Source organism: Carcharhinus amblyrhynchos, chromosome 3, assembly GCF_965287045.1.
Source record: "Carcharhinus amblyrhynchos chromosome 3, sCarAmb.v2.hapA, whole genome shotgun sequence".
In the NCBI taxonomy this organism is placed as follows: domain Eukaryota; kingdom Metazoa; phylum Chordata; class Chondrichthyes; order Carcharhiniformes; family Carcharhinidae; genus Carcharhinus; species Carcharhinus amblyrhynchos.
In genome coordinates, this window is record NC_137326.1 from 122077509 (window position 1) to 122650672 (window position 573164).

Genomic DNA, 573164 nt, shown 5'->3' on the forward strand with positions numbered 1-573164 from the left:
AAGATTAGAACATAAGAATGGGAAAAGGCCATTCAGTTACTGGATGCTTCATCCTGGTTCTTTTCACACCACCATTATACAATTCTTAATTTATCTACCTCAGACTTGTTTCTGTCCCTCGTGAATTAGGAATTGATACAATTTCCCTTTTAGATTTGCTTTGCAGCATTAAATGAAAATGAGGGAAAGCGTTACAAACTGTTCATTTGCAAAAAGTAGATGGGTGGATGGAATATCTTAAAGTGTTCTTTTTGAGTTAACACAAATCTATGGTAATGAACAGCAAAAAGAGAATCATCAATGTAAGATACCTAGTTATGTATACGTACATAGCATTAAGATTTTATTTCACCTCAACATTAAAGCTTTTTGCTTTCTTAATGAAAATCATTAAAATACGTTGTTCATCCCTAGGATGTTATGGCTTTACAATATAAGAATACAACTTAGCCGACTGTTCAATTATTTGCTGCAAAGACAGGATGTGTAAGATTCACATCTCCTGATCTCTTTTCACAGCCACGTTGTCACAGTGGTTAGCACAGCTGCCTTGCAGCACCAGGGACCTGGGTTTGATTCCTGGCTTGGGTCACTGTCTGTGTGGAGTTTGTACGTTCTCCCCCTGTCAGTATGGGTTGACAGTCTGAAAGATGTTCTGTTAGGTGCATTGGCCATGCTAAATTCTCCCTCAGTGTACTCGAACAGACACCGGAGTGTCGTTACCAGGGGAATTTCACAGTAACTTCATTGCAGTGTTAATGTAAGCCTACTTGTGACACTAAATTGGGCAATCCAAGTCTTCAGAAATGGAATAATGACAATGCAAACAAATTGACATCTATTGATTTGAAGGAAATCCTTCACCCTGTGTATCTTGTTCATAAAAACATTGGTCATGCCATAAATAATTAGCACTGACAGTCCTGGTGAGAAACATTATAAATGTCCTGAGCTTTTCTTTAATGAATGTGAGGGTGTTCCATTTGAAAAGGAACAACAAAGGTTACATTTCTACCTGGGGAAATCAAACAAAGAATAATGTTTATCTCTGTCTACTGCCCAAAGATATTGTGTATTTGGAATTAGTTGAATACAATAAATTGAGAACATTGTAAACTTGTATTTAGGTGTCGGAAGTCAAACTGCTTACAGTAATCATTGGAGGGATAAATTTGGATAACACAAATTGAGGTGATGCTTTTAGAGCACTTGCATTTGAGTTGGTTGGATATGCAGTCTGGTAAAAGCAGTATTGATTTTGCTAGTTCCCCACCCCGCAAAAATGAAATTCAAATCTGTACTTTAAGTGAATTAATAAATTTTTGGATCAATGAAATCTAACACCATGCAGGTTTTAAATTCTAGGGATTTAGTGTTTGTATTGCTGGGAATTGGTCAATTCCTTTGTGTTTCCTCTTGACCTCAGACAGCTCTTCGTGCCTGTTGCACCAGTATGATCCCACTGCAGCTATCCCAGCTCTCCAATTAGTCTGATGTACATTAATTGGAAGACTTCAATTTGTGCCCTATAGGAATTGTTTGACGCACGTACAGCAGCTGAGGTTTGTCTTTACTATTTTCTGAACTGAAATCTAAGTTGGAACCTATTGGTGCTGCAAATGAAAATATCAGCTGGTGCCTCACACTAGATCATTTTAACTTTCAATGGTATAAAATGCATTATAACTGATCAGATTGACTTCACTAGAAGAAAAATTGGGAGAGATGTGTAGTGGGTGACCAATCTGAAATCGTTCGTTTTGCTGCCAGAAATTAAAAGTATTAGATAATCCTAAATTCATCAGGCTAGTGGGTATGATACGGAAGAGCTCCTTGCACAAATGAAATTCTGTGGTAAGGCCTTTCGGTGGGGGCGGGGGGTGAGGGAGGGCAGTGGGAGTGGCGACTGCAGGGTGTAACAATCATCTAATTGTTGAGATGCATTTCTATTGGGGGAAAAAACTTCTTCAAGATTGCTAGTAGAAGTTATCCAGTCAGCATCCACTGAGAGACTGACATTGCACTAATGAAACATTGTAAAAGATAAATTTTGTGATTGTGATTTCTGCTTGCCTAAATAGCTTAACTTAGTTGTATGAGTTGGTCATAAGTTTAGGTTTTGTCATTCATCATAAAGAATGAAGTCCATTGTTTAAAGCAAGTTATGTTTTAATCAGGCTTGATTTAAATCTTCTGGAACACTCATCAAATTATTCTTCAGTCCAAAAATGTGCCGGTTAGGTTGATTGGCTATGCTAAATTGCACCTTGGGTTAGGGGATTAGCAGGGTAAATGTGTGGGGTTACGGGAATAGGGGCTGGGTGGGGTTTGTGGTTGGTGCAGGTGTGATGGGCTGAATGGCCCCCTGCACTGTTAGGATTCTATGATTCTAAATTTCTTTTTGTACTGACATTTATGAAATGAGTTGATTCATGTTGTGCAAAGAAGAAAATTACTTTCAGTAACTTGAGTACTTTCTCTTGGAAGTATTGGGATGAACTATTTGATCCTGGAAGGTGTAACCCTGAAGGCAAAAGCCCTGGAAGGTGAAGCCCCTGGAATGTTGCAAGATAACCTATAACAGATTCTGTTGTTATTACAATGGACTCTACTGTTGTAAAGGGATTGTCTGTTATTGTATTATTAGGCCTTGGTATTGTTGGTTTATTTCTCATTTTTTGCTTTCTCTGTTCCATTCTTTTAGCTTGTTGCTCATGTACTTTGTTGTAGCTCAGATTCTTTCCACTGTTTAGGTCTTTCCCTGTCTCTTCTGTATGTCCACCAGTGATTCTTGTTTGTGTTCCTTTCACTGTATTCAATGCCTGTATGAGATATATTGTGGGACCTGATACAACTTTGCGCATGAGAGAAACTGAGTTTCTAGAACCGGTGACACTGAAATGGGCTGAAATTGAGATCACATATTGCTAAAACTGATATCCACAATGTTAAACCCAATTAAATAAAGTCTGCTCAAAGCCCCTGCCATAGATCTAGTCTGTGCAGAGGATATTTGTAAGTATGGCTGCAGGTTAAGTTTAAGTTTTTATTTGTCCCAAGTAGCTGTACATTAACACTGCAACAAAGTTACTATGACAATCCCCTGGTTGCCACACTCTGCCTGTTCAGGTACATTGGGGGAGAATTTAGCATGGTCAATGCATTTAACCAGCATGTCTTTTCAGACTGGGAGGAAATCGGAACACCCGGAGGAAACCAACGCAGACATGGGGAGAACATGCAGTCTCCACATAGACAGTGACCCAAGCCAGGAATCAAACTCGGGTCCCTGGCGCTGTGAGCCAGCAGTGCTAACCATTGTGCCACTATTAATGTTGTGCATTTTCCTTTGATCGTTCAGCATGAATGAACTGAAGTATTTGCTTGTCAAGATTTTGTGGTTGCTGACTTGATAGAGTTGCAGTTTAGTGAAATTATTTCTGGAGGGCCTCAGAGCTTGTTGGAAACAGGAAAGTATTTATTGAATAGCAAAACTTGGGTACAGGAGTTTATGCAGCACAAGGCTTACTACAGACTTCCAGAAGATTCTCCTGAGGTTGGACTCCACTCTAGTGTGATCACTCCTGCTCAGCTTCCATTGATCCCTCAAGTCAGATGACTCCCTTCTGTTCTGTCTTAAAGTGACAGACACCACATGTGCCAGTGGCTTGTTTGGTTCAAATATTTCAATGGTTGAAGGAATCAGGGTGCAAGGGAAATTGTTCATTGCCCATTGTCCTAAGTTTTTTATGCACTATGAATTGACATCTTCAATCTGATATGTGCTTTGCTTTTTGAGACATATTTTAAGGGAATGTGGCATTTTCTGAGAGATCTTAATTACAAAGGAAATAGAGTGAAAATGGTGCAAACGTGGATAAGATGGCAGCCCTTTAAATAGAAAGAAACTGTGAATGTTGTTTATAGACCAGGCTGGGAAAGAAGGATTTGAGCAGTTGAAGTGTAATTGAAGGAAATCACAGTAACGGAATGCTTTTTTTTTAAAATGGTGAGAATCTTGAATGTTCAGACTCGGGTGTCTTTGTACGTGAAGCATGCAGTTTAGCACATCTACAAACTCACCAAGATGCCTCAGTGATGCTTCCCATGACCGCTATCAGCAAAGACAAGGGCAGCAGACAAGTGATAACATCACTACCTGGCAGTTCTCCTTCAAGCAACTCACCACCCTCATATGGAAATATATCACCATTCCTTCACTGTCGCTGTCAGAATCTTGGAACTCACTCCCTAACAGAACAAGGTGTACCTACACCACATGGATTGCTGCAGTTCAAAAAGGACAACTGGGGGCTGACTGGCTGAAGTAGCAACAACCACATCCCATGAATGAATAATTTTAAATAAGGCAAATGATTTGGCTTTTTTTTTGCAAGGATCTTGGAGTGTAAGAATGAGGAAGTATTTCTGTAACTGGAAAGGACTTTGAGATTACTCCTGGAATGCTAATTGTGATGTTGGTCTCCATTTTTAAGGAAGGATATACTTGCCTTAGATTGGAGTGAATCAAAGTTTGCTTGATTTCATCCTGGGATAAGAGTTCTACAATGAGGGAAAAATTGAGTAGAATTTAGTTTAGGGTTTATCTCAGCCAGTCCCATTCAACCTCCCACCCCACCCCACCTCACCCCCACCCTTGACCCAGACATAAGAACAAAAGCTGAATGACAGCAAAGGTGAAAGTACCTGCTCTGCTATCAAGTGCTACCAGAGTATACCAAAGGCTACACAGGGAAAAGCCTGGAGAACAGGAATAAATGGATGAAAGCAAAATACTGCAGATGCTGGAAATCTGAAATATCAATGGAAAATGCTGTTTTAATGTTGAAATAAAAATATAAAATGTCAAATCTCAGGCCTGGCAGTGTCTGTGGCAGAAGAAACAGGATTAACTTTTCAAGTCTAGATGATAACTTCAGAAAAGGTATAAATGGATAGCTCATCTAAAACAATCGTGGGTTCAATGTATCCTTCGAGCTTGCTCTGCCATTCATTATGAGCATGGCTGATCATCCAGCTTTATTGCCTTCCCTCCATATCCTGAACAATATATAGTAGTAGCTAATATCACAGGCTCACCACTGTCAGTGAAGACATTTCTCCTCATCTAAGTCCTAAAATATTTTATCCTGTGCCCTTAGACTTGATTCCTTGCCTGGACACCCCCACCATCAGAAATATCCTTCCTGCTTCTACTTTGTCTAGTCCTGTTAGAATTTTATAGGTGTCTAAGAGATCCCCCTTCCTACAGATATAATCCTACCTAACACAATCTCTCCTTGTGTCAGTCGTTCTATCCCAGGAATCACTCCCTCTATCTGAGAAAGGATGTTCTTGCTATAAAGAAACCAAAACTGCACATACTATTCCAGATGTGGCCTCATCAAGGCCTTGTATAATTTCAGCAAGACATCCCTGCTCCTGTACTCGAATCCTCTCACAATGAAGACCAACGTACCATTTGCTGCCTGCTGCACCCTGTATGATTACCTTCAACAACTGGTGTACCTGGCCACCTTGGTCTTATTGCGCAGTCCCCTCTTGCGGCAGAGTGGTTAGCACTGCTGCTTCACAGTGCCAGTGACTCAGGTTCAATTTCAGCCTCAGGTGACTGTGTGGAGTCTGCACATTCTCCCCATGCATGCGTGGGTTTCCTCTGGGTGCTCCAGTTTCCTCCCACAGTCCAAAGATGTGGGAAGGTTTGTGGGCAAGGTTTTAGAAAGAATTATTAGGGATAGGATTTATAGTTATTTGGAGAGTAATGAATTGATTAGAGACAGTCAGCATGGTTTTGTAGCAGGTAGGTCGTGCCTTACTAATCTTATTGAGTTCTTTGAGGAAGTGACCAAAGAGGTGGATAGGGGTAAGGCAGTTGACGTGGTGTATATGGATTTTAGTAAGGCGTTTGATAAGGTTCACCATGGTAGGCTTCTGCAGAAAATGCAGATGTATGGGATTGGGGGTAATCTAGGTACTTGGATCAGGAATTGGCTAGCAGATAGGAGACAGAGGGTGTTGGTTGATGGTAAATATTCGTCATGGAGTTCGGTTACGAGTGGTGTGCCTCAGGGATCTGTTTTGGGGCCACTGCTGTTTGTAATTTTTATTAATGATCTGGATGAGGGTATAGTTGGGTGGATTAGTAAGTTTGCTGATGACACCAAAGTCGGAGGTGTGGTAGATTGTGAGGAAGGGTGTCATAGTTTGCAGGGTGACTTAGACAGGTTGCAGAGCTGGGCCGCGAGGTGGCGGATGGAGTTTAATGCGGAGAAGTGTGAGGTAATTCATTTCGGTAGGAGTAACAGATGTGTTGAGTATAGGGCTAACGGGAGGACTTTGAATAGTGTGGATGAACAGAGGGATCTAGGTGTATGTGTACATAGATCCCTAAAAGTTGGGAATCAAGTAGATAAGGTTGTTAAGAAGGCATATGGTGTCTTGGCGTTTATTGGTAGGGGGATTGAATTTAGGAGTCGCAGCGTCATGTTACAACTGTACACAACTCTGGTGCGGCCACACTTGGAGTACTGTGTGCAGTTCTGGTCCCCGCATTACAGGAAGGACGTGGAAGCTTTGGAGAGGGTGCAGAGGAGGTTTACCAGGATGTTGCCTGGTATGGAGGGGAGGTCCTATGAGGAGAGACTGAGGGATTTGGGGTTGTTTTCGCTGGAAAGAAGGAGGCTAAGAGGGGATCTTATTGAAACATATAAGATGATTAGAGGTTTAGATAGGGTGGATAGTGATAGCCTTTTTCCTCGGATGGAGAAGGCTAGCATGAGGGGGCACGGCTTTAAATTAAGGGGGGGTAGTTATAGGACGGATGTCAGGGGTAGGTTCTTTACCCAGAGGGTGGTGAGGGATTGGAATGCCCTGCCTGCTGCGGTTGTAAATGCGCCTAGTTTGGGGGAGTTTAAGAGATCTGTGGATAGGTTTATGGACGAAAAGGGATTGGTTTAGATTAGTGGGTCAGTGTTTTTTTTTAAAAAACTGGTCGGCGCAACATCGTGGGCCGAAGGGCCTGTTCTGCGCTGTAATGTTCTATGTTCTATGTTAAAGATGTGTGAATTAGGTGGATTGACCATGGTAAATTGACCCTTTGTTTCAGGGGGATAAGCAGGGTAAATGTGTGTGCGGCTACAGGGAATGGACCTGGGTGGAATTGTTGGTGCAGGCTCAATTGGCTGAATGGCCTCCTTCTGCACAGTAGAGATTCTAATACATCTTATGAATAGCTGGGGTCTGAGAACCGATCCCTGCAGTACACCAGTGGAGTACTCCTGCTCTTTGTTTCCTGTCTGCCAACTAGTTTTCAATCTGTCTCAATGCACTACTCCCAGTCCCATGTGTTTTAATTTTGCAAGCTGATCTCTTTAATGTGGGTCATCCACTGGCTCCCTCTAATTCTACCAGTTACATCTTCACAGAATTCCAGTAGTTGTGTCAAGCATTATTTCCATTTCGTAAACCCAGACTGACTGTCCAATTCTATCACTTTTCCAAGTGCTTTGCTGTAAAATCTTTGATAATGGACCCTAGAAATTTCCCCAGTACCGACATCAGCCTGACTGGTCTATAGTTCCCTGTTTTCTTGCTATCTCCCTTTTTAAATAGTGGAGCTACATTAGCTACCCCCTACTATGTAGGAACCACTCCGGAATCTTGGAAGATGACCAGCCATGCATCCGCTATTTCCCGGGCCACTTCCTTAAATACCATGGGATGTAGATTGTCACATCCTGGGGATTTATCCATCCTTTATCCCATCAATTTCCCCAATATCATTTCACTACTAATACTGATTTCCTTCAGTTCCTCCCTCTCACTAAATATGAATTCTAAGGTAGTCAGTATCAATTTAGCTGGTAAGAATCATAGAATAGAATCTCTACAGTGCAGAAGCAGACCATTCGGTCCATCGAGTCTGCACTGACTGCAATCCCACCCATTCCTACTCCTGCACACCTACATGTTTACCCTGCTGATCCCCTTGCCACTCAGGTCAATTTAGCGTGGCCAATCAACCTAACCTGCACATCTTTGGGCTGTGAAAGAAAATTGGAGGAAACCCACACAGACACGGGGGAAGAACATACAAACTCCAAACAGACAGTGACCCAAGCTGGGAATTGTACAAAGGTTCCTGGCACTGTGAGGCAGCAGTGCTAACCATTGTGCCACCCTCAATCAAAGTGGGGATTGTGGGCATAAGGTTAGGTTTTGTCTAACAAATTTACTGAATGATTTAATGTGACCTTGTTGACAATAGAAATATTGTGGCTGTGGCAATCTTAGATTTAGCAAGGCTGTTCATAAAGTAAGAAGCAAGTGATCGGTCTGTAACGTAAGCAACTATAGAATAAGAGCCAAACTTCAGAATCCAATTGATTATTGGTTATCGGGAAAAGCAAAGGTTTTTTTTTTAAAGTATATTCCTTTCTCAGAGTTATAAAGCCATCGCACAGCATGGATGGCTCCATCTCCTTGCTTGCGCCGAAAACCAATTCACATTGAATCCAAGTCATGGTCCTCACAAAAGAGACGTGCTAGACCTAAGCTGACAAGAATAGACCTTATTTCCACGCTTGATCTTAGCCAGAAGGTTGAGAAGTAAGGGAAAGCAAAGTTGCTTTTCACAAAAATATACTTTGTTTGTAAAGTGTCTGGAAGAACATAACAAATATTTCCAAGTGGCCATCACACTCACTGCAATAATATTCAGGTTCTCTACACCCATCATGTTGCACTCTAAGCTACTCCAACCCAGTCAATGAAATGTTACAGATATTAACAAAGACGATATTACAAATGGTACAAAGGTATTTAAAAGCAACGATAACCAATGTTCAATTGGATTCAAAAGTTTGTTCATGTAGGAATTATGTCAGTCCAAACCATACTGTTTCTGTACAGCAATGGCACTGCCCTTGTTGGCTAGACTTTTTATGTCTAAGGCCCAAGTCATGATTTTAAATCTCCCCTCAGCCTCCTCTGCTCCAAAATAGACAACACCAGCCTATCCAATCTTTTCTCTTGGCTAAAATCCTGATAACATCCTCAGAAATATCCTCTACTCTAGTGTGGACAGATCCTTTCTGCACTGTGGTGATGTGAATTGTATCCTGTACTTCAGCTTCTGTACTGAGAATCATCTCTCAGTCTTGCCTCCCAAGACCAGACATTCCCTTGAAGCAGATTCAACACAAGAAAATGGCCAAAGTGTGTCACAGCAAGTGGTTCCCCATCTTCGTCCATCTCATGTGGATTGTATCAGAGACTTCAGGCTGCAGACTGAGCCTGTGTAGCTGTATCCCCAAGTATTCCTTGAAAAACATTAGACTGCCTGATTTACCAGGTGGAAGGTGATGTATTAACAGGAGCTTGTGTAGACAAACTACCATGTGGCATTATCTTAAAATTTAACCTTAGAAAACTCAGGAAAAATGTCCTGAAACAAATGAAGTTGAGTTTATTTATTATTGGTCACAAGTAAGGCTTACATTAATGTTGCAATTATGTTACTGGGAAATTCCCCTAGCCGCCCCAGTCCCCTAGGCTGTTCAGGTCAATGCGCCTAACCAGCACGTCTTTCAGATTGTGGGAGAAAACTGGAGCACCCGGAAGAAACCCATGCAAACACGGGGAGAATGTGCAAACTCTGCACAGACAGCGACTCAAGTCAGGAATCAAACCCAGGACCCTGGCGCTGTGAGGCAGCAGTGCTAACCACTGTGCTGCCCTGAGCATTGACGATGTGGAATACATTGCAACAGATACCCATAATCAAATGTTTAAAGGGAGATAAATTCTCCTTGGAAAGAAAGGGCATGAAATCAGAATTAAAGACAGAGTAACCTGGCAAACAAAAGTGTGTATTGTTTTTCTTTCTTATTGTTATGTGCTCTGACAAAACCCAGCTGATCTCTAGATCCAAGTCTCCCAACTTTGGTGGTGCATGAGTGCCCCTCCCACTAATTGCTCCAACTGATTGATTTCCTTAATGAAGTGAGCCTTCCTTACCTTCCCTTTTCGGAAGCAAACTTTTTGATTAATTTCCACTACAGAGAATCTTGATGCCAAACAAGTGTGTTCTGCTTTGCTGGAAAACTGAATGGTGTAATGGGCTTCTCCATTTCAAAAAAGAAATTGCTGGGGAATCTTAAAGAGTCATGAACAGTATCATCCCGAACCGAATCCTTTTCATTTAACTTGCCCCACTAGCACTCGTTGAAAAAGAAATACGCGTTTTGCCATGGAGGCAAAGATGAAAGCTACTTGAATATCTGGAGACCAAGTTAAGTGCCTTGCTCAACTGATTTACTTCTGTATATCGGAGTCAACTTTTCTGTCAAGTGCTTGCATGTGAAGCTCACAACTTGACAATTTGTGTGCATATATTAAGGAGTAATACCTTCACATTACTTAATGTCAGTACAGGAAAAATATCTTTAGGTGTGTGTGTGTGTGTGATAATATTTTTTAGGATGTCACTATAGTTAAGAAAGCCCACCAGTGCCTCTGCTTTCTCAGGAGTCTAAGGAAATTTGGCATGTCTGCTACTGCTCTCACCAACTTTTACAGATGCACCATAGAAAGCACCCTTTCCAGGTGCATCACAGCTTGGTTTGGTTCTTGCCTTGTCCAAGACCACAAGAAATTACAAAGGGTCATGAACAAAGCCCAGTCCATCATGCAAACCAGTCTCCCGTTCACTGACTCTGTCTACACTTCCCACTGCCTTGGAAAAGCAGTCAGTATAATCAAGAACCCCATGCACCCCAGATATTGTCTCTTCCACCTCCTTCTGTCAAGAAAAAGATACCAATGTCTGAGATCACACACCAACCAACTCAAGAACAGCTTCTTCCCTGCTGCCTTCAGACTTTTGAATGGACCTACCTTATATTAAGTTGATCTTTCTCCACACCATATCTATGACTGTAACACTACATCTGCACTCTCTCCTTTCTTTCCCTATCAACGGTATGCTTTGTCTGTATAGTGCATACGAAGCAATACTTTTCACTGTATGTTAATATATGTGACAACAATAAGTCAAATTAAATCAATAAATATTGCAGCTGGGGCTGGGACAGGAAGCTTTTTGGCTTCAAAGAGATAAGCCATAATCAAAAAGGCCATTAAACAAAAAATGGATCTACTGACCCAAATAGCTTTGAAAGCAAATAACCTGTCACATCAACTTCACAAAAGTCATGCTTAGTAAGCTTAAAACTGCAAATGAATGTGGCAGGAGCTTAAATTCTCCTGCATGTGTCCTGAGTAAAGATGATTTTGAGTGGTTTGGCCATTTGCTTTCTAAGGATTTCCTTCATTTCTTTCCTTGACCACTAGAGGTCACTGGTTTCTTACTATTAGAACAAACATTGACCTCTGCAATGTACCAGAAAGCATGTTCCTGAGCCAAGCTTCGTTAACTTTCTAAACTCAACACTTCTTAAATTTGAGTTGATTAAATTTTCTTCCTGTACCTGCCCCATCAGCACCATTTCTTTTCACTGACTAATTGATGGAAGTTGAATCAAAATATCGAGATCAGACCAAGGTTAAGATCATAGAAATCCTACAGTGCAGAAGGAGGCCATTCAGCCCACTGAGTGCACCGACCACAATCCCACCCAGATCCTATTCCCATAACCCCATGTATTTTCCCTGCTAGCCCCCCTGACATTAAGGGGCAATTTAGCATAGCCAATCACCCCCAACCTTCACATCTTCAGACTGTGGGAGGAAACCAGAGCACCCGGAGGAAACACACGCAGACGCGGAGAGAACATGCAAACTCCACACAGAGAGTGACCCAAGCCGGGAATCAAACCCAGGTCCCTAGCATCGTGAGGCAGCAGTGCTAATCACTGTGCCACCGTGCCGCCCAAACAAAAACAGAAAATATTGGAGAAACTCAACAGGTCTGACAGCATCTATGGAGAGAGAGTGGAGTCAACATTGAAAGTGATGCTGTAAGAATGTGCTGAGATCTTTCAGCATTTTCTGTTCTTGTTTCGGATTCCAGCATCCACAGTATTTTGCCTTTATCTTAAGTTTTTAAACCTAGAAATAGTCCATTTAATGACTCAAACCTGTTCATCACTAAAATTGTGACCATATCCTACCCCCATTTATCTGCCTTGGCTCTGTATTCCTTTAATAATCTTTGAGAGCAAAATATATTGATCTTAAGTTTAGAATTGTTAAATTACTAGCATCTACTGCTTTTAGTCAGGTTCATTATTTCCACTAGCTTTTGCAGAGAGATATGTTTCATTACTGCTCTTCCAAATGGCCTTGGACTCTCCCAGCAACACAAAAGATTTCTGTCTTCCCTGTCAAAATCAAAGTACCTTTGAGCTAGGTTTGCTTTCGCAATGACATGGAGGTTAGATAAATCTTCCTCATTAGTTAACTACTGGAGCCTTGGTAACATTGTGGTGTTTTGTCATTTGGTAATACTGAACTTGAATATTGCTGAAGAAAGAGACATGTTGTCAAAGTTTTTTTGTTTTGCACTCATCAGGACAGATTTGCAAGAATACCAATTGTAACAAGAGCAACATTTATACTGCATGTGAAGGGAATACTCATTCATTGGCAAAAAGATTCTGGTCGAGCCCTTTTATGGAGAGTGCACTAGGGAACAATTAACTGCCAAGTTATTTAAATCCAAAGTACGCAGGTCACTTCTAATCAAGGCATTTCCATGGACTATGGACCACAAAATGGCTGTCCTCCGCAACATCTACCATCTGGGAAGGCAAGAGCAGCAGGGTCATGGGAACACCATCACCTACACGTTCCCTTCGAGCCACACAGCATCCTGACTTGGAACCGTATCACTGTTCCTTCACTGACGCAGGGTCAAAATCCTGAAACTTGCTCCCGAACAGAACTGTGTGTCTAACCAGATGGGCTATAGTGTTGCAAGAGAACAGCTCACCACAATCTTCTCTTCAGCAATTAGGGCATTGCATTAAATACCGGCCTTGTCAGTGACACCTACACCTGTGATGGGGTGATAAAAATGAATGTTGCCTTGTCAGTGTCACCCACATCCCGAAGACAAAAAAATCCTGAACCGTGAGAGAAATCTCTAAATCCTCTCTCCTCAGCCTTAAGTGTTCCCATCAATACATCTGTGGATATGCTGTGGAGCTCAAGGGAGTGTTTTGCCCTCATATGTCTTGTTGCTGAATAAAACAGGTTCTGCCGGATGTCAGAAGCCAATATGCTTCATATAGTTGATGGACAATGACCTCCAAGCTGAAGGTGTAAGGATCAGGGTTGGACAAAATACTTTGTTGTTAATGTAGCGTTTAAATGTTCTGCAAGCTTAATTCCCCATGAATGTCACTCTAGGTTTGCGTTTTCGTGGGTTGCCCACTGGTGGGATGTGCAAAGGCTGAATCTTTCACTGTCTTCTTAATTTGGCTCTGGTAATGACCTTGATGTAATTGTTTAAATGCGCTAATTTATTATTAATCAGCAAGATAGGATAATGTAAGCAGTCTCACAACATCGGGTTAAAGTCCAACAGGTTTATCTGGAATCACGAGCTTTCAGAGTGCTGCTCCTTCGTCAAGTGAGTGGAGAGTTGGATTCACAAACACGGCATGGATAGTGTCTTTGTCCATATATACCATGTCTATGAAACCTACCTCTCCACTCACCTAGCGAAGGAGCAGTGCTCCGAAAGCTCATAATTCCAAGTAATCCCGTTGGACTTTAACCTGATGTTGTGAGACTTCTACTGTGCCCACCCCAGTCCAATGCCGGCATCTCCTCCTCACTCTGAATAATGTTCTGGAGGAAGATTATAAAGAAATAAGAGTTATTTTTACCTGAATCCACACGAGCTATCTTCAACTTTTGGCAGTTGAGAGGGCAAATTTTGTTTTCAATTCTGACTCTGACGCTCCTGGAGTGTGATATAACTAGTTCAAGTTAGGAAGTAAAACTACAAGCCATCCAGTGACCAGTTGGGCCTTCAGCTGCGCCACCAGTTGTGCAACTCCCTGCTCAAGTCCTGAGGGTTCGGGTTCAGGTGGTATGGTGTAGCTTGAAGGTGAATCAAGTTCCTTGGTCTTATAATCTCTCGGAGGTTTACAACACTTACAATCGTGGGTCAAGTGACCTGCTCTCACACAGTTATAGCAAGCAGGGGAAGTGATGACCTAGTGGTATTATCACTAGACTATTAATCCAGTAACTCAGCCAATGTTCTGGGGACCTGGGTTCGAATCCTGTGGCCACAGACTGGGGGGGGAACCAAGAATGAGGTTGATGACTCCCGGCAGAAATTTGCAACCCAGAGAGGATGTCAGAATCGAATCAAGGACTGTCAGGAGTCATCAACATTAATCTAACCACCTAACCCTAACCCATTCTTGGTTGCACCCCCCCTCTCCAATCTGTGGACACATGGAGCAGGATGCCCCGCCAGGCAATGGGGTCCAGAGTGCAGGATTTGCTATCTTTTCTTTCCTTCTCTGTCGCTGCTCTGTCTCATCATTAAGACATTTGGACTCAGAAGGTGATGCGACTTGATGGATGTTAAAGCCTCCCCAGAAGGATGACGTAATCTTTAAGAATGGCAGCATGAAGTTCAGCAAGGTCCAGATAGAACTCTTCCTCAACATCCTCATTGGAGTGAAGTGTCAGGGCTAAAGAGCTGATGACAATGGCATATTAACTACAGCTGGAGGTGAAGGGTCATGGACCTGTAATTTATACAACTGGGGAGTTCTGGAAGTGCATCCAACATCCCAGCCTGGATGGCAAGGCAACTCCTTGGAGATTAGATTTTTTGTTAGCCTTGTCTTCCCCAGAAGCAGATGTCTCTCCTTTTCTCCTTCAGTTGCCTCTCTCCAGTAACGCAGGACTTCCTGAGGGCAGTGATGCAAATCTGTTCTTGTAGCCGTGCTATCTACATGGCTACTCCAGTTCAGTTTCTGGTCAATGGTAACTCTCAGGATGTTGATAGGGGGGCTTCAACAATGGTAATGCCATTGGGTGTCAAGGGTGATTTTCTCTTATTGGAGATGGGTCATTGCCTGGCACTTGTCTGGCAGGAATGTCGCTTGCCACTTGTCAGTCCAGGCCTTAATATTGTCCAGGTCTTGCTGCATTCGGACTGCTTCAGTATCTGAGGAGTCGTGAATGATGCTGAACATTGTTCAGTCATCAGCGAACACCCCCACTTCTGACGTAATGGCGGGAGGAAGGTCATTGATAAAACAGCTGAAGATGGCTGGACTGTGGACACTATCCCAAGGAACTCCTGCAGTGACGTCCTGGGACTGAGATGATTGCCCACAACCAGCTTCCTTTGTGTCAGGTTTGACTCCAACCCATGGAGGGTTTCCCCTGATTCCCATCGACTCCAGTTTTGCTATGGTTCCTTGATGCCACACTCAGCCTTGATATTAAGGGCAGTCGGTCTTACCTCACCTCTGGAGTTCAGCTCAGTGGAGACAATCCTAAAACTTCTCATTTATTCCTAACATGGTATCCTGGCAAAACACTGCAGCCATGATTTTAACTTCTGTCTGTTAAGCTGTTAACCTAATTGTGTTTTCTTATTAAGGCTAATTCCCATTTTAAATTGCCCATCAAATGTGTTAGTTCTATCACAACTCCTGTAAAAACTAAACCCCGGAAACTTTTGAGCTCTAAGCAGTTGCCCCATCCTGAATATTCCCTAACTCCTGCAAGCAGGCATGGAGGTCAGTATGGATCAACAGCACAGAGTGTTTATCTCTCTCCACTACTTCACTGGAGCGATTGGTCAAATGATATGGGTTGTTACAACTACTACTGAATCAGACCAGAATGACCCTGGGATCCAAAGGTTTTCTCGGGACCCGGCTAATTATCACACTTGTTGTATTGAGTTGCCTCCTCAGCTAGATTGCTCCAATCATCCACCACTTTGCCAATCACTGTCACTGTGCAGACAAAAGCCTGCTGTTTCCCTAATTGTTCATTCAGTTTCCTGATTTTAAGCTGACTTTGGGAATAATCAGCTTCCCTTGGGGCCACTGAGCATCTGTTAATTTCTCTCTGAAGTTTTACATTTCCTTCAGCACAGATTTACAGTTTCCCTTCTTGTTGCTGACGTACATCTATCAAGAAACAGGTAAAACTTTGTCACCACGTTGTTGTTTTCCTATTTCTAAATTCTGAACTTGTTTCTTTTTCTATGATGACTTCTTGATCTTTCTGCATTTATAATTCCTGTCGTGCTATTTCAAATTCTCGTTTTTGTCATTCCCAATCATCAGCGTTATTAGTGCAATGATTTTTTTTATATATATTAGCTGGTGGAACATGGCCATCGCCGGCTGGGCTCACATTTATTGCCCTTGGAGGGCAGTTGAGAGTCAACCACATTGCTGTGGCTCTGGAGTGTCACATAGACCAGACCAGGTAAGGATGGCAGATTTCCTTCGCTAAAGGACGTTAGTGAACCAGATGGGTTTTTCTGACCATCAGCAATGCTTTCATGGACATTAGCAGATTCTTAATCCCAGATTTTTTTTATTGAATTTAAGTTTCATCATCTGCTGTGGCGGGATTTGAACCTAGGTTCTCGGAACATTAGCTGAGTTTCTGGATTAATAGTCTAATGATAATACCACGAGGCCATCACCTTCCCGACCCTAAACAAGTAAATCTCTTGGTTTTTCCTGCATTCAACTTCTTACCCATTCTTCCCTGAATAAACACAAATACCTCCTCAAAGGGAACTTCTTCCCCATTTGTTAAACATTCTGTCAACAAAACCTGTACCTCAAATAAAAGCCAAATACTGTGGATGCTGGAAATCTGAAATAAAAACAGAAAATACTGGGTAAACTCAGCAGGTCTGGCAGCATCTATGGAGAGAGAGATAAACAAGAGTTAATGTTTCTACAGAACTGTGGAAAGGTCATATGGAAACATTAGCTCTATTTCTGTCTCCACAGATGCTGTAAGAAGTCTCACAACACCAGATTAAAGACCAACTGGTTTATTTGGTAGCAAAAGCCATTAGCTTTCGGAGCGCTTGCTGCCCCTTCGTCAGGTGAGTCACAGTTTTAGATGATAAACCTGTTGGACTTTAACCTGGTGTTGTGAGACTTCTTACTGTGTTTACCCCAGTCCAATGCTGACATCTCCACATCATGACTTCCACAGATGCTGCCAGACCTGCTGAGTTTATCCAGCACTTTCTGTTTTCACCAACATAATTTCTCGTTATGTTGACAGAACATCATTCTTACCTTATCCCTGATATATTTTCACTTGTTCTTAACCGACTGGAGGATTCACCTAATCCCACAACCCTGGACCTTCCTCTTCTAATGTGAATGATGTCCAAATACCACTAAGATCCTAAAACACCAGTTATTTCCTATCCTAGCCTGGTCTTGCTGTTGTGTGCCAATTGGAAGAGGTTTGGAGCAGGAGACATGGGGACGCAATAATATCAGGATAATGTATTAATCAATAAAGTTGTATAGGACAAAGAAAGGCAGCGCTAATCAAAAGAGAAAATGCTGGAAAATCTCAGCAGGTCTGGCTGCATCTGTAAGGAGAGAGAGGAGCTGACATTTCGAGTCCAGATGACTCTTTGTCAAAGCTTTGGGCCATCTGGACTTGAAACGTCAGCTCTTTTTCTCTCCTTACAGATACTGCCAGATCTGGTGAGATTTTCCAGCATTTTCTCTAGCATCCGCAGTAATTTGCTTTTATAAAGGCAGTTGATAGCTTAAATGGTTCTTGCTTCCCACCTTCTAGCGACATAAGCAGCTGTGACTCGCGTTCTTCCTTTCTCTATGTCTTCCTGAAATTCATGCAGTGAGTTTTTCTGAGTCATTTCCTTTCATCTCCTGTAACTCGAGGCTCCTCCAGTGTTGTTGTGCCCAGATCTTGTCTGTCAATACTTGCTTACATTAACTATCAATTGTGATCACAGCCCATGTTTACGAGCCTTCAGCCATTGTCACGATCCAAAGAGTCATATCTTTAACAACCCTGTCTAGGCACAAACTGTTCAATCTTTCCTCATCCCGAGAATCAGCCTGGTGAACTTCCTCTGAATTGTATGTCCTCTTTAAGTAAAGAGACCACAACTGCACGGTGTACTCTCGGTCTGGTCTCACCAATTGTAGCAAGTCTCCCCTACTTCAGCACTAGATCCCTCTTGTAATACAGGATAACATTGTTTGCTTTCCCTAGTTACTTGCTGTACCTGCAAGCTTTTTGTGATCCATCCAGAAGGACATGGAGATCTGACTCTGCTTCAGCATTGTGTAGTGTTTTAGTATTTAAATAACATTCTGTGTTTTTATTCTTGCCAAACTGGGCAACCTCGTATTTTCCCACATTATACTCCATTTGCCAACTTTTGCCCACACATCTAACTTATCTACATCCCTTTGTTTTTCTTTGTAATCTTGTTACAACTTGCTTTCCTACTTATATTTACATTGTCAGCAAATTTGGCAAGAATTTGGTCCTTTCATCCAAGTCATTAATATAGATCGTAAACATATGAGGTCTCAGTACTGATCCCTGTGGCACTCCATTAGTTACAGTTTATCATCCTGAAAATGACCCATTTGTCCTGATTCTCTGTTTCATGTTAGCTAACCAATCCTCTAGTCTGGCTAATATCTCACTTCGAACACTATAAATTCTTTTCTTGTGCAGTAATCTCCACAAACCCAAATGTGCTACATCTACTGGTTCCCCTTTATCCACCCTGCTTGTTACATCATCAAAGAACTCTGATAAATTAATAAAGAACCAAATAGCTCCAGTTCAGGTATAGATTCAGCTATGGGAAACCACTTTATGTTCTGGTAGCAGAAATTATACTGTACAAATGTAATTTCTTCAGCTGTATGTTGTGACTTCCTAGCACCGTCAAAAGATTTGAGACTTTGTTAGGAACAAAAGGTTTATAGTTTAATGTATATTTATTAGTCACAGGCTTGCATTAACACTGAAATGAAGTTACTGTAAAAATCCTCTAGTTACTACACGCCAGTGCCTGCTCCAGTTCACTGAAGGAGAATTTAGCACGGCCAATGCACCTAACCAGCATGTCGTTTGGATTGTAGGAGGAAATCGGAACACCTGGAGGAAACCCACACAGACACAGGGAGAACATGCAGACTCTGCACAGGGAGTGACCCAAGCTGGGAATCGAACCCGGATCCCTGGCACTGTGAGGCAGCAGTGCTAACCACTGTGCTGCCCACAAGAGAAGCTTGTTCCAGGAGTTTGCAGCCCTTGTCTACCCTGGACCAGCAGCTGCAGTCTTTACATGGCTGCTCGATGATTCTGCCTGAGGAAGGGAGGCCTCCACCATCTGGTGTGATCACTCAGTCTCAGTTTCCATTGGTTCCTCAAGTCAGATGACACACTTCTGTTGTGCTGTCTTAAAGAGACAGACACCACATGCACAACAAACTGCAGAATGAAGCTTCTGTTACTCAAATGTAACAAACTGGCCAATAATAGAGCTAAAGAATGCATGGTGGCACGGTGGTTAGCACTGATGTCTCACAAAGCTAGGGATCCAGGTTTGATTCCCACCTTGGGTCAATGTGTGGAGTTTTCACATTCTCTGCGTGGGTTTCCTCCGGGTGCTCCAATTTCCTCCCACAGCCCAGAGATGTGCGGGTTTGGTGGGTTGGGCATGCCAAATTGCCCCTTAGTGCTGGGGAGACTAGCAAGGGTAAATGCATGGGGATATGGGGATGGGGTCTGACTGGGATTGTGATTGGTGCAGACACGATAGACTGAATAGCATCCTTCTGCACTGTAAGATTCTATGATTTTATGAAAGGTAACCAAAGTAAACAGAGTAAGTAACAGAAGGCATTGCAGGAGAGACTGGGTGAAACAACAAGAACAGCTTACATTTATATTGTGTTTTTTATCTCTCAAAACATCGCAACATGTTTCACAGGCACATTATAAAGCAAAATATGCAAGTCACATAAAGGCAAGTGACCCAAAGCTTGGTCAAAGCAGGCTTAGTGCGTGTCTTTCAGGATGAAATTGAGAAAGGGAATTCCAGAGCTTAGGGACTTGGCAGCTGAATGTATGGCCACTATTGATGGTGCAATTATAATCAGGGAAGCTCAAGAAACCTAAGTAAAGGACTGGGGATACTTTGGATATTTATGGGGCCGGAGGAGATTGCAGAGGTAGGGAATGGTGAGGCCATGGAGAAATTGGAAAGCAAAGGTGACAGTTTTTTAAATTGCTTAACCAGCAGCCACAGTCAACACTGGGGAAACGTGTGAACAGGATTTGCATGAGTTAGGCTACAGGATTTGGTGTTTTGGATGACCTAAGGTTTATGGGGGCTAGAATGTGGGAATGCAACCAGGAGTGTGTTGGAATTATGCCTAGAAGCATGCCACAGGGAGTTTGAGCAGCAGATGAGCGGAGGCAGGGCAGAGTCAGATGATGTTACAAAGTGGGTGACCTGAATAGTGGCACAGATTTGTGTTTGAAAACCCATCTTGGTGTCAAACAGGACATGTTTAGCTTCAGATGTTTGCCAGGGAGGGGGAGTGGAGACAGTAACTAGGGAGAGCAGTGGGGACCAAAAACAACAGCTTCACTTTTCCAGAAATGTTAGAAAAAAAATCAGGTGCATAGAATAACAGGAAATGTGGCAAATGAGTGGAAAGTTATTTAACTGAAGGGAATTATTTGCTTAGGACAATTGAATGTTTAGATTAACTTTGGACTTACATTTCTTTGTCAAAGTTAATTTATTAGTCACAAGTAGGCTTACATTCACACTGCAATGAAGTTACTGTGAAAATTCCCCCAGTCATTACGTTCCGGCACTGGGGGAGAATTTTAGCATGGTCAATCCACCTGACCAGCACATTTTTCAGATTGTGGGAGGAAACTGGAGCATCCAGAGGAAACCCATGCAGACATGGGAAGAACGTGAAAACTCCACACAGACAGTGATCCAAACCGAGAATCTAACCCGGATCCCTGGTGCTGTGAGGCAGCAGTGCTAACCACTGTGCCACCATGCTGCACACTTTCTCTCAGTTTATATAATTTAGGCTTGGATGTGGGGAACACTGTAATGACGTTTGATGCAAATGTAGGATAATTGGCAAAAAATGAAGTGGATTATAAGATCCTTAAGCAAGGTAGGTGTGATGGGCAGACTGATGTCAGATGTATAATGTGGGAGATAATAGGGCATATTTTACCATCCTGCCCACCATGGGAATTGTCACAGGCATGGGGTGGACCATGGAAAGGTTTGTTGACTTCAGACGGGATTTTCCGATTTCAGGGCAAGTGTGGCTGGAAAATCACCCCCCACCCGATATGTTTGGGAGGGAGAACATTGGGTGAATATGTTCAATGGAAAGATAAGAAAAGAGTGTGTTACAAAAGGAAGCTGAGATTCAGATATATAGGGAAGAAATTCCAATTGTGTACTACCTTTCACAAGTCCAGAGTCTCCTAAAATACCTTGTAGACAATGAAATATCTCCTAAAGTGTGGTCACCGTTGCAGCATTCAAAAATGCTGCTGCCAACTTTCACACATAAAGGGACCTGTAAATAGCAATGGGCGCCTGACCAATGAATTTAAATTATTCATGTTAGTTGCGAGGTAAATATTGGCCAAGGCCATTTCCCTGCTCTGTCTTGAATAATGGCATAAGATATTCGAGATGAAGCTAAGAGTAATTCTATGAAGATGAAGGATGTTGTGGTGATTGTCCCTTTAAGGATCAATGCTTTGACAAAGCAGCCAACATAACTAAGGACCCCGGACATTCTCTCTCCCACCTTCAGGCAAAAGTCTGAGATCATGTACCAACTGACTCAAGGACAGCTTCTTTCCTGCTGCCGTCAGACTTTCGATGGGATTAACTTCACGTTAAGTTGATCTTTCTCTGTACCCTAGCTATGACTGTAACACTACATTCTGCACTCTCTCTTTTCCTTCCCTATGAATGGTATGCTTTGTCTGTATAGCATGCAAGAAACAATACTTTTCACTGTATGCTAATACATATGACAATAATAAATCAAATCAAAGTGCAGAGTAATGGTCGCATGACCCAGAGAACCAACTGGGGAGCAGAGTGGGGGATCACCCTGGTAACCAGGGGCTGCTAACTTTCTGGGGAGCTGATTGCATAGTAAGAAGTCTCACAACACCAGGTTAAAGTCCGTAGTAAATGCCACTAGCTTTTGGAACGTTGCTCCGTTGTCAGGTGAGTGGGGAGTTCTGATCACAGACAGAGCATAGAAAGGCACACACTCAGTTTACAGAATACTGATTGGAATGCAAGTCTTTACAGCTAATCTTAAAAGTGCAGACAATGTGAGTGGAGATAGCATTAAGCGTAGGTTAAAGAGATGTGTATTGTCTCCAGACAGGACAGTAAGTGAGATGTTGCAAGCCCAGGCAAGTCATGGGGGTTACAGATAGTGTGACCTGAACCCAAGGTCCCGGTTGAGGCCGTCCTCACGTGTGCGGAACTTGGTTATCAGTCTCTGCTCAGCAACTCTGTGCTGTCATGTGTTGTGAAGGCCGCCTTGGAGAACGCTTACCCAAAGATCAGAGGCCGAATGCTCTGATCTGAAGGCGCAGTGCTCTGAAAGCTAGTGGCGTTTACTACCAAATAAACCTGTTGGACTTTAACCTGGTGCTGTGAGATTTCTTACTGTGTTTATCCCAGTCCAATGCCGGCATCTCCTCATCATGACTACCATCGAGCTGATTGCAGCCTTAACCTTAAATAAACGTGTTGTTGCTTTTCCCTAAACTGGAGAACAAGAATTATGACAGATGTGTTAACAATAAGAAAACTCAAGCTTGGAACCAAGAAAGAAATCTCTCAAGCTGCTACATTCTGTCAATTTTCCTGACAGTCTCGGAAATGTGGACGATAACCAAAGATCTGTGGGAGAAAATCAAAGCCTTTGACATGTGAATGGTAAGATGAATGTTAAAAATTCCACATAGCGACCATAAAACAAATGCTTGAAATTGCAAAGGCAAAAAGAACTCTGAAAACTAACACCCAGAAAAGAAAATGTCAACATTTTGGCCTTTTGATCAGAGCTGAAGATCTCTTCTGTCTGCAAAGTGAAAGGCAGAGTTTGATCCAGGCAGCTGGGCAGAGTTGGAGTGACGGACATCACAGAGTGGTTGTGGGCGAGCCACAGTGTATGTGTGAAGATGGTGCAAGACAGACTTGCGTGACATACTGTGACGGCAGCTCTCTTGGTACGAGCATAGCTACAAGCATTTCAGATATTTTACATCAAAGGGACAGACAGAGCCTTAGTTTAACATTTCATCCAAAAACAGAGCCACTCTTGCATAGCAGCATTCCTTCAAATGCTGCACTGGAGCAAGGATGATGTATTTAAGCCTCTGGAAAGGGATTTGAACCCATTACCCAGAGACAAGAGTTGCACCACTGATCCAAGGCTAACAAGTGAAATAATGTTCCATAACCACAGCCTCGGAAGGGAATCTTCTGTTGCATCAACGTGACAATTTTCCATTTCCCATAACAGTATTCCCAGAGTAATATTTTTAATTTGCTGCCAATTAGTAAGCATTTTGATGCCCTCGATTCATATCAGCTAGGATTTATTCTCAGATAGTGGAATTTACGGCAAACAGGCAGAATCCTTCCACACCCTTCAGTCTAGTTGGAGTTGAGCCTGGTGAAGGGATTGTCTGTTAATTTGCTCTGGTATCAGCCTCCCTTTTCTGTAATAAACAAAAACAGGCCGGAAAGACTGAGCAAGCCCATCAGCAACTGTGGAGAGAGAAACAGCATGAGCTTTTCCAGCACCCATCACTCATCTTCCTTTCTCTGTTCCTGCTTACAAAGAGGAATCGCAGAGCGGGGTGGGGGAGAGGAGGGGATGGGCAAGGGTGAGCAGATGGGGAGGGGCAGGGTACGGGCAGGGGATGTTGGGGAGGGCAGTGGGTGAGGGGGAGGTAGGGGAGGGTGGGGGGATGGTGAAGGGGCAGGAGGTGTGAGTGAGGGTGAGGTGGGGAGGGGAGGGGAGGCCCTGGTGTGGATTGTTACTCAACATGTACAAAATCAATCAATTTATTTCCAATTTGGACCTGATTTTTTTTTCCATTTGTCAGTTTGACACTTGTATCACAGTTCAATCTGAGTTCCATTTACTGTGTAGATCAGACACTCACTGTATTTGATGCTGATAATGGTATGACTCACATCGTGTTCTGTTTATTGACTGAACCAGTCATACAATATGGTAGATTTTATCATTCTAACACTTGATATCGCCCTGCATCATTGCACTGTTTTATTTCACGTGTCACATTCTTGTCCGAAATTTTGGAACAACTTCTCCTCAGAACTTCCATTGATGAAAACCTTTTGTTAAAATGGTTCAAGTGACCTCATTGCAAGCCTACTTGTGACACTAAAATATTCATAGGATCAAGAGAAACCAAGTGACCTCATCAAGTGTGAGTTTGTGGAAGGAAATAAAAGCCATCTGAGTGTGGAAATACTGAATGATTTCACTAACAAAATGTTGGTAAGTTATTCCTTCTCCTTGTCTATCTCACATGGCATAAGTCCATCACTGACTCATTCTTTAAATATTCGCCTTGTCATTCACAATAAAATCTAATAATACAGGATATCTGTCATAAATGCTGCTTACCCATCTTGTATGCCTCAACATCGACGTGTCTGTAAGTTCTGAAATGCAAATGCAATTCATAAGCTCAAGATAGGCCACTCAGCCCATCGAGTCCGCTCCGCCATTCAATCATGGCTGAGATGCTCCTCATCCCCATTTTCCTGCCTTCTTCCCATAACCCTTCAACCCATTACCAATTAAAAATCTGTCTAACACCTCCTTAAATTTACTCACTGTCTCAGCATCCTCTGCACTTTGCACAGATTCGCCATCCTTTGGGAGAAGTAGTTTTGCCTCAACTCTGTTTTAAATTTGCCACCCCTTGTCTTAAGACCTCTCATCCTAGAATGCCCCACAAGAGGAAGCATCTGCTCCAAGTCTACTTTATACATATCTTTTGTCATTTTGTATACCTCAATTTGATCAGATCCTGCATTACTAAGTAGATAAATCTCAAGTCCTACTTTATGTGATGTCTACAAACAGCAGCTGAAACTTAACATGAAAATCTGTTTTAATCATTCCCAGCACAAGAGAAATTTCAGTAAATAAGAAAACAATGGTGGTTAAACCAAATTAAGCTGTGGGTGGAGAGATAGGAACTTAAAGAACCACTAACAGACAATTATTTGTCAGTAAAGGCAATTGTTAGCCAAGGGCAAATCTTGGATTGCTATGGAATTGGCAGAACATAGTTTATTTTGTTAGTTTCATAAGTAGGCTTACACTGCAATGAAGTTATTGTGAAGATCCCCTAGTCGCCACACTCCGGGCCTATTCAGGTACACTGAGGTGGAATTTAGCATGGCCAATGCACCTAACCAGCACATCTTCCAGACTGTGGGAGGAAACCGGAACACCCGGAGGAAATCCACGCAGACACGGGGAGAATGTACAAACTCCACGCAGACAGTGACCCAAGCTGGGAATCGAACCTATGGCCCAGCTCTGTGAGGGAGCAGTGCTAACCACTGTGCCACCATGCCACCTGAGTGACACAGTCTTTAGACTGCTGAACAGCGATAAGTAACAAGAAGTATGAGACCGCACATTGACACAGTGGTTAGCATTGCTGTCTCACAGTGCCAGGGACCCATGTTCAATCCTGAGCTCAGATGACTGTCTGTGTACAGTTTGCATGTTCGCACCGTGTCTGCGTGGGTTTCTTCCGGATGCTCCCTCCCTATACCTTTCTGCCTCTCCACACATGTCACCTCCTTTGAGCTGTTCCTTGAAACCTATGTCTTTAACTAACGTTTTAGTTATCTGTCTTAATAACTTTTATTCATTCATGGGCAAGTGAACATTACTGACAGGGCCAGTACTTGTTGTCCAACCCTAGTTGCCCCTGAGAAGGTTGTGATGAGCCTTATGTGATCTCTTTATGTGACTCAGTATCAAATGTTGTTAACATTCCTATGGCGTGCCTTGATCTGTGCTTTGCTACAATAAAGCTGCTATATAAATGCAAGTTGTTGCTGTTACTGCCTCACTGGTTAAGATTGAAATCAAACACCAATATCTGTTAGCTTTGGGAGATTGGGATATCCATAAATTAATGGGAATGTTGATTTTAAACTTTTTTGGGCCTTGTGTTTACATGATACAGCAGCCTGGGAAAAGGAGAATCTTGTTCATATAATTCTACTTTGATATCTTTTTTTACTTGCTTCTCATTGGAGCCTTTGTCTAACTGAGATTCTCTGACCTTCCAGCTCCGTATTTCTCGCTGGCAGGAGCAGCACGATGTTTGCTAGTGGTGGGATTCTCTGGTCCCGCTGCTGTCAATGGAAATTCCCATTGACTTCACCCCAGGCTGGCAGGAAACCTGCTAGCGGGGATACGCTGCCGGCGGGACTGGAGATTCCCACCGGCGTGAATGGCTGGAGAATTCCGACCAATTCCCCAAACCATTTTCAATCCCTGAGCACTTTCTCAGATGCCCTCATCCTTGCCAAGAAATTTTAGGTAACGTAGATTGGTCAATTGGTCCAGTATTCCTGCAGATTGTACAGAATTTGCAATGAACCCTACCCAACCAAGTTAATTATGCTGTGGAGTGTTCTGAAAGCCCTTCATACATGGAAAAATAAATAAATCCAACCTCCTGACTATCGATCTAAATCTCACACTCTGAACATTAAATCTTTAACTGTTTGTCTTCCTTGGCAGAGTGGTTTAGGAAATGGATTATACAAAACATATTATACCCCTGATCCTCTGCCCAACTCTCTAATCCTCTTGTGTTTCAACTGTTTAGAAACAGGGTCGGCTTGTCCCATTCAATTAGCACCTAGGACCATGTTTGCCCTAATGATGCAGGTACCTCGAGTCAGGAAATTTAGCAACAAGCTGCACCCACCTCAGTAGAAAGTGCCCACATCTTTGCTCCAGTGGAGAGGAAGTGTGTTGGGGGGTGTCACATAATGGAGTAAGGCTCACCAACCCCCAAAAGCAGATTGAAAATGGGTGAAAGAAAGGCCCTCAAGCCTTTGCCCCTCACACCTTATCAATGATCTCCATGGCCCCTTACAGCTTTAATGCCAACTTATCCCCCCTACTTATGCCTAGTCATAAATCCTTATCCACCCCAAAAGTCTCACCATACCCTCCATGCCAACTCAAATCTCCCATCCCAATGGCCCCTTTATCCTCCGTGGCCATTCTATATCTATTTCCCCAGTATACACAGTGTGCAGAGTCAGTGAAGCCTATAGTATAATGGCATGTGTGAAAGTTTTTAAGACAAAAAGCACCCATTCATAATTCTTGAAAAAAATGGTTTACAACTCTTGCCAATTGGGCAAGTTATTAAAATACCAATAACAGAAATTCTAAGCGCTTCACACCTCTTAATCTTGTGTAAATAAACTTTGAGACATTGACAAAAGAGATCACAGAATAATTATAGCCTCATAAAGATGTCGATCAAGCAAATTTAACAGTGGTCTCAGCAGTGAGCCCTAGACTATTAAATGGATTAACTCTTTGGGAGCTTCGTTTACACAGTTGAAGAGAACTTTGCTTGATAGACACTTTTATGACCTGTGTATCAGATTCTCTGTTCTGTGATTCATTCAGTCAATGTCTCAATGATAGTGATGGCACAGCATTTGAAACAGACAGCAACTTAAATTATTGGCATAATGTACTTGGAATGATTTGCTCTGACTTTTGTGATGAATAGCCTGTCCCAATTCCCACTGATATGAGAAAGAGAGAGAGACTTGGCAGGAGGACTCCTCCTGCTCCCTCTTCTGTGGAGATCACGGCAGTTTTATGCCCCATTATTTTTACTTAAATAAATAATAGTATTCTTATGTGGCAAAAAAATACTAAAATCCACTTGCAAATGAAAGCAGGGTTAATTCAGGGCAATATTCCCCTCACTTAAAATGCTGTCAAATTTCAGCAGGTCTGTTAACCTCTGTGAAATGTTGGTTCTATTCTCTCTCCACAGACCTGCTGAGATTTTGCAACATTTTTGTTTTTGTTTCAGATTCCAGAATGTGCAGTAATTTGGTGGCATGGGTGGCACAGTGGTTAGCACTGCTGCCTCTCAGAGCAAGGGACCTAGGTTCGATTCCCAGCTTGGGTCATTGTCTGTATGGAGTCTGCACATTCTCCTCGTGTCAGCGTGGGTTTCCTCTAGGTGCTCCAGTTTCCTCCCACAATCTGAAAGCGGTTAGGTGCATCGGTCATGCTAAAAGTTCTCCCTCAGTGTACCCAAACAGGCGCCAGAGTGTGACGACTAGGGGATTTTCACAGTAACTTCATTGGTGTTAATATAAGCCAACTTGTGACAATAATCAATAAAGTTTTATTGCTTTTATCCCCTAACTTAACTCTCCCTGACAACGGGGAGAAGTGGGGTGGGCTGTGAGTGGGGCACAGAAGTGGCTTTCTGTCACATTGTGACTGCTAACTTTAAATGATCTCCCTGGAGATTAATTAAGTGGGTCAATGTGATGGCCGAATTAGAGAAAAATAAGGTTTAAAATGATGGTTAAGGGGTGGGGAGGAGGGCTCCTGGTCACGGTTATGTGAAACTCTGCCCTCCCTCCTTTAAGAGCCGTCTCCAGTAAGCTGCTGCCATATTCAGAGCAATGGGGATGAGATCCATCACTGAATGAGCTGTGTGCTTACAGAGCTCTGCTCCTTTTTCTCACAAGGAACGTCCTTGTCCTCTGCTACAGAGAGACAGAAAATCATTCAGTGACAGAATTCAGTCCGGGCTGCAGGGTGTGTGTGTGTGTGAGAGAGAGAGAGTGCTGAAAGTAGGTTGCTCCCACCAGGATTCAGGCTCTCGTCAACCTGTCGTCACCAGGAATCCAGTTCTCTTTGCTGTGCAGCCGCGATCTCTCAGTGTGCGAGGAGCCGGGTTCCTAACAGAGACACAGGGAGAAGGGGGAGCTTCAGCCCCCTAACTCCCCCCCCTACCCCCCAGCCCAGAGAGGAAGGCAACGTTACAGCAGCCGGGCTGCCAAGCCTTCAGCAATCCTCAGCCCGTCTCCTCTCCAATCTGAGATGCCACCTCTCTTGCTGCTCCTGGGCACCGTGGCTGTCCTCTCTGCCGCCCGTGCCAGCCCCCTGAGCCCCTGTGCCAGCCAGCCCTGCCTCAACAATGGGACTTGTGCAACTTTGCAAGGTCAGCCGGCCGCCTACAACTGTAGCTGTGCCCCTGGATTCGCGGGACAACACTGCCAGGTAAGAGTGAGGGGGAGGGGGGGGGGGCTGCTTGGCATTCCTGCATTGGGCATCGGCTGTGTGTGTGAGAGAACGTGTGTGTGTGTGTATCTGTCTGTGTGTGTGTCGGTGTGAGTGTCTATCTGTGTGTCGGTGTGTGTGTGTGCCTGTGTCTGTGCGACTGTGTCAGTCTGTGTTTGTCTCTGTGTGTCTGGTGTTTCTGCGTGTCCGTGTGTGCCTTTATGTCTGTGTGTGTGGTTATCTATGTGTGTGTCTGTGTATTGATATCTGTCTCTCCCTGTGTGTGTGTGTCTGTGTGTATGGGGGGGTATTATGAGGGGTGCAGACTGAGTTTAAGGGGAAGGGGTATTGCTGTCTCTTTGCTCCGTGTGTTGCCTCATTCCGGCCTCAGGCTGATTCTCTGCCTCTTTCCATGGATCTCAGTTACCGGAGGAGCGACCCAGCGAGAGAGCAGCTTCCTCCCCGGGGCAGAGTGGAGAAGGTGCCGGGAGATTCCCACTGCCCCCAGCCCCGTCTCCTTCCCCAGCCCCGCCCCCCGTCCCTGCCACAGCCCCGCCCCCCTTCTCCAGCCCGGTCCCTGCCACAGCCCCGTCTCCTTCCCCAGCCCCGCCCCCCGTCCCTGCCACAGCCCCGCCCCCCTTCTCCAGCCCGGTCCCTGCCACAGCCACGCCCCCTTCCCCAGCCTGCCACCTGCCCCCTCCGCCCTGTCCCGTTCCAGTCTCAGCCCCGCCCCTTGTCCCCGGCCCCAGCCCAGCCCCGCCCCCTGTCTCCAGCCCCGCCCCCCTGACCCGCCCCCTTCAGCCCCACACCCACGCCTGCCCCCAGCCCCGTCCCCTGTCCCTGACGCTGCCACCAGCCCCGCCCTCTTCCCCCAGCCCTGCATCTGCCCTCAGCCCCACTTCCAGCCCCGCCCCCTGTCTTTGGCCCTGCCCCCTTTCCCCAGCCCCGCATCTGCCCCCAGCCCTGCACTTGTCCCCGGTCCCAGCTCCCCATTCCTGGCCCTGCCTCCCACCTCGCCCCCTGCCCCCAGTCCCGTCTCCAGCCCCCATCCCTGCCATAGCGTCCACCCCCTGTCCCCGGCCCCATCCCAGCTTCACACCTGCTCCCAGCCCCGCCCCTGTCCCCAGCCCCGCTCCCTGTCCTAGGCCCTGGCCCCAGCCCTGCACCTGCCCCTGGACCTGTCCTCATGTCCTCAGCCCCGCTCCTAGCCGCCCCCCCAAGCCCCCATCCCAGTCCAGTCCCTGCGGCCCAACCCAAATGGCAATCCCAGTCCAGTGTGTTGATGTGGGGGGGAATGAGCCGGCCTACACTTCACTCCCCCGGGTTCAGATTGTCAAGAACTTGTAGGCCAGTTCTCAGAGGCATTTGGTTCTGAAGACAGAGTGGGAGAAACGCTAACATTGCTGTATCATGTCAATCTCCTTATTCCCAATGGGTGATACTCAGGCGATAGGATCAAAGTGATTCAATGACATGAGCTGTTTGATTTGATTTATTACTCTCACATGTATTAACATACAGTGAAAAGTATTGCTTCTTGTGCACTATACAGACAAAACATACTGTTCATGGAGAAGGAAACGAGAGAGTGCAGAACGTAGTGTTACAATCGTAGCTAGGGTGTAGAGAAAGATCAGCTTAATGCGCGATAGGCCCATTCAAAAGTCTGACACCAGCAGGGAAGAACCTGTTCTTGAGTCGGTTGGTATGTGACTTCAGACTTTTGTATCTTTTTCCTGATGGAGGAATGTGGAAGAGAGAATGTTCAGGGTGCATGGGGTCCGTAATTATGCTGGCTGCTTTGCCGAGGCAGTGGGAAGTGTAGACAGACTCATTGGATGGGAGGCTAGTTTGCGTGATGGATTGGGCTACATTCACGACCTTTTGTAGTTTGTTGTGGTCTTGGGCAGAGCAGGAGCCATACCAAGCTGTGATACAACCAGAAAGAATGCTTTTTATGGTGCATCAGTAAATGTTGGTGAGAGTCATAGCTGACATGCTAAACTTTCTTCTGAAAAAGTCAAGGCATTGGTGGGTTTTCCTAACTATAATGTCAGCATGGGGGGAATCAGGACAGGCTGCTGGTGATCTGGACATCTAAAAACTTGAAGCTGTTGACCCTTTCTACTTCGTCTCTATTGATGTAGACAGGGGCATGTTCTCCTTTACACTTCCTGAAGTCAATGGCAACCTCCTTTGTTTTGTTGATATTGAGGGAGAGATTATTGTTGCCGTGTAAGTTTACCAGATTCTCTATCTCATTCCTGTACGCTGTCTCATCATTGTTTGAGATTCAACCCACTACAGTGGTGTTGTCAGCAAACTTGAAAATCGAATTGGAGGGGAATTTGGCTGCACAATCATAGGTGTATAAGGAGTATAGTAGGGGGCTGAGAACACAGCCTTGTGGGGCACCGGTGTTGAGGATGATTGTGGAGGAGGTGTTGTTGTCTATCCTTACTGATTATGGTCTGTGATTGAGGAATTTCAGGATCCGGTCACAGAGGGAGGTGCCGGGGCTCAGGTCACAGAGTTTGGAGATGAGTTTTATGGGAATAATGGTGTTGAAAGCTGAGCTGTAGTCAATAAATAGGAGGCTGACATTGATGTCCTTGTTATCTCGGTGTTCCAGGGTTGAGGGAAGGGCCAGGGAAATGGCATCTGCTGTGGACCTGTAGCGGTGGCTCACTGCCTCACCCTCACCCTGGACAGTGTGTGTGTTGGGAAGGGGGGCGCAGCTTCCCCACATTCATTCTCCTGGCCCCTTGTGCTGCTGCTTTCCAAAGCCCTGAACCCCCAGTTGGTTCAGGGACAACATTCAAGAAGGTTACCTCCCAGTTGGTGCAGTGTCGACTTTGAGAAGAAGTCGAGTCCAAAGTAACTCCCCCGGTGACTGTAATGCACCCAAATGCTACTGTGGAAGGGCAATGGTGAGATGTTCACTTAGTTCTATCTGTGAGAGTCTTTCTCAAAGATATCAACACTGATTTGCTGGCTCCTTTGCCCTCATCTCATTTGCAGCCAATTTTATAGATTTTTTGAGTGTTAAAATGTTTGTAATCTGCCTGTGTTTGGAAACAGCAGCCCTGGGGGAGGGGCACGGTGGCACAGAGGTTAGCTGCCTCGCAGTGCCAGGGACCTGGGTTCAATTCCTGGCTTGGATCACTGTCTGTGTGGATTCTGCATGTTGTCCCGCATCTGTGTGGGTTTCCTCCGAGTGCTCCGGTTTCCCCCCCACAGTCTGAAAGAAGTGCCAGGTGCATTGGCCATGCTAAATTCTTCCTCAGTGGACCCAAACAGGCACCAGAGTGTGGCGACTAGAGGATTTTCACAGTAACTTCATTGCAGTGTTAATGTAAGTCTACTTGTGACACCAACAAATAAACTCAAACTTTGGTAAAGTGCCAGAAACGGCCATTTTTCGGGGGGATTTAATCTGTGTGTTAGAAACCCAGATTCCTCAACAAAACTGGTATGATATAGATCTAATGATGCACATTGAGAAAGCTCCCAGTGTTTTCTAATCCAAAGAGGGAGTGAGAACCTTCAGCTTGCATTGTGTTGTCCCCAAATCTTCTCAAAGATCTGTTGCAGTATTTACATGAAGGATAAATCACCTCCCGTTGTAGGATTCTTCCAATTTCATTCCCCCCCTCTCCATGAAAGTACTAGTTAGAGTTCTATTTCAGGAATGTATAAAATGAGTTCATAGAATTGTTGCTGCACAGAATGAGGCCAAAGGTGCCATCTGTCTGTGCTGGCACTCCATTGGAGACATTTACCTGGTGCCAGTCCCCCACTTTCTCCCTGTAACCCTGCGCATTCTTCCTTCTCAGATAATAATCCAAATCCACTTTGAATGCCTCCATTGAACCTGCCTGCACCAACTCTCTAATACCACATTCCAGATTTTCAGTTTAAGGTTATTTATGATGTCACGAGTAGGCTTACTTTTACATTGCAATGAAGTTACTGTGAAAATCCCCTAGTCGTCACACTCCGGGGCATGTTCAGGTACACAGAGGGGGAGTTTGGCATGGGCACTGCACCTAACCAGCACACCTTTCAGACCCCCCAGCTTGCAGGTGCAGCAGGTGGTCAGGAAGGCGAATGGGATGCTGGCCTTCATAGCGAGGGGGATTGAATATAAAAGTAGGGAGGTCTTGCTGCAGCTGTATAGGGCATTGGTGAGGCCGCAGCTGGAGTACTGTGTGCAGTTTTGGGCGCTGCACCTGCGCAAGGATATTTTGGCCCTGGAGGGAGTGCAGAGGAGGTTTACTAGGCTGATACCGGAGTTGAGGGGATTGAGCTATGAGGAGAGGCTGAATAAACTAGGCTTGTACTCGTTAGAGTTTAGAAGAATGAGGGGAGATCTCATTGAGACGTATAAGATGATGAATGGGATGGATAGGATAGAGGTGGAGAGACTCTTCCCGCTCAAAAAAGACAGTAGGACTAGGGGGCACAGCCTCAAGATAAAGGGGAGGCGGTTTAGAACGGAGTTGAGGAGGAACTTCTTCACTCAAAGGGTGGTGAATCTCTGGAATTCTCTGCCCGTTGGAGTGGTGGAGGCTGCCTCGCTAAATATTTTTAAGAAGCGGGTTGATGGGTTCTTGATAAGAGAGGGGATTAAGGGTTATGGGGAGAGGGCGGGAAAGTGGAACTGAGCCACGACAGATCAGCCATGATCTTATTGAATGGCGGGGCAGGCTCGAAGGGCTAGATGGCCTACTCCTGCTCCTATTTCTTATGTTCTTATTATGAAACCGGAGTACCTGAAGGAAACCCATGCAGGCACGGGGAGAATGTGCAGACTCCACACACAGAGTGGACCAAAGCAGGAATCGGACTCCGGGTCTCTGGTGTTGAGGCAGCAGTGCTAACCATGTGCCACCCTACCTTAAGCACTCGCTGTGTGGGAAAGTTTCTTCCCATGTCGCCATTGCATCTTCTGCCAATTACCTTAAATTTGTGCCCTTTGGATCTCCATCCTTCCAGCAATGAGAAGTTTTCCTCTGTCTCCTTGGTCCAGATCCCCCATTTTACCGCATTCCCAGAATATCCCTGTTAAATCACTTAACCTTTGCTTCTGCAGGGAAATCAGTTCCAAACTCTTCAATCTATCTCTGTGACTTAAGTTCCTCATCCCTGGGATCATTATCGTGTATCTTTTCTGCTCCCTTTTTAATGCTTTCCTTCCTAAAGTGTGGTGCCTGGACCTGGACATAATACTCTAGCTGAGACCAAACTGGTGTTCTAGACAAGTTTAAATTAACTTTTTTTGATTTTATACTCAATGCCCTTATTAATAAAAGCCTAGGCCATTGTATACTTTATTAATCACTCTCAAATGGCGCAGGTTGATGGGAGAAAGAATTGAGATCTTGAAGGATAAAGGAATCTGCACAAAGCAAACCTGATTAAACTTTCAATAATTCTGTTCCCCATACAGTATAATGCATATACAGAATATTCTAGTTGATGTCAGTGGAAAATCAAAATATCCTGAACAAGAATGATCTTCAGTCCAGGTGTTTTGAGGACAATGGATGCAATAGTTCATTTTGGGGCGGCATGGTGGCAGTGGTTAGCATTGCTGCCTCACAATGCCAGGGACTCAAGTTCAATTCCTGGCTTGGGTCATTGTGTGTGCGGAGTTTGCACATTCTCCCCATGTCAGCATGGGTTTCCTCCAGGCCCTCTGGTTTTCTCCCACAGTCCAAAGATATGCAGATTATTTGGATTGGCTATGCTAAATTGCTCCTTAATGTCAAGGGGGACTAGCTAAGTTAAATGCATGGGGTTATGGGGATAGAACCTGGGTGGGAATGTGGTAAGTGCAGACTTGATGGGCCGAGTGGCCTCCTTCTGCACTATAGGACTCTATAATTCTTCGGTGCTTCACTACCATTGACTTTCCAAAGAGTCACAAGTTCAAGAAGTTGACATGACTTTGTGAAAATATGATATTTATTTATTTATACAGAGAGGTGAGCTGTAATAGTACGGGCAGTAGCCAGAGAATCACTTATCTTCAGCTGTTGATTACTGTTTAACTTCTTAAGCTTTGCTGAATCAAAGGAACTCAAGAATTACCCCCCCATAAACAACCACTAACAACTAACTTCGTGATCAGTGTCCTGAATTTGCCAAGAGCAACCAATCATTTTTCGATGAGCTTTATATGTTTGATTTTTCAGTTAACTAAGATTAAATAAATATCTTGCAAGATGCTTTTTATTGTAGATGCAGATCTTAATTGCGTGTCAAGTACATCTGCTCCTGCAAATCAATTACATTTCATTGCTGTTTTTAATTTCTTCCTCCTAACTCTCTCTATTTGCCATGCTTTCTTGCTGCTGCCTTCCAGCAGGCTATTTAAGAACCTTGGGCAAGCAATGCAAATCGCCATTGACTGAGAGAGTGAGAGAGATTTGCAAACAAGTTCGCTCTCCCCAGTGCTCACATGGGCTTACTATTTTGCAGCAGCCCAATGAGCAGAATCCTTCCACATCCCCCGACCCAAATGCTCGTAGACCTTCTGACGTTAGTGAAGGGGAGATCAGTGGGTTCAGCTTTGCCCAGTGGGGAATCCCGGGATCTTTATGCTGTGTATGGATAAACTTGGTGACTCATTGATGCAAACACCATATTATTTGGAGAGGAATAAAAACTAAAATAAAAGTAAACCTTATCATTCATGACACAGTAATCTCCCTTGGTGCATAGATTTCCAGCATCCAACAATGAGGGAAAATCTCTGTATAATCTGTATACAAATTGTAAGCCTGAACATGATTTTGTTATTGTCCAAGTTGAATTTTCCTCTGCTGAATATTGCAAGGTCAGATTTTGCAGTGTGATATCCCACAAAGTGAATTTGTCTACTACTTCCCGAATCCCTTTTTATTGTATCCTCGATAAACACCAAACCATTGAATGACCTTTCACGTGGTTACTAAATGGACCAGCAGAATGTATAAAGTGACAATTCTATTTTAAATCATTTCAGCATTTGGGCATCACTGGCCAGGCCAACATTTATTGCCCATCCCTAGTTGCCCTTGAGAAGGTGGTGATGAGCTGCCTTCTTGAATTGCTGCAGGGCCTACCCAGTGACACCCACAAATGAATTTGAAAAAAAAACTTGTCATTTTACACATTCTGTGGGTCCATATAGTGGCTGAATGGAAGGCCACTTGATGATTTGGTGTTTATTCAGAAAAATCCAGGGCACAATTAAAAGTGAGTTGGCTTCAACTTCAATGATAAATCTTTATTGTGTTCCAGGATTGGACTGTGGGAGGAAACCGTAACACTCAGGGGGAACTCCTGCAGACACAGGGGAAATGTGCAGATTCTGCACAGACAGTGACCCAGGCCAGGAATTGAACCCGGGTTCCTGGCGGTGTGAGGCAGCAGTGCTAACCACTATGCCAATGTGCTGCCCCACTGGAGTGGCCATTCAGCCCGTCAAGTCTGCTCTGTCATTCATTGACCTCAATGCCATTCCACCACACAACATCTAATAATTGAGATTCCACAACCCTGTGTGGTCGAGAATTCAAAGGATCCACCACCCTCTGAGTGAATAAATTTCTCCTCATCTCAGTCTTGAATGGCCTGCTCCTTATCCTGAGACTATGTTCCCTGGCTCTAGACTCACCAGCCAGGCAAAACGCCTACCTCGTCATACCCTGCAAGGGGTTTCCATGAAATCGCCTCACATTCGCCAAAACTCTAAGGAATGCAGGGCTTGTTTCCTTAATCTCTCCTCAAAAGACAATCCTGCTATCCCAGGGATTAGTCTGGGAACCTCTGTTGCATTCCCTCTATAGCAAATGCATCCTTCCTTAGATAATGAGAGCAAAACTGTTCACAATACTCCAAATGCAATCTCACCAAGACTCCGTACAATTTCAGTAAGATATCTTTACTCCTGTACTCAAATCCCCTTGTGCTGAAGGCAAACATAACATTTGCTTTCTTTATGAATTGTTTTAACTTCCTGCTAACTTCACGAACAAGGACATCTAGGTCACTTTTGGTGGCAACGCTTCCCAATTTCTCATCAGTAAAGAAACATTCTGTCTCTGTTTTTCTACCACAGTGAGTAACTTCACACTTTTTCACATTATATTTCCCTTGCCATGTTTTAGCCCATGCACTTAACCTATCTCAGTCTTCTTGAAGCCATAATTTACATTCCATCTAGTTTTGTGTCATCAACAAGTTACATTTGGTCCCCACATCCAAATTATTTATATAGATTATGAACAGCTGTAGTCCAGCACCGCTCCTTGTGGTAGGCCTGAGAATGAGCCACTTACATAGAAACATAGAAACTAGAAGCAGGAGTAGGCTGTTCAGCCCTTCGAGCCTGCTCCACCATTCATTTTGATCATGGCTGATCATCGAATTCAATATCCTGATCTCCCCATATCCCTTGATTCCTTTAGACCCAAGAGCTGTATCTAATTTCTTCTTGAAATCGGACGTTTTCTTCCTCAGCCACATTCTGTGGTAGTGAATTCCACACATTCACCACCCTCTGGGTGAAGAAATCTCCCCTCACCTCAGTCCTAAAAGTTTCACCCTTATCTTCAAACTATGTAAACCTGTGTAAATTCCTGTGCGGGTTAGATTGATTGGCCATGTTAAAATTGCCCCTTAGTGCCCTGAGATGCGTAGGTTAGAGGGATCAGCGGATAAATATGTATGGACATGGGGATAGGGCCTGGGTGGGATTGTGGTTGGTACAGATTCAATTGGCCAAATGGCCTCTTTTTGCCTGTAGGGTTTCTATGATTACACCAAAAACAGAAAATGTTGGAAAATCTCAGTGAGTCTGACAGCATCTGTGGGGAGAGAATAGAGCCAGTATTTCGAGTCTAGATGACCCTTTGTCAGAGCTGACTCAAAACGTTGGCTCTATTCTCCCTCCACAGATGCTGTCAGACCCATTGAGATTTTCCAGCAATTTCTGCTTTTGTTTCAGATTCCAGCATCCGCAATATTTTGCTTCTGTTTGTTCCTACTCCCTGTTTTCTGTCTGTTCACCAATTTACAGTCCATGTTAGTTTTCTTCCCCCGAAGCCCATGCATTCTAATTGTGTTTATTAATCTCCTTATCAAAATCCTCCTGAAAATCCAAATACCCCACATCCACTGTTCCTGCTATATCTGTGCTCAAGTAATTTTCTGAATAAATCCAAGGGATTTGTCAAACATGACGCACCTTTCATAAATCCGTGTTAATTTTGCCCAATTATTTTCTAAGTGTCCAGTTATCACGTCCTTAACAATAGATTCCAACGTTTTCACTATTACTGCTGTCAAATGGGTATGTGGTTCCCAATCTCCTTCCCTTCTTAAATAGTGCATTATAGAATTACAGAATCCTACAGTGCGGAAGGAGGCCATTCGGCCCATTGTGTTTGCACTGGCCACAATCCCACCCAGGCCCTATCCTCAACCCCATGCTAGTCCCCATGACACTAAGAGACAATTTTGCGTGGCTAATCCACCTAACCTGCACATTTTTGGAGGAAACCGGAGCACCTGGAGGAAACCCACACAGACACGGGGAGAACCTGCAGACTCCACACTGACAGTGACCCAAGCCGGGAATTGAACCTGGGTCCCTGATGCTGTGAGGCAGCAGTGCTAACCACTGTGCCGCCCCTTTACATTTGCTGCTTTACAGCCCACGGGAACCTTTCCAGAATCTATAGAATTTTGAACGCATCCACTATCTCTACGGTCACCTCCCTCACTGCATCACTGCATTTCTCGTATTGTCATTATCCAATGATATCACGGTGTCACCACGTTGTGCATGTGCAGAGGTTAATTTGCTTTGTCTGTCTTTGCACTTGTTATTGACACAATTTGAAAGTTTTTGCATAGAACCAACCCATAATACGAAAAGGGCCAGAAAGTGTAATGAATGTGTGCATGTTGGAATGTGACTGAGAGGAAAAGCTACAAACAGGGAAACAAAATAATTTATCGCAGGAATGAGAGGAGGAAGAGAAGAAAATGTGTTTCAAGTTCGCGATCCAGTTCTATGTTATGTCCATCGGAATGAGGGCAAAGTGGGTTCTCACATGTGAATATAGTGTTCAATTCTGCTCGCCACACTCACAGAAGGCTGTGAAGGCTTTGAAGAGGGTACAGAAAAGGTTTACCAGGATATTGCCTGGTGTGGAGGGCATTAACTATGAGGAGAGGTTGGAGAAATTTGGTTTGTTCTCACTTGAATGACGGAGGTTGAGGGGCCACCTGATAGAAGTCTACAAGATTATGAGAGGCATGGACAGAGTGGATAGTCAGAAGCTTTTTCCCAGGGTGAAAGGGTCAATTACTAGGGGGCGCAGGTTTAAAGTGCGAGGGGCAAGGTTTAAAGGAGATGTACGAGGCAGATATTTTACACAGAGGGTGGTGGGTACCTGGAACTCTCTGCCAGGGGAGGTAGTGGAAGCGGATACAGCAGTGATTTTTAAAGGACATCTTGACAAACACATGAATAGGATGGGAAAAGAGGGATATGGTCCCCAGTTGGGTAGGGGGTTTTAGTTAAGTTGGGCAGCATGGTCAGTGCAGGCTTGGGGGCCGAAGGGCCTGTTTCTGTGTTGTAATTTTCTTTGTTCCTTGGATTGTTTTGATTTGGTTTGTTATTGTCATATGTGCAGTGAAAAGTATTATTTCTTGCGCACAATATGGACAAAGCATACTGTTCATAGAGAAGGAAAGGACAGGGTGCAGAATATAGTGTTACAGTCATAACTAGGGTGTAGCTAAAGCTCAACTTAATGCGAGGTAAGTCCATTCAAAAATCTGATGGCAACAGGGAAGAAGCTGCTTTTGAGTCGGTTGGTATGTGTCCCCAGACTTTTGTAATCTTTTCCTGATGGAAGAATGTGGAAGAGAGAATGTCTGGGGTGCATGGGGTCCTTAATTATGCTGGCTGCTTTTCCGAGGCAGTGGGAAGTATAGATGGATCAGTAGATGGGAGGCTGGTTTGCATGATGGATTAGGCTTCATTCATGACCCTTTGTAGCTTCTTGTGGTCTTGGACAGAGCAGGAGCCACACCAAGTTGTAATACACCCGGAAAGGATGCTTTGTATGAATCCCATCTGTGGTATGTTTGTTTGTTTGTGAAGAGGCAGTGGTTAGAGAAAAGGCAGGCCATTCCACCGTGGCAATCTGTTTCCACTGTGACTGACTCATGCTATTCGAGGATATCTGAGAGAAAGTCTCTAATCCCTACCCTCATATGGAACAGGTATCTGATGCAAGGAAACTGTAGGAAGATTATTGAGGACTACGGGGACTAAGTTGCCTTCTTCCCCATCGACCAAGAAATTAGAATCTGGGAAGGGTTTTGATATTGCTTCTCAAACTTTTTGTCTAATCTCTAACAGCAACAGCTTAGTTATCCTAGATGAAACATTATGAATAATTGAACTTTGCATAAACTCCCTGAACCAAGGATTGTATTGCTGCATTCAATACCACGATGTCTATAGTACCCTAGCAGTTAATAATCCCTGGGTTCTGGTGAACTGCCTTTTTTGTAAATCAGCCAATATGAATATTTAATACTCTCTTTGTTTCCATGGTACCGGATGCTTGGCATTAAAACATATATCAGTGTGGTAGGATCCACATCACCAAGTTAGTCTGCTCTAACATTAATTAATTACTAATTGCTCTAATATAAGTTATCACATATAAAAATCAAATCACGCATAACGTCTAATGCTCACTGACATTTCAGGCTAATTATGATGCTTTCCGCTTTCCACAAGAGATCCTTAATGGATGTGAGTTATGATTAAATTATTGGTGCGTTGTCAATTCAATACTTGAGTATTGAGAATTACAATCCAAATTATCTGAGAAAAGCTAAGCCGTTGCACCTTAACTCTTTAGAAAAGTTTTGCATGTTCATTTTATGGTGATAGTTTTCAAAAAAATAAATCTTATTGGATCCTACTCTAACCAGTCAAAACTGTTCACAATTCTGGCATCATCTTGGGATGCAAAGATAACTCTGGCTTCTTTTATTAACTGCAAATTGGCTTCTTAAATCTCTCTCTTCCCCGATTTCCCCAACAAGAATTTTGTTGTTATTAGGACTGAGACCACCTGGTGTGACATTTGCCTCACTTCCCCAGCTCAGCAGACCAAACATCCTCTCAACCGACTGACTCAAGAACAGCTTCTTCTCTGCTGCCATCAGATCTTGGAATGGACCTACTTTTTCATGGTGGCACAGTAGTTGGCACTGCTGCCTCACCACACCAGGGAGCTGGGTTCAATTCTGGTCTCGGCTGACTGTGTGGAGTTTGCACTGTCGTGTCTGCGTGAGTTTCCCCGGGGTGCTCTGGTTTCCTCCCACAATCCAAATATATGCAGGTTAGATGGATTGGCCATACTGAATTGCCCCTTAGTGTCAGGGGAATTAGCTAGGGTAAATAGGTTGGATTATAGGGATTTTGCCTGGGTGGGATTGTGGTTGGTGCAGGTGCAATGGGCTGAATGGCCTCCTTCTGCACTATAGGGATTCTATGATTCTAAATGACAAAGATGCTATGGAACAAAAAACAAAGAGATGGTAATGGCATTGGTGAGGACAAAGCATTGGTTCCTCTAACCTAAACCTTGATCTTTCCTTTCATTCTACCTGACCATCCCCCCTTTTACAACTGCATAAACCCGTCAACAGTTCCACTTCTCTTCATCTCCTAGCAACAGGACCAGGCAATTCATAACCTTTGTGTCATGTTGACTCAGAGATGAGCAGTGACTACAGGGAGGATTTTTTGGTTGCGCCTGCCCTGAGAGTGGAAAGTTCTGCCTGAAGTCAATGGGCCTTTAAATAGTCCATCATATTTCCCACCCCGCCCACGACAGTTCCCACGGCTGGCAGGACTGGAAAACTTCCCCAAAATAATCTGTACCCATCACAAAGGCCAATTTCTAACTCTATCTCCATCACTCCTGCCTCAGTTCATCCAAGTGCGGAAACCCTCATCCCATGTCTTTGCTAGTTCTAGGCTTGGCTATTCAACGCACTCCAGGTTGGTCTCTCTCATTTTACCCCACTGATCTATATTAGCGCCCAATTAAGCAATGTCTAGATTTGATATTGTCATTCTTGTTTTTTAAATTCCTCCATGGTCTCACCATACCCATTTAATCGCCTCCAACTCCACAACCCTCTGAATTACCCGCATTCCTTCAGTTCTGGCCTCTTGTTCCACCATTGGCTTTCAGCTGCCAAGATCCTAATTTGGAATTTCCTCCCTAAACCTCTCTGCTTCTTAAACACTGCCTTCTTTTAATGTATGAGCATACAAATCAAGAATTACAGTTTGCTATTCAGCGCCTCCAGCCTCCTCTGCCATTCAATAAGACCACTTTTCTTCCTTATCCATACCCTTTGCCTTCCTGGGTAATCAAGAATCTATCTAACTTAGCCTTATAAATATTCAGTGACCCAATCTCTACTGCCCTCTGGGAAGAGAGTTCCACAGATTAACAACCTCATGAGAGAAAACACTCTTCATCTTCATCTTATTTGGGAAATCCCTTAATTTTAATCTATATCCCCAAGTTTCAGTCTCTCCCACAAGGGAAATCTTCCTTTCAGCATCCCCTCAGACAAAACCTCTCAGGATCCTATATGTTTCAATACGGTGACCTCTCATTCTTCTAAACTCCAATGGATATAGGCCCAACCCGTCTCGGTGACATGGTGACACATTGGTTAGTGCTGCTGCCTCACAGTGCCGGGGACGTGGGTTCAATTTCTGGCTTGTGTCACTGTCTGTGTGGAGTCTGCTTGTTCTTTTTGTGTCTGTGTGGGTTTCCTCTGGATGTTCCAGTTTCCTCCCACAGTCCAAGGATATGCGTGTTAGGTTGATTGGCCATGCTAAATTACCCCATACTGTCCCAAGAAATGTAGATTAGGGGAAATTAGTGGGGTAACTATTTGGGGTTACAGGGATAGGGCCTGGGTAAGATGCTCTGTTGAAGAGTTGGAGTTGATGGGCCGAATGATCTCCTTCCATATTGTAGGGATTGTATAATTTTTCCTCATGTGATAAACCAGTCATCCCTTTAATCAGTTGAGTAGGCCTTCTCTGAACTTCTCTATCCTTTCTTAAGTGAGGAGATCAGACCATACACAGTATTCTCAATGTGATCTCACCTTATATAACGGTAGCAAAACTTCCCTACTCCTGTATTCCATTCCCCTTGCAATAAACAACAACATTCTATTAACCTTCTCAATCACTTGCTGTGTCTGCATTATAACTCTTTGTGATTCCTGTACCAGGACACCCAGGTCCCTCTGCATCACACAGTTCGGCAAACTCTCCCCTTTTAAATAATATGTTGCTGTTTTATTCTTCCTGCCAAAATGGACAATCTCACATTTTCTCACATTATACTTCATGTGCCAAATTTTTGCTCACTCATTTAACCTGTCTACATTGGTTTGCAGACTTCCTTGCTGAAAGTCTCTTACTCTGCTTTGTAGCTGGGATTCTCCAGTACCGCTGCAGTGAATGGAGTTTTGACTGAGTGCCAAATTCTCCATTCTCACTGGCAGCAGTGTGGGAGCAAGTAAGATAGGTGAATCCCACTCTTTATCATTACCTATTTTCCTACCTACCTTCGTGTCATCAGCAAATTTAGCGACCATTTGGTCCTATCATCCTAGTCATTAATATAGAGTCATAGATTCATAGAGGTTTACAGCATGGAAACAGGCACTTTGGCCCAACTTGTCCATGCCACCCTTTTTTTTAAAACCCCTAAGCTAGTCCCAATTGCCTGCGTTTGGCCCATATCCCTCTATCCCCATCACACCCATGTAACTATCTAAATGCTTTTTAAAAGGCAAAATTGTATTCACCTCTACTACTATCTCTAGCAGCTTGTTCCAGACACTCAACACCTTCTGTGTGAAAAAATTGCCCCTCTGGACCCTTTTGTATTTCTCCCCTCTCACCTTAAACCTATGCCCTCTAGTTTTAGACTCCCCTGTCTTTGGGAAAAGATATTGACTATCTAACTGATCTATGCCCCTCATTATTTTATAGACCTCTATAAGATCACTCCTTAGCCTTCTACGCTCCAGAGAAAAAAGTCCCAGTCTATCCAACCTCTTCTTATAACTCAAATCATAAAGTCCTGGTAGCATTCTAGTAAATCTCTTCTGCACTTTTTCTAGTTTAGTAATATCCTTTCTATAATGGGGTGACCAGAATCTAAATTCTAAATTGTTGCTGTAGCACTCCACTCATTACACCCTGTGAATTGAAAAATGATCTATTTATGCCTACTCTCTGCTTCCTGTTAGCTAGCCAATCCTCTATCCATTCTACTATATTACTCCCACACCACGAGCTTTAATTTTGTATAGTAACCTTTGATGTAGCACCTTGTCAAATGTCTCCTGGAACTCTAAGTATACCACATCCACAGGTTCTCCTTTATCCAAGTTGCTTCTTCCTTCCTCAAAGAACTCAATGAATTAGTCAAACATGAGATGGCACTCCTTTAAAGCTATCTCTTTGACCAAGCTTTTGACCATTTCCCCTAATGATTCCTTATTTGGGCTGGTGTCAGATTTTATTTTGTAACGTATCCGTGAAATGTCCTGTGGTGTCTTATTACATTAAATACAAGTTGCTGTCATTGCAAAGATCTGGTAACTATAAATTGATTTTTTTTTTAAGAAAGGAGAACTGATGGTAAGGTTTTAAATAAAAAAAATCCTTCAAGATATGCCAGGCTCCATTTTTACTTTTTTAATTGAGTGTACTCTCACTGACGCAGGTGACAACCGCAATAATGAGTCCTGTCTATTGCTGGCACCTTGCTGAGTGTGGCTCAGAGGGAAAAAGATAACATGATAAAAACCACTGCAACGTAATCAACAGCCAGAAGACAGTCACTTTTGTTTTTGCTCATGGAAACCTCACCTGTCTGGTATCATTTCTACTGAAAACAGACATCTGTCTATATATGGAAGAATTATTGGAAAAGGGCCCGAAAGTTGCCTTGGGCCTCAATGCATCAGATTAGTGGGTGAGGTAAAGCCTATACAATACATAATTAGATACAACTGAATATCATTGCTGTACAATAGACATACTTTGTTCAGCTGATATATATCTTTCACAAGGATATTCTGCAAAATAAATGTTTATGGTCTTTCCATCACCAATCCCAGGTCTCATAAATTTTTTCTTTATTCATTTATGGGATTTGGACTTCGCTGGCTAAGCCAGCATTTATCGCCCAACCCTAGTTGCCCTTCAGAAGGTGCTGCTGAGCTGCCTTCTTGAACCACACAGGGAGGCGATGGCCTAGTGGTATTATCACTAGACTATTAATCGAGGAAACTCAGCAAATGTTCTGGGGACCTGGATTTGAATCCTGCCACAGCAGGAATTAAGAATCTACTGATGACCATGAAACCATAGTCGATTGTCAGAAAAAACTCATCTGGTTCACTAATATCCTTTAGGGAAGGAAATCTGCCATCCTTATCTGGTCTGGCCCACATGTGTCACCAGAGCCACAGCAATGTGGTCGACTCTCAATTGCCCTCTGAAAAAGGTCAACTAGAGATGGGCAATAAATGGTGGGCAGCCAGCGACACCCATGGCCCACGAATGAATTTAAAAAAGCCCCTGAGGTGTAGGTACATCCACAGTGCTATTAGGGAGGAAATTCTAGAATTGTGACCCAGCAACAATGAAGAAACGGTGATATGTTTCCAAATCAGGATGGTGAGTGACTTGGAGGAGAATGTCCAGGTGGTGGTGTTCCTAAGCACCTGTTTCCCTTGTCCTTCTAGATGGTAATGGCCGTGGGTTTAGAAGGTGCTGCTGAAGGAACCTTGGGGAATTTCTGCAGTACATCTTGGAGATGGTACACATGGCTGCCACTGTTTCTCTGTAGTGTAGGGATTGAATTTTTGTGAAAGGAGTAACAATTGAGTGGGCTGCTTTATCCTGGATGGTGTTGAGCTTCTTGAGTGTTGTTGGAGCTGCACTCATCCAGGCAAGTGGAGATTATTCCATTAAACTCATAACGTGCGCCTTGTAGATAGTGGACAAGCTTGGGGGGGGCGGTGTGGGGTTGGTGGTCAGGAGGTGATTCATTTGACACAGGGTTCCCCATCTCACATTTTGTCCTGCTCACATTTTGCTGAAATTCTCCTCCATGCCTTTGTTACATCTAAACTTGACCATTCTAACAGGCTCCTGGCTGGCTTTCCAGGCTCCATTTCTTTTAAATTTGTGGCTATCTTAAACTCTGTTGCCCATGTCCCAACTTGTATCTGATCCAGTTCCCCTGTAATCCTGCTCACTGACCTGCTCCTGGAAAAGCAATGCCTCAATGTTAGAATTGTCATCCTCTCCCTATCTTTCTGCTCTCATGCTATGCTCTACACTCCACCAACCCTGGTCTTTTAAGCCTCCCTGATTTTTAATCACTTCACCATTGGTCGCCATGTTTTCAGTTGCTCTGAAATCCCCTCTGGCTCTCCGACAAAAGCAAATTCCTGGGGATGCTGGAATCTGAAACACAAACAGAAAATGCTGGAAAATCTCAGCAGGTCTGACAGCATCTGTGAAGAGAGGATAGACGTAATCCCGTTCTGTCCGCCATGGGAATTGTCATGGATGGGGCGGGGGAGGTGGTGGGGCAACCATGCAAAGATTTGTTAGCCTCGGGCAGGATTTTCTGGTTTTGGGGTGAGTGCAGCTGGAAAATCCCACCCAGTGTCCTGAGTTAGGTGATTCTTCACAAGAGCTAAAGAGACTGGAAATAGGATGAGATCCCACTACCCCACGCCCCCCATAACCAGACAATATAAATCTAATTCCAGTTCTCTTTAGCTCTGACAAAGAGCTATCCTGACTCGAAACGTTGGCTCTATTCTCTCTCCATAGATACTGTCAGACCTGCTGAGATAAGAACATAAGAACATAAGAAATAGGAGCAGGAGTAGGCCATCTAGCCCTTTGAGCCTGCCCTGCCATTCAATAAGATCATGGCTGATCTGAAGTGGCTCAGTTCCACTTTCCCGCCTTCTCCCCATAACCCTTAATCCCCTTGCCTATCAAGGTCTTCCAGCATTTTCTGTTTTTGCCTCTCTGCCTCTCTTCCTCTTTACTTCTTTGACCAAGCTTTTAATCAGATGCCCTAGTATATAATTATAAGTGGTTCAGTCACTCCTGCGAAGCACATTGACACATATATAGTTTGGGGTGGCACGGTGGCACAGTGGTTAGCACTGCTGCCTCAGCAGGGACCCGGGTTCAATTCCAGCCTTGGGTGACTGTCTGTGTGGGGTTTGCTCATTCTCCCCGTGTCTGCGTGGATTTCTTCTGGATGTTCCGGTTTCCTCCTGCAGTCCAAAGATTTGCAGGTTCGGTGGATTGGCCATGCTAAATTTCCCCTTGGTATCCCAATATGTGTAAAATAAAGGATTAGCAGGATAAATATGTGGAGTTACAAGGATAGGGTTTGAGTAAGATAAAAAGGTGGATGGTGCAGACTCGATGGGCTGAATGGCCTCCTCCTGCACTGTCGGGATTCTATGATCTAAACAAATTTTTTTCGTTTATATCAAATTCAATCCAATCAAAGTCCAATTCAAAATCTCAGCAAGTAAGACATTCCAGATCCAAGCTGACAGGCTAGGCTCACCACTTCCTGTCTTGGGCTTGATCTACATGATCCAAACTGATTGGAGCAGGCACTGCACCTTTGCCAAGGCTTGATTTCATTTGCATCTTAGCCAAAAGGCCGAGATGCCGCTTTAAAAAATTGTTTTAAACGAAGCTTCAGTGTAACCTCATGACTTCAACCAAGTGCAGGATAACAAAACTACACTTGATCTTAGCCAAAAGGCCGAGAAGTTGCTGCTCTACCCAGTAACAACTTATTATTGCAGAGCCTCAGGCAACTCACAGAGACCATATTCTGACTTCTTAGATCATCTGTTTTTGTTTCCTGTTTGTTGTTTCAAAGCATTCCTTTGCTTTTATCGGAGAGCCGGAGAGGTTTACTGAGGGTATTGGCAGCTGAAAACAGGGTGACCAATGATGAAATTAATGATGCATAAAAGGCCAGGATTGGTGGGGTGTAGAGTCTAGCATGAGACCAGAGAAGATACCCTTACTTAATGAATATTTAACCACCTTGGACCTGAGAAATAGGAATATTTTCTTACTGATGGAACAATCGGTGTTTTGGGGAAGTTAAGTGTCATGTATATATCATTAAAAGCTCGTGCACCAGTATAAAAACAATCAAAATGGCTAATGGAATGTTAATCTTTATCTCCAATGAATTGGAATTCTAAAAAAAAGGTAGAAATAGCTCTTCAGTTGTACAAAGCTTTGGTCACAGCCCATTCAGTTAGCCTCCAAACATCAGCTAAGGAATATTGCCTTGGAGAGGATACAGTGCAGATTCACCAGCGTGTGACCAGAGATTCAAAATACCAACAGGTTTATTGCAGGAGATGTTGATTATACAGAGTAGAAAATGAAACTAAAACAGGAGCTTGTGAAACACCCCAATGACATTGCCATCAAATCACTTGACTGGCTCCGAAGGCAATCAGGCAACCACTTAAATATATAATGGGCTTGCAAAATTTAAATAGAAGGACAGTTTGCACAAATGTCTTTTGTTTATTTGCTTCAATTGATAGAAGATTGGGCGATGATTTAATTGAAGTATTTAGAATGATTATGAGATTTGATAGATTAAATACAAAAAAACTAATTCCCCTGGTGGAGTAATCCAGAACAAGAGAGCATAAACTTCAAATTAGAATTTGGCTGTTTTGGAGTGAAATCGGGAGGGATTTTTATTTACACATCGGATAATGGAAATCTAGACTTACCCTGGTGGATGGTGGATCAATCACATTTTTAATAATGAGATTGATAGAATTTTTTTCAATGGGTATAGCGTATAAGTATATCTCAATCAAGTTGAGATATTAATCAATCATTACCTTATTGGGTGCAGGGTATGACTGTTTTACCCCTGTTCCCATGATATAGAATCCCTACAGCGCAGAAGGAGGTCATTTGGCCCATTGAGCCCGCACTGACAACAGTCTCACCCAGGCCCTATCCCCGTAACACCACATATTCACCCTGCTGATCCCTTTAACCTACACATTTCGGGACATTAAAAGGCAATTTTGCATGGCCAATCCACCTACCCTGCACGTCTTTGGACTGTGGGAGGAAACCCACGCAGACGCAGGGAGGGTATGCAAACTCCACACAGACAGTGACCCAAGATGGGAATCGGACCTAGGTCCCTGGCGCTGTAAGGCAGGAGTACTAACCACCGTGCCACTGTGCTGTGCCACGAACCTTGCTGTGCAGGCTGGCTGACTGTGCTTGATTTACTCAACACTGAGATCATTATTAAAAATGCAACGGTAGAAACATGTCTTGGGCGGCGATGCAAAATAAGTGATATTGGATCTGTTGTCTGTTACACGCCATACCTGATAGTCAGTTCCATTTCAGTCAATGAAATTAAATATCTGGTGTTGCCTACAACAGGGACAGATCCTGTACCACCTGCTTTGATTCACCCCAGACACATTCCTATTCTATTCTGCTTAATAATCAACCTTCAGACACAAGTCACCATCAGATTCAAGTTGACTTAGCAGTTAAAATAACATGGAGGTTCAGCATAATTCAATGGTCCAATTCCTGTAATAACATCGATATTTCTGACAGAATTGCTTATTAAATGATCAAACTACCAAGTTTGTGTTGGTGTGTCCACTATTTTAACTGCAGTAACATGTGGAGTATAGCGTACCATGTTGGACAAGACTCCCAGGATAGTGGATTCATATATTACAGCTGTCTTATACTCACAGCATTCTTCAAATGATTTCTATTTTGAAAGGACATTACGGGGATGAATCGTAGCTTACAATTCACAACCCACTATTTAAAACCTCTGCTACTGGTCACAGACATTCCCAAAACCAATTTTAGGCAGGCACTAATGTGAGTAAAATGTTGGAATCTTCTCTCTCTCTCTCTCATTGCTTCAGTTTGTCCCTGCTAACATTGTATAAAATGTTATGACATGGTTGCAGCTGTAAGTTATAACATATGAAAATGAATTTACTAAAATGCAACTGTGATCATGAGCACGGAAACATTAATGCGGAATAGAAATAATTGTAGAATCCTTACAGTGTAGATGGAGGCCATTCAGCCCACTGAGCCTGCACCAGCTCTTATCCTGACTTACCCCATATATTTACCCCACTAATCCTCCTAGTACATAGCCTGGGACAATTTAGCACAGCCAATCAACCTAACCTGCGTATCTTTTGGACTGTGGGAGGAAACTGGAGCACCCGGAGAAAACCCACACAGAACGTGCAAACTCCCTACCCAAGGTTGAAATTGAACCTCAGTCACTGGTACTGTGAGGCAGCAGTGCTAACCGCTGTGCTGCGGTAGAGGGAAAGAGAAAGATGTTGTAGTGGGCTGAGTGCTAACCACAATATCAAACTGACATGGCTGCTACAACATTATTGCTGCAGTTGTGAATAGAATTGAACAGTTTCAGGATTGGGGCCTGGTCACTGAAGACCCCAAGCTGCAGCCACTCACCAAAGTTCCTTCGACAGATACATTCTACCCTGGGTCAAATATGGACCCTGACAGGTGGCTTGCTTGAGTGAAAGATGGCTAAATTTTCTCCAAATTTAGGCAAATTCTAAGTCAAATTGGATTAATTTTGTGTTTATCGGGATAATATGTCAAAATACACACGTAACCGGCATTGGCGGCCCAGCGATTAGCACTGCTACCTTACAGTGCCAGGGACTCGGGTTCACTTCCAGCCTCTGTCTGTGTGGACATTTTCCCCATGTCTGCGTGGGTTTCCTCCAGGTGCTTTGGTTTCCTCCCACACTCCAAAGGTGAGCTGGTTAGGTTGATTGGCCATGCCAAGTTGCTCCTTAGAGTTGGGGTATTAGCATAGCAAAATATGTGAGGTTACGGGGATAAGGCCTGGGTGGGATTGTTGGCGGTGCAGACTCAATGGGCTGAATAGCCTCCTTCTGCACTGTACGGATTCTATGATGCCTTGAAAACGAGTACCTTATTAGCAGAGCAGTCTTTCATTCAGCTCTAATCAACTCAATAAATAGCAGAGAGAGATGGAACGGTATTTCTCATGGTGCAGATACCTGTGGATTCAGTGACCTAAATCTGAATTTATGTGACACAGGCATACAGCGCAGACTCCATCTGTTAAATTACGTGTCGTGTGAGGGGGGATGGGAGGATTGAATTCGGTTTGATTCAAGTGAAGAAATAAACAATAGGGTCTGATTACATTTTGCAATAGCTAAATGCAAAGTATTAAATTTACAGAGCACTGTAAATTGAGCTGCGGATAATTAAAGATTCTTCTAATGTTCAAGAGACTTTCTCTGTATTTTATTGCGGTAACAAGATGGTGATTGAACATACTGCTGTTCTTGGTTCAATCTCTGTCTGCCTAAGAAATGGGAATTTTTATATCTGTGATTATGCATATCTTCATTTATTGATGTGTGTATTACTGGCCATTATGTTGCACATAATCAAAAGAAAAGCTCATCATTTATATCAATAATGTAGAAAGTCTGTTTTATCAAAGGAGACATGTATTGATCAAGATCCATCCCTTTCGTCCTGATGTGAATTTATCGGGTGTCATTGTAAATTTGAGAAGGTCTGCAAATGCTTTCTGAGACAAATATAGTGTCGCAGCTCCTTGATGCTATGCCTTATTGTGTCGCCTGTAAACCCAACACAAGGTGAATTCCTGATCTTTGCAGGCTGTGAAAGGGGGGAGGAGAGGACAGGGTCATGACTGAAAGGGTAGCTACTCCCTGAGTGAAAGGGAATATCCTCCAGCAAGTTATTCTGCCACACTCATGCAACATTCAGCACACAGGAGCTTGGAGAAGGTTCCTATCCTCTTGGCTGCTCCTTGGTAGCTGCAGGACTGCCAGGGTTAAAGTCGGCCTTGAGCGTTGAATTGAACCTGTCTCAATTGGATTACTTAGATGCCAGTGTCATTTCAGCTGATCTTTGCATCAAGATAAATTGCATTGTTGCTTATAAACTCTTTGCTAATCAAGGCTCTATTTTGTATCTTGTCAAGACATAGACAACCAGTGAAGGCCAATGAGGCAATGGCACCATACAATCCAGCTTTATGCCTAGTTGACATATCAGACAGCATAACATAGGGAAAGCAAAATGGGCCACATTTCTCTCACCTAATCCATACCAATGGTAGCCAATATAGATGGAAATTATGACTGGACTGAGTTGTAGGGTCTTTCACAACCAAGCTGCCCAGCAACTCCCAATCATAGAATCCCCATAGTGCAGAAGGAGGCCATTCAGCCCATCGAGCTTGCACCAACAACAATCCCACCCAGGCCCTGTCCTCTCACCCTGTGAATCCCCTTGACACTAAGGCGCAATTTACTATGGACAAGCAACCTAACCTGCACATCTTTGGACTGTGGGAAGAAACCCACACAGACATGGGGACAATGTGCAAACTCCATACAGAGAGGCACCCAAGACTGGAATTGAACCTGGATCCCTGGCGCTGTGAGGCAGCAGTGCTAACCACTGTGCCACCCTAGGTTTAGGTGTACAAATGCTGATGAGGTAACCGGATGACCATGGCATAGAAGCATACCCCAAAGAGAGAAAGTGCCTTTAAGCTCACGTGAGAGCAGAACAGGCAAGATCAAAATTCAAATGCAAATTAAATTATTAAAATGATTACATGAAGTAGGCTTCATTCTGACGGTTAGAAATAATTATGCCACCCAGCAGTGAAAATGTAAATGACTGGCATTTCAATTTCCAGGCCAAGCAAGCCTGAGCACAGTTTCAATGTGATATATATGTATATTACACAAATGGAAAATCAGATAGTGAACAGAGGGAGCTGTGATGGTGCGGAAATCAGCAGTTCTTAAATTCATGAATTTTAATCAGCTATCAACTCTTTAGCAACTGGAGAAATCGTGTATATCTCTGGAAATATCAACTTCTCTCCACATTTGAAGTGACATAGTTGGAACTGACATTAATTTTTTTTCCAGAATTAGCGAGACAAAGTTAATATTTGAGCATGTCTTGCCCCTTCTGTGAGAAACACGTTTCTTTATTCTGGCTGACGTGGTCTAATATTAGATCCTAATAATTTCCCCAAAGAATCCCAAAAATCAGTCACAGGAGTAACAGTGCAGCAAACCTGAAATGGGAATGAACTGTATTCCAGATAAGCACGACAGCACAGTGGTTAGCACTGCTGTCTCACAGCACCAGGGAGCTGGGTTTGATTCCCGGCTTGGGTGACTGTCTGTGCAGAGTCTGCGTGGGTTTCCTCCGGCTGCTCCTGTTTCCTCCTACAGCCTGAAAGACTTAGGTGCATCGACCCGAACAGTCGCCAAAGAGTGACGACTAGGGCAATTTTCCAGTAACTTCATTGCAGTGCTAATGTAAGCCTTACTTGTGACTAATAAATAAACCTCTAAAAAACACATCCTAATTTGCATAGAACAATACAGTGAACTAAACTGTTTGCTGCTATATCCTTAATATAGATAACAAGTTGACTCATAGGTTTCCTTTTTTACTTCAAGTAACTCAGTGAATAACGAGTTGAGTTTGAGTTCCAGTTCTGATCTGAACAGAGACATGTTAGCAGGTTGGATCCTTGCTGATTAAGCTGACCATACAGGGTGATGGCAGCAGTGTTAAAATTGACCTCCCTGTTCTCAGAGTAGAGAGCGGAAAATCTATCCCACAACTGATTCCTGTCCATTGCATTGATAGAAGCTTTTCTGTTCATTTGTGGGCATTGCTGGCTGGGCCAGCCTTTATTGCCCACTCTTAGTCAACCACATTGCTGCAGTTCTAGAGTCACACATAGAACATATAGAACATAGAACATTACAGCGCAGAACAGGCCCTTCGGCCCACGATGTTGCGCCGACCAGTTAAAAAGCAATGACCTACTAACCTAAACCAATCCCTTTTCGTCCATAAACCCATCCACGGATCTCTTAAACGCCCCCAAACTAGGCGCATTTACAACCGCAGCAGGCAGGGCATTCCAATCCCTCACCACCCTCTGGGTAAAGAACCTACCCCTGACATCTGTCCTATAACTACCCCCCCTTAATTTAAAGCATGCCCCCTCGTGCTAGCTTTCTCCATCCGAGGAAAAAGGCTATCACTGTCCACCCTGTCTAAACCTCTAATCATCTTATATGTTTCAATAAGATCCCCTCTTAGCCGCCTTCTTTCCAGCGAAAACAACCCCAAATCCCTCAGTCTCTCCTCATAGGACCTCCCCTCCATACCAGGCAACATCCTGGTAAACCTCCTCTGCACCCTCTCCAAAGCCTCCACATCCTTCCTGTAATGTGGGGACCAGAACTGCACACAGTACTCCAAGTGCGGCCGCACCAGAGTTGTGTACAGTTGCAACATGACGCTGCGACTCCTAAATTCAATCCCCCTACCAATAAACGCCAAGACACCGTATGCCTTCTTAACAACCCTATCTACTTGATTCCCAACTTTCAGGGATCTATGTACACATACACCTAGATCCCTCTGCTCCTCCACACTATTCAATGTCCTCCCGTTAGCCCTATACTCAACACGTCTGTTATTCCTACCAAAGTGAATTACCTCACACTTCTCCGCATTAAACTCCATCCGCCACCTCTCGGCCCAGCTCTGCAACCTGTCCAAGTCTTCCTGCAAACTATGACACCCTTCCTCACAATCTACCACACCTCCGACTTTGGTGTCATCAGCAAATTTACTAATCCACCCAACTATACCCTCATCCAGATCATTAATAAAGATTACAAACAGCAATGGCCCCAAAACAGATCCCTGAGGCACATCACTCGTAACTGAACTCCATGACGAATATTTACCATCAACCACCACCCTCTGTCTCCTATCTGCTAGCCAATTCCTGATCCAATTTCCTAGATTACCCTCAATCCCACACATCTGCATTTTCTGCATAAGCCAGGCCAGGTAAGGACGGCAGATTTCCTTCCCTAAAGGACGTTAGTGAAACAGATAAGTTTTTTCAACAATCGACAATGGTTTCATGGTCATCAGTAAATTCTCAATTCCAGATATTTTTTATTGAATTCAAATTCCACCATCTGTCCTGGTGGGATTCGAACACAGGCCCTCAGAACACTAGTTGGGTTTCTGGAGTAATAGCCTTGCAATCATACCACTAAGCCATCACTTCCCAGGGAGTGCAGGGTACAATTTCCTGAAATGTTCCTGAACTGTTAACTTCGATCGCTGCAAATGCTGTCTGACCAGTTGAGCCTTTTCCATGATTTTCTTTCTGATCCAGGATCTGAGCGTTTTGCTTTTGTTTGTCAACCAATGTCTTTGTTGGATGAATAAGGCTCCTGTCTCCCCATGGCTTTCTCTCCTTCCCTTTCTTGAAGGTGTTGGCCTGTGTTGGAGTATTTGGAATATTGAGTGCAATTCTGGTCAGCACTCTACCAGAAGGGTGTGGAAGCTTCCGAGAGAGTGCAAAGAAGTTTCACCAGAATGTTGCTTGTTCTCGAGAGTGTTGGCTAAGAGGAGAGCTGAATAAACTAGGATTGTTTTCACTGGAAAGATGGAGGTTGAGGGGAGACCTGATAGAGGTCTACAAAAGTATAAGAGGCAGAGATAAGATGGATAGTCAGAGGTTTTTTCCAAATGTGGAAGTGTCAATTACAAGGGGGCACAGGTTCAAGGTGAGAGAGGGAAAGTTTAAAGGAGATGTACGGGGAAAGTTTTTCACACAGAGAATGGTGGGTGCCTGGAACGTGCTGTCAGAGGAGGTGGTGGAAACAGGCACATTAGCAACATTTAAGCTGCATCCATGAATAGGAAGGGAATAGAGGGATACGGACTGAGTAAGGACAGAAGGTATTTTTAGCTTAGCTGGAGCATCATGATTGGCACAGGGTTGGAAGGCTGAAGGGCCTGTCCCAGTGCTGTGCTTTTCTTTGTTCTTTGCTGCCCTCTGATACAAGTAGCCATTCTTCACGTCTAAAACTGGGTAATGTGCGTTCACAAGGTATCTGACCTAAGCTTGATCCCTTCCTTTGTTGTTCCACCACGCTCACTGACCCAGGTCGATTCTTTCCCCATACGGGGAAGATGTTGTCCAATAATGTTCCATCTTCATAGGCACAAAACCTTTCCTTAAAATCACTGTTCATTTTTCACATAGGTGCTGGGATAAGTGTCTTTCACTGAATGTCTTTTGACAGAAGATTTTACAGCAGGGTTGAAGGAAACATGGAAGAGTAGGGTACCACTCAATGTAGGCTGCAGTGCCTCCTAGTGGCAGGTTATTGGCAGAGATGACGGAGCAGTCAGCTTGCATTTTATGATGTTAACAGCGCTAAATATAAATGCAAGTTGTTTTGTTGTCGAATTATATTTGGCATGGGAGAGGAGAGGGTGGGAAAAAAACTAAAAATAGCTAGAAAATAAACAATGCAGCAGTTGCATATTACAAAACAGTAAGAATACATAGGACTGAGTTATTTGTAGAATAGGGGAATACATCCCCACCGACTCAATTGCCCCACAGCTGGTTTGTGCTCCAGTGAGCACAGTTTTGTTGCAGGCGGGACTTCCGCCCCCACAGCAGTGCTGCAGTGGACAGACGAGGAACTGCACCACTTTGCCTGAGGTTAAGTGCCAGAGTCGAGGACAAGTGGAAAGGGTCCCAAGGCATGGAGGGTAGGGAAGGCCTGGGGAGTCGCAAAAGTAATGGGGTCTCAGGGGAGAGGCTGGAGTAGGGGTGGGGGCGGGGGGGGGGGGGAGGAGGTTTGGCTCAGGTCCAATGGTCTTAGTATCACAGAATCATTGTAGTGCAGAAGGAGGCTATTCAGCCCATCAAATCTGCACCCTTCTCTGAGACACCATCTTCTCGAAGACCATCCTCCTCCCCTATCCCCATAACCCTGCGCATTTACCATGGCTAATCCACTTAACCTACACACCTTGGGACACCATAGGGCAATTTAGCATGGCCAATGCACCTAAACTGCACATCTTTGGACTACGGGAGGAAACCGGAGCACCCGGAGGAAACCCACACAGACATGGGGAAGAGTGTGCAAATTCCGCACAGTCACCCAAGGCTGGAATTGAACCTGGTTCCTTGGCGCTGTGAGGCAGCAGTGCTAATCACTGTGCCACCGTGCTGCCCGCCAGTAGGCCATAAATGAACGGGCATCCCCAGTCTGTTCTCACACAAGATCTAACTCTGATTCTGTCTGGCTTTTCCCCACTGGGGTGCAACATTCTAAAAATTCAGGCTGGGTGAAAAACAGCCTCTTAAATGGCTACTAATTGACCAAATAAGAGTGTCAACTGGGGAAAGGTGGGCTTCCCACCTGAGGCCTTGCCCATTGCCCTGTAAAATTGCTCTGTGGTCAGAGTGGATGGGGATCACATCTCTGAAATGATATGCTCCCGTCCCACTGCGCCCAGCCTAAAACCCTTCCAGTAGGAGAGTGTAAAATTCAGGCCATGATTGTGCAAGAAAATCACCTCAGGAAGAGTATTGCTCTCAATTCATGTTATGGGTGATGGTTGCTAAGCAACAGCAGCACCTCTCCGCTTCTGGATTGCCTCAGATCAGGAGGGAAGCTGGAAGAATGATGCAGAATGGAATTTGCATTGTTTTTACCTGATAGTACCTTGAGACTCTTTTCAAATCCATTTCACCATGCCCATTTACAAAGAACACCTTGAAGAAAGTACATTTTATTCATGACTAGTTGCTTCCTGTGCGTCATAGCTAGCCACGGCAGACACTGTTAAGTTGGAGTGTAAATAACTGACAATTTTTTTCATCTGCCTGTTAATTATGGATTATTGAAGCTAAGTTAAACCAATTTTCACTAGAAGGAAAGTCAATAAGGCAATGGTATATGGAAGGTCAACTTCTGGTGGAGATTTCAAATGAGGCTTCACTGGGATTAGCTTATCAATAAATCATTTGTTCTGAATCAGAAGGGAGAAGCAACTGAGTCAGACAAAACATGGAAGGAAAACAGGTGCACAGTTATAAGGGATGACCTACATAGAGCTTAATGATCATTTGCGTTGAGAATAACTGTAAAGTATGCAGAGAATCGCAAATAACCATAAAGTAACTGATTAGTACGGCAAGTAACAGATGGTTATGACAAAGTAATTAGTGCAATGACGTGCGTCCTAGGCTCTTCAGCTGCTTCATCAATGACCTTCCCTCCATTGTTAAGGTCAGAAGCACAATGTTCAGCCTCTTTCATGAGTCCTCAAATACTGAAGCAGTCCATGTCCTTATGCAGCAAGATCTGGACAACATTCAGGCTTGGGTTAATAAGTGGCTGGCAACATTTGTGCCACACAAGTGTCAGGCACTGACCATCTCCAGCAAGAGACAATCTAACCATCGCCCATGACATTCAACAGCATACATAGAACATAGAACATTACAGCGCAGTACAGGCCCTTCGGCCCTCGATGTTGCGCTGACCAGTGGGACCAATCTAATGACCCTCTAACCTAAACTATTCCAATGTTATCCATATGCCTATCCACTACCATCATTGCATATCCTTCCATCAACATCACTGACCAGCGACTGAACTAGACTGGCCATATAAATACAAGAGCAGGTCGGAGGCTGGGAATTCTGTAGGGAATAACTCACCTTCTGATTCCCCAGAGCCTGTCTAACATCTCAAAGGCTTAAGTTAGGAATGTGGTAGCACACGCCCCACTTTCCTGAATGAATGCACCATCAACAACACTTAAGACACCCAACACCATCCAGGACAAAGCAGCCCGCTTGATCACTTCCCAATCCACCACCTTCAATATTCACTCCCTCCACTATTGATCCACATTGTGTACCATTTACAAGATGTAGTGCAAGAAGTTTTTTTAATTTTGAAGTTTATTTACTGTCACAAGTAAGCTTACATTAACACTGCATTGACGTTTCTGTGAAAATCCTCTAGTCACCACATTCCGTCGCCTGTTCGAGTACACTGAGGGAGAATTTGGCATGGCCAATCCACCTAACCAGCATGTCTTTCGGACTATGGGAGGAAACCATAGCACCCGGAGGAAACCCACGCAGACACGGGGAGAATGTGCAGCCTCCGCACAGAGTGACCCAAGCCAAGAATTGAACCTGGGTCACTTGCGCTGTGAGGCAGCAGTGCTAACCATTGTGCCAATGTGTTGCCCTCACCAAGAACTCACCAAGGCTCCTTTAATAGCACCTGCCAAACTTTCAATCTCTACCACCTCAAAAGACAAAAGCAGCAGATGCATGGAGACACCACCTGGAAGTTCTCTTCCAGGACGCTCACCATCCGGACTTGGAATTATGTTGCTATTCTTTCACTGTCGCTGAATCACAAATCTAGAACTCCCTTCCTAACAGCGCTGCAGGTGTACTTACATCACATGGACTGAAACAATTCAAGAAGGAGTCTCAGCATCAGCTTCTCAAGTGTACTTAGGGATGGGCAATAAATGCTGGCCCATCCAACAATATTCATAGCCTGTGAAAACACAGAACATAGAAAAACTACAGCACAAACAGGCCCTTCAGCCCACAAGTTGTGCTGATCATAACCCTACCTACCAGGCCTATCTATAACCCTCAATCCCACTAAATCCCATGTACTCATCTAGAAGTCTCTTAAAAGACCCCAACAAGTTCGCCTCCATCACCACCGACGGCAGCCGATTCCACTCACTCACCACCCTCTGAGTGAAAAACATTTTCAAAAATTGAGAGAAACCTTAAAATGTCAGGGTAAAATTTCCACAGGGTGTCTATCTCCTGGTCTCCCAACGTAACTTCAACATAAATCTTACAGAAAGATTCAGAGAATCACTTATGGAGATTCTACTCCAATGTTGGGTTTTGTCCGTAGGTGCTTCAATATAATGCACAGTTAACAGCAGTCCAAATTTTTCCAGCACTTTTTAATAAAGACTGCAAAGAAAATTTACAAGGATGTTGCCAGGATGAGTGGGCCTGAGTTATAGAAAGAGATTGGCCAGTCTCGGACTTTATTTCTTGGAATGTAGGAGAATGAGGGATGACCTTACTGAGGTGTTTAAAATCATGAGGGACATACATAGTCTTTTTCCCAGGGTAGAGGAATTGAAACCTAGAGGGCATAGGTTTAAAGCGAGATGGGAAATACTTAAAAGGGACCTGAGGGGCAACTTTCTTCTTGCAGAGAGTGGTGCAGATGTGGAATGAGCTGCCAGAGAAAGAGGTTGAGGCAGGTACAATAGCAACATTTAAAAAGCATTTGGATAGGTACACGGATGGGAGAGGATTAAAGGGATACGGGCTAAATGCGGCAATTGGGACTAGCACCATGGTCAGAATGGACCAGTTGAGCCGAAAGGCCTGTTTCCGTGCTGTATTGCTCTACGACTATGGATGGGATTTGACAGCCTCGCTCGAGTGAGACTGGAAAATCCTGCACAAGGTCAACGGACATTTCCATCATTCGCCCCCCTCACCCGCTCCGATTCCATGGTGGTTGGGGGCGGGAGAATTCCAACATGTGACTCTAATATAGGAAAGCGTCCTGGAGCATTTCAAAGGAGTGATCACAAAATTATGCCAGACCAAATAAAGAGGTATCAGGGAGGGTGGCCATTAAGTAGACCGTATGGACAACAGTTTTGCGGGCAGTCTAAAAGCAGGAGAGAGAAAGTTGGAAAGGGATTAGAAGGGGGTTTCAGAGCGTGGTTCCTACGTATGTTAGGCTACAACTGCCAGTGTCGGGGGCATACACAGTGGGTGGGGGGGTCAGTAAGGTTGGAGGAAAATACAATAGTTGGTAGTGACGAATCTGTGCCGGGACATAAACAGGAGGATTTTAAAGGTAAAGTTTTGGAGGCCTGGGAGCCAGAAAGGACATGAAGATGAGTGAGCAGAACTTGGTTCAGGTTAAGATAAGGGCAGCAGGGTTTTGGAATAAATTGAAGTCTACAACAGCAAAAGATGGGCGACCAGCCAGGAGAGCGTTGGAATGTTTCAGTCTGGAGCTGATAAAGACGTGAATGATTGCCCTAGGCTTTCCCCAATGGATTAATGGCTATCGTTATTTGGATTACTGGGTATCTGTGTTTAAGCATGTCAAAAGGTCTTTGTTTTTATTTTTGGAGAGTTTCAGATAGGTTTAGATTCGGGATGAACTTGCCAAAAAGTCAGAGACAACATTTTTTTTAAAAAAGATCATTCGTAAAAGCCGAATGTAACCATTGGGTGGTATGGTGATCCCTTGTGGCTCTGGGTACATGCTCTGGAACATGAAGGTATCAAATGCTAAGTTACTTTTTTTCCCCCAGAATTGATCGTTTTACTATTGTTGTAGCAATAACCCAACTATGTGCCAACAGGAGTACCATGTCAAATGAGGTCCCATGTCGTAAAACAAATCTGGCACTCAAATAAACATAATGTACCGGCTTTCGACACTCTGAGCATAACAATGAGCACAACATGCGCACCTCTGAATGTTAGCAAGTATCTGGAGAGACGCGTATGTCAGAAACTCACAATTCTGGCTTAATGCGACCAGCTATCAAACCTTTCCATCCCTTATGGAATGATTATTTCCAGAACCAATCATTTCCTTTCTACATAAGCAGCTGAATATAAATCTGCAGAAAATTTGAATTAAATCTACATTTACTCCATTGATAAATACTTATCAGACGTGTTTCACATATTGTTCTAAGATCACTTTAAAAACAAAATCTTTGTGCACGCGGATGCTTCCCGTGTAACTCATTTCTCTAATATCTGTCCTTTGTCGGTGAGTGACAGTTTTCACTTTGCAGCTATGAAATATACCGATAAGCACTAATATCATTTTCCTGTTCCACTGGAGTGCCATTACGTGTTCTGGAGAACCAATAGAAAAATGTAGTCTGAAACAAAATCAGAAAGAATTCAATAGAAATGGAAACACCAAACCAATTTTAAAACTAACAGAAATTGTGGTTGTTAAAGATTATGGGTGCTGTATTGTTGATGGGGAGATTTCCTCTTCAGTCAGAGTAGTTACTTGTACCCCATTTGTCCAATTTGTCATTATAAAGCTATATAGAGAAGAAGGAACTGTCAAAATCAATAAGAAAGATCATAAATTAAGCTTTGCACTTGATTACTTAAATCATAGAATCCCTACAGTGCAGAAGAAGGCCATTCAGCCCATTGAGCCTGCAGCAACAACAATCCCACCCAGGCCCTATCTCTGTAACCCCATGTATTTACCCTGACACTAAGGGGCAACTGAGCATGGCCATTCAACCTAACCTGCATATCTTTGGAGTGTGGGAGGAAACCCATGCAGACATGGGGAGAATGTGCAAACTCCACACAGACAGTGACCCAAGCTGGGAATCAAACCAGGCCCCTGGCGCTGTGAGAACATAAGAATATAAGAAATAGGAGCAGGAGTAGGCCATCTAGCCCTTCGAGCCTGCCCTGCCATTCAATAAGATCATGGCTGATCTGTTGTGGCTCAGTTCCACACTCCCGCCCTCTCCCCATAACCCTTAATCCCCTCTCTTATCAAAAACCCATCAACCCGCGTCTTAAAAATATTTAGCGAGGCAGCCTCCACCACTTCAACGGGCAGAGAATTCCAGAGATTCACCACCCTTTGAGTGAAGAAGTTCCTCCTCAACTCCGTTCTAAACCGCCCCCCCTTTATCTTGAGGCTGTGCCCCCTAGTCCTACTATCCTTTCTGAGCGGGAAGAGTCTCTCCACCTCTATCCTATCACCATGCTACCGTGCCACCCAGGGCAGGATTTTCCAACTCCTCCGACTGGTCAGATCTTCAGATCCCACAAAAGTCAACGGGGATTTGAATGGGTCATTGCATCTGCGACAGGAAACCCGCCACGGGAGGGCTAGAAAGTCCCGGCGAAGATTTCTCATTGTTTAATTCACAAAGCTTTTAGAAGTATGTGTGATTCCAGTGTGAATAATTTAGTGTTAGCATCTCCTTCCCCAGTGAAGACATGAGCCTGATGCCTGTTGCACATACGGATCTAGAATATTAATGAGTACATTGTATCTGTGTTTGCGAAGGAAGAGAATGCTGGCAAAATATCAGTAGAAACAGTAACGATAGAAGTAATAGATGGGGTGAAAATTGAAAGGCAGGATGTAATAGAAAGGCTGGCTGTGTTTAAGAGTGGATAAGTTGCCCGATCCAACTGTCTTGCATCCTAGGTTGCCAAGGGAAGTAGGTGTGGGGATAGGAGAAGAGCTTGCTTTAATCTTCCAATTTTCCCCAGATACCGGGGAGGTGCCAGAGCATTGGAGCGTGGCAAATGTGGCATCTGAAAGGATGTAAGGATATTCCTTGTATCCAGGGCCTGGTCAGTTTAACGTCAGTGGCAGCTGACATTTTCGGAACAATGATCAGGTGATTATAGAGGTTTGAGATTTGTAAAATCTCAGATTTGTGAAAGGCAGACTAATCTAAATGAACCTATTATTAAAGTAACACTGTTGGTGAAGGGATTATAATGGATGTTGCCTGTGAAATTTTAAGAAAACATTTGCCAAAGTACCACATGAAAGACTGGTTCACAAAATGGAGGCTCATGGAATAGGAGGGTCAGTGTTAGCCAGAATAAAATAATTAATTTAAGGGCAGTAGGTAGTGAGTTGTGGTAAATGGTTGTTTTTCAGATTGGAGGATGTCTGTGTTTCCCAGGATACTGGTACCACTGTTTTTCTTTTGTTAGATATGTGGGTGGCACAGTGGCACAGTGGTTAGCACTGATGCCTCTCAGCACCAGTGATCTGGGTTCGATTCCCAGCTTGGGACGCTGTCTGTGTGGAGTTTGCACATTCTCTCCGTGCCTGCGTGGGTTTCCTCCGGATGCTCTAGTTTCCTCCCACAGTCCAAAGCTGTGGGGGTTAGGTGGATTGGCCAGGCTAAATTGACCCTTAGTGTCAGGGGGACTAGCTAAGGTAAATATGTGGGGTAATGGGGATAGGGCCTGCATGAGATTGTGGTCAGTACAGATTCGATGGGCCGAATGGTCACCTTCTGCACTGTAGGATTCTATGATAAATGACTTGGATATCAGGGTACTGAGTAAAATTTCAAAATTTCCTCATGACACCAAACTTGAAGATATGGCAGACATTGAGGATGATGCCAATCAGCTGCCACAGGACATGGGTGTGGTAAAGTTGCCACAGTGCTAGATAATTATAGGCTGCTCTCTCCTTTGAGAGGGAGAGTTGACTGGTGGTGATTTAACCTGGGGATCACCACACCTCAGGAAAGGGTCAAGGTTGAGAAGGCAGGGCCTACATGAATAACCTCAGCCAGTATGGAAATTGAACCTGGGCTGTTGATGTCGCTCTGCATCACAAACCAGCCGTCCTGTCAATGGAGCTAAGTCTCCAAGAGGATTGGCTAGCAGAATGGGTAGACAAGTGGAAGTTGGAACTTAATACAGAGAAGTGGAACGTGATTGAATCCAGCAGAGCAAATAGGACCAGGCAATATAGAGTCAATGGCATAATTCTAAAGAGCATATGGAGGCAGAGGGATCTGGTGGTTCATCAAATCCCTCTTCTTTCTTTGACGGTGGCAGGACATTTTGTGAGATTAGTTAGCAAAGCAAATAAATCTTGGATTTAATTAATAGAAGCATTGAGTATAAAGGAAGGGGAGCTACGCTGAACCTTCAGAAATCTCCCGAATTAGAGAATTGCGTCCTGTTCTGTTCACCAGATTTTAGGAGGCCCTTAAGGAGATTTATCAGAATGGTTGCAGTAATGAAGGATTTTAGCTGCAGGGTTAGTTTGGAGAAGCCGCATAGTTATTCTCCTTGAAGCAAAGGAGATTGAGGACAGATCTGTAAGAGGCATATTGAGATCATGACAGCTTTTGATAAGTTGGATGAAGAAAAACTCTTTCCATAAGCTGTTGGCATGGCATAGGGGGCACATATTCAAGGATTTGGGAAAGAGATATGGGGCTGGGTTTGGTGGAGGAGGTGATTTACACAGCAAGTGCCAATGACTCCACTGCCTATGTGGGTGGTGGAATTAGAGTTGGGTGATGAGTACAATCTCGGAGAATCACCATTCATCAAATAACAGAATTCTGACACTGAGTGCGCACTGCAGAGCTCTGGAATGAGAGTTTCAGGCCTGCGAATTTCTCCACACATGCAGTGGAAGATAAAGGTTTCTCCTGAGATGTGTTTTGCATCATTAGACAGCCTTTCTTCTACTGACGGCTATCAGGCAGCTCTTTTAATAGAACAGCTGCTGCCTTTAGGAGTTGCAGTGCTGTGTTGTTTCCTGCTCCTTTCCGACAGTGAATTTGCTCCAGTGAGACCAGTCTGCCCAGGGGGCTCACAGTGAATGCACAGTATGGAAACCGTGTGTGTGTGTGTGTGTGTGTGGTCCAGTAGTATGAGCTATTGTCCCTATTTTCCACTCTTCTCCCTTTCTGTGAATATTGGACACTCTTCAATTTGTGCAAGTTCGGCAACAAATCCTTTACATCTATGGTTCTAATCGTTTTTATTCATTCATGGGCCACAGGCATCGCTGGCTGGCCAGCATTTATTGCCCATCCCTAATTTCCCTTGGAGGGCAGTTGAGAGTCAACCACATTGCTATGGCTCTGGAGTCACATGTAGGCTAGACCAGGTAAGGATGGCAGGTTTTCTTCCCTGAAGGACATTGGTAAATCGGATGGATTTTTTTCCATCAACTTCATGGTTATCAGTAGATTTTGAATTCCAGATTTTTCTTCATCTAGTTCAAATTCCACCATTTGCTGTGGCAGGATTTGAACCCGGATCCCCAGAATATTAGTTGAGTTTCTGGATTAATAGTCTTGCGATAATGCCACTATTCTTTAGAATAATGGAAATGCCACTTTTCTTTAAAAAAAAAGGCACAGTGGTTAGCGCTGCTGTCTCACAGCGCCAGGGACTCAGGTTCTATTCCCAGCTTGGGTCTGTGGGGAGTTTGCACGTCCTTCCTGTGTTTGCATGGGTTTCCTCCGGATGCTCCGGTTTCCCCCCAAAGTCCAAAGATATGCGGGTTAGGTGGATTGGCCATGCTAAATTGTCCCTTAATGTCAGGATGACTAGTTAGGGTAAATGCATGGTGTTGTGGGAATAGGGCCTGGGTGGGATGGTGGTCAGTGCAGACTCGATGGGCCAAATGGCCTTCTTCTGCACTGTAGGGATTCTATGACTCTATGAACTAGGCCATCATGTCCCCATCAACTCTTGGCTCACTTCAACAAAGTCACTCCGTATGACTGTGCCTGTTAGAGAAATTCCAGCTCTGACCTTGATACTGATTACAAGGGTAAAAGCAATTGGATAAAAGGGGTCTGCCAGTGGTGGCCTAGATAGGGGAAAGGGCTGGTTAGCTCAATGAGGCTACCAGGTGGCTAGTGTGTGGATCAGATTAATTCAACTAATTAGAAAAAAAATCTGGGATTGAAATCCAGTCTTGGTAACAGTAATCATGAAATTACCATCGATTGTTGTGAAAATCCATCTGGTTCACTAATGTCCTTTAGGGAAGGAAATCTGCCGTCCTTAACTGGCCTTGCCTACATGTGACTCCAGAATAATGTAATTGACTCTTAACTGCCCTTTGAATTAGCTGAGCAGTTCAAGGACAATTAGGGATGGATAACAAATTCTGACCTTGCCAGCAATGCCCATGTCCCATGAAATAATAAAAAAACTGAAACAGCACGTCAGAATCTATCATCATAAAAATAGGCAAGAGTTTATAGAAAGGAATAATTACTTCTGTTCATTCTGCGCACTTTCTCACTAATGGAGAGGAGACATGGAGGACAGGCGTCTCCCCAAAGACAAATGAGAGCAATATTGAGTAGGATTTTGCCTCGGGCATCATTCGTTTTACTTCTAGAAATTTCACGTGAGCTGCACTGAAAAGAGAGTAAAGGAGAAGGTCACCTAATCACCCTCCAGGCCATGATAGCATACAAGACAAGTCAATAAGAGGAGAGGGAAGAAGCTACATCTGTGTAAAACCGGAAGAGCGAGCAATTCTGCCAAACAATGGAAATTGTGTGTGTGTCATTTTGATTTGATTTGATTTGATTTATTATTGTCATATTTATTAACATACAGTGAAAAATATTGTTTCTTGCACGCTATACAGATACAGCATACCGTTCATAGAGAAGGAAACAAAAGAGTGCAGAATGTAGTGTTATAGTTATAGCTAGGGTGTACAGAAAGATCAACTTAATACAAGGTATTAAGTCCGTTCATAGGTCTGACAGCAGCAGGGAAGAATGTGTGACATATTGTATCACACATTTATTTACATCATTGAATTTATGACATATTTATGTATAACATTGAATCATACAGTGTAGACGAGGCCCTTTAGCCCATTGATATGACCGACACCAGAATCCCCACCTAATCCCATTTACTAGCACTTGGCCCATAGCCTTGAACGTTATGATGTGCCAGGTACTCAGTAGGTAAAGGCAGCCTACCTCTACCACCCTCCCAGGCAGCACATTCCAGACCGTCACCATCCTCTGGGTAAAGAAACTTTTCCTCATATCCCCCTTGAACCCCCTGTCCCTCACCTTAAACCAATGTCCCTATATATAATACAAAGTTTTATAGTTACATTTAAGTATGTCATCCTCAGTATCAAGGGACTGCCTATGAAGAAGAGAGGTGTTTTTTGTGAAGCTTAATGAAGCATACCAGACTGAGCTGAAAGGATATAGGATTTTGAATGGAGTGTAGGGGGAAGCGTAAACATTATTAGCCCGTTTGGATTGCACCCTTTGCAGAGAAATCCAGAGATTAAGGGTGAGCTCATTGAAGTGTTTACAATAGTTAAGAATTTGAGAACATGGATAAGGATGAATTATTTCATCCAGTGAAGGATACTAATTTTATAAGTTAAACTAGACTATTCAGGAATGAAGCAACCCTGCACCCAAGGTGCAGTGGAAATCTGTTTCAATCTTCCCCCGAAGATGCGAGATCATTTGAGACTCAAAACTAAGATAAAGGCAAAGTACTGCGGATGCTGAAATCCGAAACAGAAAATGCTGGAAAATGTCAGCAGGTCTGACAGCATCTGTCAGATGCTGAGATGCTGTGTCTCCACAGAGCTGGTCAGACCTGCTGAGATTTTCCAGCATTTTCTGTTTTCATTTCCAAACTAAGATTGATAAGATATTTGCTCGACAAGAATGTTAAAGAATGTGAAACCGAGACAAGTAAATGGAGTTATCATTCAGATCAGTCTTAATCTAATTGGAAACCAAAAGAGAAAACACTGGAAAATCTCAGCAGGTCTGGCAGCATCTGTAAGGAGAGAAAAAATTTGCTTACAGATTCTGCCAAACTGAGATTTTCCAGCATTTTCTGTGTTGGTCTTGAATAGTAACAGGTTCAGGGAAGGCGGCGGGGGGATGAATGATCTACTGTTGTTTCAATGTAAAGGAATGGTTGGAATCACCAATCACTCTAGCTGATCACAGAAATATGCATTTCATGTCGATTATATAAAGAACATTAGAATTGAGAAAAAAGTACTTTGTCAAAGGTATGAAGATAAGGGTTGGAATTCTTCGGCCTAGCCCGCGGCTGGGATTCTCCAGTCCCGCTGAAGTGAATGGAGTCTTGGCTGAGCGCCAAATTCTCCATTCTCATTGATTACGGTGTCGGGAAGAACGAGACTGGAGAATCCCGGCCAAAATCTCCAATTGTGATCCACGAGTCGGAATTGGTGCCATGGTAAATTTCCCCTTAGTGTCCCAAGATGTGTAGGTTAGGAGAATTAACAGGGTAGATGCGTGGGGTTAAGGGAATGAATGGCGCGGGGTAAGATGCTCTGCTGGAGAGTCAGTGCAGGCTTGATGGGCTGAATGGCCCATGTGGCTTCTGATGAAATGTTAATCTTGGTGTCCAGTGTTAAGAAAAATTGCAAACAAACTCTTGCAAGGAATCTCAGACCCGTGTAACCGCAGAGAGTGTGAGAGTGCTATCTGGGTCCTTCCATATTTTCTGATGTTGCACTTGTTCTCCAATAAGAATTTACAGAAAATACTGTGTGTGAAGCTGAGACTTTACTGTGGGGAGAATTATGAATAAGGAGCATGTAAGTTCATTCCACACATATTTTTTCTGCTAGTAGCAATGTCCCAATCTTGCTCCTGCTTTTGGAAATGATCCGCAGTCTGTGGATGACGGAAACCCTTTCTCAGCATTTTCTTTCAGAGATAGACTGACTTGTCTTTTACAAAACACAGCAATATTTCTCAGCAGCTTTCCAGTTTCCATTCAGTCCTCAGTAGAAATGCTTCCAAATTTAACTTGCTCCTATAACAAAACACCAGCCAGGGATAACAACAGATCATCGTTCAAACAGTTTCCTCTGCCCAAATCCACCAGATCCGATTTTCCCATTCCGCCCACTGTGGGAATTGCAATGGGCGAGGGGGCAGACCTTGCCAAGGTCCACCGACCTAGGACAGGATTTTCCAGTTTCAGGGCGAGCGCAGCTGAAAAATCCCATCCAATGTGTTCTGGTGTGTATGCAGAATACATTTAAAATCACAATAAATAACAAGAGGCAATTTTGGTGCTTGTAATCATAGACTAAAAAAAATGCCACCTGCAACATTAGCATCTGTATTTACACTCCTTTCTTATAGTTAGCAGAGGAAATTAAGTTCTGACTGCTGGGAAGACATTCTCCAGACCCGCCCACTGTCTTTTTTGAGCGGGAAGAGTCTCTCCACCTCTATCCTATCCATCCCATTCATCATCTTATACGTCTCAATGAGATCTCCCCTCATTCTTCTAAACTCCAACGAGTACAAGCCTAGTTTATTCAGCCTCTCCTCATAGCTCAACCCCCTCAACTCCGGTATCAGTCTAGTAAACCTCCTCTGCACTCCCTCCAAGGCCAAAATATCTTTGCGCAGGTGCGGCGCCCAAAACTGCACACAGTACTCCAGCTGCGGCCTCACCAATGCCCTATACAGCTATACTCCCTATACTCCCTATACAGGGAGAGAGGTGGTGAGGTTTGTGGGGGCGGGGCAGATTTCAGAGCTTAGAGTCTGAATGGGAGCTGAAGCCATGGCCTTCAATGACGGAGTAAGTAAAATCAGGAATGCACGAGAGGCCAGAATTGGAGGATTCAGAGGGAATATGGAACTGGAGGGGATTACAAAGACAGGGAGGGGAAAGGCCATGGAGGGATATGTAAATGAGGATGATAATTGAAATATTAAAGTGTTGCTTAATCAGGAGCCGTTGTAGATCAGTGAGCAGAAGGTGGGGTAAAATTGATAATTGATGCAAAAATATTAAATTTCTAAGGCTGTTTTGTCACATTTTATTTAGTAGATATTAGAAAATTTTCTTTACCAAAACACTCTAAAGTAATTTTGACTTTGTCCTATTGTATAAAATGGATGATAGTGTACTGACAGCCCTTTTCACATCCCTTCTGATTTTGCTCCGATTTCAAAGAGAGATACTCTGGTCTTTCTACCCACTCCTCCTGGATTTGGACACATCTCTTAGAGGGAGGGTTTCTGACCCTCACTATGGAGGCCGTTTAAATCCAGGAGGTGAATTCTTTAGCTGGATTTTTGCAGTGGTCTGACCAAAGTGGGAGAATGGAAGTCTGGCAGTGGCAGAGTCCTGTATCCAGACATGAAACTGCATGGATCTTCTGTGCAGCCTGCAAGAAAGGATTCATTATCAGGCACTTTTATCCCTTTTCCTTCCGTGTGACAATGACAACTGGCATTTATATACCGCCCGTAACACAATATAACAAGGGGCCGAATTCTCCCAAAAAATTTCTAAGGGTGCAAATCTTCTGCCACAGTCCCCCTGCAGAGGAGTCGGAGAACTTGGTGCCCAATCAAGTCTTCGCTCACTGTGGTGGGATGGGAAAGTCTGATTGATTTATTATTGTCACATGTATTAACATACAGTGAAAAGTATTGTTTTTTGCGCGCTATACGGACAAAACATACAGTGTATAGAGAAGGAAAGGAAAGAGTGCAGAATGTAGCGTTACAGTCATAGCTAGGGTGTAGAGAAAGGTCAACTTAATGTGAGATGGGTCCTTTCAAAAGTCTGACAGCAGCAGGGAAGAAGCTGTTCTTGAATCGGTTGGTACGCGACCTCAGACTTCTGTATCTTTTTCCAGATGGAAGAAGGTGGAAGAGGGACTGCATGGGGTGTGTGGTGTCCTTGATTATCCTTGCTGCTTTTCTGGGGCACTGGGAAGTGTAGACAGAGTCAATGGATGGGAGGCTGGTTTGAGTGATGGATTGGGGTTCGTTCAGAATCCTTTGTAGTTTCTTGTGGTTCAGCTGAGGTGAATGTCTGTAATATTTCGGCCTAAGAGTCATAACGGCGAGAGTGGAATGTTGGCATTTATAGTTAAAGGAATAGAATATAAAGGTGAGGAAGTTTTGTCACAATTTTACAAGGCTTTGGTGAGACTGCGCCTGGAATATTGTGCACAGTTTTGATCCCTTATTTGAAGAAAGATGTAGTGGCATTGGAGGCAGTTCAGTGGAGATTCACTAGATTGATTCCAGAGATGAGAGGTTTGTCGTATGAAGAGAGATTGAACAGTTTAAGTCTATACTCGCTGGAATTCAGAAGAATGAGGGAGATCAAATTGAGGTATACAAGATGATAAAGGGTATGGATAAAGCAGATGTGGAGTGGATGCTTCCTCTTGTAGGGCATTCTAGAATGAGAGGCCTTAGGATTAGGGATACAAATTTAAGACAAAGTTGAGGAGAAACTATTTCTCCCTGAAGGTTGTGAATGCATGGAATTCACTATCCCAAAGTTTGGTGGATGCTGGAACAGTGAGTAAATTTAAGGAGGAGTTAGTCAGATTTTTAATTGGTAGTAGGCTGAGAGGTTATGGGGAGAAGGCAGGAAAATGGGGGTGAGGAGCATATCAGCCATGATCGAGTGGCAGAGCGGACTCGATGGGCTGAATGGCCTAATTCTGCTCCTATATCTTATGAACTTATGAATAATGGAGTGATCCGCACCATTCTCTCAGGTGCACACCGCATCGCAACATAAAGTTTCAGTGACCTCCGAGCCCCTCTGGCCATCACTATCTTGCCAGGTCCCCGTTAGTGGAGCCCAGTATTGATTCTCGCCGTTATCGTACCATTGCCTAAAGGTTGGTGAATTCTGTGTGCTGAGATTCAAATGGGCTGTACAGATTTAAATTTTACTTTAAATACGCCCGTCGGACTCAGGGTGTGATCCGGTAAGAGTCATTAGGAAGAGGCTTGGAAAATTGCAAGGTGTTTGGCGTGAAATGGATTTTTAGGCCTGCAAGCTATTCTCTGGGACCGGCACGATTTACTAATGACACGGCGAGCTCAGAGAATCACACCCCAAGGTGATTAAAGGCCAGATAAAAGTAAAATTCTGCAGATACTGGATATGTGAAATAAAATCTGAAAATGCTGGATAAACTCAGCAGTCTGGCAGTAATCTGTGGAGCGAGGAACAGAGCTGACGTTTTGAGTCGGTATGACCCTCCTACAGAACAAGCTTGGTGAGTGCTATCACAGTTGCTAAGAGCTTTAGGTAAGTTTTTCACTTTGCCACTGACACCTGGGTTTGGCTCCAGCACTGGCTGACAAAAAGGAAGTTCAATTTCGATCAGGCGTGAGATTCCTAAGCGAATCTGCCGTGCAAAATCATCTAAACTCCAAGGCGATTTGCACTGCCTCAGTCAAGAGGTCAAAACATATAGCTGTTATAAAAGATAAGGGAAATTCATTCTGCATAAAACCAATGCAATATCCAACCCTGGGGGGAAGGGTGGGATTCTCATAATGTGAGTAAATAGTAAAGAAATTCCATTTCTCAGCAGGGATTTCACCTGAAGTTCATTAGTTGGGGAGGCAGGTGGTGCAAACAAAGAACAAAGAACAACCCAGCACGGGAAACAGGCCCTTCGGCCCAACAAGCCCGCGCCGCCGCATCACCCTACACCTATTCTACCCTGCGTGTCTACGAATAGAACCCCTAACTTAGCCAGATTCAGGGGAGAATAGTGTCAATTTGGTAAAACCAATCAGCCTAAGAGCACATCTTTGGGGTGTGGGAGGAAACCGGAGCGCCCGGAGGAAACCCACACATCCACAGGGAGAATGCACAAACTCCCACAGACACAGGCCCAAATCCATGTATCTGCACAGCTAGCAGTGCTAGTCACCGAGCTGTTGCGGCGCCCGTCTACCGGTCCAGGATCAAGCACACACACCGACACGAAGTACTAGGCCACTCCCGGAACCTCCAAGAGTAGCCCACGCACGACCCACCGTGTGCATGCCCCTCGTTTGACAACGAGGTGGACCTCCACCTGCAGAATAAAAGACAAAAACGTTAATCACAAGCCTGCCTTTCCGGTGTCTCCCGAGGTTCTAACCCTTTTTTAATAACCCCTACCATAACCCTCCATCTTCGTTTCACTCATGTGCCTATCTAACTGAACCTTAAACGAGTCCAACGTTCCCGCCTCCACCACCCTAACCAGTGCAATGGTTAGCACTGTTGCCTCACAGCACGAGGGACCTGGATTCAATTCCAGCCTCAGGTCACTGTATGTGTGGAGTTTGCGCATTCTCCCCATGTCTGCGTGGGTTTCCTCTGGGTTCTCTGGTTTCCTTCCACAGTCCAAAGGTGTGCAAGTTAGGTTGATTGGCCATGTTAAATTGACCCTTAGTGTCAGGGGGATTAGCAGGGTAAATATGTGGGGTTATGGGTGTAGGGACTGAGTGGGACGGTGGTACAGACACGATGGGCTGAATGCTTCCTTCTGCATTGTAGGGGCTCTATGATTCTATGAAAATCCATACTTGTTGAAGTGTAGGAGTTTAATGCTACCTATACACGTTCCCCTGTGGGTGCTATAAAAATGCAGCCTGTTCATCAGTCACAGAATTCCTAATGCGCCATCTGGTTATGCAAAATTCTCAACCTCACCAGATGTGAACCATTTTCTACTATCTACATAGGAGAGAGAAACAAAAATGTCAAACCTGAATTGACTGTCTTTCAACAATAAGAAAAATTTGCATTTATATAGTGCTTTTCATGGCCATCTAACGTCTCAATGTGCTTTTCAGCCAAGGAAGTACTTTTTCAATGTGTGGTCACCGTTGATAATTTAGGAACATTAATAAAACATAATAAAGTGTAATAAACATTCAAAGGCAAAATAATAAACCATTTATCCTACAGTTGCTACTTTTTAGCCTAATGAAGTCTCATGTTGAGTGATTAAGATTTACTAATGATGCTAAATCCAATGGTTAATTAGGGAATCCTTTGAAGTTTCATCTACCCAGTTGGCACAGCATGTTTTCCAACCTTATGTTTAATACCTTTAAAGCAACAAACCCCTTGCTACATATTGTCCTTGCTTTGATCCCTCAAGAGGGATTATATTTTAAGGAATTTCTCCAGACAGAGGGTGGTGTATCTATGGAACTCATTGCCACAGAAGGCTGTGGAGGCCAGGTCATTGAGTGTCTTTAAGACAGAGATATTTAGGTTCTTGATCAATAAGGGGATCAGGGGTTACGTGGAGAAGGCAGGGAATGGGGATGAGGATCATATCAGCCATGTTTGAATGGCGGAGCAGAGTCAATGGGTCGAGTAGCTTAGTTCTGCTCCTGTGTCTTATGGTCTTATCAGCCATTGATGATAACAAGTTTTAATAAGGTTGGACTTCAGTTTGAACTGTTCTTGCGTCGGTTGCTACATGACCTCAGACTTTTGTATCTTTTTCCCGAAGGAAGAAGGTGGAAGAGAGAATGTCCGGGTGCATGGGGTCCTTAACTATGCTGGCTGCTTTGCCGAGGCAGTGGGAAGTGTAGACAGAGTCAGTGGATGGGAGGCTGGTTTGTTGAATGAGATGTAACTGGGCTTTTAACAGAGTACTAACTTCATTATTATTGCCAAGGACTTCTCCAGCCCGGAAGAATAAGTTATAGTTGTGGAATGTCAAATTTCTCCAACATGATAAGAAATTCCACATACTTTTAAAATAATATTTCCTTTAATTGTTAAATTTTTATATTGTTTTTAGTTTCTGCTCCAAATTCCATTCCAGAGATTAACTTGTTAAAGTTGTTCTCTTCCGAGGACTTTTCACTGCAAATGTGTTTATAGCAAAGGCACATTACATTAGTACTCAACCTTGTGTTCTGATACATTTACCCTCCACTCTTTGCACAGTAAGGTTTTTGGTTCTGCGATACAAAGGAGCTGATTGCAAAAGTGAAAGGACGCAAACTAGGCATTTCTGAAATTTAGCTATTACAAAAAAATCCTGCCTTCATCACAGCGCCATAGGCCTGAATTTTGTGGGGGTAATGTTGATAAGACTGTCAGCGTTTGCTGTCATTGATTGTTCTGAAACAGATCACAATGTCAGGTACCTGGCATGCACAGAATAATGCGACAATCCAAAAATTGCTGTCAATGAGTAAAGGCTACTGCCCAGGGTGAGCCGTGTTTTGTGTTTTAAAACCACAGTACTTTCTCATTGCAGGGGTGAGATTTTCCAGCTGCACTCGCCTCAAGGCCAGAATTTCCCACCCAAGGTCAACGGACTTTTGCTTGGTCCACCGAATTTAGTGCCCCGCCTGCTACCATTCCCGTGACGGGCGGGACAGGAAAATTCCATCCTAGGTTTTATTGAACTAATCATGAGGTTAGAAGCTTGTAGAGTGCCCCCCCATGGCAGAAATCACATGACTACAGCAAGCCAGATTGGACAGGGAGTCCCACTGCACTTCCAAACTCAAACATCTCACTTTTCATGTTGAACAAAAGACATAAACATTCCCCTTTTCCTAACAAAGAAGACACATTTGTATGCCTGATAATGTGTAACTGTGATTTATTCAAGTGACCCACTATACACCAACTGTTTTCTTGCATTGACAAATGTATGGTCCATTATTCAGTCTCTGCACCTGCATTTGATACACAGCTTTTAAACCACGCAGGTTTCTTAATGGTACACATGTGCAATGTCAGGGACTGTTTGTCTGGATGATGTTCCTTGTCTGAAGAGTGTCATTCCCATGTCACTTGTTGTTGCGGTTTCTGTTGTTGCTCCTTTGCCGTTGTTGGTGATCTGTGGACATCTGGGAGTGATGGTCATTTTGTCCTCTTGCCTTTCTCCGAATTGATTCAATTCCTTGATTGCTTGCCTGCGTTAATTTCTGCAGCTCTCCTTTTCTAAACTTAATTTACAGGACGTGGGTGTGGCTGGCTAGGTCAACATTTATTGACGATTCCTAGTTGCCCTTCAGAAGGTGGTGGTGAGCTGCCTTCTTGAACCACTGCAGTCTCTGAAGTGTAGGTACACCCACAGTGACAAGAGCCGGGAGGAGGATATTTACAGTGCCAATGCTAACTCACACAGTTAGCATATGCAGTCTTTGGTTTATGTTTGTTTTTCCTTGTCTTTTTTCATCAGCTTTGCTGCAGATTTGGACATTTTTCTCTGCCTTTCTGAGCTGTGTTGGTTTCTCTGTAGCAAAAACAGTGTCTAAAGGCACTATTTTAAATCTTGTGCTTTACACAATCTTTCATGCTCCATGACCATAGTGCTTTCTCACTAAAGGTCTCTATTGACCTGATTGCAAGATGGCGGCTTTCAGAGCTTCCTGCCTTGCAGAGGTCACATGACAACAGAAAGACAGATGGGACATGTTGTATTTCAAAACCCAAACCATCTCTTGAGGTCCCGTCAGACTTTCATCAATGGTAAATCAAATGAACTGATGCGAATGTTCACTCCAATGTTCTTAGTTTCATTGTAAAAACCCCGGGAGAAGATATTTGATTTGACTTGATTTGATTTATTATTGTCACATGTATCAACAGACAGTGAAAAGTATTGTTTCTTGCATGATGTACAGACAACACATGGCGTTCATAGAGAAGGAAACGAGAGAATGTAGGGTTATAGTCATAGCTCGAGTGTAGAGAAAGATCGACTTAATGCAAGGAAAGCCCATTCAGAAGTCTGACAGCAGCAAGGAAGAAGCTGTTCTTGAGACAGTTGGTACGTGACCTCAGACTTTTATATCTTTTTCCCAAAGGAAAAAGGTGGAAGAGAGAATGTCCAGGGTGCGTGGGGTCCTTAACTATGCTGGCTGCTCTGCCAAGGCAGTGGAAAGTGTAGACAGAGTCAATGGATGGGAGGCTGGTTTGTTGAATGAGATGTAACTGGGCTTTTAACAGAGTACTAACTTCATTATCATTGCTAGATATTTCTCCAGCCTGAAAGAATAATAGTTGTGGAATGTCAAATTTCTCCAACATAATAAGAAACTCCACATATTTTTAAAATAATATTTTCTTTAACTGGTAAATTTTTATATCGTTTTCATTCTCTGCTCCAAATTCTGTTCCCTAACAATTGACTCCCTTGGCAACAACCTGAGATTAAGCCAGTCTAATTGTAACCTTGGTGCCACATTTGATTCTGAGGCTTCCAACCTTATTTATGTACCATCACTGAAAATATCAATTTCCACCTCTGTTCCACTATCGGACTTTGCCCTGTCTCAGCTCAATAGCTGCAGAAATGCTCATTCATGCCTTTGTTACCTGTAGACCTGGCCATTCCAATGTGCTCCTGGCTGGCCCCCCGCATATTATGCTCTGTAACCTTGAGGACATGTAAAACTCTGCTGCCTATGTCAAAACTCGTAGTAAGTTCTGTTCCCCCATGACCCTTGTGCCCATTGACCCAAACTGACCCCTGCTCAAGCAATGTCTTGAGTATAAAATTATCATCCCTCCATGGTCCTTCCCCTCCCTATCACTGTAATGGATTGAACCAGGGCAGGACTTACTCAGTTAATCAGCAATGGCTTAGTGATATTATCGCTAGACTATTAATCCAGAAGCTCGACTAATGTTCTGGGACCTGGGGTTCAAATCCTGCCTCGACAGATAGAGGAATTTGAATTCGATAAAAAATATCTGGAATTAAGAATCTACTGATGACCATCGATCACGATTGCCAATTGTTGGAAAAAACCATCTTATTCACTAATATTCTTTAGGGAAGGAAATCTGTCGTCCTTACCTGGTCTGACCTACATGTGACTCCAGAGCCTCAGCAATGTGGTTGACTCCCAACTGCCCTCAGGGATGGGCAATAAATGCTGGCCAGCCAGTGATGCCCATGTCTCATGAATGAATTTAAAAAATTCAGGTGATTTACACACAGTGCAGATACTGTACTTGTATGGAATGTATACTTGTGTGGAAATACAATAATGTTTTGGTGAGAGATGTTACAAACATTGCTATAAGAGATGATGTGATCATTATCTCAATGTAGGTTTTGGGATCTTATTCATCACAAATTGACGCATGTGTTTGTTACATTACAACAATGACTACACTTCGAAGGTATGTAATTGGTTGTAAAGCACTTTGGGGTGCTTTGAAGCAATGAAAGGCACTACATAAATGGAGTTTTTTTAATTACTTGTTTAATAGAAGGCACAATTGTCATTAAAAATAAAGAGTGAATAGTCAGCATGCACATTGTATGTTGATTCACATGAATTTGATGCACATTTTGCAAGCTTGCTCAAGTGTTTCAGAGCAATATCTCAACTTACCAAACCAAACAAAATTACATCCCACTAGAATGAGTCTTTTGTAGGCCTTGTAAATATATTTTGTGCTATGATTGCAGTCTGCAGAATAAAATTGAGAAGGCTATTAGGAGATAAATATTGTGAGAGGGGTTGCAGCTGCTAAGGGAATTCACAGATTCCCCCAGTATTCAGTTAATGAAGTTACGTTAAAGTTACATCTTGTAACAAATGCACTTCTCTCTGCCTAGTTCTCTCTAGTCTCTTAGATTTATTCAGTATAGGCCATAGATATATTGGAGCCATTAATCTAAGAGTACAATGCACAATTTTACAAACGTGTCTCTCGGTATATTGTGCCTCCGTGTCTGTGCCTCGCTTCTCGCTCCCAGTAGATTTCAGTCTGTAGAAATGGCAGAGCAGAATCTATAGCTTCTAATTAGAGTAACTCTTCAGTGTGCTGCCTGGTGATTAATGACACTGTCCGGCTGTCAATTGTCACCTGAGTTCCAGCCTGTTCCTTCCACCAATAATAAAACCTTTATTAGTGAGCGTACACTGCAGGCATCTACACAGCCTTCAAGGCAATTGCAAAGCTATATAGCTCTTGTGAGATATTCCTAACCTTTGTTTTATTGAGGATTGATGGGACCACAGTATACATCCATAAGAATAAAAGCATCGACTGGAGGGTTGGTTGGATCGTGAACATTTTTACCCCAGTTTTATTTGGTGAAAAGTTGATGTTGCAATAGGTGAATTTTGGCTTTGATTTTCTTTGCTGCCAATTTGAAAGTACACGTATTCTGACATGTTTGTGGATGCCTTGTGTATATAATCTGAGATTGTCACATCCGTTGTAGTTTCCTGATGATATATCGGTCACCAAGTGGCCAATTTTAACTCTGCACTGTTGGTCTGGGCATTTAGCAGCCTAACCAGTGCTCCTTATGGGCACCGCTAGAGACTTCCAGAGCTCGATAAGAAAACATTTTTTATAGGGCAGCATGATGGCACAGTGGTTAGCACTGCTGCCTCACAGCACCAGGTAGCCAGGTTCAATTCTGGCCTCGTGTCACTTTCTTTGTGGAGTTTGCACATTCCCCCTGTGTCTGTGTGGATTTCCTCCAGGGGCTCCGGTTTCCTCCCACACTCCAAAGGTGTGCGGGTTAGATTGATTGGCCATGCTAAATTGTCCTTTAATGTCAGGGGGATTAGCTGGGAAAATATGTGGAGTTATGGAAATAGGGACTGGGTGGGATGTGGTTGGTGCAGTCTCGATGGGCTGAGTGGCCTCTTTCTCCTCTATTGGGATTCTAAGCCTGATCATGGATTTTACAAGGGCCTCATGCTGACTTATTGGTTCCTGTATTTGGATTGTGTTATCCAATCCTCACAGGAAGATGCCACCATTTTCTCCTCCCATCTACACAATTTCCATTGCTTTTGGCAAAAGAATTGCTCCTTATTGCAGTTTTACACAGGGGTAGTTTTTATCTCGCTCCTCTTATTAACTTGTATTGTGCATCATTGTGGCCTGGAGGGGGATTAGGTGACATCCTCCTTTTAACTGCAGCTTCTTAAGAAATTTCTAGAAGTAAAATGAATGGTGCCTGAGGAAAAGTCCTGCTCAATTTTGCTTTAATTTCTCTTTGGGGAAAGACCTGTCTTCTGCGCCTCCTCTCCATTAATGGGAAAACAGGGAGAATGAGTATACCGCAGTCTATCAGTTCTTGCTTCTTTTAAAGATGACATATTCTGATCTGTTGCTTCAGTTTTTATTTACTCTTTCATGATGTGGGCAGTTGTTGCCTAGTCCTAATTCTGCTTGAACTGATGGGCTATTTCAAAGGGCAGTTGAAAGTCAACCACATTTTTGTGGGTCTGGAATCATATGTAGGCCTGACATTTAGGCCTGACATGTAGGCCCAACCAAGTAAGGATGACAGATGGGTTTTTACAACAATCAATGATAGTTTCATGGTCACCATTGCTGAGACTGGTTTTCAGTTCCCGATTTTTATTAATTGAATTTGGTAGACTTGCTGTGAGTTGAACCCATTTCTCCAAGGCTTTAGCCTCTGGATTAATAGTCCAGTGACATTACCACTACACCACTATTTACTGCGCCACGGTCTACCAGGATCTGTCCAACTGGTGCTCAAATCTTCACGCTAAGTGCATGTGACTTTATTAGGGAGCATGGTGGCATGGTGGTTAGTACTGCTGCCTCACAGTGCCAGGGAGTCGGGTTCGATTCCAACCTTGGGTTACTGTCTGTGTGGATTGTACACTCTGTGTCTGGCCATGGGTTTCCTCCCACAGTCCAAAACTGTGCAGAATAGGTGTATTGGCCACGCTAAATTTCCCCTCAGTGTCCCAAGACATGTGGGATGGGGGGATTAGCGGGGTAAATATATGGGGTTGTGGAGATAAGGCAGGAGGATGGGCCTGGGTATGATTCTCTGATGGAGGGTCAGTGCAGAATCAATGGGCCGAACAGCTTCTTTCTGCACTGTAGGAATTCTATGATTCACTGTTGTTACAAGTTAAAAATTTAGTTGATATAAGGCTTGAGAAATTGTGAAACCTGGACACCTGTGGTTTACTCTGTGTCAAGTGAAATAAAGTGTTATTTAACTAGCATCAAACGATATTGGAATGTTGCAGTGACGTGAGAAAGCTTTCACAGGCTCCTGAATTTAGATTGCATTTTCGACGCTCAAGCAGCTTCTAAACACTTGAAAGTGGAGCCATCTTCTTAGCTGAGCTGCTGTTGTGAGTTATGGGACAGGTGACCATGTGCATGCTGCCTATAGTTCACAGGCTGGCGATGGGACTCGAAGGACATTTCATGTTCAGGAGCAGGAAGTCCCACCAGGAAGGCTGAGCTGCTGGGAGCGGGGATCAGGAATTCAGCTCTGCTCAAGCTCAGTTTTCTGACCAGCCATTTCACAGGTCAGAACGTGGGAGCTTAAGCACTGACAATGTTTTCTCAGTGACTGAGACTCTCCGCTTAAACTCAGACTCAGAAAATTAACCATTATATCAGATGAACATTATATATTATTTTTCTCCTTCACCCCACTCAGGCATTCTTTAAACAAGTCAAATAGCCCTTCAAGACGTAACAATTTGCATTATAATCTCATTTGAGTGAGGATGCTTGTATTATAGAATGGAATATTAATAACATCTGACACTTTGGCAATTCCTACGGCAACCTGCTCAGGCGGACCTGGGACAAGATGGTGGCACAGTGGTTAGCACTGCTGCCCCGCAGCTCCAGGAACCGGGGTTCAATCCCGGCCTTAGGTGATTGCCTGTGTGGAGTTTCACATTCCCTGCGTGTCTGCGTGGGTTTCCTCCCGGTGCTCCGATTTCCTCCCACAGTCCAAAGATGTGTGGGTTAGGTGGGTTGACCATTAGTATTCTAAGATGTGTAGATTGGAGGGGTTAACAGGATAAATGTACAGGGTTATGGAGATAGGGCAGGGGGATAGGCCTGGGTAAGATGGTCTGTTAAAGAGTAGTGCAGATTCAATGGGCTGAATGGCCTCCTTTTGCACTGTAGGGATTCCATGAATGACAGATATGCTGTCTGCTCCATGAATCAACCTTTGACACATCCAAAAATCCTGTGGTCAGAGCACCTGCATACTTCAGTTTGGAGTACATCCTATTTTCCTTTAGCTTTATCGGCATGCCCACCTCGGCAGGGAGAAAGGATACCACTGCAACTTCTTGAGTCATCGAACGTGAAATGCCATATCAGCAAAGGTCAGGAAATAAAATGTGAAAATAGATCTTCAATTTCAAAGGTAACCATTTCCCAGATTGATTGACAGCCACGGGAAATTGCAAGATCGACTCTCTTTAGGCACACCAGCACATTGGGATACAATTCTAGGAAGCAGGGTTTGCAATTTCCCATGGAAATCAATCACAAAGAGGTGGTACCAGCAATATCACCTCTCTGCGGGGAGACGATGACCTGCTGGTATTATCACTAAACTATTAATCCAGAAACTCTACTAATGTTCTGGGGACCCAGGTTCGAACCCTACCATAGCAGATGGTGGCATTTGGATTCAGTGAAACAAAAATCCGGAATTAAGAATCTAATGGCGACCATCTGGTTCGCTAAGCTTCAAGCTTTTAGATGTCCAGATCACCAACAACCTGTCCTGGGCCCCCCATGCTGACACTATAGTTAAGAAAGCCCACCAACGCCTCTACTTTCTCAGGAGACTAAGGAAATTTGGCATGTCAGCTATGACTCTCACCAACTTTTACAGATGCACCATAGAAAGCATTCTTTCTGGTTGTATCACAGCTTAGTATGGGCTCCTGCTCTGCTCAAGACTGCAACGAACTACAAAAGGTTGTGAATGTAACCCAATCCATCACGCAAACCAGCCTCCCATCCATTGACTCTGTCTACACTTCCCACTGTCTTGGCAAAGCAGCCAGCACAATTAAGAACCCAACTCACCACAGACATTCTCCCTTCACCTTCTTCCATCAGGAAAAAGATACAAAAGCCTGAGGTCATGTACCAAACGACTCAAGGACAACTTCTTCCCTGCTTCTGTCAGACTTTTGAATGGACTTCCCTTGCATTAAGTTGATCTTTCTCTACACCCTATCTATGACTGTAACACTACATTCTGCACTCTCTCATTTCCTTCTCTATGAACGGTATGTTTGTCTGTATGTTAATACATGTGACAATAATAAATCAACTCAAATCAAATTCAAATAAATGTCCTTTCGGGAAAGAAATCTACTGCCCTTACCCAGTCTGGCCTACATGTGACTCCAGAGCCACAGCAACATGGTTGACTCTCAACTGCCCTTGGGCAACTAGGGATGGGCAATAAATGCTGACCAGCCAGTGACAAAATGTCTCATAAATGAATAAAAACAATGCAGGTTTCCATAGCAATACTGAATAGGGAGGACTAGTAGAAAATGAAGTCCTACATTCACCTAGATTGTGGCAGCATTATGCCCCAAAAATTGGAGGAATTTTGCCACTTCAGTGTTAGCTTGTGATTGCTAGTGTGTATTTCTACAGCCTATACAATCCAACTGGCTCAATTTTTGCATTTACTGAAAGTAATTGAAGAAAGGCTCAACCATCATGAACAAACCCTCTACAAATTCCAGGGCTTTTAGTGACCATATTGGCTGCCTGTACATGCAGCCCATTTTAACTGCCTAAGATAAAATTTGAAACATACGACACCTTAGTCACAAAATATATCCATGAACCTACTGTTTTGATCTTTCAATGTCTAAAATGCCTCTCTCTGAAGTCTCTGGCTTACCCTTTGCTCTGTTCACGCATCTTGGTTCCTTCAGCAGGTACCGAGGCCTGATAGTTTTTGGGCCTTCCTATTTTCTTTCCTCTCAGACCCTTTGGTTCGAATTAGCCCTGCCTTCAAAATGCTGCCAGTCCCTGGACTTCCCCGGTGCTCCCAGGACATGGTTGTAGTTCAAGGGTGTGGCACGTACAGGGTTGTCTGAGTACAGTGCTGCCCATACAGTGATGTAAGACAGCATATGAATCACACCCAGGGTCAGTCAAGTGTTGGACAGAGCTGTGTGTGTTAACAAGCACGAAGACAGCTCATGGCTTGCACCTTTCCTCTATATTTGTAAACAGCTCTAAGAGTTTGGTGCTGCTGAAGTCAATGGACTTTGAGTTGGCTGACTGCAGATAACTCCTAATTCTAAAAAAACAAGAGATTAGGTTTCTAAAATTAATTCGTGGGACATGGGCTGGCCAGCATTTATTGCCTATCCCTCGTCACCCTTGAACTGAATGACTTGGTAGGCTATTTCAGAGGGCAGTTGAGAGTCAACCATATTGCTGTGTCTGGAGTAGAGGTAGGCCAGGCCAGGTAAGGACGGCAGAGTTCCTTCCCCCAAGGACATCAGTTAACCAGATGGGATTTCCTGACAATCAGCAATGGTTTCATGGTCATCATTAGATTGTTAATTCCAGGTATACCAGGTATAGCTGGTGTTATGCTTTTGAAATCTCATGAAACTTTCCCAACCTTGTGCACGCAGACATTTGACTTTGGATGAGACCTAGCCATACCCAAATTCTATATTGCATTATGGGATATGCGTTTTGAGCAACTCTCCCGTCCCTGATATGTTTGATGTATCACTTCCCAGAAAAAATGTCTTTGTGAGCAATCACTTCTGATTTATTCAATATTCAAAGTATGGCTTATACATATTTATTCAAAGAAAAACCTTTTCCTGTATATATCTATATTTATATATTTTATATTTAAAATAAACTGAAAGTACTTGTGTGCTTAAAAATATTAGCAAATTACCAATTTAAACCTAGTATTTCCTTGTGTAAAATGTATAGCTGGTAAACAATGTTGTGATGCATCTCCATTAGATAAGATGAGAGGGTACAGCCTTACAGTAAAAGGACCACCCTTTGGAACTGATATAAGGAGGAATTTCTTCAGCCAGAGGGTGGTGAATCTGTGGAATTTATTGCTACACAAAGCTGTGGAGGCCGGGTCATTGAGTGTATTTAAATCAGGTAGGTTCTTGACTGGTAAGGGATTCAAAGGTTACAGGGAAAAAGTGGGAGAACTTATCATCCATGATCAAATGGCAGAGCAGACTTGATGGGCTGATTGATTTAAATCTGCTCCTATACCTTATTGTCTTATGACATTATTGATATGAGCTACGGCAGCATGTTACTTAATTATTTCCTCTCATCTCACAATAATTTTATTTCCAAATTTCAAAATACTTGCATGATGATCAGAGCTTGTAAGAAATGATTTGAAGGAGCCAGCTTCATTAAATGCGGTTTATATGTCTGAGGGAAGTGTAATTGTACAGAAATATAAACTCCTGTACTTGAACATAAGCTGTCATTCCAAAGCAACCAATGAGATGAATGTGATTTCAATAAAAGGTATCGCCCATTAAATTTAATAAGATTTAACCAAATCTTAGAATAATCCACTTAAACACCAACGAGAAAAGTATTATCAAAGTAAAGGGTCTGTACAACTCAATCTATATGCATTTTCACAGCTAATCTTTGCAAAGAGCATTCAACATTTCAAAGACAGTGGCACAGTGGTTAGCACTGCTGCTTCACATTGACGGGGACCCTGGTTCGATTCCTGGCTTGGGTCACTGTCTGTGCAGAGTGCTCCACTTTCCTCCCACAGTCCAAACGATATGCTAGTTAGATGCATTGGACATACTAAATTCTCCCTCAGTGTACCCAAACAGGCGCTGGAGTGTGGCGACTAGGGAGCTTTCACAGTAACTTCATTGCAGGGTTAACCTCTTTAACCTGTGCTTAACCCTCTCTCCACTCACTTTGGCTGCACCTGTAAAGACTTGATTACCTGTTAAGACTCACATTCCAACCATTACCTTGTAATTGAGTTTGTGTCGATATATGCCCTATTCGTGAAAAAAATCCTGCACTCACCTAATGAAGAAGAGTGCTCCAAAAGCTCGTGCTACCAAATAAACCTGTTGAACTTTAACCTGGTGTTGTGAGACGACTTACAGTGCCTACCCCAGTCCAATGCCAGCGACTCCATAACACTGTAGGGTTAATGTAAGACTACTTGTGACACTAAAAATAAAATCTTTTACTACTGTGTGAACGCACAATTGTCTTCCAAATCGTCCTCCAGAAAAAGAATTTACAAGGCTTTGAAAAATTTCATACAATCAAAAACCCATGTCTACAAACAATTTGCATTTCTCCAAGTGCACTCCAGATTATTAAAATACTTCTCGGTGTGCTCTGGAATACATGAATTTGCTCTCCTGAAACAATTCAAATTGCAATATACTGGCTCAAGATAGCCTGGGATTGAGGTGTCCTTGAGCTGGCTGTGAATTTCTGCTCAGTTATTTTGGATGTTAGTTTGGATATGTTTTGAATTCTGTTGAGTCCACTCGTGGTGCTACCTGATTTGGGCCTCCCAGGCGCCTCTTCACATGATGGTAGAGCTCTTTAGCTCTAAAGCCAAATACTATGGGGCACAGGCACCGGGGTAAGATAGAGAAAAGAGGGATGTTGATCAGATGGAGCTGGGTGATGACTTCCACTCTGATGGCCCTATTTTTGAAGAAGTTGGAGTACACAATGTAGTTTGCGACGGGTATGAAATACAGGAAAAGCTGAAGGCCGTGAAGGAGCACGGTTTTGCGCGCGCGCACTTTTGGAGAAGTCTGACGGGCTTCTTTGTATATCATGCAGTAAGAGAAGACTATGGTCACTCCGCTCGCCAGGAAGGTGAGAGCAAGTACGGCTTGCTGGATTTGAAATAAAGCAAAGGAAGTTGTGAGAATCCCTCCTTCAATTGGAGGGAAGATGCAGTGGAAGGAGTCCACAAGCAGCGTGGGGGGCCCGGCCACGAGGAGCATCAGTAGACATACCGAGGGGTACAGCATTGCTAAGATCCAGAAGAGGACGATGATCTTCTGAGTTCTACCAGAGGTGCAGATGGAACGATAGTGCAGAGGCCAGCAGATTGCTACGTACTTATCCACCGCCATAGCAGTGACAGTAAAGAAGCCACTGATGAAGCTGGAGAAGACCAGCATGTAATTGAAGAGGCACAGCAGGATGGGCATGCTGACGACAGCTGAGTGCATCACTGTTGTGGCCATCACCAGGCTTAAGTAGACCAGGTCACTTATAAGGAGGCTGGCAAGTAGCAGGTGCCTTGGTTCCTTCCGGAGAGCAGAAGTCCGGAAAATGGTATCCAGCACGGCTCCGCTGAAGAGCAGTGTAAACATTAAACATATTCCCGCAGGTAGCAATACAAGCCATGAAGGGCAATCGAGGTACGCTGTGGTTCCATTGAACGAAGAAACGTTCAGCATTTTCGAGCACCTCTTGAAAATCATGGAGGCTTCAGGTTGTCCTCTTGGAAGTGTTTTGTTCCCTTCCTCAGTGCTTTTTGAAGAAGGTTAACACGGAGGTGGTGTTTTTCCATCGCTCTGTGAGAAGGCTGCGCAGAGGAAGCGACTGGTTACATGGCAGTTTTGAATTAAAAAAAAAGACCCAGTATGAATCAAAAAGCAACACATCAAACCAAACGTGATCAAAAGGAATATGAGGATAAAGATCTTGTGAGGCAGACTTTGAGCATTACGAGCTATGTAAAGGATGCATTGCTTTAATGTTGCCAATTTATAAGCGAGGGAGAAAAGAACACGATTGATTTTTATATCTCACAATGAAAGAGACTCAAACTTTTGAAAATGAACACAAGGGAAGGTCGCTGGTATCGTTTTCAGGCCCCCGTATTTCCTCAGTTTGAACTTTGTAGAGGAAATGTTAAATAGTACAGGACAGGGCACCGTTTCAAAGATAGGTAAATATTGGTTGATATTCATGATTAATATTCATGTAAAGAGAGTTTGTAATTCCCTAATAGTTCCCGCATTAGAATTGCAAACTAATTCCCTTATTATCACCTACTGAGATCATGTGATAACGTTACCGTGCAGTGGTGTGATCACAATAGCCGTTTCAGGAAGTCACTGATGTGCATTCTTTGAAAGGAATACTCCAACCTCCACTTCAGAACATAAGAGCAAGGTAAATGGAAGCAGGAACAGACCTCGAGTTTGCCCCGTCTGTCAATAGCATCATGGCTAATCTTCTACTTCAGCTCCTTCCTGTGATAACCCCTCATGTCTTGAATGAGGAATCACTGATTGACCTCTTTGTAGGACTGGTTGAATATGAGCTAATTAACCAACCAGGTGGAGTCTATATGTCGAGCCTTGTATAAAGCAAGCCCCTGAGTGGGTCCATTATTCCTTTTGTCTCGATTGGGACCAGAAGTGTGCACCACAGGCTTGTAGTTCTCTTTGACTTTAGTTTATGCAATAAAAGTACTGTTCCTTTACAGCCGACTCCTGGAGTTTTTATATTTTCCCACCAATTCCATGTTTTCCCAAGAGATCAAAATCTATCGATCCCAATCTTGAACACTCAATGATAAAGAACCCTCTGGAGCAGACACTCCTAAGGCATCAGTCACTGAGTTTCCATCATAGGGGACTGGACCAGGTTTTGGAAATAAAGAAGCATATTCTTCCTCTGACCACATATTTGATCCACAAAACTTTACTCTCTTGGGTGTATTGCATATGGATCTTGTAAGCAATGGCATATCTTCTCCCTGAAGATTACAAGCAGATGTTATGACAGAATTCTATGATCAATTTGCGGGACAAATTTTAGCTTGGTTCCATATGAGGATGTATCCTGACATAATTACTCAGCTGTCATTGTTAACAATTGTATTTTAGTAAAGCTATATCAATAATGAAAATGCATTTCATTCATATATCATTCTAGATGCACAAAGTGGGTGGAAAGAAAGCTGACAGTTATGATGCTAAGTCACTAATAGAGATAAATGGTTTTGATCTAATTATCATTGTGAAAATATAGTTACAAGGTTGTGAAATAAATATTCCAGGATGCACAAAGAATAAGTTAGGGACATTAGAGAGGAAGAATCTGCATTCTCTAAGTTAGGGGTTCCATTCGTAGACACACAGGGTAGAATAGGTGTAGGGTGATGCGGCGGCGCGGGCTCGTTGGGCCGAAGGGCCTGTTTCCCGTGCTGGGTTGTTCTTTGTTCTTTGTACTTGTTTGTTCTCCCCCAAAAAATCTAAGCATTCAATGGTTGGGAAAACGGGAGAGTTTCCCACCCATTTTTTTTAGACGTATTTACCTGATCGATTCTCCAACATTCTGAGCATTGCAGAGTGCCTCAGCAGGATTCACACTGGTAACTGGTGGGTGGGGCCTATTGCCACCTGAGACACTGGCAGCATAGGACTGAGTGGGCCATTGTGCACACGCCGATCTGTCGGAGTGGAGATCAGCGCATGCGCAATGGCCCCCCATTTTGGGTCTCCCCATCATCAGCCTTCCCATTCACTAGCCAGCCCTGCAAGCCCCCCCCCACCTCCCCCCACAGCCCCACACCCCCCTTCTGACCCCCTCCCCCAATCACTGGCCTCCCGGATCTCCCCGAGTCAGCCCTATATCCCCACTTCCCCACCAATCAGCTGTGATCTCCACACAGCCTGTCCCCCGTCTGACCCAAAACCCCCATCTCCGTCAGCCCTAGTCTCTCCCACACCAATGACCAGCACTGGCCACCCCTAACTGTTGCAACCCTCCCTAATCCAATGGCCAGCCCTGACCTTCCCCACTCCCCCCACCATGATGGCCAGCCGAGAGACCCCTGGACAATCCATACCCCCTCCCAACCTCGATGGTCAGGTCCGATCACCTCATTTCCTCCTCTTCCAGCTATCTCGCTTACAGAGTGGCAACAGGTCCTCCACCCCCACTGATTGTCCGCCAATAAACCCAATCCCCTCTGGAACCACTGCTAGTGGGCAGTGCCAGGGTGCCAGGCTGGCACTGCCCAAGGGGCAGGCTCCCATACCCCAGCCTTCCAGGAGCCTCAATGGCCTCTGTTCACTCCAGTAGGATCAGCATGCCTGTTCCCCATTAGTGGGAACCAGTCATAATCGCTGCTAAAAGGAACCATTTATGGGCCCAGAAAACGCCCCTTTCAATTTGATAATCAGCTCTGCGTGAATTTCCAGTGCAGAGCTTATTACACTAAAGAAAAGCACCTGGGTGACTCATGAACCTCACTACAGATTCCCCCCTCCCCCACCGTCACCATCCCCCTGGGGTCTGTCAGCCCGCAGAAAACACTGGTGGAAGTAGTGGGCCCCCTAACAGTAGTTACACCATTGGGTATGAAGTTATTGGAGCATATAACTGAGGCAATGTAATAATTGTGGGGGGCTTTAATTTTCACCTGACTGGGTCAGTCAAATTGGCAAGAGTGTTCGAGAAGATGAGTTTGTAGAATGTTATTGTGTAAGTTTCCTGGAGCAATGCATTGTGAACCTGACTATGGATAAAGCTGTAGAACTGTAGTAGTTAGATGGCAAGGTGGCGCAATGGTTAGCACTGCTGTCTCACAGTGCTGGGGCCCTGAGTTCAATTCCGGCCTCGGTTGACTGTCTGTGCGGAGCTTGCACGTTCTCCCCCTGTCTGCGTGGGTTTCCTCTAGGTGCTTTGGTTTCCTCCCACAGTTCAAAAATGTGTGGGTTAGGCGGATTTGCCATGCTAAATTGCCGCTTAATGTCAGGGCGATTAACAGGGTAAATACTGTGGGGGTTTCAGTGAGGGGTCTGGGTGGGACCTTTGTCAGTGCAGCTCGATGGGCTGAATGGCCTTCCTCTGCACTGTAGGGATTCAATGATTCTATAACTAGTATTGTCGAATGAAGCAGGGTTAATTAGTAATGTCTTACTAAAAGATTGTCTGGGAAATAGTGATCATAACACCAGAGAACTCCATGTTAAGTTTGAAAGTGATATAATTGAATGACAAACAAGGATCTAAACTTAGATAGAGCCAATTATATAGTTATAAGGGAAGAACTGGTTAAGCTTGATTGGGTAAATAGATTAAAAAGTACGGTAATAAATGAACAGTGGGAACCATTTAAATAAGCAATTCAAAATGTTCAATAAAAATACATTGCTTAGAAAAACAAAAACTTAGCAAGAAAGACCCTATGATTCGGGCAGGAGGTTAATGACAGTATTAGATCAAAAGAAGAGGCTTACAATGTCGCAAAAGTGACTAGCAAGCCTGAGAATTAAGAGCATTTTGGAAACCAATATTGGACCACCAAAAAGTTACAAATAAGGGAAAAATAGAATAGTAAACTAGCCGGAAATATAAACAGATTGCAAGAGCTATTTTAAATAAATAAATATAAAGGAAGAGAGTAGCTAAAGTAAATGTTGGTCTCTCAGAAGCAGAGGCAGAAGAAATTATCATGGGGAATGAGAAAATTGCAGAGACATTGAACAAATATATTGCCTATCTTCACAGTGGAGGTCACAAGTTGTTTATCAGAAATAGAGGGTGGTCTAGAGCCTAAATAAAGAGGAAATTAAGATAACACCAACAGAGTAAAAGTATTGGAGAAACTTAAGGGACTAAAAACTGACAAATTCATTTGTCTTGATGGCCCGTACCCCAGCATTCAGAATGAGAGAACTCCAGAGTTAATGGATGCACTAACTCAGATATTTCAACGTTCTTGAGATTTGAGAATGGCCCCATCAGATTGGAAGTTGGCAAATGTTGCACCACATTTTCAAGAAAGGAGGATGAGATTAAAAAATGAACTGCAGACCAGTTAGCCTAACATCAGTCTGTGGGAAAATGTTTGAACCTGCTGTTAAGGAAGTCTAAACAATGCACTTAGAAAAATATCATATGATTAGAAAAGTCAACATGGTTTGACAAACAGAAAATCCTGTTTGGCAAATTTATCAGAGTTTTTTGAAGTTGTAATTCATAGAATCATAGAAATTCTACAGTGCAGAAAGTGGCCATCTGGCCTATCGAGTCTGCACTGACCACAATCCCACCTAGGCCCTACCCCTATATCCCCACACATTTACCCACTCACCCCTCTAACCTACACATTTCAGGACACTAAGGGGCAATTTTACCATGCCAATCAACCTAACCCACACATCTTTGGACTGTGGGAGAAAAATCGGAGCACCTGGAGGAAACCCGTGTAGACATGAAGAGAGCGTGCAAACTCCACACAGACAGTGACCCAAGCAGGAGTCAAACGCAGGTCCCTAGAGCTGTAAAGCAACAGTGCTAACCACTGTGCTACTGTGCCACCCCAATTGGCATGGTAGATAAAGGAGAACCAGTAGATGTAGTATACTGGGATTTCCAAACTCAACCTGGTGCCCAGAAAAGGTTAATCGACAAGATAAGAGCTCATGAAATTGTGGTTAATATATTAACATGGATAAAAGATTGGTTAACATACAAGAAACAGAGACTGGGCATAAAAGGGACATTTTTGAGTTAGCAGACTGTGATTGGTACAGTGCTACAAGGATCAGTGCTGGGACCTCAGCTATTTATAACCTGTATTAAAGACTTGGATGAAGAGACAGAGGATAATGTATCCATATTTTGCTGATGATACAAAGCTAGGAGAAAAGATAAACTGTTGGGAGGACTGAGGCTACAAAGAGATATGGACTGGTTAAGTGAGTGGCTAACAAGATGGTAGGTGGAGCATAATTTGAGGAAGTGTGAAGTTATTCACTTTGATCACAAGAATAGAAAAGCAGAATATTTCTTCAAAGACGTGAAACTTGTAAATGTTGAATGTTCAAAGAGATTTAGGTGCGCTCCCACGAGGAATGCAGGAAGTTAGAATGCAGGTGCAGCAAGGAGTTAGGAAGGCAAATGGCATGTGACATGTTGACAGTTACACAAAGGGGATTGGAGTACAGAAATGAAGATGTCTTGCTACAATTGTCAGGGTTTTGGCAAGATCACATCCGGAGTACTGTGTTCAGTTTTAGTCTCTACTTGTGAGGAAGGATATGTATCGGACGTGGCACAGAGAAGGTTCACTAAATTGGTCCTCGGCATGAGGATATTGTCCTCTGACGAGAAGCTGAGTAAATTGAGACATTCAAGATTTTGAAGGGGGTGGTATTCTGATGTTTTTCTCTCCACAGATGCTGCAGGACCTGCTGAGATTTTCCAGAACTTTCTGTTTTTTATTTCAGACCTTCAGCACTTTGCTTTAATTAAGGTTTTGAAAGGGTTGGACAGGGTAGACAGAGAGCTTGTTTCTGCTAGTTGGGAAATCTAAAGCACAGGGACATCTTCTCAAGATATGGGGCCAATGATCTGAGAGTGAGATGAAAGGGAATTCTTTCCCTCAAAGGGTCGGGAATCTTTGGAATTCTCTACCCCATAGGATTGTGGGTACTCCCTCATTATATCTATTTAAGAATGGGATGTTGGGTCTCTAAGGGAATGTGGGAATATGGAGTTGAAGCCTAAAATTAGCCACGGTTGTATTGAATAGTAGAGCAGGCGCAATGTGCCACATGGTTACTCCTCCTCTTATTTCTTGTGTTCTTGTATGTTCAGAGTTAGTATTTGTACAGCTCCATTATGTAGCCAGTGAGTTCTGGAAAATATTTGGACAGCCAGCGTTTTTCATACACAGTAATCGACTAACACTCAGTGCTATTATACACACATTAAAGCATGCATTTCCATTGCATACAGAAGCAATACTTGGGCCATCAGTCCTATTACGTGGAGCCTTTACTGCCTTTCTGGTCAATTAACTGAAATACGACTTTGTTATCGAGTTTACATTTTCATTCAAAACATGTTGCAGCTGCTAATGAGATTATCGTTAAAATGGGAAAAGCATGTTCCATTTTGCAAGTTTTACTGAGGCAAATGTAACCCCCTTAGGGAGGGCATTCTTTGAGGATCACATGTTTAGGCCAGAGTCTATGCAGGAAGCCGAGCTAATGGGGCTTGCAGCCGGGGATGAGGAGGAACCTCGGTTGGAGGCAGGGAGGAGAAAAGAGTAGACGTGCATTGCAGTTCTGTCAGACCCAATACTGATATATATATACATCAATTATAGAAGCCACAATGAGTCATTTTCGAAGCTACTACAATACCAAAGTATAATCCTTTATAATACGTTAAAATATATGCATTTAGCATACCATACCACCTCCCAGAATCTATACATGCAAAATATAATCCTTTAATATATGTACATCCATTTACCAGTAAAATCCTTACATTATGGACATAATAATCTACTGAATCTCGCAGTGACACAGTGGTTAGCACCGCTGCCTCACAGCTCCAAGGACATGGGTTCGAATCCCAGCTTGGGTCACTATCTGTGTGAAGTTTGCACCTTCACCTTGTGTCTGTGTGGGTTTCCTCCCACAGTCCAAAGACGTGCTGGTTAGGTGCATTGGCCACGCTAAACTCTCCCTCTGTGTACCCAAACAATCACCGGAGTGTGGGATTTTCACAGTAACTTCATTGTAGTGTTAATGTAAGCCTACTTGTGACACTAATAAATAAACTTTACACTCCATAGAATCCCCCAGTAGTGGGGATACATACATGACAGGTACACTCTGCAAGAGGGGAACAAATATTTTTGCTACTGCAACTCTTAGAGATATTTGAGTAAATCTACAATCACATTTATGGATCAATATCAATTAATTAGCTTCCTGACTACTAATCAAATGGCAGCTGGTGTCAACCAACCTATTGATCGAGCAACTCCACGGGGGGACCATTTAGTCATTATCAAAGTAGCACTTATTACAATAAACTGGGAAATGCATTTATCCAGAAAAGATCTGTGGGACTTATTACACAAAACAGTTTTGTTTTAAAAGTGCTTGTTTTGTCATTAGCGATTGTGTTAAAAAATATGTGGAGCCTGACCAGAATGTTCACGAAGGATAACATTGAGGATATGTGGTCAGGGAGCTACCACGTCATACTTGGGAAATATTTGGACAGCCAGCGTTTTTCATACACAGTAATCGACTAACACTCAGTGCTATTATACACACATTAAAGCAGGCATTTCCATTGTATACAGAAGCAATACTTGGGCCATCAGTCCTATACAGTACATTATAATGGAGAACATTTTGAGACCCCCAGCCTAGTGGAAATGGGGTGCCAGCACCCTACAAATGCTGCAGAAGAATTTACTATCTTATTGAAAGAGAAAGAAAACTGTTTTTCTTAATGACCTCAGAATGTTTCACAGTACTTTACATCCTATGAAATACTTCCAGGTTGAGATTTGTCTGTGATGGGCTTATCTTGTGAAGAAAGGTTAAGCAGGTTGGACTTTTGAGGAATGAGGAGTGATCTGACTGAAACATATTCAGACATACTAGATCATAGAGCCCCGACAGTACAGAAGGAGGCCAGTCAGCCCATCGAGTCTGTGCCGACTCTCTGACAGGGTATCTTACTCAGGTCTTGTCCCATAATCCCCCTAACCTACACATTTTTGGACGCTGAGTGGCAATTTAGCATGGCCAATCAAGCTAACCCGCATACCTTTGGATTGTGGGAGAGAACCGTGGCAGCTGAAGGAAATCCACGCAGACACAGGGAGAAAATGCAAGCTCCATACAGAGAGTCTCCCAAAGCCACAGTCGAACCTGGGTCCCTGGCGCTGTGAGGCAGCAGTACCATCCACTGTGCTACTGTGCCATCCCAGGAGGATTTCATAAGGTAAATATCAGGAGGTTATTTCCAGTTGAGGGAGAGAGAGACTAGAACCTGGGGACACAAATAAATGATAAGAATATTGACTCAAGAACAGCTTATTTCTTACTGCCATCAGACTTTTGAATGGACCTACCTTGCGTTAAGTTGATCTTTCTCTACACTCTATCTATAACCGTAACACTACATTCTGCACTTTCTCCTTCCTTATATACGGTATGCTTTGTCTGCGCAAGAAAGAATACATTTCACTGTATACTAACACATGTGACAATAATAATAAATCAAATCAAATCATCTACCCTTTAATAAATCTTTGGAGGCAGAAATCCTTTCATCAAAATCCCTTTATTTACAAACCCTAACAGCTGTGTACAGAGTGCAGTCAGTCAGCAGTCTACCTCAGAGGGTGTCAGAGGAACTGACATTCCCAGTTAAGTACAAGGTAAAGACTTCCAGTTGGCCCATCAATTGGATGCTTGATCAGGGAGTTCATACTCCAAAAGGACAACCTCAATGGCCTGATTAAAGTCATTGCACTAAGTAACAGCTGACAGTCTGTTTGGAGGAGCCCAGAGGTAAATGTTCGGTTTTTATCAGATTGGGAGGACATTGAGTGATCCTCCAGGTTCTGTAAACCATCCTGGGCTGGGCTGCTGCCACTCCAGTCAACCTTCCCGCTCCTGCTTTTGGACCCTACTCGCCATTTGTGACCTGGAGATTGGTCAGGCTTCATGAGATACAGTCACACTCCACCTAACACGGGATGGGCCATCCCACCGGGCTTTTTTACCAGCCAGAAGTGAGATTAGCTGAACAGTCATCCAGAGTCTGCTGCGAGGGGGGAGGGATCTAACCCATTACATTCATACCATACTTTGAAATCACTGTGTGCGAAATTGCTTTTTTTTAGTGTTTATACAGTAATGGATTTTTGAGTATTAGCCCAACTTTTGCCACAGCTTAAATCTTCTGTATTTAATCAAACCAGATTATAATAGTGCAGTTCAGTAATTGAACAGTGATGTGAAATTGGATTTGTTCAAAATAATCCAACTGACCAGTTCCATCATTGTATGGAAAGAAAATAAGATGAGTGTTGAAAATCATGATTGGTGTAAAATATGTATTATTTGCAAACAGATATCGAAGGCATTCATGTCTAAGGCCATGTCTTTCCTAAGATTTCATCAGAAAAGAAACACATTTTCAAAGAATAAGAAATATCGCAACTTTTGGACTCTGTGAAATCTAACAGCTGGACTAGTTGGTTTCCAGACTGTATATGGTTCCAGGATATTGTTTCTTTTCCCTTTGAGTTTGATCATTATAAAAATATAAATTGGGATAATGTCCATGCTTGTAGTGATTTCACTAGTTTTGTTTTATTCGTTGTTGAGATTTGAGTATTGCTGGCTTGCCAGCATTTATTGCCCATCCCTAATTGCTCTTGAACTGACTGACCTGCTAGGCTATTTAAGAGGCTGTGGGTTTGAAGTTACATGTAGGTCAGACTGGTTAAGGGCAGCAGATTCTGCTTCCAAAAGTGCATTGAGGTTTATTTACTTATTAGTACCACAAGTAGGCTTACATTAACACTCCAATGAAGTTACTGTGAAAATCGCCTAGTCTCCACACTCCTGCGCCTGTTTGGATACCGAGGGAGAATTTAGCATGACCAACGCACCTAACCAGCATGTCTTTCGTACTGTGGGAGGAAGAACAAAGAACAGTACAGCACAGGAACAGGCCCTTCAGCCCTCCAAGCCTGTGGCGATCACATTGTCCTATCTAGACCAACCGCCTGTATCCCACTATTCACATCTGTTCATGTGTCTATCCAGATAAGTTTTAAATGTAATTAACATGTCTGCCTCAACCATCTCACTTGGTAGTACATTCCACCACCACCCTCTGTGTAAAAAACCTCTCCTGCACAGCTCTGCTGAACCTTTCCCCCCTTATCTCAAACTTGTGCCCCCTTGTAATTGTCATTTTTGCCCTGGGGATAAGCTTCCAACTGTTCACTCTATCTATGCCTCTCATAATTTTATAAACTTCTGTCTTTCCAGGGAGAACAATCCCAGTTTATTCGATCCCTCCTCATAGCTAATACCAGGCAACATCCTGGTAAACCTTTTCTGTACTCTCTCTAAAGGCTCCACATCTTTCCAATAGTGTGGGGACCAGAATTGGACATAGTATTCCAAATGTGAAACCGGAGCACCCGGAGGAAATCCACACAGACACGGGGAGAATGTGCAGACTCTCACACGGACAGTGACCCAAGCTGGAAATCAAACCCGGGTCCGTGCCGCTGTGAGGCAGCAGTTCTAACCACTGTGCCACCGTGCCATCATTAGTGAGCCAGATGGGTTTTTACGACAATCGACAATGGTTTCATGGTTATAATTCCAGATTTTGGCTGAATGAAAATTTCACCATCTGCTGTGGCGGGAATCAAACCCAGGTCCCCAGAGGATTATCCTGGGTCTCTGCATTACTATCCAGTGACAGTACCACTGCAGCAGCACCTCCCCTACATACAAATCTACAACTAAACTAACCTGAAAGCAGCTTTATTGATTTTTGCTGCATCGTGCCTGACAGTTTACTGATTATGTCACACTTGCTGCAGTGATGATCATTATTGTAAAGCATCTGCCAGTAAGATTCTCTGAAGGCCTGGCATCATTGTCTTCAGATAGCAAAAGACATCCTTGTTTCTTCTTCCTCCACTCTGCCTCTTCAGGCAATACTAAGTGTTTTGGTTAGTGAGAAGAGGCAGGGAGCCAAACTTAATCCACTTTCACAAGCAGCGGAAATGTCCTTTCAGTAGAATGCTTCCACTTTCTTGTGCAGCTGTCTTATCTCCACCTCTAAAGTATTGAATAGCTTAAGAGGAAGATGAAAAGCATATTGTATTGAGAATTCAGTAAGCCTGTGTAGGAGGAAGAAGCAGTGTTTGCAGCATTGGAATTACATTGCCTTAGATTATCAAGGCCATTTCATCATTAAACATATAATCCTGTGCGACAGTGACTCCTTTTTTTGCAGTTTATTAGTGTCACAAGTAGGCTTAAATTGACTCTGTCTACACTTCCTTCTGTCTCGGCAAAGCAGCCAACATAATCAAAGACCCCATGCACCCCGGACATTCTCTCTTCCACCTTCTTCCATCGGGAAAAAGATACAAAGTCTGAGGTCACTGACTCAAGAACAGCTTCTTCCCTTTTGAATATTGCATTAAGTTGATCTTTCTCAACACCCGAGTTATGTCTGTAACATGATATGCTCTGTCTGTATTGCACGCAAGAAGCAATACTTTTCGCTATGTGCTAATACATGTGACGATAATAAATCAAAGATTAACGCAGTAATGAAGTTACTGTGAAAATCTCCTAGTTGCCATAATCCAGCGCCTGTTTGGGTACACTGCATGGCCAATGCAACTAACCAGCACGTATTTTGGACTGTGGGAGGAAATCAGAACAGTTCCTCACTCTTTCCTGAGTCCCACCACTCAGCTTTCTGGCAAGCACATTCTCTCCTTCCCGAATTAGTGCTCTCCTCTGGGGAAAAAACTGTTCTGAATAAAACCAGCTAGAAGTTCCTCTCACTTATTATGACCTATAGTGCAGAAGGAGGCCATTCAGCCCATCAAGTCTATGCCTACAAAAATCTCACCCAGTCCCTATCCCTGTAACCCCATGCTTTTACTCCGCGAATCACCCTAATCTACACGCTTTGTGACACTAATGGACAATCTACCTAACCCGCACATCTTTGGGCTGTGGGAGGAAACCGGAGCACCCAGAGCAAACCCAAGGGGAGAATGTGCAAACTCCACACAGGCAGTCATTCAAGGCTGGAATTGAACCCGGGCCCCTAGTGTGGTGAGGCAGCAGCGTGCCGCCGTGCCACCTACATGGCTTTGCATGCAGAGCTAGAACAGCCTCAGTGCCCATGAACACCCACATACCACAGCTCCAATACCTCACTTTCCCTGCTATCTCTAGGCCTTGGTATGTGTTTGTTTATTGATGCCCTGGATTAAAATTAGGTCGAGTGATTTGATTTAAAAAAATAAATGATTAGTTATTAGTTCACTGACTTATTTTCAGAGTCCCTTCTCTGTGATCAGCATGATGTCACTTGGTTCTCAAGGGCTTTTCACTCTGTTGACCGTAATGTCATGTTTGCAGATTTATTCTGACTGTTTCCTTGTTCTCTTGATGCTCTTTGCATTTTTGTTTAACTGCTTGGCACTGCTGCTCTGGTTCCTTCAGCTTCTGAATGCTCGCACCCTGTTGATTACTCATGTTCTGTGATGTTTCTCAGATGTACAAGGTGCTTCCTGTAAATCTTTCCAATTAGTATTGCTTGAATGCTTGCTGACACCTGGCTTAACATTGAGAAATCCTCCTCACTGCTTTGCAAGCTGATAAATAGTGGGATGAGGCAGGTGGCGGTGGGGGGGGATCCCACAGTTGAAGTAACCTGAGCTTTCTCTTTAACACCCACCTCACACAATGGGGGAGATGTTTGTTGCCATGGTGCTACTTCACACTCCCTCGATCTATCAGGCCAGGGAGCCCACATGACTGTGTTCTGTGATATCAAAGTCCTCCATCACCAAATTTCTCTACCATATTTATGAACGGGTGGGCAATCTGCTTTGCCAGATTATTGCCCAGCTGGGGGGGTAACAAAGATTTACACAAAGATTGGTTAATAGCCAGAGGGGCAAAGGGCGATGGCGGGCCCTCCTTCTTCTCTGTGAACTCACAACTGGGGTCAGCCAGTTGGCCCAGCAAAGACCTGAGCGGATTTGTAAGCATATGGGGAAGCTGTGGCGTAGTGGTATTATTCCTGGACTAGCAATCCCGAGACACAGGACAATGCTCTGGAGACCCAGGTTCGAATCCCACCATGGCAGAAGGTGAAATTTAAATTCAATAAAACATCTGGAATTAAAAGCCTACTGATGAAACCATTGTCGATTGTCATAAAAACCCATCTGGTTCAATAACGTCCTTTACGGAGGGAAATCCGCTGTCCTTACCTGGACTGGCCTACATTCGATTTAAAAAAATAAATGAGCCACAGCAACGTGGTTGACTCTCAAATGCCCTCTGAAATGGAAGGCAGTTAGGGATGGGCAATAAATGCTGGACCCAATCAGCAGCATCCATTTCCTGCAAAAATGAACTAAGAAGTATATCCATGAAGAAAACCTTTGATTCCAGTGTATGCAGCCGGAATAAAACATTGGAATCAAAGACAACAGGGTAGATCTTCAACTTGCTTTTCTTGTGTACATCAATTTCATCATAGTATCCACACACCAATATCTTTTTATATTACTTGTGTGGGAATTTGTGTGTTGTAGGGTAGGCCAGCATTTATTGCCCATCCCTAATTTTTTTAAAGTTTATTTATGAGTTTCACAAGTAGGCTTACATTAATGAAGTTACTGTGAAAATCCCCTAGTCACCACACTCTGGTGTCTGTTCAGGGACACTGAGGGAGAATTTAGCATGGCCAACGTGCCTAACCAGCACACCTTTTGGATTGTGGGAGGAAACCCACACAGACACAGGGAGAATGTATAGACTCCACACAGACAGTGACCCAACCGGGAATCGAACCCAGGTTCCTGGTGCTGTGAGGCAGCAGTGCTAACCACTGTGCCACCATGTCGCCTTGCCCTTCAAGGTGGTGGTGAGCTGCCTTCTTGAACCACTGTCGTTCAACTGGTGACAGTACACTCACAATGCTATTAGGGAAGGAGTTCCCTCTATAGTTTTTTAAAAGTTTAAGTTTATTTATTAGTGTCACAAATAGGCTTACATTAACACTGCAATGAAGCTACAGTGAAAATCCCCTAGTCGCCACACTCCGGTTCCTGTTTGGGTACACTGAGGGAGGATTTAGCATGGCCAATTCACCTAACCAGGACATCTTTCAGACTACAGGAGGAAACTAGAGCACCTGGAGGAAACCCACGCAGACATGGGGAGAACATGCAAACTCCACACAGACAGTGGCCCAGGCTAGGAATTGAGCTCAGGTCCCTGAAGCTGTGAGGTAGCAATGCTAACCACTGTGCCACTGTGGTGCTCAAGTTTTGGAATCGGATTTAAAACCACAACCTCCTGACTTGGAGATGAGAATGTTAATAACCTTGGCTGACACCCTTTTAATTGTTTTTTCTTTATAAGAATTTATATTTCAATGCTCTTTCCCAAATAAACAATTCAATGAGAGCTATATTGTTAAGGATAATGACTAAGCCTGGCATTATCAATTACTTCCTGTTTTTGTCCAGCACTGTTCTAATGATGAGTATCTGTCATTCTAAGTAGGTCAATGTGACCTTAGCTGAGAATTCATGTGGCTGTGCACCTGACGGTGAATTTAAAATGCTTCTACTCTTGATTTTCATCTCAACGGATGCAAAATTATTTTAATGATGTTGTGAACTTTGCATTGCAATGTTAGCTTTTCCATGTTTTCCATCAAAACCAGAGTAAATCCCATTCCTAGATCCCGTACCATATCATCTTTTTGTCCACTTTTCAGTCAACTCCTCAGAATGATGTCCTCTTGATCTGTCAGAGTTTGTCTAGAGTGGCAGGAATGATGTATAAAGGGTCACGTATGGATCAACTGGGTTTTCACTGCAATTTATAATGAGAGGGAATCTCATAGAAACATATAAAATCCTGATGGGACTGGACAGGCTAGCTGTGGAAAGAATGTTGTCGATTTTGGGGAAGTCCAGAACTAGAGATCACAGTCTAAGGATAAGGGGTAAACCATTCAGGACTGAGATGAGGGAGAGCTTCTTCACTCTAGAGAGTTGTGAACCTGTGGAATTCTCTACCATAGAAAGCTGTTCCAGTTCATTAGATATGTTCAAGAGGGAGCTGGATGTGGCCCTTGTGGCTAAAGGGATCAAGGGGTATGGAGAGAAAGTGGGAGTGGGATACTAAAAGTGCATGATCAGCCATGATCATATTGAATGATGGTGCAGGCTTAAAGGGCCAAATGGCTTCCTCCAGCAGTTATTTTCTATGTTTCTGTTTTAACCGAAGAGGCATCGGAGTGTGGCAACTAGAGGATTTTCACAGTAATTTCATTGCAGTGTTAATGTAAGTCGTAACACTAATAAATGAACTTAAACTTAGTGGTCACGAGAGAACTTCTTGATTATTCATTATGCATCCTCTTTCCCTCTTGCTTAAGCCAGGAATGATGATATTATCTTGCATACACGTTGTATTTTTGTATGTATTTTAATGTTATGTGTTGCCTATACATTGGCCAGATTTAACATGATCAACATAAAGAACCGGTGACAACACAGGAATAAAAATATATATGTGAGTGAGTTGGATTTGGATTGCAGTGCCTGAGAGATACAGATTCAATATCTGCCTTCAAAAGCAAATTGGATTTTAAAAAAAACATTATAGGGATGTAGGGAAGGAGCAGGGGGCGGTACAAACTGGACTGACCTTCGAAGGAGCTGGCACAGACTCGATGGGCCAAGTGGTCTCCATCAGTGTGATACTATTCCATGATTTTATGGCATTATTATAGAGAGGATAAGCACATGAAATGAAGATCAGATTTTTCCTCAGCCAGTTGTTATGACCTAGAAGGCATTGCTTAAAAGATGGATAAATATTCAATAGTTTCTTTCAAGAGTAGTCCGATATTAAACTGGAAAACGTTGCAGGGCTATCAGGAAAGGTTAGGGAAGTGACAGTAATTATAAGCTGTTTCAGAAGGCTTACTGGACATGATGGGCTGAATGGCTCCCTTCACTTCTGTATGATTCTATATTTAGAGGCTGAATTTTCCTGATCTCACGGAGTGGATCAGGAAGGAGGTTGCAAAGCTACACCTCTGGCTGGCTATCCAGTGGGTTCTTGCCTCCTAGTGACCTTGCCAGAGTCAATGGCTACCTGACCACCATTTATCCTCACTAATGGACCAATTTGATGAGCACTGATGATGTCACTGGGATCTCTGGTGGCACAGTGGATGGCATTGCTGCCTCACAGCACCAGAGATCTGGGTTCAATTCCGGCCTTGGGTGACTGTGTGAAGTTTGTCCATTTTCCCCATATCTGCGTGGGTTTCCTCGGGGTGCTCTGGTTTCCTCCCAAAGTCCAAAGATGTGCAGGTTAGGTGGATTGGCCAAGCTAAATTGCCCCTTAGTATCCCAAGAAGTATAGGCTAGGGTGTTTAGTGGGGTTACATGAATAAGGCTTGGTTAAGATTCTCTGTCGGACCGTCAGTACAGACTCGATGGGCCGAATGGTCTCCTTCGACACTGCAGGGATTCTTTGATCCTATGATAAAGTAGTACTCTGTTGTGGCCACAGCTCACAGGCAACTGGAGATGGCATCCCAATAGCAAACTAGGACAATCAATGCCTCGTTCTGCTTGACCATCCCAGCACAGACCCTCTACAATACAATAACCACAGTGTGATGCCTGCAAGCCAAGTCCAAGATGATGGCCTGGTAGTTACAGTATATCATTTGTGAAGTGCCCTCATGCCCTCCTGCCTGATTCAGCAGTGCTCACCTCTCCAGCCCGCACCCTCCTGTTGGGGCGAACTGCTTCTCCTGTCTGCCTGCTATCATTAACTGGATGGGACTCCACACATGCTCATGAATTGGACATCTGCACAAAATGGCAACCAAGCTCCCATCATGAATAATTCACAGCCTTAGCTATGAAGAGAGATTGGATAGTCTGGGGTTGTTTTCCATTGAGCAGAGGAGGCTGAGGGGGGAACGATTGCAATGTATAAAATTATGAGGGACATAGATAGACAGGAAAGAAATTTTCCCCTTGGTTGAGGGAACAATGACTCGGGGGCATAGATTTAAGGTAAGGGGTAGGAGATTTAGAGGGGAGTGCGAAAAATCTTTTTCACCCAAAGGGTGATGGGAGTCTGGAACTTGCTGCCTCATAACATTTAAGAGATATTTCAATGCGCCCTTGCAATGTCAAGGCATACAAGGCTGTGGACAAAGTGCTGGAAAATGGAATTTGTTGGGTGGTTTGTCTTTGACCAGTGCAGGCACGATGGGTCAAAAGGCCTTTTTTCTGTGCTGTATACCTCTATGACTCTGTCTCCCAGCTTGGAATCAAGGCTGATGTTGGGATCAAAACCAAGTCAGGAAAATCTAGCCTTATGCATTGATTAGCATTGACTGTGTCATAATTTATATCAAATTTAAGCAGTATAAAGTCCTGGTGTGATTTGCTTTTAAATGAAGCATTGATCATAGAATCCCTACAGTGCAGAAGAGGCCATTCGGCCCATTGAGTCTGCAGCGACTCGCTATACGAGCATCTTACCCAGGCCCACTCCACCCCACCCTATCCCCATAACCCTTCCCATGGCTAATCCACTGAACCTACGTAACTTGGGACACAAAGGGCAATTTGGCACGGCCAATCCACCCAACCTCCACATCTTTGGAGTATGGGAGGAAACTGGAGCACCTGGAGGAAACCCACATGCGGAGAACGTGCAAACTCCGCACAGTCACCCAAGCAGGGAATCAAACTCGGGTCCCTGGTGCTGTGAGGCAGCAGTGCTAATCACTGTGTCACCGTGCCGCCCATTGCTTTAGAGCTTGATAGCGTTAGCGTTGTATAGATGCTGCCGTTTGCTGTCTGTTTTGACGGTTGTTGTTCTGCAGTGAGAGTAGTTTTTCCTCTCAGAATCCTTTCTTTTTAAATTGCTTTATTTGTAATGGGTTTCCAGCTTTCTGATTTTGCTTCGGGGACGGGAAAAGGTTATTATTTCCCTGCGTTCGCTTTCTCGCAATGGTTCTCAGGAGCTGCCTTCCTGTGGATAGTTAGATGCTCAGATAGTATTAACTATCTAAGCATCAAATTTAGCTAAATAGTCGAGGTTGGGAGATCCCATGAGGACTCAGAAATAAAGGGAAAAAAAGTGAAGGATAATTCTCGGGTTACAATCCAGAAGGTAGGGATTGTGTTCTCCTAGATATTCTGAGAAACCTGGCAGATCTGCTGGAATAATACATCAGTAAAACTCTGAGTTGGCTGAATTGCTGAGTAGAGATATGTTGCTGCCAAGCTAATTCTGTTGCTATTTCATTTTACATTGGAAGATCAGCAATTCCTTGAAGGGTAATACTCGAGGGATTGATAAAACTAATCATTAATGTGCTTGCAGATTGCATATCAAGGAAGCGGGGCCAAGCAGATATGCTAATGTGTCAAGATGCTGTGATTCTACAGTCTGACATGTGGCTATGGTTAACTCAGCATTAAAAATACTAAGAAAACTATTCAGATCAACACCTTGAGATACATTATAAAAAGTAAATCTTCACTAATTAGCATTTACTGAGCAAATTGTTTTTTTTAAGTTTTATTTTTAGTTAACCTTAGGAGAGGGGGAGTGATGGCCGAGTGATATTACTGCTTGATTATTAATCCAGAAACTATTGCTCTGGGGTCCTGGGTTTAAATCCCGCCTCGGCAGATGGTGGAATTTGAATTCCATGAAAAAAAACTGTATTTAAGAATCTACTCATGAAACCATTGTCGAATATTGGAAAAACCCATCTGGTTTACTAATGTCCTTTAGGGAAGGAAATCTGTCATCTTTCTCTGGCCCAGCCTGCATGTGACTCCAGAGCCTCAGCAAAGTGGTTGACTCTCAACTGCCCTCTGAACTAAATAAAAGCAAATTACTGCGGATGCTGGAATCTGAAACCAAAAGTGAAAATGCTGGAAAATCTCAGCAGGTCTGGCTGCATCTGTAAGGAGAGAAATGAGCTGCTTTGACAAAGGGTCATCTGGATCAAAACATCAGCTCTTCCCTCTCCTTACATACGCTGCCAGACTTGCTGAGATTTTCCAGTGTTGTCTCTTTTTGCTTCTGAACTAGGTCAACTGGAGTTGGGCAATAAATGCTGGCCAGCCAGTGACGCCCATGTCCCACGGATGAACAAAAAAATGAAATAATGACAATACCACATCAACTGCAAAGTCAATAATGGATTAGGCCAGGTTGGATGGAGATGATTGGTTCACTTTCCTGAAGCACATTACTTAGAAATACATTGGAGTTAAAAAATGTGGAAACAGACAGGATGGTCCACTCCATCTTTACTCTTCATGTGAGTCATTAGTTCCAATCACATTTACTCACCCTATTCTGTTTAGCAGTCTGTGTCCTGGATAATATTTAGGCTTGGGCTCGTAAGTGGCAAGTGACATTCATGTCGGTCTAGTGCCAAGGAATGGCCATCGCCAACAAGAGAGAATCTAACTGATTCCCTTTGATGGTCAACTGTATTACCATCACGGAATCCCCAAATACCAACATCTTAGAGGGTTAGCATTCACCAGATATTTAACTGGACCGGCTATTTAAATACTGTGCCAGCAAAAGCGGTTCAGAGGCCGGAAATTCTGCAGCGAGTAACTCATCTCCTAACTCCCCAAAGCGTGTCACCATGTACAAGACACAAGTCAGGGATCTGATGAAAGACATTCTTTTTAACTGGATGTGTGCAACTCTAACAACACTCAGAAGAGTTGACACCATCTGGGACAAAGTGGCTCACTTGATGACACCCCTCCATCAACTTAAACATTCACTCCCTCTATCACCACCGTGTAGTGCTAGCAGTGTGTACCATGTATAAGATGCACTACTGCTCCTTCAACAGCACTTTCCAAACCTGCCTAGAAGGACAAGGACAGGAGGTGGGAATGCCACAACCTGCAAGCTTCCAAACCATCCTGACTGGGAAATATATTACATTCTTTACTGTCGCTGAATCGAGATCCTGGAACTCCCTTCCAAATAAACCTGTAGGTATACCTGCATCGTACAGACTGCACTAGTTCAAGCTTCAGGGCACTTAGGGATAGATAACAAACGCTGGCCTCATCAGTGACAGCCACACCCTATGAAAAAGTAAATAAAAAAGAAAGTCAGCATCAGTGAATAAGTGCTACTTAATGGGACAGTTGGCTTTCCCTTCCATTATTTTGTTGATTGGGAATAAACTGGTGGGGCTATAAATAGCCATATTAGAGTAGGATCTGTTACAGAATCCCTATAGTCAGAGGGAGGCCTCTCAGCCCATCGAGTCTGCACCAACCACAATCCCAGCAGGGAAGATCAGTCTCTAACCTCAATGTCGAAACAGCTGCCAACTGGGCTGAGAGGCCTGTCAGCACTTGCCGCTTGCTGAGCAGCTGGCCTTTCCCAATTGGGAACAAATAATGGTCACAGGCCCTATCCCCATAACCCTGTGCATTCATCTTAGCTAATCCCCCGACACTAAGTGACAATTTAGCATGGCCAATCCACCTAACATGCACATCTTTGGGGTGTGGGAGGAAACTGGACACACAGACACAGGGAGAATGTGCAAACTCCACGCAAACAGTGACCCAAGCCAGGGATCGAATCTGGGTCCCTGGCACTGTGAGGCAGCAGTACTAACCACTGTGCCACTGTGCCAAGTTATCCTGCCTCTTGTGGATAAGACTTACATTAGCAGCTTGAATATTATTGGGTAAATGCCAGCATCACAATTGTAGTGACACAGTTTAGTTAGGGTTATATCAGCAGTCTTCGGAACTGTAGTCAGAATGTTGTCAGAACATAAGAACATAAGAAATAGGAGCAGGAGTAGGCCATCTAGCCCCTCGAGCCTGCCCCGCCATTCAATAAGATCGTGGCTGATCTGTCGTGGCTCAGTTCCACTTTCCCCCCCTCTCCCCATAACCCTTAATCCCCTCGCTTATCAAAAACCCATCAACCCACGTCTTAAAAATATTTAGCGAGGCAGCCTCCACCACTTCAACGGGCAGAGAATTCCAGAGATTCACCATCCTTTGAGTGAAGAAGTTCCTCCTCAACTCCGTTCTAAACCGCCCCCCGCTTTATCTTGAGGCTGTGCCCTCTAGTCCTACTGTCCTTTCTGAGCGGGAAGAGCCTCTCCACCTCTATCCTATCCATCCCATTCGTCATCTTATATGTCTCAATGAGATCTCCCCTCATTCTTCTAAACTCTAACGAGTACAAGCCTAGTTTATTCAGCCTCTCCTCATAGTTCAACCCCCTCAACTTGCCTACCCTAGTTACCCTTGAGAAGGTGGTGGTGAGCTACATTCTTGAACTGCTGCAATGATGTTAGGGAGGGAATTTCAGGATTTTGACCCAGTGACAGTGAAGGAACAGCGATATATTTCCAAGTCAGGATGGTGAGTGACTTGGAGGGGAATCTTGAGGTGGTGGTGCTCCCAGCTATCTGCTGCTTTTGTTCTATGTGGATGGTAGTGGTCGTGACTTTGGTAGGTGCTGTCTGAGAAGGCTTGGTGAGTTCCTACAGTGCATCTTGTACAGCTGCCACAGTTTGCAGGTGGTGGAGGGAGTGAATGTTTGTGGAAGGGGCACCAATCAAGCAGGTTGCTTTGTCCTGGATGGGGTAGAATATCTTGAATGTTGTTGCAGCTGCACTCATCCAGGCAAGTGAAGAGTATGAGGTCCTCAGGAGGAGGCTGAGAAAAGTCATCCACCAAGCAACTCTGACTGAAGATGGTTGAAAATGCCTCAGCCTCATTCTTTGCACTCACACTAGGCTCTATCATCATTGAAACCGGGGATAGAACAAAGAACAAACAAAATTACAGCACAGGAACAGGCCTTCCATGCCTGCAATGGCTATGCTGCCCAACTGAACTAAAACTCCTTACCATATCCTTCTATTCCCATCCTACTCATGTATTTATCCAGACGCTCCTTAAAAGTGACTATCGTCACTTTTACTGGTCCGTCACTGGTCCCCACATTACAGGAAGGATGTGGAGGCTTTGGAGAGGGTGCAGAGGAGGTTTACCAGGATGTTGCCTGGTATGGAGGGGAGGTCCTACGAGGAGAGACTGAGGGATTTGGGGTTGTTTTCGCTGGAAAGAAGGCGGCTAAGAGGGGATCTTATTGAAACATACAAGATGATTAGAGGTTTAGATAGGGTGGATAGTGATAGCCTTTTTCCTCGGATGGAGAAAGCTAGCACGAGGGGGCATGGCTTTAAATTAAGGGGGGGTAGTTATAGGACGGATGTCAGGGGTAGGTTCTTTACCCAGAGGGTGGTGAGGGATTGGAATGCCCTGCCTGCTGCGGTTGTAAATGCGCCTAGTTTGGGGGCGTTTAAGAGATCCGTGGATAGGTTTATGGATGGAAAGGGATTGGTTTAGGTTAGAGGGTCATTATTTTTTAACTGGTCGGCGCAACATCGTGGGCCGAAGGGCCTGTTCTGCGCTGTAATGTTCTATGTTCTATGTTCTATCGTATCTGCTTCCACCACCTCCCCCAGCAATGAGTTCCAGGCTCCCACTACCCTCTGTGTAAAAAATCAAATGAAGCTTCCTCCACCTGTCACCACCTTTCACATCCAGATGATCTTTGGTTGCGGAGCTTTGATTTGATTTGCTGGTAGCGGGGTCACAGATCTCTATTCGTATCATTTTGGTTTTGATGTTTCCCTTGCATGTTGACCTGTTTTGTAACACTGACAAGCCAACATTTCATTTTCTGTAAGAATTTCCCATGTGATACCTCCTACAGTCCATGTTGGCCACATCCGATACCTTTCCTACGTCAACAATTCCTGATACGCCTTTGACGAATCCGATGAGGCTTGACAAGCTTGGTTGTCCCCATTGTAATCCATCTTGGCCACTTCCAAATATTTTCCTTTTATCAATATACATGGTAATTTTAATCTTAATTAGAGACTCTAACAATGTTCCTATAACAGATGTTAAACTAATTAGGCTGTAATTATCCAGCCTGACTCTGTGCGCCTTTTTGAAAATGGGTTCTGGATTAGATATTCTTCAGTTCTCCAGCACACATCCACAGTCAGTGCAGCCCTTAACTACAGGGGATAATGTTAATCCAATGAATCGAACATAAGAACAAGGAGCAGGAATAGACCATACAGTCCCTCAAGCCTACTCCGCTATTTAATAAGATTGTGGCTGATCTGATAATAACTTCAAATCTGCATCCTCCCTACTATCACCCACTTGCTTACCAAGAATCGATCCATTGGGCTGGAAATGGACCAGTTTGGGTTGTCTTTTGATTTGATTTGATTTGTTTTATTATTATACTGTGTATTAGTATACAGTGAAAAGTATTGTTTCTTGCGTGCTGTACATATACATAGAGAAGTAAAAGAGAGAGTGCAGAATGTTACAGTTAAAGCTAGGATGTAGAGAAAGAGCAACTTAATGCAAGATAAGTCCATTCAAAAGTCTGATGGTAGCAGGGAAGAAGCTGTTCTTGAGTTGGTTGTTATGTGATCTCAGACATGTGTATCTTTTTCCCCATGGAAGAAGGTAGAAGAGAGAATGTCCGAGGTACCTCTACTTATTTTTCTGCCAACCTTCACTCTGCGTTAAAGTGACCCCAGATGAAGATATCAAATGCCATCCTGAATCTCTGACAGAGGCGATCCAGTCCCAAGTGTTTGCCAAGGGAATGCTGCAAAAGCTGTAGCCTTGTTCTCCGAGTTTGCTTGGAAAACTGGGAGTAGTTGTAGCTGGATATGGGTTATGACAGTTGTAAAATGGAAAATTACTGAAAGAGGTCAAGCTGGTCAGAGGGTTTTGTGCCAATAAACGGTAGCACCATTCACAATAGGCAGAGATGGTCAGTTTTTCTATTATTTTTATATTTGTTCATGGAATCTGAGCAATATCTATTGCTCATCCTCAATTGCCTTTGAGGAGGTGGTGGTGAGCTGTCTTCTTGAACCGCTGCAGTACCTGTGGTGTAGATACATCCACAGTGCTGTTAGGGAGAGAGTTCCAGGATTTTGCCCTAATTCCAAGTTAGGATGGCTTATGACTTGGAGAGGATGTTCCCATGCACCTGTTGCCTTGTCCTTCTTGATGGTAGTTTGCGAGTTTGGAAGGTGCTGTCAAAGGAGTGCTGGTGAGTTGCTCTCAAACTTGCTACACACTGCTCCCACCGTGTCATCCTTGGTGGTAGAGATCATTGGATTGGAAGATGCTGTAGAAGAAACCTTGGTCTGTTATTGCAGGCCCACTTGTAGATGCTACACATTGCTGCCATTGTGTGCCAGTGATAGAGGAAGTGTGTATTGAAGGTGGTGAATGTGGTGAGCTACTGTGTCTTGGGTATGATTAAGTATGTTGGAGAAAATTGGAGACACACAGACAAGTGGAGTGTATTTCAGCAAACCCCTAACCTACAGCTGATAAACAGGCACTGGTGTGTCAGGAAGCGTTGGAGAGAGAGGGGTCATGGGGTGGTACTCATGGGGAAGGTGTTGGGGGGAGTGGATAGTTGCAAAGACAAGGGCTATTTCTCACTGGGACCTCCCTTTCCTAAGATCCTTGGCCAGGCACTCGGTAGCTTTGAACAAGGGATATCTCTGGGAACCCGACAGCAAACATGCCAGATCGTGAGGTCCATAATTGTTAATTATCCATATAAGGGCCCCAAAAAGGCCCTCCATGGGGCTTCCCACCATGGATTTAATTGGGGAGCAGGTGGGAAAGTGGCCATTTGAGAAGGCGCAGGATTCTATCTGAGCACCATGTGGACCATCTGACTTGTGGGAGTCTTTCAAATGTCAGTTGATTGGAATTCAAGATCAGCAGGTACCTGTGAGGATGAAGGATAAGTGTGGCAAGTATCGGGAATCCTGGATAATGAGGGATATTATGAGTCTTGTCAAAAAGGAAAAAAAGAAGCATTCGTAAGGCCTAAAAGGCTTACGACAGATGAAGCCTTTGAAGAATATAAAGAATGGAGAGAATCATAGAAATCATAGAAACGCTACAGTGCAGAAAGAGGCCATTTGGCCCATCGTGTCTGCACCGACCACAATCCCACCCATTTCCTACCCCCATATCCTTACATATTTACCTGCTAATCCCTCTAACCTACACATCTCAGAACACAAAGGGGCAATTTTAGCATGGCCAATCAACCTAACCTGCACATCTTTGGACTGTAGGAAGGAACTTAAGGGAGGAGTTAGGAGGGCTAAAAGGGGTCATGAAAAGTCCTTGGCAAATAGGATGAACGAAAATCCTAAGGCATTTTATACGAATGTAACGTGCAAGAGGTAGCCAGGGAAAGGGTTGGTTCACTCAAGGATAGTGGAGGGAATCTACACATGGAACCAGAGGAAGTGGGCAAGATACTAAATGAATACTTTGCCTCAATATTCACCAAAGAGTGGGACTTGATGGGTGAGGAGCCTAGGGCAGGGTGTGTAGATATTCTGGGTCAATTCGATATCAAAAAGAAGGAAGTATTGGGCATCTTAAAAAGCATTCAAGTAGATAAGTCCCCAGGGCCTGATGGGATCTATCCCCAGAATACTGAGGGAAGCAAAGGTGGAAATTGCTGGGGCTTTGACAGAAATCTTTGTACCCTCACTGGCTACAAGTGAAGTTCCAGAGGACTGGAGGGTAGCAATGTTGTTCCATTGCTTAAGAAGGGCAGCTGGGATAATCCAGAAAACCATAGGATAGTGAGCCTTACATCAGTGGTAGGGAAATTATTGGAAAAGATTCTTAGGGACAGTATTTATTCACATCTGGAAAAAAAATTGACAGCATGGTTTTGCGAAGGACCACTAAATTGATCGAGTTTTTCGAGGAAATGATGAAGATGATAGATGAGGGAAAGACAGTGGATATTGTATACATGGACTTCAGCAAAGCCTTTGACAAGGTCCCTCATGGTAGACTGATACAAAAGGTGAAGTCGCACGGGCTCAGATGAGAGCTGGGAAGATGGATACAGAACTGGCTTGGCCATAAAAGACAGAGGATAGCAGTAGAGGGGTGCTTTTCTTAATGGAAGGCTGTGACTAGCAGTGTTCCACAGGGATCAGCCTGGGACCTTTGTTGTTCATAGTATATATAAACAATTTGGAGGAAAATGTAGCTGGTCTGATTAGTAAGTTCACAGATGACACAAAAATTGGTGGAACTGCGGATAATGAAGAGGATTGTCAGAGGATGGCAGATGGAGTTTAATCCAGACAAGTGTGGGATAAAGCATTTTGGAAGGTCTAATGTATGTAGGAATTATACAGTCAATGGTAAAACCCTCAGGAGTATTGACAAGCAGAGCGATCTGGGCATACGTGTCCACCGATCACTGAAAGCGGAAACGCAGGTGGGTAAAGTAGTCAAGAAAGCATACGGCATGCTAGCCTTCATCGGTTGGGGCATTGCATATAAAAATTGGCAGGTCGTGCTGCGGCTGTACAGAACTTTAGTTAGGATATTGTGTACGATTCTGGTCGCCACATTACCAGAAGAATTTGGAGAGGGTACAGAAGAGGTTTACCAGGATGTTGCCTGGTCTGGAGGGTTTTACTTATGAGGAGAGGTTAGAAAATCTCAGTTTCTTCTCACTGGAATGGCGGAGGTTGAGGGGTGACCTGATAGAGATCTACAAGATTATGAGTGGCATGGACAGAGTGGATAACCAGATGCTCTTTCCTAGAGTAGAAAAGGCAATTACGAGGGGACATGGTTTAAGGTGCATGGGGGAAAGTTTAGAGGAGATGTGCAAGGCAGGTTTTTTTTAACACAGAGGATGGTGAATGTCTGGAAACTGCTCCCAGGGGAGGCGGTGAGAGCAGGTATGATAGCAACATTTAGTGGACAACTAGACAATTACATGAATAGGATGGGAATGGAAGAATATGGACTCCGTAAATGCAAGCACAGTCTTTGAGGGCCAAAGGGCCTGTTCTTTGACCAGGGTAGAAAAATTGAAATCGACAGAGACAGATGAGTATGGGGTTCGAGGGTGGATGGACATGAACAGAAGACAAAAATGAACGTTATAGCTAAGAGTCTGTGAAGCTAGGAGGATGAAAGATAATGGCTGGAACATTACCACCATTCACACCGGCAGGATTTTCTCATCCCGCTGCTGCAAGCGGAGATTTGACTGGCCGCCAAATTCTTCGACCTCACTGCAGTGGGAGCGTGGTGTGAACAGGCAGATAAGATCGCATCCCAAATGAATAACCAGCCAATGCAAGACTGCAGCAGGGAGGGGGCAGATTGAACAGTTGGACACTGCAGGGTTAAATGGAGAAGAACGGAGGGGGAGAATATCACGGGGAAACTAAAGAGAAGAAAATGCAGGGCGATTGTGGGGGAGTCTGAGAAAGAGTTCAAAATCAGTGTGATGAAATGGGTGTCAGAGTAAATAATTAATTATTGAGGATTGATGGAATAAAGCCAGGTCGATTTTCTGACTGGGAAAGGAAAACAAAAGAACCGAGATGAACCAGAACAGGAGGAAAGATAAAAATATGATGTTGAATTTTCACTGGTGATGGACAGAAAGTAATTGGAATTCACTGAGGGTCTCATTAGGAACTGGCACCACTCCAGCTTGTTTATTGCGTCGCGCGCCTTTCACAGGAGCTATAACTATCTAATTAAAAACAGGCAAATGAGATATTTATCAAAATGGTACCGGGGTCGAGGGGTTTCAGTCATCTGGAGAGACCAGAGAAGCTGAGATTGTTCTCCTTAGAGTAGAAAAGGTTAAGGGGAAATTTAATTGAGGTGTTCTAAATTATGAGGGGTTTTGATGGAGCAGCGGGAAATTATTTTCACTGACAGGACAGTCGGTAAAGGGCACCGATTTAAATAATTGAGAAAGAAAGACCAGAGGGAGGTGAGAATTCCTTTTTACTCGGTGAGTTGCTGGAGTGAATTGGGTGAGAAGCAGATTTAATAGTAATTCCATGAAATAATTGGATTCTTAATTTAAGAAAGGAAATGCAGAGCTATCAGTGAAGGATGGGACTAATCTGTAGCTCCTTTGGAGAACCAGCACAGGCACGATGGGCCAAATGGCCACTGTCCCTTTGTTTTATTCATTCATGGGACATGGGCGTTGCTAGCTGACCAGCACTCTTTGCCCATCCCTGGTTGCCCTTGGACCACATTGCTGTGGCTCACATGTAGGCCAGATCAGATAAGGACAGCAGATTTCCTCCCCTAAAGGACATTAGTGAACCAGATCGATTTTTTTCTGACAATCGATAATGTTTCCATGGTCATCAGTAGATTTTTAATTCCAGACATTTTTTTATTGAATTCGAATTCCACCATCTGCCATGGTGGAATGTCCCCAAAACATCAGCTGTGTGCCTGGCAATAAGTCTAGCGATAATACGAATTGACCATCATCACTAGTCTGTGCTGTATCACTCTGTGACGTCCAAAGCTCAAGTGTCTCAACTCTACGTCTTTTATATATTTGTTGGCTAATTAAAGCAGCCGGTTAAGTACCAGTTTGGAATACAGTTGGCTTTTTCTCTGCAATCCGCCCAAAATCATCCAAATTAGCATAAAAGGTTGAGACGTTTGAAGCCCCACTTGGGTTCAGTGAAAATGGAGTTACTGCTATTTTTCCGCTGGTTTAATAAACCATTGGGCTGGAACTCGGACCTTCCCTCAGAACTGGCTATGTCTCCGTGTCAAATTAATCACAATAGTGAGGTTGTGCTAATTGCAGCACTTTGCAGCTTTTTAAGGAACCTCTCATGGGTTACCTGGCTGTGCAGCAGACCATTGTTTCCCCTAACTCCACAAAGACATCTATCACATCGCCTCTAAAGGCCTCAACTTATTGGGCGGCATGGTGGCACAGTGGTTAGCGCAGTTTTCTCACAGCACCAGGGACCCAGGTTCGATTCCCAGCTTGGGTCACTGTGCGGAGTTTGCAGGTTCTCCCTGTATCTGCGTGAGTTTCCTCGGGGTGCTCTGGTTTTCTCCCACAGTCCAAAAGACGTGTTGGTTAGATGCATTGGCCATGCTGAATTCTCCCTCAGTGTACCCAAAACAGGCACCTGAGTGTGGCAACCAGAGGATTTTCACGGTAACTCCATTGCAGTGTTAATGTAAGCCTACTTGTGACTATAATAAATAAACTTAAGCCTCCAGACCTTCCTGACAGCGCAATACACAGCAGATGATCTGTTCATTTGACCAGTAAAATAACTTCAGAGTCCACTGTACATTTTTGAATTGAACCCTGACTTTTTTATGCACTTATGGGACATGGGCATCGCCAGCTGGCCAGCATTTATTGTCCCTCCCTAGTTACCTATGGAGGACAGTTGAGAGTCAACCACATTGCTTTGCTCTGGAGTCACATGTAGGCCAGACCAGGTAAGGACAGCAGATTTCTTTCCTTGAAGGACACTAGTGAACCAGATGGGTGTTTACGACAATCAACAATGGTTTCATGGTCATCAGTAGATTCTTAATTCCAGATTTTTTTTATTGACTTCAAATTCCACCATTTGCTGTGGTGGGATTTGAACCCTTGGTCCCCAGAACATTAGCTAAGTTTCTGGATTAATAGTCTAGCAATAATACCACTAGGCCATTACCTCCCTGATACATAAGACTTGCATGTCTCCAAGAAGGAATTAGATATAGAAATTGGGGCAAAATGGATCAAGGGATATGAGGGCAAGGTGGGATAGGATATTTAATCTGATGAAAATGAATAGTGGAGCAGGCCCAAATGGCTGAATGGCCTATTCCTGCTTCTAGTTTCTACGTTTCTGTGCCTTCTGAGACTCCCCAACTCACGGGAGATGTTACACTGGTGACTATGTAAGTGAGTTTGAGTGGCAATGTGAGCTGTGAATTTTCTTTGGAATGTTAGTGTGATTTCTCAGTTCAATTCCAGGCCAGATTGTTGATTGCACCTGAAACAGAAACATTCCCCCCAGGAATCTTGGTGCAATCCTCACACCTACCAATGGCACTGGACCAATCGCGCCTGTAGCCAGCACCACCAGACACTAAACGGCAATTTCAGCAACATTCCTTCCATGCTGTGCTTGCACACCACTCTTTTGGAGAACTTTGAACGCTCCAGACACGTTGCTGCCTGAAATTATGCTCCTTGAACAATTGCTCCTTGTAATCACTCCTAAATTGATCTGAAGCATTTTTGGCAGAAAGCAAATGTTCCAGAGATCTGTAAAATAACAGTCAGTGCATACACAATGAAGGAAATTGAAATGATGTATGATATATTGCACCTTGAGCTTTCATGCTATTATTATTTACATCATTACAATAAGACAATAAAGCCATACCATATGAGCACCATGGTGGCACATTGGTTAGTACTGCTGCCTCACAGCGCCAGGGACCCGGGTTCAATTCTGGCCTTGGGTGACTGTTTGTGTGGAGTTTGCACATTCTTCTTTTGAGTGCTTAGATTTCCTCCAGGTGCTCCGGTTTCCTCCCACAGTCCAAAGATTTATAGGTTAGGTTGATTGGCCATGTTAAATTGCCCCTTAGTGTCCGAAGATGTGCAGGTTCAATGGAATGTGTAGGTTTTTGGGGATCGGACAGGGGAGAGGGTCTGGGTAAGATACTCTGTCAGACAGTCAGTGCAGATGGGATGGCTGAACGGCTTTCTATGCACTGGAAGGATTCTATAATTCTATGTCCAGTTTTGTGGAACAGATGAAGAAATTGTAATTCACATATTTGTATATAACACTGCCTGTTTTTGACAATGAGGCCCAACATGAGGAGACATTTTTAACTGTGGGCAGTGGGTGACAGAGGGTATGTAGTAGTTGCCACAGAAGGTTTGGTCCATTTTAGCGACCAAGCTGAAACACCAGGTTTCAGCCAACAAATATGCGACAGTCCCCAGTCAGCACTCATCAGCCAGCATTCATAAACACTGATGGGGTAACCCATGCATGATCGCACAGTAAGAAGACTCACATAACCAGGTTAAAGTCCAACAGGTTTATTTGGAATCATGAGCTTTCAGAGCTCCTTCACCAGGTGAGTAAAGAGTTAGATTCACAAACACGGCACATAGAGGTTAAGACTCAATTGCAAGATACAAATTGGAATGTGTTACTGAACCTACCTCCACTCACTGGATGAAGGTGCAGCACTCCGAAAGCTTGTGATTCCAAATAAACCTGTTGGACTTTAACCTGGTTTTGTGAGACTTCTTACTATGGTTGAATAGTTGGCAGTGTTTACAAGCTGTAACGTGGGTATCAGATTTGCAGCCATGTTAAGAATGTGAGTTTGGAGTGAAACTGTGAAAGTTAAGACAATAGGCATTGATGGTCAGTGAGGTAACTGGTTTTGTTCTATTCATCCATGGGCTGTGGGATTCGCCGGCAAAGCCAACAGTTATTTTTAAAAGCTATTTATCCTTAAGAAAGTGGTGCTGAGCTGTCTTTATGAATGACTGCAATCCGTGAGCTGTAAGTACATCCATTATGCTGTTAGGAAGGGAGTTCCAGAACTTTGATCCAGCAACAGGAATATAGCGCTATGTTAGACTGGTGTGTGTTTTGATCATAGATCATAAAACCCTACAGTGTAGAAAGAGGCCCTTCGGTCCATCGAGTCTGCACCAACCACGATCCCACCCATATCCCTACATATTTTACCCGCTAATCCCTCTAACCTAAGCATCCTAGTACACTAACGGGCAATTTTAACATGGCCAATCAACCTAACCTGCACATCTTTGGACTGTGGGAGGAAACCAGAGCACCTGGAGGAAACCCACACAGACACGGGGAGAATGTGCAAACTCCACACAGTGGCTTGAGCCAGGAATCAAACCCAGGTCCCTGGTGCTGTGAAGCTGCAGTGCTAACCACTGTGCTACCGTGCCGCCCTGGTTTTGGGGGGTTTATGGATGATGGTGTTCCCTTGTCCTTCTTGGAGGCAGAGGTCAGGTTTGGAAGATGCTGTTGAGTTGGTGAGTTGCTTCGATGTCATGACTGTACATTAGTGGTGGAGGGAGTCACTGTTTAAGGTGATGGATGAGATATCTGCTTTGTCCTGGATGATGTCTAGTCTCTCGTGTGTTGTTGGAGCTGCACTCATCCAGACTAGTGGAGAATTTTCCATTGTACTTCTGACATATGCCTTGCAAATGGCGGACAGGCTTAGGGGACTCAAGAGGTGAGTTACAGGATTCCTAGCCACAGACCTGCTCTTGTAGCCACAGTATTTATGTGGCTGGTCCAGTTGAGTTTCTGGTCAATGCTAACCCCCCGGGGTGTTGGTAGTGGGGGTTCAGTGATGATAATGTTATTGAATGTACCTGGGCCTCCCCGCTGAGGTGCACTGCTACTTTACAGCATGTTTGGTACTTGGCTGTGTGCTATAATCATTTAAATGGGTGAGCACTACCAGGTTTGCATGCTGCCTGCCTCTGAAGGAACAGGCATATTCCTTCAGATGCAGGCTTATTGACATATTGAAATCCTGCTGATCAAACTTTGGCCTCACAATAGAATCATAGAATCCCTACAGTTCAGAAGGAGGCCATTTGGCCCATCAAGTCTGCACTGACCACAATCCCACCCAGGCCCCATCCCCTGACACTTAGGGGCAATTTAACATGGCCAATCCACCCAGCCTGCACATCTTTGGACTATGGGAGGAAACCAGAGCACCCAGAGGAAACCCACGCAGACACGGGGAGAACGTGCAGACTCCGCATGGACAGTGACCCGAGCTGGGAATCGAACCCAGGTCCCTGGCATCGTGAGGCAGCAGTGCTAACCACTGTACCAGCATGCTGCCCAGTTTACAATTTGCACAAAATTGAAAGTACTGTGAGATTCTGGTGCGGCCTCTTGTTGTCGACACTGGTTAGATCAAAGCAACAATGCTTAGGTTTCTGTGGCATTGTGATATTGTGAGAACCCATCCAAGTTTTCTTCAGCCTGTCAACGGTGATGAGCACACCGTAACATCTTGACCCACGATTGGGTCCCAATTGCATTCGCAGCCTTGATTTCAAAGACGAATCTGCAAATGCCACTGAATTCTGTGCCTCTCCGGGGCTGTGAGTCTGACCTTGATATTGACTGTGTATACGCTGAGATCCAATTGTTTGCTTTCTCTTGGTGCTGAAATGGAACAAATGCTTTTAAATCAAATTTATGCTCAGCAGGGTGAAGAGGTCAGTGCTAAGCAATACTTTACCACATAATGTACTTCATCCCCAATCTCAGAAGACCATCTCCTTCTCGATCTGTGCGGCATATCACACATATCACCTGTGACCTTGCTGGGTGGGATTGTCAATTTAATCCTATATTTGGGCAAGTTTTGTGCTGTGGGCCCAGATCGATTAGAAACTAGAAACTTAGAGCAGCAGAAGGAGGAGACTTTGGTCCTGTTGACTAAAATCTCCGAGGAAATGTCCCTTTTATAAACCGGCTGTAGACAAAGTTGGAACTGCTTATTGCTCAAGTCAGTGTTTTCTGTTGTCACATGATTTGATTTGATTTATTATTGTCATACGTATTAACATACAGTGAAGAGTATTTTTTTTTGCGCGCTATACAAAGTGTACCGTTCATAGAGAAGGAAAGGAGAGAGTGCAGAATGTGGTATTACAGTCATAGCTAGGGTGTAGAGAAAGGGTCCATTCAAAAGTCTGATGGCAGCAGGCAAGAAGCTGCTCTTGAATTGGTTGGTACATGGCCTCAGACTTTTGTATCTTCTTCCCGATGATGGGAGAAGGTGGAAGAGAGCATTTTTGCTCATGCAGTCACAGACTAATCAATGAAGATTTGCTATTTAAGTTTTCACTGTAAGTTAGTGCGTTTCCAGGGGGCTTGGGTGGAATTGGGTGCCAGAGTTTCTTTCACTGTCAGTTGGGTTTCTGAGTATTGGGGTTGGATCTTTACCGTGGATGTGAGGGGCAGGAGCTGCATCTGTTTTTGTGCTGTGTGCATTGGCAAACTGATTGAAGTTCCGATTTCCAGGGTGTTGAGTCCTTCATCGACACAGGGATGGGTCTCCTATCCAATTTGTACTAGTCAGGGTCAGAATGGAGACAGGGTTCAGGCATCCAAGGCGGTCCCCACTGAGGCTGCTGTTTGTCCAGAGGGAGAGAGTTTGTGCCAACCCTGCCACCACACCACAGGGAAGCGAGATGCCATAGGGGAGCCAGAAGATTGGCATCTATCGTGGAGAGGTAGTAAGCCCCCTTCCTGCAGAGTGGCAGGAGGATGCTACCTCCTCATGCTGCATGGTCACATCTCTGTTCAGCACCTTCTCCAGTTGCTGGCTCCTCTCTTACCTCCTGCTTCGATGAGTTGACCCCTGCCAGGGCCTGCTGAAAATCCACGCTTCTCTGGGAGGCCATGTTATGAAGAGTGGCACAGGTAACCACAGTGATCGAGACCCGAGCAAAAGGATAATGCATGGCACCACCTGACTGTTCCAGTTATTGGATCCAGGGCCTTCTGAGCTTACAATGCCCCATCACGTCAATCTGATGTGTTGTTGAGTCTTGGAGAAGGGGACATATATCATCTGGATGATGTACTGGCTTGTAGCCAACCGTGAGAAGACACTGAGGCCCACACAAACAAAGTAAGAAGTCTCACAATACCAGGTTAAAATCCAACAGGTTTATTTGGAAACATGAGCCTTCGGAGCACTGCTCCTTCATCTGGTGAGTGGACAGGTAGGTCCACAAACACGGTATATATAGACAAAGACACAATTGCAAGATAATTACAGATTAGAATGTGAAGAATGGTTGGAATACATGTCTTTACACGTAATCAGTTCTTTACAGGTACAGAGGGTGTGAGTGGAGAGAGAGATAATCACAGGTTAAAAAGGTGTGAATTGCCTCAAACCAGGACAGTTAGGAAGCTGGTGAAGGAACAGCCCTCTGAAACCTCATGATTCCAAATAAACCTGTTGGACTTTAACCTGGTGTTGTGAGACTTCTTACTGTGTCCACCCCAGTCCAATGCCGGCATCTCCACATCACACAAACAAAGACACAGATGTCTGTGATCATTCACCTGGAATTCACAGTCTCCTTCAGCACCGTGTCTCATCATTCCAGATATCTCCATCTCTGTCTATAGATCTTGTGCTCAGGTTAATGAGCCAATCTCCTTCATGCCCCTCACCCCTCTCCTCTTGGCATTGTGCCATTCCTTTGCTGGCTTCTGCTCCTCATCTGCAGTGGCCTCGATTTCTGAGGGCCTAGCTCCCATTTCCAGCTGGAACCTTCCTGGTGTTCAGGTGGAATCCAAATGGCCTTGCCCACTGCTTTGATGCCCAGACAATGCCAAGAGGCTGATGAACTACTGAACTGGCAATGTTCCTCATTCGGGTTTCTCCTGTGGTGGGATCCTGCGACATTTACTCCAAAGCAGTAGGCATTCTAACCTTTGAAAAACATGAACATGACAGCCGGAATTCTCTGGCCTTTCCCGCCAGCAGAATTCTCCGGTCCCACCAGCAGCGCACCCCCAACTGTGGGTTTCGTGACAGCATGGGATGAAATCGATGGGAAATCCCATTGACAGCGGCGGGGCTGGAGAATCCCGCTGCCACCCACCACTGGAAACACGCAGCTAAGAGGCCCGAGAATCTTATCCCAATGAACTTTTCTCACCTCTACAGCTCAGTCCCTGCGCGACGATCTTAGCCTGCCGCTGGATTGATTCAGACAGCTGCCAGTCACCCCCAGGAGAATCCAGAAACATTGCAGTGTTGAGTTTTCAATGGGCCCTGTTTAGGAGCACGGGAAAGTTTGAAGGCCTGGACTCGAACAGTACAGCACAGGAACAAGTCCATCTGCCCTCCAACCCTACACCGATCATGATGCCTGCCTAAACTAAAACCACATGCACTGACAGAACCCTTCTCCTTCCATTCTCATCCTATTCATATATATGTCTAGATGCCCCTTAAATGCCGCTATTGTACCTGCTCCGTCCACCTCCCTGGACAACGTGTTTCACGCATTCACCACCCTCTGTGTAAAAAAACTTGCCTCGCACATCTCCTCTAAACTTCCCCCACACATCTTAAACCTTCATCCCCTAGTGCTTGACTTTTCTACTCTAGGAAAGAGCATCTGACTATCCACTCTGTCCATGCCACTCATAAACCTCTCCCTTTCCATCCTGAGGAAAATAGGAGATGCTGGAAATGGGGGGGGCCTGGCCACTTGGCATTGCTGCCTTTTTTCGAGGCCACCAACTCCATTCCAGCCTGAGTTGGACCATGAAAACAGGTCCCTTAATCTCCAGTACTCTACGTAATGAAGATTGAGAGATGGTTCCCTTAATGCCAATCAATAATTAATCCTGCAGTTGGAACCAGTTATATCTCAATATGGAACAGTCAGTGCCAGTTGGCTGTGTTTACTTTCAGATTGGCACATCCGCAAGACCACAATATCCACCGTGTTGAGATGGAACCATCGAGCGTCAGTGTAGACACCAAATCAACAGCACAATGTGATGACACAAAGTGGCTGAGCCCACGGAAGAACTGTGCTCCCAGCTGCCAGGGGACAATAATAATAATATAGTGGTGTGACTTCTTTCCTTCTCTCACTCTCACCTGTACATCACATAACCATCTTGTGCGAACTAATGATGCCCAAAAAAATACACACAACCAAGATGAATACATATAAACCGTATGCTCGCGTCAAAATACACTCATGTGGGAGTCTATTCATTCCTCAGAATAGACAAAGACAACAATGATATGTTGAATGTCTTTTATTGATCAGAATTTAAAATTAAAACATTACAGAAGTGAAAGAAAAACTGGAGAGAGAGAGATAGAGATATTGGCAAGAACTAGCTCTGTACCAGTCGAAAAACTCAAAATATACTGACCACGTCTCGAAAACAGACTAGACCCAAAACTGAAAACATAGGGCTAAAAACGACATAGAAACATAGAAGATAGGAACAGGAGGAGGCCCTTTCAGCCTGCTCCGCCATTCATTACGATCATGGCTGATCATCCAACTCAATTGCCTAATCCTGTTTTCCCTGCTTTTTCCCCATATAGTATATGAGGTTCATCATCTGTGTTATGAAATTGCTCGGCACACGCTGCATAAACAACTTGCAGATGCTGTTTACGATAAACTTTCTTTCGGCTTACGAAAAGGCCTTTTTCTGCTTGCATTGTACTTTCAAAGAATGCAGTCAACTTGTCTAGCAAATCCCAGCATGCTTGCTGAGTCTTAAAATGTGGTCAAGTTAGCTTTAAAAGCTTAACATTTAAATATAATTGCATAGGCAGAAATATCTTAAAATGAAGTCTTTGCATTAATGAAGAAAACAGAGCTAAACATACATGGGATCCCTCAACTCACAAGTGGATATCCTTACCCAAAGAGATGTGGATGACCACATGGATTCGCAGACCGAAGGAAATATCCGGCATACGGATCAATCTGCAGAGCGTCTGGAAAGGCCAATCATTGGGGAAAGATGTGCAGAGCGGAGGTAGAAGGTGGAAGGTGAGATACTGGAGCCAGAGCAACAGGGCGAACAAACAGGAAAACAAATCAAAGTATCCAGACCCTGCAAGATGATGATGGATTTGAGAACACATTAGACAGAGAAACCATCCTACTGCATGAAATAGCGGGTCTGACAGTTCCCAGAAAAAATAATTACACCCAACCATTCAGCTCAGGAAGAGAGTGAGAGGAAAGCCCACAGTGATCAATCCTAAGGTGCATATTAATACTGTAACATGGAGAAACATCAAGAAGGGTGAGTGAGGGGGGATCTCATTGAAACTTATAGAATACAGAAAGGCCTGGATAGAGTGGACATGGAGAAGATGTCTCCATTAGTAGGAGAGACTAGGATCTGAGGGCACAGTCTCAGAGTAAAGGGACAACCCTTTAGAACCGAGACGAGGAGGACTTCCTTCAGCCAGAGGGTGGTGAATCTATGATATTTATTGCCACAGAAGGCTAGGGAGGCTCAGTCATTAAGTACATTTAAGACAGAGATAGATAGGTTCCTGATTGGTAAAAGATCAAGGGTTATGGGGAAAAAGTGGGAGAAAGAAGTTGAGAAACTTATCAGACATGATTGAATGGCAGAACAGTCTTGATGGGCTGAATGGCTTAATCCTGCTCTTTTATCTTATGGTCTTATGGCCCCCTCAGACTATATCAGAACATCTTTCCTGAAAATCTGAATGAAAATGGTTATGCAAAGATGGATGCTCTGAAGCAGAACAGTGTCATACTAATGGAATAAGGCAGTTGGGGGGGGGGAACGGCATGGAGGGGGCACTGTGATTCAACAGCAAGCAACAACCTCAAATCGTAAGGAAGCACTATGGTAACAAGCATTGAAGATATGATCCTGCTACCCTGGGTTGAGGACTTGTGAAGAACAGCTATTTATCTCAGCAAATGATGTGGTGATGCTGGCGTTGGACTGGGGTGGGCACAGTAAGAAGTCTCACAACACCAGGTTAAAGTCCAATAGGTTTATTTGGCAGCATGAGCTTTCATAGTACTGCCCTTTGGAGCAGTGCTCCAAAAGCTCGTGCTGCCAAATAAACCTGTTGGACTTTAAGCTGGTGTTGTGAGACTTCTTACTATCTCGGTAAACCAGGAGATAAAGGAGGGTCAGTGAGAGTTCACCCATTGAAAAATGGCCTCTGAGCAGGTACAAGGAAAGCCTGGTGAAAACATCTCCAGAGTGTTCCGAGGAGATGGTTGGATGCTTTGAAGATTTGTGTATCACATCGCTGTTTGCCTGCGATGAAGCAGTGATTCATTCTCTGTCTAAAGCACCAAGGGAGTTAAAGGAAAAGCTGGAATGAGAGCTCCAAGAGATGGAAGGAAAGGAGGTGATCACCAGAGTTGAAAGATTGGGTAAATTCCACCATGGGAAGAGAGAAACCAAATGAATGACTGAAAATTTGCCACAATCTCAAATATCTTAATCGAGCCACTATGAGGGATCATTGGACCAATGGCAGAGATCACATTAGCACTGGCCTCAGGGCAAGGAATCTTGTTCAGCTCAATGCCAGAAACAGCTTTTGGAATGTGAAACTCGATATGGGATCTTCACTTTGGAAATATTTAACATACCCTTTGGAAGGTGCAAATTCCTACAGCTACCTTTCAGCCTTAAAGTGCACCAGGATGAGTCCCAGCAAAAAGAAACCTTCAGGGAATGCAAAGTCGGCATTGCAGATGTAATCCAGATATATGGTGTGGACAAAAATAGATTCTGACCAACATGAAGCTGTGGAGAGAACCAGGAAAGCTGCAATCAGGTTAAATGCAGACAAAGATGTTATGGGAGTTTAAAGTTTATTCATTAGCGTGACAAGTAGACTTACATTAACACTGCAATGAAGTTACTGTGAAAATCCCCCTAGTCACCACGCTCCAGCACCAGATATGGGCGGCACGGTAGCACAGTGGTTAGCACTGCTGCTTCACAGCTCCAGGAACGTAGGTTCGATTCCCAGCTTGGGTCACTGCCTGTGTGGAGTTTGCACATTCTCCCCATGTCTGCGTGGGTTTCCTCCGGGTGCTCCGGTTTCCTCCCACAGTCTAAAGATGTGCAGGTTAGGTTGATTGGCCATGCTAAAATTGCCCCTTAGTGTCCTGAGATGCGTAGGTTAGAGGGATTAGTGGGTAAATATGTGTGGGTAGGGCCTGGGTGGAATTGTGGTCAGTGCAGACTCGATGGGCCAAATGGCCTCTTTCTGTACTGCAGGGTTTCTATATAGCAGCTGGACACTTATCTCCATGGTAGTAAGTGGAGAATGATCGTCATCCAGATGGACAAGACAAATCTGTGCAAAGCACCAGCAAGCTACAGAGGCTGCAGAGTGACAATTTCACTCTGAAATACAAGTGAGGGGGAGAAATAGTGCTGGTATATACCCTATCTCGATGGTTACCACAGGAGAAAGTTGAGAAAGAAGATCTGGGTCTCACAATTCATCACTACTGAATGTAACACCACCAAAACAGGGTCAACAGAGATGAGAACAGCAAACTAGAGTGGCAGGATTTCCCATTCTCTGCACAGAGTGCTGGCTGAGGCGAGAAACTCGGCGTGTAGCTCACAGTCAGCTTTTCTCTCCAGATAGTCCAGTGCTGTGTGCAGGAAGAATCTGGAGGCTAGCAAGGCAGCCAGGAGTCCTGAGATCAGGACAATTTCGAAAGGGCCAATCTCTGATAGGCAATAAGGCGCCCCCCCCAACACACACACACACACACACACACCCCTCACCACCACGGACACAGGAACCCCACCCCACATGCATGTGGGGACCCTCCCCCAACCGACAAGTAGATCACCCCTAATGGGCCCCCCAGAGGACATTCCCAGCACCCTGGCATTGCACACTGGTACCCTGGATGAATGCTGGTATAAACTTGTGGCAGAGGAGTTCTAAAAGCTCCCTCAGCAACTGTTTCAGGCATGGCCTGCTAAGATACAACAATCGTAGCCAGCAATCACAGCAGTATTGGTCGATTACTGGAGGACTGCGTTCTGCTGGCAACTCAGCAAGTTTGTCTCTGGCATATTGGGGGAGGTGAACTTTGCATTATGGATCTTGTACGTTGACACCAACCGTGAAGGGTAACCTGAAAAGCAATCAGAAAATCCAATGAGGAAGGACAAGGGACACTGGGGATAATGTTAACACTGTGTGATAGTGTAAAATTAGTGATTGGCTGCCAAATGTCCAACTCCTCTGATTTTTACAGGATTTGAAGGAAGTTAAACACTGGGAGAGGTGTAAAATGGACAGCTGATTCAAGCCAGATATCAAGATATTTTAATATCCCCTTTATCGTTTCTCATTTACTGACTTTTCACCTCCTATCTAGGAGCCTCTTGTCAATACAACTGCAGGTGATAAAGTGTTTGCCCCTGTGATTGCTGCCTCTGTATCTTGTCACAAGGAGCTGGGTAAGGGGCAGCATGGTGGCATAGCGGGGAACAGCACAGTGGCACTGCTGCCTCACAGCGCCAGGGATCCGGGTTCGATTCCTGGCTTGAGTTTTTGTCTATGTGGAGTTTGCACATTTTCCTTGTGTCTGTGTGGGTTTCCTCCCACACTCCAAAGGTGTGTGGGTTAGGTGGATTGGCCATGCTATATTGTCCCTTAGTGTTGGGGGATCAGCAGCATAAATGCATGTGGTTTGGGGATGTACCTGTGAGGGATTGTGGTCGGTGCAGATGCGATGGACCAAATGGCCTTCTTCTGCACTGTAGGAACCTATGATTCTATATAAAGAGGAGCCTACTTCATTTACACTTTGATTTTACTTCACCTCTTTGAGGAAGAGCTGTGTCTCAAGTTCTCATCATTCTTTTTCTCCCAACACTCACAAAGAGATTAGACACTGATTGTATGAGAACCTCAGCACCCTACCGCCTGAGGGGTAGGCACAGTAAAAGTCTCACAACACCAGGTTAAAGCCTAACCTGTTATACTTTAACCTGGTGTTGTGAGACTTCTTAGCACGCCCATCCCCAGTCCAACACCAGCATTCCCACACCTGATGGGTGGTCATTGGGTCTTAACAGTAACCAGATGTCATTTTCGGTTGCTGAACAAAAACCTAGGCTGGAATTCTCCGACCTCGATCGCGCCTGAGATTCTCCAGTCCCACTGCTGTGAATGGGGATTTGACTAAGCACCAAATTTGGCCTTGGAGGGAGTGCAGAGGAGGTTTACTAGGCTGATACCGGAGTTGAGGGGGTTGAGCTATGAGGAGAGGCTGAATAAATTAGGCTTGTACTCGTTAGAGTTTAGAAGAATGAGGGGAGATCTCATTGAGACATATAAGATGATGAATGGGACGGATAGGATAGAGGTGGAGAGACTCTTCCCGCTCAAAAAAGACAGTAGGACTAGGGGGCACAGCCTCAAGATAAAGGGGGGGCGGTTTAGAACGGAGTTGAGGAGGAACTTCTTCACTCAAAGGGTGGTGAATCTCTGGAATTCTCTGCCCGTTGAAGTGGTGGAGGCTGCCTCGCTAAATATTTTTAAGACGCGGGTTGATGGGTTTTTGATAAGAGAGGGGATTAAGGGTTATGGGGAGAAAGCGGGAAAGTGGAACTGAGCAGCGACAGATCAGCCATGATCTTATTGAATGGTGGGGCAGGCTCGAAGGGCTAGATGGCCTACTCCTGCTCCTATTTCTTATGTTCTTATGTTCTTAAATTCTCCATTCTCGCTGGAGGCCGTAGTGGGGGCGTGTGAGACCGGAGAATTCCGCCCTATATAGATCCATATATTTGTCCCTCTCAGTCATAAACCCAGTCCCTGCTTCAGAAACCTGGCAGCTTTTCACTGTGAGCTACGGAAAATGCATTATTGAATTTTTAGCTCTAAATACTTCAGCGGCCACGAAACTGCCCATTTTGTTTTAAAAGGGTGACACCTAATTAGAGAGAAAATTACTGAAATAAATTAAATAATTCACCAGAAGACGCAGAGCAAAATGTGGATCTGCAGCAGGCTGGAGAGTGGATCAGGCTGTAATCGAATCAAAGCATTCAGGAGATAACATAAACCAGCTGAATGAGGTTTATGAACATCATCGATACTCAACAATTAAATTATACTTATTTACTCGCACAGTCCTGTGTATTTTATCAATATAAATGCACAAGCCAACGAGTGAAGTTTCCCGTAATCTGCTTAAGGAGCTGAAATTTGTGAATGTTATTCACAGCTTTATTGGCATAGAAATATATAACCAAGCACTTCACAAAAAGCTTCAGCAAACCTCGTGATGTACTTGCAAAAAAATAGAAATGTGATAAAAAAATGATATGTCTCCTCATTTCCACTTATATTTCACTTGTACTTTATGGGCTGAATTTTATGGCTCCCACTGGGTGTAATTTATGAATGTGTGAATATATAAATTAGGAGCAGGAGGAGGCCCCTCAGCTCTTCAAGCCTGCTTCACCTGCCATTCAATGGAATCATACAATGGGATTGTAGCCCCTACTCCACCCTCCCACCTATCCTGGATCATCTTTCATCCCCCCTTGCCTGTCAAAAATCTATCTACAAATATTGAAAGATTTTGCTTCCACCACCTTTTTAGGAAGTGAGTTCCAAAGATTCAAAACTCTTTCAGGGAAAGAATTTCTCCTCATCTCTGTCCTAAGTGATGACTTCAGTCAGGCCATTGAGGTTGGCCTATTGGAGTATGAACTCCCTGATTAAGGACCCAATTGATGGGCCAATCAGGGAGTCTTTACCTGGGAGTGCCAGTTCCTCTGACACCCCGGGAGGTAGACTGCTGACTGCGAGCACTCTGTGTACTGCTGTGAGAGTTTGTAAATAAAGGGATTTTGGTGAAGGGACTTCTGCCTCCAAAGACTTATTATAGGGCGACTCCTTATTTTTAAAGTGACCCTTACTATTAGTTTCTTCCACAAGAGGAAAGATCCTGTCCACATCTAACCTGTCAAGATCCCCTCAGGATCTTGTATGCTTCAATCGAGCTGCCTCTTAGTCGTCTAAACTCCAGCAGATACTAACCTAATCTGTCCTCGTAAAACGACCTACTCAATCCAGGTTTAGTCTAGTGAATCTTCTCTGAACTGCTTCCAATGCATTTATATCCTTCCTTAAATAAAGAGGCCATTACTGTACTAGTGATGTGGTCTTGCCAATGCCCTCCATGGCTGAAGCAGTTTTTTAGTGGGTGGCGAGGGCACATAAAATGTGATGAGTGGTGAATCCACCAAATTCCCCACCCCCCCCTGACCCAGCCCCCACAGTAAATGGGCAGGTACTGAAATCAGTTGCCCACCCACCATATTTAAAAAAAATTAACAGGCAATTGAGCTTGTTACCAAGCCAAGTGACCTGAATATCACACTGCCCAGACAATGACAAGGTCAGCATGGGCAGGGGTCGACATGTCAGGAAGTAACACAACAGGAAGAACGTAGGACCACAAGGTACAGGAGCAGAATTGGGCCATTCAGCCCATCGAGTCTGCTCCGCCATTCAATCGTGGTTGATAAGTTTCTCAATTTCATTCTCTGTAACCTTTGATTCCCTTAACAATCAAGAACATACCTACCTCTATCTTAAGTACACTTAATGACCTGGCCTCCACAGCCTTCTGTGGCAACGAATTCCACAGATTCACCACCCTCTGGCTGAAGAAATTCCTCCTCATCTCAGTTCTAAAGGGTCGTCCCCTCATTCTGAGGCTGTGCCCACTGATCCTTGTCTCTCTTGCTGATGGAAACATCTTCTGCACTGTATCCAGGTCTTTCATTAATCTGTAAGTTTCAATGAGATTCAATGAGAGGAAAAGTTTCTTATTTCCCAATTTTTACTGTTATTTCTGTTAGGGGCTGGTCTTTAAGAACATAAGAACATCAGGGTCACCCCTCCCCTCACTTTGTGCTCCCAACTTGGCCTCCAAGACCTGTACACCCTGCCCAATTGTTTCTGCCCTAAAAGCTCAGGATCTATCTTGGTCTGGAGCCAATATGCGGCTTGTAAAATTCAGCCCAATGTATTTCATCCTTTGGCTTTTGCTAAGCCTTTTTTTTATTCATTTGTGGAACATGGGGGTCGCTGGCTGGCCAGCATTTATTGGCCATCCCTACCTAGTTGCCTCTTGGGAGGCCAGTTGAGAATCGACCACATTGCTGTGGCGCTGGAATCACATGTAGGTCAGACCAGGTTAGGACAGCAGATTTCCTTCCCTAAAGTGAACCAGATGGGTTTTTCTGACAATTGACAGTGGTTTCATGGTCATCAGCAGATTATTAGTTCCAGATTTTTTTAATGGAATTCAAGTTCCACTATTTGCTGTGGTGGGATTCGAACCCTGGTCCCTGGAACATTAGCTGAGATTCTGGATTAATAGCCGAGCAATAATACCACTAGACCATTGCCTATCCTTACGTCGCTTTTCATTTGCCTGCTTTGTGATATGTTGGAAGTAACTTGAGATTTGAGACCATTCCCTTCACCCGCTGTGGGAAAGCATTCAAACCCTGATGTCTTCTGTTAACAGTAATATAAGAACCTTCATGGGTAACTGCCAGCACCAGCCCCTACTCTTCAACTTCATGGGAAAGTGTCTTTGAAAATGATTGAATCATGTAATGATTCATATCTATTATCTGATGAATTATCTCCTGCATGCATCTACTTTCCAAAATACCACTGTCTATAAGCTTCACTTCCTATTGCCATGACCTCTCATTGCACTTATATATCAATATTCAACCGAATTGTAATCCAATTGTGCTTTATTAACAGTCACTGCAGCACTTTTAATATAATTTTAATTCAATATTCCCACTTTTAATATCCCGTCCACCACTTCCCTGTTACTTGCTGAATTCCTGAGTCTAGATACTTATGATCCTTAGAGTTTCGATGCTTGTAATTCGATTACTCAGTCTGTGGCCGGAATTCTCCGACTGTTCATGCCCCCTGCTGCTGCCAGTGGAGAGGGAGAATTTGGCGCTCAGGCAAATTTCTGTTTGCTGCAGCAGGACCAGAGAATTCCGTGGGCATGAACAGCTGGAAAATTCCTGCCTATATGTGAATTTTATTTATTTATCTATTAGTCACAAGTAAGGCTTACATTAACACTGCAATGAAGTTACTGTGAAATTCCCCTGGTCGCCACACTCCAGCACCTGTTCAGATCAATGCATCTAACCAGCACGTCTTTCAGACTGTGGGAGGAAACCGGAGCACCCGGAGGAAACCCACGCAGACACGGGAAAAACGTGTAGACTCCGCACAGACAGTGACCCAAGCCGGGAATCGAACCAGGGTCTCTGGCGCTGTGAGGCAGCAGTGCTAACCACTGTGCCACCGTGCCGCCCCAATTTCTCCATGTAAATACCATGAAATAAGCACCACATTGTTGTCAAAACCAATTCAAGATGCTTTCTCGCAAACTGAAATTTATCAAGTGGCGGCACTGTGGCACAGTGGTTAGCACTGCTGCCTCGCAGCGCCGGGGACACGGGTTCAATTCCCAGCACGGGTCACTGTGTGTGTGGAGATCTCCCTGTGTCTGCATGGGCTTCCTCCGGGTGCTCCGGTTTCCTCCCACTGTCCAAAGATGCGCAGGTTAGGTGGGTTGGCCATGCTGAACTGCCCTTGGTGTCAGGGGGGCTAGCTGGGGTAAATGCATGGGATTATGGGGATAGAGCCTGTGTGGGATTGTGGTCGGTGCAGATTCGATGGGCCGAATGGCCTCCTTCTGCACTGTAGGGATTCTAAGTGGAAAATAAGGTTTCTGAAAATATTAAAGCTTTTAGAAAATACAGAAGGCAAGATTTTCCATTCAGCTCGGTGTGTGTGTCACGGTGTCAGAGGTGGCCCACAAGTGGCTGGTGGTGGGATTGGCTGGTTCTGCCATTGTCGACGGGGTTTCCTGTTGAATGTGCCCCTCGCTGCCAGCAGGTCCGCCATGGGGGTGGGCTAACGGCAAGATCCCACCAGCCCGAACAGCCAAAGAATTCCAACCAAAGTTTACAATATGATTAAAGTTAGGCATTGCATTTTTTTCAGTGTTTTCATTAACGTTTCTATTTCAAGGCCTCAGGCTCTCAGGTTTTTAGGTCAATCCATGTCCCGAATTTTCAATTATGTTCATGCGTTTTGCGCATGTGAGTTTTTACAACAATCAATGCTGGTTGTCATGGTCACCATTACCGAGACTAGCTTTCAATTTCAGATTTGTTAATTGAATTTAACTTCTGTGAGCTGCTGTGGTGGGATTTGAACCCATCTCCCCAAAGCATTAGCCTGGCCTCTAGATGACTAGTCTACTGACATTACCCACAGCTATCACCATTTTCACCCAACGTAATAGCATTGCGGAAGCACTTGGCAAATGTGAAATCCTCTCATGGATTGACAGCAAGTTCAATGCACCATTCCTGTTATAATGCACCAGGTGTCATCAGATTATAAGGTCATACAATATAGAAACCGAATTAGGCCATTCAGCCCATCGGGTCTGCTCCGTCATTCAAACATGGCTGATACGATTAGAATCATAGAATCCTTACAGAGCAGAAGGAGGTCATTCGGCCTATCGAGTCTGCACCGACCACAATTCCACCCAGGTCCTATCCCCATAACCTCATTTACCATAGCTAGTCCCCTTGACATTATTTAGCACCTAACCCGCACATCTTTGGACTGTGGGAGGAAACCGGAGCACCTGGAGGAAACCCACACTAACACGGAGCGAACGTGCAAACTCCACACAGATAGCTACCCAAGCTGCAAATCGAACCTGGGCCCCTGGTGCTGTGAGGCAGCAGTGCTAAGCACTGTGCCGCTGTGCCGTCCTATTCTTGCAGATGGTGAAAGTTGAATTCAATAAAAATCTGGAAATAGAAGTCTAATGATGACCAGGAAACCATTGCCGATCGTTGTAAAGACTCATCTCGTTCACTTTGGGGGAGAAAATCTGACCTGGTCTGGCCTATGTGTGACTCCAGAGCCACAGCAGTGTGGTTGACTCTCAAATGCCCTCTGAAATGGAGGGTAGTTAGGGATGGGCAATAAATGCTGGCCCAGCCAGTGAGATCCATAGAATCCCCACAGTGCAGAAGGAGGTCATCTGGCCATCAAGTCTGCATCGACCACAATCCCATCCAGGCCCTATTCCTGTAACCAGGATTTTAGCCTGCTAGTCCCCCTGACACTAGGGTCAATCTAGCAAGGCCAATCAACCTAATCCTCACATGTTTGGACCCCATAAAAATGAATTAAAAAAAAATGTTGATGGATAAAAAATGAATTATATTAATTGACTTTGGACCATCGAGAAGCTAAGGAGGATAAATAAACAAATTGCATGATTTTCTAATTCCAACTGTTAAGAATTAGGTGACGTTAAAACATTCCTTTAACATTTAACTTGTGTGTTTGAATCTAGAGCAGAGTAATGAATTGAAGGTGTTTTTAGCGCAGTTGTCAGTAAGCCCTATGGCTATAACACAACATTGATCACAATGTAATTGAAATTGTGTGTGTTAACCAATTCAAAAATGGGATATCACATTGGTGTAGTGAAGTGTGGTCATCGCGATTGGCTCCAAGGCACATCTGGAACTTCCTTCTGTATTAGGTGAAGTTGCAACCCTATTCTGTATAAATATGCATATCATTTTGCCATGACAGAAAAAAGCAGAAGAAATCTTCGCCCTTTATTAAGACCTTAACCTGTAGCAATGGTTATTGCTACATTACGGTCTCACAGCTCCAGGGACTTGGGTTCGATTCTAGTCTTGGGTCTGTGGACTTTGCACATTCTCCCTGTGTCTGCGTGGGTTTCCTCCGGGTGCTCCAGTTTCTTCCCACACTCCTAAGATGTGCAGATTAGGTGGATTGGACGTGCTAAATTCTCCCTCAGTGTACCCGAACAGGCGCAGGAGCACGGCGGCTAGGAGATTTTCACAGTAACTTCATTGCAGTGTTAATGTAAGCCTACTTGTGACACTAATAAATAAAACTTAAAAACTGCACTTGAACTGAGAACATTTTACAACAACAACCTACATCTGCGTGGCACATTTAACTTTAACAAAACATCCTAGGATGCTTCATAGGCACATTATAAAACAACATGAGCCACATGAGGGAATATCAAGACTGATAACCAAACGTTTGCTCAAGGAGATAGGGCGGAATTCTCCGATTTTGTTTGTGTCTAGTCCGCTGCCAGGGAAAATAGAAAATTTGGCATTCCAGTCAAAATTCCATTCACTGCAGTGGTCCCGGAGAATCCCAGCCACGAACGATGTCAGAGCTTATTAGTCACAGGTTATTGGAGGACAGTGAGTTCGAGAGACGGGGAAGTGTAGGGAGGGAACTCCAGAGCTTGGAGCCCAGGCGACTGAAGTTGCGACCACCAGTGATGCAGTGACTGTGGAGGTGAGGATTAGAGGAGTGAAGACATCTCAGATGCTCACATGGCTGGAGGGAATTAAAGAGAAAAAGAGAAGCAAGAACATGAAAGAATTTTAAAACAAGGATAAGATATTTAAAGTGGGCAGCACGGCGGCACAGTGGTTAGCACTGCTGCCTCACAGCACCAGGGACCCGGGTTCAATTCCAGCTTCAGGTGACTGTGTGGGCTCTGCACGTTACATAGAACATAGAACATAGAACACTACAGCACAAACAGGCCCTTCGGCCCACAAGTTGCGCCGATCATATCCCTACCTACCAGGCCTATCTATAATCCTCAATCCCATTAAGAACATAAGAACATAAGAAATAGGAGCAGGAGTAGGCCATCTAGCCCTTCGAGCCTGCCCCGCCATTCAATAAGATCATGGCTGATCTGTCGTGTCTCAGTTCCACATTCCCGCCCTCTCCCCGTAACCCTTAATCCCCTCGCTTATCAAAAACCCATCAACCCGCGTCTTAAAAATATTTAGCGAGGCAGCCTCCACCACTTCAACGGGCAGAGAATTCCAGAGATTCACCATCCTTTGAGTGAAGAAGTTCCTCCTCAACTCCGTTCTAAACCGTCCCCCCTTTTATCTTGAGGCTGTGCCCCCTGGTCCTACTGTCCTTTCTGAGCGGAAAGAGTCTCTCCACCTCTATCCTATCCATCCCATTCATCATCTTATATGTCTCAATGAGATCTCCCCTCATTCTTCTAAACTCTAATGAGTACAAGCCTAGTTTATTCAGCCTCTCCTCATAGCTCAACCCCCTCAACTCCGGTATCAGCCTAGTAAACCTCCTCTGCACTCCCTCCAAGGCCAAAATATCCTTGCGTAAGTACAGCGCCCAAAACTGCACACAGTACTCCAGCTGCGGCCTCACCAATGCCCTATACAGCCGCAGCAAGACCTCCCTACTTTTATATTAAATCCCTTGTACTCATCTAGCAGTCTCTTGAAAGACCCCAATGAGTTCGCCTCCACCACCACCGATGGCAGCCGATTCCACTCACCCACCACCCTCTGAGTGAAAATTCTCCCATGTCTGTGTGGGTTTCCTTTGCATTCTCCGGTTTCCTCCCACACTACAAAGATGTGTGGGTTAGGTTGATTGGCCATGCTAAAATGACCTTAGTGTCAGGTGGATTAGCAGGGTAAATACTTGGAGATACGGGAATAGGGCTTGGATGGGATTGTTGTCAGTGCAGGCTTGATGGGCTGAATGGCCTCTCTGCACTGTAGGAATACTATGGGTAGGGGAAACCTGGCATTTTTATTCCTCAAAAAAGCTGTGGTTTCTGGATCAATTGAAATTTTCAAAGCTGAGATAGATGGATACTTACTGGAATATTTATTAATGGGTGAGTAGCAAATGGAGTTGCAACACAGATCAGCCATTATTTAACAGACACTCGAATAGCCTATTCTTGTTCCTTAGCGACCATTTCTTAACATAAGCATTCTTTATGTTAATTAGCCCAAAAAAACACAAAATCCTGAAGTGATCAAGTTCAGATTTCACCAAGAGTCCAACGATAAACATGGCTAAATGCTAATGCTCACTATTAATGTTTGGGATGGGATTCTCTCACCTTGAGACTAAAATCAGAGTTATACTGGCACGCCAGCCCTGATTCTGGGGCTGGGTGAGGCTCAGAGAAGGCCATCCTCCATTGCCCTCACATGGGATCGTACGAAACTCAGGCGGACGTGCCGGTAAAATTCTGCTCTAAGTGTCATGTCGAGGGTGGGAATGTGGAGTGTCTCCCGCTGCCATGGCCTACGGGAAGACACCTGAATTCACCCAACCCCAATCTCACTAATTATGTCCCGTTTGATGCCGTATTCGGTGCTGAGGCAGGCCTGGATGGTGCGTAATCCATCATCGAGTCCGGCCGCCATTTTGAAAAGGTGCCCAACATTCCGAGTCACTATCGAGGGAAGAAAGTGGACTTCCTGAGAACGTTGTTCTGAACGTGTTTCACGCCGATATGTTTTCCTGCCGCGTACTGGAGAATCTGGCGCTTACACGGGGGCTGTTGCTGGGCCTTCATCTATATCCCATTAAAGGGATGGAAATGAGGTCCACGCCACCGGTCTCTGCCGGGTTTTCTGACCCGCCACGATGGGCACCAATGGAAGATTCCACTGTAAATTTATGCCAGCATGAAACTGATCTCTGGGCGTCCCACCCAAACCCAGTATCAAACCCGACCAGCGCTGGCCTGGGAGAATTCCACTCAAGGTCTTTCTATTGTCAGTTCTTTTCCTTCCATTAACCCAGTACAATCCTTTAACATTATATTGTCCTACTTTCGTGACATTTTCAAGATCTTCTTCAGCTATTTTTGTAAAGCCCTTCAGAGAAGGACAATACACTAAGGACTCCTAGCAGTACTTGCTGTTCCGTCACAAGGTTGGGTCTCATTTAGAGTCTGAACATACTCGTGTAGATGTCTTACTTCTTTTTAAAAGTGTTACCATTCAGAGGAGGTTACAGTGCTCAAACTATTACAAATGATACACAGGTATTTAGCTTAAAGAAATCAGTGTGTAATGGCCTTGTCTTATTTAGAAGTATTTCCTCCACTCTAATATATCGATCGACCACCCCCCTTCCTTAACCTATGGAAATGAGTAACGTGGTGTAAATTAGTAAAAGACTGGCCTCCCATATGGAATGCATTGATTTTTGTTAATTTGTCTTGCTAGGAGTTGTAAATGTATATTTTTGGCCTATTGAATATTATTTAGAGTGGAATGGTTTTCAAATGACATTCTGATAGCATTGCAGTACAGAATATTTTCTTTCAAAATTGGAATTTTAGGCACCTCTCTTAATCCCTATGTGGTGTTTGTGTCATAGAATCAAAGATATACAGCACGGAAACAGGCCCTTCGGCCCAACTCATGCATGCCAGCCAAGTTTCCTGAACTGTAGTGAGTAAGTTGTTAGAAGGTATTCTGAGAGACAGAATCTACAGGCATTTAGAGAGGCAAGGACTGATTATGGACAGTCAGCATGGCTTTGTAAGTGGAAAATCATGTCTCACAAATTTGATTGACTTTTTTGAAGGGGTAACCAAGAAGGTGGATGATGGCAGTGCAGTTGATGTTGCCTACACAGAATTTAGCAAGGCCTTTGACAAGGTGCTGCATGGTAGATTGTTGCATAAGATTAAATCTCACAGGGCCCAGGGTGAGCTGGCCAATTGGATACAAAATTGGCTTGATGACAGAAGACCGACCGTTAGTCGCAGAGGTACTTGCAGAGGGTTGTTTTTCAAACTGGAGGCCTGTGACCAGCGGTGTGCCCCAGGGATTGATATTGGGTCCACTGTTATTTGTCATTTATAATAATGATTTTGGATGAGAATTTAGGAGATGTGGTTTAGTATGTTTGCAGATGACATCAAGATTGGTGGCATAGTGGACAGTGAAGAAGGTTATCTCGGATTGCAATGGGATCTTGACCAATTGGGCCATTGGGCTGATAAATGGCAGATGGAGTTTAATTTAGATAAACGCGAGGTGATGCATTTTGGTCGATCGAACCAGGGCAGGACTTACTCAGTTAATGGTAGTGTGTTGGGGAGAGTTATAGAACGAAGAGATCCAGGGGTACATGTTCATTGCTCCTTGAAAGTGGAGACACAGGTGGATAGAGTGGTGAAGGAGGCATTCAGCATGCTTGGTTTCATTGGTCAGGAGTTGGGACGTCTTGTTGAAGTTGTACAAGACATTAGTAAGATCACACTTGGAATACTGTGTACTGTTCCGGTCACCCTATTGTATATAGAAAGGAATGCAGAAAAGATTTACTAGGATGCCACCGGGACTTGATGGTTTGAGTTATAGGGAGAGGCTGGATACACACTGGGATTATTTTCCCTGGAGCATAGGAGGCTTAAGGCTGATCTTACAGAGGTCCATAAAATAATGAGGGGCATTGATCAGCTAGGTAGTCAATATCTTTTCCCAAAGCTGGGGGAGCCTAAAACTAGAGAGCATAGGTGAGAGGGAGAGATACAAAAGTGTCCAGAGGGGCAATTTTTTCACACATGGATGATGAGTGTCTGGAACAAGCTAGCAGAAATAGTAGTAGAGATGGGTACAGTTTTGTCTTTTAAAAAGCATTTAGATGGTTACATGAGTAAGATGGTTATTGAGGGATGTGGGCCAAATGCAGGCAACTGGGACTGGTTCAGTCATTAAAAAAAAGGCGGCATGGACAAGTTGGGCAGAAGGCCCCGTTTCCATGCTGTAAATCTCTATGACTCTTTAACTCTATAACTAGTCCCATCTGCCTGCGTTTGGCCCATATCCCTCTAAACCTTTCCCATCCATGTACCTGTCTAAATGTATTTTAAATGTAATTATACATGCCTCTACCACCTCCTCTGGCATCTCATTCCATATATGCACCACCTACTATGTGAAAAAGTTGCCCTTCAGGCCCTTTTTAAATCTTTCCCCTCTCACCTTAAACCTGTGCCTTCTAGTTTTAGACTTCCCTACCTTGGGGCAAAGAACTTGGCTATTCACCTTATCTATGCCCCTTATGATTTTACAAACCTCTATTAGATCACACTAAAGTCCAGAGAAAAATGTCTCAGCTTATCCAGCCTCTCCTTATATTTCAAACCTTCCTGTCCTGGTAACATCTCTCTAAATCTTTGTGGCACCGTTCCCAGTTTACTAACATCCTTCCAATAGAATAGAATTCCTACAGTGCAGAAGGAGGCCATTCAGCCCATTGAGTCTGCACCAACCACAGTCTCACCCAGGCCTTATTCCCGTAACCCCACATTTTTACCCTGCTAATCCCCTGACATTAGGGTCAACTTTAGCGTGGTCAATCAACCTAACCTGCAAATCTTTGGAACGTGGGAGGAAACCAGAGCACCCGGAAGAAACCCATACAGACATGAGGAGAATATGCAAACTTCACACAGACAGTGAGACGAGGCCGGATTTGAACCCCGGTCCTGTGAGGCAGCAGTGCTAACCACTGTGCCACCAAAAGCAGGGCGACTAAAATTATATGCAGTACTCCAAATGTGGCCTTACCAATGTCCTATACAGTTGTGACATAATGTCCCAACTCCTGTATTCCATACTCTGACCAATGAATTTGGTTGTGGTTGGGAGTGGGGGGAATTGTTCATGAACTGTTTATAGGTTTTAAAAATTAGTTTGACTATTGATGTAAAACTGGCATCTTTTGAACTGATATCCCATCTTTCTCCTGATCAGTGCTCTCTGCAGTCCTGTGAGATTGCGGACATTTCGGGGAAATGTGTGTAATGTGCTGTACATAAATACCCTGGTGCCTTGCAGCCGTGTCCTGTGGATTGTTGCTAAAATAGGAGCAATAAAGCACAAAGTGGGGAATTGAAAAATAATGGAAGGTTATGCAAAATAGACAAAAAGGCAGCAATAGTTATTGCGGGCGAGAGGTTACGGAGAGGAAGGCAGAGTTCAATAGTAAGAGAATTTATTAAATAGAAGTACATAAAACCTGCTTAAGGTGGAGAAAAATAGCTGTGGCTGGAAAAAAGTACTGAGAAGGCTGGAGCAGATTAGAAAATGTATGAGAAAAATCATGGTTTTGGGGCATGCTTTGTGGGAACGAATGAGTGCATCAAAAAGCTCTGTGCGCTTGTGATAATGTAATCATTGTAGATAGCCCCGACTGGTACTTGTGAAGGTTTCAAGGATAATTCAATGTTCCCAATAGGGAGCAGTAGCCAGGAGCAGTGCACGTCCGAGACAGAACTGTGATTCGCTGACTTATCTTCCTTGTGGGTGACAGTTCCCTCCTGGGAGGTCAGGGCAGCCCTTTGGGAAGTTCGTCGGAATGTTTGGGAACAGAGTGAAGTTCAACAGCCTTGCCCCCTTTTGAATAATTCAGTGTTGTCCCCCGTCCCACTTCCCAGTATACCTCACAATATTAGGGTAGAATGGACATCATTCAGTCTGTTCTATGGACATAGAACAAGTGCATTGTTGTCCAATTTTAAGAACCTTGTGCCCACTCAACCCCTGAAAGGTATCTAACCCAACGCTGCATGGATCAATTTTTCAGACATCCCAATGGCTTTTGAAAATGAATCTTTGGATATTTGGTTGAATGCATGTTTTAGACCCCTTCACTGAAATTTGATGTTAGAGTGAAGGCGGGGATTAAGTCCTGACCATCACCACCAAAATGGAGCTTTTGCTTAAATTGGAAATATGTTCCTATGAAGTAGGAGCTCCCCACTAACTCAACACCATCCAGACTGAGACCCCAAACATCTGCTGACAACCCACATTCTCCCCTTCTACATCCAACCATCAGGTCGCTGCCAACCTGGTGAATGGGCTGAAAATCATTCTGTCAAATGGGCAAACTAGCCCATGAAGGTGTGATGGGCACTGGAGGCTCTCCCAGTCATGGCCAACTTTGGGCTTCCTGTTTCCAGAGCACATTATTGTCACAGAGCTGCCTTCAATCCAGAACCCAGGTGCCCTGACTAATTTACTATTTCTTACTGTTTTTCAATAGAAAGCTTCTCATGGAGGCGTGAGAGACCATGGGAGATGGGTGAAAAAGAAATGCCTCTTGTGGGGGGCCTGAGGGGCCACGGGAAATGGGTGGAAAGGCATGAGAAGGCATGGGCAGTGTTTGGAGGGTGAAGGGGTATGAGGGGGTGAGGGCTAGAGGACCTTTGTGTTTTCAGTTTAATTGGAAGCAAGTCCCAAGGTACTGAGGTGGCTTTTTAAACAGCCCCCCCTTTGCATCTGGTAGCCCCTGTGACTGCCTCCAAATTGTCCCCAGGTTGGCTAGCCTGAATCTAGCCCCCACTCACTCCCGGAAATGATGATCCTGCCTTTTGAAGCACTTTCTCCTGGGGTGGGAGGGTATTTTCATGACTCCTGCTCCTTCAAGGGTGAAAACCTAGGCCAATGTGATGAAGGTATTAGTGTGAAATTTCCTTGTTATTGGAACCCTTTTTTTCACACGCACTTTAATTTGAATTAATATTCAGGAAGTTCCGAATCCACTCCATATCCCAACACACCTCCTTTCCTAGCCAAAGGGTTTGATCTCCCCAATATTAAATACTTCAGTCTTTAACAATCTTCATTCACCCTTGTGTCTCTTCTCTGCACTGTTTGTGTGCTGTAATATTGGCCTATAGCTTGTGGAGTCGAATTGGGGGTAATCTCAAACATTATCCGACCAGACCACTTCAGTGTGTCACCTTGTTCGTCTTTTCACAAGGAAATGGAAATAAAGATTGAGTCTGTAAAGGAAAGATTTGCAGGGCTACAGGGAGAAAGTGGAGGAGTTGCTCTTCCAGGGAGCCAGCACAAACAGAACAGCCCGAATGGCCTCTTTCAGGGTCGTAGGACAGTAACATTTTATGAGATGGAAGGGAAAAATGGGTTGTGAGCTCAGATTTGAATCATAGAGTAGAATCATAGAATCCCTACAATGCAGAAGGAGGCCATTTGACCCATTGGATCTGCACTGACTCTCTGACAGAGCATCTTAGCCAAGCCCACACCCCCAACCCCCATTCCCCACCTCCTCCCGCAGCTGCACCCCCCCATGCATGTATAACAGGCAATAAATAAGGCAATTGGTATGTTGGCCTTCATAGTGAAAGAATTCAACCATAGGAGCAGGGATGTCTTGCTGTAATTATACAGGGCCTTGATGGGACCACACCTAGAATATTGTGCGCAGTTTTGGTCTTTTTTGAAGAAGGGTGTTGTTTCATAAATCCTACAGTGCAGAAGGAGGCCATTCAGCCCATCAAGTCTGTACCGACCACAATCCCACCCAGGCCCTATTCCCACAACCCCATGCATATATCCTAGCTAGTGCCCATGACACTAAGCGGCAACTTAGCATGGCCAATCCACCTAATCCGCACACCTTTGGACTGTGGGAGGAAACCGGAGCACCCAGAGGGAACCCACGCAGACATGGAGAGAATATGCAAACTCCACACAGACAGTGAACCAAACTGGGAATCAAACCCCAGTCCCTGGTGCTGTACGGCAGCAGACGTAACCACTGTGTCACTGTGCTGCCCCATATAGAGGGAGTATGGAGAAGGTTTAGCAAATTGATTCCTGGCATGGAGGGACTGACATATGAGGAGAAATTGAGTCAGTTAAGGCTATATTCAGTGGAGTTTAGAAGAATGAGGGGGGATCTTAAAGAAACCTACATTCCAACAGGGCTACATAGGGTGGATGCAGGAAGGATGTTCCCAGTGGTGGGGGAGTCCAGATGAAGGGTTCATTGTCTAAGAATACAAAGGTAAACCTTTTAGAACTGAGGTGAGGAGAAATGTCTTCACCCAGAGAGTAGTAAGCTTGTGGAATTTGCTACCACAGAAAGCGGCTGAGGCCAACACGTTGTATGTTTTCAAGAGGCAGTTAGATATAGATCTTGGGGCAAAGGTGATCAAAGGGTGGCATGGTGGCACACTGGTTAGCACTTCACAGTGCCAGGGATCTGGATTCAGTTCCAGTCTTGGGTCACTGTCTGTGTGGAGTTTGCAAGTTCTCCCCGTGTCTGTGTGGGTTTCCTCTGGGTGCTCCGGCTTCCTCCCACAGTCCAAAGATGTGCAGGTTAGGGAGATCAGCCACAGTAAATTGCCCATTAATGTCCCAGGATGTGTTGTTAGGTGGATTAGCTGTGGTAAATGCGTGGGATAATGGGTATAAGATGGGGATGGGTGAGCCTGGGTAAGATGTTGAATCAGTGCAGAAACAATGGGCTGAATGGCCTCCTTCTGCACTGTAGGAATTCTATGAAAGGATATGGAGGGAAAGACAGGATTATTGAGTTTAGCCATGAGCGTAATGAATAGTGGAGAAGGCTTGAAGGGCCAAGTGGCCTCCTCTTACTCCTATTTTCTATGTTTCCATGTTTCTGTATGGAAATATTGGGTTTCGTTCTGGGTTTCTTGGAATATTTTGAGCTCCTGTCACCACTCACAGCTGATCAGTCAGTATGGAGCTACTGGACCCCAGGATGCACGTGGTGAGGCAGACATGAGGGCCAGAATTCTCTGATCTCATGCACCCTGCCACAGCTGCCAGCGAGAACGGAGAATTTGGCACTCAGCCAAAACTCCATTCACTGCAGCGGGACTGGAGAATCCCAGACGCAGGCGAGCTCAGAGAATTCGGGCCAAGGTCTGCAAGCATTCTGCTGATGCAATTAGCCAGTACGGGGAATAATGAACGCACGCATTTTCTGGCATAGGTTACTCAATTTTGTCCTGTGCTGAATGAGCCATGAAGTACTGAAAGGGCATGTGCCTGAGGTGGAGATATTTATGTATTGGTGAATATAACATTTTTATGAATGGATTCTTTGGAATAGACCTCAAATTCTAATAGCAGGAGAGATACGATTCAAAAAAGCTCAGTGTTCTGAAAGATTAAACTTAATACTCATTCCAAAATAGCACAGCACATATTTAAACCCTGTAAAAGACTTGATTCCTTGTCAGCATCATAATACTCAATGATTTAAAACACATTTCAGGGCATTGTGACAGGCATTATCTAGTGGAGCGATTACTTTAAAAAGTGGGACCAGCAATATCTGAAACGACAAAACATAAACATGTGCTTCATCTTTCATCTGTGGTTTTTAACTGAAAGAAACGTTAGATCAGACCTTCCCTATTGAAAGTGTAGCGTTAATTCAGAGATTTATTTGGAGGTGGTACAGCTTCACACGCCACGTGACGGTTGCTACAGCAATATGGGTTGCACGGCGGAGACAGTAGCAGAATCACACAGAATGACCTTGCTTTGTTAAAATGACTCTTCTTAATGAGGCTCAGCTCACTTGCAATCTGCAATCGCTGGCAAGTTACTGCAAGCGAGACGGGCCCATGGCTCTGTTCTCACCGTTCGCTAACGAACAGTGCAAAGGAACAGAAACTTGACTATTTCCCTCAATTGCTATAAGACGCCACCTCGCGCCATGGCAACCGTGTCAGCATGACCTTGCTTAACTCCCAATTTTTATTTGCCCTAATTGGATCTGTAATCAAACGTGGAAAGATAGTGCGAGGTGGGGAGGGTAAGGATAGAAGAGGAGAAAAGAAGGCACGCAATGCAAGCTCCCAAGAGAGATTTAACGAGAGAGACTAAAATGGGGGATAGGAGCACAAAATGGTTAATGGAAGAAGGCAAGAGAATGGCAAAGAACAAGAGCAAAAAAAACACTATGCACTATTTAGTCTGGACCTGAGAGCTGAATAAATGTGTTCCATTTTTTTGCTTGGGAGTGTTTGATATTTGAGGTTAAAATGATAGCTGACAGTTCATCAGTCTTATCCAAGAGTCAGTAGCACCCAATAACAGAACGCAGCCTCAAGTAATTGATAAATCAGGTGCAGACTTGTATGTCCCTCAAGGCAGTACACAAGTATTATCATATTACCCATGAATAATAGAAGCAGGAGAGGGTATATTTTAGTCACGGTGCTGTGCATTCTGAATGGAGATGGGCTTTCTACAACCTTGGACTCGAATGTTAGATGTGATTGGCTGGAGCATGTCACGTATGAGAAAATATTTAACATTAACTGGTGATGACATGTAATAGTATTCCCACTAATTTGGTAAGAACAGTCCTTAGCCTGCAACCCAATAAATAAAGTGGTCTATCCTTGTAGTTTTGCATTAAGTTCAAGCACCTGCATTATGCACCATTCTGACAAAGCCACCTAGGCAGAAAAGCTGTTTCCAGATGTCTGGCCTGTTTTCTAATGTAGGAGAAGGCACCAGAGAGTGGCTCTAAATGATTTATACCTGTTCTGCCCAGGTTCCTAACCACCAGCCCGTGCCTATGCTTGGACCACCTTGCTAAAACCCAGCACAGTGGATGGAATCTCACACTCCTGTTTGCATCGGGCGTGAATGGTGACAGGAGAGCAAAATACCCCAAGAATCCCAGAATGAGTTTCTCATCAGCGGGGTCTGCTATCGCAATTGTCCCCGTGCCCTGCCCTTGCCGAAACGTGATTCCTGACATTTGGCATCGGAACCTCCATTAGAATAAATTAGCATCTGATTATCAGGCCCCCACACTGTTAAGGGGAGTGGTCCTGTGTTGGTGGGGGGAGGGTGTTCGACAGGGAGGCACTGTTCCACTTTTACTTTTTCATTACAGGGAGACTTTTAAAAATGACTTTCTGATCTTTAAAAAAACCAAATTGCCGACGGGACGGTCTCAGTCCGAACCCGCCTTGCCAGCGTCATATCGTGGGACCCACCCCTTGGATTTATTTTTCCACAGATACTAACAATATGGAGCAGAAAGTTGCCCCTGGGGGCAACAACATCAATACTGCTTTTCCCCAATTACTGCCACACTCTGCATTACAGAGAGAAAATTCGACCCATTATCCATACAACAAGGCATTGAAACTGCAGAAAGCCTAGACATCATCCTGTTCACATCGCTGCCTTCGCTGATTGTATACTCGTTAACTCGATACATTGGCTTGGTCTAGAGCCTTGTTTCATGTATAACACTGTTCATCGTGAGCTCACTTAACACACTTCAAAGCTTAAGACGATATGGAATGGAAAACCATCCAGCTCGCTGCTTCCATAGACCATGTACAATTTATACTCACACACCTACATTCCCCCATGAGCTTTCCCTCCCGTTTAATCTGCTGAAGGAAAGTGCTTAATCCCTCCCTGATTCCTGTGGCAAAATGTCACAATATATGCCCATCCCCAGTCCATGTTGGGCGTCCACAATCCGGCACCCTCGGGATTGATGCTGTGCCGGAATTTAGATTTTCCCGGACTTTGGACTTCAGGGTGGGTTGATGTCAAACAATGGGAATACCCTGCACTATCCATCATGCCCAACCGACCTACAATGAGTAAAAGCCTTGGGAACAAATTGCTTCTCAAACCAATCCAAGCATATTGGCTTGATTATCCGTGCTCGCATTTTAGCACAAAGGTGAGCTGGGAATATTCTTACCCCTTGAAACATCTTGGACACTTTTTGACATGATTGCAACGGCCAAACCACAGGAAATCACAGTAAACGCCAGAGGGTCCAAATGATAGAAAAACAGAAACTAGAAGCAGCAGGAGGCCATTTGCCCCTTCCAGCTTGCTCTGCCATTCATTTTCATCATGGCGCATCATCAAATTCAGTATCCCGCCTTCCCCCCATACACCTTGATCCCTTTAGTCCCGAGAGATGTATCTAATTTCTTCCTGAAATTGCACAATGTGGCTTCAACAACAGAACTAATAGTACAAGGGCAAAAGTTGGGTGATTTAAAGAGATTTTTTTAAGAGTTTATAGTTTATTTATTGCAAGCAGGCTTACATTAACACTGCAATGAAGTTACTGTGAAAACCCCCTAGTGGCTACGCTCTGGCACCTGTTCGGGTACACTGAGAGAGAATTTAGCATGGCCAAAGTACCTAACCAGCATGTCTTTTGGACCAGGGGAGGAAACTGGGTCGAATGCCCTGAGAAATAATATGACCTTTATTTTGAGCAGTTCTGATCATTATTCTCTCACAATGATGTGCCGTAGGAAATCTCCGGATATCAACTAATAATAATGAGGAAATGGCAATATACGTCCAAGTCAGAATGACTTGGGACCAAGTGATCAACTTGGGGGTGAAAAAGTTCCCAAAACATCACTGCCGATGTCCTTCTTGGTGATAGGGATTGCAGGGGAAGGGAAGGTATTATGGTAACCTTGGTGAATTAGAATCAAGGAAACAGAAACCGTTTAGTGCAGAATGGGAGAAAACTGGAGCACCCAGAGGAAACCCATGCTGACACGGGGAGAATGTGCAGACTTCGAACAGACAGTGACCCGAGCTGGGAATTGAACCTGGGTCCCTGACTGTGTGAGGCAGCAGTGCTAACCACTGTGCTACCGTGCCACCCTTCAGGAGGGCCAGGTGTTTTGGGCTGGACCGAGTCAGGTGGCGTTGAGGATCAATTGAGGTTAACTTGGATTGCAGTCCACTGTAAACAAAGCAGTAAAGCTCCTAACTAGTTTGCTTTGTCACCAAGAACAGCATCATCCAACTGGACTGTCCACTGTCTGGGCAATCAGTGCAAATTTCAATTAACTGGATATCAAGTGGAATATTTTCAAAAATCTCCAGTTTTCTCACAATTCTTGTTTTCAGACAATTGAGCAGGAATTTTCTGACCAGTTGCACTGGCGGGATCCTCTGGTTCTGTTGACAGTATATCCCTGCTGCGGGGGGTTTCCCATCAGTGAGGGGCACATCCAACAGGAAACCCCTTCAACAACAGCAGGACAGGAGGATCCCACCTCTGGCGGGCCACCCCTGCCCCGTGAAACATGTGACGGGTATGGTGTTGATATAGTCGGAATGGTTAAGCTTCACGTCAATGGCATCAACCACAATATTGGCGATGTGCCACCCAGGGTTCATAGAACATAGAACATAGAACACTACAGCACAAACAGGCCCTTCGGCCCACGAGTTGCGCCGATCACATCAACACCTACCAACCTACAGACCTATCTATAACCCTCAATCTCATTAAACCCCACATCATTCAGCTGAAGGTCAAGAGGAGATGACCAGGCATTCACTTGTGAAGCTCTGCTAATCATTTGGGCGCGATCTTACCTGCCGTTCATGCCATGCTCTCGGTGCAGCGAGCTCGGAGAATTTGACAGCCAGCCAAATCTCTGCTCACTGCAGCACGATGGAAAATCCTGCCGGCCTGAACGATGATAAGATTCCAGCCCTACACTTACTTAAGAAGGGGTTAATTTTTTTGTCCAATTATAATTGTAGTTTTTAGGAGTTCCAGTGTCTTGTGTTGGAAAACAATTTTAGTCTATCAAAAACTAAATAAATCTGCAGTGCACTTGAGATCACATTCACTGAACAGGGGCGCACACATTAAAATACAAGTTCACACCATTGAGTTCATCACACAGTTACACATGCCTGAGAGGATACCATGAAGTGTGATATTTCCCTACAACAAACTAGGTGAAAATCTATTCTGGTTGAACATTTTGGATCATTCCCACCTTTACTATTAATCGGACTAAGATTACACCCATTTATGTATTGTCACAATGATGGATCAAAACCCCACATTACATACAGGCACATTTAATTTTTAAATAAGACATATTTTTTGGAAAATGGATATATAAGCCAAAGGTGGCTGAGAATGTAAATTCTCACTAGACTGCAGAACCCTGGAATGTCAAAACCAACTATTCAACTGCTGAAGTCAGCACTACTGGAATCACAAGTCTAGAATGGCTGCGAATTTCACCATGTGGATTATGCTAAGACCTGAGGGACAATGGAATGTCACGCCCTTTTTCAGAAAGGGACATATCAAAGGCACGATGTATTACAGACTGAACTGTAATCTCCTGTGGAGTTAATAGAAGCTGATTTTCATCTCAGGATGAATCACATCCTCCATACGGTGTCTGAGATCTTTTTAGTGAGTTGTCCCCTTCCAGAAATATAGAGGAGACTGTGAATAAAAGCTAGCTGCGAACCTGGTCACCGTGGACTGGTGCTGGTGTGTCAAAGTGTATGACACAGAAACAAGGAAAGACAGTTCCCCTTCTCCTCTGACAGATGAAAAGTCTCATCCTGTCTCTGATTGCTGGAAACAGGAGAATTCAGCAAAGACAAAGCTGAAAAGAGAGTAGGACAATTCCTGTCAACTAAACTGCAGAACCCTGGAATGTCAGAACCAACTATTCAACTGCTGAAGTCAGCACTACTGGAATCACAAGTCTAGAATGGCTGCGAATTTCACCATCTAATCCTCACAGACTGACTTTTTTTTTAAATTTTATTTTTGGACTCACTTCTCATTTCTAATCAATGTGTTGTATGTGCATGCATTTTATTATTTTCTCATGTGTTAGTAGCTAATAACTCTCCCTTTGACTCAGGAAAGCCTAGTTAACTGGGCTCCTTTAAAAGCACAAATACATTGGAACTGGAGAAAGGTCTCTGTAAGAAAAGGGATCCTTTTAAAGTGCATCTTGTTGTGGCCAGTCAAAGGGGTTGAATAAAAATGGGGAACAAGTATATTCCTCCTCACTCGTAGCACAATAATTTGGGGGTATCCCACCCAGAATTTACCAAATTGGGGTTTGTGCCGAGATAGTTCACGCAGGGTAGCGAAGGGTAACAAACTGGGGGACCTTAGTTGGGGCGGCACGGTGGCACAGTGGTTAGCACTGCTGCCTTACAGTGTCAGGGACCTGGGTTCAAATCCAGCCTCGGGTCACTGTCTATGTAGAATTTACACATTCTCCCTGTGTCTGGGGCGTTTCCTCCCACAGTCCAAAGATGTGCAGGTTAGGCTGATTTGGCCATGCCAAATTGCCCCTTAATATCAGGGGGACAAGTAGGGTAAATGTGGGAGTTGCAGGGATAGGGCCTGGGTGGGATTGTTGTCAGTGCAGTCTCGATGGGCTGAGTGGCCTCCTTCTGCACTGTAGGGATTCTATGACTCTGTGGCCAGTCATAACAAATTGGGGTTTTCATCTGGGATTGTTCTCACAGAGCGACAGAGGGTAACAAATTTGAGGACCTCATCTGGGAACTAGCCTTAACAATATATCAATCATTGTATCCAAAAGAGAAAATGCTGGAAAATCTCAGCAGGTCTGGCAGCATCTCTAAGGAGAGAAAAGAGCTGATGTTTTGAGTCCAGATGATCTTGTGCCAATTATTGTGTGGCTGGCTTAGTGCCTAGTTAGTTTAGGGTAAATTGCATTGATCCGCAATATAATTCATTATACTACTCCCTGGTATCAATGGGTGCTATTCTGGTTGGCAGTTGGTGACTAATGGAGTGCCGCAGGGATCGGTGCTGGGGCCTCAACTGTTTACCATTTATATAGATGATCTGGAGGAGGGGGCTGAGTGTAAGGTGACGAAATTTGCTGATGACACGAAGATGAGTGGAAAAGCAAATTGTGTAGAGGGTGTGGAAAGTCTATAGAGAGATCTAGATAGGCTGAGCGAGTGGGCGAGGACCTGGCAGATGGAGTATAATGTTAGCAAGTGTGAGGTTATCCACTTTGGTAGAAATAATAGTAGGAGGGATTATTATTTAAAAGGCGAAAAGCTGCAGCACGCTACGGTGCAGAGGGACCTGGGGGTCCTTGTGCATGAGTCGCAAAAATCCAGTCTGCAGGTGCAGCAGGTGGTCAGGAAGGCGAATGGGATGCTGGCCTTTATAGCGAGGGGGATAGAATATAAAAGCAGGGAGGTCTTGCTGCAGCTGTATAGGGCATTGGTGAGGCCGCAGCTGGAGTATTGTGTGCAGTTTTGGTCGCCGCACTTGCGCAAGGATATTTTGGCCTTGGAGGGAGTGCAGAGGAGGTTCACTAGGCTGATACCGGAGATGAGGGGGTTAGACTATGAAGAGAGATTAAATAGACTGGGTCTGTACTCATTGGAGTTTACAAGGCTGAGGGGGGATCTTATAGAGACGTATAAGAAAATGAAAGTGATGGACAGGGTAGAGGTAGAGAGATTCTTCCTGCTTAGAAAGGACAGCAGGACTAGAGGGCACAGCCTCAAGATGGGGGGGGGGGGGGGGGGCATTTTAGATCAGAGTTGAGGAGGAACTTCTTCACTCAAAGGGTGGTGAATCTCTGGAATTCTCTGCCCGTTGAAGTGGTGGAGGCTGCCTCGCTGAATATATTTAAGTCACAGGTAGATAGGTTTTTGACAGACAAGGGAATTAAGGGTTATGGGGAGAGAGCGGGTAAGTGGAACTGATCCACTTCAGATCAGCCATGATCTTGTTGAATGGCGGGGCAGGCTCGAAGGGTTAGATGGCCTACTCCTGCTCCTATTTCTTATGTTCTTATCTCACTACTTCTGTGTCACAGTGTTATTAACATTGTGCACCTCCATCTGCTTAACAGAAGGTTGGATTGACACTGGATATAGTCTCAATCATTTCCTCAATGCCTCAGCTAATTCTCCTTCCACCATTGAATGTTTTGGTGACCCAAAGCATCGCACCATGCCTAAGCTTCCCTTTTGGGGTGACTCAATGCTACGTTGACAATTGGAGGCAACAAGCAAAGATATGAGCCTCAGCTCCGACGAAGGGTCATCTAGACTCGAACCGTTGACTCTATTCCCTCCCCACAGGTGCTGTCAGGCCTGATGAGGTTTTCCAGCATTTTCTGTCTTTGTTTTAGATTCCAGCATCTGCAGTATTTTGCTTTTAAACAGTGAAGAGACTTTTCTCTAGACAAAATGGGAAACAAAAGACAACACTGTTCCTAAAACTACTTTCTAATGGCTCTGGGTAAATAGCTCTAAAGATGTGTTGAAGGTGCCTGGGGACATATCCAGATTTTTAACAGGTAACACAGTATATATCACGAGAGGTTTCTTGAAAAGCGAGAGGAGGTTAACACATACGAATGCAATCCAAGTGGTTTTCAGAAGTTAAGGTTCATTGTGCTGGAAATCAATCCAACTCCATCAGGCTAAATAAATCTGAATAAAATTCTGTCCTTTTGGCTTCCAGGATCGAATAGATGAATGTGCAAGCAATCCCTGTCGCCATGGCAACTGCAGCAGCTACACTGATGGCTACGTCTGCGTTTGTGAAGAAGGCTATCGGGGTGACAATTGTGATCAACCTCTTCAGAGCACGCTGGCCCCTAGCTGGACAGAGTCCACGCTGCCATGGCAACCGGAGCCAGCCGCGACATCTATGCTGCCCAACACAACCTCCCCCTCGTCCTCATGGCAAACAACGGTCACCCTGTCTCCATGGCAGCCAGAACCCGGGCATAAAGTTGTGAACCTAACCTGGGATCTCAAAGAGGTAAGAAATTAATTTGTTCTATTCAATATATCTTCCACAATTCTGTCAGTGTTATTCCTGGAAGCAAAGTTTGGCCTGGTTGCCAAGTGGAGTAGTGTTTCTCTGTTGGAGTTATGGCCAGTGTATTTGTTGGATTCCTGTCCAAAGTATTGTGTGATAGGATACTTCATGCCCCAGAATGGTAATGGTGTTCCAGAAGCTTCCAAAGTAAGACTGAAGTGAATTTACAGACAACTTTTGTGTTGTTTCAGAAATGGAACATAATGGCCCGTAGCTTCTGGGTTCTCGGGCAGTGTAAGTACGGGTGGGGGTTGCGTGGAGGGTGAGGTGGGGGAGGATACACCACCAGGTAAGGATTATTCTTCAACTGTCCGGGTATTTTCAGCTTCAGTTTGGCAATTACCCTGCAATGAGAAGCTTCCGGAAATACAATGTAAATCAAAAACTCCACATGGATCTGACTATCTTATAGTAATAATGACTCATAAAGAGTTAGAAGAATTAAAACCACTTCTAACTTCTGGGGAACTATCGTACTGGCTCTGCTCTCCCGACCCCACCCGCCCCCCTCCCCATCCCTGCCCCAATGGGATTCCCTGACTCCCACAGGATTCTCCCCACCCCAGCCCCATGGGACTTCCCAACCACTTTCCCACCTGCTCCATCCCCTGACCTCTACCCATTGACCACGCAACTCCCCTCATCCCACTGATCACCCAACTCCAATCCCCCACTGACCACACAGCTTCCCCCCAACGGACCACCCAACCCCTACCCGACCACTAACCATCCGACACCAATCCCCCAACCAACCATACTCTGAGCTAAGCAATTGGAGCTAAATGGAGGCAAGGAAGTCTGTGTGGAAGAATCAAGTGCCTTTCCAGCACTGCTTGTGGGCTAAGAGATGCATGAATTACTATTGCCCCAGCTAATCCACATTCTTCCATGTGATCAGAACCTACAATATCAACAGAGGACCCCACCATGATTATCAACGTCCAGATCTCCTCCAACTCTATCCCAAAACTGTACCCCTCCCCCAATAATCATTCCCAACCATCCAAGCTGAACTGTACCCATCTCCTTTCCCCCAACCCTCACAATCCTTATTCCAGCAGCAGGAACCTCCTGCACTCTGAGAGGGGAACCTCTTCTACAGCATTCCCTGTCCAACATGGAGACAGGACTGACAGTCAAGCTGGTTTTTAGGAGATGTTCCTGATTTTAAAAATGGCCTACATTCAAGGAGTGAAAACTTCATAGGGTTTGGACTAGTACTCTACACCATCCCGATCCCCCAGCTTGGAAGTCCCATCCCAGTAAAGATCTGGGCCATATCTCAGTGAGAAAACTGGGTGGACAATGGAAGCAGTTAGTATTGATTCATTCAAATGTAAAGTCGATGGATTTCTTGCAGGAAGGAACATTTGGTATGTAATGTATGAATAATTTCATACATGTCATAGGCTAAGTGTAGCATGCTTGGATAGAACATGTGACTTTGGGCCTATTGTTTCCAAGACTGTCCACCATTGAGGTTTTTGTGGTATCATATCTGAATCTGTTGTAGATATATGTTTTATCCATTTGTGGGACATGGGCATCGCTGCCTGGCCATCATTTATTGCCCATCCCTAGTTGTCCTTGTGAGGTGGTGCCTTCTTGAATCACTGCAGCCTATGCGCTGTGGGTCGATCAAAAATGCCGATAGGGAGGGAATTCCAGGATTTTGACCCAGCGACTGCGAAGGAATGGCGATATATTTCCATGTCAGGATGGTGAAAGGCTTAGCGGGGAACTTGCAGGTGGGTGATGTTCCCATGTAAATGCTGCCCTTGTCCTTCTAGATGGAAGTGGTCGTGGGTTTGGAAGGTGCTGCCTAAGGATCTTTGGTGAATTGCTGCAGTGTGTCTTGTAGATAGTACACACTGCTGCTACTGAGCATCGATGGTGGAGGGAGTGGATGTTTGTAAATGTGGTCCCAGTCAAACGGGCTGCTTTGTCCTGGATGGTGTCAAGCTTTTTGAGTGTTGTTGGAGCTGTATCCATCCAGGCACAGGGGAAGTATTCCATCACACTCCAGACTTGTGCCTTGTAGATGGTGGACAGGCTTTAGGGTGCCAGGAGGTGAGTTATTCACTGCAGTATTCCTAGCCTCTGACCTGCTCTTGTAACAACTGTTGATGGGGACAACTCCATTATCACGTGTCTGATAGGATGGCTGAAAGTGTACTGGATGGACTGCGGTCTTTCAGCATTTTGAAAATCCTATGTTTTACAATCATTGTGATAAAAAATAGAAATCAATACATGCTGAAGGTTGATGACTTGTCCAGTCATCCAAGGCAGTGATGATGCCCTTACCTGCCCCAAAAGCTGGTAATAATCTTAAATATCCACTGATGCGGAGTTACACAGTGATAATATTCAAAAACATTAGCTTTCTGTATAGGAAGCACAAAGACCAGGTTTGATTACCTTACACCAGTTCATGTTACGATAGCATTCCCTACCTGTTCCAGTACAATTCAAGTCACAGGACAGCCCTGCCTTGATTTTTCATTGTAACAGAATTTGGACACATCTACAATCAAACAGGATCTCTACCTGTCACAAAGAAGCCTCATCAAGCCAGCATTGGGGAGAGAGTAAATTTCCTGGCCTGCACCGTGGATGCTTACTGGGATGGTTCAGGAGAGTAGCCAGGGTAGACCTGAAGAGTGAGTTGCTGGGCAGAGTTATCAGCAGGCTCCCAATTTTTGCAAGAGAAACTCTGTAAAATTTGAACTTTGACAATAAGGCCTTGGCCATCAAATCATTCTGCTTTCAGAATTTAAAATAAATAAATCTACTCCCTCTCTGCTGCCACAGCAACGCTGTGCTGCATCAAGGACAGGTCAGATTTCTATGCACCGAGCACCACTATGGTGCAAATACTGGGGAAAATCTTATATTAGAAACAGCCATTCCCAATGTGTGGGCAATCAGGGGTCATATACATGGGTGGATATATGATTGAGTGTATCACCAGCACACTTCCCACCCTGTCCATCCCAACAATCAGTGGAGATAAAATAAGGAGCTTACAGCTCCTGGTTTTAAAAGCCAGTTGCGGGCCAGATGTTGGCTGTGATGATAAGAATGCACTTACTGCATCTCTTGTTGATCTGAAAAGATGTTGGAGTCATTCTTTGTGAATTGCGGGGGATGTTATATCCATGGTTGTGTCAGATAGGGAATTCCAGTGATGATTAAGCAACAGTAAATACATTGTTAAGATCCAGATCAGGAACTCCAAGGTATTGTGTGAAGTTAGCCTCGATCTTAAGTTTAACATTTGACTTTGGCAATGGTGGGCATAAGGGGTTTCATTCCAGGTATGATTCAAGTGACCCACTAGGAAGCCTTTATTTAAGAATATGACAAAAAGAATTAGCATAACTTTTACTAATTACAAGACTTAAACGTGACATAATGTAACTCCTACCAGCTAGCTATCTCTGTTGTTCCAAGGTAAAGCAACATCCCACAGACATACACCTTTCACTAGACTTAGTTAGCAAAAAATAAGTACACTCACATGATTTTCAGCTTTGTAGCACCTAAGGACAAAAATCCAAGCCAGTTTCCAGAGAAGAATATATCCACAAAACAGCTACACCTCAGAGAGGATAAACATAATCTCTGGTGCCTTCCAGTCTCAGACTCTCAGCTTCAAGCAGCTTCAGAAAATCAAAATTAAAACTGAAATGTTCTGTGAAAAATAGCTGTCGTCATCAATGTAACCTGACCTGTAAATCACTCCGAGTCACACTCTACTCTGCAATCCCAGGGGAACACTGAAAGAATAGACCACTGCATTAGTTCAGATTACAACCAACATGAGATCAATTATACTGCTTCAGTAACAATAAAGGACACCAGCCACAAACAACATGGTGCCAACAAAATCCCAGGGGCTGCTCAAACTTCCTACAGAGAAACATGATTAAAATATAGTTCATAAAGGCACAATATTGTCACAAGATGCAATTCGTGGAGGGTGCCAGATTTGGAGGGGAACCTGGAGATGATGCCATTCCCATAACATTATTGCCCTCGTCTTTCTCACTGCTGGAATTGCTTATCCTATTTTTTTTCTTTATTCTTTCATGGGATGTGGGCATCACTGGCAAGGCCAACATTTATTGCCCATCCCTAATTATTCTTGAACTGAGCGGCTTGCTAGGCCAACTCAGAGGCAGGAAAGAGTTAATCGCATTGCTGTGAGTCTGGAGTCACATGTAGGCCAGACCAGGTCAGGATGGCAGATTTCTTTCCCTAAAGAACCCCAGGGCATTAGTGTGGCCCTAATGGATTGCTAACCCAGTGAAATTACCCCTATGCCTGACAGTTGGACATACTCCAGTCACAGTGTACCAGTGGCATGGAAATAGATACAGATTCCAGAGACAGAAGCTCTGATTATTTGATCTGTTCTCTTCTGAATGGCATTCAGTTTTTTCAATGTTGTTGGAGCTGTACTCATTCAGACAACTGGTGATTATCCCATCAGATTGCTGACTTGTCCAGGGCACATTGCTGCACCTCCTGCCAGACAGTCTGAGTGCTTTCCGCTGGGAAGGATGCCCAGAAGTGCCAAATAGGGCAGCTGTGCTTTATGCCACTTCTTGCAGCAATGGTTCTATTTTAACAACCTTCAGATCCCACTTCACTTTGACTCCATAGACAGCAAACAAAAGTAACAAAATCTAGTTTATCTTCTCCTGACTGCACCTGCCCTAGATACCCTGCCCTCATTTGGCGAACTGTTCACAACTGGTAAATTAGAAATCCGTTTTGAAGAAGTAATCAGGTCAGATCCTGAACGATTCATTGGGGTCAGATGGATATAATACAGAGGTGGACAGAACCTTACCTTTATACTTTCTCAACAAATGACAGTTTCTGTCTTACGTTAATCGTGCACTTCGGCGTATGTTCAAGTTTCGAGATATTTCCCTCTCCAGCACACGTTTGTTAACACGGGAGGAGACAGATTATCCAGTGTACTGTTGATGTTTATATCAAGTTGTTAGCTTAAAAAATCAGTTCTGCATTCATGGAATAGCTGTGGGTCCTCTGAGCTCAATAGCACTTTTTAAAGTGAAGGAGTTAACTTCAAGGGAACTGACTGCAGCAGGGGGCTCCATGGGGCAACTTACAGCTTGTCAGTGCCTGCTCTGAGTAGACCCCCCCGTTGAAACCATCTGATTTTCAGATCCTGTTTAGGCAGCATGGTAGTGTAGGATTGGGGGGGTGGGCGTGCGAAGGGCCTGTTCTGGTGCTGTCATTTTCTTTGTTCTTTGCTTCTATAATGGGTGGCCGATCGACAAAATCTGAATATAAGACTGGTTGAAAGTCTATGCAAATAGATCTCCAGTTACAATGAAATATGTGGAGGCAAACCCCTTCCTGTTTACCAGTGGGAATCACATGTCTAGAAAGTGATCGTGCCAACAAGAAAGGTGAATGGGGGGATTGGTGCACAGAGGTTTGATCAGAATTTCCTCTCAGTGACTATACATAGTGTGAACAGGAGACAGATTACACACAGTTTAAAACACAGATCATTCAATTTAACTGGTCCATGCCTGTGTTCAATGCTCCAAATAAACTCCCCCCACCCCATGCCCTCCTAAATTCCCTATTGGATTTATTAGTAACTGTCGTTTATATGAATGTCTCCTGGTTCCGGTTTCTCCCATAAGTTGAAAAACCTTAGAATCATAGGATATAATTTACCATTCTGCCCATCATGGCAATCGTAGCAGCCGGGACACGGGTCATGCAAAGGTCTGACAGGCTGGGTGGGGGTGAGGGGTCATTGGCAGGAAAGGGTTACCCCTTCACATTGAGGCACTGATCAGCTTTGGCCGACACCACTTTTGATGTTCATTGACCCCTCAGAAATTGCCTCCATGCCGAAATGGCCTCGCAATTTCTGACCTGCTTCAGCAGCACTTACCTCTCCTGGTGGCATGGCCAAGACCTCCAGAGCTGCGGCTCCTCTGATTGGCCCTGCAGCATCAAGACTTCACCTCAGGATGGTAAGGGGGCCAACTAACAAGCCTCCTCTGGTGGTCGGTCTTGGTAAGTATGGGCTTGGGGCCCTCATTTAGTCCCACTGTCAGCTCCTGAAGCCAGTTCGGTACGACACAAAATCATGAGAAAACAGTGGCATTCCCCTCCCAAAGAAAAGAAAGCTAATATTTTAAGAACATAAGAAATAGGAGCAGGAGTAGGCCATCCAGCCCTTCGAGCCTGCCCCGCCATTCAATAAGATCATGGCTGATCTGTCGCTGCTCAGTTCCACTTTCCCGCCCTCTCCCCATAACCCTTAATTCCCTCTCCTATCAAAAACCCATCAACCCGCGTCTTAAAAATATTTAGCGAGGCAGCCTCCACCACTTCAACGGGCAGAGAATTCCAGAGATTCACCACCCTTTGAGTGAAGAAGTTCCTCCTCAACTCCGTTCTAAACCGCCCCCCTTTTATCTTGAGGCTGTGCCCCCTAGTCCTACTGTCTTTTTTGAGCGGGAAGAGTCTTTCCACCTCTATCCTATCCATCCCATTCATCATCTTATACGTCTCAATGAGATCTCCTCTCATTCTTCTAAACTCTAACGAGTACAAGCCCAGTTTATTCATCCTCTCCTCATAGCTCAACCCCCTCAACTCCGGTATCAGCCTAGTAAACCTCCTCTGCACTCCCTCCAAGGCCAAAATATCTTTGCGCAGGTGCGGTGCCCAAAAATGCACACAATACTCCAGTTGCGGCCTCACCAATGCCCTATACAGCTGCAGCAAGACCTCCCTACTTTTATATTCAATCCCCCTCGCTATGAAGGCCAGCATCCCATTCGCCTTCCTGACCACCTGCTGCACCTGCAAGCTGGGTTTTTGCGACTCATGCACAAGGACCCCAAGGTCCCTCTGCACCGTCGCCTGCTGCAGTTTTTCGCCTCGTAAGTAATAGTCCTTCCTACCATTCTTCCTACCAAAGTGGACCACCTCACACTTGCCAACATTAAATTCCATTTGCCATTTCCTGGCCCATTCGCCCAGCCTATCTAGATCCTTCTGCAGACTCTCCACACCCTCCGCACAATTTGCCTTTCCCCCAATCTTGGTGTCATCAGCAAATTTCGACACTCTACACTCGGTTCCCTCCTCCAGATCATCTATATAAATGGTAAATAGCTGAGGCCCCAGCACCGGCCCCTGGGGCACTCCACTAGTCACCATCCGCCAATCCGAATAGCACCCGTTGACCCCCACTCTCTGCCTCCTATTTGACAACCAATCCTCTATCCACGCTAACACCCTACCCCCAACTCCATGTCCCTCGACCTTCTGCAATAACCTCTTGTGAGGCACTTTGTCAAACGCCTTCTGAAAATCTAGAAAGACCACATCCACCGGCTCTCCTCTATCCACTGCCCTAGACACATCCTCATAGAACTCCAGTAAATTTGTCAGACACGACTTCCCTTTAATGAAACCGTGCTGCGTCTGCTCTATCAAGCAATTCCCTTCAAGATGCCTTGCAATTTCCTCCTTAATGACAGATTCTAACATTTTACCTACCACAGACGTTAAACTAACCGGCCTATAATTCCCCGCCTTTTGCCTGGCACCCTTCTTAAACAACGGCGTAACATTAGCCGTTTTCCAATCATCCGGCACTTCCCCGGAATTTTGTCATACATTCAGGGCAATTTTCATAACCCATGCATTTCCTGAATTGTAGCTGAAAATATTTACAAAAATGAAATGTAAGAAATAATATTTGAGAGTTACAGAGAGGATTCTATACTTGAGCATAAATCTGAAGTACAGAAATGGAACTAGAGGTAACCTATTAGCTTGAATAGGTGATTGGCTAATGGGCAGAGGACAGAAAGCAGGGATAAATCCTTTTTTTTCTGGATGGCAAGAGTAACTAGTGGGGGGCCACAGGATTCAGTCCTTGGGCCCCAGCTATTTACAATCTGTATTAATGAATTGGATACAGGGATAGGAGGCTCTATAGCCAAATTTACAGATAACACAAGAAAAGGTGGGATAATAAGTTGCAATGAGGAAATAAGAGCCTTAAAAATGGATATAAATAGGTTAGGAGAGTGGGCCAAAATGTGGCAGATGGATTTTGATGTGGATAAGTGTGAGGTCATACATTTTGGTCAGAAAAATGGGAAGGCAACTTATTATCTAATTGGATAGAGACTTCAGGGTGCTCCAGTGCAGAGGGATCTGGGTGTCCTTGTTCATGAGCCACAGAAAACTAGCATGCATGTACAGCAGATAATAGAGAAAGCAAATGGAATGTTGGCATTTATAGCTAAAGAAATAGAATATAAAGGTAAGGAAGTATTGTTGCAACTACACAAGGCATTGGTGGGGCCACACCTGGAGTATTATTGGTTTGGTCCCCTTATTTGAAGAAAGATATAGTGGCATTGGAGGCAGTTCAGTGGCAGTTCACTAGATTGATTCCAGAGATGAGGGGTGTGTCATATGAAGAGAGATTGAACAGTTTAGGCCTAAACTCTCCGGAATTTAGAAGAATGAGGGGAGATCAAACTGAGGTATACAAGATGATAAAAGATGTGGATACTGTAGACATGGAGCAGATGCTTCCTCTTCTGGAACATTCTAAGATGAGAGATCATAGTCTTAGGATAAGAGGTAACAAATTTAAAACAGAGTTGAGGAGAAACTCTTTCTCCCAAAAGGTTATGAATCTGTGGAATTCGCTACTCCAAAGTGCAGTGGATGCTGGGACAGTGAGTTAATTTGAGGAGGAGTTAGACAGATGTTTAATTGGTAATGGATTGAAGGGTTATGGGAGAAGACAGGAAAATAGGGATGAGGCGCATAAAAGCCTTGATCGGGTGACGGAGTGGATTTGGTGGGCCGAATGGCCTAATTCTGCTACTCTATCTAATGAACTTACGAAAAAAGGTTTGCTCCCAGAACACTGATTTCTCAGCCAATTAAAATGCTGAAATGTGCAGCAGCTAAAAACAAGAGGTCAGTGGCATTACCGCACAGCAATATCCTGAAAGGAGAACTGTTCCACGCCAGCTCTGAGTGGATTGGTCTGCCACATCTGCTTTCAAAATGCCTGCTGCTATGCAAATGTAAAAGCTTAAATCATTCCAATTGCTGCATGTCAATCTTAACCAGCAGAATTGTCGACGCAGTCAAAGCGAAGTGGCTACACATTAAGATCTCAGAAAAAATTTGTACAAGAGAAAATGAAAATTGTATTTAAAAAAAAAATGAAGGGTAGCCATGATTGCAAAGATTGCAAAGGAAAAGTTGCCGTAGTCCCAGATGATCTTAGGCTGCTCTGCCTGTTGAAGGGGAGAGCTGACTGGTGGTGATTTAACCCGAGGATCACCACACCTCAGGCGAGGGACAAGGTTGAGAAGGTGGGGCCTTCATCATGTTGAGAGAATAGTCTTTGAACTGTGTTCAGAATAAAATTGGAGCATAGAACATAGAATATTACAGCGCAGTACAGGCTCTTTGACCCCTGATGTTGCGCCAACCTGTGAAACCCATCTAAAGCCCATCTAACCTACACTATTCCAATATCATCATAGGCGTAGAGTTAGGCCATTTATCCCCTCAAGCCTATTCAATGAGATCATGGCTGATCTATGATCCATTTACCCATCTTTGCCACACATCCCTGAACATAATTGACAAACTGAAATCTAGCAACCACTGATTTAAAATTAACAATTGATGTAGCGTCAATTGTTACCAGTGCAAGAATTCCAAACTTCCACTCCATTGTGTTTCCTAATATGACTCCGAACGTTTAGACCACTCTCCCTCATCCTAGATTCCCCAAACAGCAGAAATAATTTCTCTGTCCACCTTATCTGGTCCCCTTTGTATCTTGAAAACTTTGATCAAATCATTCCAAAAACTTCAGGCAATACAGGCATCAATTGTGTAATTTCTCCCTGTAATTTAACCTTGTGAGTCTAGGTATACTTCTGATAATTCTACCCCACTGCAGTTCCTCCAAAGCCATCATATCCTTCCTGATGTGCCTTGCCAGAACTGCTCACAGTATGCCAGGTGTGACCTGACCAGGAATTTGTATATCATGACTTCTGGAATCATAGACTCATAGAATCCCTACAGTGCAGAAGGAGGACATTTGGCCCTTCAAGTCTGCACCAGCTCTCTGGTAGAATATTTTACCCAAACCCTCTTCCCCAGCCTATCCCCATAACCTCAAACACTTACCATGGCTAATCCATCTAACCTATACATCTTGGAACACTAAGGGGCAATTTAGCATGGCCAATTCACCTAACTTGCAATTCTTTGGACTGTGGAATGAAAGCAGAATGGAATACTACCCCTTTGTATTCTATTCCTCTATATATAAAAGGCAGAATTCCATTAGGGTTTTTAATCATTTTATGTATCTGTTTCTGGCATTTTAATGATGTCATGTACTTAAATGTGCAAACAGTCTCTTGATAGTGCAGAACATGAATATTGTTGAAAAAAGATACATGTTGCTGAAGCTTATCACCTTGCACTCATCAGGAAAAATGCAAGAATGCCGATTTTTAATGATCATAACAATTTATACCACAAGAGAAAATCTGTTGATTGGTTGGGTGAATCTGATTAGGTGAATAGTTGCCATGGAGAAAGCAATAAGCTTCCTAAACACCCGAGTAAATCAAAAAGCACACAAGGCTTGAACATATTCTTTTTGTTTGCAGTGAATGGATCCTTGTGTAAGAAGGTATCTGACTTCTAGCAAGTGTAAATCAGCCTTGTTATGAACCGACTGATTATCTTAAATTTGTTGTTAGTGTAGCTATTAGCACACTTCGGATCGTTCAGCAAGTGCTGCCCAGACACTGAATTATATCCCTAAGAGTGGACATTATTTTGGATTTTGCAAGCGTGGGCTGCCTGAGTACCACCTGCACCCTGCCTATAATGAATAACCAATAAAGTTTATTTATTAGTCACAAATAAGGCTTACATTAACACTGCAATGAGGTTACTGTGAAATTCCCCTAGTTACCACAGTCCAGCGCCTGTTAGGGTTAATTCACCTAATCAGCACGTCTTTCAGAATGTGGGAGGAAACCGGAGCACCCAGAGAAAACCCATGCAGACATAGAGAGAATGTGCAAACTCCACAGAGACAGTGACCCAAGCCAGGAATCAAACCCAGGTCCCTGGCACTGTGAGGCAGCAATGCTAACCACTGTGCTACTGTGCCATCCCAGAACACAGTGTTTGATTCAATCAGCCAATCACTGGGCTGAATGCCCCACATACCCTGGCACTGCCATAGAAATTCATAGCTGACATTGCTCCGTTGTGTGGTGGGCAGAATGTCTTTTTGGACTGATGGCAGCGTTCTGTTTGTGGGAAATATCACCTGTAGCAGCGATGTAGCAGGGGGAAAGGGCTTGCTTAACCCATTGTTTAAATTTTTGAGATACGCTATCTTTGCAGGGTAATTTGAATAGATTGATTCAGTTTGATTGGCTCAATTGTGGGTTTGCATGATACACAATGAACGTTGAGAAGGATAGCCATTGCCCCACCTGATTTGATCTGGTTGCCAGGCAACAGCAGAGGCACTGGCAGAGTGGCACTGTTGGGAGGATGGGCTCCACAGAAGTACTGCTACTCCCTCAGGACAATGCCTCGGCAATCCCAGTAACCAGCTGGAGCACAGATTCATAGAATCCCTACAGCGCAGAAGGAGGCTATTCAGCCCATTAGGCCTGCACCATCTCTCCCACAGAGAATCCCACCCTGTAAATCCACATATTTACCCCACTAATCCTATATATCTTTTGACATTAAGGAGCAACTTAGCATGGCCAATCAGTCTAACCCACACATCTTTGGACTGTGGAAGGAAACCGGAATACCCGAAGGAAATCCATGCAGACATGCAGAGAAATTGCAAATTCCATACAGACAATGATCCCTTTTAGCCCTCCTTACTCCTTGCTTAAGTTTCTTTCTACTTTCACTTGCTTCGTGTGTTCCCCGCCTCCTAGCCTTGACAAATGCTTCTTTTTCCCCTTTCACTAGACTCACAATATCTCTTGTTATCCCAGGGTTCCAAAAACTTGCCATACGTATCCTTCATCCTTACAGGAATGTGCCGGTCCTGAATCCCTATCAACTTACACTTGGAAGCCTCTCACATGCCAGATTTTGATTTGCCCTCAAACATCTGCCCCCAATCTACATTCAGTTCCTGCCTAATATTGTTGTAATTAGCCTTTCCCCAATTTAGCACCTTAACTTGAGGACTACACTTATCTTTATCTATCAATACCTTAAAGCTTACTGAATTGTGATCACTGCTCCCAAACTGCTCCCCTACCAAAAGTCTGCTAAAAGATGTTTGACAAAGTGTCACATAATAGGTTACTCAACAAAGTTGAAGCCCTTGGAATACAGGATGGTATCAGCCCAGATATGGAACTGTCTGAGTGAGAAAACACAGTGTAATGCTGAACAGTTGTTTTTCAAACTAGACGATAGTGTGCTGTGGGCTTCTCCAGGGACACACCGGGAGCCCTGCATTTCCTCCACAGAACTGGAGTACTGTGTGCAGTTTTGGTCCCCTTATTTGCGTAAGGATATATTGGCCTTGGAGGGAGTACAGAGAAGGTTCACCAGGCTGATACCGGAGATGAGGGGGTTAGCTGATGAGGAGAGATTAAATAGACTGGGCCTGTACTTGTTGGAGTTTAGAAGGCTGCGGGGGGACCTTATAGAGGCTTACAAGATAATGAAGGGGCTAGATAGGGTAGAGGTAGAGAGATTCTTTCCACTTAGAAAGGAAACCAGAACTAGAGGGCACAGCCTCAAAATAAGGGGCGGGCAGTTTGGAACAGAGTTGAGGAGGAACTTCTTCACTCAAAGGGTGGTGAATCTCTGGAATTCTCTGCCCGTTGAAGTGATGAAGGCTACCTCATTGAATATATTTAAGTCACGGGTAGATAGATTCCTGATAGACAAGGGAACCAAGGATTATGGGGAGAAGGTGGGAAAGTGGAACTGATCCACTTCAGATCAGCCATGATCTTATTGAATGGCGGGGCAGGCTCGAAGGGCTAGATGGCCTACTCCTGCTCCTATTTCTTAAAAAGATATGGGGTTGAGAAATGGGGGAGACATGAAATTTCATTATGTAGCAACATTTGAAGTGATACATTTTGGTAGGAAGAATGTAGAGAGACAATAGAAAATAAATTTTAAACAGCTAGAGTAGAGAGAAATAGAGAACAAATACACAAATTGCCAAAGGTAGCAGGTTGAGAAAGTGCCTAAATAGGCACAAAGAAACCTTGGCTTTATTAATAGGAGCACTGAGTACAAAAGCAATGAAACACCCAGTTTGGTCTCAACTTTTGTCCTACGCTGAGTACTGCATTTTAGGAAGGGTGTGATGTCTCAAGAGAGGATTCAGGAAAGATTTTCAAACAAGGTTCTGGAATGAAGGACATGAATAGATTGGAGTAGCTGGGGCTGTTCTCTTGAGAGACCAGTGGGTTGAGAAGTGATTTGATATTTGAAGTTGAATTCATTGACATTACCCACTCGAGTGAAGCCACTGAACCTTCCACACCACTGCGTTCAGGCATTTGAACCTAGTCTACTGGCATTGTCCTTGATGACAATCTGTTTCCATTGCCTTTTGAGTACTTGTCTGCAGAGCCTCCTGGTCCCCTGTGGATAGTGAACCTCTCTCCTCCTGTCGATCTCCTGGACAAAGGGCTTAGAATTATAGAATCCTACAGTGTAGAAGGAAGCCATTCAGCCCATTGAATCTGCACCGAACACAATCCTACTCAGGCCCTATCCCCATAGCCTCATGATTTATCCTAGCTAATCCTCCTGACATTGAGGGGCAATTTTGCATGGCCAATCCATCTAACCTGCACTGGGGACTTTCTCCCTTGCTAAGCCAATTTCACTCCTTCTCTCTTCCACGGTGGCTCCACCGTGCACAGATGTACTGGGATCATTGAGCATTGTGATCCCCGCTCAGGGGAAATCATATTTTTAGCCCATTAAATCCTTCACCAAAAGACCAAGCCTATCAGGAGGCAATGTTCTAATGGTATTATCGCTAGACTATTAATATATTCATAGAATCATAGAATCAGGCATGGAATCAGGCCCTTTGGCCCAACTTGTCCATGCTGCCCTTTTTTTAAAACCCCTAAGCCAATCCCAATTGCCCGCATTTGGCCCATATCCCTCTACACCCATTGTACCCATGTAACTGTCTAAATGCTTTTTAAAAGATAAAATTGTATCCGCCTCTACTACTACCTCCAGCAGCTTGCTCCAACACCCTCTGTGTGAAAAAATTGCCCACTTTTGTATCTCTTCCCTCTCATCTTAAACCTAAGCCCTCTAGTTTTCGATTCCCCTACCTTTGGGAAAAGATATTGACTATTTACCTTGTCTATGTCCCTCATTATTTTATAGACCTCTGTAAGATCACCCCTCAGCCTCCTACGCTCCAGAGGAAAATGTCCCAGTCTATTCAGCCTCTCCTTATAACTCAATCCATCAAGTCCTGGTAGCATCCTAGTAAACCTTTTCTGCACTCTTTCTAGTTTAATTATATCCTTTCTGTGATAGAGTGACCAGAATTGTACACAGTATTCCAAGTGTGGCCTTACCAATGTCTTTTACAACTTCAGCAAGACATCCCAACTCCTGTATTCAATGTTCTGACCGATGAAACCAAGCATGCCGAATGCCTTCTTCGCCACTCTGTCCACCTGTGACTCCACTTTCAAGGAGCTATGAACATGTACCCCTAGATCTCTTTGCTCTATAACTCTCCCCAACACCCTACTGAGTAAGTCCTGCCCTGGTTCAGTCTACCAAAATGCATCACCTCGCATTTGTCTAAATTAAACTCCATCTGCCTTTCATCAGCCCACTGGCCCAGTTGATCAAGATCCTGTTGCAATTGGAGATAACTTTCCTCACTGTCCACTGTGCCACCAAACTTGGTGTCATCTGCAAACTTATTAACCATGCCCCCTATATTCTCATCCAAATCATTAATATAAATGACAAATAACAGTAGGCCTAGCACTGATCCCTAAGGCACACCGCTGGTAACAAGCTTCCAGTTTGAAAAACAACTCTCTACAACCACCCTCTGGCTTCTGTCAAGAATCCAATTTTGTATCCATTTAGATACCTCACCCTGGATCCCGTGAGATTTAACTTTATGCAACAACCTACCATGCAGTACCTTGTACCACATGGTAGGTTGTTTCATAAACTCCAGAAGCTCAGCTAAACTCAGTAGGTTGTTGCATAATCCAGAAAGTCAGCGAATGTTCTGGGGACCCAAGTTCAAATCCCGCCACAGCAGGTGCTGGAACTTAATTTATCAAGAAATATCTGGAATTAAGAATCTACTGATGACTATGAAACCATTGCTGATTATTGGAAAAAAACATCTGGTTCAGTAATGTCCTTTAGGGATGGAAATCTGCCGTCCTTACCTGGTCTAGCTGACATGTGACTCCAGAGCCACAGCAACGTGATAGACTCCCGGCTACCATTGGACATCTAGAGATGAGAATAAATTCTGGCCAGCCAGTGGCGCCCGGGTCCCACGAATAAATAAATATAAAATCCTATAAAGATCTTTCTCTGCACTGCCAGTTGGAACGAGCGCAAAAGTTGATTGGAATGTCAGATTGATAGCAAAATGCGCTTAAAATCCCACAACATTTTGCATCAATTTCAACCGAGCTATGCTGAAAAACTGACACATCTGAGAGAAAACGCTAGGCCAGTATTTTATCCTTACATAATGGTTCTCTGATGAATAAATGACAATTCCTGATGTGTATCCCTGTTCTCTTTATTGAATACTTGCTCATTATGAACCCATTTTCAGACTGACAATGGAAATCCAAAATACATATGATGCATCAGAGGGCAGAGTGTTGGTGGGAGGAGATCCATGGTGGGGACTGGGTATGGGCAGTGCTGCTGCAGGGGTGGTGTGGGGAAGGGTGCTTGTCTTAACTTTGAGCTCTATTCTCTGGCAATGGACTGGAGCAGAAACCAATGAGAACCAGCCTCCCATCCATTGACTCTGTCTACAATTCTCGCTGCCTCGGCAAAGCAGCCAGCCTAATCAAGGACTCCGCGCACCCCGGACATTCTTCCACCTTCTTCTCAGACAAAAGTCTGAGGTTACGTACCAACCGACTCAAGAACAGCTTCTTCCCTGCTGCCATCAGACTTTAGGATGGGCCTATCTCACACTAAGTTGATCTTTTCCTGCACCCTAGCTATGACTGTAACACTACATTCTGCACCCTCTCCACGAACAGTATGCTTTGTGTTGTGCGCAAGAAACAATATACTAATACATGTGACAATAATAAATCACATCAAATCAGGGTGAGGGGAAGGAGGGGCTGAAGACTTAAAGTCAATGGAAAGAATAAATAAAACCTAGTTATAGAGTTGACCTGGCTAAAAAACTTGAATACCTTCATAAATGGCATTTAGAAATAGTTTATTAATACTTTGTTGTGAAATTATAGTGCGTTAGTTTGTAGAGCTTGTCAAAACACAAGTCTGATAATTTAGTATTCTCTCCTTTTTGTTTACTTCTGTGTTTCCTTATTAATGTTATTCAGTGCAGAGTTAAAGCAGCTTTTGTCCCCAGTCCCCCTTGGTGACGCCATCATCAGTCAGCACCAGCTGTTAGCTGCCTGGAAGTGTGCTGATTACATTAGGACTGCATTAATACATTTTATTTAGCAGGTACTGTTCTATCATTATGCATACTGTGTCATTATTTGAAGGTTGCAGAGAAACTTAATTCCTCGGTGCACAATAAGAATATATTTCCATTTCAGTTCCTCCTAGTCACAGTTGCAATGAAGTCAAAATACCATTTGCGAGCAGTTAGGAGGGGAAATGATATGTTGACCTTCATTGCAAGAGAACTTGAATACAGGAGAAAGGATCTCTTACGACACCTGTACAGGGCTTTGGTGAGACCACACCGAGTGTATTGTGCACAGTTTTGGTCTCCTTATCTAAGAAAGAATATAGTTGCTATAGAGAGAGTGCAGCCAAGGTTCACCAGACTGATTACTGGGATGGCAGGGTTGTGGTATGAGGAGAGGTCAGGCTGACTAGGCCTGAACTCACTGGAGTTTAAAATGAGAGAGGATCTCATTGAAACATATAAAATTCTGTCAAGGCAGAACAGACTGGGTGCAGGCCTGATGTTCCCTCTGGCTGGGGTTGAGGGGAGGGTGAGTGTCTAGAACAAGGGGTCGCAGTCTGAGGGAATGGAGTGCTCTGTTGAGAAGTGAGGTGAGGAGAAACTTCTTCATTTGGGAGGGTGGTAAACCAGTGGAATTCTCTACTACAGAATCCTGGGCTGGACAAATCACTGAATATATCAAGAAGGAAATGAATAAATTTCTAGATTCTCAAAGTGTCAAGGGGCATGGGGAGAGCATTGAAATATGGCACTGAGATAGAGGATCAGCCATGATCATTTTGAAGATGGCACAAGCTGGAAGGACTGAATGGCCTATTCCTGCTCCTATCTCCTATGTTTCTCTATGTTGTGGATGGGCATTACAAAGTTAGGCTTCATTTCCATCTTTGTTTAGCCCCACTCAGGTTTCTGGTGGAATTATTGGAAAGTCTTAACCAAATATGGAAAAAGGGGGCCTAAAAATCCGACACGCTATTTCATGGTGCTTGGCTTTGCTCTCATTCTCCATCCTATGAAACATAACTTTCAAGGTTTCTGATCGGACCTTTCAGATGGGAGATCAGTTAAAGGGCAGAAAACATTGTTTAATTTCAACAAAATCAGAAAAACGCTGGAAAATCTCAGCAGGTCTGACAGCATCTGTGGGGAGAGAAAAGAGCTGACATTTTGTGTCTCGATGACCCTTCATCAGAGCTGGGTTGTGGATTTGATTCCCATACCAACCAAATGGAATTATTAAACAGCTCTGACAAACGGACCACCCAGAACAGTTTGAGCCTGTACCCGTAACCACCTCAGACCAGTCTGAACCTGGACCCGGAACCACCTCAGACCAGTCTGAGCCTGTACCCAGAACCACCTCAGACCAGTCTGAGCCTGTACCCAGAACCACCTCAGACCAGTCTGAACCTGTACCCAGAACCACCCCAGACCAGTCTGAGCCTGTACCCAGAACCACCCCAGACCAGTCTGAACCTGTACCCAGAACCACCCCAGACCAGTCTGAGCCTGTACCCAGAACCACCCCAGACCAGTCTGAGCCTGTACCCAGAACCACCTCAGACCAGTCTGAACCTGTACCCAGAACCACCCCAGACCAGTCTGAGCCTGTACCCAGAACCACCCCAGACCAGTCTGAACCTGTACCCAGAACCACCCCAGATCAGTCTGAACCTGTACCCAGAACCACCCCAGACCAGTCTGAACCTGTACCCAGAACCACCCCAGACCAGTCTGAGCCTGTACCCAGAACCATCCCAGACCAGTCTGGGCCTGTACCCAGAACCACCCCAGACCAGTCTGGGCCTGTACCCAGAACCACCCCAGACCAGTCTGAACCTGTACCCAGAACCACCCCAGACCAGTCTGAACCTGTACCCAGAACCACCCCAGACCAGTCTGAACCTGTATCCAGAACCACCCCAGACCAGTCTGGGCCTGTACCCAGAACCACCCCAGACCAGTCTGAACCTGTACCCAGAACCACCCCAGACCAGTCTGGGCCTGTACCCAGAACCACCCCAGACCAGTCTGAACCTGTACCCGGAACCACCCCAGACCAGTCTGAGCCTGTACCCAGAACCACCCCAGACCAGTCTGAACCTGTACCCGGAACCACCCCAGACCAGTCTGAACCTGTATCCAGAACCACCCCAGACCAGTCTGAGCCTGTACCCAGAACCACCCCAGACCAGTCTGAACCTGTATCCAGAACCACCCCAGACCAGTCTGAGCCTGTACCCAGAACCACCCCAGACCAGTCTGAACCTGTACCCAGAACCACCCCAGACCAGTCTGAGCCTGTACCCAGAACCACCCCAGACCAGTCTGAGCCTGTACCCAGAACCACCCCAGACCAGTCTGAACCTGTACCCAGAACCACCCCAGACCAGTCTGAACCTGTATCCAGAACCACCCCCCACCCCAGACCAGTCTGAACCTGTACCCAGAACCACCCCAGACCAGTCTGAACCTGTATCCAGAACCACCCCAGACCAGTCTGAGCCTGTACCCAGAACCACCCCAGACCAGTCTGAGTCTGTACCCAGAACCACCCCAGACCAGTCTGAACCTGTACCCAGAACCACCCCAGACCAATCTGAACCTGTACCCAGAACCACCCCAGACCAGTCTGAACCTGTACCCAGAACCACCCCAGACCAGTCTGAACCTGTACCCAGAACCACCCCAGATCAGTCCAAGCCGGTATTCAGAGCCACCCCTGACTGTTCTGAGCCTGTACTTGGAATTTTAAATGAATGTACTCTGGTGAACTGAATGTTTGGACCTGACCTTAAAGATGGAATTTGCACCAATTCCTAACCGTTTATAACTGCAGATGAAGGTCTTCTCCCATGAGCTCAATTTTTATGTTTTCCTCAGATTATTTCCCCCAGTAAGTACTGTTGACAATGGGCACTGCATCTGGTGAGTTAGCCAACTCCTGTTGAACCCAAAATCAGTAAGAAGTCTCACACCAGGTTAAAGTCCAACAGCTTTATTTGGTAGCAAAAGCCACTAGCTTTGGGAGCACTGCCTCTTTGTCAGGTGAGTGGGAGTTCTACTGATGAAGGGGCAGCCAGCACTTCCAAAGCTAGTGGCTTTTGCTACCAAATAAAGCTGTTGGACTTTAACCTGGTGTTGGAAGACTTCTTACTGTGTTTACTCCAGTCCAATGCTGACTTCTCCACATCATGAACCCAAAATCAGACAGAGACCAATTTTGGTGCTGAAATTGTTGTGTTTTTATTCCCCATTTTGCCAACCACAGTTCAGCAGTTGGTCTGAACTGGAATGCACTCCAAGAAAGGTTGGAGTTACAATAGTAACTTTCAAAAGGGCAGACTAGAAAAGGAAGGATTTGCAGAATTGTGTGGAAGGTCAGAAAGTGGGACCATTTGTATAGTACCTTCAAAGAGAGGGTGCAGGTATGATGGCCCAAATGCCCTCTGTCATGCTGTTAGATTCTTTAGCTTATATGCTACATAATACTGTGTACCTTGGATATACAATATCATTTCTACCCTTATTTAATACCCAGGGGAAAGAATTGAACATTGTGTATAGTAACATCACAAATACATTTACGAAGATTTCTCCTGGTCAGGTGATTGGTCGGGGTGGCACAGTGGTATGCACTGCTGCCTCGCAGCACTAGGGACCCGGATTTGATTCCTGGCTTGGGTCACTGTCTGTGTGGATTTAGCGCATTCTCCCCATGTCTGCACGGGTTTCCTCTGGGTGCTCCGGTTTCCTCCCACATTCTGAAAGACATGCTGGTTAGATGCATTGACCCGAACAGATGTTGGACTAAGGGATTTTCACAGTAACTTCATTGCAGTGTTAATGTAAACGTTACTTGTGACTAATAAATAAATTTTAACTTTTGTTTTTTCACAAAATATAAATGTGAAAATCTACCAGTAAACCTTGAGAGATTGAGCCGCTACTTCTGCATGCACCATGACCCTGTCTGTGCCCTGTTGCTCATGAGAAGAAGTTCATTGACAACTTCTGTCAGGATTGCTGACCATCTATTCCCACGGGGCGAACGTGTCAAGGTGTGTTACTGTGTCCAGGTGTCATTAGGCTGCTGCGGATATTCTCGGCACCTGGGAGCCGGCATTCGTATTTGCTCTTTCATATCTTGTACCTGCTTTTGAATCCAAAGTTCAGACAACTTGCCAAAAATCCTCCTCTGCAGTTGCTTGTTAAATTAAGTGCCTGAGAACTGTTAACATTCAGCCCCCAGCTCTGTGTTTCGCTTGACCTAACAACCCTTGCTAGCTGTCACTGAGGACAAAGTGATCTATTGTTCTTTCCTGTCATTCTTCTCCTTGCTAACTTTTTAAAATGAAAATAGTTACAGTGACACTGAATCCGGCAAGACTTGAATAAGTGAATGCCAAAAATCAAATCAAATAGGTTGGACAGGTATAGTCCTAACTGCGCAACATTTCAACCTACAGCTACCATAGCACTTGTCCTTGACATACTGTAATTGATATTAGTTACTGTCTGCAAAAGTAAAACGGAAACATGTCCTCAGCCAAAACCCAATTTTCCAGTCAATGACTCAACCTACTTAGCAAACCAACAACTTGATGAGATTCTCCAACATCATGTTTCCCATCCAGTTGAGGATAGTGCAATGCAGGAGAGTGTGCAGACTCCGCACAGACGATGACCCAAGCCAGGATGGGACATTGTCTGTGATGACCCATTGATCTGTGGCGTCAGATCACAAAGTTAATGGAACCTTCCCCCAGGTTTCCCAAACTTATCCCCAGTATGATCCACAAGCGTTACAGGCAGCGATTGATTTCCTCAGGTTTAGACTTGTCACTTATGAGGAGCAGGTATGACCTGTGCTCCCACAGGACCCCCACTAAGGGCGACACAGTGGTTAGCACTGCTGCCTCACAGCTCCAGTGACCCGAGTTCGATTCCTGGCTTGGGTCATTGTCTGTGCAGAGTCTGCACATTCTCCCCGTGTCTGCGTGGGTTTCCGCCGGAAGCTCCGATTCCCTCCCACAGTCCGAAAGACATGCTGGTTAGGTGCATTGACCATGCTAAATTCTCCCTCAGTGTACCTGAACAGGTGCCAGAGTGTGGCAACTAGGGGATTTTCACAGTATCTTCATTGCAGTGTCAATGAAAGTCTACTTGTGACATTAATACAATAACCTCTAAAAAATCATCAGTTTCCAAGGCACCACTTAGTGAACTATCCATAAAGAATCATATGTCATTATTTTGAAGGGAGTTATTTTGAATAGATTAAGGGGGAGAATTTTGTTTGGGCCTTTCTCAGATGTGTTTATAAAGATTTCTTCCTGTCAAGTGTCTACGTCATCCAGTCTCGAAACGTTGGCGCTATGCTCACTCCACAGATGCTGTCAGATCTGCTGAGATGTTTCATCATTTTCTGTTTACATTTTACAGGGAAACTGGCTAGCTACTGCTGGGTAATGATTCTGCAGTTGTCTTTTATTCCCCAATCTCTCTCGTGTCACAGAATATCCCCACAAGCACAACTGAGGCTGCGAGCAAGTCTTTCTCAGTCTGTCCTGAAGGTTTTCATTTTGCAAGGTTAACCTACAAGTCTTGCTGGCACCTGGCAAGCTGGCCTTTAACCATCATTTTCAGACTTCAACGTTAAAGTTTAGGCTGTTGAAAATTAACATTATAAATGTAATAATAAAGGGATAAAACAAGAAGAGCTATGTCAGCAGGAGGGAGCCGCAGCAATAAAAAAACTGTGCTAATTGTCACAGATTTGAAACAGTTAACAAAACATCAAACTGAAATACAAACCTGCACATATGTGCTGGTCAAAACAGAAAGACAACTGAGTAATTAGAGACACTGAATATACTGCATTTAAAACAAGGGAGAAACTCCCCGTCTCTGGTGTACTTTGGAATTTACCCTATATTTCCTTTTGTGTTCTTAGCTGAGTTACTCCGTTAAATATTGTATTATGCTCTTGAGGAACAACGGCAAGAAATCACTAAAAAGGAAGTCTGTGGTTCGATCTAGTTTTAGTTTCACTTTTGTTTTTAAGCAGAGCACACGCACAAAGCTCTGCAGCAACTGATGTCTTCACGTTTTGTGCCTTTTGAAATATCTCTGCAGGCTGAATCTCAATAACTGAACCCAAACCATGTTTGCACAAGTTAATGGTGCCTTTATTTCATTATAAAAACACAAGATTAAAAAAGCTAAGTCATATCTGACATGGCTAATGACAGAATTTCTACCTTCAACAATTAAGTATAAACTACTTAATTTTCAGACAATAAAAGCACACGCACAAGTTTTCCAATGATGGCCAAATGCAGTTTTCCTCAAAAGATTAATAACAAATATTTCAATCCATTTTTACCTTCCAACATATTAGCACAATTCTATAAGTGTTGAATTCATTTCAATTCTCTTCTCACACCTAGTGGTGCACTAAGATAGACTTTTTTCTGTTTCCATAGCTAGTAATTCCCGAAGCAGGTCGCTAGTCTGTCGCCAGGGGTTTATATCTTGAAAGGTGCCATTCCACACAGAATCATAGAAACCCTACAATGCAGAAGGAAGCCTTTCGGCCCATCAAATCTGCACCAACCACAATCCCACCCAGGCCCTATTCCCACAACCCCATGCATTTGCCCTAGATAGTTCCCCTGACACTAAGGGGCAATTTAGCACGGCCAATCCATCTAACCCACAATCTTTGGACTGTGGGAGGAAACCAGAGCACCCAGAGGAAACCCACGCAGACACGGGGTGAATGTGCAAACTCCACACAGACAGTAACCCAAGCCGGGAATCGAACCTGGATCGCTGGCACTGTGAGGCAGCAGCACTAAGCACTGTGCCACCATACTGCCCATGAAATGTGGCTGCCCAGGAATCTCTCCTGCTCTTACCGCCAGCCACTGCTGTGTTTGGAAGGATTTGCAGATTGACACTCAACCTCTTTGATCACATTATGAACACTCGCTCCTTGATAAGCGCTGGATAATGTGATGTTATTCCCTTCTTATCTACTCCGCCACTTCAAATGATCTGGAGAGGTGAACTCAGCAAAGTTAAGAGTTAGATATAATTTTTAAAAATGCTTCACGAATGTATTCCTCAGAAGAATATGATACACAATATAATTGCATTAAAGCGTGATCCTTCAAGGCAACAGATAAACAAAATATGAATAGTAATTTATTTTTAAGATCAGATTTAAGCCTATAAACTCAGCCAAGATTCAATGCAGTTTTGAAGGTGGTTTATTAGAGGACATTAACCATTAAGCAAAGGCTTAGTTGTTTATTTAGGTGAATATTAAAGATCTTGCATTGCTATTCAGAGAATAACACAATCCTGACCAATATTACTAAGCTCTACCCTCATCACCCCACCAACCTCCTCCCTAGCCATTGTCTCGGTCTCAATCTGATTGGTTAACTACTTCAACATCCTATTGGCCCCTGAAATGAGCACATGACCTACATCCTCTCCATCACAAATTTATTCTGCTGCTCCTCTATGATATTGGCCAGAATTCTCCGGTTTCACACGCCCTGTCACCACTGCCAGCGAGAACGGAGAATTTGACACTCAGCAGGGGGACTGGAGAATCCCAGCTGCAGGCAAGATCGGGGAATTCCCACCGTGCCAATATGTGGCCAATATGTTGCTGAACTCTAATCAATGCCTTTGCCATCTCCAAACTTGACAATCGTACTGTTCTCCATCCTTCTCTTTTGTCATTTCATGCCAATCTCTGTTGCCCTATCCCATCCTGTACCAAGTTCTATATATCCTTCACCCCTGTTCTCACTGATCCACATTGGCTCCTAGTCGGTCAAACATGTTGGTTGGAATTTTACCATCCTGCTTACCGCAGGAATCAGAGAAGCAGGGGGTGGGGATGATTGAAAGGTCTGTTGACCTTGGGCGGGATTTTACAGTTTCGGCACGTGTGAGGCTGTGAAATACCACCCGTAAAATTTAATCTCCCCAAAGCTGTGTTTAAATCTTGCCATGGTCTATCCCCGCTCCTATCTCTATAACCTCTCTCTGTGCTAGAACTCTCTTCAAACTCCATAGGAGTAAATCATCTGCCAAAAGTGATCAAAAAACCTTGTCATCATGGAATGAGGCCCTTCAGCCTAACATGTCCACGCTGCCCAGTTTTTACAAAGTTAGTCCTAATTGCCTGCATTTGGCCCATATCCCTCTACACCCATCTTACCCATGTAACTATCTAAATGCTTTTTAAAAGACAAAAATTTTACCCGCCTCTACTATACCTCTGGCAGCTTGTTCCGGAACTCATCACTGTCTGAGTGAAAGAATTGCCCCTCTGGATCCTTTTGTGTCCCTCCCCTCTCACCTTAAACCTATGCCCTCCAGTTTTAGACTCCCCTAAGTTTGGGAAAAGATGTTGACTATCTATCCGACCCATGCCCCTTATTGTGAAATATGTATTTGTCAGAATGAAGCACACATTCCTTTCTCAATTTTTTTTTGAGTAACTTTATGACCCTCAAATTTAGAAGTCATGGGTGTGATCTTATTGGCCGTTTACGCCCACTATCACAAGGAGGGAGAACTTAGCACTCAGCCAAATCTCCGCTCACTGCAGCAAGACTGGAAAATTCCACCAGCGGAAAATTCCACCCAATAACTCTCAAAAAAGAAATGCTTTCCTATATCAAGCAGTGGCAGGTAAAGAACAGCACAGTTAGAGATGAGTAACCTCTCTGCTGTTGGTCAACAAAGGAGGTCAGTTTTTGTTTTTACCACCTGGAATATAAAGCACCACCTGGGGTGGAACGAGAAAGGAAAATCACATGGGTCGTATCATTTTAACAGAGCCTGTGTGATTCTTCATGCACAAATTGGACTTCAACATTTTCATTGTGCAATCCTCCTTGGAAAATGTTTCATTCTGTTTTCCACCAGCCAGAGATTAGGGACAAACATCTAACCAATTGCTTCTCTTCCAACCCTGGAAAAAATGACCCTTCTTGCACGAGAGCGACATTTTTCTATTTCCAACATCAACCATCATGTGGACCCCTCCATGGCATTGCACAGTTAAGGTCAATTAGCACCAAATTAGAAGCAGGTTTGAGTTATTCCTTTGGCCATTAAGAGCAAGATAAGATGTTTATTTGACATGGAACCTTGATAACCATCAGGTATAGGCAACTTCCGATGCCATGGTGGATCGGGAAAGCCACTGGCATGCATTTACATCCTGCTAATGGGTCACGGATGGAGGCCTGACACCTGATTCTCTGCCAGTCCAGCACTGGTGTGAAACATGTCTGGAGTTATGCGGCATGCTAATGCAGCGACTCATCTAAGCAATGCCTGGAGCTCACTTCAAAGATCAGGCTGCAGGTTGATGGCAACCCTGGACCCCAGGACACCACAGCAACAGGTGGGACAACATCTACAGATGGATCTTTCTGATTTAGTGTCGTGGAGGAGGTCCGTCTTCCAGCCTCAGAGTGTTCCTGGAGGTCCATCTTCCAGCCTCAGGGTGTTCCTGGAGGTCCATCTTCCAGCCTCAGAGTGTTCCTGGAGGTCCATCTTCCAGCCTCAGATGCTCCTGGAGGTCCATCTTCCAGCCTCAGAGTGTTCCTGGAGGTCCATCTTCCAGCCTCAGGGTGTTCCTGGAGGTCCATCTTCCAGCCTCAGAGTGCTCCTGGAGGTCCATCTTCCAGCCTCAGAGTGTTCCTGGAGGTCCATCTTCCAGCCTCAGAGTGTTCCTGGAGGTCCATCTTCCAGCCTCAGAGTGCTCCTGGAGGTCCATCTTCCAGCCTCAGAGTGTTCCTGGAGGTCCATCTTCCAGCCTCAGAGTGTTCCTGGAGGTCCATCTTCCAGCCTCAGAGTGTTCCTGGAGATCCATCTTCCAGCCTCAGAGTGTTCCTGGAGGTCCATCTTCCAGCCTCAGAGTGCTCCTGGAGATCCATCTTCCAGCCTCAGAGTGTTCCTGGAGGTCCATCTTCCAGCCTCAGAGCACTCCCGGAAGTCCATCTTCATTTTTTGGAGGTCCACCTTCTTTCTTCAATAGTTGGTCCGTGATGTTGGGCATCTTTTCAATATGGCGCCCGGATAGGGCGCTGCACTACACATCGTCAGAATTGTCCCACGACAGAATATGGCGCAAAACAACTGGTTGCGTAATTAAAGAGCTCGGGTCAGAAGATGTGGCGTGTTATTTCATCACTTCTGCTGTGGGAAACACTCCACGTTCCTGCCCCCATCATGGGGCTTAGAACCAGATGGGAGAATTCCATCCCAAATGTAGCCATTTGAGCTTCAACATATTATCTACCTTAAAATGCATGGTTTCTATTTGAATACAGAAGGTGAAAGTAGTAGATTATTTTCAGGAGTCAAGACTATTTCTGGATTCTGATTCCATACATTTCTACGGTGTGCCCTCTGGTCTGATTTTCTTGGAGGCACATTAAGACTCACAACATGAGGGCCACTCACCTGATGAAGGAGCAGTGCTCCTAAAGCTCGTGATTCCAAATAAACCTGTTGGGCTTTAACCTCAGTGAGATTTCTTAGTGTGCCCACCCAAAATCTGATGCCGGCATCTCCACATCATGCTTAACTTGGAGGCCACCTCCTAATTGGCTGCCTTTACATCCACCATTGAATTAAGAGTTTCTCACGGGCCTACAGCTGGGGGCAACTGGTGCCCCCATCAGGAAAGGCTAGTGCTGCAGGCAGAAAGCACAGGATGAGGCCACCATACATTGGAGGCACCATCTATAGTGTGAGCATAGTCCCGAATATAAAGAGGCCCAAAGCCAGTTGGGCCATCAGAAGGAAGGAGAAACTCACCTGGAGCATTTGTTTGTGCTGCTGGCGTAGCCTTTCATCCCCATGGCCTTGCAACATTAGAGCTTGGCACCTCCATCTCCAACAACAGGGAGGTTACTCATCTTTAACTGTGCTGTTCCTTACCTGCTATTGCTTGATATAGGGAAGCATTTCTTCAGATGGCCTGTTGCTAGGATATCGCACAGCTCCCTGCGGGACTCTGCATTCAGCCAAAATCTGCTCTGGTGCCAGCAAGATCCCAGCAGAGTCCTCACCATTCCTCACCTCCCCTAGTTATTGGCTACAGACACGGGTCCCCTGGGAAGTGCTGGCCAATGTTCACCCACCTTCAGCCAGACTGTCGGGTGTGTGGGAACCCACTGGAGAAATCTCGCTCCCAGTTCTGTCTTCAACTTGCCTCTTGTGAGTGTTCCATCGATAACCTTTCGCGAGCCAATGCTTGGTGATACATGCTTCCTGGCTGTGCTCACAAACTCTACATCGTGAGGCAGATCAGATTGTCACAGTACATTAGCACGGCAAATGGACTTCAACGGAAGGGCGGTAGTGAGACATGAGAGAGGAGGAGAATCACTATGCGGGCCATAGTGCATGAGGCAGGTGAAAGTAATTTGTCTGTTTGCAGCTGATGCTCAAATGTGGCCCTGTTAGCAAAGGACATCTGTGCGATCAGTTTGTTTCTGTGCGTGGTTACTGCCATTGCATGCCAGCTCCTTATGTTGACTTACTGCTGTGACTATCCCTGCTTGTCCGGGCCATTGTGACTCATTCTAAGCCAGCCTGTCTCTGCACTTACCCTCAGCGCATTCATTTTCTTTAGCACTTCCCATCACGTCTATCAAATAATGGAGTTACCAAGCTGATTAAGTGTGAATGCACCAGAGCACTAAGCTGAACTCGCTCCATTTCCCAAAGGTACACCCCTGCCTCTACATCAAAGCATAAAATCATAGATTCCCTGCAGAGCAGCAGAAGGTCATTTGGCCCATCGAGCCGGCACCAACAACAATCCCACCCAGGCCTTATCACATGTTTACCCTGCTAATCCCCCCAACACCAAGGAGCAACTTAACATGGTCAATCAACCTAACCTGTACATCTGGAGGAAACCCACGCAGAGGGTGGTGGGTGCCTGGAACTTGTTGCTGGGAGAGGCAGTGGAAGCAGATACGATAGTGACTTTTAAGGAGCGTCTTAACAAATACATGAATAGGATGGGAATGGAGGGATATGGTCCCCGGAAGGGGACCGGAAGTTGGGTAGTATATTTGGATACTTGGAGGGCCGAAGGGCCTGTTCTTGTGCTGCAAATTCTCTGTTCTTTGTTCTTTGACATGGGGCAAATGTGCAGACTCCACGCAGACATTTGTTTGAGGCATCGTTTGAGAAGGTGGTGGGATATGGGTGGCACGGTAGCACAGTGGTTAGCACTGCTGCTTCACAGCTCCAGGGTCCTGGGTTCGATTCCTGGCTCGGGTCACTGTCTGCGTGGAGTTTACACATTCTCCTCGTGTCTGTGTGGGTTTCCTGTGGGTACTCCAGTTTCCTCCCACAGTTCAAAGGTGTGTGGGTTAGGTTGATTGGCTATGCTAAGAAATTGCCCCTTAGTGTCTAGGGATGCGTAGGTTAGAGGGATTAGTGGGTGTAATGTATGGGGGTAGGGCCTGGGTGGGATTGTGTTTGGTACAGACTCGATGGGCCGAAGGGCCTCTTCCTGCACTGTAGGCTTCTATGATCTGCATCTTGTCTTAATTACATTCTTTTAAAATAAATATGCGAACTGAAGTGTTTGTACTGTTGGAGTAGTGAGCATTATGAATATCTGTGATGAGATGTGACAAGTGGCTCCTCCTTTGTGCCTCAGGATCCACTCTGTTGTCTTCTGAGTTGTGAATTCTTCCTGAGTAAAGTGCTGCTGACAGGCAGAGGTGCTGGCGCTGGCTGCAAGCTGTTATGCTGCCCTTACAGACTGTGCTGGCTCTGTGCCCCAATATGTTGGTGCCCTTGAGGGCCCAGCTTCTGCTGTAGCGACATCCTGGATTCCCCCTCAAAGGGCAGAATGTACTTGTGGAGAGGCAGATGCTGCCCTGTTAACAATGCTGACATTCAGAGCAGACAGTCCTTCGTCTGCTGCTGCATTTTAATTTTGGATGAGGAGTCCTCAAAAGCAGACAGTGAGCTGAGAGTTAAGCACCGTCACAAAGTCACCAAATCCCTCCTTAATTGTTGTCTTAAGTGTCCCAAGAGCAATCGATATTGGATGGTTAGTCACCACCACCTCAACAGCAGCACAGGAAAGCCCTTCTTGCAATATTGATGGGGCTATCTATGGTCTCCACTGCAGAAGCCACGGGTATCACAAATCTAGCCTGCAGACTACACTGTAATGACACCACTAATGACCTTGTAAATTGGATGCACCAACGCTCATAGAATCCCTACTGTGCAGAAGTAGGTCATTCGGCCCATTGTGTCTGCAACGACAACAATCACACCCAGGCCCTATCCCCGTAACCCCACATATTTACCCTGCTAATGTCTCTAACCTACGCATCCCGAGGACACTAAGAGGCAATTTAGCGTGGCCAATAAACCTAATCTGCACATCTTTGGACTGTGGGAGAAACTAGAGCATCCGGAGGAAAAGCTACGCAGACACAGGGAGAACGTGCAAACTTCACACAGACAGAGATCCAAGCCAGGATTCGAACCCAACTCTCTGGAGGCAGTAGTGCTAACCACTGTGCCACCACACTGCCCACTCCCGGCTATGCATGGAGCCAAGTGTATTCCTTTCCCCACTGCAGAATCAGCATCCCTCTTCTTAAAGAAATCTTAGCATTGCTGCCTGGCCATCAGTGTTGTGGACCTCAGCAGGCACTTCCTTGGCCTCTATTCCTGCCCATTCTTCTCCTCTCCTCACTACTTCATCCCATGATCCTTTCTTGAAATCACCATCGAGTGATAGTGATAGGCTCGTGAGCAGGTGCATGAGGGGCCCTCCTTCATCTCAGTGGCCCACAAGATTGAAATCGGCAAGTACACTAGCCATGACCCCAAGAATTAGATTAAATACATTTAATCCACACCCAGTGTTTCACTATGAGTTATAGAAAATGCTTAATCATCCACACATTAATAAAACTGTTATCAACTTCAAATAGTGCTGAGACCCAGGTCAGAAACTCCAAGGTGAAGTCAGCCTAGACCCTGAGTTTTACATTTGATTTTGGTACTGGTGAGCATAAGGTGTTTCACTCCAGGTATGACCCAAGTGACCCACTAGGAAGCTTTTACCAAAATAAAGTTTATTTAAGAACACAGTTAAAATAAAGCAAAAAGAATTAGCACAACTTTTACCACCACAAGAATTAACTATGACACAAAATAACTCCTAACAGCTAGCTATCTCTGTTGTTCCAAGTAAAGCACCATTTCACAGATATACACCCTTCTTTAGACTTAGCACAAAAACAAGTGTGCTCACATGATGTTGGATTTGCAGCTTTTTAAACCTGCTGTGAATTCATCCTGTGAATGTTGGATTAAAACTCTGAGGCTTTCAAGTCCTGGAACTTTCAGAAAGCCTCTGGAAAGAGAGAGACAGAGACACTGCCTCCTTCCAGCAGCTTCTGGCAGCAACTGAGAAATGAATCTACAAACTTGGAAGGCCCTGTAACAAAAAAAAGCTGTCCCTGGACATATCACCTGACCTGCCAATCAAACCCAAATCAAGCTCCACTCAGCAATCCCAGGAAACACATTAAAGCCCCAGAACTCTGCATTAGTCCAGATTAAAAATAAACATGATTTAACTTATACTGTCTCAGCAGCAATAAAGAACACCAATCACAGGCAGCATGGCACCTATAAAATGCCAGGCTCAAAACATCCTGCAGAGAAACATGATTAAAATGCATTTTTTAAAGGTACAGTATCGTCACAATAGGAAAAATGAAAGAAATATTTACGCTGGCTTTACTTAAAGGACAAAAGACAGATAAGTTCAACCTCCCATGCCCATTGGTGTCAGAGTCAAGATGGTCTTCTGAAATAGGGTCTTTGTGCTAACTATGTTTGCATACCTGGAATTTACAGGGCGTGCCGATTGAACCATAGTGACACTTTGATTAGAGGCAGAGGGAGCACATGGCTCTCACAGCCAATGGCTGATATTTTGCAACCTTGTTTGGACAAGGCATTGCGGTCAAATTTTGGCCATTGTGTGCAGTCACCATGCACCTCATTTCATGTGCTTTTGTCTTTCGAGCACATCACTTGAGTAATTCTGGTTGGCAAAAAAAAGACCATGAATCTGGCAACTATGGATTTTGGCAATAGCCAACAAAATGCAGCCAGGACCCTGATAGGTCACATATTTCCCTCACTGTGTCATGGATGTTACACTCTTGGTTTCAGCATGATGTTAGATGCATTACGGGCTTCTGGTTATAGGATATACCTACTCCCTACCACCTCCTAATGCCAACACAAAAAAAAAAGATTAACTTGCACTTGCATAGCATTTTATCACATTGCACAGAAATATCCTGAATCTTCTTACAGGAAAAGTGCATTTATTATTTACCCCAAAGCAGTGCATCACATTGACTCTTTACACAGTTCCAAAGGCACCATTTGTTGTGCTGTGGGTTTGTATGTGTGCTGACCATAGAAATAATATTTGGGGTTATCACATGCTTATCCCATGCACCCACCGACGTCTTGAGGCTTATTACATTGGGTGGGGTATCTACAAACATGGTTATCAATTTGCTGCAATGAGGAGAAACCTCCCTCAGTTTGGGTGGATTGGCCTGTGTGGCCAAACCATTGGATTTCCTGTTCTTCTAATAGAGGTTTACAGAGTGGAAACAGGCCCTTCGGCCCAACTTGTCCATGCCGTCCAGTTTTTCCCACTAAGCTAATCCCAATTGCCCGCATTTGGCCCATATCCCTCTATATCCATCGTACCCATGTAACTTTCTAAATGCTTTTTAAAAGACAAAATTGTACTTGCCTCTACTACTGCTGCTGGCAGCTTGTTCCAGACACTCACCATTCCCTGAAAAAATTGCCCCTCTGGACCCTCTTGTATCTCTCCCCTCTCATCTTAAACCTATGCCCCCTAGTTTTAGACTCCCCTACCTTTGGGAAAAGATGTTGACTATCTAGCTGACCTATGCCTCTCATTGTTTTATTGACCTCTATATGATCACTCCCCAGCCTCCTACGCTCCAGGAAAAGAGCCCCAGTCTATCCAGCCTCTCCTTATAACTCAAACCATCAAGTCCCTATGGCATCCTAATACATTTTTTCTGCACTCTTTCTAGTTTAATAATATCCTTTCTATAATAGGGTGACCAGAACTGTATATGGTATTCCAAGTGTGACCTTACCAATGTCTTGTACAACGTCAACAAGATGTCCCAATTCCTGTGTTCAATATTCTGACCAATGAAACCAAGCATGCCGAATACCTTCTTCAGCGCTCTGTCCATCTGTGTTTCCACTTTCAAGGAGCTATGGGCAGCACAGTAGCACAGTGGCTAGCACTGCTACTTCCTAGCTCCAGAGAGCTGGGTTTGATTCCCATCTTGGGTCACTGTCTGTGTGGAGCTTGCACATTCTCCTCATGACTGTGTGGGTTTCCTCCGGGTGCTCCGGTTTCCTCCCACAGTCCAAAGATGTGCAGGTTAGGTTGATTGACCATGCTAAAATTGCCTTAGTGTCCTGAGATGCTTAGGTTAGAGGGATTAGTGGGTAAAATATGTGGGAATATGGGGATAGGGCCTGTGTGGGACTGTGGTTGGTGCAGACTCAATGGGCTGAATGGCCTCTTTCTGCACTGTACAGTTCTATGATTCTATGATTCTAGATGATAATTATGGATGCACTGGAGGAATGCAGAAATCTGCATGAGTTCTCTGGCTAGAGATGGTTGCATGTACAGGGGTGAAACCATGGAAGGATGTCAAAATCAAGATGAGAGTTTTAATACTGAGATATTACCACATGGAGAGCCAGTCTGGGTCAGCAAGTATAGGGGTGAGAGGTGAATCTTGCTACAAGTTTGCATACAGGTAGCAGAGTATTAAATTAATCCATGTTTCCAGAGGGCACAAAGAGAAAGGCCAGAGAGAAAAAAACATTGGAGTTGTCATGTCTGGGGATAACAAAGATATGGATGAGGTTTCAGTGAGTATAGTGTATATGAGCAATGGAACGGGGTAGAAATAGGTGGTCTTTTTGATGGAAGGGGGTATAATGTCAAAAACTGAGTTTGTGATTGAATATTACACCATCGTTGCAAAATATCTAGGTCAATCTCAGCCAGTGGCCGAGGAAAGAGATGGATTCTGTGGCCTGGAGACACAGGTCAGAATTTTATGCTGTTCCACCGACTTGGCACGGCATGGTGACACAGTGGTTAGCACTGCAGCCTCACTTATCCAGGGACCTGGGTTCGATTCCCAGCTTGGATCACTGTCTAAGTGGAATTTGCACATTCTCCCCGTGTCTGCATGGGTTTCCTCCAGGTGCCCCAGTTTCCTCCCACAGCCCAAAGATGTGCAGGTTAGATTGATTGGCCATGCTGAATTGCCCCTTCGTGTCAGGGGGACTAGCAGAGTAAATATGTGGGGTTACAGGGATAGAACCTGGGTGGGACTGTTGTTGGTGCAGACTCAATGGTCTGAATGGCCTCTTTCTGCACTGTGAGAATTTGATGATTCTGTTCTATGTAATAGCTGGGATGTGTATTTGGGACACAGTTTTCAATGGGGACTGAAGACAATTGGGTTTCCCAATATTTATTGAAGGAAATTTCTGTCCATCCAACGCTCAATGTTGTACTATTGAAAATCACACTTTTCATTCAGCCCTTAATTATAAACTCATCCATCCAGAAGGATCTTTATGCAGGCTGCTAACAATGTTGACCTTTCTTTGTTAACCAGATGACCAACTCTTCAAATTTTCTCTGCGGAAACATTAGTTCCAATGAATCAGTCGACAGTCAGCCACCTGCTCTCGAAGTTGCCGAGGAGACTGCGCTAAGGTAAGGCAGAGGGAATTCCTGCTCAGATATTGTTGAATGGGTTTGGCAGAGACCGCTGCCACAGTTAATGCCTCGGATTTTCCAGTTGCAATGGTGCTGCGACTATCGACGTTTGCCATCATGCCAACTCTGAAACTGATAGCGATTTCTGCATGTAGATACGTGCGGTTAGATGCACAAATCCAGAAGTTGCTGTAATTCACTCCCTGCTCCTTCACTGGTAATATTTTCACAAATGAAAATTGACATGAAGTTTCACTCTTATATTCTCACTCTTGCTGTAAAAATCTTTGAAAACGTTACAGCTTGTTAACCGGGGTGTAACCGGAATGTGAACAGCATACTAACAATTTGCTAATTTATTATAATTATAAATCATAATTATGCTAAACAACCTCCGGCCCTGAAAGTATATATATTTGTGGAATGTTAAATATCTCCATTATGATAAAAATACCACAGACTTTTCCAATAGTTTTTGAAGTGTGTCGATAAAATTTCAGTGTCTGTCTTAATCCCATGCGTACAGATATTCACTAGTTTTTCCTCCCTGACTTGCTGTCCGTGAGAACTCTTCATTGTGATTGGCCATTTAACCTGTTGATAATGTCACTGCTGATGGACATCATAGATGTCCTTGAGCTGAGACCCAATCAAAGTGATGTTGAGATGAAGAATTGCACATCTAAAGAAGTCACTAGGTTCATGTGGCAGTTTTTCTGGAAGTCAGCAGGGAGCCGGGCCACTGTTATTTTGTACTGTTCGACTTCAGTTATGTGCGTCATGCCCTAACAGAAAATGCATTCAGAGCTTGTTGTCTGACCTTCACTTCTGGACTCAATAAGCAGCTGCAGGGAGATATGTGAGAGACTGACCCAAGCTGACTGTCCCTATATTTGGTTCTCAACATCTGAGCAAAATCAGATTTTAAATTATAGAATCTCTACACTGCAGAAGAAGGCCATTCGGCCCATCAAGCCTGCACTGACAATCCCACCCAGGCTCTATCCCTGCAACACCACATATTTACCCTGCTATTCCCCCTCACACTAATGGGCAATTTAGCATGGCTAATCAACCTTACTTGCATATCATTGGATGGTGAGAGGAAACCAGAGCACCCAGAGGAAACCCGCACAGACATGAGGAGAACATGCAGTCCCCGCACAGACCGTCACCCAAGGCCAGAATTGAGCCCGGGTCCCTGGCACTGTGAGGCAGCAGTGCCAACCACTGAGCTGCTGTGCCACCCTAACTGCATGGGACAGTATCCAATGTAGGTCCATGGCTGGCATGGTGGCACAATGGTTAGCACTGTTGCCTCATAGCGCCGGGGATCTGGGTTCAATTTGTGACTTGGGTCACTGTCTGGCGGTTGCACAGTCTCCTCAAGTCTGCATGGATTTCCTTTAGATACTCCAGTTTCCTCCCAGAACCTGAAAGACATGCTGGTTAGACAAATTGGCCATGCTAAATTTTCCCTCAGTGTATCCAAACAGGCACTGGAGTGTGGCGACTCAGGGATTTTCACAGTAACTTCAGTGCAGTGTTAATGTAAGCCTACTTGTGATACTAATAAATAAACTCAAACTTAAGATGTTGTCATACCATTCTGAACCTGTGTGAAATTTTAACCACAGCATCTCAGCGTTGGAGTAGAGTGGAGTTCGCACGTTCTGTCTCTGTGGAGTTTGCACATTCTCCTCATGTCTGCGTGGGTTTCTTCCGGGTGCTCCGGTTTCCTCCCACAGTCCAAAGATGTGCGGGTTAGGTTGATTGGCAATGCTAAATTGTCCCTTAATGTCCTGGGATGCATAGGTTAGACGGATTAGTGGGTAAAATGTGTAGGAATGTGGGGGTAGGGCCTGGGTGGGATTGTGTTCAGTGCAGACTCGATGGGCTGAAGGGCCTCTTTCTGCACTGTAGGGTTCTATGATTCTGTGCAAGCATCAACCAGCGCACACAAACAAAGCTGAATTCCTTATGCATTGAAGAAATTCCTGCCCATTTTTAAGAACCAGACAGTCTGGTTCCTGCATTATGTTAGGATTGGCCAGACTTACTGACTGATTGAATTAAGATGACATTGGCAACAGGGATATTGGCAACACTTAAAAGGCATTTGGACAGATACATGGATAGGAAAGGGATATAGGCCAAATGCAGGCAAATGGGGTTAGATGAGCATTTTGGTTGGCCTGGACCAGTTTGGGCCGAAGGGCCTGTCTCCGTGCTGTATGATTGTATGATTCTATGACCACACTACAAATAACTTTGAATTGATCACGTCCGCAGCAATGACATCAGAAAGGGCCACACTAGAGGCAAATCGAATGGTGGGCTGGGATGGTCCACCTCTGTGTCTGAAATCCAGTGATATCTTTCAAGTTGAGAACGTTTGGCAGGTTAAAATTGCCAAATCAAGAATTTGAGTGATTCTGTGCTGGCACCACTCCCCGTCACCGCTGGCAGGGGAAATCCACGCTAAGTAGCTCATGCTTTCACAATCGTTAAATCAGTGTGCCAAGTGAAATGAGAGCTGTAGCTCTTTGTAAAACTCAAACAAAGTCATAGCTATTGAAGCAAATGCCTTGCTCAAAGCATGAGTGAGCACCTGAATTTATTTGTCAACTGTGTTTATCTTACAGAATTAAGCTGAATGGGGTTGACGCGTCTGTTGCATTCTGGGAGGTGACAGAAGCTGAGTTCCAGCAATGTTCTGTTTCGAATGGAAAGAGTGTCTTGCCCCTGCACACCATCGACGGATTTGTTCTCTTGGAGGAGACGCTGTCTTTGGGGAGCAACTATTTGATTGGTAAGGTAGCTTTGGTACTGAACTCCTTCGCACTTCTTTCCTTCGCTAGAACAGAATGGTTTGATGCGGGCCTTTTACAGAGGGAGATTATTTAAGCTTCAGAGAGTTTACAAATCAAAAGGCACCAACTGAAATAAATACCTAATAGTGCGGATTATCAACTGACAAGAAATACAAGCAGCAGGTGAACAAGAAAATGATAATATCACGAGACATTCTGAACTCCAGGTCTATGCGCTTTTCAGTTATACCAGCTGTGTTTGTCTTTTTGTATCGTCTCCTGCAGCTCTCTGATGCACACTCATTTTAAACAGTGATAATCTGTCACTTCTTATAACTAGAATTGTACAACTATAGAATCCCTACAGTGCAGAAGGAGGCCATTCAGCCCATCAACAGGCTCAACATCTTACCCACCCAATCCCGTAACCCCTAATCCACCTTACCTGCACAACTTGGGACAGGAAGGAGCAAATTAGCACAGCCGATCCATCTAACCTGCACATCTTTGGACCATGGGAGGAAACCTGTTCAGACATGGGGAGAACATACAGATTCCACACAGACAGTCATCCAAGGCCAAAATTGAATGCGGCCCCCTGGCGCTCGAGGCAGCAGTGCTAACTACTGTGCCACCCAAAATTAATGGTTATGTGGGTATCAATGTAGTCAGACTGTTTATGTAGCTTTCACGAGTAGTTTCAGAGTAGTGGGTGGACTGATTGTGCTTAATGTAGTCCATCCAGGTGCGATGGAATCATAGAATCCCTACATTGTAGAATGAGGCCATTCGGCCCATTGGATCTGCACAGACCACAATCTCACCCAGCCCCTATGCCCCACCTATTTACCCTGCTAGTTCCCCTAACACTAAGGGGCAATTTAGCATGGCCAATCAACCTAACACACACATCCTTGGACGGTGAGAAGAAACCTGAACACCCAGAGGAAACCCACGCAGGCACGGGGCGAACATGCAAACTCCTCACAGACAGTGACCCAAGCGGGGAACCAAACCTGGGTCCTGGACATTGTGAGGCAGCAGTGCTAACCACTGTGCCATCATGCTGCCCACTGTGAATGATGGCTCAAGTAATTGTGTCTCCCATGTACCCCAATTGGCATCGTTTGGACTTGGTGGACTGTAAATGGAGCCTATATAAGGGAAGCTGAGCCAGAATGAGAGTTAATAGAGGGACCAGGTCATCCAAGGTGGAGATGATGGAATGAATGGACAGGTCTATCATTTGCAGGAATATAGCAGTTATTGGAAACCCAAATGCTATGCTGTTGGCAACTTGTTACTGGAACTGTAAGTTTTCCTGCATTAAATACAGGAAGAAATAAGGTTGAGAAGGGGGATGAAGATAGTGATGGATAGTGGACTGCAGTGCCCCATTTGGTGATTGAGACCATGGTAGTAGAGAGTTCACGTCAGATAGCATGGTCAAGGAAGTGGGTTTGAAAATGGACAGAGGAGTTTGTATGTGGGGAAAGAAATGTTTAGGGAGGACAGGAGGCCAGTGAAATCAGAGGAGAGAAGAGAACGGGAGCTTAGGTGGAGATTTAAGCGTTAAGAAACGTCAGTGAAGGAGGAAGGAGATTCTGTTGAGAAACTCAGGATAGCACTTGGAGGCAGCAGAAAACGTAAATTTGAAAAGAGAAGTGAGAAGGAAGGAACAAGTTGACGTGTTTAAGGAGAAAGAAACAGACCATTAAGGAGAGAGCAAGCTGTGATTGGTGACATTGATCATTGTCATTGTTGTAGTTTGGGTTGTACAGTCAATGTGAAGTAGGGCCAGGTTGGACGGTGTCAGTTAGAAACGAGATCTTGTTTTGCATGAGTCAAAGTCAAGATGCCAGTGTGATTGTTCATATCATGTTTCAGATAGCAAGGCCCTTGTTCACAAGTGGACAGATATTCATGAGTAGAGACATTCAGGATGATCTCCAATACATCATTGCCTCCGATAACCTCTGTGATCAGGTTGCCCTTCGATTATAAAATCGTGTTTGCATGTTTGGGGCCTTGGACATGAGAAGGGAGGAAGTGAAAGGATAGGTGTTGCATCTCCTGGGGTTGCATGGAAAGGTGAGATGGGAAGCGGAAGGTGTTGAGAATGATTGAAAGGTGCGCCAGGGTGTTACAGAATGCTGAAAGGGGAAGGAGCATGCGGTGGTGTCATCGTGCTGGAGGAGGTGGAAATAGCACAGGTGAATGTGGAGGTGAGGCCGAGGGGAATGCTGTTATAGTTCTAGGGGGTGGGAGTGAGAGTACAAGTGTGTCAACCATCTGAGGGGACATGGGGCGGGAGAGGGGCGGGGTTCTTGGATGGGTGAATCCTCTGATCATGAAGAAAGAAGACATATTGTAAGTGTTGGTATGGAAGAGGATTAGTTGAGGAAAAGAATCTATTTGAAGCAATTGCATGGAAGCTGAATTTCTACCAAGTAGTGACATACGATGTTTCCTGTCAAAATGAGAGCAAACGAGGCTTAACATTTCACTTTACAGATGGAACCTCAGCCATTTCAGCGCTCCCTCACTACAACACTGAAATTTCAGCCGAAAGTTTGTGCTGAGATCTATAGAGTGGGACTCAATCCCTCCATCTTCTAACTCAGAAATGGGAGCGGTCCATGACTGGAACTCACTGCTGAGGGAGATCGTGGAAACAGATACAATAGTGACTTTTAAGGGGCGTCTGGACAAACACATGAATAGGATGGGAATAGAGGGATAGAGTCCCAGAAGGGTAGAGGGTTTTAGGTCAGACAGACAGCATGGTGGATGCAGGCTTGAAGGGCGAAGGGCCTGTTCCTGTGCTGTAATTTTCTTTGTTCTTTGTTCTTTTGACTGACTCTGTGAGGTGGAAGTCTACCTCTAGATATAATCTTACACCACTTTGCATTGTGGTATATAGTATATATGGTATAACTACAGCCTACTGCAAGACCATGTGTTAAATAACCTTCCATACAATTGTATTAATTAGTTTACATCAAGCAATTTTGTCATTTTTAGCTAGATTCTCTAATTAGATCATTGCCGAAAGATTATCTCAAATTTATTGTAAACCCTGATTGGCAATTAAGAAGAAACAGTTACTTTTGTTCCCAATAAACCGCTACAAAATGTTTATTGTATGGGGAGCTAATATTCTTCAGATAAAGACAAGCTAGTGCGGAAACCAAATGAGAAAATGCTGGAAAATCTCAGCAGGTCTGGCTTTGACATAGGGTCATCTGGACTTGAAACATCAGCTCTTTCTTCTCTCCTTACAGATGCTGCCAGACCTGCTGAGATTTTCCAGATTCAGATTCCAGCATCCACAGTAATTTTATTAAGGTAGTGCGGATGCTGGAATCTGAAACAGAAACAGAAAAATGCTGGAAAAGCTGAGCAGGTCTGATAGCGTCTGTGGAGCGAGAATCGAGCCAAAATTTCGAGTCAAGATGATCGTGTTATTCTTCGCCTAATACTCTGCAGGGTTGTTTTTTTAAGAGGAGTATTTCAAATGAAGAGGCAATATTCTGCTTTCTTTCATATATTTTGTCATTGTTGACTTCAGAGATGAAATTGCTCGTAGAAAAGTTAATAATTCTGTTGTAGAGAATTAAAAGATAATGCCCTGCGATAGTTTATAATAAGAGAGCAAGCACATTCTGATCATCTGCAACAGGGTAATTAATTCACAGCAAGAATGCTCAGCGAAAGTCCTGCTGTGGCAAACTGCCATCATCCTGTGACAGATAATTGCTTTAAAATAATCTCAAAAGTGCTCTTCCTGAAGCTTTTTTTAAAGTAAATTTTGAAGTGCGTAACATTTTCAGGCTATAATTAGGAATGTAACAGACCCATTCCTGACTGAGTAACTAGGGTGAACAAAGAAAATTACAGCGCAGGAACAGGCCCCTCGGCCCTCCAAACCTGCACCGACCATGCTGCCCGACTGAACTAAAGCCCACTACCCTTCCAGGGACTATATCTCTCTATTCCCATCCTGTTTATGTATTTGCCAGGACGCCCCTTAAGAGTCACTTTCGTATCTGCTTCCACTACCTCCCCCGGCAGCGAGTTCCAGGCACTCACACCCTCTGTGTAAAGAACTTGTCTCATACATCTCCTTTAAACCTGTGCCCCCTATTAATTGACTCTTCCACCCTGGGAAAAAGCTTCTGACTATCCACTCTGTCCATGCCCCTCATAATCTTGTAGACTTCTATCAGGTCATTCTGATATCAAACTCCATCATTCTTGTGAGAACAAACCAAGTTTCTCCAACCTTTCCTCATAGCTAATGCCCTCCATACTAGGCAACATGCTGGTAAATCTTATCTGTACCCTCTTCAAAGGCTCCACATCCTTCTGGTAATGTGGCGCCCAGAATGGAACACTGTATTCCAAGTGCGGCCCAACGAAGGTTCTATAAAGTTGCAACATGACTTGCCAATTTTCAAACTCAATACCCTAGCCGATGAAGGCAAGCATGCTGTATGCCTTTTCGACTACCTCCTAATAGGAGGCAGAGAGTTGGTATCAATGGGTGCTATTCTGATTGGCGGTTGGTGACTAGTGGAGTGCCGCAGGGATTGGTGCTGGGGCCTCAACTATTTACCATTTATATAGATGATCTGGAGGAGGGGGCTGAGTGTAGGGTGTCGAAATTTGCTGATGACACAAAGATAAGTGGAAAAGCAAATTGTGCGGAGGGTGTGGAAAGTCTGCACAGGGATCTAGATAGGCTGAGCGAGTGGGCGAGGACCTGGCAGATGAAGTACAATGTTAGCAAGTGTGAGGTTATCCACTTTGGCAGAAATAATAGTAGGAGGGATTACTATTCAAAGGGCGAAAAGCTGCAGCATGCTACAGTGCAGAGGGACCTAGGGGTCCTTGTGCGTGAGTCACAAAAACCCAGTCTGCAGGTGCAGCAGGTGATCAAGAAGGCAAATGGGATGCTGGCCTTTATAGCGAGGGGGATTGAATATAAAAGTAGGGAGGTCTTGCTGCAACTGTACAGGGCGCTGGTGAGGCTGCAGCTGGAGTACTGTGTGCAGTTTTGGTCGCTGCACTTGTGCAAGGATATTTTGGCCTTGGAGGGAGTGCAGAGGAGGTTCACTAGGCTGACACTGGAGATAAGGGGGTTAGACTATGAGGAGAGATTAAATAGACTGGGTCTGTACTCGTTGGAGTTTAGAAGGATGAGGGGGGATCTTATAGAGATGTATAAGATAATGAAGGGGATGGATAGGGTAGAGGTAGAGAGATTCAGAAAGGATAGCAGGACTAGAGGGCACAGCCTCAAGATAAGGGGGGGTGCAGTTTAGAACAGAGTTGAGGAGGAACTTCTTCACTCAAAGGGTGGTGAATCTCTGGAATTCTCTGCCCGTTGATGTGGTGGAGGCTACCTCACTAAATATATTTAAGACACGGGTAGATAGGTTTTTGGTAGGCAAGGGAATTAAGGGTTATGGGGAGAAAGCGGGAAAGTGGAACTGAGCCACTTCGGATCAGCCATGATCTTATTGAATGGTGGGGCAGGCTCGAAGGGCTAGATGGCCTACTCCTGCTCCTACTTCTTATGTTCTTATGTCCCTTCACCTGTGTTGCCACTTTTAGTGACTGTGTACCTGTACACCCAGATCCCTCTGCCTATCGATACTCTTAAGGATTCTGCCATCTACTGTATATTTCCCATCTGTATTAGACTTTCCAAAATGCATTAACTCACATTTGTCCAGATTAAACTCCATCTGCCATCTCTTCACCCAAGTCTCCAACTGATTTATATCCTGTTGTATCCTCTGACAGTCCTTATCACTGTCTGCAATTCCACCAATCTTTGTGGTGTCTGCAAACTGACTAATCAAACCAGTTATATTTTCTTCCAAATCATTTATATATGCAAATAACCATACTGGAAAATTCATAATGACATAATGTTGGCAAGAGCCTTTGACTTTTGACTTCTTTGCCAGCCCACCTCCCTAGGTGGGACTGATGCCCGACATGCTGCTAAAAAGAAATAATGAGCTGAAAAGGTGGGATAGGGATGGCAGCTATCAATGCCATTTAAGCAAAGTTCACCCACTGGGCAGGCAGGGTTAAAATCTGGGGTATAAAGAAGAGGTTTTGAGATAGCACATTATTAGGGAAAGCCTAAAGCTTAGCTAAGTGGCATGGATTTGATGAGGAAGATAACTGAGTCAATAACTGCTGCTTTAATCGTGGATTTTATTGCTGCTTCTTCCCAGCAAACAAACTCAGCAAATTTGGCGAATATACTTTGTGGTTTTTTTGGCTGCCTGACAGCCCATTGCCAAGCGACACAAATCTCACACTCTCTGAGCACTGGAAGGCTCACATCTGTTTTTGAGCGCCAAATGGCCATAACGCCAATAACTCATATCAATGTACGAACATATGAAATTAGGAGCAGGAGCTGCCCACTCGATCCCTTAAGCCTGCTCCTCCACCATTCAATAAGATCATGGCTGATCTGATTGTAATTTAACCCCACACTCCCGCCCACTCGCCCTGGTAACCTTTCATCCTGTTGTTAATCAGGAATATATCCAGCTCTGCCTTAAAGATATTCAAATATTCTGCTTCCACTGCCTTTTGATGACGGGAATTCCAGAGACTCATGACCCTCTGAGAGAAAAAGATTTTCCTCGTCTCTATCTTAAATGAGTGACAGTAAGAAGTGTCACAACACCAGGTTAAAGTCCAATAGGTTTATTTGGTAGCAAACGCCACTAGCTTTCAGAGTGGTTTTTGCTACCAAATAAACCTGTTGGACTTTAACCTGGTGTTGTGAGACTTCTTACTGTGTTTACCCCAGTCCAACGCCGGCATCTCCACATCATTAAATGAGCGACCCCACACTTTTCTGACAATATTCAGGTCCAAATCTATGTCATCCTGTGGCCATGTCTCTGTAATCGCTAACGGATCATACTTATTCTTTTCTATTTGAGCTTTGTACCAGCTGAGGTTATTCATGAAGGCCCCGCCTTCTCAACCTTGCCCCTCACCCGAGGTGTGGTATTTTTCAGGTTAAATCGCCATCAGTCAGCTCTCCCCTTCAAAGAGGAGGAGCCTATGATCATCTGGGGCTGTGGTAATTTTTCCTTTCATCTGTGTTCTTTCAAATGTTATGTGCATTCAGATACAGAGCCTTAAGTTTTGTCCTTTTATTATTTTTGCAGCATCCAACCTTACCTGCTGATTCACTTTTAAAGTTATACTCTATCCTTTCCTGTCACAGTCTGTTTATCATTTCCCTATTAGTGCCTATCTCTCTGGTTATCTCTACTCTTTGGCGTACCACATCTTCCCAAATTTGTTTTCTTGACACTACTGTTCAGTTTAAAACTCTCTTTGCTTCCTGAGTTATGCAGGTCACTAGAACATCAGCCTTAGCACGGTTTAGGTGTAGACTGTCCCAATGGTACAGACCCCACTTTCCCAGTACTGGTGCCAGGAACCCACATCCCCCACACCAGTCTTGGAGCCATGCTTTCACTTCTCTGATCGGATTTGTCCTGTGCTAAGAAGCATGTGGCTTCGGTAATAATCCAGAAATCATTAATTTGGAGGTTCTGCTTCTTAACTTGATGCCTAGCTCCTCATACTGACTATGCAGAACCTCCTTTTCCTGCGGCTAGATGGCCTACTCCTGCTCCTATTTCTTATGTTCTTATGTTCTTATCTACGTGGACCATGACCATCGGAGCCTGTCTCTTCCAGTGCAAGATCCTCTCCAGTACTAAGCAGATGTCCTGAATCTTGGCACTGGGTAGGCATCACAGATCTTTGGATTCTTGCTCTTTGCTCCAGACAACAATCCCCCTCACTCTTTACCATTATATTTTTATACACTCCCCCATGTGAAGAACATCCTGTACCACAGTGCCATGGTCAGTTAACTCATCCACCCTGCAGCCCTAAACAAGCTGAAGGAACCTCAAAACCTGTCGGACAATCGCAGAGGCTGACACTCCTGCACTCCTACCTGCTAACCAGCTGCGGTCACAACCTCCTATCCCCGACCACTTTCCAAATCAGAGATCCTACGCTAAGGGGCGTGACTGTCCCCTGTCCCTCCCTCGGTCCCTCCCTCCTTTTTGTGTCGCAGTGTCTGCAGCTCAGCCTCCCGCTCAATGACTCTGAGCCAAATTTCCTCAAACTGCACCCACTTCTTGTAGATGTGCTTACCCTGGATAACATGGGTTCCCACATGCTGCAGCCTTGTCAAATCATCTGACCTGCCATACTAATGAGCTTTAATTAATTACTCAATTATTTTGTTCAATTATTTATTTTCTTTTAGATACCCTATGCGGCACAGTGGTCAGCACAGCTGCATCACAGCACCATAGACCCGGGTTCAATTCCCAGCTTGGGTCACTGTCTGTGCAGAGTCTGAACGTTTTCACCATGTCTGCATAGGTTTCCTCCTGGTGCTCCAGTTCCCTCCCACAATCTGAAAGATGTACTGGTTAGGTGCATTGGACATGCTAAATTCTCGCTCAGTGTACCCAAACAGGTGCCAGAGTGTGGTGACTATGGGATTTTCACAGTAACTTCATCGCAGTGTTAATGTAAGCTTACTTGTGACACTAATAAACTTAAATTTAAAAGATATTTGTTGATCTTATCACAAACTCCAGTACTATTATACTATTTTATGCCTTCGGAAAATAGATCTTGACCACTAATCAGATATTCACCCGATATTCACCAATAGCATACCCCTCCCCTATAGGAGAACAGAAACCAATTCCTACAGGGCGAAAAGATTAGAAAAAGTACAGGAGTACCACCCTCCCCCCCAACACCGAACTCCCTTTTCCCAACAAACCTTCACACAGCATTTGAAATCACTCTCAGAACAATCCTGCAACATCTCAAAGGATCAGATGAAAAAGACTGCATAAACTTCAAAGATATCGTTAAAGAAACACGATTGGAAAGGAACAGGAACACAGCAGGAAGAGCAGACAGAATATTAAACAGTTCAATGCCGAGAGCTGTTCACAGAATCCTACAGTGCAGAAGGAGGCCATTTGGCCCATCAAGTTTACAGTGACAACAATCCCATCCAGGCCTTATCCCCATAACCCCATGTATTTACCCTGTTAGCCCTCTTGACACTAAGGGTCAATTTGCCTGGCCAATCAACCTAACCTGTGCATGTTTGGAGTATGGGAGGAAACCGGAGCACCCAGAGGAAACCCACACAGACACGGGGAGAATGTGTAAACATCACACAGACAGTGGCCCCGAGGTCAGAATTGAACCTGGGTCCCTGGCACTGTGAGCAGTAGTGCTAACCACTGTTATCATTACCTAGGTTAGGGTTAACTGAGAGACGTACAGAATTTAGCACCTGTCTGAAAATGTCCAAGGTTCCAACTGGTCATGAGTTGTTTCCCATGTGAAAGCCTGTAGGTGTCTAATATGTATGTTAAATACATATGAAAAGTATCTGCTCAGGGATATGTTTGCTTGGACAGAACCAAAGCTCCGACAAACTGCTTGGTAATATCTTCATTTGTTGCCACTGATTAAATTAGTAGGTCATTACTTCCTCATCTAATCCAATAAAACAATGTACTAAAGAACTTACATTTCTATCCTCGGGACATTCAAAGTGCTTTACAGCCAACGAAGTGTTTGTTGAAGTGTGGTCACTGTTGTAATGCAGTGAAAACAGCAGCCTGTTTGCTTGCGTATACAAGCAGCCAATAGGCTGTGTTGGTTGGAACAAGAACGGAAACTGCTGGAAAATCTCAGCAGATCCGACAACATCGATGAAGAGAGAATGGAGACAGAGTTTCGAGTCAGGGTGACCCTTCCTCTGAGCTCCTCAGAGTTTTAGATGGATGTGGATTGATGGATAAACATTGACCAGAACGTCAAGCCGAATGCTCCTGTCCACTTTATGCTCGTCTTTCATGTCCAACTGAGAGGGCTGAAGAGACCTCAGTTTAGCATCTTATCCAAAGGTCAGAACCTCTGACAGTACTGCACTCCTGGGACTCAATAGAATTGAGGGTTATAGGTAAGCCTAGTAGGCAGGGATATGATCGGCGCAACTTGTGGGCCAAAGGGCCTGTTTGTGCTGTAGCTTTTCTATGTTTTATGATGTTGAGATGCTGGCATTGGATGGGGGTAAACACAATAAGAAGTCTCACAACACCGGGTTAAAGTCCAACAGGTTTATTTGGTAGCAAACGTTTACAATCAAATAAACCTGTTGGACTTTAACCTGGTGTTGTAAGACTTCTTACAGTACTGCACTCCCACAGTACTGCATTGGAGTGCCAGCCAAGGTTATGTGTGTTAGTCTCTGCAATGGGACTTGAACCCACAACCTTTTGATTCTGGCGGGAGAGTGTTAACATTCAACCATAGTTGAGCTTGTAATCTGATCCAGCAAAATTTCTCATTCAGCTATCTTCAAGATCTATGTCATTGAGTAAGATGTCCATTGGATCCCTCACTAGATGAGACAAAAGAACCTGCTAACCTCCAGATCAGTCTCCTTAATCAGACCGCATTTGGAATATTGTGTGCAGTTCTGGCCACCTCACTATAAGAAGGATGTGGAAGCACTGGAGAGAGTGTGGAAGAGATTTACTAGGATGCTGCCTGGTTTGGAGGGCAGGTCTTATAAGGAAAGGTCTTATAAGAGGGACCTGGGGCTTTTCTTTTTAGAGCGGAGGAGGATGACGGGCGACTTAATAGAGGTTTATAAGATGATTGGGGGATAGATAGAGTAGACATTCAGAGACTATTTCCTCAGATGGATGTAGCTGTTACAAGGGGGCATAACTATAAGGTTCATGGTGGGAGATATAGGAGGGTTGTTTGAGGTAGTTCTTTACTCAAAGAGTGGTTGGGGTGTGGAATGGACTGCCTGCTGTGATAGTGGAGTCAGACACTTTAGGAACTTCCAAGCAGTTTTTGGATAGGCACATGGAACACACCAGAATGATAGGGAGTGGCATAGCTTGATCTTGGTTTCGGATAAGGCTTGGCACAACATTGACAGCCGAAGGGCCTGTACTGTGCTGTACTGTTCTACGTTCTATGACGTGTATGAGGGTCCAGTGACCACTAGAATATTCAGCTCATTCCTGCCACTGGTGAGAAACAATTATGTTCCCTGGGACCAATGGAATCACCTCAAGATCTTTAACACCAATCCCAATGTTAAAAATGAAGATTGAAATTAATCTGATGAAGTAGTGCTCATCAAGAGATAAGCCAACCTTGTGAATTTTCATGTAGCTCCTGACAGCCAATCAAAAAATGCCATTGTTGGAAACCTTATGCAGATAATCTTCACCTTGAGCATTGTTCAAGCTGCCGTCACCTCAGAAACTGAGGAGTATTCCATCACACTCCGGACTTGTGCCTTGTAGGTGGTGGACAGGTATTGGGGAGTCAGCAGATGAGTTACTCACTGCAGGATTCCTAGCCTCTGACCTGCTCTTCCAGTGGCCACAGTGTTTATATGGCCAGTACAGGTCCGTCAATGGTAACTCCCAGGATATTGATAGTGGAGGGTTCAGTGGTGGTAATACCAATGAAGGTCGAGGGTGATGGTTAGATCCTGTCTTGTTGGAGATGGTCATTGCCTGGCGCTTTTGTGGCAGGAAAGTTGTCTGCCACTTGTCAGCCCAAGTCTGGATATTGTCCAGATCTTGCTGCATTTGGACACAAACTGCTTCAATATCTGAGGAATCACGAATGGTACTGGATATTATGCAATCATCAGTGAACATTCATACATCTGACCTTATGATGGAAGGAAGGTGACTGATGAAGCAGCTGAAGATGGTTCAGCCGAGGACATCACCCTGAGGAACTCCTGCAGTGATATCCTGGGTTGGTGGTGATTAACGCCCAAAAACAACAACAATCTTCCTTTGTGCGATCAATGACTGCAACCAGTGGAGATTTGAACTGTTGCAGCATTTGCAACAAAGTATTTAACACCAACCCAGCACAATTTAATCTTTGCCAGGATCCCCCTTGACTTTAAGTTTGTAGGAATCTTAAACTGGCCCGAGCCTCAGGGAGCATTGCTATATTGAAAAGTTAAAACATTAAAAGGACTTATGTTTATAAAAGAAAACCTTTAGCCCCGCAACCTTCAATATCATTCATCATAAATATAATGAGCTGGTGTGAAAATACAAGTATTCCCAATGCTGCCTGACCCTATCTCCTTAGTAATGAACTGCAGTGAGTTAAAGTTTATTTTTTATTGTCACAACTGGGCTTACATTAACACCGCAATGAAGAAAATCCTCTAGTATGAACATAATGAGCTTAATGTGACCCTGGGCACAACTTTATGCCCCACCCCTCCCCTTCCCACGTTGTGTTTGGTGATGGGGGGCATTGAATTGGGAGGAATAGTGGTGGTTGGGAATGTTGCCACTGTCCTGTCTCCATCCCGAATAAGCTCAGGAAAGGTATGTGGAAGATGTTCCTGTCTGGTTGCTGAGTGAGGCCCTTACATTTGTAATTAATGTAGGGCCTCATCCTGCCACCCTGGTATTTACCCAGACGTGGGCAGAGGACTCTTTGTGTGGGATTGCTTATGGGCTCCCAGAGACTCGTGTGTGTGTGTGTGTGTGTGTGTGTGTGTGTGTGTGTGTGTGTGTGTGTGTGTGTGTGTGTGTGTGTGTGTGTGTGTGTGTGTGTGTGTGTGTGTGTGTGTGTGTGTGTGTGTGTGTGTAGTGGGGTGGTGGGGGTGCAGTGCAGCGCTTGGTGGGAAGGACATCAGCCCCAGGAATCCTTAATGACAATTCATGCCTGTCCTAAAAGCAGTGATGTGGGCTCCCACTGGCTCACTACCTAGCAGTCAAGAGCCTGTCACCGCTATTAAACATTGCCCCGGTGCCTGAACCTGAACAGGATATGATTTTAAAGACAATAATAAGAACACCTTCATCCCATTCCCATTTGTTTTATTTCTTCTTTTCATCTCATTCATCCGTTTTATCATTTTTTATTCTAACTTTTATTTTCCCACATCTGAAATCTCACTCTCTATCTCATCTTCAACGCATACACCCTTCCCCCATCCTCCCCAGGGCCAACTGCCACATTCCTCTCACAATCTGTGCCTCTGCTCTGCCATTCACACATTCCAATCACTTAATGGATGCTTTTAGCACCTTTCTCAGCCTTTATCATCATTGTTTACATTCCCATTTGTCCAATCACAGTCCCCAAACACCCTCATCGTACAAATCTTGTCTGATTTTCTTTGCCTTCAGCTCTGGTAAAGGGCCATCCTGACTGGAAATGTTGGGCAGGTTTTCCAGCGGCGCTAATTCCCCTGACACTAGGGTTAATTTAGCATGGCCAATCAGCCTAACTCTCACAGCGCATCTTTGGATTGTGGGAGGAAACCGGAGCACCCGGAGGAAACCCACACAGACACGGGGAGATCGTGCAAATTCCATACAGACAGTGACCCGAGGCTGGAATTCCCTGGCGCTGTGAGGCAGCAGTGCTAAACATTGTGTCACCATGGCTCCCAGGCTCCTGATGAAGCCAGCCCATGTTACCCATTTGACTGTTTCTGAGAGTTACTAGCTATAACCAGGCAATGAGCCCAAATATCCATTTTACTCTTGATTTGATTTCAGGTACCTAGAGCACTTCTCTTGATTTAAGTCAATATTCACTGCTGGAATTATAGGTCCACCATTGACAATAACATTTAAATTGTTAAGATAAACTCACTGGTGAATACAAAACAGCAGGCAGAGATAATGAAACAGTTGGCAATGGAGCAATTGATCCGTTTGTAATTCTGTTGTAATAATCAGCTGCCCCTATAAATGTCAATTTGACTTTTCAATACAATGAGGTAATTTAAGAATTACTGGAAGAAAACCCGTTTATAACAGAAATGATCCCAGAAGACCTGGGTCATTATTCACAAAGAGGCTGGTACTCTTTATCCAAAACCATGGGTGGCATGGTGGCACAGTGATTAGTACTATTGCCTCATAGTGTCAGGGACCCAGGTTCGATTCCTGATTCGTGGAGTTTGCACATTCTCCCCGTGCCTGTGTGAGTTTCCTCTGGGTGCTCCGGTTTCCTCCCAGTCTGAAAGAGGCTAGTTAGGTGCATCGGTCATGCTAAATTCTCCCTCAGTGTACCCAAACAGGTGCCAGAGTGTGTGGCAACTCAGGGATTTTCATAGTAGCTTCATTACAGTGTTAATGTAAGCTTACTTATGACAATAATAAATAAAATCCCTACGGGCCGATTGCATTTCTCTATTCAGGTATTTTTGGTTTTCTCATCTACCACGTATGATGGGCCTAGGCCGACTCATTGTACAATAGCCTATCTCTAAGTTAGCTGTAGTCTACAAATACTAGGTTGTTTCTCTATTTGTCAAGCTTCAGCACCCTAATTCTTACCTGGTAACACTTATGACGCCTGTAAAATAATATGACATTGCTTTATTAACATAACAAATTAACTGCATAGTCATTCAAAACATGTTTCATTTTTCCAATCTATGACTGAAGGGTATTTGACCTGAATTCGGAATTGTCATGACAAAATCACTGTAGGAAAAGCTGGGGTCTGTGGTCGCTTCCATATAATCATGTTAGTGGCATTAAAGTGTTAACACTTTTGCCATTAATCAATATAACTTTAATCACTATTATCTGATAGTCTGCTGACAGAGGCATATACAGTACTGTGATCCTAGTCACTGCGTGCACAGTAGCTACGGTGTGCTGCTAAGATTTGTGTGCTATCATACTTCATGAAATTTTTAGGGTATAAGTAGGAACATGGGAAAAAGAGGAGGCCATTTAGTAACCCATCCCTCACACCATGTCAGATTCAGCATGGCGGCACAGTGGCGCAGTGGTTGGCACTGCTGCCTGACAGTGCCAGGAAACAGGATTCAATTCTAACCTCGAGTGACTGCCTGTGTGGAGTTTGCATTTTCTCCCCGTGTCTGCATGGTCAATTGGCCATGCTAAATCGCCCCTTAGTGTCTGGAGGGTTAGTAGGGTAAATATGTGGGATAGTGGGGGTAGGGTCTTGATGGGATTGTTGTTGCTGCAGACTCGATGGGCTGAATTACCTTCTTCTGCACTGTAGGGCTTCTATGATACATTAAGATCAATGGTGATCTACAACTTATCTCCATACGCATCTATGCCCTAGTTGACCGAGGGTAGTTGAGAGTCAACCACATTGCTGTGGCTCTGGAGTTACATGTAGGCCAGACCAGGTAAGGATGGCAGATTTCCTTCCCTGAGGGACATTAGTGAACCAGGTGGGTTATTCTGTCAATTGGCAATGGTTTCGTGGTCATCAGTAGATTCTTAATTCCAGATATTTTTATTGAATTCAAATTCTACCACCTGCTGTGGCAAGATTCAAACCCAGGTCCCCAGAATATAAGCTGAGTTTCTAGATTAATAGTCGAGTGATAATACCACTAAGCCAACCCACCTAACCAGTACATCTTTGGAGTATGGGAGGAAACTGGAACACCCAGAGGGAACCCACCCAGACACGGTGAGAATGTGCAAGCTCCACACGGATGGTGACCCAAGCTGGGAATCAAAGCCGGATCCCTGGGCCCATGAGGCAGCCGAGCTAACCACCGTGCCACCCTATCTGTGCCCTTGCAGTTGTGCAAAATGAGTGATAATGAGTTAACCGACCATTTTAGATCTCGGTCCATGCTTATTTTCATTGCTCTTAATCTTGGCTCTCTTGGCTCACAAGAAAATGCTTTGTTATAAATTCAAAACCTTATCTTTTGATTGGTTGCCATGTTATGTAAGTGGTTCAGGCCCAAGCTCTTGGGGCTAAAGGGGGAAGGGATATGGGAGGAAGGGGGGATCAGGATATTGAATTCGATGATCAGCGGTGATCGACATGAATGGCGGAGCAGGCTCGAAGGGCTGAATGGCCTACTGCTACTTTGAATTTCTATGCAACTCTTGGGATGACCCAATTTATCAAATATTCAGGGGACCAAATTGTCTATTCTAGGTATCTTCCTGGCGTGCCAGAAGGACCTGACAAATTTGGCATTGGGATCAACACATGCACAGATTAAGCACTTAATAAATATTTTGTGCCCAATAATCTGCCCCAATATCAGTTCTGTCACAGCAATATTTGCATGAACTGCAGTAAAGAATGTAATGTTAATGGAACGTTTGGCCTCGATAAATGTGCTTATATCTGCAGTTCCTATCTATATATTCTGAGCCAAGACAGATGCTGAGAACATAATGGATGAATGAATTCTAGAAACTAGGTCATGACTTACTTTTACCACGCATGGCGTAATAACTCCTTGATTATTTTCCTGCACTGTTGATGTCTCTTGTTCCACTCTCACACCCAAGTGCTTTTTAGACAATGAGTTGGGAATTTAAATACATATCTGAGAGCTTTAATATGTGGAACAAGTGACAAATGGACACTTGAATGGAAACTGCTGATGACTGAAATACATTTTAATGATTAGTGGAAAATAAACTGAACAGCTCGAGTTCCCCTTTCACATTTCTGAATCTTCTGGGAAAAAATAATAACTAATCATTAATGTGGTTGAAAACATTTAGAATTCAATTTTTTTTATATCACAAAAAAGTAGTTATACTCTTCCAAGTCTTTCTTTCCTCCCCATCTTATGGCAGGTATTTGTTGAAATTAAATGATGAATTGAGATTAGCTGAACCCTTGTGTTACCACAATGGGTGAGGATGGTGTGGCACAGTGGCACAATGGTTAGCACTGCTGCCTCACAGCACCAGGGACCTGGGTTCAATTCTGGCCTCAGGTGGCTGTCTGGGTGGGATTTTCTGCCCACACTCGTCCCAAGACCGAGAAAACTCACTCAAGGTCAACGGACCTTTGCATGGCCCAGTCCCACCTGCCACAACAGGATGGGAAAATTCCACCCTCTGTGTGGAATTTGCACATTCTCTCCATGTCTGCGTGGGCTTCCTCTGGGTGCTCCTACTACACTCCAAAGATGTACAGGTTAGGCGGATTGGCCATGCTAAATTGCAACTCAGTGTCCCAAAAATGTGTAGGTTAGGTGGATTAGCCATGGGGAATGTGAGGGGTTACAGGGATAGGGTGGGAGAGGGAGCTTGGGTAAGTTACCCTGTCAGAGAGTTGGTGCAGACTTGATGGGCCGAATGGCCTCTCCTGCACTGTAGGGATCCAATGATCACCACCTTGGAAGTTTTACTCATCTTGGACCAGGTGACGGGAATTTTCCCCATTTTCCCAGGGAAAGTTGCTGAGAACCGGGGAGAGGGGAAGAGACTATCCCCAATAATATTATTTTCTCTGTCTTCTGGGCCTCTTTACCATCCCAGCTGTTTCCAATCCTCGCACATAATAAATACCTTAGCAACCAGTGAAAAGTGAGATGTGTAAGTGGGTCAGGTGAGGAGAGTGTGGATGATCTGTGATTCTGATCGTCTATCCTCTGCTTATCCGCCTGTTATTGAGCCAGTCGTGACCAGGAATCACAAAGCAACATTCCAGAAGTGAAAGAATTTTTTTAAGCGAATTCCGTGAAGGGCCAGATAAATTAGAATTTGGTGAATGACGTCTTGCTAACTGTACTTAATGCGACTATACAGTTGTATTATAAAATTGTCTCTAAGAGGTTTGTGAGTGCGGGAAAGAGATTGTGTGTGGGGTGGGGGGAAGTGTTTTTTTCAGTAAAATCGCGTGAGAGCCAAGAAATCTGATTGGTCCTGGTTTCTCACCTCCCATGATGTTACCGGCACCGGATTTTCGGCCATTTCCAATGAGAGGCTGAATGAATTATTTAAATTTATTGAAATGTTTATTTACATTTCTTCAGTGAGTCTGGAGCTCAATCGTCTGGGCTCACTTGCCTTGCGGCCCCACGGGGAGTGGTTCTCTCCGTCAAGGAAAACACCTGATCCTCATGATCGGGGAACATTCGTGTTGCCCTCACTGGTAGAGTCAGAGGCCACTGAGGCCCCCCCGGGGAGGTGAAGGGCAAGGCAGGTGCCCTTTGGCAGTGCCAATGTGGTAATGCCATCCTAGCACCTTGGCACTGCCAGTCTGGCACTTTGGCAATGCCCACCGGACGCCTTGGCATTGCCCCACCGGGCAGTGTAAGGGGTGGAGATTGAAGGGGTAGGGCTTGTGGAGGGGCTTGGGGCAGGGCCTGGGGGAGCGGTGTCCATGGGAGGGCCAGGTCAGGCCAGGGTGGCCAGATCAGTGAGGGAGGGGGGGGGCGCCCTACTGCGCACTCTGCAATGGCAATCATTGGGCAGGGGTTCACGCTGCACATTCTGCCAGCGATTGGTGAGGAGGGAGAAAGGGTCTCGCTGACATTCTGTATTAGATCGGTATGGGAAGGGATGGGGGCCCACAGCGCACTCTGCTGGAGATTGTGGGAGGGATGGCAAGATCAGTCTGGATGATGGAGGGGTGGCGGGGGCAGTGTGGAGGGCTATATTTTCGGGTAGCATGAGGATAGCGATTGACCACGGGCCCCTGCAGTTGCTGGGGGTGGAGATGCACTGAGTTGAGGCTGGCTGCAGCAGCAGAGGCCTGACAGTTTGCTCTCTGTCAGGTCCCTACCATTGGAATTGTGCGTATGCAGACACAGAGGTCTGCACGTGCACAATAGCTCCCTCTGCTGCCTGATCAGGCTGGCTGACAAATTAAGCCTGCCCACTGCCTCTCATAGCTAGAAATAGTCTAGTCCATTTTTCAAGCACTAAGTGCCTAAGATTCAGAGTAAAAACTCACCCAAAAAACAGATCTGAAACTCTCCCATTCTCACGCTAGCTGGACTATTAGAATTTTTCTTTTAAAAGTCCCCCTATGGGGTCAGAGTTCGTGTGGACCCAGGCATTGGTAAGAATGGAGGGAGGGAGGGGGTATGTTGCTATGGATGCCACCTTTGTCAAGGGAGGGGGCCACTCCATGGGACACAGAATGTCCAATCAGGCAGGCTGCCCCATCACAAGCCCATGGGGGTGCCATAGGCTTTATTGGGTAGTCACCCACTTGGCAGGAGGACTGAAGAGTCAGTGGTATTACGCCAGTGGGGGAGGAAAGAGGTCCTTCAGTGGCCCTCAGGATGAGAGAGCTGTCATCTATCCTCCCCAGCACTAATAAAGCTCATGGCACCAGGAATGCAGCAGGTACTCCATCCCTTCCCTCAGCACCTTACAGCCTCTGCCCTCTGTGTCCCAGCCTGTCCCTAAGCAGGTGATGTTGAAATCTCAAGAATCAACCAAGAGTCCTTCTGACTCCTACCAAGACCCCTTTACCTACACATTAAAGGAATCAACAGCGATACAGGAGGACACTAAATTGCGAGGAACAACATACTGGGAATTATTCCTTATTACAAGTTAATCATGCCAGAATTGGCTTACTTGAGCCTTGCTGACTCGGATATTAGGGATCATTTTAGTTTCATAGAAATTCTGATTATATAATTTTGACTTCAATTATTTCTAAAGTGGTTAGTAATTATTCTGCTGATGATTAATTTGGATCTAAAATCCAGGATAAGCTGATGCCTCAAGACACAGATGGTCCAGTTGATTGCAATTCATTAACATTTAAATAAGATTTGTTAAAAACTGTTATCAGGGAAACCATTTTGTTTATAATGCTTTTTCTCTTTCTGTCCCCAAATTATTTCCTCAAGCCCTCGTGAACGATTCAGTCACTAAAGCAATGACAACTCTGAGGGTGAATGTGACAGTTAAAGCCAGCATCTGCCTGGAACAGAAGAATAATCCAGATGACCTCCCATGTTCTGGAAAGGGTCAGTGCATTACCAAACCGTCAGAGGTGAGTTCAACTTGCTTGTGTCTACAGTTAGAATGCTTCAGTACCTTCAATATGGAGGCAAGTCAGATTGTGGCCAACTCATAATAGAGACTGGGAGGGGGCTGGGGGAGGGAGGGGGTGATCTTACCAAAGAATTTCTAAGAGCCAAATGAGTGTGAAAACGGAAGAGAACCGTGCCTAGTTTTTGAGCGAGCTCCCAGTCGCAATCATACGGAATTTAGGAAAAAAAAAGCCCAAATGAGATTCTCGCCAGCAGGGGGAGGGGGCAGGGCCTATTCTCGCCGGGAAGGTGGCTGCTGAGATCTAGGGGTGCCGTTGCGCCCCCTCGGACGTGAGGCTGATTTCGCCAGCAGAACATCACGAAAGACAAGAAACCGGGCACGAGCAAAATTTTTGGCCGCTCGCTCAATCTTACCGGATCTCCATGTCAATCAATCAGCGTGATGAATCGATAAGGTCGCCCCCTGGAGGTTTGTTCCATTCTTGCACACTTTCGTTTACTCCCTTTTTCTCTGTCCTAAATCTTTCTCCTTTATTCTTTTTTTTTGAAATAATGTTTTTATTGTGAAATTTTCAAATTTATATTCAGCACAATACACAACAAATTCCCAGGATTCAGCACAGTATAGCATGTTCATCATTTCACATATATCCATGGAGAAGAACAGCAAAGCTCAATACAAGTAATTAGAAGAATCAGACATCATTACCTCTGTCATTGTGGTCAGCGTCTCCTTTTGGACAGATATTGAAAGGATAACAGAAAAACAGGAAAGGGTGCGAGGAATCAGGACAACAGGATGAGGCCACTAAAACGTGACACCACGGTGCACCCCCTTGTACAGAGCAACAAAATAGAAACTGCAAATTCAAAGACCCAACAACCCTGCCCGGGTGCGTATCACCACACCCACCCCCTCAACGCTCCCACCAACCAGAAGCACCAACAGCAAGGACATAAAGTCCAGTCCATTCCAGGATTTTTAGTCTGCAGCACCCAGGATAAGCACAGGATTTCTTCGACCCAGAATAACTAGCAAAAAAACAAAGGAAAATATGACACCAATGGTTTTAATGGGGGCGTTCCTCACCTAAAATGAGGACTTAAGACCACACCAACCACCCTGACATCTATCCATCCACCCACCATGCTGCTGTGGCGCTACTAATCCTTTCTATAAGTTAAGCGAAAGGTACTGCAAGAGAGCATCCTCCTTCTGTGCAAATACAAGGTATATAGCACATTAAAAAACACAACTAAATTTGTTTTGCAAGACCTGTAAAATTCAGAGTGCTCCCCAATAAGAAAAAAGGAAGAAGAGGGTCACTGACCAGAGAACCAAGGCCCCTTCCCCTTCCAATCGTCGGAGCTCAAGGTTATAAAAGATAGTAATCCCGAATTTACAGGATAACAGGCAAGGATAACAGCACGGCACAGCGGCACAGTGGTTAGCACTACTGCCTCACAGCGCCAGAGACCTGGGTGCAACTCCCGGCTTGGGTCAACATTTGTGCGGAGTCTGCACATTCTCTCCACGTCTGCGTGGGTTTCCTTCCGGTGCTCTGGTCTCCTCCCACAGTCCGAAAGACATGCTAATTAGGTGTATTGGCCACGCTAAATTCACCCTCAGTGTACCCAAACAGGCACTGGAGTGTGGCGACTAGGGGATTTTCACAGTAATTTCATTGCAGTGTTAATGTAAGCCTCTTTGTGACACTAATAAATAAACTTTAAACTTTAAGGATAAAGGAACCCCAAGGGTGGGATTTTATGGCCCTTCTCCAGCAAGACCAGAAATTCCCACCTTCCGAACATTTCCATTATCTGCCCCGCGCCCACTCAGATTTCGTGGTGGGCGGGGCAGTAGAATTCCAGTGCAAGCTTCTTATTCCACACTCTATCCCAGTCTTATACTAATCAGGCTGATGGATTATTTTCTCTTTTTATTTGATTCTTTCATTTTTCCACTGTCTCCCCCGCTGCTTCCCCCTCACACCTTCACGTTCTAGCACTAATATATGATCTTACTCTTTTTCCTCTACAATTCCATGTTATTACAATGTCATCTTATTTTTCCTTACGGTTAACCAGAATCACAGCTCTTTCCATTATCAGATCATGAATAATCACATCTATTTTGACAAGTATCAATGCACCAACAAAACTGCACTTACGTGAATTCAATCGCTGCTATTATACTGACATCACATCAGCTCCAATCTCTACTCACAGTGCAACTAAATTCCAATTTTTCCAAGATTGCTTGAAATATATTTGAGAATCATTAAAACAAACATTTTTTTTTAGATTGCAAATCTGAAATAATGCTTGTGTCATTCAACAGAGTTTTATAGGTACAGTAAAGCAAAACAAGTGAGTTTCCTTGGAATTCCTGTAGTGCAAAAGGAGGCCCTTCAATGTCTGAATCATCTCTTCAAAAGTGAGTCTTAGCCAGGCCCTCTCCCCATAACCCCACACATTTACCATGGTTAATCCACCTAACTATCTTTGGACATTAAGGGGTAATCTAGCATGGCCAATCCACCTAACCTGCACATCTTTGGAGTGTGGGAGGAAGCCAGAGCACCCGGAAGAAACCCACGCAGACATAGGGAGAATGTGCAAACTTCACACAGTCAGTGACCCGAGGCCAGAATTGAACCCAGATCCCTGGTGCTGTGAGGCAGCAGTGCTAACCACTGTGCCACCGTGCACTGCTCCGAAGGCCTCCTTGAGAAATTGGAGAAGTAACACATTGAAAGAAACACACATTAAAAGAAGTTGTTCTATTGCTGCTTCTACCACTGTCTTTGGCTGGTAGATTGGATCTGGAAGTGTCATTGGAAAACAGAGCCTTACAGAAGACCAAATAGATATGATCTCTGCATGATGGCCTATTTTAAAGGTGATCAAAATGGTTCTTCATTTTCAACTCTATGTCATATCTGTGCTTCTGAGGGAAAATTATCACCATCATGTGGGACTTTTTTTTGAGAGATTGTGTTCAAAACTGTGCTACAACTCTATCAGATTAGCTATTTGGGAAAATTCAGGGGAAGATGAGAGCCTTACTTACGAGTGGCGGCTGCTAACACTAATGTGAAATAGTTGAATACTGCAACATTCCATCACCCACCAACACTCTTCTTTCAATTCTCAGTACTGAGGCCGATTATGCACCCAAAATAGCAGCCTGTCTTTACTCTTTCTTTCATTTATTATTTATTTCTGGGATGTGGGTACGGCTTGTTGGTCCGGCATTTATTATCCATCCCTAACCGCCCTCCATTTCAGGGAGCAGCTGTGGCTCTGGACTCAGACATAGGCCAGACCCAGTAAGGATGGCAGATTTCCTTCCCTAAAGACATTAGTGAACCAGACAGGTTTTTCCCGACAATCGACAATGTTTTCCTGGTCGTGGTGGGATTCGAGTCAGCAGAGCAGCACCATGGGTCTTTGGATTACTAATCCAAAAGGTATGGAAAGTCTGCAGTGGGATCTGGATAGGCTGAGCGAGTGGGCAAGGACCTGGCAGATGGAGAACAATGTTAGCAAGTGTGAGGTTATCCACTTCGGCAGAAATAATAGTAGGAGGGATTACTATTTGAAGGGTGAAAAGCTGCAGCATGCTACGGTGCAGAGGGACCTGGGGGTCCTTGTGCATGAGTCACAAAAACCCAGTCTGCAGGTGCAGCAGGTGATCAGGAAGGCAAATGGGATGCTGGCCTTCATAGCGAGGGGGATTGAATATAAAAGCAGGGAGGTCTTGCTGCAACTGTACAGGGCACTGGTGAGGCCGCAGCTGGAGTACTGTGTGCAGTTTTGGTCGCCGCACTTGCACAAGGATATTTTGGCCTTGGAGGGAGTGCAGAGGAGGTTCACTAGGCTGATACCGGAGATGAGGGGGTTAGACTATGAAGAGAGATTAAATAGACTGGGTCTGTACTCGTTGGAGTTTAGAAGGATGAGGGGGGATCTTACAGAGATGTATAAGATAATGAAGGGGATGGATAGGGTAGAGGTAGAGAGATTCTTCCCGCTCAGAAAGGACAGCAGGACTAGAGGGCACAGCCTCAAGATAAGGGGGGCGCAGTTTAGAACGGAGTTGAGGAGGAACTTCTTCACTCAAAGGATGGTGAATCTCTGCCCGTTGAAGTGGTGGAGGCTACCTCGCTAAATATATTTAAGTCACGTGTGGATAGGTTTTTGACAGTCAAGGGAATTAAGGGTTATGGGGAGAAAGCGGGAAAGTGGAACTGAGCCACTTCAGATCAGCCATGATCTTGTTGAATGGCGGGGCAGGCTCGAGGGGCTAGATGGCCTACTCCTGCTCCTATTTCTTATGTTCTTATGTTCTTAATCCAGTCATAATTCTACTGCCTCCCCATTGAATGACATCCTGTGTCTTCCCAACATCTTTCTGTTTTGGATTCTGCCAGTAGACACAGTTGTTGATTTCTAGTGTCAATGTTAGCCTTCGTGTTAGGCCTGTAAGGCCTAACCTAGCCACACCCCCACCCATCCTAATCAAGGAGATGGAAATGAGAGTGCACTCTTCTTATTCATGGTCCTTTTGACAGTGAAAGCTTATCGCAGCATCGATCTGTGACCGTGACAGCAGAACCAAGAAATTAAAACATTTCTGCCCTTTCTTCGTTTGAACGCTTGCACGAGAAAACTTTCCAGAAGCTCAGAGAAACAGGCTGCAATCAGTTTTGTTGTGCTGGTGCTGCTATTTTTAACACGTTGCTCGGAGAGCTGTGTAGCCAGTTTTGACGGTATATTGCTGAGACAAGCAGGACGCCGTTCAGAGAGAGAGAGCGAGTTATGGCCCAAAGCATTCAATCAGTGTTTTGCTCTCAGACTTGGCGCAGAAAGTAGGGCAAACGAAAGGAATACTTTTTTTTTGTTCAGGTGGTGTGGTAGGCTCCTTGGGGAGTTTTGAGGCAGGCTGGGTAAAATCTTGGTTACCAAGGCAAGATAGTGCTGCAGCAGCCGATATACTTTCCGCAGCAAAGACTTTCACAATGGGATCTTGGGGAAGGAGACACAGTGGGAGATGCCGTGAGTGATGAAGTGGTGCCGTTATGATGATAATGCCTTGCATTCTCCTGTAAAAACAGCACAAGGCAACAACTGGGAGCAATCTGCTTGAGATTATTTTTGATGCCAAGTTACTACCATTCACTTAAAGGTTAAGATTGTGAGTTTCGTGCAGTGTTTAGTAGATCTTTTCATTCGCTTTACAATAACATTTTTCAGAAAATGTGTAGCAACAGTTCATTTGTACCTGGAGGTAATATTGATCACTGGCCCCTCTGCTGGGGTCAAAAGGTCTGTTACCTTAGTAACGCAGCAACTTCAATGCCTCTTGAGGGGCAGTAAACTCTCCAGAAACTTATTGGGACCAATTTTAACCTAACCACACCCATCAGGATTGGATATGATGTTGGCTTTCCATCCAGTTTTCTCTCCGTTGATGCCTCTTTCCTGCCATATTCCGTCTCTTACACCACTGACTGTTTTGGAATGAGGGAAAGCTCCAAATGTATTCCACTGAAAACTACTTAGAAAGACCAGAACTTGTCTTTTTCTGGACCCTGGTCTAATTGATGGACCATTCTGCCACAATTGTGTCAAACGTACACTGAAGATATAAACCAGAGACGACAGGCCCCATTAACTCTGCCATTTAAAGATTTCCCACAAGAAGATATTTTATCCTCATTTTTATGTACTCTTTAACCCATCTCTAATTTCTGAGGCCTAGCATTTTAATGCAACACAACCTATTCAGATTCCACCCCTCCCCCTCGAAAAGCGTCCAAACTGAAATGAATTTGCCAAACCGAATTGTTCAAGAATTCTCAGCACAAAAGATCCACAGTATCGACCTAAACTTCACTGAATCCCTACAGCACAGAAGGAAGCCATCGAGTCTGCACTGACTCACTGACAGAGCATTTTACCCAGGCCCTGTCCCCATAACCCACTAATCCCCCTAATATAAACACCACAATGCAATTTAGCATGGTCAATCAACCTAACCAGCACATCCTTCTGACTGTGAGAGGAAACTGGAGCACCCGCAAGAAACCCACACAGACACGGGGAGGACGTGCAGACTCCGCACAGACAGTGACCCAAGCCGGGAATCGAGCCCAGGGCCCTGGCGCTGCGAGGCTGCATTGCTAACCAGTGTGCCACCGTGCCACCCTACAATAAGCTATAATAAATCCCATTTTATTCAGAAAGGCCACTAAGGAGAGTGTTTAAAAGGCAAAGAAAACTGGTGCTTTGGGCTGTTTTATTTCAGGCTACATTTGATATTAAGCTGTTGTGCCATTTCCAAACAGTGCCCCTGGAGCAATACAATGCCTGACCATGCCTGTGGCTGATTCACGTCAATTGGGTGCAGGGTGAATGAAATACAATCGTCCCACTCCAGCTTATCTATTCGTGCAATGGAAGGGTTAAGGGTTCCATTAAGGGTTCCACCTAGCTAGCTCGTTTTAAGCTAAAATTCCCTCGTGATCTTTTCATTGCAGGAGGATTTTAGCTGAGTGGAATTTCTATATTGTGGGGAAGACTTTTAGTTTGATGATTCCACCTGCCTCTGGGCTGGGCATTTATGTTGAGCCCAAAGATCACCAGGTGTAAAAATTGCTTCCCATTTAGATTCACCACTCGCCATGAAAGACTGGAAATTGGTTCATGGCGGAGATCCTGGTTTATTTCGGAATGCATGGCCACCCTCCAGGATTACCCCAAAGTCCCCAGGAATTGATCAGTCACCAGGGTGAGAAAACCTGGGAGAAAAAGCATCGACCATTAACATCAAACTGTGTTTTGTTTTACTTTGAACACTTCTATTAATGCTGAAAATACTGGAGTTGGGAGTTTGACAGTTGAGAAGAGTGCATTCGCTTTACAAATAGCATCCTAAGATGGCTTTGCCATGGTCACAGATTTGATGAATGGACTGATGATGGGCACAGCAGTGGGAGGGGGAGTTCATGTGATGAAACCTACAGGAATAATCCAAGCAGCTTGTAAATCCTATAAATTCCAGTCAATTCTGACTCCTGCCCTATATCCGCAGTATAAACGTGTCTGCACAAAGCAGATATGTTTGCAGAATGTAGCTGTATATGTCCCATGATACTTCTGTTTTAAAGTTTATGTTTATTTATTAGTGTCACAAGCAAGTTTACATTAACACCGCAATGAAGTTAGAGTGAGAATCCCGTAACCGCCACACTCCAGCACCTGTTTGGGTACACTGAGGGAGAATTTAGCAAGGCCAATGCATCTAACCAGCACGTCTTTCGGACTGTGGGAGGAAACCCATGCAGACACGGTGACAACATGTAGACTCCACACAGACAGTGACCCAAGCCAGGAATCAAAGAACAAAGAACAGTACAGCACAAGAACAGGCCCTTCCGCCCACCAAGCCTGTGCCGATCATGTTGTCCTATCTAGACCAACCGCCTGTATCCCTCTATTCCCCACCTGTTCGTGTGTCTATCCAGATAAGTCTTAAATGTCGCTAATGTGTCTGCCTCAACCACCTCACTTGGCAGTGCATTCCAGACCACCCTCTGTGTAAAAATCTTCCCCCACACATTTCTACTGAACCTTTCCCCCTTACCTTGAACTTGTGCCCTCTTGTAATTGTCATTTCTGCCCTGGGAAAATGCTTCCAACTATTCACCTTATCTATGCTCCTCCTAATTTTATGAACTTCTATCTAGTCAATCTTCAGCCTCCATCTTTCCAGAGGAGAACAATCCCAATTTATTCACTCTCTCTTCAAAGCTAATACTCTCCATACCAGGCAACATCCTGGTAAACCTTTTCTGTACTCCCACCAAAGTCTCCACATCCTTCTGATAGTCTGGTGACAGGAATTGGACACAGTATTCCACATGTGGCCTAACCAATGTTTTATACTGCTGTAACATAGTTTGCCAACTTTTATACTCGATACTCTGTCCGATGAAGGCAAGCATGCCATATGCTTTTTTCATCACCTTTTCACCTGTGCTGCCACTTTTAAGGATCTGTGGACCTGTCGTCCCAGATCTCTCTGTGTGTCTATGCTGCTGATGGTTCTTCCATTTATTTTATATCCCACCTGAATCGAACCCGGCTCTCTGGCGCGGTGAGGCGGCGTTTCTACCCACTGTGCCACTCTATCACCGTATGTCAATCAATCATAAAGAATATTGATTCTGGGTGTGAGCAGAGCTCTGAGAAAGCATCCTTTAAGCTTTGATGCTGAAAGATGCACTTTCCTCCAAATAATCAAATTATTCCATCCCAAGATTTGGAATGGGATCAAGATGTGGACAAGCAGAGCAGATGGAAATCCTGACACTTTCAGGAGCACAATTTTAAGGCTATGTACATTCACCTTGAGGAATTCCCTTTGGTGTGATTTTCCAGCTGTGGTGCTGGACATGGCCTGACCAACCAAATTCGTAGGACATGGTAAGAGATATTCTGCTGTTGAATAATCGTCCCCTGTTTGTACCTGCCTACCTTTTGGGATGTCACTATTTCAGGTCACAGAGAGTTTATAGCTGCCACGTCTCAATTTCCAACCTGCTTTCCCTTTACTAATAAAGCAACAATACTTTCTAATGTCAATTTACAGATGCGGCGACAAGCTGGTTAGAATTTATACAGTAAGTGGTTTTGAGGATGTAGTTATGTAGTTGGGGTTCTCTCAATATTGCAGTTTGTCAAATGAAAAGCAAAACAAAAAGCAAGGATGTAAACCACTGACCTAAATCAGTTATTACATTGAATGAAATAGGTTGAATTTTATTAACTGGAATGAGTTGATGCATTTACCTCAGTGTAAAGCAAATGTCAGGTTCATCGGAGGCACTGGGGATAAAACCACCCTGATTTCTCCTGTCATTAAATTCACTGCAAAGCTGGTAAAACTCTTGGAAAAATAGTGCAAACTTTTCTTTTGTTTTGCTATTTACCCTGCTTCTTCAGATTAACGGTGGTTAGCACTGCTGCTTCACAATGCCAGGGACCTGGGTTCGATTCCAACCTCCTATCTGAGTGGAGTTTGCACATTCTCCTCATGTCTACGTGGGTTTCCTCCGGGTGAACAAGGAGAACAAAGAACAAAGATAATTACAACACAGGAACAGGCCCTTCAGCCCTCCAGGCTTGCACCAACCATGCTACCCGATTTAACTAAAACCCCCTACCCTTCCGGGGACCATATTCCTCTATTCCCATCTTATTCATGTAGTTGTCCCAACGCCCCTTAAAACTCACTATCGTATCTGCTTCCACTACCGTCCCCGGCAACGAGTTCCAGGTACCCACCACTCTCTGTAAAAATCTGCCTCGTACATCTTCTTTAAACCTTATCCCTCACATTTTAAACCTATGCCCCCTAGTAATTGACTCTTCCACCCTTGGAAAAAGCTTCTGACTATCCACTCTGTCCAAGTCTCTTATAACCTTGTAGACTTTTATCAGGTCTCCCCTCAACCTCTGTCACTCCAGTGAGGACAAACCAAATTTCTCCAACCTCTCCTCATAGCTAATGCCCTCCATACCAGGCAACGTCCTGGTAAATCTTTTCTGTACCCTCTCCAATGCTTCCACATTCTTCTGGTAGTGTGATGATCAGAATTGAACACTATATTCCAAGTGCGGCCTAACTAAGGTTCTATAAAGCTGCAACATGACATGCCAATTTTTAAACTCAGTGCCCTGGTTGATGAAGGGAAGTATGCCGTATGCCTTCTTGATTACCTTCTCCACCTGCATTGCCACTTTCAGTGACCTGTGTACCTGTACACCCAGATCCCTCTGCCTATCAATACTGTTAAAGGTTCTGCCATTTACTTCATACTTCGTATTTGTATTAGACGTTCCAAAATGCATTACCCCATATTTATCCGGATTAAACTCCATCTGCCATCTCTCCGCCCAAGTTTCCAACTGATCTATATCCTGATGTATCCTCTGATGGCCCTTATCTGCAAATCCACCAACCTTTGTGTCATCTGCAAATTTATTAATCAAACCAGTTACATTTCTCTCCAAATCATTTATATATATTGTAAACAGCAAACATCCCAGCACTGATCCCTGAGGGACGCCACTTGTCATAGCCCTCCATTCAGAAATGCACCCTTCCACTGCTACCCTCTGTCCTCTTTGACCGAGCCAGTTTTGTATCCACCTTGCCAGCTCACCTCTGATCCCATGCAACTTCGCCTTCTGCACCAGCCTGCCATGAGGGACCTTGTCAAAGGCCTCACTGAAGTCCATGTAGACAACATCCACTGCCTGACCCTCATCAATCATCTTCATCACTTCCTTGAAAAACTCAATCAAGTTCGTGAGACACAATCTCCCCTTCACAAAACCATGTTGCCTCTCACTAATACGTCCACTTACTTCCAAGTGGGAATAAATCTTGTCTCAAAAAATCCTCTCCAATAATTTCCATACCACATGTGTAAGGCTCACTGGCCAGTAATTACCCAGATTATTCTTGCTACCCTTCTTAAACGAAAGAACAATATTGGCTATTCTCCAGTCCTCTTAGCCCTCCCCTGTAGCCAGTAAAGATACAAAAATTTGTCTCAAGGCCCCAGCAATTTCCTCCCTTGCCTCTCTCAGTATCGTGGGGTATATCCCATCAGGCCCTGGTTCTCAAGGTTTTAATGTTCCTCAAGAACCACAATACCTCGTCCTTTTTGATCTCAACATGACTTAAACTATCTACGCACCCTTCCTCAGAGTCATCATCCACCAAGTCCTTCTCTTTGGTGAATACTGATGCAAAGTACTCATTTAATACCTCGCCCATTTCCTCTGGCTCCATGCATCGATTCCCTTCCTTGTCCTTGAGTGAGCCGACCCTCTCCCTGGCTACCTTCTTGCTCTTTATGTATGTATGAAAAACCTTGGGATGTTCCTTAATCCAGCTGGCCAGTGCTTTTTTGTGACCCCTTTTAGCCCTCCTTACACCTTGCTTAAGTTTCTTTCAACTTTCCTTGTATTCAATACTTGATTGATGTGTTCCCAGCTTCTTAGCTTTGATGAATGCTTTCTTTTTCTCTTTAATTAGGCTCACAATATCTCTCATTATCCAAGGTTCCCAAAACTTGCCATACCTATCCTTCATCCTTACCGGAATGTGCCGGTCCTGAATCCCTATCAACTTGCACTCGAAAGCCTCCCATATGTCAGATGTTGATTTGTCCTCAAACATTAGCCTCCAATCTACATTCCTCAGTTCCTGCCTAATATTGTTGTAATTAGCCTTCCCCCAATTTAGCATCTGAACTTGAGGACTCCTTATCTTTATCCATCAGTACTTTAAAGCTTACTGAATTGTGATCACTGTTCCTGAGCTGCTCCCCTCCTGAAACATTGGCCATCTGGCTGGCTCATTCCCCAATACCAAGTCCAATATGGCCCCTTCCCTAGTTGGACGATCTACATACTGTTTCAAGAAGCCCTCCTGGATGCTCCTTACAAACTCTGCCCCATCCACGCTCCTAGCACTAAGTGAGTCCCAGTCAATATAGGGGAAGTTAAAATCTCCCACCACAACAACCCTGTTACTTTTACATCTTGCCAAAATCTGCCTACATACCTGTTCCTCTATCTCCCACTGGCTGTTGGGTGGCCTATAGTAAATCTCCAACATTGTGACTACACCCTTCCTATTCCTGAGATCTACCAATATTGCTTCACTGTATGAGCCCTCCGTGGTGTCCTCCCGTGGTGCAGCTGTGATATTCTCCTTAACCCGTACTGCAACTCCCCCACCTCTTCCCACATCCCCCTCTATCCCGCCTGAAATATCTGGGACATCCTGGGACATTAAGCTGCCAATCCTGTCCTTCCCTTAACCAAGTCTCTGTAATAGCAAAAACATCATAGTTCCTAGTACTAGTCCAAGCTCTAATTTCATCTGCCTTACCTGTTACACTTCTCGCATTGAATAAAAATGCACTTCAGGTGCTCTGGTTTCCTCCCACAGTCCAAACGTGTGTGATTAGATGGATTGGCCATGCTAAATTGCCCCTTAGTGTCAGGGCGATTAGTAGGGTAAATTGTGGGGTTACACGAATAGGGCCAGGGTGGGATTGTGGTCAGTAAGACTCAAAGGGCCGAATGGTCTCCTTCTGCACTGTTGGGGTTCTATGATTGTATGATTCTTCGAGGGTTCTGCTAAAATCACTGTGAGATCCGGAGAACCCTGCTGAGTGTTTATATTTAGAAAGAGAGTCTCTGTGACACAAGTTAGTTTCCAACAGGTTTATAGGAGGAGCAACAACATCAATCTCCGAGAACCTTAAGGCCAACCGTTAAGATAAGCGCACTTGAAAGTTTTATGGTAGGTTTCAGTTGGAACGCCTCAGCTCCCAGGTTGCCACAAATCAGTTTAGTATCCACAGCTTTTCCACATGGGGCCTTTAAAATAGATTTTCTACTCTTATGTGAAAGGCATTCAATCTCTGCCCTTCTGCTCACAGAGGATGGCGTCACCAATTTCAAATGTTAATCACAGAATAAACGACAAAAGAAAACTTCGGGCTCCAAAACACCAATACCAGTTTAAAAAAGAAATTTTCCCCCATCTCAACAAAAGCAATTTCCATTTTGCCACCTGGCAGGTCTGAGCTACTTTGGAGAGACAACGTGGGCCTGAATTTTATATTCGCAACGTGCCCAGATTCAGAGGCCGGAGCTCTATCATCTCACCTGCCATGGAGCCGGTGCAGGCGAGGGTCCGACAACAGAAATTTCCATTGATCTTGGGCAGGAATTAGAGATCTTGCCCGATCGAGGCCATAACATCCTGTCCATAGAGTTGTACAGTGCAGAGAAGACCTTTCTGCCCATTAAAGTCCTGCTAATCCTATTTTCTAGCGCTTGTCCCATATACTAGAATGTTTTAAGCACTCATCCAAATACTTTTTAAATGTCGCAAGGTTTCCAGCCTCCATTACCTTCCCAGACACTGCATTCCAGATTCCCATCACCCTCTGAATTTCCTGCCCCTTACCCTATCACTATGCCCTCTTGTGATTGATCCCTCAACCAAGGGGAACAGCTGCTCCTACTCGCCTTGTCCATACCTCTCATAGTCTTATACACCTCAATCATGTCCCCCTTCAGCCTTCTCTGCTCTAAAGGAAACAATCCAAATCTACCCAGTATCTCCTTATCGCTCAAATGCTTCATCACAGGCACCATTCTGGCGAATCTCCTCTGTACCCTTTCTAGTGCAACTGGATCATCGCTATAATGAGGTGATTAGAACGGCACACAGTATTCCAACTGTGGCCTAGCCATCATTCTGTACAACTCCATCATAACCTCCCTGCTCTTCTATTCTGTGCCAGAACTGATAAAGGCAAGTTTCCCATATGACTTCTTAATAACACCTGCTCTACCATCTTCAGGAATCTGTAAGTAAATATCTCAAGATCCAACCGGTCCTCTGAGCTTCCTAGTGTCATGCATTCATTAAATACTCCCTTGTCCCGTTACTTCTTCCAAAGTGCATCACCTTGCACTTATCAAGGTTAATACCATCTGCCACTGATCTGCCAGTTTGACCAATCCATCTTTATCTTCCTGTAGCCTATGACCTTCTTTACTATTAACTACCAATATTGCTGTCATCTGCAAGGTTACTTATCATTCCCCCCACATTCTCATCTATTTCGTTTATGTATATAACGAACAACGTGTCCCAGCATTAATCTTGTGGTATACCACTGGACTCCGGCCTCCAATCACTCTTTTCGATTTGATTTGATTTATTGTTGTCGCATGTATTAACATAAAGTGAAAAGTATTGTTTCTTGTGCGCTATACAGACAAAACATACCATTCATAGAGAAGGAAACGAGAGAGTGCAGAATGTAGTGTTACAGTCATAGCTAGGGTGTAAAGAAAGATCAACTTAATGCAAGGTAGGTCCATTCAAAAGCCTGACAGCAGCAGGGAAGAAGCTGTTCTTGGGTCAGTTGGTACGTGACCTCAGGCTACTGTATCTTTTTCCCAAAGGAAGAAGGTGAAAGGGAAAATGTCCGGGGTGCATGGGGTCCTTAATTATGCTGGCTGCTTTGCCGAGGCAGCGAGAATCAATGGGTGGGAGGCTGGTTTGCGTGATGGATTGAGCTACATTCACAACCTTTTGTAATTCCTTGTAGTGTGGGGCAGAGCAGGAGCCATACCAAGCTGTGATACAACCAGAAAGAATGCTTTCTACAGTGCATCTGTAAAAGTTAGTGAGAGTCATAGCTGACATGCCAAATTTCCTTAGTCTTCTGAGAAAGTAGAGGCATTGGTGGGCTTTCTTAACTGTAGTGTTGGCATGGGGGGCTCAGGACAGGTTGTTGGTGATCTGGATCAAACAGCCTTCCCCCACTTCTCTTTGTGTCCTATTACTAAGCCAGTTTTGGATCCACCTCAGCACGTTTCCCTTCTCAACCATCAATCTTCCCAATCAATCTCCCCTGTGGGACTTTGTCAAAGGCTTTGCTAAAATCCATATAAACTACATCAACTGCACTTCCCTCATCCACACAATCGATCACATTTTTAAAAAATTCAATCAAATTTGTAAGGCATGCCCTCTCTCTGACAAAGTCATGCTGACTATCCCTAATCAGCCCAGGGCCTTTCTAAGTGGAGCTTAATTCTCTCCTTCAGAATTTTCTCCAATAGTTTCCCATCGCTGACATGAGACTCACCGGTCTGTCACTCGCTGGTTTATCTCCACCTTCTTGGAAAGTGGAGCTGCATCAGCCATCCTCCAGTCCACTGGCACATGGGCTGCAGCGATTCAAGAAGGCAGCTCACCACCACCTTCTCAAGGGCAACAAGGGATGGGTTGTAAATGCTGGCCAGCCAGTGATACCCATGTCCCATGAATGAATAAAAAGAAATTTCCATTGGGTGGGAGTGCTTGGAAAGTCGCTGTTGCCCGGCACGGCGTTGTTAATGTGGTATTACACTTGCTAACCAAATAACAGCCATCCAGCACGAAACACACTTTGTGAAAGGCTGAGTGCTACCAGGAAGAGAGCGGGTGCCGAGAAAAGAGAAGATACAGACTGAGGTTCTGCTGTGCTCCCTCCAGTGGACGCCACTCTGGAGCTGTCTGAGGGAGCTGCTAACCTCCAAACATTTCGTATCAGTGGAAAAACTATTCCATGATATCCAAGCAGCACAGTCAGACATGGACCTCAGTCCCCAGACACACACTTATTAATTTTATTTGAACCCTGACTTTCGCCCGGCCCTGGAATGAGGTTGCAGGTAAAACATAAAGGCCGCTTCGTTAGTCAGCCAGCCTGCCAACTGTAAAAACAGACGGACTATAAAATCCCAGTGAATTGCTGTTTAATTCATTTAAATTGGTTTTGTGATTGGTGGTAGGCGCACTTCTGATTTGAACCCGTGCCCGCTGACCAAAGTACGTGTGAGAGTGCGATGGCGTCAGGATGTGCGCTCAATGGGTGGGATTTAATGGCGTCACTCGGGTGAGATTGTAAAATCCCGTCTGAGGCCTATGGAGATTTCCATCCTGGGAACCTTGCCCAACCCGGAATCGGAGCCTGTGGAATTGGCTGGGCGAGGGGGCAGGTTTTCAGCCGATGTCTTTTGGCGCTTCCAAATTGGGCACATACCCGTCCAGACAATGTAAAATTCTGGCCTAGCTCTTTGACCAGAAGCTGTTTTTCTCCTGCTGTAAATATGGAGGAATTTAGAGCATCAACAATAGGTAACTTGCAGAAGAACAGATTTAATTACGATCATTCCATCCGCCGCAGTCCATTCCCTGTGACAGTGGCACTTTGCTGAATTGGGCGACCTAATTTATAAAGATCATGTGGAAGAAATTGAAGAGAACAGGCTTAGCCTTGAGGGAGCATCGAGTTGGGTTGACAGAATACTCTTTATCATTTTGTGATAATGTTTCACCAAGGTCTAATGTCCTCTCAAAGCAGATTGGTAACGCTTCGCTCTGAAAAATATCTTATTGAATTGCAGCTGCCTGTGGCTTTAAATAACAAGAATCTTGATCTGTGATGAAGCTGTAACACCTGTACCCCTCGCCCAAGTATCCTGAAATTGAGTCAATCTAGACCATGGTGCCATCTCAATATATCAGAGGAAAAACTTGTTTTCAGACTATTCCTAAAGACAGATTACACTTCAGACTCCTACCTGTGAGGTCCACATGGTATTCTTCAATAACAATGGAAACACATACAAAACTCACAGCTCTTTCTATCCTTAGAAATTTGACAGAAGTCTGTGTAGCACGTTTTGAAACAGCACTATGCAAACAAATGGGTTATTTGTACCTGGTTTTTCTTTTGGTATATTCTATCTCTTTTAGTGGCTTCTGCTGTGGTTCTGCTGGGCTCCCTCCAGAGGACATCCCTCTGGAGCTGTCTGAGGGACAGGTCTTTCTCTTCATAAGTTCATAAGATATAGGAGCAGAATTGGCCCATTCGGCCCATCAAGTCTGCTCCGCCATTCGATCATGGCCGATATGCTCCTCATCCCCATTTTCCTGCCTTCTACCCATAACTATGCAACCCATTACCAATTAAAAATCTGTCAAATTCCTCCTTAAACTTACTCAATGCCCTGTATCCACCGCACTTTGGGATAGCGAATTCCACAGATTCACAAACCTTTGAGAGAAGTAGTTACTCCTCAACTCCATTTTAAATTTGCTACCCTTTATCCTAAGACTATGACCTCTCGTCCTAGAATGCCCCACAAGAATAAGCATCTGCTCCACATCTCTTTATCCATACCTCTTATAAATACCTCAATTTGATCTCCCATCATTCTTCTCAATTCCAGACAGTATAGGCCTAAATTGTTCAATCTCTCTGCATACAACAAACCCCTCATCTCTGGAATCAATCTAGTGAACCTCCTCTGAACTGCCTCCAAGGCCATTACATCTCTCCTGAAATAAGGGGATCAAAACTGTGCACAATATTCCGGGTGTGACTTTACCAATGCCTTGTATAATTAATGAAGTTAAGGGACTTTTGTGCTTGGAAAATGAATAACTTCTACCCAAGCCCTATATTTTTGAGAAAGACATTCCCAGAATAGGAATTTCAACAAATAAAGCCCCCTACCCTATTCAACACTCTGGCTAATTTTCTAATAATGTCTTCCATCAGCTGATCCTATCAACCCTAACAAGATCAACACTTTGCAGAAACTACAATTATAGTTAAAGTTCAAAATTTTTAAAGTTTATTTATTAGTGTCACAAATAGGCTTACATTAACACTGCAATGAGGTTACTGTGAAAATCCCCTACACTTAGGGCAGCACAGCAGTGCAGTTGTTAGCACTGGTACCTTACAGCACCAGAGATCCAGGTTCAACTCCAGCCTTGGATCTGTGTGGAGTTTGCATGTTCTCACTGTGTGGGTTTCCTCTGGGTGCTCCAGTTTCTCCCTATTGTCCAACGATGTGCGGGTTAGGTGCTAAATTGTCCCTCAGTTTATCTGTGTGTGATGTGGCTATATCTGATGTGGTGTATAGCTCTTCAAGTATAAGCCTCCGGCGACAGACTAGCAACCTGTCCCAGGAATAATTAGCTACAGAACAGACAAGCTATGCAGTGTTAGGGTGTAGAAAAAGTTGAGAGTGAGAGAGCTACAATACAAATATACTGATCACATTTCTCAACTCATAAATGAGGAAACAAGAATCTTACAAATGGATATAGATAGGTTAGGAGAGTGGGCCAAAATGTGGCAGATGAAGTTTAATGTGGGTAAGTGTGAGGTCATGCATTTTGGCTGAAAAAAATGGGAAGGCAACTTATTATCTAAATGGGGAGAGAATTTGGGGTGCTCCAGTGCAGAGGGATCTGGGTGTCCTCGTTCATGAGTCACAGAAAACTAACATGCACATATAGCAGATAATAAAGAAAGTGAATGGAATATTGGCATTTATATCTAAAGGAATAGAATATAACGGTAAGGAAGTGTTGTTGCAACTACACAAGGCATTGGTGAGACCGTAGCTGGAGTATTGTGCACAGTTTTGGTCCCCTTATTTGAGGAAAGATGCAGTGACATTGGAGGCAGTTCAGCAGAAGTTCAGTAGATTGATTCCAGAGATGAGCGGCTTGTTGTATGAAGAGAGATTGACCAGTTTAGGCCTATGCTCTTGGAATATAGAAGAATGAGGGGAGATCAATTAGATATATAAGATGATAAAAGGTATGGATAAAATAGACGTGGAACAGATGCTTCCTCTTGTGGGGCATTCTAGGATGAGAGGTCATACTCTTAGGATAAAGGGTAGCAAATTTAAAAAGAGTTGAGGAAAATCTACTTCTCCCAAAGGGTCATGAATCTGTGGAATTCACTACTCCAAAGTGCGATGGATGCTGGGACAGTGAGTAAATTTAAGGCGAAGTTAGACAGATCTTTAAATGGTAATGGATTGTGAAGAGTTGTGAGGAGAAGGCAGGAAAATGGGGATAAAGAAGCATATCAGCCATGACCAAATGGTGGGGTGGACTTGATGGGCTGAATGGCCTAATTCTGCTTCTATATCTTATGAACTTATCAACTTGTAAAAACAGAAAATACAGCTAAGCCTTAAAATTGCAATTGAGAGACAAGCACGTAGTACATCAGAGTGACATTCCTCTGCCCAGTAGTTTAATCCATGCATTACCCATTTTAAAATAAACAAATTAGTGCCTGCATCAATTGGGGCCATGTTTGCCTGCATGTCAGAGTTAATTTCCAAAGTAATTCATTAGCTGTAAAGACCTGTGGGCTATTGCAAAGACATGAAAAGTGCTGCTTAAACATCTGTTAATTTGCATTAAAAAACTGGACAATATTATGAACAATTTCTGGGCTACAGAAAAAAAGAGCAATTCTTCCACCAGAAAACCTTATTCGAATGACAGCACTACTGCACAGTGTGAATCTTCCTATTTCCCACACCATCTGCTATTCTCCCCTCCTCCCTGAGCAAGAGAGATGATTAGTGCCAAATTGTCCAAGTTCTGTGCTGTGTGCTCATTACTATTGGGAATTAGATTGAGACTAATCAACCATATTTTAAGTTGGATCTTTAGGTCCAGCAACAAGCTGGGCTGGGAGTAAGCTCAAACTCCGGAAAATGTTCTTGTCTTATTACACATTCAATCCCTTCCTGACATCTCCCCAGCTTTTCAAATCTTGCCTATGCCTTTCGGCCCTTGAATTCCTGAAATTCAATTCCACTAATGTAGTGGAGTAGAATTCCCATTCACCCTTACCCGAAGGCACGAAACCTTCTCTGATTGTGGGTACTGTAGCAATTGTGTCTCAGCAGCAGAAGCTCACCCGGCCTGAGGGACCAAAGGAGACCGAGAGTGAGTGACCACCCCAGAGGGTGGAGTCCTCTCTCGAGTAGAATACATCTGGAAGCCATGTAGTAAGATATATGAACTGGAGCAGCCTAGGGCTACTAACTCCTATGCATGGTTTCTCTTTATCAATGAATATTTGTGGTTCTTAACAAAGACTGAAGTGCCCTGACAGTGCCTGTGTGTCACTATAAACAGGTACCTGCAGACTTACTTGCATAGCCAGGGCAAACACATCTGGGCTTTAGCACCACCACATCTGCCTCTCCCACCAATCATCTCCTCTTGCCCAACTCCTGGCAATCTCTCTTTCACCCCTCATGCAGCCCAGGATTTGGGGGCTTGTACCTGTTTATATTTTGATTTCTTTGATTTCAGCTTATATAACTGTCCCCGCTGCTGGCTCTGTAGTCCTTTTTGCGATGGAGTTAGAGAGCTTTGTGCTTTGGAAGTAGAATGAGTCAAACTCAGCCTTTCAATTATTCAATGCAAGCCTTAAAATTTACCAAGGTCAATGGATTTCATCAGAGAATATAGAGGCAGCTGGCTCTAGTCAAAAGATATTTTCAAAGAATCAGTTATAATACAGACTGCTTTCAGCAGTGAGGCAATTTTTATTGAACGTCATGAGCCATTCAAAATTGTAATTACTCTTTTAAAGTGAAGGAGGTAACCTCTGTTACCAGTGCACAATACTGACAATTCCCCTGAGCTTAATACACAGAGCTTCACATTCTTTTCAGTACATGTGCATACTCGGTCAATGATGCATTCATTTCTGGAAATGCTTAAATGTGTAACTTCTTTCTGAATCTCTGTACTTGGACTTTCCATCTCCTCTGTTGTTTGGGTCTGGGTAAGAAGTTCGGCAAAGTGGTTATTACTGTTGTTTCACTGCGCCGGGGACCCGGATTTGATTCCTGGCTTGGGTCATTGTCTGTGGGAAGTCCGCACGTTCTCACCATGTCTGCATGGGTTCCTTCCGGGTGCTCTGGTTTCCTCCTATAGTCCGAAACACATGTTGGTTAGGGGCATCGGCCATGCTAAATTCTCCCTCAGTGTACCCGAACAGGTGCCGGAGTGTGGCCACTAGGGGATTTTTACAGTAACTTCATTGCAGTGTTAAAGTAAGCCGACTTGTGACACTGATAAGCAACCTGTAAACTTTCAGAGAGTCAGTATACACTCGACGGGGCAACTGGTCTCCTTCTGCAGTGTAGGGATTCTATGATTCAATAGTTCTATGGAGGTGTGCAAAGGTGGAGGTCATGGTGCAGTGTGTCCCTGTGGGAATTTTTAGCCCTGATTGTTCTGATCGATCAAAAAGCTGGTCACATGTCCACATTGTGGCCTGTTACCTATTCCGCATGTGTACCTGAGGTACAAGTTGATGCACGGAACTAAGAAGCTTCTAACACCATCCCAGAGAGTAAAAGGAGAATTATATGTGGGCCTCAGCAGCTAAATTAGGCCCAGGAGCCAACTCCTAATGATAGCACAGACTCAAAAGCTTGACCCTTGTCACTGAAAGCTGCTGTAAATATTGACTCTTGTCTGTTGGAGTTGTAAAAATGAAGGGAATTTAATTTTGATTTATTATTGTCTCATGTATTGTTATATACACTGAAAAGCACGTTATAAGAACATAAAAACATAAGAAATAGGAGCAGGAGTAGGCCATCTAGCCCTTCGAGCCTGCCCCGCCATTCAATAAGATCATGGCTGATCTGTCATGGCTCAGTTCCACATTCCCGCCCTCTCCCCATAACCCTTAATCCCCTCTCTTATCAAAAACCCATCAACCCGCGTCTTAAAAATATTTAGCGAGGCAGCCTCCACCACTTCAACAGGCAGAGAATTCCAGAGATTCACCACCCTTTGAGTGAAGAAGTTCCTCCTCAACTCCGTTCTAAACCGCCCCCCCTTTATCTTGAGGCTGTGCCCCCTAGTCCTACTGTCCTTTCTGAGCGGGAAGAGTCTCTCCACCTCTATCCTATCCATCCCATTCATCATCTTATATGTCTCAATGAGATCTCCCCTCATTCTTCTAAACTCTAACGAGTACAAGCCTAGTTTATTCAGCCTCTCCTCATAGCTCAACCCCCTCAACTCCGGTATCAGCCTAGTAAACCTCCTCTGCACTCCCTCCAAGGCCAAAATATCCTTGCGTAAGTACGGCAACCAAAACTGCACACAGTACCCCAGCTGCGGCCTCACCAATGCCCTATACAGCCGCAGCAAGACCTCCCTACTTTATACAGACAAAGCATACCGTACATAGAGAAGGAAAGGAGAGAGTGCAGAATGTAGTGTTACAGTAATACTTAGGGTGTAGAGAAAGATCAACTTAATGCAAGCTGATCCATTCAAAAGTCTGATGACAGCAGGAAGAAACTGTTTTTGAGTCAGTTGGTACGTGACCTCAGACGATTGTGTCTTTTTCCTGACGGAAGAAGGTGGAAGAAAGAGGGGTCCTCAATTATCCTGGCTGCATTTCCGAGGCAGTAGGAAGTGTAGACAGAGTCAATGGATGGGAGGCTGGTTTGTGTGATGGACTGGGCTTCATTCAGAATCCTTTGTAGTTCCTTACAGTCTTGGACAGAGCAGAAGCCGTACCAAGCTGTGATACAACCAGAAAGAATGCTTTCTATGGTGCATCTGTAAAAGTTAGCGAGAGTCGTAGCAGACATGCCGAATTTCCTTAGTCTTCTGAGAAAGTCCATGGTATGTATTCGGTAGTTAAAATGGCACATTTGCTACTGCTGTCTTTTGAATTGCACAGTTTTGTAACTATAATTTTGAAGATGGGGTAATTTTCTCATTTAATAAATGTTAACCGTGAGCCTCGAGTGGATAGGCTTGTGATTTTTTACAGTTAAAGCAGCATGAACGTCAACACTGTGCAATGTGAAAACTAAGCTGAGGTAACTGTGAGCTTAACTTTTCACTCCTTGTGCTCTTTTCATCTTACTTTCACTTTTAAGACCAATCTTTTTGCTTTCCATTTTACACTTTATTATCGCTCGATATATTTATTTTCATTTTCTCTTTAGCCTGAGTCCTTTAGCTTCGAGTTGTTTTCACTAAGTATCCAAAATGGTGGGATGGGGGAGGTACGGGTTCCAGGAGAGTTGGTAGTTGTTGAGTATTATAACTTTTAAATGATTTATGCCAATTCCCTCCCTGACATATTTTCCAGGAATCATGTATGACAGGATTTTGGGTGTTGGGTCAGGGCTGACATGTTGGGTTCAAGTGAGTTGGGGGGAATCACAATTCTGCTTCATATGGGAAATGGATATCAGACTCTGATTTCCGACAAATTGGCCAATTAGCGCCCAGTGAGCAAGTCAACTATCCAATGAAGGACAGTAGGTGGTCTTTCGTAGCTGGAGGGCCAATGAGAGGCCAATGGGGTGGCATAGCAGCACAGTGATTAGCACTGCTGCCTCACAGCACCAGGGACCTGGGTTCGATTCCCAGCTTGGGTCACTGTCTGTGTGGAGTTTGCATGTTCTCCCTATGTTTGCATGGATTTTCTCCGGGTGGTCCAATTTTCACCCACAGTCCAAAAGACGTGCTGATTAGGTGCATTGGCCATGCTAAATTTTCCCTCGGTGTACCCAAACAGGTGCAGGAGGTAGCGATTAGGGCATTTTCACAGTAATATCATTGCCATGTTCATGTAAGCTTATTTGTGACTAATAAATTAACGTAAAGGGTAGCTAATGTCACTCCAATATTCGAAAAGGGAGATAGAGAGAAAACAGGGAATTATAGACCAGTACGCCTAACATCGGTAGTGGGGAAAATTCTCAAATCCATTACAAAGGACTTTATAACAGAGTGTTTAGAAAGCAGTGGCAGGATCAGACAGACTCAGCATGGATTTATGAAGGGGAAATCAAACTTGTCAAATCTGTTGGAATTCTTTGAGGATGTAACTAGTAGAGTTGACAAGGGGGAACCAGTCGATGTGGTATATTTGGATTTTGAGAAAACATTTGACAAAGTCCCGCATAAGAGGTAATTGTGCAAGATTAAAGCGCATGGGACTGGGGGACGTGTATTGAGATGGATAGAAAACTGGTTGGCAGAAAGGAAACATAGAGTAGGAATTAATGGGTCCTTTTCAAATTGACAGGCAGTAACTAGTGGGGTGCCACAGAGATCAGTGCTGGGGCAGGGACGTGTTGCTGCGATTATACAGGGCCTTACTAAGGCCACACCTAGAGTATTAGTGTGTAATTTTGAATTTCTTTTCTGAGGAAGGATGTTCTTGCTCTCGAGGGAGTGCAGCAAAGGTTTACCATGCTGATTCCAGGGCAGTGGGACTGATGTACGAGGAGGGATTGACCAGGTTAGGGTTGCTTACGCTGGAGTTCAGCCGAATGAGAGGGGGTCTCATAGAGACTTATAAAATTCTAACAGGGCTAGACAGGGTAGATGCAGGGAGGATGTTCCCAAGGGTCACAGGTGAGGATTCGGGGTAGACCATTTAAGACGGAGATGAGAAGACTTTTCTTCGCCCAAAGGGTGGTGAGCCTGTGGAATTCATTACCACAGGAAATAGTTGATGCCAAAACATTGAATGTATTCAGGAGGTGGCTGGATATAGCACTTTGGGCGAATGGGACTAAAGGTTTTTGGAGAAAAGCAGGATTGGTCTATTGAGTTGGATGATTAGCCATGATTGTATTGAATGGTGGAGTGGGTTCGAAGGGACAAGTGGCCTCCTCCTGCTTCTATCTTCTATGTTTTATGTAAATTAAAACAAGGCTGACCTTTCAGATTTTTGATCTATACAGGAGTCGATAGGTATGGGGAAAAGTGGAATGAAGGTCATAATTAGATCAAGCATGATCTTATTAAATGACGGAACAGGTTCAGTGGGCCAAATGGCCTTCCTCTGCTCCTATTTTTTATGATATGAAACAATTCACTCCCTCCACTACCAAAGCTGCAGCATGTACCATCTACAGGTACCCTGCAACTCCTTGCCCAGATTTCTCAATAGCACCTTCCAAACCTACAACCTCTATCATCGACAGCAGGGGGGACATGAGAACACCATCACCTCCAAGCCACACACTATCCAGACTTAGAAAAAAAATCTCTGTACCTTCATCATCACTGGGTTAAAATGAGGGAACTCCCATAACATACACCACACAGACTGCGTGAGTTCAAGAAGGCAGCTTACCACCATCTTCTCAATGATAATTAGGGATGGATAATATAGGCCAGCAGTGCCCACATCCCATGAATGAATGAATTAAATATTTAAAAGGATTGTGGCATAATGCCTAATGGGCCTTGAGTGTAGTAGATAGCCTGTACGTGAGTGTAAGGATTCCAGAGCAAAAAAATACTTCCATTCAATGACCTGCTTAGGTCATGCTAATCACAGAAGTGTAATTATTCAGTTCTATGCTCAATGTTTTGGAAAGATCCTTAATCATAGAATCCTACAGTGCAGAAGGAGACCATTCAGCCTATTGAGTCTGCACTGACCACAATCCCAACCCAGCCCTGTAGCCATAACCCCATGCATTTGCCCTAATTAGTCCCCCTGACACTAAGGGGCAATGTAGCATGGCCAATCCACCTAACCCCACATCTTTGGACTGTGAGAGGAAACCGGAGCATCAAGAGGAAATCCACGAAGACACAGGGAGAATGTGCAGACTCCACTCAGAGACCCAAGCCGGGAATCGAATCCGGGTCCCTGGCGCTGTGGGGCTGCGGTGCTAACCACTGTGCCACCGTGCCACCCCAAATGCTTCATTTCTGCCCCCATTGCTCTTGACTGGATTATCTGAGGGTCAAGTAAACTGGATGAGTAGCTGCCAGAATGTCAAAGCTTTCCTTTGGAATAACAGGACACATTTCTCAGTCAGGATTACTATACAGCTGGATCACTAGGGCAGTGTGTGTGAGAATCATAGAATCCCTACAGTGCAGATGGAAGCCATTTGGCCCATCGAACCTGTACTGACAACAATCCCACCCAAGCCCAATCCCCATAACTCCACATATTTACCCTGCTAATTCCCCTGACAGTAAGAATCAATTTAGCATGATTGACCCGCACACCTTTAGAGTGGAGAAAACCAGAGCATCTGGAGGAAACTGACGCAGACACGGGGAAACATGCAAACTCCACACAGACAATTACCCGAGGCTGGAATTAAAGCCGGGTGCCTAGTGCTGTGAGGCAGCAGTGCTATCCACTGTGCTGCCCTCTGTTCCTGTGTTCTAGAAAAGATGTGAAATAGAATCATGTTCTGCTGGATGTGGCTCGACTTTGTTACATATAACAAGAGAATCAAGAGTGCAGGAGCAAGCGTGTAGTTGGACTAAAGTGAGTCCCAAGTCGCACTATTAGCAGCGAAGAGGGAGGAATAAATGCAGGAAGCAGGAACACAAGCTGATCGATGAGATAGGCACTCGGCACAAACTGATCAATGAGATAGGCACTCGGCACAAACCGATCAATGAGATAGGCACACGACACAAGCTGATCAATGAGATAGGCACTCGGCACAAACCGATCAATGAGATAGGCACTCGGCACAAGCTGATCAATGAGATAGGCACTCGGCACAAACTGATCAATGAGATAGGCACTCGGCACAAACTGATCAATGAGATAGGCACTCGGCACAAACTGATCAATGAGATAGGCACTCGGCACAAACTGATCAATGAGATAGGCACTCGGCACAAACTGCTCACAGTAAGTCATCGTTCCACTTTCCTTACAAATTGTCCTGCAGATAAATCACCAGGCAATAGCCTCATGAATCCCTGTCTACATAAACATTGTTAACCATTACCTTGGGTATGACATTACACTCTCCTCCCTTCTGTTAATCCTTTCATTTGGCTGTTCTGGGCTAAGAAGAAATAAAGCAGTCAAGTGTATTTATCACATTGCATTGACGATATCCAGCGCTTCTGCTGCTCGTCACCATGCATTCCCTCAATGTTGCTAAGGTGTATTTCTCCTTCTAATCTAGCACTGCGCCTCAGTGTGTGAGGATCTGGTGTGGTGCAGATAGTGACACCCCTGGGATGGAAATAGCTCTGGATCTCTAGATATAGAATAATCCAGCGGCTGGAAGGAAGTGGCTGCCAAAGCTTGCCTTCTGACTGGAAAGCTTCAAGCCTTTAAGGGTCACAGGGTTGGACTGATGTCTGATCAGGCTGAGATGAATCTGCTTCATCCTGCCCTCCTCTTGCCGGGCTCCAGGTCCTCAGTAAACATGCAGGATGGGCCGGAAAGCTACACAAGATGCAAGGGCAGCACTCAGATTGTGAGGCACATCGTTGAGTTCTTTCAGACCAGTCCTCCTGCCCGCCTAACCTATTGCTGCTAAATTCCAGAGCTCATGGCCTCAGCAATTGTGAGAGAAACTCTCTGGGTTTCAACTCTCTGCTTTTGGCTCGCCCTGAGAATGTCTTTGCAGTTATTGCTGGCCACATTGAGAAACTCGTGGTATTATCACTTGACTTTTAATCCAGTAACTCAGCGAATGTTCTGGGGACTCGGGTTTGAATCCCACTAAGGCAGATGGTAGAATTTGAATTCAATGAAAAATATCTGGAATTGAGAATCTACTGGTGACTATGAAACCATTGTCGATTGTTGTAAAAACCCATCTGGTTCACTAATGTTCCTTATAGAAGGAAATCTGCCATCCTTACTTGGTCTGGCCTACATTTGACTCCAGAGTCACAGCAATGTGGTTGACTCTCAACTGCTCTCAGGCAGCTAGGGATGGGTAATAAATGCTGGACAGCCAGCGATGTCCATGACCCACAAATGAAAAAATGTACATGATATTTTGCAGCTCAGAGATCAGAGATGTCACCCCCCGACACACACACACACACACACACACACACACACACACAACACTGCCACTACCACCCCCCCACAAACACTGACAAGCACACATACCAGTGCCACTCCCCACAAACATACACATGCAAACATACACACCACTACCCCCACCACTCCCCCACAAACACACACACACATCACTGCCGCCACCACTCCCCACAAACATACACACACACAACTGTCCCCACCTCTCCCCACAAACACACGCAGCCACCCACCCACACACATACACACCCCCACCCACACCCAAACCCACACACACACACACCCACACACATAAACACCCACACACACACTCACATACCTACATCCACACCCACACACACACACACACACACATCACTCCCCCATTACCCCTTCCTTTGACTGATAGGGGGACTGTTATCCTGGGTACCCAGCCTGCAGCTGTGTGACTTCCCCCTGGCTTCAGGTTCAACTCAGCTCTCAGTCGTCACCTGTCACTTCAGAAGGTGCTGCAGAGCAGAGCAGTAAAGCAGAAAGCAGCTTCTGTCTTCCCCAGCTTCTTCCCTCACATTTCTCGTTTTTATTCTCCTTTCTGAAGTAATGGTGGAAGCAGCAGGGTATCACTTACACTTGGTGCCTCCCTCGAGAGGGAGAGGGGTGGGATGATAATTAACGTTTGCACAAACTCCGCACTTGTAAAGACACAGTGGGAAATTCTAATGAGGATCCGTCACTTTTCCTGGAAGGTGTAAAGGGAAGGGCTGGCATTGACCTTTGAAGGTGGTTGATTTAATCCGGGCCCTGTCAGGTGAACCGTTTCCTGGAGCAGGAACCTGATCTGTTCATTGGCGCAGAGGAACTGCCCAACACGCGTCAGGAGATTCACTGCCAAGTTCTCCAGTCAGCTTCAGCCGTGCCACTGAGAAGATTAATGACTTCCTCTTCAAGATTATGCAGTCTCACAACATTCATACAAATCAGCCTGTCTCCATCCGCACTAATGTATGTCATTAACTACTAGTAAGAACTCACTGGATAGTCCCTGTCTATCATCAGTAACAGGAGAGATTTGTGCACGATTAATTAGGCTGTTTTCCATGAGATTCATCTCCTGATCCATGAATAAGAATGATGTAAGTGTTTTCACATCCCCACCCCACCCACCCACTTCTAAAAGGAATAGCACAAAGAGTACGTTACACAATGGTGATTCAATCATTGGGCTCAGGTGAGTGAAGAACACGAGATTTTCAACATTGAGCAATTTATAAATATTTACAAAACTCCATTCCCCGAGTCACAGCCTTGAACTGACTCCCTGGTGGAGTCTTTGTATGTTTTATCATTGACTGAGCCAGGCCTGTGGAATAGGGAGCTCCTGCCAATGGTATTAGTTTGTTCTTAATGCAAGCACAGGAGCTTTCTCTCTGTGACACTGACAGGAAGCAGTGCATATCCGACACAACAGAATAGGAGAGATGAGGTGTTGTATCAAATAACTCTGGTATTATACAGAGGGAATTTGAAGGAGGAATGGGCAGTGCGGTGGCACAGTGGTTAGCACTGCTGCCTCACAGTGCCAGGAACCTGGGTTCAAATCCGGTCTCGGGTGACTGTCTGTGTGGAGTTTGCGCATCCTCCCCGTGTCTGCGTGGCTTTCCTCCGGGCTCTCCGGTTTTGTCCCATACTCCAAAGATGTGCAGGCTAGGTGGATTGGCCATGTTAAATTGCCCCTTAGTGTCAGGGGAAGAGTAGGGTAAATACAGTGGTTGCAGGGATAAGGTCTGTGTGGGGTATTGTCAGTGCAGGCTCGATGGCTCCTTCTGTAATGTCGAGATTCTATGAATTAACCTGTCCCTGCCCAGTGATTGTTTTTACTTCTACATACGGCAAAGGCGGTGGGCCCTGACAATATTCCGGCAACTGTACTGAAGACTTGTGCTTCAGAACTTGCCGTACCCTTCACAATATAACACTAGTATCTACCAATCAATGTGGAAAAGTGCTCAGGTATGTCCTGTTCACAGACAGCAGGACAAATCCAAGCCAGCCAATTACCGCCCCATCAGTCTACTCTCGATCATCAGTAGGGTGATGGGAAATGTCATCAGCAATGGCATCACTTGCTTAGCAATAATCTCCTCATCAACATTCAGTTTGAGTTCTGCCAGGACCTCTCAGCTCCTGACCTTCTTACAGCTTTGCTTTAAACATGGGCAAAAGAGCTGTACTTAAGAGGGGTGGTGAGAGTGACTGATCTTGGGAAAACCTTCTACTATTTCAGTCATACCTGGCACTAAGGAAGTTGATTGTTGAAGAGGTTAAAAATCATAGAACACAGTACAGCTCCCAGGGAAACTGCTGTGAAGTAGATCCCTTGAAGAGTACAGAGTCAAGAGAGAAAGGGCAAAAAGGAGACATAAGAATGCTTTGGCAGATAAGGCAAAAGAGAATCCAAAAAGATTCTACAAAAACATAAAGGACAAAAGAGTAACCAGGGAGACAGTAGGGCCTCTTAAGGATCAACAAGGTCAGCTATGTGCAAATCCACAACAGATGGGTGAAATCCTCAATGAATATTTCTCATCAGTATTTACAGTTGAGAAAAGCATGGATGTTAGGGAACTTGGGGAAATATATAGCGATATCTCGGGGAATGTACATATAACAGAGAAGGGGGTGTTGGAAGTCTTAAAGCACATCAAGGTAGATAAATTCCAGGGATGTGAATCTCAGGACATCATGGGAGGCTAGGGAGGAAATTGCAGTCCCCAAGCAGAGATATTTGAATCATCGACAGCCACAGGTAAGGTGCCTGAAGATTGGAGAGTGGCAAATGTTGTGCCTTTGTTTAAAAAGGGCTGCAGAAAAAAGGCTTGGAACTACAGGCCGGTGAGCCTCACATCTGTAGTAGATAACTTGTGAGAAGTTATTCTGAAAGACAGAATCTACGGCATTTAGAGATGCAAAGACTGATTAGGGACAGTCAGCATGGACTTGTGAGTGGAAAATCATGTCTCACAAATTTGATTGAGTTTTTTGAAGGGATAACCAAGAAGGTAGATGAGGGCAGCGCGGTTGATGCTGTCTACATGGATTTAGCAAGGTGTTTGCCAAGGTACCCCATGGTAGGTTGTTGCATAAGGTTAAATCTCATGGGATCCAGGGTGAGGTAGCAAAATCTGATGCAAAATTGGCTTGATGACAGAAGACAAAAGATGGTAGTAGAGGGTTGTTTTTCAAACTGGAGGCCTGTGACCAGAGATGTGCTGTAGCGATTGGTGTTGGTTCCACTGTTATTTGTCATTTATATTAATGATTTGGATGAGAATTTAGGAGGGATGGTTAGTAAGTTTGCAGATGACACCAAGATTGGTGGCATAGTGGACAGTGAAGAAGGTTATCTCGGATTGCAGCGGGATCTTGATCAATTGGGCCATTGGGCTGATGAATGGCAGATGGAATTTAATTTAAATAAATGTGAGGTAATGCATTTTGGTGGATTGAACCAGGGCAGGACTTACTTAGTTAATGGTAGGGCACTGGGGAGAGTTATAGAACAAAGAGATCTAGGGTTACAGGTTTATAGCTCACTGTCAAGGTTCCTTAGACAGTATCTTCCAAAACCATGACCTCTACCATCTAGAAAGATAAAGGCTGCAGATTCATGGGAACACCAGCATCTGAAAGTTCCCCTCCAAGCCACTCTGACTTGGAAATATATCACCATTCCTTCACTGCCGGGTCGAAATCCCGGAACTCCCCCCCAGGCAGTAGGTGCACCTGCACCACATGAACTGCGGCACTTCAAAAAGGCAGCTTCTCTAGGGAGATTAGAAATATGCAGAGCCCACATTCCTTGAATGAATAAAAACAAACTAGACACAAGAAAGTGTTGACACTTGCTACTGAACTTTCCAATGATGGATAGATTATCCATTCTACACAACAGGAGAGGAATGCGTCGAGAGAGTTGGCAGGATTGGGAGATCAGTCGCTGCACTCATTTTCTATTGGACCACAGTTGTGAGGATAATGATTTAGGTGTGCTTATGCTCATTCTACGCCCCAGCCTGATTTCAATCTCAGAGTTGATGCAAATTAATGATTTGCCTAATCCTGTGGGATTTTGCTGCATTTGCTATTGTTTCTTGTGATCCTCTTTGAACTAAGTATGTTGTCCAAAGGGAGCAATGCTATCAGTGATGGAGCAGCAGCAATATCGCCTGGTACCCTCCCTGTCGCTATGTGACTATACAATACGGTAAGTCTATTTATGAGTGTCACAAATAGGCTTACATTAACACTGCAATGAAGGTACTGTGAAAATCCCCTTGTCACCACACCCTGGCGCCTGTTCATGTACAGTGAGGGATTTATCATGGCCAATGTAACTAATCAGCATGTCTTTGGACTGTAGGAGGAAACTGTGTTGAAGATCTCAGCAATTTCCTTGATTCTGCTCAAGTTCTATCTAAGAATGAGCATAACCTGGGAGGGGAACAAAGCGAAGTCACCAAATATCATAGCTCAAACTGATATAGTGACAGCGTTCGAAACATGATAAGATAAATTCTAATAGATACTTGCTGGCACAGTGTTTAGCACTGCTGCTTCACAGCTCAAAAACAGAAATTGCTGAGAATATGAACAGATTTGGCTGCTTCTGTGGTCCGAGAAACAGAGTTAACGTTTCAGATTTGCAGCCTTTTAAGATAAAAATGTCACAAACCTGTGACATTAACTCTTTCCTCTCTCCACTGATGTCAGATTTCCCTGCTGAGTATTTTGAGCATTTTCAGGGTTTTTTTTCAGTGCCTTTTTGCTTCCTGGTTTGCTGTCTGTGAGAATGCTTCAAGGTGAATGGCTGTTTACCCTGCTTGATGGCATCATAATTGATGCATGCCTGGGGATCCTCTTGATTTGGGAGCCAGATTCAAACTGACATCGGGAAAGGGGAACTCCACGCCAGAGAAATTGCCAGACCATTTGAGGGGTGGCTTTCTTCGAGATCAGTGGCAACTATCATGGCTTCACCTTTAACTGGAAAATCCGAGTCATGGGTTCTGAGGTGCAGTGTTGTCCTTCCAGATGTAACCTAACCAGGTTTTGCATAGCTGTAGCAAAATGCCTTCCCCATTATATTTTATATTCCAATAGATATAAATGCTGCAATAATTAATGAGTCATTTTGATTATTTTTGTATCTGGCTGCTACTTTTGGTTTAACATTTTTGCATGTGTATTTATAGGTAACCTTCTACTGTGACTGTGAGGAGGGACACATTGGGCTTTTCTGTGAAGAATTTGATGGCTGCCATAGCAACCAGTGTCAAAACAATGGAACATGTTTGGACGTTAAACAGGGAAACAATGAGAAGAACTTCACCTGTGTCTGCCCACCAGGTATGCTTAATACATGTGTCAGGCCTGTAATCACCAGGACAACTGATGCAATGTTGTTCATTTTCTTTTGTTCTGCTCATGGCTCTGTTGTCCAATTTGTGAAGCCCGGTGTTCAACCAACAACCTTAGCTTACGTAAGGCTTATTAACGTGGCAAACCATCTCAAGGCACTTCAGAAACTGGTAATGGACGCTGAGTATGAATTATCAGAGGATTAGGGAAGGTAACGGAAGGCATGATCAACAATGTAGATCATGAGGAGTATTAGGAAAATGGGGAGAGATGCAGCAAGCTCCAGGAGATTGTGGTGGGGAGGGGGGGTGGTGGGGGTGGTGGGGGGGGGGGGGGGGGTGCGGGAGGGTGGGGGGGGAAGGTCAGAGGGCAGGGTGATTGAATATTTCGCCATGGTGGGTGGAGCAGAGGAAAATAGCCAGCAGTCGGTCCACACTCAGAGATTAAGAACTGGGATAGAGGGTAGGAGAAGACTGCAGTAGGGGAGTGTTGAAGCCAAGGATGAACTTAGAATTTACAGTGCGGAAGGAGGCCATTCGGCCCATGGAGTTTGCACTGACCACAATCCCAATCAGGCCCTATTCCCAGAAGCCCTCATATTTACCCCTACTGGGTTACTAGGGTTAATTAAGCATGACCGATCTACCTAACCCGCTCATCTTTGGACTGCAGGAGGAACTGGGGCACCCAGAGACCTACGCAGAATGGGGAGAACGTGCAAACTCCACAGTCACTCAAGGCCAGAACTGAACCCAGGTCCCTGGTGCTTGAGGCAACAGTGCTAACCACTGTGCCACCGTGCCACACATGCTTAACAAAGGATGCAGTTCAACATCAATGATATTCATACCTCTCTTTCTGTCAAACTTAAAATGTGGCAGGTTGAATTCTGGGATTCCTGTCCCATTCCAATTTTCAGGAAGTTTGATTGACGTGAGATATCTAGATAACTAGTAGAGTTGACAAGGGGGAACCAGTTGATGTAACTAGTAGAGTTGGCAAGGGGGAACCAGTCAATGTAACTAATAGAGTTGATAAGGGGGAACCAGTCGATGTGGTATATGTGGACTTTGAGAAAACATTTGAAGAACATTTGAGATTATTGTGCAAGATTAAAGTGCATGCGATTGGGGGAAATGTACTGAGATGGATAGAAAACTGGTTGGCAAAGAGGAAACAAAGAGTAGGAATTAATGGGTGCTTTACAAATTGGCAGGCAGTAACTAGTGGGATGCTCCAGGGATCGGTGCTGGGGCCCCAACTATTCACAATATATATTAATAAGTTGGATGAGTAAATAAAATGTAACATCTCAAAGTTTGCAGATGATATCAAGTTGGGTGGGAGGGTAAACTGTGACGAGGATGCAGAGATCCTTCAGCACGATCTGGACAGGTTGGGTGAGTGGGCTAATCAATGGCAGATGCTGTATAATTTGGATAAGTGTGAGGTTATTCACTTTGGAAGCAAAAACAAGAAGACAGATTACTACCTGAATGGCTGTAAATTAGGAGAAGGGAGTGTGCAGTGGGACCTGGATGTCCTTGTACACCAGTCACTGAAGGTAAGCATGCAGGTGCAGCAGGCAGTAAAGAAGGTAAATGGCATTTGGCCTTCATTGCGAGAAGTTTTGAGTACAGGAACAGGGATATGTTGTTGCAATTATACAGGATCTTGGTGAGATCACACCTAGAGTTTTATATACAGTTTTGGTCTCCTTTTCTGAGGAAGGATGTTCTTGATCTCGAGTGAGTGCAGCGAAGGTTTACCACTATGGTTCCGGGGATGGCAGGACTAATGTGTGAAGAGAGATTGACTAGGTTAGGATTGTTTTCACTGGAGTTCAGACGAATGAGGGGCCATGTTATAGAGACTTATAAAAACAGGACTAGACAGGATAGATGCAGGGAGGATGTTCCCAATGGTGGGGGAGTTCAGAACCAGGGCCACAGTCTGAGGATTCATTTAGGACAGAGATGAGGAGACATTTCTTCACCCAAAGAGTTGTGAGCCTGTGGAATTCATTACCACAGGAAGTAGTTGATGCCAAAACATTGAATGTATTCAAGAAGCGGCTAGATATAGCTCTTGGGGTGAATGGGGAGAAAGCAGGATTAGACTATTGAGTTGGATGATCAGCCATGATCGTAATGAATGGTAGAGCAGGCTGGAAGGGCCAAATGGCCTCCTCCTGCTCCTATCTTCTATGTTTCTATACGTGTGCGAATAGCCAACCCACATGCAACATTCCCATCCTTACCAGTTCCATTGTGAGGGTGGGCATTTCAAAGCTCCCCACAACACCCTCCCCACTACTTTGATGAGGTTTGGACCATTCAGCTAACGGGTCATGAGTATGGGAAATCCAATCCTGAGTCAACAAACAGAAAGCATAATTTAACATGCCCTTTGAAACTGATTGGTCCACTAACCTTCTCATAAATTTGTTTAATTTATTATTGTCACATAGATGCCGGGTGAGGTAGTCAATTGGATACAAAATTGGCTTGATCACAGAAGACAGAGGGAGGTTGTAGAGGGTTGTTTTTCAAACTCGAGGCCTGTGACCAGCAGTGTGCCTCAGTGCTGGGTCCACTGTTATTTGTCATTTATATTAATGATTTGGATGAGAATTTAGGAGGCATGGTTTGTAAGTGTGCAGATGACCCCAAGATTGGTAGCATAATGGACAGTGAGAAAGGTTGTCTAGGATTGCAATGGGATCTTGATCAATTGGGCCAGTGGGCTGATGAATGGCAGATGGAGTTTAATTTAGATAAATGCATTTTGGTAGAACAAACCAGGGCACAACTTACTCAGTTAATTATAGGGTGTTGGGGAGAGTTATAGAACAAAGAGATCTAGGAGTACAGGTTCATAGCTCATTGAAAGTAGAGTCACAGGTGGTGAAGAAGGCATTTGGCATGCTTGGTTTCATTTATCTGAACACACGATCAGAATACAGGAGTTAGAATGTCTTGTTGAACTTGTACGGACATTGGTAAGGCCATACTTGCAATACTGTGTATAGTTCTTGTCACCCTATTAGAGAAATGATATTACTAAACTGGAAAGAGTGCAGAAAAGAGTTATTGGGATGCAACCAGGACTTAATGGTTTGAGTTCTAAGGAATTTTTCACACAGAGGATGGTGAGTGCCCGGAATGAGCTACCAGATGTAGTAGTAGAGGCAGGCACAACGTTGTCTTTTAAAAAGCATTTAGACAGTTCCATGGGTAAGATGGGTATGGAGGGATATGGGCAAATGTGGGCAATTGGGACTAATTTAGTGGTAAAACTGGGCATCATGGACAAGTTGGGCTGAAGGGCCTGTTTCCATGCTGTTAACCTCTATGACTCGATGTATCAGTATTCAGTGAAAAGTATTGTTTCTTACATGCTATACAGACAAAACATATGATTCGTAGCGAAGGAAAGGAGAGGGTGCAGAATATGATGTCACAGGCACAGCTAGGGTGTGGAGAAAGATCAGTTTAATATATGGTAGGTCCATTCAAAAATCTGATGGCAGCAGGGAAGAAGCTGTTTTTGTGTCGGTTGGTATGTGATCTTAGACTTTTGTGGAAGAGATAGTATCCAGGGTGCGTAGTCCTTGATTATGCTGGCAGCTTTTCCGGAGCAGTGGGAAGTGTAGACGGAGTCTATGGATGGGTGGCTGGTTTGCATGATGGACTAGGCTATGTTCAGAACCCTTTGCTGTTTCTTGTGGTCTTGGTCCTAGCAGGAGCCATACCATGTTGTGGTACATCCAGAAAGAATGCTTCCTATGGTGCATCCTTAGAAATTGGTGAGAGGCTCAGCGGACAAGCCAAATTTCCTTAGCTTTCTGAGAAAGTAGAGTGTTGGTGGACTTTCTTAATTATTGCATCGGCGTGAAGGGACCAGGACAGGTTGTTGGTGATCAGAACACCTAGAAACTTGAAGCTGTTGTCCATTTCCACTTCATCCCCGTTGATGTAGACCGGGGCATGTTCTCCACTATAGTATTAATCGATCATAGTTATTCATAGTATTAATGTCAGAAGGTTTTCATTCTCTTCAGCCCTGTTAATCTTGTATAAATATGGCACTGATAAACCACATCAAAGAAAGAATAACTTATTACAAGATAAGAGCGATGTCAGTCAAACAGAACTTGCATTCCCCTCTGCAGTTGTACAAAACATTGTGTGTAACATTAAGTACATTGGTCAGTCTTGGAACACAGTTGAGCATTGATAATGAGGCCATATGGCAAATGTATCAACAAAAGCAGGCTGAACAGATGGCCAAATACATGCTTTTCCAGAGGGCCTCATTATGAATGCTTGGCTGAGCACCAAGACTAACTAATGCACTTTGCTCAGTGGACAATGTTACACAGCTTCCAGGATGTGTAAGCTGTGTTTAATTGACAAAGTATATTTTCAAAACTTCTGCTTATGCTTCAGGATCAGTTCAAAGATTGCCAGAGGCTCATTTTTTCTGCACATAGTAGATACTGAGAAATTTGGTATATGAGGTACATGGGGATGGGGGTGAAAGGAGATAAAGGATAGGGGGAACATGGAGAGGACATCAGGAACATGGAAGATATGAGGGGGGGGGCATGGGGGATATAGGTGAGGGGATGAGGAGGGGATAGGGCTTGAGGACCCCACTGTAATGCTTGACAGCTAATGTCCCAGTAAATGGAGGTCCCAGTAAATGACCTGCTGGCCTTCCACTCTTCCCCCCTCTGTTGCCACTTCAGGCCTACTCTTGGAGGCACCGGGCTCGCCTCCATCCTGCCCTGCCTCCCCAGAATGAAAACGTAGCAGATGGCAACCTATTTAAAAGAGACAGGCTTGTGTGGATAACAACTTTCCCGACTGACGTTCCTCATTTCCTTCATGAGAATCTGATGGCAATCGCCATGGAGTCAGAGCGGGCGAGGGGTCAACAATGGAAATATCTGTTGACCCCCAGGCAGGAATTTCTGGTCTTGCTTGAGCGAGGCTGTAAAATCCCGCCCAATATGTGGGGCATTGGGTAGACAGGAAGGGTGTAGGGGTGATAGATGGGGGAGGCTCAAGAGGCTACCTGGCTGGAAGGACACTGAAAAGGTTGAGATAAGAAAGCTTTGAGTTGGCTTTTCTGCAGGGGCACTGACACACTAGGGACAGAAACCTCTGCTTCAGAAGTGGAAATGAGCGTAGCTGGTGATGAACTGCATGTCGGGTTTGAAGCTCAGTACAGATTTCTTGCTGTATTTGCATCTGGAGCCTTTATTGCTGCAAGCATTGCTTTTGGCACTTTCCCTGCAGCGACCGCTTTGCTCACCGCTGCTGACAGAGCTGGATTTCAAAGGATTGTCTGCTTCATGTTCTGTCAAAAACTGTCCTTGTCAATCAGCCACGTGTATTTGTTTGTGCTTCAGTGCATCTTCAAAACAGTTCCGCTGCCCACTCCTGCCACGTTTGAATAGAACCCACCATGCAGAACCCACTCGGGAGACTTATCAACACACTCAGCACATCCAAATTTTATCCGTGCTATCTCGATCACGTTTCACTTTCCACATTTCAGCACCTCACACAATGACGAGCAGCACTTTGGATAATACACCACGCGTAGCTCCTCACTGTTAATGGGGGCTGTCAGTGCGATTTGTTCTCAGAGCGTCTGGTCAGGACGCAGCTTGTCGCCCTGCAGTGCGCTATTCACATGAGCACGAGCAGAGTGTCCAAAGAGATAACTCACTGGCAACTTTGAGGGGAACACGAGATTGCAATAATGAATTATTGTTATAAATCAGATGTTGCAGAGGTTGGAAATAACTATTAAAGAGGAAATATTGGGGATAATCAATGGGTCGGGTAAAACTGGCACGTTGAAGAGTAAACTCTTTGGGTCAGTTCCCTTTCAGCGGAACTGATGTGAGTTCAGTAGTTCCATCATTTTCTGTTTTTATTAAAAGTATAAGTCATTTGCATTAAAAATCCTGGTAAGACACGTTAAATTTCTAGATTTTCAGAAGGCGTTTGACAAAGTACCTCACAAGAGGTTATTGCAGAAGGTCGAGGGACATGGAGTTGGGGGTAGGGTGTTAGCGTGGATAGAGGATTGGTTGTCAAATAGGAGGCAGAGAGTGGGGGTCAACGGGTGCTGTTCGGATTGGCGGTTGGTGACTAGTGGAGTGCCCCAGGGGTCGGTGCTGGGGCCTCAGCTTTTTACCATTTATATAGATGATCTGGAGGAGGGAATCGAGTGTAGGGTGTCGAAATTTGCTGATGACACCAAGATTGGGGGAACGGCAAATTGTGCGGAGGGTGTGGAGAGTCTGCAGAAGGATCTAGATAGGCTGGGCGAATGGGCCAGGAACTGGCAAATGGAATTTAATGTTGGCAAGTGTGAGGTGGTCCACTTTGGTAGGAAGAATGGTAGGAAGGACTATTACTTACGGGGTGAAAAACTGCAGCAGGCGACGGTGCAGAGGGACCTCGGGGTCCTTGTGCATGAGTCGCAAAAACCCAGCTTGCAGGTGCAGCAGGTGGTCAGGAAGGCGAATGGGATGCTGGCCTTCATAGCGAGGGGGATTGAATATAAAAGTAGGGAGGTCTTGCTGCAGCTGTATAGGGCATTGGTGAGGCCGCAGCTGGAGTACTGTGTGCAGTTTTGGGCGCCGCACCTGCGCAAAGATATTTTGGCCTTGGAGGGAGTGCAGAGGAGGTTTACTAGGCTGATACCGGAGTTGAGGGGGTTGAGCTATGAGGAGAGGCTGAATAAACTGGGCTTGTACTCGTTAGAGTTTAGAAGAATGAGGGGAGATCTCATTGAGACGTATAAGATGATGAATGGGATGGATAGGATAGAGGTGGAGAGACTCTTCCTGCTCAAAAAAGACAGTAGGACTAGGGGGCACAGCCTCAAGATAAAGGGGGGGGCGGTTTAGAACGGAGTTGAGGAGGAACTTCTTCACTCAAAGGGTGGTGAATATCTGGAATTCTCTGCCCGTTGAAGTGGTGGAGGCTGCCTCGCTAAATATTTTTAAGACGCGGGTTGATGGGTTTTTGATAAGAGAGGGGATTAAGGGTTACGGGGAGAGGGCGGGAAAGTGGAACTGAGCAGCGACAGATCAGCCATGATCTTATTGAATGGCGGGGCAGGCTCGAAGGGCTAGATGGCCTACTCCTGCTCCTATTTCTTATGTTCTTATTTCTTATGTTCTTATGTGCAAATGGAATAGGGTGCATAGAACCCTACAGTGCAGAAAGAGGCCCTTCAGCCCATTGAGTCTGCACTGAACACAATCCCACCCAGGCCCTACCCCCATAATCCCTACATATTATACCCACTAATCCCTCTAACCTACACATCCCTGGACACTAAGGGGCAATTTCTTAGCACGGCCAGTCAACCTAACCTGCACATCTTTGGACTGTGGGAGGAAACCAGAGTACCTGGAGGAAACCCACGCAGACACAAGGAGAATGTGCAAACTCCACACAGACAGTGACCCGAGCCAGGAATCAAACCCAGGATCCTGGAGCTGTGAAGCAGCAGTGCTAACCACTGCGCTACCGTGCCGCCCAGGCACAACTCGTACGGCACAGTGGCACAGTGATTAGCACTGCAGCCTCACAGCATCAAGAACCCAGGTTCAATTCCAGCCTTGGGTCACTGTCTGTGTGCAGATTGCACATTCTCCCCATGTCTGCACGGGTTTCTGCTGAGTGCTCTGTTTTCCTCCCACACTCCAAAAATATGTGGATTACGTTGGTTGTCCATGGTAAATTGTCCCATAGTGTCACAATGATTGGCAGGTTAAATACATGGGGCTACGGGGGGATAGGGCCTGGGTGGGATTATTGTTGGGTACAGACTCAATGGGCCAAATGGCCTCTTTTTGCACTGATTCAAGTTATTTTAGAGAAGAATCAATCCGCTAAATCTAGTCTTTCACTTTTTGGACAGGCAGTTAACTTCCATATCTCAGTACTTGGAAAGCTGCCATCTTTACAAATTACTAATATATTGCCTTTCTGGTAACATGGGTCAGTCCAGTGCCAATGTTTGTGTGTGTGTGCAGGAATCACAGAGTAAATGATATATTGGCCAGCTCGAGGCTGATGTAGGTGCATTGATGGGTGAAGAGACCAATATGGGGCATAAATATAAGGCCATATATCATGTTGAAAGACAAATGAAGCAGCTGGATATTTGCTGTGTGTACAAAACTTGAAAACATGATGCCTTGAGTTAATTCAGAGTAGAGGCAGGATGCCTCACATCCTTTAAAAAGTACCGGGATGAACACTCGGCACACCATAATATTCAAGGTTATGGGCCAAGTGCTGGCAAGTGGGATTAGGTGGGCAGGACAGGGCATTTCATGCATCGGTGCAGACTCGATGGGCCGAAGGGCCTCTTCTGCAATGTAGTACTCTGTGATTCTGAATCCAGTGCACATGCTGCCGTTGTGGTCAGTCAGTGGCTGTGTCATCATTCATGTTGAGGTTAATATAACAATATTTCAAGATAGCCTTTACTGCCTCTTCATCGCATTTAACTTCTGGAAGCAGCTCCCTCCTCTACGTCCAAGGCCTTGTGAGGGCTTACAACCCATCGAGCTGCTGGTGGGGAGTCCCCGAGTGCTAGCTGCCCATTCAATGCTGGAGGGTGATGACGACTTGCAGTGAGGAAAGGGCAGTGATGCTGCACAGAGATACTGTGACAGTCTGACTCCTGTCTGGCTGCTGGAAGCTCACAGACTCCCTGTGGCTTGTGTCATTCCAGAGCACTGATGCCCAAAGTCAGTCAACTGTGCTGATGCTGTCGCTGGGTGGGGTGGGGGAGGGTTTGATTAGTGACTTCTCCGTATCATTACTGAGTCCAGTCAGGAACGCATGCAATGAGATGACATCATTGCTGGGAGAGGGGATGGAGGCGGGGCTGTAAGTCCGAATGCATCCTGAACGTTAGATGTGGCCAGTCACTGGAGAGCGGGCAACCTAAAACTGGTTAACGGAGGTGAGTTTGAATACAGAGTGAGACTGACTATATCCAAACAACAGTGCTCTACATCCCTTAGTGCCTAACAGTGTCCAGGCCCACACTGTGTGACTGTAATTTCTTCCTAACTCCACATCTAGGTGTCTCCCCCAGGACCCATAGCTGAGCTTGAGGCAATGCCCTGCTGCCTGAAATGGCCTTGGCAAGCATTCTCTTGATAGCCAGGGCCTAGCGAGGCTCTGCATACCTGCACGTGGCACAGGTGTTGTGGTGCCATCCTGTTCTGTCTGCTGGGCTGGAAACCCCCCTACCCCGGTCTCTGGACCCTCCCAGGGTCTCCACATGCCTTTGGGTAAATGTCTGCCCTCCCCTCCTCCACAGCATCCAGCAACCGTGTCAAGACTTCCTCCATGAAGCTTGGAATTGGCTTTCTTTCTGCCTTCCTCTCAGGTAGACTGTGATGGAATGCTGTGGAGTTATTTAACGCAGTTCCCCCATTGATTAAATTGCTCAGAGGACTCTGGTGGTGGTGGTGGTGGGGTTGGTGGGGGTGGGGTTGGTGGTGGTGGTGGTGGTAGGGTTGGTGGGGGTGGGGTTGGTGGTGGTGGGGTTGGTGGGGGTGGGGTTGGTGGTGGTGGGGTTGGTGGTGGTGGGGTTGGTGGGGGTGGGGTTGGTGGTGGTGGGGTTGGTGGTGGTGGGGTTGGTGGGGGTGGGGTTGGTGGTGGTGGTGGTGGTGGGGTTGGTGGGGGTGGGGTTGGTGGGGGTGGGGTTGGTGGTGGTGGGGTTGGTGGGGGTGGGGTTGGTGGTGGTGGGGTTGGTGGGGGTGGGGGGAGATTGGCAGCGGTGGTGGTGGTGGGAATCAGACATTACGGGCCCTATTTTACCATTTTCATTCTTAGCACTGGGCGGACTTGAAACTGGAGTGTTTCAGATCCAACCTTTCGACCCGTTCTCAGGCACACTCTGCCTGAAAAATATAGCGGTGATTCTGAAGCGCTCTGCAGAAGCCTGTGAGTGGGGCTTAACGCACCCGAAATCCTGCAGCTCCGATTGAAGCCTTCAGCTGCGCATGAGCAGTTGAAAAAAAGGCAGAGAAACGCTCCCCTGCCACTTCGTTCCCGGGCCAGATAATGCCTCCCCTTGGCCCCAACAAACATTACCCCAACCCCACAACATTGATGACTCCCTGATCCTCCCACTCCTCGCCCTACCCAGACCGATCATGGCCCTCTGTCCCCCTTTCCCCCACCAATCTCAAGCAGAGTGGCAGCGGACCCCTCGTCCCCCCCCCCTCACCGATCACACGCAGAGTGGCAGCCGACCTCCCCCTTCCCCCTCACTGAGCAGAGACAGAGAGGCAACAAACCTCTTCCCCCACCCCACCACTGATCTGAGTGGAGCCATCTGACCCACCTCCCACCCACCCCCCCCACCTCCCACCAATCTGAAGCAGTGAACTGCCGGAAGCTCCGAACTTACCTCCTCAGAAGCTGGAGCGCCCGACTTGGACCTTTGCAGCCATGTCTATTTCGTGCCGAATCTGGATGGGTGGACGTAGTGGTAAAAGGGGAAGTGCCGGTAGGGTTGGGCATACAGCCCATTAAGTCAATTTAATCGCATGTAAATACATTTGAATTGACATTTTCCCCATTTTGGGCAAGGTCCCGATGGCGGCCATTTTTGGCCCTTGTTAAAGGGGGAACCAGCGTGGAGGCGGCCCGCAAATCACACTTTTCACCTCACGCCCGAGTTTTCGAGCCCAAAAACGGGTGCAATTTGATGGTAAAATCAGGCCCCTAGTGCTTGGGCGTGGCATTATTCCCATGAAAATTGAATGTCTTTAAGTGTCTAATTCATTCCGAGCCAATGGGATTCACTCTGGTTTTCAAACCGAGAATGGCACCGAGCAGCATTTTGGGAAGATTCTGCCTGATGTATGGTTCCAGTGAGTGTTTTTAAATTTTATTAAAGATGTAGCTGATGTCGAATTTATGTGATAGTCTGCAACAGGTCAGGAGGCCTTGTGACACAGTGACAGTGTCACTCTCTCTGGATCAAAAGATAGTCTCTCTCTCTCTGACTCAGAAGGCAGTCTCTCTCTCTCTGGATCAAAAGATTCTCTCTCCCTCTCTGGACAAAAGACAGTATCTCTCTTTCTGGACCAGAAGGTGGTGTCTCTCTCTCTCTCTGGACTAGAAGATAGTCTCTCTCTCTCTCTCTCTCTGGACCAGAAGATGGTGTCTCTCTCTCTCTGGACCAGAAGGTAGTGTCTCTCTCTCTGTCGCTCTCTCTGGACCAGAAGGTAGTCTCTCTCTCTCTGGACCAGAAGACAGTCTCTCTCTCTGGACCAGAAGACAGTCTCTCTGTCTCTGGACCAGAAGGCAGTGGATCTCTCTGTCTCTCACTTTGTAACGAATGCCAATGAGTCAAGCTATTTTTAATTCTTTTGTATCGGATTTTATTGGATTAAACAATTTCACATTTAATCTTCCTGTAAGAATTTGTAATAACTGTGGGACTCCCCATTTACTTCCACAGAATAAAATTCAATTTGCTCCATTAGTCTTGAGTATGTGAGAAAGAATAATTTTGTTACGATAAAAAATATTGATCCCACCATAAACATTGAATTGTGTTTCTATTTATCGTCCTCAGCAACGTATAAACAGTAAACTCAGTGCCAAGAGTTATTTAGAGTTAGCAACATATTTTAGAAGTGTAATATTTCACATAAACTACTCATTAATCAGCATTTGCAGTTCAGTGTTAGTTAACTGTGGTCAAGTGTTCCTAGTCTGAGGTCTATAGTAATCCTAATCTCGCATCAGAACCTCAGGAAAACTAGTTACACATTTATCAAAGTATTAATGCACCCAAGTTAAAAGTAGACATATACGTAGATCCCACAGTCAAACTGAAAGGGGAAAATCTTGTAGTATCTGGGAACATAGGAGCAGGAGTAGGCCTTTCAGCCCATCAAGCTCATCCGTAAAGTGGTGGAAGGAGCCACCAACAGTGCGACCAAGCAGCACCTGCTCAGCAATAACCTGCTCAGTGACGCCCAGTTTGGGTTTTGCCAGGGTCACTCAGCTCCTGACCTCATTACAGCCTTGGTTCAAACATGGACAAAAGAGCTGGATTCAAGAGGTGAGGTGGGAGTGACAACCCTTGACGTCAGGGCTGCATTCGACCGAGTGTGGCATCAAGGAGCCCTAACAGAACTGGAATCAATGGGAATCAGAGGGCAAACACTCCACTGGTACATGGGAAGATAGTTGCGGTTGTGGAGACTCAGTCATCTCAGCTCCGGGACATCGCTGCAGGAGTCCCTCAGGGTAGTGCTCTAGGCCCAACAATCTTCAGTTGATTCACCAATGACCTTCCCTCCATCATAAAGTCAGAAGTGGGGATGTTCGCCAATGATTGCACAATGTTCCTTCGTGACTCCTCAGATACTGAAGCAGTCCATGTTCAGATGTAACAAGATCTGGACAATATTCCAGGCTTGGGGTGACAAGTATCAAGTAACATTCATGCCACACAAATGCCAGGCAATGACCATCGCCAATAAGAGACACACTAACCACCGCCCCTTCACATTCATAGAATCATAGAAACCCTACAGTGCAGAAAAAGGCCATTTGGCCCATCGAGTCTGCACAGCCCACAATTCCACCCAGGCCCTACCCCCATATTCCAACACATTTACCCACCAATCCCTCTAACCTACACATCCCAGAACACTAAGGGGTAATTTTAGCATGGCCAATCAACCTAACCCACACATCTTTGGACAATAGTGTTAAAATCATTGAATCCCCCACTGTCAACATCCCTGGGATTACCATTGACCAGAAACTCAACTGGACTCACCACATAAACACAGTGGCTACAAGAGCAGGTCAGAGGCTAGCAATATTGCGATGAGTTATCTCCTGACTCTCCAAAGCCTATCCAAGTCAGAAGTCTGGAGTGTGATGGAATACTCCCCACTTGCCTGGATGGGCGCAGCTCCAACAACACACAAGAAGCTTGGCACTATCCAGGACAAAGCAGCCAACTCGATTGGCACCACATCTACAAACATCCATGCCCTCCATCTCTGACGCTCAGTAGCAGCAGCGTGTACTATCTACAAGATGCACTGCAGCAATTCACCAAAGATCATTAGACAGCACCTTCTAAACACACGACCACTTCCATCTGGAAAGGCAAGGGCAGCAGATACATGGGAACACCACTACCTGCAAGTTCCCCTCCAAGCCACTCACCATCCTGATTTGGAAATATATTACCATTCCTTCAGAGTCGCTGGGTCAAAATAAGAACATAAGAAATAGGAGCAGGAGTAGGCCATCTGGCCCCTCGAGCCTGCCCCGCCATTCAATAAGATCATGGCTGATCTGTCGTGGCTCAGTTCCACATTCCCGCCCTCTCCCCATAACCCTTAATCCCCTCTCTTATCAAAAACCCATCAACCCGCGTCTTAAAAATATTGAGCGAGGCAGCCTCCACCACTTCAACGGGCAGAGAATTCCAGAGATTCACCACCCTTTGAGTGAAGAAGTTCCTCCTCAACTCTGTTCTAAACCGCCTCCCCTTTATCTTGAGGCTGTGCCCCCTAGTCCTACTGTCCTTTCTGAGAGGGAAGAGCCTCTCCACCTCTATCCTATCCATCCCATTCAACATCTTATACGTCTCAATGAGATCTCCCCTCATTCTTCTAAACTCTAACAAGTACAAGCCTAGTTTATTCAGCCTCTCCTCATAGCTCAATCCCCTCAACTCCAGAATCAGCCTAGTAAACCTCCTCTGCACTCCCTCCAAGGCCAAAATATCCTTGCGTAAGTGCGGCGACCAAAACTGCACACAGTACTCCAGCTGCGGCCTCACCAATGCCCTATACAGCTGCAGCAAGACCTCCCTACTTTTATATTCAATCCCCCTCGCTATGAAGGCCAGCATCCCATTTGCCTTCCTGACCACCTGCTGCACCTGCAGGCTGGGTTTTTGCGACTCATGCACAAGGACCCCGAGGTCCCTCTGCATCGTCGCATGCTGCATTTTTTCGCCACGTAAGTAATAGTCCTTCCTACCATTATTTTTACCAAAATCCTGGAATTCCCTCCCTAATGGCATTGTTGGTCAACCCACAGCACGTGACTGCGGTGATTCAAGAAGGCAGCTCACCACCACCTTCTCAACGGCAACTAGGGATGGGCAATGAAGGCTGGCCAGCCAGTGACACCCATGTCCCACAAATGAATTTTAAAAAAGCCTCCTTGGCCATTTAATTAGACCACAGCCGATAATTCGTCTCACCATCACTTTCTCCATATCCCTTGCTAACAATAGGTCTCTGAAATGAACCGATTTCTGTTTTGAACAGGATCTTGAGCTTCCATAGCCCTCTGGAATACAGAATACACAAAATTCATCTCCCTCTGAGCGTGCACGCAAACATACGAATTAGAAAGTGAACAAGACCACCCTCAAGCCTGCTTCACCATTCAATGGTATCATGTCTGCTCTGATTGTAAGCCCAACGCCACATTAATAAATCAAATCAAAACAAGAACTCCTCAATCTGAATAGGTAAGGGACATCAGTGGCTGGGGTTTTCCAGTCCAATGTCAGTGGGCCTCTCCGAATTTCACACCTTGCCTGTGACTAGCCCTGCTGCGAGTGGAACCGGACAATCCCGGACTTGCCCTTCTTGAAGCTGCCATCGATCAAGGCACTGCACTGAAACAGATGCTAGATTGGAGCAAGCCCGTGCCCTTGCTGTCAGCAAGGTGAATGGCAACCACCATTTCTCCATTACTGACCTCGAAATCTAGGCCCGTATGTCACTGTCAACAGTGCAAGTAATTTCTGGTAACAGAGCATTGTCTTCAAGAGTAAAGAATGATATGAAGTAATCGTTTAATTCCTGTTCCATAGCCTCGAAGCCCATTTCGTCTGCCCGATAGATTCTTTCAATGGCCCCATACTAATCTTAATGGTCCTTGACTCCGCACCTACTTGAAGAAGATCTGTGGGCGTGACTTTTCAGCCAACTGCAGCATGTCTTCCAGCGACAGAGGTGACTCATCATTGGCCATTGCTGGGTTCTTCCAGTCCTGCCGATGTCAACAGCATGTTGCGTGGTTCATCAGCGCTGCTGCCAGAGAATGCGTCGCGGGGGGTACAATTTTGGCAAGACTGGAAGATCCCGCCAGTGGGAAGAGCCAGAAAATCCCACACTGTGGCTGGAAATTTCCGGTCATCCCCCCCCGCCCCCCTGCTCCCCCTCACCACCAGCAAAGATGGAGAATTTGGTACTCAGCCAAATCTCAATTCACTGCAGCGGGACTGGAGAATCCCACTGGCGGTGAATGGCTAATGAAGTTTGCCCTATGGCTATTGGCAGTGCAATTGTCCACTCTTCACCTTTGACCCTCGAGTGTCCAGAGCTGCAACCTTTCCTTTATTTGCACATCATCGATGTTTTAGTTCTTGTGAGAACTCTATTGTCTTCAGCGACGAAAGTACATTTGTTTAAATCGAATGTACTGCTGACAATTTCCTTTCCTTCGTGATGAAGAAAGCAGAGACCGGTCATGAAATTAAAATGGTAGCACTGACTGGAATTTTAAACAAAGACAGGAATTATTTTCAGCTGATTTATTTTTTGATTACTCCGCCATTCAGCTGAGGTCTTGAATCAAAGCTACTTCAGCAGGTATGTTAGAATGCTATGAAATTATTAATAATTGCCCCGTTCTTCTGAAAATAACCATTAGTGTCACTACAGCATTATGAAATGTGTGAGCTCCATAGGGTATGTGAATCAGTCAAAGATACTGAAATTAGACTGCAAATGCTCAGCTGTGGTGAGACCTAAAAATAGACGCTGGTGAACGTTATTGGCTGAGGCATCAATAAGACAGCCCACTGTAGGGATGGGTAGATATATATCCTATAAAAGAGATGTATTGGCCACGAATGACAGGCAGAGCTTTTGCAATGCACAATATCTTAAAGAGAAAGGCGTCAGCTGCTGTAAAAGCAAGCTATCATTCAAATTATAGAAGAGATTATCTAAAGAAAGTCCTATGAATGGCAGGTCATACTTTTAGATAATGCCGTGTACAGTATCCTGCTGGGATCACTTCTGTTTTGTGAAACCATCTCATGACTAACTGCGTTTCAGCTTTGATGTTGCAGTGTCCCTTTACAGATAGATTGTCCCGTCAACTTGTAAATAATTTGAAGGATTTTTTTTAGATTTGATTTGATTTATTATTGTCACATTCATAGAATCCCTTCAGTGCAAAAGAAGGCTGGTTTGGTCCATCGAGTCCGTACCGACCACAACGCCACCAGGCCCTATTCCCATAACCCCATGCATTTACCCTAACTAGTCCGCCTGACACTAAGGGGCAATTTAGCATGGCCAATCCACCTAACTTGCACATTTTTGCACTGAGGGAGGAAACCGGAGCATCCGGAGGAAACCCACACAGACACGGGGAGAACGTGCAAACTCCACACAGACATCAAGCCGGGAATCGAACCTGGGTCCCTGGCACTGTGGCTAACCTCTATGCCACCATACATGTATTAGTGTACTAGTACTGTTTCATGCATGCTACCCAGACAAAGCATAGAGAAGGAAAGGAGAAAGTGCAGAACATAAGAACATAAGAAATATGAGCAGGAGTTGGCCATCTAGCCCTTCGAGCCTGCCCCGCCATTCAATAAGATCATGGCTGATCTGAAGTGGATTCGTTCCACTTTCCCGCTTTCTCCCCATAACCCTTAATTCCCCTATCTATCAGAAACCTATCTACCCGTGACTTAAATATATTTAGCGAGGCAGCCTCCACCACTTCAATGGGCAGAGAATTCCAGAGATTCACCACCCTTTGAGTGAAGAAGTTCCTCCCCAACTCCGATCTAAACTGCCCACCCCCTTAATGTAGTGTAGACTTAGTGGTGTTACAGTCATAGTAGGGTGTAGAGAAAGATCAACTTAATACGAGGTAGGTCCATTCAAAAGCCTGATGGTTGCAGGGAAGAAGCTGTTCTTGAGTTGGTTGGTATGTGACCTCAGACCTTTGCTGCTCTGTTGTTGGATCCATTTCATGCGCTGAATACTCTGTGTGAAAAAAGAATCCTGACATTAGTCCTAACTTTAACTTCGACTGGTTTCGCCCCCGGCTTCATTGTCCTGTTTTCAGACTTTAATTAGAATCACGCACTGACAAAGCATTGAAGCAGACCATTCAATTCATTGTGACCCTTTGAAAGAGCTATTTTGTAAGTCCCACACTGCTTCTCCTGCGTTACCCTGCAGTTATTTTTTTGTCTTCAAGTTTGTTGCAGCCTCATTTTGGAAGTTATTATTGAATCTGTTTCCACTGCCTTTTCAGACTCTGCATTCCAGATCAAAGCAACTCGCAACACATTATTTTTTCCTTGTCATACCTTTGGTTCTCTTGCCAATTAATTCTACGGGTTTCAGTTTTAACACATATCAAATGTCTTTCGAAAGCCCAACATCAGCTGCACTACTCTTACAACACTTATTTTATCAAAGAACTGAATAGAGTTAGTCAAATGTGATATACCTAACAAACCTGCACTATCAGTATTAACTCCATGCCTTTCCAAATGCCAGTATGTTTTGTCTCAGATTAACATCCCCCAGTGCTGATACTAGGCTGGTTTATCTCTCTCTCCTTTTTCACCAGCTCTTTGGCACCACTCCCCTAACTTAAAGAAAACTGGATGATCTGAGCCAGAGCCTCTGCAGTTTCCAACTTCATTTCCCTTTGTAACCTGAGATGATCCTATTTTGGCTAGCTCAATTTTCCCACCAACCTATTACATAGTTCCACTTCAGATACTTTTATCTTATCCAATTTCTCTACTACGTCCACCATTACTGCGATATTGGCAGCCGTGACGTTGCTTGACAGATGCAAAGTACACAGAGGCACAATGGTTAGCATTGCTAACTCACAATGCCAGGGTTCAATTCCGGCTTCGGGTCACTGCCTGTGTGGAATTTGTGCATTCTCTCCGTGTCTGTGTGAGTTTCCTCCGGGTGCTCCAGTTTCCTCCCACAGTCCAAAGATGCGCGGGTTAGGTGCACTGGCCATGCTAAATTGACCCTAGGTCAGGGGATTAAATATGTGGGGTTGTGGGAACAGGGCCTGGGTGGGATTGTGGTTGGTGCAGACTCCTTTTGCACTGTAGGGATCCTATGATTCTATTACCTTAGCCATTCCCTCTGCCTCCATAATTTGATTTGATTTATTATGTAATACATGTAATAGTATACAGTGAAAACTATTGTTTCTTACACACTATACAGACAAAGCATGCTGTTCATAGAGAAGGAAAGGGGAGAGTGCAGATTGTAGTGTTACAATCATAACTAGGGTGTAGAGAAAGATCAAAGAACCATAACTTCCTAGCTCCCTACCATTGCATTTGTGGTGGGAACCCTAGTGATGCTCCAGGGAATCCCTCTCGAATGTTCCCAAGTAAGGGTGTACCCAGCAATTGCCCAGAAACGCTAACTTCCCCAGGACAATAGCACTGGGCTGCGAATCATCTGACAAAGCAATTGAAATCACTAACTCCGGGTGGTTCTGCCAGTTTTACCCTCAAAACTTACACTGAAAGAGGTAGATGGATTAAAAAAATCTCTGAATTCAGAGTAACTAATGATGCAGAGTGAATCCCACTCGGGACACACCCTCACACACCCGACCCCCCTTAGGGGATAGATACCCCGCACCACACTCTGGCAACCCCCAGCGGGTCCGCCACACCCCAGCCCCCAGCCAAGCACCACCACCCCTCCAACCCCCAACTCTGACACTGGACTACCCCCTCCCCCTCCAACACCACCACCCCCCCCCCCCCACCCCACCCAACCCCGCCTGTTACCAGCTCCCCCATGGACCAGCCTAACCAACACCAGCATTACAATGAAAGGCTGTGGATGTGAATGAATAAACCAGAGGGCTGTGCATTTCAATCTGATATGATAAGCTGTGTGTCTAATATTCCAGCGAGTTATAGTGCTGAAGGGCTTGTGGTAGGTGGGCAGCTTTAATCTTAATAAGGAGGAGGGTGGTATGTCCAAAAGTCTATCAGGAGTGCCGATTGCTGTATGATCTGAAGCTTGATTTCAGGAAGGTTTTAATTGCTTCCAGATTAAGTAGCATTACAGTGTGGCCATGGACCTGTGCTCCTGCTACACATTAGATCCGAAAAGAGTGTTTGCTGAGATGAGGCGATTACTATATTTTATTAGTTTGACCTTTCTATATTTGTTCTGTTGCCATGGTATGTGTTCTGACGTGCACATGTGCCAGTTATTCTGCCTGCAATGCTCTCACCAGATTTCTTTGCTCTGGACAATCACTGATCGACTGTATCATTGAAGTCTCTCTCTAACATCTAGACTTGAATTGCAATTTTTTCTCTATAATTGTTACTCTGTTAACTAGGCGGCACAGTGGCACAGTGGTTAGCGCACCTGCCTCACAGGACCTGGGTTTAATTCCATCCTTGGGTGGCCGTCTATACGGAGTCTGCATGTTCTCCCCGTGTCTGCGTGGGTTTCCTCCGGGTGTTCCACAGTTTCCTCTCACAGTCGAAGATGCGCGTCCTAGGTGGATTGGCCATGCTCAATTGCCCCTTAGTGTCCTAAAATACGTAGGTTGGGGGAATTCACAAGGCGGGGTTACGAGGAAAGGATCTGGGTAAGATGCTCTGTTGGAGACTCAATGGACCAAATGACCTCTGCTGCATTGTAGAGATTCTATGATTATATATTTTAGGGTCTTTCTTTAGGTAAAATTTGACAGCCAAGCTATTAGGAAGTGTTGATTTACTTTAGAAAGAGAGGCTGTCAGAGAGTGAATGCAGATGAACAGAGGTTGTGTTTCGAGCACCTAAGCTTTATCTCAATGTTCACCATGAATTTTCATTTTAAAGGGTTTACATTGTGTAACTGGGATATTTACTTATCTGTTATTACTCGATAAGGAAAAACTCAACCTTATTTATTATCCATGAACCAAATCAAAAATAGTTGCTTCAAAACTTTCCCAATTATTTCCACTGTGGAATGCATCCTGCAAGACTTCCCATGGAATAGCCTGAATCTTGATGCAGGAGAGTTTGAATGTGTGAACCCATCTCCAGAGAAAACCTTCAATTCCGAGACTGATTCAGAAATAGCACGCCATGAACAGTCAGTAGACAACAAGTTAATATCAGCACCTCACATTCCAACACCCTCCAATTATGCTGCAGGGAAGAGATACTGATGCAGACAGTACCTTTGGGTATATCTCCACTGACAAATGATGACAGCATCAACGAGATAGTCGAGACGCCTCCAGTAAGAACCAGAACGACTGAAGTTAGAGTCGCTCATCTGAGTCCTGAAACTGGATTGCATCCAGGGATTTCAAAAACACAAATCTCATCAATGCCCAAGGATAAGTATATAATGAATAAGCGTTGGACGCCAGAGTCAACAGTGCATCAGTCTTACATGTGGTGAATCATTTCATAGAGTCTCAAGCAACATTCTGCCAAACTGATGGGAGCTTTTCATGTAAGAAAAGGAAAAGAACAAGTGCACTTCTGAGTGGAAATCCATCTGAAAAGTGTTATCACAAATAGTGTATAAGAGTAAGTGATCATAGAGAAAGGTGATGAATGATGTCTATCAGTATAGCTGCTGGAACTATTATTTCAAAGGCAACTACTGCTGCCCCTAAACTAAGTTGATTCTGCATTAGGAATGCAGCATAAAACTGTTCCAGCAGCCTCTCCAGTACAGTGGTACAGCCGACTGTAAGTGGCAGGAGGTCAAGTAACCATCATTGTTCAGACCACATTGCAGCTACTTTCTTTAAACCTTAAAAGTTCCCCCCAATCCCCACTTAAAGATAGGTTATTATGAGGCCATTCGTTCTTTAGTCACATGTGAGTCTATCCCAAAGCTCTACTAAAGTACTGTAATTGTCCATGTGATGAACATTGAATTTTCCCATCTTGCCCACCATGGGAATCACCGTGGGTGGGACAGGACCATACCCGTTGACGCGGGTGGGATTTTCCGGTCTTGGGGGTGAGCACAGCCGGAAAATACTACCCTACATAGAAGTATGTCTTCTTCTACAGCAATCACTTGCTAACCAGTACGATTGTCCACCTAGGGAACTCTGTGTCACTGGTCATGGCTTCTGTGGGTCCTTGCGTGGCTGCTGAGTTCAATCCTGGAGCTGCACCTTGGGCTGCACACTTGGCAGATGTTTCCAGGAGCTGGAATTGCTCCTTGGACTCGAGGTCACTGGTGTTCCTTTCTTGGGCTCTTTCTCCAGACCTCTTCTTGCTGGTGGGTTTCCTCGAAGAATTGTCTCCCTTCAATCAGGAGGTTGCTCCAGATAGGTCTCTCCTGAGGAAGGGTCTCCCAGGCATTGATGTCTATGTTGCACTTCCTGTCAGCCTTCAGGGTGACTTTGAAGCACCTCGTTTGTCCTCCTCTTGGTTGGGAGCCCTCTTTGAGCTGGTGAAGAAGATTTGCTTTGGCAGTCGAGACTCTGAAATCCAGCCCAGCCGAGCTGGTTTTAGATGATCAAGGCCTCGATGCTGGTGCTCTTGTCTCCTTCAGCCGTGTTGATGTTGGTTCACCTATCCTCCTAGCTGATGTGGAGAATCCATCAGAGACAGCATTGATGGGACCTCCCCAGGACCTTGAAGTGGCAACTGTATCTAGTCCAAGTTTCTGAGCAATTTAGAAGGGTTGGGAGGGTGACTACCTTATACACGAGGATCTTGCTGTAAGTTCAAATGTCATGGTCATCAAAGATTCTCATCCTTGGGCGTCTGAAGGTGGCACTCATGCATTACATACGCTGTTAGATATTTCATCGATATCAGTCTTCGATGAGAGTTGATTCCCTAGGTAGGGGAAATGTTCCATGTTTGGGAAGTTACTCCGGCGATTCTGGTGGAAGGAGCAACCGGATCTTGCTCCAGGGCGGCTTGGTAAAGGACTTGAGTCTTCTTGAGGTTGAAGTTGAGACAGATTCCTCGCAATGCTTCCATGAAGATGTCAAGCACGTCTTGGAGATTATCGCCTGAGAGTGCCACAGGGTGAAACCATTTTTTTATTCATTGGACATAGGCATCACTGGCAGGCTAGCATTTATTGCCCTGGTTACCCTTGTTCAGAAGGCAGTTGAAAGTCAACCACATGGTTTGGCTCTGGAGTCACATGTAGGCCAGACCAGGTAAGGACAGCAGATATTCTTTCCCAAAGGACATTAATGAACCAGATGGGTTTTTCTGACAATTGACAATGGTTTCATAGTCATCAGTAGATGCTTAATTCCGGATACTTTTTATTGAAATAAAGTTCCACCAGCTCCCATGGTGGGATTCGAACCCAGGTCCCCAGAACATTAGCTGGGTTTCTGGATTAAGAGTCCAGTGATAATACCACTAGGCCATTGCTTCTCGCATACTGGGGGAATGAATGCCTGCTCCAATCAAGGGGTGGCTTGGTGGGGGGGTGGGAGGGAGGTGATGGATGATGCTGGCTCCGATTAGGGAGAGGTATTGGGGGGAGATTACCTTTTGCTTTGATCATTGCACCCTTTAAACATGGCGCCCCGAACTCAGTGCAGCTGGGCTTTGCTGGTATGAAGAGGTACCCCCCACCCCCACATGTTGTTGTGGAACACACCAGCTATTCTTTTGTAACAGGGAGTATGATAAGATCTGGAGAGAAAACTTGCCCGTTTTTCTGGGGAGAAACACACCATTTTTCTCACCAGAAACCAACACACCGCCATTTTTTGGTAAGATTTCCCCCAGAGTTAACATTTGGAATCCAATATCACCTCTCTCTGGAACATTCCAAGTTTTCCCAGCCTTTTCTGTTTAACTCCATGACGTTACCTCAGTGACCATTTCTCATATGTGACTCTAGGCAGTGGGTACTAACAGCTGACCATGACATGTGCCTTTCCAATAGCAATATGGGATGGTAAGTAAGAGTGGAGTCACAAAGAGCAAAGAACAATACAGCACAGGAAACAGGCCCTTCAGCCCTCCAAGCCTGCGCCGCTCATTGGTCCAATTAGACCATTCTAGACCATGTCACTTGACATTTTTCCCCTTCCTACAGCAGTAGGAAGTAACTTTCGTGCCACACAAGTGCCAGGCAATAACCATCCTCAACAAGAGAGAACCCAACCATCTCCCCTGACATTCAATAGCATTACCATCGATGAATCCCCCATTATCAACATCCAGGTGGTTACTATTGACAAGAGACTAAACTGGATCAGTTATTTAAATATAGCAAGTCAGAGGCTGGGAATCCTACAGTGAATAACTCTGCTCCTGAATCCCCAAAGCCTGCCCACCAACTCCACTATCATCAGGAGTATGATGGCGTACTCTCCACTTGCCTGATAAATGCAGCTTCAATAATACTCCAATAACAGGTCCAATCACACAATCCAGGACAAAACATCCCATTTGATTGGCACCCAAGTCACCACCTTCAACATTCATTCCCTCCGTCACTGATGCCTAGTGGCAGCAGTGTGTACCATCTCCCAGATGCACTGCAGCAACTCACAAAGGATCCTTAGATAGCACCTCCCAAACCTAATATCCCCACCATCTAGAAGGACAGGGGCAACAGATGCACAGGAACATCACTACTTGCAAGTTCTCCTCCAAGCTACTCACTTTCTTCAGTTGGCACTATATCGCCATTCCATCACTGTCACTGGATCAAATCTCATGGATGTACCTTCAGCACAAGGACTGCAATGGTTCAAACAGACAGCTCACCACCAGCAGCATAGTGGTACAGTGGTTGGCACTGCTGTCGCACAGAGCCAGGGACCCAGGTTCAATTCCTGGCTTGGGTCGATGTCTGTGTGGAGTCTATATGTTCTCTCCATGTCTGTGTGGGATTCCTCTGGGTGCTCCAGTTTCCTCCCATAGTTTAAAAGGCGTGCTGGTTAGGTGCATTGATCATGCTAAGTTCTCCCTCAGTGTACCCGAACAGGCGCTGGAGTGTGGTGACCAGGTCATCGTCACAGTAACTTCATTGCAGTTTGAATGTAATCTTACTTGTGACACTAATAATTAAACTTTAGAAAGGTAGGCACAGCAAGAAGTCTCACAACACCAGGTTAAAGTCCAATAGGTTTATTTGGAATCACTCTCCACTCGCACTATCTGTAACTGTAAAGACTTCATTACCTGAAAAGACTCGCATTCCAACCATTATCTTGCGATTGAGTCTCTGTCTATATATGCCATGTTCGTGAACCCAACTCTCCACTCACTGAAGAAGGAGCAGTGCTCCAAAAGCTCGTGATTCCAAATAAACCTGTTGGACTTTAAGCTGGTCTTGTGAGACTTCTTACTGTGCCCACCCCAGTCCAATGCCAGCATCTCCACACTTTAGAAAAGTAGGAATTAAAACATTGGAGGGCTTTAGGGATTGCAGAGAGGAGTGGGGCGAAGTTGTACAGAGACCAAACCAAGGGCTAATGCTCAGTGATCACAGGTGAGGTGTGAGCGGAGTTAGTGCAAGTTGGGAGACAGGTCCTGGATGCACTCAAGTTTACGGAGGGTTCAAGGTGGAATGCTAACCAGGAAGACATTGGAATTCAAAGTCAAGCTTTGAGGTAACAAAGGCCTGAATGAAAGTTCCAGCAGCAGAGGCAGGTACACTCCCGATGTGGGAATCAGAAACTTTAGTGATGGTGAGTTCGGAGGCTGAGCTCACCTTTGTCTCTGAAGCCAGCTGCCTCTCCCCAAGATGTGAATAGTTATCTCAACACAAATGGAGGATTAGGTCGGGGACCTGGTATGTATGGCTCAGTGTTACATTATTTATTCACTGGATTTACAGAACCCTGGAGTGTCTGGGGTAGGATTTCCACAGGGGTTCACTGATTTCTTGTTGTAGCCTTGCAGGCAGAGCAGTGGAGACCTCAGAGAACAGTGTAGCTGCTGTTCTGCTGGGCACCCGCCAATGTTGCAACAGATTAGAGAACCCCTGCTGAAATTGTAGGAATCGCAGTTCATAGATTTATGCACAAACCAAAAAGCACAGCTGTGGAACTGACTCGAGGTGAGAACCAACAATATAAATATACTGTTCAACCAGCCGGTGTACCTTCCAGCATTGAACAAGGGTTCCGGCATCAGCAGTGGCACAGGTCTTGTATGAAACCACACTCGAATCATGCAATCTCTATAGTTCAGAAGGAGGTCTGTCAAGTCTGCACTGACAACAATCCCACCCAGGCCCTTATCCCATAACCCCACATATTTATCCCCCTGACTCTAAGGGCCAATTTAGCACGGCCAATCAACCTAACCCACACATCTTTGGAGTGTGGGAGGAAACTGAAGCACCCGGAGGAAACTCACGCCGACACAGGGAGAACATGCAAACTCCACACAGAGAGTGACCCAAGGCTGGAATTGAACCTGGGTCCCTGGCACTGTGAGGCAGCAGTGCTAACCATTGTGTCACAGTGCCACCTCCTACTATGTCATAAAATATTCAAACAAATAAACAATACATGTGTAAGTTATTAATCTTTACAATAAGCATGTGCCACTGATTGGATCAACAAAGTTAGAGTTAAATGATCAGATTTTCTGTTGTACTAATATTGGTTGAGGGTAGAAGTCTACAAGATTATAAGGGACATGGACAGAGTGGATAGTCAGAAGCTTTTTCCCAAATGGAAGGGTCAATTACTAGGGGGCATAGGTTTAATTTGATTTGATTTATTATTGTCACACGTATTGGTGTACAGTGAAAAGTATTGTTTCTTGTGCGCTATACAGACAAAACACGCCGTTCATAGAGAAGGAAACGAGAGAGTGCAGAATGTAGTGTTACAGTCATAATGAGAGTAAAAGATAGAATTAGAAGGTATGCTGAGCACAGCTTGCAAGAAGTCACCTGGCTCCCTTTAAGGTGTGAGAGGCAAGGTTTAAAGGAGATGTACGAGTTAAGATTTTTACACAGAGGGTGGTGAGTGCCTGGAACTCGCTGCAGGTGGAGGTAGAGGAAGCAGATACGAAAGTGACTTTTAAGGGACGTCTGGACAAATACATGAATAGGATGGGAATAGAGGGATATGGTCCCTGGAAGCGTAGGGGGTTTTAGTTCAGTTGGACAGCATGGTCTGTGCAGGCTTGGAGGGCTGAAGGGCCTGTTCCTGTGCTGTAATTTTCTTTGTTCTTTGAATAAATGTTGGCCAGGATACTGTTTCGTTCCCAAAGACAAAAGGTGTTTTACTTTGAAAGTATGAATGTAATGAAGCTAAGTGATGCAGAAATTTTTTTTGCAGACTCGGTACTGAGCAATGGCAACCTTTTTCAGGATTACTTTCCTGATGGCACTTTCTAATATGAGAAATAGTTCTATCTAATGGATCTTTTTAATGTGTTACCAGGTTACACAGGAGAACTGTGCCAGTCCCAAATCGATCATTGTGTGTCACAGCCGTGTGAAAATGGAGCCACCTGCATGAACAGGGCCACTGGTTACAGCTGTCTGTGTCCAGAAGGTAGGCATTGAACCTGAGAAGCATTGCTTCAAATCTTCCTCAGTGATGTATCCAAAGCGGAAGTGTCCAAAGGGAACTGATTCCTTGGGATATATCCTGCCACCCTCAAGTAGGCACGGTGGCACAGTGGTTAGCCCTGCTGCCGCACATCACCAGAGACCCGGGTTTGACTCCCAGCTTGGGTCACCATCTGTGTGGAGCTTGCACGTTTTTCCCATGTCTGTGTGGGTTTCCTCTGGGTGATCCGGTTTCCTCTCATAGTCCGAAGATGGAATATTAGGGACTATTATACCTGGAGAATTGTGTACAGTTTTGCTGCCCTTATCTGAGGAAGGATATCCTTGTTATAGAGGGAGTACAGTGAAGGTTTACTAGGTTGATTCCTGGGACGGCAGGCCTGTCATATCAGGAAAGATTAAGTTGGTTGGGATTATATTCACTGCAGTTTAGAAAAGTGAGAGGGGATCACATAGAAACTTATAAAATTCCAAGAGGTGGATTCAAAAAGAATGTTCCCAATAGTGGGGGAGTCCAGAACTAGGGGTCATAGGAAAAGGGTAAATCTTTGAGGAAAAGGGTAAATCTTTTAAAACTGAGATGAGGAGGAACTTCTTCACCCAGAAAATGGTGAACGTGTGGAATTCACTACCACAGAAATGAGTTGATGCCAAAATGTTGTCTGATTTCAAGAAGAAATTTGATATAGCTCTTGGGGCTAAAGGGATGAAGGGATATGGGAGGAAGGAGGGGATCAGGATATTGAATTCGAGGATCAGTCATAATCAAAATGGATGGCAGAGCAGTTTCAAAGGGCTGAACGGCCTACTCCTGCTTCTAGTTTCTATGTTTCTGTGTGCTGGTTAGGGACATTGGCCATGCTACATTCTTCCTCAGTGTACCTGAATAGGTGCCGGACTGTGACGATCAGGGAATTTTCACAGTAGTGTTAACGTACATTGCAGTGTTAATGTAAGCCTGCTTGTGACACAAATAAATAAACTTTGAACTTTCAGGTATTTAATTATAAAGAAAATAGGCAAGTTCCTCCACAAATGTGGAATTTCACTGAATTCTACAAGAGCTTTTCAAACACTGCATCATAAACGGTATGTAAAGATAGTTAGTACCTTAACTAGAATAATTAATACCTTTATGCTCAGGCACACTTTATTAGCTGGGTAAAATTCCCCAATGTAACTGAATGAAGCCCACCGCTGGAATTTTCCGGGCGATCGGGCCCTATCGCTGCTTCAAGCGCGATGGTGAATTTGGCACTCAGCCAAATCTCCATTCACTGCAACGGGACCAGAAAATCCCATTGGCGCGAACAACCGGAAAGTTCCGGCCCAGGTCTACATTAAAGAATCTGCAGTGTGACATATTTACTAAAGTTATCATTATGTATTTGGGTAAATAGAACCATTTTAGTTTTGCTTTGTTTGGGGCCTTCTTGTAAGTGGACCTCATGTCCCCTACAGATCAGAGCATGTTTTTATTTGTACCAATATCTAAGTATTCAAGAGGCAGCTAGATATAGCACTTGGGACAAATGGGATCAAAGGTTATGGGGAGAAAGCAGGATTAGACTATTGAGTTGGAAGATCAGCCATGATTTGTGATGAATAGTGGAGCAGGCTCAAAGGGAAAAATGGCCTCCTCCTGCTCCTATCTGCAATGTTTCCATGTAAATTTAACAAGATCTCAGGATCAGGTAAAGAATCCTTGTGACTGTTATACAATCTGCTTACTGGAATATGACCATGTGGTCTCCTCAACTTTTGTGTCGAGAAAAGCAGAAGTGAAATTTGCACCAAAACCATTTGGGTAATAAACAGTCGGAGACCACTTGTGCCCCCGCTGAAGTTAAATTTTACCTCAGTAACTATATTAGCCAGAGAGCAATGTCTGATACTTGGGACACGAAAAATTGATTGATTCAACGATGTGTCAAAATACAGTAAATTATCTGCTAGGCAAAGGGTCCATCTTACACAATGAGGCTCTCCTAAGGTATTATCAATCTGGAGCCAAATTGTAATGTTTATTCAATATAACCTGCTGAAGCAGCTGACCATCACATTAAATCTGTGTGTTCTATGCCCAACAAAAAGAAATCCAATAAATAATGGGATAAAGAAAAAGAAACGCTTTCTGTGGGAATAGAACAAATTTGTTTTGTTGCATAGTAAGCGTTTAAGTTCAAATCAGGTGCAAGGCAGCTTTTCGTCCAACCTCACAGAATGCAATGCAAGAGATTTCGATGATGTCCAAATAGATGGGATCCATAGCAGAAGACAATGAACAATAGCTGTGTGTTTTAGGAGAGACAGGACCTTATGAATAGAAATCCAACAGTAATATATAATAGCGTTGGCCAATATGCCAATGTTAATCATCTGTCTGCTTCCTCTGCAACAGACTAACTGGATACTTCTAATATCAGCCTCAGTTATTTCTCGCAGGCAGAAGTAATGCAAGAGTTGTTATATCGTTGTTACAAACCTGTCATAATTCTCCACTTAACAGTGGTAGGCATAATTAATGTGACTCCTTACATTGTTGTTGTCATTTCAAGTTGTGATTGAAGTACTTTAAAAATTTGACTTTTAAAAATTCCTGTACTGAAATGTTCTAATTAGCAGTGCGAGCCCCTTGCCAAGCCATTATTTTCTCCTCTACTTTTATACTTTGCGCTACATTCTATATTACACACGGCCGAATTGTAATCATAAATGGCAATCTTGTCAGAGCAGTCAGCAGAATCTCGCAGGCTATTAGTCTGAGAGAGACATCTTGCTGTCATCGTTTTGTAAATTCTATTGTTCAGTCAGCTACTAAAAGATGCTGACACCTTTCTCCCTCTGGGGAAGCATCCAGCTTCCATTTAGTGACTGTCTTGACGTTGAGTTTAGAGATTTTGTCAAATGCTTTGGATCTGACTCCGATTTGCTATCCATTTTAGGGAGGAATAAACAAAGTGAAATATTTATATATTTTCCCAATGAAATTCTTCAAAGGCTCAGCGTAAGTTAATCCACCTCCTGAAAATGGAGCCAAGGGGAGGCTATGTCTAAGCGTTAGGAACATTGGCGAGGCTTGTAAAATCCTGCCCAAGGCCAACGGAGAATTCTGTTCTGCAAGCTGCACCATCCCAATTCCGGGGTGGATGTGCCAGTAAAATTCCGGCCATAGTAACAGAAGTAGGCCATTTAATCTCTCAAATCTCTTCTGCCATTCAATGAGAGTTAGAAGTCTCACAACAGCAGGTTAAAGTCCAACAGGTTTATTTGTTGGCACGAGCTTTCGGAGCGCTGCCCCTTTATCAGGTGAGTGGAGGATTGGGTTCACAAACAAGGCATATGTAGATACAGACTCACTTTACAAGGTAATGGTTGTAAATTGAGTCTTAACAGGTAATCAAGTCTTTACAGGTGCAGACAATGCGAGCAGAGAGAGGGATAATCACAGGCTAAAGAGGTGTGAATTGTCTCAAGCCAGGACAGTTAGTGAGATTTTGCAAGTCCAGGCAATTCATGGGGGTTACAGATAGTGTGACATGAACCCAAGATCCCAGTTGAAGCCATCCTCATGTGTGCAAACTTGGCTATCAGTTTCTGATGTGGGTATATTATCAAATAAATAGGTTGGACTAAAACCTGGTGTTGTCAGACTTTTTACTGTATCAGTTTCTGCTCAGCGATCCTGCGTTGTCGTTTGTCTTGAAGGCCGTCTTGGAGAATGCTTATCCAAAGATCAGAGGCTGAATGCCCGTGACTGCTGAAGTTCCCCAACTGGAAGGGAACATTCTTACCTGGTGATTGTCGAGTGGTGCCCATTCATCCATTGTCGTAGCGTCTACATAGCCTTACCAATGTACCATGCCTCGGGACATCCTTTCCTGCAGCATATCAGGTAGACAACATTGGCCGAGTTGCAAGAGTATGTACCATGTACCTGGTGGATGGTGTTCTCACACAACCCTGCCACAGCAACCTCTGTAAGATGTGCCAGATCATCAACACAGATGCCCTCATCTCACGTGAGAACACCATCCACCAGGTACATGGTACATACTCTTGCAACTCGGCCAACATTGTTTACCAAATACGCTGCAGGAAAGGATGTCCCGAGGCATGGTACATTGGTGAGGCCAAGCAGACGCTATAACACAGATGAATGGACACTGATCGACACTTGCCAGGCAGGAGTTATCTCTTCCTGTCTGGGAACACTTCAGCAGACAAGGGCGTTCAGCTTCTGATCTTCAGGTAAGCCTTCTCCAAGCAGCCTTCAAGGTGAACGACAATACAGAATCGCTGAGCAGAGACTGATAGCCAAGTTCTACACACATGAGGATGGCCTCAACCGGGATCTTGGGTTCATGTCGCACTATCTGTAACCCCCACGACTTGCCTGGGCTTGCAACATCTCACTAACTGTCCTGCCTGGAGACAATACACATCTCTTTAACCCGTACTTAACCTTCTCTCCACTCGCATTGTCTGCACCTTGATTTGATTTATTATTGTCACATGTACTAGTATACGGTGAAATGTATTGTTTCTTACTATACAGACAAAGCATACCATTCATAGAGAAGGAAAGGAGAGGGTGCAGAATGTAGTGTTACAGTCATACCTAGGGTGTAGGGAAAGATCAACTTAATGCAAAGTAAGTCCATTCAAAAGTCTGATGGCAGCAGCATTTTTCCATTGCTGTGGCTCTGGAATCACATTAGGCCAGACCAGGTAAGGACAGCAGATTTCCTTCCCTAAAGGACATTAGTGAATCAGACAGGTTTTTCTGACAATCGTTTCTTGGTCACCAGTAGATTCTTAATTCCAGACATGTTTTATTGAATTCAATTCCACCATCTGCTGTGGCAGGATTCGAATCTGGGTCCCCAAACATTAGCTGAGTTTCTGGGTTAATAGTCTAGTAATAACACCACTAGGCCATCGCCTCCCCAATGGTGGAAAGATACATTTTCAGCTAAGGCAGTGCATGCCATGATGAAAACTTAAGGTGGTGCATCATCCCTTTAAGTCGAGTTGTGTATGGTTTTGACTCAGGGTGATTGAGGATTTGCAGTTATTGCCTTTTGCAGAAACAAAGTCCCATGCACCCAGATACAGAAATGGAAAGTGAGCTAGGTTGCAGAGTGGAGACTATCTGAGTGGTAGGGAATGCTAATCAGTGTGTAGATAATTTAGTACTTGTCAGGAAGTAGTTGGACTCCTTCTGACCCTGGAGGAGCAGTGCTTGAAGCGACATTGATATTACCAATCACCTCTACTGTCTCCCTCCAATAACGTACACCACTCTCTTGTGAAGAGCACCTGCTCTCAGTCCTGTTTACAGCAATTTGCTCTGGCTTCCGTATTTCTTCCACCAAATAAATTGACAGACGATTGGGGAAACAGCCTCAGGCATTCAACTCCGGTATTTCTCACTTCCAGAGTTTCCTGCCTAATTCCCTTTGGCATCTCCCTCCCTGCTCACAAAAACCTTCTCACAACCTCTCTCTTCAGCCGTGACTTTAGTTTCTCACCCTAACCATGTTTTCCTTTTTTTTTCTCCTCTGCTTAATACAAATTCAACATTTTCCCAGCATTTGAGAAGCACTGGGGAATTGTAACTTGTCGTGAGATTTCCAGTAGTGGTGCCAACAAGGGAGTGCGGTGTGCCCACATATATTAGAGGTATAATGAGTGGTAATGACCAATAAATACAGAAGATGCTCATCCAATTCAGAACATCTTTTTATATCTATAATTATTATTTATCAGACCACTAATTAGGGAAGAGTTAGAATGCCCAGAAACATCATAATCCAATTTCACAACTCTGAAATAATAAACCAACATAGCTTGCTGGAATTCAGGATCTTTGACCATATTGTGAAACAACATTGAGTTTACACAGCAATTGGAGGAGGGAGGTTTTTTAATATTCATTCATGGGACGGGACGTCGCTGGCCGGCCAGCATTTATTGCCCATCCCTAGTTGTCCTTGAGAAGGTGATTGTGAACTGCCTTCTTGAAACGCTGCTGTGGTTTGACTCCATGAATTCCAGGAATTTGACCCAGCAACTGCGAAGGAATGGCAATATATTTCTAAGTCAGGATGGTGAGCAGCTTGGAGAGGAACTTGCAGTGGCAGTGTTCCCATGTATCTGCTGCCCTTAGCCTTCTGGATGGATGAGGTTGTGGGTTTGGAAGGTGCTGAGTAAGGATCTTTGGTGAATTGCGACAGTGCACCTTGTAGATAGTACACACTGCTGCTACAGAGCTTCGGTGGTGGAGGGAGTGGATGTTTGCAGATGTGGTGCCAATCAAGCAGGCTGCTTTGTCCCGGGTTCAAGCTTCTTGAGTGTTGTCGGAGCTGCACCCATCCAGGCAAGTGGGGAATATTCCATCACACTCCTGACATGTGCCTTGTAGATGGCGGACAGGCTCTGGGGAGTCAGGAGGTGAATTACTTGTTGCAGTATTCCTAGCCTCTGGCCTGCTCTTGTAGCCATTATATTTATGTGGTGAGTCCAGTTGAGTTTCAGGTCAATGGTAACCCCAAGGATGTTGACAGTGGGAGATTCAGTGATGGTTACACCATTGAATGTCAAGGACCGGTGGTGAGAGTGTCTCTTATTGGTGATGGTCATTGCCTGGCATTTGTGTGGCACGAATGTTACTGCCACTTGTCTCCCAAGGCTGGATATTGTCCTGATCTTGTTGCATTTGAAGAGTCTGTCAGATTAAACAGAAAGCCCCTTCCAGAACCTGTCTGCTTCCCCTGTGAAGACGTCTGGAAGATAGGTCAGCAGTCACTGGTTTCATATGAAGTATTATCCAAGGGAGAACCAACAATATCAAAGAAACAGGAGATTTCTGGCTATGAGAAGCAGAGCTACAGGAAGTTTTCAATGGGCACTGACGTGAGACCACATCATTTCACAGCCAGCAATGTGTCAGGCTGACAAGCCAAATTCTTGGGAGACAAACCGAGTAGACAGAATTTGTACACAGAATTCAACAGCAACAGAACTTTGAGACCTTAAATAGAATCATCAAGCATAATATCATGACTAAACTCCCAGTCACACTGCTGAAAGTCATACACATCTTCAGGAGAGTGAAAATTCCTATGGCCACAATTCCCCTCATGCTAGCCACATTCTGCATTGCTCAATCATTTTTGGTTTGCATTAACCTCTCCATGACCTGTTACATCTGTTAAATGGAAGTCAGGGCTGTGAGTCAATTGCATGATAAGGATGACTCAATCAGGTGAAGCAGAATAAATTTGCCTAAATTAGAATAAATTTGATTATAATTAAGTGTGACTAAAAGTGTCACCCAGAAGGATTGGAGGAAGCATTACAGAAAGTATGTGACTAGGTGCACAATGTGCAAGACTTTTAAACTAGACTTTCCCGTGAGCATGTTGCATGCACTGGACCAGATTTTGCCAAGATTGTTGGAACACTGACTGAATTCTGGGTCGGGAACGCAGAAGTGGCTGTGGGGGGACTTTACTCGTGATTTTCTCACAGGTAGCCATTTATGGTTATAGGGTGGGCTAGCTGTTATGATTCCAGACCCGAACCCTGAGGTTGTCATGAAGTCAAATTACACTACAACATTTGTTTTATTTTTGGCATAAATATGAGGATAGGATGATTCTATTGACAAATTAGAGATCTTTTATCAGAACAAGTTTTATTCATAACACAGCTTACATATAGCTCAAACAAAATGAAACAGTGTGACTCTTAACGGTTGACCAATCTTTAAATGTGGATAAAAGGACACTAATTTCTAACTTATCACTATTTCAGTTCCAACTAAGCAACAGTCTTCCCATGGACTTAACCCCACTTTAAATATAGTTAGCATATGATAGCTGCGAAGGTTCCAGAGAGCTTTTCAGATGCTAGGGCCCCTTTCCCATTTATGAACAAAAGTCCATTAAGCCTTCTACGACCTAAACATGAAATAGCTAACATGGGCAATTCTCCTCCTTTCCAGGAGAATTTCCTGCATCTGAGTTGTATGATTCCCAAATCTACTAACTCCTTGTAACAGTATTATCACACCGTGAAATGGGAGGCTCAATCAGAGTGCCCACTGGTACTCTTATTGAGACATATGTAGGGTGGCACAGTGGTTAGCACGGCTGCCAGGGACCCAGGTTTGATGCCTGGCTTGGGTCACTGTCTGTGTAGAGTTCTCCTTGTGTCTGCATGGGTTTCCTCCGGGTGCTCTGGTTTCCTCCCACAGTCTGAAAGACTGGTTAGGCGCATTGGCCATGCTAAATTCTCCCTCAGTGCATCCAAACAGGCACCGGAGTGTGGCGACTAGGGGATTTTCACAGTAACTTCATTGCAGTGTTAATGTAAGCTTACAAGTGACACCAATAAATAAACTTAAACACCAGGCTGCCCGCCACTACCCATCCCAAAGGAAGGAGGATTGAAGTAGAAACAAATAGGAAAGGCATAGAGAGGAGCAGCAAGGCAAAGGTCGGAAGGACATTGGAGAGCATGTATTGTGTGCAATGATATTAGAGATTGATGCGCACATTGACCTGCATTTTCTATTTTCTGCTGTTTGTTAATGATATGGTGGGAGTTATCACAACAAGGAAACCTTGAATCACAATGGAGATTGATTGAAGGAAAGATAAAATTAATTTTTTTTTACAAGCTCAATGAAAGTATAGGTCTAATTCCACCCACTCCCAGTTTCATAGTAAAGGTTCCCTCCTACCAGGGCCTGCACCCTAACACCCAATAGGTGGGGTTCACACACTTCCTCCTGATAGGCCCCAGAGGGATCCCGTGACCCACCAATAGCCGTCCCTTAAATGGGCCAAGCTACCACTGTTAGGTAAACTAGTTCTCCACAGATTTATTTAATACATTTACCAAGCGTACAACACAATCTTGCATTTCCCACCAACCTTCTGCCTTCACCAGTTATCAGCCTTGTGCTTTGCTATATTGGAACCTGCACAAACTGACTGTTTCGTTAGCAGTTCCTCCAATTTGTTCGCGCACAAATCTCTTGGACAAATGTAAAGATTTGAGTTTATAATCATGTAGCTGTCTCAAAAATTGCTCCCTGATCTTTCATGTCTGGGACAGAACTATAATCTTTAGCTCCTAACTTACGGCAGTTCAGCATCTGGACTTATTGACAAAAGCCAGCTGGACGTGATTGCTGTTATTGGGACGAAGCAATTAAATTCATGTTAAAACTTGCATCCGGCTGAGTGGTGGTAGAGTGGGAAACACACCTCCTTTAGGAACCACCATTATTCTTATAAACAGGCAAAGACACACCTCTTTAACCTGTGATTATCCCTCTCTCCACTCACACTATCTATACCTGTAAAGACTTGACTACTTGTAAAGACTCACATTCCAACCATTATCTTGCAATTGTGGTTGTATCTAAATATCGCCATGTTTGTGACTAACCCCCACTCACCTGATGAAGGAGCAGCGCTCCGAAAGCTCGTGATTCCAAATAAACCTGTTGGACTTTAACCTGGTGTTGTGAGACTTCTTACTGTGCCCACCCCAACCCACCCGTATGCCAGATGAACGCATACCCAAGCAGCTCCTCTTTGGGGAACTCTCTGCCGGAAGACACTTGCATGGCGGGTAGAAGAAATGTTACAAAGACACACTCAAGGCCTCCCCGAAGTCGCTTGACATTGACACGACTACCTGGGAAACACTGGCACAAAACCGCCCTACCTGGCGCTGCCTCATCCACAAGGGCTGTCAATGAAGCAAGGTGCAATGCTGAAGCACAACTTAAATGCGAGCTGTGCAAGTCCAGAGCCACCAGTGCAACAACTACAGTGCCTACACAGGTCTGCCCAATATGTGCCAGGGCATTCCGTGCCCGAATTGGCCTGATCAGTCATCTTCGGACACACCGCATCCAGCCTCAAAATGACTAATGGTGTCGAGGTACTCATCGACGATGATGGACGAACAACAACAACTGTGCCCACCCCAGTCCAACGCCGGCACAGCGCAGAACATGTAAGAACGTGCTCCACCTGCACTATATTTATTTATTGCAACCAAGCAGCACTGGAAAATAAAACGCTAAAGTGTTCAATTTTTTTGGCTTCTGAACAGAACTGCCAATTTAGGCTCAAAACCTGTCTGAGATTCGGGGTTTACTGTGCAGAGAATGTTAAGAGAGCAATATAATCTTTGACATGGTGCATTAATATAGCAACACCATTTTACTGACAGAAGCTCATTTTAAAGAATGCTCAGTATGAGATAAGTTTGTCGAGCTTTGCATTCTTGTTTGTTCACATTTGAAAGGAGGTGTTTTTCTCACTCTATCATCACTCAACTGAATGCAATAATCACAAATTTAATTACTTAGTTCCAATAACAGCTATCCAGTACAGCTGCCTCATGTCAATAGTCCAGATGTTGAATTGTCAAAAATTAAAGGTTTAAAATATAACTCCTCCCTGGACATTGAAGGTCAGGATGCAGATTTGAAACATCTGCATAATTATAAATTAAAATCTTCAGATTTACCCAAATGACAATTGGGAGAAAGACAAGAAGAAACTGTAATGACATGGTTTAACTAAATTAAAGTTTATTTATTAGACACAAGTAGGCTTACATTAACACTGCAGTGAAGTTACCATGAAAATCCCCCAATTGTCACACTCTGGCGTCAGTTCAGGTACGCTGAGGGAGTATTTAGCACGGCCAACATATCTAACCAGCACGTCTTTCAGACTGTGGGACAAAACTGGAGCACCCGGAGGAAACCCACACAGACCTGGGAGAATGTGCAGACACTGCGCAGACAGTGACCCAAGCGGGGAATTGAACCTGGGTCCCTGGTGCTGTGAGGCAGCAGTGCTAATCACTGTGCCACTGTGCCGCTTTACTATGTAGATCCTATTCTTGACAAAATAAGAAGGTATGATGCTACTCATCTTCAACTTTTTAAGGGTTAATTGCTAATTGGTTTCCACTGACCGTTGCTGCAATTCTATAATTTTTAATGGTTTCTAGAATTCTTTCTAACTGCTAAAATCTACAGAGAGTGGGTGGCATGTGCTGAAGGCTTTTGTCCTGACTTCAAGAATTCTGCACAACTACTTTCCCTCAGACATAGTTTGCAAGACAGAGAGAATGCACAGAGGTCACACAGAGCAGGACAAGCTGCTGGAAGAGGGAGAAAGGGGAGCTGGATGGAAAGCAGGAAGCTCAGGGAGGAAATTTACCGACTTGAACCTCAGTGATGAACAGTGAGTGAGATATCTGTGCTTTGCACAGGACGTCTTGTTGAATCTGTCACCTTCTTCATCCACAAGTGCAAAATCGGAGCAGGATAAGGATTGCAATACCTGTGACCATGAAGGTGGCCATGGCGATGAGTCTGGCTGCCATTCAGGCTGGAGCTAGAGATGTCTGCAACATATTTAGGATGCAGCAGCTTAGTCGTATTGTCACTAGACTAGAATCCAGAGACCCATGATAATGTTCTGGGGAGCCGGGATCAAATCCCACCATGGCAGATGGTGAAATTTGAATTCAGTAAAAAACCTAGAATTAAGAAACTACTGATGACCAAGAAAACATTGTTGATTGTTGTAAAAACCCATCTGGTTCACTGATGTCCTTTAGGGAAGGAAATCTGCTGTCCTTACCGGGTCTGGCCTACATGTGACTCCAGATCCATAGCAATGTGATTGTCTCTCAAATGCTCCCTCGAATGGAGAGCAATTAGGGATGGATAAAAAGTACTGGGCAGCAACACGCACATCCCGCAAAAAAAACTCCTAGTTTTCCCTCCACTGTTGCCCAAGGGGGGGCCACATAGGTTTTGCATTCCAAGACTGCTGAATATATTTCATTCTCTCTTACCAGAGAGAAGTTGGCAGAGTGAACATGCCAGCTTCATGAGAATTGTAGGCTTTCTCATGTTCCGTGTGAATGGAGATGGGCAACAAATGCTGCTCTTGCCAATGATGCCCACATGGGGGATGAAAGGAGTATTGGAGAGGTTGTCATTGACTGCATGCATGTCACTTTGCGGGTGCAGCATGTCAATTCGGACATGTGTCACAACTGAAAGGGCTTCCATTCCCTCAACATGCATTTGGTGTGTGACCAGACGCTGTGGGTCACGCAGGTCAAATGCCAAATATCCTGACAGCAGTAATGATCCAGTGTGTCTGCATTTCAGGCAACATGACAAGCCAGAGGGTTTGGGTGAGAAGGGCATTGCTTTAGCGACTGCCTCCTGATTCCCAGTAAGGCAGCATTGATACAACAAATACCCCTCAGCGAAATGAAATCCAAATAGCAGACCATTGGCAAGCTGAAACAATACCTTCCTGCTACCTGTGGGGGAGCTTGTGGGAGCACAGGTCAGCACCTGGTGCATGCTGCCCATCCTCACCACCAAGAGAGCATTACGCCTGTCACCAGGTATAGAGCAAGCTGCTAACAGGGAGGAAGAGGAAGGAGGGGTTTGCAATCAGCCCAGCCCCGTTCTGGCCAGGCTGATGGTGAACTAACCATCCAACTGTGATCATGGAATCCCTATAGTGCAGGAGGAGGCCATTTGGCCCATCCAAAAGGTCATCTTACCCAGCCACGCACTCCCCTCTCCCCACCTTATCCCCACCCAGTTCCTGTAGGAGGCACAATGGTTAGCAATGCTGCCTCACAGCACCAGGGACATGAGTTCAATTCTTGGCTTGGGTCACTGTCTGTGTGGAGTCTGCATGTTCTCTCCATGTCTGCATGGGTTTCCTCTGGGTGTTCCGGTTTCCTCCCACAGTCTGAAAGAATGCTGGTTAAGTGCATTGGCTGTGCTAAATTCTCCCTCGGTGTACCCGGAAGGTGCCGGAGTGTGGCTACTAGGGGATTTTGACAGTAACTTCAATGTAAGCCTACTGTGACACTAATAAATAAATACAACTTTAAAACTTAAACTTTAGACTTAACTCTGTTCATTTGCCATGCCTAATCCAGCTAATCTGCAATCAGGACCCTGAGTTTTGACCCCTGACATTGACCACTGTCCACTCACACTGCTTTCTCACAGTTTGTCCGGAGGGACCCCTGGTGGACCACTGTGGATAGAGGTGTTTCGTCCCTCTCCCCACCTTCGATGCTAAGGTCCTGTGCAGCATCAGAGAGCCCTGGAGCTGGCTCTCACCATCACTCAGCCCTGGTCAAATTCTCTTTCACAAACGCTTCCAGCACCTGCTCCAGCCAGGATACATCTTCCTTTTGGAAATGCAGGCTGGGACTTTAAATGACACTCTTACTGCACCGACATAACAGGCCCCTTTCCGAGGCCTGCCTCCACTCAACATGGGATTATGGGAATAGGACCTGGCTGGGATTGTGGTCAGTGCAGACTTGAAGGGCCGAATGACCTCCTTCTGCACCGTAGGGATTCGGTGATCTATGATATCAGGGAGTTTATTGCTGCATATGTTAGTAGGCCGCACTAAGTTGGTGCATCAGAAGTGATACCCCATCACGATTCCCCACTCAGTTTTGGGGATGATCAACTTTAACCCCCCAGAGTGTGTACCCCAGCGAGGAAGGCTGAAGCCAGCCCATAATTAAGCTTCGGGTCTGATTAATATGACTTTGATGAGCAGCTCATTGTAATCAATATTCTAGGCCTAAGGCAGACATTTCTGTACATTTTGTAAGGGGCCTAATTCCTGTTTTAAGTGGCCATCAGGGACACATGAAAAATGACCCGGATCAATATTGGGTCAGATTCCTGCCTATCCTCTATAGTAAGGAATGTTGCATTTCACAGGAGAATCTAAACAAGGCGGGGGGATATTTTAGTCCCAGCATTAGCATTCTGTCTGATTTAATTATTACTTTATCCTTGCCAAAGAAGTGATCGATATGTACTACTGTGATGTGTCAGGTTAATTCAGTTCAAGTCTGCGTGAGACCATTGTGGGTTTGAGTGCTGTGCCAGAATGTGAATCTGTCATCTTGGCTGACATTCCTGTGCAATAATGGAGAAGTGCTGCATTGTTAGCAGCAGAAGAGATGTGATAACTGAGCCCCTGTCTATCCAGCGGCACTATCCGAAGGCATTCTCCCTACACTGCCATGCCCGCACACTTCATCCTCAGCCAAATGTCACTAAAAAAAGACTTTCAGCTGTTTGTGGAACATTGCTAGAATGGAATAGTTGCAGCATTTTCTCACCCGCACTGCACTCCTTAATCTGAGTCAGTGTGTGAAGTGCAGTGCGATATTCTCAAAGCGATGAGTTGCTATCTAAGTATTTTTTTCAAATAATTCACCGCTAAACAAACTCCGACTTGCTGTCTGATCATTTAAAGATTCCTCACTGAGTTTTTTTTATTTGATTTTTTTGGTAACATATATAGGGATACAATGGAAAGTATTGTTTTTTGTGCGCTATACAGGCAAAGCATACCGTTCATAGAGTACATAGGAGAGGGTGCAGAATAAAATGTTGCTGTTACTGGTAGGGTGAAGAGAAAGGTCAGATTAATACTTTTTTTAATTCATGCGTGGGACACGGGGTGTCACTGGCTGGCCAGCATTTATTGCCCATCCCTAGTTGCCCTTGAGATCAACCACATTGCTGTGGCTCTGGAGTCACATGTAGGCCAGACTGGGTAAGGATGGCAGATTTCCTTCCCTAAAGGACGTCAGTGAACCAGATGGGTTTTTCCAACAATTGATAATAATTTCACAGTCATAAGTAGATTCTTAATTCCAGACTTTTTTCATTGAATTCAAATTCCACCATCTGCCGTGGTGGGATTCAAATCCGGGTCTCCAGAACATTAGCTGTGTTTCTGGATTAATGGTCAAGCGATAATGCAACCAGGCCACCGCCTCCCTTATATGTTAATTTATATGATAGATTAGTTGAATCTTATGCATTTATCAAAGAATGTAATAGTATATTTAGTCAGGAATGGAGAGGAATTTCATTTTCATTTGCTGGAGAATGGTGGAGAATTCAATTCTCATTGATTTAATAAATATTATGATGCCGCAGTACATGATACCACTTTGTACTTTGAATAAAAACTTGCCTACTGCAAGACACCAAAATCAGCAACAACATTGACTACAACTAAATGATTTCACTGTTGATTTGCATCTTCCACAGAGAGGATGGTATCTTGACTATCCATTCCTAACGCGCAGTCTCCTAACTGCAACTGCCAGTGACATAGCTGCAAGATTATCCAAATAAATTTCATGCAACAGTAAATACAGATATTTGCAATTTCTCTATCAAGGTTCCCACAGGACATGATAACAACCATGCCCGTTTTTTAATGGATTTTAATATAGCCCAATCCTCTTAGACTATCCACAAAAGGACATTTCATCAAAACTCAAAACCCTGTAAACCTGTGATATAAAGTGCAATAAAGTGTGTAGCACTGAGCCCCTGCTCTTAATGATTTATTAAAAAAAGTGTACACAATTTGTAAATTCCAGCTGAGTTCTGGGGCTAAATTCCAGCCGAGGAAATAGGAGGTATAATTTATATAAAGCTTCCATGAACATCTGTATCACGAAATTTCACAATTCATTGCTTTTAAAATTTACTAAGCATTGTGATGTATGGAAGTCTGAACTGCTGCTTTACAGTGCCAGGGAACCGGGTTCGATTTCCGGCTTGGGTCACTATCTGTGCAGGATCTGCACATTATCCCCCTGTCTGGTTTCCTCCCACAGTCCAAAAGATGTGCAGGTTAAGAACATAGAACATAGAAAAACTACAGCACAAACAGGCCCTTCGGCCCACAAGTTGCACCAGTGATATCTATACCTACTAGGCTTACCTATAACCCTCAATTCTATTAAGTCCCATGTACTCATCCAGAAGTCTCTTAAAAGACCCTATCGAATTTGCCTCCACCACCACCGACAGCAGCCGATTCCACTCACCCACCACCAAGTGGTTAAGCGCATTGGCTTTGCTAAATTCTTCCTCAGTGTACCCGAACAGGCGCCTGAGTGTGGTGACTAGGGGATTCTCACAGTAACTTCATTGCAGTGTTAACGTAAGCTTACCTGTGACAATCATAAAATAAACTTTAAACTACAGACAAATTGTGCACAGCAAATTGCAATGAGAAAAAGGGCCAATTAATCTTTTATTTGACGCTGATTGAGTGAATAGTGCAATGGGGATTGTTTCCCTTGGTAAAGAAGGGTTCGCAATGGAGACATCTCTGGAATCTTATATATTAAAGTAAATAATGTATGAGTGGAATGTTCAACCCAGTCATGGTGGAGGTGACAGGGCTGGAAAATGTGACGAGCCATCCATAAGTCCATTAACTTCAGCAGGACTGGAAAATCTTACCCGTGAAAGGGGGCTAAACATTTCCATCCTGTTTGCTAAATCCTCCAGAGAGCAATCACGTTACTGCAGAGAAAGATAAAATAATAAAAGGCAGGAATGATGAAGCAATGGAATGGGTTGATGATGGACGGCATGGTGGCATGGTGGTTAGCACTGCTGCCTCACAGTGCCAGGGACCCGGGTTCAATTTTAGCCTTGGGTGACTGTCATTGTGGACTTTGCACGTTTTTGCCGGGTCTGCGTGAGTTTCCTCCGGGCGCTCCGGTTTCCTCCCACAGACCAAAGCTATATAGGTTGGAAACCATAAAAATCTGCCCGAGGTCAATGGACCTTTCCATGGTACTCCCCTCGCCCGCTCCCATTCCTGTGACGGGCAGGCTGGTAAAATTCCGATCCTCATGTCCGCGTGGGTTTCCTCCTGGTGCTCCGGTTTCCTCCCACAGTCCAAAAGTGTGCGGGTTAGGTTGATTGGCCATGTTAAGTTGCCCTTAGTGTCGGGGCGATTAGCAGGGTAAATACTTAAGGTTATGGGGATAGGGCCTGGATGCGATTATTGTCAGTGCAGACTTGATGGGCCAAATGGCCTCTTTCTGCACTGTAGGATTCTATGATATTGCTGCTCGTGTTGTCAATACAACCTTTCAAAATGCATTTAAAGTTTTAAAGTTTAAAAGTTTATTTATTTATTAGTATCAGAAGTAGCCTTACATTAACACAGCAATGAAGTTACTGTGAAAATCCCCTAGTCACCACATTCCAGCGCCTGTTCATGTACACTGAGGGAGAATTTAGCGTGACCAATGCACCTAACTAATACGTCTTCTGGACTGTGGGAGGAAACGGGAGCACCCAGAGGAAACCCATGCTGACACGGGGAGAACATGCAACTCTGCACAGGCAGTAACCCAAGCCAGAAATCGAACTCAGTCCCTAGTGCTGCATTTGATGAAGAATAATATAACAGGCTCATTAGGAAATGCGACACCTATGTCATTGAAGGGACAATGGCTGGGTGAATATAACATTGGTTAAGGGCCAGAAAGCAGAGAGAAGTGGTGAAAGATTGTTTCTCAGACTGGATGGAAATGCATAGTGGTGCTTCCATGGTTGGTGTTGGGACCACCATCTATTTGACATATACCAATGATCTGGACTTGGTTATACAGGATATCATTCCAAAGTTTGCAGGTGTCATAAAATTCACTTGCAGTGAGCAGTGAGGAGCATGGTAACAGGCTGGAAGATTGTAAAATGGGTGAGCACATGGCAGATAAAATTTAATGCAGAGAAATGTGATTCATTTTGGCTGGAAGAATGAGGAGAGACAGTATAAACGAAATGGTGCAGTATTAAAAGGGACACAAGTACAGAGAGACCTGGAAGTGCACGTACACAAGGCTTTGGAGTGGCAGAACAAATTGAGAAGGCTACTAAAAAGGCGTATGGAATCTTACAAAAGAAGCACAGAGTCCAAAAGCAAGGAAGCTGTGCCAGGCCTTGCTAATATGGAATCATAGAACCCCTACAGTGCAGAAGGCCACGTGGCCCATCGAGTCTTCACCCACTCACTGACGGAGTACCTTACCCAGGCCTTCTCCCCTGCGCTATCTCCGTAACACATTTGCCCCATTAATCCATCTAACCTACATATTTTTGAACATTAAGGGGCAATTCAGCATAGCCAATCCACCTAACCTGCACATCTTTGGTCTTTGTGAGGAAACCGGAGCACCTGGAGGAAACCCATGCAGACACGGGGAGAACGTACAAACTCCGTACAGTCACCCAAGGCTGGAATTGAACCCGGGCCCCTGGCACTGTGAGGCGGCAGCGCTAACTATCGTGCCACCATGTCGCGCATAAAGGCCTAGCTGAAGTATCATGGCTAATTCTGGACAGCATTCTTTAGGAAGCAATATTCAGATTCAGTTTTATTAAGTAAATTTCAAAAGTTCCTTTCTGTGAAAGATTGGAACCACAAGTCACTAACTCTTTGATCTGAACCCTGGTGATTGCTGGTATTAAATCTATTGCTTGGATCAACCTAGTGCTTGGATTAAATCTATCATTGTCTTAATGTCAAGCAACATTGCATTAATCGGACAATGGATTCTGCAGCATGGTAACAGTGCACTGATGCTGGCGAGCTGGTACACTGCTGCTGTAAAGCTGCTATAATGAGTTGGAGATGGCGTCTATCTAAATCAAAATAATGAAATACAGGGTGGCACAGAGAATGCAAAGCAGTCAATGTAATTAAGGACCACATCATTCTCTCTTCCACCTTCTTCCGTCAGGAAAAAGATTCAAAAGTCTGAGGTTATGTACTAACTGACTCAAGAACAGCTTCTTCCCTGCTGCCATCAGACTTTTGAATGAACCTACCTTGTATTAAGTCGATCTTTCTCTACACCCTAGCTATGATGCAGGGTGGCACAGTGGGGTTAGCACAGTTGCTTTACAGTGCCAGAGATGTGGGTTCAACTCCCAGGTTTTTTTTTAGTTAATTACGGGGCGGCACGGTGACACAGTGGTTAGCACTGCTGCCTCACAGCACTTGGGGACCCAGGTTCGATTCCTGGCTTGGGTCACCGTCTGTGTGAAGTTTGCACATTCTCCCCGTCTCTGCGTGGGTTTCCTCCAGGTACTCCAGTTTCCTCCCACACTCCAGACATGTGGGGGTTAGATTGATTGGCCATGGTAAATCGCCCCTTAGTGCCATGGGGATTAGCAGTGTAAATACATGGGGGCTACAGGGATAGGGGCTGGGTGGAATTGTTGTTGGGGCAGACTCAATGGGCCAAATGGCCTCCTTCTGAATTGTAGAGATTCTATGACTGTAACACCACATTCTGCACTCTTTTGTTTCTTTCTCTATGAACGGTATGCTTTGTCTGTATAGCGTGCAAGAAACAATACTTTTTACTGTATGCTAATACATGTGACAACAAAAAAATCAAATCAAATCAAATTATACTGCATTTTGAGAGTGGTTTTACGAACCATTTGGCACAGACCCATTCCTGGAGGTATTGTGTAACCAGACAAGGGGAAATCCCTGTCTGAATAAGCTGCCATTAATTGTACTTGAAGCAACTGTACCCCCCCCCCCTTAACAGTTCAAGCTTCAGTGCAGTAATTACAGCTGCCACCAAGGTGTTGCTGTATTGTAGGAATGAGAGTGCCAGATAAATGGTCAAAATAAGTATTGCGATCACTATGGAAACAGATTGCTCTGAGGTGCAGTTCTGAATCTACGCCTGCTCTTTCTTCTGCCCTGTTTCTGATAACGGGATTAGTTGCAGCAAAACAAATCCGCTTCCTGCGCTGCTTCCACGCTCCCTCAGCTAATGTTCCAATCCTTTAATAGGCTTGTGCAATGTTCAAACGGATTAAGCAATTTTTCATTTAACAAAATTGTTTCTTTCAGTTATCAAGATGGCCCAGTAATTGGATGCCTTTCCTTGTCTGTTTTTTTTGAAGGCGCAAAGAACTACAGAGTCTGCATTATGGATTAACCTGGCAGCTGTGGTAGACTTCAGCACAAAGCAGGGAGGGAGATTAAAAAAAGGATTTGCATTTACTGTGCGCTCCTTGCGTGGAAAATCATCCCGCAGTGCTTCACAGAGGCTGCAAGAATACTTGGGTACTACGAGGAGAGTTAACAAAAACTACTCAGGAAAGAGGGTTCTACGGGAAGAGGGGATGGTGGGGCAGGAGAGGAGTTTAGGGAGGGCAATCCACAGTACAAACCCGATAGGCAGCTGAAGTCAAGGCCAAATAGAGAGGGAGATACACAAGAATCAGAGTCAGAGAAATGGAGATTTTTTTTTTATTCATTCATGGGCCATGGGTGTCGCTGGCTGGCCAGCATTTATTGCCCATCCCTAGCTGTCTAGTGCAGTTGAGAGTCAACCACATTGCTGTGGCTCTGGAGTCACATGTAGGCCAGACCAGGCAAGGACGGCAGATTTCCTTCCCTAAAAAACATCAGTGAACCAGATGGGTTTTTCCAACAATTGACAATGGCGTCACGATCATCGGTAAATTCTGAATTCCAGAATTTTTTTTATGTTGCATTCAAATTCCACCCGGATCTGCCACGTCGGAATTCGAACTTAGGGAGCGTTTATATGTAGAATAACGTACAAATATCAGAACAAAAATGATGTGCGTGCATATAGCGTCTTTAATGTGAAGAAAACATCCCAGCAGAGTTTGAAAACAAAAAGGCAACACAGGGCCACAAAAAGAGATGTTAAGTCAGACCTTGATCAAAACTCGGTCAGAGATTGGATTGAAATTCAGAGAAATAGAAAGATTTACAGAGGAATTTCCAGAGCTTAGGAGCTTCACAACTGCAGACACGGCTGTCAGTGGTGTAGTGATGAAATCTGGGATACTCACGAAGCAGGAAATAGAGAAGGATAGATATGTGGAATTGCAGAAGGTCACAGAGATGGAGAGGGCTGAGGCCAGGGGAAGATTTGAAAGCAAGGGTGAAAATTTTTAAAGTGACACATTGCTTAACCTGGAGCCAATGGAGGTCAGGGCGCCACAGGTAAACAGGACTTGGTGAGAAAAGGGACAAGGGCAAGAGGGTTTTTGACAACCTCGAGGGAACGAGTTTGTCACGGGGACCAATGGCTTTGATCTTCCCAATATTTAAATAGAGGAAGTTGCTGCTGATGCGGTACTGGTCGCCGGAGAAACAATAATGACGGTTTATAGCCAGGAAAGATGTCGAGAGAAATGGTGATGAGGTAGAGCTGGTGGTATCATTAACTGCTGCTGTACTTTCAGATGGTGTTGCCGAGGGGCAGCGTGTAAATGAGATTTAAGAGGCTGGCAAGGATAAATCCTTGGGTTCTCCAGAAATAATCAGAGCAGGAATAATATCTGCAAGGAAAGATGTTCCATAAATCAAAATGTCTCTGGATTGCAATTTACATAAATTGTACAAATGGAAATATGCAATTTGAATATCTTACAACGGATTCAGTTACTCATTCAACAACCTAATCAAAACACGGCTAATTAACAAGCAAGATTTTACATGATTGAGTGCAGAATATGTTGTTGTTTCAAATATATAGTTTAGGATCGGATTGACTTCATCTGACCATTAAAAGCCAAATTAGACAAAATGTTATGTCTGCATGAGGGTTTTGTGTTTGAGTGAGGTATTTGAATCAAAAATTCTGCTGGAGTGATTTGGAAATGGTTCAATATACTGAAGTTCAATGCAATTATTCAATTTATCTTGAAATCACATCTGAATTTGGTGCCCTGCCAAAAGAATCTTCTGACATGGGGTTAGCTTTGACACATGTTAATGACTCAGAGTTTAGATGCACCACCATTTTTCTCAACCCATCCACTGCCTCTGTGTTACAGAGTGCTTGTCCAACAATTACTCTGGGATGAGCTGCAGTTTCCTCCATCTCAGAGCACAGAACATAGAAAAACTACAGCACAAACAGGCCCTTCGGCCCACAAGTTGCGCCGATGATATCCATACCTACTAGGCTTATCTATAACCCTCAATTCTATTAAGTTCCATGTACTCATCCAGAAGTCTGTCGAAAGATCCTATCGAATTTGCCTCCAGCACCACTGACAGCAACCGATTCCACTCACCCACCACCCTCTGAGTGAAAAACTTACCCCTGGTATCTCCTCTATACCTACTCCCCAGCACCTTAAACCTGTGTCCTCTCATAGCAACCATTCCAGCTCTTGCAAAAAGCCTCTGAGAATCCACCCGATCTTTACCTCTCAACATCTTATACACTTCTATCAGGTCACCTCTGCTCCTTCGTCTCTCTAAGGAGAAAAGACCGAGCTCCCTCAACCTATCCTCATAAGGCATGCCACCCAATCCAGGCAACATCCCTGTAAATCTCCTCTGCACCCTTTCAATAGCTTCCACATCCTCCCTGTAATGAGGCGACCAGAACGGAGCAGTATTCCAAGAGAGGTCTGACTAGGGTCTTATAAAGCTGTAACATTATCTCCTGACTTCTAAACTCAATCCCTCGATTGATGAAGGCCAGTACACCATACGCCTTCTTAACCACATTCTCTACCTGCGAGGCCGATTTAAGAGAATGGGAATTTAAGCAATGGGAAGATGTGAGGAATTGTATTTGGCTCCAGCTACAGCTCATTGGTTCCTTATCCCAGTGAGGAATCAATTCTTTCAAGAGAATCTTAGCATCATAGAATCCTTACATTGCAGAAAGAGGCCATTCGGCCCATCAAGTCTGCACCAACTCACCAACAAGAGTGTTTAAACCAGGCCCTGTTCCCCACCCTATCCCTGTAACACCGCACATTCACCCTGGCTAATCCACATAACCTACACAACTTGGGACTGTAAGGGGCAATTTAGCATGGCCAACCACCTAACCTACAGGGCATTGGTGGGGCCACAGCTGGAATATTGTGTGCGGTTTTGGTGTCCTTATCTGAGGAAGGATGTCCTTTCTATACAGAGTGTACAGCGAAGGTTTACCAGGCTGATTTCTGGGATGGCAGGTCTGTCATTTGAGGAAAGATTAAGTCAGTTAGGATTATATTCACTGGAGTTTAGAAGAGTGAGAGGGGATCTCATAGAAACTTATAAAATTCTGACAATTTTAGACAGGGTAGATTCAGAAAGAATGTTCCCAATGGTGGGGGAGTCCAGAACTAGAGGGTCATGGGGTAACTCTTTTAGAACTGAGATGAGGAGAAATTTCTTCATCCAGAGAATGGTGAATATGTAGAATTAACTACCACAGAAAGTAGTTGAGGCCAAAACATTGTCCAATTCAAGAAGAAATTAAATGTAGCTCTTGGGGCCAAAGCAATCAAGGGATATGGAGGGACAGCGGATCAGGATATCGAATTCGATGATCAGCCATGATCAAAATGAATGGCGGAGCAGGCTCGAAGGGCTGAATGGCCTACTCCTGCTTCTAGTTTCTGTGTTTCTAACCTTCACATCTTTGGATTGTGGGAGGAAACCTGAGCACCTGGAGAAACCCCACACAGACACGGGGAGAATGTGTAAGCCCCACATAGACAATCACACAGGCCAGAATTGAACCAGGGTCCCTGGTGCTGTGAAACAACAGCAGAAGGGAGCAAAAATTGAGCAGAAAAAGAATAAGGAGAAAGATGTTGCTGCAGACTAAATGTTTGAATTATGTGATATAATCTTTTGTGCTCCAATGTGAACTTTTTAACAATGTGATAAGGTTATGGGACAGGCAACATGACCTATTATGGCTAACACACTGAGCTGGGTAGGGGTTATGTAAAGGTGGGTGTGCTCATTGCTTCTGAAGGTACAGCACCAGCTGTAAGCTGGGATTGCATCTTTTTGCCTTTATATCTCTCCTGGAGGGAGAAAGGAGTTTATCAATTAGAATTTATTTTTGTGCTCTCTTTATGGATCTCCCTGCACTGTCATTTGCTCAGTTTGGGAAAATGGTCTTATTTAGTATTCAGCCATTGCCAGTAACTGGCTGTTGGGGTTTTGGTCTCCAAGTTGATTCATAGAAGTTGTACAGGGCAGAAAAGGCTCTTCGGCCCATCGAGTTTACACCGACAATAACTACCCCTAAAGGCACCCTGACCTTATTTTCCAGCACTTATCCCATATCCTTGAATGCTACGATGTTTCAAGAGCTCATCCAAATATTTTTTAAAGGTTGTAAGGTTTCCGGCCTCTACCGCCTTCCCAGGCAGCGCATTCCACCCTCTGAGTAAAAACATTTTTTCGACATGTGTTTCCCCTGGGTGCTCCAATTTCCTCCCACAGTCCAAAGACTTATGGCTTAGGTGGGTTGACCATGCTAAATTATCCCTTAGTGTCAGGGAGTTTAGGACTGTTAATACGTGGGGTTACGGGGATGGGACCTGGGTGGGATTGTTGTCGGTGTGGACTCGATGGGCTGAATGGCTTCCTTCTGCACTGTGGATTCCATTGGCCCGATTTTACCATTTTCATTCTAAGTTCTGAATCTGGGCTCAATTCAGATCCGGCTTGGAAATCTGCTTTCGGGCGCCCCCATATGCACTCAGCCTGAAAACAAAATGGCGAGTCTGAATCGCGCTATGGGCGGGGCTTAACGGTTGGAACGGGGGTGAGCAGTTGGAAGCTTTTTCCCAGGTCAGAAATGACAAACACAAGGGGTCACAAGTTCAAGGTGAGGGGGGGGGGCAAGGCTCAATACAGATATGCAGGGGGACATTTCTTACACAGAGGGTGGTGGAGGCCTGGAATGCACTACCGAGGAAGGCGGTTGAGGCAGATACGCTAGCATCATTTAAGACTTACCTAGATAGCCACACAAACAGACTGGGAATAGAGGGATACAAATGGATGGTCCAGTTAGGAACACATGATCAGTGCAGGCTTGGAGGGCTGAAGGGCCTGTTCCTGTGCTGTACTGTTCTTTGTTCTTAGCACGTCAGGAATGATCAGAACTTTGAACTGCGCACGAGCGGTTAGAAAAAGGTTTGAAAAAATGCACCCGTGCCACATCTCTCCTGGGCCGCAGAAAGCAGAGAAAGCAGCCCAAGAGTGAAAAGCAGGAGTGATGGCCCCCACAAACATCACCGTCCCCCCACAACATCAGTGTCCCCCTTATCCACCTAGCCCCCCTGCTACCGATTGCAACCCCCTGCCCTCTTCTCCCTTCCCCGGCACCGATTGCCCGCAAAACTTCAGCTGACCCCCCCCCCAACCTCCCTGTCTACCCCCCACCAGAGATCCATTTGGCCTCCCTCCCCCCCCCCCCCCCCCCCCCCCCCCGCCAGAGATACGTCTTACTCGCCTCCCTCCCCCCACCCAAGAATGATCTGGCCTTCCCCCCCTGCTTCCCAGAGAATGATCTGGTCTCCCTCCCCCCTCTCCCCAGAGAATGATCTAGCCTCACTCCTCCCCGCCAACCCCCTCCCAGAGAATGATCTGGTCTCCCTCCCCCTCCCAGAGAATGATCTGGCCTCCCTCCCCCTCCCAGAGAATGATCTGGTCTCCCTCCCCCTCCCAGAGAACGATCTGGTCTCCCTCCCCCTCCCAGAGAATGATCTGGCCTCACTCCCTCCCCAACTGCCAAAGGTACATCAGACCTGCCTCTGCCCCGTCACAACCAGACAACGACCTGCCCTCCTCCCCAACCCCACTAACCGGATAACAATCGGGCCTCCCCCCCCCGCCCCCCCACCACCACTGATCTGAGTCAGAGAGCCGTTGGAAGCTCTGACCTTGCTCTTCAGCAGCTGGAGCACCCGATTCAGACTTTTATTCAGCACGTCCATTTTGGCGCGATTCCGGATGGGTGGAAAAGGGGGAAGTGCTGATAAAGTTGGGCGGGCAGTTCATTCATTCAATTGAAATGCATGCAAATACATTTAAATCACCATTGCGCCTGTTTCGGGCGTGAATCGGATCACAGCCATGCCCGGGTCTCGGTAAAGTGGCCATAAGCATGGACGCGGGCGCGGATCGCGTTAATGGCCTCACACCCAACTTTACCACGTTTTCGCTCCCAAATGGTAAAATTGGGCCCTATGTCTCATCAATGTTGCCTTTGTTGCAGGAAAACTGTTACTAACCTAATGCTGTAGCATTAACAAAGTTACATGAAACACACTGGCAAGAAAATAAAGAGCCTTGCCTGAACTATTGATGGATCCCGATGAACAAGCGATCGATCAGATAAGGCAGCGCTATTCATCAAGGACAAATTGTGGACAATAAACACACAAAGTGCTCATTGTCAACACAAAGTTCTGAAGTATTTAGATAAGTGTATTTGTGAAGCTTCAGTAAGCCCTGAAGCTGACTGGTGATCTGGGTCAGGTTACCTGCGGGACAGTTTCAATCTTGTAAAATTGGAGATACCCTTGTGACATGGGTCAGTAACTGGGTGAGAGGTGGGAATGCTTGATGATTACTAGACATGATGGGGAATGTGGAGCTGAGGTTACAATCAGATCAGGGATGATCTTACTGAATGGCAGAATAGGCTCAAGGGGCCAAGTGGTCTACTCTTGCTCCCAATACATATTTTCGTGTATATAGGCGACGGTGCAGAGGGACCTCGGGGTCCTTGTGCATGAGTCGCAAAAACCCAGCCTGCAGGTGCAGCAGGTGGTCAGGAAGGCGAATGGGATGCTGGCCTTCATAGCGAGGGGGATTGAATATAAAAGTAGGGAGGTCTTGCTGCAGCTGTATAGGGCATTGGTGAGGCCGCAGCTGGAGTACTGTGTGCAGTTTTGGGCGCCGCACCTGCGCAAGGATATTTTGGCCTTGGAGGGAGTGCAGAGGAGGTTTACTAGGCTGATACCGGAGTTGAGGGGGTTGAGCTATGAGGAGAGGCTGAATAAACTAGGCTTGTACTCGTTAGAGTTTAGAAGAATGAGGGGAGATCTCATTGAGACGTATAAGATGATGAATGGGATGGATAGGATAGAGGTGGAAAGACTCTTCCCGCTCAAAAAAGACAGTAGGACTAGGGGGCACAGCCTCAAGATAAAGGGGGGGCGGTTCAGAACGGAGTTGAGGAGGAACTTCTTCACTCAAAGGGTGGTGAATCTCTGGAATTCTCTGCCCGTTGAAGTGGTGGAGGCTGCCTCGCTAAATATTTTTAAGAAGCGGGTTGATGGGTTTTTGATAAGAGAAGGGATTAAGGGTTATGGGGAGAGGGCGGGAAAGTGGAACTGAGCCACGACAGATCAGCCATGATCTTATTGAATGGCGGGGCAGGCTCGAAGGGCCAGATGGCCTACTTCTGCTCCTATTTCTTATGTTCTTATGTTCTTATAAGGCCTTTTCACCAGAAATCTATTCTATGGCTTTTCCTTGGACTTACGTTTCTTTTATTCATTCCTGCGACCTGGGCATCGCCGGCTGGCCAGCATTTATTGCTCATCCCTAGCTTTCAGAGGGCAGTTTGAGAGTCAACCGTATCGCTGTGGCTCATGAATGGTATGTTTTGTCTGTATAGCGCACAAGAAACAATATTCTTCACTGTATTGATTTGATTTGATTCGATTCCATTTATTATAGTCACATGTATTAGTATACAATAAAAAGTATTGTTTCTGGAGCACTATACAGACAAAGCATACCATTCATAGAGAAGGAAAAGAGAGGGTGTGAAATGTAGTGTCACAGTCATAGCTAGGGTGTAGAGAAAGATCAACTTAGTGTGAGGTAGGACCATTCAAATGTCTGATGGCAGCTGGGAAGAAGCTGTTTTTGAGTACATGACCTCAGATTTTGGTATCTTTTCCTGATAGACGAACATGGAAGAGAGGATGTCCGGAGTGTGTGTGGTCCTTAATTTTGCTGGCTGCTTTTCTGGGGCAGCAAGAAATGTAGTCAATGTCAATGGATGGGAGGCTGGTTTACATGATGGATTGGGCTATATTCATGATCTTTCATAGTTTCTTGCAGTCTTGGACAGAGCAGGAGCCATACCAAGCTGTGATACAACCAGAAAAAATGCTTTCTATGGTACATCTGTAAGAGTATACCAATACATGTGCCGATAGTAAATCAAATCAAAATATATTGGCCTTGGCAGATTCACCAGAATGATACAAGGGCTTAAAGGGTTAAATTATGAGGACAGGTTGATTAAAATTGGCTTGTATTTCCTCTAGTCCTGAAGATTGAGGGGTGATCCAGTTAAAATGTTTAAAATGATAAGAATGTATGCTGGATAGATACAGCAGAACTATCTCCTTCAATCCAAGAACCCAGAACAAAAGGGCACAAATCTTAGAATTAGATTTAGCCCCATGAGGAAGCAAATTCCAGTGGATGTTAGTGTTAAAAGGCATCGGTTGGCCCAAGTTCCAGGATCACAGTCCACGGACTTTAAGACAATTCTGAAAATAAATCAGGAATATTAATATCTTAGGGGTGAGCTAGGATTTTAAGGTATTATTTTTATTTATTTGCTGGATGTGATATGATTTACTTATTGGATTTGGCTTCACACAAACCCCAATCTCAATCTTCCTTGTTCTTGAGCATTTGTTGCTCAGCAATATACAAGTGCTAAATTTATTGCTCTGTAAAGATGGAGGTGTGTCTTCTACTGGAGTCACTGTAACCCTAGCAGTGACAGCACATCTATAATAACATTCAGTAGGAATTTTCAACCTACTTACCCAATGAAACTGAAGGAACGGCCATTTGTCCAGTTCAAGATGGTGTATCACTTGAACAGAGCCTTGGTATGATAGTGTTCTTACCTTATTGCATGTCTTTAATGGCAGGGATCATGGGTAAAAGAGTAACTGTCAAAGCAAGATTGGCTATGTGATGCTGCAGTGAATCCTCCCACTGTAGTCACAGAGATTTTATCAGCTGTTTGGGAAAAGACCACGGGAAAAGGGGCGGGGAGGCTGTAAAATGATGAGGGGAGGCAGGGTTCGTGGACCCATCATCTTTCTTCGCAATGGGGGAAATGGAGAGCAGCCAGAGCGCAGTTGAGCCACTTACATAAGTGTAAAGGGCCTCTTCCTGCTGTCACTGGCATTTTACCAGTAGTGGATGTGCCCACAGCCATCTGAGGAAACAATCAAGTAAATCCTTGTAGCCTCCTTTCAAGCTTACGGGTGACGGTCTTCGATTTGGGCACTCTTTTGTCATACGGAGGGATCCCTCAGTGGAAATGGCCACACCTCTACTGCGGTGCCACCTGACCTTGCCAACTCACCCATGCTCCACTGCCCACCTGACTGATTGGCTGTGTGACAACCCAGCCCCCATTTATCTTCCATGGTATTCTCTGCTAGTTGCAGTGCCCGAAGCAGCCACCACTCCCAGTGGCGCTGCCTTGGCAGCTGAGCTGCTGTCCCTCCAATTGGCTGACGGTTCCTGGAGGCAGGCAGCTGTCCTTTACCAGGAGAATAGTCCTTCCAGCAAACAATTAGCTGCCTAATTTAGTGCTGCAAACAGCCCAGGCCTGGTTACCCTGCCTTCCCAGTCTGATTTCGACTGTCCCAAAACAAGAATAAAATTCAACCCAATGAGTCAGTGGTAGATACTTAATACAATGACACAGGTTCCAAATATGATGGCACAGTGGTTAGCACACTGCCTCACAGGGCCAGGTTCAATTCTGGCCTCGGGTCACTGTCCGTGTGGAGTTTGCATGTTCTCCCCGTGTCTGCGTGGGTTTCCTCCGGGTACTCCAGTTTCCTCCCACACTCCAAAGATGTATGCGTTAGGTCGATTGGCCGTGCTAAATTGCTCCTTAGTTCCCAAGATGTATAGATTAGTTGGATTGGCCATGGTAAATTGGCCTTTAGTGTCAGGAGGACTATCTGGGTAAATATGTGGGTTATGGGGATAAGGGCTGAGTGGGATTGTAGTCGGTACAGGCTTGACGGGCCAAAGGCCTCCTTCCACACTGTAGAATTCTATGATTCTATGAAATAAGTGGACAGCTTTGTTCCAAATAGTGCTCAACTCCATGAGAATAGTTAAGGCTGTGAGCATCCAAGCAAGTGGTTTTATTCTATAGCAATTCTGTTTGACTCTTGTAAATGCTAAATAAAATCTTTGATGGATTATATAGTGAGCTACTCAATATTGAACGTCCAGTCACTCCAGTTCTTATAGCCATAGTGTTAATTTGCACAGGGATTCAGATTGCTGAACCCAACGTACATTTAACCTACACAAAGATTTCAGAGTCACAATTCCCTTCATCAAGTTATTTAAACACATTGATATTAAATACAATCTATTTAATGTCATCTTAGAATTCATCTCCCACAATAACCTTCCAGGTCATGAAAGCTTTTATATTTGACAATATTACAGTGTTCATTCTTGTACAATGGGTTGAGACAAATTGTCTTTGGCTGTTCCAGGTTGTCAATGGGTGCTGATGTTTCTTGGCACCTGTAATGACGTCAATGAGGTGACTTGAGGTTGGCTCCTTAGAGTGGTAAATGATTCATACAATGACACAAGTTCCAAATACGATGACACAGTGGTTAGCATCACTGCCTCACAGTGCCGGGTTCAATTCCAGCCTTGGGTCACTGTCTGTGTGGAGTTTGCATGTTCCCCCCATGTCTGCATGTGTTTCCTCCAGGTACTCCAGTTTCCTCCCACACTCCAAAGATGTGTGAGTTAGGTTGATTGGCCATGCTAAATTTCCCCTTAGCGTTCCCAAGATGTATAGATTAGTTGGATTGGCCATGGTAAATCGGCCCTTAGTGTCAGGAGGACTAGCTGGGTAAATATGTGGGTTATGGGGATGGGGGTGCTGTGTGGGATTGTGGTCGGTACAGGCTCGATGGGCCAAAGGCCTCCTTCTGCACTGTAGGATTCTATAATTCTATGAAATAAATAGACAGCCTGCCCAATCAGAGAGTCTCATCTGCGTATATAATGAGGAGTGTCAGGACTGGTGAAGGAACACTGGACTAGGGAGACTAGCAGGGTAAATACACGATATTACAGGGATAGGGCCTGGGTGCGATTATTGTCAGTGCAGGCTTGATGGGCCGAATGGTCTCCTTCTGCACTGTGGAGATTCTATTTTATGATTCTATTTCAGAGAGCTTCCTTCTCTCCATCCTCAGATCTTAAGAGAAATATCAGCAGAAACCCTATCTGTTCACATGACTAGAATTTCTACTCAAGTTTACAGTGGCAGGGCAGGAGAAAGCCTGGAAAATTCACTCCTATTGTGTCTCTCATGTTCCAAAGTGTGTATTTTGCCACCATGTCCGTTCTATTTTGGTGTGTCAATAAAATTCTTGTCTGTGATTGAACTTGCAGGTTTTACAGGCCTGGCCTGTGAGCAGAGGATAGATCCTTGTGCCTTGTCACCCTGCCAGAACAATGGGACCTGCTTTGCAGATGGCACATCTTTCAGTTGTAACTGCAGTCCAGCGTATACTGGAGCACTCTGTTCTCAGCTCATTGACTTCTGTGCCCTTAACCCCTGCTCCCATGGCATCTGCCGCAGCGTTGGAACAAGTTACAAATGCCTTTGTGCCCCAGGTATGATAAATTCTCAATATTTGCTCCTTTTCCATTAGTGGTAAAGTGAAAATTTTCACTGCAGGAAAGATGTGACCCATATGTTTGAAAGCTATTTCCTTGAAGACAGCCCTAGGCAGTGTAGATACAAGAAGGATGTTCCCGATACTGGGGGTGCCTGAACTAGGGATCACAGTCTAAGGGTACAGGAGAAATTTCTTCACCCAGAGTGGTGAATCTGTGGAATTCACTTCCATGGAAAGTAGTTGAGCAAAACATTGAATGTTTTTAAGAAGCAGTAAGGATAGCAATTGGGACAAAAGGGATTAAACGGTATGTCTGGGGGGAAAATAGGAACAGGTTATTGAGTTGGATGATCAGCCATTATCATAATGAATGGCCCAGCAGGCTCAAAGGGCCAAATGGCCTATTCCTGTTTCTAGTTTCTATGGAATTCTAGTAGACTGATACAAAGATGGCAGTTAGATTGGGGGGTGGGGTAGGTTGATTGGCCATACTAAATTGCCGCTTACCACCAGGGAGGTTAGAAATGTTAAATACGTGGGATTACGGAGAGAGGGCCTGGGTGGAATTATTGTCAGTGCAGGCTTGATAGGCCGAATGGCCTCCTTCTTCTTGTAGGGATTCTATGATCTGCCAACTTCAGAAATGATGGTGCAGTGCAACGCGGCAAATCAAACATTAAGGACTGTATGCACCCTCATAGAAGCAGTTATTAATAAGGATAAATCAGATTAGTTAGTTATTTGGATATATCAATAAGACAGTTGGCCAACCAAGCCTGCCCTATACTTGTTCAGAGCTATTTTTGCAGCTATATAATCTGCTAGCGCTTGTACAGACCAGAGGAAAAAAGTCTGGATCAATTAGGGTGGAGAAAACTTTATTTGGAAAACTCTCAAAGTGGATTAGAGTCAGTGCAGATGGAAGCCATTCCGCCCATTGAGTTTGCACTGGACCTTTGGTCAGGCTGTCAAATCTCCTGAGGCTGATTCTGCCACATTTGGGTTGGAAAATCTCGGTCAATATATTGAACCAAGAAGTCACAGCTGTAAAGGAGACAGATTGGAGGTTGTGAAATCGACTGACCCAGGTACAACCAACTGGTGCTTGCCAATTTCTTCACTGTTATGAAATGAACTGTATTTGACACTGCAGCTCTGTAGGACTTTCTAACACATCATCATTTGTCCATCAGCTTCCCAAGTTAAATGAATAAATAGGAGAAAATAAAGGGCAAGAGTAAAGAGCAGGGGAGAGGATTATAGGGACACACTGAAATGATTAGGAAAGAAGCCAAAAAAAGTAACTGAATGACAAAGAATTACACTCAAGCAAGTTTCAGAAGACACATCCCCCAATAAACCACCTATCATTTAAATTCTGTTATACCAGCCAGCGTCACCAGCTCCTATCTGAACATTTACATTTTGTCTGCCCTCACATGCTGAGCCCACTCTTCACTCCATATGTTGAGAATTCCCTGTGGAAAGAAATGAATCCAGACGTCTAATCTGGTTCAATCCTTACAGAAGGCGTGCTCATGTCCCTTGTCCTCTAAATCAAATAGCCTATCCAGGTGGATTGAGTCTATTCCATTAATTATTTCAAAAGGGTCAATTTAGAGTAAAATAAACTCACATGTCTATGCAGATTATGGTAAATTAGGCCCCTCCAATTACCCAGCCTGTTGGCACAGTATTCCAAATGAGGCCTAACCAAAGTCTTATACAAGGACAGTTTATTATTTTAGGTTTAGAATCATAGAATCCCTACAGTGCAGAAGGAGGCCATTCGGCCCACCAAGTCTGCACCGACAGCAATCCCACCCAGACTCTATCCTCATAACCCCATGTATTTACCCTGCAAATGGCCAATCCGTGTAACCTGCACATCTTTGGATTTTCTATTCTTGATCATTCTGGCAATGCAGCCCAGCTGGGTTTTCTTTGACTTCAGCCTCGTAGTACTTTACGCTCTGTGACAAGTGGACCTTTCTCCATGCAGGTCATCAGTATTAAATGTTGTGGTACACATTCGCCCTATGAACATACAGAGTAATTAGGAGCAGGAGTAGGCTATTTAATGCTTCAAGCCTGCTCCACCCTTTGATAAGATCATGGTTGATCCAGTTGTAGTCTCAATTCATTTGCTGTCTGCCTCCCAGTCCGTTCGACTCCCTTGTATATCAAAAATCTATCTCACTCATATTGTTACATCTATTTGTGACAATCAGACAATTTCTAACGGGCAACTGATACACAATACCAGCTTCATGCCAATGTCGCAATTTAACGATCTATCTCAACATCTCATCCTTGACCCGCATAGCCTCTTCAAGATGCAGGAAGGGTTTTAAAGAAGTCATGGTTTTGATCTGAATTTACGTTGAGGAAGAGTTCTGCAGAAATGGAACTGGTGCTCGAACCTAAATAGAATAGGACTCTGTTCCAGTTAGTAAGTCAACAGCAGTTTCATTCCACCCACTTCCATAGATATAGATTAGAAAAGATAACTTTGGCTAATCAGGATCCGTCATACTCCTTGTATTAACATAACAAGTCAATAGCCACTGCAAAGTAAGATCCAAGGCCTTGTTACAGTTGAGGGGTTCAGTTGGTTTATACCGAGCTCTTTGCATTGCCCCAATAATGTGATTTAACTCTACTGCCAAACGACTGGACACCCCTTTATCAGTAGATCATTATTATTTCCTGCAGGACTTTGGGTTCTTGCTCTGGACCCCAGGGTCAAATGTAGTCAGCATTCTGAGCTGCATAGGGAACAGTCACTCAGCAGTGATTTTCCTGAATTAGCCTTTCAGTGGCCAGGGAGCAGGTTCACGGTCCAATTCAGTACAGTGGGTGGACTCTCTAAGCCAGAAGGCCATGAGGATGCCTTCCAGATGGAAGGAGATGAAGCCTACAGTTCAGATAATAGAGCTGGTGCCTCCATATTGATACACCCTCTCTGCATTAAACTTTCAAATTTAAAAATGTCCTCAGCAGCAGGACCACCATGGTGGACGAGCGCCCCCCACCCCTGCATGGTGGCCTCTGACCCCAGCTGCAACCAGGCACATGGGCAGGCCTCTAAGTCTTCCTGGAGTGCTGCCCCTACAGGTCTCCCCCGGAAGGCCTCCTTCAGCCAGCTAGCCTAGGCTGTAAGACCTCAGGAGCCTGCAGGCCAATTGAAAAATTCCAATCCGTCATTGACCATAGGTCTTATTAGGCTTTAACTAGCTCACTTAGATATCAGCCAAAGGTGGGATGCTGCTGGCAAACCAATTGGAATGCATGAATTTCCACACTTGCTCACTTTCATATTCGCACCTGTAAGACACTAAACTTCCTACTCTATATTCATAGGGTCATAGAATCCCTAAAGTGCAGAAGGAGACTATTTGGCCCATCGAGCCTACGCTGCAAATAATCCCACCCAAACTCTATGCCCATAACCCCACGCATTTGCCTTGCTAATCCCCCTGACACTAAGGCGCAATTTATCATGGCCAATTAACCTAAACCACACATCTTTGGAGTGTAGGAAACTGGAGCACCCTGAGGAAACCCACACAGACATGGAGAGAATGTGCAAACTCCACACAGATAGTGACCGGAGGCCGGAATTGGACCCAGGTCCCGGGCGCTGTGAGGCAGCAGCGCTAACCACTGTGCCACCCATTGTGCTGAATAGAATGTCTCAAGTTTTATACATGTGATTTATGTAGGAGAAGGAGCAGTGGCACTGCTTATACTGTTGCTCATTAAGTGAAGTAGAGACAATGGAATAGATGTTACTATTCGAGACATTGGCAAGCAGGTTCTTAGTACATTACTGTGCCATTCCTTTGCCCACTATTTGAGTAAAGAATTAAACCAGAATTGAGAAAAAACTCATCTATTCATATTGGTAACACTGATTCGTGGTCAGGGTTGTAGTTTGTTCTGGAGGAGAACAATGTACTGGACTTTACTGAAAATATCACACAAGTTGTGAAAATCTTGACAAAGGTCAGCACAGACATGTCTTGTGCTCACATTGGGGCAGTAAGTTCTGCTTTTTTCTGTGGTTGGCACTAGCTCAGCAAATGAGTTAATGTAACAGATGGGGACACGTCATAATGTTAACTTCTCTGTTCTCTCCATTGATGGTGTCTGACCTGCTGAATGTTTTTGACTTTGCTGTTTCTGTTTTTAGTTTAATACTGCCACCTATTGACCAAGTTGACCTGACTTGCACGGAGCTGTCATAGTAGTATTCAAAAAATGATCTTGTTTTGTTTCAATTATAAATTTAATTTATTATTTATGTAACTTTCAGATGAAACTAGTTGGAAAGCGTATTAGAAAGACATGGTAGCTAGCACAGTGGTTAGCACTGCTGCTTCACAGCGCCAGGGACCCAGATTCGATTCCTGGCTTGGGTCACTGCCTGTGCGGAGTTTGCACATTCTCCCCCGGTCTGTATGGGTTTCCTCCGGGTGCTTTGGTTTCCACCAAGTATGTTCATGTTAGGTTTTAAGTTTATTTATTAGTGTCACAAGTAGACTTACATTAACACTGCAATGGACTTACTGTGAAAATCCCCTAGTCACCATACTCCGGCGCCTGTTTGGGTACATCGAGGGAGAATTTAGCATGGCCAATGCACCTAACCAGCACGTCTTTCAGACTGTGGGAAGAAACCAGAGCACCTGGAGAAAACCCACACAGACATCAGGAGAGCATGCAAACTCCACACAGTGACTCAAGCTAGGAATCAATTCTGGGTTCCTGGCACTGTGAGGCAGCAGTGCTAACAATTGCGCTACAGTGCCAGTGGATTGATGATGGTAATGCATGATGTTACAGGAATAGAGTGAAGGGGACAGTCTGGGTGGGATGCTCTTTCAGAGAGTCAGTACAGACTCGATGGGCCAAATGGCCTCCTTCTGCACTGTAGGAATTCTCTAAAACAACGGAGGAAAAAATGCTATTTCAACTGTTGATGATCCAAAGGAGACAGAATAGGTGACTTTGGATGAAACATAAGCTACTCCTATACCTCATAACAGTCCATTTAACTAATTCAGCTCTAGCCAAGTTTGGCCCAGTTTCTCTATTAGAACTTCAGAAGTGTAGCAGTTTCAGGGTTTGGAGGAGACACATTCAAAGACCGATCACAACAGTTGAGGGACTCCATGTTAAGGTTTCCAAGAAGAAAATGCATTTGCATCTGAAAAATAATTAGAATAAAGCACCAGTGGTAATTGTTGTATTAGTTGGATTGTTCTCTATTAATCATTTTTCCTTCTCAGGTTTAAGTGGGTACTCAAAAACTCACCGTCACAATTCACAGAGCAGAAGATGCCATGTCATTTTCCACATAGCAGAACCTATAATGAGAAAAATTCCTGTTGTAACCCAGAAAAAATCTGTTCATTTTTACAAATTCTCTTAAATTGGTCAGAGTTGGATTTCTTCTTTTCTCTGAAGTGCTGCTATGGAAATAGCGAACACAGAGATAAGTGGAGTAATTGCGAGTGTTGGGATTGGGCTTGCTGAGGCTTTATGAAGGAACCCAGTTAATACTTTCTTCAACATAAGAAGCACCTTAACGAGGGAGCAACTGGAATTGGATAATATATACAGCAATACATGCGGCCTTGCCAGCATATTCCACCCTGGGACCAAATGCAACAACTATTCTTGTCCAGTGGAGCATTAATTTACAAAGAAGTGACACTTTCCAAGAGGCATATGTATAACGTTATCGAGAAATTGCTGCAGTGATGCAGGGTCAGACTGGGACAGTATTTTAAAGCAGGTCCCTTCCTCTCTGAAGAATGTACGTAGGAAATCCCAGACAGCTATTCAATCAATCTTGCTTCTTTAGTTTTCCACTGCAATTTGAACTCTTCAAATGCCTTCCAATCCACTCCTATCACTCTGTTCAATCACCCTTTGAGTAAATGATTTGATACTTTCAAAAATATATAACAATGACACTTAGGGGGGTATTTTCCACTCACCATGGGAATCATAACAGGTGAGAGATGGACCATACAAAGGTCCGTTGATCTCGGGCAGGACTTTCCGGTTTTGATGCGAGCACAGCTGAAAAACCCCACCCTTAGCTTGAAATAATGAATGAAATATAAGGCGGGATATTTCTCCCTCTCTGCAGTGTGTTTTGCAGCAGCGGGAGATGGAGCGCTGCTCACTAGTGGCAGGATCTTATGGTCGCGCCATTGCCAACAGGGTTTCCTGTTGAACACACCCCTCGCCGTCGGGGGAACCCATGGTGGGGGTGCACCATTGGTGGGACTGTAAGATCCCATTAATGCGAACGGTAGCAAAATTTCGCCATTGACTTCCTGATTGTACTGGAGAATAGATTAAGGAAATGACAGAGATGTGTATTTGTGGAATGGGTATTCTTACACAATCTGTGAGAGTGACTAAAGTTGTTGTCCCGGTAATTAGCTGTCACTCTCAGAAAACAGCAAAACCAGAGGTCATCAATATAAAATAATTATCGAAAATTCAGAAGAAACTTCTTTGCACAAAGTAGCTAGAATGTGGAAGCAAATATTATGGATGTATTTAAGAGAGAGTTATATAAATACATTAGGGAAAAAGCAACAGAAGATTACGCTAATAGGGTTAGATAATTAAGGGAGGCTCGAGTGGAGCATAAATGAACTGGTTGGGCTGTTTCTGTGCTGTCCATCCTCTGTATGTAAACAATACATTCACTATTTTGGATGGTTGTATCTGGTGCATGTCCACAGTACAAAGCTGCCCACGGTTATACTTCAGGTCATATTTATGTATAATTGGTTCATACATTATTAATGCAGATCAGTAACTGTCTTTTGCTCTCCGGCTCACCCTGGCTGCAGTCTCGGGGAGGCATTGCTGTGAGTGCATGTTGCAATTGAAGTATGAGAACATTTCTTCTCCACAGGTTACCATGGTCTGTATTGTGAGGAAGAGTACAATGAATGCCTTTCAGTCCCTTGTCAGAATTCAGGCACCTGCAAAGACTTGGTAAATGGGTATGAATGCCTGTGCCCTGATGATTATGAAGGTAGGTCATGGACATCCGTATCTTTGAGGCACATCTGTTTGGACATTGAATACATTTCTTTAGAGCTGCAAAAGAGTACACCTTTAACTCTTTGACTAATTGAAGTGGAAGCTTTCAAAACACACATGCCTTTTCAAGCAGAGTAGAGCCACAGTACAGGTTTTCTATTGTCTTTCTAATGTTGATTATTTTAAGCTAGGAGCTGATTTGTTCCTGTTTCACATAGGTCCACTCGGTGTCCCCACAAAGCAATTTTCCTGGTCAAAATGTTCCATCATGAAGAGGCCAAGCATGTCCCCATGCATTCGGTGGGCGGGGGGGGGCAGAAACGGCTAGAGAGACAGTTGCTAACGCTCAGACCACTCTTACATATCAGCAATGAGTGGGGACGCGATGGCCTAGTGGCCTAAAACCTAGACTATTAATCCAAAAACCCAGCTAATGTCAAGGGGATCAGGTTCAAATCCCATAATGATAGGCGGTGGAATTTGAATTGAATAAAAATACAATCAGGAATTAAGAATCCACTGATTACCATGACTCGATTGTCAGAAAAACCCATCTGATGCACTAATGTCCTTTAGGGAAGGAAATCTGCTGCCCTTACCCGTTCTGACCTACATGTGACTCCAAAGCCACAGCAATGTGGATGATTCTCAACTAGGATTGGGAAATAAATGCTGGCCAGCCACGTCCCACGAATGAATAAAATAAGTTGTAGAACAGCACTTGCTACGAATCTCAGAGCAACTCATTTGCCCATCCTCCTACCCCCACACTCCCAGCCAGGAAAGAGGAAGAACCCAAAGAAGTCAGAAAAAACATTACAAACCGGACCGAACAAAAAATGAAATGTGCAAATGAGAAAATAGGTCTACAAACAGGATCAGGACCTGAAACATTGGCCAATTGTCCCTTCTATTTCTGTAACTAATTGCAATGTTCCAATCAGAGGTCAGTTAAATCAGTGGGGACCAAATCTGCAATCTTACTGTACTGAATAGTTCAGCTAAACAGTAAGTAAACTCGTTGAGGGGAGTGGAAGAAGTTGAATATTTAAAGTTAATTAAACAGCTTAAGTTCAGTTGCAGTTGGAATCTACTATTCCATACTTTGGACTGGAAAACATCTCATTGAGACGTATAAGATGATGAATGGGATGGATGGGATAGAGGTGGAGAGACTCTTCCCGCTCAAAAAAGACAGTAGGACTAGGGGGCACAGCCTCAAGATAAAAGGGGGGCGGTTTAGAACGGAGTTGAGGAGGAACTTCTTCACTCAAAGGGTGGTGAATCTCTGGAATTCTCTGCCCGTTGAAGTGGTGGAGGCTGCCTTGCTAAATATTTTTAAGACGCGGGTTGATGGGTTTTTGATAAGAGAGGGGATTAAGGGTTATGGGGAGAAAGCGGGAAAGTGGAACTGAGCAGCGACAGATCAGCCATGATCTTATTGAATGGCGGGGCAGGCTCGAAGGGCTAGATGGCCTACTCCTTCTCCTATTTCTTATGTTCTTATGTTCTTATGTTCTAAAACGTCTCGTAAAAAATGGTTGCTGTCCTGTTATTAGAAACTCTTAATTAATTAGCTTTATTACAATTAGTTGTTCTTAATGTTTATTAGAGTCAGAAGTAGCCTTACATTACACTGCAATGAAGTTACTGTGGAAATCCCCTAGTCGCCACACTCTGGTGCTTGTTCGGGTACACTGAGGGAGAATTTAGCTTGGCCAATGCACCTAACCAGCAAGTCTTTCAGACTGTGGGAGGAAACCAGAGCACCCAGAGGAAACCCACGCAGGCGTGGGGAGGATGTGCAGATTCCACACAGGCAGTGACTCAAGCCAGGAATCGAACCCAGGTTCCAAGTGGTGCGAGGCAGCAGTGCTAACCACTGTGCCATCGTGCCGTCCTCAGTCACGTTATTTCTGAAACTTGTGCCTAGGCCTAAGTCAAGCTCTTTCCAATAAATGAACCAGGCCACATGCCTGACACAATTCCTACCTTCCCATGTTGACTCTGTCCTAACGGAAACATTATCATCAGTGCCGAGCATTCATCAGGAGATGCTGACTGCACTTGAGTCATCTCTGCACACAATAACTTACAAAAATGACACTTTATCACCATGCTGATTACGCCATAATCATCAAAATCCAATGGACGCTCACTACCTGTCAAAAGGCTAAATCTATCTTGTTCGGAATGCATCAAAATGGCAACATTCCAGCAGCTAAATGATGATCAACACTGGACTGGAACTGCATTCTGTAATACCACAGAGTGGCAGATGGAAATAATTCTGTCTGGCTAACCGCAGACAGTCTCAGTCAGGTTTGGAAAAGTTTATTAAGGCCAGGGGTCAGACATTGTTCACCTACACATTGCCTGACAACTTACAACCTGAAGCTGGGTCGGGAGATAGAGCCAAATTATTAAGACAGTTTTTCTAAGCTGAAAATAGAAGAATCATAAAACTACATTGCCCCAGCCAAGCTCATCAGGATTCTCTTAGATTCAGCTTCAAAAGTTTTACCCTCTATTTATCACATTCAGTAATGATAGTTATCTCTGCAGGATGCTCTTTCTAATAATATCTGTCTCCAAGAACAGAAATTCTTCCTCGGTTGTGTTTCAAAACAGCTCAAAGCTGAAGAAAACACATTAAAAATATATAAATCTTGGATGTCCTTGGGGATCCAGTTAGCTTCCCACTGGGGTTATTACATTAAACCAGGAGAACCCATCCAATAAAGACAAGAATCCACCGATCCCGAATAGTTCCCAGCTGATTGCAGGATTCCCCAGACAGCCTTCCGAGTGGCCGAATCTCTCTTCAACCCCTTATACAGCCTGTGAAACCAAGGAGACAAATCAAGGCAGGAATTTCCAACAGCAGCCAGTGCTGGAGTACGCTATTGGTTACGCCGGCTATGGATTTGCACTTTTATATTTCCTAATGTTTTTGTCTATGTTTGTTACGACATAATTGTTGCATGTTTACAAACTTGATTTCTTGAGCTATGTACTAATTTTTAGGTGTAAGTTAATATTGTAATTCAGCTTTGGGCTGCATGTGTTAGAAATAGAACTGGCATAGAAACTCTACAGCACAGGAAGAGGCCAATTGACCCTTCGAGTCTGCACTGACAACAATCCCACCCAGGCCCTATCCCCGTACCCCTACATTTTTACCCGCTAATCCCTCTAAACTACGCATCCCAGGGCACTAAAGGACAATTTAGCATGGCCAATCCATCTAACCTGCATGTCCTTGGACTGTGGGAGGAAACTGGAGCAACCAGAGGAAACCCACGCAGACACAGGGAGAATGTGCAAACTCCGCACAGACGAGCTGGGAATTGAACCCAGGTCCCTGGAGCTGTGAAGCAACAGTGCTAACCACTATGCTACCATGCTGCCATGTTGCTGAATAAAATATTATGATAATTATTGATATAACCGTAAGCAGTGTTGTTGCTCCTTGAGAACCAATTTATTCATCCAAAGCCCTACTGCCCATAGCCTAACTCACAGCGGGTTCCCTTCACACATCATCACTGTGCTCGCTGGATAACATTGGCTTCCAATTCAGCAATGCCTCAGTTTTAAAATTATTTCCGGCTTTCAAATCCCCCCTCCCTAATCACTCCATCCCTAATCACTCCATCCTCTCAATCCCCTGAGAGCTTTGCAGTCCTTTACACTGAGGCTTCTTATACATCAGAGAAACTAGGAACAGGAGAAGGCCATTTAGTCCTTCAAGCCTGCTCCACCATTCAATATGATCCTGGTTGATCCACTATCTCATATTCCCATTTTCCCCTCCTACCTCTTGATACCATTAAAATCTAAAAATGTATCTATGTCTTTCTTGAAAACATTCTGTGATTTGGCCTCTACAGTCTTCTATGGTAGAGAATTCCATAGGTTCATTACCCTCTGAGTGAAGACATTTTTCCTCATCTCAATCCTAAATGTCCACCCCAATATTCTAAGACTACGTCCCGTGGCTCTAGATTTCCCAACCAGGGGAAACATCCTCCCGGCATCTAGTCTGTCCAGCCCTGTGAGAATTTTGTACATTTCAATCAGATCTCATCTCGTCCTTCTAAACTCTGGTGAATATAGGTCTAGTCAAGTCAATCTCTTCTCGTCGGTCAGCCCTGGTATCAGCCTAGTGAGCCTCCACTGCACTCTCTGTATGGCATGTATACCCTTTCTTAGGTGCTGCAATATGCTTGCAATACTCCAGGTGTAATATTGCCAAGCCCTGGTATAACTGCAGTAAGACATCTGTACTCTGAACTCAAATCCTCTTGCAAAGAAAGTCAGCATACCATTTGCCTTCCTAATTACTTGCAGCATCTGTTTCTCCACTTTCATTAACAAGGACACCGAGATCTTTTTGTACATCTACACTTCCCAACATATCACCATTTAAATAATACTCTTCCTTTCTGTCTTTCACACCAAAGTGTACAACCTGGCTGGTTCTCACGCTACAGCATTGGTAACTTTGCTTTCAGCTTGGAGTTTCATCCTTAAAACACTTTGGGTAGGATTTTCCAGTCACGCTTAGTCCAAGGCTGGAAAATCCCACCCGAGGTCAACAGACATTTACACGGTCCGTGTCCCACCCATTACGATTCCCATAATGGGTTTAGTGGGAAATTCTGCCCCTTGAGTCACTGCCATACTCTCACCCTTCCATCCTCATTTAACTCATAAACCCTACCCCTCTGACCCAACATCTATCAGCCAATATCTCCTTATGTGGTTCAGTGCTGTTTTTTGTTTGATAACACTTGCATAAAGCACCTGGGGGCTGTATTAAAGGCAGCATACAAACACAAGTTGTTACAGAATCTTGCTTCATTTATTTCCAGGTAAACACTGTGACATCTACAAGGATCCCTGTGGCATGATCAGCTGTCAGAACGGAGGCACCTGTACCAGCAAGGAGCTAAATACCAGCTGTATTTGTGCACCTGGATTTACCGGTAAGTAACACGCAACAGTAAAGGAATTGTCTCTGAAGCCTTTGAATCAGACTTCTAACTGTTTTGTGAAGAACCTTCTTAGCCCTCTCAGCATAAAGTTATCTTAGACTTTGCAAAGCAGCTGTTCTCAATAATGCTTTGCATGCTGATAACATATGGTGCGGTGCTGCATATTGTAAAAGACTCGGTGTCAGATGATGTGGCTGCACAGAATGCATAGGGTAGAATAAAATTCCTTTCCCCAACCCTGCGGAGCACAGAGTGGGAGACACATCGAAGAGGCAGGAGAGAGAAGGAAGGAATGTCTTACAGAAGGAGGGAGGGATTTAGTAAAGCAGTTATAGCAGCTGGTTAAAAGATGATGGAGAAAGAGGACACCAGAAAAAATGGGACTCAAAAGCAGATCAGAGGAAGACAGAAGTAATGAGGAAGGGAGCGGAAGAAACAGAGAGAAATAGTTGCAAGAAGATTGAACTGAAATTATTGCTTGTCCTGGGAGACGGGATGGGTAATCAGCAGAAAGAAGAACAGAAAAAGCTGGAAAAAAAACTCAACAGGTCTGGCAGCATCTGTAGAGAGAGAAAACAGAGATAATGGGGGCAATTTTCCAGTCCTGCCCACCACAGGAATCGTAGCAAGGGCAGAGGGGGGTGGGGGGGCTATGCAAAGATCCATCGACCTCAGACAGGACTTTTTGGTTTTGAGGCGAGCGCGGCCAGACAATCTCACCCGACATTTCGAGTCTGAGTGACTCTTCTCCAGAGCTGAAGAGAGGGAGAACTGTGTGGATTAAAGTTTATTTATTAGTGTCACTAGTAGGCTTACATTAACACTGCAATGAAGTCACTGTGAAAATTCCCCAGTTGCCACCCTCTGTTCGGGAGGGAGAATTTAACATGGCCAATGTACCTAATCAGCACGTCTTTCGAATGTGGGAAGAAACCGGAGCATCCGGAGGAAACCCACGCAGACAGTAGGGAGGATGTGCAAACTCCACACCGACAGTCATCCGAGCCGGGAATCGAACCCGGGTCCCTGGTGCTGTGAGGTAGCTGTGCTAACCACTGTGCTAGCCATGTGTAAGAGGGAGTGGAACAGCTAGAACACAGTAGATGGTCAGTGATTACCGGGAGTTGGAGAGATTGCAACAAGGATATAACAAAACTTAAAACCAAGTGACAGATGGCCCAGTGGGGAAGTGAGGAGGGGGAGTGTTTTTGCATTTGGACTAAACATGTTTGGGATACATCTTTAAAAAAGGTTAATATAGAGAAGAAAGGTCACGCTCTTAGGCCATTAATGGGATGCAGGTGAAGGCCCGAGATCCTAACCAAAATCCCAAAACAACGTGGCACGCAGATGTCCGAATTCATCTGAGCAATGTCTGGGGCTGCCTCCAGAATTCGGAATGGGGGCTGCCCTCAATCCTGGAACATGCCGACAGTGGGTCAGGGATGTTGGGGGCAGGGGTGCAGGGGGGACGCGAGGGCCGGGGTGGGGTTGGGGGGGGGGGGGGGGCGCATCTACAGGTGGATTTTCCATATTCAGAGTCCTGAAGGGGATCCATCTTCCAGCCTCAGAATGTTCCAGTAGATCCAGCTTCATTCTCAGGAGCTCCACCTTCTTTCTTCAATAGCGGGCAGGAACGTTAGGCATCTTTTCAATATGGCACCCAGACAAGATGGCAGACTACTGGTCATTGAACCTGCTCTGCCACTAAATACAGCAGGAAATACCCAGGCACCTAATCAATGAGATTCTGGGTGGAGGATTTGCTGTGTTTTCCCACAGTTGGAAAGCTCCACATTCCCACCCCTGCATGGTACTTAATCTCAAAGGGAGAGAATTCCACCCATCCTCTCAGCATCCACCTTATCAAATCCCCCCAGGATCTTACTAGTTTCAATCAGATGATCTTATTTCCAAATTCCAATGGGTATAGTTATCGGACGATAAGTCTATCGTCCCAGAAATCAATTGAGTGAACTTTCTCTGAATTTCTTCTCATGTAATTATATCCTTTTGCAAGTAAAGAAAGCAAAACTGTACGGAGAGTCCCAGACACCAATCCCTCCCTACAACTATAGTATAACTTCCCTACTTTTGCTTTTGATTCCCCTTTGCAATAAATGCCAAGATTCCATTTGTCTTTGTAACGATATGCTGCACCTGATTCATATACCAGGACACTCAGATCCCTCTGCACCACAGAGTTTTGCAATCTCTTTCCATTTATCTGAAATGCTGCTTTTCTATTTTTCCAGCCAATGTGGACAAGTTCATTTTTTCACACATCTGCCAATTTTTTCTCTTAACCTATCTGAATCTCTCCGTTGACTCTTTGGACAGGATTTTCCAATCACATCCATTCCAAGAGCAGGAATTCCTGCCTTTAAATGGTCCAGAAAATTTTTCATCCAGCTGGTATACATCCAGTCTCTTCATTGATATGGATTATACGTAGGTGAAGCCGTAGTCTCTGACCCCGGTGACACTCCACAAGTAACAGCTTGGCAACTTGAAAATAACCCATCTATCTCCACTCATTGCTTCCTGTTAGCTAACCAACCCTCTTTCCATTCTAATACGTTACCCCTACACCATGAACTTTTATTTTGTGAAGTAACCTTTGATGGACACCTTGTCGAGAGCATTTTAGAAATCCATGTTCACCGCATCTACAGATCCCCCTTTATCCATGTTGCTTGTTACCTCCTCAAGAATTCTCATAAATCAATCAAACATGATTTCCTTTTCAAAAAAATCATGATGACTCTATCTGGTTGTGTTATGTTTTTCTGAATATCCTGCGAACACCTCATTCATAATGGATACTAGCATTTTCCCTACAACAAAAAGCAGGCCAACTGGCCTATACTTTCTATCTCCTTCCTTTCTTGAATTGAGGTATTACATTAGCAATTTTCCAATCCACTGGGATCCTTTCAGTATCTGGGGAATTTTGGATGATCATAACAAATATATCTACTATCTCTTCAACCACTTCTTTTAAAACCCCAGGAAGAAAGCCACCAGGTCCAGGAAACTTGTCAACCTTTAGCTGTAATAGTTTTCCCAGTACCTTTTCCCTAGTGATAGTGCCTACTTTAAGTACCTCCCTCTCTTTTACCTATTTTCAAGTATTCTTGGGCCGGAATTCTCCCATCCTGCCCGCCACTGGAATTTTAGTAGGAGGTTTGCGGAGAATGTGAAACGCCATTGACGATCCGGCAGGAATTTCCAGCTTTTAGACCAGCACGGCCAGAGAATTCTGCCATTGGTCTGCTTTTAGTGCTTTCTACATTGAAGACAGATGCAAAATACCTATTCACCATTTCCTCGTTTCCCATTATTCATTCTCACTCTCACTGGGACAAATGCTCACTCCAACTACTCTCTTACCCTTTTAAAAAGTAGAAACTTCAACTATTTTTATATTTCTAGCCAACTTTCTCTCATACACTAACTCCTCCCTTCCTATGTTTTAGTCATTCTTTGCTGATTTCTAAAATCTGTCTGATCGTCTGACTGACCATGAATCTTTGCAGTGTTATATGCTTTTTCTATCGACTTGATACTATTTTTACATTGGAAGGAAAAAGCATATAATATTTTGCTTTGGTTTGCATTGGAAACCAATCACGGGCCCATATCATGGCCATTAATTTTCTGGGAGGGGGGTCTGTGTTTTAGAGGGCAACAGAAAGGAAGGAAGTCAGGGTGACATCTTGGGGAGGGTGCCCCCAATGCAGACAGTGCACTCTCTGAATGAGGTGCCCCTCCTTGTTTCCTGCCACTTTTCACCTAGACCACAAAAAAAAATCCTGCCCACTTGCCCATTCCAACCATATTATGCCGCGAACAGTATATTATCCAGACCAGTAGACTTATTAACAGAAATAACTCCTCAGAAACTGATGTCCCTTCACCAAGTTTGCTTTATTTACAAACTCAATTCCCCTCCTAGAGTGCTTCAGGTACTCAGTCAGAATCTGGAATGTCAGTAACCATGACACTCCCATATTTAGATACAGGTAAATCTTTTCTGAACCCTCGCCAAAGCCTTCACATCCTTCTAGTAGTGGGGCGACCAGAATTGAACATTATATTCCAAGTGCGGCCTAACTAAGGTTCTATAAAGCTGCAACATGATTTGCCAATTTTTAAACTCAATGCCCTGGCTCATGAAGGCAAGCATGCCGTATGCCTTCTTGACTACTTTCTCCACCTGCATTGCCACTTTCAGTGACCTGTGTACCCAGATCCCTTTGCCCATCAATACTCTTAAGGGTTCTGCCAATTACTGTATAATCTCCTCAAGAAACTACTGATTCATTGGCTAACTGCAGTCATTCAGTACCTGATGCCTGCATCAAATGCTAAGAGCAACCTTGGTCATCTAAGAGTTACCCTGGACTAAAACCGTAACAAGACTTTTATTGCAGTTACATGGGGCTAGATTCAACAGACGGTCCCTGATTATGGCCTCAGTTAGGGATCTCTTTTCAATTGGCCTCAATCAAGGAGCTCATACTCCAACAGCCAACCTCATGGACCTCACTGAAGTCATTATACCAACAAGCCCCAATTGACCTTTAATTATTCATTCAAATATGGTGCCGATTTTGGCATCCACACCCAGTGTTCTTATGCCAGTCAGCTCAGGGGATGGTCAGGAAGGTGGTGGGCTAGCCATCCAACATCTAGTACATGCCCCACCGTTCCCACACCAAACCCTCTGCTGAAAACATGTCCAATGGCGTCTGTAGAATCTAGCCCCATGTAACTGCAATAAAAGTCTTGTTACGGTTTTAGTCCAGGGTAACTCTTAGATGACCAAGGTTGCTCTTAGCATTTGATGCAGGCATCAGGTACTGAATGACTGCAGTTAGCCAATGAATCAGTAGTTTCTTGAGGAGATTATACAGTAATTGGCAGAACCCTTAAGAGTATTGATAGGCAAAGGGATCTGGGTACACAGGTCACTGAAAGTGGCAATGCAGGTGGAGAAAGTAGTCAAGAAGGCATACGGCATGCTTGCCTTCATGAGCCAGGGCATTGAGTTTAAAAATTGGCAAATCATGTTGCAGCTTTATAGAACCTTAGTTAGGCCGCACTTGGAATATAGTGTTCAATTCTGGTCGCCCCACTACTAGAAGGATGTGAAGGCTTTGGCGAGGGTTCAGAAAAGACTTACCAGGATGTTGCCTGGTATGGAGGATATTAGCTATGAGGAGAGGTTGGAGAAACTTGGTTTGTTCTCACTGGAACGATGGAGATTGAGGGGCGACCTGATAGAAGTCTACAAGTTTATGAGCGGCATGGACAGAATGGATAGTCAGAAGCTTTTTCCCAGGATGGAAGAGTCAATTACTAGGGGGCACAGGTTTAAGGTGCGAGGGGCAAGGTTTAAAGGAGATGTACAAGGCAGACTTTTCACACAGAGAGTAGTGGGTGCCTGGAACTCATTGCCGGAGGGGGGTAGTGGAAGTGGATTTGGTAGTGACTTTTGAGGGGCATCGTGCTCAATACATGAATAGGATGGGAATAGAGGGATGTGGTCTCCGGAAGGGTAGAGTGTTTTAGTCGGACAGCATGGTCGGTGCAGACTTGGAGGACTGATGGGCCTGTTCCTGTGCTGTAATTTTCTTTTTACTTTGTTCTTTGAGATAAGTGGCTGCAGTGTTTGATTTCTGCACTTAGGAATGCTTGTTTTATTTGGTTGCATTAATACAATGGCAGCACCGTTATTATCAAATTTTGTGCGGTTAGATTCCTCCTGTGTGCCCTTTTCAAATGTTCACTGCACCTTTGAAGTGTTTAAAAAACGCAAGGGGATTTTAAAACAATTTTTTCTTCCTGCAGTAAGATGTGACTCACTGGCTGCATCCTGTAGATGCTTCTGTGAATGGTTATACAATCGTAATAACTGTGCCTTATTCCCATATATTCACAAGTATCACTGAAGGTGGCAATGCAAGTGGAGAAAGTAGTCAAGAAGGCATCCGGCATGCTTGCTTTAATCGGCCGGGGCATTGAGTTTAAAAATTGGCAAGTCATGTTGCACCTTTATAGAACCTTAGTTAGGCCACACTTGGAATATAGTGTTCAATTCTGAGGGACCTATACAGGACAGGCAGGAAAGACTCACTTCCCCTAGCTGAGGGCTCAATTCCCAGGTGGCATGGATGGAAAGTGATGGGCAGCGGGATTAGAGGTGGCATGAAGAAAACCTTCTTCACCCAGAAGGTGGTGGATGTCTGAAATTCACAGCCTAAGCTGGTATCATAGAGTCATAGAGGTTTACAGCATTGAAACAGGTCCTTCAGCCCAACTTGTCCATGCCACCCTTTTTTTAAACCCCTAAGCTAATCCCAATTGCCCACATTCAGCCTACATCCCTCTATACCCATTTTACCCATGTAACTGTCTAAATGCTTTTTAAAAGACAAAATTGTACCTGCCTCTACTACTACCTCTGGCAGCTTGTTCCAGACACTCACCTCCCTCTGTGTGAAAAAATTTCTCCATCGGGACACTTCTGTTCCTTCCCCCTCTCACCTTAAACCTATGTTCTCTAGTTTTAGACTCCCCTATCTTTGGGAAAAGATATTGACTATCTAGCTGATCTGTGCTCCTCAATAGTTTATAGACCTCTATAAAATCACCCTTCAGCCTTCTACGCTCCAGAGAAAAAAAGTCCCAGTTTGTCCACCCTCTGTTTATAACTCAAACCATCAAGCCTTGATAGCATCCTGGTAAATCTTTTCTGCACTCTTTCTAGTTTAATAATATCCTTTCTTTAATAGGGTGACCAGAACTGTACTCAGTATTCTAAGTATGGCCTTACCAATGTCTTGTACAACTTCAACAAAATGTCCCAACTCCTGTATTCAATGTTCTGACCAATGAAACAAAGCATGCTGAATGCCGTCTTCACCACTCTGTCCACCTGTGACTCCACTTTCAAGGAGCTATGAACATGCACGCCTAGATCTCCTTGTTCTGTAACTCTCCCCAAAGTCCTACCATTAACTGAGTAAGTCCTGCCCTGGTTCAATCTACCAAAATGCATCACTTCGCATTTGTCTAAATTAAACTCCATCTGCCATTCGCCAGCCCACTGCCCCTGGTGGTTGAGGCTAAAACGCTAACTTCATTTAAAAGGGAGCTGGATCTGCATCTGTATTACTATAACCTGCAAAACTACATTCCAGATGTTGGAAAGTGGGTTTAAAACGAGCAACTAGATTCCTTTTTCTCTTTTTCTGGCCAGCACAGACATATTGGGTTGAATGGCATCTTTCTGTACAGTAACTTTTCAGAAGCAACACTCATGGGATTTCTAATCAGTTTTTGCAGACAGGGCCTTTCCATAAGACCATAAGACATAAGAGCAGAATTAGGCCACTCAACCCATCGAGTCTGCTCCGCCATTCAATCATGGCTGATATTTTTCTCATCCCCATTCTCCTGCCTTTTCCCCATAACCCCTGATCCCCTTCTTAATCAAGAACCTATCTACCTCTGTCTCAAAGGCACTCAATGACCTGGCCTTCACAGCCTTCTGCAGCAAATAGTTCCACAGATTCAGCACTCTCTGGCTGAAGAAAGTCCTCCTCATCTCTGTTTTAAAGGCTCGTCCCCTTAGCCTGAGGTTGTGCCCTCTGGTTCTAGTTTTTCCTACTAGTGGAAACATCCTCTCCATTCCAGCTCCAGTGGCCGTGCCAGTAATTTGCAACAGTTTTATATCTGATTGTTTCATTGCCAGCAGAAAAATCATCGATGCACAGAACAATTCAAAATCAGTGCAGCTGAAATATTGCAGTTTCTACAGTGGACAGGCGATCCACTCCGCCTGGTAACAACCCTGCTAGAGACAAGTTCACAAATTTTCCCTTTTCAGTGGGATCCTGCAATTAATTCGGCAGAGAATGCTAGGCAGAAGTTTTTGCTTGCAGCCAATCAAAGGTCTGTACAAAATATCACCACACCTACAGTCTGTGTGACCACCCATTACTGGGAAGGCGATGGCTGAGTGGTATTATCACTAAATTATTAATCCAGAAACTCAGCTAATGTTCTGGGGACCCGGGTTCGAATCCCACCAGAGCAGATGATGGAATTAGAATTCAACAAAAAAAATTTGGAATTAAGAATCTACTGATGACCATGAAATCATTGTCGATTATCTGTAAAACCTATCTGGTTCACTAATGTGCTTTAGGGAAGGAAATCTGCTGTCCTTACCTGGTCTGGCCTACATGTGACTCCAGAGCCACAGTAGTGTGGTTGACTCTTGGGCAGCTAGGGACGGACAGTAAATACTGGCCAGCCAGCGACGCCCATGTCCCACAAATGAGTGCAAAAAAAACATAGAATCTCTACAGTGCAGAAGACACCATTCAACCCATCGAGTCTGCACTGACTCTCTGACAGAGCATCTTAACCAGGCCCTCTCCCCGCCCTGTACCTACAACCCCACACATTTCCCATAATAACTAACACTGGATGAGGGAGGATGCTTTACTTTCCAAAATGATCCTCCACATTTAACCATGGCTCCTGTTATTCTTCTGTTTTTGCAGGTGAAATGTGTGAGGCTGAAGTAAATGCGTGTGATAGTGGACCTTGCCATCACGGAGGGACATGTATGAACCAAGAGAATGGCTACACCTGTCACTGCCCACATGGCTGGGTTGGAATTAACTGTGATGTCCGTAAGCACTTCCGTCTTCTTGAATCTGCTGTTTAGCTCTTATTGGGAATTACACTGGTGGTCCTCTCCTTTACCTGAGGATACATTCATTCCCAAAGTCTTTAAAGGTGTTTGTTATCAATTACCTAATGGAGGAGATCAGAGTCCATGAGCATAACAGTGCCAGCATCACTCTTGGCTCAACTGACACAGCATCAAGGAATGTTCCCAGGGTAAAAATGTCAATTTCTAGGGTTCATAGGTTTAAGGTGAAAGGGGGAAATTTTAAAGGAGATGTGAGAGACAGAAGGTGGCAAGTGCCTGGAATGTGCTGCCTGAGGAGGTGGTAGAAGCAGATACAATAGCAACGTTTAAGAGGCATCTTGACAAATACAAGAATTGACAGGGAATAGAGAGATACGGATTGCATAGAGACAAAAGGTCTTAGTTTAGAAAGGCGTTGACTCGGTGCAAGCTTGGTGGGCTGAAGGGCCTGTTTCTGTGCTGTACTGTTCTTTGTATGCTGCCCATGTCTGAACACTTTCATTTCTCCTGATGGAAAGAATCAGAAGTTCCAGAAACAGAGTTCCAGTTGCAGAGTCACGATTTTTCCAAATCTACTATTCTGACCTTTTTGACCGTGCTTTGTGAAATTTGACCACCTGTGATCCACCCAGTGAAATCCCATATTGCAAGCTGCATTGAATTTGAGCTCCAAGATGTTTGGTCTGAATGGATAATAAATTCTCAAGAAAAGGCTCAATTGACAAAATGTGTTGGGACATGGGGCGGCACAGTGGTTAACACTGCTGCTTTACAGTGCCAGGGACCCAGGTTCGATTCCAGCCCAGGATCACTGTCTGTGTGGAGTCTGCACGTTCTCCCTGTGCCTGCATGGGTTTCCTCTGGGTGCTCCAGTTTCTTTCCACAGTCCAAAGATGTATGGGTTAGATTGATTGGCCATGCTAAATTGACCTTAGTGTCAGGGGATTAGCAGGGTAAATATGTGGTGTTACAGGAATAGCTCTGAGTGGGTTTGAGGTTGGTGCAGACTCAATGGGCCAAATGACCTCCTTCTGCACTGTAGGGATTCCGTGCTAATCTATGATCTCATAACGTTCTCATAATTCAAACTCACTAAAATCTAATAATTCTACCTTTTGGACTAACAATTTGCTGTATCATTTACATTATTGAATTGGAGTAGAAATAAGAAATAGGAGCAGGAGTAGGCTATTTGGCCCTAGTCTGTGCGGAGTTTGCACATTCTCCTTGTGTCTGTGTGGGTTTCCTCCGGGTGCTCCGGTTTCCTCCCACAGTCCAAAGATGTGCAGGTTAGGTTGATTGGCCATGCTAAAATTGCCCCTCGGTGTCCTGAGATGCATAAGTTAGAGGGATTAGTGGGTAAAATATGTAGGGATATGGGAGTAGGGCCTGGGTGGGATTGCGGTCAATGCAGACTTGATGGGCCAAATGGCCCCTTTCTGTACTATAGGGTTTCTATGATATGATTCTATGAATTCAAATTATTGGATCATTCATTTCTTTTGATGTCAAAAACAAATATCAGGGAATGAGAAACTTCAGTTATGAGGATAGATTGGAGAAGTTGGGACTGTTCCCCATGGGGAGAAGAAGGCTGAGGGGAGATTTTATAGAGACGTTCAAAATCATGGGGAGGCTGGACAGACTAGATAGGGAGACACTGCTCCCCCTGGTAGCAGGGTCGGGAATGAGAGGTCACAGGTTTAAGATGATATACACAAGAAGCAAATGTGATGTGAGAAAAGCTTTTCCAGCCTGTGGCAAAAGCATGGCCAGAAATTCCCATGATGTGGAGATGGCGGCGTTGGACTGAGGTACACACTGTAAGAAGTTTCACAACACCAGGTTAAAGTCCAACAGTGCTCTCCACTCTCCACTCCGGAACTCTCCACTCACCTGACAAAGGGCCAAACCCTGAAAGCTAATGGGTTTACTATCAAATAAACCTGTTGGACTTTAACCTGGTGTTGTGAGACTTCTTATAGAAATTCCCACCCAGCAAGTGGTTTGGGTCTGGATTGCACTCCCTGGAAGTGTGGTGGAGGCAGGTTTAATCGAGACACTCAAAAAGGCGATTACTCGAATAGAAACAATGTGCAGGGGTACGGAGAAAAGGCAGGGGAATGACACTAAGCCATAATGCTCGCTTGGAGAGCCGGTGCCGACACGATGGGCCATATGGCCTCCTTCTGCATCCTGACAATCCTGTGAATATCTCTTGAATATCTGCGTCTGTTTTTGTGTAGATTTGGAATGGAAATCTGATCGGATGGCAGAGAGTCTGAATAACATGCCCCGTCACTCCCTCTACATTATCATTGGAGCCCTTTGTGTAGCCTTTGTTCTGATGCTGATCATTTTGATTGTGGGGATCTGTCGCATTAGCCGCATTGAGTACCAGGGCTCCTCTAGACCAGCTTACGAAGAATTCTACAACTGTAGGAGCATTGACAGTGAATTCAGCAGTGCGATCGCTTCCATCCGACATGCCAGGTACGAGTGTACAAGATTATTCATCACCTTGGTAACTTAAAGATATTTCCCAGAAAGAAAGAAACCTAAAAACATAGAATGTTTAGGCACAGAGGAAGCCATTTGGCCCATCATGCCTCTGCCTGCCAGAAAAAAAAACTCTCCAGCCTAATCCCACTTTCCAGCTCTTGCACTCCTCAGTACCCTTTTTTATTGTGCATTCCCATTCCTTGTTTACCCTCCCAAATGTGTTACCTCATACTTTTCCCAAACTGAACACCATCTTGAATTCCATCTGGCCAATACATTAATAACATCTTGCAATCTGCAGCTTTCCTCCTCACTATCTGCCACACATATTGCATCATCTGCAAACATCTTTAATCCCAATATTTAAGGTGGCACGGTGGTTAGCATTGCTGCCTTACCGTGCCAGGGACCCGGTTTCGATTCCTGGATTGGGTCACTGTCTGTGTGGAGTTTGCACGTTCTCCCCATGTCTGCGTGAGTTTCCTCCAAGTGCTCTGGTTTCCTCCCACAGCCCAAAGATGTGCGGGTTAGGTGCATTGGCCATGCCAACTTGACCCTAGTGTCAGGGGGACTAGAACGGTAAATACATGGGGCTACGGGGATAGGGGCTGGGTGAGATTGTGGTCAATGCAGATTTGATGGGCTGAATGGCCTCCTTCTGCACTGTAGGGATTCTATAATTCTATGAAAAAGACTATGAAAAGTGCAGCACCTTATAGTGAATCTTCTGAAACTCCAGTTTCAAAGGCATTGATCAATCAATGCCTTTTGCATCCAAAACAATGAACCAGTTTTAGACCCAGCTTAACACTTCTCCTTAGACCTCCTGGGCTTTTATTTTTCTGAACAGTTGTCCACACGAGACCTTCTAAAAGCCTTATTAAAATCCACATACACTTCTCACGTTCAAAGATTGCCATGCTTTCTCATTGCAAGTTTTTTTTTGAACTGGTGTGAAGTGCCTGCTTACACAGAGAGTGCGTCAAGGCAGAGGTCACATGACAATGGCAAAGCAGATAAGACATGTAAGACATGTAGTACTGTTGCATTTCAAAACCCAAATATCCCCCTTTTAATAAAGAACAGAAGACACAAACACCTCCCTTCTCCTAACGAGCAAAAGACAAATTTACATGCGTTATGTGTAACTGTGACTTATCTAAGTACCCACTATTCATCCACTGTCCCCATCCATTAACAAGTGTTTGTTCTAATAGTCAATCTCTGCACCTACATTGCAAATATAGGGCGGGATTTTCCCTAAAAAAGTTCCAAGTTTCAAAAAAGTCTGGAAACCGGACAGTTTTTGGATGGGAGTCAGATTGTAATATTTAAATGCTACAGTAAATAGCATTTAGAACATAGAACATTACAGCGCAGTACAGGCCCTTCGGCCCTCGATGTTGCGCCGACCAGTGGAACCAATCTAATGACCCTCTAACCTTAGCTTTTCCAATGTTATCCATATGCCTGTCCACTGACCATTTGAACGCCCTTAAAGTTGGCAAGTCCACAACTGCTGCAGGTAGGGCACTCCGTGCCCTTACTTTAAATATTACAAATGAGCCCAGGAACGCTATCATCTGGCCTCACTTTCCTCTGTGTCTTTGCCGGGGAATGTTCTTTCTGGCAATGATCACATATGGTCCCCATTAATAGGAATCTGTTGTGATGGCCTCGTTGGTTGAACTGGAAGCCATTGAGGCCCCCCCAGGAAATTAGGGTGGGGGGGTGCCATGGTGGCACAGTGCTAACCACTGTGCCACCCTGTCCTCACTTGTTGTTATTCGAGTATGTGTCCTCACAATTTCTCTATCTCTGGCCTCTTTTTTTTTTAGGTTTGGCAAGAAGGCTAGGCCAGCAATGTACGATGCAACCCCAGTGGCTTATGAAGATTACAGCCCCGACGATAAACCACTGGTCACTCTCATTAAGACAAAAGATTTGTAAAGCACACAGCTCGTCTTTTATGGGTACAATAGAAGGGAAGTAAAAGTATAGACACAAACATACACGCACACAAAACACGCTAAATATTTTGAAGACAATGTACTGCTAGACGATCGAAGAGATTTGCTTTCCGAGCTAAATTGTCATTTTCCCGTAGTTAATTGTACAAACCCAATTTTCTGCAGTAAATTTCGATTGGAGAATGTTTGTGTTTTTAACCTACTCGCTACGTTAATGAAATATATTTTCAATGTTGCTATTGACCTTGAGAAATATCTATCTTATTAGGTTGTGAACTATTTACAGAAACTATACAAGCTCTAAACTATAAAACCTGGGTGTTGATATATTTATGTTTTCCTGTCTGTGAAATGATAACGCACCATAGCCTGTAGGAATTCAATTTGTGTTTGATAGTTCATTTCCTTAACTCATTTTATTGGGAATGTGAGTGGCGCAGAGACTTGCAACGTTGTCCATCACTTGAGTATGGGGAGCCAATGGCCTAATGGCACTATCACTAGGCTACAAATTCAGAAACTCGGCTAATGGTGAAATTTGAATTCAATAAAAAAAATCTAGGATTAAAATGACCATGAAACCATTGACGACTGTTGGAAAAATCCACCTGGTTCACTAATGTCCTTTAGGGAAGGAAATCTGCCATCCTTACCTGGTCTGGCCTACGTGTGACTCCAGAGCCTCAGCAATGTGATTGACTCTCAGCTGCCCTCTGAAATGGCCTAGCAAGTCATTCAATTGAAGGGCAGCTAGGGATGGGCAATAAATGCTGGCCAGCCAACGAAGCCCACGCCTCCCCCAAATTAATAAAAAAAGTACAAGTTCCACCCAAAGTACTTTCCCTATGTGTGAACACTCAAACGCTCCAAATTGTCACAATGAGGAGGACTGCCTGCGATTCACCACAAAGTTGACAGTCTCATTGAGAAAGGCCAGAAGAACGGCCAATAGGAAAGCCAAGGTGTTGCAGTGCTACACCCTACACCAAACAGAAACTACACCACACACAAAAATCGACTTACAAACAGTGAGCCAATATTCTGTTTCTCGTTTAACCAGCTTTTCGGTGGATACAACATTGCTTACTCAGCAATTCCCTACCAATCAACACCCACTCCAAAGTTCCTTTTTTAAAAAAAACAAGAAATCCACAAATGGTTCAAATCAACACCGATTCTTTTGAAACCATTTGATGTTAAAAGGAATCATGTTGCTAAAGTAGCCCTTTAAATTATGATTATCAAATCAAGCAGGATGTGTCTTGCTCGATATTTAAACGTGAAGGTGATTTCTACATGCTATGGTACTTGTTTTAGTGAATCTACCCTAAAGAGGGAGCCTCTTCATCAATACCTTTTTTTGAAAATTCAGTTATGGGTACTCGTTATCATTAAATATTTATTCCTGTGGAGATTTAAAAGAAAATCTCTTAAAACATGGGCCATTAAAGGTGAAATTAGCTTACACAGGTTTGAAGATGCTGCTGATATTGATGGAATGCTATGGCGCACAAATGAAGTAATCTGAGTTAATGGCTATAGCACCATACATATTAATTCAGCTTCTACCCTCAGCTAATGTTCATCACCTCAGCTAATGTTCTGGGAACCCGTGTTCGAATCCCACCACGGTAGATGGTAGAATTTGAATTCAGTAAAAAAATAGCTGGAATTAACAATCTACTGATGACCCGTTGGCAATGATCAGAAAAACCTGGTTCGCTAATGTACCTTAGGGAAGGCAACTTGGTGTTCTTATCCAGTCTGGTTTACATGTGACTCCAGAGCCACAGCAATGTAGTTGACTTTCAACTGCCCTCCAAGGGCAACGAGGGATGGGCAATAACTGCTGACTAGCCAGCCCATGTCCCATGAATGAATAAAAATTCCTATCACCCTCAGCATCTCTTCCCAGACGCTTGCACTGCCCATTAACCAATACATAGTGGCTGAACAAAGATATCCCCCAAAGATCAATATACACAGATTAGAATTAACACAAGCATATTAAATAGACAGTTTTGTTGTACTGGGGAGCATTTAGTCAGAACTGACAAAACCATAATCAAATTGCTGCTCAACTGCCAGCAAGGCAGATATTAAAGTAAACCTTTGTGATATGGCTCAAGCATTATTTTAATAAAACAGCTCCAATTCTGTGAATGGGAATTTCGAAGCCTGCTGCATCAGATACGGCAGTGACCTCAATGTCCGATTTCCACATTTCCTCGAATCCGGTAAACAGTCTGCAGAATAATTTTAATGTTAATGGAAAGCTTTTATAGCTAATTTTTTAAAAAATACAGGCAAGAATGTTGAGAGACTCGCTCTTTAGATACCAATAGTTTTTAGTAATGCATATTGTAATGAAACTTGAAGAGGTCTATGAAATGTGATACTGCTGCGTATTCCTATTAAAGCTGCAACGAAGTCTAAGGAGTGACATCGCACTCTTCAAGCAAAATTATGTTGTTCTGTGCAAGTTGAACATTTTAGCGTTCGCTTCAGTTTTTTCCTGCTAGGGACATGATGATCTTGTATTATGGGTGAGGTTTTTTTTTTGTCCTTCATTTGCTCTTCTGGTAACTTGGTATTTTTTTTGTGGGGTGGAGGGGGGCGCAGGGGGGAGGGGGGGTTGTCCGTCAACCTTTCGAAATGTAACGTGTGTCTTGAATTTCCAAAGTGCTCATTGGTCAGCAGGGCCTGTCTGTAGTAGAGGATTTGATTTGCACCATTAACTTCATGTGTTGAAGCTGTATGTTTAATGAAACAATAAAACTCTTCGACAAAAAAAAGCATCCTATTAGCAATGCGAAGGTCTTGTCTCGGTTCATTTCGTTTTTAATTAATCAAATTGGAAGATAAATCTTGCACATGCTTCCAGCACAGAATCTTACGCAGCTGAGATCACACACATTAAGGAATTACACTCACACACTGCCCATAATCTTTCATCTGTCAATTTTAATAGGCAGCGAACTGTGATCTGTGTGGGCACAATTTTCCACAATGCCAGTGGATGACACCCGAGTCCAGGAACATGCAATCAGAAAAAAGTCTTAAAGTTCATTTGTTAGTCTCACTAGTCAGCTTATATTAACACCACAATGAAGGTATTGTGAAAATCCCCCAGTTGCCACATCCCAGCACCCGTTCGGGCACATGGCCAATGCACCTAACCAGCCTGTCTCTCGGACTATGGGAGGAAACCAGAGCACCCAGAGGAAACCCACGCAGACATCTTCAGATATGAATTTTCACACTAAAATAGAAGCAAAATACTTTGTAAATCTGAAACAAAAGAAGAAAATGCTGGATAAACTCAGCAGGTCTGACAGCATCTATGGAGAGAGAAGCAGAGTTAACGATTCAAGTCCATACGGCTCTTCTTCAAGCTCTGTCTCACTTCTAGAATTAGACCAGATTGATTAGCCTTCCTGATGGTTATGAGGGTTCAGATTGAAATTGCAATTGATCCCAACATGGCGACCAAAACCGTTTTAGCTGCAAGTATTGTCCCTGCCTGAGGTGCATCCAGTATAACATAGCAATTGAAATGGAGGTGGAGTTCTTTATGAAACCTTTACCAAAGAGCTTTAAGGGTGGACTCAGTTTATTTGAGGTTGGAGAAGATTACAGCGAAAAGCGGCCTAAGTTTAATTTCATGACAGAGCTTCCTTGAGCAGAATCTTTTGCCCTTATACTATGAGCATGAGTGGGGACCATTTTCAGCAGGGGAAGCAATAAGATAGTGGTATTGTTGTTGACTAGTAGTCCAGAGTCCTAGTGTAGTGCTTTGTAGACTTGGGTTCAAATCCTGCCACGGTAGATATTGACATTTGAATTCAGTAAGAATTAGAAGTCTGATTGTTGCAGAAGCCCATCTGGCTCACTGATATCCTTTAGGGGAAGGAAATGTGCCACCCTTACCCAATCTGGCCTACATGTGACCCCAGACCCATAGCAATGTGGTTGACTCTTAAATGTCCTCACATTTAAAATGCCCACAGCCCATGAATGAATTTTTAAAAAATCCATTGACAAGATCTCAGTGAAATCCCCAATAATCCTATAAATAAGAACTTAATTAATCAGATTGGCTATCGATCATTGCAGGGTAGGTGCTGATTGCTCCTGGAAAGATCTCCCGGAGGTGAGAATGTATTGGGTCAGATATCCATCATGCTTTTCTCAGAAAATCCTGACCGAACCCCCTCAAAGCCTGCCCCCCATGGGACCGGGAAGATTCCATCCTTTTTCCCAGGATTCGTCTCACCAGAGGAAGTTGTTCCTTTCTATCCCTCCTATAGAATCCTTTGGCATTTTAAACACATTGAGCAGACCTATCTCAACCTTTTCATGCATCAGGGTTTGTCTTGTACCATGTATTTCTTTGAATACAGTCAAGGTTAAGCCAACCACACCAAGCGTTGTGCAGTGAGTTTCTGCTGCATCCAGTCACAGTGGGTTAGATCGATAATGGACTCACCAACCAATCCCACCAGCAATACACTTGGATTAGCTTAGTGGTGACGGGTGGTAGCCGCTTTGGTGGAAAAGATTTAGACTTGCTCTCTTGGTCTCCGCAGTTGCCATTTCTATGGTGGGGGAAGGGGGGACTGCCACTTAACTTTAAGATCAGCTCACTCTTTAAATATGGTGCCCTGATCTCTGTGAAGCTGGGTTGATGGACATGTTCCCAATTGGGAAAGTTTTCCCAACTAAAGGTGATTGAATCTCGCCTGGGAAGTGCTGCCAGCATCAGCAGGAAACAATCCAGTGTTCCCACTTGCAGAAGCACCTCTTTTTATTCTGGAGAATCGCGGCTACAGATCCTGTTGGAACCTGCCAAAACAGATGGCCAATTGTGCCTGTCATGTGACCTATGGCAGCCATTTTGTGGTTCAGCAAAAGTCAATTTAAAAATAGCAACAAGGAATGAAGAATCAAACAAAAAGCAGGGCAAATCCAACCCGGCCAATTACTGCCCAATCAGCTTACTCTCGATCATCAGTAAAGTGATGGAAAGGGTCATCAACAGTGCTATCAAGCAGCACCTGCTCAGTGACAGCCAGTTTGGGTTTCGCCAGGATCACTCAGCTCCTGACCTCATTAGAGCCTTGGTTCAAACACGGGCAAAGGAGCTGAATTCCAGAGGTGAGGTGAGAGTGTCAGCCCTTGATATCAAGACTGCATTCGACCAAGTGTCACATCAAGGAGCCCTAGCGATACTAGAATCAATGAGTAACAGGGGGCAAACATTTCGCTGGTTGGAATCATACCTGGTACATCGGAAGATGGTTGTGGTTGTGGAGACTCAGTCATCACAGCTCCAAGGCATCTCTGCAGGAATCCCTCAGGGTGCCCTAGGCCCAACAATCTTCAGCTGCTCCATCAATGAGATCAGAAGTGGGGATGTTCGCTGATTATTGTGCAATGTTCAGCACCATTCGCGATTCCTCAGATACCAAAGCTGTCTATGTTCAAATGCAACAAGATCAGGACAATACCCAAGCTTGGGCTGACAAGTGGCAAGTAACATTCGTGCCACACAAATGCCAGGCAATGACCATCACTAATAAGAGACACTCTAACCACTGACATTCAATGGTGTTACCATCACTGTCAACATCCTTGGGGTTACCATTGACCAGAAACTCAATTGCACTCACCACATTAACACAGTAGCTACAAGGGCAGGTCAGAGGCTAGGAATACTGCAATGAGTAACTCACCTCCTGACTCCCCAGAGCCTATCCACCATCTACAAGGCACAAGTGTGATGGAATACTCCCCACTTGCCTGGATGAGTGCAGCTCCAACAACACTCAAGAAACTTAACACCATCCAGGACAAAGCTTGATTGGCACCATATCCACAAATATTCGATCCCACGGAGCTTCTTGTGGGACAAGGGCAGCAGATACATGGGAACACCACCGCCTGCAAATTCCCCTCCAAGCCACTCACCATCCTGACTTGGAAATATATCACCGTTCCTTCGCAGTCACTGGGTCAAAATCCTGAAAGTTCCTCTGTATCAGAATTCTGGGTCAACTCACAGCACATGGACTGCAGCGATTCAAGAAGGCAGCTCACCACCACCTTCTCAAGTGGCGACTAGGGATGGACAAAAGCTGCTGGCCAGCCAGCGACACCCATGACCCATGAATTAATCAAAAAAAGATACATGGAGTTTTGATTTTTTTCATGTCTTATTGACATAACATCACCTAGAGCCCGTCACAAGCACAAGGAAACAAGCCCACCTCTTACTGAAATATTTTATTCACACAAAATAGTTTCATGGTTACAAGAAGTAACAAGGCATGTGGTTATACTTAACTATAATTTTCCTAACTGTACTGAGAACATCACATTCTGAAATTCTTACAAGAGCATTCTGCAGTAATTTTAGCATGTCCATTATTTGAAGCAACAGTTTCAGTTATATTTTCCAGAACTGCCATACACAGCATGCCTTCCGATGTGAGTTTCATAAACTGCATGCCTGTTTGTTCCTGAGGCCATGCGTGTACTTTATGTTCCACCCACCCCCCCCACTCCATTCCTCCCTCTGTTAGTGATGATAAACAGCCACATTCATCCACTTGACCTCTGGGAGAGCAGAGCATGGCTCAACCACCATTTAATGCTATATAAACACGTCACGCCAAAAGTACCAATTTAAATAAAATAGGCATTGATCTATTTTACAAATGTCATCTGACTTACACAAGTAGACCCTGGTATTTCTACACTACAAGATTGAGAAGGAAGTGTCTGTGCTATCTGGGATTGTTTCAATCTTCCCAGTACAACACGGTATGACAGCAGAAAGATGTTACTGGGCTGGTAATCAATTTTTTTTAATATTTGTTCACTGGCCAGGCCATCATTTATACCCACCCCTAAAGGCGTTTAGGAGTCAACCACATCGCTGTGACTCTGGAGCCACATGCAAGTCAGACAAGGTAAGGATGGCAAATTTCCTTCCCTAAAGAGCATTAATGTGCCAAATGGGTTTTTTACAGTGATCGACAATGGTTTTACAGTCATCTTTGGACTTTTAATTCCAGATTTTATTTTTATTGACCTCAAATTTCACCATCTGCTGTGGTGGGATTTGAACCTGGCTCCCCAGAGTATTATCCTAACTCTCTGGATTACTAGCCCGATGATAATACCTTCATGCCACTATCTCCCTTAAATCAAGGTCCTTTAAGCCTCACACCTGGCTTAAAGCAACTCAAAGGCTTCCACAAAGGCCATGCACTAGTCACTGTGCAAAAAAGACTGAGAGAGCCCATAAACTTGAACAAATTGTCTGCAAACTACAAATAAGTTAGAGGTAACTTTGCTGGTATTCCAGAGGCTTAGTCTTACAATCCAGAGATGGTTTTATTTATTAAAGTTTTTATTTATTGGTCACAAGTAGGCTTACATTAACAATGCAATGAAGTTATTGTGAAAATCCCCAAGTCGCCACACTCCGGCGCCTGTTCGGATACACTGAGGGAGAATTTAGCATGACCCATGCACCTAACCAGATTTTTTGGATTGTGGAGGAAACCGGAGCACTCAGAGAAAACTCATCCAGACACAGGGAGAATGTGTAAACTCCACACAGACAGTGACCCAAGCCAGAAATTGTACCGAGGTCCCTGGAGCTGTGAGGCAGCAGTGCTAACCACCGTACCACCGTGCTTCCCTGGGTGAGGGGTATTCAAATGTGCAAAATTTGAGAAATTTCAGTTCAGTTAAACAAATCTGAACTTAAAACCAGAGTCGGTAAAGGGGGCTGTCAAAGTACGAGATTGTCAGAAAAACCCAACTGGTTTCCTAAAATACTTTAATGAGAGAAACCTACTGTGTGGATTTCATCTGACCTTTACATGACTCTGGATCGTTTATTGAATTTCACCATAAGCCATGGTGGGATTTGAACCCACATCCCCTAAAGCATTACGTTGAGTCTTCACATCACCTATCCAGTGCTAATACCAATGTGCCATCACTTCCCTCCTACCTAACTCCACACCCACAGCAATGTAGTGGACACTTAGTTGGCCTTTTAACTGGCACAGTAAGTCACTCAGTGCTATCAAAGAAACTAGCTTCACCATGGAAACTGCACCACCCCAACTTTCTCATCTAACAGGCATTTAGAGATGGGCAATAACGTTGGCCATGTCAGCATTGCCCACATCCGGCGAATGAATAAATAAATTACAAATAACTTCTATTGCTATTCAAGAGCTGTCATTGTACTTTAAGAAGGATATGAATGATGATTTGACAGCAATCTGACCCAGTGGCTGCCAGCATTTGACCTAAAAATATTAAACAATGTTCGTATCTGTAAATCTTCAAAATAAACGTTTTAAATCAAAACAAACTCTGCAGTCCTACATGCTGGGGGTGATTGTGGGTTGTGAAATCGAGCTGGCACGCTCAGCTCACACTAAGCTTCGACTCAGGAAAATTCCTGCTGTGTTCTCAAATGCATTACTCGCCTAAAACAACCCTTTCGCTATCCACTGGCAACGGTCAGGTTTACCCTGAGCAACGATCTGTGTAACAACCCAACAACTGCAATTCGCACTAGCATCTGTGTATATTTAACATCAACATTAATCTCAGCATGGTGGCACAGCGGTTAGCGCTGCTGCCTCACAGCGCCAAGAACCTGGGTTTGACTCCTGGTTTGGGTCACTCTCTGTGTGGAGTTTGCACATTCTCCTCGTGTCTGCGAGGGTTTCCTCCCACAGTCGGAAAGACATGCTGGTTAGATATGTTGGCCATGCTTAATTCTCCCTCAGTGTATCCAAGCAGGTACCAGAGTGTGGCATCTAGGGAATTTCCACAGTACCTTCATTGCAGTGTTAATGTAAGACTACTTGGGAAACTAATAAATAAATTTTAATCTCAGAAATCATTCCAAACACTTCTTTGTTCTGTTTACAAAATTTACTGGATAATCAGGTGCAGATCTGAAAGTGTCAATTTAATCTGCAGCAATGCAATTTTTTTAAGGATCCAGTCGCCTTACAGATCTTTTCCTTCATCTCACTGACTTTGCCACGCTTGATTTTAACAATACTGACCGCAACAATTTGAAACTGTGTTATAGCATTGTCTCACTCACTTAGTTGATAGTCTTGTGATGTATTTTGGCTGAGTGTGCTGATTTCACATTTGGACAGCAATATCGCTGCAGAAAAATAAAATTCTGCTTGTTTAGTTGCTTAGGAACACAGGACTGAGGAGCAGGAGTAGGCCATCCAGCCCTTCAAGCCTGCTCCACCTTTCAATAAGATCATGGCTGACCTGGTTTTGGGTGTCGACTCCACTTTCCTGTCTGCCCTTATAACCCTTGCCTATCAAAAATCTATCCAACTCTATCTTGAATAGATTCAGTGCCCCAGCCAGCCCCCAGTGATCTCTGGGAAAGGGAATTCCTCAGACTAACAAACCTCTATGTAAAAAAAATTCTCCTCAGTTCCTTAAAAAGGAGACCTCCTATTCTTAAACTTTGTCCCCTAGTTCGATCTTCCCCTCAAGTGAAAACATCCTCCTCAAAACTACACCATCAAGTCCCCTCAGGATCTTATGACCAGAATTCCCCAACCTTGCCGGCCTCTGGGATTATCCAGTCCCGCTGCAGTCGATGGAGGTTTGACTGAAAGCCAAATTCTCTATTCTCACTGGCAGCAGTGGCGAGGCGTACGAGATCAGAGAATCCTGACCTGTGTCTTTTTTCAAAGAGGACTGAAACTGTCCTCTAGAATTGGTATTCCAGATGTGGCCTACCAATGCCCTGTACAGCTGCAGTAAAACATGCCTACTTTTCCATTTCATTTCCCTTACAATAAACATCAACATTCCATTTGTCTTTCTAATCACTTGCTGTACCTGCATGCAAACTTCTTGTGATTCCTGAACCAGGACACATGGATCTCTCTGTAGCACTGAATTTAGCGATCTCTACATTTGAATACTATACTGATTTTCTATTCTTATTGCCAAAGTTCACTCTTTCCCAATCTGCTACATTTTGCCCACTCCATTAATTTGTCTTTACCCTTTTGCATACTCACCACCTCCTCTTGACAACTTATTTTTCTGCCTATCTTGTTGCCTATTTTGCTGCCATACATTTGGTCCCTTCATCAAACTCACTAATGCAGATTATAAATTGTTGTGCAGCTAGCGTTGATAGACTGGTACTCCACTAATTGCAGCTGGTCAGCCCAAAAAAAATCTATTTATCCCAACACTCTGCTTTCTGTGAACCAAATTCTCCATCCTCCCTTGCAGCTGGGATTCACCAGTCCCGCTGCAGTGAATGGAGTTCTGGCTGAGTGCCAAATTCTCCATTCTCGCTGGCAGTGATGGCGAGGTACATGAAATCGGAGAATTATGGCCACTATTTTCAAAACATGCTGCACTCAACCTCGCCCCCATTCACAATTAAAAATCAAGCCCCTGGTTTCACAAAGCACCAATCTTGTATTCTCTTGGGGTCGTTTGTTCATCTGATACCTTGAAATTTGCTAGCAAAGATTTCAGATTATCAGCTGGTAAGATCTTGACGTTGGAACACATTCTACTGCCTTCCCAAATCAACAATGAACTGTGCCGATCTTAAACATCTCTACTAACATTCAAAAATGTCAAAAACAGTTCTGGGACTGTCAAACCAAATAATTAATACCTCTGTGTATTTCTCTGATATGATTAATGTCAAAAAGAGTTCTCCATGTGATGGGGCTGTCTTTTCAGTTCTACAAAACAGATAGAATTGTACAGATGATTGTCATCACGGAGTACAGATTAACATCTTCCAATGAGTACCAGCATGGCTGAGGGATTGTCTTCGATTCCTGGCAGCAGTTCCATGCCAAGCTCTCAGTTTTTACTATTGTTATGAGCCAAGTCAGAAACTCCAAGTTGTTTTATGAAGTCACCCTAGACCATAGGTTTTGTACTTTGAACTTGGCACAGGGTGAGCATTAGGTGTTTCACTCCAGGTACGATTGAAGCGACCCACTAGGGAGCTTTTCTCAAACAAACTTTATTTACGAACATAGTTAAAATATAATAAGAAAAATTAGCATAACTTTTAGCAATTACAAGAGAGCAACCATGATATAGTATAAACTTTAACAGCTTACTTTACTATTCCAAATCAAGCAGCCCCTTCAAAATTACACCCCGCTTGGCATCGAAAGCGAGTATGCTCCCGTGATCCTGGATCTTGCAGCTTTTTAACACCTGTTGCGAATTAGTCCTTTGGATATTGAAATGAAGTTCTGACATCCCAACCATAGAACTTTCAGTACACCTTGAGAGAGCGAAAGAAAGAGACAGAAACACTGCTTGCCTTTAGCTACTTGTTAGCAACTCCTGTTCAGCATAATTTTCATTTCAGAAAGAGAGAGACAAGAAACGCTGTTTTCAGTCTGCAGTCCAAACAGTTTCTGACAAAATGGAACTAAAACCTTGGATTTTTCCTGTGTGGTGAAAAAAAACTGTCCAAAGCCAGCACCTGACCTGCGAATCATGCTCAACAGTTCCAAAAGGGTCATAAAATTCCAGGATACTGCATTTTTGTCCTGGTGGTGTGAGGGATGGTAGCGGTAGTGTAATTTTTGAGTCAAGCCATCTGGGGCGGAAACCATGACAGAACCGTTAGTGTAACCTGAGGGGTTAAACGCTAAGACCAGCAGATGATGAAACACGCAGAAAAAGAAGAAAAAAAACATGAGACTGGCAGGCGCTCGGGGTCTTCAGCATAGCCTAAAAGAGATTTACACCATATAAAATAAATGGGTAAGCAATTTACGGGACAATGAAAAAGAGTTAGCTGAATTGATGAGAGGTAAAACGATTTAAGCCTTAAAAGGGGTGATTGGATTAGAGTTAATGGGATGTCAACAAGGGAGGAGATCACTCAGTAAAGAGATTAAGGAGTGGTACCCAATAAAGAAAGGAGGGCTGTCCTATTGTTATCTAGGAAAAATGTATATAAACTATGATTGTGTAAAGCAAGGTGTGTGTACCCACGGGACGGCACCCTTTCTTGCAAGATCGAATAAACCGACAGTTAGCTGAACTCATCCGTGTATTTGATTCAAGGGGGGGAATCATAAAGTGAGTATCTGACCGTTTCTCACAATTGGGGGCTCATCCGGGATCTGGAATTATAACGGGGGTTTCCCTCGACTAGACCAAATCGATGGAATAAGACGCGTCTAGTGTATATTTACACGTAAAAACGTCGTTTTGGTCTGGGAGGAGGGGAATCTGAAACCACTCAGTTGAGATAATTCTGGACCCTGGAAATCACACGGATGACTTCTATACACTAGGACTGCTAGGACTGTGACTGAAATCTGTGAGGGGGTATACACATCATTGGAAGAAGTCGGACAACTCCGTGCACGGATCAAGGTAAGAAATTTCTCTCCCGGGAATTCGGCTGATTAAGGGTGAGAGTCATTTTCTTCCTTGACGACTTTATGGTTATGACAGTTTGATCTGAGGGCACAAATAAATTAACTTGTGTCCAAGACGACAACTGAAGACTAACCATGGGAGGTAAACCATCCAAGAGTAAGGATGGGAAACCGGGAAATAATAATGATGAAAAGGGAATACCCCCCGACAGTCCTCTGGGGATACAGTTAGAAAATTGGGATGGGGACCGAAAGACTAAGGACTTAAAAAAGAAGGTTATGATAAAATATTGTTGTTTTGTGTGGACGAAGGAACCAATCCGGAAACCATCTGTATTGTGGCCAAAATATGGATCGGATGAGGATTGGGTCTGTCAGATATTAAATTTATATGTTAATAGTAAACAACCCTTTAACCCCGAGGAAAGTAAGTACGCTGCCTGTTGGGTGGGCGCGATGAGTAGATCGCCACAGCCAGTCTCCCTGTATCCAATGATCCCACAGAGCAGACCGGGGCAATGGGACCCTCTTGACAACCTCCCGCCGCCACCCCCTCCTGTACCAAATGTACCCCCTGCATATCAACCAAATAATAATGGGGCCCAAGGGCCCCGAGGGGAAGATCTCATAAATCTTGAGAACGGCACAGGAGGCGGACCCCCAGTTGAGGGTCTGCGGAGGTCCAAGAGGTTGGTAATAAAACAGTCCCTGGAACAACAGCAGAATAATGGGGCTTCAGCGCCCGAGGTGGAAATGCACCCTCTCAGGGAGGTTCCCTTCGGACAAAGAGAGACAGGGTTCGTGGTGGTGCCTCTTAACTCGGCAGACATCCGACAACTTAGGAAGGAGTTGCCCCCTCTCCTAGAGGACCCTGTCGCGGTAGCGACACAACTTGACCAATTCCTGGGTCCAAGCATGTATACTTGGGGGGAACTCCGGGCCATAATGAGCATATTATTCAACTACGATGAAGGAGTTATGATCCGAAATAGGGCCATGGAAATTTGGGATAGGGATCACCAACAGCAAGAACAACTCAGGGGAGATCAAAAATACCCTCTTGAGGATCCAAATTGGAATCATAATACCCAGGAAGGGCGGACAAACATGTCGGATCTCCGGAATCTTATAATTCGGGGGATCCAGACATGTGTCCCCAAGCAGCAGAATGTGGCAAAAGCATTTGATATTAGGCAAGGAAAAGATGAATCACCCAGCATGTTCTTAGACAGACTGAGGGAGTCTGTCCGCAAATATTCAGGAATCGATCCTGATGATGAAATTGGAAAGGGAATGCTAAAAATTAATTTTGTAACGAAATCTTGGCCAGATATCCAGAGAAAACTACAAAAGATTGAGGATTGGAGTGGGAAGGACATGGTGGAATTATTGCGGGAGGCGCAGAAGGTCTTTGTGCAGAGAGAGGTTGTAAAGGAAAAGCAGAAGGCAAAGATGATGGTGGCAGCCGTTAGGGAAGTATGTAAGTCCACCGGGATAACGGATGAAGGATATACAGTAGGTAGGGGAAGGTCAAGGGGAGGTTGGAAGGAAAGGGGGGCCAGGAGGGGCCGAGGTAGAGGACGAGGAGAATTTTACGGTGGTGACCGGCCCCGGGCGGCCGGGTGTTACCACTGTGGGAAACCGGGACACTTCAAAAGAGAGTGTCCTGAATTTAAGAAGGAACGAGAAGGGATTTATGAAATGGAATGTGAGGTTGATTAGAGGGGTCAGGGGAGAATCGGAAAAAGGACCTACCAAGAACCCCTGGTAAATTTAAAGGTGGGTCCACAAAAGGAGGATGTTACATTTTTAGTCGACACGGGGGCAGGCAGATCCTCAATCCCAATCTATCCTACAGGAGCCAATTACCAAACTAAAATGTTGAACATATCAGGAGTAAAGGGAGGGGTATTTAGGGCGAAACTATTTGAACCACAGGTACTACAATGGGAGGAAGAGGAGCTTTTAGCAGAGCTCCTCCACCTCCCTCATCTCCCCTATGGTCTGTTGGGGCGGGACCTGATAATCCGCTTCGGGCTCCGAATAAATGTAGGGGACGACGAAGACCTGGTGGTAACTATGTCACACCTTAGCGAGGACCGACTCACGGGTATAGACTCTAGAGTATGGACGGCCAAGGGAAACAGAGGGCGACTCTCGATTCAGCCTGTAAAAATTGATCTTAAGCCCCAGAGCCCCTCTGTCAAGATACGTCAGTATCCTATCTCCCGGGAAGGGAGACAGGGCCTGAAAGAAGTGATGAAAGACCTGATAAGTGATGGGCTGGTGGAACCATGTATGTCGAGATATAACTCTCCCATTTTGCCAGTCCGAAAGTCTGACGGCAGTTACAGAATGGTCCAAGACTTGAGGGAAATCAATAAGATTGTACAGGTACGACACCCGGTGGTGCCGAACCCATACACTATACTGGGGCGGATACTCCCAGAACATGAATGGTTCAGTGTAGTGGATTTAAAGGACGCCTTCTGGGCCTGCCCGTTGGACGAGGCCAGTAGAGACTTATTCACCTTCGAGTGGGAGGACCCTGACACGGGCAGGAAGCAGCAATACCGCTGGACAGTGCTTCCCCAGGGGTTCACCGAATCGCCAAATTTGTTTGGTCAGATTTTAGAGCAGGTATTAGAGGGACTGATCCTTTCCCCAGCCCTAAAACTCATACAGTATGTGGATGACCTCCTGTTGTCCGGACCCACAGAAGCGGAGGTCGTAGCGGGAACAAATACCCTTCTGAATTATTTGGCAGGACAGGGACTAAGGGTGAGCCAGAAGAAGCTCCAATATGCAGAAAGAGAGGTTAAGTATCTGGGACACTTGATAAGCCAGGGACAGAAGAGAATAAGTCCGGAAAGGGTGAGGGGAATAGTTGAACTGGGACTCCCGGGAACTAAGAGAGAGCTACGAATGTTTTTGGGACTCTTAGGTTATTGCCGATTATGGATAGACGACTATGCCCCCCTAACCAAGGGTCTGTACCTAAAACTTGTAGAGGGGGCTCCTAACAAAATCCAGTGGGACGAGAAAGAGGAGGAACTAATTGAGACCCTGAAACAGAAATTGATGACCGCGCCAGTCTTGAGCTTGCCAGATTTCAGTAAGGCATTCAGACTCTTTGTAAATGCCAAACAGGGAACCGCCCTCGGAGTTTTAACCCAAGATTGGGGGGGAAAAAGGAAGCCAGTGGCATTCTTATCAAAGATACTGGACCCAGTTTCCCGAGGCTGGCCAGAATGTGTCCAGAATGCTGCCACGGCCAAATTGGTGGAAGAAAGTAGGAAGCTGACATTTGGGGCACCCTTGACGGTCATTACCCCCCACCAGGTTAGGACTATTTTAAATCAGAGGGCTGGGAGATGGCTGACGGACTCAAGAATCTTGAAGTATGAGGCCATTTTGCTAGATCGGGACGATCTTAAGATAGAGGTCAATTCCTGTCAGAACCCAGCTGAATTCCTCTGGAAGGGGGAAGAAGGCGAGGGACTCGAACATTGCTGTTCGGACATAATAGATCTCCAGAGTAAGGTAAGGGAGGATCTAAGGGACTCCCCTCTTCACACTGGAAAGCGATGGTATATAGATGGATCCTCCCGGGTGGTAAACGGAAAAAGGCATAATGGATACGCGATCATTAGTGAAGCTGGCTGGAATTTGGTAGAAAGGGGGCGACTGCCTAATGTCTGGTCTGCCCAGACATGTGAATTATATGCTCTACACCGGGCTCTCAAGGGCTTAGAGGGATTGATAGGGACCATCTACACCGACTCCAAGTATGCGTTCGGGGTGGTACACACATTTGGAAAAATTTGGAAGGAAAGGGGAATGATAAATAGTAGGGGAAAAGAATTGATACATGAGGAATTGGTTACTAAAATATTAAAAGACCTGCTGGGGCCACGAGAAATTGCTGTGGTCCATGTAAAAGGACACCAGAGAGACAATGGGATAGAGACAAAGGGGAACCAGTTGGCGGACGAACAAGCAAAATTGGCAGGGACGGAGGAGGAGATAGTGGACTGCTTGGTCTGGGTGCCCCAAGTGTCTGAAGTAATAGAAACACCAACATTTAGCGAAAAGGAAGAAGCCGAGCTAAAATCACTTGGGGGTCAGAAAGATGAAAGAGGGAAATGGACATTACCCGATGGTCGACAACTATTAAACCGACCGATGACCAGAGACATAATTAGTCATCTCCATCGGGGAGGACACTGGGGGACACAGGCGATGTGCGATGCATTTCTGCGTCAGTACGCACATCCCGGTTTATACACTGTGGCTAAGCAAGTCACGAAAGATTGTGTAATTTGTCGGAAGATAAATAAAAAAGGACTGAGACAGAATACGAAGCAAGGAGGGAGAAGCCCAGCCTATAGGCCCTTCGAGTATATCCAAGTGGATTATACCGAACTCCCCCCCATAGGGCGCCTGAAATATCTTTTGGTAATAGTGGACCACTTGACAGGGTGGGTTGAGGCGTACCCAACCGCCATAGCCTCGGCGACACAGGTTAGCAAGGTCCTTCTCGAACAAATTATCCCACGATACGGACTCCCCCGGGCCATCGATTCAGACCAGGGGAGCCAGTTTACGTCCACTGTCCTACAGAACATAGTGCGGGCAGTGGGGGTAAGCTGGGATTTCCACACCCCTTGGCATCCCCCGTCCTCGGGCAAGGTGGAAAGAATGAATCAGACTATTAAAAAACAGCTGACAAAACTCAGGACAGAGACCGGGTTGCCCTGGACCAAGTGCCTTCCCCTTGCCTTGCTGCAAATACGAACGCAGCCACGGCGGGACTTGGGGGTGTCCCCATACGAAATAATGTTCGGTCTCCCCTTTAATGGGCCAAAAGGGGAACTCCCCACATTCGAGTCCCGCGATGTATTTGTGCATAAATATGTTGAGGTCCTGGGGTCTGCTCTATCTCATTTACGCCAACAGGGACTCCTGGCACAGACACCACCTCTCGAGTTTGCGATACACACCATCAAGCCAGGGCATTGGGTCCTAATCAAGAACTGGAAACTCCGGACTTTAGAACCGATCTGGGATGGTCCCTACTTAGTACTTCTGACCACGGAAACGGCTATCCGCACGGCTGAGAAAGGCTGGACGCATTACACTCGAGTGAAAGGACCGGTGCCAGAACCAGCAGAAGAAGTGCCTACTCCTGGCCACCACACCGCGAAGAACTGATTGGACTTGATTTTTGATATGTCAATTTGGGCAATATACGGCAATAGCGGGATGTTACTAATAATATGTTTACTCTATGGGGGCATAGGTGCTGGGCAGGCGGCCCAAGTGTACTCCCTTACTATAATCCAATCACCCCAGGCACAGGTAATTGAGATCGACCTCTGTCGAATGGTACCCTGCAAAGACGACCTTACGGGGCAGAAGAGATACCAGGGGAGGGAAATAGAATTACTTGTCTTCGATAAGAACCCAAAGCGTACTAAAAATGAACAGGGGAAAGTAGAATCTTGTCAAGTAGGGGGGTTAAATGAAGACGTTAAGTTAAGGATTCGCGAGAAAGTATCACTGGTTCCACGGAAGATCTTTCCCAGAGACTGTAAGCTAAACCAATGTAACCCCCTCTACCTCACCATAAAAAAGTCAGACGACGGTGGGACAGAGGGCCTCGACGGACAAGTTTTTGGGGTCAAGATCAAGGAACACACAGGGAGGGTGGGGGCGGCCCTGTGTTGTGTGCGGGTTACAGTCAAAAATGCCGAAACCAGGAACTCCTCCGCCCCTAGCCGGGGAGTCTCGGGAGAAGTCAGGGTAGTGGAGGTAAAGGATTTAAGAGAGACCATTGAAATAGAAACGGGATTCAGGGAAGCGAACACCTGGATAGAATGGGTCAAATATACAGTACAAAGTGTCGGAAAAGGTAACTGTTATGCGTGCACCAGTAGCCGGCCAACTCCCCAGGTGGTCCCATTCCCGCTGGGATGGGATAAAGAACCAGCTGAAATGGAGTGTATGGTGAAACTGTATCAAAACAGAGAGGCTTGGGGAGACCCCACTTGTCGCTCCTTGAGCCTGACATTTCCCCCAATCAAACTGAACAGGGCGTCTCAACCCCCCCCTTTTTCCGGAGTAACGGGGATACATCACACCTGTATCACCCGGACTGGGGATGGATTGGACAGGGAAGTGGGAAGCTTCGATAGGTGTGGAACAGTTAAGGAAGTCAGCGACACCACCGAGGGAGGAAACTACTCCCAAATCCAGGTACCTAGAGCTGATCTATGGTGGTACTGTGGAGGGAGGACTTTGAGACCCATTTTACCTCAGAAATGGAAGGGCACTTGTGCACTTATCCAATTGGCCGTACCCTTTACCCTGGCATTCGAACATCAGGGACCCCGTGGAAAAGAATGAGGGAAAAGGAGCCTCCCGGGTTCTTTTGATGAACGAATATATCTGGACGCCATAGGGGTCCCTAGGGGGGTCCCTGATGAGTACAAAGCCAGGAGCCAGATAGCAGCAGGATTTGAATCCCTGTTCTGGTGGGTGACTGTCAACAAGAATGTAGATTGGATCAACTATATCTATTATAATCAACAGAGGTTTGTTAATTATACCCGAAATGCGATAAGCGGGATAGCGGAACAATTGGACGCAACCAGCAGAATGGCCTGGGAAAACAGGCTAGCCCTGGACATGATTCTAGCAGAGAAAGGGGGGGTATGCGTCATGATAGGAACTGAATGCTGCACCTTTATCCCAAATAACACAGCTCCCGATGGGTCAATTACCCGAGCCCTCGAAGGGCTAACGACCCTAGCTAATGAACTAGCTGAGAACTCGGGTACAGACCTAGATCTCACTAGGTGGTTGGAAGCTTGGTTCGGCAAATGGAAAGGAGTAGTAATGTCCGTCCTTGTCTCTTTCATGGTAACGGCAGGGGTATTGGCCGCCCTAGGGTGTTGTATCATCCCTTGTGTTCGGGGGTTGGCTCAGCGGCTAATCGAAACAGCCCTGACTAGGGGGGATGTCCTGAATGGAAAAGTGATAAATATGAATTTAGAGACGGAAGAGAGGATAAGCCTCTTAGGCGATAAAACTCTGGATGAACAGGCCCTCGACCTGCTGGAACGCCTGGAACACCAGAAGAATGTCAAAAATTACAAAGCGTAAGAAAAACAGGGGGGATTGTGAGGGATGGTAGCGGTAGTGTAATTTTTGAGTCAAGCCATCTGGGGCGGAAACCATGACAGAACCGTTAGTGTAACCTGAGGGGTTAAACGCTAAGACCAGCAGATGATGAAACACGCAGAAAAAGAAGAAAAAAAACATGAGACTGGCAGGCGCTCGGGGTCTTCAGCATAGCCTAAAAGAGATTTACACCATATAAAATAAATGGGTAAGCAATTTACGGGACAATGAAAAAGAGTTAGCTGAATTGATGAGAGGTAAAACGATTTAAGCCTTAAAAGGGGTGATTGGATTAGAGTTAATGGGATGTCAACAAGGGAGGAGATCACTCAGTAAAGAGATTAAGGAGTGGTACCCAATAAAGAAAGGAGGGCTGTCCTATTGTTATCTAGGAAAAATGTATATAAACTATGATTGTGTAAAGCAAGGTGTGTGTACCCACGGGACGGCACCCTTTCTTGCAAGATCGAATAAACCGACAGTTAGCTGAACTCATCCGTGTATTTGATTCAAGGGGGGGAATCATAAAGTGAGTATCTGACCGTTTCTCACAGTGGCACCCCATCTTAGCACTGGCAAATGGGGCAGAACAATAAAGCTTGCCACAAACATTTCAGTATATGGCTGCATATCAGGCCACAGTTATTGGGATCTTCAGAAGGTCCCAATTTTATCTGAACGTTCTGGGGGATGGTATAATTTTGAAGATGTGTTCTGCTCTGTGATGCCCATTGACTCTCAGATTGGGTAGACCTGACAATGCATTGTGGGTACACCTGCTGTGGTGTGCTGCCTGAGCTAGCCAGAAATCCAGGAAATTAGGAATACAACTCATATAATTATCGCGTTTTTCCTCTTTAGGAAAGCCTTGGAAATTCCGGGACAACCAGAGAGGAATGAAAACCTGGACTGCTGCTTCTTGTTCCTGATCTTTGCCAATGTTTCTGAGAAGGAGGGTCACAAAATCAAGCTTCCACATTAAGTCTGGATTATATAAGTTGCACCTTGTGCTGCTAATTGAATCTTAATTGAGCAGCTATGAATTGGCATTGGGGTCACTGCCCTGGATCTAGGACAAATGTCAGAAGATCAAGATGGCAGTAAAACCTATCTCAGCACTGTTCAGATATGCAGCATGAAGAGACTCTGATATCAGCCTGTTACAAATACAAAAAGATGGTCATGTTTTGAGATTGTTGGGGGGGGACTTTCATGTCCTGCCTGCCATGAAAGTTGTAGTGGGCAGAGGGGCAGACCACACAAAAGTCTATTGACCTCGAGCAGGATTTTCTGGTTTTAGGACATACAGGCTGGAAAATCCACCCCATCGCTTTAGTTTAAGCTAAAATGGTGGCATGGAGCTGTCATGTGACCTGCTATAGATTCTGCCTAACAACAAGCTTGGTGGCTTGGTTGGTTAAATTTAAAGGGAGCCATGGGTTGATTTACTTGACTATGTACAAGAGGTCCCCACAGCAAGAGCATCTGTGCTGGCTGTGGTATGTTAATAATCTCCAGATCTCACAGGGAATTGTTAGGAGCTTTATAAACAGCTACACCTTAATCTGTTTAACTCCAAGATAGAGTGGTGTTGGGTGTTTAGGAGATAACCAATTCTACCTGGATATAAGACCCATGTGATTCACATTGCCATGAGGATGGGCTTTAAGAAGTAAAATTCAATAAAAAGCCAGTGTATTAACAGGTTGCAGGCTTCTTAAGGTATCTAAGATCTTCACAAATCGCTCAGTTTGTAAGAATCTGAATCTTTGGGAGAGAGAACAGAGAGTTAGGCCAGTTAGCCCTGCACCTGAAACAGAGAAAATGCTGTCTTTATTATTCACAATCAGAAGATGGGACAGAGCTCAGGTTCAGATTGGAGACATCAAGTTAATGAACACTTAAAGGAGGCCTAGCTTTGGCTACATGGAGTAATCTCCAGGGTAACCCTTGCCATGAATGTCAGTTAGAGGTTATCCAAGGAAAAGGAAGGAGGCCAGAAGGAGAGGAGAATAGCTTTGAACTGGTTTTGGGAGAAGAAAGTGCCCACTCAAGGAACAAAGTAAAGCATGGCATGGGATTGTCAGTCAGGTTAAAAGTCACATAGGGTTCTTTTCTGTACTTTAAAATGTAAGGTGCTGAAAAAATAGTCAATGTTGTTTTTAGTTTGTTTATTACAGTAAAAGTCTCTTTTTAGAAAATGAATTCTTCTTGTTTGATCTTTCAGTTGTTCACTAGAATTCAAGTATCGTTTTAAAAGTTAGCCTTCTCTACATGGATCATTATAAGCTCAACAAGGATAAAAGTCTAAGATTGGTCACAAATTGAGAGTCTCAGGGAGGCTTGAAAGATAGGAGGAACACAATGAAACCCATCTCAAACATTTCACAATATACCTGATTAATTTGATGTCGCAACAAATTGGCCAACTTGAAATATTCTCTAACTAATGGTTCAGGAAATGAATTTGACTGAAAAGTTACAAAAATAAACATGTTCAGAAGATCTCACAAGCTGTTTTCAATCTCCGCAACCAAGTCATAGCACTAATCCCCAGGGAATGGTGTCCTAACCTCAACGCAAAACTGGTTTCACGTGGCATTTCTGGTAAGCTATTGATTTTCATGTACAAGTTCCTGCCAGGATCTATACACCAGGGCACGATAAATGGATATTAATTTTCTTTATAATTACATATCAAGGCAAGACTCTCCAAGGAGGATTATTTGCCCTTCCTTGTTAACTATTGATATTCTTAATTCCAGCATAAAAACTGATGCTGTTACAAAATTGTTAACACTTAGTCGGAAAAACGAAATGCTACAAAGTCATTTCAGGCACGGACATACAAACTAAACAATAAAAGAAAACACAAGTGGTGTTTTCAATGATGAAGGTTGGGTTTTCATGTGGATGGAGGGGCTCTCAGTCTTAGTGAGAACAGTAACAGAGGCACAAGTTCATTAGTCCCTCTGCTGATCCTGGACCCTGCCATTTTCACCAGTGGGTAGGGGTTGTGGTAGTGATGTGTGGTAAATAGCACCTCTGTGGGTCACGGAATCAACTGCATATTTAAAGTGTATCTGCCTCGATCAGATCCGATTTTGGCTAGTGGGATATTCAAAACATAACTGGGTGCACATTAGTCCTGGTAGCAAGCAAGCTAAAGTGGCCAAAGTTCTTTGGAACCCTTATTGAGAGGTAAAGCTTATTCATTAGTGTCACAAGTGGGCTTACATTAAAATTGCAATGAAGTTACTGTGAAAATCCCTTTGTCACCACACTCCAGCGCTTGTTCAGATACACTGAGAAAGAATTTAGCACCTAACCAGCACATCTTGCAGGAAGAAACTGGAGCACCAAAGGAAACCCATACAGACACATGGATTAAAGAATTGAAGTAGCGAGTATGTTTTTTATGAGTTTTTTTAAAATAATGACACTTATTGGGCACTTAAGAACTTTAATCTCAGCATGGCTCCTGAAGTCTGCCCTTGGAGCAGAGGAGGAACAGATGAGTTGGCATGGTAGGTGTAAGAGCAAAGGCTGATTGATGAGTGAGCTGAGTCAACGCTAAGTTGGCATCAGGGTAATAAAGTGCCATGGGGGTGGGTAACAGTGGCATAGGTTGTCATGGAGGATCTGAAGGGCTAGTGGACAGCATAGCCTGACATGGATTGACATGGATAGGGCATAGGAAGCGAGTGTGAGGAGTGAAAGGATCTCACCCGGCCTCCAAACTCTTCCCAGAGTCGCCGGCCGTGACTCCCACTACACCCACCAACCACAATCCCAACTCCCAACCCCACTTCCGAACCAAACATGTCTTCTCCTGAGTCACTTTTTCCTGGGCAGGGTTTATGGAGCTAAAGATTGTCCCAGCCCTGCATTCCTGACCCTGGTGTGAAAATTCAGCCCAAAAAGTCTGAATCAATTAGCAGACTGGAAAAGAAATTGACATTTCTCATGCACTGCTCTGCTGTAAGGATCACAGGCTTTGAAGCTCAAACATCCATCTCCTTTGGTAGGGAGCAATATCAAGCACTGCGGAGGAAAACAGATGGCAAAAAGTGAAGTGAAAGTTTATTTATTAGTCACAAGTAGGTTTACATTCACACTGCAATGAAGTTACTGTGAAAATCCCCTAGTCACCACATACCGGTGCCTTACTGGGTACGCTGAGGGGCGGCACGGTAGCACAGTGGTTACCACCGCTGCTTCAAAGCTCCATGGTCCTGGGTTCGATTCCCGGCTCGGGTCACTGTCTGTGTGGAGTATGCACATTCTCGTCGTGTCTGCGTGGGTTTCCTCCGCATACTCCAGTTTCCTCCCATAGTCCAAAGATGTGCAGGTTAGGCTGATGCTAAGAAATTGCCCCTTAGTGTGTAGGGATGCATAGGTTAGAAGGATTAGTGGGTATAATATGTAGGGATATGGGGGTAGGGCCTGGGTGGGATTGTGTTTGGTGCAGACTCGATGGGCCGAAGGGCCTCTTTCTGCACTGTAGGGTTCTATGATTCTATGAATTTAACATGGCCAATTCACCTAACTTGCACAGCTTGTGACTGTGGGAGGAAACCCACACAGACACAGGGAGAATGTGCAGATTCCACATAGACAGTCACCCAAGCCAGGAATTGAACTCAGGTCCCTGGTGCTGTGAGGCAGCAGTGCTAACCACTGTGCCACCCCAAGTTAATTGAAAAAATAACTCATTTGAGTCAGTACTTTACCAATGAAAACATTCTGGTGAATGCAGATTCCTACACTTGAACCTCATTTTTCAAATTTATGGATGTGAAATTTATATTTGTCATCCATTCTGGCCCACTTGCTTACGCGCGATAAACACAAAACACTATTGCCTGAACTGGACAGCAGGTGGCATTAGAACTCCAACCCTGACTAAAATGAGTCAAGGTTGGAATAAACAAAAAAACCAATCACAAACTGGAGGTAAATTTTCAACTTGCTGTCCAGGTGGGAAGCTGGGATTATAGGGCATCCATTTGATTTTCTTTGCTGAATTCAATGAAAATCGGACCATTTCTGTACTGGGAGGCCAATTTCCCTTCCATCAGTCTTACACCCTTTGATTTGATTTATTGTTGTCACATGTATTGGGATACAGTGAAAAGTATTGTTTTTTGCGCACTGTACAGACTAAATGTACCATTCATTGAGTACATAGGGGAGAAGGAAAGTGCAGAGTGTAGTGTTACAGTCAGGGTATAGATAAAGATCAACTTAATGTGAGGCAGGTCCACTCAAAAGTCTGACAGCAGCAGGGAAGAAACTATTCTTGAGTTGGTTGGTACATCACCTCAGCCTTTTGTATCTTTTTGCCAACGGAAGAAGGTGGAAGAGAGAATGTCTGGGGTGCGTGAGGTCCTTAATTATGCTGGCTGCTTTGCCGAGGCAGCAGGAAGTGTAGACAGAGTTGATGGATTGGAGGCTGGTTTGCTTAATGGATTGGGCTACATTCATGACTTTTTGTAGTTCCTTGCGGTCTTGGGCAGAGCAGGAGCCGTACCAAGCTGTGATACAACCAGAAAGAATGCTTTCTATGGTGCATCTCCAAAAATTGATGAGAGTCGTAGCGGATATGCTGAACTTTCTTAATCCAAGCAGCATGTTGAGAATTTCACCCACTATATCTGATTTTTAAAGAAACAATCTGGCTCCCCACCTCTCCCCTCAGATGTCACCATCAAATTTTTTTTTAACAAAATAGGTACAGAAAAAACAAACGGGAATTATGATTTAAGAACATAACATTCTTCCATTTCTAATGTTATTTTCTCCATTTTGTTAAGAACATAAGAACATAAGAAATAGGAGCAGGAGTAGGCCATCTAGCCCTTCGAGCCTGCCCCGCCATTCAATAAGATCATGGCTGATCTGTCGTGGCTCAGTTCCACATTCCCGCCCTCTCCCCATAACCCTTAATCCCCTCGCTTATCAAAAACCCATCAACCCGCGTCTTAAAAATATTTAGCGAGGCAGCCTCCACCACTTCAATGGGCAGAGAATTCCAGAGATTCACCACCCTTTGAGTGAAGAAGTTCCTCCTCAACTCCGTTCTAAACCACCCCCCCTTTATCTTGGGGCTGTGCCCCCTAGTCCTACTGTCCTTTTTGAGCGGGAAGAGTCTCTCCACCTCTATCCTATCCATCCCATTCATTATCTTATACATCTCAATGAGATCTCCCCTCATTCTTCTTAACTCTAACGAGTACAAGCCTAGTTTATTCAGCCTCTCCTCATAGCTCAACCCCCTCAACTCCAGCATCAGCCTAGTAAACCTCCTCTGCACTCCCTCCAAGGCCAAAATATCCTTGCGTAAGTGCGGCGACCAAAACTGCACACAGTACTCCAGCTGTGGCCTCACCAGTGCCCTATACAGCTGCAGCAAGACCTCCCTACTTTTATATTCAATCCCCCTCGCTATGAAGGCCAGCATCCCATTCGCCTTCCTGACCACCTGCTGCACCTGCAAGCTGGGTTTTTGCGACTCATGCACAAGGACCCCGAGGTCCCTCTGCACCGTTGCCTGCTGCAGTTTTTCGCCACGTAAGTAATAGTCCTTCCTACCATTATTCCTACCAAAGTGGACCACCTCGCACTTGCCAACATTAAATTCCATTTGCCATTTCCTGGCCCATTCGCCCAGCCTATCTAGATCCTTCTGCAGACTCTCCACACCCTCCGCACAATTTGCCGTTCCCCCAATCTTGATGTCATCAGCAAATTTCGACACCCTACACTCGGTTCCCTCCTCCAGATCATCTATATAAATGGTAAAAAGCTGAGGCCCCAGCACCGACCCCTGGGGCACTCCACTAGTCACCAACCGCCAATCCGAATAGCACCCATTGACCCCCACTCTCTGCCTCCAAATTTGTTTTAGAGTCTGTTTATTTATTAGTGTCGCAAGTAGGTTTACATTAATATTGCAATAAATTTGCTGTGAAAATCCCCTAGCTGCCACACTCTGGCTACACTGAGGGAGAATTTGTACTCTATTTTTAAAGTTACAAAGCTAATGCTCAGAGACAACAAGGCAAACCGTCTCCTTGCTTGCTCCATAAAACCAGATTCAGATTAAATCCAGTTCGTGGCCCCCACAAGAGAGACAAACAAGACCCAAGCTGACAAGATAAGGCATTGCACCTCATATTGGGCTCAATCCAGCATTTGGTCTCAGCCAAAACGCCCAATGAGACTCAATAACATAATTTGCAAATACTGAACTGATGTTCAATATTTAAAGATGCAGCATAGAAAGCATTCTTTCTGGTTGTATCACAGCTTGGTATAGCTCGGCCCAACACCACATGAAACTACAAAAGGTCGTGAGTGTAGCCCAGTCCATCACTCAAACCAGCCTCCCACCCACTGACTCCACTCACATTTCCTGCTGCCTCGGAGAAGCAGCCAGCATAATTAAGGACCCTACGCACCCCGGACGTTCTCTCTTCCACCTTCTTCTGTCGGAAAAAAGATACAAAAGTCTGAGGTCACGTACCAACCAACTCAAAAACACCTTCTTCCCTGCCTTATCATCAGCGATACAAGTCAGGAAATGGCTCTCAGCAATATTGGCTTGTGTCTAGGCATTAAATTACATGTCTCCATACTTGAAATGAGCTGACACTTCCATTAAAATAGCATGAAGAGAAATTTAATTGGACTGTGGTAACCATTCATAGCATAACATCCACTGATTGCTGTTGCTAGCCTAGTCCAACTGACCCACGGTTTGCCTTACATTGGTTGTATGAGATTATTTCATAGCTGCGTCTTGTCAGACCCAGTAATCATTATCAGTGTATTTCTATTGATGGCATTCATTGTTAAAAAAATCTAAAATGTAATCAGAGTAGAAAGACATGACAAAAAGATGCCAAGATTAATTGCAAATCTTTTACTCTGCTTTGTTTTTCTTTTAACCAACAATAAGCACTTTCTTGAAAGGCTGCAAGTAGCAGCATTCCTTTCCTTTAAAACTAACAGATTTGAGGAAAAGTAAGGAGAACATGCCCCTGTCTACTTCTGATGTGGAGATGCTGGCGTTGGACTGGGGTGAACACAGTAAGATGCCTGACAACACCAGGTTTAAGTCCAACCAATTTATTTGATAGTAAACTCACAAGCTTTCGAGGTTTCCCTCTTCGTCAGGTGAATGGAGAGTTCTGGCCTCAGACAGAGCATAAAAGAGCTCTGTCTGATGCCAGAACTCTCCATCCATCTGACGAAGAGGGAAACCTCGAAAGCTTGTGAGTTTACTATCAAATAAATTGGTTGGACTTAAACCTGGTGTTGTCAGACTTCTTCCTGTCTACTTCAACAGGGACAAAGTAGAAAGGGTCGAGAGTTTCTTGTTTTTAGGTATCCAGGTCACCATAAGTCTGTCCCGGTCCCCTCATGCTGACACTATAGTTAAGAATGCCCACTAATCACTCTACTTTCTCAGGTGACTAAGGAAATTTTGCATGTCGGCTACAACTCTCACCAACTTTTACAGATGTACCATGGAAAGCATTCTTTCTGGTTGTATCACAGCTTGGTATGGCTCCTGCTCTACCCAAGACCGCAAGGAACTACAAAAGGTTGTGAATGTGGCCCAGTCCATTAAGCAAACCAGCCTCCCATCCATTGATTCTATCTACACTTCCCACTGCCTCAGCAAAGGACCCCACGCAGTCAGGACACTCTCTCTTCACTTTCTCCCTCCGGGAAAAAGATACAAAAGTCTGAGGTCACATACCAGCTGACTCAAGAACAACTTCTTCCCTGCTGCTGTCAGACTTTTGAATGGATCTACCTTGCATTTAGTTGCTCTTTCTCTACATCCTAACTATGACTGTAACATTACATTCTGCACTGTCTCATTCCCTTCTCTATGAACGGTATGCCTTGTCTGCATTGTGCGTAAGAAACAATACTTTTCACTGTATGTTAATACATGTGACAATAATAAATCAAATCAAATCAAATCACATGTGAAGGATTGCAATTTAACTTTCATCATTTTTTCCTCATTGTTCCATATAAATGCAAGCCTACAACTGAAAGCAAAGGTGTTAGGAGAACTTGGTTGTGAACTCCTGTTTGTTGATGACTGTGCTCTAATAGCTCAATCCCAGTGTGAATTGCAAACAGTCATGATATTGGAACTACAGGCCTGCAATTTGGCATGACAATGAGCCTTAAATAGATGGTGCTACTCCTCCAAACTGCCCCAGGCAAGGGATGCACTCCACCTACCATCACAATTGACAACCACACACTTTGGACAGCTTCATGTTCCTGCCTTCAGAAGTTGGTTATTATTGTTCATTATCAATCGTGGATAGAGAAGCAGTTTGCAGATTTTGTTTTGGACAATGAGTGAGGGCCTCCGGAGCAAAGAGAGGCATCAGCCTGCAGATCAAGCTCAAAGTGTAGAGGACTGTCATTCTGACAATGCATTCATGCCACATTAAAGAACTGAATGGCTTTCACCTAAGCTGCCCGAGACAAGTAATGAAGAGCAGATGGCTAAACAAGATTGCTGACAAAGAAATTCTCAAAATAAATTTGACACGCCAAACATAGATGCTCCGCACATGAGGGCATGGCCATGCTGTTCAGGCAACTTGGTTCAAATGTTTGTCAGATGAATACTGAAGAAGATCTTCCGTGGCGCATTGTGAACTGGAGTTGGATTCTGAACAAGTGCAAAACAAATGTCTGTCTGGGGAACATCTTATTTAGGAATGATAATGTGCTGTGAAAAGCCAACCTTGAATCCAGCTCTTCCAGTCAAACTGGTGATGCTGAATATATCAGCTGATGTACTCTCAGCTAAAAAATCAAGGGTCCAGATTTTGCAACATAAATAATAGTGAAGCTAACAATGTCCAATATTATTTACATAAGAACATAAGAACATAAGAAATAGGAGCAGGAGTAGGCCATCTGGCCCTTCGAGCCTGCCCCGCCATTCAATAAGATCATGGCTGATCTGTTGTGGCTCAGTTCCACTTTCCCGCCCTCTCAGAAGGCGTTTGACAAGGTACCTCACAAGAGGTTATTGCAGAAGGTCAGGGGACATGGAGTTGGGGGTAGGGTGTTAGCGTGGATAGAGGATTGGTTGTCAAATAGGAGGCAGAGAGTGGGGGTCAATGGGTGCTATTCGGATTGGCGGTTGGTGACTAGTGGGGTGCCCCAGGGGTCGGTGCTGGGGCCTCAGCTATTTACCATTTATATAGATGATCTGGAGGAGGGAACCGAGTGCAGGGTGTCGAAATTTGCTGATGACACCAAGATTGGGGGAAAGGCAAATTGTGCGGAGGGTGTGGAGAGTCTGCAGAAGGATCTAGATAGGCTGGGCGAATGGGCCAGGAAATGGCAAATGGAATTTAATGTTGGCAAGTGTGAGGTGGTCCACTTTGGTAGGAAGAATGGTAGGAAGGACTATTACTTACGTGGCGAAAAACTGCAGCAGGCGACGGTGCAGAGGGACCTCGGGGTCCTTGTGCATGAGTCGCAAAAACCCAGCTTGCAGGTGCAGCAGGTGGTCAGGAAGGCGAATGGGATGCTGGCCTTCATAGCGAGGGGGATTGAATATAAAAGTAGGGAGGTCTTGCTGCAGCTGTATAGGGTATTGGTGAGGCCGCAGCTGGAGTACTGTGTGCAGTTTTGGGCGCCGCACCTGCGCAAGGATATTTTGGCCCTGGAGGGAGTGCAGAGGAGGTTTACTAGACTGATACCGGAGTTGAGGGGATTGAGCTATGAGGAGAGGCTGAATAAACTAGGCTTGTACTCGTTAGAGTTTAGAAGAATGAGGGGAGATCTCATTGAGACGTATAAGATGATGAATGGGATGGATAGGATAGAGGTGGAGAGACTCTTCCCGCTCAAAAAAGACAGTAGGACTAGGGGGCACAGCGTCAAGATAAAGGGGAGGCGGTTTAGAACGGAGTTGAGGAGGAACTTCTTCACTCAAAGGGTGGTGAATCTCTGGAATTCTCTGCCCGTTGAAGTGGTGGAGGCTGCCTCGCTAAATATTTTTAAGAAGCAGGTTGATGGGTTCTTGATAAGAGAGGGGATTAAGGGTTATGGGGAGAGGGCGGGAAAGTGGAACTGAGCCACGACAGATCAGCCATGATCTTATTGAATGGCGGGGCAGGCTCGAAGGGCTAGATGGCCTACTCCTGCTCCTATTTCTTATGTTCTTATGTTCTTATAACCCTTAATCCCCTCTCTTATCAAGAACCCATCAACCCGCTTCTTAAAAATATTTAGCGAGGCAGCCTCCACCACTTCAACAGGCAGAGAATTCCAGAGATTCACCACCCTTTGAGTGAAGAAGTTCCTCCTCAACTCCGTTCTAAACCGCCTCCCCTTTATCTTGAGGCTGTGCCCCCTAGTCCTACTGTCTTTTTTGAGCGGGAAGAGTCTCTCCACCTCTATCCTATCCATCCCATTCATCATCTTATACGTCTCAATGAGATCTCCCCTCATTCTTCTAAACTCTAACGAGTACAAGCCTAGTTTATTCAACCTCTCCTCATAGCTCAATCCCCTCAACTCCGGTATCAGCCTATTTCTCGATCTCTGGATCATCGGAAGTCAGATACATGATCCACGATGAGCGTCGGGACACCTTGGGTGTTCTGACGTGCTGACCTGAATGTGAATTGCCTGAGGAATTTGTATCTCTGGCAGGCAATTCCTCTACCATTCACCCACTATTGGCGTTACTCAGAAAACTTGGGCCATTGCCCAAGTTGGAATGTCTTGTACGAGACATTGGTAAGGTCGCACTTGGAATACTGTGTGCAGTTCTGGTCACCCTATTATAGAAAGGATATTATTAAACTAGAAAGAGTGCAGAAAAGATTTACTAGGATGCTACCGGGACTTGATGGATTGAGTTATAAGGAGAGACTCAATAGACTGGGACTTTTTTCTCTGCAGCTTAGGAGGCTGAGGGGTGATCTTATAGAGGTCTACAAAATAATGAGGGGCAGAGACAAGGTAGATGGTCAACATCTTTTTCCAAAGGTAGGGGAGTCTAAAACTCGAGGGCATAGGTTTAAGGTGAGAGGGGAGAGATACAAAAGTGTCTAGAGGTGCAATTGTTTCACACAGAGGCTGGTGAGTGGCTGGAATAAGCTGCCAGAGTTAGTAGTAGAAGCAGGTACTATTTTGTCTTTTATAAAGCATTTAGACAGTTACATGGATAAATCGGTATAGGGCCTTATCCACTTGCCACATGGGCAATATCTGGTGACTATGTGAACCCGAGACCCTCTCCTGGATATCCTCACATAGGCCAGAACAGGGCAGGATGCAAGGCCAGCAAACAAACTGCAAAGTTAGACCTCTAAAGCCAACGGTCCACTTCAGCCCTGCGATTCCCTCCCCGCTCCCCATCTCTGAATCTGAAGTCAATCCTTCAACATACATTTACCTTTCAAGACCATTTGGTTTGTGAGCAACAGATACCAAGAAAGGAATGGAAACTTCAGAAGGCCACATCCGGTGGGATGTGGTGTACAATATGAGGTAATTCACTCTGGGCGCGTTAGTTCTCTTTTGCTTTCTTAGTTCCTCATTTTATGTTGAGCATACTGTCATTATTACTTTGCTGCATATGTGCAACATGTGTTGCTGTTGGAGACTCAGCTGTGGCTCTGACAGATACTGTCTATATATATGGGCCTTTCAGAGTATATGCAGAGTGACAACATCATTAGCAGAAAACCCAAAATGATTAATAAATAGGTTGGTACTGTGTAATTAATAAGATTTATTTAAGTCTTGCTGATCAGACTGGAAGGTCACAGAAGAGAAAAAGAAGAAAAAAAATGAAGGATTTTAAGATTCATTTGGAGAAATAATTAGAATTCACTGTGTCAAGTCACAGAATTGTTACAAAGCAGAAGGAGGCCATTGGGCCCATCAGGTCTGCACTAGTTCTCTGATTGAGCAATTAGAGACAGGCTCCTGTATTCTTCCCGTAAGTCTACATGTTCTTCCTTTTCAAATAACAGTCTAATTCCTTTTGGAATGCTTCAGTTCAACCTACCTCTACCTTACATCTTCTTCCAGTGTGACAAACATCCTTTAACCACTACTGTGTTGCCTGAAACTCAGCCAATTCCATATCCAAGTTGTTGCTGTTCCTATTATTCCACAAGATATAGCTTTTCTCACAAGTTGTGTGGCATTGTATCAAATGTCTTTTGGAAGTCCATGTACATCACATCCAGAGCATTACCCTCATCAACCCTCTCTGTTACCTCTTGAAAACGCTCTGGCAAATTAGTAAAACACAGTTTTCCTTCAGAAACCCATGCCTTAATTAACCCACATTTTCCCATGTGATTATTAATTTTGTCCCCAATTATTGTTTCTAAATGTTTCCCCATATCAAAATTAAACTGACTAGCCTGTAATCGCTGGGCTTATCATTCCGCCCTCCTTGAACAAGAGTGTAATGTTTGCAATTCTCCAATCCTTTGGCACCACCCATGTGTCTAAGGAAGGCTGAAAAATTATTTTAAGTTAATTTATTCATCACAAGTAGACTTACACTACACTGCAATGAAGTTACTGTGAAAATCCCCTAGTCGCTACACTCCTGTTCAGGTACACTGAGGGAGAATTTAGTATGGCCAATCCACCTGACCAGCACATCTTTGTGATTGTGGGAAGAAATGGGAGGACCCAGAGGAATCCCATGTAGACACAAGGAGAATGTGCAAACTCCACATAGATAGTGACCCAAGCCAGGGATCGAACCCAGGTTCCTAGTGCTGTGAGGCAGCAGTACTAACCACTGTGCCACCATGCTGCCCCATGATGACCAGTGGTTAATTATGGCTACTGCCTCTGCAATTTCCATTCTCACTTTCCTAATATCCTTAGATGCCTCTCATCTGGTCCCTGTGCCTTTCAGCTTTGAGTACACACAGCTTATCCACTTTAAACCCTTCTAATGCCTGAATTATTTGCTCATTCTCCACAGCCTGGGTAACATCGTCATCCTTGACAAAGACAGATATAGAGTATTCATTTACATGGCCCTTGCCTCCATGTGCAAATCCCCCCTTTTGCTTCCTCATCATCCCTACTCCTCCTTTTAGTACACTTTTACCATTTACATGTCTATAGAAGACTTTAGGATTCCCTTTTATTTTGGCTGCCAGTTTCTTTTCATGCTCCCTGTTTGCTTTTCTTATTTACTTTTTCATCTCCCTTCTGAACCTTCAATATTCAGCACGATTCTGAATTGTATTTTCTATTTAACATCTGTCATAAGCACATTTTTTTCCCTTATCTTAATTTTTATCTATTTTGTCATCCAAGGAGCTGTGGATCTGTTTGCCCTGCCTTTCCCTTTCGAGTAGTGTAGCTGACGAAACTATCTCTTCCTTGATGATAGCCCAATGTTCAGATACCATTTCTCCTGCCATTTATTCAGCCCAGATCCGTTCTTGTCCCATTAAAGTTGGCTTTCCCTCAGTTAATTATTCCAATTCTGGATTATCCAGATTGCTTGGAATCTCGAGGTTATTGTCAGTGAAGGATATGTGTCAATATCAGAAGTTAACTGGAACAATGAAGACCCACACAACTGATGAAAAGACTGACCAGTAATCACACTAAATATCTAGAATGGTCCAATACACCCCCTCCTTTGTAAAATCAGATAGGGTATGTCAGGTTAAGAGTTATAAAATCATAGAATCTCTACAGTGCAGAAGGGGTCCATTTGGCCCATTGAGTCTGCACTGACAAAAATCCCACCCAGGCCTTATCCCCATAATCCCAAGTATTCACCCTGCTAATCCCTCTGACACCCAGAGTCAATTTAGCACGGCCAATCAACCTAACCTACACATCTTTAGACTGTGGGAGGAAACCGGAGCCCCCAGAGGAAACCCACGAAGGCACGGGAGGCCAATATTTTACTGCTCTGCCTGTCACGTGGATCAGAATGGGTGAAGGATGGACTGTGGAAAGGATTTTACTGTTTCAGGACAAGCGAGATGGTAAAATTGAGTCTTGAGAAAACATACAAGGTCCATGCAGACAGTCACCCACAGCTGGAATTGAACCCAGGTTCTTGGCATTGTAAGGCAGCAGTGCTAACCACTGCGCCACTCATAAAAATCAAAACCATAAAAGTCAATCCATCAAAATGGCCAAGGTTTGGTGAGTAGAATCTCATTTCAATATACATCCTGACATCATGTGACACAACTCACATCAAAGAGGAAGGTTCTTTAATGAGGTCATTTGGTGACAGATGGATAAAGAGGGATACATTACAATGGGTCGCAACCATAGTCTCATTAATGCTCACGGACAGCCAGAGGCCCAACACTTCCAAAGACAAAATTGATCAATTTAGCTCTGCAGAAAAGCTGCTTGTATGAATCTAGTTATAATAGTTATTGTACTGTTGGCTCATGTGCACCTTCCTGCTAAGAAATAATTTAGTTGAGATTAAAGAGATCTCTTTGCACAATATCTTTGGGAGCCTGCTTCAAAGTCAGAGGACAAACAGTGGGCACGTAACTTAACAGGTGATTTGCTTTGATAAGAGCTCTTTGAATGAAAGAGTGTAACATTTACCAGAAACTGAAAAGTGTTTTAGTTTATTTATTAGTGTCACAAGTAGGCTTACATTAACACTGCAATGAAGTTACTGTGAAAATTCCCTAGTAACCACACTCCAGTGCCTGTACACTGAGGGAGAATTTAGCATGGACAAGGTACCTAAACCAGCACGTCTTTCAGACTGGGAGGAAACCAGAGCACCCAGAGGAAACCCACGCAGACTCTGCATAGTCAGTAACCCAAGCCAGGAATCAAACCTGGGTCCCTGGAGCTGTAAGGCAGCAGTGCTAACCACTGTGCCACTGTGTCTCCTGTGTCTTTACAGAATTGGGCGTAGGGAATAACTTTCACTACGCAATAATTGTTTTTATTACATACAAACTATCCATATACCTCAGAACTAAAGCTACAAGAGCACAGCAAGTTCTTAGAAATGTATTGTTCTGTTTTACAGAAAGCTACAATTACATTTTTCTTTATTTCCAAATGTTGTGTGGTTGCTACTTATGCACACATATATAAAATATTTCTGCAGGACATAAGGTGCTAGCACATGTTTTAGCCACCACCCTTGTAATGTTACAGTGTTGCCATTCTCTGAGCAAAACATCTCCCCATCATAGGTTTTCCTTCCATGCCTTTATTGTGGATGCCTTTCATTCATATACACCAGCATTTTAGGGTGCTTTAACATGTCTCAACGGCAAATGTTAACTTTTGGATTACCTGCAACCAGTTACTTGGTTGCGTTTTCATTTGAAGTTCAAAGGTATCCGTCCTCTTTATGGAGATTTTGGACTAATCAATGGAGTTCTTTCGTAATGAAGTGTGATATTTATTTTTGTAACTTCAGGGGTGTAATCCATCTTGCACAATGTGGGCAACAGTGAATCGACCAACATTCTGTTTGACACTCTGGTCGATATCCGTTTCAAATGGAAATTGAACAGAGGTGTAAAATGGGCTGTTGGCAGTTTTGCACTGTAGTCCAAGATATGTTTTCACCCCGCTTTGAAGGTTAGATGAGATGCATCAGACATTTAGGGGTTAAAATCCATCTTGGACGGCAGCATCAAGTGAGTGGTTTCATATTGATTGCCTACTGTTTCAGTCTTCAATAGACCTGAGTGGGCAATTGTCTATATAACAGGCAGCTGATATTTTAAACTGTGGCTCACAGCAAATTTCTGTCCCATAATTTCAGCCACATTCATTAACTAATTTCTGGTGATTTGAGTTGGTGAGCCAATCACTAAACTCACCATGGAAGATTTTTGTTAATAGTAAATTTTCCATTGCGTAATAAGGAAAAAATTATATGATAGATTATATGATAGGTGCAGCATGGTGGCACAGTGGTTAGCACTGCTGCCTCACATTGCCAGGAACCCAGGTTTGATCCCCGGCTTGGGTCACTGTGCAGAGTTTGCACATTCTCCCCATGTCTGCGTGGGTTTCCTCCTGGTGCTCCGATTTCCTCCCACAGTCCAAAGATGTGCAGGTTAGGTGGATTGGGCATGCTAAATTGCCCCTTAGTGTCAGGGGGACTAGCTACGGTAAATGCATAGGGTTATGGGGATAGGGTCTGGATGGGATTATGGTCAGTGCAGACTTGATGGGCCAAATGGTGTCTTTCTGCACTGTAGGGATTCTACGACATGCACATAAATCTCTTAATGTGCACTGAAACACATAAACCAACTCAAAGGAATAACTTTTGATTCAGTTTCTTCACACATTTTCACCTAACTGTTTTGTGAAGCTGTGTGGAGTCTGCACGTTCTCCCTGTGTCTGAGTGGGTTTCTGAAAGACGTACTGGTTAGGTGCATTGGCCATGCTAAATTCTCCCTCAATGTATCTGAACAGGCGCCGAAGTGCGGTGACTTGGGGATTTTCACAGTAACTTCATTGCACTGTGAATGTAAGCCTACTTGTGACACTAATAAATTTTTTAAAAACTTTGAACTTTGCTCAACCTTAACTATCGAACTCTACAAAAATCAGCAAATGTTTCAGGTGATTGTAAATCCCCAGCTCATTAGATGGGAATGGCCTTTCAGCCGATCATTATTAATCTGTTCAGAAAGGTTCGACGATCCCCCATTGCTTCACCCAGAGAGCAGTTCAACATGCATCTCAGTCTTTATATGAAGAAAGTCCCTGAAAGAAATCCCAAATTTTCTTTCTTTGCGCTCCTTACAAGGAATGACTGTCCCAGTGATGGGCACATTGCTCAACCTTTCTTTATTCACTCATGGGACATGGGCATCGCTGGCTGGCCAGCATTTATTGCCCATCCTTAGTCGCTCTAGGAGGACAATTGAGAGTCAACCACATTGCTGTGGCTCTGGAGTCACATGTTGGCCAGACCAGGTAAGGACGACAGATTTCCTTCCCCAAAGGACATTAGTGTACCAGATGGGTTTTCCCGACAATCAACAATAGCTTCATCAATGGATTCTTATTTCCATATTTTTTTATATTGAATTCAAATCCCACCATCTGCTGTGACGAGATTCGAACCCAGGTCCCCAGAACATTAGCTGAGTTTCTAGATTACTCGTCCAGGGATACTACAGCTAGGCCCATCCCCTCACCTTCTGCTCTGATCAAAGCATTTTACGGTTAGAAGATGACTTTGTGTGAGCTGTCACATAACGCGCAGCTCAGTGTGAGTTGGTAGATTGCAATATGGCATTCATGCTCTGAAGGGATTGCATCAAGGAAAGCTCAGAAAGGGCGTGAACAAAGAGTGCGTGACTGATGAAGGTGATGATGCTCGATACACATGTTCGCTACTTTAATCAGAAGTGTCTGCCAGTGACTAAAATTCCAACGGCATAACACTAAAAAATTTCCAGACACACAGCGTCTTTCCCATTTATATTCTTGGCACCATTCTCTGAACTAATTATCATTATATTTAACCTCACAGTGTGTTCATTTTAGGAGCCTTTCTTAGAAGGAGAAGCTCCGTTCTTTCAAAAATCGAGATACATCTCTACAATCAGTGCTTGGGTTAAAGAAGCAATGTGACACAAAGAGTCAAGGCAGGAGATTGTTCCGATGGAGAACTACAAGGCAGCAGCCTAACATAATGAAGCTGAGACATGAGACCACACATCCAAACTTCCCTCAACCTGGAAAAGAGGTGACTGAGAGATGATTCTAATGCGATACACAAGATGTTAAGAGCAAGTAGATTCAGTATTCTACTTCAAGCTAAGCCATGGCAGGAGGGCAAAGGGGCTTAAGGGAAGATGATAAATGGGAAAATCCAGTGCTTTAAGAAACAATTAGATGGCATGAAAGGGAGATTGTGTCCCTTGCTGGAGATCATGTGGTGGAATGGAGTTTCCCTGCCTCTAACCCAGAAGCTCTAGCTTCAAAAGTCCTATTCCAGGGCTAGATGGTCATGAATGCTGTGTTCATAACACGGCCACACAAGGTGGTTATTGGCAAATCCTTCCAATGCACCAAAGACAGATTGTGAGAGTAAGGGAGTCTACTTGCTTGCTGTGGGGTGGTGCCTCTCAAGCTGTAGTCTGGTGGCGGGCTAGTTTTCTGTTCCAGGAGAAAAATACCAATGGAAACAGACATAAGCCTGTTCTTCATCTGCCTTGCATGTCTTTAGTGTGGGATGGGAATGAAGAAGTGTCTCTCCCTAGATGGGTGAGTCAGGAAGAGCCAAAGACCATCAAAACGTAACTTGTGACTTCAAACACCTAACCTCAAAAATCTTTATATGTGGGCTGGGATTTTATCATTGATGGGCAGAGTGAGCCGGTAAAATCACGCAAGAGCCAGGAAATCAGGACCACGCCTGATTTCTTGGCTCTTGTATTGTACAAGATTCAGGTTTCCGATGAGATCAGCCTCTCATAGAAATGGGCAAGAGGCTGAATAAATTAAGCTAATGTATGACAATATTTATTTACATGCCTTTAGTGAGCCCGGCACTCATCACTGCCTTTATGGTCTCATCGGGAGAAGTTCTCTCTGGCGAGGAAAACGTCTGCTCCGCATGAATGGGAACAGTCGAGTTGGTCTTGCCGGTGGAACCAGAAACCATTAAGGCCCCCCAGGCCGGCTGAGGGCAAGGGAGGATGCCCCTTGGGCAGTGCCAACATGGAGGTGCCAGCCTGGCACCTTGATACTGTCAGCCTGGCACCTTGGTAATGCTCACTGACCACCTTGGCACTGCTCGGCTGGGGACATGGCCCAAGGATCTATTGGGGCAGGGCCAATTTGCGGTTATGCGGAGGAACCTAAGGAGTAGGACCTGAAACGGGTGGGACAATCAGAGGTGAGGGGGCCCACTGTGCCCTCTGCATATGATCAGACTAGAGGGAGGGAGGCCCGCTCCCGCTCTGTATCATGATTGGATTGAGGGGAGGGGAGCGCAATCAGTATGGGCAGTGAGTGTAGCTTTCCATGCAGTGTGAGGCTCGTGATCGTCCGTGGCCCCTGTGATTGTCGGAGAATGGGGGTTGGTTCAGGCTGCCTGCAACTGCAGGGACCTGACAGCTCCCTCTCTGTTTTTCAGACTTCTGCTGTTGAAATTGCGCATGTGCAGAAACAGAGGTCTGCACATGTGCAATAACTTCCTCTGCCGGCTGACTTGCGAATTAAGCCCAGCCCACTGCCTGCAGTAGCTAGAAACAGTCCAGACCATTTTTTCAATGTCTAAGTCCATATGAATGAGCGTGAAAACTCGACCCAAAAAAAAATCTGAAACTCTCCTATTTACACACTGGCTGGACATGTAGAATCAATCTCATAAAATTCCACCCATACTATCCATCAGTATCAGCACTAAGCTTATTTTGTTGATAAAAAGTGAGTGACAAGCATCTGGGCAGCACGGTGGCACAGTGATTAGCACTGCTGCCTCACAGTGCCAGTGACTTGGGTTCAATTCCTGGCTTGTGTCAATGTCTGTGTGAAGTTTGCACATTCTCCCCATGTCTGCGTGGGTGTCCTCCGGGTGCCCCGGTTTCTTCCCACAATCCAAAGATGTGCGGGTTAGGTGGATGTGCCACGCTAAATTGCCTCTTAGTGTCCTGTGACGAGGAGGGTTAGAGGGATTAAGGAGTAAGTGCATGAGGTTGTGGGGATAGGGTCAGGGGTGGGATTGTTGTCAGTGCAAACTCGATGGGCCAAATGGCCTCCTTCTGCGTTGTAAGGATTCTATGATTCTGTATAATGGACTTGTATCTGCAATTACCCGTGCGTGTGAGCTTCTGGCCTGAGGGAGTGAAAATCAGTAGGCAAGTCACATACCTTTCAGTGACAGGCTGAAGAGGACAACAGCAGAAGCCTGCAAATGGTGTCAAGGAAACGAGGTGATCGGGACATGCCGGGAGACTGAGAAAGCAATTAGACAGGCGGCGAAAAGAAAAAAGAAACCCTTTACCCATTTCATTAAAAATAAGAAAAGCCAAACACATATTCTGTATTTGCGAAATGGATCAGGAAATGCTACAGAACGCGGGAATAAACTACCCTGCAATTCAAGCTGATTGAGCACGAGATATCCATCTGTGCTTTATTTCCTGAGCTTTGTGCACTTTCCAGCTAGTAATTATACATTCTTGACAGGTACGCTGACAACTGTCGGTGAGGTGAGCAATAGAATTGGGTGATATGTGTGATCCCAGTGCCACTGCCAATAAATTTTACTCACAGATTTTCTCGGCCCTGCTTTCTGAATGTGGCAGCCTGACAGCTGAAGTTCTAGGTAGCAGAGTTTGCAGGCTTCGCCGAACTGAATTAAAGCAATTGTTCGCTGCCTTTGGGAAATGCGTCTGTTTACTGAGTACAGAACGATAGCAAAGATCAGAGAAAACACAAAGCAAAAAAAAAATTGGAGGAACAAGGGTTTAGTTTGAACTCCTGGCGAGAATGGGGCGATTCTAATCACTGAGCCTCGTGAGCAAGCCGCTTGTTGAACTTCCAACAAAAATAGGCTGGAGGGTCAGCGGAAAGCTGCAGCAGAATCAATGACCTCCAGGATGGCATGGTGGCACAGTGGTTAGCACTGCTTCCTGACAGCGCCAAGGGCCCGGGTTCAATTCCCAGCTTGGGTCACTGTCTGTGTGGGAGTCTGCGCATTCTCCCTGTGTCTGTGTAGGTAAAGTTTACTTATTAGTCACAAGTTAGGCTTATATTAACGTTCAATGAGGTTACTGTGAAATTCCCCTAGTCGCCACATTCCGGCACCTGCTCGGGTCAATGCACCTAACCAGCACGAATTTCAGGCTGTGGAAGGAAACCAGAGCACCAGGAGGAAACCCATGCAGACACGGGGAGAATGTGCAAGCTCCACACAGACAGTGACTCAGGCAGGAATCAAACCCTGGATTTCCTCCAGGCGGTCCTGTTTCCTCCCACGGTCCAAAAGACATGCTGGTTAGGTGCATTGACCGTGTTAAGTTTATTTATTATTTATTAGCGTATTATTTATAAGTAGGCTTACATGAACTCTGAAATGAAGTTACTGTGAAAATCCCTAGTTGCCACACTCCAGTGACCGTTAGAGTACATTGACAGAGAATTTAGCATGGCCAATGCAGTTAACCAGCACATCTTTCAGACTGTGGGAAGAAACCAGAGCATCCGGAGGAAACCCATGTAGGTACGGGGAGAATGTGCAAAGTCAGGCATCAAACCTGGCTCCCTGGCACTCTGAGGCAGCCAGCCTAACCACTGTGCCACTGTGCATCTTCAATTCTTCCTCAATGTATCCAAACAGATGCTGGAGTGTGGCAGCTAGGGGATTTTCATAGTAATTTCATTGCAGTGTTAATATATACCTATTTGTGACACTGGTAAATAAACTCTAGACTTCTGGGGGCCCAGTGGGATGATCTGCAGAAGCAAGCCAAGTTCTCCAGGACAGAATTCCCCTGCAATGCATGAGGGAGGAAGCCCAATGCAGGGGAGATCCCAAGTCTCATTGTGGGAGTCCCTGGTTCCTTTGAGCTGCAAGGAAATCTAAAGAGCAGAAGTATTAATGCTTATTTCATCCCTGGCTGCTGTTCTCAGCAGATTTTGTTAAATTGGGAAGTAGTCATTGCTTTATTTTAAAATGGTAGATCAGGAGCAGCACTGTGGCACAGAGCGAGGGGCTCAGGTTCAATTCCAGCCTCAGGTCACTGTCTGTGTGGAGTTTGCACATTCTCCCCATGTTTGCGTGGGTTTCCTCCAGGCGCTCCAGTTTCCTCCCAGCGTCCTAAGATGTACAAGTTAGGTTGACTGGCCGTGCTAAACTGACCCTTAGTGTCAAAGGGATTAGCAAGGTAAATGCATGTGGTTACAGCAATAAGACCTGGGTGGGGTTGTTGTCGGTGTAGGCCAAATGGGCCGAATGGCCTCCTTCTGTAGGGAGGTCCCTGTGAGGTCCCAATGAGGAATCATCTGAGATTCAGCCGCATGTTTAAAGAAGATCCCTCCAGAACGGGGAAGTTTCAAATTGCAGTCAGCCACATCAGAGCAGGAAGGGAGTGACTAAATCCCCCCGCTATCCTTGCTCCATTTTAACTATCCCCATGGCTGGGCATAACTGATGCAAAAGTGTGTGCCTGCAGTGGGAAACTGCCTTCAGTCACTATAACCTCATAAACCTTGATATAAACAACAGTATGAACACTGAGGTCAGCACCCTCGTTTTACCCTGGAAGCCGTACAGGAAGAAAATACGTGCAATATTAAAAGTGTTCGAATGGCACTCATAAACTCTCTAAATAATGTAACACTTAACACATTGTTCATGCACCTTCAGTAATTGGCTTCCATCATGGGTAAAGACAGAATAGGATATTGTTTCAGTGTCAGCTTCATTCTGAACCAATTTATCACTCCATGCTCACACTGCTTGTTTTGTGTCAGAATAACCTTGGAAACAAAGCGGGCCTTATTAATTTTAAAGCTACGTGTATACTTTGGATTTTATTTTTATGCTACAGACCTGGACACTGGAACGCACCTTTTAATCAGATTCCAATATTCGAAACACCTTTGAGGTCAGGGGAACCAAGAGAATCTCAGAGGTACATTATGCCAGCACTGGGGTTTAGGGTCAGTCCCAGCAGAACGGCATTGTTATTGAGATAGTCTCTGTAGTTCTTAAACAGTTACAGTAAAGGAGACACAATATTGATATTATTACCTCGTCCTATCAGTTTTAGCAAATAAATCATGCAAGCCACAGACTGGAAATCTTTTCCAAGGTTATAGAGTTAATCTCAAATGTAATGAGCATTGGGCCATCAGTTATTCTGTCTGGATTATCACAGGTTATTTTATGTCGGGCAAAGATCTCTTCACGCTTTTATGTTTCACAAGCATTTATAATTTAAACCTGTTGAGAGAGAATGCGTTAGTTTTTAAGTTTATATGTCACAAGTAGGCTTCATTAACATTGCAATGAAGTGACTCTGAAAATCCCACAGTTACCACACTCCAGTGCCTGTTCAGGCACACTGAGGGAGAATTTAGCATGTCCAACGCACCTAACCACATCTCTCGGACTGTGGGAGGAAACCCACACAGACATGGGGAGAAAGTGCAGACTCTGCACAGACAGTGACTCAAGTCAGGAATCAAACCCGGGTCGCCTGTTGAGGTACCTCAGCATTGAAGCACTCTTGCGCCCACCTGCCCACCGGCCATCTCTCCCAATGGTGCTGCTGACCTGACATCCCCTGCAGACCCTCTAAATGACCAATCAGCCACCCTTTGTTCTTAATGTTTATTTATTTATTGATGTCACAAGTAGACTCACATTAACACTGCACTGAAGTTACAGTGAAATTCCCTTGGTCTCCACACTCTGGTGCCCGTGCGTGTACACTAAGGGAGAATTGAGCATGGCCAATGCACATCTTTCAGACTGTGGGAGAACCCAGAGGAAACCCACGCAGAGACAGGGAGAACGTGAGCCTCCACACAGTGGCCCAAGCCGGGAATCGAACCCAAGTCTCTGGTGCTGTGAGGCAGCTGTGTTAACCACTGTGCCACTGTGCCACTCCAGATTCCCAAAGCAAGAAATTGCCTTCAATTCACTTCCACTGTATAGAATTTCAATGGATTAAATTGCTTTGCATAACTCATCCCAAAATTCCAAAGCATTTTCCTTCCTCTATTTTGTTGGATATCCTGGATATATTTGCTAGTGTTGACGGACTTTATTATAGTGATTCTAGTGTACTTGGATGCTTAGACGTGACAATTCTAGTCGGATCATTATTGTTCTCTGAAACTGTCTCCTGTGCATTATCTGAGAATAAATTGATCACACTTAGATGCAATATTCTAAGTAACCTTACTGATTTATTACAGGATGTAATAATAGACCAATGGGTTTGGATGCCACAGCTGTATCCATCAACTTTGCAGTTGTGGTTGAAATGGTTTCAGACTGCAGAAATAAATATAAGAACCAATAAAGCTTCCTGTGTTCCATCATCATTGAGGTACGACTGTTTATTATTTAACTGAAATTATAGAAACTGTTGATGCCTATGTCCTCTCTAGCTGAAGTGCAGTCAGAGTATAATTGTTAGATTAAACCTGTCCATAAACAACTCTCCAGTTCTGATTAAGGTCCCACTGAAATCATAAAACAGAATCATAAAATCCCCACATTGCAGAGGGAGGCCACTCAGCCCATCGAGCCTGCACCAACCCAGGTCCTATCCCTGTACATCACATATTCACCCTGCTCGTCCCCCTGACACCAAGGGACAATTTAGCATGGTCAATCACCGAACCCATTCATCTTTAGGATGTGGGAGGAAACTGGAGCACCCAGAGGAAACCCATGCAGACATGGAGGGAACATGCAAGCTCTGCATAGACAGTGACCCAAGCCAGGAACTGAATCTGGATCCCTGGCACTGTGAGGCTGCTGTGCTGACCACTGTGCCACCGTGACGCCCATATGTTAGCTATCCACCTTTCAGAAGCCAGCTTGCTCCACAATTCCATCATTTTCTGTATTAATTTCAAAACTATAGAGCATAAGGGGAGAAGTTGAATCAATTAAGATTATAATGGGAAGTGAGGGCTCTCAGCTTTTACCTTAGTTGCATTTGAATGGACTACTGGCACAAAGCCCATCTCAATTAAGCCAATTCCCCAGCAGCAGAGGGGAGCTTTGTGGCACAGTGGTAGTGTCCATGCCTCTGGACTAGCAGTTCCAGGTTCAAGTCTAACGCCAAGACTTGTTGGTCAAAGAAGGGGTTTTCATAATATGGTTCAATGGGCTGTTAGTCAGCTCAGAAATCCTTCCCGTTTCCCCAGAAAGAGAAGTTTCTAAAAGAAACTGACATCAGACAGGAAACCAGCAGTAATCCCCATTCCAAAATTGTTAGAATCATTGGCCGGAATTTTACTGTTCCATCCGTCATGGAAATCGGAGCGGGTGAGGGGCGGACAACGGGAAGCAAGGAGTGCCCCAACATAGAATCCTACAGCGCAGAAGGAGGCCATTCGGCCCATCAAGTCTGCCTTAATCACAATTCACCCAGGCCCTATCCCCATAACTCCATGCATTTACCCCAGCTCATCCCCTGACACTAAGGGACAATTTAGCATGGCCAATCCACCTCCACCTGGAGAACACCCACATAGACACGGGGAGAATCTGTAGACCCTGCACGGACAGTGACCCAAGCCGGGATTTGAACCCGGGACCCTGGCGCTGTGAGTGAGCAGTGCTAACTACCGTGTCACCGTGCCAACATGAGGAGAAGGTAAGGCCTACAAGTGACCTTCCTGACCCCTCTCCCCGAAGTGGTGATTCTGGGACCCTCACCACTGGCCTTGACTAGCACTTATCTGTGTCCCCCACATCCTCTCCGTTGTCCCCTGAACGGAGGGGGAGGGGAGGGTGGAGCTATTGTAAATGACGCCAAGTGACAGCATGGAGGGGCCCGCTGGATATCCGATGAGGGGGTAAGTCCCGGAGATGGGTGCTCGCTAATGACATACTAATGTATTAAAGTGAGCTTTCTGCAATCCTGTGGCATATTTCACACCATCCCAGCAGCAAGAGGCTGGGAAGATTGGAACTCGGAACCTCTAAGGATGAAATCTTACCAAAAAACGGCAAGGTGTCAGGGTCTGACTGAAAATTGGCATGATTCTCCTCAGAGAAACAGACTGGTTTTCTCTTCAGCTCTCCAGAAAAACCAGGGCAGAGGGGGCCTGTTTCACCCCTAACCTCCCTGCCCTCCAAAAAGTCATCACCAGCATCTCCCTTACTCCCACATCCGCTCCCCACCCCACACTGCATACAAATGACTCCCCACCCATAGGGTTTCCACTAGGATCCACCCCGGCACTGCCGCTTGGCGCTGGTTGGCACTGCCAGCTTGGCCCTGCCAGGTGCCAACCTGTGCTGGGGCAGTGCCAGGGTGTGGCCTGACCATGTCCCTCGCCCCTAGGGCCATGCTCACCATGATGCCCCCAGAGCATCCCTATGACAGGTTCTCGTCTGGGTGAACTGATTGTAAACCTTACTAATGTGACATGTCCCCAGTGGGGTGGTGCAGTGGTTAGCACTGCTACCTCACAACTGCAGAGGCCTGGGTTCAATTCCTGGCTTGAGGCACTGTCTGTGTGGAGTCTGCACATTCTCCCTGCGTCTGCGTGGGTTTCCTCTGGGGGCTCCGGTTTCCCCCCCACAGACCAAAAGACGTGCTGGTTAAGTGAATTGGCCATGCTAACTTCTCCCTCCGTGTACTCGAACAGGCTCTAGAGTGTGGCAATTGGGAGGTTTTAACAGTAACTTTATTGCAGTGTTAATTTGAGCATACTTATGTCACTAATAAATAAACTTCATATACTCAAGCAATGAATGGAAGTAGTTTTCATTGATTTTTATCTAATCAGTTTATATTTCAACCAACCAGTAACATTAACAGAGTAGATCTTTCATCCATTTATGATTTTTAATCTATCTAACATTCTTGAAGTTTGCCCCTACCATGTGATGATGAGTTCTGAGGTTTGACATTCACTTCTGTGGTATGAGGTATTGCAGATTGTGAACATTTTTTGCGGAAATTATCTTTTCATTGCAGTGCTGGTATTTCCTCCTATTACATATAAATTGAATTCTGCTGTGTTGGAAATATTCAGTAAGAAGTCTCACAACACCAGGTTAAAGTCCAACAAGTTTATTTGATAGTAAACCCACAAGCTTTCGGGCTTTGCCCCTTCGTCAGGTGAGTGGAGAGTTCTGGTCTCAAACAGAGCATAGAAAGGCACACACAGTTTACAGAATACTGATTGGAATGCAAGTCTTCACAGCTGGTCATTCTTAAAGGTGCAGACAACGTGAGTGGAGATAGCATTAAGCACAGGTTAAAGAGATGTGTATTGTCTCCAGACAGGACAGTAAGTGAGATGATGCAAGCCCAGGCAAGTCATGGGGGTTACAATAGTGCGACATGAACCCAAGATCCCAGTTGAGGCCAACTTCATGTGTGTGGAACTTGGCTATCAGTTTCTGCTCAGTGACTCTGCGCTGTCATATGTCGTGAAGGCCGCCTTGGAGGGCATTTACCCGAAGATCAGAGGCCGAATGCCCATGATCTTCTGGCCTCTGATCTTCGGGTAAGCGTTCTCCAAGGTGGCCTTCACGACATATGACAGCGCAGAGTCGCTGAGCAGAAACTGATATCCAAGTTCCGCACACATGAGGACAGCCTCAACCAGGACTTTGGGTTCATGTCGCACTATCTGTAACCCCCATGACTTGCCTGGGCTTGCAACATCTCACTTACTGTCCTGTCTGGAGACAATACACATCTCTTTAACCTATGCTTAGTGCTATCTCCACTCACATTGTCTGCACCTTTAAGAATTGATTAGCTGTAAAGACTCGCATTCCAATCAATATTCTGTAAACTGTGTGTGCCTTTATATGCTCTGTTTGAGACCAGAATTCTCCACTCAAACCCTGAAAGCTTGTGGGTTTACTATCAAATAAACTTGTTGGACTTTAACCTGGTGTCGTGAGACTTCTTACTGTGTTTACCCCAGTCCAACGCCAGCATCTCCACATCTTGGAAGTATTCAGCAGATCTGACAGCATCTGTGGAGGGAGAAACAAATGTTCATGTTTTGGGTCATAGACCTTTCATCAGAATTTGATTTCTGTGTTAGAATCCAATTCTACTCTTGACAGCACCTGCTAGGTATCCGGTGACGGGGGAAGTCCTGGAGATGGGTGCTCGCTAATTACATGCTAATGTATTAAAATGAGTTTTCTGCAATCCTGTGGCTTATTTCACATCACTCCAGCAACGAGAGGCTGGGAAGATTGGAACTCGGAAACTCTAAGGACAAAATCTTGCCAAAAAGGTGTCAGGGTCTGACTGAAAACTGGCCTGATTCTCTCCAGAGAAACAGACTGGTTTTCTCTTCAGCTCTCCAGAAAAACCAGGGGGGCCTGTTTCATGCCTAACCCCCTCCTGCCCTTCCCCCAAAGAGTCATCACCAACATCTCCATTACTCCCACATCCGCTCCCCACCCCACCCTGCATATAATTGAGTCCCCACCCATCGGGTTTCCACTAGGATCCATCCCTGGCACTGACACTTGACACTGGTTGGCACTGCCAGCTTGGCCCTGCCAGGTGCCAACCTGTGCTGGGATAGTGCCAGGGCTGGGCTTGGCCATGTCCCTCTCCCCCCAGGGCTATACTCACCATGAGGCCCCAGGGTATCCCTATGACAGGTTCATGTTTGGATGAACTGGTTGTAAGCCTCACTGACGTGACATGTCCCCAGTGGAGCAGCACGGTGGTACTGTGGTGAACGCTGCTGTCTCACAGCTGCAGGGACCTGGGATCGATTCCTGGTTTGGGCCATTGTCTCTGGGATGTCTGCACATTCTCTCTGTGTCTGCCTGGGTTTCCTCCAGATGTGCTGGTTAGATGCATTGACTATGCTAAATTCTCCCACCATGTACCTGAAGAGGCTCCCGAGAGTGGTGACTAGGGGATTTCCACAGTAACTTCATTACAATATTTGTGACTCTGATAAATGAACTTTATATACGCAAGCAATGAATGGAAGTAGTGTTTCATTGATTTTTATTCAATCACGTTATATTTCAACCAACCAGTAACATTAACAGAGTAGTTATTCTATCCAATTATGATTTTTAATCTATCTAACATTCTTGAAGTTTGCCCCCTACCATGTGCTGATGAGTTCTGAGGATTGACAATCACTTCTGTGGTATGAGTTATTGCAGCCTGTGAACATTTTTTGCTGAAATTTTTTTTTATTACAGTGCTGGTATTTCCTCCTATTGTATATAAACTAAATTCTGCTGTGTTGGAAATATTCAACAGATCTGACAGCATCTGTGGAGGGAGGAACAAAAGTTCAACTTCCAGGTCATCGATCTTTCATCAGAATTTGTGTTCTGTGTTAGAATCCAATTCTGCTGCTGTCTGACAGAGTGTCTTTTTCAATACCGGGTAGACTGAGTGAACTGACTCTGAACGTTCTCTTAACTCCACCCATAACCTGAGTGCCACTTCCAGACTGTATTTTGGATGCAGCTAAGCAATGCCACAGAAACCTTTGACAGATTCGCTATCATTCCTAGTTCTGCATTGGAGGCAGTTCAGAGAGGGTTTACTAGATTGATAGATACGTGGATTGAGTGGGTTGTCTTATGAAGATAGGTTGGAAAGACTGGGCTTGCTTCCAGTAGAATTTAGAAGGTTGAGGGATGACTTAGAATATGTTGGATTCTGAACAGTTTTGACAAGGAAATGATGCTCCCTTTTGTGGGTGAGCCCAGAACAAGGGCTGCAGGGGGGGTGGGGGGGATTTAAAATTAGGTGTTGCTGTATAGGACAAAGATGAGGAGAATATTTTTCTCTCAGAGGGTTGCACACTTTTGGAATTCTGCCTCAGAAGTGGGATCACTGTATCTTTTCAAGGTGGGGGTAGATTGATTTAGGCAAAGGAATCTAAGATTCTGGGGGAATGGTGGCGTCGTGTAAGGAGGATTGTGAAACTCAATGAAAACAGTAAGAAGTCCCACAACACCAGGTTAAAGTCCAAAAGGTTTATTTGGAATCACGAGCTTTCGGAGCACTGCTCCTTCATCAGGATCACTCACGTAATGAAGGGGCAGTGGTCCGAAAGTTCGTGATTCCAAATAAACCTGTTGGACTTTAACGTGGTGTTGTGAGACTTCTTACTGTGCCAGTTCAATGCTGGCATCTCCACATCAATGAAAATAGACCAGCTTTTTTTTAGTTTCTTTATTTGTTAGTTCATTTATTTATTAGTGTCACAAATAGGCTTACATTAACACTGCAATGAAGTCACTGTGACAATATTGGATGGCAAAGCAGGCTTGAGGGGCCGAATAGCCTACTTCAGTTTCTATTTCATATGTTTATATGGTGCTTGTCCAGAGGGAGCAGGGGTAAATCTCCAATTATCAGTGTGGCACCTAAATTATTATGAGATCAAAGATGGACAAGTCAATTTATCTGATTGAGGATAAAGGATCAGCTCCTCACAAACAGAGGCATGGAAGGAGCAGAGCAACACAGTGGCACAGTGGTTAGCACTGCTGCCTTACAGCGCCAGGGACACAGGTTCAATTCCCAGCTTGGGCCACTGTCTGTGTGGAGTTTGCACATTCTCCCCATGTCGGCATGGGTTTCTTCCAGGTGCTCTGGTTTCCTCCCACAGTCCAAAAATATGTGGGTTAGGTGGATTGGCCATGCTAAATTGTCCCTTTGTGTCAGGCGGACTAACTAGGGTAAATGCATGGGGCTATGGGAATAAGACCTGGTTGGGATTGTGGTTGGTGCAGACTCGAATGGGCCAAATGGCCTCCTTCTGCACTGCATGGGATTTGATGATTCTATAGATGGAGCTAGAAGTCAATAGGAAGGGAAAGCTACATTTCTAAAAGAAAAATCACACTCAGTGGTCAGCGCTGTGGCTATCTCTGAAACGATTGATGAAATCCATTCCCCTCCCCCTTTTGCCTGGTTTAGATTCAGCTCTGACCACACCGTCCACAGAGCAACATTTTCCTGCACCTCAAATCACCCAACAGTGGTCAATGTTTCCTTTAATATATTGAAGCGTCTCAGAATGCTACATGATCTATGTAAAGTACCCAGAATATTATCTTACTTTGTGTGATGGTCAGTTTGGAATGATTGCAATGTTCTTATAAATTTATGAATTAAGTATATCTTGCGGGGGGGGGGAGTGGTCAAAGTTAATGGAATCGCATCAATTTCAACAAAATCAGAGTTAGCTTCAGGTTTTCCTTGACATTGGGCCAGGGACCCAGGCTCGATTCCCAGCTTGGTCTCTGTCTGCCCAGAGTCTGCATGTTCTCCCCGTGACTGCATGGGTTTCCTCCAGGTGCTCTGTTTTCCTCCCACAGTCCGAAAGACATGCTGGTTAGCTGCACTGGCCAAGGCGAAAAAAAATTCTTCCTCAGTGTACCTGAACAGGAGTGTGGCGACTCGGGGATTTTCACAGTAACTTCATTGCAGTGTTAATGTAAGTCGACTTGTGACACCAATAAATAAAGTTCAAACTGAGTTCAACGTAACTTTCAGATTTACACCACAAATGATCTTTATGTGCAACAGAAAGTGTAACACGAGTGTGCTTGTGGATGTTTAAGACATAGGTGGCACAGTAGTTAGCACTGCTGCCTCACAGCACCCAGAGGAAACCTACGATTCCTGGCTTGGATCACTGTCTGTGTGGAGTTTGCACATTCTCCTCGTGTCTGCGTGGGTTTCCTCCGAGTGCTCCGGTTTCCTCTCACAGTCCGAAAGACCTGCTGGTTAGGTGCATTGACCCGAACAGGCGCCTGAGTGTGGCGACTAGGGGAATTTCACAGTAACTTCATTGCAGTGTTAATGTAAGCCTCACTTGTGACTAATAAATAAACTTTACTTTTGTTTAAAAGGAGAGAGTGAGAAACTGGAGAGCAGGGGGAAGCACACACTGTGAACGTTGAGGGATATCTGTCTATGTGTGTGTGTGTGAGCAAGTGTGTGTATGTCTGCCTAGGCTCCGCCAGCGACCTCCCACTTCCCGGCGCCGCTACAAATGGGAATGAGGTTCTGGCTGCCTTTTTCCGCCTCTGGAAGTCTGCCTGCAGCAGCAGCAAGAGAGGAAAGCGGCCAGAAGAGGAGGTGAACAGTGAGATTCAGCCAGACACCCCATCAGTCGTGCAGGCGGAGTTCCCATCAGCAGCAGTGGCAGCGAGAAGCAGTTACTGCTGTATCGACAGCGGGACAAGAGGAACATCAGAGCCAAACAACAATATCACCCCCACCCTCCTCACCTCCTCTCCCTCCCTGCCCCCACCCCCTCTTATTCCCCCCCCACAGCCCACCCACTGCCACTGGCCCGCAGGGAGGACCAACATGTGGCAGCCAGCAAGCGAGAGACTGCAGGTAAGAGAGTCTGGCTGCACAGAGTCAGCCCCAGCTTATTCCTCAGCCTGTCTGTAACATCACGTACGCTTCTATGGCAATTATTCCCTCTTAAGCAGCGCAGGATTCAGACACTTCACTGAAGGGGAAGGGAGATGGAGAGAGGGGGACCTGTCTGACCTGTAAAAAAAAACAAAAAAAAGCAATGTTTTTTAGATACCAGTATCCAAAACGAATTGTTATATATATATATTTTTCTCTCTGCTGATTCCCTGAGAGTAAATCGCAGTTGTATGGAAGCCTGATGTGAGTGAGCCTCTGTGCAGCGGTAACAATAACGAAATGTGGGAGATCACAGCGTTGGGGCTGTGAAAGGGAGAAGGGGTTTGGGGGAGCTGGAATGTCAACACACGATCCCAGTGTTGTTTAGCCAGGAATAGGGAGAGGAGGAGTGGGGGGGTGGAATCAGTCCCCCTCCTTGTCTGGTTGTGACCAAGGGAAAAGTGTCTCTCCTCTCCACAGTGATTGATAAGCCGAGAAGCGCAGCCCTGATGTGATGGAATTTGCTCAGTGAACCGAGGGCGATGAAAGGCAGTCCCAGACTCTCGCCGCCTTCCAGCAACCCCCCCCACCACCCCCTCCCATGTTATGTTGTGATCAATGTGACCCAGATGGTTAGTAAGGACTTGGATCAGTCACGCTGAGATACAACCCACAGAGACTGGGGAATCACCAAGGTAACCGTGCACTGAGACTCAATTTTTACTCCAGTTTCATGGACTAGAAGCCAACAGTCAAAGGGGGTCTCCATGATCTTCAGAGAAATGGACAGCAGGGTCATTCCATTCGTCTGATTACTGCCGGAATCAATGTCAATATATAGATGATTATTTCCTGAATTGGGGAAGGGTGAGGGTTGACTTCACAGGCTTGGGCTAGTGAGACAAGATGCTTAAAGAGAGGATTCAGTCTGAGAAAGGGACATACTGGTGTCGGGGTAAGCAGGGAGAGAGCAAGTCTGCCAGGAAGGAAACTAGAGTTGGATATTTACAGTATGTACACTGATTCATTCTCATGTTCAAACGGTGAAGTTAAACTATCCTCAATGACACATTATTGGAACATTTAACCTTGCTATACACAAAGAAGGATCATACCACCAAGGATTGCCTGTGAGCCCCTTTCTCTTTCCTAATTGTCACGGATATTCCGATTGAGCAAGTGTGGCAGGAGATGCCCTGGTCAATAATGTTTACTGGTGACAGTGAGCTACGTGGTGGGGCTGATGAGGGAGTATCTCTAGAGAAAAGCACTGGAGGAGCATGAAGATCAGTGAACCAAAGACTCAATTTATGGACCGTCAGTTTGAGCCTAGGGAAGAGGGTCAGAGTTAAGATGTAAAGTTTCTGGGTGAAGATTTGATTTGATTTGATTTATTGTCACATGTATTAGTATGCAGTGAAAAGTATTGCTTTTTGCACACTATAGAGACAAAACGTACCGTTCACAGAGAAGGAAATGGGAGAGTACAAAATGTAGTGTTACTGTCATAGCTGGGATATAGAGAAATATCAAGTTAATCCAAGATAGGTCCATTCAAAAGTCTTTTGGCAGCAGGGAAGAAGCTGTTCTTGAATCGCTTGTTAACGTGACCCCAGAGTTTTGTATATTTTTCCTGAAGGAAAAAGGTGGAAAAGAGAATGTCGAGGGTGGGTCCTTGATTTGCTGAGGAAGTGTAGACTGTCGGTGTGTGGGAGGCTGGTTTGCGTGATGAACTGGGCTTCGTTCATGACCCTTTGTAGCTTCTTATGGTCTTGAGCAGAGCAGTTGCCATACCAAGCTGAGATACAACAAGAAAGAGTGCTTTCTATGGTGCATTTGTAAAAGCTGGTGTTAGTCGTAGCTGACATGCCAAGTTTATTTAGTCAGCATAGAAAGTAGACATTGGTGGGCTTTCTTAACTATAGTGTCCTCATGGGGGACCGGGACAGGTTGTTGGTGATCTGGACACCTAAAAACTTGAAGCTCTCAGAGAAATTGAATAGTTTCAGGTAAGCTGGTATCAGTGGGCACGGAAGATGGAAATTAAGCAGCGGATTATCTCTGGTTGGAAGAAGTGCAGTGAGTTTTATGCAATAGAAAAGTAATGCTGAAACTGAAAGGAGGATTACATGCTTTGAAATTGTGCCGAGTACACCAAGGTCTAGGTCGTTAATCTATATCAGTAAATACAAGGGGCGCTGACCCCCGGAAACTGGCTCTTCCTCATGTGTAGTAATGACGTAGACTTCAATCATTACAGGGCACAATTTCAAAGTCTGCAAAAGATACAAACCATGGAAGTATTGTGGACAGTGAGGAAAGACAAGTCGGCAGAATGGACTGACTGGTGGCAGATGAAGCTCAAAGCGGAAAAATGTGAAGAGATTCACTTTGGTCGGAAGAACATGGAAAGACAGTATCAAATAAGGGATACAGTTCTGAAGGGGGTGAAGGAACAACACTTGTGGAGGGAGAAACATAGATTTCCCCATCTCACCCGCTGTGGGAATCATATTGGGCGGGGCAGGAAATTGGACACAACATTTAAAGGTCGGCTGAGCTGGGGTAGGAATTTCAGTTTTTGGGGCGTGAATGGCCAGGGAGTCCTGCCCAAGATTTCAGCTCGATGGTCATTCATTAGGACTGGGTAAAGTTAGAAATGTTACCAGCTTTAAGCAAGTAAAAGGCCTGGGGAATTAGGGGTTGGGGGGGGTGGGGTGTGCGGAGGGTGGGGCAGTGGTGTTAATCAGGTTTCTGCCTCCACAACACCAGTTCTTATCAAAGTTACACAAGATGCCCTCTGTGACTGCGACAAAGGTCAACTACCCTGTCTCGCCCTTCCTGATCGTTCTACAACCTTTGACATGGTTGGCACACCAACGTCATCCAATGGTCCCCATTGTTGTCCCATTGAGGTAGGTCTGCTCTTGAATTGGTTCCATTCTTGTCAAGAATGATTATAACCAGAGCATCGCTTTCAATGGCTTCTCTTCCTGCTCTATATGGTTATCTCTGGTGCCCCCAAGGATCTAACCTTGGCTCCCTCCTGTTCCTCATCACTATGCTGTCCCACAGTGCCATCATGTTAAAGTACAGCAGCATGTACACTGATCCCGCTCAGCTCTGCCTCACCACTAACCTCACTCAGCTTCCCTCCTGCTGCGAGATAATCAGACTGCTTAATCGACACTAGTACCAGATGAGCCAAAATGTCCGCCAATTAAACACTGGTGGGTGAAGCCATTGGTTTTGATCCCTGTTACAAACTCTGTTTTTAGCTACTGACTTCACTCTCCTCCCTGGAACTGGCTGAGGTTAAACCATATTGTCTGTAACCATATTTGGCCTCAAAAGGAACTTCCAAAAAGATATTTCTGCACAATTACTAAAACTGCCTATTTTCACCTCCATAACGTCACCTGCCTCAGCTCATCTGCCACTGAAACCCTCTTTCAAGTCTTTGTCGCCTTTCAACATCACAATTCCAAAGCACAATGTGGCTAATATCCTACATTGTATAAACATGAGGTCATCCAAAACTCTTCTGCCCCTATCTTTACCCAAGCCAAATTCCGTTCACCTATCCTCCCGATGGCCACATTGGCTGTTGGTCTCAAAGTTTAAAATTCTTATCCATGCTTTCAAATTCTTCTATGGTCTCATTCCTCTATCATCTGTAATGTCCTCCAACTCCACAATTATCTGCCCTCAACAAATTCTGGCCCCTTGAGCATCCTCAATTTTAACTGCCCCACCATTGGTGGCTGTACCTTCAGTTGCGTAGACCCAATCACTGGAATTCCTTCCCTATGGCTTTCCACCTCACTTTCCTCCGAAAGACACTCCTTAAAACCATCCTTTTGACCAATCTTAGGGTCTATTTTGCTTTACAATGCTTCCTTGAATCTCCTTGTGCTGCTTTTTCATGTTAAGCAGACTGCCTAAATATGGTTTACGTTTATTTATTAGTGTCACAAGTAGTGTCACTTACATTAAACTGCAATGACGTTACTGTGAAAATCCCCTCGGTGCCACACTCCGACGTCTGTTTGGGTTTCACTGAGGGAGAATTTTGCATGGTCACTGCACTTAACCAGCACATCTTTTGGACTGTGGGTGGAAACTGGAAAACCCAGAGGAAACTCACGCAGGCTTGGAGAGAATACTTTTGTTCTCTGCCGTGGGAGGTAGTGGAAGCTGATATGATAGTGACTTTTAAGGAGCATCTTGACAAATACATGAATAGGATGGGAGTAGAGTGATATAGTCCCTGGAAGGATAGGGGATTTTTGATCAGACAGGCAGCATGTTTCGTCCAGGCTTGGAGGACGGAAGGACCTGTTCCTGCGCTGTAATTTTCTTTGTTCTTTGTTCTCCACATAGACAGTGACTCAAGCTGGGAATTGAACCTGGGTCCCTGGCGCTGTGAGGCAGCAGTGCTAACCACAGTGCCACCATATATAAGTTGTTGTTGTCAGTGTTCTTAATGATTTGATAAGGTGTTACATCAGTGTAAGTCTTTTTATTCCCTGTGCTTTAGCATTTGTGCAAGATGGAGTTATTTGGCATGAACTAGTTCAGACTTGTTCCTGTGTTGTACATTCTGTGTAATCCTATTACAAGGAGACTTTAAGGAGACTAAGAGGATAAGTTAGAGGACAAGATGATCTGAACATTCATTGTTCTTCTCTCAGGGAGAAAAATGAACTTTTTTATGAGACCTTTCTTCACTGGCAAGTATTGGAGTATGTAAATTCTCCCCAAATAGAGAATCGGCCAATGAATGGTTGACGTGATAAGTGCCATTGATGTAAATCTTGATTTTTATTTAAATGTAATATTGAGTCCAACACGTGTTTACAATCTGCCTGAACTGCACTATTGAAAAGCATGAACGATGGCCCAAGGAGGGTGGATCAGAAATTTGCTTTGAATTCTGGCTGTCCTTTGTGTATGCTTTTGGTCATCAGTTACTGGTGTTCAAATATTATAGGATTACACAATAGTAAATGTCACAGGTCAATCTGGTCAGTCATGTTTCAAGTACAAAGGGCTGTATTAACAGATGAAGCATGTGAAAAGGATACAGGAAAATGCAAGAGAAACTCGGTTCTGTCCACTCACAGATCTAAATTAAAGTTTAAAGTTGCTTTATTACAAGTATGCTTACATTAACACTGCAATGAAGTTGCTGTGAAAATCCTCTAATCACCACACTCCAGCGCCTGTTCGGATATTCTGAGGGAGAATTTAGCATGGTCAATGCATCTAGCCAGCACTGCTGCCTCGCAGTGTCAGGGACCCGGGTTCAATTCCTGGCTTGGGTCACTGTTTGTGTGGAGTCTGCATGTTCTCCCCATGTCTGCATGGGTTTCTTCTGGGTGTTCTGGTTCCGTCTGCCAGTCCAAAGATGTGTGAGTTAAGTAGATTGGCCATGCTAAATTGCCCTTAGTGTCAGGGAGACTAGCTAGGGTAAATGCATTTGTTATGGCGATAGGGCCTGAGTGAGATTGAGTTCAGTGCAGACTTGATGGGCCAAATGGCCTCCTTCTGCATTATAGGATTCTATCTTTCGGACCGTGGGAGGAAACTGAAGCACCTGGAGGAAACTCAAGCAGACATGGGGAGAATGTGTAGACTCCAGACAGACAGTGACCCAAGCCGGGAATCAAACCCAGGACCCTGGTGATGTGAGGCTGCAGTGTTGACCACTGTGCCACTGTGGGGATTAGTCAGGAACAGGTTGCTGCTATTTTGTCCTTTTAAGTTTGGGGAGCAGGAGAGGAAAATAACCTTCAACCTGGATGAGAATAATTGGCATCTTTTGCATACCCTCTCCTCTTCCTGGCCCCCAGGCTGCATAGACAGAACTGGAATGAATGTGAGATACTTGTGTGACAAATTTCACTCCCACCCATCTGAAAATTTAACATTCCTAACTTGTTAAAATAAAAATGATCTTGCTTTCTGAGGCCTTTCTTTATTAATGCATTGGGAAATGTAAATTATTCCTGTGTAGACAAATGGAGCTTCATGGATTAATGCTTGACGTGTTATGTGCCCTTGATGCAACTTTTGATAAAAGGGAAGTCAAATGAAATCCAACACATGTTTGCAATCCGCTTGGACTCTGCTATTGAATAACATGAAGGGTAACCGACAGACCTTGCTTCAAATAGGCTTAGCTGTCATCGGTGCAATGGTTTTTGGTCATCAGTTAATGGCATTCTAGACACTGTAGATTATACTACACCAGGTACCACAGGTCATTTTACACAGTCATATTTCAAGTACAAGGGTTGTGTTTGGCTGTATATGGGTGGCACGGTGGCACAGTAGTTAGCACTGCTGCCTCACAGCGCCAGGGACCCAGGTTCAGTTCCAGCCTTGGGTCACTGTCTGTGTGGAGTTTGCACATTCTCCCCAAGTCTGCGTGGGTTTCCTCCGGATGTTCCGGTTTCCTCCCACAGTCCAAAGATGTGCAGATTAGGTGGATTGGCCATTCTAAAATTGCCCCTTATTGTCAGGGGGACTTGCTTGGGTAAATGTATGGGGATAGGGCTTGGGTGGATTTGTTATCGGTGCAGACTTGATGGGCCGAATGGCCTCCTTCTGCACTGTAGGATTCTATGAAGTCGATGAAATGGGATTATTATCAAGGGAATGCCATGGATGGCTGGGCAGAATGGATTGGAGCATTGTTCCTGTCTAAAACTGACTTGAATTCTCCTTCACGAGAATTTTGCCCCTTTTGAGGGATGCAGTGACACTGCAACACGCAGCAAGCTCACTCAAGCTGAAATCTAGAAGTTGCAATGTGCCTGTGTGTTACAACAATAGAGAACGTGACAAGAAAACATTCTGCCATTAGTCTGGCAACATTCATGCTCCCAAAGTATATCACTCAGACTCTGTAATGAGATTGTTTGTAGGGAACATAACAAAAGTATGTTGCAAGAAGCATCATGTTTTGGAAAGGCCAAATCTTAATGAGGAGGGGTCATTTTTATTTTGGTCAGCTGCTCGTCCTAATACTCACAGAAACCTATTATTGTGACAAGACTCTAAATCAAGATACTGAGAAATACGTACTTGTGGAATTTCTCTTTGCCTGATAAGCAGTCACCACACTCACAACAGTACAGCATCTCTGCAGTAAATCTCCTTCTTCCCCCAATTCCACCCGAGATGGATTCATGTCAAACTGAAAATCTAGTCCATGTGTATCTGTTTATAGAAACGTCAGAGCAAACATTAAATGACAGGAATGTGTTAGTACTTATTGTTTACCCTGCGTACTGGTTAAAAGAAATTAAAGGAACACACATTCCAGACTTCCATGTAATTCCAGTCAATACCAGTCAAGTATACTAATCATGACCTGATGACAAAAAGGCTGGAAGCAATCTCTCCAAAGTACTTAAACATTGGAGATGGCAACATATTAATAGTTATTTGACCCATGGAGTTCTCCCTGCGCTGTGAGCTACCCTTCAAAATTAATTCTTTCTTTCGCCTTGGGAAGTGTTTTTTTTTCCTTTAGGTATTCCCGTACCAAATTTCCTTGTCTTTTCTGGCAATATACATTCAGGAAGCGAGTCCCATCTTCTCAGGTGGAACTTTCCCATCCCACCCACCATGGGAATCGTAGCGGGCAAGGGGGGTGGGCAGACTTTGCAAAGGTCCATTGACCTCAGGCGGAACTTTCCAGCTTGGAGCGAGCACGACGGAAAATCCTAGTGTCAGACGTTTTTCAAAATAGTTGTATGGTTGTAAAATATTTTGTAATGCTCGGTAAGTGTGAAAGCAACTTCTTTCGATTGTCGTACAAAACATTAGTAAGGCCACACTTGGAATATTGTGTACAGTTCTGGTCACCATATTATAGAAAGGATATTGTTAAACAAGAAAGAGCGCAGAAAAGATTTACTAGGATGCTACAATGACTTGATGGTTTGAGTTATAAGGAGAGGCTGGATAGACTGGGACTTTTTTTCCCTAGAGCATAGGAGGCTTAGGGCTGATCTTATAGAGGTCTATGAAGTAATGAGGGGCATAGGTAAGGTAGATAGTCAATATCTTTTCCCAAAGGTAGGGGAGTCAAATGTAAAGGGCATAGGTTTAAGGTGAGATGGGAGAGATACAAAAGGGTCCAGAGGGGCAACTCTTTCACTCAGAGGATGGTGAGTGTCTGGTAAGAGCTGCCGAAGGCAGTAGTAAAGGCAGGTACAATTTCGTCTTTTAAAAAGCATTTAGACGGCTACATGAGTAAAATGGGTATAGAGGGATATGGGCCAAATGCAGGCAATTGGGACTAGCTTAGTGGTAAAAACTGGGCAGCATGGACAAGTTGGACTGACAGGCCTGTTTCCATGCTGTAAACGTCAATGATTATATGAGAGCAAGCTAAGGGGAATGACGAGCGGTAATGTCAATGGGCTAGTAATCCAGGGGGCCAGGCGAATGTTCTGGGTGAGTAGGTTCAAAACCCACCATGGCAGCTGGTGGAATTTAAGTTTAATTAATTCAATTTTAAAAAATGTGGGAATGGAATCTGGTCGCAGTCGTGGTGCCAAGAAACTATCATTGCTTGTTGTAAAAACCCATCTGACTAACAAAGGGAAGGGATCTGCTGTTATTGTCTTGTCTGGCCTACATGTGGCTCTGAATCTACATCAATGAGGTTGATTCCTGTCTGCCCTCTGAAAAGGCTCGGCATGCTACTTAAGAGTTTTATCAAACTAGTACCGAGAAGTCAAAAAGGAATATAACAATCTGGCATCAACTTAGCACCCGATACGGGGGGGGGCACGGTAGCACAGTGGTTAGCACTGCTGCTTCACAGCTCCAGGGTCCTGGGTTCGATTCCCAGCTCGGGTCACTGTCTGTGTGCAGTTTACACATTCTCCTTGTGTCTGCGTGGGTTTCCTCCGGGTGCTCCGGTTTCCTCCCAGAGTCCAAAGATGTGCAGGTTAGGTTGATTGGCCATGCTAAGAAATTGCCCCTTAGTGTCCAGGGATGCATAGGTTGGAGGGATTAGTGGGTGTGAAATGGGGGTAGAGCCTGGGTGGGATTGTGTTCGGTGCAGACTCGATGGGCCGAAGGGCCTCTTTCTGCACTGTAGGGTTCTATGATACAATAGCATCTCACCCTGCACCGTTCTCCTTACTAACATCTGGGGGTTCGTGGCAAAATTGGGACAGCTGTCCAACAGACTAAGCAAGCAACAGCCTGACATAGTTATACTCACAGAATCGTGAAAGGACATATCTGCCTGACTATATCTAGAGCAGGGGTTGAGAGGACCAACAACGTGGGAAAACCTAATGGACCTTGTCCTCACTAACCTACCTGTTGCAGGGTGGCATGGTGGCACAGTGGTTAGCACTGCTGCCTCACAGTGCCAAGGACCTGGGTTCAATTCCTGGCTTGGGTCACTGTCTGTGTGGAGTTTGCACAAGTAGATTGAATGAGTGGATTGTGAGCTGAGGATGGAATGGGAACCCAAGGACAGAGTGAGTTTGAGAGGTTATTGAAGAGGACGAGTGTGAGTGTTGTCCGTTGAAATGGATAGCTGAGAAGGTGGCTGGAGAGAAAGAAATGTGAGGAGCTGCAAGGTGTGTCAGCGGAGGAACGCTGAGCAGGGGGATGTGAGGTCAGTGAAGGATGGATGCCACCAGAATGTGGTAAAACATTCATTTTTCTAGACTTAATGAAATCATTGAATTTATTCTGGCAGTGAATCCTGATTTTGGGCTCTCACTCCTGCTGCTACAGCCTTTGCTACTTTCAGCCATGCTTGCTTCTTTTGGTTGCCTGTCCTGTTCCTCTCAGTCACAGGGGATTTCTATCGGGCTGGTCCACAGCGAGGAGACAGAGCTAGGGGAATGGGGGTGGGCTGCCTTCCCCAGCCTTCCTTCCAATCTCTTGCTTTCTGATTGCTTCAGCAGCAACCTTTCTGACAATCATTCGGACCCCTGCCGAGCTGCCTTCAAATAGAGAGCCTCCATTCACAGGGTGTGGGTTGCACTCTTTAGTTGGCTGGGAAAGCTGCAAACAGCTTGATAATCCTGTGGCTGAGTTAAAAAGTCATGGTAAAGCCTGCTTCAATTAGCAACGGGGTCCTGACCCATTACCAACCTCCCCACTGCGCCCAGCTCAGTTCTATTAAGATTCCGCCCTAAATTGCCAGCAACAGAAAACTCTTCAACATACAGAAAGCCCTTTGAATGAAAGGTTTTTCACCCCGTGATATGGCCCCAAGGTGGTTATTTTTTAATCTTCTTTCCTTCAGCGATACTGATAGTCAAAGAAATCCCCATGAAGTCCAGAGAACATCCAACCCTTCTTAAGGAAGTGAAATAGATATACTGGGAGTCCTTTCCTATTCATAAGAAAGCGAAATCCACATACTGAGAGTGTAAAGAGCGTATATCCTTTTCATAAGAAAGTGAAATCGACATACTGAGAGTGGAAAGAGCATATATCCTTTTCATTAGGAAGTGAAATAGACATGCCTGGTATGATATCAAATGAAGGGATTCTTCTATAGAATGCTCCCCTGACATGGCAATGAGTGTAATTGATCTGTATCCAGACCATTGCAGAGAACTGTGCGGATTTATTTTTACAACAAGCTCGGAGACCACTACTGATTGGGCTGGCCTGTACCCATTCATATTCTGATCAAAGAAGGTCATGAATCACCAAAAGACCCTGGTGAGCTCAGCTGCTTCACATCCTTATCAGTGGGAAAAGTGTCTTCACGGAAGAGGCCTCCATCCATTGATGTTCCAGGAAATAACAAGATCATTTCTGGAATAGTTACAGGGAGCATGTGGAGAAACCCTAGACTGCAAATACTTTCATGGAGATTCCCATAGTAAACTTTTGCCTTCCTTTAACCTGCGGCAATACGTTTAAATTTATTTATTCGTGTCACAAGTAGGCTTACGCTGCAATGAAGTTACTGTGAGAATCCCCTAGTCACTGCATTCCTGCTCGGCTACACTGAGGGAGAATTTAGTATGGGCCAATGCACCTAACTAGAACACCTTACAGATTGTGGGAGGAAACTGGAGCAACCGGAGGAAACTCACACAGGTACAGGGAGAATGTGCAGACCCTGCATGGAGTGACCCAAGCTGGGAATCGAATCCAGGTCCCTGACACTGTGAGGCAGCAGTGCTAACCACTGCGCCTCAGCTATGAATGGCTTTCAGCAATTCAGCTACTGTCATATTCCTCAAAGCAAAGCTGTGAACAGAAAATTGTGAACTTGCTAGATGATACCATTCCAAACCGTGCGCATAATGGGAGTAGTTTCATGAATGCATATTTAATAATAATAATCTACTCACAGGTTATTCCTTTAACTGGATATTAACTATATTTTAGTAGATAGCAAACCTTTTTCTCTTGTGTAGCACAGCCTTTATATGCATTTCTATATGGAAAGGTCCCCAGTGCACAACATTCTTAACCATCCCTGAATTTTTTACATGATAGACTTTAACAAAATTCATTACAGGGATACACTCAGAAGAGGTCCTGCAACTCATGTTAAAACACAAAAAAAGGGAACAATCAGTATAATGAGAGACGATAAAGTGGTTGAAGGAAATGCAGAAACCTTTTGTTTATTATGGGATGTCAGTATTCCATAATGCAAAATGTTTTTCCAAACTGTGAAACTGTCCCAGGGCCTTAGAATAACACTTTCTAGGTCTAAAGTTTAAAGTCACAAGTAAGCTTACATTCACACTACAATGAAGTTATTGTGAAAATCTCCGTGTTGCTACATTCTGGTACACCGAGGGAGAATTTAGCATGGCCACTGCACACAACCTGCACATCTTTCGGACTGTAGGAGGAAACCAGAGCACCCAGAGGAAACCCACACAGACACGGGGAGAACGTGCAAACTCCACACAGACAGTGGTCCAAGCTGGGAATTGAACCCAGTTCCTGGCACTGTGAGGCAACAGAGCTAACCACTGTGCCACCCCTTTCACCTGTTTACAAATGGCCTCTATATTGGGCTCTTCAAAAGACTCATTGGTGGCTCCAGCACTTTACAAATCTTCCACTTGCCTATCTGAAATATTGGCAAATGAAAGGCAATTAACCCTTGATTTCTGCATACTAGGATCTTAGATAACTGAGGCATGTACTTCAGAGATCGCCATCAGAGGTCTGCCATCTTTGTGAGGGGTATGTTTAACTGGCTGACCTTGTAAGGGATGCACAGCACCTTATCTGTGAGAGGCACTCAGTGTGACTTTTGGAAAGCACATGGAAATTGCTTTTACAACAAAAAAATTATGCTAAAGTTTGTATATTAGTGTTGCAAATAGGCTTACATTAACACTGCAATGAAATTACTGTGAAAATCTTCTAGTTGTCACACTCCAGCGCCTGTTTGGGTACAGTGAAGGAGAATTTAGCATGGCCAATATACCTAACCAGCACATCTTTTGGACTGTGGGAGGAAACCAGAGCACCCAGAGGAAATACACGCAGAAATGGGGAAAACGCATTGACTCCACACAGACAGTGACCCAAGCCAGCAATCAAACCCGGGTCCCTGGCATTGTGAGGCAGCAATCCCAACCATTATGCCATCGTGCCGCCCTTATAGTCAGAGACAGCTTAGCAAAAGTAAACAAATGAACTGCATTAATCAGGGCTCACCGATCACAATCAATATCATCTTCCATATAAATCCTTCCAGAAGTACAAAACACATTTGCTAGTGTGTATGTGTAGGAGGCTCGCAATCCAGCTGATCCCTTGCTATTGGCATTGTGCTTTGATCAATCAATTGTGTAATGACCGCCACTGTAATTGTTTAATGGTAATCCGACCAATCAAACAGAAGAGTTTGATGGAAGGCTTTCAAAAGTTTGAAGGTGGTGTTTGTTTGGAGCTATTGGAGGGCAAGTTGCAAAAAAGGTGCTTCATTTCCTCCATTAGGATAAAACTTTTAACATCAGTTATTTTTCACATTTTGACTCCCCAATTTTATAAAAATTCCAATGCTGCACTTAGTAACCTTTCAAAGTTGTTTAACTGTCCATTACCCAGGAATGAATGAGATATGGGCAAGTGATAGAATTTAACAACCGCAAAATCATCGATGAAGCAGTCAGCTAGGGTAAAATGAACATCTATTACTGAACAGTAATCCACAAAATAAGCCTTTGATAGAAAAAGCAAATGATTTTTTTAATGTGCCTCCTTTCAGTAATTTGAAGCACTGTGATTTGAACTTCATTGAGGTTACACAATCTTTGTCTTCTTTTCATAGACTATGCCTTTTCCATTTGAAAGAAAAAAATAACTAATTTTATTTATTAGTGTTACAAGTAGGCTTACATTAACAATGCAATGAAGTAACTGTGGAAATCCCCTAGTCAGCGCTCCAGCACCTGCCTGGGTAGAATTATAAAATCCCTACAATGCAGAAAGAGATCGTTCGGCCCATCAAGTCTGCACTGACAACAATCCCATCCAGGCCCTATCCCTGTAATCCCATATATTTACCCTGCTAATCCCCCTGATACTAATGATCAATTTAACATGGACAATCAACCTAACCCACACATCTTTGAAGTGTGGGAGGAAACCAGAGCACCCGGAGAAAACCCACGCAGACATGGGGAGAATGTGCAAACTCCACACAGTCACCCAAGGCCAGAATTGAACCTGGGTCCTTGGCATTGTGAGGCAGCAGTGCTAACCACAGTGCCACCATGCTGTCCTGATAAATCTGCTTTACCCGATTAGGAATCGAACCCAGGCCACAGTGGTGCCGGATCCTAATTCAGCAGACCACCAGGGAAGTAGACCACCAGGAAACTAATATATAACATCCTAACAGAGCTCTTCGAAATGTTGCAAAGGATAAAACATAGCATGAATTAACTTGAAATGAGTAACTATAGACAAACACAGCAGCCACTTTGCACATAATATTCTCAACCAGTAATGAGGTGATACAAAAATAGAAAATGCTGGAAAATCTCCGCAGGTCTGACAACATCTGTGGAGAGAGAATAGAGCCAACATTTCAAGTTAGCCAGTCAGCATCCTGGCTTGAACCTTTGGCTCTATTTTCTCTTCACAGATGCTGTCAGATCTGCTGCGATTTTTCAGTTTTGATGTCAGATTCCAGCATCTGCAGTATTTTGCGTTTATCTCAGTAAAGGGGAGAACTGTCAGTTTTATAAAATTTCTTACTGACAAATGTGAGCCAGGAGAAATCTCTCCTGGAAGTAGTGAGATCTCCAAGTTGCATCTTAAGAAACAAACAGAGCCTTGGTTTGACATCTTAGGGAAAGCACCTCCAGCATCCTTTCAGTACTGTGCTGGACTATCAGTTTTGGATCATGTGCTCAAGTTCCTAAAACAAGCTTTGACTCAGACCGGAGTATTGCCAACTTAATAGAATTGAGGGTTATAGGTAAGCCTAGTCGGTATGGATATCATTGGCGCAACTTGTGGGCCGAAGGGCCTGTTTGTGCTGTAGTTTTTCTATGTTCTAACTCTGCCACACCAACACTCATTTAATTCTGAAATCCTTTGAAGGGATTGAAATTTAAACTGGGCTGCGCACAGTGAGTGGACGGGAAATTGCTCACTCATTATACACTCTTTCAGATCTTTTCATTTAATTTAGCAGACAGCAAGATTATGCAGGGTATATAACAGTTAGTCAGCTCGCTGCCACCCATTTAGCACCTTCTTCGATGTTAAACTTCATCCCATAGAAGTCTGTTCAATAAATAATCAAATTGTTGCAGTCAGTAGTATGGAGTTTGGATAGCTAATCAAGCCACTGATTAGTTTAAGGCAGACCTACTGCCTATCCGGCCAGGTAGTCTCGCCTCAGGGCTCTGCCATCCAATCAAATGGCCAACAGCTCCCGGTCCCAGCAGCGCCACCAGGAATGGTGGCCACCACTGGTCCTGCATTCAGTCTCTGACCACAAGGCAACCTGGAGACAGTGAGAGGTATGTGTGTGGAGGGATGTCGCTTGGGCCAGGCTGGAAGGTCAAGCAAGGGATGGTGAAATGCTCGGGTAAGCAGGCCAGGGAATGGGGGAACTGGGAGTGTGGGGGTAACTTATGGGGGGGCCCTCTGATGATCCCAGCAGCCCCTTGGCATGGGATCCATAGCATTTTATGCTCCCCCCCCATCCCCCGCTGCCTGCAAACCCACAGCCAGAAGGAAAATGCAACCCTTTGAAACAAAAAAGGTAATACTCATTCACATCCCAGGTGCTGGACCGGGATATACACAGTGACCATGTTCAGAGCCCCAGTTTTACAATGACTGGGAAGCCAGGTTCCATTTTCATTTCTGCATTGCATTCTAGATTTTTGAAACTGTTTTGGGGGGTGTGTTTTTCACAATTCTGTCCATCTGTAAGACGAATCACTGATTCACGATGTCCAGATGGATTACAGGCTGTTTCCATTTGGGGGAGATTGGATTCTGTAATTCCATCCAGTTTTGGAATCACTGATTCTGATTCTCCAAACTAGAAAAGCCCATAATAAAGGTAGAATGTGACTAATTTGACCAACTGAAGCCAGAGAGTCTTATTATGAGTGAATAGAATAATGGACTACAAGCCTGTGAGCTTGCACGTGATCAGTCCTGTGTTACAATGTTTGTACATTACAAACAGTTAAGCAACTCAATTAATGGCATCCATCCCATACACATATTGACTAAAACTCTACCTACTGGGGCAGGCAAGGTTCCAGAACAGAAATCTCCTTTGTCCATGGGTGGGATTTTAGGACCTTGCTTGAGCAAGGTCGTAAAATGCCACCCACATTGTATCACAGGCTACCAATAGACACCTTATTTTGCCTCATGTGTTAGTCCTGGAGCAATGTAATACGCTTGTTGGGAGGTTGTGAACTGAACTGCCCTACCCTTCATCCTGTGTCTTAGTTTAGTTCTTTGGTTCCTCTCGAACTCATCTTTTTTTTTAAATGAGACGCATCACCTGATCCACTGACCCAATTCAAACTCATCACCTGATCACCCACCCTGACTTACACATGAGCTGACATTATACATTGTTCCTTGACCTTGGGTATTGGCTCCCTGCCCTTCAACCCTGAGTTGATCTTCCCAAATCTCATGTGCCTTCTTCCATTCCTGTAAAGTGACCTGCCCCCACCATTCCCTCAGCACATCTGTTAGCAGAACCTTCACCCATACCTTTGTAAGCTCCAAACTCAGCTATATCAAGGCTCTTCTGGCCCCGTCTCTCATCCTGCATTCTCTGTAAAGACCCAGTCTTCCAAACCTCAACCATCTGAATGCTACCAGCTCCTACTGACTCATCATTCTCCTGCCCTTGCTGACTTACATTGGCCCCCTATCCTCCAATATCTCTAATTTTAAATCAAAACTCTTTATTTAAATCTACTTTTGCTCTCAGGCTTCCCTATCACCATCACCAATCTTACAACTTCTGTTCTCAGAACGTTCTGTTCGACCAAGTTGGGCTTCTTGGGGATCCCACCCTCCAATTTCCCTATCACTGATGGCAATTTAGCATGGCTAATCCACCTAACCTGCACATTTTTGGACTGTGGGAGTCATATCCAGAGGAGAGTAGTTCATGATGGGCTTTAACTGGCAAATTGGAAGACTTCGTTGTCAGCCTTAATCTTTGAAAGGCTGTTATAGCATTTGGTGCTGGACGTAGTTTTCTTACTTTATTTATTAGTGTCGCAACTGGGCTTACATTAACACTGCAATGAAGTTACTGTGAAAATCCCCTAGTCGCCACATTTCGCTGCCTGTGCGGTTATACTGAGAGAGAATTCAGCACGGCTAAAGCACCTAACCAGTGCGTCTTTCGGACTGTGGGAGCAAACTAGAGCACCCTCACGCAGGCACTGGGAGAACATGCAAACTCTGTGTAGATAGTGACCCAGGAATTGAACCCTAGCACTGTGAGGTAGTAGTGCTAACCACTGCGCCACCATGCCACTCCCCGAAGTACCATGAGACATTTTTCTCTCCGTTAAAGGTGCAGTTTTTAATATTCTGAAAGGTTTTCTTGGACCTGTTATATGCATTTTTTTTTAATTGATGGAAGGATTTACATTTGAAATCCAATTTTGAGACTAATTACACTTTGCAATGCAAAATGAAATTAGTATTTTACATTAAAGGATATGGTTTACTTAGTTTGCTGATTAGCACAGTTAAATAACGTGAGAACAATCACAGTACGTAAAAACTCAAAATAAAACCAAGCAGCACAATGATATAGTGGTTAGCACTGCTGCCTCACAGTGCTAGGAACCCAGGTTTGATTCCCGGCTTGGGTCAACGTCTTTGTGGAGTTTGCGCTTTCTCCCTATGTCTGCATGGGTTTCCTCCAGGTGCTCTGGTTTCTGCCCACAGTCCAAAGATGTGCGGGTTAGTTGCATTAGCCATGATAAATTGTTCATAAGTGTCAGGGGGATTGGCAGGGTAAATATATTGGAGTTACACAGATAGGGCCTGGGCGGGAGTGATGTCAGTGCCAGCTTGATGGGCTGAATAGCCTCCTTCTGCTCTTTAGGGATTCTGTGACTTAAAATAAAACACAGTTCCGCGAGAGCAACAGTACCATGGGTGATGGAACGCCCATTAGCCCAGAGATGGACAGAAATCAAATTCCAAGTCATGTCAAATCTTCTGCAAGTTTCCACCCATGTCCTAGATGGGACATGCTGAGTACAAAATGATCCAATGGCACTAATTGGCTTTAAATTGGCAGTTAGATCACAAGGTTGGCTGTAAGAGGAAATGGGAAAATGACAACAATTCACCAGGGGCCGTTCTTCAGAGGTTGTCATTAAGCCTCAAGCAGAACGTATTATTCTATGTTCAATTTGTGCATGGCATGTTTTTCAAGCAGTAGAATTTACTTAACCCCAGTTCTGTTTCCAAGATCAACATGTTTGGCTTGTATCTGAGAATGTGCAGAGGAGAAAAAAAAAATAGTTCTTTTTATAAAACGTTTGATACCTCTTGCAACAAAATAAAAACCTGGAGGCACTCATCTTCAAACACTTGAGTGTTTACGTTAATGTTGTGTAATCGGTTGATTGTCAAAAAAGTGGTGGTTCTGGAATGTGGTGAAGCTGGCAGGTTAGAGGAAGTGGAACTGAATTACTGCTGGCTCAGGTTCCTCTAACTTGTCCAGCAATATTGCTCAATTAACCAACACTTGTTGTGGCAAAACTTTAAATATACCACAACAGCTGATTAGATGAATTGCAGCGAGTAAGGTTTTAACAGTGGTGATAAATAGATTTCTGGCATTGATGAATTTGTTAAATCTTTCAGCGGTTGAGTGTAAAGGAATCTTGCATTTGCACTCTCTCTTCTGCTTCAGAGTGTAAATGATCTGAATTCAGACCTCAGAACACAATGTTATTGTCCTTGGGGGATCTATTCAGTGGGATCAGACCCTGGTGCAGTGTGGAAGAACCTACCCTAAGACCTCCACGCAAACACTGCAACACCTATAAGTGGATACGGTTCATATGTTGAAATGCAAACTTTTATAGTGCTGCTTTCAGATATTTTTTCTTGGATTTTACCAAAGCTTCGATCAATGAAGCAATTAGTAGTGTAAGAAGCAATTGTTTCCATGGATTATATTTCAAACACAACAGCAGACAACCACAACAGCTCTCTGTTTAATTAGAATAGAGATACACAGCTACAGCATTATCAGATTTTAGGGTGACATGGTGGCACAGTAGTTAGCACTGCTGCCTCACAGTGCCAGCGATCAATTCCAGCCACGGATCACTGTCTTGTGGAGTTTGTGCGTTCTCTCTGTGTCTGCATGGATTTCTTCCGGGTGCTCTGGTTTTCTCCCACAGCCCAAAGATGTGTGGGTTAAGTGAAATGACCACACTAAATCGTCCCTTAGTGACTCAAGATGTGTAGGATAGGGAGATTAGTGGGATTAATACATGAGGTTATGGGGATACAGCCTGAGTAAGATGCTCTTTCAGAGAATTAGTGTAGATGCAATGGGTCGAATGGCCTCTTTGATTTGATTTGATTTATTATTATCACATGTATTAGCATGCAGTGAAAAGTATCATTCCTTGCACACTGTGCAGACAAAGCATACCGTTCATAAATAAGGAAAGGAGAGAGTGCAGAATGTAGTGTTGCAGTCATAGCTAGGGTGCAGAGAAAGATCAACTTAATGTGGGATAGGTCCTTTCAAAAGTCTGATGGCAGCAAGGAAGTTCCTCTGCACTGTAGTGATTCTATAAACTGTAAAATTTTGGTGGTACACAAATAGTCTGATAGTTTGTGCAGCCAGCTTCCTTTGATGACCAAGAATTCCAAATATGTCATCTCACCCCATGCTTCATTTTGGGCTAATATTAATAAAATTCCACCCACCTATGAAAGATTGGATAGATACTCACTATAAATTGGCCAGAGATTAGACACATAGCACTATTAGTGTCTTAAAGCATTATTTACATAATCAATACTGTCCTGCCAGGTAGTGGATACATGGTGCATGGAGCTGCCAAGTGTTTTACATCTCTGAGCTTCCAGAGATTGAAATGCCGCTAGGTGTCAGGCATTAGATGAAGGGTGCCAAAGTGTTGTTAGGAGTTTGGGTGCCGAGTGTCTCTGTTTCCTGGCATTGGGATGAAGGGTGTGATTTGGAAGGTGGTGCCCCAGAGCTGCCAGACATCAGATTCTGGTTCAGTGCTCACTTCAGGCACAGGATGATGATGTAACTTTACTAAAAGGAACGTTAATGCCAGCTAATCTTTTAAAAAACTCAACGCAGCATCCTTGTTGAATTTGGATAAACTGCAGATTACAATATGTTTATTAAATGCAGCACAACGTTTTATACTTTATTCAAATATTCTTCAATGTTTGCTAAAATGTGCCAGGCTTTGAAAAACAATACAGCAGCTGTGTAAATAAACTTTTTGTGAGGAAAAGCATCTGGGGAAAGATGGCGTAATGATGTAGGCCATTGCCTGGAGCTTTCACTTGAGGTCCATGGAATGAGGTAAATCAGCTGTCGTTGCGGACTATTGGCAGCTCATCAAGACTATTTGGATGGAAATATACTGATGCACGCTGTCGAGTAGAGTTTCTGTATGAGGCAGCACGGTGGCACAGTGGTTAGCACTGCTGCCTCACAGCGCCAGGGACCTGGGTTAAATTTCCGGCTTGGGTCACTGAATGTGGAGTTTGCACATTCTCCCCGTGTCTGCATGGGTTTCCTCCGGGTGTTCAGGTTTCCTCCCACAGTCCAAAAGATGTGCAGGTTAGGCTGATTGGCCATGCTAAATTGCCCCTTAGGGCAGGATCCTCCGGTGACGCTTGCCCCGAGACTGGAAAATCCTGCGCGAGGTCAACAGATTTTCCCATCGTCCGCCCCTTGCCCGCTCCAATTTCACTGACAGGTGGAATGGGAAAATTTGCCTGTTAGTGTCAGGGGACTATCAGGGTAAGTATGTAACGTTATGGGGATAGGGCCTAGGTGGGCTGGCGCAGGCGCAAAGGACCAAATGGCCTCCTTTGGCACTGTGGGGATTCTATGATTCTAGGTAGAAATTGTGGATAGATTGTCCACAATCGCTTCAAGCGATCTTCTTTTGCCCAAATTTCTGCTCAAACTCTTTTGCATATTGGTTTTATTGGGGCACGGGAGTCGGTTTCTTAATAAGTTTGAACAAAATTCAAAGGTTTCAAAATGCTCCTGGAGTAAAGCTTAATTTTATGATGTGCTTAGAAGATGGACATAATGAGCAGCCTCTGGCAGCGGTGATTAATTTGATCGGGAGGAGGGCACAGCGTGGCCAATTCTGTCGAGGGGAAAAGCTCTTAGCTTGTCGTTTTTGAAACTAAGGCAAAAGGGCCGGAATTCTCCCATCCCGCCCGCCACTGGAATAGTGGGATAGTTGGGGGAGGGGGGCCACTGAGGAAACAAGAAAACCAAGTGATAACTCCAGGCGTGTGGGCTCAGAATTTGAAAGAAGAGTTGAATGGGGGGAGGACAACTTGAACGTTTAGCAGTAGAATGGAAAATGGGTGATAGTGAATTAACTCTCGCCAGATTTTCTTTTCCACATTGAATAAGGAGCTGAGACACTCCAAGGTCACCTGTGGGGGGGGGTGTCCCTGGACCCCCTGTGGAGTGGCACTCACCATTATTGCTGCTCTGCTCCTATCTTCCCTTGCTCATCAACGCTGCTCCATATTTCTGATTGGATTTTCCCAGCCTGGCTTCTTCAGAAAGGCAGAGTGTTCCACAGAGAGCCCCATCGCAGTTAAAGTTTATTTATTAGTGTCACAAGTAGGCTTACATTAACACAGCAATGAACTTACAGTGATAATCCCCTAGTCGCTACACTCCACTGCCTGTTCGGGTACACTGAGAGAGAACTTAGTGTGGCTAACCAGCACATCTTTCGGACTGTGGGAGGAAACCAGAGCACCCGGAGGAAACCCACACAGACACGGGGAGAACATGCAAACTTCACACAGATCCAAGCCGGGAATCGAACCCAGGTCCCTGGCACTGTGAGGTAGCAGGGCTAACCACTGTGTCATTGTGCAGTGGAATAGTAGCAGGTGAAGACTGGATCCTTTTGACTGGATTAGCTGCTGTACGATGTTTAAATATCCAATGTGAATGTTAGTGAGTAAATGGGCAAAGTGGTAGGATGCTTGTGGTAAGTGACTAAGTGGTTAGAGTGGGTGAGGTTAGTGGATTAGCAGATAGGGTGCAAGGTTGGAAAACAGATAAGGTGGCAGGTGAATAGGATGGTAGATGGGCAGGGTGGCAGGTGGGTAAGGTAATAGGTAGAATGAGAGTTAAGTGGATAGGGAGTTAGATGAGTAGATCGTTGGAATGACAGGTGCATAGATTGATAGGTGAGTAGGGAGGCAAGTGGGTAGGGAGGCAGGAGGGGTGGGTTCAAGTGTCAGGTTGGTGAGGTGGATAGGTGGGTCTAGGAGTAGTCAGATCGGGTTGGGAGACTGTTCAGATTGGGGCGGGAGTGTAGTTAGGTCAGATTGAAGTGGGTTTATCAGGGTTTTGGGGGGTTAGTGCGAGTGATTGGGGATCAGCTCTGTGCTTGCACAAGAGTTAGACTAGAATTTCCTTTGTCTAACATTTCTTGGTGGATGGGTAAGTACCCAGGAAAGTACATCAGAGCCGCCCAAAGTCTCTGACTCAAACTCAGAGTCAGAGACATTTTTGGAGGTTCCAGCGAAATGGGAGAATTGACCATCGAAAGTTCCCAGGCAATTCCCACCGAGGTCAGCACATTCCAACTTCCGCAAAGTCTGGCTGTGCACCTCTGATGACCCAGGGACTGGAAGATCTGAATCTGTACATTTCCAGCTGTGACCAGCTAGAGCAAAGCAACTAAAAGGCTTCTTTGCAAGTCACTTCTCCATTGACTCAGTTTTCTGAATAACTGTGAATCTTTTTTGGTGACAACTTTACTCCAACGCAAAGACTAGCTCCACATCTATAACAATGGCTTATTTCATTCCTTTTTAAGATTTCTGTGCTGAAATTTATTTGTTTTAAAGTTTTTTTTGTTGAAAAAGTAGTTCACTCCAGAGATATCTAAAATAAAACCTCTTCTCTCCTCCCTGCTGGGCTCCTCCTGGGCTTTATGAATAATACTCTCAGAACATTCTGTTACCAGTGGTGACACAGATGTGGAAATATTGATTTACTTCAGGCATTCAAAAGGGAAGTGAACTAATTCCTAATTGGATAAGGAGTGGAAAAATGTGGAACATTTTCTACTGCCAATTTATCTCCCCCGCCCGCCCAACCCCTTCCTCATCTTCTGAAGGTACCAAAACCTTCCTTGGGTACCATTCATCAGTCGCCGGGCAGCCTCCAGACACTTGCCCAGGCAGCCATTATTCAAGCATCAGCCTGCATATCATGATTGAATGGCGGAGCAGACTTGATGGGCCGAATGGGGTGGCACTCTAGCATAGAGGTTAGTACTGCTGCCTCATAGTTTCAGGGTCCTGGGTTCGATTCCCGGTTTCCTCTCTGTGGAGTTTGGCCATGCTAAATTGACTCTTAGAGGGATCAGCGGGGTAAATGTGTGAGGTTGTGGGGATAGGACCGGGAGTGGGATTGTTGTCAGTGCAGACTCGATGGGCTGAATGGCCTCCTTCTGCACTGTATATTCTATGAATTCTGCTCCTATATCTTATATAGGTTATTCAAAGCCAGGGGGGCATCAAATGCAATCCCATCCTCACTCAACGCCCACAAGCGCGCACTTAGTTGTGGGATGCTGGTGCAGGGCTAGTAGTCAGAAATAAATTTCATTTTCACTTCCCCAATCCAAACCTTGGGAATGCTAACTCAGTCATTCTACACATTGACTAATGCAGCTGGTGTGTGGATCAGAATGAACAAAGAACATCCCAGCACGGGAAACAGGCCCTTCGGCCCAACGAGCCCGCACCACTGCATCTTCCCACACCTACCCCGCCCTGTGTGTATGTGAGTGGAACCCCTAATGTAGCCAGATTCAGGGGAGAATAGTGTCAATTTGGTACACCAGTCAGCCTAAGAGCACATCTTCAGAGAGTTGTGCACCTGCACTCCCAGGTCCCTCTGTATCTCTATACTCTTAATCGGTCTACCTTTTATCACGTAACTCCTCCCTGCGTTATTCCTTCCAAAATGCATCACCTCGCATTTGTCAGGATTAAATTCCATCTGCCATCTATCTGCCCAATATACCAACCTATCTATATCCTGCTGTGTCCCTGACAGTCCTCCTCAGTATCTGCCAATCCTACCATCTTGGTGTCATCCACAAATTTGCTAATCACACCACGTACACCCTCTTCCAAGTCGTTTATATATACTACAACGAGGAGAAGTCCCAGTACTGAGCCCTGCGGCACACCACTGGTGACTGGCCTCCAGCCAGAAAAGGTGCCCTCGACAACTACTCTCTGTCTCCTATTTCCCAACCAGTTTTCGACCCACCTAGCTACCTGTCCTTGTATCCCATGTGCCTTAACCTTTTCTACCAGCCTACCGTGAGGGACTTTGTCAAACACCTTACTGAAATCCATATAGATGACATCAACGGCTCGCCCATCATTAACCGTTTTTGTCACCTCCTCGAAGAATTCCACCAGATTCGTAAGGCAAGACCCCCCCCCGAACAAAGCCATGTTGCGTATCCCTAATCAGATCGCAACGCTCCAAATGCTCATACATCCTATCCCGAAGAATTTTTTCCAATAATTTTCCTACCACCGATGTCAAACTCACTGGTCTATAATTACCAGGGTTATCCCTATACCCTTTTTAAACAGCGGTACCACATTAGCTACCCTCCAGTCTCCTGGGACCTCACCTGTGTCCAAAGAAGAGACAAAGATTTGCATCAGAGGCCCAGCAATTTCATCTTTCACCTCCCTAAGCAGCCTGGGATAAATACCATCAGGCCCCGGAGCTTTATTCGTTTTTATGCTACCTAAAAACCTTAGCACTTCCTCCCTCGTAATGGATATTTCCTTCCACTGATCTACAGCTCCCTCAAAGACACTACACGACACCGATCCCCTCTCCTTCGTGAATACCGACGCAAAGTATTCATTCAGGATCTCCCCCATTCCCTCAGACTCGATACATAGCTCCCCTCCCTTGTCCCTAAGAGGACCAATTTTCCCTCTAACCACTCTCTTGCTCCTAATATAAGAGTAAAATGCTTTTGGATTTTCCTTAATCCTGTCGGCCAAGGCCATTTCATGCCCTCTTTTCGCCCTTCTAACTCCCCTTTTTAGCTCCCTCCTACTCTCTCTATATTCCTCCAGCGCACTGTCTGTTCCCAGTTGTTTCGACCTAACATATGCCTCCCTCTTCTTCCTGACCAAGTTTTCTATACCCCCTGTAATCCACAGCTCCTTAATCCTGCCTTTCCCATCCTTCTTCTTTACCGGCACATGCCTTTCCTGCAACATTTTCAGTTTGCCCTTAAAAACTCCCACTTACCAACCGTGGGCTTGCCAGCTAACAACCTCTCCCAATCTGTGTCCTTCAGCTCCCTCCTAATCCGACTATAGCTCGCCTTCCCCCAGTTCAGAACCCTCCCCTTCGGCCGGCACTCATCCCTTTCCATTTTTATCCTAAAGTAGACGGACTTGTGGTCACTGTTAGCCACATGTTCGCCTACCTCAACCTCAACCACCTGCCCCGGCTCATTTCCCAGCACTAAATCCAGTATAGCCCCCTCCCTAGTCGGGCTAGTTACGTACTGCTCTAGGGACCCTTCCAACACACACTTTACAAACTTCTCTCCCTCCGTACCCCCAGCTCTAGGCACCTACCAATCCACTCCAGGAAGGTTGAAGTCACCCACTACAACCACCTTATTCTTTCTGCACCTATCTAAAATGTCTCTGCAAATACCTTCCTCCACTGACCTCGGGCTGTTGGGTGGCCTATAGTATACCCCTAGCATCGTAATCTCTCCCTTTTTATTCCTCAACTCCACCCACAGTGACTCGATCCCTAACTCCTCCAAATTGTCCTCCCTCTGCACTGCTGTGATGTGCTCCTTTACTAACAACGCCACCCCACCACCTCTCTTCAACCCTCCTCTGTCACACCTAAAACACTTATACCCAGGAACATTCAGCTGCCAATCCTGCCCTTCACGTAACCACGTCTCCATTACTGCCACCACATCTAACTTCCTCACAAACATCAAGGCCCTAAGCTCATCCGTCTTACCCGTCACACTCCTCGCATTGAAATAGACGCAGTCCAACCCACCAGTGCCTCTCAGAACCTCCTTCTCCCTGCTAATTTTCCTTTCACCCAAACCTACCCTATCACCCAACTCCCTCCCGACCCCAGTCTCTACTGAGCTATCAGTCACATCCCCACCCCTCCTCCCTATTAGTTTAAACCCTGGCTAAACACTCCAGCTAACCTCCCTGCTAAGACATTTGTCCCTCTCCCATTCAAATTTTCCCCATCCCTCCTATACAGTTGCCCTTCTCTCACAATTACCTCCCAGTGGTCTACAAAAGTGAAGCCCTCTACCTTGCACCAATCCCTCAGCCATGCATTCAGCTGCATGATCTCGTTATTCCTAGCCCTACTGGTACTAGGCAGCAGCCCAGAGAATGCCACCCTGGAGGTCCTGCTCTTCAGTTTGGACCCCAACTCCCTAAATTGCCTACGTACATCTGCCCTATTCCGCCTTCCTACGTCCCTCTCCCCTGCGTGTATTATTACCTCTGCCTGGGTCCCCTCCCCTTTCAAAATTCCCTCTATCCTTTCCGTTATGTCCTGTACCCCTGCTCCAGGGAGGCAGACCACCATCCTGGAGTCACGCCTCTGCCCACAGAACCTCCTGTCGATTCCTTTGACCTTCCCATCCCCTACCACTATCACATTGCCAGCCCCCTTCTGTCCCTCTGAGTCATTCTGGCCCACCTGACTATCCTTTTGTGCCCCTGTCGATGAACCTTGGGGAGCCACTGGGGAGGTCTGAGGACCAAGACTATTCTTCTTCTTCCTCTTCTTCCTCTTGACAGTTGTCCACCCATCCTGCTCCTCAGCCCCTGGGACCTCCTCTTGATCATGGTTCCTAGCCATTAACTCTTCATTTTCCCTGACCAGAAACACATCCTCTAAACGCCCCTCTAGTTGCCTGACCTGGGCCCTTAACCGCTGCAACTCTAAACACTTAACACAGATGTGGACCCTCGGGAGACATGATGCCTCCAAGAACTCCCACATGTGGCACCTAACACAGCTTATGTTCCTCCCCATAGCCCCTGCCATGTCCCAACCTCCCTTGGGTTTGTATGTGTCGAAACGCAACCCGGGAAAGATAGAAACTGCAACTCACCTTCTCTAAGCCTGCTCTTGCCTAAGCCCAGCAAGCCAAAGCCCTTATAACTCTCACTCAGCTCCCCACTCACTCTGCTGCCCGCTCCCGACGCTGCCCACTGTCTATCACTGCCTACAGCCAACAGCATGGGGCTTGATTCCGATTCTAGCTGGAACGCTTCTCCTTGCCCTTCCCCGCAATAAATTCATGGCACAAATTGTGCTTCTGTGACTTTTAAATCAAGGATGCTATTTAGAAGAATGGTAGTCATCGAACCATTAAATCCTACAGTGCAAAAGGAGGCCATTTGGCCCATCGAGTCTGCACCAACCACAATCTCACCGAGGCTCTATCCGCATAACCCTTTGCATTTACCCTAGCTAGTGCCCTTGACACTAAGGAGCAATTTAACATGGCCAGTCCACCTAAAAAGTCTGACAACACCAGGTTTTGGTCCAACCGATTGGTTGGACTAAAACCTGGTGTTGTCAGAATTATTACTGTGTTTACGCCAGTCCAACGCCGGCATACCCACATCAGTCCACCTAACCCATGCATCTGTGGGAGGAAGCCAGAGCACCCAGAGGAAACCCACGCAGACACCGGGAGATTGTGCAAACTCCACACAGACAGTTACCCAAGCTGGGAATCGATCCCGGGTACGTGGCGCTGTGAGACAGCAGTCTAGCCCTGCGCTAATCAAATCCTGAACTTCCTGCAGGAAATGTTCACTTCCCCAATCTAAATTGTAATTTCCCCAACCTCTTCCCTCCAAGCAGTTTTCACTTCCCTAATTCAGGTTCCAAGGGCTGATTCCACAGCCACAAAGATTACCCCAGATGATGTCAGGCACCTCAACACAGGTTGGGAAGTGGAAGCAAAACTTCATGTTAAACCGCAACAGAAAATACTGAAAAGCCTCAGCAGTTCTGACCGCATCTGTGGAGAGAGAATGGAACTAACGCTTGGGAAGGCTTGAAACATTGGCTCTATTCTCTCTCCACAGATGCTGTCAGACCTGCTGAGATTTCCCAGCATTTTCTGTTTTCATTTTCAGATTCCAGCGTGCGCAGTAATTTGCTTTTATCCTGCTAAACTGTTAATTGTTTGAACCAAGAGATTGATCGGTGAAGCAGAGGGATTGGACTTTGAGTTCACAGAGATTAAGATAATACTTGGATAGGTTAAATCTTTCACACATTCTTATGCTTTTATATGCACGCAAAAAAATCTAAAAATGTCGGTATAATTCTTGAAAATAAATGCCAGCACAATACATGGAAGATGCTGACAAAAAATTCCCTTCAAAATTTAGTGCTCAAAACCCCCAACTTTAATAGCAACTTTTTCATTGGTTTAGGTCATACTAAATTAACTAAGATGTTCAAGTTGTAAATCACTGATTGGATAACCCAGTGAGAACATTAAGACCAACGGAAATTTGATAATACCTTTTTTAAAATTCATTTACAGGATGTGGGCATTGCTGGCTGGCCAACATTTCATAGAATTATAGAATCTTTACAGTACAGAAGGAGGCCATTCGACCCATCGAGTCTGTACCAACCACAATCCCACTCAGGTCCTATCGCTGCAACCCCATGCGTTTACCCTGCTAATCCCCCTGACACTTAGGGTCAATCTAGAATGGCCAATCCACCTAACCCACACATCTTTGGAGCGTGGGAGGAAACCGGAACACCCAGAGGAAACCCACGCAGACCCGGGGAGAATGTGCAAACTCCACACAGACAGTGACCCAAGCTGGGAATCGAACCAAGGTCGCTGGCGCTATGAGGCAGCGGTGCTAACCACTGTGCTGCCATTTATTGCCCATCCCTAGTTGCCCTTGAAAAGGTGGCATTGAGCTGCCTCCCTGACCACAGTGTGGCTTGCTGGCCATTTCAGAGGGCAGTTGAGAGTCAACCATATTGCTATGACTCTGGAGTCACATGTTGGCCAGACCAAGCAAGGGTGACAGATTTCCCTCCCTAAAGGACGTTAGTGAACCAGATGGGTTTTTCCGGCAATCGACAATGGGGTTCACAGTCATCAACAGATTCTTAATTCCAGATATTTTATATTGAATTCAAATTCCACCAACTGCCCGAATGAGATTCAAACCTGGGTCTCCATTAGCTGAGTTTCTGGATTAATAGTCCAGCGATAATACCATTAGGCCAAGACCACCTAAAGCAATGTAGTCAGACTATCAAACCTATAAATATTGTAATGTTAATAAGGAATCAATTGCAGATCAGAATGAAATAATTTGAAGGTATACCATGTCCATCAAAGATGTTTGTTAAACCTCCTGCCTTGTTCTGAAGCAATTGTGATGTTGTTGTATCAGAGTATATTGTTGCATCATTTACCCAGTATGTTATCGTGGCAAAATTAAGTAGTTGCTGAAAATTTTGACAAGCTTTTCCTAAATGAGTGGCTGGACCGAATTATTATAAGCTGGTTTATCTTCTAGCATGTTGGGGAAAAAAGGCAACAACGTTGGGACAGCATGATGGCACGTCTGCTAGCTCTGCTGCCTCACAGTGCCAGGCTTGGGTCACTGTCTATGTGGAGTTTGCACGTTCTCCCCATGTCTGCGTGGGTTTCCTCCGGGTGCTCCAATTTCCGACCGCAGTCCAAAGATGTGGGGGTTAGGTTGACTGGCCATGATTAGGAGGATAAATACGTGGGGTTATGGGGATAGGACAGAACCTGGGTGCAATCGTTGTCAGTGCAGGCTCGATGGGCCAAATGACCACCTTCTGCGCTGTAGATTTTATGATTCTATTTGTAACTATACACATATTGTACTCTATAAACTATTACTTGCCTTATATATGTAATTGTAAGATGAAGGCTTTTAATGAGTAGACTTCAAATGCCAAAGAATTACTATACTAGCTGGTCTCTAACAATAGTATCATGACACAGTATAATTGCTTTGAAAGCTGTCTCAGATTATATAGCCCTATGTTCAACTTTAGGACATGCACATCTGGATCCAACATGTTTATCTATGATAAGCAAAATACTATGGATGCTGGAATCTGAAACATGAATAAAGGACGCTGGAAAATCTCAACAGGTCTGCCAGCATCTATTAGGAGAGAAAGCAGACTTCATGTTCTGAGTCCTTTGGCTCTTCGTCAGAACTGAAGGGAGGGCAAGTGTGTTGGAGCTGTAAGCTCGATTCTGCAGCATGCAGTAGCAGATAAGCTCAGCCAGCACCATGGGACCTCCTGGGTTTCTTAGGAACATAGAAATATTCAAGAATAGCACTGCAATCCATCTAAGCAGTCACAAAAACCATACTCCTTCCTATCTGTCAGGCTTCAATTACTTCCTCCGTCAACTATCGATTCCATTCCCTCTTAAATTTACTGACTGTATTCAAATACTTTGCCTCATTGGGCCTGACGCACCCAGGACAGGATTTTATGGCCTCGCTTATACAGAAACTGTAAAATCCTGCTCAAGGTCAACGGACCTTTCCACGTTCTATCCCTTGCCCCCTCCGATTCCTGTGGTGGGCGGGTGTTAAAATTCCAGCCTCTATCTGTGAAGTAGTTACTTGTAAGCTATTCACTTTCCCTCTCCTGAGTTTGAATCCGTACCCTTTTTTTATACAGACGTTATCATGTCAAAAATATTATTCAGATTCAACTTTGTCGATTATTGAATTCCGCAGTACTTTCCCAAGACTTTCCTCCCTCCGATGCAAACATTTAATTCAGGCTGTATTTTGGATGAATGTGGAGATGTTTCTGTTTGAATCTGTAATGATGAGAGCTGTTCCATTTTTTGAAGTAAATTATCTTTGATTTTCTTACACCATCGCTTTGATCTTGCAGGAGACAACATTGGTTCATCTGCTTGGAATAAGAGGAGGATAGAAGGTGTGGTTGGCCTGGGTAGGCATGAAATGGTCCTGTTGTGGTTTTGCTACTGGACTAGTGGTCAAAAAACTCAGGGTAGTATTCTGGGGATCTAGGTTCGAATCCCACCAGGACAGATGGTGAAATTTGAATCCAATGAAATCTGGAATCAGAAGTGTATTTCTTAATTCACTTGTGGGACACGGGCATCACTGTCTGGCCAGCACTTATTGCCTTTGGAGACACTTGAGAGTCAACCACATTGCTGTGGCTCTGGAGTCACACATAGACCAGAGCAGGTAAGGACAGCAGATTTCCTTTCCTAAAGGACATTAATGAACCAGATGGGTTTTCCCTGACAATCAGCAAAGGTTTCACAGTCGTCAGTAGATTCTTAATTCTAGATATTTTTTATTGAATTCAAATTCCACTATCTGCCGTGGTAGGATTCGAACCCCCCCAGAACATTAGCTGAGTTTCTGTATTAATAGTCCAGCAATAATACCGCTAGGCCACTACCTCTAGGTTAAGAATCCCCAAAGCCAGTTAAGTGTCAACCACATCATTGTGGAGCCAGACCAACAGGCATTAGTGAAACAAATGGGTTTTTATGGCAGTCAGTAATAATTTCATAGTCATTGTCTTTCTTCAAAGAAATCAGGACAGTTTTAGATGGAAGATAATAAAAATATCAGCAATAATAATGCACATTTACATAACACCTTTATCATAGTGAAATATCCAAAGACATTTTAATGCTTTCTTGATCTCACATAAAAGTAAAGTTTATTTATTAGTCACAAGTAGGCTGACATTAACACTGCAATGAAGTTACTGTGAAATTTCCCTAGCCACCACAATCCGGCACCTGTCCAGGTCAATGCACCTAACCAACACGTCTTTCAGACTGTGGGAGAAAACCAGAGCACCCGGAGGAAACCTCACACAGACATAGGGAGAACGTGCAAACTCTGCACAGACAGTGACCCAAGCCAAGAATCGAACTCAGGTCCCAGGAGCTGTGAAGCTGCAGCGCTAATCACTGTGTCGCCGTGCCGCCCATCGTTAGATTTCAGTAAAAATCAAACCTCACGCTCCTCTGAGTATCACACAAGTACTGAGCACTGCATTTGGGAGTTTGGTATCAGTATGTTTTATTTTCTTGGTATGTTTAATGTTGACAGGCCCACATTTTCTAATCATTGGAGAGCACATTTTGTTTTGTGTGTCGTCTCAAAGAAAAATAATTGCGGCGAGTTGGCACCACGAGTTTTAAAAAAAACTTTACGTCCAGTGATAAATTCTTACTGTTCCAAAGCCAGCAAATTGGCCTAAGTTTGAAAAGTTTAAATCATTATCTAATGGTAAATTATTGTTTGTTTCTATTTTACATATTTTTGGTTTTATTACTTATTCAGTTCAAGAGCTCCTCTTCAGTTTTCAAGATAAGTGCTGTGACCACATTCCCTACAGCCAGCAGACCAAAGCCTCTCACAGTAAAAGCTGGTATTGTTCATATCATTATTGAAGTCCATGGATTAGTGCCAGAAATGTGAATGTCTGGAAGCCTCCAGCCTCTTTCAACACAATATTTGGAGTGCTCTCTGCAGAACCCTTCCACAGCAGCTACCTCCAGAGAGGTTCATGTTAATTTTTACACACTTCACTATGGCGTTCCATTAAATTCTGGGCATCGGAGGTGATTGAAGAAAAATATCAGGAGGGATATTAGGAAGCTGCTCCGTCATGCTAGAACAGCCAGTTCAGTTTTGAGACTCCCAGAGAGCATAGGTTTACAGTTTTTCCTATTTGTAGCAAAGCTGTAAACATGAGTATTGAGAAACAGTCTGTGCTGCTAACGTTACTCAATGGCAGAAGGAGGAGGAGAATGCCTGACTTTCATTCTGCTCCTTTGTTTTTGCCACTAATTTGCATGAATGCAGATGGGGAAGTTTGTGCCCACTTCAGAAGAAATTCCAGGTGTTTGATTTGATTTGACTTATTATTGTCACGTGTATTGGAATATAGTGAAAAGTATTGTTTCTTGCGCACTATACAGACAAAGCAGTCCAAAGATGTGCGGGTCGGATTGATAGACTGTGTTAAATTTCCCCTTAGTGTCAGGAGGACTAGCTAGCGTAAATGCGTAGGATCATGGGGAAAGGGGCTGGGTGGGATTGTTATCGGTACAGACCCAATGGGCTGATTCTTCACTGTAAGGATTCTATGATTCATAGAGTGCATAGGGGAGAAGAAAAAGACAGGGTGCAGAATGTAGTGTTACAGTCATAGTTAGGGTGTAGAGAAAGATCAACTTAATGCAAGGTAGGTCCACTCAATTGTCTGATGGCAGCAGGGAAGAAGCTGTCCTTGAGTTCGTTGGTTCAAGTTCTCAGACCTTTGTATCTTTTTCCTGATGGAAGAAGGTGGACAAAGGGATTTAAAGAGAACATTATTGGAAAGTTTAAAGGAGATAGAGTTAAGTTTTAAAAGCACAGAACGAGAGTGAGAGAAAGAATTAGAGGGCATGCTGGGGACAGTTCGCCAGCTTTCGTTTGACTGTCCGAGAAATGGTGGCACGGTTTCCTGGGAAGGGCACTTTAACAGGTTCACAGAGGGGAGGGAAGAGACATGTGATTAGTGACAGAGTAGAGCAAATGTACCCTGCTGCAGCAATCACATAGCATTTAGCATTGCACAGACTACTCGAGCAAGGTTACGGAAAGTATTTTCTGTATGCATAGCTCCACGGTTCAGGAATTAACACCTGTCAACAAATCCAGTGAGGCCATCTCTCTTTCAAGGATTTGTTAGCATATGTACAGTTTATGTTTATTTATTAATGTCACATGTGGGCTTATATTAACACTGCAGTGAAGTCACTGTGAAAATCCCCTAGTCGCCACACTCCAGTGCCTGTTTGGATACACTGAGGGAGAATTTAGCATGGCCAGTGCATCTAACCTGCTGGTCTTTCAAACTGTGGGAGGAAGCCGGAGCACCCGGAGGAAACCCACACAGACACAGGGAGAACGTGCAGACTCTGCACAGACGGTGACCCACAACGGGAATTGAACATGGGTCTGTGGCACTGTCAGGCAGCAGTGCTAACCACTGTGCCACCACAAGGGAAAATGCTGTAAAATCTCAGCAGGCCTGGCACCATCTGTAAGGAGAGAAAAGAGCTGATGTTTTGAATCCAGATGACCCTTTGTCAGAGCTGTGTCATCATGTCGCGTTATGGTGAAATTTGAATTCAATAAACAAAAATCTGGAATTAAAAGTCTCATAATTGTTGTACAAACACATTTGCTTCACTAATGTCCTTTAAAAATCTACCATCCTTCCCTGGTCTGGCCTACATGTGACTCCTGATCTACAGCAGTGTAGTTGACTAATAAATGCCCTCTGAAATGGCCTAGCAATCCACTCAGCCCAAGGCCAGTTATGAATAGGCAATCAATGCTGGCCCAGCCAGCAATGCCCACAGCCCCATGAATAAATAGAAAAAATTCCCTTATTGGCCAGGTGTGACATTATTTCCAAACCAACCAATATACATCAGCCGGAATTTTACCATTCCGCCCCGCCACGGGAATCGGAGAGGGCAGAAGGCGGACAAGGGAACGGTCCGTTGACCTCAGGCGGAATTTTATGGTTTTGGGATGAGCAATGCCGTAAAATCCCGCCTAATGTCTCTAAATGAGATTCTCAACTTAAAGATAGTCTTGTACCTGGATCATCCGTAAGTGGCTCGGCATTTTCTAACTTCATTTCACACAGGATCTGAGTTTACAGAAAGAGATTTTCATCCCATCCACTTGAGAAAGGTTTGAATCCAGCTTTCAGAAATGAAAGAGGATTAAAGTAAAGTTTATCTATCAGTGTCACAAGTAGGCTTACATTAACACTGCAGTGATGTTATTGTGAAAATCCCCTAGTCGCCACACTCCAGCGCCTATTCGGGTACACTGAAGGAGAATTTAGCATGGACAATGCACCTAACCAGAACATTTTTCGGATTCCTTAACATCTGCATTACCCAATTCCTTCCATTTGCAATATTTAGCTGCATAAGTTTCCTCATTGATTCTTCTCCGAGTGATGAGAACTCCTCCAACGAGTGTCAGAACCCATGGGACGGCACAGTGGCACAGTGCTTAGCAGCTTCAGGGACACGGGTTCAAATCCTGGCTTGGGTCACTGTCTGTGTGGAGTTTGCATGTTCTCCCATGTCTGCATGGATTTCCTCCTGTTTCCTCTCATAGTCCAAAAGATGTGCTGGTTAGGTGCATTGGCCATGCTAAATTTTCCCTCTGTGTACCTGAACAGGCACTGGAGTGTGGCGACTCAAGGGATTTTCACAGTAACTTCATTGCTATGTTAATATAAACCTATTTGTGACACTAATAATTAAACTAAAACTGAAAAAAGGAACTTACCTATGGAGACCTGATGACTTGAACATTTGTCAAGTATGGGACTTGTTTTGGATGCTTTGAAAGTTCTCTGTTGTCCATCAGCATTGGGTTAAATGGATTTCAAGAATCATGTTTCATTAGCTTTTAAAGTGAAAACAAAATGATCAATATTTGAAACAATTCATTGCATTTGGGAAAATGGCTGGGGGACGTTTTACCTATGGCTGTCATTTATTCAACCAATGAAAATGAAGGTTGGTAAAGGTTTAAAACAAATTGCCGGTTTGCAATCATCTTTTTTACACTGTCACCCAAAGTGAAACTGTATTGGAGCAAACTCACATCCAGACAATATGCATTTCTGTGTGAAATGGACCAAGATCTAATTTTTTGCATTATATAACAACGGCAATACATAGATGGACAGCAAAAAAAAAACACATTTTCCCAGGCTGATAATCCATGGAACCTTTACTTTGGAAGGTGTGTTTTATATTAGCCAATTTGATTTGATTTGATTTATTATTGTCATGTGTACTGACATACAGAGAAAAGTATTGGCCATGATCTTATCTTTTCGCCCCGCTGGCTGATGAATGGGGCAAAGCGGTAAGGCAAGAGAGCCGAGAAATAAGGGTTCTCTCTCCTCTCACGACCTTACTGTCCCTGGATGTCCAGCAAGATCAACCTCGTGCCCCTGAGGCTGATTGTGATGTTTAAATTATATTTCAAATAGAATGTATTGCATTGCATCCACCGCATGTGCAGTGGTGTCCTCTGCTGCTGTCTGCCGGCTCTTGGCAAGCTTAGGCCCCGCCCTCTCCTCCTGCTGGTGGAAAACAGATTTGGCTTCATTTTTTTGACAGAGTGAGGTAAGATTTCATTTTCAAATCGTCCAAAACAAAGTGCGATTCTCCCTCATTTTCACACTTGTTTGGCAGTTAGAATTCTTTTGGTAAGATCACCTCCAATGTTTCTTGTGTGCCATACAGGCAAAACATACCATTCATAAAGAACACAAGGGAAAAGGAAAAGGACAGGGTGCAGAATATAGTGTTGCAGTTTCAGGTAGGGTGAAGAAGAGAAAGATCTGCTAATATATGATAGGGCCATTCAAAAGTCTGGTGGCAGCAGGGAAGAAGCTGTTCTTGAGTCGATTGGTACGTGTCCTCGGCTTCTGTATCTTTTTCCCGACTGAAGAAGGTGGAGGAGAGAATGCCTGAGGTGCGAGGGGTCCTTGATTGTGCGGGCCACTTCTCCGAGGCAGCAGGAAGTGTAGACGGAATCAATGGATGGGAGGCTGGTTTGTGTGATGGGCTGGGCTACGTTCACAACTCTTTGTAGTTTCTTGTGGTCAGAATAGGAGCCATACTAAGCTGTGATATGTGTGGATAGGAAGCTTTCTATGGTGCGTCGGTAAAAACCAGTAAGAGTCATAGTGGACATGCCAAATTTCCTTAGCCTTCTGAGAAAGTAGAGAAGTTGGTGGGTTTTCTTAACTATAATGTCAGCGTGGATGGCCTTTGTACGTCTGTGCTCATCTCTAAAATCAATGGGTTTTGTAGATGTGGTAACAAGTCATCAGACCAGTATCTGAGATGGATTCAAAACTCTGCATCAAGCTAGGTAGTTATTAGCTATCTGCGTTATTCTGGACTTCATATTACAGAAAGTTTTGACACTGATATATTAAACGTTTTCCTTGTAAGTTATGAGAATTGTGCCTTGGGAATCTGCGTGCTTCCAATTTCCCGGAAAAACCCAGCGGTAAAACAGAAACATGGTTGATCAGCATTGTGGACCCTTGCTGATCGTGGAAACTAATTGACCTCAGTCAGTGGAAACCTATCACATTGCCATTGCAATTTGAGACTCACGATTCTCCTTTCACTCTGGGAGATATTGGTAGCATATGAACTGAATACCTTTTGTCTGCTACTGATAGAGCTGCAGTAAATAGGAGCAGGGATTGAAGTTTGTCTCTGAATAAGTAGCAGATGTCCGTACTGAAACTACTGTGCACACTGCTCCTCAGTGAAAGCCAGCCAGTGGCCTGTCCTTGGCTTGAAGATCTTTACAACACGATTGATCCAATGCCTAAATATTCCCCTACCCTCACTGAGCGTTATTTCTGACACGTAGCAGTTATAAACACTCCGCTTGCACCTGATATTTATTAACGCATTCAAACACAATAGGGAATGTCCAAAGAGTACACTTAATTCTATTTTAGTCAGAACCAAACTTCTCTCCTTTAATCTTCATAGAATCCCTACAGTGCAGAAGGAGACCATTCAGCCCATCGAATCTGCACCAGCCACAATCCCACCCAAGCCCTATTCCCGTAACCCCTCATATTTACCCTGCTAATCCCCCTGACACAAGGGTCAATGTAGCACGGCTAATCAACCTAACCCGCACGCCTTTGGACTTTTTTTTGTAAGTTTTGATACTTTCTGTTCGCCTCATGCTTCAGGTTGTTCATTCTGAACAGTGTTTCAGTGAAGAAAATGCATAGCAGACACTTTGCTGAACTGTACTCTCAAATATTTCCATCTGGTGCAATGATGTGGCAGTGTTTCCAGAAAGGTGTCTGACTTTCAAGCTGCATGGTTATATTTGGAAAATCTGAGCTCAAAGCACTTGCCAGAAACAGCCCCATTCTCGTCCATGAATCACTCGTGATTGTGCCATTGTATGAGTCATATCCTGAAGAGAGCAGTTCAGGATGGGCTTTAACTGCCAAATTGGAAGCCTTTGTTGTCAGCCTTAACCTCTGAAAGGCTGTAATGGCATTCGGTGCTGGAGGACCCATTATTCCCTATAACAGTGAACAGATCAACTCATGAGATGCGTGAGGACATAGTTTTTTTAGTTTATTTATTAGTGTTACAAGTAGGCCTACCTTAACACTGCAATGAAGTTAGTGTGACAATCCCCTCGTCGCCGCACTGTTTGGGTACACTGAGGAAGAATTTGGCATGGCCAATGCACCTAACCAGCATGTCTTTCGGTCCATGCCACCATGCTGCCCTGTCAGCCCAGTCAGAGAGCAATATTCATCCTCATAGAATCATAGAAATTCTACAGTGCAGAAGGAAGCCATTCGGCCCATCAAGCCTGCACTGACAACAATCCCATCCCAGACCCTATCCCCACAACCCCACACATTTACCCCGCTAATCCCTCTAACCTACACATCCCGGGACACTTTAGCATGGCTGATCAACCTTACCCACACATATTTGGGAGGAAACTGGAGCACCCGGAGGAAACCCACCAGACACGGGGAGAACGTCCAAACTCCACACTGACTGTGACCTGGGGAATTGCCAAGCTTGGCAACCGAGTTGATAGAGAAGCAAAATAACGCTAATTAAGATAACTAATCATCTTCACTCTCCTTACCCAGCTGATTTTGAGATCAAAGTTAAATAAATTGATTCAACCTTAAACCCCCATGGGTGGAATTTGACAGTCCCGTCGTAGATGGGCCATAAAAAGGGGCGAGCTTTCCAAAAGTCCATTGACTGCGCGAGACCAAAAAATACCCATCTGGTTCACTATGTAATAGATGTGTGTGATTTCAAATGTGGCAATCATTGAATTCCTACAGTGGCCATTCAGCCCATCGGGTCTGTACTGACTCTCTGACAGAGTGTCTTACCCAGGTCCACTCCCCCACCCCATCCCTGTAACCCTGCACATTCCTATGGTTAATCCATCAAGCCTACACATCTTGGGGCACTGAGGAGCAATTTAACACGGCCAATCCACCTAATCCACATGTCATTGGAGAGTGGGAGGAAACCGGAGCACCCGGAGGAAACCCAAGCAGACACGGGGAGAATGTGCAAACTCTACACAGACAGTCACCCAAGGCTGGAATTGAACCCAGGCACTTGATGCTGTGGGGCAGCAGTGCTAACCACTGTGCCACCGTGCCATCACAATGCTTTTACCCAGTAACCATGCATCATCCACAAACTGTCTCTACTTTCATGCTGTAAGCAAATTTCAATGTTGTGTGCCCAATCCTTAAATCCAGACCATCTATACGCGAGCAAGCATCAGCTCAACACTGACCCCTGGATGACACCATTTCCAACCTTTCTCATGTCTCTGCTGCACCCATTAACCCCATCTTATTTGTCTGCATAACTCTGATCCAAATCTAACAGAGTGTATTGTGAAAACCACTAGGGACCAGCAGTTCACTGAGTTACTTGCAACAAAGCCAGGTTTTTGAAATGCTCTGGCTTCCCTGAAGCACGTCCCAATTAGTCAACCTGCATATTCCATCATTTATTCACCAAACAATATGTTCCCCTCTACACTATCATATCCCTCTTATTAATGCTCCTATGTTTGCACATTTTGCTCTGAATGTTTGCTTTTGCATTCATAAAATCATAGAACCCCTACAGTGCAGAAAGAGGCCATTTGGCTCATCAAGTCTGCACCAATAACATCCCATCCAAATCCTGTTCTATCCCCATAACCCCACATATTTACCCACCCACTCCCCCTGACATCGAGGAGCAACTTATCATGGCCAATCAACCTAACCTGCACATATTTGGACTGCAGGAGGAAACTGGAGCACCCGGAGGAAACCCATGCAGACACAGGGGGAACATGCAGACTCTGCGCAGACAGTGACCCGATGCAGGAATTGAACCTGGGTCCCTGGCACTGTGAGGCAGCAGTGCTAACCACTGTGCCACCGTGCCGCCCTCACTCAATCACATTTTCTGGAATATTTGCCAGAATTTTAATACCCCACCCACCAGGGAAATCGGAGCGGGAAAGGGGCAGAACACAGAAAGATCTGTTGACCCGGGCCAGGATCTTACAGTTTTGGGGTGAGCGAGGTTGTAAAATCCCACCCATTGACTTTCGTCCTTTTGCCTTCTTTCCCCGTTTTTTTGATATTTCTCACCTCTTTTTCTTTCCGTCCCTAAAAGATCCTAATATAGTCTTCCTTTTAGAAGAAACAGTTCTGCAAATTACATCAGCAAACCCTTTCTAAAGCTCTGTTTAGTGTGTTTTCTATTCCTAATCTCAAACCTAGACACATTCTGTGATTCCCCACAGCAATAACATCCTCCGCCCCTTAAACCCTGTGTTTGTTGTCTGACTGAAGTGTGGAGGATGAGTTTGGGTGTTCTTGTTTGTCATGCTCTCTCAGTTCTGTCCCTTGTAGTTCCTGTTTTGCTGAAATGTTGGAACCATGCACAACAGGTCTGCTTGGAACTGTGACCTTACTGTGTTGCCGAATAAGCATCTATTTACAGTTTGGATCTGCAGGAGATTCATTTCAAGCATTTCACACAAGCCCCCCTTTCTTCACACCAGCACAGCAAACAGGAAGAGCTGCAGAACTGAACTTTCCTGGCGGTTGGAGCCGGGGGTGTTGGAGGAAAATAGCGGGGAGCCGCACTGGGACAGCCGCCCAATGCATTCCCGCCTCTGGAGTTCATTACTTGTTTGGGAAATGGGTTGGCTGCCTGCTACATGGGGGCAGGCAATCGATTAGTCCACCAAAGGCTCACTTGGGGGCCATATATAGAAGGTGCTGGTGTTTTCTCTTCCATCACTTCTCCTCTGGAGAGATTTCCCCACCTCCCCAAAGACCCTACCAGCTTCCAGCCCCTTTATTTGTTGCTCTAGGAGAACCAATATTGAGGCACTCTTGCACTCACCTGCCGACCTGGGCCATTCTCACAGTGGTACTGTTGGCTTGACATCGCTACAGGCCCTCCAAATGACAACCAGCCTTGAATACCCACCCACTGTTCTTACTGTTTATTTATCTACTGGTGTCACATGTAGGCTTACATTAACACTGCAATGAAGTTACTGTGAAAATTCCCTGGTCGTCACATTCTGACGCCTGTTTAGGTACACTGAGGGAGAATTGAGCACGGCCAATGCACGTCTTTCGGACTGTGAGAGGAAACCGGAGCACCTAGAGGAAACCCACACAGATACGGAGAGAACGTGCAGGCTCCTCACAGACAGTGACCCAAGCAAGGAATTGAACCCAGGTCCCTGACGCTGTGAGGCAGCAGTGCTAACCACTGTGCCACCGTACAGAAGAAGACAAGAGGAAAGAAATAAAAAATAGAGTGGTGTGTGTGGGGAGCAGTGAATTACCCTCCTGGAAAGTTGCAACAGCGGGTATGCTTACGATATAGGCAGGCATCAGCACCCCAAATTGTGCCAGACATCAGGGTCTCATGCCCCCAGGAAAATCAAGTTGGTAATGTGTAGGTGAGACTGATTTCCTTTACAATGTCAATGAAAGAGAGACTTCCAATCCACCTACACACGTGCTGGGTGCAGATCACATATTACCGGAGGAAGGAGTCAGAGGAACAAAAGGAATGTGATACGGGCTTGCCAAACTATTTACCGTAAGGTAACAGTAACTGGTTGAATCTAAATCCAAGAAATTACTGGTACTTTGTGAATCATTTATATCAAATAGAATACAGATGCGGATTTAAATGTCAAGCAAAATCTTACCCGCCGAAATGAATACAAGATGCTCACAATTTTTTCAGAAACAGTAGATTTGCCTGATATCTTATCTGGAAGGATAATTGAAGAAATGTTTGAAAGCACTTCCTATTCGGGTTGACAGTGATAACGTCACTGGATTAGTAATTCAGTGGCCCAGACTCAATTTTGGAATTATGGGTTCAAGTCCAGTGATTTTTAAAATAAATTCTGGACCGTAAGGCTAGTCTCAGCAATGGTAACCATGACAATTGTTATCAACTGTCTATCTGGTTGCTCATTAAAAAGGGAAAGAGACCTCCATTCCTCGCCTGGCTTTTGTGAGATTCCAGCAACTGATTAAGTCTTGTCTATCACGCAAATCAGCCTTCCATCCACTGACTCTGTCTACACCTCCCGCTGCCTTAGAAAAGCAGCCAGCACAATCAAGTGCTCCATGCATTCCAGACACACTCTCTTCCACCTTCTTTCATAGAGAAAAAGATACAAAAGTCTGAGATCACATACCAACCAACTCGAGAACAGCTTATTTCTTGCTGCCATCATATTTTTGAATGGTCCTATCATATATTAAGCTGATTTTTCTTTTCACCCTACCTGAAACTGCAACACTATATTCTGGACCCTCTCCTTTCCTCCTCCCCTACATACTCTATGAACGGTATGTTTTGTCTGTATAGTGCGCAAAAAACAATACTTCTCATTGTATCCCAATACATGTGACAATAATAAATCAAATCAAGCAAGACATTCAGTGTAAGGAATGAGCAACAAATGCTGCCCTTGCCAGTAGTGTACACATCACGTGATAAAATAAAGAAACAAATTGTCTTGCGCATTTCAAGGACATATAAACAGCCAGCACAAAATATTTTGGCTGTTTTTGATGATATTAACCGGGGATGAATGTTCGCCAGTGTTGGCCCAATGATATCAGTAACAGGTCAGTGAATCCAGATCCTTTCCACAGTAATGCAGCACAAGAATCTGAATGCACATTTGATGGGCAGATCTCACGCTTACATGGCATTGAGTGGAGTCAGTTCTGAAGGCTGCTACGCAGTGGAGACCACGCTGTTAAAAAAAATACAGCCATTGATTAATGGAAAATGTCAAAATGTTGACACACACTTGTTCCTGATGCAAAATCTATTCAGTAATAGTTAATCTTACAAAATGAGTCTAAGTGTAGAAATGAATAAAGGAGAAATGGGCCCAACACAGCTCATAAATAACTGTTCAAAGATTCATTAATTAGCTCCAGGTGTACTCTCGCCATCAAAAAGCTTAATCAGAACCATTCCTTTCCTTTGTTACTTGAAAGCTGTTCAGTATGTTCCTATTGCTCCCATCCCATCAGCTTTAAGCTGCGATTCGGACCCTGCTCCATTGAAGAGCCCTGCTGTGAATGAACGACCTGAGATGTGACAGGACTGACGTGGGCTGCTGCCACCCACTGCAGGCTCTGCCCCCGCCCAACAACTGCAATCACACTGCTCCTCCCAGAGCTTCCTCCCCATCAGCTGGGTCAGCCTCTGGGCCACGTGACTCACTGTTGAGCCAGACCAGAACAGATGACCTTCAGTGGGATATCTTTCAGGGCCCCATGACCCACTGTTGAGCCAGGCCGCAACAGACGACCTTCAATGGGATATCCTTCAGGGCCCCATGACCCACTGTTGACATGGTAATCAGACCCAGCCTTCAGAATGATTTTGGCAGTTGGGATGTTTAAGGAACCGAGTGCATGTTTCAGGTGTCCTTGCGTAAAAACCACCTGAGCCAATATTGGCTTCCAGCGCACTTCCTGTATTGATTGGGTACAACAGGTCAAATCATAAAGTTTGGAAGCATTATTCGCAGCTTGCTGGTGCTAAACAGACAGCTGGTTCCCTAGATACAGGACTGCTGGCCAGATTATTAGAAAGTGGTGAATGTAACACCCAAATTGGAGAAAGAGGCTGAGGGCTTTTCCAGTAACCGCAAGCTGGTCAGTCTAAGATCAGAGGTGGGTTAGTTTTTAAAAAGTAAAATTTATTTATTAGTCAGAACTAAGGCTTACAATAACACTACAACGAAGTTACTATGAAATTCCCCTAGTCGTCACAGTCTGGCGCCTGTTTGGTCCAATGCACCTAACCAGTACATCTTTCAGGATGTGGGAGGAAACCAGAGAACCCGGAGGAAGCCCACGCAGACATGGGGAGAATATACAGTCTCCACACAGACAGTGATCCGAGCTGGGCATCAAACCCTTAGCATTCATGTAGAGAGGGCTAGAATAGAAGAGCAGGGCTGTACTCTTGAGGCTGTATAAAGCTCTGGTCAGACTCCATTTGGAGTATTGTGAGCAGTTTTGGGCCCCATATCTAAGGAAGGATCTGCTGGCCTTGGAAAGAGACCAGGGGAGGTTCGCAAGAATGATCCCTGGAATGAAGAGCTTGTCATATCAGGAACGGTTGAGGAAACTAGATCTGTACCCATTGGAGTTTAGAAGGATGAGGGGGGATCTTATTGAGACTAGTGGATAGGAACAGAATACTGCAAGGCCTGGATAGAGTGGATGTGGACAGGATGTTTCCACTAGTAGGAAAAACTAGAACCAGAGGGCACAACCTCAGGCTAAAGGGATGATTCTTTAACACAGAGGTGAGGAGGAATTTCTTCAGCCAGAGGGTGGTGAATCTGTGGAACACTTTGCCGCAGAAGGCTGTGGAGGCCAAGTCGTTTAATGTCTTTAAGACAGAGATAGATAGGTTCTTGATTAGTAGGGGGATCAGGGGTTATGAGGAAAAGGCAGGAGATGAGAAAAATATCAACCATGATTGAAGGGCGGAACAGACTCGATGGGCCGAGTGGCCTGATTCTGTCCTATGTCTTATGGTCTAACCTGGGTCCCTGGTGTTGTGAAGCAGCAGTGCTAACCACTGTGTCGCCCCTATTAACAATATACTTATTATTATTACTTATCATTAACAATAATTAGAAAAAAAAATCAACAGCATTGGAGAAGTTTAAGTTAATTAAAAAGAGCCAGCACAGATTTAAGAAAGGCCAGATTGTTTTTGACTAATATAACTGAATTGTTTGATGAATTAACAGAGAAGGTTGATGAAGGGATTGCAGTGATTTGATGTGACTTATTATTCTCACATGTATTCGGGATACAGTGAGAAGTATTGTTTCTTGTGCGCTGCACAAAGCATACTGTTCACAGAGTACACAGGGGAGAAGGGAAGGAGAGAGTGCAGTCATAGCTAGGGTGCAGAGAAACATCAACTTAATGAGAGGTAGGTCCATTCAAAAGTCTGACAGCAGCAGGGAAGAAGCTGTTCTTGAGTCAGTTGGTACGTGACCTCAGACTTTTATATCTTTTTCCTGACGGAAGGTGGGAGAGAGTATATTGTTGTCTATGTGAACTCTTTAAAAAGTGTTTTACAGAGCACCAGGTAAAAAGTCTGGTTAACAAAATTGAGGCTCATGGGATAGACTGAGTATCAGTGGATATTACATCCTTGATCCTCTCTGCCTCTCTATCTTGCTTACTTCTTTTAGGATGCTCCTTAAGACCAACCTCTGACCAAACATTCAGACACCTTGCCAAGTATCACCATATGTGATTCCATGTCACGTTTTGTTTTGTTGCACTCCTATTAAACGCCTTGAAATGTTTTATTTCACTAAAGGAGCTGGACAAATGCAAACTGTGCTTCATAACGTAAAGTGCATTCTGTTTCGATCCATCTATTCTCACAATTTAATCAGCAGCCCATTCATTTCAACCAACTAAAGGCACTGATTTATCTAATTTATCAGGAAAATTAGGATTGTCGTTAATATTGAAACTGCCATGTTATTTTTAGCTCCAGTCCAGGGCAGAATAAAGCTCTCCCGCTCTCCAATTCTCCAGAAATGTACCTCAACCATAAAACCTCAGAGTCGCTCCCCTCCCCCAACCTTTACCACTGTGTCATCTCAATTTAATACATCAACCACTGCTGACAGTCTCTAAGTGAGATTGATAAGTTATTGCAACGGTAATGAACAGTGGGAAATTATGAGTTATGGTCATAGCAACAAGGCTAAGAGTGTTTCTGTTTAATTAACAGGGAACCCTTACAGCCAGTCTGGCTGGCTTCAAACTTACATCCCAGTAGGTCGGAGGATAATATTCTGAACCGGTTTGGCACTAAGAACTCCCAGGTTTTATTATGTGCTTTGTGACGATATTTTTCTGGTTCACACTTGCCGGTACAAAGCGAGCTCATAGCCATGTTTACATAAAGGAAAACCTGAGTTAGTTTTAGTTATTTTTATGTTTTTGGGGAGGGGTGGATTTGTTTACTCTTTTTATCTTGCAAAGACATCTTAAAAGATCTTGAGAAGAACTTGTCAGCAATTAAAATTCCTCGGACAGCTGGTGGACATTTCTAATGCGGACACTGACGGATTGGTGTGGCTTTAGCCCTTTGCCTTTGTGCCTGGGCGGCTGTTTTAAGAATATTTCCACTTGCGAAAGGCACGGGAAATTCATGATATATTAGTCTCCTAACAAGCTTTTTGATTCCGCTTAGAGAATGGATTAAGAGTCGGACTGCATCGTGGTCCCATATGTTTTTATAACATTCTGTTTTCAAACTTCACAGATTCAGCATTGTCCGGTACAAGTCACTTCAAAGAATATCAAGGAAATGTAATACTCGAGAATTAAAATCCAATGGAGTTTATAGTTATTTGAGATATAGTAGAAACCTACAGGGCAAAATAAAATCTTTAGAATTTACAAGTGTCCATATATCTCTTCACTGCACACTAATCCAAACTCTCAACAAATGTTTTTAAGACTTTTCAGGATGTTATGCTTCAGTTATACAAGGCATTGGTGACAGCATACCTTGAAGACTAAGCAGGTTTGATCTCCTTATTTAAGGAAGAACGTAACTGCATTGGAGGCGGTTCAGAGGAGGTTTACTAGTTTGACACTTGGAATGAGTGGATTGTCTTATGAGAAAAAGTTGGACAAACTGGGCTTGTTTCCACTGGAGATTAGAAGAGTAAGGGGTGACATGATTGACGTCTATAAAATCCGGAACAGCCTTGACAAGGTGGACTTGGAAAGGATGGTTCCTCTTGGTGGTTGAGGCCAGAGCTAGGTGGCACAGTTTTAAAATTACGAGTCACCCTTTTAGGACAAAAATTAGGAGATTTTTTTTCTCTCAGAGGGTTGTGCGACTTTGGAACTCGCTGCCTCAGAAGGTGGGGTGGATGTTGGATCACTGAATATTTTTAAGGCAGAGGTTGATGCATTCTTGGTCAGCAAGGGAATCAAAGGTTATCAGGGGTAGATAGGAATGTGGAACTTGAAACACAAACAGATCAGCCATGATCTTATTGAATGGTAAAGCAGGTTTGATGTTCACCAGACTGATTCTGAGGATGAAAGGGTTGACCTATGAGGAGAGATTAAACAGTTTGGGCTTATATAAACATAGAAACATAGATGATAGGAGCAGGAAAAGACCATTTGGCTCTTTGAGCCTGTTCCACCATTCATCACTCAATAGCCTAATCCTGCTTTCTCCCTATAACCTTTGACCCCATTCGCCCTAAGTGCCATATCTAGCTGCTTCTTGAATACATTCAATGTCTTGGCATCAACTACTTCCTGTGGTAATGAATTCCACAGGCTCACCATTCTTTGGGTGAAGAAATGTCTCCTCATCTACACCCCAAATGGTCCACCCCAAATCCTCAGACTGTGGCCCCTGGTCCTGGGACACCCCCACCATCGGGAGCATCCTTTCTGCATCTGTTAGAATTTTATAAGTCTCTATGAGACCACCCCTCATTCATCTGAACTCCAAAACAATCCTAACCTAGTCAATTTTTCCTCATACATCAGTCCCGCCATCCCCAGAAGCAGCCTGATAAACCTTTGGTGCACTCTCTCAAGATTTGTCAAGCATATTTTCCCCTTCATAAATCCATGTTGACTCTGTCTGTTCCTGTCTTTCTAAATGCTCCGCTATAAAGTCCTTGATAATGGATTCGAGAATTTTCCCCACTACCGATGTCAGGCTAACTGGTCTATAATTTCCTGTTTTCTCTCTAGTTCCTTTTTGAATATTAGAGTGACATTAGCTACCCTGCAATCTGCAGGGGCTACTTTAGAGTCTATAGAATCCTGGAAGATGACCATATATTATTTCTCGAGCCACTTCCTTAAGTACTCTGGGATGTAAATTATCAAGCCCTGGGGATTTATCCACTTTCAAACCCATCAATTTTCCCAGTACCATTTCTCATCCTCAGTTCTTCCCTCACACTAAATCTTGCATTCTCCAACATTCCTGGTATCTGATTTGTGTCCTCGTTATACTAGTTTGGAAAGATGAGAGGGAATCTGATTGAGGTATATAAAATATTAAAAGGGATTGATAAAGTAAATGTGGACCAAATGTTTCCTCTTATGGGGCAATCTCAAAAAGGAGGTCACAGTTCCAGGTTGAGAGGTGGTAGATTTAAAACGGATGAGGGAGGAACTACTTCTTGCAGAGGGTGGTGAATTTGTGGAACTCGTTGCCCCCTGGCACAGTGGAATCTGAACCGTTGAATGTTTTCAAGAAGGAGTTAGATATACTTCTAATAAAATACAAAGGGATAAGGGGAGATGGGGAGCAGGGGCGGTAGATTTGAGGCCAGGGAGAGATCAGACATGATCTGATTGAATGGCAGAGCACACTCGAAGGGCTGAATTTGCTTATTTCTGCTCCTAATTCCAATGTTCCTGTGAGGGGCTGAATGGCCTACTTCTGCTCCAATTTTAAGCGTTCAAGGTTTTGAAGCTGCTTTGCCTCATAGTGCTAGGATACAACTCAAAGAACTGCACTTCCTCAAAATGTACTTTCTAATGGGTGCCATTGAAGGAGGATTTACCTATCACAAATTGCCACCTAAGGGCTGGGGAGGCAGCTATCCACACACTCAGTACATCATTGTGCACATTCACTGAGAAACTGTAGCTGTGGAGCCATTGGAAAGATGGTCCTTCTCAAAGTGGGCTAGGATGAAAGTCTAAGTTTTACTCGCACAGCCAGTGCCCACTTCATTGTTGTACTTCTGTTGTTTGCTGTCCAGATGCTCCATCCAAATATTCGCTGAACAAACCCTTACGCAAGACTTTTCCCATTGCGCAAGGCTTTCAGTAGCATTTCATTCCTTATTGTTAGTAACAAAAACAACTTTTTTGGAAGTATTTTACTGGCCCTCATTCCGTGCATAGTGAAGCACCCTAGGTTCAAGGGCAAAGGTTCAGAGGCTCTCAATTATCTGCCAATTTCCATTATTCTCTGCACTTTGAAGGATCATCTTTTATATGTGGTTTATATTCTGACGTACAAAGAGACCTGAGGCACTTGATCTGTTTGTTGCTTTTCGCTAGTAGTTAAGAAGAATCGGTTATAAAGCTGAAGTTATCGTGATCTCTTTCGAGAGGGAAACCTGATGTTATTTTAAGTGCTCAGCACAAACTCACTCGTCTCCCACATTTGATTCATTCTTTTGCATTCCAGCACTTTCAGACCATGCTGAAGACAAAACTGAATGTTCTGACACTTCGGAAGGAACCCCTACCAACCGTCATCTTTCACGAACCAGAGGCAATCGAACTGTCCCCCACAGCTCCTCTGAAGAATGGCCAGCCTTACACAGAACGCAAGGTTTGTTTTGACTGTTGGAGGATAAGACAGCCAAGTTGGTCTTATTATTTTGTGGATAACAATGTGCTGTGTATTACCTTTCATTGGCTGGGGCAAGAGTATGCTTGTTTTTAATCTCCTAAGCTCAGTGTAACATTTGCTGTCTGGACAGATTGCCAGTATTGATCACAGACAACTAATAGTTTAATAGTTTATTTATTAGTGTCATAAATAGGCTCACATTAATACTGCAATGAAGTTACTGGGCGGCAGGGGTGGCACAGTGGTTAGCCTTGCTGCCTCGCAGCACAAGGGACCTGGGTTCAGTTCCGGTCTCGGTCACTGTGCAAAGTCTGCACATTCTCCCTATGTCTGTGTGGGTTTCCTTCGGGTGCTCGGATTTCCTCCCACAGCCTGAAAGGCGTGCTAATTAGGTGCATTGGTCATGCCAAATTCTCCCTCAGTGTGCACAAACAGGTGCCAGAGTGCAGCAACTAGAAGATTTTCATAGTAACTTCATTGCAGTGTTAATACAAGCCTACTTGTGACTAATAAATAGACTTTAAAACTCCGGTGTCTGTTCAAATAAATTGAGGGTAAATTCAGCATGACCAATGCTGAATAACTAGCATATCTTTTGGACTGTGGGAGGAAATCAGAGCACCTGGAGGAAACCCATGCAGACATGGGGAGAACATGCAGACTCCGTACAGACAGTGACCCAAGCTGGGATTCGAACCCGGGCCCATGGCAGTGTGAGTCAGCAGTGCTAACCACTGTGGAATGAATGATGTCTTTCACTGAAGAGAGGATTGGACTCTAGGTTCACTGATGTGTCTGGGGACTGCCTTAGTCTTGCTCACAAAGGATTAGGATCAATGTCCAAAATCCTACTAACAACTGCCTCATAGGTTGTTCTGATGTGTTTTCAAGCAGCAACCTTTGGTTACGGTGGGCTGAAGCTTATGCCAGAGGAGTTCCCTGGTGTAATAGTCAGGGGTCGCTTCAACCAATTGAATTGAAGAATCCTCAGAGAGCCAGGAAGAGTCCAAATGAGGAAGTAAAGCTTGGAATATTTATATCAATATAAGATCATGCATTGTCAGCAAAACAAAGCAAGGGAATTAAAAAAACGGAATTATGAGCGAGATAAAAAAGAAAGAAAACATTTTTAAAATGTTTTGAATCTCCAGCAGTAGATAGAATTTGAAGGAATGAGGCCCCACACTTGTAAAAGTATTTTTTCAGTGCCGGTGAAACCTGGGAATAATTAAGATTCTCCAGGCTGTTAAAAAAATTACCTAAACCTATATGTTCAAATGCTATTTTTTTTGGTGTGTTTGGTAGCTAAGTAACTACTAAACAAGTTCCACAAATTCACACCCTCCACATGTGTGAATAGTGTGTCCCTGAGTGAAATAAGTGGAGGGGCTGGGGAAATCAGAAAGCACTTTGCGGATTTTGGTGTTTAACTGTGCATGCGCAGAAGACAGAACCTTCTGTCTGATTTACACCCTAACGATGGGGCACTCAGATTGTAATGCTATTATCGTCGGTACAAAATCTGCAAAAGGGAAAGTCAGAAAGTTCGTCGGATTCAGACAAGAAATTGCAAACCATCTGAACGTTAAGAAAACTAAAACACAGATTGCACATAACAAAAACAGAAAATGATGAGAAATCTCAGCAGGTCTGACAGCATCTGAGGAGAAAGAATAGATCCAACATTTCAAGTCTAGATGACCCTTCATCAGAGCTGAGATCAAAGAGAATCTTCAGAGATTTATACTTTGAGGGTTGGTGGGGGGTGGTTGTTGGAAAGGACTAAGGGAATACAGAAGGCTGAGAAGGTACTAAAAGTGTTGATTAAATGATCAGAATGTGAGAATGGCAGAACAGAGCTACAGATTGTTGAAGGACTGCCTGAGGAATGTGGCCCTGAAGTGAGTGGACAGGGTGGGGGGACAAGAAGGAGAGCTGGAATGGAGAAGTGGAAAAATGGGAGTGAGAGAGAAGGATGATAAAATGGGTGAATGAGAGGAAACAAAATGAAATGAAATAAATGGGAATGGGGTGAAGGTGGAGGAGAGAGTTCATGCTCTGAAGTTGTTGAATGTTCAGTCCAGAAGGCTATAACGTGCCCAATCAGAAGCTGAGGTGCTGTTCCTCCAGTTTGCATTGGGGTTCGCTAGAATATCACGAAAGGCCAAGAACGGACATGTGGAAGGAGAGCAGTGTGGTGTGTTGAAGGGGCAAGCAACAAGAAGGTCTAGGTGCTCAGTGCCATCAGACTGAAGGTGTTCAGCAAAGCGGTCACCTAGTCCACGTTTACTCTATCCAATGTAGAGTAGATGGCATTGGGAGCAGTGACTGCAATAGACCAGACTGAAGGGGATGTATGTGAAGCACTGCTTGATTGCACATGCTTCATACAGAATGCATCACCTTGTACAAGCTGGATCATTAGTACACATTAGTAAGAACCACAAGGCAAACACTGGGGCATGCAATGAAACAAGCAGACTCATTTGAATTGACAGACTGTCTTGTAGCCGGTAACTGTGATAAATGTAAGAGCTTTCTGAATAGTTCAGCATTAATTAGGGTGGTTACTGAAAATATTTCCATAGGGGTTACCAGTCACTTATTTTAAAAATGAAGAGACTTGCATTTATATAGTGCCTTTCACAATCTCAGGACATCCCATCAGACTTGGGAGTTTTTTTTTGAGTATACTCATCATGATGTTGGAAAACACCAGCCAATCTGCACACAATCTAATCAGCCAATTTCATGAGCATTCATGAACATAAATAGCATACCTTCTGAGAATAAGATCTATAGGTTAAAAACAAGCATTCATCCTGATTTTGTAAGTCAAAAACAGTCATACAATCAGAAGAGGCTATTTGGCCCATCGGATAGAGGAGAGCCGGTGGATGTGGTCTTTCTGGATTTTCAGAAGGCGTTTGATAAGGTACCTCACAAGAGGTTACTGCAGAAGGTCAGAGGACATGGAGTTGGGGGTAGGGTGTTAGCGTGGATAGAGGATTGGTTGTCAAATAGGAGGCAGAGAGTGGGGGTCAATGGGTGCTATTCAGATTGGCGGTTGGTGACTAGTGGGGTGCCCCAGGGGTCGGTGCTGGGGCCTCAGCTATTTACCATTTATATAGATGATCTGGAGGAGGGATCCGAGTGTAGGGTGTCGAAATTTGCTGATGACACCAAGATTGGGGGAAAGGCAAATTGTGCGGAGGGTGTGGAGAGTCTGCAGAAGGATCTAGATAGGCTGGGCGAATGGGCCAGGAAATGGCAAATGGAATTTAATGTTGGCAAGTGTGAGGTGGTCCACTTTGGTAGGAAGAATGGTAGGAAGGACTATTACTTACGGGGCGAAAAACTGCAGCAGGCGACGGTGCAGAGGGACCTCGGGGTCCTTGTGCATGAGTCGCAAAAACCCAGCCTGCAGGTGCAGCAGGTGGTCAGGAAGGCGAATGGGATGCTGGCCTTCATAGCGAGGGGGATTGAATATAAAAGTAGGGAGGTCTTGCTGCAGCTGTATAGGGCACTGGTGAGGCCGCAGCTGGAGTACTGTGTGCAGTTTTGGGCGCCGCACCTGCGCAAGGATATTTTGGCCTTGGAGGGAGTGCAGAGGAGGTTTACTAGGCTGATACCGGAGTTGAGGGGGTTGAGCTATGAGGAGAGGCTGAATAAACTAGGCTTGTACTCGTTAGAGTTTAGAAGAATGAGGGGAGATCTCATTGAGACGTATAAGATGATGAATGGGATGGATAGGATAGAGGTGGAAAGACTCTTCCCGCTCAAAAAAGACAGTAGGACTAGGGGGCACAGCCTCAAGATAAAGGGGGGGCGGTTCAGAACGGAGTTGAGGAGGAACTTCTTCACTCAAAGGGTGGTGAATCTCTGGAATTCTCTGCCCGTTGAAGTGGTGGAGGCTGCCTCGCTAAATATTTTTAAGAAGCGGGTTGATGGGTTTTTGATAAGAGAGGGGATTAAGGGTTATGGGGAGAGGGCGGGAAAGTGGAACTGAGCCACGACAGATCAGCCATGATCTTATTGAATGGCGGGGCAGGCTCGAAGGGCCAGATGGCCTACTCCTGCTCCTATTTCTTATGTTCTTATGTTCTTAAATCTACACTAATACCACTTTCCAGCTGACAGTCTTGAATATTATGACATTTCAAATGCTCATTCACCTACCTTTCAAAGGTTGTGAGGTTTCCCACCTCTACTACCCTCCCAGGCAATACATTCCAAATTCCCAGCACCCTCTGGGTGAAATAAATTTTCCTCAAATCCCCTCTAAACCTTCTTCCCCTCACCTTAAAATTACACCTCCTCATTATTAACCCCTCAACTAAGAGGAAACAGCTGCTTTCTATCCACCCTGCCCGTACTCCTCAGGCTTATACATCTCAATCCGCTTCCCCCTTTTACTATAAAGAAAACAACCTGAGCCTATCCAGTCTCTCTTCATAGCTCAAATGCTCCATCCCAGGCAACAACCTGGTGACCCTCCTCTGTACCCCCTTCACTGCAACCACATCCTTCCTATAGTGAGGCAACCAAAACTACACATACTACTCCAGCAGTGGCCTAACCAAAGTTTTGTACAGCTCCAACATAACCTCCCAGCTCTTATAATCTATGCCACGACTGGTAAAGACAAGTGTCCCATATGTCTTCTTAATTAGTCTATTAACCTGTCCTGCCACCTTCAGGGAACTGTGGACAAGCATCCCAAGATACTTCTGTTCCCCTGAACTTCCTCATGTCCTGCCATTTACTGAGCACTCCCTTGTATTGTTATTCCTTCCAAAGTGCGTCACCCCACTGATCTGCCCATCTGACCAACCCGTCTCTATACCCAGAGAGTGGTAAACCAGCGGAATTCACCATCACAGAAAGCAGTTGAGGCCAAAATATTGTATGTTTCCAGGAAGGTGTTAGATACAGGTTTTGGGGCAGAGAGGATCAAAGGATATGGGGGATGGCATAATCATGCTATTGAGTTGGATGATCAGCCGTGATCCTTCTGAATGATGGAAATGGCTCAAAGAGCCAACTGACCTTCTCCAGCTCCTATTTTCTGTTTCCATGGCTATACCTTTCTGCAACCTATGACCTTCTTCCTCACTATTAACCACCCTGCCAATCTTCATGACATCCACAAACTTATTTATGATCCTGCCCACATTCTGATCTATGACATTTATATATATCAGGAACACTAAAGGATCTAGCATTGATCCTGTGATAGGCTTCTGGAGAATGGCCTCCAGGTACACAGACAGCCTTCTATCACCACCACCTATCCCCTAAGCACTAAGCCAGCTTTGGATACTCTAGATCCCATATGCTTTTACCTTCTTTATCAGTCTCCCATGTGGGACCTTGTCAAAAACTTTTCTGAAAAGCATATAAACTATATCAATTGCACTATCCTCATCTGCACACCCAGTAACCACCTCAAAAAATCAGTCAAATTCATTAGGCATGGCCTCCCTCTGACAAAACCGTGTTGACAATCCCTGATCAAACCTTGCCTGGAGATTAATTCTCTCCTTCAGAATTTTCTCTCTTAGTTTCCCTATCACTAATGTGAGACTCACTGGTCTGTAATTCCCTGATTTATCGCTACACCCTTCTTGAAAAGTGGAACCACATTTGCTGCCCTCCAATATGGGTGGCACGGTAGCACAGTGGTTAGCACTGCTGCTTCACAGCTCCAGGGTCCTGGGTTCAATTCCTGGCTCGGGTCACTGTCTATGTGGAGTTTGTACATTCTCCTTGTGTCTGTGTGGGTTTCCTCCAGGTACTCTGGTTTCCTCCCACAGTCCAAAGATATGTGGGTTAGGTTGATTGGCTGTGCTAAGAAATTGCCCCTTAGTGTCCAGGGATGCGTAGGTTAGAGGAATTAGTGGGTATAATATGCAGGGATATGGGAGTAGGGCCTGGGTGGGATTGTGTTTGGTGCAGGCTTGATGGGCCGAAGGGCCTTTTCCTGCACTGTAGGGTTCTATGGTTCAATCCTCTGTCCACCCCTACTGTGGCCAGAGAGGAATTAAAAATTTGGGTCAAAATTCCTGTAATTTCTTTTCTTGCTTCCCATATCTGGACCTGGGGATTTGTCATTTGTTTTTTGTTAGGTCAGAGCATCACTGGATAATGAAGTAAAGGCAGATGGATGGAGTTGAGATACTGATCAGAATTGTCGAGACAGGGCTTGAGTGTATGAATGGCTTACCCTCCCCTGGTTCTATCTTTGTATTTTTTTTGTACAGTGCTTCCGCTGTCCTCAAAAGGGCTTGACTTGTTTAGATTGGACTGCATTTTGTAGTTCATTTAGTTCATGCAAATATTTTAGGTTGGAGCTGTTAACAGTTATGTTCCAAGATAGAGTCAGCAAAATGCCAACCGGGGTCATCCACTGGAGAAGTGAACAAAGGCTTATTTGCAATTGCTTTCTCTGTTGGGTAAGGATCAAGGGGATTTACTTTTCACATCAGCAGCAGCCAATACTTTGGGCTGGTCACTAGCACAGTGTGTTTTTTCTGTAGGAAATTGCCTCTCTGCTGTCTTGAAATGGTTGCATGAAACAGAAAAAGGGAAGATTATAAAATACATTAAAAACATGTTTAAAGAATTAATTTTAAAATCCTAGAATTCATCACCTCAGAGAATGCCCAAACTTCCAACCATGACCATATTTGAAATGACATTACAAATTTAATGTACTGGAAACAACATGCTGTCATTTATTACCACTTTTCCTTTATCCTTCACATTTTCCACCTACCTTACCCCTAAACTAATTAGTACATCTATTCTCAACTAGATAGGCTATACAGTCCACAAATGTCATGAATTTCACCCCTTCCTCAACCCACCAGACAGTTCATTCACATGATGTGAAAAGGAGTTAATCTCAGTTTATTACTAATGGGTCACTGGGCTGCAGGAGTCACTCTTGTTTTTGAAAAGGATCGTCTGGACTCTAAATGTCAGCTTCTCTCCTTACAGATGCTGCCAGACCTGCTGAGATTTCCCAGCATTTTCTCTTTTGGTCTCCGTTTGGGTTCCCGTTTTCTGTACTTTGTGGCTATGTTAATGGAATATTTTACCTCCATAAAATTATTGATTTTCAGAGCTTAGACGGCACAATTGTTAACACTGCTACTCCTCACACCTCCAGAAACCTGGGTTCGATTCCCATCTCAGGTGTCTGTCTGTGTGGACTTTGCACATTCTCCCCGTGTCTACTTGGGTTTCCTCTGGCTGCTCCAGTTTCCTCCCATACTCCAAAGACATGAAGACTACGTGGATTGGCCATGTCAAATTCTCCCTCAGTGTGTGTGTGCCCTGTGATGGACTAGTATCCTGTCCTGAGTGTATCCTGCCTAGTGCCCAGTGTGTATCAGGATAGGCTCTTACTCCCCATGACCCTGAGTTGGAGTGAGTGGGAAAGGGAAGTGAAGATGTTTAGAGTATGTAACAAATACTTAATGGCACAACATGAAACTATAGACCTAGAAGCTGGTCGGAGCTCCTCTGATGCATCTTTCCTCGTTCACAACAAGGGAATCCCACCCACCGTCATTGACAGGGCCGTCCTCTGAGCCCGATCCATTTCATGTTCTCACCCATTCTTCTCCCAGAACCATGATAGAGCTCCCTTCGTGCTCACATTCCACTCCACCAGCCTCCATAGTCAATGGATCATCCTCTGCCATTTTTACCAGCTCCAGCATGATGTTTACCACCAAAAACATCTTCCCCTGCCCTTCCCTTAAGGAATTGTTCCCCCTGTGACACCCTAGTTCATGCCTCAGTCACCCTTAACATGCCCCCTTTCCCTTACACCACGTTTCCATGTAAGTGCAGCAGATGCAACACTTGTATGCTGTTCATGTTGTGGTCGGCTCTGGGGAGACCAAACAGAGACAGGGTGATCGCTTTGCAAAACAGCTCCAGTCACTGCACCAGCATCACCCTGAGCTTCCTGTCACTTGTCACTTCATCTCGCTCGCATTCTGACCTTCCTGTCCTCGCTCTGCTAAGTTGCTCCAGTGAAATGGCACAGTGGCATAGTGGTCAGCACTGCTGCCTCAAAGTGCCAGGGACCTGGGTGCAATTCCGGGCTTGGGTCACCATCTGTGTGGAGACCGCATGTTCTCCCCATGTCTGGATGGGTTTCCTCCGGGTGTTCCGGTTTCCTCCCACAGTCCAAAAGACATGCAGGTTGGGTGCTAAATTCTCTCTCAGTGTACCCGAACAGGCGCCAGAGTGTGGCAACTAGGGGATTTTCACAGTAACTTCACTGCAGTGTTAATGTAAGCCTACTTGTGACACTAATAAAGAAAATAAATAAAAATAAACTCAGTGCAAGCTTAAGGAACTGCATTTCATCTTTCCACTCAGCACTTTACAGCCATTGAGTTCAACAGCTATAGATAAAGCTCTCAATAAGTCAGTACATTTGTCCGAATGGCCTGTTTGTGAGCTGTAAGTTGTATAAATATTTCAACAGTGGCATTGGGTTTTAAATCTCTATGAAAGAGCTAGCACAGGTACCTTCAGCAGAATGGCCTTCTGCTGTGCTATTTGATTCTGGGAATAACAAAAATATCCCCTCACGCGGTTCTGTGTGATTTCCATTCCTGTGGACACCACGTTGTTAGTAACGATAAACCAAGTGAAATGTGTGGGGGACAAAATTATGTCTTGTGGCTTTGGGGCTTTCACAACCTTAATAAACATTACTCATGAAGCCTTACCACAATTATTCCAAGCCTGCACACAACAAGTACATTTCCTTTTGAGAATCCTGGCAGTCCTTCACTGAAAATCCGACACGGGATGAACAGCTGCTTCTATTTTGGTCAGAAAGGGGAATTTTCCAATGGCACTCCCAGTTGGCTATTCCGATTCTCGTGATACTGCTTCCCGAGCTGCCACTGGCTTCCAGTGATTGCTACAATTGATCTCACTGCCAATTAATAAAACAATGGCATTTCCTTCCCCTTCCCCCCTCCTCCGGGGTGGGCTTTCCAGAGGCAGATGTAGCCCACCATTGGCTGGTGGTAGGATCTTCGGGTTCCACCGCTGGCTTCAGTGCTTTGCGTTATTCGCTGGACATGCCCTAGGGAATGGGTTAACAGACCTTCCAACGGAGTCCTAATTTGATGTCAATTATTCAGTGGAAGTCACTGATATATAAAGGGGCTACGGACAGCGCTGGATATTGATGGAAAATTGTACGTGGAGTTGGATCAAAGAAATAAAGGGGGTTTATGAAGTAGTAGAACTCGTGTCTCCTTTACTGAACTGCAACCAAGAAGCTCAAACAAGGGAACCTGCAATGGGGGTCGCCACTGGCGGCAGGAAGGGCTGGAAAATTCAGCCCTCTCCACAAACACATAGAAACATAGAAATTAAAAGCAAGAGTGGGCCATTCGGCCCTTCGAACCTGCCCCACTCTTCATATTGCTCATGGCTGATCAACAAATTCAATATCTTAATATCTTGACTGCTTTGACAAAGGGTCATCTGGACTCGAAACGTCAGCTCTTTCCTCTCCTTATACAGATGTTGTCAGACCTATTGAGATTTTCCAGCATTTTCTCTTTTGGTTTCAGATTCCAGCATCCACAGTAATTTGCTTTTATCTTGATTCCCCCACCTTGCCCCCATATCCCTGGTTCCCTTTAGCCCCAAGAGCTATATCTAATTCCCACTTGAAATCAGACACCATTTTGGCCTCGACAACATTCTGTGATACAGAATTCCACACATTCACCACCCTCTGGGTGAAGAAATTTCTTGTTTTGATTTGATTTGATTTGATTTATTATTGTCACATGTATTGGGATATATTGAAAAGTATTGTTTCTTGCGCACTATACAAACAAAGCATACCATTCATAGAGAAGGGAAGGAGAAAGTGCAGCATGTAGTGTTACAGTCATAGCTTGGGCGTGGAGAAAGATCAGCTTAGCTGAGGGTGAGTCCATTCAAAAGTCTGACAGCAGCAGGAAAGAAGCTGTTCTTGAGTCAGTTAGTACACGACCTCAGACTTTTGTATCTTTTTCCCAACATAAGAAGTTGGAAGAGAGAATGTCCAGGGTGCGTGGTGTCCTTAATTATGCTGGCTGCTTTTCTGAGGCATTGGGAAGTGTAGACAGAGTCAGTGGATGGTAGGCTGGTTTGCGTAATGGATTGGGCTACATTCATGACCTTTTGTGGTTTCTTGCGATCTTAGACTGAGCAGTAGTCATATCAAGCTGTGATACAAGCGGAAAGAATTTTTCTGTGGTGCTGCTGTAAAAGTTGGTGAGAATCATAATGGACATGCCAAATTTCCTCACCACAGTTCAAACTATGACCCCTCGTTCTGGACTCCCCCACCATTGGAAACATGCTTCCTGAATCCACTTTGCCTAACCCTGTTAGAATTGTATAAGTTTCTGTGAAATCCCTCCTCGCTCTTATAAACTTCAATGAATACAATCCGAACTTGGTCTGTCCTCATATGACAGAGCTGCCATCTCTGCATGTTGGTTGCCTCCACATTTCACTGCTGCCTTTCCCACAGACACTGGAAACCACCTCACAAAATGATGATCTGGGCTGTTGGCTAATGACACAAGGCGAGCAAATAGTTCAAGGAGCCGTGCTAAAATGGAAAGGAGACAAAGCCTACAAGAATGTCAAGGTCACCCCCCACCCCACCCTCCAATCCCTCCCAGTTGTTGAAACAAAGCAGCAGAAACAAGCATTTGGAAAATTTTCCTGGTGGCTGTTGCTCAGGCCAATTTTTACACTCTGCTGTTCCTGAAGAAAAATGTCGAGCCTGTCTCCCCGAATGAAAAGTTGGCAAATAGTTAAAAGCCCCGCATTGTTTTAAAAACCTCTGCCCGTGACAACAGCCATTCATTCTAAGCTTACCTTCCATGTTATAGTTACGCAGTTTGTCTAATAAATGATGTATGATGTGATTAAAACAGCAGGCTTATGATTTAATTGATAGCATATTAGAAATGAACCGGGAGCCTGGTGAATCAGAAAATTCGATATTGGAAGCAGTTTCAGCGCTCTAATCCCTATTGCTTAGCCTTTTGTCATTCCAGAATTTTAAATCTATTTTCGTTAATTATCCTGGTATAAATACTGTGTTTGAGAATTTGTTCCTGGGCCTACAGTCAGTGAGGTTGTCAGTGTCAGAAGATGTCCTCTACTATTTGATATAGCCGGGCTTAGTTCTTTCTTGAGCAGTAGTTGCACTGCGACTATCTTTCTCCCCCACTGAAGGACAACTTTTTATTGTCCTAGGGTTACCAACCCTCCTGGATCGGTCTAGAGTCTCCAGGATTTGAAGATCTTTCTCCAGGACTCTGCTGCATGCAAGCCTAGAGAAAAATCAGAGGGACATTAAGAAAGATTATTGCTTTAATTTTCTTTGAACATTTCTGTTCACAAGGTATAAAAATATTGAGAATGTAATGAAGGGGCTACTTGGCTGCCAGCCAACATCATCCAATTGGGTAATGAGTCTTTTTCCTTTCCAGTTGGCACAGGAAGGCACTGCACAGGAACAGGAGTAGGCCATTCAGCTCCTCAAGCCCACTCTGCCATTTAATAAGATCATGGCTGATCTGTGGCCTAATTCCATGCACTTGCCATAGGCCTATATTCCTTAATACCCCTGCTCAATAAAAGTTTGTCTATCTCAATTGAACCGCCATTTGAGGAAGAGAGTGCCAAACCTCCACCACTCTCTGCATATAGAAGTGTTTTTAGAATCATTAGAATCATAGATTCCTCACAGTGCAGGAGGAGACTATTCAGCCCACTGAGTCTGTACCCTCTCTCCAACACAGCATCCCACCCAGGCCCTATCCCCGTAACCCCATGTATTTACCCCATTAATCCCCCTAACCTACGCATATCAGAACACTGGGGGGCAATTTAGCCTGACCAAACCACCTAACCTGCACATCTTTGGAGTGCAGGTGGAAACCGGAGCACCCAGAGGACACCCACGCAGGCATGGGGAGAATGTGCAAACTCCACACAGACATTGACCTGAGGCTGGAATTGAACCCAAGTGTGGCTTGGCCCTAAATTTTAAATTATGGCCCCCGGTTCTAGAGCATTGGGATGGATGTATTGGCCAATGAATGGCTGGAATGTGGGAGTAAGTCACGTGATGAAAGCTTTCAGGAAAATGTAGTCACAGTCAGCAAACATATATCACCCATTTGGTACTATCAGTCAATACAACATTAGGCTTCAGTTGCCTGATCTGTGAAGATGTTAGTGTAAACAAATATCTGGGTCTGTTTTTCAGGTCAAGCTCATTTGTGTTCTGATTCATATTTTTCCAATTAAAAAAAATAACACTGCTCCCTCCCATCCCCCCCCCACAGCAGCTCCTCAATTAGGATCAGTTAACTGTCCAATGCATATTCATGAGCAGAACAGCCACACACACCAACAGTGATTCCTGGGGTGCTGGAACCATTTGTACTGATGTTGGTTCCACTTCCCCACGCAAAAGTCCAGCACTCCCTCCAAGTGAGTTGCCCCAGTGATAATCATCAGCCTTTGTGAGCTAAGATGCTGTTTTGTGAAGTTCAGAAATGAACAGTGAAAGCAAAACCTCATTCTTTGTAATTGGTTTTTCTGTAGCTATCGAATGATGAGATTCAATCTTTATATGTGAAGTCGTGCTGCCTATTTATCTGATTGGATCTGTATAATTAGTGCTAATGAACCTAGAGAGCAAAGCATTTGATCGCCAGCATCTCCACACTCCATTTACTCCTTTGAACCTCTCTGAACAGTATTTCCTGCAAATTTATTGCCGTTTCTCAAATTCCTTTGAGATTTTCAGGTCCTTCATTGAAGGTTGTGCTAAGGTTTGTGTATGAAAGGAACTTAACTTAAAAATATACCACAGCAATGTAGCTTGATTTTAAAGTAAAATAATTCTTTATGGTTAAATTACTTTTATTTTTTAAATGTAGGCAGTGAATGCTTGCAGATAGTGTGTATCTAATCTAAGTGGTTTCCTTTCAGTGTTCATTGTGGTACATTCACCTGTCAGGGGTCCATTTCTCATATTGTTATGCCTTTCTTCCAGTTCCTTCCCCCTTAATCATAAGGTCATAAGAAGTTGGAGTAGGCCATTTGGCCCATTCAGACAGCATGGGTAGCATGGTGGCACAGTGGTTAGCACTGCTGCCTCACAGCGCTAGGGACCTAGGTTCGATTCCCAGTTTGGGTCACTGTCTGTGTGGAGTTTGCACATTCTTCCTGTGTCTGTGTGGGTTTCCTTTGGGTGCTCTGGTTTCCTCCTACAGTCCAAAAATGTGCAATTTAGGTGCATCGGCCATGCTAAATTCTCCCTTAGTGTACCTGAACAGGTGCCAGAGCATGGCGACTAGGGGATTTTCACAGTAACTTCATTTCAGTGTGAATATAAGCCTACTTGTGACTAATAAATAAACTTTAAAAGAACGACTGCTGTGCCATTCAAGGAGACTTTGGGTGGGATTTTCCAGCTTTGTGTTTTAGTGACTACAGTTTCCACAACGCATGTACGTTCTGTCTTACACGTACACACAAAAATACTTTGTTGGCAATTGTTTTTAATTAAATAGAAAAAAGGGATGGAATTCTGCTATTTGGCAACTACATCCCATGGCGGGTGCAGGAACGTGCAGTGTTTTCCACTGCGGAGGCTGGTGGGACAACATGCCAAATTTTCTGGCCTCCACCTCAATTATGCAACCAGATGTTTTGCTCTGTATTCCATATGGGACAATCCTGATGGTGCACAGTCTGTTGTCTTATCCAGGCACCATTTGAAAAGGTGCCCAACATCACTGACCCAGTATTGAAGAAAGAAGGTGGACCTCCTGAAGACAGATCTCTGGGAGCACTCTGAGACTGGAAGGTGGACCACCTGGTATTGAGGATGGACCTCCAGGAACATTCTGAGCCTGGAAGGCGGATCTCCTTCAGGACACTGATTCTGAACAGTACACCTGTAGATGCTCTCCTACCCACTGCTGTGGTGTTCCAGAGTCCAGAGTTGCTGACATATCCTGAATTCCAGAGACAGCCCCAGGTGTTGTTCAAGGGAATCCTGACTTCTGCATGTCACATAGTTCCAGACATGTTTCGCACCGGTGTGTAGAATCAGGTGTAAGTGGTCAGGCCTTCATCAGTGTTCTATTAGCAGGATAACTTTTATTCTGGGCTCCAGTGGGTCTCTTGATCCGTCATGGCAGACACCAATGGAAAATCCCATAGGAAATACACGCTGGAGTGAAACCGGTTTTATTTTTCCCTCCTGCCAAATTCTACCCCCCACCCCACTTGCCATGGGAGCATGGGAAAATGTCGTGAAAGTTTAGAATGCTATGGTTATGTTATTTTAAAGATTGCCGCTGGATTTTGTGGTTGCATTGCCATTGAGGATGTCGACGACAACATAAGGGGTTTGTATGGTTGAAAATATTTCCTGGAGCTAAAAAGAGGTAGCAACTAACTGGAAAATTAATTTAAGAGTTTTGGAACTGGACAGATGGCGCGAGGAGGAGCTATCTAGGACAAATGGTCTTGGCTGCATTATAGCTCTGAAGCAGTTATTTCAGCTTTATATAGCATTTAATTGTCTCTGCAGAATAACAGCAAATTAAATGGCAATAGAGCTAAGCATTGCCATTAAATTAATGCCGGTTCTTGTGGTAATAAGGTCACGCTCAGATAAATTCTTAGCTGTATGACCAAAATAAAATTTGTGCACTTAGATTAAGTCACTACTTAGATCAGAATTTCTATGAACAATTGATGAAGACAACCAACTATTAACAACAACGTTAATCCATTAGTCAGCAATTCTGCAGAAATGAGTGCGTGCATAATGCAAAACAGTTATTTTGTTCCAAGGATGTTAAGATTTCTAAATTATATAACTGATCAGTTCAGTAAGATAATGAATTGACTATTTCAAAGTGTTGTGTCTAAGCAACAAGGTTCTTTTGCAGCGTTCTATGCTCGTTTCAGAATTCTCTATCTCATATTTTGACTTTGGAAATGGGAATCAAAGAAAACATTTGGGTTTGGTTTATTATTGTCACATGTATTGGGATAAGTGAGAAATATTGTTTCTTGCACGTTGTACAAACAAAGCATACCGTTCATAGAGAAGGAAAGATGAGAGTGCAGAATGTAGTGTTACAGTCATTGCCAGGGTGTAGAGAAACATAATTTAATGCAAGGTAGGTCCATTTAAAAGTCTGATAGCAGCAGGGAAGAAACTGTTCTTGAGTCTGTTTGAAATGGTTTGATCCACTGGGTTTTAGGAAGTCAACTGATGGATTTGGATCTTAATAAAACGAAGTCAAATGTGGAAGTGGTGACGATGATGGGAATTGTGAGCACTGGGGCATTACAATTCGAATGAAGAGAGAGACAGATTGAAGAGTCACTCAATCTGTTCTGTGCAATGGTTAATCAATTGGAATTGAGATTAAAAAGACAAGATAGATTCAGAGAGAATGTTCCCAATGGTGGAGGAGTCCAGAACTAGATGTCATAGTTTGTGGATCAGGGGTAAACCATTTAGCACTGAGTGAGGGGAAGTTTCTTCACCAGAGAGTGATGAATGTGAGGAATTCACTACCACAGAAAGTAGTTGAGGCCAAAACATTGTGTGATTTCAAGAAAAAATTAGATGTAGCTCATGGGGCTAAAAGATTCAAAGGATATGGGGGAAGGCAGGATCAAGATATTGAATTTGATGATCAGCCATACTCATAATGAATGGCGGAGCAGGCTCGAAGGGCCGAATGGCCTACTCCCACTTCTATTTTCTATGTTTCTACGAATAGGAAGCGAGTTATTCAATATGAGTGGGTTGGATGTGTTTGTTGAAAGTTGACAGAATGAATACTTGAACACGTATGGAAATGATAAATTTGTAACTTCCCTGGTGTCTTAAAGGGTTTTTTCTAATATAATGCATTCAACACATTTTCTATCTATCGATTTCAGCAGGTTTAGTCAGGTTCGTAGTTCCAATACTAGTCATAGGATGCACACAAATTAATATTGCATTATATCATTGCTGCTCTTAATATTAATGATCCAAGCTGTATTTATTGGAAAATAGTTTTTTATATATTCGTTCATGGGATGTAGGTGTTGACTGCTGATCCCCAGTTACTCTTGCGAAGCTGACTGTGAACTGCCTCTTGAACTGTTGCAGTCCAGGTGGTATAGGTAACCCACAGTGCTATTATGAAGGGAGTTCCAGTGAAGGAATAGTGATATAGTTCCAAGTTGGGATGATGTTCATCTTAGAGGGGATTTGCTGATGGTGGCATTCCCCTGCATTTGCTGCCCTTGTCCTTCTATAACGTAGAGGTCATGTGTTTGGAAAGTGCTGTCGAAGGAGTCTTGGTGAGTTGCGGCAGTGCATCTTTACATGGTACACACTGCTGCTACTGTATGCTAATGGTGGAGAGAGTGAATGTTGATGGTGGAGGATGGGATGCCACTCAAGTGGGCTGCTTTGTCCTGGGTGGTGTCGAGTTTCTTGAGTGTTGTTGGAGCTTGCACTAATCTGGGCAAGTGGAGAGTATTCCATCACACTCCTGACATGTGCTGTGTAAATGGTGGACAGGCTTTGGGGAGTCAAGAGATGAGTCACTCACTGCAGAATTCCCAGCTTCTGATCTACTCTTGTAGTCACAGTATTAAATGTATAGTTTAGCTTAGTTTCTGGCCAATGGTAACCCCCAGGATGTCGATAGTGGGAAAATTCAGTGATGGTAATGCCATTGATTGTCATGGGAAGATGGTTAGATTCTCTTTGGTTGGAAAGTCATTGCCTGGCACTTGTGTAGCATGAATGTTACTTGCCACTTATCCACTCAAGCCTAAATATTGTCCGGCTCTTGGCTAGATATGGACATGGGCGGCTTCATTATCTGAGGAGTCGCGAGTGGAGCTGAACATTAGGGTGGCACAGTGGTTAACCTTGCTGCCTCACTGCGCTAAGGACCCAAGTTCAATTTTGGCCTTGGGTGAGTGTCTGTGTGGAGTTTGCACGTTCTCCCCATATCTGCCTGGGTTTCCTCTGGGTGCTCTGGGTATGATATGCTGTCAGAGGGTCGATGGGCCAAATGGTCTCTACTGCTCTGTAGGGATTCTATGAACATTGTGGCATTGTCAGCAAACATCCCCACTTCCTGCCTTCTGATGGAAGAAAGGTTATTGATGAAGCAGCTGAAGATGGTTATGTGTAGGACACTACCCTGCAGAATTGGCAGTGATGTCCAGAAGTTGAGATAATTTTAACCGGATGCTAAGAATGGATGTCATCAATTTAACTGTTTGGTGAATTGATTGGTGAATTTTCAAAGGGGGGATAAAATAAAATTCAGTGGGAGGGTAGGGGGGTAGAAACAGGAGGTACCCATGATTTCAACCTTCCAGGTTGTCACGATATGGAGATGCCGGAGTTGGACAGGGGTAAACACAGTAAGAAGCCTCACAACACTAGGTTAAAGTCCAACAGGTTTATTGTTTGTGATCAGAACTCTCCACTCACTTGGCGAAGGCACAGCATTCTGAACGCAAGTGGTGTTTATTACCAAATAAACCTTTTGGAATTTAATCTGGTGTTGTAAGACTTCTTACTGTGTTCTCTCCCAGGCCCAGGTCGTAATTGCTGAAGAAGGTAATGTTGCCTCGTTCGCAGATGGACTACGCAATATTACCAGCGAAAATATCCCATTTACAGTCATGGACCATACTGATGCTGAGAATGGGAATATGGATAGGATCTTACTGCTAATTAGCTAGGCTGTTGTAATTGTCAGGAGGTGTTAACATTCTTGCTGCTGATTGGTTGACTGGATCGTCATTTTTTAGGTAAGAATAGCCAGATATCACTGATGAGAATGTCGCTGTCTTGAGGAATGGTGGGTGTTAGTTGATCTCCATAGGCCTCCCTGATGCATCTTGGATGCCAGTGTGTAACGTACAAGATAAATTTAGATTTGGACTATATGGTGGTTATTAAGTGGAGCATGTTTGACAATAGTTGGCTTGTCCCATTCACTGTTTTATGTTTGATGTTCCTTAAGTCTAGTATGTGGGCTAAGGCCTGGTTCCCAATGTAGCCCCCTAAATCTTTCTGGCCTTCCGATCCAAAGCTTCTAAATGTTTCAAACTTTATAAGGTCATGATAGCTGGTCATAAATGTTGAGAAACACTTAAAACAAATCACCAGAGAATCAAAGTATTTTTCCTGCGCCGTACCATCTGAGCTCCTAAAACCATAATTCACTTTCTATCAGCTACTGCTTGTTAGCTTATCTTAAATACATGCCTCTTCCAACTGTCACAGAGGAGCTTTTCATATGTTTCCGTTCGTCTAGACATAAAGATGATATGTTTTTAGGAGATTCACTCCCACTGTAACTGAGCTCACTTGTCCAATGTCTGATAAATTGCCCTCCAACGTCCATTTTCTCGTGACTGCAATGACTTTGAAACCATTCTGTCTCATTCATAATTTGCTGCCACCATACACCTAGTTGCTTTTGAAATTCAATCTATGTAGGTAGCACGAGGGCAGTAAAGTTTATAATATCTCCTGGCTGCTTCAGTTCAGACTATTTCCTGTCTTATGTACACATTTTGGATTGAATTCAGCTGTACTGTGTCTACCCCAATCTCTCAAGTCCCTACACATATAACTGCTGACTCCTGCTAATGTCTACATTATCAACAACCTCAAAAACATCAGCAACCTCTTTGAAAGAGCGACTGATTGCATTTTTATGTTTGTAATGATGGGGCACCCTCTTTATCTACCGCACTTCTTGTGGTAATGATGCTTTATAGTAATTGGGCAAGAGAGTGTCTTGCTAAACCACTTCAGGGTGTTAGAACCCAACTATACGATGAGAGCTAGAGTTACGTGTTGGCCAGCTCAGAACAACTTAACAGATTTATTGAATTTAATTTCATAAACTTGGCGTGGCAAGATTTGAGCTCACAACTCCCAGTCCAAAACCATAATTCACACTCTGTGATTGCATTTGTCATGGGACTATTTCCACAATCTTCAGCAAATTGCAATGTGATTTGCCGTCTATACATATCATCTTGTTGGATGCCATCTAGTGAAACCTTAAGCAGCATGGTTAGTTTTACCTCTGTCGCTAGATTCCAACATCACAACTGCCATTGTTCATCAAGTCATGAACAAGCAAGAACGTTCAACATCAGCGTGACTACAGGGTTCCACCAACATTTAATTCCCTTATCCTCTTCATTACGTTTCTCTGCCTTGCTGCTAGTTCAGATTGAAGCTAAAAGTATACAGTTCCATTTGACTTAAATTTGAGATTCAAATCCCACAATCAAAATAATGACAAGATTTCTGTTTCTTCATTCTTTCATTGGATGTGTGCCACGCAGGCAAGGTCAGCACTTGTTACTCATTCCTAAATGCCCCTGAACTGGGTGGCTTGGCTATGCCATTTCAGAGGGCAGTTCAGAGTCAACCACATTGCTGTGGCTGTGGAGTCACATGTAGGCCAGACCACCTAAGGATGGCAGACTTCCTTCCCTAAAGAATATTAATGAATCAGATTTTCTTTTTAATGCAACATTGCTAGATCCATGGTCATCATTATTGAAATTAGTTTTATATTCCAGATTTATCCATTGAATTTAAATTCCACCAGCTGCCATGGTGGGAATCGAGCCTGGAAACCTGAATTACTAGTCCTGTGACATTACCACCACACCTCCATCTCCCCATTGCCTCTGGCTATTTTGGATCATCTTCCTCACTGTTTTATTTTCATACCTTTGGTGCCTCTAGTCTCAGCTACTCAAACGCTTTTCTTGCTAGCCTTCCAAATCCTGCCATGTATGATTGCAAATTATCCAAAGCTTCTTCACACTCAGCCTATCCGGAACTAAATCCTGCTTCCCCACCATCACTGCCCTCAGTACTTTCTTTGGCTCCAAGGCATTGAATTCATAACATAAATGTTGATCTGTGGGCCTTACCTTCCCCTCATTATTCCTGTAAACTACTCCAGCTCTTTGGGTCAGAGCACTCACTGACCTCCAACTGTATCTTCAACTGCAGAACCCTCCTCTGAATGGGATGTGCTTTCATTACATCTCTCCGGTTGTTCCAAAGCATCTTCAGAATCTACCTCTTTGGCCATCCTTTTGATCATTCCTCCATAATTGCTGCTCGGAATTTTCTTTACTTCTGCAGAATGTTTTGGGCTATTTCATTGTGTTAAAACAATCTATATAAATACAAGCTTTAGTTGCCTGATCAAATTTTGAAACAGCACAGTCAATTGTTACCATGCCACAAGTACTCTCGTGTCAAAGTTCATAGGATGGACTGACATATAAAAGAAAGACCAGCACTTAAGTAGCATCTTTCGTGTCCTCAGGAAACCCAAAGTTCTTCACATCCAAATAACTCTTTTGATGTCTACTCACTGTTACTTTGTAGACAAACATGACTGTCAGTTTTATAAAAAGTAATGAGATAAATGGCTGTTTTAGCACTTAGGGCCACAACAGGAGAAGTACTTCTCTGCTATGCTTTGAAATTGTGGCGTGGCTTTCTTCACCAGGTAGAAAGAATCTCAGCATAACCAGTGATCCCGAAGATAACACCACCAACAATGGAGCATTTTCTTATTATTACACTGAAGTGTCGGCTTAGATTCAGTGATCAAGTCCAGAAGTGAGGCTTGAATCTCTCCGGGATGGAAGTAAGAAGGTGCCTGCTGTTGTTACTTTCATTTTGTGGATAATTTCATTGGTATTAGTCTCAAAGAAAACGTCATCATGTTTAGTTCTTTACATTAAGGGGAGGAACAGGAAAAAAAAGTCTTGCATTTATATAGCACCTTTCACAGCTTCAGACACCCAATGGCCACTCTACAGCCAAGGAGGTATTTTGAAATGTAGCTACTGGTGTATCATAAGGTATAGACAACAAAGCATCCCAGAAGTGATTAGCACTGCAGCCTCACAGCACCAGGGACCTCGGTTCAATTCTGGCCTTGGGTCACTTCTGTAGCTTCTATGATAAAGTAAATCAAAAAGGGAATTTAATAATAAGGGCACTTAACACCGAACAAATTACAGGTTTTCGGAACCCTTCCTATAAGCAACAGAAGATTCTGAGGTCTTTATTCATCACCATTCCCCACTATTCCTTCCCCATGGCCTTTAATGCAAAATACTTCAGGGGAAATGAGCGCAATTTGGATTTGGTTTGTTTGAGTGTAAGTCAAGCTTTAGTGTGGTCTTGGCAGCCAACTCCCTAATATACTGCCAACACACAGATGAACCATTAGTGTTAAGACTTAGCTCATCAAGTCAACCTTGAAGTTCTTCCAGTGTTTAATTAACAGTTTACCGTATCTAAATATCAGCCCAAATGTTGTTGTTATGCTTCACCAAACTCAGTTGCAGGCTTGATAAGATCGGAATAAGTCACTGACCTCGGGCTGATCAAAGCCGCAGTTATTCCATTTAAACTGCGAGCGCCCTGTTTCTGCAGCAGGGCGACTGGGGCACGGCAGAGTTGTGAATCGCAGCATGCTGTGGTATTGGAGTAATGTCACCACCACTCTGCAAGCTGCTCTGGGAAAGACTCCAAGTGGCTATTAAAACAGACCCCTCACATCCTGCAACAGAGGTCCAGTATGTTCAAATATTTCTAGAACAGTTACAGATTTGAAAATAAAAATGATCTCATGCAAGAGATGACTCCAGACTGTCCTTTAACAGTTTGGTAAATAGCGTGAATTTAATTAACTTTAAACAGACAGATTTCTCTGTGTCAGGTCTCACTGCCGCATGAAAACTTCTGTTATTTCTGGCATGCTTTGATACTTGAGGTCTTTGGTACGATTGAAGTACACCCCACATCCAGACAGCCCAGAGACAGGAATGTCAAGCATTTAAATTAACCTTCCAAAATTATTAATGAAAAGGTTTTCAATTCAACAAGCATTCTTTTATTAAACTTGTAATATTCTTGTCTGAACCACACAGACCAGAAAGTTTCTGGCTCTGAACCCCAGTTGTGGTTGGTGAGTTCATCTCAACTGGGGCAGTATTAGGGTCGCTACGATTGCAGTCAGGATCCAAATATTAGCTCACTTTTCCTTTCCCGGTCATTAGCCAGTGGCTGTTCCTGACCATGGCACGCGCATGAGCATCAGGTCTAAACAACAAGAAGTTTGGTTGTGATGCCTCTCTGTCTCTGGCTTCCAGCAGGAAGGGGCCGTCATTCAGGAGTCACTGCACTCCTGAGAAGAAAGGAGCTCAGCCCAAATTTGAAGTAAATTAAAGGTTTTGCGATGCAAGACACTGAGGAGCTTTTCTGCCAGAATACTGAAGAGATTTTCATCCAATCAGCTTGGGCTGAATTTAAGTCAATGGCTGAAATTTCACCCTCCAAGATGATGCCAAAGTGTGGCAAGCTGTGCCCAGCCTACCCTCTAATTCTATCTTCTACTCTCGTTCTAAGCTTTTAAAACTCTAACTCTTTTAAACTCTGTACTGACTGTAGCACTACATTCTGCACCCTTTCCTTTCCTTCCGGTATGCTTTGCCTGTAAAGCATGCAAGAAACAATACTTTTCACTGTATACTAATAAACATGACAATAATAAATCAATCAACTCAATGCAAAAAATGCGGGTGTCAAATCTGCTCAGTTATTCCAGTCGATTTCCATTGTCACTTCAACAAGACTCTGGAATATCGGCTGCAGATCCTGGATTTATCCTGGAGTTCCTCTGGCTTCCTAAGGAGCAGAGCCTCTCATCATCTCAAACAAAATTGTTGACGTGCAGGGTGGTTAGGCAGACTGGGGCTTTGCACACCCTACATCAGGAGTTCTCCTATCCAAGGCCTTCCAGGGACCTCACATGAGTATGGAGATCAGTAAGCCAAACAAGAAGAGACATGCTAGCTTCTTCAACAAAAACAGAAAATGCTAGAAAATCGCAGCAGGTCTGACAGCATCTGTGGAGAGAGAATGGAGCCAATGTTTCGAGTCTGGGTGATCCTTCGTCAGACACACAGCGGTCAAAGGATTATCCAGGCTTGAGACATCAGCTCCATTCTCTCTCCACAGCTGCTGTCAGACCTGCTGAGATTTTCCAGCATTTTCTGTTTTTGTTTCAAACCCCAGTATCTGCAGTATTTTGTTTTCAACATTCCAGCTTCCTGATGTGGGGTCCACAATACAAAACGGTCACCTTCTTTTTGGCCTATGCATTAAGTCCATGGCTAAATTAATCCATACTTCACCCTTTAGAAATGTGGGTGTCAAAATTGCTGTGTCGCTCCAGTTGCCTTCCATTGTCACTCCAGTGGGACTTTGGAATATCGGCTGCAAAACACAGCAGATCCCAGATTTACGCTGGAGTTTCTTGCAGCTTTCCAAGGATTATCTCCTCACCTGTACCCACATTCGCCTCATTCCCCGATCATAACAATATCTTGAGATACGCCAACACCTTTCTCCTTTAGGGCCTTGTCAGGCCCTCCTTTAACAGAGGGTAACATACACAGCAAAGTGAGCTAGAGATCCAGATTAACAAATCATTAGAAGTAACAACACTGGTTAACAGGGCTATGAAAATGCAAATATAGCACAGGCATTAATTTTTAACAAGCATCAAATTGAAAAATAGAAAAGCTAGTTTAAACATATAAAACCTTGGCTGGACTGCGGTTGGAGTACCTGCGCACAGTTCTGGTCTCCATGTCCCCCAAAGGATGCAGAGGCACTACAGCAAGTGTGCAGAAAAGATTTACCAGGACAGTACAAGAACTGACGGAATTTTACCGTCACGCTCGGGGCAGGTGCAGCTCGCAGAACAAAATGTTCCGTTGGCCTCAGGCGCAATTTTACAAGTCTCACACAAGAGATGTCAAAAGTAATATAAGGAAATTAACAGGCTGAGGCTCTTTTTACAAGAAAAGGGAAGATTGAGGGATGATTGGGGGCTTTAACACGATGAAGAGGTTTGATAGGGTAGACATAGTGAAGATATTTCCTGTTTGTAATGTATTTAGGAGTAATAAATCCAAAAAGGAATTCAGGAGAAATCTATTTACAGAGATTACGTAATGGAGTAATTGTATTTAAGGGCAGTTGTATTTAAGGGAAAGCTAAGCATAAGAAACAGAAGGAGATGCTGATAAGGATAGATTTGATTTGATTTATTATTGTCACATGTATTGGGATGCAGTGAAAAGTATTGTTTCTTGCGAACTATACAGACAAAATATACCATTCATAGAGTACATAGGGGAGAAGGAAAGGAGAGGGTACAGAATATAGTGTTACAGTTACAGATAGGGTGAAGGGAAAGATCAGCTCAATATAGGTAGGCCCATTCAAAAGTCTGATGGCAACAGGAAAGAAGCTGTTCTTGAGTCGGTTGGTTTGTGTTTTCAGACTTCTGTATCCTTTTCCCAATGGACAAAGGTGGAAGAGAGTATGGCCAGGGTGCATGGGGCCCTGTATGGATGACACGGTGGCACAGTGATCAATGCTGCTGCCTCAACACCAGGGACCCGGGTTCGATTCTCAGCTTGGGTCACTGTCTGTGCAGAGTCTGCACGTCCTCCCCAAGTTTCCTCCAGATGCTCTGGTTTCTTTCCACAGTCTGTGAAAAACATGCTGGTTAGGTGGATTGGTCATGCTAAATTCTCTCTCAATGTACCTGAACGGGCGCCAGAGTGCGGTGACTCAGAGATTTTCACTGTAACTTCCTTGTAGTGTTTATGTAAACCTACTTGTGACTATAAATAAACTTTACTTTTACTTGATTATGCTGTCTGCTTTCCCAAGGCAGCGGGAAGTTAGGTGGAATCAATGGATGGGAGACGGGTTTGTGTGATGGACTGGACTTCATTCACAACCCTCTGTACTATCTTGCGGTCTTGATCACAGCAGGAGGCAAGCTGAAGCAAAGTGGGAGGAGGCTTGTATTAGGCATGAATATAGCTATAGATCAATAGGGCTGAATGGCCTGCACTGTGTTGTAAATCCTATGTTTATGTAACTGAGAGAAAGAGCGAGAAGACAGGCAGTTATCGATTGCTTTGTAAGCTACTCGTTTAATGCACAACAGCATCCCAGGACACACTGGAACAATAACATGACCATGACATGGATCTTACTGCTTACAGAACTGAGGAATCAAAGTACTCAGCCAACAAGGTTTGATTGAATTCTATAGCCTTCCAGTAGCCCCATGTGTCTGTTGATGGTAGCCTATTCCCTGCAATAGTGTAAGTTAAATATTCCATGTTCATCACATCTGTTTAAATTATAACATAATTTAGTGGAAAGAGAGGAAAGCATTTGGCAACATTGTACATAACTCAAGATTTTGTGGTTTTCTAAACCAAATTTAGCAAAGGTTCGGTTATTTTTTTGTGTGTGTTGGGGAGGGGAGAGAGTTAGACTTTTATACATATTGAGGGGCTGGATGTGGGGGGTAAAGGGGCGAGAGATTTACACCTATCCAGACAATGGACAGCTGGGGGGAAGAAGATTTTTCTCGCTTTTTGCACTCAGCACAATGTACTCCAAGGTCAGGTTGGGTCCAGAGTTAGATTTTCCCTATTTTTCCCCAGGGATCTGTGTTAAATAAAGGAAGTATTTTTGCTTTCCACACAGTAAGCTTTATGAATGAGTCGCCAAATTAGAAGTAAATTGAAGGTTCAGTGATGTAACTCACTGGGCAGTTTCTCCACTAGGATACCAAAGAGACTTTCATTCATTCAGCTGGGGTTGAATTTAATCCGTGGCTAAATTAATCCATTATTTCACCCTTTAAAAATGCGGGTGTCAAAACTGCTGCGTCATTCCAGTTGACTTCCATTGTCGCTTCATTGGGACTCTGAAATATCGGCTGCAAAACATAGCAGATCCCAGATTTCTACTGGGGTTCCTGTGACTTTCTAATGAGTTGTTGATGAGCAGGGCAGTTAGGCTGGCTGGGGCTTCAGACACCCTACATCAAGAGTTCCCATATCTGAGGCCTTGCAGGGACCTTATATATGACAATCAGTAAGCTTAGTGAGAACAGACATGCTAGCTTCCTGATATGGGATCCACAGTACAAAAGGACCTTCCATTTAGTCCTGTGCCATTCCTTTTTGATTCTTTCATGGGGTGCACACATCGCTGTCAAAGCCATCATAGAATCATAGAACCTCCACAATGCAGAAGGAGGCCGTTCAGTCCATCAAATCTGCACCAACCACGATCCCACCCAGATCCTATGCCCGTAACCCCACATATTTATCCTGCTAACCTTCCTGACACTAATGTTAATTTAGCACGGCCAATCAACCTAACCCATCTTTGGGCAGTGGCAGGAAACCCACGGGGAGAATGTGCAAACTCCACACAGACAATGACCCGAGGCCAGAATTGAACCCGGGTCCCTGGTACTATGAGGTGACAGTGCTAACAAATGTGCCACCGTGTTGCCCAATTTGTTGTTTATCCCTAATTGTGCTTGAGAAGGCAGTGAGTCACTACCATGAACCGTTGCAGTCTGTGTGGTGTAGTTACACTCACTGTGCTGTTAGGAAGACAGTTCCAGAGGTTTGACCTAGCAACAAGGAATGAATGGTAATATACTCCAAGTCAGGATAGTGTGTGTCTTGGAGACAAGCTTACAGCTGGTGGTGTTCCCAAGTGTCTATTGGCCTTCTGGAGTAGGAGATTGTGCATTCAAAAGGTGCTGTAGGAGGAGTTTTGATGAGTTGCTGCAGTGCATCTTGTATAAGGTGCATGCACATTCTTGCCAGTGTGTGTCGGTGGAGGGGGCAAATGTTTAATTTAATGGGACGGATGCCACACAAATGGCTTTGAGCTTCTTGAATGTTGGTAAAGCCACACTTACCTCTTCAGGTAGGGATTATTCCATCACACTCTTAACATGTACCTAAAGATGGTGGACAGGCTTTGGGAGTCAGGAGGTGAGTTACTCAGCGCAGAATCCCCAGCCTATGGCCTGCTCTTGTAGCCACACTAATTATATATCTGGCCCAGTTCAGTTTCTGGTCAATGGTAACCTTCAGAAAGTTGGTGGTGAAGGATTCAATGAGGGCAATGCCATTGAATGTCAAGGGACGATGTTGAGACTCTGTCTTGTTGGAGAAGGTCATTGCCTGACACTTGTTTGGAGTGAATGTTACCCTGTCACATATCAGACCAAACCTTATATTGTTCAGAACTTGCTACATATGGACATCCCTGCTCAGTATCTGAGGAATTGCAAATGGTACCGCACACCGTGCAATCATCAGCAAATATCTGACCTTATGAAGGTCATTAATGAAACAGCTGAAGATGGCTACAGCGAGAACAAATCCCTGAGGTATTCCTGAAACAATGCCTTGAGACTAAGGCCTCCAACAACCAGATTCCTTTATGTCAGATATGACTCCAACTCATGGAGACTTTCCCCCGATACCTGTTGACTTCGATTTTGCTGGAGCTCCTTGATACCACACTCGGTCAGGTGCTGCCTTGGGCAGTCATTCCCATCTCACTTCTGGAGTTTAGCCCTTTTAACCCTGAGGTAATTACAGTGCAATCAGTGGCAGAGTTCACTGACAGATGCAATCTTAGCCTAACTTCTGGGATTGTGCAATACTTCCTTAAGCAATTCAGGCCCTGTCAGGAAATATGGGAGGGACCATCTGGCTCAGTTGACCACTGGGATCATTCCGTGGAAAGTCAATGGGCTTTTGGTCTCTGGAGAAACTTGATGTCTGTGTCGATATGCGTGATCTTCTTGGAGATCCTCTCACTTTGAGCTGGCAGTTTGCAGTGTCGATGGTAATCATGATGTGGAGATGCCAGCATTGGATTGGAGTGCCACCCCAGTTCAACGCCAGCATCTCCACCTTTTGGTCTATATCTTGTACAAAAGGCAATAATTCAGTGAGGTTTGCATTTTTCTTATCTTTGCCTGCATTTGCTTCAAGCTTCTCATTAATTATGTGAATCTGCACCTTCGGTATTTATGCCATTTAACTAAAATCCCCAAGCAGTAGCTCTCCAGGCTGGTGAATATGAATTATTTACATCAGTCCTCTCTTTTTAATACTCTTCCTTCTCCCCAAACACTTAAATAAACCACCATCAACGTACAGATGTGGGTCCCTTGCTGATGTGCAATGTTCATCTGTTAGTGTCATTAATATCTGAGTGTTGAAACTGTTATCAGTATTTATCAAGTGTACCATCGACAGAAAATCTTACACCTTAAACAAAACAACTCTAGAAAATGATTTCTGAAATTTGACAGAAGTCTACATTTAAATCATTTTAATCAACTTCCCCTGCCTGGAGTGTCCTATAAACAAAGAAGAAAAGGAAATACTCTCAAAGGAACAGATTACACTCTTTTAGCACGGGCAAAGACCTCATTATAGAACCATAGAATCCCTACAATGCCGAAGGAGGCCATTCGAGCCATCGAGCCTGTAATCTCACTGCTATCTCACAGTGCCAGAGACCTGGGTTCGATTCTGGCCTTAGGTGATTGTGTGTGCGGAATCTGTATGTTGTTCTTGTGTCTGCGTGGGTTTCCTCCGGGTGCTCTGGTTTCCTCCCACAGTCCAAAGATGTGTGGGTTAGGTTGATTAACCACATTAAGTTAAACCCTAGTGTCGGGGGAATAAGCAGGGTAAATGTGTGGGGTTACAGGAGTAGGGTCTGAGTGGGATCAGTGCAGATTTGATGGGCAGAATGGCCTCCTTCTGTACTGTAAGGATTTTATGATTCTATGATCCTACCAAGGCTCTATCCCTGCAAACCCATGCAATTACCCTCCTAATCTCCCTGACGCCTAGGGGCAATTCAGCATGACCAATCAATCTCGCCTGCACATCTTTCAACTGTGGGAGGAAACCAGAGCACCCAGAGGAAATCCACGCAGATATGGGGAGAACATGCCAACTCCACACAGACAGTCACCCAAGGCCAGAATGGAACCAGGATCCCTGGCTCTGTGAGGCAACAGTGCTAACCACTGTGCCACATCAGTTCGAGAAAAGCCACGAATTATCAAAGGTAAAACAAGAAGGCAATGGCAGAAATGAGGCTTGAATAACCAGAGGGCAGAGAATAAGTAAAGAATAATATAAGAGTAATATAATAAGAATAGACAGTGAGGAAATAAGTGCTTGTCTGTCGGGTAACTCCCCCATTCTACCTAGATTAATCAAAAAGTGGAGTTTTCCAATGCAAATCGACACCTTCACATTACATTCCACATCTACAGTCAACTCCCTCACAGCCTGTAAAACAGCCACATAATGGATGCTGTCAGATGGTGATGAGGTCATGTAGCAGGAATTCTAGGGTAAATTCTAACCATGTGTTATAGATGGCTACAGATCATTGATTGCAGTAAGGGATCATTCCATATTTCCCCCGTGAAAGATTACATGCGTGTTACGCATCAATAGTCATGTTTGGCTATCATGGAGACAGAAAGTCTTATTTTGTTCAGTCACCGTATTGTATGTTATTTTACTGTGTCTGTGATCTCCACATCTGTGCTGAAAAATTTACAAATGACACTAAAATACTGCAGCGCACTAACCTCTGAATGAAATGGCCAAGGCATCCATAGAGACTAATGCTTATTCTATTTTGAGTTCAGAGTCACGTTGTATTAGATTTGAATCAACTGTATTTTACTAAGTTTGCTGCATGTGCAGAAGTTTAGCAGTTGCAAGTTGACTCGACATAGCAGATACACGAGCTTTGTCAGCACGTAGTGCACATGTGCAAGATGAATCATACAGTACCAGAAATTAGTGTATTGTCAGCTTGCACTGATGCAGAAATGTACCGTTCTATAAATACGTTTTTAGCCATAATTGTTCAGTATCAGAGTAAGCAAATGGGAAGGATTATTATGTTCTTGCTGAGTAAACCACATCTGCACAAGTTGAAGTGGAAACACGTATCTAGAGCAAGTGATGTAGTACAGTGGGACACTCCATTAGAAATGTGTACATTGGTAATGAGATTTACTGCCTGAGCATCACAATTTTGCATCAGATTCCCTAAGGCAGTGAAATTTCTAGGCAGATGCGAGTGATAGCAAATTACCTGCCTCTCCCAAACCACTTGTATCAGGCCTGTTCCAGACAGTCTTAAGTGCAAGTGAACACCCAACATGAGTCAAAGTGCAAGGGTTAGAAGTGAATTGATTCATACTGTAATAGACATGTTTATTGTAGGCAATATTTAATCAGTAGACCCTACATATGATGATGGATTGAAATATGTAGTTATCTCAGCACACTGCCAATTGTAGGAATCACACAATCATAGAATCCCTACAGCGCAGGACACCATTCGGCCCATCGAGCCTGCACCAACCCTCCGACAGAACATTCCACCCAGGGATTACTATTTCCCGTAACCCCACATATTTACCCTGCTAATCCCCCTAATTTACACACCTTGGGACATTAAGGGACAATTTAGCATGGCCCATCCACCTAATCTGCACATCTTTCGACTGTGGTAAGAAACCGGAGCATCTGGAGGAAACCGATACAGACACGGGGAGAATGTGCAAACTCCACAAGGTAGTGACCCAAGGCTGGAATCGAACCTGGATCCCTGGCACTGTGAGGCAGCAGTGCTAACCATTGTGCCACCGTGCCGCCATAATCTTAAAACAGAATTAAATTTAGCTGTATCTTTTGTATTTTTCCATCTCTTGGAGAGAGTTCTGAATCATCCATATAATGTGAACTTCATAATTGAAACTTGTACTTTTCTGAAGTGTGTCCAACATCCACCAACCAGCATGAATTACTGTAAGAAAATTAACTGTTACCCAGTGGTTACAGTGGAAAGATTTATAAACAGGATATTAATGAGTATATTAGAAACTGAAACTAATGCTTACCATTCAAACATCACAGGATTTTATAGAATGTACAGCACTGAACAAGGCCAGACAACCCAACCAGCCCATGTTGGCAATTCCTCTCCCCTCAAGCCTTCTTCCCTTTCTTCCTCGTCTGAACCTCTCTATTCTCTCCTCCCTTACATGTCAAACCCAACAGGATAATCTGAAGTTGTCATGCTTGATACACTGCTGAAATTTTCACCTGTGCTTCTTGGGTGAGGTTTGCCACTTGAAGGGCACATCAGAAAATGTATTTGGAAAAGAATCATGGCAAAACTACAGTGCAGAAGGAGGCCATTCGGCCCATTGCATCTGCACTGACTCTCTGCCAGAGCATCCCACCCAGGCTCCATTCCCATAACCCCACGTCTCTACCCCACTAATGCCCCGAAACATCACATATTGGGACTCTAAGGGACAATTTAGCAAGGCCAATCCACCTAAATCGCACATTCTTGGACTGTGAGAGGAAACCAGAGCACCCAGAGGAAACCCACACAGACCTGGGGAAAATGACAATCACCGAAGGCCAGAATTGAACCCGTGTCCCTGGCAATGCTAACCACAGTGCCAATGTGCCAGCCCAAATAGATAAACAGGATTGTTCCAGTAAATTAAGTTTACATCTTAACAATCTGGTCACACTGTTGGTGTGTGGGAATTACTCTATTATCCATGAATGGAAGTTATTCCGAGGCCAGAATTCTCCGGCTTCGTACACCCCGCTATCACTACCAGTGAGAACGGAGAATTTGGCACTCAGCCAAATCTTTGTTCACAGCAGCAGGATCAGAGAATCCCAGTCTAGGTCGGAGAATTCTGGCCCGTATATAAATTCATAGTTGTGGGAGGGCCTGCCACTTCCCATTTAGATGCCAGCCCAAAAAGGGGCAATGTGAGGCTCTTGCCAACTCTCCAGTCAGTGGCAGAGACATTGGTTGCCTGTGTTAAATACTGCCCAGTGTGTGAGTGCTAGTCCCAACAGAACCATGTGGGAATGGTTCCATATGTAACCGTGTAAGAGATTCTCTATATTCAACAGTCAGGAATTACTATCTGTTCCTATGTAAGAGCAGCTTTATGCTCAAGGTGTAAAAGTTACAGAGAGAGCCACATGGGAGTCGTTCCACCTGTAATCAGGTGGACTTTGCTATATATTTAACAACTGGAGTTACTCCATACTCAGTACATGGCAGATATTCCATGTGTAACTGTGATATGTTTGATTATTAAGCAAAGCAAAGAGAATGGTTTGTAAATGCATTTCCTGTTTATTCTGCAAATCAAAGGGTGCGTATTGTGTAACTTTGTGGGCTTTTTGTTTGTTTATCAGAGCAGGAGACATACCACATTTAAATGGGTGAGTTTGTATATGCAGCTGAGAATAGGTTACTCGTGGAACCATTTGCAATTCCTGTACATCCAACCAAGCAAATGTTTATAAAGATATGTTATTCGCATTGGGGGCATTTTTTTCCCCTGGAGTTACACTGTGCCAGATGGCAGAATTAATTTTTGAGGTCTCTTTTTACATGCAGATACAGTAGTTACTTGCAGCAATCCACCCTGTTCAGTTTTCCAGAAAGCTCCCTTAGTGACTATTGGTAAAAATTCCATCTGAAAGCTCAAGCTGGGAAAGAAATCTATATCTATTGAGAAAGATTAACATTTGTTTCATGTCCTGCTGTTAGTTATCAAGCTGTAAAATTAAGGATCATTATGAACACTGAAGACTTCCAAGCTGCATCACATTAGATTTATGTTGTCCACGCAGTCAGGGAGCCGGATTCGATTCCCAGCTTGGCTCATTGTCTGTGTGAGTTCCTCCTGTGTCTGCGTGGATTTTCTCTGGATGCTCCGGTTTCCTCTCACTGTCCAAATATGTGTAGGTTAGGTGTTAGGCTGCGCTAAGTCGCCACTTAGTGTCAGGGGACTAGTCAGGGTAAAAATACACGGAGTTATAGGGGTAGATCCTGGGTGTGATTGTGGCCTCCTTTTCACTGGAAGGATTCTATGATTCTATAATTCAGTGGATAGTTGAATTGAAATAACCACCAAGTTTTTGTTACACTTCTATGAAAACTCTTAGAAAACCACCTGCCACAAGATTTGTTGCATCCTGTGGCAACCAATCACCATTGGCCAGAAAAGATAAAATTAAATTTGAAGATTCTTTACCTTCATGGGCAGCACGGTGGCGCAGTGGTTAGCGCTGCTGCCTCACAGCGCCAGAGACCCAGGTTCAATTCCAGCCTCGGGCCACTGTCTATGTGCAGTCTGCACAATCTCCCCATGTAACGAGTGGTTTGCCACAGGATCGGTGCTGGGACCTCAGCTATCCACAATGTGTATTAATGATTTGGATGAGGGGACAAAATGCAACATCTCAAAGTTCGCAGATGATGCCAAGTTGGGTGGGAAGGTGAACTGTGACAAGGATGCAGAGATCTTTCAGCATGACCTGGACAGGTTGGATGAATGGACAAATCAATGGCACATGCAGAATAATTTGGATAAATGTGAGGTTATTCACTTTGGAAGCAAAAACAAGAGGGCAGATTACTACATGAATGGCTGTAGATTGGGAGAGGGGAGTGTGCAGCAGGACCTGGGTGTCCTTATGCACCAGTCACTGAAGGTAACATGCAGGTGCAGCAGGCAGTAAAGAAGGCAAATGGCATGTTGGCCTTCATTGCGAGAGGTTTCGAGTACAGGAACAAGGATGTGTTGTTGCAATAATACAGGGCCTTGGTGGCCATACCTAAAATATTGTGTGCAATTTAATCTCCTTTTCTGAGGAAGGATGTTCTTGCTCTCGAGAGAGTGCAGCGAAGGTTTACCAGGCTGATTCTGAGGATGACGGGACTGATGTATGAGGAGAGATTGACTAGGTTAGGATTGTTTTCGCGGGAGTTCAGACAAATGAGGGGGGGATCTCATAGAGACTTATAAAATGCTAATAGGGCTAGACAGGATAGATGCAGGGAGGATGTTCCTGATGGTGGGGGAGTCAAAAAGCAGAGGTCACAGTCTGAAGATTCATGGTAGACTATTTAGGACGGAGATGAGGAGACATTTCTTCACCCAAAGAGTAGTGAGCCTGTGTAATTCATTATCACAGGAAGTAGTTGATGCCAAAACATCGAATGTATTTAAGAGGCAGCTAGATGAGGCACTTGGGGTGAATAGGATTAAAGGTTATTGGGAGAAAGCAAGGTTAGGCTATTGAGTTGGACGATCAGCCATGATTGTGATGAATGGCAGAGCAGGCTGGAAGGGCCAAATGGCCTCCTCTTATTCCTATGTTCAATGTTTCTTTGTGACAGCATTGATTTCCTCCGGGTGCTCAAGTTTCCTCCCATGGTCCAAAGATGTGCTAGCTAGATGGATTGGCCATGCTAAATTGTTCCTTAGTGTCAAGGAGTCTAGCTAGAATAAATGCATGGGGTTTGGAAAGGACCTGGGATTGTGGTCAGTACAGACTTGATGGGGCAAATGGCTTCCATCTGCACTGCATGATTCTAGGATTCCTTCGGGTGCTCCTGTTTTCTCCCACACTCCAAAGATGTGCTTTGGTTGATTGGTCATGCTAAATTGTTCCTAGTGTCAGAGAGAGTAGCAGGGTAAATTTGTGGGGTTAAGCAGATAGGGCCTGGGTGGGACTCTATGATTCTAGGTAGAAAGTTAAATAGAAAAACACTGACCATAGCCTGTTCAAGAAGAACTCACGGGTTCAGAAATGAATTCTGGTTTATGTACACTAGGTTTCTCTATCACTTAGCACTCAGAAAAATTGGGTTTTTATTATTTAACCTGCACAGGAGAGATGAGTTTTGTGGTGATATTTTTTCATTTATTATCACCAGGGATAATAAGCACAATCAGACAGCAAATTTTGGTAAAGAAGAGATACCTCGTGATTTGCAAATCACCAAATATTCCTGGCCATTCTGCATTTCTCTGTTGTTAGCTTTGCAAACATGGCATCTTACACTTAACCTCCATTTGTCTCCATGAAGTGCCACATTTATACATTAGTTGTCAATTAAACTTGCCACAGAAAGTTAAGCCTTTAGCAATTAAGCATTTAAGAATGTAAGCACATTTTTATGACGCGATAATTAAAAGTAAGGTAAAAGTTAAGTAGGCTTACATTAGCACTGCAATGAAGTTACAGTGAAAATCCCCGAGTCACCACACTCCAGTGCCTGTTCGGGTACACTGAGGGACAATTTAACACGGCCAGTGCACCTAACCAGCACGTCTTTCCGGCTGTGGGAGAAAACCAGAGCACCCGGAGGAAACCCATGCAGACATGGGGAGAACATGCAAATTCCACACAGACAGTCACCTAAGCCGAGTCCCTGGCACTCTGAGGTAGCAGTACTAACCACTTTTCTAATGACTGCCAATAAACTCTTGTCCAATCTCCAACATTGAATCTATCCCTTTCCAAACTTCTGTAACAAGCATGGTGTTTCACTAACAATGCCTGATGGTACTATGGATCTTCCTGGCTCCAGTATCAGCTGACAACACCAGGTTTTAGTCAAACCTGGTGTTGTCAGACTTTTTACTATGTTTACCCCAGTCCAACGCCAGCACATCCACATCCAGTATCAGCTGCCAGTGCAGGGTTGACCTGATTCTAGTCTTCATTGCAGTCTGTCAACTTGGAGTTAATTCAACACTGAGGCTCATAGCCATATCAAACCGATCTTTACAATGAAAGAAACTAATTATTTTAGCTCATTTGTGCTAATTAAATCAATGTGCAAGAGACAATTGAACATTTATGAAGCAGGCAACTCTGTTATAGCAGCCTCATATTAAACACAATTACCCTCAAAGTAAGCTCTTCAAAAATTGGTACGCGTAAAATTCAGTTGGCATTATTTTAACATAGGTGCCATCTCTGTTTAAAGTAGCAAATGTATTTCATACAACAACACTAACTATCTGCTTATGTGCAAAGAGTTAAATAGCAAAGCAAACAGGATTCCTCACTTATGAAGGTACGCAAATTTCTTTTTTCATTTGACCTTTCCCTGTCCTGTTCTCTCCATCTCTTTCACATCTGCAACACGGTGACACAGTGGTTAGCACTGCTGCCTCACAGCGCCAGGGATCCGGGTTCAATTCCTAGCTTGGGTCATTGTCTGTGTGGAGTCTGCACGTTCTCCCCATGTCTGTGTGAGGCTGCTCCAGTTTCCTCCCCCAGTCTAAAGAATGTGCAGGTTAGGTGCATTGGCCATGCTAAATTCTCCCTCAGTGTACCCAGATACCAGAGTGTGGCGGCTAGGGGATTTTCACAGTAACTTCATTGCAGTGTTAATGTAAGCCTACTTGTGACACTAATAAATAAACTTCAAATACCTCCTGATTCCAAGTTGGTAGGGCAAGTGAATGCAACTTTCAGTCTGTCCTGAGGAGATACATGAGAACAGCCAAACGCAGGGTCTCTATGTGATTTTGCATGAGGGTCTGGTCTACTTAGCATCTCCATCACCACCTCCACCCCACACCCCTGCCACCTGCATTGGCAGAGGTTTCAACTGTTTGGGATTTGAGTGTACATCCCGCCTCATCCTGACCTGTGTCATCACGTCGCCATGATTTGATGTTAAAGCTAACGGAAAAGGTTTTAGAAATTCCCTAATTCCAGCTGGAGAATGTGGAGCCATTAAAACTAGGCACAGGTGAAACTATAATGGGCAAAAAGAAAATGGCAGACTCATTCAAGGAAGGCTTTGGACAAATTTACACAGTGGAGAAAAAATGCCAGTGGGGAAAGGAAACCTTAAAAATAAATCAAGGGGAGAAACTTGCCAGATTTAATAATCAAAAAGTTAATGCAACGTTGGCCTGGGTCTCAAGGACGTTGAAATACAAAAGTCTGAAAGAGGTGTTTTCTGCTGCACAGAGTCTTGGTCAAATCCCATCTGGAATACCGCATTCAGTTTTGGATACCGAACCTCAGGAAAGCTGCTTCAGTCTTGGAAGAGTTGCAGCCCAAATTCCCCAGAATTATACCGGAGCCTAAAGGATTAACTTATGAGGACAGGTTGCATACTTTACAGGGCGGCACAGTGGTTAGCACTGCTGCTTCACAGCGCCAGAGATTTGGATTCAATTCCCAGCTTGGGTCATTGTCTGTGAGGAATCTGCCCATGTCCGTGTGGATTCCCTGCAGGTGCTCTGGTTTCCTCCCACAATCCAAAAGACATGCCAATTAGGTATATTGGCCATGCTAAATTCTCCCTCAGTGTACCCAAATAGCCATTGGAGTGTGGCAACTCGGGGATTTTCACAGTAACCTTATTGCAGTGTTCGTGTAAGCCTACTTGTGACAGTAATAGATAAATAAACTTTACATTCAATTTGTAATCCCATGGGCCCAGGAGGCTGGTGTAAGGTGATTAAATGAGAAAGGAATTCAACAGGATGGAGGCAAAGGGCAGGATTTTCCCAACCCACCTGTCCTCATAAGTTAATCCTTTAGGCTCTGGTATAATTCCAGGGAATTTGGACAGCATGGTAGCACAGTGGTTAGCACTGCTGCTTCACAGCTCCAGGGACCTGGGTTCGATTCCTAGCTCGGGTCACTGTCTGTGTGGAGTTTGCACATTCTCCTCGTGTCTGCGTGGGTTTCCATCGGGTGCTCCGGTTTCCTCCCACAGTCCAAAGATGTGTGGGTCAGGTTGATTGGCCATGCTAAAATTGCCCTTTAGTGTCCTAAGATGCTTGGGTCAGAGGGATTAGTGGGTGAATTATGTAGGGATGTGGGGGTAGAGCCTGGGTGGGATTGTGGTCGGTGCAGACTCAAAGGGCCTCTTTCCGCACTTTAGGGTTCTATGATCTATGAAAGACACTAAAATTCCCATCCAAAGTCAACAGAACCTTTTGCTGGTCCATCAATTTTTCTGTGTTGCCCGTGATGATTCCCACAGTAGGCAGGACTGGAACATTTAGGCCAAAGAAACTATTTCCTACCATGAGCAGAATCCAGGACAATGGATCAATCTTAAAGTTAAAACCAGGGGTGAGATCAGGAAGTGCAAAAGGGAGTGAAATCTAAAACTCACTTGTCTGTAGTTGTAAGCATTGGACTCGTTAAAATTTTCAACCCTGAGGTCCATACAGTTTTGTTAGGCAGGGATATGAGGCACGGGAGAGTAATTGGGAATTGTGCTACAGATCAGCCACGGTAGAACTGCCTCAGAGGGAAATCCTCAATGGTCTGTTCCTGTTTCGAAAATGTATCATTTATTTTAGTTGTGATGTGAGACCACACGGATTGGATGTGAAGTGGAGGCTGGGTCATAGAATTTATTCAAGGCAGAGTTAGGTTTTTGGTAGACGAGGGAGTTGTGCGTCGTGGGAGGGGGGGCAGACGTGAAAGTGGAATTGACACCACAACTAGATCAGCCATGAATGGCAGAGCAGGCTCAAAGGGCTAAATGGCCAACTCCTGCTCCTAGGTCCTAGAATCCTTTGGTGTATGACAAAGCTAAGGATGGTACCAGGAGTTACATCGAGATTAAAAGGTAGATACCACCATCGTCAGGTGTGTCCTGAAAGCTGAACCTGATGAATAGGAAAGTGCTGTAATGGGAGTATGATATGACTGGTATTCTTGAAGAATGAAGGATCTTCTTCATCAATATCTCAAAACATGGAGAAGCCAGAACTGGGAGGTGTTAAATATTTCAGGATAGAATGTGTGAAATATTTTGATTAAATTAACTGAGAGAGTTTGAAATTCCCTTTGGGATAATTGACTCACATGCAGTTTATGCTTGGGGAAACCATTGCTAGTTCACTGGAGCTTATTTAAGAGCCACTTTACTCAATGTGAATGAAGTATTTTCCATGTAGAAAGCATTGTCAGTCCAGTGACTACAGTGTAGATTATTCAAACTCTCTGCACACGGAAGCCCTCCTGTTTCCATGGAGTTATCCCTCAATGTCACTGCTAGTTGTTTTCCTCTAATTTGGCTAAAAATCTTGCTGAATTGTATTGGTATTTAAACAAAGTGCTGAAAGGTTGTGAAATATTAAGTAAACGCAAAAATTAAGATAATGGAGCTGGCCACTATTCGGCTTATCTGGTCAGAGTTCCCTAATCTTTATATAAACATTGCTTTTGCTGAATGGAATATGAACATTGAAGGCAATAAAATGGCCAGTGTTACAATTCCGGTTGATGTTGTAGCTGGATGGGAAAATCCAAGAATGGAACTCTGGCTGAAAAGACTGTAACCTTTTACTTTTTTAAACAAAGCATGGAGGAACAGAGCCACAGGACCAGTAAGCAGTTTTAACAAAAGTAAAAGCCATTTATTAAACATGAAAAATTGAATTAGTATACACTACTCCTTTACTCTCTCTTATCTTAACAAATACGCAGATTTTAAGATTAACACGGGTTATAATGTACATCTTTAGTTGCAATGGTCTCAGTAACATAAAGTCCCTTTGAGCTGTGGTCAAACATACACTGATCCCACGTTAGCCTTTGTGGATGGATTTCTCTTCAGAATCCCCCCAGTTGATTGTCACATGGGAGTTGCCAAACTCCACTCCCAAAAACACACTTTAAAATCCTCTCGCATAATAATTATTCCTCTTAGTGGTTTGCATTCCAAAATCCGGTCCAGGTTTTTCAAATGATAATTTTAAACAAAGCTTTCACTCCATTTTAACAGCGAATCCAATTCAGGATGTTACATCACCCCCTTGAGGATATCTTGGTCTTGGCTGCTGTACAAACTTTTCACAATCGTTATAGCCCTCAATTCTCAGACTATGTTAAAACGGCATCGAATTTTTGATTTACCTCTGAAGTTTGTTTTCCTACTCTAAATCATTCCTGGGCGGTACCCTGGCAATGGCCCCTGCCAATGCTTCTGGGACTTCACTCTGGTACTGAAAGAGCTGTAGAGCTTCACTGGGGGTTTTCCCTTTATCCATGGGACTTCCCTTGTGTGAGCGGAGGTTTCCCTTGTGCGTATTGAGGGGGTCAATTTCTCTGTGCGTGTGTGGGAGTGTTCTTTGTTTTTTATGGGAAAACCCTGGATTCGCAATGTTGCCCCATCCTGCACGCATGATTCTTTTTGCATAGAATGCCAGATGTGCAACTGGCAAGCTGAGCACTGCTTCCTCATCGCAGCCAGAATTTGGTGAAAAAATGGGAAGATTCCACCTTTAGTTTATTCTTTCACAAGATTTGAGCATCACTGACAGGCCAGAGCTTATTGCCCATATCTAATTTCCCTTTAGAAGGTAGTTGTGAGCTGCCTTCTTAAACTTTTGCATCCCATGTATTGTAGGTACGCACAGTGCTATTAGGAAGGAAATTCCAGGATTTGCACTCTGCAGCAGTGAAGAAATAGCAATATAATTCCTAACATGGAGATGCCTGCGTTGGACTTGGGTAAACATAATAAGAAGTCTCACAACACCAGGTTAAAGTCCAAGAAGTTTATTTGATAGTAAACGCACAAGCTTTCAGAACACTGATCCTTCATCAGGTAAGTGGAAAATTTCTGACCTGAACTTTAACCTGGTGTTATGAGACTTCTTACAATGTAATTCCTAGTCAGGGTGGTGTGTGGCTTGGAAGGGAACCTCCAAGTAGCGATGTTCCCATTCATCTGCTGCCCTTGTTCTTCCATTTGGTGGAGATCGCGAGTTAGGATGTTGCGGTCGAAAGAGCATTGGTGAGTTGCTGCAGTGCATCTTGTAGAGGTTACATACACTGTTGCCACTGTGTGTCAGTGATAGAGAGAGTGAATGAATGTTGAAGGTGGTGGATATGGTGCCAGTCAAATGAGCTGCTTTGTCCTGGGTGATGCTGAGTTTCTTGAGTGTTGTTGGAGTTGCATTCCAAATAAAAATATTTTTTATTTAATTACAGACTATATTATATACATATATATATGCATATATATGTATATCTATATATATATATATATATATACACACACTAATCATAACTCACATCAAGAAAATGATATGTTGCTTGAATAGGTCAGACAGTCTTTTCTCTGGGGCTTTTGGAGTTGTACTGTATCCATGTAATGTAATTAGCATTGGAGTTGTCATTGTCTACCAGAACTGCTAATAAAAACTTAAAACCCTGTTTGTTCCAGAAAGTGGGCTTGGCTGAAAGTTGCCTGTAAGTTGGAGAGACAGGGAGGCAGGAGGAATCCCCATTTGGATCATCTCTCTCAGCTTCTCCACTCTTTGTCCTCAATTCGGCTTAAAACACGCAAAGTTAAAGTTAACTTTTATTTATTAGTCACAAGTAGGCTTACATTAACACTGCAATGAAGTTACTGTGAAAATCCCCTAGTCGCCACACTCCAGCACCTCTCCAGGTACACTGAAGGAGAATTTAGCATGGCCTATCCACCTAACCAGCACATCTTTCAGACTATGGGAGGAAACCGGAGCACCATACAGACTTGGGGAAAATGTGCAGACTCCGCAGTCACCCAAGGCCAGGAATCAAATTTGGATCCCTGATGCTGTGAGGTAGCAGTGCTAACCACAGTGCAAAGGGTTGGCTTGTCAGTATGGCCTTCCTTCTCTAAGGAACAGGGATGTGTTGTTGCAATTACACAGGGCCTTGGTGAGGCCATGCCTAGAATATTGTGCAGTCTTGTTTCCTTTTCTGAAGAAGGATGTTCTTGCTCTGGAGGGAGTGCAGCGAAGGTTTACCAGGCTGATTCTGGGGATGGCGGGACTGATGTGTGAGGGGTGATTTCATAGAGACTTATAAAATTCCAACAGGACTGGACAGGGTAGATGCAGGGAGAATGTTCCCAATGGTAGGGAAGTCCAGAACCAAGGGTCACAGTCTGAGGATTCAGGGTAGACCATTTAGGGCAGAGATGAGGAGACATTTCTTCACCCAAAGAGTGGTGAGCCTGTGGAATTCATTACCACAGGAAGAAGATTGATGCCAAGACATTGAATGTATTCAGGGAGCGGCGAGATATAGAATTTGGGATGAATGGGATCAAAGATAATGGGGAGAAAGCAGGATTAGGCTACTAAGTTGGATGATCAGCCATGATCATGATGAATGGTGGAGCAGGCTCGAAGGGCCGAATGACCTCCTTCTGCTCCTATCTTCTATGTTTCTATGTAACTGTCAGAGGGGATCCCAAATAAGGTCATTATCACAATATTCTAAGGGTAACTTGATCAGCACATGTCGGGAAAGCTGTATTAGCCAAGGTCCTCTCATCCAAGTGTTCAGTCTTAATGGTCCATCTCCAAACATTGAACACCTTGGGAGATTGTCTTAATGCTTTCTTAATGGAACAGGAGATGTGAGTCCTTCACATTCCCCAGGAGGTAATTGTCTTTGATAGGTTTCGCAGACAATCTGTCGCTACTCCATTTGGATTCAAATGTGCAATGTATGGTAATGCAAATTGGGGTAGCCATCTGGGGTTGTAATCTCAAATCACTTTTAGCCTGTATTTTAAAAAGTCTGTTTTTAAAAGTTCAATTCAGATTTCCAGCTAGTGAATTCAAATTCATTATTTGTCATAGAGCATGCCTTCATGACACTAGTCAGACACAGAGCCCACCCTTTATTAACATCAATTTTTAAATTTACATGTATTTATTAGTCACAAGTAGACTTACATTAACACTGCAGTGAAGTTACTGTGAAAATCCCCCTCGTTGCCACACTTCGGGTGTGTTCAGGTACACTGAGGGAGAATTTAACATGGACAACACACCTAACCTGGCCTGTGGGGGGACCGGAGCACCCGGAGGAAACCTGCGCAGATGTGGGGGGAACATGAAGACTCCACACAGACAGTGACCCAAGCCAGGAATTGAACCAAGGTCCCTGACACTGTGAAGCAGCAGTGCTAACCACTGTGCTGCCCGTGTAAGACCGCACAGAGAAGACATCAACGCTGCTGAAAACCTGAAGTAAAGATTCAAAGTGCTAAAAATGTGCAACAGGACAACTGGTGAGGAAAAGATAGGTTCGTGTTCAGGGAGGTTCTTTCAGCAGAGCTTCAGTTGAAATATTCCATGCAGAATATTAAACCAACCTCCTGTTGCAAATGCTGAATAAACTGCTACGCAGTTCCAGCATTTTCTGTTTTCCTTTTTGCATTGCTCTGACAATATGCCTTATTTCAACTCTCAGAAGAGACTGTGCATCCAATCTCCAAAATTATCACTTCTAATCTATCATGATTTCAGTCTCTGCAGCCAAAATGAGACTCCAAAAAATGTAATATCTGCAAAGCAGTTTGGTCTCGTTGTCTGCTGTCTGTTGGGAACAGAGTGCTTGACACTGACCAGCTGTTAAAGAGAGTTATCATTTCGCAACTTTTTCCTTCTCAGTCTAGGTTCAAGTCTTAAGGACTGAAAGAACAGCATTGCAATACATTGCATAATCCAACTCCCTCAAGAATTTCGAAATGAACACTGGCCTTTTAAGAATGGAGACCGGTCAGCCTTTTTCTATCTGGTTGTAAACTTCACGAGGCGCGCTGAACTGTGAGAGTACTGGCTGTTTTTGATAAAAAATATGAATTTTCTTTTGACCAATTTCACATTCATTAAAGTGAGGAAAGTCAGCTGCCCTCAGGAGAACAGTGCCTACCACACCACCGTGACTTTCTCCATTTCCACTGGGGAGACATCCTTTGGGACTTTGAGTGAATCTGACAATTTAATTCCAATTTGCCCTGAACAATGCTCACTATGCCTTGTGGATTCATGCCTATTTGGAACTGGAGAGTGTCAATCCAAACACATTTTGAGATCATTGCAGAACAGAAAGTTTTGTTACATCAGCTGAGGCTAACTTTGAACACGTCGAGTTCTGAAGGTTAAAAGATGGCACTATATGCCTGGTGATCTAATCAGCCACCACAAATTATCCACACCGACCTTCCCCCTCTCTTTCTCCGCAAATTTGAGCATTTGGTGCCATTTGTAGTCAAAACACTGTCTAGTTTTGTGTGGACTGTGAACTAAGAGGAACCAGAGTAAACATGGTGTCATTTAGACCAATGAGCCAGATGCAGAATGGAAAATTTGAACCAAGACTTTGAGGCAAAGGTTTCAATCTTAATTCTGATGAACAGCTAACAGATTATCCTTGTTTAAAGAGAAAGGGTAGATTTTCTCAGGGAAGATTCACATTTGGGATGTGACTTCCAACTGCCGCCTTGAACCTGTTGTGAACGTGATTCATTGTCCAAACTGAGCCCAAATTCTTCACGCAGTGTGAGCTGCTTGTGGGGTCTGCCCCCCCATAGCGAGAACCTTTGGCTGCAGGAGAGACATTTGTTGACACAGTTGTTGACATTTCAGCAGCTCACCAAGTCTCAGGCAAAGCAAATCTCCAGCTCTGTATCAAACAATCATGACATGAGGGAGGAGCTGGCCAGAGTTGACTGGAAAGGGAGCTTAGTAGGGAAGGCAGTGGAACAGCAATGGCAGGAGTTTTTGAGAGTTATTCGGGAAGCACAGCAGAAATCCATCCCAAGGAGGAGGAAACATGCTAAGGGAAGGACAAGGCATCCATGGCTGACGAGGGAAGTCAAGGACAGCATAAAAGCAAAAGAAAATGCATACAAAGTGGAGAGAATGAGTGGGAAGCCAGAAGATTGAGAAGCCTTTAAAAGCAAGCAGAGGACAACTAAAAAAGCAATAAAGGGAGAGAAGATGAGATGTGAGTGTAAGCTAGCTAGTAATATAAAAGAAGATAGGAAGAGTTTTTTCAATATATAAAGGTAAGAGAGTGGAAAATGAGGCTGGAGAAGTAATAATAGGAAACAAAGCAATGGCAGAGGAACTGGATAGTTGCTTTGTATCAGTCTTCACAGTGGAAAACACCAGTGGGATGCCAGAGCTCTAGGAGAGTCAGGGATACAGGTGAGTGTAGTGGCCATCACTAAGGAGAAGGTTCTGGGGAAACTGAAAGATCTGAAGGTGGATAAATCACCTGAACCAGATGGACTACACCCCAAGGTTCTAAAAGAGATAGCTGAGGAAATTGTGGAGGCGTTGGTGGTGATCTTTCAAGAATCACTGGAGGCAGGGAGGGTCCCAGAGAACTGAAAGTAACTAATGTAACACCACTGTTTAAGAAGGGAGGGAGGCAGCAGACAGGAAATTATAGGCCGGTTAGCCTGACTTTGGTCATTGGCAAGATTTTAGAGTCCATTATTAAAGATGAGATTGCAGAGTTTTTAGAAATGCATGATAAAGTAGGGCTGAGACAACATGGCTTTATTAAAGGGAGGTCACGTCTGACAAATCTATTAGAGTTCTTTAAGGAGGTACCAAGGAAATTAAATAAAGAAGAACCAGTGGATATGATTTATTTAGATTTCCAGAAGGCCTTTGACAAGGTGCCAAATTGGAGACCGTTAAATAAGTGCCCATGATGTTAAGGGTAAGATCCTGGCATGGATGGAGGATTGGCTGACTGGCAGAAGGCAGAAAATGGGGATAAAGGGGATGGCAGCCTCAGGGGTCAGTGCTGGCACCACAGCGTTTCACAATATACATTAACGATTTGGAGGAAGGAACTGAATACACTGTTGCTAAGTTTGCAGATGATACAAAGATATGTAGAGGGACAGGTCATATTGAGGAAGCGGGGGGCTGCAGAAGGACTTGGACAGGTTAGGAGAGTGGGCAAAGAAGTGGCAGATGGAATACAATGTGGAAAAGTATGAGGTTACGCACTTTGGAAGGAGGAATGGAAGTATAGACTATTTTCTAAATGGGAAAATGCTTAGGAAATCAGAAACACAAAGGGACTTGGGAGTCATTGTTCAAGATTCTCTTAAGGTTAACAAGCAGGTCCAGTCGGCAGTTAGGAATGTTAGCATTCATGTCAAGGGGACTAGAATAAAGAGCAGGGAGGTACTTCTGAGGTTGTATAAGCCTCTGGTCAGACCCCATTTGGATTATTGTGAGCAGTTTTGGGCCCCATATCTAAGGAAGGATGTGCTGCCTTGGAAAGGGTCCAGATGAGGTTCACAAGAATGATCCTTGAAATGAAGAACTTGTCGTAAGAGGAACGGTTGCGGACTCTGGATCTGTGCTCATTGGAATTTAGAAGGAAGAGGGGGGATCTTACTGAAATTTACAGGATACTGTGAGGCCTGGATGGAATGGATGTGGAGAGGATGTTTCCACTAGTAGGAGAAAATAGAACCAGAGGGCACAATCTCAGGCTAAAGGGACGATCCTTTAAAACAGAGATGAGGAGGAATTTCTTCAGCCAGAGAGTGGTGAATCTGTGGAAATCTTTGCCACAGAAGGCTCTTTGAGTGTCTTTAAGACGCAGATAACTAGGTTCTTGATTAATAAGGGGATCAAGTATTATGAGGAAAAGGCAGGAGAATGGGGATACGAAAAATATCAGCCATGATTGAATGGTGGAGCAGACTCGATGGGCCGAGTGGCCTAATTCTGCTGTGCTGCCTTATAATGTTCCCTGAGACATCAGTGATGCTCAATATGGCCGTGCGATCCTAACCCGCTGCCTTCACCTCACTTTAGGAGATGAACCTGTCACTCTGCGCTCTCTCATCCAGCAGATTTCCCACTGCACCCCCTTGGGTGATATACTGTCACCCTGCCCCCCCCACCCCCCACCCCCGACAGCTCCTGGCGGTGGCCGCACTCGAAGCAGGATACTGGCAACCGGCAAACCCGTCCGTTTTACCGGCTTCACAGTCAAACCATCATTTATGAAGAGCGAGGCAGTCAGACTGGGTGCAGCTGAGTCCACTGCTGTCGGAGGGAGAATGAAAATTTGCCCTTGGTTTAGCAGACCTCTGAGAGGGGCGAGACAGCCATTTTCTGTCGTTGGACAGCCCGATGCTGAATGGAAATCCAATCCAGATCCTCACCACTAGGCTGCCCTTTATTCTCCTTCCTTATTTCCGATTGTTGCCCTCCTTTCCTGAGCCTATTCACACTGATGCGCTTCTGATCCTTTGCCCACGTGGCCATTCCTAAAGTGTGGGAGTGGGCCGTGAGTTTCCACAGGCTATTTAACTCTGGAGGCCATCACAGTTAAGCCAAATCCTGCTCCCTAATGCCCCACCAACTCGAACCAACACCACCACCCCCATCTCTCGTCTCTAACAGAGCAGCACAGTGGCATAGTGGTTAGCACTGCTGCCTCAAGCACCAGGGATCTGGGTTCAATTCCCAGCTCGGGCCACTGTCTGTGTGGAGTTTGCACATTCTCCCCATGTCTGTGTGGGTTTCCTCCGGGTGCTCCGATTTTCCTCCCACAGTCCAAAGATGTGGGGATTAGGTTAATTGGCCATGTTAAATTGACCCCAGTGTCAGGGGATTAGCAGGGTAAAATATGTGGGGCTACGAGAATAGGGCCTGGGTGGAATTATGGTTGGTGGAGACTCGATGGGCCGAATGGCCTCCTTCTGCACTGTAGGGTTTCGGTGATTCTAACCTCAACACTCGTTTTAGTAAGAGTTGCAGGGTAGCAACCTAGAGTGATTGCTGTCTAGACCAGTGACAACTGTAAATGGTCTCAACATCTGGATTCTTTTTGAAGGCTATGAGATGATTGGAAAAGCAAGAGTTGAAAGCTGGGTTAAAAGTTGAGTTCAGCTCAATGGAATGAGAGGTCCTAATGACTGTCAGTGTCAACTTGTGATAGGTTTGAGCAGCTTCAATCTTTTCCCTATTGATTGTCAACAACATCAAACTGGGCAGACGTTAGGTTGTCGCTTTCAGTTCAGGTTGAACACTCAGTCAGTTGGATTGCTTTGAACTGAGCCTAAGGCCCAGAGTTTCATTCCTAGACAGATGTGTACAGATGAGAAAATTTCCAGCTCTGCAAAGCCAACTGTTAAAAATGGCCGCCCACATTTGGGATTTTCATTCCGGGCACAGATATCGAGTTCGCCAACCCTGAGAACGAGTGTGGAGGCTGTCGGGTGCAGAGGTAGGGCTGGGCAGAAGGTCTGCCTTTGTGCTCCAGCACTTTGGTTTAGTCATGTTAAAAAATATTAAAATGAAAAGTAGCCCTCACCACCAACACCCCCCCCCCATACACTCCCCATGCTGCAGTCATGCCAACCTGAGCCACCTCATGCCCCCACCCACTTGCCATGGCACCTCATAGTCCTTATGTCACCCATATCCCCAATGCCTTTTATAGCCCCTAGTTCCAACCCTTGCCCCACCTATCCTATTTACTTTTACCCCTCTGTGCCAGCTCAGCAGGAACTTTCTGATGGCAGGATCTTATGGTTCCCACCAATGATCCACCCCTGCCGCAGGTTTCCTCGTGATGTAGTGTGTAGTCAATGGGAACTTACATTGACAGTGGCGGGATCAGAAGATACTGCTGCCAGCCAACAGTGCATCGCCTCCCACCAAGAGAAACATGCTGTGGGGAAGCCAAAGAATCTTGCCCAGTATCTTTGAAAGTTGTTTGGCAACTCCTTGAAAGGTTGATAGCTTTTTGACTGCTTGACAGTTGGCTGACAGCTTGACAATCCTTTGACAGCTACTTGACAGCTGTGACAGTTCCAATGAGCTAATGCACTTTTTATGCACAATCATGTTTATGTTTAACCATCCCAAAACTCTCCTAATTAGTGACCTATGACCAGATTCTCTCCAAGGGGGTTCCCTGGCTATCCAAATTAATCCGTTAAATTCAAACTGCCTCTTACCTGGTCTAATTTGCACACTTTGGGTTTCACACTCCTGGCCAAAATCCCACTCCAGTGGAAGCAGCTGGTGATGTAAGCAGCCAGCTGACTTCCTACACCGCATAAGCAGCAATCTTGACTTGATTCCAGTCCCATTCCCACAGAAATGGGAAATGTTCAGGAACGGGACTCAGAGCTTCTGGCCACTTTGGGATTTTTGCCACAACAGAGCGTTCTGGTGAAAATCCAGGCCAAGTGTCCAACGTGGAAACAAGTTCCATTCCCCAGAACCACGTCCATTACTAAAATGCAACCAAAAATATCGGTCTGAAAGTCAGAGCCTTATCATCATTGTCCCTTTCAAAAAAAAATCCAAAGAAGCTGATGAGTTCACAGAACGTTGTTTCAACAAATTCTGCTGATATCTGCATGTTTCAAAGGGGCAATGTCTGATGCTGCTTTTTATTTGTTTTCACTGAGCCCCGAGCCACTGGACAATTATTACCTGCTGATAAAATACCAGGTCATTCTGACTGCAAAATAACCATTTTTTCCCTCTGTTAAACCAGTAACATTGGAGAAAATTGTCCTTCAAATTTCCCAATCGCGGGCCCCATTTTACCATTTTCGTTCTAAGCGCTGAATCTGGGTTTAATTCGGATCCGACTTGGAAACCTGTTCCCAGACGTCCCCGTATGCACTTAGCTTGAAAAAAAATCGCGGGTGTGAATCGCGCTGTGGGCGGGGGTCAGTGCGCCCCAGCGCTGCAATTCCGATCGGGGCTTTGAACTATGCATGCGCAATGAGAATAAAATTGAAAAACGCGCCCCCGTCACATCACTCCCAGACTGCAAAAAGCGGATAAAGCGGCCCAACTGGCTTCAGCTAGTGTTTACTCTCCACCTGTGTTCCTCTACTGTACTTCATCACCATAATCCCCTTTTCTTCCTCATGGACTGACCTAGCTCCCCTTTAATGCAGTGTACTCTCCATCTTAATTATTGCATCTGGTAGCAAATGCTACATTCTAACCACACTGGAGCAAAAATGGTTTTCCTGAATCCTTTATTGGATTTTCTCTTGACTGTTTACCGCCTCTCCTTTCAGACTCCACATGAAAGGGGAAATGTCTTTTCTATCTTTATCCTATCAAACCCTTCCATAATTCTAAAAAGCTCTATTAAGTCATCCCTCAGCCTTCTGTGGTCTAGAGAGAACTGCACCAGCCCATTCCTGATTATTATTATACAAGCATTTAATTATGCTGCGTACATCAATTCCATCAATTCTAATTTTACAGATGTTGGTGCCAGGCTGGCTCCAAGTAGGTCCGAGTGTGCTCTGCCAGACCATAAACTACAACCACAACTCAGTCTTTGACTGCACTTGCGTGCCATTGGTAATCCTTTCACATGCCTGTTTTTTTAATTCATTGGATGTGGGTGTCACTGGCTGGACCAGCATTTCTTACCCACCCCTAATCGCCCTTGGACCGAGTGACTTGCTGGGCCGTTTCAAAGGGCAGTTCAGAGTCAGCCACATTTCTGTGGGTCTGGAGTCATATGCAGGGATGGCAGATTTCCTTCTCTAAAGGGCATTGGTAAACCAGATGCGTTTTTACCACAATTGACAACAGTTTCATGGTTATCATTAATTCCAGATTTTTTTTATTATTGAATTCAAGTTTCACTATTTGCCATGGTGAGATTCAGAGCATTGCCCTAAGTCTCTGGATTGCTAGTCCAGTGACAATACCACTACGCCATCACCTCCCCTTATGCATGCGGGTAGTGTGCTCCAGGCGGCTTGGGTAAAATGACAAAGAAAGCAACAGAGTTTATGGAAGTGTAGCCAGCGGTGATATTAAAAAGCAGTGATATGTGCTCTAATGCTATTGAAGAATAAAGCTCATCCTTGCGCAATCTGTCAGAGCAACAACGTGGTAAAAATCACTCTTTACAATTTTGACTGGGGCTGACTTTATTTAAGTGCAAGTTTTGCTTCTGATGAACTAAGTTTCACATTCCAATCCGATATGATGTATATGTTATGTCTCACTTGCTTGTTTTTAGACCCAAGTATTCATAAAGGCGTGTGATATTAAAGCTAAGCCCCGGATGAATTCCGGAGATTACAGTCCTGTCAATAGTTCACGTAGCTTTGTCCCTGCATTGTCTCCGTTCATTTTCTGAGGCAGCAAGGAAATGAGCACAATTGCCTCAAATGTGTTTAGCTGCACACTGATTCCAAACATATGTCCATGTTTATTCAGTTAGCAATCCAGTTTTTCAGCACATGCTCACGATTCCTTTGGTTGAGTAGTGTACAGCTGTAGCTTGCCCCTAAATGTCTATAAATGGGTTGAAACCATTCATTCATTGATAGCATCTCCAGCTACTAATTCCATCCTGTGATTTAGATAATGGCATATTACAATGTCTGGATATTTCGCTTGAAGGCCCTCAGCTACTTTCCTATGAAAGAGTATATGTGCATTGTCACTGGTAATCCAGCTAAATTGCTCTACAAAGTGCCAGCAGAAAAACCCATGACTATCAAGACTCTATACCGGAATCAGGGCAGGCATGGCTTGCAGAACAGTATTCTGTGTTGGCCTTGGGCGGGATTTTATGAGCCTTGCCCGAGCAAGGTCATAAAATCATTAGAAGATAGGAGCAGGAGGAGGTCATTTGGCCCTTTGAGCCCGCTCCGCTATTCATGGTTGATCACCCAACTCAATACCTAATCCTGCTTTCTTCCCATAACACTTGATCCCATTTGCCCCAAGTGCTATGTCTAGCTGCCTCTCGAATTCCATAGAAGATTACCATTCTATCAAATGTTAGCCTATGTTGTTCCTGATTTCTGATTGGGATTTTACAATTGATCCACCAACATACCATGAACTGTATTTGCTTTCTCAGTATTATATCCAGCCGCTAGGTGTTAAAATGCTTACAGTATTCGGTGAGTCTGTTACTGCACTGTGAATTCCAGGATTTGTTTCTGGTCCTCACGCATAAGTGATCGAATTTATCCATTTCAGTTTTACAATTCTGAATTCACGATCGTACTCTGATACTCACCTCTAATCCAGAACAATTTGTGGAAACTTGGCTTCACATTTCACAAGACTCCAGCTGACACCAGTGGTGGGATTTTCCGGCATTGCTCGCCCCGAGGCTGGAAAATCCCGCCCGAGGTCAATGGACATTTGCATGGTCCATGTCCCAACGGCTGTGATTCCTGTGACAGGCGGGACAGGAAATTTCCGCCAAGGGACTCAGAGGGCACATCCACAGCTAGTTGCCACCTCTCACCATGATAATGTCTTGAAACTGAGCCTGGTAACATTTACAAAACAAGTGGGATTTTTTAAAATTATTATTCATTCACGGGATGTGGGGCTGACTGGCTGGGTTAGCATTTATTGCCCATCCAGAAGTGAACCTGGAGTCACATGTAGGCCAGACCAGGTAAGGACAGCAGATTTCCTTTCCTAAAGGACATTAGTGAGCCTGATGGGTTTTTATGACAATTGACAATGGTTCTATGATCATCAGAAGACTTTTAATTCCAGATTTGTATTGAATTCAAATTTCACCATCTGCTGTGCTGGAGATTCGAACCAGGGTCCCTGGAGCATTATTGTGGGTCTCTAGATTAATAATACAGCGACAATACCACTACTCTACTGCCGCCCTTCCTTTTGATTTATCTATAATGATTTTTGGCACTTTCATGTGTGTGTGATGATAAAGTACTCCTTTAATATTAATAATTAATATTATTATTAATAATTAATAGCTATATACATTAATACTTATTTAAAATTAATGGCTTTATTCATTTCCAAACCAGGGAGTTTATTTGGAGTTAGATCACTTGTCTATAATCTAATAATCCAGGCACTATCTTCCTAGATGTTCCAGTACTTTTCACACTGCTGCTGCCCTGTGAAATGTAATGGATTCTTCTAGAATGGATTCCAATACAAGAGGTTTCCAAAATGTAACTTTACTTACAGAGATTTCTGACTTCCAGCCTCCCATCCATTGACACTGTCTGCACTTCCCACTGCCTCAGAGAAGCAGTCAGCATAATTAAGGACCCCACGCACCCCAGACATACTCTCTTCCACCTTCTTCCATCGGGAAAAAGATACAAAAGTCTGAGGTCACATACTAACCAACTCAAGAATAGCTTCTACCCTGCTGCCATCAGACTTTTGAATGGACCTACCTTGCATTAAGTTAATGTTTCTCTACATTAACCATGACTGTCACACTATATTTGGCACTCTCTCGTTTCCTTCTCAATGAACTGTCTGTATGGCGTGCAAGAAGCAATGCTTTTCACTGTATGCTAATACATGTGACAACAATAAATCAAAATCTTGAAAACTTTGCCCCCACAACCACCCAAACCAAGTTCAGTAAATGTAAAGTGGATCAGCACTCCCCCTTTAGGTTTTTATTTGCATTATGCACACACCAACCCTGCAAACTGTAGCCAAGTGATCCTGTACCACTAATACACCATCATATTTACTCACATCAATTTAGTGCTATGTCACACTGTTATATCTATCAAGTCCATTTGTTTTCTTGTGCTAATGTCACCAACTAAATTTTGACTAATTTGTACAAGTCTAAATTTTATCCTTTTGTCAACCAAGGAGGTATCTGGTGAATTGAAATTCTTCATCTTTCACACATGTATATTATTTCAAAATCTCCAGATCTTTTTTTTAATTCATTTGTGGGACTCGGACATACTGGCTGTCCAGCACTTATTCCTCCTCCCTAGTTACCCTTGAACTTAGTGGCTTGTTAGGCCATTTCAGAGGACAGTTGGGATTCAACCACATTGCTATAGCTCTGGAGTTACAGGTAGGCCAGACCAGGTAAGGATGGCAGATTTCCTTCCCTAAAGGGCATTAGTGAACCAGATGGGTTTTTCCAACACTGGTTTCATGGTCATCAGTAGATTCTTAATTCCAGATATTCCATCTGTCGTAGCAGGATTCGAACCCAGCTCCCCAGAACGTTAGCTGGAGTTTCTGGATTAATAGTCTAGCGATAATACCACGAGGCCATTGCTTCCCCCTTAATTATCTCAGTCCTTCAGAAAGACAGGTTGATAAATCATCACCCAGCAAAACTTAATCATTGCCTGGGAAATCACATTGCATTTTGTACCTGAATTGAGTGGTTTCGTTCTCATCTTTCCTATTGTATTGAGTTAAGCTGGGAAATGGGAGATTTTTTTTCCAAGCAAGGGAGGGGAAATGCAAGTCTTTGTGTCAAATCCCTAAAAATAATGTCAGGTCAGTGTCATCCCATCTCCTCTGGGCTTTACCCTGCCATGTTCAGAAGCAAATGAGGGACATCCAGCTCTTTGAATTTAAACAATAAAACTAAATGAGATAAATTGAGGGACAAAGCACAAAGGGCAACCCCCTTGAAATAACTCCTCAGGAAGCCCATGTCCCTTCACCAGATTCCCTTTATTTACAAAGCTCAATTCCAGTCCTATGAGTACTTCTAGTACAAAGTCAAAATCCAGAGTGCCAATAGTCTTGGCACTCCTCAATATATACACAAGTGAGACTCCATGATTGGGCAGTCAATCATTACCTCAATCAGGAAGCTCATACCCTAACAGCCAACCTCAAGGGCCTCGTTGAGGTCAAAACACCCTTCAGTGGAACTTCCCAAAACAAGAACCAATCACAAATGAGACTAAAACAGTAAACCAAATGAGGAACCTCCATGCTGCTCTCAGGTAAGTAATTTACTGATAGGTAATTAAGTTGTGCTTGGACAAATGGCTTTATCACCGAGCACACCTATTTTCATCAGGGTCAGACAAGTGAATGTACAGTCGGTGGAGGTTCTTCAGTGAAGTTAACAGGCAAGGAAACCTTTGAACAATGAAACTGAAGTGCTCCGGCCATGGCTAATTGAGAGGCTGTTGCTCACTGCACTCTTTCTTAGAGAGTGTTTGGCAAGGTCATTGATAACTTCTCGGAAGTGATTGAACTTGTCTTGCAGTTCACTCACCTTCAGCTGCACTCCTCTGCTGTCGGGCTTCACCCTGGCAGAGGGTGCAGCTTTCACATCTTGATCCTGCACCTTTGATAAGAAACAAGAGGAGTAGCAACAACATACAAAGGTTGGCATTAGAGACAGCCCAGAGGAAGTTCACTAGGTTGATCTGGGTACAGAGGGATATTCTTATTAGGAGAGGTTGAGTAGATTGGGCTGATACTCATTAGAGTTTAAAAGAATGAGACAACCTTACTGAGACATGTCAGATTCTCAGGGGGTTTGATAGGGTAGATGCTGAGAGGCTGTTTCCCCATGTGGGAGAGTCTAGAACCAGAGGACATAATCTCAGAGTGAGTGATCACCCATTTGCTTTGATTTATTATTGTCACGTGTATTATCATATAGTGAAAAGTATTGTTTCTTGCACACTAAACAGAGAAAACATACCGTTCATAGAGAAGGAAATGAGGGAGTGCAGAATGTAGTGTTACAGTCATAGCTGGGGTGTAGAGAAAGATCAACTTGCAGGAAAGAAGCTGTTCTTAAGTTGGTGACCTCAGAAGAAGGCGGAAGAGAGAATGTCCGGGTGCATGGGGTCCTTAATTATACTGGCTGCTTTGCCGAGGCAGTGGGAAGTGTAGTCAGAGTCAATGGATGGGAGGCTGGTTTGCGTGATGAGTTGACGGAGATGAGGAGGAATTTCTTCTCTCAGAGGATAGTGAATCTGTGGAACTCTTTACTGCGTAGGACTGTAGAGGCTGTGTCGTTAAGTATGTTCAAGACTGAAACAGACATTTGAGTTTAAAGATCTGCCCATGGGCTGCCCATGCCAAACCTTTCACGGCATAGGAAGGGTATTATCAGGTCAATGGGCTTGAAAATAAGCCTAATTGACTAACCCTTGACTTACCATTTAAATAGTATGCCCTCATAATATGGAGGCGAGGTGCAGGGCGGGTGGGATGGTGGTGGAATTGGCACCTGCTCTATTCTTCATACCCTCCCTCACCCTTGCAGGGGCATGCAAGATTCAGCCCTATGTGTTGAAAATATTTCCCCTTGCTTTCAGCAAGTTGTGGGCATTTTCGATACTTCAGCAGAATTAAAGAAACCAAGAAGACAATCCTGGTTAGGAGTGAAAGTAATAGGGTAATTGTTATGGGGGACTTTAACTTTACGAATATTGATTGGAGTTGCTATAGTTCTAGCTCGCTAGAGGGGTCAGTGTTTGTACAAAGCGTGCAGGAAGGTTTTTTGTCTCAGTATGTAGACAGGCCAACTAGAGGTGAGGCTATATTGGATTTGGTGCTGGGAAATGAGCCAGACCAGGTGCTAGACTTGGAAGTTGGTGTGCATTTTGGTGATAGTGACCACAATTCGGTTACGTTCACCTTAGTGATGGGAAGAGATAGGCATGAACCTCGGGTCAGCAATTTTAGCTGGGGTAAGGGCGATTATGAGGCTATCAGGAGTGAATTAGGAAGCATGGATTGGATTAGGGGATTACAGGGACTGGGAACGTCTGAAATGTGGAGTTTTTTCAAGGAGCAGCTACTGCGAGTCCTTGATAGGTATGTCCCTGTCAGGCATGGTGGATTTGGTAGATCTAGGGAACCGTGGTGCACTAAAAGAGTTGAGTCGATGGTTAAAAAGAAAAAGGAGGCTTATGTTCGGATGAGATTGGAGGGCTCAGATAGTGCACTAGAAAGCTTTAGATTGGCTAGGAGGGAGTTGAAGAGTGAGTTGAGAAGGGCTAAAAGAGGACATGAGAAGACTTTGGCTGATAGGATTAAGGAGAATCCTAAGGCGTTCTATAAGTATGTCAAGAACAGAAGGTTGGTCAGGGCAAGATTAGGGCCAGTTACAGACAGCAGGGGGAAGTTGTGTGTGGAACCGGAGGAGATTGGAGAAGTATTGAACCAATATTTCTCTTCGGTGTTCACGCAGGGGGACATGAATATAGCTGAGGAGGACATTGGGTTGCAGGGGTGTAAAATAGACAGTATTACGGTTGATAAAGAGGATGTGCTGGAAATTCTTTAGGGGCTGAAAATAGATAAGTCCCCTGGTCCGGATGGGATCTACCCTAGGATTCTCTGGGAGGCTAGAGAGGTGATTGCAGAGCCTCTGGCTCAGATCTTCAGGTCGTCATTGGTCTCTGGTGTAGTCCCGGAGGATTGGAGGATAGCGAATGTTGTCCCATTGTTTAAGAAGGGGAACAGAGACTTTGCCGGGAATTATAGACCGGTGAGTCTTACTTCTGTTGTGGGCAAGGTTTTAGAAAAAATTATTAGGGATAGGATTTATAGTTATTTGGAGTGTAATGAATTGATTAGAAATAGTCAGCATGGTTTTGTAGCAGGTAGGTCGTGCCTTACTAACCTTATTGAGTTTTTTGAGAAGGTGACCAAAGAGGTGGATGGGGGTAAGGCAGTTGACGTGGTATACATGGATTTTAGTAAGGCGTTCGATAAGGTTCACCATGGTAGGCTTCTGCAGAAAATGCAGATGTATGGGATTGTGGGTAATCTAGGAAGTTGGATCAGGAATTGGCTATCAGATAGGAGACAGAGGGTGGTGGTGGATGGTAAATATTCATCATGGAGTGCAGTTACGAGTGGTGTGCCTCAGGGATCTGTTTTGGGGCCACTGTTGTTTGTAATTTTTATTAATGATCTGGATGAGGGTATAGTTGGGTGGATTAGTAAATTTGCTGATGACACCAAAGTTGGAGGTGTGGTAGATTGTGAGGAAGGGTGTCATAGTCTGCAGGGAGACTTAGATAGGTTGCAGAGCTGGGCCGAGAGGTGGCGGATGGAATTTAATGCGGAGAAGTGTGAGGTAATTCACTTTGGTAGGAGCAACAGATGTGTCGAGTATAGGGCTAACGGGAGGACTTTGAATAGTGTGGATGAACAGAGGGATCTAGGTGTGTGTGTACATAGATCCCTGAAAGTTGGGAATCAAGTAGATAAGGTTGTCAAGAAGGCGTACGGTGTCTTGGCGTTTATTGGTAGGGGGATTGAATTTAGGAGTCGCAGTGTAATGTTGCAACTGTACACTACAGTAGGACTAGGGGGCACAGCCTCAAGATAAAGGGGAGGCGGTTTAGAACGGAGTTGAGGAGGAACTTCTTCACTCAAAGGGTGGTGAATCTCTGGAATTCTCTGCCCGTTGAAGTGGTGGAGGCTGCCTCGCTAAATATTTTTAAGAAGCAGGTTGATGGGTTCTTGATAAGAGAGGGGATTAAGGGTTATGGGGAGAGGGCGGGAAAGTGGAACTGAGCCACGACAGATCAGCCATGATCTTATTGAATGGCGGGGCAGGCTCGAAGGGCTAGATGGCCTACTCCTGCTCCTATTTCTTATGTTCTTATGTTCTTATGTACTCTAGTGCGGCCGCACTTGGAGTACTGTGTGCAGTTCTGGTCCCCGCATTACAAGAAGGATGTGGAGGCATTGGAGAGGGTGCAGAGGAGGTTTACTAGGATGTTGCCTGGTATGGTGGGGAGGTCCTATGAGGAGAGACTGAGGGATCTAGGGTTGTTTTCGTTGGAAAGAAGGCGGCTAAGAGGGGATCTTATTGAAACATATAAGATGATTAGAGGTTTAGATAGGGTGGATAGTGATAGCCTTTTTCCTCGGATGGAGAAAGCTAGCACGAGGGGGCATGGCTTTAAATTAAGGGGGGGTAGCTACAGGACGGATGTCAGGGGTAGGTTCTTTACCCAGCGGGTGGTGAGGGATTGGAATGCCCTGCCTGCTGCAGTTGTAAATGCGTCTAGTTTGGGGGCGTTTAAGAGATCTCTGGATAGGTTTATGGACGAAAAGGGATTGGTATAGGCTAGTGGGTCATTGTTTTTGTAACTGGTCGGCGCAACATCGTGGGCCGAAGGGCCTGTTCTGCGCTGTAATGTTCTATGTTCTATGTTCTAAAAAAAAAGGTAGAGACAGAAATGGAAAATGCTGGAAAATCTCAGCAGGTTTGACAGCATCTGTGGAGAGAGAATAGAGCCAATGATCCAAGTCTGGATGACCCCCCTGTCAGAGCTTGTTTCAGCTTCCAGCATCCACAGTATTATGCTTTTGTTACAAAAGTGGTCACAGAGTTCATGATTTCCTCATGGCTGGAGAATCCATGCGTGTTACCTTCACACTGGAACACATACATTTGCATTTTCCCTGTATGACTTTGTGAAACCTTCCTGTAAAGGAAGACTTTAATGGTCTAGACTGGTATGGAATGTGAATGAGAATGGAATGTGCTATTAAAATATGTAATAATCACATGGCCAATTTTTGTTACAGCAATAAATCTAAAACAACAAAATTGCCTTCATAGTAAAGCACAATTTAAGATATTCTATTAAAAAAGGAATGTGCCAAACTATTTTTATAGGGAAATCATGGGATCAATGGCAGTGAGCACAGCAAGAAATGATGAATACAATCAGGGCTCAGAAATCCCATATTTTTCCCACATTTACTTCATAGCCAGAAAACAAAATGTATTCCAGAAGTAGGTTTTACACAGCTAGTAATTCTCAGCATATGTACAGAAACATATGGAAGCGTTTAGAGGATGAAACGTGGGAGAGCCAGAGACAAGGCCAGAAACTGCTGAAATGTCACAAGAGTCAAGGCTCCATTCTCTATTTGTTTATTGTCGGGCACCAAATGAAAGTATGGAGTGTCATTATCAGCGTCTCTTTAAAGATAGCATGAGGATCAGTCTTTAAGAAGTCAGGTCATTGTAGAAACTTATAAATTGCAGCATAATTTTGGATATTGTGCTTATTGGTTGGTTTAAATACTTTAGTTGAGGCAATGGGATGTGCAAGATACAACCTGAGGAAGTAGCTTTGAAATTTCTGTACTCAACAGATGTCAGGAGGAAAAAAAAACTTGTATTAACCAGATTGAAGCTGGAACACATTAGCACTGCAGCCTCGCAGTGCCAGGGACCCGGGTTCGACTCCAGCCTTGGGTGACTGTGTGGTGTTTGCACCTGCGTGGGTTTCCTCTGTATAAGTATTAGTGGGTCCATTGCTGAGACTGCACCCAGTCCCAACACTGATGGTTAATGGAGCTGATGCGAAGGTTAAGTCGAGGGAGGGTCTTGCCGGGGCCAGGCTGGAGAGGGCCCGGGGAGAAGGGGGTGTTCCCTCCCACTGAGGGTAAACTCCCAGTGGTGTGGAAGGAGGCCCTTATATTGCCATTAATTGGTCACGCAAGGGCCTCAATCTGCCGAGGGTGGGCAGGCCACACGGTGCCTCAAGGGAGGGTGGGTAGTTGTCAGGAATGGCACTGTGATATGGCTCACAATTATACGGCCACTCCATCCCTCCCTCCTCCCTCCAGAAGGGACATTAAATCCCCACCTCTGTTGCTGTCTTGACTTTAAACATTTAAACAGTGGGGCTTTCCAAGCAAATAGACAAAAATACACATTTCTAATATTTAATCTTGTGCCGCATTTTATCAAGCGCAGTTATATTATTTCTGACATTAATAGCCCTGTACTCTTGATTCTCAATGAGTAAAATCAATAACATCCATTCTGCTTAACGACAAACAGTAAAGTGCCCTGCTGAATGTGACCACACAGACCAGCAAGTATTGATCAACTGGATATTAAAATTGCACAGAGACCTGTCCAAATCAATTTCACAGTGCTTGACACCCTGTGGCCCAGGGATAGATTTCTGTAAAGTCCGGGAGACTCCACAGACCTTTAAAGTTGGTGGCTGGCACCCGATTCTGGGATTCCCGGCAAACTCAGCTCTCACAGGGAGGGATTAGGGAGCAGCTGGCACAGGCTGGTCACCCAGACTCTGCACTCCCAATCTGGCCAAGTCCATGGTGGCACAGTGGTTATCACAGTTTCGATTCTGGCCTCGGATGACTGCATGGAGTTTGCACATTCTCCCCATATCTGTGTGGGTTTCATCTGGGTGCTCCAGTTTCCTCCCACAGTCATAGTGCCCCATGATGTGTAGGTGAGGTGGATTAGCCATGGGAAATGTACAGAGTTAAAGGGATGGGGTGGTGGGAATGGGGGGAGAGGCAGTGGTTGTGCTTGGTCCTGGGTAAGGTGTTCTTTCAGAAAAAGAATCTCTGCTCGTTCATCCTCAAGGCTGCTCATACTCTCCATGCCAACCTATGTCTCTGCACCCACCTGACATTGCCCTCCATACCCCCAATCCAGGCTATGTCCTTTCACTCACCCCTCATATTCTCCATGCCAACATATGCTCCTCAAACCATCCATGGCCAACAATGTCTTTCTACCCACCTCTCCATGGCCACTGATACACTCTACGCCAATCTATGTCTCTTCAGGGTTCCTCATACTTTCTGTGCTAACCGATGCCTCTCTACCCACATCTTATGGCCCCTCATAGCCTCCATTTCAACCAATGGCAGTTACATGGTTTTTGGGGGATTGGGGGCATCTTATTTTACATTCTTGGCTGAGAGGTGAGACATCCATTGGCCAGATAAAACAGCTGTGCCTCTGGGAAAACATTGCTTAATTGACAGCTGATCTATTCTGTCAATTGCACAATGATTACTTACACAAAATAAAGAGATGTAAGGAGCTTGTAATTTCTGATAGTGACACGTTAAATGTCTGGATGGTTGATACTTTTCTAGGACTCCAGAGAAAGCAGCTTTTTATTTCAAAAGTTGTAAATTAATTACTCATTTTAAAGCTTTTCCAACTGCTGTTACCATAGGGTTTATTAGCTCTGTATAGAGTGCATACTGGGTGAATGGGCATGGACATATTGTAAGTAAGTATAAGGGGTCATGGGGCCGTGTGGAGGGCATTGGTTGGCATGGAATGGATACCGGGAAATGGGGGTGGGGGTGGGGGGGGGGTGAAGATTTGAGGGTTGCCTTTTGTTTTGTTATTACAACTGAGACAAATCTCCAGCACACCAAGGCAGTCAGCCTCAGCTTCCAACAGCCCCTGTGACTGGCTCCAAACTCTTTCCACACACAGAGTTCAACTCCAGTTTTCATCTGTCCACAATATTGATATGGCTAGTCCAGTTCAGTTGCTGGTCAACGGTATCCCCCCAAGGATGTTGATAGTGGGAGATTCAGTAACGGTAATCCCATTGTGTGCCAAGGTTCTCTCTTGTTAGAGATGGGCATTGCCTAGTAGGAATGTTACTTTGCCACTTGTCAGACCAAGCCTAGGCATTTGGACATGGACTGTTCAGTTTGTGGGGAGCCACAACTGGTGCTTGACATTGTGCAATCAACAGCAAACTTCCCACTTCTGAACTAATGAGTGAAAGGAGGTGATGGATGAAGCAGCTAAGGATGGTTGGGCCTAGGACATTGCTGACAAGCTCCTGCAGTGATCTCCTGTAGCTGAAAACTGACCTCTAACCACCACTACAATCTTCCTTTGTGTTAGAATTATAGAATCCTAAAGTGCAGAAGGAGACCATTCAGCCCATCAAGTCTGCATACAATCCCACCCAGCCCCTATCCCCACAATCCCATGTATTTACCCTAGCTAATCCCCCTGACACTAAGGGGCAATTTTGCATGGTCAATCTACTTAACCCACACATCTTTGGACTGTGGGAGGAAACCGGAGCACTCTGGAGGAAATCCATGCAGACATGGGGAGAATGTGCATACTCCACACTGACAGTGACCCAAGCCAGGAATCGAACCCAGGCCCCTGCCGCTGTGAGGCAGCAGTGGTAACCAGTGATAACCACTGTGTTACTGTGCTGCCCTTCAGTATAACTCCAACCAGCAGAGAGATTTTTCCTGATTTCCATTGACTTCAATTTTACCCCAGCTCCTTGGTGCCACACTGAGTCAGATGTAGTCTTGCTTTCAAAGGTAGTCACTGTCACCTCACCTCTGAAGCTTAGTTCTTTTGTCCATGTCTGAACCGAGGCTGTAATAGGGTCAGGAGCTGAGTGACCCAAACCATGCATCAGTGAATAGCTTATTGCTGAGCAAGTGCTGCTTGATTGTGTTGCTGATAGCCCATTCCATCATCTTATTGATGATCGAGGATGGACTAATGGTGCGATAATTTGCTGGGTGGAATTTTCTGTACAGGACGTACCTGGACAATTTTTCACATTTCCAGATAGATGCCATTGCCATAGCTGTACTGGAATAGCTTGGTTACGGACACATCAGGTTCTGGAGCCCAAGTCTTCAGTATTGTTGCTGGAATATTGTCAGGGCCCATAGCCTTTGCAGTAATGCAATAACTATAAAAAACTGCAGCAGTTGGAGAGGATACGGAATATTGAAGGGTAGCTTGTCATTAAAAAGGTGCAAAGCAATTTTTTTTCCCAAGGCTGTAGATCACGGCATGGCATATCCGCAATCTTAGTGTCATTGCTGCAGCTTAAATAATGTTATGGCAGATTTTGAGTATGCCTTTCTCCGTTAAGACCAGATCAAATGGATGCAGCTTGTTTATAATTAAATGGTAATGGTACAGTAAAGTTTTCATTACCTCAGAGTGGAAGGTTATTTTGCTGGTACTATCATAATGCATGCATGGGGAGACAGTGGCGTGATGGTATTCTCACTGGGTTAGTAATCCAGAGACCCAGAGTAATGTTCAGGGCACCCAGGTTCAAAGACCACCACGGCAGATGGTGGAATTTGAATTCAATAAAAATATCTGGAATTACGAATCTAATGATGACTGGAAACCGTTGCCGATTGTTGAAAAAACCCATCTGGTTCATTAATGTCTGTTAGGGGAAGAAAATCTGCCGTCCTTAACCGGCATAGCCTACATGTGATTCCAAAGCTACAGTAATATGGTTGACTCCTAACTACCCTCTGAAATGATCGAGTGAACCACTCAGTTCAAGGGCAATTTGGGATGTGCTGGCCCAGCCAGCAACATCCACATCTCATGAATTTTTTTTAAATAAAGCACAATGCAATTTTGACCCCTGTTACATTAAAGGAGGAATAAAAAGAAAATCCTCTTTTTAAAAAAATGAATTAGAATTATTTAGTTGGCAGAATTGTTGGAATATTGGATAAGATTGATATCCTATCACAATAGATTATTTCTATACACTAAAAATGAGCAGATTATGTTAAATTCTTAGACTAAAATGCATTTTGCGTGCTCTATAAAAGTGAATTGGAATTTAATGATTTTTCTCCTGATCTGGCCTAATTTCTTGACATCTATAAGCCCCTAGCAATGATTATATCCAATGCAGAAACTTGTCCGGAGAAGGAAGTATTTGAAGTGCAAAAATACAGGAGCTGCTGTTAATGGCTGGTTGGTTTCATGGAGGCTGCAAATGTTTCTGATGCACGCGTTTGAACCACTCCTGTGATCCTAAAATTGCAGAAATGTCAAACATGTACATTTTGAAGGAAAAAAATAACATGTTTGGATCTCCAGTGTCTGAACATAATGAAAGACCTGGAAGATTAATCTATTTGGTCTGGTGTGTTGACTTAAGATTCAGAAAAAAGACAACAGGCATCTATGTATGTCAGAGCTGTCCTTAAGGACTGAGTGCAGTTGAATGCAAGTACAGCAACCAGAGACTTTTGTATTTGCTGGCCAAGTGTTTTTCATTTTGAGACAAATAGCTCTACCATCTGTAAGACATTACTAAAATTGCAATTTTATTCTTTATGCTTTTAAAACTGCAGTGTTGATTCCTCCTGCGATGGTTCTGTGGGCATGTGTGCCATGTGATGTGGCACTAGAACCACTTGAGCTATAAATGTTCCCACAAATTCGAGTCTTTGGTGTGTGCTGAGTTTGCTGATTTCACCCAGGCACCTTTGGGATCATTACGGTGGACCTCAATTCTCCCAGGAGAGAGAGGAAGATCAGTTGGATTGATGACTCTTTAGTGTCAACTCCTGCAAGTGCATGTGTGTAAGTCCAAAAGCATCTGATTTAAGTTGGAAAGGCTGCAAAGGATTTCAGGGTTTGATCCTACAACATGGTTAAATCCATGACAGGAAGACTAGTAGATCATTGAATCCCTACAGTGCAGAAGGAGGCCATTTGGCCCATCAAGTCTGTACGGATCACAATCCCACCCAGACCTATCCTCATTACCCCATGCATTTAGCCCAGCCCTGACACTAAGGGGCAATTTAGCATGTCCAATTTACCTAACCTGCACATTTTTGGACGCTGGGAGGAAACTAGAGCACCAGGAGGAAACCCATGCAGGCATAGGAGAATGCGCAAACTCCACACAGACAGTGACCCAAGCTGGGAATTGAACCCGGGTCCCTGGCGCTGTGAGACAGCAGTGCTAACCACTGTGCCACCCACTGTGCTGCCCACCAATGTTGTTAGACATTCTGAGCATCCCCTGTTACACAGCCAAAATTCCCTTGTCGTTTTACAGATGCCCATATTTATGGCTTCCTGAGGACCATAAGAAATAGGAGCAGGAGTAGGCCCCTCGGCCTATTTCCCCATTCCTAGCATGTAGGTGTATCCCAGTTACACACAATACCAAGCATCTTTATCCTCCACCTGATGCCAGATCCTATGTAAGGTTGGCTAATCTGAGGTGATTAGGCACTTTATTTGGTCACATCTGTTTAGTTTGGTGAGATCAACGGGCGAGGCTTCTCACCGACAGCTCACCACGACAAAAACTGGCCCTCATGAAGATTCTATAGAAAGCATAATGCACAGTCTGCATGATCTGTCTGTCTGTAACAAATGTCAGGGCTTGCAAAGCTATGAAAGACAGAATTGCTCCTGCATTTTAAACAGAAATCTCCTCTTTCGATTTAAATCCTCGTACCGAAGACTAGAAAGCAACAGTGAGAGAGAGAAAATAAATAGGAAAAATGTAAATATTGAGAAAGGCAAATAAAAAGCTAGGAAGAATAACAAGCAAAGGGTATTTCTTTTCTTGAATTGCTAGGGTTGCTTTCCAGTAAATCAAGGTGACTTTGATCTCTGTATCTTGCACTTATGATGTCCCAAGGTGCTTCACAGAGCATTATCAGCCAGAATCTGATTCTTGTTTCAGTGGAACACGGAGGCATATTTACTCTTCAGGCCACCATCATTCTGACCCCCCCAGTGCTCAGGTAAGGTAAGGGTGGCACAGTGGTGAGCACTGTTGCCTCACAGCGCCAGTGACCCGGGTTTGATCCCCTGCTTGGGTCATCATGGGTCATCACATCATGGGCCACTGTCTAAGCAGAGTTTGCATATTCTCCCCGTGTTTGCGTGTGTTTACCCCAATTTCCTCCCACAGTCCAAAACATGTGTTGGTTAGGTGCATTGGCCATGCTAAATTCTCCCTTAATGTACCTGAACAGGCGCTGGAGTGTGGCAGCTAGGGGATTAACTTCACTGATTGACCTGATTTATTATTGTCACATGTATTAACATACAGTGAAAAGTATTGTTTCTTGCGCGCTATACAGACAAAACATAACCGTTCATAGAGGAGGAAATGAGAGAATGCAGAATGTAGCGTTACAGTCATAGCTAGGATGTGGAGAAAGGTCAACTTAATGATCTTTTCACTGCACTGTTAATGTAAGCCTACTTGTGACACTAATAAATAAATTTTAAGATTGGAGCACTCAGAGCTTACAGGGCAGATTTTTATCTTTAATGGGAGTTAGACGGGTGGCAAGGCACATCATCGCAACACAATCACCACTGAGATCTATTTTGATTGTTGGCCTTCATTTACATCCAGCTTGCGAGCTGGCAATATGCTTCGAGTGCTGATAAACAACTCTGCATTTGAAGATGACTCAGGAAATCCACACAGCCATCCACAGGAAACAGGCTTCAACCAAAGGCCTGAAGTGACGAGTTGGAGCTTGGAGGAGATGACAGATTATTGAAAGAAGGAAGAGGAAAATCTGGAGCAGAGAGGGAAATTATACTCTGCTGCTCAAAATAATTTTTAAATTATTCTCAGTGCTCTTTCCACCAATCTTTTTAAGGGATGCTGGTTCTTGCCATTTCCGGCTGTGTGTAGCGGGTTTTTCTAGCAGTCTGCATGTGTCGTATTTAACTGCATTAGAATGACAATAAGATCATAACAGCCCAATTTGCACTCAAAATCATGAGAATTCCATGTTTCTGACAGGTTTGGCTGGCTAGGTGGCAGCATGGTGGCACAGTGGTTGGCACTGCTGCCTCATAGTGCCAGGGACCCAGGTTCAATTCCGACCTTGGGTGCCTGTCTGTGTGGAGTTTGCACGTTGACTCCGTGTCTGCATGGGTTTCCTTCGGGTGCTCCGGTTTCCTCCCACAGTCCAAAGATGTGCAGTTTAGGTGCATTGACCATGCTAAATTCTCCCTCAGTGTCGGGGGGGATTAGCAGAGTAAATACATGGGGTTACGAGAATGGGGCTTGGGTGGGATTCTGGTCGATGCAGACTCAACGGGCCCTAATGGCCACCTTCTGCACTACAGGGATTCTATAAATAAATTCTATAAAATTAAGGTTTGCTTGAAAATGACAATGGGTAAGCCTCAAGCAGGATGGCAGTGGTCCTTTTATTTTGGTCTCATTGCCACCTCATTCCTACTGCGAAAACAGAGCGGTGAAGTGATCAAAATTGCAGCCCACATTTGATCAGTAATAATGCGTTGATTGTACCTCGTTGACTTCTAGTAAACCATTTTCCCCTAGGTCACGTTTGACGTTGCTGTAAGTGGTGAACATTTTGTGGTCGGTTTAAAGTAATTGCTGTAGAACAGCTCAATATATGAATTACTGTCGCTGAGAATGTTATGTCCATGTTTCCACTGAGCCGATCCTCACTGCACTGTACCTGGTCATCCTACTGATTGCATTCTATTCTTTTCTCATTCGCAGGTGAGGTACTTGGGAAAAGTGGTCATGAGGGGGACACAGTTCACATCAGGTTGCACCGAAAAGTCTGTTATTGAGCTGTGGGAGAAGCAGACACTGGATTACGAGGATATATCGTCCGCCAACGCCATTTTAGAGATACGCCCTTTCCAAGTCCGTCTGCACCATTTGGATGCAAAAGGAGAGGCAACGATTCAAATGGATACATTCCAGGTGGCGCGCATTGCCTACTGCACCGCGGATCACAACGTCAGCAGTGACATCTTTGCGTGGCTATACAGGGAGATCAATGACGATTTGTCCTACCAGATCGATTGCCATGCGGTGGAATGCGGCAGCAAGCTTGAAGCCAAAAAACTAGCATACACCATGATGGAGGCCTTCAAGAAGACCTTCAGCAGCATGAAGAGCGACGGGAGAATCCACAACAGCAGCTCCTCCGAGGAAGCGGAGTCGGCAGCGTCAGACGATGGTTGAACGGGGGCAATGGATTAATTAAGAATCAGCTTTGAAGTCTGGCCTATTGATGAGATTGTCTGGCCAATGGAGAGAAACGAATGAAGGGAACTAATTGAGGATGAAATGCCAATGAACCCTTGGTTGGTTAGCTTGCCAAATTAGCCAAGTGACACCATATATTAAGTTTTTTTTAAAAAAGGATTACACATTATTAAAATAGTTGCATTAAGATCTAAAACGACTGCTATGCTGCCACTGTGAGTGCAAAGCTCTCTGACTCCCAAAAGGGTGGTTAGTAAGGTCCACTTACGGCAACTCTTCATAATTCACCTGATGAAATTCACGAAACTAATGGAACAGTTAACTTCCTCACTGCAGCCAAGAATTAAACTGATGTTTAACTTCAGAAGGAACATCACACAAATAAAACAGTTAAGGAAAAGGGAATGGAAAAAATTGCAATCAGATTGAATAAAAAGAAACCAAACTGGCAAGATTTGTACATCAACATAATTAAAAAAAAGAAATGCATGGATCTATCTTCATAGATTTCTACCAACATATAAGCTACAATATATGTAAAGATATATTCCATTTTTATAAAATATATTTCAAAATGTAAGTATTAAAAATGTAATGTTTAAATCTTTAAAACAAATCGGTACGTGTGTATTATCAACTGTGAAAACCATATGGAAGTATTTGATTGTAAATGTGGAGGCTTGCCACATGTTCACTTCAAATCAGAAGTTGTTGTTTTTTTGAAAGCAGTGGAATAAATGTGATGATGAAAATCCACAGCCAGCTCAAACAAGGAAGTCTGTTTACAAGCATTCCAAAATTGTATTGTTAATTTTATATATTTTTTAAGGAAAATACAGACTGTTCCCAAATGTTTCAGTGCAGCTGTTTTGTTATATTCTTGCTTCTCATTGCTCACTGCAGGCCGCTCACTTCAGTTTAGGAGAGGTTGTACAGATCAGACACTGTTTATAACCACAAATGGAAAGTTAACAGGAGGTTGCTGTTCTCAAGCTCCAACACTTCCTTAGTTTTAAACATTTTTACCTAAATACTGGCTTTCAGATCTTTGTACCTACACAAAAAACCCTTTAAAGAAGATGTCAACTCAGGAGCTAAGTTAGAAACATAGAAAATAGAAGCAGAAGGATACCATTCGGCTGTAAGAGCCTGTTCCACCATTCATTATGATCATGGCTGATCATCCAACCTGTTCCCTCCACATCCTTTGTCACCCCTCATTCCCACCTTCTTGTATTCTTATGCAGAGCACCCCATTACTTTATTCTTCTGTCAATAAGTATGATGTCAATTCCTGAGAGAGTTGTGATTAAGAGTAAAATCCAGTTGATATAGTAAGTTGCTTCACGTTCGATTATTCCACCCTTACCTTCCCGCCAACTGTTGGGCAAAAACAAGAATGACCTCCAAAGCGAGCTAGAAATTCCCATTCTCCACAGAATGGATGCGACGAGGCTAGTTATTGGATGCATGGAAGAAATGGAGAGTTAGCGGCAGAAAGCTAAGACTACACTGGGATAATGAGCCATCACCGTAATGTGTGCAAAATGAACAACCAGCAGAATGGCTTCCAACCAACTGAACATTTGTGTACATGTCAATTGTCCTTTTAGAAAAATAATGTTAATAGCATCACTCTGCCATCAAAGCATGTTAACCAAGATTATTTTAGTGTGTGATTGTTTTTAAAAGTATGTTACCTGCACTTGTAAAGTTACACAATAAATTGTTACATGGTGCGGATTGGGTAGAAGGTCATTATTTTTATAGCTAGTAATGTAAGCCACACCATCAATAAACTTGTAACGGGCCGTAATCTGCACCCCGGTGCGGAGGTGAGAGGCAGCAGCCATGTTTTCCTCACCACAGGTTACATTTATAACATCACCCTCACTGAGCAAAATCGGAAATGTGAGAGAAATTTCAATTTGGTTTCGTATAAATATTTGGACTCATCGTGAAATCCTGGGGTCGGTTTCAACCTGGGGTGAGATTCTAAGGGCTGTAGAAGGTTATCCAGTTCCCCACAGCGTGAGGCCTGGGAGATTTCCCAAACACAATTTAAATCTCCCAGCGTTGGTTCCTGCTTGGCGTGAGAGAATGGCAGAGCATGGGTTTAGTGGGTGATGATACAGACTTTCGCCACTATCTGGCAAACATATACTTCACACCCTTGATAAACCAGACAAAGTTTGCAGAATTTTAAACTGGCCTTTTATTCAAGCTATAGCAAGGAAGTCTGCTTTCCACAAGGTGGCGTACAGACTTAATGAACAGTACATGGCATGCACAATTATACCTTTGCTTATCTTACAAGTAATTGGCATACACTAATCACAAGTACACATTTGTCCTGAAGTCATTGATATCCAATTACAGCTAATAGTTCTGATGACTTCATTTATGTCAGATGAATATAGTTAACTAGTTACAGCCTCTTTGTGCTTGCCTAATTATAATGATTAATTACTAATAAGGTATGCATTACATGGCTACACCAGCCAAACACCCACACCTGCTGTTGTGGTTATCACCTTGCGGCTATCAGAGTTCTCACCCTCCTGTCCCTTGGTCAGCTTGTTTGCGCTGTCAATCTGTAAGTGTGGGACAGTGGTTAACACTGCTGCCTCACAGCACCAGGGACTCAGGTTCAATTCTGTCCGTGAGTTACTGTGTAGAGTTTGCACTTGCTCCCCGTGTTTGCGTCGGTTTTCCTTCAGGTTCTCCAGTTTCCTCCAACACTCCAAAGATGTGCAAGCTAGCTGGATTGGCCATGCTAAATTGTCCCTTAATGTCAGGGTATTTGCATGGGGATATGGGGATAGAGCTTGGGTGGGATTGTTGTGGTGCAGGCTTGATGGGCTGAATGGCTGCTTCTGCAGGGATTCTACGATCCAAAAGAGTAATGGATACTGCAGGACCCAAAACTGAGTTGTCAATGAATTGACACTACATTTAATACATAATATGATTATCTATAGAATCATACCTACATTATTCTTATCTCTATAATGGGGTGGCACTGCAGCACAGTGGTTAGCATTGCTGCCTCACTGCACCAGGGACCCAGGTTCAATTCCTGGCTTGGGTCACTGTCTGTGTGGAGTTTGAATGTTCTCTCCGTATCTGCATGGGCTTCCTCCGGGTGCTCCAGTTTCTCCCACGGTCCAGTTGATTGGCCATGATAAATTGCCACTCAGTGGGGCTATGGGGATAGGGGCTGGTGGGATTGCAGACTCGATGGGACGATTGGCCTCCTTCTGCATTATAGGGATTCTACGATTCTGTATTAGTACTGAAGCGGAAACTTAGTTACTATTGAAGAGAATATTATTAGTGATAGCGATTCTACCCCTTCAGTAAGGCTGGAGCAGACACAGATAATAAAACACAAAATCTTTACTTCAGATTGGAGCAGGAGGCAGTTTGCAAATGAGGGTGTCACTGACTTCAGTAACATGGTGGAGACATCCAGATTGATGCTGGGGGGAGGGTAGTTCTGTAGATGAAAGTCTGCAGAAGAGTTTGGAGCAGGCATGCATAATCGCAATGGCCATCTTCACATTTATGTGTTCAATGCAGGTTCCTCAATTACAGTGCTACAGGAGTGAATTAGGGACTCTGCATTGATAAGGGTTGAGGTTTCAGCAATCACACGTTATTTTAATGAAGCAATACTCAATTGAAATAGTGCACACAAGCATCTCAAGCCCCTTGCTCCTTATGGGTTGTCTGCAACGTCAGGAAGAAATTCATCACTGCGGGAAAAGAGACCCGAAAACTGGGCCAGATAATTCTCAAAATGGTGGCTTGGAACTTTTCCTAATCTCCCGCAACAACTTGAACGCAGAAGGATTGGTAAACGTCCCTGAGAAAGGATGGAGAATTGGGAGATCCCACACAGGAATTCTACCCTGTTGTTATCACCAATTCTGCTGAAATCTCTGGTAACGAGAGATCAGCCATGGCTGCCATCAAGATATCTCTCATCTGCTTCCAATTAGTGGCTGCAGCGAGGTAAATCCAGGCTTGTCAAGGTTAAATGGAGGGTTACGTCAAGATAAGAAGTGCTCAGAGTAACCGATAACAAAACGATCCTAATCTTCTACTGTTTCATGCCATGGTTTAAACCTGTGAGTGACCTCATTCTTATCCGATTTGTTTTGCCACATGTATTTAAAGCTAAGCAAAGTGTTTGCAGCAAGCAGCTCTGGAGGAGGCGACGGCCTGGTGGTACTATCACTAGACTATTAATCCCAAAGTCTCAGCTAACCTTCTGGAGACATGAGTTCAAATCCTGCCTCAGTAGATAATGGAATTTGAACTTAATTTTAAAATATTTGGAATTAAGAGTCGACTGATGACCATGAAACTATTGTCGATTATCGGAAAAACCCATCTGGTTCACTAATGTCCTTTAGGGAAGGAAATCTGCCACCCCTATCTGGTCTGGCCTACATATGACTCTAGTGCCACAACAATAAGGTTGACTCTCAACTGCCCTCTGATCTAGGGCAACTAAGGATGACCGTTGTGACTGTTCCCACTGTTGCTCAGCATCTTTCTACACTCTCTCATTTCCTTCTCTATGAACGGTATGCTTTGTATAGCACACAAGAAACAATACTTTTCATTGTATACTAATACATGTGACAATAATAAATCAAATCATCTTCCGTTCAAACCCCAGGAGTGTGGAGTTTGCACATTCTCCCTGTGTCTGTGTGGGTTTCCTCTGGGTGATCTGGTTTCCTCCCACACTCCAAAGATATTTGGGTTAGGTTGATTGACCGTGCTAAATTGAGCCTAATGTGAGGGAGATTAGCAGGGTAAATATTTGGGGTACAGGAATAGGACCTGGTTGGGATTGTGGTCAGTGCAGACCCAATAGGCCGAATGGCCTCCTCCTGAACTGTAGGGATTCTATGATTCCATGACCGCACTGTTGGCAGCGCTGACCCCACCCTCCAGGACACCGCTCTCCTATTGTCTGTGCCTAGAAAGCCCCCTCCCCCAGCTAGCCGCAGGACTCCCAGGCCCAACAGGGAAGGCCCTTCTCACTATCCCACATCTTTGCACCCTCATTGCCTCCTTTCCTGCCCCAGCAGCTTCTTCTTTCCCCAGACAGCCACACCGCCTGCCTCCCAGCAAACCTCTTCTCTACCCTTCCACCCTACCCTCTTCTATCCTCCACCTCCCTCCCATGTCCAGCCTTCACTCCACTATCCACCATTTCATGGCCCATCCCCAATACTGTCCAACCCTCTCCCCCGCACCCTTTGCTTGCCTCCCCGTGTCCAGCCTCTGTGCAGTTTTCCCTACCAACACATGGTATGAGTCAAGTTGGAAGCAATCCCCAAGAAGGCCAAAGCATTGCCAAAGCCATGGAAGAGATGAAGCTCACCAGTTGCAAGCCAGAAACATACAGTGGTAAAAGTGAGCGTTATAGACTTTAACCCACCTTTAGTGTCCCAAGAACAGAATTCCTAAAGTTCACCCTACCAGCAGGAAACAGGTTTTTGGCCTCACGTGAGATTAAGTTCTTCCCCACCCCCTCCTTCCCCTCCCTGCATCCCACTGCTGGAGGGACTGGAAGATTCCACCCATCATTATCCTCCACACAAACCTCCTCTCACTGTGTTTACTTCGCCTCTGTGAGAATATTGGCAAATGGAAGGTTTTTGACAAAGAGCCTACAGGTTATCAGCGAGTCTGTCAGCCCAAGATAGATAAATAACTCAGTGGACTGTGTGTACATAGAAGTTCCATTTCTGAGGAAACAATGAAAGTTCATATTCTCGAGAAAGCTGAAGTGCTGAATATGACGCTGGCAGGTGGAGATTCATTGTCCAGATATCCCAAAGGTGAATCTGAACATTCAAGAGGAGTACAATCACCATCTTGCTGCACTGTAGATGTAGAAGAAATATTTGCTAAATATTTGCTAAAACAGCAAGTTTATCAGCAATAATCTGATCTAATCTGCTTTGTAATGTTCAAGAACATAAAAAATAGGTGCAGGAGTTGGCCATTCAGCCCCTCGAGCCTACTCCATCAATAAGATCACGCCTGGTCTGATCTGGCCTTAATTCCATTCTCCTGCCTGTCCCCCGTAATTCTTGACTCCCCCCCTTTGCAAATCAAATACATGTCGAACTTAATAACTTTGCCTTCACTGCTCACTGGGGAAGACAATTCCAAACACTAAAAAGCTCTGAGAGAAGAAATTCCCTCTCTCCCCTGTCTAAAATGGGAGACTCCTTATTTTGAAACCGTGCTCACTCGTTTTGGATTCCTCCATGAGGGAAAACACCCTTTCAGCATTCACTCCGTCAAGCCCCTCAGAATCTTATGGCCGGGATTTTGCTGTCCCGCCCACCTCAGATATCGGAGCAGGCGAGGGGTGAACCATGGAAAGGTCCGTTGACCTCGGGTGGGATTTTCCGGTTTCGGCGCAAGCGAGGCGAGGAAAACCTGCCCTGCATGTATCAATAACATCAGCTTTCATTCTTCTAAGCTCCAATGATTATAGGTGCAACCTACCTTTTCCTCCTCACCTCATGAATCAGCCTAGTGAACTTGCTCTGAACTGTCTCCATTGTAAGTATGTCCTTCCTTTAAATGAGGTGGGAACGAACGGGCTCCCCTTTTCTCAACCTCACTTGTTGGTCGTGACAAAAGATTATTTAAAATTCTTTCTGCAGCGGGTATATTTTCCCAGTCCAAATGTATTTATTTTTTATAAGGAGCTGATTTCAACAGACAGCTGGCTTTCTTGCGTCAATTAAAGAATAAGTTTATTAGTCACTAAAACCCCCAAGGAAAAATAATAAAGATGTGACAACACACACATTCCAGTAGACTTTGGAGCTGTCCTTGTTGCTCTTACAGTCCAGTGGAGACACTTGTTGGTTTGTTCCCAGCAGGAGAGATGACTTGGTTTCTCTGCAGATTTAGCCAAAGAGGTTGTCTTGTTTCTTCCAGTTTGCTGTCTGTCTCTCCAGCAGGAGAGAGAGGGAGCAAGGTAGGTCCTTCTTGCTTCTTTGTTCTTCTACTTTCTTTGAAGCACTGGTCTTCAGGCAGTTTTAACCCATTTTACCAACATGTACCTGAGAGTGGGAGATAGGCATGTCCCACTCAGAAATCATTCTGCTTTCATCTCAGAAACACTTTTGATACATTCTGATATATAAATCAACAAGAAATGTTAATTTCTGGTTATATCACAGCTTAGTATGGCTCCTGCTCTGTCCAAGAAAGGATTGTGAATGTAGCCCGGTCCATCATACAAACCAGCCTCCCACCCATCGATTCCATCTACACTTCCCGCTGCTTTGGAAAAACAGCCAGCATAATTAATTACCCCATGCACAATTCTCTCTTCCACCTCCTTCTGTCAGGATAAAGATACAAATGTCTGAGGACACGCACCAACCGACTCAAGAACAGCTTCTTCCCTGCTGCCATCAGACTTTTGAAGGACCTACCTCACATTAAGTTGATCTTTCTCTACACTCTAGCTATGATTGTAACACTACATTTTGCACTCTCTCCTCCCCTTCTCTATGTACTGTATGCTTTATCTGTTTAGCGTGCAAGAAACAATACTTTTCACTGTATACCAATACATGTGATAATAATAAATCAACTCAAGCCAAAAGATATGCTATAAAAGGGTGCATGTTAGAACTGAGAGGTGGTATGTTTAGGGGAGACATTGCAGAGAAAATTGTTCACACAGAGGGTAGTGGGTGCCTGGAACGCACTGCCAATGAAGGTGGTGGAAGCAGGCACATTAGCAACATTCAGTGTGTATCTTGATAGGCACGTGAGCGGAAGGCGAATAGAAGGATAGAAACCACATATCAGCACAGGCTTGGTGGGCCAAAGGGCCTGTTCCTGTTCTTTGTTCCTTGTTTAAGACAGAGGCATTGGGCAGAATCTATTGTCTAGTCTGTAATCTCCCGAAATGTAGGACATTAAAGCCCAATGGTTTGCATTTTCCATATCTTTCTTTCAAGTGTCTTTGTTTGAAGTGGACCTTGACGCCTCTTCAGGTGTGAAATTCCTTGTCCTCCCAGGAAGGTCTGCTAATACAATCCACATTGGAATTTTCCAGAAAGCATCCTCTCAAGTATCAGCTATCACTTCTTCTTAAAAAAACACAGGTCCTCTCTAAACAGTTCAACATGTCCATAGTTAATTTTAGGTTTCGGGTCATCCTCACTGTGGTATTGTGTCAGCTGTCATGACAAAGATGACCAAAGCAGTACCCAGTATTCCAGATGTGGTCTTACCAATGTGCTGTACGATTCTAGTAAGATTTCCCTACTTTCAGACTTTATCCCCCTTCCTATAAAAGTCAACATTCCATTTGCCTTAGTTACTTGTTGTACCTGCGTACTGACTTGTTTTAAGATTCATGTGGAAGTACACCAAGGTTCACTCTGTACTGCAGCATTCTGCAATCTCGCTCCATTTAATTATTATTGCTACTTTCTGTTCTTCCTGCCAAAGTGGACAACCTCACATTTTCCCATTCATTTATTTGTGTCACAAGTAGGTTTACATTGACACTGCAATGACAATACCGTGAAAATTCCTTAATCGCCGCACTCCGGCACTTGTTCGGGGACACTGAGGGAGAATTTAGCACGGCCAATAAACCATATTATAATTCATCTGCCACATATTTGTACACTCTGTCTAAACATTAATATTATTTGAATCAGTTGGTGTGGGGCAATCAAGGAAGCTAAATTCAGACATCTAATACTTCCGTACAAAGAGACAAAAAACTTCCAAATGGGACTTTGATGAGGAGTTAAAGTGAAGGGTTTAAGGATCATCCGGTATGCTTTAGTTAGTTATTTACGCGGCTTAGTTTCCCCATTCAAACAGCTTATCTCCTACATTAGCTTAATGAGATCCAAGGTGAACATTTTATTTCATTGCGTTTTAAGCTCAGTGTCTCTGTGTTCCCTTTCTGGAATGATGATTTTGTAAGTACCTCTTTCTTTGTTTCTCAGTTTGCAGGAGAAAGGAAGGAACCATCCTGATTATTAAATTCCCTGTTGCTGGTTCAAGAACAGGTTGATGTACTGCCAATGATTTTATCAGCACTCTGAAGACATTTTGCAACTCAATCTTCAAAGGGAAGATTTTTCTCGCAGCTGTTGTCCTGCTCAATGGGTTAACATTGGAAAACCCAAGGCACGCACACAGCTGCAGATTTGTATGTAGAGAATTTCTTGTTTGCAAAAAAGCCTCTCTACAAAAATGTATATTTTTTGCAGCAAAATTGTTTTCTTTATTTCCAAATAAACACTTCCTCAGATTGCACTCTGTGATTTCCTATTTTATCATTTTGATTCTAAGTACTGGGCGGGCTTGAAACTGGGAGTGTTTCAGATCCAATTTTTAGATCCATTCTGAGGTGCCCCCATACGCACTCTGGCTGAAAAAATAGCAGCGATCCTGAAACACTCTGCAGAAACCTGTGGCCGGGGCTTAATGCACCCGAAACCCTGCAGCTCCGATTGGAGTCTCCAACTGCGCATGCGCAGGAAAGAAAATAGAAAATGCTCCCCTGCCACTTCGCTCGTGAGCCGGATAATGCCTCCACAGCCATTTTCCCGCCCCATAACATAACTGAACCCTTTATTCCCCTACATTTCCCATTACCCAGACCGATCGCTGCCCCCGTCCCCCTTGCCCATCCCTTCCGATCACACGCAGAATGGCAGCGGACCCCCTCTTCCTCCGTTCCCACTGATCGCACGCAGGGTGGCAGCAGATGCCCCCTTACTCCCCACCGATCACACGCAGAGTGGTAGCGGACCCTCCCTCCAACCCCCCTCCCAACCAATTACATGCAGGGTGGCAACGGACCACCTCCACGCCCACAGATTACACACAGAGTGGCAGCGGACCCCCCATTCCCCCCCCCCCCACCACCCCACCGGCCACCCCCCACCAATCACACGCAAAGTGGCAGTGGAGTTCCCCTTATCGCGACCGATCACACGCAGAATGGCAGTGGACCTCCCTCCCCCCACTGACCACACGCAGAATGGCAGTGGACCTCCCTCCCCCCACTGATCACACGCAGAATGGCAGTGGACCTCTCTCCCCCCACTGATCACACGCAGAATGGCAGTGGACCTCCCTCCCCCCACTGATCACACGCAGAATGGCAGTGGACCTCCCTCCCCCCACTGACCACACGCAGAATGGCAGTGGACCTCCCTCCCCCCACTGATCACACGCAGAATGGCAGTGGACCTCCCTCCCCCCACTGATCACACACAGAATGGCAGTGGACCTCCTTCCCCCACTGACCACACGCAGAATGGCAGTGGACCTCCCTCCCCCCACTGATCACACGCAGAATGGCAGTGGACCTCCCTCCCCCCACTGATCACACGCAGAATGGCAGTGGACCTCTCTCCCCCCACTGATCACACGCAGAATGGCAGTGGACCTCCCTCCCCCCACTGATCACACACAGAATGGCAGTGGACCTCCTTCCCCCCACTGATCACACACAGAATGGCAGTGGACCTCCCTTCCCTCCACTGATCACATGCAGAGTGACAGCAGACACCCCCTCCATCTCCACTGATCACATGCCTGCAAATGCATTTAGATTGACGTCACGCCTGTTTCAGGTGGTCTCCCAACAGCAGCCATTTTTACCCCTTGGTAAAGGAGGAACCAGCGTGGGGGCGGGCACAGATTGCGCTACTGGCCTGAACCCCTTCTTTACCAAGTTTTCGCGCCCGAAAACGGGTACAATTTTATTGTAAAATCGGGCCCTGTGTTTCTAAAATATGATTTGCAGCAAAAGTCTAGTGAAGAGCACAGATGGAATGAATTAACTTTCCACAGGCCTGGCGTTCGTCTTTTCTGCTTTGGCCGCAGTAAGTCTGATTTCAGCTGAGAGGTGACTGATTGCTAGTTTGGAGTACCTGCTACTTGCAGAGGTTGCTACTACTACAATTTCCGGGAAAAGCACTAGAACAGAATGAGAAAACAAATACTCCTGTTGCTTTTGTCTGAACCGTGTGTTTTCTCTCTTTGTGGATGCGCTAACTCTAAAGTGTAACGCTGTTAAATGTAACTTCAGCAAGTCAGTGAGTTTAATGCCTTTTCCATGGGCTTGCTCATATGTCCGTTGCATAAAATAAAAAGGCATTAGTATCCAGCTCCTGCTGCTGATCATTAAGTGTGCAGGTTAAAATTATTCATGGAATAACATGAATATTAATATTCAACACACTGCTTCAAGCAACATGAATCTTAACTTTACAGTTCCAGGTAATGTTGATCCGAATACCTAAATAAAAATGTATGCCTATTTCAAACTCTTTAATAATGATAATATCTTGGATCTGAAGCTAGTGTGATTTGAAGTAAAATGTGGGATGTTTTTATTAATAGGCAGGCTTAACATGCTTTTCAATATTTATGCAGGTGACTCTTTTAAGGTTCGCTTGTCATTCTCTGACCAGAACCTTAACAGCAGCCTCAGTGAGAAAGTTGATGTACATTGTCGAATATTTTTGCCATCAGTCATCTTCATTCTCTTCTGCAAATCCCTACCTGCTTTATTTCCCAAGATAAGGCACAAATGCAGCTGCCATTTTCTCCAGGATGCCTTGCAATGAAATATAACAATGGATGTTGGCCCGCATCAGGTTATCCTGACCATTTTTTATTATTCATTTATGGGACCTAGGCACCACTGCCTGGCCAGCATTTATTGCCCACCCCTCGTTGCCCTTGAGAAGGTGGTGGTGAGCTGCTTTTTTGAATGATTGCAGTCCATGTGCTCTGGATTGACCCACAATGTCGTTAGGGAGGGAATCCCAGGATTTTGATCCAGCGACTGCAAAGGAATGGCGATATATTTCCAAGTCAGGATGGTGAGCGGCTTGGAGGGGAAGCTACAGGTGGTAATGTTCCCATTTATCTGCTGCCCTCGTTTTTCTAGATGGAAGTGGTTATGGGTTTGGAAGGTGCTGTCTGAGGATCTTTGGTGAATTGTTGCAATGCATCTTGTGGACAGTACACACTGCTGCTACTCAGTGGTGGAGAGATTGAATGTTTGTAGATATGGTGCCAATCAAGTGGGCTGCTTTGTCCTGGATGGTGTCAAGCTTCTTGAACGTGGTTGGAGCTGCACCCATCCAGGCAAATGGGGAATATTCCGTCGCACTCCTGACTTCCGTCTTGTAGCTGGTGAGTTGCTCTGAGGAGTCGGGGGTGAGTTACTTGCCGCAGTATTCCTAGCGTCTGACTTGCTCTTGTATATGTTTATGTGGTGAGTCCATTGCATGCACTTAGCCATGCAGTTTAACATGGCTAAATTAGGATAACAATGTTTCGCTAAAATAAAATTTCCTTACTTTCTTTACCTTTCCTTACCCTTTCCTTACCTTTTCTCCCTGTTTTCTTCCCCTTTCCCCCTTTTTCTCAATTTTACCTCTCTTCATGCCCCCCCCCCATCTTCCCCCTTCCCCCCACATTTTCATCTGTCACAGTTTATCCTCTGATTTCAGCTTCTTTGCCGTTTGGCCATCACACCTTCTATTCTCTGTGTGGGCTGCCATTAGCAGCATTTCCCCTTGTTGCTGAGGCTATGATTCATTTTTCATTCCCTCACCCTCGAGTATAAATATCTCCCAGTTTCTATGCCTCTTAGCTTTTGACAAAGGGTCATCGGGACTCGAAACATCAGCTCATTTCTCTCCTTACAGATGCTGCCAGACCTGCTGAGATTTTCCAGCCTTTTCTCTTTGGTAACAATTTCTTGCCCAGTGTTTCAGCTGGTGGATCAGTCTCAGTCCATTGACAGTTGTGCTGCATCGCAGTCAATCGACCTGAAGTGAGTGACACTATCACATCTCGAAGGTTACTCATCGCTACAGCCAAAGTTCAACTTTAAATATCAGTAACATGGTGGCATGAAGTTTCAACTGCCACAGGAGCTGGTGAAATCCAGATATCAAGATAGATTCTTCTGTCCACTTCGACGGTAACATATATGCAAATTGAGCAGCACCGTAGCACAGTGGTTAGCACTGCTGCTTCATAGCTCCAGGATCCTGGGTTCGATGCTCGGGTCACTGTCTGTGTGAAGTTTGCACATCCTCCTCGTGTCTGCGTGGGTTTCCTCCGGGTGCTCCGGTTTCCTCTCACAGTCCAAAGATGTGCGGGTTAGGTTGATTGGCCATGCTAAGAAATTGCCCCTTAGAGTCCTGGGATGCGTAGGTTAGAGGGATTAGTGGGTATAATATGTAGGGATATGGGGGTAGGGCCTGGGTGGGATTGTGTTCGGTGCAGACTCGATGGGCCAAAGGGCCTCTTTTTGCACTGTAGGGTTCTATGATTAAGATCAGGAAGAAATTGGGCCAGAACTTATTCCAGTGCTCATATGTGTAACTGCTCTGTTTATCACAGATTATCCATACGTTCAAAGCCAACCCTTTAAAGACCCATCCAGTTATGTTTGCCAATTGCAGGGCATATCTCAGAATTACGCAGTTATAACGACCTACGGGTCCTTCCCAATCTTTGGAACTGATGTAGTTCTTGTTGCAGGAAATTGCTGTAAAGAAAAATGCCAGAGGATTTTTTTTTCAAACCTAAAGGATTATTTAATGGTTGTGATATTAACCATATTGTTTTCAGCTGTTTTTCAATGAAGACGCAAGAGATTGAAAGTTAGTTTAATCTCCCAAGTATTCATAAATGTTGCTTCATTTGGTCCTTATGTTATTTAATAGACGTAGGACCATTTTAACACTTAACCCTGCCTGAAGTTATTAAAAACTGAACAAGACAGTTTGATTTATAACTGTAATGGACACATTATTGCGTTGTTTCTACGTGATCAATGATAAAAAGGATTTAAGGGGAAGACCCCTGCAATAACTTCTGCAAGCAATTAGCAATGGGCAGAAAAATGCAATTGTTAATCATCCTAAGGGGAGTGATACTTAGCTTTGGAATTGCAACATTAAGCATGGTCAGCTTAACATGAGCATAACTCAGCTCAGAATTAATATTACTGTAGATGTTGGACACTTGAAACACAAACAGACCACTCGGCAGGTCAGGCAGTAAGTGGAGACAGTTCAGGCTTGCACCCATCACCAGAACAGGTCAGACAAAGGGAGCAAGCCTGCAATTTTAATTTGTTTGTTCTTCCTAAGAATACTGCCTGACCTGTTGAGTGTTTTGAGCGTTTTTGGTTTTGCCTCAAAATGCCGTGCCGCAGCTTAATAAATAATCCAGTGGTCCACGCATTCATAGGATTACAGTATGCACTTGGCTAAGTCTCCCCTTTTCATCTTAGACAGTGAACAAGAGATAGCAATTGTGCTCTTCCTCCTTAAACTTATATCTTGAATGACGTTAATTGAAAACATTAGGGAGGCAATGGCCTAGTGGTATTATTGCTAGATTTATTAATCCAGAAACTCAGCTGGTGCTCTGGGGACCTGGGTTCAAATCCCACCACAGCACATGGTGGTAATTTGAGTTCGATAAAAAAAAACTGAAATTAAGATTTTAGTGACAACAATGAAACCATTTTTGATCATCGGAGAAACACATCTGGTTCACGAATGTCCTTAGGGAATGAAATCTGCTGTCCTTACCTGGCCTACATGTGACTCCAGAGTCACAGCAATGTGGTTGACTCTCAACTACAACTAGGGATGGGCACTAAATACTGGCCAGCCAGTGACATCCATGGCCCATGAATGAATTTTTTAAAAATAGGGCTAGAAATTTGTTTACCCCAATTTCCAAGCATAGGTGGGGGGTGGGGGCTCTTGATTTGTGACATACCTGCATCTCGTTGGATCGTGATGGGCAAAATGCAAACTTGTGTACTCACATCATCAGGATGATAGTGTTCGGTGGTGCCTGCTGCTTCTTAGCATTGTCCGGTAGCGCTGCATACTGCAGGAGGTCCCAGCAATGCAGTTTGACAATCATGGGGCACAGGCTCTTCTCAAAAGCAGCTAGGCAGCCTCTTAATGGGGAGATACACAAAAAAGATTGTTGGAATGGAACAAAGGAATTGCTGAGAGTCGCAAAAACCCAGCTTGCAGGTGCAGCAGGTGGTCAGGAAGGCGAATGGGATGCTGGCCTTCATAGCGAGGGGGATTGAATATAAAAGTAGGGGGGTCTTGCTGCAGCTGTATAGGGCATTGGTGAGGCCGCAGCTGGAGTACTGTGTGCAGTTTTGGGCGCCGCACCTGCGCAAAGATATTTTGGCCTTGGAGGGAGTGCAGAGGAGGTTTACTAGGCTGATACTGGAGTTGAGGGGGTTGAGCTATGAGGAGAGGCTGAATAAACTGGGCTTGTACTCGTTAGAGTTTAGAAGAATGAGGGGAAATCTCATTGAGACGTATAAGATGATGAATGGGATGGATAGGATAGAGGTGGAAAGACTCTTCCCGCTCAAAAAAGACAATAGGACTAGGGGGCACAGCCTCAAGATAAAAGGGGGGCGGTTTAGAACGGAGTTGAGGAGGAACTTCTTCACTCAAAGGGTGGTGAATCTCTGGAATTCTCTGCCCGTTGAAGTGGTGGAGGCTACCTCGCTAAATATTTTTAAGACGCGGGTTGATGGGTTTTTGATAAGCGAGGGGATTAAGGGTTATGGGGAGAGGGCGGGAAAGTGGAACTGAGCAGCGGCAGATCAGCCATGATCTTATTGAATGGCGGGGCAGGCTCGAAGGGCTGGATGGCCTACTCCTGCTCCTATTTCTTATGTTCTTATTTCTTATGAGAGGTATTCAAGATTCTAAGGAGTACAGATACAGGAAGGGAGGAGATCAAAGGAGGGAATCAAAGGCCTGGTGGAGGGGACCAATGGCTTGGGGGCGAAGGGGATCAAAGCTGTAGGGAGGAAATTGTAATGATGGTGAATGGGGTGGGGGAGGGGCAATTGGTGGAATAGAAGACCTGGCAGAAGAATCAGAAACCAGGAAGGGTGGGAGTTTGAGGCTTGGCAAGGGGATGGAGGCATGATGGAATGAGGGGCACAGGGAAGTCTGATGGGGAGAGCTGGGCTTTCCCAGTTCTGGGGCTTACTGCAGATCTTCTGCAGGTAGTTGTAAAACCCGCACCTTCTGGATCTGTTATCTCCTGGATCCCTCACTTGGTTTCATTAACGGGATTTCCAGGTGTCCATCATTATGGTTAAATAAGACAATCAATAGACTCAAAGCCTCAATATTTAAAGGGCCAACCCATCTCCTTTCAGTGAGTTTCCACTTGCCCATCATATCATTTCTGCGAAGCCAGAAGTGGATGTGTCAGGATTGACATTTTAAAGTCTTCAACCACACACCCTGAGGGCGGCACAATGGCACAGTGGAAATCTGCCGTCCTTGCCTGGCCTACATGTGACTCCAGAGTCACAGCAAATATGGTCAACTCTCAACTACAACTAGGGAGTCAACCACACTGCTGCCTCACAGCACCAAGGAACCAAGCTCGCATCCCGGCTTGGGTCACTGTCTGTGCGGAGTCTGCACATTCTGCCTGTGTCTGCATGGGTTTTCTCCGGGTGCTCCGATTTCCTCCCATGGTCCGAAAGACGTGCTGGTCAAGTGCACTGGCTATGCTAAATTCTCCCTCAATGTACCCAAACAAGCACAGGAGTGTGGTGACTAGGGAATTTTCACAGTAACTTCATTGGAGTGTTAATGTAAGTCTACTTGTGACTAATAATAAATAAACTTTAAACTACAAATTCCAGTATAGTTAAGATTATCGGTACAACATAAAAATGTACAGATAAAACAAAAAGCTATTGTAATCAATTTTCAACCTCACAAAATGGCCGTCGATCTTAACATTTTCCTTCCCCTAGTTTTTATTGCCCGTGCTCTAGGATCATATTAACAATTATTCATAATGACTTTCAGGCTACAATTATGCCACAACGTTATTGTCCCTGTGCCAAAATTCAGAATCAGGGCTGAAACTAATACCAGAAGCAAACAAAATGACTCAGTAATTCTCATCCATTTGAGTATAAGGATTTATTGACAACCCCGTAACTCTTCTTCATAGGCAATCCTTTGGGATCGTGGATAATTAATTCTATTCCAGATCGTTGGGTTCTGAGGTGGCTGCTAAATCCCATTGCAAAGTGCAGACTCTGCTGCATGTGAGGCAGATGGTGCTTGAAGAGTTGGGTTGAGAGTTGTTTGGAGATTTGTGCACTCTCTCCAACACCTTGACTTCACCCATTGCGTGCTCCTGATGAAGTTAATTGTGTTCATTGTCTCTTTGAAAGAATCTTCCTCATTTTGGTTGGTCACAAGGTGGAACCTCCCTGGAGTCAGCCGGGATATTTGACTGCTTGAGGGAGGTTTTGATGGCATCCCAAGAGTAATTCCGCTGTGCCCTTGGAGGTCTCCTGCTGAGACTGAGTTCCAAGTAGAGCAACTGCTTCAATTGAAAGTCTCATGTCAGGTATACAAATGACATCGATATCTATATAGCTTTCTGTATAGATTTAACTCTCAGGGCTAAAGGGATCAAGGGATATGAGGGGAAGGAGGGATATTGAGTTTGATGCTCAACCATGATCAAAGTAGATGATGGAGCAGGCTCAAAGGGCCTAATGGTCTACTCCTGCTTTTATTTTCTATGTTCCTATGTTTTCTATGACACGTTCTGCCCAGCAGAGCCACTTTTGACTAATACCTCAATTAGTGGGGAGGCGATGGCCTAATGGTATTATGGCTAGACAATTAATCCAGAAACTCAGCTAATGTTCTGGGGACACGGGTTTGAATCCCACCACGGCAGATGATGGAATTTGAATTCAATAAAAGATATCTGGAATTAAGAATCTACTGATGCCTATGAAACCATTGTGGATTGTCAGAAAAAAATCCATCTGGTTCACTAATGTAATTTAGGGGAGGAAATTTGCCGTCCTCACTTGGTCTGGCCTACATGTGACTCCAGAGCCACAGCAATGTTGTCGACTCTCAACTGCCCTCAGGCAATTAGGGATGGGCAATACATGTTGGCCAGTCAGCGATGCCCATGTCCCATGAATGAATTAAAAAAAAAACTGGAACATTGGCTTGGGTGCCGCTCTTGGACAACCTTTACAACCACAAGATTTGGAGGATCTTGCAAAGGCCTCGTTGGTATTTCTCAAATGCTTATGATGTCTGCTGTAGGTTGTCCAATTTTCCATAGCATATAGGGGTGCGGGAATCACTGTTGCCTAGTAGACCGTGACCTTAGTTTCAGATTTGAGACCCTGATCCTCAACTATTCTTTTCCTCAGCTGGTTGAAGGCTAGTTGAAACACTGGTGGTGATGATGAATTTGGTCATCGACGTCGTGCCTTTGTTGTGAAGAAGCTCCAAAGATACAGAAAATGATCCAAGTTTTCCAGAATCTCATCATTGTTCTTCATCAGTAGGGGAGATGTTATGCTGTGCTGAGCCTCAACCACGGGTAAGGCATCAGACAATATCTCAGACAAGAGTCCTTAGAACTGGGTTGGAGTCACTCTGTGAGATTTGTAAGCTGTCGCAGAGGCTGGTAAGCCGAGTTATTTTAACTTTAGTACACCTATTCTTTATCACTCAACACTGGATTTCAATACACATGTAACACATTTTATTTTTTGTGTCTGTTGGTTCCAAAGATGTTCAGGTCTGTACTTACATTAACAAATCAGTCAATACTTCATAAAAATGCTTCTCTGAACTAAATCAGAAAACCAACAGCTCATGAAAAAGGTCACATCAATACCATTGAATGTCCAGAAGAAGTGAAGTGTTTGTCAAGTGTCTTTGGTAAAATCAGAATGAAGGGTGGAGGAGGCTGAACTACTACACAATACAAATTCAATCAAACGTTCGACAAGGATAAAGTTTATCTAAAAATGGTGTTAGTTGTGTACTGCATCTTCTCACAGCAAATCTCTTGGCCAAATATTGCATTCTAATTCCGAGTAATTGTGCAGCATCCCAATTGTCTCCATCACATCAACTGCCAAAGCAATCTTTGCACAACATACTCTCAAGGAGATCAACACCATTCCGGAGAAGACAGCCCACCTGATCAGCACCCAATCTGCCATCTTAAACATTCACCCCCTCCACACTGATAGTAAGTGGGGGCAGTGTGTACTGTATAGAAGGTGCACAGCAACAACTCACCAAGGCTCCATATACAGCACTTTCCAAACCCACCACCGAGAAAGATAAGGACAGCAGATGCATGGGAACACCACTAACTGCAAGTTCTCCTCCAAGCCACTCACCATCCTGACTTGGAGTTATTCACCGTTCCATCATTGTCACTGGGTCAAAATCTAGGAATCCCTCCCTAACAGCCCTGTGGGTGTACCTATGCTACACAGAACACAGCAATTCAAGAAGGCAGCTCACTACCAATTTGTCAAGGTCAATTAAGGATGGGCAATAAATGCTGGTCTTACCAATGACACTCACACCGAATGAAAGAATTAAAAAGAAATTGGATAATCTTACTCCAGCTGAGGAGGAATAGGAGGGGATCACCGGCAGTCCTGCAGAATCTGGTTAAAGTTTGTGAATGTTGCCCAGCCCATCTCGCAAACCAGCCTCCCATCCATTGACTCTCTCTACACTTCCCACTACCTCGGAAAAGCAGCCAGTATAATCAAGGACCCCACGCACCCCACACATATTCTCTTCCACATTCTTCCATCAGGAAAAAGACATAAAAGTCTAAGATCATGTGCCAACCAATTCAAGAGCAGCTTCTTCCCTGCTGCCATCGGACTTTTGAATGGACTTACCATACATTACGCTGATGTTTCTCTCACCCCAGCTATGACTGTAACATTATATCTTGCACCGACTCCTTTCCTCCTCCCCTATGTAATTTATGCACAAATGCTTTGTCTGTAAAGCGTGCAAGAAACAATACTTTTCACTGTATCCCAATGTATGTATCAATAATAAATCAAACCAAATCAAAATGATGCATTGGTATACCAAACACCTGGAAGAGTAGTGATTTAAAGGGGTACAAACTGGTACTGCTTAACAGTCTCAGTAAAAAGGATCATGCTGGCATTTGCTCAAAACATTCGAAATATATGGAGAGAGGAGGACTGTTGAGAAGCCAGTTCAAAAACAACATTCATAATCTAATAAAATACAGACACAACTTTCAGAAGGACAGTGCTGTTCTTTCAAAATTAACCACAACTAATCTCAATTAAATTTTATTCTCCCCCTTTATAAATGTTGGCGATTTATTGAAAGTATTTGACTTTTTTGTTCTTGCATTTTAATCAGCAAACAGGTTTGGGTGACATTTTGCCCAGTTCAGTTTTCTGTGGCCAAGTCACTGTCTTGGTGATGAACTAGTCCTTGCGGAAGTCAGCTTCCCCATTTGGTCAACATCTGGATCTCATCGGGAACACATGATAGATATTTTCCGAGCAAAACGCAACAATGAAATATTTAAAATACTTCAACAATCTGGTGGCCAGGTTGAAATTTCTAATGGTAGCACAATAGAAAGTGAAAGATTCCTTTCCCCATTATACACATGTGCATTTTTGCATACATGCACATACACACACGCACACACACATATACACAGACACATGCACATATACACACATACAGACACACACACACATACACAGACATACACATAGATACATACACATATACACACACATACATAGATACATACATACACAGACACACACAAATATACATGCACACACACAGGTACACACATATACACAGAAAAGCACACAGACATATGGATATATACACACACAGACACACACACATATACAGGCACACACACACAGATGCATACTCATATACACAGACACGCACACATATACAGATCATACAAGTGCATCCACATACGTATATGCACAAAGACCCACACACATATACACAGACATATGCACATACAGACACATACACAGAGACACAGACACACACATATATACACGAACAGACACATACACACAGACACACACACACATGCACACACACATATATCTATCATGGTTCTCGATGTTTAAGATACATTTTTCTTTATTCTTGTTTTAACTGCTATCACAATTATGACATGTTAAAAAGTAAAATACTGTAGATGCTGAAAATCTGAAAGTAAAACAGAAAATGCTGGGGAAACTCAGCAGGTCTGGCAGCATCTGTGGAGAGAGAAGCAGAGTTAATGTTTCACGCCATGATCTTTCATTAGAACAATGGCACGTTAATCCTTGGTGTTGAATAAAGATGAGCATCCATCCAGTCTTACTTGCTTAAAACTTCATGATCTAGAAATCAGGAATTCTTTCATCCCACCCGCCACTGGAATTCTAGCGGGTGGGTTGCAGAGAATGTGAAAAGCCATTGACGGTCAGGTGGGAATTTCCGGGTTTTAGACCAGCACGGCTGGAGAATTCTGCCCAGATCTCCATTCACCATTTTGAAGTGTCTGCCAAGTATGCAACATGGTGGGCCGGAAGCAAAGGTATTCCCAATTGCAAGTACACTGCCTGCCAGATTGAATGGATGATGATAGTAAAAGGATTTAAAGTAATAAATACCCTATTTGGCCCTGCACTTCTCTTAGGATCCCATTCCGATCTGGATTGCCTGGATCACCGTGTTCTCCACCTAAAAGCACATGACATTAAGTGGATTCTGTTTGAAATGATGGGGCAGGAATTGAGGTTAAGCTGTTGTTTTGTCACTTCAGGCTCGGTCTTAATGCCCTGGCTGATATTTGCTGTGCTCTATCATTCGGGCAAGTTTATTTTGTCCGCTGACGAGCAGGATTTGCTGATGCTGCTCTGTTCCGGGAAGCCTCATGAATAATCTGACTGCGCTCGTGGATGGTCTCATGGGGGCTCTCTCCGGGCTGAAGCAGAGCAAGAGAGCAGAGAGCTGTCATCACAGCAGCTGGAGGGGAAGGGCACTGACAGGAGGCCGGACCCGTGGCTGATATTCAGGGAATAGACCTTCTGCGTGAACTTAGGAACCAGATGTCTCAAGTGCCTCTGTTTCCCCAAAGGAGGCCATGCCACATGCTGAACACACCATTGGATCTTCATACCACACTGTGGGATGGCACAGTGGTTAGCACTGATGCCTTACAGCACCAGGAATCCGGGCTCAATTCCAGCCTCTGGTCACTGTCTGTGTGGAGTTTGCACGTTCTCCCCGTATCCACTTGGGTTTCCTCCGGGTGCTCCGGTTTCCTCCCACACTCCAAAGATGTGCATCGGATTGGCCACGCTCAACTGCCCCTTAATATTCAAAGATGTTTAAGTTAGGGTTGATTAGACATAGTCAATGCAGGATTATAGGGATAGGGTAGAGGGGAGTTTGGAGAGTTAGTGCAGACTCGATGGGCTGAATGGCCTGTTTCTACACGTTAGAGATTCTATTCTATGGTGTCAGGCTCACTGTAGCCCTTATGTTTAATTCTGCAGGCTTTTCACAGGGAACAGCGGGTAACATCAGTAATATCTCACAGACAGGCTGCCCTGGTGCTGAGCCCACACTGTCAGTAAAGAGACAGACCTGGGGATGTATGGGCCATGTTAGAGGGCTCTGTACGTCATGCAAGTCTTGGTCCAAGTCTCTGGCAGGGGGAGGCATCTCTGGGCAGTGACGGTTGTGCACAGTATGGAATTTCATCCTGGAGTTTAGAGTCCTAGTATTGTGAAGCGGATAGGCAGTCACAGCCAGGGGAGGAGTCCGCATCCTGCGAGTTGGTAGCTGAAAAGTCATGGGGTAGGAAGTGGAGGGCTGGGTAATGGGTGGTCTCATGGGAACAGTCCCAGAAAGTCAGGGTGCTTGCAGCCTCGAGACGGAGTGGGGTCAGGTTGACAGGAACATCAACATTAAAAAGTTCAAGGGAGAAGAGGAATATCCACGTGGATAATGATGATTCAAGAGTAACAGGAAGAGGCTAGGTATTGATAGGAGGGAGGGAAATTCAGAGACATTGAGCATGGAGGAGGATGGAAGGATTAGTGGGGTGACAGGGGAATTTAGAAGCTTCCACATGAAGATTAGCAGCACCATTTCAAAGAGTTCAAACGAGTGCATCAGGATGTGCTCAGCGCTGGGGGATGGAGCTGTTGAATTTCGCACTGTGTTCCAACCCCACCTCATCTCCAGCAGAGAGAGAGGCCGGGTATACCTTTAAATGTAAGTTCCAGCTGATTACGTCCTAACCCACTTTGCTGCTCAGCCCTCATGCTGGTCAGTTTTAAGTTGACAAATGATTGTGCTGAGGAAATGCAGTGCCACGAGTCATAAAAATAAACAATCCTTAAAACTGTCTGGAGTATACAATAAGAATGAGTCTTTCTCAATAGGTGAGCCGAAGTATTTATTTGACTTCACTGGCAGCAGAACACAGATCTATAATGACCATACCATATGGAGATATTTAGTTTTCAAATGAGGCCCTGTGCTTAAGTCTCTTGCCAATTGCTGGACCTGTGCGTTGTTTTTTAATGATTTATTTGTTGTGTGTGCCTTGGTCATTCCATTGCAGCTGCATAAATGCTGCTGACACATGCATTTTGGAGTGAAGATTTCCACTGAACAACGCTGTTTATAAGTGTAGCATTCCGTGCAGTCTGGTGTTTTGCCATCCTTACGCGGTAAATTTCCAGTTATCATCGTTCCGTTGGAAGCCCAATGGGGATCAAGGGGAAAAAACAGAATGTCAATCACTCACCAGCTGCACTCACTTCTCCAGCGAATGACTGCTTCCAGACAGAGGTTTCAGCACAGACTGCTTACCCACCACACTCCTCTAAACCAACAGCAATCAGGTATTACCAGGAGAGGCAACGGCCTAGTGGTATTATCGCTATTAATCCAGAAACTCAGCTAATGATCTAGGGACCCAGGTTCGAAACCCCCCCACAGCAGCTGGTGGAATTTGAATTCAATAAAAAGTATCCGGAATTAGATATCACACAAGGTCCGTGAGTGAGTTTTCAAATGTTACATCCTTAAAAATAGCATCACTCAGAGTCTGTTCAAATTCACCAATCACTCACTTCCCAACAGACTCTATCAGCCATGACTCATACCTAACATTCCTAGCCCACGTCCCATAAATTAATAAGAAAAAATATTGTCCACCACAAACGTGACCGCTCACTTGGCTGAGAGATGTTTGGGGGAAAGACTCATTTATAAAAAATTATTCTTATTTTATTCTCTTATTTTAACTCTGTTATCAAGGTTCACGCATGATCAAGAGGAAAAATCCAGAGAGGAACACTTCCTTTGCTACTGGTTAATAATTTGGATAATTACTAATTCAAAGCAATGATGATGTAATTGAACATATTGATATAAATCAAGGTGATAACAGTCAGTGTGACAAACTGGAGTGGAAACTTGTGCATTTTAATACAAGGTTCTAGTTCAACATTTCATATAGTTTCAAATAATGTTCTGGATCAGTGGGAATAACATGCAATCATTTTTATTTACTCAACAGAGTGGTTATGCTTTGGGTGAATCACATAGCAAACAATACTGAATACCGTTCCAGAACATCAAGGGAAAGGAGTAAGGCCTGATAATGGGCACAGCGATAGCAATGTGGGTTTATCCCACACCCTCTCCTTACAAGCCTGCCCATTTACACAGTAGCTGCATACAGTCGAGCCATAACATAGAACATAGAACACTACAGCACAAACAGGCCCTTCGGCCCACAAGTTGCGCTGATCATATCCATACCTACAAGGCCTATCTATAACTCTCAATCCCATTAAATCCCATGTGCTCATCCAGAACTCTCTTAAAAGACCCCAGCGAGTTCGCCACTACCACCACCGACGGCAGCCGATTCAAACCTCAAGCAGGAGACCAACATTTGTGCAAAGCCAGCACCATTTAAAGCAAGACTTCACCTCTTAAAGGGGAGCTGTATTCTAGCTGTAGTAGGTGCTACATGTGGCTGGGGAAGAGTGCCTGAACTGCAAGAAGACTGGATAGGCCTCAACCGCATGCTCCAAAGCTCTTGGATGCCTTGGTTCCTGTGCTAGACAGGAGAGAGGTCCTTTCCTCTAAGGTAGGGGATGTCGGTGGTGGTTGTTGAGGGAGGGGGGGTGGGGTGGCAGGGGGTCGGGGGGGATGTTGGTGCAGGAGTCCCTTCAGTCAGACACTGAAATGGCAGTGGGAGAGGTAGATAGCCATATTCACTGTCAATGCATGGAGTCTGGCCCTCAGGGGATGCGATGGCCTTGTGGTATTATCACCAGATTATTAATCCAGGAACTCAGCTAATGTTCTGGGGGCCTGGGCTGGAATGCAGCCACAAAATGGTAGAATTTGAATTCAATAAAAATGTCTGGAATTACGAATTGACTGAAAACCATGAAACCATTGTCAATTGTCAGAAAACCCATCTGGTTCACTAATGGGGCGGCACAGTGGCGCAGTGCTTAGCACTGCTACCTCACAGAACCAAGCACCTGGGTTCAATTCCAGGTCGCTATCAGTGTGGAGTCTGCATGTTCTGCCCATGTCTGCATGGGTTTCCTTCGGGTGCTCCAGTTTCCTCCCACAGTTTGAAAGACATGCTGGTTAGGTGCATTGGCCATGCTATATTCTCCCTCAGTGTACCCAAACAGGTGCCGGAGTGTGGTGACTTTCGCAATAACTCTATTGCAGTGTTAATGTCAGCCTACTTGTGACAATAATAAATACATTTAGAATATAGAAATTTAAAAATCAATGTCCTTTAAGAAGGACGATGTGCCATCCTTACCTATCTGGCCTATATGTGCCTGGCCTCCAGCAATGCGGTTGACTCTCAACTGTTCTGTGAAGTGGCCTAGCAAGCCATTCAGTTTAAGGGCAACTAGGGATGGGCAATAAATGCTGGCCAGCCAGTGATGCTCATGTCCCAAAAAATGAATAATTTTTTAAAAGACGTGGATACAGTGCAGAAAAATGTTTAATGACCTCACACAAGAGGTAAATGAGTCTTCAAAAGTTACATCCTTAAAAATGAACCACTAGCATCACTGTACCCCAAACATTCACTTCCCAATAGACTCTATCAACCATGACTCACGCCTAATATTGCTAGCTTCACTTCACCCTCACAGCGCTGCTGTCATACACACGCATCCTCATCTCACAGCTTGCATACACTGCCAGTTAGTAAACCATGACAGTCACATTACCGAAACACCTTGTGCCCACAATTACTAACACACTCCCCTCTCTCCTACAGGACAAGGTGGGTGCATAACAGCCAAAATCAACATATAACTAATGAGGGACAGGTATGGCCACATACACTCATTCAGTGGAGGAAACAGAGCTGGGAATCACTGGAGCAGCAGTCACTGATGCCATTAACTCAATAGAAGATGACTGTATATTCCTATAGAGTCCTACAGTGCAGAAGGAGGCCATTCAGCCCATCAAGTCTGCACTGACCACAATCCCACCCAGGCCCTATCCCCGTAACCCCATGCATTTGCCCTAGCTAGTCCACTTGACACTAAGGAGCAATTTAGCGTGGCAAATCCATCTAACCCTTTGGACTATGGAAGGAAACTGGGGGCAGGCATGAGGAGAATGTGCAAACTCCACACACTTAGTGACCCAAGGCAGGTCCCTGGCACTGTGAGGCATCAGTGATAACCACATGCTGCCCCTATCTAATCCATTTTCTCAAATTCCGCTTCTCCCTTCATCCCACAAACTCTTCCGATATTGCTGTTCACCATTTTGCCATTCACACCTCCTCTACGCACACTTTCTCTTTCTTTACTTGTCCCATTACCTCTCCCTTTGGTTCTGCACCCCACCAACTCTTCTGGTCTTTAATCCCTGCTGATGTCTGCTCTCTTTTTTTCCACTCTCCCCTTTCCACATGTGTAAAACCCTGTAGCATTCCTAACTTTTCCCAGTTCCGATGAAAGATCACTGATCGGAAATGTCGGCTGGCGATTTCCCATTCTTCCAGCCTCAGAAATCACAGAGGGCAGGAAGGAAAATTTGGCAGACCATTGACCTTGGGAGAGAATGGCGGGGGTGGGTGGGGGTGGTGGATTTCCAGTCTTCAGACTTGCGCAGCCAAAAAAATCCCACCTTTTGACTCAGATTCTCTCTCCGCAGATGCTGTCTGACTTGCTGAATATTTCCAGAAGTTTCTGTCCAGCAGCTGCAGGGTTTTGCTGCTCCGCTTCCTGATGTTTTATGAGACCAGGTTCAGGGAGCTGCACAATATCACATCGATCAAGAACACAATGTCAAATTCCAGCAGAATTTTGTTCCAAAGCATTGTGCTGAGCTGCCTGGAACGAAATGTGTCTGGAACATTGTGTTGTATGACGGACGACACTTCAAGAACGCAGAGTGATGAAAGGATGTACAAAGAAAGAAATTAAAATGAAAGAACTAAGGAGCGAATGTTCAGCCATTTTGGTCGAATTGGAAAAAGTCCACCAAGGGTTATGATGTTCTGTCCCTCTTATTCACAGGAATACTGAGGAGTGAATTTTTGTCTGTTTGTATCTGTTCCAAAGGACAACAAAGGAATCCTTTCTCTCTGAGGGTCAGTATTTTGAATACAAATTTTCTGTCAGGTTACAAATAACACATTTTACATTAATTCATAGAATCCCTACAGTACAGAAGGAGGCTATTCAGCCCATCAAGCCTGCAGTGACCACTATCCCACCCAGACCCTATCTGCATAATCCCATGTATTTATCCTGCTAGCCTCCCTGACTTTAGCATGGCCAGTCTACCCAACCCGCACATCCTGTATTTATCTTTGTGGACTATTTGTCACTATTTGTTCGTACACTGGACAGGGTTTTCTGGTCGCTCCTGCCCTAGGACTGGAAATTTCTGCTCAGGGTCAATGGGCCTTTCAATGGTCTGTCCATCCTGCCCACATCGATTCCTGTGTCAATTCCCTTGCGTCTCCTACCAATGCACAGTGTGGCCACAGACACTTGCCTGAGCGTATTTCTTTTATCCATTCACGGGGACATCAGCGTCGCTGCCTGGCCAACATTTGTTGCCCATCCATAGCTGCCCAAGGGCAGTTGAGAGTCAATCGTATTGCTGTGACTCTGGAGTCACATGTAGGCCAGACCAGGTAAGGACAGCAGATTTCCTTCCCTAAAGGACATTAGTGAATGAGATGGGTTTTTCCAACGTTTGTGAAGCAGATGGGTTCGCTGATGTTTGACAATGGTTTCATGGTCATCAGTAGGTTCTTAATTCCTGATATTTTTTATTGAATTCAAATTCAAATTACACCATCTGCCATGGCAGGTTCGAACCTGGCCCCCCAGAACATTGGCTGAGTTTCTGGATTAATACCCTAGCGATAGTACCCCTAAGCCATCGCATCCGCTCAGTACTTGTCCTCTCATGTACAGAAAACCACTGATGTTATTAGCCAGACGCTTTGGCTAAAGACATTAGAAAATAAAACCATACATTTCCTTGGTTATTGTTAACAAAACTATCCACATTACAGATTGTGAAAGAGAAAACAGTGGATTTGACTTTACATTAAAAAGAACAGAGACAGTGCAGATAACAGCAAACTGTTTCAAGTCTTAATGAGTGGGATGCCAGAGCTTGTTTGTGATAGAACTGAAAATGTGCCTTTGGTAATGCTATAGGAAATTACCAGGGTGAAAATATGTATTTTGTGCTGAATAAAATATCCCGTTCTGGTTCCAAAATCCATTCCCTAGGACTGTTAATTGAGATTTGCCCTTCGGTTGCAGGTCCCTCTTAGGGTTGCCAAGCCTCTGAATTTTGCTTTTAAAAAATTGAGCAGTCAAATGGAGAGGGTGAGTATCACATTGAGACCAGAGGAATAAGCAGCGATCTGATCTCCACCACTCACAATAAGGTCACAGAAAGAAGAGTTACAACTCCAGACACACACAAACCGCCATGACAGAAAACACAGCCTTGTTATTAACATTAATACAGCCAAAATATCTTTTCCAATACTTATTTCCTGCAGGAAGCTGTTCTTTTCCAATGTTTTTTCTGCGTTTTCTAGAACTAGTGATAATAGGGTGCCTTCCATTTGCTTTGATTTGATTTGATTTATTATTGTCACATGTACTGAGATAGAGTGTAAAGTATGTTTTTTGCATGCTGTACAGACAAAGCATACCATACAGAGTACACAGGAGAGAAGGAAAGGAGACACTGAAGAGTATAGAGTTACAATCACTGCTAAGATATAGAGAGAAAGATCAACTTAATACAGGGTAGGTCCATTCAAAAGTTTGAAGGCAGCAGGAAGAAGTTGTTCTTGAGTCTGTTGCTATGTGATCTCAGAGTTTCGTATCTTTCTCCTGATGAAAGAAGGTGGAAGAGAGTGGGTGGGATTTTCCAGCCTCGCTCGTTCCAAAACCATAAAATCCAAGGTTAACGGATCTTTCCATGGGCCATCCCTCACCCGCTCTGATTCCTGTGGCGGGCAGGATGGTAAAATTCCAGCCAGTATGTCCAGGATGTGTGGGGTCCCTGATTATACTGACTGCTTTCCCAAAACAGCGGGAAGTGTAGACAGAGTCAATGGACGGGAGATTAGTTTGAGTGGTGGACTGGGCTTTGTTCATAACCCTTTGTAGTTTCTTGCATTCTTGGTCAGAGCTGGAGCCATACCAAGCTCTGATACACCCGGAAAGGATACTTTCTATGGTGCATCTGTAGAAGTTGGGTGAGAGTTGTTGTGCACATGCTGGATTTCCTTAGCCTTCTGAGAAAGTAAAGGTATTGATGGGCTTTCTTAACTATAGCGTCAGCATGGAGGGACCAGGACAGGTTGTTGGTGATCTGAACACCGAGAAACTTGAAACTCTTGATATAATTATGATGTCATGGCAACCAAAGAAACACTTGTCATTGTTGCATATCTCAATAACGCACTGATAGACGCTTACTTCAAGCAGAGCCAGAACTTCAATTTTCCCCATTATTCTGGGCCAGATCCCATCAATTTAATAAGAGTAACATTGCCAATGTTGTGAAGTTCCCATTCCATCAATACCAGAAATCACATTCAGATTCATCTTTATTAGTGTCAGCACTGAACAAGTTTGCTATCATTTTTTAAATTATGTATTTCTCCTCATCTCCCTGGAATGTGCTGACGAAGGATGAATTGAATGGAATTGGGTGAAGCTAGCCTCGAACTGATGAAAGCTTGGAAATAAATACCAGTCCAGATTGATAGAATGGGACATTGCCTACCTGATGTAAAGTTTATTTGTAAAACGTTTCCGGTGGTCACAGGTCTATGGCATTAAATTGTCTCTAGTGTAGCATAAGTTGGCAACCCCATTCAGAGTGGAATCATAGAACCCTACAGTGCAGAAAGAGGCCCTTCGGCCCATCAAGTCTGCACCAAACACAATCCCACCCAGGCCCTACCCCCATATCATACCCACTAATCCCTCTAACCTACACATCTCTGGACACTAACGGGCAATTTCTTGCATGGCCAATCAATCTAACCCACACATCTTTAGACTGTGGGAGGAAACTCACACAGATACAAGTAGAATGTGCAAACTCCACACAGACTGGGTGACCCAAGCCGGGTTTCGAACCCAGGACCCTGGAGCTGTGAAGCAGCAGTGCTGACCACAGTGCTACCGTGCCGCATGGAGGCAGGATGGCTGCTGTAGAAAATGACTGCTACATTCTGGTACTCGTCTGGGTATGGGGCTGAGGTACTTTGTTGGAGCAAAGTGCAGAGAACCTTCCTCTGCACTGGCTGTATTATACTGGACCTGGGAGCTCTTAGTGCTGACTGAGATACAGAAAACGGAAACAATTCCATTCCCCTAGCACTGAGACCCTTCGCCTTTTTACAATTTGTTCCAGTGGGGGAAGCATTGGCAGTGCGGTATTATTGCTGCATTGATAATCCAGAGTAATGCTCTGGGGACCCAGGTTCAAATCCCATCAGGGTAGATGGTTGAATTAAAAAAAACTCATAAAATGGTATTCTCCCAAAAGAATTCTAAGTCCCCAATTCGTGTGAAAATGGGAATAACTCTGTCAGTGTTTTTTAGCAGGATTTCTAAATGATTCTCTGACGCTCTGTACATCCCAGAGTGCTCTAGCGTGATTCACTCCGGAAATCAGTGGGTGGAGCCTATTCCCGCCCAAGTGGCCGGCAGCATACTGCTGATTGGGCCGTTGCCAATCTGTCAGCACCGAGATCAGCAGTGGCCTCGCATTGTCAGCCTTCAGATCACTGGGCCTCTCATCGCTGGCCTTGTAAACCTCCACTGATTGCCCTTCTCAAGTAGGCCCTGCCACCCCAGCGGGTCCCCCTCTGGCCCCACTCGATGGGCAGTGCCACGGTGCCAGGATGTGGGCAGTGTCAAGGTGCCCCTTGGGCAGTGCCAGGGTGCCAGGATGACGCTGCCAGGTTGCTACTGCCCAAGTGGCACCCCCACCTTACCCCTGACCTCATTGTTCCCTCCAGAGGTTTCAGCCACCTATTCCCCATTAGGGGGGAGCAGTTGAAAACCCCACTGGAGGGAATCACTTCTGGCGGGGGAGGGAGGGGGTGCGGAGACGTTAGCAAGCCCAGTCCCGGGCCTGATAATGATTTAGAAATGAAGATTTCTGTATTGTAATCAGCTCCATGCTGATTTTCAGTGCAGGGCTGATGACACTGGAAATCTCCGGCTGGGAGATGCATGCATGCTGTGGTGATCGGGGGAAGCCCACAAAACGACTCCCAATGATGTTTTCCACGGCCTACTGCTAGGGCAGTGCAGCCAATTGGGAGAATCACCCCCAAAATGTGATTCCTGATGTAAATGAAGCCCTCTGGAACATTCCCCCATTACCCCCAACCCCCCAGTGCCCACCGTCGTGGGAAATCCCAAGCGTATTATTGTATATTGTGCGCACTCTTTCCCGGTGCACCAGAAAAGAGACATAACCATGGAAGAGACACAGGTAGTCAGGCCAAATGACCCCCTGTCCATCTTCTGCCTGGACCTGTTCATGGGAGTTTCCCCCTCTACCTCGTCTTAAAACCCAGTAATGATTAACCTGTTACCAAATAAATGTCCCATGTGAAAGGACCCTTTTACACCACTGCAACAAAAAAAAACAAACTTTACAGAAAACGATCAAACTAAAATGACATTTCTGAAGGTGATAACGAACTCTACTGGCTCCCCCTCCCCTCCAACTCCCACCCCACATCCCACCTGGTGCCCACCACTTGCTGAAAGCGTTAACCATCCCTGTGAAGACCGTGTAGGATTCTCTTTATACTCTTTCAAATAGAACGAAAATTTCAATAAGGGTGGCACAGTGGTACAGTGTTAGCACTGCTGCCTCACAGCAGCAGGGATGCAGGTTCAATTCCAGCCTTGGATCACATAAGAACATAAGAACATAAGAAATAGGAGCAGGAGTAGGCCATCTAGCCCTTCGAGCCTGCCCCGCCATTCAATAAGATCATGGCTGATCTGTCGCTGCTCAGTTCCACTTTCCCACTTTCTCCCCATAACCCTTAATCCCCTCTCTTATCAAAAACCCATCAACCCGCTTCTTAAAAATATTTAGCGAGGCAGCCTCCACCACTTCAACGGGCAGAGAATTCCAGAGATTCACCACCCTTTGAGTGAAGAAGTTCCTCCTCAACTCCGTTCTAAACCGCCCCCCTTTTACCTTGAGGCTGTGCCCCCTAGTCCTACTGTCTTTTTTGAGCGGGAAGAGTCTCTCCACCTCTATCCTATCCATCCCATTCATCATCTTATACGTCTCAATGAGATCTCCCCTCATTCTTCTAAACTCTAACGAGTACAAGCCTAGTTTATTCAGCCTCTCCTCATAGCTCAATCCCCTCAACTCCGGTATCAGCCTAGTAAACCTCCTCTGCACTCCCTCCAAGGCCAACATATCTTTGCGCAGGTGTGGCGCCCAAAACTGCACACAGTACTCCAGCTGTCTATGTGACTATGTCCACGGTCTATGTGGAGTTTGCACTCTCTCCCTGTGTCTGCGTGGGTTCCCTCCAGGTGCTCCGGTTTCCTCCCACAGTCCAAAGACGTGCTGGTTAGGCGGATTGGCCGTGCTAAATTAACTTTAAGTGCCCAGAAGGTGTGTAGACTAGATGGATTGTCCGAGGTAAATGTGTGGGATTCCAGGGAAAGGGGTGAAGGGGAGGACCTGGGTGGGATACTCTTACGGAGAGTCGGTGCAGATGCATCATTCTGCACTGTAAGGATTCAGTGATGAGGATTCTGTGGTTTAAAACAAAAATGACAGGGATGACACTCCTGGTGGAACAAAATCTTTCTCTATTCATCAGAAATCCACGCCTGCCTATCCTTAACATTAATAATACAGTTAACCTACAATTAACATTTTGTTTAATCTCCACGTCTATGTTTCCCACCTCAGCCGAGAATATCCAAGTGAAAGTAGAAATTTTCTCAGACAAGAGGAGTGACAGGGTTGATTTGATTTATTATTGTCATTTGTATTGGGCTACAGTGAGAAGTATTGCTTTCTGCACACTGTACAGACAAAACATACTGTTCATAGAGTACATAAAGCAGAAGAAAAGAAGCAGGTGCAGAATATAGTGTTAGGGCCCGATTTTACCATGGCCTTGTGCCTGTTTTTGGGCACGAAAATGTGGTTAAGCCGGGCGTGAGACAATCAGCGTGATCTGCGCCTGCGTCTACGCAGATTCCCACTTTACCAAGGCCCAAAAATGGCCGCAATCAGAACCGCACCCAAAACAAGTGCAACATCAATTTAAGTGTATTTGCACGCATTTGAATTGAGCTGGACATCCAATCTTACCCGCACTTCCCCCTCTATCATCGCGTTCACGCGTATAGATTTGATGCGAAACAGACGCGCTCAGCAAAGGCCTGTTTCGGGCACTCCAGCTTCTGGAGAGGTAAGTTCAGAACTTCCAGCGGCTCTCTGACTCAGATCGGTGGTGTGTGTGGGTGGGGGGGAGGTGGGGGGAGGTATCAGATCATTCTCTGGTGGGGGAAGGAGGAGGAGGTAGGCTAGATGGTTCGCTGGTTGGGGTGGTGGGGAGGTGGGGTGGGGTGGGGAGGGCGCGATCATTTCTCTTGTGGGTGTGGTGAGGAAGAGGGGGGGCCAGATTGTTCTCTGGTTGGAGGGCGGGGGTGGAGGGGGGGGGGGGGGGGGGCAGATAGTTCTGTGGTGGGGGGGGGTGGGGGGCAGGGATGAGGAGAGCCAGATCGTTCCATGATGGGGGGGGGGGAAGAGGAGGCCAGATGGATCTCTGGTGAGGGGTACAGAGGAGCAGGGGCGGTGGGGGCGGGGGAGGGTGTCCGCTGCCACTCTGCAGGTGACCGGTGGGGGGAGAAGGGAGGCAGGGGGTCATGATCAGTTTGGGTAACAGAGATGAGTAGATAAGGGGGGCAGTTATGTTGTGGGGGGTGAGGTGATATCTGTCGGGGCCATTGCTCCTAGGGCTGCTTTATCCACTTATTGCGGTCCTGGGTCAATGTGACAGAGGAGCAATTTTCAACCTTTTCTTTCACTGCGCATGCGCAGATGAAGGCTCCAATCGGAGCAGCAAAGAACCAAGAACAGTATAGCACAGGATACAGGCCCTTCAGCCCTCCAAGCCTGTGCCACGCATTGGTCCAACTCGGCCATTCGTTCATAGATCATAGAACCCGACAGTGCAGAAAGAGGTCCTTCGGCCCATCGAGTCTGCACCGAACACAATCCCACCCAGGTCCTACCCCCAATTCCCTACATATTATACCCACTAATCCCTCTAACCTACACGTCCCTGGACACTAAGTGGCAATTTCTTAGCATGGCCAATCAATCTAACCCGCACATCTTTGGACTGTGGGAGGAAACCGGAGCACCCGGAGGAAACCCACACTGACACGAGGAGAATGTGCAAACTCCACACAGACAGTGACCCGAGCCAGGAATCGAACCCAGGACCCTGGAGCTGTGAAGCAGCAATGCTAACCACTGTGCTACCGTGCTGCCCAATTTGTATCCCTCCATTCCCAATCTGCTCATGTGACTATCCAGGTAAGTCTTAAACGGTCCCAGCGTGAGCGCCTCCACCACCCTGCTTGGCGGTGCATTCCAGGCCCCCATCACCCTCTGTGTAAAAAACATCCTTCTGATATCTGAGTTGAGCAGCGTTTCGGGAGCGATAAGCCCCGCTCACAGTGATTCAGACTCATGACTTTTTTTCAGGTTAAAAGTGTATGGGGGTGCCTGGTAGCAGATTTACAAGTCAGATCTGAATTATGCCCAGATTCAGCACTTAGAATCAAAATGGTAAAATTGCCCCCATACAGTCACAGACAGGATGTCGAGAAAGATCAGTTTAATACATGGTAGCTCCATTCAAAAGACTGATGGCTGCAGGAAAGAAATTGTTATTGAGTCAATTAGTGTGTGATCTCAGACTTCTGTGTTGTTTTCTTGACAAAAGAAGATGAAAGGGAGAATGTCCAGGGTGCATGGGGTCTCTCGATTATGCTGGCTGCTTTTCCGAGGCAGCAGGAAGTATAGACAGTGTCAGTGGATGGGAAGCTGGTTTCAATGAAGATTGAACCTTAGGAGTTTCTTGTGGTCTCGGGCAGAGCAGGAGACATACCAAGCTGTGATACATCCGGAAAGAATGCTTTCTATGGTGCATCTGTAAAAGTCAGTCAACGGATGAGGGTAGGTGTTGGAGTGGAGAGGGGGGGTGGGTTGTGGAGAAACGGAAGGTGTAGAGAATAATCCCAGGGCTTTTCTTACATACCTACCGGTGTGCAGTTCAGAGCAGCATGACTGGAGGCCTGGGATCAGGCTGGCTATCCAGACTTTCCAATGCAGTTGGTCCAGTGCCTGGGAAATCAAGCAAAAAAAAATGAAGGAATTTACCTTCAAGTTTGAAATACATTTAAGGAGTTGGCACATCCTGACCAAGATACGCACAAAAAAAAAGTCTTCTCTCTCATCCCCCAAACACCCGTTCCAACTATCTGGAGTGTTTATGATTATGCAAAGATAAGAATGTTTTTTCAAAACAGTATTAATTAATTTCTACCGCAACATTCTGGATGTGTTGAGTTCAGTTTCCTTCATTTCTGCAAGCCCCTTTCAGCCTCTCTTTTTACAGCCCATATGGAAACAGTTGAGTTCTGGCAACATCCTTTTTAACGAAAACATCCAAAGTTACATTGAACTGCATCCAAAACTCGAGGCATGTGAAAAGGCAATATTATGTACGTTGGATTTCTCATACTCCTGACATGGCACCAATTACAATATTTTTTTTAAATGGCACCAATTAGAAGCAATCGTTTCTTGCCAACTTCACAAGAAATGGTGCCGCAAAGAGAATAATAAGCGGCTCCAACAAACATTGCACATTTCTCCTCCAGCTCAACAACACTACCGAGGGAGAGGGAGAGAGAGAGAGAGGGAGTCAGCTTGGACAGCAACATGTAGAGAGCCAAGGCCTGCATCATATGGGTTAACCTGAAGAGGAAGACAGAGAACTGAAGGAAAGATATAAACTGTTGTGGTTTGGTTGAATGAGAGTCTGGTATTGTACCGTGTGAACACACTGTGACACATTCCAGAATAATCACTTTATTAGCATGTTGTACAATCATCTCTTTAGAGGCAGTGCCATCTCTTTGGACACGAATACAAAAGTGAGCTTTTATCCATGCCTACACTGGATGATGCCAGGTGCCAAAAAGATGTGAATGGAAGAAAAATATAACTATAAACCCACTTTAAAAAAACCTTATTGATGATAGGCAGCATAATTGGCTTTGCACATTGACAGGAAGCCCATTCGCTAACTAAAACAGACCATTTTAATCCAATTCTCTTCCCCCACCTAGTGCTGCACTTCGGTCTGCTTCCATCGCAAGTAATTCCTGGAACAGGTCGCTGATCTGTCACCAGGGACTTATAGCTTGAGGGGCTCCATTCCACATCAAGCATGGCTGACCAGGAGTCTCTTACTGCCAGCCATTGGCGTGTTTGGGAGGATTTGCAGGTTGACACTCAATCTGTTTGACCGTGTGATGAACACAGCTTCCTTGGCCATCAAGTACCTGGGGTGGGACTTGAACCCTGTGCTTCTGGCTCAGGGGCAGGGGCACTATCCACGATGTCACTAGACTGCTTGCAAACTATTTTATGGCTTGTTGCTAATTCAGTGGCCATCTATTTTGATAAATGCTCCGAGCCTCGGTCCAGGGAATAAATATTTTAAACACACATTAACAAGCGATAATGCTTTTGTTAACTGTTTGTCAATCTGTATTTAAGGCGGACTAAGTAAGCACTCTTGGTATTTATATTAATTTTCTCTCATTTGCGGGCCGTGTCAAAGCAGTGCAGGCAGATGGCAGCTTTCCAGTGATGAGCAGAGCAGGAGGTCTTGACCAGAGGAAGAGCCTTTTAATGAGGTCTCTGAGTTCTATCATGCCAAGTCTGTGAATGGAGGAAGTGGAACTGGAACAGTGCCACGGCACAGGAGGTTTGCGACTCTAAGTGATGAACTTTCTGGTCTAGTTACTACTAAATAGCACCGTGGCACAGTGGTTAGCACTGCTGCCTCACAGCGCCATGGACCTGGGTTCAATTCCCAGCTTGGGTCACTGTCTGTGCAGAGTTTGTACATTCTCCCCATGTCCACGTGAGTTTCCTCTGGGTGCTCCGATTTCCTCCCACAGTCAGATTAAGTGCATTGGCCGTGCTAAATTCTCCCTCAGTGTACCCAAACAGGTGCCAGAGTGTGGCAACTGGGGAATTTCACGGTAACTTCATTACATTATCAATGTAAGTCTTATTTGTGACTAATAAGTACTTAAACTTAAAAACATATCATGTGGACTGTGAACTTGGCATCTTTGCATTCTGCAAAGCCCAGAACTTTGCATTCTGAACCTCAGCAAGAAACATTGGGGGTGATTTTCCAGCCTCACTGCGCCTGGCACTGATCCTGAAAAATAGTGTGCAGGTTCCGGACCCGATGTCGATTGGTTTGCTAATCGCCCCCACCCTTTTCTACTGGCACAAACCAGGCTGCAGCCAGAAGGGCAGGAGGTCACACGGCATGATTCACTACTGGTTTCCACTAGCAGAGACCTGGTGCGGTGGCAATGCCAGGGGCCTTGGAGGCCATTGAAGCCCCCTGGGGTGGTCGGGAACAATGCTGGTCAGTGCCCATTGGGGAGTGCCCACCTGGCACACTGGCAGTGCCCACCTGGCACACCGACAGTGTCCACCCCACCACTCTCCCAAAAAGTGACTTGAGTGTGGGATGATCAAGAGCACGTCTGATTGATCCCCGCTGATCGTTCTTGTATTCCTGCCGTTATGACACTGAGGCCAGGATTATCCGTCTGTTCACGTCCCGCTGCAAGCGAATTTGGCGCTCTGTAGACCAGGGAATCCCGCCGGCACGAACAGCCAAAAAATTCCGGCCTTATTTTTTTAGGGGGGGATAACTCCCACCAGGGTGTCATGAGGGCCCATCTCACCAGAGCAGCAGAACTGCCTGAGGGGAAGTAAAAATGGCCAACGTATTCACCGCAGTCCATTTCCACGACGCTGCTTACTTCCAGCCGACGGAAAAATCACTCCAGTTATCAACATTTGCCGTGCACCATTACAGTGCCCGAACAGCAGATTCCCCCTGCTGCCATGGCTCCTCATACATCAACCGGAGCGCACAGCAGCAGCCAGGGAAATGGTGTGGCAGCATCTGAGGACAAACTGCACGTTTGGAGGCAGGATCCCTTTGCGAGGGGGCAAGAGAATGCGTCATCTCCTAGATAAAGCTCACATCAAAAGCAGGAGAATTAGTGAGCCTGCCACAGCCTGTCAGAAACCTCGCCGCACCCCCTAAATCATCACTAGAAGATGCTTTGCGCTGCGAATTTCAAACAAGAAAATGTAATCGCCATAAAAAATGGATAAGGCCGTGATTACGGTGTATATTATTGTTCTGTACGGGGTTGAGATTAAGTGTATTTGTGTGTATAATATTTTAGATATATTGATTGTGGTGTATATTACTGTTCTATACCGAGTCGATATTAGATGTATTTGTGTGTATAATACTTTAGACATTAATTTTAAGTTTATTAGTGCATTTAATCACTGAGAGGAAGTGGGGATCTATCTATCAATCCACAGAGAATTTTCAGTCTGCTCTTTAGAGCCAATTACAAACTGCAGCACTACCATCTTCTGATAGTAAAACATTACTACACCTTCAAAGATCAACGATTAATGGCATTTGTTAACGATACATTAACATACAAGCATATCAACGTACAAATTAGGAGCAGGAGTAGGCTACACGGCCCCTCGAGCCTGCTGCACCATTCAATAAGAACCTGGCTGATCTGATTGTCACCTCACATACCCACCCAGCCCCAGTAACCTTTCACCCTCTTGTTAATCAAGAATCTCTCTAACTCAGCCTTTGAAACATTCAAAGTCTCTGTTCCCACTGCCTTTTGAGGAAGAGAGTTCCAAAGACTCATGACACCCTCACAAAATCATAGAATCCCTGCAGTGCAGAAGGAGGCCATTTGGCCCATCGAGCATGCGCCAACAACAATCCCACCCAGACCCTATCCCTGTAGCTCCATGTATTTACCCTGCTAATCCCCCTGACACTAAGGGGCAAATTTTCACGACCAAACCACTTAACTCACACGTGTGGGAGGAAATCAGAGCATCTGGAGGAAACCCATGCAGACATGGGGAGAAGGTGCCTTCCTTCCTTTGGTGAAAAGATACAAAAGTCTGAGGTTATGTACCAACAGACTCAAGAATAGCTTCTTCCTTGCTGCTGTCAGACTTTTGAATGAACTTAACTTGCATTAAGTCGATCTTTCTCTACACTCTAGCTATGATTGTAACACTATATTCCGCACTCTCTCATTTCCTTCTCTATGAACAGTATGCTTTGTCTGCAGAGTGCACAAGAAACAATACTTTTCACTGTATGTTAATACATGTGACAATAATTAATCAAATATCATCAAACTCAGGTCCTTGGCACTGTGAGGCAGCAGTGTTAACCACTGTGCCACCCTTTAGAGGGTATTAGTGAACTAGATGGATTTTCCTGATTTATGGCAATGGTTTCATGGTCATCAGTAGATTCTTCATTCCAGATTTTTTTTAAATTGAATTCAAACTCCACCATCTGCCACGGCAGGATTCGAATCCGGGTCCCCAGAATATCAGCTGAGTTTCTGGATTAATAGTCTAGCGATAATACCACTGGGCCATTGCCTCTTACATTTCCTCTCAGAGAAAACATTTCTCCTCATCTCTGTCTTAAACGAGCGACCCCTAATTTTTAAACCGTGACCCCTAGTTCTCTATTCTCCGACAAGAGAAAACATCCTCTCCACATCCACCCTGTCAATAGCACTCAGGATCTTAAAGTACGTCCCCAGTGAGTGCACGCAGCACTTCTGGATAAGGAATGTAACCAGTATTGTGGAAATAGACTGTGGTGAATACATTGGCCATTTTTACTTCCTCTCAGGCAATCACATCAATGTTCTGCTGCTCTGTTGAGATGGACCCTCATGACACCCTGGGCGGGACTGGGAAGAAGTTGCACGTTAGACGATAATGCCACTAGGCCATCGCTCCTACATTCCTTATTGTTAGACTATTAATCCAGAAACTCAGCTGATGTTCTGGGGACCAGGGTTCGAATCCTGCCACAGCTGATGGTGGAATTTGAATTCAATTTTAAAAAATCTGAAATTAAGAATCTACTGATGACCGTGAAACCAGAGTTGATTGCCGTAAAAACCCATCTGGTTCACTAATATCATTTAGGGGAGGAAATCTACCATCCTTACCCGTTCTGGCCTACGTGCAACTCCAGAATCGCAGCAACGTGGTTGACTCTCAAATGCAACGAGGGATGGGCAATAAATGCTGGCAGCCAGCGACGCCCATGTCCCATGGATGAATTTAGAAAAATCAAACTGCATTGCAATTAAATCTGCCCTCACCTCTTGACAGAATAAAACTCTAAGATTGGAGTTATGCCTCACAAGTACTTTCGAATATGATGCAGTCATGTAAATCCAACCTACGCGTAAACTCACAGCAAAAACATCAAATAGTTTTGACAAATTATCCTTTCCTTTTACAGAGAACATTATTCGATATTGGGTCTTCACGGGGTTAAAAAAAACTTTTTAAAAATTGTGGTTACAGTAAAAATTGTAACACTAAATGTCTGTTGTGTTCTGCCAGCTTAATTCCTTCATAAGAGCCAGAGAATCCAATGGGTTATTCAAGTCTGTGTTAAAAGAAACAGAGACACTCCTTCTAACAAGGCAGGTGGCCCAAAGATGGATGGAACCTGGATGAGGACCTCATGTGGTGGGGGGTTCCAGTTTCCCTGACTCCACTTCCTGTAATCATACTGGAAAATGAGATGAGACGTGCCGATCCGTCAAGGCTGGAAGCATGTGCAACTGGGAGAGTTTAGGTTAAGCATGTATTCAGGCACCCTCAGGATTAGTGAGTTTTAAAATAATATTTGTGAATGGGTCTTTTAATTAATCTGAGGTCTGGCACTGGGCAATGCCGTAAGAAGTCTCACAACACCAGGTTAAAGTCCAACTGGTTTATTTGATAGTAAACGCCACAATCTTTCGGAACACGCTATTTCTTTGTCAGGTGAGTGGAGAGTTCTGTTCAGAAACAGAGTATATAAAGGCACAGTTTACAGAATACTGATTAGAATGGGAGTCTTCACAGCTAATCTGCTATTCAAGTTTTAAAGGTGCAGACAATGTGAGTGGAGATAGCATTAGCATTGGTTAAAGACATGTGTATTGTCTCCAGACAGGACAGTAAGTGAGATGATGCAAGTGAGATGTGGGCAATGCCCACAGCATTGGTAGATAGATGTCAGACTTCCCAATGGTGTGGGATAGGTAGACACTAGGATGGCACCCACAGGTGGCACTTGTACCCACCTTCTGATCCGCATTGAGGATGTGGCTAACACTGCTGCCTCACAGTGCAGTGAAGTTACTGTGAAAATCCCCCTGGTCGCCACACTCCAGCGCCTGTTCCCATTACACTGAGGGAGAATTTAGTATGGCCAACGCACCTAACCAGCCATTCGAACTGTGGAAGGAAACCGGAACACCTGGAGGAAACCCACATAGACAAGGGGTGAACGTGCAGATTCCACACAGACCCAAACTGGGAATGGAACCCAGGTCCCTGGTGTTGTGAGGCAGCAGCTGTGCCATTGTGTCACCATACATTGCATGTCCCCAGTCCTTCCCAATGTCAACCTGTCATAGTCTGTCAGTACATGCACAAATCTAACCTTTCATTATTTTATACAGCTATTACATTAATCATGTCAACATTGTCCCTTCAATTGTTGTATGCTGTCTGTTCAGTGGGTCACACAAAGAGGGTCTGAGTCTTGTTTGGTTCAATGTTAACTGTTTATTGATATTACATAACTTGATACGTATACACACAGGGTGTGGTCCACGCTATCAGCTAACTTCATGCTTGCTTCTACACAGGTCTCTGGGTTTTACTGGATCTTCACTCCCCCCAGCCACCATTCCCGTGGACGGAGAGAGTGTGGGTTCAAGATCCCACCCAAGGGGTCTGCACAGGGATACAGACAGATTAAGTGAGTGGTAAAAACTTGGCAGATAGAATAGAATGTAGGAAGTTCTGCACTTTGGTAAATAGTTATTTAAATGGAGCAAGACTGCAAAAAGCTACAGCACAGCTGGATTTTGGGGTCCTCATGCATAAATCACAAAAAGCTAGCCTGCAAGTTCAGCAGGTAATTGGGAAGACAAATGGAACCTTTGCCTTTATTTCAAAGGGAATGAAGTCAAAAAATAGGAAAATCTTGTCAAAACTATACAAGAAACTAATTAGACCATAGCTGGAATACTGTGAACAGTTTTGGTCCCCTTATTTAAGAAAAAATATACTGGCATTGGAGGCAGTCTGGTTATAACTGATTAATTGTGATCTAATTTGAGAAACTACAATAGAATCATAGAATCCCTACAGTGCAGAAGGAGGCCATTCAGCCCATCAAACCTGCATCGCCAACACTCCCATCCAGGCCCTATCCCCATAACATCACATATTTACACTGCAAATTCCCCTGACCCTAAGGGGCAATTTAGTATCTCCAATCAACCTGAGAATATTCACTAGGTTGATCTTGGAAGTGGAGAGGTTTTCTTATTAGGAGAATTTAAGTAGGTCGTGCAGTACTCACTGGAGCCTTATTGACACATATAGGATTTGTTGGGGGGTTGGGTAGGAGATGTTTTATAGAGTTGATGTTGAGAGGTTGTTTCCCCACGTGGGACAGTCCAGGACCAGAGGGCATAATCTCAGAGGAGGGGGTGGCCCATTTAAGACAGAGATGATGAGGACTTTTTTTCCTGAGACGATAGTGAATCCGTGGAATTCTTTACTACAGAGGGTTGTAAAGGCTGGGCTGTTAGTTATAGTCAAGGCTGAGTTGGATAGATGTTTAATCAGTAAGGGAATGAAGGGTTATGTGGATAAGGTGGAAAAGTGGAATCAAGGATTATATCAGATCGGTCATGATCTCATTGAATGGCGGAGCAAATTCGATGGGTCGAATGGCCTACTTCTGTTCCTACTTATGGTCTTACTTTGTACATAATGCTCTTTTGAATGAATGACTTTGGGGCATTATGAAATTGCTATACAAATATAAGCTGTTGCCGCTACACTTGTTTAAATCATTACATGTATTAATCATTAATTATTTGTTTCCACTTTAATAGAAAGATGAATATTCCACTGTCCTCCGCTTTGTGTCGCGGTGCCCCCTGCCGGCCGGGAGGAGGAGTTGTAATGTCGCTCTTCCCACTGCCCGCCCGTTGTTAGAATTTTGGGTTCGCTGCGCCCCCTACTGGTCTGGATGAGGAGTTGCATTGTCGCTGCGCTCTCTGCCGGCGTGGACGTGGAATTGCCGTCTCGCTGTGCCTTCTGCCGGCCGGGAGGTGAAGTTGCAGTGTCGCTGCACCCCCTGCCAGTTGGGAGGTGGAGTTGCAGCGTCATTACGCCCGCTGCCGGCCGGGAGGAAGGGTTGCAGTGTTGTTGCGCCCGCTGCCGACCGAGAGGTGCAAGCAATTGCGTGTCGTGCCCTCCCCCTGCCGGCCTGGAGGTGGAATTGCAAGCTCGTTGCCCCTCCCCCCCCCGCCGGCCGGGAGGAGGCGTTGCGGTGTCGCTGCGCCCCCTGCCGGCCGGGAGGAGGAGTTGCGGTGTCGCTGATGGCGGACGAGGAGTTGGAAGATTCGGCTTGTGTTCACAATGTGGTGGGAGCGGGCGGCCGATCCGGAGACAAGATGTTCACCCTGAAGAAGTGGAACGCCGTGGCCATGTGGAGCTGGGATGTGGAGTGCGATACCTGCGCCATCTGCCGGGTGCAGGTGATGGGTGAGCGGAGCGGGGCCTCGGTGCTCGCGTAGTGCGGCAGCCGCCCGGGAGAGAGGGGAACCCGGGGCCTCGCTCGGAGGCCGCCTCCCCCTTCCCGGTGTGCGGGAGAAATGGAGCCGGCGGCCGGGAGTTAAACCCGAAGCAGGAGAAAATGCTGCATAAAAACAGAGGGGGATATCAGAAATATTAACTCCGCTTCTCCACAGACCCTGCTTTAACTGCTGAGATCTCGCAGCATTTTCTGCTTTTATTTCAGATTTCTCTAGGAATTTCCCCTTGATCACGGGAGGGAAATATTTTGTGGTAAATTTTCCCCAGGACAACCCCCAAACCGGCCGGGCACAGCCCGGGGTGAAGGGCAAGGCGGTGCCCAGCTCCAGTAAAGGTGGCATCGCGCTCCGGTACCAGGGCATCACCTAGCCAGACGTTTGCCGCTTGCATCGCTGCGCAGTCATGATGTGGAGATGCCGGCGTTGGACTGGGGGTAAACACAGTGAGAAGTCTCACAACACCAGGTTAAAGTCCAGCTGATTAGCCCACTCACCCAACCTGTCCAACCCACTAGCTTTCGGAGTTTTGCCCCCTTCGTCAGGTGAGTGGGGAGCTGCGCAGTGTCCAGCGGATCTCCAGCCGGATCCACGGAGACCCGAATGCGTCTCCGGAAAACCTCATCGAGGACTCGGTGACTGACATCAAACACTCCAAGCCCAAAACGGCAACAGCTGTGGGTTTGGTACACACCCTGGAGCACCCGGGCTGGAGCCTGTAGGCCTTCAGTGGTTCAGGACTGTTTCAAGAAAGATTGCAACACAACTAAGAACATATGAGCTAGGAGCAGGAGTAGGCCATCTGGCCCCTCGAGCCTGCTCCGCCATTCAATAGGATCATGGCTGATCTTTCTGTGGACTCAGTTCCACTTACCCGCCCACTCACCATAACCCTTAATTCCTTTACTGTTCAAATATGTATCCTTGCCTTTAAAACATTCAACGAGGTAGCCTCAATTTCTTTCAAAAGAGGGAATGCTGGAAAATCTCAGCAGGTCTAGCAGCATCTCGAAGGAGAGGAAAGAGCTGACGAGTCTATATAATCCTTAGCCAAAGCTATAAGGCACAGAAAGTGTGAGATATTTATACTGCGGGGTGAGGGAGTGAAAGCTGAATCATAGCCACAGAAACCAGGGGAAAGGCTGCTAATGGCAGTCCATAGAGACAAATAAAAGGTGTGAATGGCCAAATGGCAGAGAAGATGAAATCAGAGAGTAAAGTGTGACAGATGAAGATGTGGGGCAAGGGGGAGAATGGGTGGGAAAGAGATAAAATTTTAGAAAAAGGGGAAGGAAAGGGGGGATAAAATGGGGGAAAGAGTGGGGGGAATGTAGAAAGATGATAAAGAAATAAGAGGTAGAGAACAGTAAAAAAATTAAAACGAAAACAAAGGGGTCAAAGTGGTTCTCTTTTGGTTTCAGATTCCAACATCCACAGTAATTTGCTTTTATTTTAGTCTCAACTGCTTCACTGCACAGGAAATTCCACAGATTCACAACTTTGGGTGAAGATGTTCCTCCTCAACTCAGTCCTAAATCTGCTGTCCCTTATTTTGAGGCTATGCCCCTTAGTTCTAGTTTCACCAGCCAGTGGAAACAACCTCTCTGCTTCTATCTTCTCTATTCCCTTCATAATTGTGTATGTTTCTATAAGATATCCCCTTTCTCTTCTAAATTCCGATCAGTATAGTCTCAATCTACTCAGTCTCTCCTCATAAACCAACTTTCTCAACTCCAAGATCAACCTAGTGAATCTCCTCTGCACCCCCTTCAGTGCCAGTTTATTCTTTCTCAAGTAAGGAAATAATAATTCAGCCATCATGGGGATTTGGATTGCAATTGCTGCCTCTACCCTGTGAAACCCACTGGCCACAGAAGGCATCATGCCTGTCAGCGTACACGAAGCCCTTCAGAGTACACCAATCCCGTTAGTGCACACCAAGCCTGTAAGCATGTAACAGGCCCATCAGTGTACAACAAGCCTTTTCAGTGTACACCAAACTGTCAGCGATACTGCCTGTTTGTTCTCCAAGACCATCCTATCATGGACAGTGTCATGGTGGAGCGAGCAGCACCTTGAGGGAGGTTAGGCCTGGACACTGAGGGGTGGTGGAGGTGATGATTGCAGGAAAGGAAGCTGGAGGTTGCACCACAGTTGTAGAAACTTCTGGTCAGAGTTCAGCTGAAGTAGTTGTGTCCTAGTTTTTGACACCACGGTCAGGATAGATATCATTTGTCCTGGAATGAGTGCCAATTGGATTTAGGAGAATACACCCAGGGATTAGCCAAGGATACCCTTTCTCTTTGTGTGGCCTGATGTTAAATGTCAGACACACCTTAGGGAAGCACGGAGCCAATCAAAAGAAGAACATGGAGCCGTAAGATGACAGGTTGGACAGGTTGGGTGAGTGGGCTAATCAATGGCAGATGCAGTATAATTTGGATAAATTTGAGATTATTCGCTTTGGAAGCAAAAACAAGAAGGCAGGTTACTACATGAATGGCTGTAAATTGGAAGAGGGGAGTGTGCAGCAGGATGTGGGTGTCCTTGTGCATCAGTTGCTGAAGGTAAGCATGCAGGTGCAGCAGGTGGTAAAGAAGGCAGATGGTATGTTGGCCTTCATTGCGAGAAGTTTTGAGTACAGAAGCAGGAATGTGTTGTTGCAATTATACAGGGCCTTGGTGAGACCACACCTGGAATATTGTGCGCAGTTTTGATTTCTTTTTCTGAGGAAGGATGTTTTGTTCTCAAGGGGGTGCAGCAACGGTTTATCAGTCTGATGTGGCGATGACTGATGTATGAGGAGAGATTGACTAGGTTAGGATTGTCAGTGGAGTTCAGACAAATGAGGGGGGCATTCATAGAGACTTATAAAACTCTAATAGGTTGAGACAGGATAGATGCAGGAAGGATGTTCCTGGTGGTGGGGGAGTCCAGAACCAGGGGTCACAGGCTGAAGATTCAGGGTAGACCTTTTAGGACGGAGATGAGGAGACATTACTTCACCCAAAGAGTGGTGAACCTGTGCAATTCATTACCACAGGAAGTAGTTGATACCAAAACATTGAATGTATTCAAGAGGTGGCCGGATATAGCACTTGAGGTGATGGGAGCAGAGGTTTTGGGCAGAAAGCAGGATTAGGCTATTGAGTTGGACAGTCAGCCATGATTGTGATGAATGGCAGAGGAGGCTCAAAGGACCAAGTGACCTCCTCCTATTCCTATCTTCTTTGACAAAATTTTAGATGGGAGCTGAAATCTTCATGCATACTCACTTGGAGTACTGGGCACTACACCACAGGAAACTGTTGAAACAACAGAGAGGATCTGTGTTTAGTTTTAATAGGGTAGCATCAGGTAGTGTACTATCTGATGCTACCGTAGATACTAGATACATGGCCTATTCTCTGTACCGTCCCCCACCCACCCACCAAGTGTTACCGTCCACTGAAACCAAGCCCTGGGCCTCTTCCACCCAATCTCATCCCTACTCCTATTGAGTAAACCCAGTCACAAGAGCACAAACTTCCTCATTTTGTCCCTCTGGCAGACGATTCAGCGTACGAGACAAAAGAAAGAACAACCCCATTGCATCAAAGATGCACCACAGATTCTCCGCAAAAGCATTCTTTCTGGTTGTATCACAGCTTTGTATGGCTCCTGCTGTGCCCAAGACTGCAAGGAACTACAGAAGGTTGCAAATGTAGCCCAATCCATCATGCAGACCAGGCTCCCATCCATTGACTCTTTCTACACTTCCCATGAACACTATGCTTTGTCTGTATAGCACATAAGAAACAATACTTTTCACTGTGTACTAATACATGTGACAATAATAAATCAAATAAAAAACTAAATTAAAAAAAAGCAGCCAGCATAATTAAGGACCCCACACACCAGGGACATTCTCTCTTTTACCTTCTTCCTTCGGGGGGAAAGATTCAAAAGTCTGAGGTCACGTACCAACCAACTCAAGAACAGCTTCTTCCCTGCTGCTGTCAGACTTTTGAATGGACTTACCTTGCATTAAGTTGATCTTTCTCTACACCCCAGCTATGACTGTAACACTATATGCTGCACTCCCTCATTTCCTTCTGTATGAATGGTATGCTTTGTCTGTATAGTGTGCAAGAAACAATACTTTTCATTATATGTTAATACATGTGACAATAAATCAAATCAAAAGGAGAATATATAGGTTTCTGTAGAGTGTAGAGTTTCACGGTGAAATGTTGATCAAACTCCTACAGCATTGTCAGAATGTTTGTTTTGCTCTTTGTTTAGATGCCTGCCTCCGGTGTCAAGCTGAAAATAAACAAGAGGACTGTGTTGGTGAGTTTTTGTGACAAGCTGTCCCATTGTATTCTGTCCATTTTGCAGTCTTGTCAGGTGTTCCTCATTTTGCAAATCTGTGACTTCAGTTTTGTTAATCAAGAGAAACCTCCAAAGTCCCACAGAACACGAGAAAAATCCTTGCTTTCTTGAATGCACAATCCACAAGAAAAAAGGTTTGGGACCTTAGCACTATAAATTTTACACACAGTCTCATTTCAGATTCAAAATGATGTAAAACCCAAATGTACAAAGAGTTGACCTGAAAAATTTAAACAGCTGCTCTGCCAGCGGAGTATGAATCATACAAACGGATGGCACTGCTTACTGTCTCCACTGGTTTACAGCAAGCCTGCTCTCAGCCGGAATCTGCTGTCACACTGGTTCTTTATCGGGCAGGGATGAGCCAATGCATCCGAAAGATCCACTCTCCCTCATTCCCCACCAGCAGATTAGTCATTCCCTGCCAGTGGGTCTTTTTACAGAGGTGAGCGCTTCCCGTCAAATTAACACTCGCCTTGTCCATATCTGACTGTGCCAGAGCAGATTTAAACATAGAGCAAATGATTTCCCAAGGCCCAATGAAGCTGGGAGTAGCAGCTTGCATTTATGAAGCACGGGGTCACAGTGATTAGCAGTGCTGCCTCACAGCACCAGGGACCCGGGTTTGATACTGATTCGGGTCACTGTGTGAAGTTTGTACATTCTCCCCGTCTCCCATCTCTGCATGGGTTTCCTGCATGGGTGCCCCATTTTCCTCCCACAGTCCAAAATTGTGTGGGTTAGGTGGATTGGTCATACTAAATTGCCCCTTAATGTCAGGGGAATTACTAGGGTAAATGTGTGAGGTTACAGGAATAGGGCTTTGTGGCTGGTGTGGACTCAATGGGCTGAATGGCCTCCTTCTGCACTGTAGGGATTCTGTGGATTGTATGATTAAAGACATGAGATGAGTTACATCAGGAGATATTAAGGCAGCTTTCCAAAAGGTTGGTTAAAGATGTAAGTTCGAAGGAGCATCTTAAACGCTGGGAAGTTTGGGATAAAAGAAAAGCTGAAGGGGAAATGGAACTGATGGGATCCAGGGAGGCAGCTGAAACAGCCACACTCCCGGACACAGAGAATCTGGGTTACATGGGCATGGCAAGATTTCAACAGAAGCCAGATTTAGCCCATGAGTGAACATCTACTTAAAAGATGTAGATCACTTAGTTTTGGCTGATGGGGAACTTTCATTCGCTCGTTTGCCATCAGAGTTCTTATTCTGGGGCTCTAATATTTTAAAGTTTATTGGTTAGCGTCACAAGTAGGTTTACATTAACGCTGCAATGAAGTTACTGTGAAAGTCCCCTGGTCGCCACATTCCGGTGCCTGGTCAGGTTCACGGAGGGAAAATTTAGCATGGCCAATGCGCCTAACTAGCACCTCTTTCAGACTGTGGGAGGAAACCAGAGCATCCGGAGGAAACCCATACAGACACGGGGAGAATGTGCAGATCCACACAGACAGTGACCCAAGCCGGGAATTGACTCCGAGTCCCTGGCACTGTGAAGCAGCAGTGCTAACCACTGTGCCGCCACTATTTTCTTGTTCTTATGAAAATTCATGGGGAAAGAGCAAAATATTTGCGAGGATATGTTTGCAAAGCAATATGCAGAAAGCAATGGTTTGCATAACTGGAAGTCTTAACAGAGTAGCAAATGGTCACCATAGATGGTCTGAGGACATGGATTTGTTCATAGACAGTGTTATGATCCCCACAGAGACTGATAACTGGAAATTATATATTTTTAAAGTTAATAATTAAACAGCTGACACAAGATTTCATATTTTAAGACATTTTCCGGTCTTGGGGCAAGCGTAGCTTATGAAGAGAGATTGAATAAACTGGGTCTGTTCTTGTTAGTGTTTAGAAGGCTGAGGGGGGATCTTATAGAGACTTACAAGATAATGAAGGGGCTAGATAGGGTAGAGATAGAGAGATTCTTCCCGCTTAGAAAGGGTAGCAGAACTAGAGGGCACAGCCTCAAAATAAGTGGGGGAGGGGTGGGGGGGTGGCGCGGGCAGTTTAGAACAGAGTTGCGGAGGAACTTCTTCACTCAAAAGGTGGTGAATCTCTGGAATTCTCTGCCCATTGAAGTGGTGGAGGCTACCTCGCTGAATATATTTAAGTCACGGGTAGATAGATTTCTGATAGACAAGGGAATTAAGGGTTATGGGGTGAAAGATAGGGGGAACGGCAAATTGTGCGGAGGGTGTGGAGAGTCTGCAGAAGGATCTAGATAGGCTGGGCGAATGGGCCAGGAAATGGCAAATGGAATTTAATGTTGGCAAGTGTGAGGTGGTCCACTTTGGTAGGAAGAATGGTAGGAAGGACTATTACTTACGGGGCGAAAAACTGCAGCAGGCGACGGTGCAGAGGGACCTCGGGGTCCTTGTGCATGAGTCACAAAAACCCAGCTTGCAGGTGCAGCAGGTGGTCAGGAAGGCGAATGGGATGCTGGCCTTCATAGCGAGGGGGATTGAATATAAAAGTAGGGACGTCTTGCTGCAGCTGTATAGGGCATTGGTGAGGCCGCAGCTGGAGTACTGTGTGCAGTTTTGGGCACCGCACCTGCGCAAAGATATTTTGGCCTTGGAGGGAATGCAGAGGAGGTTTACTAGGCTGATACCGGAGTTGAGGGGGTTGAGCTATGAGGAGAGGCTGAATAAACTGGGCTTGTACTCGTTAGAGTTTAGAAGAATGAGGGGAGATCTCATTGAGACGTATAAGATGATGAATGGGATGGATAGGATAGAGGCGGAGAGACTCTTCCCGCTCAAAAAAGACAGTAGGACTAGGGGGCACAGCCTCAAGATAAAAGGGGGGCGGTTTAGAACGGAGTTGAGGAGGAACTTCTTCACTCAAAGGGTGGTGAATCTCTGGAATTCTCTGCCCGTTGAAGTGGTGGAGGCTGCCTCGCTAAATATTTTTAAGACGCGGGTTGATGGGTTTTTGATAAGAGAGGGGATTAAGGGTTATGGGGAGAAAGCGGGAAAGTGGAACTGAGCAGCGACAGATCAGCCATGATCTTATTGAATGGCGGGGCAGGCTCGAAGGGCTAGATGGCCTACTCCTGCTCCTATTTCTTATGTTCTTATGAAAGTGGAACTGATCCACTTCAGATCAGCCATGATCTTATTGAATGGCGGGGCAGACTCGAAGGGCTAGATGGCCTACTCCTGCTCCTATTTCTTATGTGGTTGGAAAATCCCGCCCTAAATATTTTATTTCTGGCCTTTGCTGGTTTTTGTAAATGGGTTCCAGTTTATGCCACTACTTAACAAGTTATGATATGGCAGCAGCTCAGTGAGAACTGTCTCTCCAATTTTTCTTTTGCCTTTATCCTTACAACTGCTCACCAAAAATTTGGATGATGTGTCCATGCTAAAGGATTAAGAACGTAAACAAAATTATTGCAAACTGACCAGGTGAAAATAAGCTCGGAAAATCACCCAAGACATTTGGGTGTAGAACAGTAATGAATGGAGACGTTCACATGAGAATCTTCTGTCTGCTCGTATGACAGTTACTGGCTGATCACCATCCACAGTATGTTTTACAGTGTGGTCAGTAGCTAGTGCAGAACAGTGGTTCTCAAACCGGGGGCAGCAGAGATCTGAGAAGGGATCTCTTAACGCAGGCCCAGCTCACAAGTAGGCAACCGCCCAGACACCTTAGTCAGTGGCTAGTCTGCTAGTGCACATTCCATGCTCCTGGACATTGAGTTCCTGCCCTCCCCGCACTCTTCTCTGTGTCACCGTGATGTGCTTCTCCATTGCTCCTGCTCTCCTTGTGCTCTCCGAGTGCTTTGTCTGTGTTTTGCTGTCCTGGAACTGCTGTCAGTAGACTGACTCTGCAGTAAGAAGCAGACATGGACATCTTACTGATATCAGTTATCACATACTTGTCTTAAAACCATTATTAAAATATGTTTTACGTGCAGCTTTTTCAATTCTGAGTGTTATACAGTTTTGTCAGTTAGTTGGGCTAATCCAATTGAAAAGGGGACTTTGACCAAAAACATTTGAAAGCCACAGCAGTAGAGAATATTACCCACCAATCTTTCAGTGTGCAGATTCAAAGGTCATTATTTATTTGCGTATATTTGTCTGTATATTAAGGGGAGGCGATGGCCTGGTGGTATTATCACTAGACTATTAATCCAGAAACTCAGCTAATGTTCTGGGGACCCGGGTTCAAGTTCCAGCAGATGGTGGAACTTGAATTTAATAAAAATATCTGGAATTCAGAATCTACTGATGACCATGAACCCATTGTGGATTGTTGTAAAAACCCATCTGGTTCACTAATGTGTTTAGGGAAGGAAACCTGCTGTCCTTACCTGGTGTGGCCTACATGTGACTCCAGAGACACAGCAACGCAGCTGATTCTCAGCTGCCCTCCAAGGGCAGCTCGAGATGGACAATAAATGCTGGCCTAGCCAGTGACGTCCATGTCCCACAAATGACTGAAAAAAAAGACAAGGGAATCATTTTGAGTGATAATTTTTTGTTTCACGTTTGGAAGCACTGACTGTTTTTTGTTCTCACTTTCCAGTGGTTTGGGGAGAATGCAACCACTCCTTCCACAACTGCTGCATGTCGCTGTGGGTAAAACAGAACAACCGCTGCCCACTTTGCCAGCAGGACTGGGTGGTGCAGAGAATAGGGAAATGAAAACTGTGGAGTGTCCTTTCCCTCCCATCTTTATGGATGTCGATGTGTTTGACTCAGTGGAATCTTGTTCGCTGCCTTTGTGGAGTGAATGCCATGAGAATGGCCTCGGTCTTTTAATACAAAGGTGACCAATTTGTGCTAAATTAACTGAATCACATGCCATTGTTGACCTGTATTTATTTATTAAAAAGTTGGACAGAAATAAATGGTTTCTTACCCTTTTTTGCTTCTTTATCCTGACGAAACTCTGATTGTGAGAGTTACTGCCAAATTGTAATTAAGTGAAATAGAGATGGAGGGTCAAGTGATGTGTTGTTCTTGTTCAGTGTGAGAGCTGGTGGACCCCATTGTGTTTCCCAGTGAGCATGTCTGTAGTTGGTTGCTTGAGGAACTCCGGCTCAGAGTGGATGAGCTGGATTCTGAGCTTCAGACGCTGCAACACATCAGGGAGGAGGAGATATACCTGGACACTGTGTTCCAGGAGGCAGTCACACCCCTTAGATTAAATACCTTGAATTCAGCTAGTGGACAGGGATAGGAGGGTGGGGCTGCAAGTGAGGAAGGTAGAGGGATCCAGGAGGTGGGGTTGCAGGACCCTCAGTCCCTGAACTTGTCCAACAGGTTCGAGATTCTTGCTCCTTATGTAGACAGGAATGGGTTCTGCAGGGAGGATGAGCAAACTGACCACAGCATCGAGGTACAGGGAGTCATTCAATTGGGGGGAGAATAAAGAAATGTAGTTGTAATTGGGGATAGAAAGTTAGGGGCTTCGACACTGTTCTCTGTGACTAGGATCAAGAATCCTGACGGTTGTGTTGCTTGCCTGGTGCCCGTGTTTGGAATATCTCATCTGGAGTGGGAGGGTAAAGACCCAGTTGCCGTGATCCAATAGGTACGAATGACATTGGTAGAACAGGAACAAAGATTCTGCTAAAGGAGCCTGAACAGTTAGGAGCTAAAATAAAAAGCAGAACCAAAAAAGTAATAATCTCTGGATTACTATCTGAGCCACGAGCTAATTGGCACAGGGTCAGTAAGGTTAAGGAGGTAATCTGTGAATCGTGCTGGGACCAGAGTCCTGGCGAATCATATAACTAGAGCTGTAGATAGAGCTTTAAACTAAATAGTGGGGGGGAGGGTTCAGTTGTATGGAGAATTAGAAAATCAAAGTTAAAGAGTGCAGGTTAATGGAGCTGGGAGCTCAGGAGAGGTTAGTAAAGTTTCCAAACCACATAATAGAACAGATAATATAGAAGGTGGCAGGAATCTAACCTGCGGCAGAGTAAAAGTGATAAGTATGAGAAGGGAGGTGGTCAATGCAGGACTGAGGGTGTTGTATCTAAATGCGCGCATAATAAAGAACAAGGTAAATGAACTTGTCGCACACATTGAAATTGCCAAGTATGATGTGGCATCACAGAGACATGGCTGCAAAGGGATCAGGGCTGGGGTCTAAATATCCAGGGGTCTGTGTCCTATCGGAAAGACAGGCAGATGGGCAAAGGGGACTGGGTTGCATTGTTAGTAAAGAATGAAGTTAAATCGATAGCAAGAAGTGATATAGGATCAGAAGGCATAGAATCTCTGTGGGTAGAGTTGAGGAATAGAAAAGATAAAAAGACCCTGATGGGAGTTATGTACAGGCCCCCTAGCAGTAGTCAGGGTGTGGGGCAGAAAATTAATTGGAAGATAGAAAAGGCATATAAAAAAGTCAATATTACAAAAATCACAAGGGACTTCAATATGCAGAAAATCAGTTGTTGTGGATCCCAAGAAAAGGAATTTGTGGAATGTCTTAAGTTTTTTTAGACTAGAATACAAAAGCAGGATATACCTTTGAGTCTGTATAAGGCTCTGGTCAGACCCTATTTGGAGTATTGTGAGCAGTTTTTGACCTCATCTAAGGAAGGATCAGTGGCTTAGCCAGGTTCAAAGGTTAGGGGGGGCGGGCAAGCGCATAAAAAAGGCACCACAAAATAAAAAAATGACCGCCCCCTTATTACTATTCTGCCAATCCCCACCCACCCTGTCCAGGCTCTGCCCCACACTGACATCATCACATCACTTCGCACACAAAACAAATGTTCTTTTCTCAGTAATTTATTTTCTTTCCTTGAAAAAATGCATTTATTTTTGAAAAGGGGCCACTTCTGAAAAGTGACTACTGCTGAATCGTGATGTTCATCCGTAGACCGGGCCCACTGACAGAGCGGGGCTGAGGAGCCGTGTCCGGATTGGCGGAGCTTGAGGACATGCCATTCTGTGATTGGTGAACTCAGCTGTCAGTCAGCACTAAGCGAGGTCCTGTGTACTGGATTGGACCGAGAGGGGGGCTGGGGGGGGCCAGGGTTGACATATCATCCTAGGATTGGTTTATCAAGCTGTCAGTTAGGGGGTTGTGTGTGGGTGGGAGTTAGTGAGTGAGGAGCCATGCTCCTGATTGGTTTATCAAGCTGTCAGTCAGGGGGTTGTGTGTAGGCAGGAGTTAGTGAGTATAAAAGGCACCACTTCTGAAAAATGTGCTTGGGGAGTGGTTGCTCCAGCTGCACTGGGAAGGATGTGTTGGCCTTGGAAAGGGTCCAGAGGAGGTTCACAAGAATGATCCCTGGAATGAAGTGCTTGTCGTATAGGGAATGGTTGAGGACTCTGGGTCTTAGTCATTGGAATTTAGAAGAATGAGGGAGGATCTTATTGAAACTTACAGGATACTGCGAGGCCTGGATAGAGTGGATGTGGAGAGCATGCTTCCACTAGTTGGAAAAACTAGCACCAGAGGGCACAAGCTCAGGCTAAAGGGAAGATCCTTTAAAACAGAAATGAGGAGGAATTTCTTCACCGATAGACTGGTGAATCTGTGGGAATTTTTGTCACAGAAGACTGTGGAGGCCAGGTCATTGAGTGTCTTTAAGACAGAGATGGATAGGTTCTTGATTAATCTGGGTCAAGGGTTATGGGGAAAAGGTAGGAGAATGGAGATGAGAAAAATATCAGCCATGATTGAATGGAGGAGTAGACTCGATGGGCAGAGTGGCCTAATTCTGCTCCTATGTCTTATGGTCTTATTGTGCAATTCCCATCCCACCCCCTCCTCCAAAAGGTCTGTAACATTTGAGTATTTGGTTCAAAATTAAAATACATGCATTACTTGTGTAGGAAATGGTGAGTGTCTCACTTCTTGCAATTGTATTTAAATTAAGCCCCAGTTTAATTGACTGAAAGATGTGGAGCTGTTGTGTATTTCCAGCATTGCCATATTAAAGTTTATTTATTAGTGTCAGGAGAAGGCTTACATTAACACTGCAATGAAGTTACTGTGAAAATCCCCTAGTTGCTACACTCAGGCACCTGTTCAGGTACACTGAGGGAGAATTTAGCATAGCCAACGTACCTAACCAGCAGATTTTTCGGACTGTGGGAGGAAACTGGAGCACTCTGAGAAATCCCACAGAGACTTGGGGAGAATGTGCAAATGAATACAGTAATCTTCCTTTCACCCTTTCATACTTGAATACAAGTCCCAGTTTGCTATCGATATTTATATAGTATGTTCTGCAATGGATAATTCAAACTTTCCAGTTGTGTAGTTAGTTAATTAATAATAAAGAGAGAACAGGGTTCGTTTGAAAGGTGGCTGTTTCCTTCAACTGTTACCAGCTCTGAATTTTTGTTAATACTTACCTTGCATTGATCCACCACTTCAACACAACTTTCACACAGTTTCCCCATCATTGGCTTTAACAACAATAAATGGCATTTTACCCATAAATGTTACAAAGGTTTCTCACCCCTACTTTACAGGGTTGGAATGTTCTTGGAAAATAATAAACATGAACGGGTGGCCTGGTAATTTTCTTCTTTGCAGATGGCATCACGATTTACAAATGTGCTTCAGGAGACCTAAGAATCTTGTCTTTACAGGTCACTTAGGCTGATATTATTGAGCCTTACAGGCCATACATTTTACCTTCCATAACATGAGAAGCATAGGAACAGCAATAGGTCATTCAGTCCATCAAATCTGCTCTGCTACTCAATATGATCATAGCTAATCAGATGCTTCAATGCCTTTTAAACCCACTATCCTCATAACCCCATCAATCTCTACCACAAGCCTACCCAATGGCTGACCTTCTACAGCCCTCTGGGGTAATAAATTCCAATGTTCACAATCCCTCTGTGTAAACAAATTTCTCCTCACCTTGCTCCAAAGTGGCATCCACTTTATTTTGAAGTTGTGCTCCCTGGTTCTAGACTCCCCAACCAAGGGAAACAACCTGCATCTACCCTATCTATTCACAGCACAGGAAGATATAAACAACTGTGGAATGAACATAAGTTTTTTTTATACTTTGCTTAGGGAGAACCAGGCACCATGACAAGAGTGATAATTCTTTCTCACAAAGTTTAATCTGTGCTCACTAGTAAAAAGCTGAACTAGAGTTGAACTATCCTGGGCAGTAGCTAAAATGTCAGAGATGGACATTGCGATAGGGAGTCATTTCACGTTCTTCCAGGACTGCATGGTGTTTTCATAGAAACCCTACAGGGCAGGGAGAGACTATTCAGTCCATCAAGTCTGCTCCAACAATCCCAAGCAGGCCCTACCTCTATAATCCCACATACTTCACCCCACTAACCTGTGCATCCCAGGACACTAACCCACACATCTTTGGACTGCAGGAGGAAACCGGAGCTCCCAGAGAAAACCCACACAAACAATGGGAGAATGTGCAGACTCTGCACAGACAGTGACCCAAGCCAGAAATTGAACTCAGGTCCCTGGAGCTGTGAGGCTATAGTGCTAACCACTGTGCCACCATGCCACCCTAGAAAATAGCATATACTGGCCTGCACTTAAATAAAGGTTAATTAACACAGTATTAACTAACATGGTTCCTGCTACTTATTAACCCCTCAGTCATGGAATATGGGCCATTGCAAATTGAAAGGATCCTAATGTAATCAATCCCTTGAAGAGGTCTAAAAGTTGTAAAATTTGCCAACTCCATTTCTGTGTCTTCTAGGTTAAGAACAGTTTGAAGGCCCCAGTGAATCCCACTTTTGATCTTCCGGTGGCCAAATTACACCAAGAATTGGAAGCTGCAATCAGTGAAATTCATTGAAATAGCACTTTCTAGTATCATTTGAAGTAATCTTCAATCAATAAATATTGAATAATTTATTCATATTTCATTGAGTTGGCTAAATGGATACTTTGGAGTGTAAAACTTCCTCTATGTATAGGCTGTATTTCCAATAAACATTTTCCTCATTAGTTTACAGCACTATATAGTGAGCAGCTGGTGAATGATAATAGGATTCAAGTTGTGTTTACACTAAAATAACATGAGGTATTACTATGCATCTGATTTGTGTCTCCCAGGTAATCAGCTTGTGTAAGTGAATAATCAGCCAAGTAATAGTCATGTAAGCTTCAGCTCTTGCAAAGCAAATTTGGGAGCTTCTAGAATCTACAACTAAGAATGCAACGGATTCAATACTTTTTGGCAGCATCTAGAGAAACAGGATTAACATTTCAGATAGATGACCTTTCGTCAGAACTTTTGACAAAGTCTGATAATTTCTTAAGAAAGGACATCAGCCTGAAAGGTTAATTTTCTGTCTCCAGACCTGAGTATTTCCAGCATCTTCCAGAGATGAGAGTTTGTCGTAATAAGATAGAATGAACAGCTTAGGCCTATACTCTCTCAGAATTTACAAGAATGAGGAGAGATCAAATTGAGTATACAAAATGATAAAAGGTATGGATAAAGTAGACATGGAGCTGATGCATCCTCTTGTGGGACGTTCTAAGACGGGAGATCATAGTCTGAGGATAAGGGATCGCAAATTTAACACAGAGTTGAGAAACTGCTTCTCGCAAAGGGTTGTGAATCCGTGGAATTCGCTACCCCAAAGTGCAGTGGATGCTGGGAAAGTGAGTAAATTTAAGGAGGAGTTAGTCAGATTTTTAATTGGTGATGGGTTGAAGGGTTATGGGGAGAAGGCAGGAAAATGGTGATAAGGAGCATATCAGCCATGATTGAATGGCAGAGTGGACTTGATGGGCCAAATGGCCTAATTCTGCTCCTATATCTTATGAACCTTCTGTTTTTGTTTCTGATTTCCAGGAATTTGCTTTTGTATTTGTTATTTGCTGGTCTCGTTGCACAATGTTGAATTGTGTAGGTATTGTTTTACTTAAAATTAATGGTATCAAGATCAATACTGCCATGAATCCCCCTAGCACTTTCTACCATTGATGTATTTTATTAGTTATGTCAAGACAATTTCATAGAATACCACAAAGTAAAACATGTTGTGATTAGAACTGCAACATGAGACCACAGAGCAAGCGGCCTGTATAGTAGATTGGTAATTGAACTGTAGGCAGTCCAATAATTTAGAACAGCTGTTCAATTCAGTAAAGATCAGAAGCTACAGCACTATCCCTTCTGTTTTCTCCAAACTATTGTGAATAAATACGCTTGAGTCAAAATTCCCCATTTATCAATGTTCTTAATGTATATTTCTGATAGAACATGTACCACTGGCTTTTATTGTCCACACCTCCTTTCACTATGTCCAAGATTCACAAACATTTGGCCAGATAAGAACATAAGAAATAGGAGCAGGAGTAGGCCATCTAGCCCTTCGAGCCTGCCCCGCCATTCAATAAGATCATGGCTGATCTGTCGTGGCTCAGTTCCACATTCCCGCCCTCTCCCCATAACCCTTAATCCCCTCTCTTATCAAAACCCATTGACCCGCGTCTTAAAAATATTTAGCGAGGTAGCCTCCACCACTTCAACGGGCAGAGAATTCCAGAGATTCACCACCCTTTGAGTGAAGAAGTTCCTCCTCAACTCCGTTCTAAACCGCCCCCCCTTTATCTTGAGGCTGTACCCCCTAGTCCTACTATCCTTTTTGAGCGGGAAGAGTCTCTCCACCTCTATCCTCTAACCTCACTTGCAGCCGGGATTATCCCGTTCCGTTGCAGTGGACAGAGATTTGGCCGAGTGCCAAATTCTCCATCCTGGTTGGCAGTGGCAGCGGAGTGTGAATGGCTAGAGAATTACAGCAATTAGTTTTTCATTGTAAATTTGCTAAGTAAACAAACATCTGTTTCTGTACCTGCCCTTTGAAACCTTGCATGGGCCATCATATAAACGTTGAAAAAGTTACATTCCAAATGGAAGAGGTATATAAGTACAGCTATACACGCATGGGTGTGTTACATAACAGTTACAGTTGAAAGGGATAAGTGGTTTCAAGACGTAATAGCAAGTTGTTTGTTTCCTAATACGCTGCAGAGGACATTCCAAGGAAATCCTTGCTTTACATTAAGCACGCAACACTCTATTTCTTTCTCAGAGTTTCTGCTCCCTACATTCACATTCACAGTTAATGTCATTTCTATTTTCCATCAGCGTGACAATTTGTTATGTACACATTCAACTGTTTTGTGACACTGATCCTATTTTGCAGTATGGGTTATCATTCACCATTACGTTCAAGGTTTTGATTTGATTTGATTTATTATTGTCACATGTATTAGCATACAGTGAAAAGTATTGTTTCTTGCGTGCTATACAGCCAAACATACCATTCATAGAGAAGGAAACAAGAGAGTGCAGGATGTATTACAGCCATTGTAAGAGATTGAATTGTTAGAGAGTTTAAAAGAGTTAGAGCAAAGTTTTAGAAGCATAGAACGAGAGTAAAAGATAGAATTAGAGGGTTTGCTGGGCACAGCTTCCAAGAAGACACTTCGCCCTGGCGCTATCTTGTATTAAAAGTTTTGCTACTCCTGTGGTAACTTGGCCACAAAAGTAGTTGAACATATTGTTATTGTCAATCTTTTTTACTTAATATTGAAAATATTGAAATAGAGCACAGCATGGACTCAGAGCTAGAGGTAGCTAGTTACACAAGTCCCTCGTGATAAAACCTAACCCAGTGAAAGGCCACACTACCGATGAGTCACTCGCGCATGGTCATACTTAATAAAGACATCAGTATATACAATCAAATAGGAAGTAGCTTACTATAACACTCCATAAAAACTCCACTTATCTTCTGATGGTGCTTCTGAGTTATGGTGACAGGGAAACTCCAGTAGCTTATGTAATGATAGAAGTTGTTTACTTTTCTCTCCTCTTTGTAATAAGGTGGACAAAGTAGAATCCTACTGTGCATGGTTGTCCAACAAATTAATCTTAGTTAATATGGATGGATTGTTTGACACAACTGTCCAGTTTAATAATTGGTAAGCCTGGGTGATTCCAATTACAGAATTATTTCTTCAGCACACTAATTACCCATTGACTGCAGTACAACTGCACAGAGGTTTGTCATTTTAAAAATATTTACCCATTAGGTCAGTTTGTATTGCAGACTAACGCTGCTATCAGTTTTTTATTCGTTTATGGGATATGGATGTGTTAGACGGGCCAGCGTCTACTGGCTATCACTAATTGCCCTTGAACTGAGTGGCCATTTCAGAGGGCATTTAAAAGTCAACCATATTGTTATGGGTCTGGAGTCGCATGTAGACCAAAACAAGTAAATGCAGCAGATTTCCTTCCCTAAACGACATTAGTGAACTGGATGGATTAAATGACGATTGAAAATGTATTCATGGTCACCTTTCAATTTTAATTAAAAGTTATTTTAATAAAATAAAAGTTATAAAAGTTTAATTAAAAATTCACCATCTGCCATGGTGGGACTCAAATCCAGCTCCCCAAAGGATTACCCAGAGATTACTAGGGTAGGCTCATCCAGAAGATTAAAATTCATGGATTTGGCCACTTGGATTCAGGATTGGCTTGCCCATAGAAGTCAGAGAGTAGTGGTGGAGGGCTGTTTTTCTGGCTGTCAGTCTGTGGCTAGGGTTGTTCCTCAGGGATCCGTACTGGGACCTTTGCTATTTGTGATATATATATATAAATGACTTGGATGAAAACATAGATGAGTGGGTTAGTAAGTTTGCAGACGACACAAAGATAGGTGGAACTATGGATAGTGTAAAAGATTGTCAAAGGAGACAGTGGGATATACATCAGTTGCAGATATTGGGTAAGAAATGGCAGATAGAGTTTAATCCTTGCAAGTGTGAGGTGTTGCACTTTGGGAGATTAAATGTGAAAGGTAAATATGCAGTTAATGGCAGGACCCTGAACGGCACTGATGTACAAAGGTAATGTTGGGGTTCGAGTCCATTGACCCCTGAAAGTGGTCATACAAGTAGATAGGGTGGTAAACAAGGTGTATGGCATGCTTTTCTGTCATGTTGCAGCTCTATAAAAGTTTGGTGAGGCTGCAGTTAAAGTATTGCATTCACTTCTGGTCACCACATTACAGGAAAGATGTAGAGGCTTTGGAGAGGGTGCAGAAAAGGTTTAGCAGGATGCTGCCTGGACTAGAGGGTCTGAGCTATAAGGAGAGGCTGGACAAACGAGGGTTGTTTTCTCTGGAGCAGTGGAGGCTGAGGGAAGACCTGAGAGAAGTCTATTAAATAGGGTTGGCAGAATCTTTTTCCCAGAGTTGAAATGTGTAGTGCTAGGGAGCATGCACTTAAGGTGAGAGAGGACAGTTCAAAGGAGTTGTGAGAGGCAAGTGTTTTTACACAGAGAGTGGTAGGTGTCTGGAAGGTGCTGCCGGTGGTGGTGGAGGCAGATACAATAGGGACATTTAAAGGGCTTTTAGATAAGCACATGAATATGCAAGAAATAAAGTATATGAACCAAGGGCAGGCAGAAGGGATTAGTTTAATTTGGCATCGTTTATAGCATAACATTGTGGGCCGAAGGGTCTATTTCTGTGCTGCACTATTTCATATTCAATGTACTAGTTCAGCAACAATACCATTATTCCACTGCCTTCCCTTACTTTCATTTATGTAATCCACTTAACATAAAATATTCCAAAGTTCTCCATAGAAGTGTTATCAGACAAAGCTTGGTCAAAGAGATAGGTTTCAAAGAACACCTTAACAGAGGAGAGCAAGTCAGGAAGTTTAAGGAGAGAATTCCAGAGCTTAAAACGCAGGTAGCTGAAGTCATAGCAATTGGTAATGGAGCAATGAAAATCAGAGATCTCTGAGTATATAGGGATGAGGAGGTTACAGGGATAGGGAGCAGTGATGCCATGTGGGAGGATTGGAAATGTACAAAGAAATGTTTAATTGGGTTGTTGGACTGGGGAACAATGTGGCTCAGTGAACACAATGTTGATAGGTAAGTAGGACATGGAGCAAGATGGGATATGACTATAGAGGTTTGGATGAGCTCAAGGTGAATAAAGGTGCAAGATGGGAAGCCAGCCATGAGAGTATCAGAATAAACATATCTAGAGGTAACAAAGATTTCCACAGCAAGTGATCTGAGAAAGGAATGTTACGGAGGTACAGATAAATGGTTGTGCTGAAAGAAAAGATAGGAGGTTGGAATCTCTGATCAGGGTCAGAGGGAAGAGAATGTTTTTCTCTGAGGGTTTTCCTGTTTTGGAACTCTGCGTCAGAAGATGGGAGTCATTGAATATTTTTAAGATGGAGGTAGATGGACTCTTATTAGGGAGTCAAAAGGTATTGGAGGTAGATGGCAATATAGACTTAGAAACACAAACAGATCAGCCATGATCCTGAAAAATGGCAAAGCAGGCATGAGGGACTCAATGGCTTCATTCTGCTCCTATTTCATATGTTCATATGAACAATCTGGTTCTGTCTCAGATGGTGACCAGAGAGAAGACAAATGTCCTTTGTGAATCAATATTGGTTTAGATAAAGGCCAGTATCTAAACAGATACCGAATTTCAGGCTGTGGACGTCCAATGGAGTATACCAGCATATTGAAAGATACACTTGCACATTAAAGTGAAGGAATTTGAAAACGTGTATTTGTTTTATTTAATACTTAATGTTCATACAGCGCAATGCTCCTTGGAAGCCAATTCCTGCCCTACGTAATAATCTATTATTATTATAATACATTAATAAATGTATTAATCAGTCTATACATTTTAGACTGATTGGATACATCAGAATTTGAGAAAAAAAACATTCAACCGGTGGCTCAGTTGATATTTTCTCAAAGGCTTTGCCAGGTTTTGTGATCTTTTGATCACTTTTCCATTGAAAGGAATTAGAAATGAAAATCATGTTGCGCTTTAATGAAAAGGAAGTTAGGTTGTTAATATGTTAATAGTGTTAAATTTGGTAACTGATAATATCTCACACTTATTGTATATGGAATTTATCGTTTGATAAAATAGCAATATCTCATCAGGCTTCATTTTTGCTCCTGAACTGCAGGAATAACTGAGATGCAGGCAGTAAAGTCTTGCAAATGCTGGGAAGCCAGTCAGTTTTTATGTCAAAGCCACAGTTGTAACTAAATGGTCTGAAATGTTGCAGGGCAGTTAGAGATCTTTAAATTAAAGAAAATGCATGCATGACTTGGGGTGATGTAGCCTGGTCCATTCCTTACATAAAGATAAATTGTACTGATAGAGTGAAGTGAGTTCAATCAAAGCTCAGTGTGAAATAAAGCTGTTGTTACTTTGTATCAGGCTTTGAGCTGTTGAGCATTTTCTGGTTTCGGGAAGATTAGAGGAGCGTGCGAAGACACATGCAAAAGATTCAAATATCCAGTTCAGGTCAAAAGGTGGAACTATTATTACAGGATTACATCATCATGCAACTAGGTACAGGGTAGCACAAATCAATTCTGATTAAAAGGAAGACACTTACACCACCTGTTAGGTTGACTAATGCCACTGAAGCTGAGAAGGTATCAGCAGCAGATCTAAATTTGCAACAGACACACTCTCAATTCATCAGCAGTTTACCTTTCTGTACTTGGCCCATCAGTTGCCTTCGAATGGTAATAACCTCATTTTCAACCCTTGATGTCCATCAGCTTGATTAATTACATATGAAAGAACACTACAATGCCAACTAGAACTCCTCTTGACAGGATTGCACCCATGTATCACATTAATTAGATGTTTCTTTGATGTAAATAGTACATTATTTCTGAAGTATTTTTTCAGTTTTAAATTAAAGTTAAAGATGCCTTATCCAAGAGTTGTGGATCTAAGGTTTTAGAGGATTATCCTTTCAAAGTAACCTAGTTTCATCTCAAGCGCCTTGTACTATCTCTGACAACTTCTTCACACACTAATATTCCTCATAGCAAAATATACTTTGAAAAACAGACAACATTGCAAACTTTTTTAGTTGTCAACTCATATCAGTGAACTGTTAAGGATTTATAATGCAGGCAGTGTTTTTGTCTTTTCACTAGGGACAGTTTTTCAAAGGGCATAAGCATCTTATGGGATTGTTTTCCGACATAAGCTTAACTGCAATTTTTACTTATTAATAGGACGAACTAAGACTGATAGCATCATACTTATTATAAGACAGAAGTAAGCATATGTAGCTTGAATCATCAGTTTTATGTAAATTTGGTTGAAGACTGCCAATGCATATTGCAGGTTAGGTGGATTGGCCATGCTAAATTGCCCCTTGTAGTCCAAAGATGTGTAGATTGGGTGGATTAACGATGGTAAATGTGCAGGATATGGGATAGTGTAGAGAGGAGGGCCTGGGTGGGATGCTATCTCAGAGAGTCAGTACAGTCTCAGTGGGCCAAATGGCCTCTTTCTGTACTGTAGGGATTCTATGGTTCTATCATTCACCTTCCAACCCATCCCAACCACCTTCTAAACTCTCCTTCTCCCTTAACACCTCCTGTATGAATGCAACCATTTTTAAATTTGTTTTACAGAAATAAAATTTCCTGATGTGTTTCTTCTTGAGAAACAGTCTGAAAAAGGCAATTCCCATGTTATCTCATACAGGCATTAGGGCTCCCATTTAGACTGATCATTGAGTGAAATTGTAGTTGTTCCAGCACAGCGACAAAGGAATATATAGATGATCTGGAGGAGGGAACCGAGTGTAGGGTGTCGAAATTTGCTGATGACACCAAGATTGGTGGAACGGCAAATTGTGCGGAGGGTGTGGAGAGTCTGCAGAAGGATCTAGATAGGCTGGGCGAATGGGCCAGGAACTGGCAAATGGAATTTAATGTTGGCAAGTGCGAGGTGGTCCACTTTGGTAGGAATAATGGTAGGAAGGATTATTACTTACGTGGCGAAAAACTGCAGCAGGCGACGGTGCAGAGGGACCTCGGGGTCCTTGTGCATGAGTCGCAAAAACCCAGCTTGCAGGTGCAGCAGGTGGTCAGGAAGGCTAATGGGATGCTGGCCTTCATAGCGAGGGGGATTGAATATAAAAGTAGGGAGGTCTTGCTGCAGCTGTATAGGGCATTGGTGAGGCCGCAGCTGGAGTACTGTGTGCAGTTTTGGTCGCCGCACTTATGCAAGGATATTTTGGCCTTGGAGGGAGTGCAGAGGAGATTTACTAGGCTGATGCCGGAGTTGAGGGGGTTGAACTATGAGGAGAGGCTGAATAAACTAGGCTTGTACTCATTAGAGTTTAGAAGAATGAGGGGAGATCTCATTGAGACGTATAAGATGATGAATGGGATGGATAGGATAGAGGTGGAGAGGCTCTTCCCGCTCAGAAAGGACAGTAGGACTAGGGGGCACAGCCTCAAGATAAAGGGGGGGGCAGTTTAGAACGGTTGAGGAGGAACTTCTTCACTCAAAGGGTGGTGAATCTCTGGAATTCTCTGCCCGTTGAAGTGGTGGAGGCTGCCTCGCTAAATATTTTTAAGACGCAGGTTGATGGGTTTTTGATAAGAGAGGGGATTAAGGGTTATGGGGAGAGGGCGGGAATGTGGAACTGAGCCAAGACAGATCAGCCATGATCTTATTGAATGGCGGGGCAGGCTTGAAGGGCTGGATGGCCTACTCCTGCTTCTATTTCTTATGTTCTTATGAATTGTACTGTTAATGGCAGCATCAATTGGCTTTGCTGCTCATAATTTGCCATCATACTCACTGCGCCTCATCTAATTAGAAATGAAGAAAATATGTTGTGACTCCTGTCTGGCAGCCCTTGAAGTACAAGAGGAATCTTGACATAGTTTCCATTTCCAGAGAGGACTAAGGACAAGAGCGACCATCCCAAATACTTCAGCCCTAACTTCTGAGTGCTGATGCAAACTATCCGAAACATGCCACACCAACAAGCACCCTCTTCATATTCTGCAGTCTGCCTGCAAACTCTTTGAGTAAATGATGTAGCATCCCCCCCCCCCCACCCCCACCACCACCTCCCCACCCTTGTTTGTCAGTGTTTCACGCAGTTTTATAGGGGTCCAATTTCCCAGCGCTCTGTCTTTCTTCTGCCTTTCACTGCTCATCATCCTCTTCTACCTCCTTGATCTTCTGCCTGCCATCATGCCCCCTCATCCCCCTGCTGCCCTTGGATAGTCCTTCTTCCCTTCCTTTGTGTTTGCCCTTACACCCGACACCCACATCACTCTGCCCCCCTTCTACATTGTCTCCCTTAACCTCATCAGCCAGCACCCCCCACACCCGACACCTCTCATCTCACCCCCTGTCGAACATTGGTCCATTGGGGTGGAGACAGCATGAATCCTGAGCAGAGTGCTGTCCAGACAGACAATGGTGTGGGGCACTAAAGACCCCTGCACTCCTCAGCCCTGGGTGAAGTGGGTGAAATGAGAAGGTCCATGATCCAGCAGCACAGTGCTGTCCATCAAGACCAGGTCAGTGTGGAGTTGGAGGGCAGGAACTGGTCTGCACTAACAGAGTGGCACTCAATGCATCAGGAGTGGCACGATGCTATGGCAGGTGGGCTGTGTATGTTACACTCACCACGACATCTCAAGCAAACTGAGATCCACCTTGTGCATTACATGGATTTCAGACTGATGTAATTTCCTGTTGGCATGACACAAGATTGGAAGGCTTGAGGAGACTCTGGCGAGCTGCTGCCTTAATGAGCATCCGTGAGATGCAAATAGAATGCATGCCGCCAGGCAGCAGGGTAACTGATTCGCCATTGGGAGAATTGCAAACTGCTTTTATGTTGGAGGGATCCAGCTTTTGAGCTCCCATTGAATTCTCTGCTCCAGCCTGCCACCAAAGTCGAGGTGGGAGAATCCATTCTATTAATCACCTTGAAGAATCCTTAATGAGCAGCGGAGAGTCTGAACCAGGAAGAATATAAAATTCATTGTCAAATCAGATACAGGCAATCAATAAAGAAAAGGCAAAGAAAGGTTGGATCAAGAGTAAGAGGGACAAAATGAGAAGTTAACATACTTATTTCAATTTTTATTTCCTACATTAATTAAAATCCAAGGACCACAGGCGTTAAAAAAATTCTCAGTACTGGAGAGGTTGTTTGGCTATAATTAAAGTTTAACATACTATTAAATGGGTACTTACACTCAAATGGACAAATCATTTGAAGAATTTGGTGTGTATGTTTCAGCCTGTTTTATGTATTTCAGTGGTAAATGTCAAGATACCAATATCACGCAGTTTTTTTAAAAATCCAATTCAATCAAATCAAGTCCAATTCAGAGTCTCAACAATTTGAGGCATTCCTAATCCAAGCTGACAAGCTAGGCTCATCACTTCCTGTCGTGGGCTTGATCTACATGATCCAAGCTGACTGAATTAGGCAATGTGCTTTTTCCAAGGCTTGATCTCATTTGCATCTTAGCCAAAAGGCCTAGATGCCTCTTTAAAAAATTGCTTCAAATGAAGCCTCAGTGTAACCTCATGACTTCAACCAACTGCAGGACAACTAAACTACACTTGATCTTAGCCAAATGCCTAGCCTCACTGTTACTATAAAATTCTGGTCACCACACTACCAGAAGGATGTGGTGGCTTTGCAGAAGTACAGAAAAGGTTTACCAGGATATTGCCTGGTATGGAGGGTATTAATTATGAGGAGAAATTGAATAAACTGGGATGATATGGCTGTCTTCTGTTCGGACCCTTCATCTGTTCACAGGCTCCTCCAAGTCTGTGAGCAGTTCGAGCTGGCCTCGGGAGCCAAAGTCAACCAGGGTAACAGCGAGGCCATGTTCTTTGGGAACTGGGCTGACAGATCCTTTGTCCCCTTCACCATCAGGGCAGACTGCCTGAAGACGCTGGGGATGTAGTTTCAAGCAGCAGGGGCATGTGCCAGAAACTGGCAAGAGCGCATTGCCAAAGCCAGGCAAAAATTGGGCTTGTGGGAGCAACGCTCCCTCTCTATCACAGGAAAAAAACCTGGTCACCCAGTGCGAGGTACTGTCTGTGTTGTTTTACATGATGCAGGTCTGGCCTATCCCCAAACCCTGAGCAGCAGCAGTGACCTAGGCCATCTTCAAATTTATCTGGAGATCAAAGATGGATTGTGTTCGGAGGGAAGCAATGCACAAATCTCCAGAGAATGGAGGGAAAAAGTTCCCAACGCCGCCCTCATCCTGATGGCCACCTTTGTGTGCGGCTGCATCAAGCTGTGTGTAGATCCTCAGTACACTAACAGTAAGTGCCACTACTTTTGGAGATTCTACCTGTCCCAAGTGTTGCAGAAGATGGGTCTGGCCACACTGCCACGGAATGCTCCAAGTAGTTGGACCGTATCACAGCATCTATCTTTTGTGGAGAAATTTTCTAGAAACACACCTTTGACCACATGGCAATCAAGCAGTGGTCAGCACATAATGTCCTTGAGGCCCTGAGAGAAAAGGAGATGGTGGATCCTGTCGGATGGATCACTGAGCAGACTGTCAGTGTCAACTGGCAGAATGCATCATCACCAGAACTCACAAACAAGCACCGAGACCTGACTTGGCTGGTGATGAGAAGGGCACTCCCCTTCAGATCCTTTATGCACACTCAAGGTCTCAACATCACTGCACGCTGCCCTCGAAGCACTGTGGGGCTGATGAGACAGTCGCATACCTCCTTGTGGAACGTGCCTTTGCAAAGAAAGTCTGGAGCTAGATGCAATGGTATTTGTCAAGGTTCATCCCAAGCAGCTCGGTGCTCTACGGGCTGTTTCCAGGGATGCATACTGAGACAAATATCAACTGCTGCTGGAGAGTCATTAACTCAGTGAAGGAGATGACCTTTTGGTCCACCCGAAACTTGCTGATCTTCCAGTTGAAAGAATTGTCCTCGACCGAGTGTTGCAGACTGGCACATTCCAAGGTCCAGGACTACATGCTGAGGGATGCACTCAAGCTTGGGGTAGATGCCACAAAGGCACAATGGGGAAAGGCCACCGTTTAAAACCTTTCATCAGAGGCAGACTGAGGGCCCGGTATCTGCAAAATACCCTTGGTCTGCGTAACTGTGTGCGAACCTGAAAAACAACAGCACACAGTAAAATCTGATTTATGTACATAGTTTTAAGTTTTGAAATGTAATGAATGTAATGTGTAAATAAGCATTGTATAGGACTGTAAAAATGACCTTTTTTTGCACTGTTTAGGTATGTCAGTTTGCAATGGTTTATTTGAGAATTTTTTTTATGAATAAAGTATATTTTTGAAAAAAAGTAGGGATTGTTCTCCCTGGAAAGATGAAAGCTGAGGAGTGACCTGATAGAACTTTATAAGATTATGAGGGGCGTAGATAAGGCGAAAAGTTGGAAGCATTTTCCCAGGGTAGAAATGATAATCACAAGAGGGCACAAGTTTAAGGTAAGGAGAGAAAGGTTCAGTAGAGATGTGTGGGGGGAGATTTTTTACACAGAGGGTGTTGAAGGCCTGGAAATGCACTGCCAAGTGAAGTTGTTGATGCAGACATGTTAGCAACATTTAAGGCTTATCTGGATAGGCACATGAACAGGTGGGGTATAGAGGGATACAGGCAGTTGGCCGAGGTAGGACAACTGTAACTGACACAGGCTCGGTGGACCAAAGGGCCTGTTTGTGTGTTGTACTGTTCTTTGTTCTTTTACTGCAAAATGTGGCCCCTTGTGTTACATCATTTCAATAAATTTACTGCATTAGTGAGCGGTGAAAGACTGTTGGGTTTAGGCTGTAGAAAGACTGGTAAATATGTTCCAGGTGAGTTTTATGTTGCAAAATGGTCTGAGGACCAAGAACCTTTTGAGAAATTAGGCTCCTTGCTTTTTGTGAGTTGCAAAACTAGCTCTAGCAGGTTCAAAGAAAGCTGGAATCATGGCTTGAGTTTTAATGCTTGCCTTGCTAGTATTAAGAAAAGGACACATTTATTAACCAACAACTGCACATCTTAAGACACAGATGAGTACATGGGATTTAATAGGATTGAGGCTTATAGGTAAGCCTAGTAGGTAGGGATATGATCGGTGCAACTTGTGGGCCGAAGGGCCTTTTTGTGCTGTAGTTTTTCTATGTTCTATGTAATTGGAAAATGGATTTTCACTTTAAATGCAGACACTTGTTGCCTGATTTACATTTTACATGGAGCGGCATGGTGGCACAGTGGTTAGCACTGCTGCCTCACAGCGCTAGGGACCCGGTTCGATTCTCAGCTTGGGTTACTGTCTGTGTGGAGTCTGCACGTTCTCCCTGTGTCTGCGTGGGTTTCCTCCAGGTGCTCCGGTTTCGTCCCACAGTCCAAAGACGTGCTGGTTAAATTCAATGGCTATGCCCAATTCTCCCTCAGTGTACCCAAACAGACATTGGAGTGTGGCAAGTATGGAATTTTCCCAGTAACTTCATTACAGTGTGAATGTAAGTCTACTTGTAACTGATAAACTTTACTTTTTAGACATTTCCAAATGATCAACCAGAAAACTGGGCACTCGAGTCCAGCCTCAGAAGAAGGACATTTCCATCCCATCAGTTTCAGCTGAATTGAAGCCTGGATTCAGAATCAGTTATTCAATTTCTTTTGCCTGATACATTACGTATGTAAAACGCGTTTCGATATTGTTGTTTCAATATGCTATGCACGAGTGCCTGGTGATGGCTTCGTGCCAGTGATTGAGAATTCTGGTCACGCAGTCAGCAAGAGGTGCCAGTCAGTGAGTAGGTAATTCCTCAAAGGAAAGGAGATGAAATTGTAGTGTGAGTCACCATGGGACTCTTCTGGGCATACCCAAACAGCCATTCAAATGTAGGACTGGCAGCAGACCAAGGGCAGATTGCCTGCCACAGCTGTGAGACTCTGCAATGCGTGCGACAGAGAAAGTGGGAATAAATTTTCAAAAGGGTGGCTGAGCGGGTAAGTGAGGACAGAGCATTGAGGACAGAGTCTGATGGCATTAACATTTTCAAGGTTAGAAAATCACACAGCATTCAGCACTTGTTCCAAAATCACTGGTTAGTAGGGGGTGATACAATTGCAATAAATGAATTAATGCCACTGTTAGAATGTCAGGAAATCTCATATGAATATCAGACAGGTGGCAGTAATATGAGATCATAAATGTTTTTAAATTGATTTCAATTTCTCTGCCTCCTTTAGCCAATTGTCATATAGTAATGTCAAAATCTATCGTGGTTCTTGATTACAATTCTACTTTTTCGAAGGCAGCTTCACGTCTCTTTGGAGCAAGCACAAGTTCTCAAGTGCATTTAGACTGCAACTACTTTGAAGTAGTTTTCCTTTATTTAGAGTTCCAGTATAGCTTCAGAGGGAAGGGGACACCCTTTCATGCAAATTGGGCTTTACGTTGCATGCAATGCCAAGTGCTCAAAGGATCTGTTTGTCTTACTGATCTTTAGCCAGAAGTTATTTGTAATGCTTAAAATTACTACCCAAACTGTGTGTACTTAAAAGTCAACTATTGAAATTGCTAGCTACAGTACAACAAAATTCATATACTTTACTATTTTAAAATATTAGATTTAAAATATTTTGTAGCAACTCGTTTTTATAGCAAAATCAATTTCAGTCATACTATTTTCTTAAAATTACTCACAAACTAATAACAATAAGGAGTCTTGCATTAGAGTTGCAATTTGCTTTAAATTAATATATCATTGGAGATTGCTGATGTTTCTATCAACCTTAATCAACAGCTCCCACAGAACATTAGCATGGGATTTAGATACAGTTGGAATAACCTTGTACTAGAATGATCCTTTTCTAAGCC

The 573164-nt window shown here is 44.5% G+C and overlaps 6 protein-coding genes and 1 long non-coding RNA gene across 7 annotated transcripts; 5 read left to right on the plus strand and 2 right to left on the minus strand.

Moving 5' to 3' along the window:
- Nucleotides 1–28809: 28809 nt before the first annotated feature.
- Nucleotides 28810–331615, plus strand: dner (delta/notch-like EGF repeat containing). The gene is made up of 13 exons (XM_080185922.1): nucleotides 28810–29435; nucleotides 155124–155426; nucleotides 190107–190207; nucleotides 192856–193022; nucleotides 212774–212919; nucleotides 245481–245634; nucleotides 272169–272282; nucleotides 303502–303726; nucleotides 310678–310800; nucleotides 315686–315799; nucleotides 324388–324519; nucleotides 326789–327035; nucleotides 328883–331615. The coding sequence occupies exons 1-13, from the start codon at nucleotides 29256–29258 to the stop codon at nucleotides 328992–328994; spliced, it is 2118 nt and encodes a 705-aa protein (XP_080042048.1). The 5' UTR covers nucleotides 28810–29255; the 3' UTR covers nucleotides 328995–331615.
- On the minus strand, nucleotides 87319–88287 carry LOC145341592 (putative G-protein coupled receptor 148). The gene has a single exon (XM_080186561.1). It carries the CDS (start codon nucleotides 88285–88287, stop codon nucleotides 87319–87321), a length of 969 nt encoding a protein of 322 aa, XP_080042687.1.
- Nucleotides 173575–175039, plus strand: LOC145341593 (uncharacterized; the record flags this gene model as incomplete). The annotated part of the gene is made up of 2 exons (XM_080186562.1): nucleotides 173575–174686; nucleotides 174718–175039. Coding segments are annotated over 2 exons (1434 nt in total), but the record flags the coding sequence as incomplete, so codon positions are not given.
- Nucleotides 331616–346707: 15092 nt separating the features above from the next.
- On the plus strand, nucleotides 346708–348642 carry LOC145341088 (uncharacterized). Its single transcript, XM_080185923.1, is given in 1 exon segment — nucleotides 346708–348642. A coding segment is annotated over 1 exon segment (1935 nt).
- Nucleotides 348643–381455: 32813 nt separating this feature from the next.
- pid1 (phosphotyrosine interaction domain containing 1) lies at nucleotides 381456–501167 on the plus strand. Its single transcript, XM_080186499.1, has 3 exons — nucleotides 381456–381762; nucleotides 431112–431258; nucleotides 498931–501167. Exons 1-3 carry the CDS (start codon nucleotides 381733–381735, stop codon nucleotides 499402–499404), a joined length of 651 nt encoding a protein of 216 aa, XP_080042625.1. The 5' UTR covers nucleotides 381456–381732; the 3' UTR covers nucleotides 499405–501167.
- A 42650-nt stretch (nucleotides 501168–543817) lies between these two features.
- On the plus strand, nucleotides 543818–553348 carry rnf7 (ring finger protein 7). The gene is made up of 3 exons (XM_080185925.1): nucleotides 543818–544025; nucleotides 548357–548404; nucleotides 553005–553348. The coding sequence occupies exons 1-3, from the start codon at nucleotides 543860–543862 to the stop codon at nucleotides 553121–553123; spliced, it is 333 nt and encodes a 110-aa protein (XP_080042051.1). The 5' UTR covers nucleotides 543818–543859; the 3' UTR covers nucleotides 553124–553348.
- LOC145341090 (uncharacterized) lies at nucleotides 551622–561308 on the minus strand. Its single transcript, XR_013886336.1, has 3 exons — nucleotides 561172–561308; nucleotides 552790–552915; nucleotides 551622–552300 (listed from the first exon to the last, which is right to left on the minus strand). It is a non-coding gene; the product is annotated as an uncharacterized LOC145341090 (long non-coding RNA).
- Nucleotides 561309–573164: the final 11856 nt, after the last annotated feature.

What these genes read in the sequence shown, in the direction of transcription:
- pid1 (XM_080186499.1), top strand. Translation starts at nt 381,733, where the DNA reads ATGTGGCAGCCAGCAAGCGAGAGACTGCAG. An exon ending in CAGCAAGCGAGAGACTGCAG is followed by an intron (nt 381,763 to 431,111) that starts GTAAGAGAGTCT and finishes TTTGCATTCCAG; the next exon opens with CACTTTCAGACCATGCTGAA. An exon ending in AGCCTTACACAGAACGCAAG is followed by an intron (nt 431,259 to 498,930) that starts GTTTGTTTTGAC and finishes TCTCATTCGCAG; the next exon opens with GTGAGGTACTTGGGAAAAGT.
- rnf7 (XM_080185925.1), top strand. Translation starts at nt 543,860, where the DNA reads ATGGCGGACGAGGAGTTGGAAGATTCGGCTTGTGTTCACAATGTGGTG. An exon ending in CTGCCGGGTGCAGGTGATGG is followed by an intron (nt 544,026 to 548,356) that starts GTGAGCGGAGCG and finishes CTCTTTGTTTAG; the next exon opens with ATGCCTGCCTCCGGTGTCAA. An exon ending in TAAACAAGAGGACTGTGTTG is followed by an intron (nt 548,405 to 553,004) that starts GTGAGTTTTTGT and finishes CTCACTTTCCAG; the next exon opens with TGGTTTGGGGAGAATGCAAC.
- LOC145341592 (XM_080186561.1), bottom strand. Translation starts at nt 88,287, where the DNA reads ATGCTGAACGTTTCTTCGTTCAATGGAACCACAGCGTACCTCGATTGC.
- dner (XM_080185922.1), top strand. Translation starts at nt 29,256, where the DNA reads ATGCCACCTCTCTTGCTGCTCCTGGGCACCGTGGCTGTCCTCTCTGCC. An exon ending in TTGTGCACCTGGATTTACCG is followed by an intron (nt 315,800 to 324,387) that starts GTAAGTAACACG and finishes CTGTTTTTGCAG; the next exon opens with GTGAAATGTGTGAGGCTGAA. An exon ending in TGGAATTAACTGTGATGTCC is followed by an intron (nt 324,520 to 326,788) that starts GTAAGCACTTCC and finishes GTTTTTGTGTAG; the next exon opens with ATTTGGAATGGAAATCTGAT.